General features: G+C 41.4%; 22 protein-coding genes and 4 long non-coding RNA genes across 39 annotated transcripts; 13 read left to right on the forward strand and 13 right to left on the reverse strand.

Moving 5' to 3' along the window:
- The first annotated feature begins 3,151 nt into the window (after nt 1-3,151).
- On the forward strand, nt 3,152-10,978 carry LOC137194114 (aldehyde dehydrogenase 1A1-like). Of its 2 annotated transcripts, XM_067605686.1 has the most exons (15): nt 3,152-3,437; nt 4,152-4,253; nt 4,481-4,653; nt 5,544-5,648; nt 5,828-5,968; nt 6,093-6,222; nt 6,376-6,437; nt 6,928-7,056; nt 7,247-7,360; nt 7,475-7,577; nt 8,341-8,525; nt 8,683-8,847; nt 8,995-9,152; nt 9,361-9,435; nt 9,620-10,978. In XM_067605686.1, the coding sequence occupies exons 3-15, from the start codon at nt 4,498-4,500 to the stop codon at nt 9,690-9,692; spliced, it is 1,596 nt and encodes a 531-aa protein (XP_067461787.1). In that variant the 5' UTR covers nt 3,152-3,437; nt 4,152-4,253; nt 4,481-4,497; the 3' UTR covers nt 9,693-10,978. The 2 variants fall into 2 exon arrangements, with proteins under 2 accessions (XP_067461787.1, XP_067461779.1); XM_067605678.1 differs by lacking the exon at nt 4,152-4,253 and having other exon boundaries at nt 3,153-3,437; nt 9,620-10,976.
- A 1,708-nt stretch (nt 10,979-12,686) lies between these two features.
- Nucleotides 12,687-23,223, reverse strand: tmc2b (transmembrane channel-like 2b). The gene is made up of 20 exons (XM_067605666.1): nt 23,178-23,223; nt 22,963-23,004; nt 22,234-22,630; nt 20,804-20,950; nt 19,671-19,761; nt 19,499-19,580; nt 19,289-19,395; nt 19,097-19,195; nt 18,663-18,805; nt 18,414-18,561; nt 17,881-18,075; nt 17,561-17,740; nt 16,506-16,664; nt 16,194-16,322; nt 14,859-14,926; nt 14,293-14,532; nt 14,047-14,172; nt 13,267-13,345; nt 13,012-13,141; nt 12,687-12,910 (listed from the first exon to the last, which is right to left on the reverse strand). The coding sequence occupies exons 1-20, from the start codon at nt 23,221-23,223 to the stop codon at nt 12,687-12,689; spliced, it is 2,832 nt and encodes a 943-aa protein (XP_067461767.1).
- Nucleotides 23,224-26,024: 2,801 nt separating this feature from the next.
- On the reverse strand, nt 26,025-35,313 carry tmc1 (transmembrane channel-like 1). Its single transcript, XM_067605700.1, has 18 exons — nt 34,242-35,313; nt 33,929-34,120; nt 33,713-33,803; nt 33,538-33,619; nt 33,259-33,365; nt 33,020-33,118; nt 32,530-32,672; nt 32,301-32,445; nt 32,007-32,201; nt 29,550-29,729; nt 29,321-29,473; nt 28,420-28,548; nt 28,199-28,266; nt 27,805-28,044; nt 27,597-27,722; nt 27,407-27,485; nt 26,697-26,832; nt 26,025-26,503 (listed from the first exon to the last, which is right to left on the reverse strand). The coding sequence occupies exons 1-18, from the start codon at nt 34,733-34,735 to the stop codon at nt 26,277-26,279; spliced, it is 2,886 nt and encodes a 961-aa protein (XP_067461801.1). The 5' UTR covers nt 34,736-35,313; the 3' UTR covers nt 26,025-26,276.
- A 10,646-nt stretch (nt 35,314-45,959) lies between these two features.
- zfand5a (zinc finger, AN1-type domain 5a) lies at nt 45,960-53,733 on the forward strand. Its single transcript, XM_067605714.1, has 6 exons — nt 45,960-46,205; nt 49,687-49,848; nt 50,548-50,650; nt 50,770-50,855; nt 51,412-51,540; nt 51,723-53,733. Exons 2-6 carry the CDS (start codon nt 49,689-49,691, stop codon nt 51,869-51,871), a joined length of 627 nt encoding a protein of 208 aa, XP_067461815.1. The 5' UTR covers nt 45,960-46,205; nt 49,687-49,688; the 3' UTR covers nt 51,872-53,733.
- A 3,488-nt stretch (nt 53,734-57,221) lies between these two features.
- snrnp200 (small nuclear ribonucleoprotein 200 (U5)) lies at nt 57,222-71,967 on the forward strand. Its single transcript, XM_067605730.1, has 44 exons — nt 57,222-57,530; nt 57,719-57,882; nt 59,089-59,260; nt 59,368-59,560; nt 59,725-59,780; nt 59,902-60,000; nt 60,122-60,274; nt 60,374-60,473; nt 60,774-60,910; nt 61,011-61,088; nt 61,258-61,431; nt 61,534-61,671; nt 61,993-62,148; nt 62,306-62,476; nt 62,589-62,782; nt 62,901-63,024; nt 63,187-63,336; nt 63,430-63,672; nt 63,760-63,948; nt 64,035-64,232; nt 64,344-64,496; nt 64,589-64,669; nt 64,983-65,066; nt 65,434-65,540; nt 65,641-65,759; nt 65,843-65,997; nt 66,085-66,274; nt 66,938-67,111; nt 67,199-67,359; nt 67,451-67,678; nt 67,798-67,989; nt 68,125-68,303; nt 68,419-68,570; nt 68,664-68,772; nt 68,881-68,989; nt 69,102-69,291; nt 69,423-69,587; nt 69,712-69,833; nt 69,939-70,082; nt 70,179-70,355; nt 70,459-70,619; nt 70,856-70,937; nt 71,028-71,120; nt 71,219-71,967. Exons 1-44 carry the CDS (start codon nt 57,486-57,488, stop codon nt 71,366-71,368), a joined length of 6,411 nt encoding a protein of 2,136 aa, XP_067461831.1. The 5' UTR covers nt 57,222-57,485; the 3' UTR covers nt 71,369-71,967.
- Nucleotides 71,963-75,744, reverse strand: ciao1 (cytosolic iron-sulfur assembly component 1). Its single transcript, XM_067605745.1, has 7 exons — nt 75,299-75,744; nt 73,877-74,025; nt 73,678-73,789; nt 73,511-73,599; nt 73,222-73,423; nt 72,823-72,889; nt 71,963-72,448 (listed from the first exon to the last, which is right to left on the reverse strand). The coding sequence occupies exons 1-7, from the start codon at nt 75,435-75,437 to the stop codon at nt 72,214-72,216; spliced, it is 993 nt and encodes a 330-aa protein (XP_067461846.1). The 5' UTR covers nt 75,438-75,744; the 3' UTR covers nt 71,963-72,213.
- Nucleotides 75,745-76,247: 503 nt separating this feature from the next.
- tmem127 (transmembrane protein 127) lies at nt 76,248-78,910 on the forward strand. The gene is made up of 4 exons (XM_067605755.1): nt 76,248-76,337; nt 76,790-77,043; nt 77,141-77,305; nt 77,423-78,910. The coding sequence occupies exons 2-4, from the start codon at nt 76,800-76,802 to the stop codon at nt 77,731-77,733; spliced, it is 720 nt and encodes a 239-aa protein (XP_067461856.1). The 5' UTR covers nt 76,248-76,337; nt 76,790-76,799; the 3' UTR covers nt 77,734-78,910.
- A 560-nt stretch (nt 78,911-79,470) lies between these two features.
- gatd3l (glutamine amidotransferase class 1 domain containing 3, like) lies at nt 79,471-83,981 on the forward strand. The gene is made up of 7 exons (XM_067605768.1): nt 79,471-79,767; nt 79,864-79,916; nt 80,007-80,120; nt 80,262-80,393; nt 80,498-80,590; nt 83,446-83,611; nt 83,730-83,981. The coding sequence occupies exons 1-7, from the start codon at nt 79,651-79,653 to the stop codon at nt 83,862-83,864; spliced, it is 810 nt and encodes a 269-aa protein (XP_067461869.1). The 5' UTR covers nt 79,471-79,650; the 3' UTR covers nt 83,865-83,981.
- Nucleotides 83,982-84,942: 961 nt separating this feature from the next.
- igsf9b (immunoglobulin superfamily, member 9b) lies at nt 84,943-115,347 on the reverse strand. 3 transcript variants are annotated; one of them, XM_067605781.1, is made up of 23 exons: nt 115,115-115,346; nt 114,926-114,987; nt 106,770-106,865; nt 104,602-104,808; nt 96,782-96,928; nt 95,488-95,639; nt 95,171-95,288; nt 94,642-94,783; nt 94,115-94,260; nt 93,873-94,015; nt 93,635-93,775; nt 93,411-93,527; nt 93,168-93,318; nt 92,947-93,058; nt 92,665-92,840; nt 92,305-92,543; nt 92,056-92,140; nt 91,496-91,666; nt 91,305-91,341; nt 87,501-90,869; nt 87,170-87,339; nt 86,787-86,998; nt 84,943-86,563 (listed from the first exon to the last, which is right to left on the reverse strand). In XM_067605781.1, exons 3-22 carry the CDS (start codon nt 106,828-106,830, stop codon nt 86,799-86,801), a joined length of 6,084 nt encoding a protein of 2,027 aa, XP_067461882.1. In that variant the 5' UTR covers nt 106,831-106,865; nt 114,926-114,987; nt 115,115-115,346; the 3' UTR covers nt 84,943-86,563; nt 86,787-86,798. The 3 variants fall into 3 exon arrangements, with proteins under 3 accessions (XP_067461882.1, XP_067461898.1, XP_067461889.1); XM_067605797.1 differs by lacking the exon at nt 86,787-86,998 and having other exon boundaries at nt 115,115-115,347; XM_067605788.1 differs by lacking the exons at nt 114,926-114,987; nt 115,115-115,346 and adding an exon at nt 112,646-114,392.
- A 2,642-nt stretch (nt 115,348-117,989) lies between these two features.
- On the reverse strand, nt 117,990-120,285 carry tmem230b (transmembrane protein 230b). The gene is made up of 3 exons (XM_067605810.1): nt 119,979-120,285; nt 118,490-118,612; nt 117,990-118,404 (listed from the first exon to the last, which is right to left on the reverse strand). The coding sequence occupies exons 1-3, from the start codon at nt 120,072-120,074 to the stop codon at nt 118,264-118,266; spliced, it is 360 nt and encodes a 119-aa protein (XP_067461911.1). The 5' UTR covers nt 120,075-120,285; the 3' UTR covers nt 117,990-118,263.
- A 7,512-nt stretch (nt 120,286-127,797) lies between these two features.
- adra1aa (adrenoceptor alpha 1Aa) lies at nt 127,798-138,889 on the forward strand. Its single transcript, XM_067605822.1, has 3 exons — nt 127,798-127,927; nt 131,445-132,947; nt 137,499-138,889. Exons 2-3 carry the CDS (start codon nt 132,050-132,052, stop codon nt 138,053-138,055), a joined length of 1,455 nt encoding a protein of 484 aa, XP_067461923.1. The 5' UTR covers nt 127,798-127,927; nt 131,445-132,049; the 3' UTR covers nt 138,056-138,889.
- Nucleotides 138,890-144,177: 5,288 nt separating this feature from the next.
- On the reverse strand, nt 144,178-154,880 carry dpysl2a (dihydropyrimidinase like 2a). Its single transcript, XM_067605835.1, has 14 exons — nt 154,565-154,880; nt 150,068-150,156; nt 149,696-149,880; nt 149,357-149,521; nt 148,998-149,059; nt 148,770-148,850; nt 148,609-148,677; nt 148,319-148,439; nt 148,069-148,225; nt 147,649-147,790; nt 147,392-147,562; nt 146,648-146,827; nt 146,316-146,505; nt 144,178-146,205 (listed from the first exon to the last, which is right to left on the reverse strand). The coding sequence occupies exons 1-14, from the start codon at nt 154,604-154,606 to the stop codon at nt 146,114-146,116; spliced, it is 1,746 nt and encodes a 581-aa protein (XP_067461936.1). The 5' UTR covers nt 154,607-154,880; the 3' UTR covers nt 144,178-146,113.
- Nucleotides 154,881-156,376: 1,496 nt separating this feature from the next.
- Nucleotides 156,377-160,323, reverse strand: bnip3la (BCL2 interacting protein 3 like a). Its single transcript, XM_067605929.1, has 6 exons — nt 160,178-160,323; nt 158,812-159,082; nt 158,631-158,712; nt 158,433-158,539; nt 158,158-158,307; nt 156,377-157,932 (listed from the first exon to the last, which is right to left on the reverse strand). The coding sequence occupies exons 1-6, from the start codon at nt 160,227-160,229 to the stop codon at nt 157,884-157,886; spliced, it is 711 nt and encodes a 236-aa protein (XP_067462030.1). The 5' UTR covers nt 160,230-160,323; the 3' UTR covers nt 156,377-157,883.
- Nucleotides 160,324-162,435: 2,112 nt separating this feature from the next.
- ppp2r2aa (protein phosphatase 2, regulatory subunit B, alpha a) lies at nt 162,436-174,374 on the reverse strand. Its single transcript, XM_067605915.1, has 10 exons — nt 173,898-174,374; nt 173,447-173,524; nt 171,364-171,461; nt 170,977-171,142; nt 170,647-170,759; nt 168,570-168,747; nt 167,758-167,922; nt 167,367-167,536; nt 167,076-167,167; nt 162,436-166,685 (listed from the first exon to the last, which is right to left on the reverse strand). Exons 1-10 carry the CDS (start codon nt 173,902-173,904, stop codon nt 166,406-166,408), a joined length of 1,347 nt encoding a protein of 448 aa, XP_067462016.1. The 5' UTR covers nt 173,905-174,374; the 3' UTR covers nt 162,436-166,405.
- Nucleotides 166,566-205,009, forward strand: LOC137194205 (rabphilin-3A-like). 4 transcript variants are annotated; one of them, XM_067605871.1, is made up of 18 exons: nt 166,566-166,700; nt 194,838-194,928; nt 195,047-195,058; nt 195,363-195,488; nt 195,639-195,768; nt 195,933-196,016; nt 196,099-196,255; nt 197,790-197,951; nt 198,097-198,279; nt 200,242-200,321; nt 200,465-200,539; nt 200,994-201,103; nt 201,195-201,321; nt 201,412-201,468; nt 201,575-201,729; nt 201,822-201,903; nt 202,049-202,145; nt 202,247-205,009. In XM_067605871.1, the coding sequence occupies exons 2-18, from the start codon at nt 194,855-194,857 to the stop codon at nt 202,375-202,377; spliced, it is 1,842 nt and encodes a 613-aa protein (XP_067461972.1). In that variant the 5' UTR covers nt 166,566-166,700; nt 194,838-194,854; the 3' UTR covers nt 202,378-205,009. The 4 variants fall into 4 exon arrangements, with proteins under 4 accessions (XP_067461972.1, XP_067461990.1, XP_067461962.1 ...); XM_067605861.1 differs by lacking the exon at nt 166,566-166,700 and adding an exon at nt 184,322-184,609; XM_067605889.1 differs by lacking the exon at nt 195,047-195,058.
- Nucleotides 177,211-183,153, reverse strand: vps33a (VPS33A core subunit of CORVET and HOPS complexes). The gene is made up of 13 exons (XM_067605900.1): nt 182,991-183,153; nt 182,717-182,782; nt 182,419-182,546; nt 182,067-182,253; nt 181,766-181,882; nt 181,473-181,647; nt 181,156-181,349; nt 180,267-180,393; nt 179,896-179,963; nt 179,573-179,710; nt 178,801-178,938; nt 178,519-178,687; nt 177,211-177,841 (listed from the first exon to the last, which is right to left on the reverse strand). Exons 1-13 carry the CDS (start codon nt 183,090-183,092, stop codon nt 177,648-177,650), a joined length of 1,803 nt encoding a protein of 600 aa, XP_067462001.1. The 5' UTR covers nt 183,093-183,153; the 3' UTR covers nt 177,211-177,647.
- Nucleotides 204,607-212,728, reverse strand: LOC137194239 (uncharacterized). Its single transcript, XR_010930943.1, has 3 exons — nt 212,629-212,728; nt 206,779-206,859; nt 204,607-204,695 (listed from the first exon to the last, which is right to left on the reverse strand). It is a non-coding gene; the product is annotated as an uncharacterized lncRNA (long non-coding RNA).
- Nucleotides 206,014-213,749, forward strand: LOC137194198 (uncharacterized). The gene is made up of 7 exons (XM_067605848.1): nt 206,014-206,586; nt 207,880-208,012; nt 208,653-208,787; nt 209,373-210,334; nt 211,024-211,153; nt 213,105-213,224; nt 213,367-213,749. Exons 1-7 carry the CDS (start codon nt 206,100-206,102, stop codon nt 213,545-213,547), a joined length of 2,148 nt encoding a protein of 715 aa, XP_067461949.1. The 5' UTR covers nt 206,014-206,099; the 3' UTR covers nt 213,548-213,749.
- A 5,343-nt stretch (nt 213,750-219,092) lies between these two features.
- LOC137194243 (procathepsin L-like) lies at nt 219,093-222,150 on the forward strand. Of its 2 annotated transcripts, none has more exons than XM_067605963.1 (8): nt 219,093-219,191; nt 219,478-219,582; nt 219,883-220,025; nt 220,198-220,395; nt 220,491-220,682; nt 221,088-221,253; nt 221,370-221,475; nt 221,708-222,150. In XM_067605963.1, exons 2-8 carry the CDS (start codon nt 219,483-219,485, stop codon nt 221,805-221,807), a joined length of 1,005 nt encoding a protein of 334 aa, XP_067462064.1. In that variant the 5' UTR covers nt 219,093-219,191; nt 219,478-219,482; the 3' UTR covers nt 221,808-222,150. The 2 variants fall into 2 exon arrangements, with proteins under 2 accessions (XP_067462064.1, XP_067462073.1); XM_067605972.1 differs by having other exon boundaries at nt 219,104-219,191; nt 219,482-219,582.
- Nucleotides 222,151-226,003: 3,853 nt separating this feature from the next.
- Nucleotides 226,004-227,410, reverse strand: LOC137172119 (uncharacterized). The gene is made up of 2 exons (XR_010924891.1): nt 227,337-227,410; nt 226,004-226,281 (listed from the first exon to the last, which is right to left on the reverse strand). It is a non-coding gene; the product is annotated as an uncharacterized lncRNA (long non-coding RNA).
- On the forward strand, nt 227,401-228,489 carry LOC137172114 (uncharacterized). The gene is made up of 3 exons (XR_010924889.1): nt 227,401-227,489; nt 227,815-227,934; nt 228,077-228,489. It is a non-coding gene; the product is annotated as an uncharacterized lncRNA (long non-coding RNA).
- A 2,329-nt stretch (nt 228,490-230,818) lies between these two features.
- LOC137194256 (probable E3 ubiquitin-protein ligase HECTD4) lies at nt 230,819-268,182 on the forward strand. 4 transcript variants are annotated; one of them, XM_067605984.1, is made up of 76 exons: nt 230,819-231,618; nt 236,177-236,724; nt 239,084-239,173; nt 239,264-239,391; nt 240,229-240,337; nt 241,197-241,335; nt 241,601-241,771; nt 241,879-242,071; nt 242,192-242,353; nt 242,701-242,814; nt 242,928-243,068; nt 243,159-243,394; nt 243,494-243,636; nt 243,765-243,835; nt 243,929-244,034; nt 244,189-244,309; nt 244,417-244,545; nt 244,931-245,055; nt 245,498-245,651; nt 245,746-245,849; nt 246,032-246,230; nt 246,332-246,451; nt 246,550-246,654; nt 246,743-246,906; nt 247,124-247,369; nt 247,864-248,056; nt 248,267-248,371; nt 248,481-248,573; nt 248,661-248,829; nt 249,056-249,191; nt 249,292-249,436; nt 249,552-249,718; nt 249,874-250,020; nt 250,115-250,299; nt 251,044-251,197; nt 251,304-251,584; nt 251,762-251,948; nt 252,046-252,127; nt 252,265-252,467; nt 252,646-252,781; nt 252,987-253,169; nt 253,329-253,493; nt 253,581-253,750; nt 253,889-254,004; nt 254,141-254,244; nt 254,545-254,706; nt 254,846-254,994; nt 255,136-255,215; nt 255,468-255,631; nt 255,957-256,194; nt 256,379-256,515; nt 256,607-256,733; nt 256,958-257,095; nt 257,256-257,392; nt 257,515-257,675; nt 257,765-257,946; nt 258,054-258,259; nt 258,364-258,494; nt 258,608-258,813; nt 258,919-259,098; nt 259,306-260,705; nt 260,805-261,012; nt 261,105-261,328; nt 261,449-261,594; nt 261,657-261,778; nt 261,954-262,077; nt 262,698-262,888; nt 262,975-263,121; nt 263,312-263,431; nt 263,532-263,687; nt 263,799-263,902; nt 264,140-264,361; nt 264,493-264,659; nt 264,801-264,996; nt 265,214-265,436; nt 265,980-268,182. In XM_067605984.1, exons 1-76 carry the CDS (start codon nt 231,472-231,474, stop codon nt 266,114-266,116), a joined length of 13,371 nt encoding a protein of 4,456 aa, XP_067462085.1. In that variant the 5' UTR covers nt 230,819-231,471; the 3' UTR covers nt 266,117-268,182. The 4 variants fall into 4 exon arrangements, with proteins under 4 accessions (XP_067462085.1, XP_067462095.1, XP_067462104.1 ...); XM_067605994.1 differs by having other exon boundaries at nt 244,417-244,539; XM_067606003.1 differs by having other exon boundaries at nt 230,821-231,618; nt 261,675-261,778.
- Nucleotides 268,183-269,702: 1,520 nt separating this feature from the next.
- Nucleotides 269,703-273,133, reverse strand: LOC137172125 (L-serine dehydratase/L-threonine deaminase-like). Its single transcript, XM_067576394.1, has 8 exons — nt 272,453-273,133; nt 272,169-272,325; nt 272,018-272,057; nt 271,786-271,925; nt 271,255-271,346; nt 270,571-270,798; nt 270,336-270,460; nt 269,703-270,241 (listed from the first exon to the last, which is right to left on the reverse strand). Exons 2-8 carry the CDS (start codon nt 272,319-272,321, stop codon nt 270,048-270,050), a joined length of 972 nt encoding a protein of 323 aa, XP_067432495.1. The 5' UTR covers nt 272,322-272,325; nt 272,453-273,133; the 3' UTR covers nt 269,703-270,047.
- Nucleotides 273,134-282,223: 9,090 nt separating this feature from the next.
- Nucleotides 282,224-450,629, forward strand: LOC137194276 (tetratricopeptide repeat protein 28-like). Of its 3 annotated transcripts, XM_067606025.1 has the most exons (25): nt 282,224-282,790; nt 285,338-285,637; nt 381,261-381,408; nt 387,963-388,235; nt 389,805-389,935; nt 414,976-415,483; nt 424,219-425,015; nt 425,189-425,733; nt 427,025-427,548; nt 432,505-432,614; nt 435,657-435,786; nt 435,908-436,126; nt 438,650-438,809; nt 440,539-440,679; nt 443,541-443,685; nt 443,852-444,031; nt 444,218-444,762; nt 445,047-445,294; nt 445,407-445,531; nt 445,615-445,846; nt 446,125-446,201; nt 446,943-446,966; nt 447,764-447,893; nt 448,016-448,123; nt 448,258-450,629. In XM_067606025.1, the coding sequence occupies exons 1-25, from the start codon at nt 282,761-282,763 to the stop codon at nt 449,865-449,867; spliced, it is 7,440 nt and encodes a 2,479-aa protein (XP_067462126.1). In that variant the 5' UTR covers nt 282,224-282,760; the 3' UTR covers nt 449,868-450,629. The 3 variants fall into 3 exon arrangements, with proteins under 3 accessions (XP_067462126.1, XP_067462131.1, XP_067462140.1); XM_067606030.1 differs by lacking the exon at nt 446,943-446,966 and having other exon boundaries at nt 282,225-282,790; XM_067606039.1 differs by lacking the exons at nt 282,224-282,790; nt 285,338-285,637 and adding an exon at nt 332,233-333,337.
- On the reverse strand, nt 359,224-361,715 carry LOC137172133 (uncharacterized). The gene is made up of 3 exons (XR_010924895.1): nt 360,703-361,715; nt 359,536-359,738; nt 359,224-359,429 (listed from the first exon to the last, which is right to left on the reverse strand). It is a non-coding gene; the product is annotated as an uncharacterized lncRNA (long non-coding RNA).
- A 552-nt stretch (nt 450,630-451,181) lies between the features above and the next one.
- LOC137194290 (phosphatidylinositol transfer protein beta isoform) lies at nt 451,182-469,420 on the forward strand. Of its 2 annotated transcripts, none has more exons than XM_067606063.1 (11): nt 451,182-451,287; nt 455,630-455,660; nt 456,942-457,087; nt 457,317-457,408; nt 457,610-457,617; nt 457,729-457,803; nt 457,921-458,004; nt 460,534-460,611; nt 463,746-463,856; nt 464,296-464,418; nt 464,692-469,420. In XM_067606063.1, the coding sequence occupies exons 1-11, from the start codon at nt 451,268-451,270 to the stop codon at nt 464,737-464,739; spliced, it is 816 nt and encodes a 271-aa protein (XP_067462164.1). In that variant the 5' UTR covers nt 451,182-451,267; the 3' UTR covers nt 464,740-469,420. The 2 variants fall into 2 exon arrangements, with proteins under 2 accessions (XP_067462164.1, XP_067462154.1); XM_067606053.1 differs by having other exon boundaries at nt 451,183-451,287; nt 466,470-469,420.
- The last annotated feature ends 3,930 nt before the right edge of the window (nt 469,421-473,350 follow it).

The raw sequence follows: 473,350 nt of genomic DNA on the forward strand, positions 1-473,350 counted from the left end.
GCCGGGCCCCCTGCAGAGGGAGCTGCTGCCCGCACACAATAGAGAGGCGCACATGGCGAGAAACTTGGCTCGGGGTGAAGGACCAGCTCGGCCCAGACAGCCAGTGACCACATCGGCCCATTTGACTGCAGACCGGAACCGCTAACAACATGAGCCCCTCCTCTCCAGATCGTACTCTCCCTCTTGTTAAAGGCTGTCCTCACAAACTATTGGAGGCCGTCTAAATTACATTTTTTAAAGATGTGCAAATTTACATTAAGTGTTTGGAAGGAAGCTATATATGTACATAAATACATATATGAATTTCTATGCAGTGCAAATTGTGAAAACATCACTGAAAACACTCGGTTGAAATCTCATTCTATAGTGGGCCATAATGTGTACTTTTACTTTTTAGTAAGTATCACCTGGCAAATGCACATCCATACATTTTTGCAGGTGGTGGGTAACAAAAAATATAAGCCATAATGGGTACTTTTTCTTTTCAATGTCTGTGATTATTCCTGATGCTGTATGTCCTTTTGTTCTGCCTGGCTGTTTTTCTTTCTCTCTCTTGAAAAAGACATCTTTATGTCAATGAGATTACTCAATTAAATAAAGGCTTTTTATACTTACAATACTTACATTTTTCTGGTACATCCTGCTGGTAGTTTTCCTTAAGTCAAACTTTGAATATAGGACTTTCAGAGTAACAGAGTATTTTTATATTGTGGTATTAGTACTTTTACCCTAAGTTTCACTGTGATCGCCTTAAATCTGAGTTTAAGCCGTGTACCTGTGAGTATGGTTTGTGACATCACAACTAATTCAAAACTAATTGTGGTCAAATATGCAGCTTACACAAGTTTGATGTGGAAATATGAAACCTCCAGGTAACAAACACTGAAAACTGACTTTTGTGTGAAGTAGGAGACATTTTATGACTTTTAAAATGAGCAATATTTGCATATTTATTGAGTCTGGATTTTGCAGTTAGGGAGAATGAATAGGTCTAAACACAGATTACTAAGACACACATTAATGTGTCTGGAGTGGATCTTTAAGTAAAGGATCTGAGGACTTCCTCCGTCACTGGTTCACAGACACCAGCATTATTTTATGAGCAATATCATTTCTGTAATATGTCACAAGGGGGCACTCTCTGTCTGTTTAGATTGATTCCTGCAGTTTGGACTGAGCTCATGCTTTCAGGCTGCAAGATGCTTTGATTTGTCAACGACATGCAATGCAAACACCTGAAATTGTGTGCAAAAAATAAAAATTGAACCCACACTTCTCTGACACTCAACAATAACGGAAAATAATTGAAAAGCTTCACATTGCAAAGCTATACTGTTAGTTACTGGTCATGCCTTCAAGTTGTTAATAGCTACACTTTGAAAACACTTGCCAGCAATAGTTATGAAGTTCACACATTTGTTACAATGGTAGAACAAACATCTTCCAAAGAAATATTGATATTTGTGCATTATGTGGGAAACAATACATGGATTTGTCCACCATCATGACAGAACTGCAAAGTTGCCTGCTGTTAATATAATGATTTAATACATTCCTGGATTATTTATTCCCCTTTCATTCTCACAGCCTTCTTTTTCTTTTACATTTTGTCACTTTTCTTCACGTTCTCTCCCTCCTGTCTCTCCTCACTCTTTTTCCGACCTTCCCTCTTTTTCCTTCATCCATCTTTTTCCTTCCTTTCATCCCTTCTGACATTACACCTTCTCCCCTCGTTCTCTCTCTATCTCTAACTCTCCATTTCTCATTTCCCATTCTCCTAACTTTCTCACTCTCCATCGAGCCGTCAATTTAGCTCAGTCTCAACTGTGAGACACCCAGTGCTGTCAGGCCGAGCGACAGCTCCTTTGACCTGTTGGTCCACGTCCTCTCCAGGCCGAGGCAGTCCACTCTCATGGCCTTGTCATTAGCTCTGGCTGACAGAGCTGAGACACACACTGACTCTGTGGAGCCAGACTACACGGTGAAGCGTCTAGAAGGAGAATGTGTTGCTTATACTCAAACATGAAAGCAAGGCCAGGGTTACAGACCTAACAACCACACACAACTCGATTAATGAATTGCAGTCATGATTCTCCCACTGAGACACAAAACATTTGCACAAAACCCTTGAGATGGACACACATGGACAAGCCAAATCTGAATGAATCATTCCTCAGTGCTCCATAATAAATATGCTGTATAAACCCGATGGCTTCATACCACAACCTTCAAGCCAACTGTATGCCAAAACACAGCTATACACATTAGTATGGGAAGATGGTTTCCACTGTGTTTTGCAACACTCTCTAAATGCAGTTCTGCTGATCTTTTCATTGTTTAACAAGGGTTAATTACAGGGGTTGTGTTGTCCCAGGGGATAATTCTCAGAGGGATGTGTGTATTTGCAGACAGCCTGGATCAAAACAGGCGCACCAGACAAAGTTATGTGATCACATTGTTCCTGGGAGACAGTGAGGCAGCAGGAGGCCCCTTATCAAAGCAAACATCTTCCCAATTATGTTTGCTGCCTTGTAGACAGGCAGTTGGGCTGAACAGATGCAAAGATGATAGAAGCAGTAATCAAGTGGCAATCACTTCAAAAACTGGTAAATATCATGGGCTTGATTGAAAGCAGCTTGTGCTTGCCTCAGGTTTTATTTGCAGAGTAAAAAGTCAATTCATTACATAGTGAAATTATACATTGGAGTTCATGTTTTTTAGACTTTGATAATTTGATCATTTCTGTTTCTATGGGGACAAAATAAATGATACATAAATACTGTGGATTGTTTAGTGAGAAAGATTATAATCTGTGATATTTTGTCTTGTTTTATAGGTTAATCTCATCATATTTTGTTTGCAAATAGATAAATAGTGGAGTTAAGAGTACAATATTTTTCTCTTAATGTATAGTGGAGTAAAAATAGCATAAACGTTAAGACTGAAGTTGCCTACAAGTACCTCAAAATTATACTAGTCACTTATACTTAATATTGTAGGCCTGCTTAAGTGAATGTAGCCTATTTAGTTATAAAAACAAAATATATGAACAATTAAAATATACTGGGTAAAACTGAAAAAATTTGCCTCACCATTATAGGCCTATGTGTTCACGGTCACATTAACTGAACTGTGCGCGCGCCTGTCTTGAGGGGCACGTGGGGTAAACTGGGATTGGTTCCGCCTGAACGGTGATTAGCGCGTGCAGCTGGACCCTCAGAGGACCAAAGCAAGGAGGACTCCCGGTGCGACGATAGCCTACGTGATGCTGCCGTTGTGTGTTTTCTGAGGCAGAGAGCTGCAGGTATATAAAGCAGCTCTGCGTCTCTCCGCTCCGACTTAGCAGTCAGCGTGTTGAGCCGACAGCAGCTCAAAAATGCCGGTGACAGAAGCCGGAATCCACCAGACTGGAGGCTCCTCAACAGCACCTTCCACAGGTAACAACACTTTTTAAGACTTCTGAATTATGAGGCTATAACAACATTCAATGTACAGCACGTACCTGACAGAAATAATGTTTTCTGGTGGAAATAAAAGATTTTAATTCATCTGAAGATGTTTCTAAATTCAGTTATAGTTCTTTTTTTTGTTTTTGGTATTTGAAAGTTTGCAGTGTGTGTGATTAAATATGGGGGAGCAAATGTGCCAATAAGGCGAATTTAGGACATCATTCATATTGCCTTTGAGATTTTATTTCTCCTCAGTGGAACATGAATTAAATATTAAATTAAATATCAGTTAATAATTAATTTAATATCTGATTTGTAAAGTTATTAGGCCAAATAAAATATTTTAGAACAAAAATATTCACCACAGGCTGCATATTTCAAGAAAAAAAGATATTCACTTCAATATTAAAAATTTGAATGGAGCCCCGCTATTGAAGTGATATGCAGGTCCAATAAGTGTAGTGTGTTAATGTTATGTTGTTAATGGCATGTATTTGTGTTTGTCAGTGTGTGTAAAGTAGAATATTCTTAATCATCTCTCATCTGACAAACCATTACTGTTTCTTACAGTAGTAGTAGTAGTAGAGCCCATTTGTGATAAAAGCTTTGAGTTTTCTAGCAATTGTGATGTAGCACACCTCTGGTGCTATTTTGCCCCGGCCTATATTATGCTGTTGTCCGATCCCCTTCTGTCCAAATGAGGTCAATCCAGTCCACAGCTCAGAGCCAGCCCGACTTTACGGTGCCAGTCGTAACCCTCGACCCTGTGGTGTTGCTGTGCTGATGATGCCAGTACCTCATTTGGTACAGTTTCTCTCTACTCCAGCGGGTTGGGATGGCATCTTATGCACAGGGTCATGATGAAACACGAAAGGAGCTATTCTCACTCAGTGATCCAGATATTAACTTTCACAATCAAGCCCTCACACACACACACACACATGCAGCACAGCGTATGGGTAAACACAACACATACACACGCATATAAATCAGCTTGAATGGACACTGGCTTCCATTTTTGTCTTTTTCAGAGGGAAATTGTGCCAACATGAGCTCCCCGCCTGACAACGGCCACCAGCAGCAGTCCAGTAACAGACGCAACCACCAGAGTCCAAACCAGAACCACAGACCACAGCACGTAGACGGACCTGAGACACAGACCCTGCCCATGCCAATCCCAGACCCTCCAATTCAGTACACTAAGGTAGTCTGAACCAAAATCCATCAGTCAAGACTCGTGAGAGAAGTCCAGTGTGATTCAGGTTTCGTTGGTGCTCCCAACAATGAGGAATGGAGTGTAAAAAATACAGAAGTCTGCAGAGTTTACCACTTTTTGGCTTTGTTATTCGTGGCAAAGTGCAGAAAAATCCACTACCAAGAGATCCTTGCAGCTGATTTAAGTCTTTTCCATTAGAGGTCTTGTTCTTATTGCAATTTTGATTTAAATTCTGGGTCACAGGCTGAAAAAATATTTTGATGTGTGCAAAAAAAATTCTTCTTTTTTTCAGATTTTGGGCACATGTTTAACAGTATTACTTTTTTTACAAGGCAGATCACCTGGTCTATATTTGAGTGATTGAACCTGTTAATAACAGGTACAGTTGCCTTTCAATCTGGCATTGTGTGCCAGCGATGTGGTAATTTAATATTTATGGTCTCTGTCCAAAATCAAAAGGAAAAACACGATGGTGTGTCGGTTTGTAATTTACCTTTTTAAGAGAGGAGAATGAAAATGTGGTTTTAATGACATGTTCCCAGGAACAAAGGGATATGGGAAAATGTTTCCTGTTCCTTTATCTTATTAGTTAGAGTACTTTTGATGGTAATTACCTGAAAATACTCCTTCAGTCTATAAGCTTTACAGCATACAGATGCATCTCATAAAAATATCAGAGCAGGCAAAATGACTACCATTGAATATAAGAAGCATGTTATTACCTTCAGCAGACCGTGAAGAGCTGATACATGACTCAATTTTTTGCGGACAGGTTTTGATCTGTTTTGAAACAACATGTGGGAGGGAAACCACTTTTAGAAGAAATGTGCTTGAAGAATCTGTTTTTAATCTTTTCTTTTTCTTCTCTTCTATCTTAGTTGTTCATCGATAACAAGTGGCACGGGTCGTGCAGTGGCAGAAAGATCCCTGTGTATAATCCCGCAACGGGGGAGCTGCTGTGTGAAGTGGAGGAGGCTGACGCAGTACGTTACAGATTAATCAGATGTGCTTTCCTCTTCGACTAGCAGGACATAAATTATGAAAGTGATGGAGTCAATGTGTTGCAGTATTTATTGGTGTGTGTCTGTTTGTATACGAATGTTTGATCAGTGTGTGTATAGTTCGTCCGAGTGACCACCTGCTCATCTTGAACCTTTTGTAGGAAGATGTTGACAAGGCAGTGAGCAGCGCCAGAGCCGCTTTCCAAATGGGGTCGCCATGGCGATCCATGGACGCCTCAGACCGAGGTGATCTACTTAACAGACTCGCTGACTTGGTGGAGAGAGATCGGCTACTACTGGCAGTGAGAAACACACACACACACACACTAAACTCTCACTTTGAATTTTTTTCCCAGAAAACTTCAAATTAACAGTAAAAAGAAGTAATGGCCTCTGTGTAATAATTACTGTGTTCTTTATTTCCAGACACTCGAGGCTCTGGACTCAGGCAAAGTGTTTCTTATGGCATATTTTGTCGATCTGATGGCCACAATCAAAACATTAAGATATTATGGTGGCTGGGCAGACAAGATTCACGGCAAAACCATTCCTGTAGGTGAGTTGCCCTCGTTTCGATTTTGGTCACCAACACTCTGAAACCTCACAATATTGAAGCATCAGAAATTATAGACTTTTTTTGCCATAGTTCACAATTAGGCTTTAAAGTTTGCGCTAAGCTACTCGTGGATAAACTATAATTATTTTTCAGATGGAGCATATTTTACTTACACACGGCATGAGCCCATTGGAGTGTGTGGCCAGATCATTCCTGTGAGTAAAAATACTTCTGTAGAAACACTAAAGAGACTGGATACATTTACGTGCAAACTAAAAGTAAATGATTACCTAATTATTGGTTACCATAGAAACTGTAATGATCAAGGTTGCAGTTGATGTATACATGTCACTGACACAGATTTCTATTTAGAATATTTTGTTGTTCTAGGCCAAACAACCCACTGTGATTCACATGTGTATGTGTGATAAAAGGGTCACAGAGTTTTGGACTACATTAGATCTGCATTCAGCCAACACTTGTAATGTATTCTGAGAAATCTGGCCAAATATTTGAACTTGAAATCAAGATATTTGATGGCTGGGTAGGGCTCTGTCATATCCTTCTCTTAGTAAACTCATCACTATATAAATGCATTTAAACAGTCTTGAGGTGGAAACTTTTGAAAATAACCTTTAACTGTTAAGAATAACCAGACTTTAATGGTGTTGCCACTCAACCATGTGCTTACACTTTGGTTTGCAGTGGAACTTCCCATTGATGATGTTTGCGTGGAAGATTGCTCCGGCTTTGTGTTGTGGAAACACTGTAGTCATCAAACCTGCTGAACAGACCCCATTATCAGCCCTGCACATGGCGGCACTCATCAAAGAGGTACACAGATTATTACTTTTGCCCCCAACAATGATATAAGAACAAAGACCATGTGGCCAAAAGCTATAAACCTTTATTTAAAAGATTGTCGAGACCTACATATAATAGACTGTGCTAAACTTGTTTCAGTTAACGATGAGCATGTGATGTAGTTGTTATAGTCTCTCTCCCCCCCTCTCTCTGCATTCAGGCTGGGTTCCCTCCAGGTGTAGTGAACGTGGTGCCAGGTTATGGTCAGACAGCAGGCTGTGCTATTGCCCACCACATGGACATAGACAAAGTAGCCTTCACTGGATCCACAGCTGTTAGTATCTTTTGAAAACAAGGGACTTTTCTCTTCTCCTCTCTTTTTTTGCATTTTTTTTTTGTGTTAGCTCTTTTACTGTAATGTAATTATGTATCTCACGTTGGTTGTCAGGTTGGGAAACTTATCCAGAAGGCTGCAGGTGACAGCAACCTGAAACGAGTTACACTAGAACTCGGTGGAAAAAACCCAAATATCGTCTTTGCTGACTGTGACTGTGAGTTGTTGTTTTTTTTACAACTGTTACAATGTTGCTTCATAAACATAGTGTTATTATTGTACCTTAACCATATGTTACATAGTTATACTGTATGCACTATCACTGTTTATAATGGCAAGATGCTTTAAAAAGTTAAGTAAAAATGCTATTAAAAATGTGAAGATCAATCATGCACATCATCAATGCACATAACAATATACAGAAAGAAGTTCAAGTTACATAAAACAATCCAACCCATTGTTTAAAGAGGCTAATTGGCATATCCAGAGTTAGGCACATAACCCCAGTAAGACCTCAACGTGTCGATTTTACACTAGATTTGCTGGTAGGTGAATTTTGTTACCTTTGGACAGAGCCAGGTTAGCTGTTTCCCCTGGTTTCCAATCTTTATGCTAAGCTAAGCTAACCATCTGCCGGCTGTATCTTCATATTTAGCAGATAGACATGACAGTGGTGTCAATCCTCTCATCCAACTCTTTGCAAGAAAGTGAATAAGTGTATTTCCCAAAATGTTGCACTATTCCTTTAAACATCTTTAATCTGCAGTGCAGAAAGTGGAGCAACCCCCACAGTGCTGGCAGGTGATGAAGCTTGAACACATCATGAGGTGCAACTCCAAATCATGCCCTAATTCTGGTCAAAATCCATAAACAGTCCTCTATCACACTGGCAGCAAATGAAGCTCAAGTTTTACTTCCTTCCAACAGTCTGACTGTAGCACTTTGCTTTAAACTTGAATCTGTACATGTGTGTCTTGCAGTAGAGTATGCGGTGGAGCAGGCACACAGTGGTCTATTCTTCAACCAGGGTCAATGCTGTCTGGCTGGATCCAGGGTGTTCGTAGAGGAACCAATCTACGAGGAATTTGTCCGCCGCAGTGTAGAAAGGGCTAAATCCAAAGTTATGGGAAACCCGCTGCTGCCAGGAGTGGACCAGGGACCACAGGTAAAACACTCGCCTTCTTAATTTGACAACTGTTGTATTGTCTGATTGGTCAACTGCACAAAAAATTATGTAGCACACGACAAAGCCTACATTTCCTTAACCCCAAACTGTTCTCACACACAAAGAAAAAAAAAACAATTTGACCTGCTGTTTGCAGATAGACCAGAAGCAGTTTGATAAGATAATGGAGCTGATAGAGAGCGGGAAGAGGGAGGGAGCCATGCTGGAGTGTGGAGGGTCTACATGGGGTCAGCAGGGACTTTTCATCCAACCCACAGTCTTCTCGAATGTCACAGATGATATGCGCATCGCCAAAGAAGAGGTACTGTGTTCTTAAACACCCACCTGCACATACGCTACCACACTTAAATGGTACACTTGACAAACACATGGATCCACTGTGTCTACCTCTGTTTTCCTAGTTTCTACCTCCTCAAAGTCTTTTATTTATCCTCACACACTCCCGCAGATTTTTGGTCCAGTGCAGCAGATTATGTGTTTCCGTAGCATCCATGAAGTCATCCAGAGAGCCAACGCCACACACTATGGTCTTGCAGCAGGGATTTTCACTAACGACATCGATAAAGCCCTCACAGTCTCTTCTGCTCTGCAGGCTGGCATGGTCTGGTAGGGATTAAATGCTCTACAATTCAGCTGTTTTAGTTAATCCTGCAGGAGTATCTCCACTGCAGATCATCACAGAAACCTTCCTCAAAATGATATTAGACTACATTTTTCCACTTTGACGCATAGTAATGAATGCCCTCTGTGAATTGATTGGGGAACAGCCTTAATTTTTTTGTAATTAGGTGAAACTAATGTTGCTCTTTTCTAGGGTGAACTGCTACAATGCCATGAGTGTTCAGTGTCCATTCGGTGGCTTCAAGATGTCTGGGAATGGGAGGGAACTGTGAGTTTTACAATTGTATGTTCTCTCAGGTTTAGTGTTGTACTGCATGCACAGCAGCAGCCTTTTATACATGCCATTCAGATGATTGGTAAAATGTTGCTCATGTAAGGTGAAGAAACATCATCACAAATTGATGTGTTGAGTGTTTTTTCTTAAAATCAGTGATGTTTTTTTTTTGTTTCAGGGGGGAATACGCTCTTCAGGAATACACTGAGGTCAAGGCAGTCACCATCAAAATCTCACAGAAGAATTCATAACATCGTCATATCACAGGACTGACTTTTTCCTGTCCTTAAAACTCTCTGCCACCCCATGGCTTCAGATACTCTACAGACATTTTGCAATAACCATATGGCACTTTGAGGTTTCAAAGGCATCACCAGTTCTTGGTCACTTCATAAACAATTATTCATTTATTATTCATTCATTTCTGTGAAGATATTCTTATTTTTTCAGTTTTTTTATCAATGTTCTGTCTCTTATTGTGGATATTAATCATTTATCTATACTCTTCTAGTGTACTGTCTCACATGTACTGCTTTAAAAGTTTAGTGTTCTCTGTAGGAATGTCTGTTATGTGTTTGTTAGCTTAGATGTACCTGTTTTTTGTCCACAAGTAACAAGTTAAATAGCAATTTGATGCCAGAATGAATTATTTTAATAGGTGTCATACAAAAAATAAAAAGACAAAACAGATAACAGATAAAACATTTTACAAAGTATTTACACAGATTTCCAAATGAAATCAATAAATCCATTGACCCAATACTCAATAACCAGTAAACCTTACACTGATTTCAATGCCATAAACTTGATGATGCCCACTCCTTGCTATATATCAATCAATGTAATCATACAAGGTACAATCAAAGTGACATGTAATCCCACCAGTTCCTTCAATTTGTACATTAAAAAAAGTTTAAATAGCACCCAAGTCAGGCCCTCATTGATGCAATCTCAGAACCCATCAGCTATCTGTCCGATGACAATTTAGCCTCTGGGGACACCGACCAATATTTCGGGGCTTCCTGTGTAGCCAGCGGATATCCAGATAACTGGACCATCTGGGCCAAGACTTCCTCTTCCATGCGCCAGTTGTTTACAGTCCACTTAGCAACTTGTGATGGGCCAGACGATTTTTCAGTTAATCTTTATAAAGAGATTAGCCAAAATGCATATAACTGCAGATTTTTTTTTTTTTTAAAAATAAGGCTAATAAAAAGCGAAATCGTCATCAGACAATGGCTAATGAGTTCTGAGACTGCATTTCAGCCAATGTGTTCTGCCTCTTTTGCTCTCCACATGGACTTTTTACCTGACTGCACCCAGAGCCCACTCAAACGTGATTGGTACAACCAATACTAGTAATACTACTAATACTAATACTACTCAGACTACAAACAGAAACCAGAAGGCTTGCAGTATCAAGATCTTGTCCCGTTGCCTACAGATTCTGCATTCATATGCAGATATCTGATTATAGAGATTATTGGTGATTTGGACAACAAGGTACATGTAGCTGTCCATCCTCTCCACAGAGGACCTGTTGATATTAAGTGGGGCATAGTTCCTTCCCTGCTTCTTCCCAAAGTCCACTATCAGCTCTTAGGTCTTGCTGACATTCAGGAGTAGGTTGTTGTCCTGACAGTCAGTTCCTCTACTTCCTTCTGGAAGCAAACATGATGATGGTATTGGAGTCGAAAGTGGCTTCACATTTGTGTGTGTATAAGGAGTACAGCAGGGGGCTCAAAATGCAGCCCTGGGGTGCTCCAGTGTTAAGGATGAGGGTAGAAGAGGTGTGCACTTCATCACTACAGAGGTGAGTGCCACTGGGCGGTAGCCATTCAGGCAAGCTGGTCTTGTTTTCATGGGTACAGGCATGATGGTGGACTTCTTGAGGCACGTCAGTGTGACAGACTGAGCCAGGTTGAATATCATTGTGAACACTGGCACTAGTTGGTCAGCACATAGTTTGAGGACCCACCCACTGATACCGTCTGGTCCTGCTGTTTTCTTGATGTTCACACACTTGAAAGCCCCCCCTAACATCATGCTTAGACCTTGCCACATGCTTCTAGGATTGCCCTCCTGGAATTTTAGTTCCACTTTCTTTCCATAGTCCCTTTTTACTTCCTTTACTGCTCTTCTTACATTGTAGGCTGCTGCTTTATAATTGTTCATGTTTCTAGACTGCAGCTCCAAGTTGCAGGCTGCAGTGTGTGTGTTTATGGCATCCCAGATGGTTCTGGTAATCTGTGGTTTTTGGTTGTGGAATGATTTAATTGTAGTTTTGGGTACAATTGCTTCAGTTGTTTCACAAATTAAATCCACCACAGACTCAATGAATCCATTGATGTCATTGGTGACGTCGACAGTGGTGTCCTGGAATGTGCTCCCCACTGCGTCATGTAGTGCAGATTGTAGGACGGCCTCTGATTGGCCTGACCATTTCCTGACCTCTCGCGTCACTGGGGGCGTGCATCATGAGTTTGTTTACTTTGACCTCAGCAAGGTCAGGTATGATTGAAGTCAGGCATAACCTTCTTAAAATTAGGTGCTTGAAGTCTCCAACAACACTGAGCGCAGCATCAGGATTACCGGTCTGTGAGCAGTTCAAGTCTTTGCAAAGATCAGACAGGGCAGCCTCTGTACTCACCTGTGGTGGGATATAGACCGCTGTGATAATGACCGATGTAAATTCCCTTGATAGAAAGTGCAGTGTCCATTTGATTGACAATAACTTCAGGTCAGGTGAGCAGGAACAGGATAGCACTTTAATATTCCCACTGTCACACCAGTCCTTATTCACCCTAAAGCACATCTCCTTTTTTCTTGCCAAGGTCCTCTGTTCTGTCAGATTGGTATACAGAAAGAGTCACCTGGTTGAATGGTGCTGTCTGGTATTCCAGGAATGTCCCAATATAGCTCCACCTCGAGACTGAGGACATTATGGGATGTGACTGTAGAGGCTGAAGTGTGCCAATGCAATAAATTAGACTTCTTCAACAATTAAATTTAATTGATTGGCCTTTTAAAATTGGTCTTTATGCAAAATTAACTATGAATTATTGAAACATTATCATTATTAGTGCCAATTAATACATGTCTTCCAAATTTAAAGAGTACATTCATTTTGTGAAAAGTTTAGATTTAAATAACCAGTCTATAATTATTCCAGTGACCCCTTCATCCTCCACTTCTGATTCTGACTGCAGCAGTTGTGTTCTTCTTTATCGTCCAGAATTGGACTCTTACTTCTTTGGTGGCCCACCTCGACCTCTTCCTCTCCCAGGCCCAGGTTGAGGCCCCCTGGCATTTCCAGGAGGCCCTTTTCTCGGACCTGGGGCACGGGTCACTGGCCCTCTCGGGTTGGGGGCAGCCAGTGACACTTCTTTTTGCAATTTAACCCCTTTCCCATTTGTTGCTGCACCTGGCTTCGTTTTGGGAGACTTGCTGCCCTTCTCAATTACGACATCTGAGAAGACGGATGGAGAGTAAAAAGAGTGGTGAGGACAGTCAGGTGCAAATTGGCTGACGGTATGTGTAATAAAGGAATACATGAATGTGTGCGTGTACCAGGTGGGGGTGGCTCTTCCTCAGTGGGAGGCGGGATTAGAGACTTGTCTGGCAGCAGATCCTCCAAGTCTTTCATCACTTGATTAGTGCTGTCCTTGTTGTTCCTGCGGTTCTTCTCCTCGTCTCGAGCCTAAAGTGTCCACCAACATACAGACAGTCATTCATTTGGTTTAATTCTAAGCAAAGTAGATCAGAAAAACAGCAAAATTGGAAGAACACAGAGCTGAAATGTAACAAGAGAATACTGATACTAACCATTTGCATTTTTCTTTTAAGGTCCATGTTTGCTTGTTGGTATCCCTTTGACACTGTATTCAGGTAGTATATAGCCAACCTGTTGTACAGTATAAACAATTTGTTTAAAAGAAGAGTTACAACATACCAGGCCTGGACCACAGAAGTCATGCCTTCTGTATTTGTCTTATATTTGTGAGTAGCCACCTTTAAATGATATTATTAGTGTTAGCTCAAAAGTGCTTATCATCAGGATAATTTGAAAGATTATATAATCACTTTTTTTTTTTTTTTAAACCCACACATAGCAACTTTAACTAAAGGATTCAGTGTTTCTCACCAGAATTACCATATATGCCTGGCAGTGTGGAGAAGGATTATAGTCAATTTACAGATATATGACTGTGCAGTTAAAGATGAGAATAATATACAGAAAATATGAAAGGAATGAAATAAACTATATTTGATTATATTTTTATATATTACTATATATTTTGTAAGGGGTGTAGAAGTGCACTAGGAGGATTTTGATTCCTCAGTATTTCTAAAACTCTGGCTACAGCCCTGTTTGGTTGTTAAAAGCTGATTTGGAGAGTGTAAAGTCACTACATAGTGTAGAAAGTGCATCAACAAGAAGTCATGTAGAGACAGTTTGCCATTCAGAACATTGTAATGTGTTATTTCAATGCCAATTTAAGTTTCCCTTCTTTCCAGTAAATGGCATTTCACTTCTGTGTTTTTTAGATGATTCAACACAGTATTTAAAAGACAATTTTGAATGGATATTTAAATGATATTTACACCATGAGAAGAACAGCAGGCAAGATGAGTCCAGGGTTAGTGGCGTAGGTGAAAATGCTCCCTATGAAGGCAGGTAGATCCTGTTCTATAGTATCCATGATCACATCATACATCTTTTCTTTGCCACTGGGGGAAAAACATGATACATGATCAAATACACTGTATCAGTCTTTGGATAAAAAGTGTCCATCATATGGATAATTCATATTTCATTATAATGTAACATCTCTACTGTCTCCAACTGACCTGAATGGCCCACAGTCGAAGGATGGAGACAAGGTCATGATAGTGTAGACCACAGGCAGCAAGCTGAGGAAAAGCACAAGCAGCAGCAGGGCCATGTAGAAGTTGTTGGACCGTGAGGCCTTGAAGACTCGCTCATGAGGAACATTACAGGACATAACTGCCCAGCACTGGAAGTACATTGAGGTCAGGAGACGCAAAACGTTCAGACCCACCAGACCTGGAGCATAAAATGCTCCCATCCTAAGGAAAACAGCAGGTTTAGCAACATTATTTAAAAATTACTGCATACTCTGCTATAATCAGCTTCCTTCAAATTCTACATAATCTATTCAACATTCAAATTTAGTGAATTAATATAAATAGGTCATGTTACTTTTGTAACACTTTACCTCCATAATTACCATAGTAAAACAAATAACAACCCAGCTTGTGGAAGCAATCCACCCTCCTTTTTTTTGCAGCAGAAGGAGGCCTCATTAGTCAACCATTAGTCCCATTAGTGAATCACCAGTAAGATAGAAGGAGACAGAAAATAAAATCAACCATGTAGATGTAGAGTAATTCACCATATCATTCCTTGATTGAAGATAAGCCCAAGCACATTTCCACTAATGTCAAACTCTCCATATGAAGGCTGGAATAAACACAACAACATGATTAGCAAGTTCACCTGAATTAATAAAAACCAGGTCGATACCACTTTGCATTTGCTCCTCTCTCTCTCTCCCTCTCTCTCTGTAATTAAGTTCTCATTGCAGTTTCCTGTTTCACTCAATGTTGGAGGTCACCTGTCTTGCCAGATGTCATTGTATGGTATCAGGTTGAATTAGATCCAACATGGACTGTGCTGTACTCACACAGTGTTCAATAATAGCTTAATGACATAGCAGCTATACAATAATTATATCAACACATTCATTAAACTGATACACTTGCATTAAATTCAGATATGATAAATGTTCAGGTAAATGTTAAGTTATTTGATGTAACCTGTAGCCTACAGTACAGTCCACATAAATTGTTTAATGATTTGTGATTTTGGTGGGAGAAATTATTAGATAAACATAAACACAAACACACACCGTGATCCACTGACAGTAGTGGAAAGTACATTTACTGTACTTAAGTACAATTGCGAGGTACTTGTACTTTACTTGAGTATTTCCATTCAATGCTACTTTATACTTCCACTCCACTAAATTTCAGAGGGAAATATTGTACTTTCTACTCCACAACATTTATTTGACAGCTTTAGTTACTTTTCAGATGAAGATTTGACACAATTGATAATATAACAAGCTTTTAAAATACAACACATTGTTAAAGATTAAATCAGCAATTTCCATCATTTTTTGGCTTTTGACGTCTTACAAAAAGCAGTGTGTAGTCGTGGTCACATTTCAGATGTCTATGACTTGTTAACAGCTCCACCAAATAGCGATTTTTCCCTCTAAACTTCTCACTTGGTTTAATTTCAATAAATGTTCAAATGATCCCAAATTTCACCAAAAATCAAAGATTAGAGAAAAAGTCCAAAAACTTAAAACAGATTTACATATCAGAACTTTTTTTTTCTTCTTTCCTCTCCCATTAATCATCTCACGAACCATCAGATTTATCTGGTGACCCTTTTGAGGGGCCCAAACTCTAGGTTGGAAACCACTGTACTAAACTAGCTAACTGTACATTAAGCAGTTCAAACTAGCTCCAACTCCAGCAACTACAACAGTAACATGCTGCTTACACAATGATGCTTCAGTATTAATAATCTAATGATGTCCAAACCACTACTTTTACTGCAATGCTTTAATTCTGCTGCTAATCCTTATGTACTTTTACTTAAGCAAGGATCTATATACTTCTTCCACCCCTGCCCACTGACACACAGTGCAAGCACTCACAAATCCGGCCTCCAGGTCCCAGCACCAACAGTAGTTGAGGAAGCGGACAATGAGAGCTCGCAGAAAGTCACCAATCAGGATGGTCAAATAGGTCACTTGAACATCGGACACAATCAGCCTCACAAATTCCTACACAGCAAAAGAAGCCAGCAATAAAAAGCATAAGAAATAAGAACAACTACATAAGAACAAATACAGACTGAGCAATGAAATCAGATATTTGTTCTTTCTGGCTTGACTGAGTAAGGATGCCAGAAAAATATATCGCAAACCAAGCTAAATTGGGTAACAGTATATAATGCCACTACTCACTATTCCCACTGCAGTTTCCCAGCAGGGTCCCCTGATGACGTCGGCAGGGTGGACATTTGGAGGAGGTACATCTGTGGTGTTGAAGTGCAAGGTGTAGTTGGCATTGTACTGATTCAAAGCCCATTCAGTGGCATTCTTGATGGTTTTTTCGCTCTCCAACTACAGAATAGAGAATAAATAAAAGAATATTCAAGGCAAGTCAAACATTTTTTATGTGGCACACTCCACATACAGGGAAATGTACAGTTTGTAGCCTGGTTTTAATGAGATGTATATTTAGTCTATGTCTCTGGAAGCTGTTTTAACTAAGTGTAACTGATGTTTTAACATGTTTAGTTGACTTGAAGGTTCATGCAGTATTTTAAAGGGGATGTATCATGCACATTTCCAGGTCTATATTTTTACTCTGGGGCTCTACAGGAATATCTTTGCATGATTTACAGTTCAAATAACTCCTTATTTATCTTATACTGGCTCTTTATGCAGCCCCTCAGTTCAGCCTCTGTCTGAAACAGGTAATTTTAGCTCCTGTCTCTTTAAGGCCCCCCTCCCGATGAGCCCACTCTGTTCTGATTGGTCAGCTCCCGGAAGCTCCAGAGGCTACGTAAACCAAGCTGCCAAGAAGAGCACCGAGCTGTGAAGCCAATTTGACATAGTTGCTAAACCATGTAATTACAACTTCCGGGTCTGTCACATGATGCAGACTGCCGCAAAGAGCATTTTTCCTGCACACCGTCATTGGAAAAGGAGCAGCTATAAAAAGGTGAATATATTTTGTCACAACAAAATGATTCGGTTTACTATCAGAATTTGATCCATTCAGTCCAATAACATTTGGAAAGTCTAGAGGAGCCACATGCTTAAATTATTTTTTCCTCATTCCAACCACAAATTAAGCCTGAGCATCATCAGGGTAATTTATTTACAGTGGGAAGACAATTTTTTGGCTTCATGTGCCATTGAGCAACTTTCTTAAGAATGAACAGGGCGCCATCATTGAGTCCGGTATCCAGTTCATAAACAGGAAACACACACACTGCCACATAATGTCATACCTTGGCAGTAACCTCATCAAACAAGGCGAAGAGGAAGGTGTAAAGGTTTCCCAAGAAGAGGGCAAAGATGCGTCCCAGTTGCCACTTGAGGGCAACGCGGGGGTGATAGTCCTCCAGCTCAGCGATGGTCTCAAACAGAGGAGGACACACCAACCCCAGCAGAGACATCACAAACTCCACCTGGTGCATTGGGTGATAGAGGGGGGTTACTAATCTCATTTTTCATTTTTATTGTCAACCCTCAACTCTCCCAAATTTCCTGGTATTCTCTATAAAGTGATAATATTTAAATAAATCCCAAACGTCTCATGTCAACCTGCCTCGTTCTTTTCAAACCAGGTAAGATTTTCCTGCTTCATATTAGCAAACTCCTGAGAGCGTTTCACCACATAGTAGATGAGGTATCCACTGCCTCCAAGGCAGCAAAGGATCAGAAAGTTTGCAAGAACCCTGAGGAAGCGACGGAGGTGGATGTTCTCATCCTTCTGGTTCTCCTGTTCATCAACAATGGATTCCTACAGCAGGATAAAATGAATCAGATTAATGAAACAAACTTTCAGTTCTTACATTTATAAATTTAAATCCCTGGTACTGCAAGCTCAGATGATGTTTCCAGTTGAGAAGAAGTTAGAGTCACATGCTTACTTAAAACACAACATGTCTTCTGGCTGTTGGCGAAAAAACTGGTATCCCACCTCCATCCATTCAGGATATTTCCTTTCATGACTTTTGAATTTTGGTACAAAATGGTGATTATAAGAGGAAACTGTTGCTCTTTTCCAAAGCTCAGCCTCCAAAAACATATATACTATATACACACATATACTGTATACACACACACACACCTGCTAACCTTGAAGCTGGTGGTGATGGAGGCGTACTTATTGTCTGCAGTCTCTGGGTTTCCTATCAGGTAGTCCCAGCTGGTGAACATCTTCCAGCTGAAGGTGAACTCTCCCTCTTCTGCCCCGTCCCCTCCTTCATTCGAGTTACGAGCCATCCTGAGAAAAATAAAACAAAGATAAATACAGCCAAATATCTCCATGTGCATGTCTCTGCATGACTGCTTGTGTGTGTGTGTGTGTGTGTGTGTCTTGCCTACGTTCTAATGACAACCATCAGGCTGTATCCAAAGATGCCGACGCCCACCAGCAGGTATGCCAGAGGGAGTCTGTAGTGCAGCACCCCGAGTGTTGGTGCGTTGTTGTAGTAGCCGTAGAACAAAAAAGAGTACTTGCAGTATCCCTGTTGGTGTATAGAAAGGAATATTGACTCTTGCAGTAACATTAATTAATGCTCATGTACCAACCGCAGCACCAGCTTCAAGGTCTAAAAGTTATTTGTTTGTGTAGTTGTTTGTCATATTTCACAAATCAAAGCACAATGTCTTTTCTGCATTGTAGATTTCTTAAAAAAGCTGTAATGATTTTCTGTTTTCTTTAGTGACCAGCGGCTTTATTGTGGTAAATGTTAAACAACAATTTGCATGATGCAAATCAGTTATAGTACAGTGATAAATAAAGCTCAGATCCTCACACCAAAATCAAGAAGCACAGAGTAGTCCATGGCCGTTTTCTGCTCATCTCGCGGCACAGTTTTCCTGGGAATGGAGCCAAAGGGAAGACCCAAGAGAATCTAAACACAGCAGAGAAGGAAAGGAGAGAGCTGATAGCATGTACAATATCTGCTTCATCAAATATAATCTTCCAACATTAATTAGGGCTGTACCTCAGGCAGTACCACTAGGCCAAACATGAACCCAAACAGGACCAGATTCAGACCATACATCCACCTCAGAAAAATGAAGTAGGATGCCACAGATGACCCAAAGTGACCTATGAGCAGGACAACAGAGAACTTGACTCAGAAATGTGGTGATAGCTTATTAGAAACAGTATTGCTCAGTGATTATTTTTCAGATGTCGTGGTGGTACCAACTTTCTACTTCTTTAATCTTTCTCTCCCAGGGTATGCAGGCTGTTTTGAAGTTCTCAAAGTCTCGTTTAAACTTGATAAATTTCTGGGGGAAAAAGTCAATATCAATATCATCCACGCGATAATCCAACAGAGTTGCCGTAGCTTTAAGTGTCACCAAAAATGAGCAGATTACCTTGGTCATCATGACTTTGAATGCATACAGCTTCCTGCCTCTTCCTTTCCCAAGAGCTCCTTCGAACTTTTCAACAAACTCCTGGGCCTCCCTATTTGGCCAATCAGAGAAAACACACACATCAACCAAGGAAACAATGTGTGAACAGAGTAAACAATGAATGAATTAGTTAGTGGTAACAGGATGTATAACAACGACAGGTTTGGGATGATTTACTGATTGATGATACTCTGCATATGGTGAGAGAGCATTGAGCAGGAAGACTTGGCAAGCAGCAGGTCAGTCAGCCACAACAGCATGCATTAAACAGTGTCAAGCTCATGAAAAAGTTAAGGCAGCTCGCCTATCAAGTTCCCTTCCCAGAAACTTGCTTACACAGATGTGTACATACAGAAACATGCACACTGACTATAAACACACTGACCTACACAACTCCCTAGCTTGGCCCTGGTGAAACAGCGGCTACCGTTTACAGTTATACCACGCTGAGAGGGAGATGTCCAACAGGCTGAACTACAGCCAGCTTTGTGTGTGTTCTCGTGAGATTTATAGACGATGATCATCATGTATCTACTGTGCTTCTCACAAAAGGGATCATTTCTATAACTGAATACAATTTTCAGAAGTTTCTGAATGATGTTATTTCCTGTTGTCTTCTTCTCTGTGCAGAATTCAGTTTATGTTTTCTTTATAAGAGGTTAGTCAGGTTAAATCTGCCAAAAGAAGTCTTATTTGTGGGCAATCAGAGGTCAGTTCTGTTGTGTCCTGAAAGTGTAATGGCTTTGATTTGCAATGTGTCAGTTTCAAAATATTCTACTTTGTGTTTGCTCAAAGTAGCTTTCTTTTGATATAGTTCACAGCACTGATAAAGAGGAGTATCAAACAGCTAAAACGGCGACAAACAAGCTTTAATAATGCATAATCAGCATCACATGTACAGGACATTAGTGATGGTAGGCATTAAGGAAAGTTTTTAGTAAGCAATGAACAAAAAGCAAATGAGCAACAGACAAAATGCAGCAGCAACAATCCTTAAAATCAAGTTCAATCAGCTAGAGATGAACTAAAAGCAAGCAGGCAGAGGGAGGATGTGAGTTAAGGTTGGCTACTGTTTTTTTGTTTTTTGTCTTTACTTGAGCAGTATGAGTCTCCTCTTCATACGCCAGGGTTTATTCCTTAGTGTAGCAATCAGTTTCTTCTTCTCCTCTACTTGTTCCATTAGGGCTGCCACCTCTCCCTCCGACATAGATTCTTCATCAGATTCAGAGGAGGAAGAAGAGCTGATAAAGGGAAAAAGCAGTCATGTGCTATGGCTTTGCCAAGATGTTACTCAAGCCAAATCTAAACTTAAGACACCAGGTAGCAACGGAGACTCTTTTTTACCTGCCTGCAATGAACATGTGTCATGTCATACAATGCAGAGGAAATGCAGCAATTCAGTCACTGTGAGACAGTTTTGATCTTATTTTTCTTGTTGTTTGAAAACAGTTTTGCATGTCCGTCATTTCTGATCATAGTTTAAAATCAAAACTTCAATTTTGCACTTGCATCATTTACATCTTTTGCATCTGTGATATCACGTTTGTAAGAATGTGTTGAGTTACAGTAAGATATGATATATGTCTTAACAGCCTAAGTGAGCCTGAGCTAGTCATGTACAGTATGTGATCATGTAGTTTTAATACATTTAATGAAAAAAGTTAAATGCAATAAAGAAAAAACAATATGCCAGTGTTCAAGGCCACATTTATACTGTATGGTCTGTAACAGTGTCTTTACAGGTCTCCCTAAAAAAACGATCAGACAGCTGCAGCTGATTCAGAACGCTGCTGCTTGAATCCTTTCTAAAACCAAGAAAGTGGATCACATCACTCCAGTTCTCAGATCTTTACACTGGCTTCCTGACTGTCAAAGTATTTATTTCAAAATACTGCTCTTGGTTTGTAAAGCACTGAATGGTTTAGGGCCAAATTACATTTCTGATGTGGATTTATTCAGACCTCTCAAGTCGTCTGGGACAGGTCTGCTTTCTGTCCCCAGAGTAAAAAACTAAACATGGAACAAACCCCCAGAAAACTGCAGGTCTGCTGCAACTCTCAGTTCTTATAAATCACCGTTGAAGACTTTTCTGTTTGCCTCTGCCTTTTATTAAATCAAATTCCAGGATTTTGATTAATATCTTACACTGCACTATAACTTTTACTCTCTTACTTTTATCAGTCTTATTCTATTATTTTTATTTTACTTTTAACTCTTTTTAATTGTATTTAAATGTCTTTTTATATTGCCTTATGTTGTATTTGCATTCTTTCTTAATGGCTTTTATGTTTTATATAAAGCACTTTAACCTGCCTTCCTGTTGAAATGTGCTATATAAATAAACTTGCCTTGCCTTGTAACATATTTGTTGTGATAGTATTGATGTGATTTGCACTCTGTTAATGTTTCCTGAATATATACCACAGAGTTTCATAGTCTGCCAGGAGTCTGCATGGAGAAAGCCGCTGTGCGGGTGTGTGGAGCATGCAGGTAGGTGAGAGACAGCTCTCAGAGAATACTGCACCTGCTCATCTTCCCATTCTTCTTCTTTTTGTCCTTCTCACCACCTTTATCTTTATCTCCTTTCCCTTTAGCATTTCTTTCCTTCTCCTTATTCTGCTCCTCTTTCTCCTTCTTAGACACCGCTCTCCCTCCATTTTTCTTCTTCCCTCGGTCCCCCTCGCTCTCTTCATCACTTTCGTCCTTAGTGGCTTTCCTCCTTTTGGAGGCTTTTGAACCTTTGCTTTTCACACTCCTGTTGTCCTCGTCATCATCTTCATCACTTTCCTGGAGCTTGGCCTTCTTCTTTCTCCCTCTCTTCCTCGGTGCCTCATCCTCTTCATCTTCTTCATCATCACTGACCTGTTTGGTTTTACGTTGTGGTTTGACTCTTCTGTTTTTACTTCTTTTCCTGGCCTCATCTAAGACACACATTAACACATTTTCGATAAGTAATAATAAGTAAAGTGAGTGCAACAGTGAAATTACTATAGTATCATTTTTCCAGCTCATTAAAATTACATAGAACAATAACAGAGTTTACAAGAATTATCTTAAATGATTCCAGTGAACCTCTAAGAGAGAGGAAATTTGGAGAAAAGATGTAAACCAGCTTTAAAAAAAGGAGACAGAAGAAGGACAAGCAGATTTTCTGTGCATCACACCTTCACATATTTAAAAAATGTAAAGGAAATAGGCCAATAGCCTGCTTAATTGAATTGAATTGAAAAGCAAACACAAAATGTCTACTCACCTTCACTTCCACTGTCCAACTCAGCATCAACCTCCATCCCAACTGTGAATATATGTAAGAAAACAGCCAGACACAAATTTAAATAAAAAATTTCAAAAAGATATCTTACTTGTAATGACAGTCCTAATGAAACAAGGTGAACATCTAAAGTAGAAAATAAATTCATTGCAGGAAAAAAAATAAAGTGGCATATAGAGAAAAAAAATCTTTCTCACCATCTTCAACTTTAATTGCTGCATCATTTCTCTTCTTAGGAGGCATTCTGTTAGTTAATTTTATCTTCTTATACTCCGATTACTCCTCCTCTGCTCACTTCAGACTCTGCCTCCTCTACATCCATGAGTCTCTCAGTGGGAGCGGCTGCAACACCTGTGAAGGTATTGTGTCAAAGAGCCAGGATACACACACTCATACACTCACACACACACACACACACACACACACACACACACACAGGAACAGTTGGGTCTCTGTGTCTCTGTTTGGGCTGTTTAAAGACCGGGCTCCTTGACGACGCCAAAGACACAAAGCCCATTAGATGACAATCAGGAGCACAGTGGAAGAAAACAGAATCTATCACACAATGGACTTGTCAATCAAACTGCTAATTGATATTTGACTGGAGCAACAAGAGCACATAGACGATCCACGTGCTTTCATCTTTATTCAAACTGGATGATGTATAACAACTTGTATAATTATCTGTATGTGATTATACAAAGAAATGGCATTGACCTCAAAAACTGATAGTTTGACATTTCCCATCATTTACTTGTGACCCAGAAAGGAGACACCAGAGTAAATGTAAGCATAAAGGTCAGGTCCCATTAAAGTTGGATGAAAGCTTTAGTAATCCTGAGCGAAAAGTGAAACAAGCCCCTGTATTTAAATGCAGCACACAGTGTTCTTAACATAGTTCATCTATAACTTAAATAATAGTGCTCATTAAAGGGATAGATCACAAGATTTCATTAAGAGTTTGTAATAGCTTTAATGGTGAGAAAGAGGTGAAAGTGAGGACTATGTATCCTGGCATGTTGTTATCACATTATGTGTTGCAAACACCAAGATGCAGCTGCTACCTTATGGTCAAATGTCAGATCTGACCTCTTGAATAATGTAGTGAAACAGGAGATGTCGATCTGCTATGCAGCTAACAGAGAGCAACGCACTTCCGGGGGATTATATGAATGCTGGCCTGATGGGTTGTACCCAAAAGACAGGCTTAGCCCTCCTCATCCTGCTCCTCCTCTTGCTACACCTCTTCATTGCCCCCTCCACTTCCTGCAACCAGTCGATACTCTTCTTCACCCCTCTTCATCCTTCCTTCTCATGTATACTGTACTTAACCTCAGAGGAGGCCTTAATGCATTTATTCCTAAGATCAATCAACTAAAAAGGTTCTAACTTTCTACCAATTCACACGGAGGCTCATTGGCCTCCGAAGCAAAAGTGGACACCATCAAATCAGTGCTTGTAGCGCCACAATGTCTCACTCTTCCCTTCATTAATGTTGGTGAATAAGAGATAGCCATCGCAGTGCAGCGGATATTAAGATATCCGGTGATGTGAAACGCTTCATGGCTCAGTTTTCTGCCACATTGTACAAGCATGGAGGGAAACTGGAATGGAGCCAAAACACAACTCCAGTAAGAGAGTGAATCAGCGGGCATCAGAGGGTTGGTATTACCTGAATGAGAAAGAGTTAGGCAGATTACGACAGGCTAAAGTAAACAGAGAAGATGGAGACTTTACTTGTCTCCATATCAAAGTCTCCTCAGTCTTCATTAAATAATGTGATTGACAATCCTTGGCCCATGATGAAAGAATAAAACATAGAAGCTCAAATAACTGCAGAATGAATGGGCCTTCTTAATGTTTACTTACCATTAATTGATCATGAGCATCAATGGAACTGGAGCTGATTGGCTCAGTAATTCAATGTTGGTGGCATTATGAGCTTGTTGACTTGTTGTCTTAAATGATTTAGACGCAACACTTGAAGAATTCATTTGCAAAAACAGATAAACACAATTCTTAAAATGAATTTAAAAAACACCTGTTTGATTGATTCTCCCTGGAGTGCAAACACACACACACACACACACACACACACACACACACACACACACACACATACACACACACACACACACAAAAACATGATTCAGGATAATAAATACAAACAGAGACATCTGTTTTTGCATAAGAACCCCCACTTATTCTTCAATGACAGCTCTTAAACACAGGCAAACATCTTAAATTTCAATTGAATCTTCCCTGAACAAAACACTGAATCACTTTCAATGTATTGAATGTCAGGTTAATAACTAACAAGACAACACTGTTACTTTTACATTTGACTGACAGGTCTGCTGAATGAGCGGTTGATTGACAGATCGCTCACTATCGAGCAGGTGCACGGCAGAGCAGAATCAGCTACTGGGACACAGGATATGACTGTCGGGTTATCAGATGATACGAGTCAGACATCCATGAAGGTCCGGAGACCACGATGAATGGATTTATACTGACAGCTCAAATCTGAGTGTTTGGCACAGATTCGGAGGAGTAAATCTGACTCTGTGGGTGTGTGTTTTCCAAGTTCAGGGCTCATTCTGTGTATCACATATGTATTATGCAGCTAAGGACAGATTTACATTGAGTGCGTAAGTGCAGCCAGATTTGAGTGAGCGATCCACTTAAGCCCAGCTAGCTAGGTTAAATGGCCTCCATGTCTAATGAATTGTTTAATACTTTGGCCCAGTCACAGGGCCGGGGACAGCTGTGTTCAGTGTCTCAGAGGCCAAGAGAAGAATTATGTGTCAGGATAGTTTAAAATGATTATAATTTTGAGGAGAGCTGAACTAATTTGTTAGGCAAATGAAAGGTCAGCTAAGGTAAAGAACAATCGCATGAGTTTAGTTCACACATTTAAAAAACCTGACATAAAAAAACTGCTTACACTGAAGCCTGAAATAAAATTATATTCATTATTTACTTATTTATTGAATAAACAAAGGCAACTGCATTCCAATTTAAAATGCTTACAGTTGCTTTTATCATCATGTGTATGTTGCATCATCAGAAAGCTAAAAAAAAATCTTTAATTTGACGTTAAAGAGAAAATGTAAACAAAAGGACTACTGCATGAATACACATGTTAATTACATTTTCTTTTTGTCATGAAAACAAAGTTAGAAAACGTACACTAACTGCCATCACGTCAGCATCCTCGTCACTGTCACGTATATCTGAGTGTTACTTTCTCAGTAAAGTGCTTGGATTTGAGAGGCACTTTGCTGATATGCCCCTCAGTGTCTCTGCAGGCTCGGCACCCTGTACATCCTCGGTTCACTCTGTCGAGGGAAACCGGGCAGGTACCCAGAAGCCCCGTGGTTGCCATGGTGATGGGTCCTGGAGACAGGGGCTCTGGTGACTGGAAGATGATGCTCTTGGTATCTAACAGAAGAAGGAGGGTTGCGTCCATTCTTACCATGATAAAACCTCTGACTACAGCCGTGGTTTTCTTCTCCATCTGCTGCATGGTGAGATATAGCACAAGAGAAATGTATCACTTTAACAGAGTAGTTTATTTTGTTTGTGTGAAGTAAAATCTCTTTTAAATACCTTGATTTAATGTACAATTAATCTAAATAATTCATTAAAAAGTCTTGCAGTTTAACAGTTGTTTTGTTATTGCATTAGATCTTTCATTTTATCCTGTATCTCACCTTCATGGTCTTGTAGTGAAGCATTATTGTTCTTTTGTTGCTCTGCAGTCTCTGATGCAGCTTTTCTGGCCTCCTCCAAATCCATTGCAGCCTTCAGTGCTGCTCGCTTGTTCTTCTTTTTGTTCTCTTCATTTTGCTTGAATGAAAAACACAAACAGTATAAGATTGACAACAGGAAAAAATAACAAAACAACAAATTGACAACAGCTCATTGTGTAACTGCAAAAGTTGAGAAAACTTTGGAAAGTAAGGCATGTGGAAAGGTGCTCAGATTGATGCTGCTCTCCACAAGTAACACAGTGCTGAGGGCTGAATTCTTCCTTTTTTGTTGCTAAGGCATGCTACCAAATGTTTTGGATCCAGCTTGATGGCATGGACCCAGATTTGAGCTGTTACTCTGCTGCTCTCTGCTGGAGTGATGCTACAAATACAACCACAGTAGCACAGAGAGGGTCCACTTGTGCATCTATGCACTGAGTATAGAGAACAATTAACAAACATAAATTTCTTATTTTTTCTTGCTTGAAACTCAATTTCTTCTTCTTCATGTGGAGTATGTTACAGCTGAAAATTGTGACATACTGTAGGCAAAATTTTCCACCTTCATTTCTCTTAAATTTCCAAGTGGAGACATTATTTTTTCCAGTGATGGTAGAAACTAGAGAACTAGTGATCAATGAGAGGATGAACAAAATCAAATCTGGGATTACTGCTTGTAGTTTTTTCTTCAGTTCCACATTAGCTTCTTTGTAGCTTTTGGATGTGGATTGCAGGTAATAAATGGCCAGCCTGAAAGATAAAATAGCAGATTATTAGCATCAAAGAACCAAAAATGTTACACCTAAAAGAAAGTAATGACAACATGGTCATGCAAATTCACATAGTCTGCTGCTGACTCACACCATAAGCAATATGAAGGGCAGCACCAGTCCAGGGTTAGAGGCATAGCTGAACACTTTACTAAACCAGGCTGGGAAGTCCGACTCCAACGTCTCATGAATCACGTCAAACATACGATTCTTGCCACTAAAGAGAAGAGAGTGACTGTTACAGAAAGCCAAGTAATAAGATTGTAAATACCAGATCCCTTGAACAAACTTTACATTACCTGAAGGGTCCACAGTCAAACGATGGGGGGATGGTGACGATGGTGTAGATGGCAGGCAGAGTGGACAGGAAGAGGATGACCAGCAGCATTGCCATGTAGAAGTTATTGGAGCCAGAAGCTTTGAAGACTCTTTCCTGCGGCACATTACAACACATCACGGCCCAGCACTGCAGGTACATGGACACATGGAGCCGGAGGACATTCAGGGCAGGCAGGCAGGGAGCATAGAAAGCACCCATCCTGAAGGAAAAGATCAACACTGCATGGAGGACAGGCTAAAAGTGGTTTCCTATTGTAGCATTCCTGTGCTGCTGATTGTGAATGTGTTTTAAAACATGAAAATTGACAATGTGCTTAATAAGTCTTTTAAATAAAACCACTGTCTCTGACCTACCATATCATTCCTTGGTTGAAGATCAGGCCCAGGACGTTCCCACTGACATCAAACTCAGAGTATGACGGCTTTAACAGGAAGAAACAAAAAAAGGGATAAAAATAACTCTGCTGTGACTCACACTCACACATCACTGCCCAGAAAGAGATTGTGGTGCTCAGTGTTTTTTTTAAAAAAACAACAAAAAAAAAGCAGTGGTCAGTTAGAAAAAGATGACTCACAAATCCGGCCTCTAGGTCCCAACACCAGCAGTAGTTGAGAAAACGAACAAGCACGGCTCTCAGGAAATCCCCAATCAGCAGCGTGATGTAGGTTGTCATGGTATCAGATATGATGAGTCGAACAAATTCCTGCAAAGGACGTAGCAACCATGAAAAATGTATAGTGTGGAATTTTAATGGCTATTTATAATTAAAAAGACAGAATTAATACTTTCAGGAAAGTTGATGAAATCAGTGGTTGTTTGCCTCACGATGATCATTTTATGAAGGTTAAAGTTTTTTATTTACCACTTTATCACTGAGTATATGTCTCATAATTTTACATACATGTGTGATTTATGTGTACAGGTGTAAAAAATACACTGCATTTCATTTTTAATGCAAATCTTAAATAGCTTGAACTTAGTATCTTTTTTCACCTTTTATCTGCACCTAGAATATGGTAAAGATTTCTTAAAGTAACAGAATAAGACATCATGAAGTAAATAATTACATGAATAAATTCCGATAAAATATCTAATGCAGCCATATAATTGTGACATGTCTCATACATTTTAAAAACTTTTAAAATCAATCATTCATACTAAAGCAATATCTAATCACATTACTGTCTCTGTCCAGTCTGTCTTGATTTGACAGGTACAGACTGAGTGATGAATGAAATATGAACAGACTTTGGGAAAATATAAACTGCTAAAATGAAATAAAAATTACCTTCAATAAACTCTGTGAGTCTACATCATAAACATTGTCTCTATTTATCATGTTATTGTTATTTCATTATGTATTCATTTGATTTTGAACACTTTGGATCTCCATAACTTTCTGCTTTAACAACAAGTAATAACATCATACAAAGTTACATGATTATCTACACACACACACACACACACACACTGACCTGCCCCACCATGGTCTCCCAGCAGGGCCCCCGAGGCACATCAGCAGGGTGGACTGGGATGGGTGGAGCAGTGCTGTTTTCTGATACAGTACCATTGTAAAGACTGGCTTCCCATGTGGTTATATTAAACTTTATGACCTTTTCCTCTTCCCTCTGCAACACACACCTCAGGTTAAGCAGAATGTAAAATTATAAAGCATCTAACGCAACCACACACACCAGTTCTCACTTTGAGGTTGATCTCGTCCATGAGTGCAATAATGAAGGTGTAGAGATTTCCCAAGAAGAGGGCAAAGATGCGACCCAGCTGCCACTGCAGGGCGACACGGGGGTGGTAGTTCTCCAGGGCACTGATGACATCAAACAGCATGGGGCAGAACATGCCCAGTAATGACATGACCATGTTCACCTGGAAAAAAAAGAGGGGCTTTAGACTCAAGGAAACTTGTGTGACTTGTAAGGCATCATGGAATACAGAGTTTTTGAGAGATGAGCCAATTTGTCAACTTAAACAGTACATGATGATGGACTGGCAGCAAAATTATCTTTTTGTTTCCAGGTAGTTACATATAGTGTACATGCTAACACTGTAGCAAACAGTAAACCAAAGGTGGCTAGAAATTAGGCATACACTTTTGGACATAATAATACATAAACAAAAGATCTACCAGAATACCAAACTTCAAGAATAACTAAAGTGGGCAAAATTACCATAGTTAAAGGTTTTTAGGTTGTTGAATTGTGATGTATTTCACTATTTTACTGCTATGATCATCCCATCCTACAACTTTGTTAGGGTCTGGTTCCTCACCTCAAAATACTGGATGAAGCATCATTATTGTTATTAGTTACTGAGTGATTGATTGACTGAGTGAAGTTTGGGCCACATGACAAAGATTATGTAGGTAACCACGCTTGTATGATCAAAATCGATCACTTCAGTCATCTTCCTGTTTTTGAAGGGTCTTGAAAATTTGTACAGTGCAATGCAAAACCCTTGCCTCAGTGAGTGTTATCCTGTGTGAAATGATTGTTTGAGTGATATACATGGTCATGGTCAAGTGTTCAGCTACACAACCTTCAACACATTAGCTGTGTCAAAAGTCCATACTATGTACTTATTCTAAGCAGATTTTGAATGCAGTGTGTTCACTCAAAACAGTCAGTACACACACAGAAAACTCTTGATTTTTGTGTGGGCCATGGATGGACACTGTTTCTCTACAATGCAATGTGCAAATGGATGCTAAAGGAGTTGTGGATGGTGGTGAAACTGTTCCAGTAATGCCTCCAGAAACAAAAATACGATTACATTTTTGGAAAAACATTTAATTGGCAGTTGCTTTCTGAAGTTACAGTTTAATTGACATCCAATGGCGCAGTAAGTAATGTATCATTTCCTCTTAGTGTAAAATGCTTAGATATGTTAATTTCTCTTACAGTAACTTCAGAAACTGCATGTTGTTACTATGAAGTATGGAAGTGGGACAAAGTTACTGAATGGTACGGTTTAAGTATTCACACATGACAGAGCCACAGATCTAATTGGCAGCTAATCCTCTCATGTTGTAGGGTGACCAACAGAGCTATTTCACAACAGATATTTGACTTGTTTTAGCAGGAAAAACAAAGGTGTAACTAAAAACATAAAGAATGGCTTTGTTCCATTTAAGTATCCCAGTAAGTCAAACCGGTAAGGCAACATGACATCCTGCAGCTGTAAGTGGAATGCAGCCTTAATTCAGGGCAGATGGGCTCCACTTAAACAAAACTGGCTCACGGATGCTCTCTGCTAACCTAACATATGACATACACCATGAACATGCTACCACATCTAGCAACTATCCAAGCTACTTGTCCATGTTTGCTGACCAGTCTGTCGTCTTAGTTCAGATTTTAACAGTAGTACATTTTCTAATGGACTTTGACTCTCTGGTGACATTTTTAATATCCTGGTCAAGATTAGTATCAGTTTTGTGATAGGCCTTCAAGATTTGCTGTGTCATCTAATTTAATAAGCATTCATTTGCACACTACACTTCTTTCTACTACTACTTACTACTTTAATACTAATACTAATACTACTTTCTTTTTTACCTCCATCTACCTCTCTAGTTAAGCTAATTGGTCTTTTTAATGTTTTTAATGTTAGAGCTCTCTTTAGCAAGACCTTTATAAAATGATTTTATCATTTCTAATCAGTTTGATTTTATGTTTTTAACAGAGACATGGTTGTAATCTGGGGATGACTGTCAGGTTGACAGAGGTGAACTATGACCAGTTTAAATGGGCGTGGTGGAGCTGTAACTGCAAATGCTACCCCATAAAGGTGACTAATGTCTGTAGTTTTGAAGTGCTTGTTTTTAAAATTAAATGTGCATCCCCCACCCTCTGTGCAATTATTTATTGTCCTCCTAGATCTACATTAGATTTTTTTTACCTGAATTTTCTCATCATCCATTGTTCTTACTTGTGATTGAATTATTTTAACTGGTGATTTTAATATCCATGTTGACAAACCTTCTGATTCATTTGCCACAGAGTTTCTTAACATAGTCAATTCATTGGGTCAACAGCAACATGTTTTTGGGCCTACACATAACTGCAGGCATACTTTGGACCAGGTGTTTAGCTATGGTATGGGTATTGGTCCTCTGTCTCACTTTCTCTCATTTCTCATTTCTACCTCATTCCTTTCCCACCAGCTGTGATTCTCCAGCCCATCGAGGGCAAACTTCTGAGAGCGACGCACTACAAAGTAGATGAGGTATCCACTTCCTGCTAAGCAGCACAAGACCAGGAAGTTAGCCAGCACCCGCAGGAAACGAGTCAGATGGATGTTGTCATCCTTTCGGCTCTCTTGCTCCTCTAAGATGGCCTCCTGTCGAGGCAGCAGGAGGGGTATACAAGATGTAGGTAAATATGTAATGTATATGACATCCACGACTGTACTGAAACATTAATAGTCAGCTGCATTGACCTTGAAGCTGGTGGTGATGGAGGCAAACTTATTGTCTGCAGTTTCAGGGTTTCCTATCAGGTAGTCCCAGCTGGTGAACATCTTCCAACTGAAGTTAAAGCTGTTATCATCTCCAACCCCCGACTCGTTCGCATTACGGGCCATCCTTCAATCAAAAATAATTACAGATTCAGTATAATGTTGTGCTTTAATGACATTAAAAAGTAGTATGAAGTCATAATAAACTCACGTTCTGATGACCACCATATAGCTATAGGCCACTGTACCGACACCAACCAGGAAGTAAGATAGAGGCATACGGAACTTGAGCCAGCCAATGGCACGCTGGTTGTTGTAGTAACCATAGAAGAGGACTGAATACTGGGCGTAACCCTGTGGAGCAAAGTCACAGATTTTCTAATTTCAAGCTTTTGTTATCACTTACTGTGACTTTCTATAAGAACTTTGTGACACAACGTAAATATTTTTTACAAAAGAGTAATTGACACATATGAGTAAAAGTGACAAAACATAACAAAATGATATTTAATGAGGAGGGTGTGAGTATGTCAAAAGTTTTAAAACAACCCCATTTTTCCAGTTTTTATTGATTAGATTAAATGTTTGTTAAACAAAGAGATTCAGTAAATTTAGACATTAGGCTATGTACGTTTTAATAAAAACTGGAAAAATTGAGGTTTTCTAAAACTTTTGACCAGTAGTGTAGATAACCAACTGACTCCAAAGTCCCATAAGACAGCAAAGTCCATGGCACTGCCCTCGTCAGCCCTCGGGACCGTCTTTCTTGGGATGCTGCCGTAGGGTCGCCCCATTAATGCCTGTTAGTAACAAGCACAAGTGAGCAAGAAGATGTCATTAGAAAGAAACCTCAAAGCATCCAAAAACACAGACTGAACAGATACACAGATGCAGTGCAGGGAAATGCTAACTTTTTTTCTGCTGAATTAAAGCCACACACCTCCGGCACCATGACCAGGCCAAAGGTCAGACCGAACAAGATCATGTTGATGCCATACATCCACCTCAGGAAGATAAAGTAAGAGGCAACTGAGGAGCCAAAATGACCTGAGAACAACAGAGGATAAACATGAGGATGATTGTTACACCAATGCTGACTCTAAAGAAGGGAAGCTGGATGATTCTTCATAGTCTTGCATAGTCTCATAGTCTCTTGTTTTGTAGTGTATAAGAGTAGATAAGTTTCTTGAGGCTGTGAGGGAAAATCTACCGAACTTACTTTCAATCTCCTTGATTTTCATCTCCCATGGAATGCAGGCAGTTTTGAAGTTATCTAAGTCTCGTTGAAATTTCATCAATTTCTAAAAAAGGGGAGTGAAATCAAAATGCTTCATATATTTAACAATATTATTTGAATAATTATATAAATCAATCAGCGGTCACTGTTTCCTTGCCTTGATCATTACGACCTTGTATGCATAGAGCTTCCTGCCTTTCCCTTTTCCCAAAGCTCCCTCATATTTCTCCACAAACTCCTGAGACTCCCTACAAGGAAGAAGATGATTTGATTTAAAGTGAATCACAGGTAACACCTCGAATTATGGCTGATCCTACGAGTGCAGAGGATCCTGATCATTTCAGGACCCTAATTCAAATTAAGGTGAATTTACCGTAATGTTGTGAGCTTCTTTTTCATGGGCCAGGGTTTCCCTCTGAGACTCTGGATCAGTTTCTTCCTCTCCTCCACTGCCTCCTTCAGCTTCTCCAGCTCCTCCGGTGACAGAGACTCCAGTTTCACCACTTCCTCCTCATGCTTCTCTTCTTCATTGTCAACTTCCTCACCACTTGTCTCCTGTTCTGAACTGAGGTGTAACAGAGTGTGGTTTTTAATTTTCTTTGCACCTTTTGTGTGTGCACCACAGAATATTGATATTGCTGATCTGTTTTCCTCAGTGGGAACATACAGACAGGATAATAATTTACCTTGTCTCAACTACTTTCTTGTGCTTCTTCTTTTCTTTCTCTTTCACTGCACGTTTACCCCCATCCTCTTCTTTCTCTTCTTTTTTGGCACTTCCATGTTTCTTTTTTCCCTCTACATTTCCATCTTCAACTTCTCTCTTTTCCTGCTCCTCCTCCTCCTCCTCCTCATCCTCCTCCACTTTTCTTCTTTTTTCATTTTTTAGATTTTTCTTACTTTTTGCTGCCTTATCACTCTTTACTTTGGCCTCCTTCTCTCTCCCCTTTTCACCTAGATCATTCTTTGCCTTCCTTCTCCTGCCTCTTTCTTTTCTCTCACCTATGTCCTGTAATTCCTCTTCACCTTCTCCTGCTCTAGAAGCTCCTTTTCTCCTTCCATTTCCCTTCTTCTTTCTCTCTCTGTCATTATTCCTTTTTTTTGGTCTGCTTTTTTCCCGCTCATGTTCCTCTTGAAATGTGGAAACTTCATCCTCGTCACCTGAAGTAAAAATGTACATGATATGTTTATTCAGTATTGCAATAAGGATTAATAATGCTGGACATACTCGTTATTTACACTCACTCATGTTGGTGACACTGTGATAGTGTCACTTTCTTGCTTTCTGTAATGCTATAAACTCACAATTAATGTTTTCAATCCAATTATATCCTTTTCTATCTCATTGATTTATTTTTATCCAGGTGTGATAATCTGGGGGTAATTGCGGATGCAGGTCGTGATACAGGGACAGATGGGGGTGCACATTTTAGTCCACATATGTGGAAAAAAAGGACTGCAGTTGATAAACTGATGGAGCAGCGAGACCAGGTGGATAGATGGTGGCAGCTGAGACTGTGAGGCTGCTCAGGGTAAAGAACAACCCAGTCACAACCAAATAGCCACCACAAAATCCCAAACCCAGAAACAAGACAGAAAATACACACTAAACACCAATGACAAGTCTACAAAACACAATAAAGACCTGCTACCTTTGCAATAATTTTTTCAGTTCATAAAATGTTTTACGATCACCTAGTAACCCGAATCATAGGAGGTGATATGTGATTTTACATAACAACCCACTCACCTGCAAAGTCCAGTCCAATGTCAACTGTGAACAGAGAAATCATTTCTAGCTAAATAAGCACCATCATTTAAATCTCTTCTGAAAATGTGCTGTTGTATGAAACATTTGTATAATCCATTTTTTTAATCTTCTTTTACTATTTCCTATTTTATTTACTCCTCTGTTATCTATCTATATCTATCTTTCTGGTTTTGTAGTGTTTATTTCTGCAACTTCTCATGCTGGGTCTCCCTTGAAAAGAGGTTTCCAGCCTCAGTGGGTAATAAAGGTTAAAGAAATAACATATTGTAACATTTTCTGTGGTTTTATTTCTTTCACTTTCTTCATCTTGATGTTATTACCAACCTTTGCCTCCTCTGACCTCAGCTTCATAAATCCAGTCAATTTTTTATAACCGCAATACAGCACTGACCCCTTTCACTGGTCGAGCTTAGCCTACCTCATTGTGTACCTGGCACTATTGTCTTCAGTGAAGGAGCATAAAGGGGTAAGACAAAAAAGGACCACTGATGGATTGAACAGATATTCATGTAGCCGGCCCTTTGATGTGTGTTCTTAGTGTAACCAGAGTGGCCAGCACACAGGTCATTACGGCCGTGTGCAGCAGAGGGGCACAAAAGAGACAAACAATGGCCTAATGAAGGGAGACGGGGTGGCTCAGCCCACAAGGACGAGGGAGACAGCCAAGGGCCAGAGGCCAGCTCCCAAATATGCAGCTGAGAGAGAGAGATGCAAGGGAGTAGGAGGGTAAATATGTGTGTGTTGATGGGTGGTCTTTTATCAATGATTAAAACCAGAAATCATGTGTCAATAGCTGCATTGTTTTGTCTCGTTTTGCCTCTGACTTTAAGACTTAATTAAGCTCATTAAGGATTATGGATTTTTTTTTTTCGTCCAAGAGTAGATTCAAATCAGTTATCACAACTAAATATGTAATAAACACATAACAAACAGACAGCGTACTTACAGTATTTAGTGGTAAATACTGGTAAATAATCAATGATATTCTCTACTTAAACACAATAAAATTAAATCAAAATTTAACATAAGATCAAGTAAATCTAGTTAACTTTTATCCCCAAAAGCACAAAGAATGAAGGTTCTCTATTACAGTAACCGGGCTCCTGCGTCACACAATGTGGCAACCACAATAACAATTTGGTCATAGAAATATAAAGAAGCATGGTCTTACTGTCATTCTCAGAAGTGATCAGCTTGTCCCGGGGCATCTTCCTCTCATGGTCCTGCACCTCCTACAACAGTCGCCCCAAGATCCAGGAGGCTCAGTGCACATGTGAGTAGAAAATGAAGCTTCAGTGGTCTCTCTTTCTCCTTCTACCTCTTTAGATAGAAGGATACAGCTAATCCAAACCAACACACTGCCATGGGAATGAAGAGTGTGTTTTTATATGTGTGTGTGTGTGTGTGTGTGTATGTGTGCGCGCGCATGGAGGGGCTGGTACATGATGAGTAACTCACATGAGAAGTTTACTTTTTTCTCGCCACCCATCGACCCGAAACAGGGACAATGACAGCATGGAAACCCTAGAGCCACGCAATTTCACTACTGATCAATTATTCAAAACAGTTATGACTGCCTTTATGCAGCTGTGTGTGCGTTTGGGAATGTTTATGAGTGTGTGTGTGTGTGTGTACTTCTACGTATGTGTGTGACAAGACAAAAACATGAGGGTTATACGAGCAGCGAGGGTCGTGGCCCTTGATTGTGTTCGTCATATCAAAACAAATGACTCATTTGTTTACTGAGATGAAAAATGACACTCAGAAATCACATTCACCTCATGTAGCTGAACATCCTCTTGGCCTTTTCCTGGGCAGATCTTACATTGTGTTTTATTAGTATATGGAAGACTTCTTGGTTTTATTTAGCCACATGAAATGAATTAGTTTCTTCTGTTGCTACACAGACTCTTGACACACACCCTGAGTCACGTATGTTTTAAAATAGCAACAGCAATCTCTTTATTTGCATTAGATCTGTCTCAGGTTTCTTCATTTTCAGGTTTGAGTCAAGATAGCTATTGAACGTTAGTCAATTAGTTAGTCAGTTAATTGAGACCTACATTTTCAAGTGATAGTTACTATTTGTCTGTGATCAGGAAACATGGTTGCTGTCATCATGAAGGCTAGAGAGGCCATTTAACTGTTAGATTTTGATCCCATGGACATTAAATTGTGCACAGATATTGTCAACGTCTTGCAGGTGAATGAGGTATACTCCATGCAGCCCCAGCCATGCAAGTGTGCAAAACAAACATCAACCATGATCAGAGTTAGTGTAAAAGAGAAGTTCTGGAGATTATTACTTAAATAAATCACTTAATGAGTATGGTCAGTTTTCATTTTATTACTCACATGTTGTCTTCCCTCATTGATACAAACTGAGTGGACAAAATATCAGAAACACCTCTCACTTTAATGCAATTAAATTCAACAGCACCACAGCATCCAAAATGACCATAAAAGTGAATCAGCACCTCTTTAAAACTGCAATTAAAACAAATGTTTTACATTCTAACCTTCATGAATGTAAAATATAAGTTATTGCAGGGCTGTTGCATTAGACAGCATTAGTTTTAGCTAGGTGGAGCTAATAAACTGGCAGGAAGTGTACATGAAAAGCTACAGTATGAGAGAGAGGTGAATAAACCTGCAGAGGGCGTTGTTGATCTATACTGGAGTGTGTGGGAAGCGGTTAAACAGATTGTTTTAAAATCTAACTTGCATATGCTTCTGCTTGCACGTGTGGAGAAACCCCAAAGCATCACAGACATGAACACATGTCTGTTTGTGTACATGTGCATCAGCCCAAGTGTGTTACGGAGGGAAGGAGAGCAGGATGGAGATCAGTTTCCTCTTGCTAAACTTAGGATACGAGGGAATCATTGAACAGAGAGGTGAGCGAGGTCATCGAGGCCAACTGAGCAGAGTGACATCAAGACACGAACACTACAAGATGCAGCTGACTGTTTATGGATACGTTACTGCTACTAAGATGATTGGCAAGGGAGTAAATTACAGACAACCAAACTGTACACAAGGTTCCATATTCAGGGTACTGCAAAAAGGAAGCAACAGGAGTTTATTGCTGTCATAAATCTGATACTGACAGAGCTGAGTACTGTGAAAAATATTTTATTTCAAAGGGTTGGTTCATTCAAATAATAATAAAAAAAACCCCACTTACCTCTGAGTAGGTATCTAGCCATGCAGATGTTTTGGTTTTGAGATAACTGCAATTTCTCCACCTCAACATTAAAAAGGAGCGTTTTTCCAGAAACAGCATCCTGATTGCTCGTGATTACTCACTCACCTTGCTGGGGACAGTTTGTCACTGGAACTAACTTCAAAGAAATAGTCCCTGGACAAATTGAACCAAAACTATCTGCGTGGTCAGACACCACTAGGGTTAAATAAGAAAACTGTTTTTTTCTTTTTAAATCTAGATGAACCGATCCTTCAGTAAGCAATTCATAGAAGATGTGACTGTATGTAGATCAAATAAAGCATATGATGTGTACAGTAATAGTTTCACACAAGATACAACATCAAATCTAATCAATAGTTTATGTGTGTGCATTTTGTTCAAGTCTGTTCTGATGAGTGTGCTTCTGTGTACCGATAAGTGTCTGAGCGCGAAGTGATAAGAGTGTGTCACTGTGTGTACACAACACAGCTTGTCTGCCAGTGTTGTTTTTTTTAAAATGCAACAGCTATCAGTTAGCAGGCGTTAGACTGTGATTCATCTCACTGTTGGCGTGTTAAAAGGCTACTGAGCTTGCAAAAAGCCTGCCTGTACAGTGTGAGTCAACCTGCAGCTCTGTAAAAGACGATCTGTCTGTCACCAAGCTCCCTGGCCCCTAATGCAGGTCAAAGAGGCAGGAAAAAAAAGAGACTCAGAGGAAGCCTGCAGAGTGAGGCTTAAGGCATTGTGTTGCATTTATTTGCTACAATGTGCAGATTAAGACATTTCTAATGTGTGTTTAAAAGTGAGATTTAAAATAGTTTCACTACTTCCCTATTTCCTTTGGTGTACTGTACAAGTACTGTATCTGCGAATGCCCGTTTTTCTCTGACGATAACAATCAACCTGTGAACTTTGTATGGCAATAACGCCTCTTCAGCTCTACAACTGTTGACACTAAATGTAAAGCAGCAGGGAGGTTTGGCCCTGAGGGTAAATCCTGGCTGTTTTTACCAGAGAGTGAGAGAGAGAGAGAGAGGGGGGGGGGGGGGGGGCTGAGAGGAGAGTGCAGGTTAATCAGGTGTGACTCAGACTATAAACACATTTTTGCCAAAGGGATTGAAAATAAGACAATCATGGCATACAGAGACATGTCATTATGCACGTCTAAAGCACACTGCATGTGTAGTTTCAATGTGATACAGGTTGTTTGACTGGAAAGACTTTTTAGGTTGATTGATTGTGTTTGAGCAAGACTTGTTTTCTCAGTTTAAAAGACTATAGGAAAATAGACTACCTGTAAGGTTGCTGCTGTAATTTCATCATATTAATACAGAATCATTTCAACATCCACAGGAAAAGAAAACTCACAGAGTGGAACATTATTCCATCATACAGCCATATGTCTTTTTTCTTCAAAACTCCTCGCACTCAGCTGGGTTTCTGTCCCTCACTTGTTTTCCCCCTTCACTAAATTCCTTCTTCCTGTTTCTGGGTGTTTCTGTAGGGGGAGAAGTGACTTTGCCCCAGTATGGAAGTAGAGGAAGAAAGAAAACTTCTCAGGAAGGAAACTTCATCCCTAAATGTGTGACGCGCTAACAGAGAAAATGTGACTAAGAGGTGGTTTGTATGGATAAAACAGAAGAAGTGCGTTGCTCAATTTTCTTGTTGTTGGTGCAGCCACAGATAGATACAGTGTGGCTATGACTGGGAGAGGGAGGAGGAAAAAAAAAAAAGCATGGTAAGTATGCGTGAGTAAAACAGCGTCATCAAGAGAGGAGGCGGACCCTGTCAGACTATGGGTGTTTTTAGGGGTGGGGTTTGGCTGCTGCAATTGACAGATTAGAGCGGTGGAGGCGTGGCTTGTCCTTGCAGACATAGAAGCACGTGGCCAAGCCTGTCTGCACGAGGGAGCAGCAACAAAGACCAGCCAGTCTGGGGAACAGAACAGAACACAGGACATCTGCTGCACACACATGCACACACACACTCTCTATCTCATTCACACACACACAAGCACGCGCACTCACATGCAGGGCTTCACATTTGTTCACCGCACACATGCACAGAGCCTCACATATCAGCTGCAAATGCAAACCCACACAGAGCAGCATGTAAATGTAAATGACAACTGCTTATTCTACAGCAACATGAACACATTGTTACATGCAAATGCAAACCTTTCTGTCCGTTTTCCCCAACTGTCCACAAGAACCACACTTACACACACACACACACACACACACACACACACACACACTGAATGTTATTCCAACAATCATCCAGATACCCATGTAGGGTGAGGTTTGTGTGTGTGTGTGTGAAGATGGGAGGAGAAAGGAAGAAGGAGAGAATTTAGACAAGAGAGTGGCTGGGAAACTTGGGGGGACTCCTCCCTGTGCAGAAATAACAAGAAACACATTCATGAGAGATGCAGAGGAGTTTGTGTGGCAGAACAAGTGAGGGACTGAATGGTCAGTAGGTGCTGAATCAGCAGAACTCGTTCATTAGATCTCATTTTTGTCATTCTTGCTTTCTCTCAATGGATTTTTCTCCTGTCTTTTTACTTTCTCTTTGTATACTTCAGCTATCACTTCTACACATATGTGACCTCGCATTTTTCCTTCACCTATATCCTCAACAATGACAACAACAGTGTAAATAGAGCTGAAAGTACCACAGATTTGTAACAAAGCTGTCCCTGATTGTCCCAGAATCATACAGACAGGCACCCTCTGTTCATGAAATGTTTCTCTCTACGTATGTTAACACACACAAACACCACCACCACCCCCCCTCGTCCGGGGCTGCACATGAGCTTGAATGTGGACAGAGCAGGGTGGGGATCAAGTTTTGAAGCAATGGCTTTAGTCAACCTCAGTGCAGAGCTTATCAAGCCCCACACACAGCTTATGTAAATGGATAAGCTGCCATTTCCACCACTAGCCCCTTTATCAACAGAGTCTCACCACACCGACGCCAGACACAAGCAAGCTGTGTGCGTGTGTGTGTGTGTGTGTGTGTGTGTGCGTGTGTGTGTGTCGGGTAGGCCGATATCTGCCTAGTAACTACTACAGACAGGCTGTTCCAGATTCACATAAGTAATCCTCACACCCTCTCACACACACGTATACATGCACACACACACACACACACACACACACACACACACACACAGAGAGAGAGAGGAAGAGAGAGAGAAACTGAAACACAACAAAAAGGATATAGCTGCAAATTGTATGCTGTTGTCATGGCAACGTGGTCACTTTCAGCCCTTCACGTGTATCCGTCATGGTTGTAGAAAGGAATAACTGTATCCCCCTCTTCGATACAACCACCAGCACCATTATACCCACCCACACACACATAAACATACACACTCAGTGGTACCAAAACCTACAAACACACACTCTCATATATAGAAGCCAAGGCATGACAGTGTAGACACGAGGGGGATGGGTAATGATACTCGACACCTCCCACTCTCTCCTCAGCAGCCCCCCCCCCTCCCCTTGCTGAAACCCATGAACCCTCACATACTAAACAGACATACATTTCACGTACACATGGTTCTTCTTTTCTCCTCTATACAGGGCTGCGTTAACACAACACACACACACAAAGACCTCAGTGTAAAACACAGACTAGGTTTCCTCTTGCCTTGCCCCTCCCTCCATGTGCTTTCTTTACTCACATATGAAAAGCTTATGTCTGTACAATAGTGGAACAGTACCTGCCACTGTGTGTGATACATGCAGGACGATTTGTATAAATATGCCACATGATGAATTTTACAAGCACATTTTCACATTTGACCAACCGTGACCTTAAATCTTAACCGGGACTGTTGCCCTTTTCAGTAGCTGTAATATTTCACCCGTCAGATATCGCAAACACCATCATTTGATTACATCATTTGATTGTACTGTCACTTTAATCAGAGAATGAAGTTTTTCAAGATCCCCTGATACACTGTTTGTAAATTGTATGCAAATTAATCACCAAAGTGAGTCTGTGTGAAAAGCCTAGAAAGAAAAGCAGAAGACAACATCATGTCATGTTGAATAAATTACTGAAAATCACAAGTTTGAATGTGTGATTCCTCTTAATTTAAATGTTTTCACTCCACAGCTTTAGTTATTTGGAAGAACAAAAACTTCAGATAACCACTGGCCATCTTTCAGCTATTATATAGTGACTCGTGTTATCATCAGCTGCTTTATAGTTATCAGAGATGAACAAACTGACCAAAGCTGATCAGGGTTGGTTGTTATCAGGCAAATATTCCCTGAACATCAACACTGATCAGACCTGGCAACTCAATGATCAGTTTTCCTCAACCCTCACAATCTTTGTGACCAGAGAAACAAAACTTTTCTTAATTTATGAGACTTTTTTTGTATGTAATGGATGTTATATTAATGTGGAAATCATTTTTTTCTTCCACTTTCTTCCAATCTTTTGAAAATATCACCTTAATAACTAAATAAATAGATGGCGAAATATATAGATAAACTTTTTAAAGGAGACTGATTGACATTAAAGTAATAAAACACATATTCTTATAATTCTTATATCCTCATAAATAAATTTCTGTTGTCTGAACAAATTGACAAGTTGGGTTAAAAATATCACAAAATTTTAGGTTTCCTTTGTTTCAGGCTGTAGACACCAACAACTTATCCTCTGTCATTTGCATGTACTGCATGTTTTGTTATATCACAAAGGCTATGATGACACCAATGTTATCTTAGTAAACGTGTGTGTGTGTGTGTGGGTGTGTGTGTGTGTGTGTGTTAGTAGGAGAAAGAGAAAATGAGGCCATACTCTTATTAGAAAGTTAGGGGAAGATGAGCAGTTGGTACTTTTACTTTCACCCGGCTCCACCTTTTTCCAGTTTCACATGAGTACTGGTTTGAACTGGAGCAAACGGAGGGTATGGTGACTTCCACACTGTACTAGAGCTCTGAGTTTCCAAGAATCCACTCACTGATAGATGACAACATGTTCCCTCAAACACAGACCCACTAAGCAGCCATGCCCAAAGTGTTTGTTTTCTGCTCAGCGTGGCCTGTACTGCCTGAGGATGTGTGTGACGTTTTACTGACAAGGTGGGGGGATACGTTGGGACTTGTTAGACCTGCGAGGCAAACTGTACAGCACACATGACACACCACAAGTGAATGGGAGGAACGTGTTTTCACATTTCACACAAACATGATGAGTAGATGATATGCTGTGGGGCTGTTGGTGTTAAAAACAGGGGGGTTGAAGTAAAAACTAGATAAGGAAAAAGAGCCCACATGATTTGTTCAGTGTTAAAACTTCACTGACTGTTATAATATACATCATCATGCCCTGACTTGACAAAAAATATGTTTCCCACCAGGGTTGTAGCCTATTTTGTATCCTAATTTAACTGTTAAAATACGACACATTTGTCTAAATGTAATTTCAAAGCCTATCCCACAATGTCAGTAGTATAATTCTGTAGTAGTATCTTTTTTTTTTCTTTACCCTTCATTTCAATTCACTTTTTTGACCTACTTTTTGTCCAAATGTAAGAATTTGGACTTTAAGAAATATCCTCATATGATGAATCAGGCTTAAAACCTCAACATGTGTATTTTGTTTGTAGTTGTAAAATGTGAACTCCTCCTTCAGTTGCTCAAAACCTCCAAATTCCCAGAAACAATACTCAGGACATGACCTCAGTATCCTCAGTGGCAGCTACAGCTGTTCACCAACTGAACAGATGAAGGCTACATCCTGAAAATATTCTGATCTCTCAGAGCAGCTCGGCTCTTATCTTTTGTAACCTCCCAGAAAACATGTTTACATTCTCAACGTCAACATGAGTACGTGAGTTCGTGTGTGTTCACGCTGGTGTAGGTCTATCTTTGTGTAGACCGATGTGTTAGACCTTAGAATTATAAGGACATTTTTCCAAAGTGAAGACATTCTGGCCAGTCCTCACTCTGAGAGGGCTGTTTGAGGGTTGAGGCTTGGTTTTAAGGTTAAAATAAAGTAGGAGTTCAGTTTAGGGTTGTGGTTGGGGTCTGGCATTTAATTGTGATCATTAGAGCTAGGGGGCTAATGAATGCATTATGTCAATGAGGTTCCTCACGTGGGGCGGGTGGATCTATACTTAAAGTATTGATACAAAGTCTATTTTTAGCATCTACTGTATATAGAATCAATAGGATTGATACCAAAACAATGTATCACGGTCCTGTGTTTTAACATGCATGTGATAATAATTAACAGAGAATAGTAAGGAGTAATGCCTAATGTTTGGCAGACTGGTAAAGAAAATGTATTCAGAACTTTCTCCACATAAATCATGACATTCCCTTTATGATAGTTCATTGGCCACTTTTAATAACAAAATGTATCAGTATCTCTATCAATGCAAGTGTTTCTGGCCCTGGTATGATTTGTACTGGATCAAAACCAAATGTTGTGGTGTCACTGATCCACCTCTACTGCTTGGCTCTTGTCCGTTGTTACTCCCAGAAAACATGTTTACCCTCTCAGTGTCAACACAACAAGTGTGTGTGTGTGTGTGTGTGTGTGTGTGTGTGTGTGTGTGTGTGTGTGTGTGTGTGTAAGGGTGGGCTGTCTAGTGTCACCCACAGCTCACAGGCTTGTATATCATCTTTCTAGTAATAAATCTGCACTTGTTTTGTTTCCCTGACATAATGTAATCATGCGGGCTGCCAGGAGGGGCGAGGCTGCTTTACCAACAAAACAGTACCCTCCCTCAAACATACAGGATCTTGTGTAAAGAGGCATTCAGAAACAGAATCAGAATCATCTTTATCTGGCGAGTATGTTTACACTTGCAAGGAATTTGACTCCAGTTTCGTGGCTCTCAGTGTACTTACACAAAATAACAACACAACAATCTTCAGAAATATACACAAGGAATGACTGTATACACGTGAAACAGTTTCTGTAATATGTAAACAGGATACAAATAGTATAGAAAAGAAGTGAAGAGTGCAAGGATTGATGAGATAATTTGATGAGATTTTTTAAAAAGTGACATGTCACTTTATATATATATAGTAGGTGGTGATGTACAGTATACAGCCTGTATTGCACAATTTGTATTTTAAACTAATATGAATAATTTGTGGGTACAGCTGGTATTATAGTGATGACCCTCTTAATCATGCCTTTATTATTTTTTTTCTTTTATTTCAGTCATGTCAGCATCATTATTCATGTGTGCAATCATTTAGGTAGATTACTCAATAAAAAGATTCGTGTCCTTGTAGGAGGATGACGCGTAGATGTGTAATACGCAACCCTGGCTACGCGCATGCGCAGACCCGACTCTGTCTGGCAGAACTGTACATAGAGCTCCGGGGGCTCCGCCGGCAGCCAATAGCGACGCCCGTGACGTCATCCGCCACTCCTCTTACTAAAGAAGGAAACAAACATCCATCCAGAAGAAACGGGAGACGGAGAGAGAAAGAAAGAGAGGTAGGAGGGCGAGAGGAAGGGAGAGTTTAAACCCACCTAAACCAGTCTGACACGGAGGACAACGCCACATAAACACGAGAAAAGGACGTTTCCAGGACCTGAAGAAAAAAAAACCAACCCTTCCTCGACCTTTTTGTGCTGCCAAGACAGACAAACGGCCACTTTTTCTGTCGTCTCGCGAGAAACTTCATCGATTTCTAGCAGGTGATGATCTTGGATTATTGTTTTTCTTCTTCTTTTTCTTAACAACAAGGATGAATTTTGAAGTGAGCTCAGCCTGTCGAGGTAAACAACGAAAAAGAAAAGGTATTTAACTAAGCTGACGGTCGGTCATGGCGACCTTTAACGGTGGATTGAAAAGGTCAGGTGATGGTTTTTATGTGTGGTAAACAAGCCCCCTTTTTTCCCTCTTCTTTTGCTGGTTGAAGTTGTCACCACCAACACCAGCACCACCATGTCCTCCTCCTAGGTGGAAATATCACAAGCCCTTGAACGTGACTCCGTCTGGTTGAGAGGAAAACAAGGGAGGGAGCTAGCTATAGTGCTGGTTACTGTCTCTTGTTTTTCTATTTGCTCCGAGCTGGGGGATGGGGAACCTAAAGCCAGCTAATTCCTGTCTAGAAATAGAAAATTCATCAGCCAGAATAGGCAAGTAGAGCGAGAGAGTAGCTGTGAAATTACTACAGAGCATTTGGTTAAATATTAAATGTGTGTACAACAGCTTTGCCCCAAGTGTTTGCAGTAGTTTCTGCTTAGGAGAAATCGAGGTTTGCTCGGTGTTAGGAGCTGTGTGGCACCACCAAGTCGTTTCTAAGTACTTGGCTGATTATATAAGCGAGGTTTATTAACATTGCTTCGTTGAAAACACGTAGAAAATGGTTATTAGTGGAAATGCTGTGAGAAAAGGGAGCTACTAAACAGGAAGCAGAGAGATTGCAGACAAAGGGAAGAAAGAAGAAACAAAGGGAGCAGAGACCACACTGTCTAGACTGGTGGATAATTCACAAAAACATCAGAGCTGTTGCTTTCCTGTCGGTCTCAAATGACTATTCGTTACACTGTGTCCACCCCTTTTTTTTAAAGAGGATAATTCACTGCTTGTGACAAAAACAACAGTGGGCTTTTTCTGTTCTGTCCTTCAGTGTGACTCAGTAGTTTTCAGCCCAGCAGGGCCTGAAATATGAGCTCAGCTTGCGGCTGACACAGGAGCACGGTCTTCCTCTTTTGTTGGCTCCAGATGATCACATGTATGTTTTTCATACTGTGTTTAACTATTAGGGCGCTTAGAAACGAAACAGCACAATTTCGAGTCGGACCAGTTTTCATATGTTACCGCTGTGAGTGGGTTTTTTGTGAAAGGAAGTTGGTGGTAGATGATTGTGGATGGTAATCTGTCCTGTGCTGGAAACCCCCTGACTTGCCCTGTCGGATGTGCTTTATAATACACAGCAAATTGTAAACGGATTATTTTAGAAATTTCAGTCATCAGTATAACCAGTTACCTCAGACAAACAAACCTTATATGATCGGTTATATTTCATAAACAGCATGAGCGCCTTTGACCATAAAACATTTAAAACCTCTCGAGTGTGCTGTGTCAGGTTGAAAGGAGGGCAGATTTAAACATGGGTAACCTGAGTTTACCTTCTACGTTATTATCCCTGTTCGTTAGGGGTCTATGTAAAGGTTAGGTTAACATGCCTGCTGTGTGTGTGACAGCTGGGCCCAAATGTGACAGCTGAGCCACACTGTCCATTGTTCCTTTGTGTCACAAAGTCAACCGTCACGGTTTATCTGTTTGCAGATATGAGATTTGTCTTGTTCCTAGTTGTATCTTTCATGTTTTTTTTGGTTGTTGTTGTTGTCAGACGATTTAGTCTCTGATTAAATAGATATCATTCCTCTGAAGATGTGTTTTGCTCAGACCTTTTCCAAGAAGATGTCTAGATTAGTAGCTCTGCAAACCAGATCCGTCCTTTTTTTTGAAAATTCCTTTTGTTCAGCTACAAGGTAGCTACAGACCTCTTGCTCTATGCTCCTGGTATTTTCAGCAGTCAGCAGCTGAACACGTGACGCAAAGGGAGAGAGGGTCTTTGTGGGGCTTTTCCAAGGAAACCCTTTGTTGCCACAGCGGTGATAGCATGCAGGGGTAGAGGAGGAAGGAGGGGGTTTATAGGGGGCGGCGGGGGGGTGGGGGGTCTCAAGATTTAATGGCACTTGTTAGTCTGTTGGTGAGGTCAGGGTACCTCCAGTGAACTGACAGGACGTTCTGAAACAACTGCCAGCCTCTCCTGGAACATTCAGCTCGCCTGCTCTGTTTGTGTCCGTGACCAGAATACAGAGAAGCTTCACACCAACGCAAGCAGGCAGCTGCCATGTTGCAGCACAACAGGGCCAAAGGTTGTTTACAAGGGAAACATGATACTGTTGCTGTGTACACTAGTTGTCGCTGACTGTCTTTTTTTTTTTTTGGTGTGGTATCAGTTGATCAGATGATTTGTAAAACAGTCAGGGCAGGACTGGTAGACAGGATGCCTCTTACCCAACTAATCTTGGCCTTCCTGTCTGTCTGTCTGTTCATTCATCAAGGTGTTTTTGAACTGTTGCCTCAAAGGCAGCGTCTCCCATTACACAACTTCCTGCTGTATTGCATTGCAGCAGAGCTACAACGTCATAGAGCAACACGTTTTGCCAAGCTACGCACAAACACGCTGGTTTTATGGGTGTGTGGGCAGAAGTGACTCGGGAAGTTTCAAAATGTCTCGTGTGGTAAGAACCACGGGGGAGGGGGTTGTGGGGCGATACTTACTGAAACCGTCGACCTAATTTGTTCTTTGTAATTCGTTATTGTGTGAATTTGGCTTAAAACGGTGTATTGTCTTACCTGCTGTTCTTGTTATTGTTCTTGTATGGCTGAGACACAGTTTGTGAGTCAGAGCTCTTTTCTTAGAGGCAGGAAGTGAATACGCTGGTAAAGGAATGTGACTTATTGAGCAGAGTCATTCGTAATCATATAATAGTCATGACATAGAATGATGATACATTAATTCTAGTAAAGTTACAAGGTAAACTGGAGGTCAATTGTTCTATTCACACATAACATAGTTTACATTAGTTATAAGTAAGTAATTATGACTTAATAACTAATTAGTTATGAGTTACAGAAAAGTAAAGTTTTCCTAAAGAAGTTTACAGATATGAAATTGAGAAATGGGATGTGAAATGTTTGGAAGAGCTGTACCAACTGTTCTCAAAACTGTGTGAAGGGGTGGATGGGGGAGTAGAGGAGGACACAACAGTGAACAAAGCTGTGGGACCAAACAGAGTCCAGCTTCTGCCAAGGTGCTGAACAGAACACAGTGAGTGTTGTTTGTTCTCTGGACTTCCTGTGGAGAAGCATTCTTGTTCATTACTGTATTCAGGCTAAAGGGCAAGTCAAAACAGATGAGCCTGCTGCTCTAAAATTTTCATAATATGACTCTCCTGTTATCTGTCTGCCCCGTTGATACTGCAGCAAGTTTCTTTGGGACTTGAGTCCCTCGCAGGGAAACGTTTCCTTTGATGGGAAACTATTTAGCATTCAGACGTATTTCACATCGAGGTGTTTTTTGCGCAAGACGATGCTCTCACTGTGTGTCTATCGATCTAATCACTCTCTCTCTCTCTCTCTTGCTCATTCTGTTAGCAATGGCCCAAGAGACGAACCAGAGCCCGGTGCCCATGCTTTGTGCCACGGGCTGCGGTTTCTATGGCAACCCAAGAACAAATGGTATGTGCTCCGTATGCTATAAGGAACACCTGACACGGCAGCAGAGCAGCGACCGGATGAGCCCCCTCAGCCCTATGGGTAAGTCAGCCCACATAAATACACATAAAAGAGACAGACAGAGAATTCTGTCTCTTTGTCAGGAAATGGTAAAAATGATTGCAGTCCAGCTTGAGTTCAGAAGCCATGAGTTTACAATGTAAACAGATAACTGTATCTCAACCTATATATATTTACAGCCAAAGATAAGGAGGAACTCAAGGAAGTGTAGACATTGTTTTGAAATTCAACCACTTCTAGGCCAGTCAGTGTGTTTCCCCAGCTCTCCTCCCCCTGCCCTCCCACTCTGTTTTTCCACTCTGTGTAATGAAAGACAGCTGTTTTCTTCACGGCTGTGTTCAAGGTTAGGGGGGTGTTTCACTCCTTTAGACATTTCTAAGGTCAAACATTGAAGTTTCTCTCACAGTTTGACACTGGCAACCTGTTGGAACTTGTTTTTCAAGAGAGACAAACACGTTATGAAAGAGGAGGAAGACTCTCTGGAACAGAGAAAATGGCCTGACACTTTCACATTAATGAAGACATTTGAAATGATCAGTCTGTGCCAGATGAGATTCATCTGTTATATTTTCATTTAAATGTCAATACAGTGTTACTTCAAAGAGAGTTTAGTGATCTATGGAGTATTTTTCTCTCAACATTGTGAATATTTGATACTATGTATTGATTTTAAAAGTGATTGATTACTGTTTGAGTCTAATGGACTATGTTCTCATCCAGGCTCAGCTGCTAGTCCTACCTCAGAGGCCTCAGCCATCCAGAGACTAGAAGCCAGTCTAGCCAAGGTTGATGCCTCCCCTGCCTCTTCACCAGACATGTCTAGGTCAGTACTGGCTGTGTTTGACTGTTCGAAGTAGTCAGCGAGCTTTCTTTAACTGGGAACAAAGGTTGAACGTCTGGATAACTGCTCATCCCTGTTTCTCCCTTTATTTAAACCTTCAGAACTGTTCAAGGATCTCTTCCTGTGACTCAACAAATGACAGAGATGAGCATCTCGAGAGAGGACAAGCCAGAACCCCTAGAGCCTGGTAAGACACACATACAGACACACACACACACATAAACACACTTGTAGAAACAGATAGGCTAGCAGGCATTTGACACACATGCAGTTGACCGCTCACATGCAGACTCCTTAAGGCAAACGTTGCCTTGTAGGACCCACTGTAGCCACAGTTTATTTTTGATGCGCCGTTACATACCTTAGACCCAACTGTTGGTTTTACTTACTGCCTCCGAGAAAGAGAGGCTGCCTAAAAATAAACCTGGTTTAAAAATACCTCTACACCGGAGGGCATTCTCAGATTTGATGCTGCCTGCCAGAAGCTTTCTCAGAGTAGTGCACTATTTTCTGGCAAGAACAAGAGGGGGCAGTTTAGAGACAAGTCACGTGTTCATTACTATCTATCTAATATAGAGAAACGTTTGGGCCAAAAGTGCACAATTTTCGATGGCAGCATTTGCGTCTCTTACAGAACTGTGGGGGGAAAAAAAATATTATCAACTGCTTTTGCAAATTGAAGATATCAGATAATGTGAAATTAAACCCTGCTTGTCTAATTAGTTTTCTCCTTTTATCTGCAGTTGTAAGCCAGCCTGCTGCTTCTAGCCCTACTCCTGTAGCTTCTTCCAGCTGTGACGAAAGCAAAGGTGATACTCCCAAGCCTAAGAAAAATAGATGCTTCATGTGCCGCAAGAGGGTGGGCCTTACAGGTGAGCAAGAAGAACATGAACCAATCACACATGAACTCATCACTGTTGGTGATTCTCAGTTGGCTGTAATAATTGTTGTACGTTTAATAGATGGAAAGAAGAAGGTTTTGTTTAATCACCTGTCTTGTATAGTTGTTCATTTCTTGTGTACAAGCTTTGACCCTCGGCCATTGTGCTTTCAGGATTCGACTGTCGTTGTGGCAACCTGTTCTGTGGCATCCACCGGTACTCCGACAAGCACAACTGTCCCTATGACTACAAGGCCGAGGCTGCTGCCAAGATCCGTAAAGAAAACCCCGTGGTGGTGGCTGACAAGATCCAGAGAATATAGATTTTGACAAAATGACAGCAGTGGCGGCATCGACGACAACACCTTTTGAAAAAGACTGGAGTATGAGTGTGAACCTTTTGAAATGAGCACTGGCATGAGTGGCTAAGTGAGAATTGAAAGGACTTGATTTACAAAATTACAACCTCAAGAAAATAACGGGAAAAAAAGAAGAAAAAAATGAAAAGATCCTGTCTGAGGGAGATGCATGAATGATCATTTTTCTCCTTTTTTTTTTTTTTTTTTGATTAATTCATTAGTTTGTTTTATCCTATTTTCTGTGGTGTGACTTTGCCGCTGTTCAGTCCTCTTTTTTTAAGAATATGTATTGTCTTATTAAGAGCAGCCCAGAGTAACTGTCCAGGATATGCTGTGCTCCTCTCACCCAAACCAGGCGCCATTTTGTGCCAAACTGTAGACAGCCATTTTACCTGTCATGTGTCAGACACCGGCAGGTCTTTCAAAGCATTCAAACTACACAGTTAAAGTCCGCACAAGTTGTGTCCCTCAACCTTTGAACTTCTTGTTCTATGCTCCGTTGGTACAGGAGTCAGTCAATGTTTGGAGAACCGTACAACTGTCCCCCACTGTGCACAAGGGGCTTTGTTACCTTGTCTCTGTCTTTCCTAGCTTTACCTACCTCACAGCTGCTGTGTTAAGCTTTGTTGTCTTCCCTTTTACTTTTTTTTTTCCATCAGCTTCAACCCCAGCAGAGCAATGGGCCATCTCTATAGTCCGCCTCAGTGACCCTTTGATCAGCATGTCTATGTTGACTGATAGGTTTGATTGTGATGAGGCTTTTTCCATTAATGTTGGAGGTATCATGCTAGACAGGGACAAACAAATTACTCCACGTTTCACTGAATCTAAACACTTGCAATAGACATAATGGGTAAAGGAGTTCTCAAACTGGTCTGAGCTCAGATTGTAACCACAGACGCCTGGTGGAGGGCTGATGGATGTGGCCTGGGAGGAAGGATGGCACCCCTCCCTGGCAGGTCTGGTAGGTGAATTTAGGCTACAGTATTGTAGGGACATGAATGAATGCGATAAATGCATGAATTACTCTTCATCTGCAGTAGTGTTTCAGAAATATTTGGCATCACTCAACTAGGGTTTCAGATATTTTATTTGCTGAGAGACAATTATCTGTTATGTTTTATTAGCTTTTTTTTTCTCTTCCATTGATATTGTACTGGTGTTAGCGCATGTATTCAGTGCATTTGTGGAATTAGGGTATGTGAACCATGATTTTCTTTTTTTTAAAAATGCGCTAACAGAACGTTCATGTGAGCACAGAGAGTGTGAGTGTGTGAGTGTGTGTGTGTGTGTGTGTATGCGTGTGAGTGGGTGTGTTGTTCCCCAACCCTTTCGTCTGTGGAGCTACCCGGTTTATCAGCACATGTTTACAGAACTACAGGAGCATGCCAGAGCTAGATTTATGAAAAATAATAGATACCAAGATTAGGTGTAACTTCTCATCTGTCTAACAGCTGTTGGTCTGTGTGTCTGCTATAGAGCACCGTAGAGAAGTGTGCGTGTGTGTATTTGTGCGCGTGCATGTGCACATACCTGTGCAAAGTGTGTTTTCATGGCTGCCTGACACATTGAAGCCCATGTATGTTTGTGACTTGTGTTAACCCCCCCACCTCCCCTTTTCTCCCCTGTAAGGATGTGTTTTTCATTTAAGACAACTGTATGTATCCGTTTGAGTTTTTCCTTTCTGATTCTTAGTTATATGCAAATTTGTACAAAAAATGAAAAAACAACAAACTGTGTTGATATTTATGTATTACATATAATCTTGCTATCCAGCATTACGACAGAATAGTATCATGTAAATAAAACTGTACAGAGAGACATTACCAAGCCTCCTTGTGTGTTGACTTATGCGGTTCACCATTTTCTCACTTCTGTAAGAGTCTTAAAGGAGTTTGTTTGACCATTTCATCAGCTTGTTTACATCACTATCACACATTTTATAGCTACCTTGTGCAAATAAATCTCTCAGGCCAGAAGGGCAACTGTGAATGGAGTCAAAACATATTGAAAAGTATCCAAAATGCTTATGTTTTATTTTAAGAAGCAATTTAATTGTACCATATTGAGTAGTGGATATGATAAGACTTTTGTGAAGATGAAGTAAGTGATGAATCAGCTCAGAATATGAACGACCATCCTTGTACTAATTTAAGTCGGGACAAAAATAGTGTAGGAGCCACGTCAGGAGCTCCAGCATTAACCTGTAATACCTTACCTTGGCTAACCCTGCCGCTTTAGCGTCCTCATGTTAATACAGGGAGCTGGCAGCACAGACTGTAAACCACACTCAAGAGACTCTTGTCCAAACCTTGTCTGGGTCACACAGGAAGCATTAGTCCCCGGACTCGGGAAGAAAAGGATCCTGTTCCACTCTATCTAGGCTAAAGCCATACATGCAGGATTCATTCACATTGTGTGTGTGTGTGTGTGCGTTTCAGAAACAATGTGTTTTCTCACACTCCTGTTGGGAGCTCCGGGGCAGAGTGTGTTCACAGATGGTGTCATGGCAACAGCTGCTCAGACAGCTGAGGTGTGCTCATGTGGTGCTCCTGTGACAGAGAGCTACAGAGATCACATTGTCTGGACACAAGTCCAGAGTACAATGGAGGCACATTAAATGAGAAAACCTCTGATACAAAGTGTTAAAACTCGAAAAATTGAAGAGCCTTTGTAAATCCAGTGACAGAGTAGAGGACAGATGAGACCGTGACAGATGAGAGGAGGATCAACACATGACCTGGGACAACTGCAGAAACCCTGAATCACTTTTACGTGTGTGTGCACATGTGCAAGACAGTGGGATATACACTCTAGTGTCAGTAATCCACCCCCATCCCCAACACACACTTTAACCTATAATTTGTTTCACTGATGTGTGTAGCTGTCTGCGTCACCCTCTCTTTCTCTCTCTCTCTGTCTGCCATTACGTGTGACTGAGGTTATAAAGCTGGTTCAGTAGATGTAAGACATCAGAGATTCTGACTGGCTGAAAACAGATGATGTTGTCGCCAGATCTGAAAAGTGGTTGAAAGTAATATGTGGCCACAGACAATACATACACACAAGCTATTCTCTCTCTCTCAAAAAGAAAAAAAAAGCAGTCACACCCACATTAACCGCATCTCCCTTCTCTACTTGCTTTAATGTGCTCTTGGGTCAGTTTTTATGACAACATTTTATCCTCAGTGCTTATTGTATTTCATACCAGATTAGTATAAGAAGGCATTTGTTCCATAAATATAGCTTTTTTTCAATGCTCACATGAACACATTTAAAATACTTGCACATATATTTATAGATAACATGCACATATATGAATATGTACAGATGAAATTCTTACTTAAAACCCCCCACACATATGCAAGTGAAACACATACAGTATATGTATGGACACTCACGTGCATACTTACAGAAATATACCAGAGAGAACTGCAGTGTGTTACAGCTGAGGTTTAACAAGGCAGTAAGAAATGCCCTTCAAATATGTGAGTATATTCCATAAAAGTGTTGTTAAAAGCATATTTATTCCCATGAAAAAAATACATAAATAAATAAAAGTCTCATGAGAATTTAGGAGATTGCTGACAACATGTTTTCCTTTTTTAAGCCATGATGGCTTTCAGCGCTGTTATTTTAAAAGATGGTGTTATGTCAAGCACAAGTTTCAGTAAATATAGTAGCATACAAAATGAATTGTGAATGGAAGCTGGACAACTTTATAGCTTTCTTAGAAAAATCAATGTCACACTTAAAAAGAATATTAATTTTCCCCACTTTATAAATGTTGAAGTAGCAATGTGCTGTCACAGACTGAGGACAACTAACCTCTCACTGCCCTGATTCTAACTCATATTACTAATACTCATATTATTATATTATACTGATAGTGACATCAGTTTTCATAGATATAATAACGGCCGCTGTATTGATAGCTTAAATCATTTTTGGAAGGTATATAATGTATGAAAGGCATATAATGGCCTTGTCCGGCTGATTTAGAAAGCAAGATGTGTCCAAGACTCAGAGGCTAAAGGTTGAGAGATTTGAGATTTGAAATGGATCACACATATTAATAATACTGAATATTAGTCATTGCTTAGATTATATGTTATATTATATACATTATATGTTGTCTTCTATTTCCAATATTCATTAAAGCAATATGTTGTCATAATAAGTCCAATGAAATTTTTACTGAATAAACTGATGCTACTAATAATGAACAGACTCAGCATTCAGGGAAACAGGCCAAACCAGTGCAATGCTATTTATGTGTATTGGAATCATTAAAATACATTATTTTTTTAAGATACAAAGGGCTACTGTTGAAGCCATTTAGAAACTATAGTATAAATTATTTTTGTAGTGTAAAGTTTTGGAAAGATGTTTGTTGTTTCTTCTGTAATCATTACATATCTGACTTTGCATTGTATTTATCTAGTTAAGATTTGTTTTGTTTTGTTTTGTATTCACACGTATCATTAGAGTGAGTTAGATGCAGAATTGCCTTTTTTTATTATTAACATTTAATACTTTCAAAACAAATGTAAGTTTTAAAATGTAAAACCACATGTTTTAGTCTTTTGTAATATAAACTCTCACATTAAGACTATCTGCTCATCACTTAGCAGAAAAGTGGTGAATACAAATGAACAGTATCAGTAAAACAGCATTTTTATGTAATTCAAATGATCAAATCTTTTTTTTGTCTATTTTATTTTTCTGTTATATGTGATTACCCATGGGTATACTGAACCTTTATTATTAAAAGTTGATGTTGTTATGCTACTGAACATTTGATGAATGAAGAACTTTTTTAAAGGAGAATCAGAATCATCTTTATCGGCCAAGTATGATTACGCATACAAGGAATTTGACAGGTTTAGTGGCTCTCAATGTACCTACACAGAACAACAACAATCTTCAGATATATACACAAGAAATGACTATATACAAGTGAAACCGTTCAGTGATATGTAAACAAGATATAAATAGTGCAAAGAAATGAAGAGCACCGAGTGCTGAGATTAAATGGTAAAAAAGGTGAAATGTTACAGATAGTAAGTGGTTATGTACAGTATATACAGCCTGTTCAGATATACAGTAGTGAGTGAAAAAAGAGAGGTGTGGTAATTGGTAATTAAATTTAAAAAGTTTACGAGTTTATGCTGTTCTTGAGAATCCAAGATTAATTGATACTTAGTAAATACATCGTTACGTTAGAAGTGAATACAGACGATTGAAAATGAGATTAAAAACAGCCTTTAGGGGGCGCTGTTCTCTGTACCTGTCCTGACCTTTGACACCGGAAACGGAAAACAACGGCAGCGGCTTGTTGTGCGCTGGCTCGTGTCCGTGGCGCTATTGAAACGTTAGAGAAACGCATTTTCTTGCATGAAACTCGGAACATTTTCACAACAAATCAATGATATAAATCTAAATCGTGCACCGACGCTCTCTGCGTCTCCTGAAGAAGACACTGTGAAGTTAACTCTGTGGATGTTTTCAGTTAACCGGCCGCTTCACGCTGATTTAAAAGTGCTTTAGCTAAAAGCTAAAAGACAAAACTCGCACCATGGCGGATGTTACTGCTCGTAGCTTGCAGTATGAGTACAAAGCGGTGAGTATGTTTGTAAATAAACCTGTGGACACTAACGTAGAGACAGTTTTTAACCATTTAACACCGTCAAGCTAACAGTATGTTTGTAGTTTATTGAAGCTAGCCCGTGCTAGTTAGCCACTCCGCTAACTAGCATTTAGCTTAGCTGGTGTACTGACTGCTCGACCTGTGTCTGTTATGAAATGTAGAACTCCAACTTGGTGCTGCAAGCTGATCGCTCTCTGATCGACCGCACACGGAGAGATGAGCCCACGGGAGAGGTGCTTTCCCTGGTTGGGAAGCTGGAGGGAACCAAGATGGGTGACAAAGCTCAGAGGACCAAACCCCAGAAGCTGGAGGAGAGACGAGACAAGTCAGTGCTGTCACAACACACGTTTGTTCATTGTGTAGTCAGTTGAGGCTTTTCTGCCACATAGTATTCTTTGCGTTTTCCACACATTTAAGTACTTTCCCCATTCGGAGTTAAGGGAAAAGTTAAGGAGGAAAGTTGAAGGAAACATAAATAATTATATTTAGCGGCTGATTCTCCGTTTTTGCACCACTTACTCATGTGAAAGAGTGTTAGACATCATAGCAAAAGCCTCCCCGCTGTCGAAACCCACTTTCAGATTTGTGAAATCTTTATTTTGCTTATGAAAATAAAAAAAGGGCAATTTCACTGTGTATTTCCTCATCCAGATCAAAACCACTTGTCAAATCTGGACTGGATTAACAAGGAGACTCCAGAGACTCATTAAAACCGAGTTTCACAAATGTGAATGTTTTAACAGCGTGAATGCTTTTGCTCCGATGTCAAGCACTTTTTCACAAGTGGTGCAAAAACAGAATCAGACACACGATAAATATCAAAATTTAGGTTTCCCTTAACTTTCCCCTCAACCCTTGATCGAAAGTTAACTTCAGCATTGTGGTTTCAGTTAACCTCTGTTAAGTATCAAAATCAATTTTCAGAAACTTCAAGTTTATTGGAAATGATGTTTGGCAGTCCTCTGTGTGATTATTCGGCTGATTATTTGTTTTGAATTTATTTCAAGTTCAAGTGGTTGAAGGTTGTTGGGAGGATTTGGCACTTGTGATTTTAGAGCTGAGTGTTACACACACTATTTTTGAATCATCAAATCCAACATCAAGAGGAAAAACAATAAGAAAACAAACTTTGTTTACACTATAATGAATGATCTGAATACTTCTTGCAATACAATCCTTTCCATTTGCCATCTGACACAAAATTCTCTCCAATACATGATCACTTCAATCCAGAAAACACTTGAGAACAATGTGTACTTTTATCTGCATTATCACTCAACAAAAAACATAACTTAGGCTAAAAACTAGGTTTACACATTATTCGTTGTCCATTACAAGCATGTTGGAAGACTCTGCAAATCGATGTCTGTCTGAAAGTTTGGAAAAGTTCATCAGAAATCAAATCATGTATATTGACTGGTAGTAAATGGGTTAAACCATTGACTGTATGATCTTTTAGTTATGTCTATCCAGAGTACACCAGATGACATCAAACATAATCCTTTTCTTTCCCATTATTCTGTCTACATAGGAGGCGGAAAAGAGATGAGGACAGACATGACATCAACAAAATGAAGGGCTTTACCCTTTTGTCAGAAGGCATTGATGAGATGGTGGGCATTGTGTACAAGCCCAAAACCAAAGAAACCAGAGAGACCTATGAAGTGTTGCTCAGCTTCATCCATGCTGCTTTGGGAGATCAGGTCAGTGAATGCTACAGCAGCTGCTTTTTAAAAATCTCAGCTTGTGTTTTTGATCAGAAACCAATACCTGAAATTATATTTGACTCGGTTGTTGTGTCTTCCTGCAGCCACGTGATATCCTGTGTGGAGCAGCTGATGAGGTCTTAGCAGTGCTGAAGAATGATAAAATGAGAGACAAGGAAAGGCGCCGTGAAGTGGAGCAGCTTCTTGGACCCGCTGATGACACACGTTACCATGTGTTGGTCAATCTGGGCAAGAAGATCACAGACTATGGTGGTGACAAAGATTTACAGAATATGGGTAAGTACACAGGAAGTAACATGAAGCAATGCTTATCAAAAGTTTGTTTATGAATAAGTAATAAATATTTATTTGCTCCCAGAAACCCTCAGAATTTCTCAGCCAAGCCCTCGTGTGTGACTGACAGTCAGTTTTTCATGTAAACTCTCATCTTTTCTTCACAGATGACAACATCGATGAAACATACGGTGTGAATGTCCAATTTGAATCTGATGAAGAGGTACATTTTTCCTTGAAAATTGAAAATCTTTAATCCCATATTTGTAGCTCTAAAACAAAAGTATACTGAAATGTTTTGGGCAAATGGGTGTTGAACTGATTTTCTTTTCCTTGTTATTAAGGAGGGTGATGAAGACCAGTTTGGTGAGGTACGAGATGAACACTCAGATGAAGACAGTGAAGGAGAGGAGGCAGATGTGGGCTGCACTCTCTCAGCCAATGTAAGTGCAACATCTCTATTTGACCTGAATTTAGTCACTTTATTAACAAACCTAACTGAATCGCTATAGATTCACTGTACACTGCACTTCACAAAAAGCTAATGAATGCCTCTTTATTCAGCTTGGTGCCACAGGCGACGTGATGACAGTGAAGAAAAAGGATTTACATCCTCGAGACATCGATGCCTTTTGGCTCCAGCGTCAGCTCAGCCGTTTCTACGATGATGCCATCGTCTCCCAAAAGAAAGCAGATGAAGTCTTGGAAATCCTCAAGGTCTGTCTGTCACCTTGTTGGTTGTGAATGTTTTGTTTGAAATCCGATGCATATGTATTTTTCAGACGAGCTGAGCGCTTGTTTCTCTGTATTCCACAGACTGCCAGTGATGATAGAGAGTGTGAGAACCAGCTGGTGTTGCTGCTCGGCTTCAACACCTTTGACTTCATCAAAATCCTCCGCCAGCATCGTCGCATGAGTAAGTCACACTTTTCCACCAGGAAAACTAACAAACAAAAACACACAGATTTAAATCATAAACATAAAACACGGACATGCAAAAACACAAAACAAACTATAAACAGCACATAAACAAATTAAAGTTCCGCATAAAACTGAAAGTCAGAAAGTTGTTGTGTGTAAACACTCATTGTACAAGTTGTACTTTTTGACTAAAATACTAAATACATTCACCCAAAATGTAAAATGACATAGTTTCACATTGTTGTATCTTGTGTTGTTTGCAACTGATATTCACTTTCTACCTTCTGACACACAGTTCAGTATTGTACCATGCTGGCAAGCGCTCAGAGTGAGGCAGAAAAGGAGCGGATCATTGGGAAGATGGAGTCTGATCAGGAACTGTCAAAGATTCTTTACCAGCTGCAAGAGACGGAGAAGGAGGATATTATTCGGGTAAGACCTACTGCTCATAAAACTATACAAGTACTTTGCATAAAAGGATCTTTTAGTTTAGTCTGTCACATCTGTTATTCTTGGGTTTTTGTGTTTTTAGGAGGAGCGATCGCGTAGGGAGAGGGTGAGGAAGTCTCGTGTCGACGACATGGAAGCAATGGACATTGACCACGGAGAGGTAAATAATGTAACAGCGTTCAGATGGTTGTATTTGTGGTGTATTTCAGTATTAGCTAACCAAAGATTGCTACATTTGTGGTAATAAAATGGCATAAATGCCCCCGCCGCTGGTATGAAATGCACTAAAGTTGATGTTGTTTACATAATCCCTCCTTTTTATCCTACAGTCAGTTACCCCTCGACAGTTGCTAGACCTTGAAGACCTGGCCTTCACCCAGGGCAGTCATTTCATGGCTAACAAGCGGTGCCAGCTTCCAGATGGCTCTTTTCGCAAACAGCGCAAAGGTTATGAAGAAGTCCATGTTCCTGCCCTCAAACCAAAGCCCTTTGCTGATGATGAGGTTTGTTGGTCCCATTGCTGAAAACTTTTAATTACCCAGCTTTGCAGCAGCAGTGGATGGATGTATTTGTGTCCTCAATGAATCATATTATTTTGTCATCAGGTGCTTGTTGCTATTGAGAAGCTGCCCAAGTATGCACAGGCTGGATTTGAAGGATTCAAAACCCTGAACCGCATCCAGAGCAAGCTGTTTAAGACCACCATGGAGACAGATGAGAACCTGCTTGTGTGTGCACCCACGGTAAGCAAACTGTTAAAGGAGCAGTGTGTAAGATTTAGTGGCATCTAGCTGTGAGGTTGCAGATTGCAACCAAATGAATACACCTCATGCTCCCCTTCCAAGTGTGCAGGAGAACCTACGGTGGTCGCGAAACTCATGAAAAATTTTCATGGGATTATACACTAAGTAGAACATACTTATGAATATTATATTCCATTTCTGCCAAGTTCGTTCCGCTAGATGAAACTAAATCTTACTTATCCTTTTAAAACCATCAGCATTAAAACAGTTTCTCAAAAGTATGTTTTCTCCCATAATTTTATTATTCCTTTGTGTGTGCAGGGAGCTGGTAAGACCAACGTTGCCCTGATGGCAATGCTGAGGGAAATTGGAAAGCACATAAACCTGGATGGAACCATTAACGTGGACGACTTCAAAATCATCTACATCGCACCCATGCGCTCACTAGTACAGGAGATGGTGGGAAGCTTTAGTAAGGTGAGCCTCGTCTCTGTCCTCCAGAGCTTTGTATACCAAACGTTGTTAGTATACATTTATATTATGTAATGTAATGTCATTTGAAATGAAAATCTAATCTTGTACTAAGTTGAGGAATTTTGTGATTTTTATTTGCTTACTTTCTTCCTTCTCTTAGCGTTTGGCAAGTTATGGCATCGTAGTCTCTGAGCTGACAGGAGACCACCAGCTCTGCAAAGAGGAGATTAACGCCACTCAGATCATCGTCTGCACCCCTGAGAAATGGGACATCATCACGCGTAAAGGCGGAGAGCGTACCTACACCCAGCTAGTGCGCCTCATTATCATCGTAAGTGCCGAGCATGTGTTGAAGAAGGCTTCTGTCTTAAAAGACGTTTCGTTTCATGCGCAGTTTATTTGACATGAAACTCTCAGCATAACAAAGTTAATGTGTTGTGCAGGATGAAATCCACCTGCTGCACGATGACCGTGGACCCGTGTTGGAGTCTCTGGTGGCGAGAACCATCCGCAATGTAGAGCTTACCCAGGAGGATGTGCGTCTGCTGGGCCTCAGTGCCACACTGCCCAACTACGAGGATGTGGCAACCTGCCTGCGTGTTGATCCTGCCAAGGGACTCTTCTACTTCGACAACAGGTATGTGGTGGTTGTGTTTAGATGAAAACAGTAAAAATATAAGTAATTATATTTTGTTCAGTTTTTGAAGAAGAACACTTGGGTCTTGTCAACATCTACATGTGTTTTCCACCTGTAGTTTCCGCCCTGTGCCCTTGGAGCAGACTTATGTTGGCATCACAGAGAAGAAGGCCATCAAGCGTTTCCAGATCATGAATGAAATTGTCTATGAAAAGATCATGGAGCATGCTGGGAAGAACCAGGTGAGTCTGGTCTGACTTTTAAATGCACTACATGCTATGAAGTAGACACTCTGATTCACAATGACTCAGACACCTCTCACTGCATATGTTTTTTCCCCACACTACCAGCGGAACCTCATTATTCTGATTTACAGCTGAATTACTTTCCCTTGTCTCCAACAGGTGTTAGTATTTGTTCACTCCAGGAAAGAGACGGGAAAGACAGCCAGGGCCATAAGAGACATGTGTTTGGAGAAGGACACGCTGGGCCTTTTCCTTAGAGAGGGATCAGCCTCCACTGAAGTGTTGAGAACTGAGGCAGAGCAGTGCAAGGTGAGCTAACGTCACCAATATGAAACTAAACTGTAATAAAATATGATAAGATGATGATCCTAGTAGATGTAAAACCTAAACTTTCTTATCCAGAACCTCGAGCTGAAGGATTTGCTGCCTTATGGCTTTGCAATCCACCACGCTGGTATGACCAGAGTGGACCGTACACTGGTGGAGGATCTGTTTGCTGACAGACACATCCAAGTTCTGGTGTCCACTGCTACGCTGGCCTGGGGTGTCAACCTGCCGGCACACACTGTCATCATCAAGGGTACCCAAGTGTACAGCCCTGAGAAAGGCAGATGGACTGAACTTGGAGCTCTGGACATTTTGCAGGTCAGTGCTCAATACTAAGCCGCAGTAAAACCTGTTTTATACCTTTTTACCAACAGTAATGACTCAATTGATTGTGTCTGATTTCAGATGCTTGGTCGAGCTGGCCGTCCTCAGTATGACACCAAGGGAGAGGGAATCCTGATCACATCCCACGGAGAGCTGCAGTACTATCTGTCCCTGCTCAACCAGCAGCTGCCCATAGAGAGCCAGATGGTGTGCAAGCTCGCTGACATGCTCAACGCTGAGATAGTACTGGGCAATGTGCAGAACGTAAAGGTTAGTGATGGCATGTACCGAATGACAGATGGATCAATTGCTCCAATCCTTTATGTCGTCTTTAACTTCATATTTTTTTGTGTCAGGATGCAGTGAACTGGCTCGGCTACACCTATCTGTACGTGCGCATGCTGCGAAACCCCACCCTGTATGGAGTCTCTCATGATGACAGGAGTTCAGACCCCCTGCTGGAGAGACGCAGGATGGACCTGGTGCACACAGCTGCCAATGTCCTGGATAAGAACAGCCTAATCAAATATGACAAGAGGACTGGCACCTTCCAGGTATGTCTATCAGCTGAGTGTGTGTTTTTTGTGATTACATGACCTTTAAATTAGTTATGAGTTGGATTTCTGCATTTTTATTGGTTGACATTTGTGTCTCTTTATTTTAAGGTTACAGACTTGGGGCGCATTGCCAGTCACTTCTACATCACTCATGACTCCATTCAAACTTACAACCAGCTGCTGAAACCAACTCTCAGTGAGATCGAGCTCTTCCGAGTCTTTTCACTTTCTTCGGAGTTCAGGAACATCACAGTGAGAGAGGTATGGTTGACTGCAGACAGTTGTTGTGGTCTAAAACAAGACTGAATCAAACATGTAAAATTTAAATACTGTCGTATGGCTTTGACTTTTAGGAGGAGAAGCTGGAGCTTCAGAAGCTGCTGGAGAGAGTTCCTATTCCAGTGAAGGAAAGCATTGAGGAGCCTAGCGCTAAGGTAGCTGTCATAACCAGTGATAAGTGTATGAATGTGAAATTATACAAATAAGTTAACAACCCAAATAGAGGCATTTCTAATACCTAGGATGTTTCATATTAAATCCGTAAACCGTCTTTTTACAACAGCCTCTAGACAAGTTAATATAGGTTTTATAATAATTTTTCTTGAGAATTTATGGTCATGGCTTAGTTTTTGTTTTTTCTGGTTAACAGATTAGATATCACCTGAAATGATTTGTGTGTTATTCATAAGCATCAATAATTAAATCCCATCAAAAATTCATCCTGTGTTTTGTGTCTTATCATTTCAGATCAATGTGCTGCTCCAGGCATACATCTCTCAACTCAAACTGGAAGGCTTTGCTCTAATGGCGGACATGGTGTATGTTACACAGGTACAGCAGAACCCTCCTTTATCATTGTTTTTGTCAACTTTTAGGTATTTATTTTTCTCAGAATTGCAGGTTTATTTCAGTTCCTTTGCACAAGGTCTTGAATGTTATGCTTTAATAAAGGAAAATACTACGACAGTCCTGTGTCTGATATGATGCAAAGAAACTTCGTTGCACATACAGTATGTTTAACATCAAAAGTCTGAAAATGTAGATGCCAAACAACTGTCCATAAATACTCTTTTGTCCATTTTAGGCAATGAAAAAACAAAGAAAAAAGGAAACAATAAAACTCAAGACAGTTTTGATAAAAGTATTCTCAAAATAAAATTGTCATAAGGCTAAACTAAACTCCTTTTTTATTTTTCAGAGTGCTGGAAGGCTGATGCGGGCCATATTTGAGATTGTCCTGAACAGAGGCTGGGCTCAACTCACAGACAAGACCATGAATCTTTGCAAGATGATTGACAAGAGAATGTAAGTCTGTCACTAATTTCTCTCCAAATTGCAAACAGACTATGGTGTGTTTTGTTTGTCATGACAGGCTGCTGATACTCTGAATCCTTGCTGTCCACAGGTGGCAGTCGATGTCCCCTCTGCGGCAGTTCAAGAAGCTGCCAGAGGAAGTGATCAAGAAGATTGAGAAGAAAAACTTCCCCTTTGAGCGTCTCTATGACCTCAACCACAATGAGATTGGTGAGTTTCCCTCCTCCCACTTACTCATTAACTTCCCTCAACAGCCTGAAGAGAAATTAGAAGTCATATTTGTCATATTTCAGGTGAACTGATCCGAATGCCAAAGATGGGGAAGACCATCCACAAATATGTCCACCAATTCCCCAAGCTGGACCTGGCTGTCCACCTGCAGCCCATCACCCGCTCCACGCTGAAAGTGGAGCTCACCATCACTCCTGACTTCCAGTGGGACGACAAGGTCGGTAATTAGTTAACAGCCCACGATGTGCTGCAGCATAAGTCTTAGTTTCATAGAGTCCTGACACACTCTCATTTGCCTTCACAGATCCATGGATCATCTGAGGCTTTCTGGATCCTGGTTGAGGATGTGGACAGCGAGGTCATCCTGCACCATGAGTACTTCCTGCTCAAAGCCAAGTACGCCCAGGACGAGCACCTCGTGACTTTCTTTGTCCCTGTGTTCGAGCCTCTGCCACCGCAGTACTTCATCCGCGTGGTGTCAGACCGCTGGCTCTGTAAGTATCTTGACTTAAAGGCAGAATGTGTTGGATTTGTCAGTTGCGGTTTGTAAACACAGCATTCAAATTTGATCCTTCCTCCCAGACTTAATGTCTCACTCCTCTGCTCTCTGTCTGTGCCTGTATGCATGAGGGTGGGGCTGAGCTCCACACTCACAGAGTAGACAGCAGAGCACAGAGTCGAGTCGACTATGACTGCTCATAGGGAGACAGCATGAGCACATTTATCAAACAACTGTTGAACAAGCAGAACATCGGTGCTGTGTCTGCCATTTTTGTAACTTCCTTCTGGATGCATGCTTACGATCTGGCACCTGGTCACTATGTTTTTGTAGAGTCCTGACCTTAAAACCCGCACGCTGTTATTGGCTGAGGGCTACACACCCACTGCCCAAAGTTTGATGTCCATAAACGTCCCGAACACAGCAAAATAAGAAAATAAAAGCAGAGGGCAGAGTCTCTGCAGATACACACACCACCACACACTTCTAGTGGGTCATAATTAACGATTGAGAGGGATTATTTTTGTATGACTCCATACGTTGTTTTTGAGGAAAATCCTACACATTCTGCCTTTCAGCATGATCTATAAATTTCACATCTGTTTGTGTATGAAAAACTTTCACATGACTTTATGTTTTTCTCTTTGTATCTTTTCAGCTTGTGAGACTCAGCTTCCGGTATCCTTCCGTCACCTGATCCTTCCAGAGAAGTACCCCCCTCCCACTGAGCTGCTGGACCTGCAGCCACTTCCTGTCACTGCTCTCAGGAACTCTGCCTTTGAGGTCCTCTACCAGAACAAGTTCCCCTTCTTCAACCCCATTCAAACACAAGGTACAAAATATATTTAATTCATCAAAGGATAAGTCCATTTCACATTGCGGCTTATGTGACTTATGTATATTGTTTCTGTTCCTCCAGTGTTCAATGCGGTCTACAACAGTGATGATAATGTGTTTGTGGGAGCTCCCACCGGCAGTGGAAAGACCATCTGTGCTGAGTTTGCTATTCTGAGGATGCTGCTGCACAACGCAGAAGGCCGCTGTGTCTACATCACCCCCATGGAAGCACTGGCTGAACAGGTATGACACCATCTGTAAGCTGGACGTGTGTTTATCAAAACTAGCATTGTGTGTGTGCTCTTTTCATCTATAAATTCTTGTCGTCTCTCAGGTGTTTGTCGACTGGCACCAGAAGTTCCAGGACGTCCTGAACAAGAAGGTGGTGCTGCTGACAGGAGAGACCAGCACAGATCTGAAGCTGCTGGGAAAAGGAGACATTATCGTCAGTACCCCCGACAAATGGGACATCCTGTCTCGTCGCTGGAAACAGAGGAAGAACGTCCAGAACGTCAGTCTTTTCGTTGTGGATGAGACGCACCTGATCGGAGGAGAAAATGGAGTAAGATTGCAACACTGCTTTGCTTTTCGTTTCAGCGATTCAGCGAGTCGTGCAGATTAGGTGTGATAGTCATTTGTAGAGCGTGCATCGTGTTAATGTACCTTATTTCTTTTCATTAGCCCGTGTTGGAGGTCATCTGCTCGAGGATGAGGTACATCTCCTCTCAGATTGAGCGTCCCATCCGCATCGTGGCCCTCAGCTCATCTCTGTCCAACGCCAAAGACGTTGCCCACTGGCTGGGCTGCAGCACAACGGCCACATTCAACTTCCACCCCAACGTCAGGCCCGTGCCTCTAGAGCTGCACATCCAGGTCTGTAAACCACATGCTTGTCAACAAAAAATAAACATTCATCTATTACAAAAATCTAAATATGTCACTGACACAAACTTGCAGACACACACACACATTGATCCTGTCAGCTTAACATCTCCCTGGTCTGTTTAGGGCTTCAATGTGAGTCACACTCAGACTCGCCTGCTGTCCATGGCTAAGCCAGTTTATCACGCCATCATGAAGCACTCTCCCTCCAAACCAGCCGTGGTGTTTGTCCCATCCCGCAGACAGACTCGCCTCACAGCCATCGACATCCTTACGTTCTGTGCTGCTGATGTGGTCCCTCAGAGGTAAGTCACAAAACAGAAATCAGGCCTGTAAGATGATGAATAGACTGTCATGGTGCTAATGTCTCCTTTACTCCTTGACACCATGGAGCAAAACTAAATGTTTGTCTTCGCGTAGGTTCTTGCATTGCACCGAGAAAGACCTTGCTCCATTCTTGGATAAAATAAATGATTCAACCCTGAAAGAGACTCTGGCCAACGGTGTGGGCTACCTGCATGAGGGCCTGTCCGCAACTGAACGCAAAATCGTGGAGCAGCTCTTCAACTCAGGTACGACTCACTGCTGCTCTGCACTATCAGCTTGATGGTCTCTATAGGTCTAGGGTTAAATATTCACTTTTAGCATCTTATGTCTTTTTCAAGGTGCCGTTCAGGTGGTGGTGTCCTCTCGGTCGCTCTGCTGGGGCATCAATATCTCTGCACACCTTGTCATCGTCATGGACACCCAGTACTACAACGGAAAAATCCATGCGTAAGGCTCCCGCTAGTTTCATACTCGTTGGTTTCAGAAGGTGTATAATATAAATAATTTTGTTGCATACAAATTTTGTTGTTGACATTCTCCTCCTGTTTTCCCCAGTTATGTGGACTATCCCATATACGATGTCCTCCAGATGGTGGGCAAGGCAAACAGACCCATGTTAGATGATGAGGGACGCTGTGTCATCATGTGTCAGGGCTCCAAAAAGGTAAAAGGACCTCCTTTCTTCCTCTCTTCTTTCTTTCTTTCTGTCTTGTTCAGTTTAGAAAAAAGTGATGAAAGAAAGTAAGACCAAGTCAAGCTCTTTCTTCTCTTGATAGGACTTCTTCAAGAAGTTCCTGTACGAGCCGCTGCCAGTGGAGTCTCATTTGGACCACTGTCTCCATGACCACTTCAATGCTGAGATTGTCACCAAGACGGTGGAGAACAAGCAGGACGCTGTGGACTACCTGACATGGACATTCCTGTACCGCCGTATGACCCAGAACCCCAACTACTACAACCTGCAAGGTGAGTCTCATCTCATTCTGTCTGCTTCAAAGCCTAAAAGAAAGAACTTGTTGCTGCCTGCCGAGTGACCCCAGATTGAACCAAATTTTAGGAACAACTTAAAATGTTGCGTTTTGTGTTTACCTCTTCAGGCATGTCCCATCGTCACCTGTCAGACCATCTGTCTGAGCTGGTGGAACACACGTTACATGACTTGGAGCAGTCCAAGTGCATCAGCATAGAGGATGAGATGGATGTCGCGCCACTCAATTTGGGCATGATCGCCGCCTACTACTACATCAACTACACCACCATCGGTTTGTGCCAACATATCGATCCTCACTGAAATTCAGTTATCATCAGCTGATTATTGTGCTTGTCATAGATCCTTCAGTATGAAATCATATAATAACTGAGTTGGTTTCTTGTTGCGTTTGGCAGAGTTGTTCAGCATGTCCCTGAATGCCAAGACAAAGATCCGTGGGTTAATTGAGATCATCTCCAATGCTGCTGAGTACAAGAACATTCCCATCAGGCATCATGAGGATGCACTTCTCCGACAGGTAAACGTACCATACTAACAAAAACAAAAATAAATCAACCATCTTACCACTACACTCTTGAATAAATTCGACATTAACACATCTTTACCAATTTTTGATTTTCAGCTGGCACAGAAAGTGCCCCACAAACTGAACAACCCCAAGTTCAACGATCCCCACGTCAAGACGAACCTGCTGCTGCAGGCTCATCTCTCCAGGATGCAGCTGAGCGCTGAGCTGCAGTCCGACACCGAGGAGATCTTGAGCAAGGTTTGGATGGGACAGAGGAAATGAACTTGACCTTTAGACATTTCCGGATTGTATCCAGTGTGTATAATCAACCCATGTTTCTATTGTACTTGTTAGGCGATCCGTCTGATCCAGGCCTGCGTCGACGTCCTGTCCAGTAACGGCTGGCTGAGTCCTGCACTGGCAGCCATGGAGCTGGCACAGATGGTCACCCAGGCAATGTGGTCCAAGGATTCCTACCTCAAACAGCTACCCTTTTTCACCTCAGAGCACATCAAGCGCTGCACAGATAAGGTATCATCAGTGTTTCCTCATTAAGCTGAATGTGCTGTTTGTGTGAAGCTGTGGTGCCACGTCACTTAAAACTGATTGTCTTAATAATTTCTCTTTTCATCAGGGTGTGGAGAGCATCTTTGACATCATGGAGATGGAGGATGAAGACAGAACTGCTTTACTGCAGCTCTCAGACGCTCAGATGGCCGACGTGGCTCGCTTCTGTAACCGCTATCCCAACATCGAGCTGTCATATGAAGTGGCAGAAAAGGACAACATCAAGAGGTGCGTTTAATGGCTTCTGTCAGCAGCACTGACTGAATGAAGGAATATATTAATATTAATAATATTGCAGAGGAAGAAATGCATTAGACAGCTGCCTGACAAAAAATAAAAAATACATCAGATATATTGTAAATACTTTGGGTATTACTGTTTTTACCACTTGTAAATGAACACCACTGGAGTCATTTAAACAGTTTGGGTTGGAGGCTAATGTTAGTGTCCATGTTTATTCACAGTGGCAGTCCAGTTCTGGTTCAGGTTCAGCTGGAGCGAGAAGAGGAGGTGACCGGGCCTGTCATCGCACCTCTCTTCCCCCAGGTAAAAGCCAAGTATTTTTGTATTTTTATATTCATTTCTGTACTTTTTCTTTAATCAATTCTGATGACTCATTTGTAATAATTGTTCCAGAAACGTGAGGAGGGCTGGTGGGTGGTGATCGGAGACCCCAAGTCTAACAGCCTCATCTCTATCAAGAGGCTGACTCTTCAGCAGAAAGCAAAGGTCAGTGAATCGCCCACTGCGTGTATATTTTGTGGCTAAAAACTGCACTTTAAACCAACAGAGGCCTCATTTTGTTGATCAATCATTCCCCCCTGCAGGTCAAGCTGGACTTTGTCGCACCAGCGATGGGCGTTCACAACTACACCCTGTACTTCATGAGCGACGCATACATGGGTTGTGACCAGGAGTACAAGTTCAGCGCGGATGTGAAGGAGGCCGACAGCGAGGGAGACAGTGACTCAGACTGATCAGTAACTTGATCATTGCAAAGTTCAGCATTTTGTTTGATATTGAGAGGGATCAGTAGGTGTTTTTTTGTTTTTTGTCTGTTTTTACTGTAGATATTCAGCCTGATTCACATCCCATTGTCTTTGTTGTTATCATTGCTTCTCGTGTGGAAAAAAAACAATCCTTTTTTAAAGTTGAGATCACCTGAATGATGTACACCAGTCCAGAATGAAAGTGTACAGGATCTGTTTCCAGTTAATGTAACTAGACATGTATCTCAGATACATGAACTCTTCATCAGGAATCAGGAAATGTCAGTGAAGCCGCAATCTGGTTTGTGAGTGTATCACATATGAAATTTTGTATTTTTGAGCTTCTGTCAGTTTCAGGTCTCACTGAAATTTGATGAAGCATAAAACATGTTTCGGGTTAAATTAAACTTAGGAGTGATACAGTCGTATTCCAGATTGGGTCTTTAAGTACTGAAGAAAACTGTCCACATTTATTTTTGGACACAAATTGTTTTGTTATGAAATCAAATTCTTGGACTGATCTAAATGTTTTTAGTACGATGTGCTGTCTGGAATATTTTTTGCAATAAAGAGAAGCCACAATTGTTTTTAATAATCTTTTTTAATATTTATCTATATAAACATTATGAAACGTCAAATTCTTAATTGAGACAAATGTAGACGAACAACATGTGCTGAAGCAGTAGTCAGTTTAGAAACATGTGATGGCACCATAACAAGCAGAATCCAGTAGATGGTTAATGGAAATATTAATTAGCATACAGTTCCCAGTGTAATTTGCAAAAAGGAAAGCGGTTTTGTTCAGTGAGAAACTGGTTGTGTTGACCACACATTCAGTCTTCTTCTTGGAACCTCCAGATGGCGATCTCTCCGTTGTCGCTGCAGGAAGCCAGGAGTCCCGGTTCTTTTGGGTTCCAGGCGACACAGTTGACATCCTGGTTGTGAGCTTTAGCCGCCTGAGCAGCCAGCGAGAACACCGGCTGGTCTGGATCGGCAGTCTCATCCTCCTTAAACACTCGCACTGCATCGTCACCGCAGGCAGTTGCCAGAGCGCCAGTCAGCGGACACCTGAACACAGATTAACAGAATTGTTAGTTTGATCTGACAAGGTGATGAATTCAGGTGCATATAAACCTGCAAGGATCAGCTGAGAAATTTACATTAGTGCAAGTGGATGAAACCATCTGTCTCGAGGAGTACAAAAGAAACTGCTATTAAAAAATAAATCTAATACCTATGATTTAGCATTAACCCCCTTGTTGGAAATAGAGAACGCGTTGTTTGAGATATAATAACTACTGCAATAACTAGACATTGTGTATGATTAATGAAAAAGCAGCCTGATCCACAGATGTCCTCAAAATCTGAGTGAAGACAGACAGGACTGAGGTTGCATTACACCTACAATATACTGTGTGAAAATGAGATGAGACGGGTCTTACCAGGCAATATCGTACACTGTTCGTCCGTGATACCCAGACAGAGTGCAGACACACTTCCAAGACAGGTCTAATATTTCAAAAGCAGAGCAGAAAGAAAAGAGCAAGATTACATAATTCACCAGTTGCATGAAACATGAGTCATTGTCACATATTTTTATGTGCTTTGACAGAAATGTTTAAATTTAGACTTTAGTCACTTTAATTACTAACAAAATAAACTGAATGATTGTAGTCATCAAAAGTATATAAATAAATAGATAAATATAAGAATAATGGCTCTAATTCAACTTACAAGCTAGTCTTAAATTATGATTATGTGATTGTTTAGATCGTTATTTAATTCTTAATTCTATGTCAACATTAATGTGGTCTACCTAGAACCTCTCAACACCAGCTCACCCTGTCCACTTTCACTCGGATACTCCTTCCAAATCTTGACTGTGCGGTCGTCGCTGCAGGAGGCCAGTCTTTGTCCGCTCCCATCGAAGGACAAACTCCACACTGTTGATGTGTGGCCCTGCAAGGTAGCGCGGCACTCCCAGTCATCATCCTCTTCCTTGTAAATACAGATGTTGTTGTCGTAGCTCGCGGAGGCCAGAAGCTGCAGAAACACGTAGTGAACACAGTCTGAGATAATACGGCAGTAAAGGAGAAATCAGTCAGGTGTACAAAGCAGGCTGTGACTCACCTCTTGTGCCGGGTGCCACACAACGTGCTTGACATCTTGTGTGTGAGAGTTCACCACGGTAACACACTCATAATCGTCCTCTTCATCAACTGTGAAACACAAACAATAATAATCACATTCCCTGCCGTTGAATCTGATGTGGTGACACACTGTGGTTTCATACAAACCTTCCCAAACCCAGACACTCTTGTCTCGGCTGCATGTCGCCAGCAGATTCCCTGAAGGAGCCCACGCCACACATTTGACCTCGTTTTCATGTCCTTCCAACACAGTCAAGCTCTAGAAGACAAGATCAGCGTCTGGTTAAAATCTGAAAAGATACAGCATTTTCAGCAAAGTGTGCAGAGTTTAAACATCTAATCTAACCTCAAAATCATCATTCTTCTTTTTCCAGATGCATGTAGTTGCATCAAAGCTGGCGGAGGCCAGATAATTCCCGCAGGGAGACCACGCCACCTTCCTCACTGTGCGCTGGTGTCCATCCTCAAGCACACTCTTACATATCCAAGAGTCACCTAAAAATAGAGGAAGATATTTTATTCTTGATGTCTCCCAAAATCAAGCTGCACAAATAATGAATGCACGAGCAATAAAAGTCAGGTGGTCTTTTATTAATTTACCTGCACTTAAGAGTTGGTTGATATGATGATATATGCTGTGAGATAATATAACTTTATCCCCCATAATGCCACACTGATAACACAGAGATAGTTATCCCTTTAATATCTCTTAATGTCAACATAGATTTACAGGATTTTTGGATCATTGTAACAAATTACGTTTTTACAGGTATCTAAACACTGGATTTGCAAAACCTGACATTCCTATCTGGTTATTTTATCTATAAATCTCTCAATTAGGCAATCAGACTATTATATCTTCATATGCATCACTGATGTGATATAAAATTACAAATACTGTGATAGAGGATTTTTATCCATAATCACCCATCCTTGACCTGCACCAATATAAGAACTATCATTGAAAGTGGAAAGAAATAACAATACAAAAGGTACAAATCCAAAACCTAAGTTGTATTTTAATAATAATCCCCATAAATAACATATTGAAGTGCAGCCCTCTCTAAGTTCCTTCATAAGGCAGTTAGACTTAAACAATTTTAAAGTCTTAAAACAACAGTCAGGTGTTTATATGAACACTGAAAGAGCTTTTCCTCATTGTAATCATTCCTCCTGTTCATACTGGCTATTAAAAGATCCCCTTCAAATGTGCTTTCAATGTAAGTGATGGGGACCAAAATCCACAGTGTGTCCACACAGTCATGTTGTGCAAAAATGTATTTTTAAAAGTTTATCTGAAGCTTTTGTGAGGCTTCAGCAGTTTAAGTTAGTCATATCCAGTGAATATCTGACACATTTACAGTCTTTTTACACATTTACAGTCTCTTTGTTTCCTCAGACAGTGTTTCCCTGTTGAGTTGTGGTGGAAGTATGGTAACAAAAAGAGGGACTTTGCCACTAAAGAGACTGTAACATTGAAAGATATCTACTTGATTTGACTCACTTGCATGACTGAAGCTTCACATTAGCTTCAGATAAACTTTTAACTCCATTTTTACATTTTCCATCACTTGTAAGTGCATTATGACGAGATCTTCTGATGGTCAGTATGAGCAGAAGGAATGATGACATCAAGAAAAACATGTGCCAGTGTTCATTTGGGCTCCTGACTGTTGTTTTAAGACAGACAGAACAACTGTGAACCCGTCCTTTAAGCACCAGATAACTGTGTCAGAGCGGTTAATGAAAACCACAGACTGCAGCTCACCCTCTCGTCCCCAGATCCGGATGGCCTTGTCTCCTCCACAAGACGCTAGCAGAGTCCCAGTCGGGCTCCAGCTGACGAACCAGCAGCGAGAGTCCGGGTGAGCGTTTAGTCTCTGCACCAGAGTCAGAGCTTCCTTCATATCTGAGCAGGTCGATGATATAATGATCGATCTGTAGGCTGCTGTCAGTCAGTCCTCTCTGTCTGCCTCTGTCCGTTACTATGTGACAGTTAACAGTTAACCCGTTACCAAGCACCGCGACGCACCGTAACAACCGGCCACAATACGCAGCGCTGCTCTCACACACTGAATATCTGCTTCACCTCTGAAGAAATGTGAGAAAATTATGTGTTTACATCAAGGAACAAAGTACAAAAGTTCACAAACACAGCAACCATGACGGAAATACCGCCATCTTTGTTATCTGCGGCTTTGCGCAAAGCATCGTGGGGCTTTTTTCTTTTCTTTTTTTCTTTCTTTCTTTCTTTTTTTTTTTTTTTTTTTTGGCCACAAAGGTGAAATTACATACATATATACATATATATATAACAGAACAGATAGATCATAAAGAGGAGGGGAATAAAATGAAGTTAAACAAAAATATAATCAAAGTAGGGTAATTAAACACAGCAACTTATCAAACATTCATAAAAGCTTTCTGATAAAAGAATGTTTTAAGAAGAGATTTAAAAGACACTAAAGATGTTGCCTATCTGATTTCAATTGGCAGACTGTTACACAATTCGCGGACCCTACAAATATGTTAACATTATGTGTGATATATAGCCCAATATCACAGATAAATTGACTTAAATTTTTGATTATGTGAATTATAACATTTTAAAAATACATAGCTACTGTATAATGTTATTAGATAATCACAATAAAAATGTAGTAAAAGTAATAATGTCTCATATTTACTGCTGTAGTTTGTGTCTCTGAGTCACCAGTAGGTGGAGGACTGAACTCTCCTTGCAGCTTATCGAAGCCACGAAGAAGAATGTTGTGAACAAGGAAGTCAGTATTTTACAGGAAGCCAGCGTAAGCTGCCTTTTGTTTTGTTTTGTCTTTGTTTTTCTGTACCAAACCGGTGGTCATTTCCCACCAGGGCAGTCATCTAGATTAATTAATAGTTAGTAGTTTGTTTCATTTGATTATATCAACTTTATTTGTGTGTGACAGTCGGGGAGATTTGGCGTTAGCCGTGAGCTAGCTTCAAACGCTAACAACAGAGCTAACAGGCCTGAAGCCGTCTGTTCACTGTCTGCCCGTCAGTCAGACTCTCATCCTGTTTTAAACCAAGGAGACAGATTTAAGGTTAATCGTCGTTTGATAACATTAGATAGCACTGTGATCAAACCGCCGGGGTCGCTGTCAGCTGTTCATCGGCTAGGTGACGTTAGCTGTTCAGGCTAACTGGTTTTATGTGTTTTGACTGAGCTCTTTAACGTCACTAATACTGTAAAGAGACATTAATTGCTACACTTCATCAGCCGAGATTGGATGACCATGTATGCCCCACCGGGTTCGACCGCTCCTGGAGGCCGGAGGAGGAGAGGGGGCACCTCCCTTCCCAAGCAGCCGGAGCGGAGCCTGGTGTCAGCCCTGCCCGGAGCCCTGTCAATCACTGCGCTCTGCACGGCTCTGGCGGAGCCGGCCTGGCTCCGGGTTCACGGAGGCACCTGTCCGAGACAAGAGCTGGGGGTGGCAGATGTCCTGGGGTACATTGACCCTAAGCTGCTGGACGGTGAGGGCCGACACCAGGCCGTTAAAAACGAGCAGTGAACCATAAATGAATCTGTCAGCGAGTTGTAATGTTTTGTGTTGTCACTGTGTCCCTTCAGATTACTGTGTGAACCCGCAGACCATCTTGTTGCTGAGGGTGATCGCTGCCTTTTGTTTCCTGGGCATCCTGTGCAGTCTGACTGCATTCCTCTTGGATGTGTTTGGACCCAAACATCCTGCTCTGAAGATCACACGAAGATATGCATTTGCACATATTCTCACAGGTATTATTAATCTGTCATGCTACAGCTTATGTTCATTTTCTAGGAAAGCAAATTGTCACTTTTTGTTTCAAATTGATCAGTTTCACTAACTTTTTTTCTCTGTTCATCTCTCATCAGTGCTGCAGTGTGCCACAGTCATAGGCTTCTGCTACTGGGCCTCGGAGCTCATCCTGTCTCTACAGCAACAACACAAAAAGTATCACGGCTCTCTCATATACGTCACTTTCGCCATCAGCTTCTACCTGGTGGCAGGCGCCGGCGGAGCCTCGATCCTCGCCACAGCCGCCAACCTCCTCCGCCACTACCCCACCGAGGAGGAGGAGCAGGCTTTAGAGCTGCTCTCGGAGATGGAGGACAGCAGTGAAACTTTCCCTGCTGATTATGACATTGCCAATCAGTTTCAGCCGCCGCCTGCCTACACGCCATAATGCCACCAGACTGGCCTTGTTAACACTTGCTTCTCTCTGAGCACGGCTATTGGCTTGACGAGCAAACCCACTCTTTATCAAAAGGATATCGTCGCAAATCCTCTCCATAATGAACACAAGTGTGCACAGTTAGTGCGCAGACTCCTCGACTGACAGTGCTTGGGTGCATGAGAGCTTTCTTTAGTGGTGGCAGAAATTTAGGAGACGATTCTTACTTTCACCACTGACGTTGTTAGTGATTTGCATGTAAATGGCTTTTAGGATTTGGTCCTTACATGTAAAGCAAACTAAACTGTAAGGAGCGCTCAACATGGCTGATCACAAGTAATTGATGAAACAGCCACAGCCTGATCAATGCCATTTATTGGATGTATTGCTTTTGGTTGGTCGTGGATGGAGCTTTGTTAAGCATCATTTTTGATTTAATTTTTGATATGCTTGCCATGTGAATGATTTTATTTTACCGATACATCAAAAATGCAGAAATACACTGAGAAGATTGTTTTAGACATTTCTTTTATATATTATATCAAACGGACATTTATTTATTAATTAGTTGTCTGTGCTGTGTCCTCTTCGATTTCTTTTGCTTTGTAGACATCTGTCACTGGTTTAGTCTTATATGATCGCATCTGTGCGTGAGATAACGCAAGACAAAAAAACAGACTGTCAGATAATGTGAGACAGGTCTTTGTGGTGTTTTTGAAAAAAAAAAAAAAAAAAAAAAGGGTCATGGCATGTGTTGTGTTGAGAGCTAACAGCCACGGAGAAATTCAGGAACATTTAGTTTCCATGTTTCACAAAGCAACATTTAATAACAAAAACCTCACAGTCATGTTCTTGTATATGATTTTTTTTTTTTTTTTTTTAAACACCCTTATTTGTACTTTGTGGTTACCATATGTGGCAATTTCAGTATGTGTTTTCTATGCATGAGTTCTTTTGTGTGCAAATTTTAAACCTTCAGGCGGAATCTCACGGGAACGTCTCAAAAGGTGACGGTTGAGGCTTAAAGTTGTGATTGATGTGGTGATTCAGTAGTCGGTCGTGTGTTGTTCTGTTCACACCATTTCTGCATTTTGTTCCTCAAATTGTCGCTATACTTTCATCACCAGTATGTAAATATTGATTGTTTATACATAAAAAAAAAAGTGGTCATAATAAAATAAATGCCCTATTTTGCCTCACACTTGTCATCTATAACTTGACACTGAATCTACATCAGCCTCTTTCTTGTTTTACATCCTTCTTCCACCAAATGCAGCCTATAGGTAGGAGCTGTAGATTTGATTCAGCAATATGTTGACTTTGACATTTCGGTCTGACCAGGGTATTTCCGTCTAGACATAGACGCAACATGGCATTACAGCAAGTAAGAGCCTTACAACCTAATAGACTTTAAAGGGCATACAGTATGGCTTGCAATCTATAACAGCATTACATTCATTACTGCCTTACTCACTTACTTGCTGACAGATGCAGAGCGTTGTGCAAAAGGGAAAAGCATCAATTAACAACCTTAAAATGTATTTTATATTTTTGAAGAGCTTTTCCATTATTTCTGTGAAATCCTCCATCAAGACACCAAGAGTTAAATTCTAAATGGGACAGGATATTTCAAAGGTTAAAGCACTACGTTTTGCACTCCAAGTGTGACTCTGTAGCCAAATGACTTAAGTTAATCAGATGAATAAACAAGGGGAGGAAGGTTGTTTAGGAGGGGAATAGGTCAGTCAAGGCAAAGAAGCGATGGCTCTTCTCAGAAAGTAGAGCTTACATGGCAACGTCACATAGCTGATGGTATATATACAGACAGTCTCCACAAGATCAATATTACAACCATCAAAAGTCTTCACAGGCTCAGCGGCACTAAGTCAGATCTCGCTTCTCTAAAACACTCAGATTGAAACTAAAATCATGCTGGCAACCAGGACTCTGCTGTCAAAACAAACACTGGCTGTTCTTTCTCGTCAGCCTGCCTGCTTTGTTCACCACGGTGACTATGGCAACTGGGGAAATACTAATGTTGCACTGGTAAGTGAAACAAATCAATACGGCGTCAGATAGGGAAGAGAAAAAAAAAGTAGAAAAATATTATTGTGTGGATTTGTGAATCACAATGTGTTCCAGGTTTTCTCAGGATGTGGCTGGTGGGATGGGACTGATGTCCATGAGGGAGTATAGTGAGTATCAGTGCTGCAGAGCTCAGGACAGGAATTTCAGTTTATCGCATTTCACCAAGCAGAGATTGTAATTCACATCTCTGTCCTCAGCACCATGTACCACCTGAGCCGCAACGGCGCTCGATTCCAGATGTTTGCTCCAAATCAGCAGCAGATGCATGTGATGGACCACATGAAAAAGCAACCTAGCTCTGGCGAGAACCGGTAGGCACATTAGGATACACTTTGAGACAGAGCAGGGTCATATAAACTTGTCCAGCGGATTACTTGATCTTGTATGTTTTTTCATCTGACTTGACTAATTCCATAAGATAGCATTTATGGTTATTTTTGGCCCTTGCAAAGGAACATGATGATGGAGTCGGCTCGCTTCAGTCATAATCAGGGAATGATGCAAATGCAAGACCTGTCCAAGCTGGATGTGAACAGCTTTGATGCCCTCATCTTTCCTGGAGGCCACGGCATCACCAAGAATCTGTGAGGAAGAATGAAATATGAAGCAATAACTAAGAGACTGTGTAGTTTAAGATAGAATACAAACAAACACAGCAAAGCACTAATATTCACTTTCAACTCTTTAGATCCTCTTTTGTGAAGGATGGCAAGGACTGCAAGTTGCATAATGATGTGGAAAGGGTGCTTAAAGAGTTCCATCGTTCCCGCAAGCCTATTGGGTATGTATCATTTGTTGAATATTCAGTCTAGCAGTACAAGGATGAGTATGTCTCTGCTGAAATATGTTCAAATATTGATGGGCAGCATTTCTTTTGGCTATACAGTTGCTTAAAATCACAATTTAAATCTGAACATGAACATGAGGCAAATTTGCAGACTGTCACTGATTCCAACTTTGTACTTTACCTTAAATTGGATTACATTGGTGTAGGTAAACACATGAGATTTAAACGATCCCTGTTATGGAATTGGGACGTTGCAGCAGCTGTAGAAAGGAAAAAGTCTGACTGAGTACTGCTGAACATCTTTTGTAACCATGGATGTAAGTTTGGGATTTAAAAAAATCACCTAGAGCAGTTTAGTATAATAGCAACACTATTTTAAAGGTTTCATAGTTTCCTGAAAAGATGCTAGAGAGAAACTGATGTATAGAAATGCAAATAGAAATTCTTTGTGGGTTTCCAGGACAGGATGATGTGATATGATACTTATGAAGAAAATAGATACAAGTGTTCAAATGGTACGCTTTCAATTAATCAATTCCAATTGATTAATCAGTACACAGCACATCAGATGAATATTTAAAAAAAGTAAAGTTTATATACCGTCAAGCCTACAGTTGACAAATGGAAAGTAAATTTATGTTGCACTTGATACCAAATTACACAGTTCTCTCTTGGAAACGTGATGTGTTTAGATTTGGGTTAACTGGAATAAATCAATACTAATAGTCGCATTAATTCTTTGACCTGCTGGCAGTGTTTCCTAGAAACAAAATTTTACTACCACAACATATTTCCACGAAAAAAAGGATAGTTAGGGCATTATTTGTGTTCAAATTCCTGTGAACAAAGCCTGAAGCGTCTCAACAGCCTTTGTTTACACAAAATTAACATTTTGTGACTACTATGTAACACAGATGCAGTTGTAACCTTTTAGCTCGTATTTCTATTTTACAATACTAAAGTTATATAAAATGTCATCAACATAGAGATCAGTCTATTCACAAAAATTAGCAATGAAAGGCAAATTTGCAAATTTAATAAATACTTTGCATTAAAACCATTAACTGAAGTGAAGACAAAAAACTGTGACTGTGACTTTGTCATGCAAGTTGATGCTCCATCTGGTGAGAGTCTCCACTCCACTGATCACAGCAGACACAGTAAGCACTGCACATGTGTTGAATAGTTTTTACTCTCTCAAGTGGAAAGCTTACAGTGAGCAACATGAAGGTAATCAGACCAGGCAAACAAATCCACATGTTTAAAGCAGACAGGAAGAAATGATGATTACAAATAAATGTATGTGGCAGGAAGTGACTGATCCTCTGGCTGCTACTTTGGCAAAGAGGTACTGATGAGCTGAGGAGAGGCAGCTGTGCAGACAGGTGACAGGATCAGGTGAGGGGACACCTGGTGGCCAGGTCTGCGACGACAGGAGAGGCAGGATTACAGGATTTAAAGAGTGAAGTTGGAGGCAGAGGAGGAGAGAGAGGAGGACGAAGCATCTGTCGCCGGGGCAACATGGGGTTAAAAGGTATGTTGAGTTTTAATCTTGACCCATCCTTTTTTTGGCATTAAGCCCAATAAAGAGTAAAAAAAATTACAATACGTTGAGCAAAAAGGTCAAATGAATATTTTTACTTTTTTACAAGTGATAAGATAAATTTATTATTTGGCCACATTTTTCACAGTAATAATTTAATCCCTGATGACAAACACACTTCAGTGTGTCTATATTTCATCTCTGCAGCTCCTCCACAGTACAAACTCCCCTCATGTGTTTCCTCAGATTTCATCAGTGCTTCAGTCTTGTTTGATTTAGGAACATAACAGAGAAAAATCAGTTTGATGCACCATTACCTCAAAACACCTGGACCATGACCAAATTGTCAAATTTAATTCAGACACTTGTGGTCACGTAGCCCACTTTGGAGTTGGAGGGGCAAAATTTCAAATTTGATTCAGTTCATTTTGCAACAGCCAACAATGAGGCAAGTTTGCTGACAGGCTGTTACGAGCAGATATCAGTGTGTCTCTGCGTGACAGTGGCGTTTTATTTTGACAGATGGGGGAGCTGTGCTTTCTGTGCCTTCGGCAGCCAATTAAAACTGCTCTACATCCTCATCACAGACTACACTGAATTTAAAACTCAGCAGACATTTGCATCCGCTGTCAACCACTTGCATTGTCCATAAAGTGTTTTGTGTAGACTAGTTGTTCCTGGTCTGTAATGTTGTGTGCCTGATATCTTTAATAAATCCCATGTATGAGCATAAAATAGCACCTGTGTTTCTTTTAAACCCCTGCACATCCACACAGGTGTCTTCACCTTGGCTGATTAGACGCCTGCTCAGGTGAGGTCATCAAATAAGGACAATGAAGGTGTAAGTGTCCCAAATCCCTGATTCAATTAGGCCCTTTGTTGCTCTTTCTCTCTCCCCATGTTTCCAGTCTGTTTCAACAATTTAATATCAAATAAAAGGCCCAATGTAGGTCTGTGTTACATGATTTACCATAGTCATCCATTCAATCTGCACTGTGCCAAATACTTGTGAGATCCCCCTTGAGATGTGAGCAAGTAGTCAAATACTGACTTCATATATTTGGGTTCGTCTTCATGTATTTGTAGGCAAATAGTGATAATAATCAGCTGACAGTCTGTAATCTTGCCTCATGCTCTCCTTTTGTTCACTATTGCATGCATTAGAAGTTTTACAAGTATGACTAGACTGAGAGTCCCAGTGCTGCATGCTGGGAGAGACAAAGCAATTATTCATACACACCCTGATCAGTCCTGTCTTATAATCTTGACTTTATAAAAACTTCAACTGAATGTGTTTCTGTCTCAGACTGGCCAGCATGGCTCCCTTGCTGGCCTGCCGCGTGCTGCCGGGCATCGAGGTGACCATGGGCTACGAACGGGATGAAAGTACTCGCTGGGGGAACTGGCCTCACACGAACATGGTTCAGGCTGTAAAGAGCATGGGTGCTCGCCACAATGTGCGTGAGCCATACATATCCTTTCAAAGGTCTCTTTTTACAACAGATGTTAAAACAGCTTTATGCTCATTTTGCCAAATGTTATTTTTCTTCTGAATGAACTCCTGCTTCGACCTTAACACTTTCCTTTTACGAAGCCTATGTGGACGAGAAGAACAAAGTGGTCAGCACCCCTTCCTTCATGTGGGAGACCGAGTATCACTATCACTATATTTTTGATGGCATTGGAAATATGGTCAAACATGTCATGCGCATGTCAACCAAGTGAGCTGAGATGAGGCGCTGGAGGAAGTTGGTGCTGACGTGCGACTCACATCTCTGTAATGTGATGAATTCTTACCTGAAACAATATAAATGCTTTAGATAAATAGTAAATGGCTTGTCATTGTGCTGTGATTTTTCACTGAGTAAAGTGTAATTTATGGTGTTGGTTCATGCAGTTGAACAGATCACATGTGCACTAGGTGAGAGTCATTTGAACTGAAGAAAGCAGTTAATTGTGACAGACAGGGAGGAATCAGGGTATGTATTACCAAAACACTGGTGACAGCATTACTCCTCATTTGATCAAAGGTAACACTTAAACTAGAGGTCTGGAATGTGATGACAATCCCTCCTGATCCTGATCTTGATCTGGATCTTGTCACGGTTACACAGCAGTACTACTTTGGGACCATAAAAAGCACCCAAAATGTACATTACACACCATGAATAGTGTTCCTTGGGTTCATTTAGGCTAAATCAACAAGGATCACCTTGTATGTTCTATACACATTATTATTCATTCTTTTTTTTCAAACTTCACTAAAACAAGATGTTAAATCAACCCAATATTCCTTGAAATATACAGAAATACTATGAACGGGTACTGGCAATGTTGTGCAATGTTTCCTTGTCACACTTGCTGAGTCCTGTAGTAAGACAGCTACAGTATGTTGAAACACAGGAAGTGACTGAGGCCACTTTTTGTGTTGAGGACTTTTTAAAATAAAGATTTTGTGTTTTTAGAGTTTTGAAGAATGACAACTTAAGGATTGGCTGGGCAGTAAGGTCTTTTCTCTCTTTTAAGCCTATCTGTAAAAATGGCTAACACAAAATATGTGATTACTGAGACAGGAATTTACACCAAAATGGTTTCACTAGCAAAGACCACGCCACAACAGCATGGTACTAAAAGGGGGCGGGGGGGCGGGGGTGGAAAAACAGGAGAGGAAGGGTTAAGCTGATATAAGTAAGCTTGACAGGTGATTAGTTGTTAACTTAATTAAGTGAAGGAGCATCTGTCTTCATTGTCACATAATTTTCTTCATGACGCCAAAAATCAACACATTCTCTCGGTTCGTGCATTCAGAATAAAACAATTTATTCATTACAAACATATAAAAATGACAAAAACAACCAGGTGGCAAGATAAAAAAAAAAATCAATTTGTACAAAACTTCCAAAACCATCATCAGAAATGCATACTCGCTCCATATGAAGATGTTCATCATCATCATCATCATCGTCGTTATTTAAGTAAATATAGTACAAATGTTGACTCTTCCCAAAGTATAGCTACAAAGATATTATTTAAATCTCTCAGTTTGTCAGGTGACGTACAAAAACAGCTTTTGTCATTTTCCAGTAAAAAAAACAAAAAAACGTAGGCTAATGGGCACACAATTTATAACAGACTCACAATTCAAATACAGAATTAGAAGTCAATGAAATATTCACAGTGCTGTCTTCACATCGGTGATGTGAATTGTAAACATTGTTGCATATCATAACTCGCCTCAATAAATATCCAGAAAGCTCATGTAAAAAAAGGTACATTTTTAATAACTGAATCCTCTGATGAGTTTGATTATAGCTTGTCAGCTCAACCCTTCTGTAGTCAGTCAACTAGAGTCCATATGAAATTAATGAAAATAAGGCAAAATTCATTTCCCCTGTGTTTCTTATCAAGTTTTACTGTCTGTCATTCACAGAGGCAAAGTTTGACCGATTCAGGTGGAGTAAAGTAGCATTTTCTCGTGTGATGAAATGGTAAATGTGGAATATACAACAGCAAGGTTCATTCACATTAAGGTACATATAAACATTTGTACAGATATTTTAACAAATACTGGGAGGCTATTTTTAAGAGATTTGCTTTATAAAATCTCAACAGGGGAACACTGTGCTGACTGATGTGAATGATTTCAGGGAACCAGAAGGTAAGAGTGGCAAAGATGACACAAATTCATCTTTGAATACAATAAATTATTGTTTGGAGTGATAAAGTTTGATATCATGAACTACTCAAAGATTTAGTTCTTAAGGATAAAAATCAGAGTTAAATCATGTATTCTTTAAGTACTATTATTTGAGTATTTAAGTCAAATTCAGAGGGAGAGGGTGGTGAAAATGCTTTGAGCACTGTTACACTGGGAATATTACAGATATAGACATTTCCACCAACAGATGTCATCTTGGACCTACATAATTGTCATAAGCATACCTTTGTGATAGACATAAACATGAAATAAACCTTCATCATGTTGCATGCTGCTGCTTTTATAAAGCAGGTCTTTCTCAAATCTTAACTGTAAACTTATATTTGTCGAGGGTGAGCGTGTCTTTCCTCAAAGGGGCCCTGTGTGTCTGATTGTCAAGGTTTAACAAAAAAAAATCCCAAAATACAGTTGCACAAGCTTGTTATAAAAATAAATAATCCCTTCTCAGCTTCATTATCCAAAGCACAGTGGAACAAGAACAAGAAAAAAGAATATGTCATCTGATGACAACTGAGGAGATGCAGCCTGTTACATCTGTCACTGTCCCTTGAAACCAGATAATTTTAGTGTGCTGTAACAGAGGATCAAAACTTTAAACAATGAGCTCTTTCATGTGACAAAGCTCCAGTGAGGTGTGACACTGTCCAGGACCACAGTGCTGTCATCTGTTCATAAAACTGTTATTTGGTATCTGTTTTCCACAAACCTGTGAAAGAGAGGAGAGCAGTATTAGAGAAAAGCCCTTTGAAGGTTAAAACATTTTAAGTATAAACTGAGCAGCACTGTTTTCATATGATTTTACATGCAAGCACAAATTCACTGCATGTGGATGATAAGAGTAGCAGGCAAGAAAAGGAGGCGGGCAGGCGAGCAGTGAGAGGCGGAAAAAAAGAAGGAAAGAGGAGAGAGGGGCAGGCGGGAGAACGGACCGAGTTAAGCTGCTAGAGCAGTGCTGAGTTGCAGTCAGAGTCTGAATCGTAGCCAGGCGTGAGGCAGGGCTCACGGGAACAGGTGGATTCCTGAGCCCGCCTATACTCTTGGTACTCCAGGCGGAGAGCGTTGAAACGCGCCTCACTTAGGGAGCGACTGAACTGGCAGCGAGGTGGGTTGGAAACTGGTGGGCTGACTGAGGGAGACGGGCCTGGGGAAGGCATCAGGGAGAGGAGATGCATGGATGGGCATGTCATGGGACAAGCTCAAAATAATCACGGCACATGGGGCACAAGATGAGCACATGCAGCACCGTCAGGCATTACACTCATAATGACACATGCGACATCAAAACATCCACAAAAAAAAAAGCAATCATCACCTTTCTTTCGCTGGTCCTGGAGGCCACCAGCTTGATCATATCTGAGCTCCCCCCTGCCTTTCCGAAAACCCAATTGTGACTGATCAAACTTCATGGCCTCCAGGACCTCCGAGTCCACACAGGCATCAGCAGAGTCCCACTCATAACTCTCATCTACTGATGTGTTCCTTCTAATGAGATACATAAAACAAGCGGTCAGACAACAGTATCAGCACAGTATCACAAACAAGAAACAAGAACTACAGTTAATGTTATTTTGGCAACATAAATAAATCCCACTGCAAAGAAAACACTCCGGTGTTCTTATTTTCCAGGTGTGGTGGTGTTTCACCTTTTCGCTCTCCTCTCAGGTAGCTCCGTCTCAGCTCTGTGCCGCTCACTCTCCTCTGTGGTTTCTGGGGAGCTGAGCAGTGTGGGAGTGATGGACAGGGACTGTCGGAAGAGACCGGTGCTACCTCTACCACTGCTCTGACTGGCATAACTGGCCCTCCCTCCCTCTCTGACCTCCCGGATCTCAGTCTCACCTCCCCTCCCCATCACCCTGTCTGGCTGTCTGTAACCCTCTCCCTCCCTCGGTGGGAAGGGGGCGTAGTAGGGTGAGGGCCAGCTGATGCCTCTGGGCAGGTAGGACCTCGGAGGGCCCCTCCTGGGGTCCATGGGTCTTATGTTTTCCGCTCTGGATCCTGGCCAGTGCTGGTACTGGGGGACTGGAATGGAGGAGGGCATGGGGATATACTTATGCTGAGCAGACCTCAGGGTGTCCTGATAAGAGGGGGACCACCGGGAGGACTCAGGGAAAACGGTGGCTTGCCGTCGTGGATCAGAGGGTTCCATCACTGGGGAGATTGAGGTTTGTCTGGGTGGGTACATTGAAGGAGTGAGGTAGGAAGGACTAGCTAAAGGTCTTTGTGCGTGGTGAGGCCTCTCCAGGCTCCCCATGCTGGGGCGTCTGAACGGGATATACTCCCTCCAGGAGGGGCCTGGCCTGGGAAGGGAAGACGGAGTGCGACCCAAACTGTAGGACTTGACCCTGACATCTGGGTTTGGGAACTCGTCCCAGTAACATCTCTCAGAAATGTATGTCCTCGGGCTTTCAAAGTGTTCCCACCTCTGTGAGCCTAGACTGATGGATTTCTTTAGGAAAGGACGAGGCTGTCCCATCCCTGAGAGCGTCCTACAAGGGCCTATACTTAAGGATTTCTTCAAAAATGGCACAGGGGCTTGACATATTCGCGATGCAATATTATTAGTCCTGCTGCCCTGAGAAGCTTGTCTTTGGGATTGTTCTGATGGAGACTCACTGCGGTCTACAAAACTCTGTGAATGTTTTGACGCTATGTCTGCCATGCCTTTAGCTGCACTAAACAAGGTGTGAGCTGATCTGGATCCAAGTCTGGACTCAGGTCTGTCTGTGCTTTTATTCCGAATTTGTGTTTTCTCATCATAAAGTTGCTTGCTAGTTTTTTCTGGACCAGGAGATGATGCTCTTATCTCATCAGGAAATCTAACTCTGTGTGAAGGATCTCTACCTTCCATATTGAGGGAGCGTCTATAGCCTTGTTTTTTACTAAAGTCAACGCTTGCCTCTGCAGCACCTACAGAACGTGTTTGCTCAAAGCAAACCTCCTTTTGGTTTGAGTCCGTTTCCCCCTGAACATGAACCTCCCAGTTTTTAGGAACTACATCAGGTTTAGCCACCAGAGATTTTACTGGTTTTAAGTGTGAGCTCTGTCCCACAGTGTCTGTGACTTCAGCTTCTTCCACAGGCTCATCCACACTCATTTCGATGAAACCTGGAAGGCTCAGGTATTCAAGAATTGCACTTGTTTGCAGTGGGGACATTTTGGGGGATGGGGCTGTAGGCTTGGCCTTGAAGGACCCTGACATTCTGGGGACAGAAAATTGGGACTGATCACTATCAACTTCTTCTACAAGAGTCAATGTTGAAACAGGGCTGGGACTATCAGAGAAAAGACATTTGTCACTCCTCCTGGAGCGCGCTCGGACTCCCTCTCTTTCTAATTCAGAGTAAAAGCCCGAAGATCGTCGGTCATCGAGGCCCTGAGCCTCCCTGTCTTTGGCCTTTGCTCCAACTTCATGATGTTCATAGGGTAAAGTAGAATAACTTGAGGGACTGGGATCTCTTGTGGCTGTGTACGGTGCAGAAGCAGTTAAAGGCTGAGTTGGACTTTGAGGCCTCATGCTGTTGACTAAAGGACTTCTGGAAGCTGTATCCCAAGGCTGAGTGCCATAAGCGTAAGAATTTCTGGACCTTGAAGCAAAACCTCTGTCCTGGTTCTTTCCCCTTAAGCCTTCCTCAGTCATGGACTTCCTGCATATATCCGGCTCTCTCTGAGGACTCATTGACCTGGCTCTGTCAGGTGTCTCTAAGCACAGAATAGGGGAGCTTTCTGAGGTGATGTCAGGAGAGAGCATGGGAAGGGAGGTGTTCTGGGTGACCGGAGATCGTGATGAATCAACAGCGAGAGAGTCCTCTGTGGTTTCTCTACGTGTGTAAGGGTGCTTTGACCTGGGCGATGTGGTCTCCCGGGAGCTCTGTGCTGGAATGAGGCTGGTGACTGATGTAACAGGGCTAATGTCCCACTGTATGCGAGAGGTAGGAAGCCGGTCCATTGGACTGCTGGTGTTCCCAAAGTAGCACGCCCTCCGATAGTCAGATACCCGATTTGTCTGACCTGGGGACCTGTGTTTTTGTCTGATGGTCACATCTTGAGGTTTCCATACAGGGTCCTCTTCTGATTTGGGTGAGCCCCTTTGAGGGCTTTGTGTCTTATTAGACGGATAATCATCTTTCCTACGACTTCTCTGATTAGCTGTATAGTTCTGTAGCTCCCTCTCCATTTCTTCCCTCTCCTTTGCCAGTTGGACACACTTGTTAATGCTGTCCCTCTCAAGCTCACTGTCAAGTTGTGAGACCAGGGTGCTGTTATTAGTCAGCTGACTCTCCATAGGCTGGTAGCCTGAATGGTGTGGCCTGTCTCTTTCTCTGTCCAGAAGCTTGGTTCTTCTGCCCAAAGTAGGGAAAAGGTCTTCAGTGTGGCCCGGCATGCGATACCTCCTCAGAGAATCACTGGGTTTTTTCTCACTGTTGTCTGAATAGAAGCTGGCTCTTTCCAGTAGGGCCTCTGAGCCCTGTTCGTCATCAGAGTAAAAGCAGCCGTGACGGGAGAAGTTTCTGGCCATGGCCCGTACTCTTCCAGGGGAGGAAGGAGGCCTGCTCAGCTCTGGGACGTCCACAGTGAGAGGACAATCCTTCCTCTCGTCCTTCTCTGAGCTCATGCTTGACTTTGGAGAGTCTCTGAATGATGTCTGATTACTTCCTGAGCAACTCACCCCACCATTACTTTGCAGGACGTCGTTCTTCAAGATTTTCTTATTGGAGGGGCTGGAACCCTCTGGCAGTGCTTGGACAATAAAGCGTCCATCAGGGCCTCTGGAGATGGACTCCAAAGCAGTTGGTGAGGAGGCCTGGGACCCCAGGTGACTCTCAAAGAGTGTGTAATGAGGCGGTGGAGACGAGTTGGACAAGAGTTGTTTCCGCTGGTCGTGGTATTCCCCACGGCTGCCTTTATCAAAGGAGGACCGATCAGACTGTGAGGAAGGGTTGGGGAAGAAGGGAAGTGGTGGGCACAGCTTCAGCTTTAAGACACTGTCTGGGCTGCTAGGAGGCGAGCAAGCTCTGAGAAAAGAAAAAAAAAAACAGACAGAAAAGGATAATTTAAAACAACCTCACAGTATTACAGGTTCTAACAAAAACATTAAAATAATTAAAGGCAGTCTGTAACTTTCTGCGCTCACAAACTATATAAAAGGTAGGAGAGAATTTAAAATTGTCACAGCAAGTCAAATGTTATTGATAGATCAGGTAAGGCAAACAATTATTAAATTATTAACTACAGTCACAAAGCATGCTGACAGCAGAGTATAAAAGTCTAAATAACCCTTAAGGCTTAAAGCTGTTTTAAAGTGATTCATCACAGTGTGCAATACAGATGGTTATAATAACAATATACTAACTAAAAAACATTCAAGCTTTACAAAAATAGAACCACATATAAGTAATAGATACACTACATCGACTGTTAAAATCAAAATACAAATGAAGGACACTCACTCTGTAGATGGGCTCTTCTGGAAGGCAGATGGGAGATCTAAGAAAAAATGAAAAATTAATTAAAAAGATCAACAAAAAGTGTATTTAACATTAAGTGTGAAATCAACAATGGTACTTTCCGTACACCAGAGTTTAAACATCAATTAAATTTTCCGGATTTAAAAAAATTGTATTTAAATCAGATGTTTTACCTTGTCTTCTCTTTCTGCGTCGACGTTGTCTCCTGTTACTCATATAGCAAGCTGTCACCAAGGAGAGGATGATGGCCATGAACAGGAAGCACACTCCTCCCAACACACCAGCCAACAGAGGCTCAGGGATGACCTCCAAGAAACTTGGGCGCAAAGGGTAAATCTCCATCCCTGTAATCAGATCGCAGAGCTTAACTTTTGAAATATGTTGTAATATAAATATACTGAGACCTTGACTCGATAAGCATGTAATGTTCATGGGGTCACACTTTATTTTACAGTACACTAATAAAATGTAATAAGCCGTATTCTGTATCAAATTAGACAAAAACTAGAAATAATGTTCTTTATTAGACAGTGAACAAACACAGATATACCCTAATTAGACACCATACACCTAAATTATGCTGTAATTCGAAACCGCATATAATGCCATATTAGAGCCAAAATATACATACTAATTCACTTATTCTATCATCATCTATCATCTTATTACATCTTATTAGTGTACTGTAAAATAAAGTGCGACCGTTCAGGGTAATTGATACGAAGCCACTTACCTGTGGTGGATACATTAACAGAGTCACTCGGTTCACTGAGTATTTTATTGCTGCGGGACATCAGCCTCAGATCATAACTGGAGTCCTGAGAGTAAACATAAACTAGTTTGCTTCTGGTGCTTGCTCAAACATTTTCATCATTAATCATAACATCAGTTTGATATAACACAATTTTTGACATAATAGTTGTTTAATCTACATCAACTGATCTCAAGAAAGCGCAGACGCCAAGTAAGAAATAAACTTTACCCGCAGCAGCCCTTGTACAAGTAGTTCACTCTGATTGGCACTGATGTTACCGCTGAGGATGACCCACTGGCCCTGATCCCGGCGAGCCTGCAGCACATAACCTGTCAGTGGAGAGGATGGAGCCTCAGGAGGTAACCACTGCAGGAAAACACCTCGTCCAGTCCGATTGGCTGACAGGAATACGGGAGGTTCCAGAGTTGGGAGACTGGTGACGACCATAGGTGCTTCTGTTGGGACAGCTGATAAGAAAACACAATATAAACTCAGACTGATACGGCACTTAGAGCAAACAATACAAATACTACTGGAGAAAGTGAGATAAGAAAATCAAATAGGTAAAACATGTTCACTTGCACAGACCTTGAGTTCGCACAGAAGCAATTTCACTGAAAGGTCCAGAGCCGAGTTTATTCTGAGGTAAGACACTGAACTGATAGCCAGTGCCAGCAAGTAGCCCGGTTACCAGCAGATAGTTTTTGGATGTGGGCACAGGCAACGAAGCCCATTCATGTTTCCCTCTGGATGCCTGCTTGACCCTGGAGAAAAACAAAGACAGCCAAAATAAAGACAGCGCATAAAACAGTCAACGGGTCTGCTTGTTGAGAGCTAAGAACCGCGTCGTAAGTATTTTATGTTACTGACCATACAGTGAACTTCTGGGTGTATCCACCATCAAAGCCAGGCACCCAAGATACATTGGCCTGGTTCATCTCTGTGGTGACAGACACTGAGGACACAGCATGAGGACTGGTGCCTGAGAAACACAGTTGCACATCTGTAAGTCTGGCATGTTGATAATACATATAAATACAGGTTAAGTGTCTATCGGGTCTGCTACCATATATGTGAGGTAGGCCACTCACCCAGCACCATGACCACAGTGCCTGCACTGACAGTAGCTACTCGATTAGTGGCCAGGCACTCCCAGCCCCCATGGTGGTCTTTACTGAGTGGCTGCAGCAGAAGGGAGCCATTAGCCAACACAGTGTGCGGGGAGCGAGGAGTAGGGCCGATCTGTGAGGGAAAACAGACAGACACATCTAGTTTAGATAAGGGATGAATTAAGCATGTTTATGCTGCTCCTCTTTGTTTTGGAAAATCTGTACCTTGCTCCACGTTATATTTGGAGCGGGGTCTCCGATGGCTTCACAGGGGATGATCAACTCTCTGCCCACCTCCTGAAAGTACTCAGGCCGAGGAGTCACTCGGAAAGATGGGGGGTCCTGGGGGAGGGAGACAGTCTTTTTCACATCTACCAATGTGTAACTGTGCGCATTCATAGAAAAATGTTTTCTTTCACTAAAGGCGGAGTCAAGAGGCACAGCCTTACCTGCAGAATGACCTGGGTGGGTTCAGACTGGCCCATAGTGCCGTAACTGTTATATGCAGTGCAGGTGTACATGCCAACAGCATTGTCATTGGCTGTTGCTATAAAAACTGAGCCTTCAGAGTTCACCATCCAACCTGGGAACTAGACAGGTCAAGAAAGAAAAATGATATACAGTGATTCTTGAGGTACCTGTGCTTCCATTGCATGAGACATGATGTTTCTATGTCACATAACTTACATTGTCAAGATTTAAATTGTTCCCATCTTTGGTCCAGTTGACATATAGCACAGGAGGATCAGCCTGTACAGGGCAGACAATGACGCCCTCCATTCCGGCTGGCAAGTATGTTTCCCTGGGCATTCGGCCTACACGAGCAGGGTCTAAATGAAAGAATGATAAATATTTAAGAATTATCTATAAAATGGACAAATACATGGAACTAAACAAGTGCTGCCTCTCATAGGAGATTAAACCCTTACGTTTCACTTTCAGATGTGCAGAGGCTGAGGGCGGTGTCAGTATCCCATTAGTTGGGATACAAGTGTAATTGCCAGCATCTTCTGGGATTAGATTAGGGATAAGAAGTGTTCCATCCACTAAAACCTTTACACGCGACTGTAGGGACCTAAAACCAAAAGATACAGAACATGATGCATTTTAAGAGGTAATTAAAGGGAAACTTATGACGGTATTTTTCAACCTGGACCCTATTTTCCCATCTTTTGTGTCTAAGTGAATAATGGGGACAACAGTTTTTGTTTTTGAAACTGGTCAGGTACTGAGCAAGAGCACTCCAGCCAGCAGCCACAAAACGGGCTAAATTAAAATTCTTTTTCTAAGGTTTATAGTTTTCTCATGACGACATTACATAATAGTCACCTGTAAAACACCTGTATGTCTATGCATGTCTGTGAATCAGTGAGACATACTAGCTGTGTTATACATTTGACAGAAAATATATATCATATATCTTGGGTTCATGGGTACTTTGAGGACTTGGACTCACTCAATATGATAAACATTCTGTCCCTGTTTCAGCCATTCATAGGTGAGGTTGGAAGGGTAAGCGTCAGCCTGGCACTGCAGAACTGCATCCTGTGTCATGTTGAGCGTGGTGTCCTCTGGTGAGATGATGATGATTGGGGGACCTTTTTGGCAAAGAAGAAGAAAACATAAGACAAACTAATGTAAATATTATACCTCTGTGTAGTGATGCAGGGATCAGGATAAACAAAGAAATCAGTGTTGTTGGTTTTAAATCATTGCTATAGCAGCAGATGGACTGTAGGTGGCAGTATAGACTATGTAACCATGGTTGTCAAGCTGTTAAATGGGTTTGCATTAGCACAGCAAAATCATAAAGCCTTTGAGCCGTCTAATCTATCTGTATTTACTTTTTGTCCCAGGAAAACATATGTGGTAGATGTTACTTTCAAATACACTATTACTCTGTTACCTGCACATCTCAACACATGCTTAACATGAGACAAGCAGATGTTCTGTCTCTCCCCAATGACTGACAGCTCAATACTGACCTTTGACCTGCAGCTGTGTATAGTGGGTCAGGTTCCCCTCTGTGTTGGACACGTGACATTTGTACACTCCTGAAATATTTCTTGTGATGGAGGCCAAAGACAAGGTACCATTGAGCACCTAAAATTGACCAAAGGTAAAGATAAAGAGGATCAAAGGGAGAGAGAAAAGGTGGAAGGAGATCATGAGACTGTCACGGAAAGGACAACAAAAGCAATCTGCCACAAAGAAATATCAAAGCTACAACTCCTACATGAAATGCTAATTTTAAAAATATTTAATTAAAATTCTGAAAATGCCATCTGTTTCTCCTCCTCACTTTTATTTTTTCATGTTTCTCAATCGGGTTCTCATCTTTATGCCAGACAACAGTTGGCCGAGGGTTGCCATGGGCTCCACAGCTGAGAGTCAGCGAGTCTCCGAGCAGAACCTCCACAAAAGTTGGTGGAGTCTTGATAAACACAGGTGGAGCTAGAACAAAGACAGTACAGATGACATAGTTACTTCTATGTGTATATTCAAATGGGACATACAGAATAATCAGAGCACTAACTTTACTATGAACCCTTGTTGCAGAAGTCAAAGTGGAACTAACAAATCTAGGTAGTTTTAGTGTGCTTGAGGCTTGGAGGTACGATCTGTAGTTCACCCCTATACAATGGAGATATAGGAGTTGTTTGATGCCATTAAAATATAAAATAAATTACGTGTAAACCTCAGAAAACTCTACATTATCATAACCATGTCAGTATGTTTGGAAAGAGACAAAATGTGGCGTTTTGATGGCACCACAATTGGAGCATAACCAATTATCCAATAACTGGGATAAGCAACAACTGGAAATTTGCAAATTTCTCTGAAACTATCTGAACAGACAGACTGTATTTTATCTTTAGTAGCATATTTTTTGCCTGCCTCAGAGAGAGCAGAATATGGGCAAACACTGCCATGGTTTGTGTTTTGTTTCCACTGAGACCACCCATGCTAAAAATATATGCACTCATTGAATTGGAAAGAGCTTTGGATAAAATGTCATCATTTTCTGTGTACAAGGCTCTGTGTGAAGTCTGTTTTTGAGACAACCTGACATATTCTTAGGTAAAATGTATTCAAATGAAATTCAATATGATGTAATGCTATTATGTACAAGAAAGGTGTCCAGTGTTCATCTGCATCCTGATGCAGCACATGTAGTCCTTTCATTCACTGTAGTACATTCATTTCAAATCCCTACCTCACACTCTTAGTAACTTCTAACTCCACTGTGGCATTACTGATGTGTGGGGTTAAAAATATTCAGATTTAAGCATTTAAATGTAATCTTTAGCCCACACAAGCAGCGCATACACTGTCCTGTTCCTGTTATTCTTTGAACAAACTCCTACGTTGACATCATCTCACAGCAGGCAAGGCACAGACAAAGACAAGATGTGATCACCGTGTGCACAGAATGTCACACAGAAGCTCCTCATACACGGCAATAACGCTCAGGAAATTCAACGTGCCAGGGCCTTTCTAGCCCCATGCTGTGGCTGTTCTAAACAAGGAAAGTGCCAATGATGAGCAACGAAAGGAGCAGCTCCTCAGTCTCCCAAAACCCTGCAGTGCTGCACCTGTGATAGAGAGGAAGGTCCATGTGCCGTTTTGAAAGTTGTCGGTTTTGCTATTCAGGAGCAGAATGCGGCATTCAAACCAGCCCTCGTCCTCCAGGGTCAGCCGTTCCACCAGCAGAGAGGCACCCTGGGTCAGAGATACGCGGCCTGTAGGAGGAGGGGTGAGGGTGGGAGGGCAAAGAGGAAGGGGTGAGAGACAGAGAGAGGGGGTCAGCACACGCGCAACCAGACAGGCAGAGTCAGCACATGCAGGAAGAGGGCTTACCATGCAGAGGACACAGGCATCCAGTGTCACAAAGGCCACAGTCAAAGTCATACACTTCATACTAGCAGACAAAACCATCAACAGAGTGAACAACAACTGTAGCTCTAATGTTTGTTAAAGTATCCAACCACATAATTAAGATTTGTGCAAATCAGGGAGGTGACAGACAAAATATGCAGCTCAGAAGATGAGAAGTCAGTGGCCCAAGAGTACGAGTGCAAACACATGAATCACTCATGTGATGATTGTAATGATGTGCAAAATTACAGATGGAGATAGTGTCCTGTCATTAAGGGTTTGGGTGGTGGAGGGGAGAGCTAGGACGAGCATGCAAGGAATATTTGAAGGCAGCTTCATTAAATTGCCGAAAGTAAAAAAAGTGAATCTGTTTTCTTCCTTTCATATTTGTAGTTTTCAGCTTAAAAGGGATTTCTAAAACAGATGCATGATGAAATGAGTCACCTGTTTTTGTTTATCAATGAAAGACATCAGGCAGAGATAAACACTGTGGAGTGTGGCAGATGCACGCTAAGAACTTGTGAATGTGCACCCTCAAACACACAGAGGATCTGTGCATGTCTGTGCATGCATGCACACACACACACACACACACACAGACACACACACACCCCTATCACACATACCCATATCCCTCTCCCTCTGCTCTTCTCTGTACTTCTTACAACTCCTTGTCAGGCTTTGAAACTTGATCTGTTGGTTGCCTGGTGACTGCAGCCTGGTTTTCAGGGTACTGAAGTTACCCTTCCCCACCACCCCACCTCCCCTTCCTTTTATTCTGTCTCTCAATGAACTCTTTTTTTCCCCCCTTCAATCTCAGGGCTTTAAACGACAGGACGATGCGTGCGGGGGGAAACACACACGTTGCTCATACCAGGCCCTGGCCAAAGCAGTTTGAAAGTAAACAGGGAGAATGTGGGGAAGTTTGCAGCATCTTGTCATTCCTGTTTGCTGCTAACAAGTTGCTTGAATTACACAGACACACGGTAATATCTGTCACATATTCATCCCTCTGTCTAAAGTATTGAAAAAATAAAGCTTTACAAACAGAAAAAAACATGCTTTCTCTTCATTTAATCTTTAGGTTGAGCACCGAACATCATCTCCCCCAGTAGAGACACTGTATATAAGAGGAAAGAAACTACTGAATGTCCTGCTACCTTGAAGCAACAATATCACAAGAAACACAATATCGTCGCTATTCACACAGCTTTCCCTCCAGACGGCGCAGTCTGGAGCAGAGTCTGAAAGGTATGAAATTCGTTTAACTCAATACGTGGCCTTAAGACAGGGTGAAACACACACTGAGAGTAAAGACAGGCAACAATGGCTAACAATTAACCCTGCATTCCTGACTGGGGCTGTTGCTGTGCTTAATGATTGACTGACCTCCTAAAGACAGACCATCGTTTGATGGGCGGTGCTCACTTAGAGGCTCCATAAAATGAATGCCTCTGATTTCAGGTCAGCATCTTTCAAACAACCGGGCAGGGCTCGGAGAGAGAGGAAATGTGTGCGCAGATGATAACAGGTGTGGGGATAACTTAAAGCATTTTCCCTCTCATCTCTCCATGAGGGATCCTCCCTGAGCTGCTCATTTCCCATGCGACCTTCTCCAATCGGACATGGCATTAACTGCACACTGCGGACTAAGAGGAAAAACACTTCCACGTGCAAAGTCACACAAACCCTCTTTAAGATACAGCTAATCCTCATGTGGCTAAATATTATGGGATACTTAAAGATCACTGTGCCAAGTAGCACCATAAAACTCAGCCTATGGAAGTCCCACTGACTGACCATGCGTGCTGGTCTTGTGGGTTCAGAAGCACGTGGGTGTGTATACATGTTGATTTTCAAAATTTGGTGTGCGCCCTGCCTCCTGGGTCTCCACAAGGGAATTCTGGTTTTCCTGTCGAACACTTAACCCTTTCCCGTAGCCTCCCTCTTGTCCATCACTACAAAGAGAGCCCCCCCACTCCTCATTCTCTCAGGTTACCATAGTGATGAGACCAAGGATAGCCCGGGCTGTAGGTTTAGATTTGAATTCAGTTGCTGTAGAAACACGGCAGGACCAAACAGGGGTAGGGGAGGGTCGATCGTGCAGGGGGGTGGGTTTCTACTGTCAGAGACTTGAAAAATTACAAGTGGGGGAAAAACATTTAGTTTAGATTTAAAAAACAGTCTTGTGTCACATCCAGCAGCACATGAGACATAAGGAAGAAAGGGGGGAAATGAATGAGAGGCAGAAAAAGACGGGACTTTGTTTTCCTTTCAGCCTGTGAACAGACAAAAGGCTGACGCTGAGTGACAAATGTTGCTCTATTTAAATTTGAATGTTACATCCCTGGACTTGAACTAAAACCTCAAAACGCACACGGCAGGTGCTCTGTGCTAAGGACGTTGACAAAAAGGTTGTTGTCTCTCTGATGGCCCGATGCACAGATATAATGCAAATAATTGAACACAAGAATTGACAAATGATCAACCATATCAGTAAAAAAACCTCCCCCTATTTAAATCACAGCGGAATTGACCGAGAGGTTACGGAGAGGTTACTCAAATGTATACATCGATAATCCATGACAACCAATGAGAGGTTGACCTTTCTGACCGGAGTGCTCCGTAACTCTCCAGTAGACACATTCATCACTCCCCCTGGTTCTACATTTTCCCAATGTCCACGAGTCCTCCTCCAGAGACAAACATCATTAGACTCTATGGTGGAGAACAGAGAGAATGGCTGAAACAATAGCTGCTGCTCGTCTCCCATGCCCACCCTCCTCCTCCTCCTTGCTGTTTTACCTCCAGCAGCTATCACATGACAGCTCCAGTCTACCTTAAAATGAGACCTTGTTCCAACAGGTCAAGCTGCAGTGCAGCCAAGGGTAGAAAATGGCAACGCTAATCCACTGCTGCTGTGTGAACCTCTACAACGCACCCTCTTCATATTAGTGAGAGTCAGGTTCTCTCCCAGTGGGTGGCAGGTTAGGAATAACTCAGCATTCAGAGCGATGCTTGCCGAGAGCTGGCCTTGTCTCATGGTTTCTGATCTCCTTTTTTTTTTTCTCTACACAAGATTGATGATTGATTTCTGCAAGTGAAACCACTGCAATGTAATTGAACTGAGGACAATGTACACCACATACATTACCCACATAATTCACACTTCATTATGGGGTTCATTTCTTTGCATGTAGTATTGCAACATTATATTTTCTTTAATTTTGTGGCATAAAAATCTCCGGTACAAGGCTTTTATTGTCCCACAGGAATGGATTCAGCATGTGATTTCTGTAGTGATGATTCCCACTGATACATACTGACATAGTAATACATGGGTCATTGTGAATTACATGTAATACAATAGCAGCGGTAACTATGGAGGAAGAAAGATTATTCTGTTTGGAGAAGCATCACCGCTGCTTTTCTTTGTCCATCCGTATGTGCATAAGAGAGCCAGGCAGAGGTGCATTATGGGATGTGTTTTGATTTGAATACAATCATAAGTCTGGGACCGGCCCCCTGCCTCTGACAGCTCACCCCTCCCACTCCCCCAAATTTCTCTCTTCAATCCTCCTGTCTCCCTAATCAGTTTAACCCTCTTATGAATAGCTCTTTGTCGTGAGATAGATTACAGTTAACTCTGTCCCTCTCGCTCTGTCCAGCTCTGTTAACCCCTGCACCAGCAAGCATACACAGCTCACGTGCCAAATTTTGGCGACTCAACTTACCACGGGCATTAGCCCTCTTACATGATCAAAGAGCAAAGTATTAATTTTAATATTCTTAAAGTATAAGGTTGAGTCCCGTTTGTGGGGTTTGAACTGTTTTCCAGCACAGAACTTGAGCTTTGTTTCCTGGTCAGGGAGAGATATTGTTGGTGTTAATAATTGCTTCAGTTACTCAGTCGGGATGATCTTCAGAAAAATACTTCCACAGTAGGATTTAATATGAATTCTTACACAAAGCACAGCACACAGTCTGATCTCATGCTCTTCATGTGAATCTGGCCAGTGACACACCTAAGGCATGAGGTAACAGGGTTTTTGTGATGGCCTGCTGCTCTAAGCCTGTGAATTCCCAAGAAGCTGCCATCTATTCTTTTTTCATTGTGTCATTGTTTACGGCCCATCATCCTAGTCAAGTTATAGCAGAAAAACAGGTTGCTGATGGATGAAGGTGATCGGTTTCACATTTCTACTGGGCTATTTTCTGCTTTAGGAGTTCTCAAATAGAGTCATGTTTACAAAAGCTTAGTTGCTCAATATTAAATTCCGCTCAAGTTTACAATGGGCGAGGTTACAGAGTTCAAGGATTGTGTGTGTGCATCGGCATATTCAAGTGTGTGTGTGTGTGTGTGTGTGTGTATGTGATTTGTACATGTGTGTTGCAAATGCAGACCACAACTTCTCCAGTGTTCAGAGGTCACACTGAGAGCGTGATGGAGGCCCGCTGAGATCTGGGGGTTTGCCCATTGTCGTCCTGGCCTCAGGTCGGACTCCCTTGCTCACAGTCTCTACTGATTTTCTTCAGCACACAGGAGTCATTTGATCTAGCCCTGCAACAGTAAACCGCCCTGACACTACAGGACTTGAACATATTTTCTCAACAAATACAACTCAAACAGACTATAATAGTGTGTCAGTCAGAGTTTATCCTGTTTCCTCTTTGTTGTGAGTGTTGGGTGTCAAACAGAGAGGAAGAGAGATGAGGGGCACTAATATGGTTCTTGATTCACATGAGAAACCTAGACAGGATTGTGTCTAATGGGGTCAACAGAAGGACACACTGTACTGTAGTCAAGACACTCCTCAAATACAGAGTGCAATCTCAAATACACCTGATATCATATCAAAAAATACTGTTTAATGGGCGACTGAAATAGTCGTCTTAGATATCACTCGCCCTGATTCTTTCATGTCAGTTTCTAAAAATGGCTAATAGCATCAGTGAGCTTGAGACAAAGCAGCAGACTGAGGACAGATAGCATTTGTGAATGCTTTTATGTTTTATTTTAGGGCCCTTTCACACCTACCTCATGTACTTTTGGACTTTTCAGTTTTATCTGAACCAAAATTACAGGTGTGAAACCTCCCCAGGCCCATGGTCCAGACCAAACAACCAAACCTTGGTCCGGATCAAACTGAACCATGGTTCAGTTAGTTTCTAGTGTGAAAACATTTTTTGGATGGATGGTTCAGTCGTTCCGACCAATTACAGGAAGATCATCAGAACCAGAAAAAGGAAAAATGAGCCACAGTAACACATGGGGAGAGGAGGAGACCAAATTCTTAATTGAAATATGGTCTAACGAGGTTATAAAAAGTAAACTGGAAAAAACTCACAAAAATGCCGACACTTTCCAGGTATTTTTGCAGAGAATGAGAGAGCGAGGATAAGAGAGGACAGGAGAGCAATGCTACCACAAGATAAAGAAACTGCAGCAGCAGTATACAAAGGTAAACGATGTCTTTAGAAAAAGCGGTGCATCGACCAATGATGAGAAGGAAAATTTCCTTTTATGACGACCTGGAGAGCATTCTGGGCACTCACCCAACAAGCTCACCCATTAAGCTGGTGGAGTCTTCCCCAGCTTCAACTTCAAGTGTGTCTACCAATGCCCAGTGCCAGCATTATTACTGGCACTGGTCACACTAAACTGGTAGTAATGCCATAATATTATTATTATAGTGGCAACAAGATTAATCTGTTCATTCATTTTTCTCCATTAATTCAAACGACAATAGAGGGCTACCTGCTGAATTGACATAACGTTGAAACTAACTGGATCAAATGTAATGTAACAAAAACATGAACCTCGATTCGGACTTTCCTTTCAGGTGGCATTTGCAATGCAATGAGGCCATCAAAGGTAGGACATGAGAACACTTAGATTTAGTATTATATTCAAGTCTAATACCTTACTTAGCACTATTGGAAGCAGTCATTATGCTGTAAATCCAACCAGCCCTGAGCGGCAGTACAGGTCTCTGCAATGCCCATAATTCATTTTCTTGAAACTGTTTCTTGATCTCTCTTCTTCCTGATCTCAGACAGGCCAAGACAAAGAGCAGGAAATTGTCACCTACTTGTGTCTTGTGGTTAAATCTGAAATCCCCCAACATTTTAATTTGAGGGTAGAATACATTAGACCTACAGCACTGACACGCTTCACAAGCTACCATCTGCCTCCAGTGGGAGGGGAGATATGAGGATCTGAGGCAGACAGGCTTTACACCAGACAAGTACACACAAGGGCTGGATAAGGCAAAATATTGGGACATCCCAAACAGGACTCCAGTACTCAGAGCTACAACTCTGCAGTGTTGTTTACTTCATTATAGCTGCGTGTGCATCAGATGAGTGCCCCTAAACAATGACATGGTTAACGGCATACAGCAGGGTTAACATGCCAGACACATGTAGCCCAATTGCCTGGCGGAGGGAGCCTGTTTATGGCTCTGCCACTGTCGACATTCAGTGTGGCTCCTCAGTGATTTATCTATTCCATAGAGGCGTTTGCAACGGTACTGGAGAGGCTTTCATTTTTAGTTGGGGCCCATTTCATTTTTAGTTCTAATAGGACAAATTCAGAGGTCTTTTAAGTGAGGGTCCCTGTACATTTCAGTGACCTAGTTGGGACAGTATGGGATTTTGGGTGTCCTAGTAGTCCTGTTGGTGTTTGCAAAGCAAGGGGAGCTTGTGATACCCCTCTTTGTCTTTTGTGCTCTGGTAGACAATGACAGGATTATAGGGCTCCAGCAAGAAAACTCCCATTATTCCCTATGCTTCATCCTTCCTCCTTCTAGCACAACAATCTCCCCTTACTGGGTCACCCCTCAGCATACTAATAAAACACTGTCATCAGACCACCAAGCCCCCACCTACACTCTTAATCCCCCCATGCACCGCGTTACTGGTACCCCCCTATTCTTGCTCAGCTACCCCACCCCCCTTTAACTGCCTCCATTAAAACACATCCATTCTCGCCCTTCCCCTTCTCCCTGCACTACTGCAGCAGACTGAAAACCCACAGACTGAACATCCACAGTAATTACAGGAATTGTGTTTTGGTTGGATTACCTATTTGGGGTATTGTTTCATTCAAACTTCCCCTACCCAAGTCTTTATAAATACTGTTGTTACCCCTGTATGCTTGCCTCTGCCCACACAGGGCACATGAACGTAACGTAAAAGAGAAAAGTTGCCACCTCCTCTCCCCTCACTAAAATCTGGTAGACTGTTATTAAAGATGTCTGTCAAATTGGTAGTCAGACTTTTTACTCCTTTCAGAAACAAAATGTTAGGACAGCAGCTTTTCTTTGTCCAATTGAGAAAAGTTTTTGATGCAGACGTTAGGGTTTGTGTGCAGTCAAATCACTAATACGATGGTCAAAAGATTCAAACAAAGCTTATGGAGTCTTACACATCTGTTTCAAGCAACTGAAGCTCCAGTCAAGTAACATATGTTATTACAGGTACAAGTCTTTTTTTGAATGGAGTGTGTGATTGAACACATCTGAGTAACTCTTACCCTTGTAGTTTGGATGAACACGAGGAGCATACACTCCAAATTTGATGAGGATGGGAACGTTGTAACCGAGGCGCACCCACTCCACCACATGTAGAGGAAAGAGGTTTGGGGTGGTGGCTTCTTTAGATGTAGGAGTGAGATCACAGCCCAGCTCTGCAGAGCTCCCCTCTCGGGCACGAACCAGTGAAGTCACACCTTGAGACACACCTGTAAAGACATTAGCATATCACCAAGATAAAGCACATGTTATTCTGGACGTTTACTGATAGCACAGGAGGCAATAAACAGTAAAAATGTGAATTAACACATATATCATAGGAGCTATAAGGGCCTGAGAAATATGAGCCTTTTAAAGAGAGTTATGGCTGCCAGAGAGGCTGGATTATCCTCTGTGGAATTTTTTTTGGTGATTCATTCCAGTGAAAATTGTTTGCCATGCTGAGAACAGCTCATAATATGTAGGAGGAGGGAGATTGACCACACAGGCAACAAGAAGTCAAGACAGAAAGGTTGAAAGGTTGAGAAAGAAGAAACAACTGATGCATAAATACTTATGTTGAACTGGAGCTTGGATCAGCCAGTGACTATGACTTCCCCAGAGTGTTCCATGTTAAAAGCTGGGCTATTAAAGGGCATGTAAAACAACGATACGCCATTTGGTGACAAGATCGTATCGCTGCAAAGCCTGCAAACAAACTGCAATCCCATTAGTGACACCTGGAGCAATCTCTCCTCTCTATCTCCTCTCCCTTGCTGCCATGTGTTCACGTGGGTGTGTGTGCAACTGGGTGCCAGTGTTTGTTCTGCTACTCATCTGGCCTGGTGATTACTTTAATCTCAGAAGGGGGGGTGGTGGTGATACTCTGATACAGGGCAGCAGGCCTCTCTGTGCTCTCTCCAGCCGACCTCCCACCACCCCCTGGGGTCCACACATGGTCTGCGGACCAGCACAATCAATCCTACCACCCCCCCCTCACAAACACATGCACACACACACAGAAGCATGCCTAGGGTTGGGGGTAGTATAAATCCCAGATTGATCTAAATCTACTCCCAGAGATATTATTTAAGTTGGATTTTGGCCCCATTCTCTGTCGTCCACTCATGTCAGTGCTGTAACCCCTCCTCTTTACTTTCTCCAATACAAGGCAATGGGAGCTGTGCCAGATTCCTCATGGTGTCGCTCAAACTGTACGTAGGCAGCTAAACGGCAACATATGCCAACTGCTTTGCTATGTTTTACAATTGCAAGGGACATAGGTCTTGCAGATGTTGGTAAACACTGGACTTTTGGTGACGCAATGCAAACAAATGGCAGACAAATGGAGGGAAAACAACTGATCATTTTACCAACTGCAAAAGGCAAATTAAATATACAGTATATGAAATGAAACAAGTAAAGTAAATATACATATGCATGATTTCCCTTTTCTATATAATTTTCCCTTCTTTGTTGGCCAAAAGTGCTAATGGTTTTCCATTGCTTTACACAATTTCCAGCAATTATTTGCCTGAATTCAGTCTAAATCCATTTTCACTCATGACCAGCGACCATTAAAACAGTGCATAACTAACTAACAGCACACTGTTGAACTCCAAATACACTTTGTAAAACCTTCTTAAAAGTAGCAAAAGTTTGCTAAATACTGTAATAATGTTATGCAAAAAGGTGAAAGTGATTTAAAATAAGTCTTCAATGACAAACAGTGACATACTATATTGCAATATTAGTGGCATGATAACGTAACTGTGATCCAACATACTGTAACTGATTTTCATCACAGTTAATCTGTACTGTACATGTCAAGGTCTTCTTTACATATGTCGAGCACATAACCTGCACTGCTGTTACAGTAATGTACTACAATAAAATGTTTGTTTCTTTAATGATGATCATGGTGTGTTTGTAGAATAGGATTTAGTATATAAGTGTTTCTTCATGTTTTTAAACAATTTCTTAATAATTCTTTATAATCTTCGAGTTCTTTGTTTAACTGCGTGCAACAGCATGTAGATGACAGTTCCACCGACTTTGGATGACTAGTCTTGAAATGTCTCAGGATAGAGAAAAGTATGTAACAACTTGCAAAACACTAAAAGTTCAACAAGGACATTCATGAATTATGGAAATGTATGCAATGTATCCATATTTGCATTAGCATACTTACTTAGCAGACAGATGGCTACAGCAATGGTGACAGCCTGAAGCCACCGTCTCTCCAGTCCCATGGCCGTCCGTCACACTCCTTTACACATCTCCCAACCTGAAGGAAAAGACCACACATCCCATTTACTGTTCAACAGAACGCTACTGTACCATTTACGTAGTCATCGCTGCATAAGGACATCCCTCACATCCCCACTCAGACAAATATAATCCCTCTAGTTAACATCAACTCATAATCCAAGAACTACACCACATTCCAGATGCTTCTTGGTTAATAAATGACTGTATTCTTTGAAAACATTTAATCCTTGGGAAAATTGCATGTCTGGGCTGTGGTTGGATTAAGTCAAATAAGCTATTCCAACACATGCTACAAATAGACAGTAGGGCATGAGAGTGCTTAGAGTTTGCATCGTGTTTGCTTGAATACACCAGTGTGTAAGTGTTTGTCCACAGAGAAGACCTGTACAAGGCTTTAAGTGTATGTACAGATTAACCTGATGCTTGTGATTGGTCCAGCTCATCCAGAAGGTCTCGTCTCACTCTAAATAGGCCAACAACAATTGACAGGTAGCACAAACAGTATTGGAAAGGTGTGTCTTCTTGACTCCAGATGTTATCTTATTACAAACACTTAAAAAAAAGAACTTAACTGCCAAAAAATAGACTTAGACAAGGCACTTCAAATACAATGAAAACAAGACTGCTTCAAGTACAGTATATGTCAACCAGCTGACGGCAGCAGGTGCTGCTCACCTGACTATTAAATGCACAAACAACACATGCGAGCGTACCAGTACGATCCACTGATTTTCATCTTCTAATGAGCCCCACAAACAAGACTTGCACAAACTGTGGGCCTACTTCACAGTCTGAACGATGCAAACAGCTGCAGCAACTCATGAGGCCCTCCACCTCAAATTTGATTGGAGGCACAAGTTTAAGTTGTTGCCCTTCAAACATAATGGAGGACCTCCCACCCTGTCCTTAAGTCACTCCATTCAGTACCCCTAATACCAGCTTATTACTTTAAGTTCATTTAAGTAATATAAGAAGGAGGCTATTCTTAGACAGCAGGTAGGTGTTGGATATTAAGTACTGATATAACCACAGGAGAACAGCAGAAGCGAAGGATAACTGAGTCATGCACCGGACACATTTAGACTCTTAGCAGCAAAGTTTGCTCTTGAGTAAACAAATAGCCCAAAATAAAACAGCACAAAGATGCATTTATCGCCTTGCACTTAACCCACACAGGGATAGGACTGTTGCTGTTTGGGCTGGCCATGAAGCATTGTAATAACTTTCCTGCTGCACCTTTGTCAAGTAAGTAGAAAGACATAAAACCAAGGTTACAAAAGCACTACGGAGGAAACAAACAAAATTAAAAAGGAAGGGTTGTAAAGCCATATGCAATATTCCAGGTTGGTAGTTTTTACATGACAGAATCAATCATTTCACTGCTATGTCTGTAAACAGGAAAGGATTACTCCCCCCTGAGCAAACACTATTCGCCCAGTAGGGGTTTCAAAATAAAAAGGTCTCTTATAATGGATTCAAAAAATAAAGAAATAAATCTTTTCAGCTGAATAATTTGTGTCACCTCCAGCAGTTAAATAAGGATGGGAGTGAATGTAAACCACTGCATCATCTTGGGTGCAGTCTTTACAATCATCCAATGACATGACAGTGAAAGTAATGAGCAAATCCTATTATGTATTTAAAGTTCTAGACCGCAAGTAACTTTTGACAACCTCAGGACATAACAAATCTTGTCTGCCTGCTTTGCTTCAACACCAGAATATATGACTGGCCTGTGGGAACAGACAGACAGGGCTGCACCCATAAACAGCCGACATATTACAGAGGAAGCCTAGAGGGGGCTTTGTCTGCAGGTGCAGGTGTAGGCGGAAAACAACCAGGTTATTTCCTCAGGCAGCAGAGCAGAGCAAAGCAAAGCAAGAGGCCATTAAATTGACATGTACACAGAGAAGACATCGAAAAGAGCCCAAATGTTTAAGATATAAGAAGCTGAAAGTCTCTTTTGCCATTTACCTCACTGAAATGTGGCCATAGCACTTGCAGACCTGTAAGTAATTATGATTTTGATCTCTTAATTAACTTACAAAGAAAAACTAACTATGGACTACAGCTCCTGTTTAACAGTGAGGAATGCACCGAGCATACTTGTGTATGTGAAAGAGGGTTAACTCCTTCAGACTAATCTCCTCACAAGGGTATCTAAGAGAAAGTGGACTTAATTCACAACTGTTTGCAAGTCGCACACAACTATATTGAAAGACAGTGATACTACTGAATACATCATAATATTCTCTCAACAAAACTGGCATTGTGCAAATGGGCCGGTCATTCCCTATGTTTCTTGACACTGTGTGATTACTTGGACAACAAAAACATAGTGACAACACAAAAAGGCCGGTCTGGCAATACATGAAATGCTCAAACCTCCAAAATGAATAAAGAACGAAGTCTTCAGATCACCCAAACAGAAAAAAACAGAGTTAATACATCTGCTGAACACCTGCCTCACAGCAAGACACTTAGCTCAGTGACACGCGTGCAGACAGTGTTAACTGTTCCAATGTTTCACTGGATTTCATTGACACAAATTGCTTTGGATCTAGTCATGTCTTAGCCTTCTGGATGGTACATTTGTAACACCCAGACTAATCCTGACCTGCTGCTCCGAGTGTTAATAGTGTAATTGAATTAGAAATCAAATTGGTGAGACAAATCAAGGACACGCTGTCATCTGGCTGTTCAGTGATCAATCACTGGTAAATCAAGTCACAAAACACTCCAGATTATTGTGCTTTCTGAGATTCCACCAATGCGGAAGGAGATAACATGGCTGGTTTATTTGATTTAAAACTGGTAGGTTGTGTTGTCCACATTTTTTGGAGGACACAAGCCACAGCCAGCAAAGAGCAACGTGGATCCTGACTCAGTAAAACAAATGTGGCATAAAATTCACTGGGTCCTCTACAACAGTGATATGATAAAGGCTTGTTATCTCATTCCCAATGCTCAGCAGTAACTTCACATATGCAGACAACTTTGGTACCAGTCTCATCAAAAATAAAAAAACCTAACACAAATGACTTTCACTCCTCAGCCTAAATCTAAAACACCCTCCAGAGAATTCAAATTTCATTAAATATGGATGGATGAATTTTTCTTGCATTGAAATCAAGTAAGAAGCTGATTCCAAGCTGTCAGTTGCAACAGCTGTTGAGCCTGACTTCTCCATATGCATCTCCTCTGTATCACACCAGAATAAATCAATCAGCAGGCATAAACTGAATAATGCAAAGGTTTAAGGTGGACTTGGTGATGAGTTACTCTGTGGAGGAGTTAACAGAAGTGTGGTAGTCTTTTCAATCTATCTTGTACACCTGATAAGTGATAATATCTTCTTTGACACTCACACAGTGAAAGTGAGCTTTTGACCTAATGTGTGAGCGTGCATGTGTGTGTGTTATCCTTCAGTACCTCAGCAGAGCCATCAGTGATGTTAGTGACAGATACAGGCCTGATAAGCAGTAGCATTACTCTCTTAGTAATCCTTGTTAATCCTGACAGACTGTAGCTTCAGTGCAAACCAGCTTGTAGCAAGAACTACAAGTGTCGTTGGAGCAGAAACTTTCACAGGTGCACAGAAGAATGTCATACAGAGGCAGAAATATCTTGCAACCAACCATAACAATGACAACGCGGCAGCCCGTACAGTACATATGAACCACAGTTATTAACACAGGAATGGGTTGTAAACCATCAATCTAACCTTGACTGGTTGGACCAGCCTACACAACACAGGAATCAATTCATGGATTTTTCTCCCTGGCACTGCAACCCAATTTAGTAAATGTATTGACATTTACTTTAACAAAAGGAAATGAGCTTGGCACACAGTTGGCACGGGAGTAGAGCCCTAGTCTCGTGAGGGGGAAAGCCTACTGTATACAGTATGGATTAACATAGCGATCGCTGGTCACCTAATGCATGACGCCACAGGGTATAACAATACTGACTAATGTGCAATGATTGAATGTTTGTGATTTATTAATGCCAGGGATAACGGTACTATGGAAGATAATATTGCACTCACTCTAGAAACTGCTGTGAGATAACATAAATAAATCACCTTTATGCTTCACACATGAAAGGGTTTATATGTTTTTTTCACCAGGATGATTTCATATAGCCAAGGGGTGTCAGGGGAGTGGAGAATGACGTATGTCTAATGAAAGCATAGCAGTCAACATGCTTCTTTTAACTCCTTAGTCTTTGTCCTTCCCTGCCCTCGACCCTCAGGAACAGGTCAGTCCTATAAAGCTACTTTCAAGACACGACACTGAGGGAAATTAAGGGTCAAAAGTCAAAGGCAACAAACTCGAGGGCCGAAGTCCAGTGTTAAAGCACAGCACTGGGTATATTTTAAAACCTGGAGATCAATGAGAGACATCATCAAAGGACCTCAGAGGACCATACGTATTATATATTTTAAGTATTTTAGCTAAAAATGTTCAGCTATGCAGGTCTCATTTCTTCATTTAGGGACAGCTGTTACTCTCCAGAAGTGAAGGGCTCTTTCAGACAGGACAGCAACTAATGAGATGTAAAACATACAATGGTGACCGTTTATGGTACACTGCATAGCCCTTAAACTTTACTAGATGCTTTAATCTCCTTTAGCTTTGTTTACATTACCCCACTTGTGCACTTCTTTGCTTTTTTCTGTATTTTTGCACTGACATGCATTCACTGTAGAGAACTGCACACTCCGTAGAAATTTGTAGTAACCACTTTCAGCTCATGAATAATTTGTTTCCCAATGCAATCAATTTCCTCCAGCATGATAAATCAGCCTACAGGGCACAGTTGGCCACATAGTATTTTGGCCAGACTGGAAGAAAGGCAACTAAAACCTTTGACAAAACAAACAGTGTCCCTATATAGTCTTAAACAAGGGATTACCGGCATACGCAGTGATGTCTGTCTTTGTGCACCCCATTTCTAACTCATCATAAGCTAAACATAAACAAAGAAAATGAAAAACTAGAGCAGGGATTATACTGTATATCATGTAAAAAGCACAACGGGACTGCAGTCCTGTGGGCAAAACAGCCTAAATTAGGCTTTTCCCAGCACATTGCACCATGTGGAGATAAACTGGTCCATATAAAAAAAACACCAAGCTACAAGCCATTTATTTCTGCACCCCTACAGTGAATTGTGATGCTCAGTCTGCCGTGCCACCATCCAGACCTCCTGTAAAACAAACAGGTGCATCTTTTGTCTGTCTTAGTCATTTTGACACAAGCAGAAAGGAGGGAGCCCTTAATAAAAAACATTTTAAAAACACTATTTTGACTGACTATTGTTCTCACTATTTTAATCCGGATAACAGAGTTCATTTTTGGGTCATTACAGTGTGTTAAACCTATTCACCCTGGTATGAGAAGAAAAAAAAACACACACACTCATTCGGAGATTACAAGTGGTGCATGTGATACAGAAAACATAAACAAAGACGCGATAACGCAATGCATCACTGTTACTGCAGTACGTTTTACAGGGAAACTAAACTAATGTCACGGCAAAACTAAAGGAATATTATAATTATAAGGCAAGAAAGAAAAGACAATAAGGACACTGTACTGTTGAATAAATGAGACACACTATAAGTGGTTATAAGAATACTACAGAGATGTAATAAAGAGTTCAGTCCAGCCAGCAGATATAGTATGTGCTTCATCTATAACAGACTATATATAAACTACAATCAGATGCTTTCTAGGATTGGTTTATGGAGCCTATAGAGGATGCTTTCGCTCTGCATGCACAGCTCCTTACCTTGCTTGAGGCACTTTTTCCACTTGAAGCGTCAAGTACAATCTTTCAATCCATTGATGCTCTTCTTTTAGACTCGTTTCGCAGATTAAATTCAGCCGTTCATTTCTTCTTCTTCGGAGTGAAGTAGTATTGGGGGGGGGGGAAATGCTGTTTTCAAAATAAAAAGACGGTGTTGAATAAAAGCAGGTGGTCACATTTTTCTTCTCAGTCCTCGCGTGGATCAAAAGAAATGTTAAAATGAATCCTCAGCATCCATGGTTATGGTTAAACTTCCTCAAAAATACTTTGCGGTCTCAGTAAAAATCCATTAACCCAGGCCACGTTCATTAGTCCGACATCAGCCCATTTAAACTTTCTGCACCGTGGTTTCTATGTGCGCACTCTTCTTTGTCCAAACTTGCTGAAAGTAGCTTTAATCATAAGTGAGAGTTTGTAATTAACTTTAATGTGTAGAACAGGGCTCATTTATCATCAAACAGGCGCCAGTTTCAGCAGAAAGAGAGCACACTGCACGTTTTCTAAAAGCCCTGATGTTGATAATCTCTCCGTGTCTCTCCTCCCATTATTATCCCTCCCTCCTCCTACCACAAGCAATGCTGGACCCCTTGTCAAGTCACCAGGAACTTCACCACACCTCTTCCTGTTAACCCCTCCATCATAAATCCCCTTTGCTAACGAGCAGAAGCTGTGAAGGTGACAATTGGTGTTGAAACGATTAGTTTATTAATCGATAAGCAGAAGTTTAATTTAGAACAATTTTAGCAATACGTTAATGTTCTCAGTCATTTATTGAGAAAAAATGCCAATATTTTGCTGTTGCCTGCTTCTCAAATGTGAGAATTTGCATCTTTTCTTGGTTTTATATTGTTTTACATTGAATATCTTTATATTTTGGACTGCTGGTTGCAGAAAACAATCAATTGGAAGATGTCAGAAACTGGTGGGCATGTTCGCTATTTTTTGTAAATGCAACAATAATCTTCAGGTACTTTGAAATTTCACAGACATAAAAGCACAGGTCTAAACAATCAAAAATAATAATGGCTGAATTCCACATAGCTACTTCAGTTTCAGGGTCCTGGTATTGTGCATGCCAGCTCACTGCCACGCAAGTCAAAATGTCTGCTGTGAAAAATGCCTATTGACAGTAATTCTTAGTAGCAGCCTTAGTGTAAAATTAACAAAACATACTCTTCCCGTGTTATATTTAGAGCCACATAAGATTTTTCAGCATGGGATGTAACATGTAATTACCTGCAAAAACAATGATTAAACCAGAGATGTTGTTTTTAAAACTTATTTTTGTAAAGGCTGTGAAACTGTGTACAGCCAGGTGTCAAGTTGTGGTCAGAGCATGTTGGTGTGGTCAGAGAGAATCCACTGCTTGGGAAAAAAACAACGCCTTTATGTTGAAGGTACAATGATCGACTTCCGTTACTTTGTCAGCAGTCTGTGTGACTTGATGTTGCTGGTGTTTGAGCGCCTCAGACAAAAGCGCCTTTTCGTGGGAAAGGGAGCTGAGGATCATAATCTTAACAAAAGGCAAATGCTCAAGAAATCCAACGCAAACATCCCCAAACGTTCAGTGAAGACAATAAACACCGACCTTATAGCGTTGAATAGGAAGATTGGTGTGATGTGTTTCTAATTTTCATTTAAAATAAGGGGTTGACTTACCACAAAACACACATACACCACCCAAGTCCTGATACTTCTTCTAGACGGACTAGTATAGGCAATCAATAACTGTACATATAAGTAATGATGATCATGAAGAGTTATTATTTTTAACTGTATAAATGTATAAAAATATATTTTTCCTCTTCAAGACAGTATGACTTTCATGGAGGTTCATCATTTAGCCTACCTGGCAACTTAATAAATTATATAAAATGCCCGTCCTCCACACAAATGATTGTAAATAACAGCATTTATGATAACAATGTTGTTATCATGAGAACGTCTCTTTTCTCTATAATTTCAAAGAATATTTCGACAACTTAAACGCCAATATACTGTGAATGCTACACAAAAAGCTAAGGTAAGGCCATTAGAATATTAGCTAAGCTAACCCGCCTACATCCTTACAACCGTTAGCCTGGCCGTTAGTTACCTAACGGCTCAAGCAAGCAAGAGCGAGTTATGAGCTTATTTTCTTAATGTCCTTTTATCCATTTCATAATATAAAGTTATTTCTTACCCTCGACTAGCTATTAGGAAATGACATTTTTATTGATAGTAGTGTACCAAATTAGCCAATATTAGGCTAATAGAGCTCACTGATGCTTGATGCTGTGTTCTTCTTCTTCTTACTGAAATCCACTGCCGTTAAACTCCTTTCTCTGTCAGAATAACAGAAAAATGTACTTGTTATTTTTTGTTCAATTTTACATGACTTCCCTTATGATTTAAATGAAGGGCCACCTGCACAAAGAATCAAGAAACATTTAAATATTTCCATGGTCTTACCTCAGAACCACCTATTTTGATTTCCTCTTCACATGAATAGGATGCTACTCAAAGATTAGTAACTCTGCTATCATTTCAATATTCCGAGGGAGTCTAGTTCATGTCCCTGTTTTGTTTATCAGATTTATTTAAAATATCCAATCCAGTGCCAAGCACCCTGTATCACCACTAGAGGACAGTAGTCTCCCTGATGCTGCTGCTGCTGAGACAACAGTACATGGTCGTTTCGAGAGGGTAACCCTAGATTTATGAAACTCTCGCGAGATTTGCAAGGAAGCATTAACTTTCGACTACACCCCGTTTCAAGTGATCATTTTGACCCAAACCATGATCTTTCCTTAACCAAGTATTTTTACCATGTAGACGAACACACTTCATGAATCTACAGTGTCCATCTGTAAATAGAGCTCTAAAAATTAGGGAATTAAAAAAAAAAATCATAGATTTTACACAACTAAGACATACATTTTTAAAAAATATCAAGAAAACATATTGATCAGGTGTACATTTTGTCGTAGTTCCCCTGAGACTGCCGTTCCTTTATTTTGCTACTGCCCTTTGTGAGACTCAGAATAACGTGTGTAACTTTATCAACAGCCATAATGATTGATTTTATATTATTTTGGAAACATGTACTGTTTCGAATACTAGAAGATAACCCTACATTGAATTCAGCAGCTCAACAAATCTTTTAATTTTATTGGCTATATTTCATATTCATAAAAGCAAATTTACAGGTAAAAAGCTGAACTTCTTGGTTTTCACAAAGGAGGTCAAACAGTACATTGATTCCATTCGATTTCCCTCAAATCCAAAGGCTGCAAAAACTATTAATATCTGTTTTTTGTTTAAAATCTTTGTATGAACTGTAAATCCCCTTAGCTCAGAGTGTTCTTCTGCAAATCATAAAAAGAAAATTTTGTATATGATCATTTTGTGGAAGAAGAACCTGTAATTGTTCATACATATGTCAATAAAGAAAAAAACTAGTGGCATACTTGACAGAAATGATGCAGAGTGCTTGCAGGAGTGCAGAAAAGATAATATGTTAAAGTATTGTGTGTGGTGCCAAAGAGACACACTGAATGTTACTTTACTATATCCTTGAAATATTACTATACACCCATTATGTGTCAGTGGTGCCCATACTGATAAGTTTGACTACAGTAGGTCTTATGGTTTTCATGCTAAATTAATTCTTAACAGTAATTGTGCTTCATTCTTAACATTAGTCCTGAGTGCACCTATAATAATGAATATACGGTAATGAATGTATATTTCCAAGGTGTAAAAATTACTGGATTGTTCAAGGCAATAAAAGTGTATATACCAGGAACATTACAGTCAATCTCTGACATAAAGTGTTTTAACTGTTCTGACTAAAACCAGGTCATTTGTGGTTGGCGGTTGACATGGGTTTGTTTAGTAAAAACAAAGAGAACACAGGAAACTGGTCTTAAAGATCTCCACCAAAACAGCTGGTTGTCACAGACCTGAAAGGATTATACAAATGCAACCTTTACTGGTGATGTATTTTACATATGACATTATCCTGTATGATGATGGAGCCATGCAAAGGAAATAGAGGTGGCAGCCCTGCCTTCCACAAGGACACTTTCAAAATAGGGTGAAATTTAAGAGTTGATAGCAAAGAGAAGAAGTAGACAGGATTTTGACATGGGTTAACAGAATGCCAGGCCTTAATTGCGTGTGTACTTCCCTGTTTGACAATATTTAGGCCAGGTACACCATATGGAGATTAAGGACTCTTCATTTGCTAGAGACTTGTTAGGGCAGTCTGATAATAAGGAATTGCAATAATCCAGCCTAGAAGTAACAAATGTGTGGACTACTTTTTCTACATCTTTTTGAGACAGGATGAGCCTGATTTTTGCAATGTTACATAGGTTAAAAAAGGCAGTCCTTGAAATTAGTTTTATGTGGGAGTTGAAGGACATATCCTGATCAAACATAACTCCCAGATTCCTTACAGTGGTGCTGGAGGCCATGGTAATGTCATCCAGAAGGGCTGTATCATTAGATAATGTGTTTCTGAGGTGTTCAGGGCCAAGCACAATAACTTCAGTTTTGAGTTTAGTATCAGAAAGTTGCAGGTCATCCAGGGTTTTATGCCCTAAGGCATGCTCAGAGTTTAGTTAACTGATTGGTTTCATCTGGCTTCATTGATAAATATATATGGGAATCATCTGCATAACAATAGACATTTATGGAGTGTTTCCTGATAATATTACCTAAAGGAAGCATATATAAGGAGAATAGTATTGGTCCATGCACAGAACCTTTTGAAACTCCATGTCTAACTTTTGCATGCATGGAGGATTCATCGTTATGGTGTACAAATGGAAATCAATCTGATAAATAGGACTTAAACCAGCTTAATGCAGTTCCTTTAATGCCAATTATATGTTCCAGTCTCTTTGATAGGATGTGATTGTCAATGGTGTCAAATGCAGCACTAAGATTTAACAAGACATGTACAATCTTCCAAGATATCCAAGAAAGAGCACTCGGACAGTAAGGAGAAATTAACTGGGACCTCTGCTCTCCAGCATACTGTTAATATTGTGTATCAAACCAATAAAAGCCTTTTACTAAACATATATATTAATACATTGGTTGAATTCCTGTATATACTGTATCATAAGATAAAATGTGTTATATCCAGATTATCAGATGTCAGACCAGCTCAGTGTTAAGTTGCTGACAGTGACATTGTGTAATTTCAGATCATCTGACATTCATCATTTTATGTTAATCAAATGAGTATGATGGTTAAATAATAACATAATATATAATAATAGTAATGTTAATGTTTCTCTGAGTATGATCTAAATAACACACAAATAAAGAAAGATTCATCAAATTACAGTTTTATTAATTTACTGAGCTAATAAAACACATATACATATCAAAGAATATCTGATAGTGTTTTGGCTTCTTAACAGCAGGCTGGCATTAACTACCTATGTAGACATAGAACCTATGAGAATAACATCACTATCCTTCAAATTGCAATGCAGGTAATTTACAGAATCTCATTTTTCCATCACTGCTTTAATCAGCACAAGCAATACCTCATATGAGTGCATGTAAGCACAGAAAGGCTGTGCTTCAAGCTGTGATGTTTATTAATCATCAAAGTCTGGGATATCATCATAGGAGTAGCCTGGGTAGCCCTTTGAAGCATAGTAGGCTATCCGTAGGTGGTAGATTCCTGGCAGGAAGACAAGGATCCCAATGATGAGGACAGGCATGGTACGATCAGAGTGCTGAAAGAGACAGAAACATTTCAGTAAGTCATTAATGCAATAAAAGCAAATATATTGAACTCTTTTTATTTTAAAAAGTGCTCACAGTGACTCCAAAGTATCCAGCCAGGAGAAGGGCGCCAATGATGATTAACAGAGAGCCGATTATGAAGAGGACTGTAGCTAGTGCGATGGCTTTGTATGGGACTTTGGGTGGGCTCCTTTTGAACTGTGGAGGAGAAATATTTAATAAAAACACTTTTCTGTAACACAGCAGGGTTTCCATGGCACTGCTTGTTTTCCTACTCATAAACTAGGCAGGCAAAATTAGTCTGGCTCATAAGGCACTGAAAATTCTTGGAAAAGTGAAAGTCTGTGACTGCTTCACGGATGTTTTCTATCAAAGGAAGTTGACTTTATGAGCCATGAAACTGTCACATCACATCACGTATTTGAAGATGTAAATGTGTTGGTCATGCATTCCATTCCCTGTGAACAGATACTCGAGTGAACATTCATAAAGTTATTTTTGTTGATTTAAATGGGAACTTCACTGAATTTACTCATGAAGTTCAGTTTACTAGTTATGATGAGTACTCTGGCAATGTGACTCTGGGGTCTCTGGAGGAGTCGTGTCAAGTCTGGCGATTAGTCAACTAATTGACTGACAGAAAACTATTTTGATAATAGATAATCACTTTAGTCATTTTTTAAAGAAAAAATGCTAAAATTCTCACTTTTCTGCTTCTGAAAAGCGAATATTTTCTGGTTTCTCTAGTCTTCTATGATAGTAAACTGAGTATCTTTGGGTTATGGACTGTTGGCCAGAGCAAAACAAGACATTTCAGATTGCATCTTGGGCATGTGGGAAACCGTGATTGTCATTTTTCACCATTTTCTGACATTTTATAGATCAAACGACTTACTGATTAATTGAGCAAATAATCACTAGATTAATCAATAATGACGTAATTGTTAATTATGTTAGTCAAATATGAGAAAATTATCCTTGTGATGTCATCAGGGTTATCTCAGCTTGTGTTTGGAGACGGCACATTTATAACGAAAAGCCTGTGTTACTCAATGGGGGCATAGAGTTTGAAAGATAGAGGCATGAAATAAACTGTGGGTAGTGAAAGACCCTATCAAGTGGCATTATGGGAAATGTAGTATCTAGAGTTTCTGATCTCAATAGGCACTAAAAGTCAGATATCTTGGCCTCTGCTGCTTCAATTTTGACCATTTGTATTTCAATCTGTTTCTCACAAGTCCTCAAGTGTTATGGTAGCATAGTGTTTAAGTGCTGGAGTACTCCTTTAAGTCCAGTTATATCTTTATCCAGTGAAATCTAAATTTTCTGTTATAATGTGACCTAAGACCTTTAGTCTCTGATCACAATACAGCAGCTGTTGGGAAAGGTTTTTATGAAAATGAAAATGACATATTGCCAGAAAAGCATTTATTGATTTTGTTTTGCTCTCTTCTCAAAAATTAAAATGCCTTTCTTCATCCATCACAGATCATTTGGATACTATTTAACAGGAAACCTGTGCAGACTGAGCTCAGGGTCTCTGCTGACACCTGACCTGTCTTACCTGTAAATCGATGTAGCCGTCATCATCAGTGGCTAACCTGGAGTACCTAACCTTGCTGTTAGGTACCCCGTTAGAAACAACGTTACGAGCTGGCATCTTCGGTTTGTTTTCAGTTTGTCAATGAGGCTGCAGCAGCTCGGCTACAAGAGCAGTGGCGACACGGCAGCCATCGTCCGGATCGAAGTTCAAACACCAGATCTGACTGTACTTCATAAAAAAACGAGTTTCAGATGAGATTACACAGCGGGGTGTTGTCGGTGGCGGATCTCCTGACCTGGATCTTCCGTGTTTCCTGTGCGGTCTATCTGCGCATGCGCAGAGCGAAGCGTCATTATCAGTTCAACACAGCGGACAAATATTGTATTATCAATAAAATGAAAGAGCTAATTTAAATGTTTACATAGAATATATATACTGTAAAGCAGTTCCGAAAATGTTTAAACTGTATATGAATTATTCTTGTGATTTCGATGATCATAAAAGAAACAAATCTTCACTTATTTTTCTATTGTATGTATTCCGATTGATATGCAAAACTTTCTATCTAGAGAAACAGGTCAATTGGCCATGCTTTATGGTAATGACTTGTTTTATTATGTTAACTTTTTAATCCAGCTATTTGTAATTTTTTGGCAAATTCCATACACATCAAATGAAATGGACCAATAGCAAACCAAACTTGACCTTATTTCTAATTGATACTGAGCTCTAGTACAATTCTCTAGTCAAGCTGCAAAACAAAAAAGCAACAAATACCCAAGCTGTTTTTAAAACATGTAAAATTATTGACTAATGTTACTTGATTATTAATCTGTACCCCTTTATTTATTCATTCATTCATCCACCTCCTATGTATTATTTGGTTTTTATTGAATGTAAAAAGCTTCTCGCCTCCCCTTATGGAATGTTTCTAATTTTATTTTATTCTGTCATAATTGAATTCTCTGGCACTTTGTTTCCTCTTTTTGTTCTTCATACTTGTTTATATGTTTTCAATAACGTTGAGAGGAAGAAAGAAAGAAAAGAAAACCCAACACAGTGGTTTCAAGATTAAATGTCATAGGCTATGTTGTGCATTGTGGGAACAACTCTCTTAGACTGACTCAAAATCGCTTCATATTATATATTATCCATATGAAAGCAAAGTTGTCAAATCTACGTGCACTGCTCCATGTCAACCACTAGAGGGCGCTGCCGAGTCTCAGTAAAATGAGCAGGTCGCAGTGAGCTGCAGACATCCGCTTAGTGTGAAGAGTCATCTCCTGGTGTGGATGTTCATTTCCTGAGCTCAAAAGATAAAGTTTCTGTCCGGGCTGCAGGTTTTGAAACAATTTCTTGTAACAGGAGATGAAACACCGACAGAGGGTTTGCCTCTGGAGGCTGTTTTCAGCCACAGAGATTTTCTATCAGATAATGTCTATTTAAGAAGAAAGAAGAGAAATAAAAGAGATCAGAAAACGTGAGTCCACTATGAAAATAACATAACATTAATTCAAAAGAACGCACTAAATCAGCTACTCCCTTCAAAAAATGACACATTAGTTAAGTCTCTTTGATTTCCATTATTCATCAGATGAAGTTAGGGGGGTAAGTAATAATTCAATAATACTGACAGCTCCATATAATTTGATTGTATTTAGGATGGAACATTTTCATCACTGACGTTTCAGCTTTGGGAGAAGCACCTTCAAAGTGTTTGTGAACGCCACATTATCCCTGCCAGGTATTGTCATTTCCCTGGTCATGCACACAAATATCCTGGCCTGTGAATGACTGACCGTGAAATAGACAAAACACGCAATAAAATCTGCTGACAGTCTCCTTGAAATGAATAATTAAAGCTGTTGTGGTAGGCAGCCCTATATTGTGTTTTCTCCCCTTTTTTTCCAAATGCGTTTTTCACATTGCCCTGCTAGTCTGTAGAAAATTGGATTGTCACATACGTAGACAAATATAGACTCTCCTGTAGGCAGAATCCAGATATCTGTGTGGCCCTGAAGCTACACACCAAAGTGTCTCATTGTGATTCGAGCTTTCTGGCAGGTCTGTGCATTCTACATTCAAGGATGAATGTCCACAGCTTGTAAATGATCTGGAACTACACCATCCTTTCATGAGCAGTGATAATAAAGTAAATGCATATTCTTATTAGAAGTGCTCGCAGCATCAATAATACGCTCTTGTTGCCTTTAAAGTACTTGTTGGCAGGGAACGAGTCTTGAGTGATCATTAGTGCGCCCAGTGACCTTGACTGCCAGTCGCATTGTTGTAGTTTAAGGCCATGATATTGCTCTCTTGAGGGATATAAGCCCTAAAATCATTCATTTGTGTTTCATATTCCTGTATTTTTGCAGTGCTTGTAATATGAATCACCGTGCATTGTGCTGCTCTGTATATTCCCTCTCCTTGTTCAATTTTCTGATACATATTTACAAATATATATATAAACCTCTGCAAGAAATAATCTCTATAAATCTACCGTGGATACAAATGGATTTCATCTTTGCTTTAGGAGGATTAAAAAAATGTATTTTTTCTTTTATTGGCTACTTTAAAGTGCATCAGTGATGCAAATTGCAGTGCAAAAAATGTGGAGCACATTTGGCTCCCACATAAGTCCTCTTTTCCAGAAGGAAGGCATCATATAAGCCACCCATGCCTCTTGCAATAATTGACTGTGCAGACATTTGTGTGTGTGTGCATGCTGCCATCCTCCATGTACCGGTTACTTACAATAACAATGGTAAACTTTGCCCTTGGCTTTATTAAATGTGCCAGTTTCTTTACTCATATCTCTTTGTGCTGTGTGACTGCATGTTGGCTGCACTCATTAGTCGACGCCAAGGCTGCGTCACTGGTGCATATTCCTTTGTATGCCAAATACTACCCTCTTATCTGTCCCGTCTCGTCACTTGGATGTTCAATACCTACAATCAAGGTCACTTGGCTGCACAAGCCGCTTACCCTTCCTCAGGCTGATGTTTAGGAACACGACATTTAATTTAGCTGCTGCTCATCCTTGAAACAATCTGCAAGACAGGATAAATCTGCAATTATTTCACATTCATACAGTACCGGTCAAATGTTTGGACAGACGTTCCCATTCAGTTGAATGAGCATGTGTGTCCAAACTTTTGACTGGTTCTATTCAAAATGAATGGACTACTGATTGAGTAATCTATCTGCAAATGACCCTGCTGCCCCATATTGTTGGTTGTCTCTTCAGATATTACATCCTGTATTGTCTTGTTTGTATTTTTGGTCTTTTTGCTGAATTAGATTTGGGCTTTGGGGTTTCTATGGGACAAAATACGCAATGGCCCAATGTAACTCCACAAAACAGCACTGCACAAGTGACATCTGGAGTTGTGATTAATTAATCAGATGACGAACAAGACTGTCACCGGTCAGAGGGGGGCAGAGGATGTTGTCATGTTGGATAATCCCTGCCACTAGACCATAATGCCTGCATAGAGGAGCATCGGAACAGCTGAGCACACTGAGCCCTCAGGTTGTGTGTGTGTTTGTGTGTGTATGTGTGTGTGTGTGTGTGTGTGTGTGTATGTGTGTGTGTGTGTGTTTTTAAGTTGAGTTGAATTGCGTGGCAAGAAGACAGCAGCACTCACCCCCTTATAACCCCTGGGTATGACACTGAACAGTAAGAGAGCAGCATTTAGGCCATAATTAGAGTCCTGTTCTGAGTGGAGTTCTGTCTGCTGAGATAATTAGGTCTGTCTTCATTACAGCAATTGCAGATTGTACCACGACTGGAGCCCAATAAAGGGTTGACCCATTATACCACTTGAACATCATGCGATCTCCCTGTGGTTCAGCTTTTTACTTTTAAACCAGCCCGGTTTAAGAGATGATCAAATGTGGCATGTGGGTGGTGCACAGGTGCTGCTGAGCAACACGCTTTTCAAAATTTAAAATAAGCCTGCACAGACTAATATCATTTCTTTATTTTTAGGCTTGTCGAGCCTCATGTGGAAGAAATAAATCATTAGGCTGATGTGTGGGTTTGCTTATATAAGTGCTCATATATTGAACGTACAGTATGATGAGCAGTGATACGTATGTAGATGGAATATGGGTTTGGATAGAGTAGTGCAAAGGGTTACTCTCTGTTTTTAATGCCTAATTGTTAATTCTAGGAGAAAACAAGTCTTCTGATGTACTTTAAAAATAGTTACAGTCTACATACGTCATTGCCTCGATGACACGTTCAGTACATCACGCAGATGTTAAAAGAATCACATCTTAATGGCTGACTTCTTGCTTCATTAAACACTGATCAAAACATTGCCTTTTGTGAATGCAAATCAGTACCAGCATCATGTAGCTCTCTGAGGAAAAGAAGACACAGAAGGATTTGTCAACTTTGATTAAATCACAGCATATTCTCATACTCGGTGCAGAACAAGAGGAGCGCTTCTTAGTGATAAAAAAAAAAAACTGATGATGAAGTGATGTGATAACGTTGGACTCTGTTCATATACCACTTCATTAATCTATGTCATACAGGATGGTTGCAGGAAGTTGCAGTAATATGTCTTGTAATTCTGTCCACTGCAAGTGACGACTGAAGCGGTTTTTCTTTTCCTCTTTAATCTGTTTGTCAGGTGAGAGACTCGGGTTAGTTGCGTTCGTGTGTGTGGGTGGACGGCTGACTGTTGCAAGACACTACAGGAACAGCTTCATCAACGTGATGACGTCGATCACCTTTATTTCACATTGTCAACTCACTTTTTTTCCTTCAGTTTATTACAGTAAAAAAAAAAGAGCACAACCGCTGCAGCTTAGTGGCTTTGAGACTGTGATTATAACATGACACATAAAGTAGTTCTGAATGTGCTTGTATACCAATTTCCAGTAGCACAAACAAATCAGTGCTGTGCGGCATGATGTTAGGTGTCTGCATGTGGTTTTGAACTGTGCCTGGTACCCATTTTTTAGAGGATTTTGTCGGAAAATAGGAGTGGAAAACTCTTGATATGTAATTAAGGTGAATGTCACTGTAAATGCCAACATTAGTGTGAGTGTTCAGCTCAGGTTGTTGCTTCTATGATGGGAAATGTTTCTTCCAGTGCAGAGATATTGATTTCAGTATCTTTCAAACTCAGCGGCCCGCCTCACCGCGTGGGCAGCTCAGACAGGTAATTGCTTTTCCAACAGGTCTTAGATAAGCATGATACACTCTAACAAGATGCAAATTCACAGCAAACAGAATAAACCAGAGCTTCGTTTCACTGTTTCATTACTTTGCTGTATTTCATCTGTTGTGGGGGTTTTTTTTTGCAGTGTTGCATTAATTTGTGCAATAATGCATAATTACATAGTAATCAATCTGTTGTTGCAGTATTCATGCTTGTCTGTCTGCATAAGTGCAGAACAATCGTGCATGCACAATAATGAGACATAACTTCCAGAAATGTTAGGATAATTCTTACCAAAGTGTCTGTGAACAATCAAAATTGTTTTCTCAATTTTACATTTGCTTCCATAAAATGTGACATTTGTTTCCATAAAATGGTCGATTTATTGTGCTTACAAAATATATATGTCACGTATTTAGGTTGCACATTGACTTTTACTGAAACTATTGTATTTTTAAAGAGGTCAGAGGTGTGCTTGTGATTTTGCTATGACATGATGAAGTAGATTTTTCCCCACAGCAGGCAGATAAAAGTCTCATCATTGATTGTGCTGAGAAGCTGTACTTTAAACAGTCAAATGTTTACTTCACAGACCGGCTTAACATCTCTCACTGGGAGCCAGCAGCAGCCTTAGGTAAAGCCTTCATATCTGGATACAACTGGAAAACAATGACTATACCAAATGGATCAACTGAGGATCGGCCCACAGTGGGGAGAAAACCAAAAAAAGAAAGAAATCAATGTGCTGTGTTTATTCATGTGTGCTTGTGTGTGTGTTTGAGTGCTTGTTTCTGCTTCATCTCTTCATCATAGCTTTAATTGATGAAAAAAAAAAGGGGGGGGGGGTGATAAAAGCAAAGGCATTGAATAATTAAGTCCCTTGTGAAATTGCAACGGCAGATAAATCGCAATTGACTGTTGCGCCTCAGGCGTTAACAAATGTGTATTGACTGAGCGATATACAGCACAGTTAAACCAGAGAGTCGTATAGACAATATACCAGACAGGTGACAAATTAAAGGCAAAACCAATATAAAGTGTCTCAGTAAGGTGTTGGGCCGCCACATGCTGCCAGAACAGCTTCAATGTGCTTTGGCATTGATTCTACAACTCTCTGAACTCTTCTGGAGGAATGAACACATCTCTTCCCAAAGATATTCCCTCATTTGGTGTTTTGTTGATGGTGGTGGAGAGCACTGTCTAACAATCAGTCAGTCCAAAATCTCCCATAGCTGTACAACTGGGTTGTACTCGCCTACTTGTTGAGAATATGGTGAAAGATGACTCATCTGACCATATCACTTTTTTCCACATCTCTGTAAACCAGTGCCTATGGTTTTTGCACCACTGAACTCTGAAATATGCATTCATCTTTGTAATGAGGGGTTTATGCACTATATATATATATAATATCTCTCTCTATGTAATTGTCGACGGACTGCTCTTGCTGACACAGTCTGATCATGTCCTGCATTGACATTCTCAGTCACCTGAGGAAGAGTTGCTCTTCTATTTTTGCTTAGCACTAAGGCACAAGCATAACGGTCATTAAATGTGCGCTGTCAGCCACAATTTATGACCCTATATACTGATGTCTTTCTCATAGATCTAAATGCAGACGTCACTTTACTCACTGTTCCCATTAAAAACACTAGCCAGTTGAGCAGTCTTTGTGACTGAAGCTCCTGCCATCCGTGCCCCAACGATGAACCTTCTTTCAAGGTCACTTCTCTTCTTACCATCTTAATACAAAATTGGAATCAGCTGGGCCTGCGCAGCATCTTTATACATGCCACAGAGCATGACTGGATGTTAATTGCTTAATTGTACCATGCAGTGCACCTGTGTGGAAGCATCTGCATTCATTATGTTTCTCCACTCATTTATTCAGGTCTGGTATATACTGTATACTGCATATACTTTATATGCAGTGTTTATATGAGCATTATTTTTTATTCTGTTCAAAAGAAAAAAGAAAAATGAAAGGAGAATGAAACTATATAGAGTTTGATTTAATATGTTAGAAAGAAAAGTCATCGGTAGCACTCATAGCACTTATAATTACACTGTATATTATAGTTACACTAGAGTTATAAACTGTAACATAAAAACCATATATAATACTATATAGGAGAGAATTTTTACATTTATTTATAGAGTTACAAAACACTTTCAGTCATTTAATCAAAACAAATTAATTGTAACTACAAGAAACAAAAAGAGTGATTTGAAAAAAGGATTCATATTTAGTCAAACTGCTCCTGCAGTTTATTCAAAATATTACAGGAAGTTACATCAAAGAAAGCAATATCATGACGGTCTAAGTCATTAAATTAACTACCGAAGACTGAAAATACACTTACATAAACCCTGTTTTAAGTAGAGGACATCTTTATACAATATTTCCACTCATTTTTCTTTTTCTCTTGGATCAGGTTGACAGTTTGGAAGGTGAGTGACGCTCGTTAATGAAACATTTCTGAATGAAAAGTCATTTTGGGTAGACAGTGACTGTTTGCGGTGACGCACAGGGAGTGATGCTGAAGAGGGGGGTGAGGTGATGTGGTGGGTGGTGATGAAGGGAGGTTGAGGAGGGGGGGGGGGGGTACGTGGCTCAGTGAGAAAGCAGTGGTACTCATCATCATCTGAAGAGACTTGGAGCACCTGGAGGTCGGGCGTTTATACCGGCGGATGTGAGGGCTCTCCACGATGAGCGCACTTGGCTTTCACTTCACTGTCTCATAGCGCGACTCGGCCGTCTCCAAATGCGGCTCAGCCAGCCGGCGGGCTTCGGTGAGTCCGATGAAAAATTTATTTCAAAAATTGTATTGGAGCATTTTAAGTTAGTCATTTATTTTTCTATTTGAAAGGTTTTCATAATTATTTCTAATTCAACGTTTCTTCATTTTCGGACCGTACTGGTAATGCAGACTTTGGCTGAATTTCATTGTTTGTGACCAACTCGGCGGATTTTGGAGACAAAAAAAGAGGAATGTTTTGTCGTATATTGTGCGGAAATAAGTCAAGAAACAATGCGCTGCGCATGTTATAATTTGATTTATATTAAATTTCAATTTTGGGTTATAATTTGTGAACTATAGCGCGTCAAATGTGCTACTCTGAATGTCTATAATTGTCTTTCTAATCTGCGGGAGTTGCCTAATTTGAAATAATAACGCTCCTCTTAAAATAGTTGATTTATGATGCTATCTCTTGTTTTGAGATCTCTAAACTTAAGTCTCTTGACACTATAGTGCGGTGCCGTCCTTTGACTCTCGCATGGAAACGATTTTCTAATAATAAAAATGTACTTTTTGGAGCAATGCACAGCGAGGTCTAATGACTATACTGACCATCACATCTACCTACAAGTCCCTGTTTCTGTGATTTTATTAAGGTGGATGTCAAACAGACTGTCTGTCAGGTCATGCACGGTGGCTACTGCTTATAGAGCTGGGTATTACCCAGAGCACCAGTGAAGAGCCAGAATGAATGTTTACTCCTGGCCAATTAAAAATAATGGAGACATGGAGCGGCTGCACCTCTCGGGCTGTCCTCAACATTTATTGTGGATTCCTGTTCAACCCTCAGCAGCAGCTGAACATTAACCACTTTAACACATTGTTACGTGTCTGCTTGGAAAACAGCCAATAACACAAAGCCTGTGTTTGTAGTTATTTGTGAAAGTGAATGCACAAATACTACATGCCCTTGAGCAAGGCACATAACCTCCAGCTACCTCAGTAGGTAGATTATGGATCTGCTTCAGTACGCCTGCTCTTTCACTGGGCAACCCCCACTGTAGATGAGCGTGACTCTGTATGAATATTAAACAGATCAATGCTGGAAAAGAGCCTGATCAGTGCACATTACTTTACTGGATGTGGATCTACCTCCATCCATACTCCTCAAACTCATACAATTCAGTGAAATCAACAGGTCTTTTATCAGTAACCCAATTAAATAAACTTGTCAGTTGCAATTGATATCAAAATTAATGCTTTCAGAATCATGAGTTTAAGTCTTGTGACTTTGAAGAACTGAATAAATGAATTAAATTAGGTTTGTTAAGTAAAGTGATTGGAAATCTTCCCAACCTGTGATTAGATCAACCCTCAAGAAATAGGTCTTTCTTGTAGTTTGAACAAATTTCATCTGATAGAAATGAAAAAAGGAAAGCGAACCTTGATGATGATCAGTTGCCACTTAATCCCGTACTCTTTATTTTTTTTACTGTGAGCAGTGACAGATGTCATATCATCATTATACTGGCACTGAATATCTGGCAACTAAACACTAAACACTTATTACAGAGCTGACCGTAAACCCTTTCACTACTGAGAGAATACATACAAATGGAAAGCAAATCATGACTATATGGATCCACCATGAATAACAGCGGTCAATATGACTCAAACCTATTTTCTCCAGTTCAATTAATACAGTTTGTGTCGTAGAAAAAGTAAACAATTTTAATGCAGCAGGGACACTTAATATTTTCACCTGAAGTAATTTAATCCTTCTACAGTACAAAATGATGACAATGTAATGAGCTCCTGTGGCTAAACATGTATCTCTTACTTTCATAATTACCTTAGAGGCATTACCACCTCCTCCCTCTATTTGAGTGGGTGGGAGAAGCTCTCAGGTGCTGGTTTATGATGGCTGCTGAATGCGGGCTTTGTCGCACCGCACACTGGGAAAAGGCAAGCATGTACAGGAACTTCAATTTCGATCCATCAAACATGCTAAGCAGCTGTACACCCAGTGTGGAACAGAGATTTGTGGGGCACAGAGGAAAAGGTCAGGCAGTGGTTAATAGTGTGATGAGGAGGGGGCCTAAGACTTGAGGGGACTGCATAATGCTTCTGCTCTGAGCATTGTTAAGCGTGTTTGACCCCTGCGTTGTTGTGTAAGCTGAGGGGCTTCTGGAAAAGAACAAGGATAGATAGATAGATAGATAGATAGATAGATAGATAGATAGATAGATAGATAGATAGATAGATAGATAGATAGATAGATAGATAGATAGATGGATGGATGGATGGATAGATAGACAGATAGATAGAGGACAACTCAGATGAACTTTTAATTTAGTCACAAATAAAGCAGCTTAACAAAATCCCCAAATCGTCAACATGGCCGCACTACTTTTACTTGTCCCATCTAATCTACGTTTAGTTAAGGAACATGCACATTACAAATGGCAGTAATCTGCATAGACGAGATTATTTTCACATCTGCCAAACTGGAGGAGTTTGCGTGAAAGTAAGACATTGTTTTGAAGTCAAAGGACATAACATTCAAAATGAAATTAATTCGTTGGAGACAGAGCAATTCAGGCCAAAGTCAGCACGATAATTAGACATCCACCTGAAACATTCAAATTCGGTTAGCATAGCTCAGTTTAGCATAAAAACTGCAAGCAGGCAGAAACAGCTCTGTCCAAAGGTAATAAAATTCACCTGCCAGCACCTCTAAAGCTCACTAATATGTTACATCTCACACAAGAACTGAGATTTTCTCCCCTTTGGATAGAGCTAAGCTAGCTGTTTCCCTCTGTTTCCAGTCTTTATGCTAAGCTAAACTAACCAACTGTTGGTTGTAGCTTCATTTCAATCTTCTCTGAAAGCAAATAAGCACATTTCTAAAAATCTATTCCCTTAAAACCATTTTGGGGTAAAGGCTCAACATAACTACACCTGAATACACACGTCAATTCATGTAAAAATGTAACACTGTGTATTGCTTTGACCTCCACCTGTATAGAGGGCACAGTGTGAAATTGATTTGTTTAGCGGAGGGATCAAAAGGGAGGTCAGGCCTATCTTGGCATAGGTCAGTTGGAGATCATATTAGCACTACAAAAAGGCCATAAAACCCACATTAGACCTTGTGTCTGAGGCTGGTTCATTGCTCACTCTTCAGCTATTCTGGTTTGGTTCAATGCCATCTGGAGTTTTAATTATGTGATGTTTCCCAGACGATTCAGTGAAACAGGCGACTGGTCAGTCTTGATATCGGTTTCTTTATTCCTCAACCTCACATTGTGTTTAGTCGATAAGCGCGAGATGAGGCTGTGGTCACATTGATTTGACAGCAACTGCTGACAGCAACTGCGGCTCAAACGCTGTCTCTCGCCCACAGTCGTGATGGATCTGAGCCACAGTAACATGGAAAAGAAAAACAAAACGCTGCAAAAGTGTAACAATACACCAAACAAAGATGAATGCTTTTCTGGTTTTTTTTACTCTACATGATGGATGCGTCAATTTTCTCAAAGCAGATTCTCCTGTCTCTCTTTTCAAAGGCACGGGATACTGTTGCTGTGTTGAAGCTGAAATTGCCCCTGCATTCAACAGGAGGAACCTGGACATTAACTACTGCTCAACCACCATGTTATCCACAAAAGTGTTCTCTCACTCCAGTTCTTAAGAATATGGACTTGAATTTTGTCAACAAACTGCAGTTCTTGGTTCAGAGAACATGCAAAGATTTTTTCTAGATGTGTACACTCATCTCTCAGCAGTGTAATAATGCATTTCTAAAAGTGTTTTTGTACCAGCTGCATAATAGCACTCAGTTTTAACATCAGAAACATTTTCAAGATGGATTACCTGATTCCAGCAAAGTAGGTTTCATCTGCATATATTATGCTTCTCTCTGTGTACTTCTGTATGCATCCTGTAGTTTTATTTTTCTTGATGCATTGCCAACGTAATGGCTCATTTGCTCGAGGCATCATCATTCAAATTATGTTTTGACAAGACAGACTTAATGTGATCATTACTCTAATGGCTTTTATGAGAATGCCCTGATGTCCCTTTTCTCCTGTAGTGAACTTAAAAAGGTTTGTGTTTCAGTCTACCTCTGCTGCACAGGACAGTGTCGAGCATCAGCGTAGTATTGGGACAGATGGTTCCTGTGCTGGACAATATGACCCCAGCTCCTCTGACTCAGAACTGCTCCAACTGCAGCCAGGTGTTCGCCCCAGAGCTCAATGTGGTCAAAGCTGTGGTTTTGGGCTTGGTGCTAGGTGTCTTCATCATGTTTGGAATTGTGGGAAACATCCTGGTAATCCTCTCAGTAGTTTGCCATAGAAACCTGCGGACAGTGACACATTATTTCATAGTTAATCTGGCAGTGGCAGACCTGCTTCTGAGCTCTACTGTACTACCCTTCTCTGCCATTTTTGAGATCCTGGATCGCTGGGTGTTTGGACGGGTCTTTTGTAATGTTTGGGCAGCTGTGGATGTGCTTTGCTGCACTGCCTCCATCATGAGCCTCTGTGTGATATCTGTGGACCGCTACATAGGAGTCAGTTACCCTCTGCGTTACCCAGCAATAATGACAAAGCGCAGGGCGCTGCTGGCAGTGATGCTGCTGTGGGTGCTGTCTATCATTATATCCATTGGACCATTGTTTGGCTGGAAAGAGCCGGCACCAGAGGACGAGTCCATCTGCAAGATCACAGAGGAGCCGGGCTACGCTATCTTCTCTGCTGTGGGCTCCTTCTACCTCCCTCTGGCCATCATACTGGTCATGTATTGTAGGGTTTATGTGGTAGCTCACAGAGAGAGTCAAGGTCTGAGAGAGGGCCACAAAACAGAGAAGTCAGATTCAGAGTTTGTGATACTCAGGATACATCGAGGCAACACAACTGTATCAGAGGACGAGGCCCTTCGCAACCGCACACATTTTGCCCTGCGACTGCTCAAGTTCTCACGTGAGAAGAAGGCCGCCAAGACCTTGGGCATTGTTGTTGGCTGCTTCGTGCTGTGCTGGCTGCCCTTTTTCCTGGTGCTACCTATTGGTGAGTATCGTCATGTCCGTCTTCTTGTGTGTGACTCTTTGTTTTGTGAGCCAGATGATGTCCAAACACTCTGCAGCATTGGTCTGGACAAAGCAAAGTTTATGAAAGAAATCAACTCAATATGGTACAGACAATATTATTTTAAAAAAAATGATGAATGTTTAAGGAGGTGTTTGACATTTTGGGATATACGTTTACTGGTTTTCTCGCTGTGAGTTAGTTGAGAAGAGCAATACATTTCTCATGTCTGCATGGTAAATATGAAGCTGCAGCCAGGAGATGGTTATTATGGCTCTGTCCAAAGGTAAGAAAACCAATAAACTAGCACCTCTGAAGTTCAGTAATTAATATGTTAATATGTATTTCTTGTTTGCAAACTGAAATGTAAAAACTGTTTTTGGGTTGTTTTATACCAGACTATTTCTTTGCTGGATTACAGTGATTCCCTGGACTCCGTAATTAGCTTTAGAGGTGCTAGTAGACGGATTTTGTAACTGCTGGGTATAGCTGGGCTATCTTTTTCCCCCTGTTTTCAGTCTTTATTCTAAGCTAAGCTAACTGGCAGCTAGTTGTGGCTTCACCTTTACTGTACAAACATAAAAGTGATCTTCCCATATAACTCTCTGCAATAAGCGAATTTCCCAAAATGCATAACCTTCTTTTCAAGGATGCACAGGACAAAAAATCAAAACAAGTTCAGAAAAAAGATACAGGTTCATAGATTTGAGCACCTGCCATCACACATATGAGTCAGACTACTTTTTAGAAAGCTATAAATACAATTCATTTTACAGATCCATTCATTGATTCATGTCACTGCCAGCCTCAGCCACTGCTGGCAAATTTAATAGTTAGATGATATTAATTGAATTTCTCCTCTGTGGGAGCACACTGAAGTTGCTATTCAGACAAGCCTTGTGGCCTATTGAGCAGTGTAATATAGTAAATGCTTTGACTCAGCCAGGTAGACGCTCCATAAATAGTCTCTATAAATCTTTGAGATCTCTGACAGCCTACGGCACTCCCCTATCTGTAAACAAAAGCACGGAATATCAGACCAACATATATTTCAAGCACAGACCACTGAATGAAGTGTCAAGCCATTCCTCTGCTTCTTCCTCCCCTCCCTTGTGTCTGTGAGTCATTTCATCACAATACCAGTATGAGAATGACAGATAAAGCCATCACATCGGTATCAGATCTTATATGATGCTCCCTTCAAGAACACCCAGCGTGATGGAGACAAGTTTGAAGGGAAAGGGACACAGCTCGCTAGTGATGCATGCAATATAGGTGCTAGTGTTAATACGGATGGAATGTGAGAAGGAAATCCGAACCAAGTAGATATGAGACGTGACAAAACCCTCACAAATCCCTCAGGGTTTTTTATTTATTCCATGCTCTCATGCTTTTAAATATAGCTGCTACCATTTGGCTGAAGCCTCAGCTTACCAACGCTCCCTTCTAATGCTGGCGTCAGGCCGCATACCGCTGCCACATAATTCTGCAGACAATGATAGATTCAGCAGTGAATCACAAAGAAAATGGTCTGGTTTTGACATGTAGAGCCAGATAACTCGTGATTTGTTTTTTCGATTTGGTTTTTTAGAGTAAACATTATTTAGTCATTGGGGGAAAATAAATTGTGGGAATTTAATCATCTCAAAAATCTTAAAAAGATGAGTTGTTTCAGCTCTGTATTTATTTGTGGATTGTTCTCCTCTGTCCTTGAGTTTTCAGAAGTCCCCCTCAGAGACAGTGTGGAGACAGAAAACAAGCCACTGTTAATTGAAAGAGTAACTGGCAACAGAGTTTTTCTGCTGTGTCTGATTGTTTTGTTGCACAGTCAGAAATCACAGTGTACTGATGCACCCTGGAGTACACCTCCACATCACAGCTGAAGGGAGAGGAGTTACAGTAAAGATCAGAAAAAAACTCAGTTGGTGTTAACTTGCTTCTTTAAGCTGCAATAATCAATATTGTTATTTAAACAATAATGTGAAAGGGGTCAGTGGCAGAGAATTATCACCCATAACCAAGTGTGTGATAACCCATGGCTATGCCCTGGAGGCAGGATATTTTACAGTTTAACAATAAACTTTATTGTACAAAATGATATCAGTGCACTAAAACAGTAAACTTTACTGGGAATTTAATAATTATAAATAATTATAAATAAAATAACAGAACAAAAACTAAAAACTTGAATTAAGAAAAAGGATCAAATATACATAAAATGCTGCCTATATAACTTTAAAAAAAACAAAACAAAACAAAAAAAAAACGGCACATATCGGACAACATATACACCAATACCAATTTATCTGTGATAGGCCAATAATATCGGCTGACTGATATATTGGTCGGGCTCTAATTTTAGCATCTTTCAGCTCATTGTTTTGTTTACTGCTTGCAGCTGTACTGTTTTGATTCAGTCTCATCAGCACCATTTTCAGCTGCAGCAGGCAGCTGTTTTCAACCCACTGTAAACAAACAGGAGACAGACAAATTAAAAGGAGAGTGAATATTGGACTTACATTCATCAGATGGCCGGAAACATGACTCCAAATGAATGTTAATGTTGCTCCATAGCTAATGGATGTATACATACGTTCGCCATATCAACTTAAGGTGGTGATAATATGTCAGGGTTGTGCTTGCAGCTTGTATTACTGTCACCAAGGGCCTAAAGAATCAATGACAGCAGCTTTAAATCAAACATTTTTTACTCATTATTTTAACATCTATGGCACTGGGAGTCATATCATGTTTTCATGGCAATTGTAATGGTACAATCTTTGAATGTTTAATGCGGGAAGGAGAATTTTTTTTCTTCCCTTTCTTTCTTTTTATCTCTCCCAGGAAACACCATTTTGTCAGTGTTTGGTCAAAACCTTTTTTTAGATGGGCCAGAGTGAATTTTTGAAGAGCCAACGTGTCATATAATTTTCCTCAACCTGAAACATGTGCTTTAATCGAAGTTAAAATCTCAACAATCAGAGCACACAGTTTCCACATGACAACAGCCAGTGATGTTGCATTGATTTTGGACAACAATACATTTATCTAACAGCTGTGATATCCTTCTTCTTCACTCCAAAAATGAATCTATCAAGGGTACCAGCAATAATAGAATTGTTCTTTTTGGCACAGCTGAGGACAAAATGAATGAGTTGTACAGCAAGGCAAAAAATAATTTGCTCTCAAACTCTCTCCACCTCTTCTTTCTATCCATCTTTATCACAGTCTCATTTTTCAAAAACCTATGGTTAACTGTCTGCAAAAGCCTGCCCAATAAAGCATTTCAAAGACAGCTTCTTCCCTTCAAGAAGATAGATAGATAGATAGATAGATAGATAGATAGATAGATAGATAGATAGATAGATAGATAGATAGATAGATAGATAGATTGCACATAAGTAGTCAGCCATTTAATTATTTTAATGCTTCACTGGCAGCCACTGGATAGGTGCAGAGTCACTTACATTTACAGTGACAAACAGGCCTGTGTGTAATGTGTGCCTGTTAAGCCATTTTCTCTACTTCTTCATTAAGGATCCCACTCACACTGTCTGCTGTAAATGCTTCCTCTAATCAAGAGCGGCACAATTTATGACAGCAATTTTAATAAAATCCTTAACCTTGATGGCAAATAGGGGGCTTTTTTCCCCTGTGGGAATTAAATAAAGCCATTAAAAAGAAATTGTCTTAAGTAGGTGTAAATGAGTGCGATGATATGTTTCTCAGTAGTCTCAGATCATGTGCTTATTTCATATAAATACAACCTTCAATCCAACCGGTACTGGAGTGAAATGTATTCTAAATGATAGCAATGCTGGTCTGTCAGTCGATTAGTCTGTCAGTCGCTCAGTTGGTCAGTCAATCAGTTGGTCCACCACTTTGTCCCAGACTAAAGTATCTAAGCAACTACAAGATGAATTACCAAACATTTTTGCACAGACATTCCTGGTTCTCAGAGGATGAATTATGACTTTGGTGATCCCCTGATTTCTCCTCTGGCACCACCAGCAAGTTGACATATTTGATTTTGAGTGAAATATCTTGGCAACCATTGGATGGATTGCAGTGAAATTTGCAACAGATATTCAAGGCTCCTAGAGTATAATTTCCCATAACTCTGGTGAACCCCTGACTTTTCATCAAGCACCATCATCAAGTCAAAATTTCTATTTATCCGGTACCTTGGTTTATGACCAAATCCCTGCAAAACTAATGACATTCCCATCAATCTCAGCTGTACTTTGTACTTAGCAAATGTATGTGACATTTAAATTTACATGTAACATGTAAATGTTAGCAGCTAACAGGCTAAACTAAGATGGTGAACCTGATAAATATTACCCACTGAACATCACCATGTTAGCATTGTCACTGTGAGAATGTTAGGATTTAGCTCAAACCTCTGCTTTGTCTAAGTACGGCATCACAGAGCCACTAGCATGGCTGTAGGCTCTTTGTATTCAGATGTATCAAGCTGTTTGTATTTTGTCGTTCCTTCTGCTGTAATACGTGTGTCTAATGTCTCTACAGGCTCCATGTTCCCTGCATACAGACCTTCAGACACTGTCTTCAAGATCACCTTCTGGCTCGGTTACTTCAACAGCTGCATAAACCCCATCATCTATCCCTGTTCCAACCAGGAGTTTAAGAAGGCTTTCCAGAGTTTACTAGGAGTTCACTGTCTGAGAAGGACTCCCAGACCACATCATCATCATCATCTAAGTGCAGTTCAGAGTCAAACGCAGGGTCACAACCAGCCCCTGACTCTGGGCCTGGACAGCAGGGAGACGCCCTGTAGGCTCAGCCCCTCCTCCTCTATGGCCCTATCAAGAACCCCTTCCTCCAGGGACAGCAGGGAGTGGAGGGTCTTCTCAAGTGGCCCCACAGGCGGGTCTGGACAAGCAGAGACAAGCAGGGCTAAAGTGGCCAAATTCTGCAGCAAAAGCTTCCACCGGACCTGCTGCTGCATTCTCAGTGGTGGGACTGCCCCACAGGAGTCAAACTGTGCCCAGCCCCCCCCAATTGGAAACCTTCCCACCATTAAAATCCACCAACTGTCCCTGTCGGACAAAGGCGAGCCCGTATAACCACTATAATCCCTCATCCATTAGTCATGATTCCTCTCTCAAGGGCAAAAAATGAGTATATTTCCTTTGCTCAGTTAACATCACAAGAGAAGAGCTGTGATTGAATTATGGCTGCTTTGAAATTTTAAATTGAAATATCTTTGCGTTGATATTGTTGCATGATATTTCCTGGCCTTTTCCCCTTTAAGAGGATTATGGCTTGTTGGCCCTCTAAACACATACAACAACAAAATATGGCTTCAGAGATTTGTCACCATATTACAGAAACAGTTACGTCTTTTTACAAAAATCTGAATAAATCAAATTTGAACACGTAGAAGAAGGCACTTCCGTAAGGTGGACCGAAAGAAAAGCTGTGAAAGTATTTCCTTAAGAGGACCAAAAGATTCCTTTGGTGTTTACATATTTTATATTACAGAAGAGCAGTTCAAATGTATAAAAATGTAAATAAGAAACTTTTCTATATTGCATGATTTCACCAAATGCTACAAAAATGCTGGTCAGTGGTGCTCCAGTTGTCTCCAAAGTTTGCCTAATGCTATTCCTGTTGTCAAAGTGTTGTTTGTGTACTGTTCTGTACACAGTGAAAACCAAGGAACCTCGCGTACTTCCATGTCACATTACAATAAATTTCTATGACATATTCCTAACAAGGGATTCATGAGGACATTTTTGGACTCGTTTTTGTTTTGTTTTTTCTTTTTTTTTCCTTTGGTTGATTAACTAAATATATAGCCCCAAAAAACGTTCAGTTCATCTATCCACATTCCCACAATTTCATGTACCTCCTAGCAGTGCCAGATGGATGTCTTAATATACTTCTGTGGAATTTTATCTGACCTTGTGGTTGATGACCTCAATCCTGACCAGCCCCCAAGCCTCTTAAAAAAAACACCAGATTTAGAGATGTCAAGTTAAGTCATACACAGTCTCAGACATTCTTCTCTCGGGCCGTTCTCCTTGTTTCTGTTGTTCTAAGTCTCCAACCATGTACAAAGAGTGCAGATTCTTTACCCTGGCCTTCATACGATCCTCTGTGTGGGCGCTGCTTGCTGGTACAAAGGTGAAAACTTGAGTGTTTTTAGTGTGAGTTCAGGACTGCGAATTATCTCTCTGTTTACGCAGAGACATCAAAGGGCAAGAGGACAACTTCTCTTCCAGCAGTATTGATTTATTTTCTCCTGGCTGCTTCTTCTACAGTACCAAGATGTACTCCCTTTGTGAGTGCGAGAGGGGAAGAGATGCAGCCGGCATCATTAAGCCAATCTCCCCTTCCGCGCATTAAGTTCAGTCGTGGAAGTGAAGTCGACAGACAGCTTTCCCACAGGGGAGGGACCAGCAATGCAGTGAGAGTGCTCGTCTGTGTCCGCGTTGTCATTGACTGGCATGCCCGTGAACCTCTAAATCACACCATCTTTGCTCAGATGCCATTAGGAGAGGAGCCACCAGCCAAGCAATAAACTACAGATGGTACAGATGACCTAATTCACCCCTCTCACTATTGTGTCTCTTTATGCAGAGAGTGGTGGGATTATGAACAAAATCTCCACCAGCAAATACCTGTGTGCCATGCTTTATAAAGATATATCATCTTCCGAATGCAGTAGCTGTAATGAATACTATAATTAGATCTGCGGCCTTGCAGGAGTCAGATATAGACTGGAACAGAGCAAGATCACCCCTCCTGTGTTTCATCAGCACTCCCTGATTTTATCCTGCAGTCTAATTGTATTTATTCATGGTGAAAATGTCAATAAGTGGATCATTTTTAAAAAATCTTTTATTATGCTTTAGTTCCCGAAAGGTGCAAATAGCTGAGCCCACAATCATTTATTCTAAAGGGGAATAAATTGAAGCATCAATGCGTATACAGTTCTAAAAATGAATGTACATGATGATATTGTGGTGATGACAGATGTGTTCTTATATTAGTGGTGTCTGTGTTTCAGTGGATAGTGAGCACAGCAAGCACTGCTGTGACTCATGTTTGAACACTTCCCCAGGAGGGTTTAGCTTTGTAAAGTCTTCCCGATGCTTTTTCTCACTCTCTCTCTCTCCCTCTCTTCCAAAGCTCTCATCAGTTGGGTGAAGATGTTGACATCAGGATTCCCTTCTCTGGTTTAATCAGTGCACTCATCATGATAAGTCCTAATTGGACAACTGTCAAACAGCCGGGTAGGGGGGAGGGTTCACTCCAACTAATCACAGAAGTTTTGTTGATGTGTGCAATTGCTGTGACGTAGCCGTTGTCGCGTTCAGTTCATTTTACTGGAAGGGTCCCTGCGGGGGAAGCAGGGACTATTGCTACTGTGGATCTGATGACTCTGTGCCTCCACCTAGTGTCTAATTGTCTCTCTGCATTTAATCTACTCTATTACTGGGATGTGGTGTGACTCAACAAAATAGCTGATTTCTTTGAATTCTAAACTGGAAACACTTACATGTCAAGTACTATTCTTGTAGTTGGTTGAGGTTATAGCTAATAATAAGAACTTTATTTACTGTTGGGTTGTTAATCTGCAACAATGCATCATATTTTACAAGGTTTTGTATAAAGTAGCAGAAAAAACAGTCAGATGAAGTATCTCAAAACATTACATCAATACTTTACTAAATGTAGTTTAACTTCCAACACTGCTTTTAACCACAGTAGGTCAGCTGAGCATACAAAAATGTAAAATTTGTCCACAAACACAACACATATGGAGTACAAAGTTTCAAAAAAACTGTATTCTTACTTAATGGATCTCTTTCAGTTTTTTCCAAAATTAAACTTTTAGCAGTTATGAAACATTTACTCAAGTACATAAGTGCAGTTTTGTGGTAAACGTACTTCACATGAGTATTTCCATTTGCTACTTTATAGTTTTACTCTACTCCAGAGAGAAATATTTAACCTTTTACTGACAGCTATGACTTTTCAGATTAACATTTAATATTTTAAATACACAATAGGCTTATAAAATAGAATTCATCGTTAAAGATTAAACCATGGTTCCCAACGTTTCTGGCTTGTGACCCCTTTAAACTTCTCAGATATTTTAAATAAGTATTTAAGGGCCAAAAAAGTACAATTACCCAAAAACACCTTGCTAAGGAACCATTTGACCAATCTACCTGACTGTAGTAGTAGTTAAAACCAGCCACAACTCAACAGCTACAACAGTAAAATGGTAGTTGATGCAGTATTAGCAATCCAACAATGACATATATATATATATATATATATATATATATATATAAAACTAGTTGTACTTTTACTTCTGTACTTTTACCTAAGTAGGCTTTACCTGTAATTGAGTTTGTTTTTTTTAAGTCTTGCACTAGCACTTTCAGTTAATAATCTGAGTACTTCTTTACCACTGGCAGCTGCTTTTAAGCACAGCTAACAAAATTCAGATGCCTCAGAACATTTTCTCTATTTATTCTCAGTTTTTCATTATAACTGGTACACACAGTGATCTCCACCACAGCATACCTGTCTTATGTAATAGAAGTCAAGCTGATGATTACACTGTACATCAAAGAAGTAGGCCTAGGACAAAACAACTTAGTGCAAATCAGCTTGAAGAAGCTTGATGTGCACCTTCCATGTCCTCAGATGATTTGAAGTTTGCATTATTAAACTTTAGATTGCTCTCTAGTAAGAGTTTTTTATATTCATGATTTTATTCCCCAATATGGTCTACATTTTCTATTTCTTACTGAATGCTGTTCTCGTCCACTGCCTCAGCAACACTTAATGAGGCTTCTCTCCCAGAGTGTAGCTTCTTATTTTCTGCTAGACAAGACAAGAAAGGGGGTGGAATAACAACCATCTTTTCTAACTTGTTCACCTGCACTGAATGCACTTTTGGAGATTTCTCAACCTTTGAATAGTAAGCGATGGTTATTAGAATTCAACAACATATTCTTGCATTAATCATTTATAGACTCCCAAAGCACAACCCTAATTTTCTATATGAGTTTTCTGAATTATTGTTGATTGTTCTTGTCAAATATGATTTTTAACTTGCATGTAAGTGACTGTTCAGACTCCTTGTTACTAGTCTTGACTTTACCCAAGATGTGAAGAATGCCACTCATAACTGTGGAAATACACTGGACCTAATTTTCACAAAGGGTATTGATGTTGATGTTTGATCTATTTTACAGGTTCTAATTTCTGATAACTCCTGTGTCTTTTCAATGTTTCTCTCTGTACTCCAAGCAAGTGTTCAGAGCCTCATACATATACTTATCACTGTATTGACATCAGTGTTAGGTCTATAATGGCTGAGTGTTTACCTGACATACTTGACACCTGTAGTGCAAATTCTGATTCCCTTAATAATCTCACAGACAATCTGAACAGTGCCTTGCTCAAAATGCTTGACTTTCCTCTTGCAGAAAACATACTTGGATGAAATCAGCACCATGGTTTTCAGAAGACACCCATGCACTCAAACAGATTTGTAGAAAGTTAGAGTGCATGACAAAACAAGAGATTTTTTGCCTTGCCTGGGTCGAGAGTTTTAAGAAGTATAAACATGCACTTTCAGCTGCTAGGACAGCATATTTCTCATACATTAATAAAAAATAATCCACAGTTTCAGTTTGATACTGTTGCTAAACTCACACAGAATACCCCTGCCAAAAACTCTTCATTCAGTGCTGATGATTTTCTGAAATCCTTCAAAGAAGCTTGATTCAATCAGAGATAAAGTCACTGGTCCACACTCCTCTCAGAATGATGGCTATGAACGCTCCAATACTTTGATGGATACAGGCAGTGTGACTCAGACCAAAAGCACTCTTTCACAGTTTGGAATAATTTCCCCCGAGGCCTTTACCAGCCTGGCAACAACTTCCAAGCCTCCACCCTGCATATTAGACCCTATACGTCTAATCTTTTTAAGGAACTGTTTCCTTTGTGGTTTCAGTCATATTTATCAAATAGAATGCAGTGTGTGAGTTACAACAATACAATCTCCGAAGTTTTCGAAGTAAAGTTTGGTGTACCCCAGGGATCGGTCCTTGGCCCTATGCTTTTCTCTATTTACCTGGTTCCCCTCAGTGACTTCATTTGAAAATATGGTATTAATTTTCATTGCTACACTGACGATACATTATGTACCTGTAAAGCTAAATGACCTTTCCTAACTCCTAAATTTAGAGGCATGTCTATCGGAATTTGAAAAATGGATGGGTATGAACTTTCTGCTGATAAAACAGAGTTATTAGTTGTTGGACCAGCCATATGGGCATTTGTATGAGAATTTGAGTGTTAACATTGATAGCTTTATTATTTCTGAAAGCTCAACCATCAAAAACCTTGGAGTGATTTTTGATTCTTGTCTGACATTCCAGTCGCATATTGAGGCTATTACCAAGTTAGAATTATTTCATATTAGTAGCCTAATAATGCCAAATTCTATCAATGTGTGATGCTGAAACATGCATGCATTTGTATCTTCCAGTCTTGATTATTGTAATGTCCTTTTCTGTTGGTCTTCCTAGTTGTGCAACTAGAAGTCTCCATCTTGTTCAGAATGCTGCAGTTGGATCCCTGACAAAAAAAATTAAAATTTGACCATATAACACCAATTCTGGCCTCTCTTAACTGGTTACCAGTGTGAGCTAGAGCTGATTTTAAGGTTCTTCTTTTATCTTATAAGGCCTTGCATGGATTTGCACCACCTTACCTATCTAAGCTAATTATACCATATACATTGGCAGGCACTCTTCGCTCTCTCGATGCTGGTCTCCTGGTCATTCATTCAGTCAACAACAAATCAGTTGGCTTCAGAGTATTTGCCTACTGTGCCCCTTTTCTCTGCAATGGCCTTCCATTACATGTTAAAGAAGCATGTTCAGTTGAAATCTTCTAAGACTGAAAACCTACCTTTATTCACTTCATTACAGCCTACCTTAGTCGGGTCCATCACCTTTTTAACATTGATGGTTTTAATGCTTGTTTGCTGTAGGTCTATGTTTTGTCCTATGTATTCTCTTTAATTGTTAAGTGTATTGGGACCATGCTGCATAGTGATTCTGCACTTTAAATAAAATTGAATTAAGTGTTACCTTTAAATTCTACATGATTAACTGATTTATGCACAAAAACGACTCCATGCCATATGTTTCATTTTTATTATTTTAATCCACTTAAGTCAACACAGATAGGGTCAAATGCTGACAGGACCGATGATCCCCCCTCCCCGCCTCCCCTAAACCCTGGTATCCTACAAAACATATATTACCGAGAGTATCACACTATAGCTGGGAGAGGGTCAACAACAGTGCTCAACATTACAACTCAATAACCATTACCAAGAACCCTCCCCAAATGTAATTCACTTCACATTATAGCTTGGCATACAAAACCTACACTTGACAAGGCAATGGAGGAAGAAACGATCCAGTGTTTTACAGTATGCAGAAGATTGGTCGTACAGAGCAGCTCACAGTGTCGCGTCACTGGCAACCTGCTGTGGTTCGTGAACAGAGTTACTACCTCAGGTGAAACTGGTGTCAACAACTGGTAGGGGAAGGGAGAAGGGGGTGAAGAACTGGATATCTGGTAATTCATTCACAACACTAACACCGATAACAGTGGACACATCATCAGCACACTGTGAGGGGTTTCATATGCATACTGAAGCTTTTTTCATCAGGTCTCAAAGATCACGGTTTCACTTCTTTAAAGATCCTTCATAGATACAGTGTGCTATCAATATCTTACAGAACAGGCAGGCAAGTATTTTTAATTCAACAAGTACCCTTAAAGCATACAGACATATCCAACACAAATAAAAGTTGCAAGCTCACATACATTTTTACCATTTGGATTTTTAAGGGTGCAAAACAAATTCTGTCAGAACTGGGTAAATGGAAACTCTACCCTGGCTGTTGTTATTACAAAGCTGATACGACTGCTGTCTGGATGCGGGCATCGTGTTAACATCTTCTGAACATTACAGCAATTTTCATATAGCACCAGGTGCAGAGAGGCTGTCAGCAAAACCTCCCATCTAGCTTCTTAATGTCCATTTTGTGTCCTGGACAATATACACCGGTCTGATTATTGGAAGTTTGTTGCCTTGACAACCTTTTAAACAAACATGAGGCAAAAACGAAATGATGAAATGAAGGGAAAGGTTCATGTTTCTCAGACAAACTTTATGTGCCAGACATTTCCTCACCCTCTAAATAATACAGGGTGAAGTTGAATGAGTGGTTTTAACCCTAAAATACCCTTTCTTTTCCTTTCAGTGCAGTCGGCGCGTTCCAAAATGACTTAAAACATCAAAAAAGGGACAAAGTGCAACTATAACACAAAAGGAAGACCAAGGTGAATTGTTCAGCAGCACACAGTATACTGCAGGACCAACACAAAATCAAATACTGTAAACTTCAGAAAAAATGTAAGTGTTATGAATACTATTTTGAGTTTTCTGTATCAGAAATGTTACAGTATTTTGTACTAAAACAGCAATGTTACAACAATGTAACACACATGGACAGTAGAGATTTTACTTTCAACTGAAGGTGGCTGTAACACGACCACCAGCACATTCTGTCTAATATCAGGGAATTAAACAGCACAAGAAAAATTGTAAACAACTGCTGCTTCTAAAAATGCCCGCTCATAAAACTGACAGCTTCTTGGATTAGTTTTGTCGATTTTCTGAGCCAAGAAGGCAATTTAACAACTCAAACATGCACAGAACAAATTATACAAAAAATGTAAACAAATGTAAACAAATTCATTTCATCAACAGTCACACTGGGCTTGAAAAAAACAGCAAAAAAACTAAGCTGTTTCAATTCACTTGACTCTTCCTTGACAATGGAATATGGCAGGAAAGATGAAACAAAATGCAGTAGTGCTTTCATTGTTTGCATGAGGTGACGTAGTAGTGACGTAGTAGTGTGTTTGAATGAGAATGGATGGAGTGCTTTTTTGGATGGGGTGCAGGGGGAGTCACAGGTTGGTGTTGTGGACCAGATGTGATGTGACGGTGGTAATAGTGGCCTCTGGTCTCATGCTGCCCTGCACCACAGTGAGAAAACAGCTTAACCGAGGCTGGTGATGTTAGCTTTTCCTCCGGGGGGAGCCACGATACGCTGAGTGGTACGACGGGGAACGTTGTCATCAATTTGGGCACCTACAACATTAATATGACAGCCATTTTGTTACACCTGTGCTATTTGTTCTGTAGCTAGAAATACCAAAATGTGATAGAGGGGAAACTGTGAGGAATGTAATTTTACTCACCGGACAGACTGAAGCCAGACTGGTGAAGGTTGCGCACAGGCTGATGAGTAACCTGCTGTTGCTGCGGCTGCTGCTGCTTGGCAGGAGAAGTCTTCACTGAGGAGACCGTGGACATCAACTTGGGTGTCACAGTCACCTCACACACTGGCCCGTCGTACTGGCCCCTGGGGACTCCTCGCAACTCTGTAAGCTGAACATACGAATCAATTCATCAGTGAGACCACAAACTGTCTGTCCAGCTCACAAATTAGAGAGGAAGTTTGGCGAATGAGTGCACACGGGTGAATGAGTGCACCTGTGCAGAAAGGCGACTACCTGCAATGCTGACTCACCCTGCTGCGAGCCTTTATCCTCTTGTACACTTGGTCTGGGAAGGGTTTACGGCTGATGTAGCGCCCGCAGCCCTCCGTGGTGTGAAGGCTGCCCTCCTCCAACACAATCTTACCCTGGCTGATCACCACCAGGGGACCTCCACGCACTTCTGTGCCCTCAAAGATGTTATACTCAACAGCCTGCGAGAAGAAGAGGTTTGTATAAGGAAGGGAAGAAAACTAAAACACTGCACAGACTTGATGGAATGCACTGTGTGCCTCGTCACATGATTTGTGTAAATAATGCTGTTTTATATCTCAAAATATTTTTCTAATGATTTATTTTCTAAATAAATATGATAAATAAAGCAGCAGACTGGTTTAACATTATTATCACATTATAATCATGTAGCAACAGTCAAGTGTAATCAGCTTCTAGAGTAGGTGATTACACTTGCAGTCCCTCTAAATGTGTAAAAAATGGTTAAATCAAAATGTTTGCGCTGTAAACTGTATTTTTAAAGCAATTTTTTACACCTATATTATACATTATTACTTAATCTATTGATGCTCCTGTAGAAGCGTGTTAATACCTTTAACAGCTACTGTACCTCTCTTCTTAACAAAGCTAACTTAGCATGTTATAGCATGCAATGTGCACTGCAGCCCATCACATACAATCTTCATAATTAGGTCTCAAAATGTGCAGGAAACAAATAAAGACATTGTGGATGTGAATTAAGAAAGGCGAAGTAACCATCTGACCAGGTTGTGGCTCTTGGCTGATATGATCTTGGTGAAGTCTGGGTCCCACAGCACGAGGTCGGCATCGGAGCCCACAGCGATGCGGCCCTTGCGGGGATAAAGGTTGAAGATCTTGGCTGCGTTTGTGCTGGTCACTGCCACAAACTGATTCTCATCCATCTTTCCAGTCACCTTGTGGCACAGGAAGACAAATCACATTCTAGCATCTAAAAGCTTTTTTGACACTAGAACAGGATTGTTTTTTTTATCTCCCTCACCACACATTTGTCCCAGATTAGGGACATCCTCTCCTCAGTGCCGTTGGTGCCCTCTGGGATTACGGTGAAGTTATCTTTGCCTACTGCACGCTGAGAAGTCTGGAAAGTGCAGTGAGCGCTACCAGTCACCTGCAAGTCCCCACTAGATATAGAAGAACACAAGAAAGACATGCTTCATATGTGCAATAACTGTCATGTTTGACCAATTATTTCATATATAAATGAGATATTAATTCCAACATTTAATGATTCTATCTCTGTATCAAACACATGTACTATAAATTTCAATTTCAATGTCCCCCCCCTCAGCAAAGGGCATTTCATAATGAATGTAGTCACAAAAATAAAATGTAGCACACAGCAGTACCACATGTCAAATTGCGTTCCAGCTGCCTTTAGGCCCTGACATAAAGCACCTACCATGACAACAGAGAGCTGAGGTAGTCAGGGGTTGTGGGATCAGGACTGAGCGGTGGAGAAGTGACATAGGCTGCTGCCTTGGCCCAGTTCTTGCTCCAGTAATGGGTACCGTCTGTGCCCAAGCTGGCAGATATGGGCTCTCCATAAACCACAGCACCTACAGGAGCAGACAGCACAATGTCAGAGCAAGGTTTAAGAATAAAGTGTGTATTGGAGAGGAAAAAGTTTGAAAACAAAGTTCTCTTCTCACCCTTTTTCCTGGCGAGGGCGATGACATCAGCAGCGCTCTTGCTCATCACCTTGGTGATGTAGAGAGGACAGTTGGTCTGATTGGCTATGGTGACAGAGCGATTGACTGCCTCCGCCTCCACCTGCAGACCATCACACACACACTCAGAGTCAGATTCAACAGCAGCCTGTTTTTCTCTCCAAATTTCTGGCAGCCCCTCTTCTGTTCTTTTAAACATAGCAAAAGCTTTTTCCCTTATGGCTTGTTACTAAGAAACTCAGTGATAATATTTAGTGTGAGATCAGTGTTACCTCCTCTGGACGGCTAAGCACATGACCTTCAGGCCCAGTGATACCCAGATCTAGAATACGCCTCTGCTCCTAAAAAATCCAGAAGAAGAACATTTTGATGCAAAATGGCAAAAACCGCTGACAGCGGAAACTTGACCGGCTTTATCTGTGTTTTCTCTTACCTCTGCAATGATGTCTCCATTCTCAGCATGCACCTGTGCGATGGCACCGAGGTCCCTGATGACGCTGAACACCTCATAGATCTATAATATCATGAAAAAAGACTGGTCAGGTCGTAGGTCAGGCATGTACTGCCCAAAGACATCTAACAGCCTAGAAAACAAATGCTGTGACGGACAACTCAGCAGAGAGTGCAGACCCCGCTGATATCGACAAGAAGCCGAGCATACCTGAGAGTCAGAAAGTTGGAAAACATCCTTATAAGCCAAATAGACCAGGAAAGAGTTGACACCTGAAGATAGAAAACTTATGAGAGAAAACAGCCAAAAGGTGGAATAAAGAGAGCAAAAGAGGGAAAACCCAGAGCGAAAGAGGAAAAGTAAAACCAAAATGATAAAGATTACAAAGCAGAAATGTTAAGTTACTGTTTCAAGTTCTGTGAAAAGTGGTTCCTTTATTATCCCATGCAATGTCAGAATGGGAAAAACACATTTTTTACAACTGAGAACTGGTAATATTTCACCAGTAAGAGTGTCACGTAATTCAGTGATTTTAAATGCCACATAAGATGTAATCTGAGACTGCATACCGTGATCTTTCACTAGGGTCTCCATTTCTTCTTGAGTGCCTTTGTTCCAGTCAGTGAGGTCCACATGAAGAGAATAGTCACAGCAGGACTTGCTATCAGCCCATTCCCTCCACTGTTTGAAAGCTGCAACCAAGCTGACACCAGGCTCCGGCACCACATGGTCGACTATAAAACACAATCAAACAGGTTACGATTCCTTTGTGTGCAAGCAAACTGCGTAATTAAATCATACACTTGACGGCACGCACACATGTGATGTTATAATCCCTGCAACAGGATTATTGTGCTTTATAAACAGGCTGATAACACACATGAACATCTGTCTGATGCAGTACATACTGATCATAGTTGTCCCTCCAGCTAGAGCTGCCCTGGTGCCCTGGTAGAAGTCATCTGCTGCCACCATGCCTCGGTCGGGCATCTGGAATCGGGTGTGCACGTCGATACCCCCAGGCATCACCATTCTCCCGTGAGCCTCTATGATCTTCACTCCCCCTGGAACGATGAGGTTATCTCCTATTTGCCTGGAAGTGAGAGATGAAAGAAAAAAAAAACACAGCAATATAGAAATGAATGAAGGAAAAATTATTTTAAAAGAGCTAACTAGAATCAATATAATAGGTGTATGCTGGCTTCTTGTCGATATGATGAATAATCGTTCCTCAAATTAGACATATTGAGCTCAAAAAACCAAAGTCAAATCGAACTCACTTGATGACTCCATCCTCCATGTAGATATCAGCCAAGAATGACTGATCATCGTTCACTATCTTTGCCCCTTTGATGAGGAGACGATCACTCTGTAAGGGGGAGGAAGCATTTCACATCACCCACAAAGCACAAAATAATCACCACTACAGGATTTTTAGCGCAAAACTGATATCCTATTTTTAAAATGGTTAAGGGAGACCTCTTACCGTAGAAAAATACACTTACTGTTTCTAAAATACCATAAACATACTGTGTGTTTGGAATTTGAACATATAAGTCAATATTGATATAACTGTGATAAGCTAAACATGGCTGATAAATCAATCACGCTCTAAAAAGAAACTTGTCCAAGTTTGCTAGTAGACCTTGTGCCATTACTACAAAATAATCATTCATCAGCTCAATGTATTTTTTAGTCAGCAAACTCAATAACAGTTGTAAGCTGCAAATGAACACAACACTGCTCATATGAAAACTATATTTTGCTTTCATCCTGTGGAATCAATGTGTATGGTTAGCCTATATGCTTTGTAATTTGGAGACAATGCACGACAGAAAGCTTCAAGTCAGAGCACAAACTCACAAGTGGCATCATTAGCTCCACCTGTATGAGAGGAGGGGAGAGCACACTAGGCTGGCCTACTTTTACAGGCTTCCTGGGGTCTCTAAGGACAGTAGGGAGAGCGAATGAAGACAAAAGCGCTTTACTGCAAACCTCACAAGAGGAAACACTCAGTTTCTAAAGTCCAAAGTGGGTGGAACGCAGACAGCGGGGACACATTAGGTTTACAAGTTGTGGTTATATTGACGTGATCCTAGAGAAGCAAGTAACGCACTTAGATTGGCATATAATTTAATTCAACAATGAGCTTGTACATTGTACTTCTAAACTCCCTGAATGAATGTATCAGGATGGGGTTAAATGTATACACCTCTCTGACGTAAATACAGACCCTTGTGATTAGTCCTGTGATGGAAAATCATAAAACTGAATTGATTACAAAGAACTGAATGTTCTTAGCAGAGGGCTCAGGTGTCAAGTGTAGGCTATAGTATAAATGGAATTACTCACTGCGTGTTACTGTACACATAATCCGCATGAATGAAACATTATTTCCTTGTTGTATAATCAACTTTGTCATTGATTATGTGATAAAAAAAAAACCATCATGCTAGTCAGAATAAATAGAAAATGCTCTTTATGCAGCATTATCATAGTTACTGAACTAATTTAAGACTGCACATCACTGTCATTTAATTAAAATTTGTTTCAGTTCTTTAATAAAATATCAAATGTTAGTGAATAAAATAAGTAATACAAATGTCTGTTACAAGTTGCTACAGCTGTGTTTCTTATTAATTAAGCCATAGTTCTTATTTAGTCTTATTAGGAGCCAAATAAATCGACTTTTTGTTCAACTATGATAAGAAATAAAGAGAAGTTACCACAGTTGTTTTAATTATTAATTGACTAAAAACTATTCATTATTAATCCTGTTAATTGTCATTAGTCTGCTCAGTATATTGTCAGCACCAGCGATATAGTTGCACAAAAGAGAAACTACAATGAAGGACCACACATGCATATGTCACTCTTATCATTCCTGCATTGGTGGTGATGGTGAGGTGATAAGAAAGAATTCAGTTACTGGTGTTAATTTTGGTGCTTTATGCAAAGCTGTGCAGTGTGCAACTAATGTATGCGCTTCATTCCAAATGAATAAGTGGTGTCTGGATTGTGTGTGTGTGTGTCTGTGTCTGGGGGCCCTGCTGCTGTCTGCATGTTGTGTCTGGGATGTCAGGGCTGTGAGTTCATAAGATTGCCTCCACCTGTGAGAGAGACCTGACAGCTACATGCAGCGCATAATGTTGAGAATGTAGAAAACAGAGCCTGACCCTGAGCCAGTGCATATCACAAGGCAGTCTAAATTAAAGCGAACCTATTATGCTCATTTCCAGCTCTATATTTTTATTTTTGGACTCCATTAGAGTACTTGCCTTAATGAGGGCCTTAATGGCTGAAACACGTAGGCATGTTTTTAACTATAACTAAGCAGCCATGAAATATTAAAGGCTTTTTAAAATGTATTACCCTCTTGAGTGCCTCAGATCTTTTCAATAACTCTCCACTAGAGTAGCTTTGCATAATTCACAGATCAAAAAACTCCTTATTTATCTTATACTGGCCTTTTCTGTAGCCCCTCAGTTCAGCCTCTGTCTCTTAGAGGCAGTTTTAGCTCCTGTCTCTTTAAGGCCCACCTCCCAATGAGCCCACTCTGTTCTGATTGGCCAGCTTTCCGGAAGCCTGCAGAGGTTACCGCAGATGCAAACCCAACACTTCCTGTTTTACTGCTTCATATTGAAAGCTTTTACATTACTAAATAATGGGAGACTTTTATTGTGAAGAATTTACAGCGTTCCTTGCTGAATACGCAGAGCTTTGTTAGCAGCGCTAAAAAACGACAACATCATATGGAGAAATTTAGAGCTCTTTGTACAAGCAAAAACAGCCACTGTGATGATGATGTTTGATAAAGAACTGCAGACGACCAGCACACCTCCAACAGGTAAACTACTTATTTTACTTTGTAGTGATGTGTAATGAAGTCATGGCTCGGCATGACTATTAGGGATGGGAATTGATAAGATTTTATTGATACCAATGCAATTATAGATTCTGCTTATCGTTCCAATTCTTTATCGATTCCTTATCAATTTTTTGTGTGGAAAAAAAGTAGGCCTACACAGGTATTCAGTGTCAACACAACTGTTGTATTATCTCCACTGTTTGAACATATGAAACATAACTGGTAGATAAGATAAACGGTCCACAGCCATTGAAAGCATCATACAGTCTCCTGCCTGTATGAGAATAACAAAATGAGGGGGAGGCAGAGTGCTCCGCTGTGTTGTTATTAACGTCATGTCTCCAGCAGTGGAGAGCAGCATCTCTGCTGCACTGTTAGCTCAGGGGAAGGACATCACTGTCCAAGATGCTGAGCGGGCGCAGGGTTTTTGAGGTGAAATAGACTGATCACCGAGTTATTTTCTTCACCACTGAGTTGGTTTAAGTTGTTTAATGCTGCAGTGTGTGTTGGTTAGTTGGTTTCGTTTGTTACTGCTGATCACTGCTCCACTAACGTTAGTCTCTGGGGGACGGCATAGAAAGTTCACAATTTACTTCATGTTCGTCTCGCAAAGGTTATTGTTTAGTCATTGAATCAAAACATGTTTGCAACCACTGCCTTTTTGAAGGTGAATTACAAGATAGCTGAAGATAACTTTAGCGTGTGCAGTCTGGAGACAGTTGAGTTCTGCTTTTCATTCCATCCACATCACATGCCTGGGCATTGATAAAAGTAATTGAGAAGCTTGAAGCTTGAATTGGACAATTTGGAACTGGTTCTCAGTTTCCCTTCCTAGTGACTACCCCTAAAGCAATGGAAAAATGCCATAATGTTAGCGGTGTGGAGCATTAAACTCAGGCACTGTGCGTGGAGCAGATGACCATATAAAGAAATTCATCATGAGCTGATGTCGGCTTGGGCTGAAAGTAGAAAAAACTGTTGGAAATCCAGTGTTCAGAGCAGTCTGAAGCTTGTGCTTTTTGCTCACAGGGATTATACTTATATATACATTTATTTCATTATTTGACACTAGCCACGTTTAATATGAACAACCGACATTGTAACATTATAGATATGACTGAAAATAAGGACAAGCATAATGGGTCCCCTTTAAAGCATTTGCCGTCTACATGCTTCAGCATGGCTCTGGCTTTAAAAGCTGCATGATGAAAGCTTAGGGAAAAAGGTTTGGATGGGTGCTGCCAATGACCTACTTTACAAAAGAGGTTTTACTTCTTTTAACTATCACGACATCCTGTACTGCAGGCCCTTAATACTGTGCTCTATGAAGCATTTTATCAAATCCATTTTTTTCCTAGCAATGTTTCAAAGAATCAAGGTTAAATAACCAAAGCATGTACTAGCTGCAATATTGGGAAGCTTTTACAAAAGAAGACAAATGATCACTAAAAGGGGGGTGGTAGGAGGATGTCAGAGGATGGAGGATGAAGGATGAGTGGATGAAACTAAAGGAACCTGCACATAAACCTGTTATCTACACCCTACAAGCTGAGGATGCTGACAGGGAGAGACTGAGGAGGAGAGCTGCAGCTAAATGGGAGGAATGAGCTGTTGAAGGCTTCAACCAGGCTCACAATGAGTGTTCATCGTTATTACATAGAAAAATACTAAGCTTGTCAAAAGAGCTTGCTGCAGACCCACTGGCTGGTTATCATTGTTCATCCCAGGCTCTCGGTGTGTGGAGCTGAAGCAGGGCTGCTGCTGACAGTGTAAATGAATGGATACCACAGCTAAGCGTTGGCTAGCCTTTGATTTAATCCTGAGGGTCACCGCATGTTATAAAAAAAAAACCACACCGGCACTGTGGCATTAAAAAATGAAGGAATCAAAATGAGGAAATAATACTCACTGTAATTCTGGGGATGTTCTTCTTTCCTTGGTAACCCGACATTTTGAGTATCCCTCTGACACAGCTGCTAACGCTAGCTAGCTGGACTGGAAAACCTCAGCTGCCAATGAAAAGGATGAATGGATGCTCTGCCTGTTGGCCAGTCGACGCCCTGGGCTGTCTGTGTCGATAGCAAATACAGTTTGCACAATTCACTCTAACAAATAATGTTAAACGAGTGGTTATGTCTTTGCCTAACAGTCCTATCCTTGGATTTACTGCTCGAATAGGTCCCAGAAGACCAGACAAGAACCAAGCAGAGAAGGGCCACAAAGAGGTACCGCGCATGCGCACTACCCCGCCCTGCTCAGCCAGAGCTCCCATGTTTTCTTTGATGTTTTGGGGGAAAAACAGGTTAAAGCATCATCTGTTTTATTGACAGTGTCAGTCAGACCGGCGTGCGGCTGGAGCAGGGAACTCCACGTGTCATTGGGAAATGTAATAATTAGCATTACTTTAGTTACATGATTTCTTTTTTTAGACACCATATGTCAATACAATGAAAAATGTAGAGTCATCGTAGAAAATACTCCCTCTCTGCAGTGATGTGGATATCCACTTTATATATTATGTTTCGTGATGAAAGGCATATGGGATACTAGGCATAAGAAAAAAATATTCCTAGATTGATCAGTGGTTAGTTTGACTACTTACATATTTCTTACAAGAAACTGGCAGGTTTGTTCAATGCTGTCAGCTGGTCACAGGAAGCAGTCACATAAGATGACATACAGTAAATTAATCTTATTTTGTCTGTTTCTTCTAGTTTTCCAATATGAATATAAAGCATTTCATCTTAACACACTCCTAGGTTCCTGCTGCTTATTTCTTTCTAGCTCTGCTAAATGAAATTTGACATATCACTCAAATAATACTTGACATTCACTTAGGCCCTGCCCTGTCTGTGAACAAGTAATGTTTGATCCATCAGGCTGAAAAACAGTGGCAGCGTTTTTCATCATATGCAATCAAAAGGCAAACCCTGACCTTTCTGATGCAACACAATGAAATAGACTAAGATTTGTTTGTCAGTGTCCTAAAGGTTAGAGACCAATAAATCTGGGTGGGTGGCACTTGTCCCTCTGTCATTACCACGGCTGAGGATGTAATAGGCAGCATCCAGATGTTTATGTGTACAACTGTGAGTGTGAACATGAGAAAAGAAAAAAAAGAGAGAGCTGCTCTCAGCAAACCCTCCCTGATAAATTAAGGTTACAAATACATGTACAGTTGATACTTTGAGGCTTTTTAAAAATAGATTTAGCTACTAACACAAGAAAATAAGTAACATGGAATTTATTTGGGTTTATTTTGGATTGACTGAGGTACATTAACAAAGAGAGGTTACCACAGGGGTGAATGGATATTAAGTTTGAAGAAGAGTTTATAGATCTGATCAGAAATAGAAGAGAAAAACATGAATTTAGAGGCGCATACAGGTGTAGAGATACCTGAACTGGCCAGGCAGGAGAAAGAAAGGGTCTTTGTGATTCATCCTATCTAGACATGTAACAATCACACCCATTCTCTTTCATATTCCTTATACTTATTCTGTCCAATTTCTTTGGTAAATGTGTTCAGTTAATGTAAATCAATTAAATTCCATAGATAACACTGTATTTATCTCATCCTCTGTATTCTGTACACTGCTGCTCACTAACAGCTGTTCATGAATATGTTATGTACATTTAATGAGTTATTATTAATTATATAATGCATTAAAATTTATGGAGCTCCATCCACTCCATCTGTATTTATATCTCAGCCACTGTATACAGTACAAACTTTATTCAAATTCCAAAATGCTCCGTATTGCACACCGATCAACTGTAAACAAGCTCATTATGATGAGATGTACAGTTTATGGGTTAGTATGAGTTATGTAATGCATTGAAGCCTAAATGTATGTTGAGTGCTTTAAAACCAATACTGCCAATACTGTACATTATGGTTAGTGATTTTTCGTGTGATTATGATGTCATCCATTTCAAAAACACTGAGAGACGAATCATCCAGTCATCCAAACAGCATCAATCAACAGAAATCACATGCATTTACTTCAGGAAATGCTTCTCTCGTTTCATTATTCTGGAAGTCCTACAGACACTGTACATGTTTTATTGTATCATACTGTTTGAAATGATTGCACAGTGAAATCTAGATAAAATCAGATAACACTCTTCAATGAGGCCCCTGGAAATACCTTCTTATGTGGTGGTTTCTGCCACCGGCGCTTAAGCAATTAAACGACAGCAAAAACACATCACTGACACTGCCACAATGCATAAGGTATAATATGCATTAATATCAATGTATAAACAAATTATACAATGTCAAAAGGTTTCTATTACATGGGGCAGATCACAGCTTAAATTATTTTCACATCTACATATTTAAATATCTAAACATATCAGAAAAAAAAAAAAAATCAAAAAACAGTCTAAGATAAATCACCAATGTGCAGTGGTGAAAGAATTTGGCACTTTGCCTTTGCTGCTATATTATGTGTTAAAGAAGAAGATATGTAGGCAAAAAGAAATAAAAATAGCATATGGCCTGGTAAATGGCCGTCCGGCCTAAGTTTCACTATCATAATATACTCAAATACCCCCAATGGAAACTTTTGGAGCTACATGCTAGATCAGCGTTCCAACCTTCAAAAAACAAAGCTTAAAAAAGAATCCCACAGGAGATAACATGATACAACTTCTATTCTGAAAAAATGTGTGGAATTTAAAAACTAATCCCACTGTGCAGCATCGTTGTTTTTCCTCCCAGTATCTGCACCAAAATTAAGGCGATAAAAGTCCCCTCTCTTCCCAGAGCCAATTAATTTTGTTTGTATTGCAGATATGACACATTTTTGGTTCATACACTCTGCCTGCTGAGAGACCAGCGGAGAGATGCAGCTTCGGAGAAGGCCAGATTTTTCATGACATGACATTGAAATAAGGAAGGAAATTTCTGAAAAACATCCCCAACCTTTAAGCCCCTTGACATCAAATCCTTGTCACATATTTTTAAGCTGAACAGGCTTCATTATCTACTGGATTCAAGTTAGTGACAGCTGTTGGGTATAATGTTGCCCTGTGCCAAAATGTGAAGGAGTGCAACCACATTATGTAATGTGTTTAGATATAACTACATCTACAATGTGACAGAATTTAATGCTGATTGGGAGGGAAATGCGGGCGTACAATGAACGCAGAGAGCTTGACTACAGGAGGATGTTGAAAGGCTTGTAGACAGGAGAACATAAGGGCACTGCTTCATTTTCTATTCAGTAAGAGCTGGTGGAGGCTGTGGCAATTCTTTTTCCGATGTACACCCTAAAAAAAACAAAAAAAAACAAAAAACATGAAATCAAACAAGTTCAGAAAATAGGACACTATAGTGACCCTTATGGCACATGATGAGTCACTAAAATAGCACACTGATGCAGAAAAGCAAAAAAAATAAAACACCAGTTCAACTCAAGAAATTGTTATTTTGTCAGTGCAAAAGCTGAGCCTTGCGTTATGTCTGTTTCTTCTCTAGTATGAATTCAGACTTACCCAATGCCAAGAGCGAGGATGTGTGAGATGAGTAAAGAGGGGATGAAGACTTTGAGGAATTCAGCAGAGAAGATGCCCCCTTTCTTCATAACTCCACTCTTCCTCATACTAAGAGATACTGAACGTCGGGGGTGCCTAAAGTGAAATTCCCTGAGAAGAATAATTCATTCACATTACAATCAATTCATGACTAATAAATGATATCAGCAAACAATAAAGGCAACATGCTGTGCTACTATCAGTGCATAAAGCTGGGGGTGAGAGAGCCTGCTTACTTTGGTGGGATGTTTTCTGGTCTGCTGGACCAATCAGCAACCCAGTCTACTTCTTTGCTCATCAGGATGTCTTCCTCTCTGTCCCTCTCTGGACCTTCTTCCTCTGACTGCAAATGTGGAGGTGGCTCAATTAGGCTTTGAGGTCAAATGAAAACAGCTGAGATGGGTCTGAGCATTAGAATTGAGTATGTGTTTTACCTGACTACCTCTTGGGCTGGACATGTCCACATCAAAAGTTATCTGACCGTCATCTCGATCTGGACTTGGTGGCCTTTGGGGACTTTGGGGAGTCAACACATTGATGTTGAAAAAACCACATTGCTACAACTTAAACACATTGTCTGAGCTTTATAGAGAATATAAGGGTCTTTAATCCTACCTATCACAGGAGGAACTACTTGGGCTGGATTCATGCTGTGCATCCAGGAGGATCTTTTCCATGTCTCCATTGTGGATCGAGGAGGATGATGGCACATGCTCTAATCCTCCAATCAGGGTCTCATCACTCTCGGGCACTACCTCCAAGGGTGGCAGACTTTCACTTATGCCAGCATTTGCGTTTATTTGGTCTGCAGCAGGGATCATTAGTGGGTTGTTCTGCGCACCCTGTGCCCCTGTGTTCCCATTCAGTTCCAACTCTACCCAAGAGCCTTGGCAACACAGAGGTCAAGAGGAGGGAAGGAGAGGAAATTAGACTAAAGTGCAAACCTGACAGCAGAACATGTCCTCTCCAATACAAACAGCTGACCTACATTTCCTGCACCACTGACACTTTGCATTCAAATGAACTTGCTGTGCACTGCATCCACCGATAGCATGCATTTCTTTGTGCCACTGCCCCACAAACAGCTCGCACATTTTTTTCCAGACAAGAGGGGGTTATGTAATGTCGTACAGCCAGTGGGCTTGGATGAGCACAGAATGTAAACCTCATGATAGCAAGAGACGACCTTTTTTCGCGTTTTGGTCTCGCTGAAAATATAATTTGATTATTCTCTGCTATTCGACGACGTGCCTAACTATGCATAACCGGTTGAACCTTTGCATCCGAGTCTGTCATCAGGGTTAGGTGCAGCTCTCATAAGGTCTTGCATAATTGTAGTGGGAGACAGTTTGCCCAGGCATGTCGCTGTTCCAGCTGTGATGTTGTCACATATAAACACGGATTACTGTCCCAGCTAATATTTCTAGTCCTTAAAGATTTTATTTATCGATTCAAGTCTGAACACACCTTGTGCCAGTTTGGTGTTTTAAATGTGTTTTCAGGAGCTGTGACTCTGCAGACAGTTGAGCTAACATCCTACCATTGTCTTCCTTCGAAATTCATATTTATATAGGAAGAGTGGCTTGTCAAGCAATAAGACAACTTGACTATACTTGTAGACGTAGCAATATGAGCCACTACTATAAGAAAAAAAAACGAATAAAAACAATATTTATTTCGTCTTTTGTCCCAAACTTGTTTTCATTTTAGCTAGAGCCCGCCCAACGCTGGCTGTGTACGTGATTGGCTGCCATGCCATCAGTCAAAACATTTTGCGCAACCCAATTGGCTATCTTGCGGTTACGTCAAACAACATCACCCTCTCCACCCCTCCCAGAAGAAGAGGAAATTCCATACGCGATGTAACTTTTACAATAAAATCTTCACAACGCAATTGTTGTCAAAAACAAGCGCGGTCATTATGAATACATAAAGTTGCATTTGTAACGAGAAGCACGGAAACACTGAGGACGGTACGTACCGTGAAGGCCGGGCTCTTCGTTATTGTTGTGTTGAGCAGCGGCGGTGGACATGTTGACTACCCAGCTTCAGCATTCATCAACATGACACGCAGACAAACTGCAGTGTGCGCATGCGCCAAATCTTTCCAGAGTCCAGACCACAGACTGTATATGAAGATATATTTATTTACATGCAGTATATGACCCAGATTATTGACCGTATATAAAGACATATTTATTTACATGCAGTATATGACCCAGATTATTGACCGTATATAAAGACATATTTATTTACATGCAGTATATGACCCAGATTATTGACCGTATATAAAGACATTTATTTATATGCAGTATATGATCCAGATCATGGTTGTATATAAAGACATATTTATTTATATGCAGTATATGATCCAGATTATTGACCGTATATAAAGACATATTTATTTATATGAAGTATATGATCCAGATTATGGTTGTATATAAAGATATATTTATTTACATGCAGTATATGACCCAATTGTTGACCGTATATAAAGATATATTTATTTACATGCAGTATATGACCCAGATTATGGTTGTATATAAAGATATATTTATTTACATGCAGTATATGACCCAGATTATGGTTGTATATAAAGATATATTTATTTACATGCAGTATATAACCCAATTATTGACCGTATATAAAGACATATTTATTTATATGCAGTATATGATCCAGATTATTGACTGTATATAAAGACATATTTATTTATATGCAGTATATGATCCAGATTATTGACTGTATATAAAGACATATTTATTTATATGCAGTATATGATCCAGATTATTGACTGTATATAAAGACATATTTATTTATATGCAGTATATGACCCAGACTATTGACTGTATATAAAGACATATTTATTTATATGCAGTATATGATCCAGATTATTGACTGTATATAAAGACATATTTATTTATATGCAGTATATGATCCAGATTATTGACTGTATATAAAGACATATTTATTTATATGCAGTATATGATCCAGATTATTGACGTATATAAAGACATATTTATTTATATGCAGTATATAATCCAGATTATTGACTGTATATAAAGACATATTATTTATATGCAGTATATGATCCAGACTATTGACCATATATAGACATATTTATTTATATGCAGTATATAATCCAGATTATTGGCTGTATATAAAGACATATTCATTTATATGCAGTGTATGATCCAGATTATTGACTGTATATAAAGACATTTATTTATATGCAGTCTATGGTCCATACTATGGCCAGACAAGATACTGAAGGCTCTAGATCAGTGATGGGCTTTTTTACTTTTCTATTAAATGTGTTCTTTTATTTAGAGATCAAAATAGTCACCTGTCACAAAAGCACAAGTCAGTTGTGATTATTTGCCGCAGTATTTAGTACAATATTTCCATGGAAACAGTAAAAATTAGAATTTTGAAGAATGTTTGCCCATTTATAACCAGGACATTTACAGTATGATTGTGTAGAAGTACACAGCCTTTGTGTTATCATTATGTCCTGACCTGGGGGATCTGAGTCTGTGCAGGGTTTGAGGACTGATGATAGTAGTAAGGCTGTCCCCAGTCACCTACCATCACTCTCTCTTCAAATTACTGCTGGATTGGCAAGACAAAGCATCACACCACCCCTCCCTCCGGCACCATAAAAGGGCCCTGTTGGTCCATTATGAATGGATCACTTTTGTATATTTAGACTATGATATATGGTAAACCACACCCTGTAATTGTGGCGCTGCTTTTGTGCACAAAGATATATAGTATAAGGTATCATGTACTACGGTAGACAGTAGGTGACATTCATATGTTTGAGAGAGCTCAAAGATGAAGATAGTGTTAAACTAACCTTCTGCTCTGCTGACTTGTGCTATTAACCTGTCATGGCTTGGTACTGGGCCCCGAGAGGGTTGAAGTATAGAACATCTTTGATACATCACCACAGCCAGACAGATCAGGGGATTGCAGCGAGAAGTAATTTGCAGTGTTGCTGCTGCTGTAAACACATTCTATGATAATAACTTTAGTAAAAGCAGCACTGTCAGCCACCACTGGAAGGGTTTGACAATATTTTGCCCTTTGAAAGCACTGCAGCAACTCTGCCGCAGTCATGAATTAAGCCTTAAAAAGCCCAGCAGTGCATCTGATTTATATACATATATGTGTTATATATGTTAGGTTTCCTCACTGCATGTTATAGTACTTTACCTTATAAACACAATCCATAAAGCAAGTAAATAAATCATTTTATTCAGAACTCAAGTTTGAAATTCTCTATTACTTTTCATCTAAATTGTACTTTATTCCATTTGACAAAGACAAACATGGCTGTACAATGAACCATTTGTAGTTTTTTTCCCCCCAAACAGATCACCAAAACTCTCCTACAATCTTTATTCAAGAGCCCCTTGAAAGAAATAAACAAAAAAAAAAAAAAAAACACTTTACAAATTAATGAAATTCACAAAAATAAAAGTGCATTTTGTTTTAACTCCTGTGATACATTAGACATGTATATAATGCTGCTGTAAGTGGAAAAACCTCATAACTCCAATGTAGACAGTTTTCATGTAGATCTTTAGTTGACCCCAAGCTCATGAAACCAATTCAAAAGCCATCGTAGAAATTTGTTAAAAGTGTGTGATAGACGTGTAAATAAGCACGTTTTTAATAGAGTAGTGAAAAGCTGCTTTCTTGAAGGTACAAGGTTTTGATCACAGAGCAGCGGTTAATTCCCCTGAGCAGTCTCCTGTCTGGCATGCCAGAAAGTTCAAGAAACATACTTGATTATCTTATTTCTTCTTAATGCTTTAAGAAAGGCAACAGGGTTCTTTTGAACATGTTTTGTGGTTTCCACCACAGCCTTGAACAGTAGCTATGAAGACAATATGAGGGGAAAGTGAAAAAGATTACTGGTTAGTCATTTAGTTTTTATAAATGTCCGTGAATGTGTCAATATGTTTGAATGAATGTTTTCAATACTGCTCTGTTACTGTACGTCTGACACTCAAACAGTCTGATGACCATCTCTGCTGTGAGTTCAAAGACGTTGATTTTTTTTAAAAAGCCAATGTTAGATTTTTCAAGAAGAAAACTCGCTGATTCTAATCCAATACTATTTTTATACAGATTCTTGCATTTTCTAACATTTCTCACATCTTTCAACAGCTTGTTAGAAGTCTAATATTTACTTTAAACAGTGAAATGAGTAAATTCTTCCTTTGGATGGATGACAGGACAAGACTGATCTCAAGACTGATCTCATATTTTCCAATGGATAACTCTCTTGTTTGGTGACCAAAAGATTAGATCATACTTAACAGCGGAATGGGACAAAGGCGCCACATTATGCAGGTTTATACTATACATATGACACATGTTCTTGCATCAGACAGAGAAAAGCCTTTTGAAAAGCTTGCAAAATAAAAGAAAAGAGAGATTAGAAAAGTGTCTCATAACTAGAGGACATTACCCAGAGCCCTGAGGAAGTGACACTCAACAGTAGCTTAACACCACCTTGTGGAGATGGTTATTTTGGTGGCGTTCTAGTGATTGGAAATCAGTTGTCTAAAGGTAAAAGTGAAACATTAATTTACATGAATATGATCCAGTGGACCAGTAAGATTCATGCCCTGATTCAATGGCTTTATGTCATTAAACAGTATTTTCAGAAAGAAAAGAGGAGAAAAAACTGTGCTATAATTAACCTGTTTGCTCTAGAAGAGAAATGGCAGCGTGTGATTGAAGCATAGTGTAGCAGAGAAACAGTAGATTTAATTTATAGTACTTTCCCGTGTTCAATGCAGTCATTAATAACAGTTTCCATACATCAATCATCTGCAGACCAAGTGCTCCACAAATTCTCCTTTTAAATAAACAAGTCAATAGAAGAGCCACCCCTGCATCAGGAGAGAGAAAACTTTTCATACAATAATTCAGAATCAGTAACTCTGCCTAGTCAATTTGCTTAACTAGCTTTAGAGCGAACTTGATTTGACAGTTTTAAGATTGTTAATTTAATGCTTGACTAAAAATGCCTTTCCCACTTAGGCCGACGAGGGCCTATTCTTTCACAGCGAGCAAAATGGTTCACAAACAAAACCATGGCACAAAAACAGAACGTTAAGAAACAAAATGAACTCAGAATCTAACTCTGAAGCGTCTAAATAAGTACTACATAAACATCAGTTACAGTCAGCCAAATTAAAAAAATAAACTGTTATAGTGCTTATGACTACAGAGGTACTGACACCTGAAAATACTTGTCTTTGGACGTCCCACGTCAGAAACAACACACTTCTTAGATGTCACAAAAAGTCTAGCTTTCAAACAAATACCTGCCAGAATGAACGACATGACGCAAGGTCATATGACAAAAAAAAAAAAAAAAAAAAAAAGGTTACCCGATCAGGCAACGTTCCATCTACAATCAGTCCGAGATAGACAGCTAAAGAAACTACAGTGATCAGACTGTAATCCAATTGCCTTAATTTATACAAAAATAAATCAGCTATAGTGATTATTCTTCTCTTTTATCAGGTACAGTACAAAACATCATAAAAAAAACTACGAACAGAAACTAGATCCAGAGGGCAAAGTGATCGATCAATCAGCAACAACACGACGGGCTTGTGGGGAAACTGGCAGCAGCACTCAACTTTGTTACCACAGACCACGAGAGAATTAGGCCACATCATGCTCTTCCACGTATATAACAAGCTTTTGTCCTGAGCTTTTTAACGGTGGTCCACACATGTGCAAGGGTCACCAGTCTGACCAGGGGCACCTCGTCTGCAAGACAGCTTTATATGATTAGAACTTACGAGGGTAGAGGACTGGTTACTTTGGCATGATTAGCCCCCATTCACCTCCTAAAACCGTAATACCTGCCGAGTGTGTGTGTGTGTGCATGCCATTCTTGTGTCCATGTTAAAGGCCTACACAGGTCTTTTTGTTTGTTTTCGCATTAACTAGAAATTGCATATTCATTACTGCCAACAGTTTTCCAAAGAATAGCCATTTCTATACATTATTAAAATCAACTTAGTGTTGAATCTTGCTTGACATCAGTAATCTATCTCTGAACATCTAGTCAGGTTTTGTTAATGCAGCTGAGAGCAGGAAATGTTTTGAATACATGATGCTGATGTAGTCATGGTGTTATAGCATCATAGTGTTGAGCTTTAGCTACTCAAAAACCGTTGCATTTACAAGCTTTGCTGAAACAAACTAACCCAAAAGACAAATGTTAAGAAAGATGGATGTTTTAAAGGATAAACTGGCTTTCATTATTTCTTAGAAAATAAAATGGTTTCTGTTAGGTAGATTACAACAAAGTGTCAGATGTCAGAGGATAACAACACTCCCTGCTAGCAAATACACTACCAAACACTAATTAAGACAAGGAGAACAAAATGTTCACTGTGATCAGTTTCAAGTCTCTGTAAGTAGATTTTCTTACTGTAAATAGATAAATGTAAACCAGTGGCTGCCTTGAAGATAAGAAAACAATCTAATAAATATTGGTACGCTGTGGAAAAAGGTTGGCAGTAATGTAAATACACTTTTTTTAACAGAGAATGAGTTAAACATGAGAAAACACTAGAATGGCCCTTTAACAGCATTAACATACTAAATATTAGGGAGGAGTGGTGAGTGAACTTGGCAACTTGACAAATACTTGGGGCAAATATGGAGTGTTGACAGCTTGTATTAGCAGTGCTTCAGGCCAGTACAAAAAGGAACTTTGTGACAGAAAGTTGTATGAACAGTAGAAAGAATTTCCTATTCAAACTAATAAAACATGGTAGCTACAGAAACTTATGAACAATTAGTAGCTATGACAAATGAATCATGTCACAATGGCACAAAATAATAAACAAACTAGCCAAATATGTGTATTTAACACATCTTCCCTTTGGTTTGGGATGTAGTGGAGTTGCAGCTGGATAAATGGAGCGCTCCTATCGGAGGACTACTACGACACTAAATCCCAAAGTCTGGACTGAGATCTACAAACCCTGCTGATGGCCTGCTGGGATGTACTGTGTGAGTAATGCTCATCACATTCAGTACTAAAATAATCAAGGACAGATCTTGTGCAGACTTGCGGATTTAGCCAAAGACAGATATTGTTTTATGCATGTATCAGAGCAATGGGGCTTAAGCAGAAACTGGGATCTGAGCGGTTCATCTAATGCTAGTTCAGTTTTTCCTGGAATATGTACAGATTGTTGGTGGTGGCCACAGCAATGATGTTGTCCAGAGGATGCCAGGCAGTGTGCAGGATCTTCTTGTTAAAGTCCAGACTGTCTACACTGATCTCATCCTTTTTGCGCTTCCCACCTGTGCTTACTTTGCGAGGTTTCAGCACCGACCGCGGTTTGCTGTTCTCCCGCGATGCCTCTAGGGTCACGTCCTGCCGGTAGCCTCTGTCAAACATCCTGAAGAAGTTGTTGTAGGAACCAGTCATCACGACGCTGCAGAGAAACAAGGTATGAGTCAGTGTGAGTCCCAACTAAAGGTATCACCCTGGATGGTAAACCACATTTACATAAGGATAAAAAATTAAAAGGTTAAAGTTGTATTATTATTGTCATTAACTACAACCAGGAGCACATGCAGTCATCTCAGTCCACCCAACCAAATCATGTGCAACCTCATGTCCTGCACTGAGCAGATAACTGCAGTAACTGATAAGGCTGTTGTCAGGATGACGGGTCAGCCAAAAACATTTGTGTATGTTGTGAGTTTTGCATGTTTGGGGAATTACTATGGCATGATGAAGAGAAATCAAAATGACTTGCAGAACCGCTTTAAAAATTATAATTTTTAGCAGTTTAAAGGGGAAAAAAAAAAAAAGTGCCCACCTGTCGTTCCCATTCCAACAGCACTCAAACTTGTCGAAGATGCAGTCGTTCTCATAGAGTGAACACAACTTACTTCTGAGATATTCATGCACCTGTGAGAAGAAAGTGATGAAGAGGTGTTGTAGTTACAATTAAAAAATGTAGGCAGAAAACAACATGACAAGATTATGACTATTTTTCAAAAAACACCTCCCTCTTGTGGAGAACCAGTAGAATGACATTGAGTTTATGAGCCAACATGAACTGAAGCAACATTATTACGTTTGTCTAAACACGGCAACAGTTACAGACCTGATACGTCTCTACGGGTCGGGTCTCCATGTTGAGGTCCCAGATTTTGACAGACAGGTAGTCGCGGGTCATCATGTAGCGTCCACTGTGGCTGAACTTTACATCAGAGATGGATGAGATGATTTCAGAGAAGAATGAGCGATTGTTTGGATCCTCTGGCTCTTCAAACACTTAGAAAAGGAAAAAATGGATGCATGTCATTATTATACTCCAACAACCACAAATTCCATCAACAGGCTACAGTTTTTGTTTCGTGCACAATGGCAAGCAACACACAAACATCTCAGTTTTACTTTTCTTTAGTTTCTTTCTAGTTTCCTTCGGCATGCAACAGGCACCTCAGGCTTCAAAAGCCTCCCTGTACGCACACAGCCTCATGAAATCTGCTTACATTTGGCATGTTTGTCACACAGCGCTGACGCCCTCATGTCACACAGACGGATGGTGCCCTTGCTGCTGCTGTACACAAAAGTGTTGCACTGGTTGGGGTGAAACTCTGCTGCTGTGATCACCTCCGTCAACTCCTCCATATTAGCTGGCTTAATGTCAACAATATCTGAAGAAGTGAGGTTAAGGTAAAAGGAATAAAAACATTTTCACAACTTAAATGGAAATCCTTCAGAGATAAATTATACAAAAAGACTCAAACTAAAACACCATTTTCCCAGTGACTCAACATTTTTTTGCATGGCTCTGGGTCAGAAAATATTTGTAAAAGACAATTTTTTGCAGGTATAGTTATGTAAGTGGCATGTGGCGATCAACCATTCAGGGTTCCATCTACAGCAGGAACTTTGGATTAATTAGGTGTCAACGCTGCCTTATTTTGCATTTACAGTGACTCTGTTAAGGCAAGCAGCATGTGGCGGTCACATGACTCACTCCTCTTCTCGGATATAAGCACAGTAACAAGTTACAGAGAGTCATATGGTTGATAAATTCAAGACTAAAAGAATTTCTTAACATTAGAGCTGCCTTGCGGTCAAAAGTACAAATTCAACTTCTTGATTTAAACCCTGGATATGAAAAACATCCTTACTTTGGCACCATCTGGTGGTATTATAACAAATGACACTGTGATACTTTCATCCATTCATACATCAACATTGTCAATCCCATTGTTTATATACAGTATATATCAACTTTTGTCACTTAAGTCACTTAACTGTCATTGATGATAGAATTAAAAAACAAAAAGGATACTAAAGCTGCGGTCAGTGATCTCCAAATGCCATAGGTTAACGCGAAGGTCATCTGCAGACAGGTAGGTCTCACAATCACTGTTGACTGAGATGGAGTTGATATGGTAGGTGTGAGCATTTGCAAACACTCGTCTGGGGCTGGCCTCCACCATCAAATCCATGGGCCTGAATACTGGTACCTGAGGAGAGGCGCGGGGTTAGTGTCACTTTAATTTCATGTAAAATACAGTAGATTATATTGTAATCGTGTTGTCCTCCATTTTGAAAATCTGATTTTTATGATTTCATCAAGTTTATTTTTAGAAAAGTAAAGACTTTTAACCCACATGACCTGGTCAAAGTTTGATTGAAATGTGTACTGTCAGGTGTGTAGAGACAATAAGTAACTGCAGCTGGACACAGAAAAATACTCATATTTGAATGGAGAGTGTGAGCGAACCACTGGGTGCTTGGGCCCTAATTAAGGAAGGACTGCAGTACAGAGCTACAAATTTTAGTTTTGATTTTATTTTTCTGCCGCACTTTATCCCTAACCTGTCACTCTCACTCAATGAGCTCCATTCAACCCCCCCTCCTATTCTCTCTCTCTCTCTCAGTTGGAGAGGAGAATGTCACTCTTCTTGTGAAATATCCTCATAAATCCCATGACTTTGGCCAAATATTACATTAAAAATCACTTTTATCGTAGGAAATTTTGTCACGAATCCATTGATACAGGTTTCAAAGTGGTCAGACTTATAGTTTAGACATCAGAACCATTTGTTTGACACAAAGTCCATGTCCAGAGATTGCCTCCCCATTGGTTTACATTGTAAGGTGTGATGTGGCTTACAATATCTAAACCGTTCGAGTTATTACAAAGTTTTTAACAGCTTTTGTTCAGCACAGTGTCATAAGTCATGTATTCAAGTTTGAAGCCGATAACCATTAACGCCCTAGGATGAGATAGCGTTTCTTGGGGGTCCAAAACTGGCGCAAAGTCGTACTTTGGCATATTGCGGACTTCCTGTTGGATTTAGGTCAGGGGTCTCAGTGTATGATTTGTAGGTCTTGATGAGACGAATAATTGAGTTTTGGTTCGATCTGTCTACGACATTCCTATGGGCCATGGCAGCCATATTAGATACATAGGTGGCGCTATAGAGCACATTTTAGCACTTTGGGAGATAATTTTTACATTTTATCAAATTTTTCACCAGACCTGATGTGCGTGCCAAATTTGGTGAGTTTTTGAGCATGTTTAGGGGGTCAAATTAAGGGTTTAAGTGGCATAATAATAAAGAAGGAATGAGAAGAAGAAGAAGAAGAAGAAAGAAACACACAAATTACAATAGGGTCTTCGCCCCTTTGGGGCTCAAGCCCTAACAATAACCGTTTCATAAAACAAAGAAAAGCTCAGTGTATCAGGCTGGTCTGTTAAACTGGAGCTATATTTGGAAACTATACGATCAATATAGATCAGTGGTTCACTGGGGATGCACATGACGAGAGGTGAACACTTGGGTTGAAACTAAAGCTAAATAGACCTTTTTCACATTTGACATTTTGGCTAGCACAGGTGTAACTAATAACACTGATCAATATACTGCATTGCATTCATGTTATTAGTTCCACCTGTGCTTTTGCTAGTATTACAAGTAAATACATCTGTATAAACAGAAACAACTGAAAACAGTGTCGTAATGACTTGAAGAGGAAATGATACAATACTTAACTTTTGTCTCATCTGATTCAAATGAATATTTTAAGCAAAATGCAATTGATCTTAAATTGTATATAGAATTTAATAAACACAGAATCCACAGTGCTGACTAATTACAGTTGACTGAATTGACTGCTACTATACTTCCATCCATGTGGGGTCAAAGGCTGCTGTACACACCAGTAGAGTACTGGGCCTTAAGGCAACTTGCAACCAAGCGTGACATATTTTTAAAAAATCAATTTTCCTTACTTTAATTTATTTATGCAATGAATGAATGGAAAGTGAGTACAGAAGTTCAACAATAGTTCATTATTATTCATTTAGCATACTGAAACATGGTTGAAATGTATGTTTTTTATCAATGTATACACACCCGTAGTGCTGTAACTGTATTTGGATCTCTGTATCGGCCATCTTCTTCCTTCAAATTGTAGCCCTCGGGTCTCTTGTCACGCTCACTGATTTTCCACAGCTTTATGGTTTTGTCTACCAACAAGAGAGAGCAGAGATAAGGAAGAACAGATGAAACAGAATTAATTGTGATAACTTGATTAGTCGATGCTGTTTCCGGAGAATCAATGGACAGGTTTTAGTTGGTTTTAGCTTAAAAATTGCTAAAATGTCACCAACTAAAAATAAAATTATAAAACAGAATAATTACTAGACAACGGTGAATCTGTTGTTAATACAGTAGTTAACTGACCATTTGTGGATAAAAGGAACTGTGCTGCATTCTTCTGAGGCAACCATCGAATCTTGTTGATCTTCTCCTCAATCTCAAGACTTTTCAGGTAGTCGAACTCGGGCTCATGGCTCTGGAAGGTGCTGTAAACGTTGTACTCTCCACAGCACTGCGGTTGGTTCTTACTCTAAACAGCGACGGACCACAAATCACAGTTAAGTTCAAGTCTTATGATAGAAACAGACCTATACTGAGAGTAAGAGTCAAGACTTTATGTAAAGGGCACACGTGAAAGGGCAGACAGCCGTGGTATTTTTTGCCTACACTAATTTATGAAATTATTAAATGAGACAGACAACACTTGCACTGTTTGTACACATTTATATCATATTAGATGATGTGACTTACCTCTGGCTCCTGTTGAAAGATGACAACACGGCCCCCCTTGTCCCCAGTGGCTAGCAGCTCTCCAGAGTGGTTGAATTCAACAGTAGATATGATGTCAGCTGTCAATGAAGTGGTGTAATTAGAATATCTCTTAATTTTCTTAAATTTTTTTTTTTACATAGTGCCCTTTTTTCAGAGTTTAATTTGCTACTGTACTGTTGTGTAAATTTGAGGCGAGTTCAATGTAAACACATTTTGCAATGATTTGCAGTTTTCTAGATGAACGATTCATTTCCTCCCAATGATGCACAAAATTCCTCCAGCGGCCATTTGCTCTTGTTTTGGCCGCCTGTGAGGGGTGAAAACAATGTCAGCCATGGTGAACATACACTGACATGCGGTGACGTACATGTGTATATATACACCACGTTGTGCTGGCGCAATGGAACTGAAAGTCAACCAACACTCTTTGGAGGATAAAAAAAACTTGCCATTTGCAGCTAGACAGCACTTTTCAAAGGCAAGCATTCTCATCAAATCCCACAATACAACAATCAATCCCTGTTTACAGCCTGGCACTATTCTGAGCGATAGCTATCCTTAATATAGGCAACGGACTTGTTCCTCTTTTAACACAGCACACAAAGTGCCTGATACGACCTGACTCCATGCAAGCTCTCATACAAAACAAAAGAGGGGAGACTATGTCTGCAGGAGTCAAATAAAACTACCACACTATTGTAGTGTTGTGTCTTCAGTCTGCTATGTATTAACACAAGGAGAAGCTCCCATTTAAAGTTCTCAGGGAAAGCTTACTGTAAACAAGTATGTAGTCCTTTATACACAAATAAGTCCATGGTGTACTGTAAACATAAGTGTTTCAGGCCCTTGTGAACTTATTCATTGGACAATGGGACAAGGGGCAGGTACCACCCAGCACTTGACTTTCCGTTCATATGGAGGTGAAAGCTACATGTACCTATAACCTACCTTCCTTTTCACTTTGTTTGCATTAAGCATCCCCATGTACTGTGTGAAAATGATCAATTGCACTGCAAGATATGGAAGACTAAAGTTCAGCATAAATTACAGATTGTTTTTAGAAGTTAAAAAACAGAAGTGTGGACCAGACACTGCCAGACTTTATTGTCAATCAGCTGGTTGCTAGCGTGGACTAGGATTACTTGTTTCAATTCTTGGGGCGGTATTAAATGGTCAGTTCCCCAAAAAAAACAAGAAACATTTCACACTTGAGTTAGCACATTGTTTCTAGCCACGAAGGTAGCTGAAAAACAACAACAGAAATGGGTTTTTTTTTTTCCAGAAACAGTGTCTTTGTTTTTAAGGATAATCAACAGACTTCAGTGTCACTGGTTTTCATTGGGAACAATTTCTGCTGTCAACTAGTCCAAATTAAATCTGTCCATGAGGTTGGATGATCCTGTGAGACCAATATATTGTTTTGTAGACAGACTCATTTCGCAATGTTTTGAGCTCCACAAATGCAATTCATCTCCATTGTTTAAGGTTTGCAGTAGAAGTCTGGAAAGCTCCACAAAAAGAACCAAAACTATTTGCAATACCACCCGTAGTATGTGGGAAAGTACTATTTGTGACTTGGCTGAAGAGACTCTTTGTGATGATCATCTTCTTATACGGTTTCATGAAAATCGCAAATTAGAGCTTCTAGTGCATCTCACAACCTGAGCTGAGCTGTTTTTGAAAAGATTTCAGAGACTTTAAGGACCATGATGCACTCTGTGTCTCACATTTGATCCTTGCTCAACCAAACAAATGCAATGCTTCATTAACTTCCTACTTGTTTGGGAAATGTCTTTTTGCTACAAAAGTACAAACCTGCATTACAGTTTTGATGGTGGGTAATTGCACAAGTACTAACTTATAGTTTGCAGCAAATATGCCAAACAAGCTGAACGGAGTGAGCTGTAACAGGCCTACTGAACTAAACACATATCAAGCCTCAAACTTGTGCATAAATAATAAAGTGTAGCATTTTTAAAAAAAACTTCAAAACAAGTGTGCACAGGACGCCAGTCAGACAGTGCAGGTTAGCAAGTGTTCAGTGACCACCACATGGACTTACCTTCAGCTACATCGTCATCTATCGCTCCTTTGACTTGTGAAAAGCACCACTGCACATCATTGCTCCCACCGCCGGCCCCTGCAGGAGGCACAGACCCATGTTTAATACAGCACCACCATCAGAGACAACTTTACACGCGTTAGCCCGGTGCTAACGTGGCTAAAATCAGTATTATATGAACAAGGCCACACGTTGACTTCATACTAGTTACATAGGTTAATTTATGTAGTTACTGTTAATAGTTTAAGCTTGTTCAGATATCTACTGTGCAAACGCTCACTTTCACACTGTCACTGACACACACACTAGCATCTGGAAGTGGCTAGCTGTTAGCTGGTTGTTCACAGCAGAAGAGGATAACAAACACATCATCTACGCTGAACACCACCGTAATGTGTTGAATAATAAGGACACCTCACACAGCCGGACAGCCTCTGCTCTCGGATTTTACCTGCCATGTTGAGCGGCTCGGACAGTGCGGGTCTGTAGCGGGCTCGGGCCCCGGACTGGAGCAGTGCTGACCCGGGTCGGCTGGCTGGTTCTGCCCGAGGAGGAGTGGAGGAATGACGACTGGGAGCTGCTGGTTAGTCGGAGGAACGCACAAGTGCTCGGTCCAGTAGAAACAGACAGTACGAATCAGTTTTCAACCAAAGGAAGTAAACTACAACCCTCTGTGCTGTTTCTTAGACTTTGCACTCTACTTTGAGGTTTCCCTCGCCTCTGCCTCTCCCTGCATACACGTTCAAAATGGCGCAACGCGGGCGGCGTTCAGCCGTTCAGTAGGCAACAAACCGACAGGGAGCGCGGCGAGGCTGCACCGTGAAATGTTATCCTGCCTGACTCCTGAGCCGCTAGCGGTCATTTCCCCTTTTCCCAGAAACAACGTCATTAATTGATTCATAGCGCGTTTAATTTTCAATGAAAAGTCATTAGGACTATTAAAGAAAACCCTGTACTGGTTAAACCCCGCCCGTGTGGATTGTTGTACTGATTAAAATCGAACTCGCCGGCGCACGTAGGTTTTTGTTATTTAACTTTTTTTAAAATCAGTGTCTATTTTAGATTTAATGTAAGTTGTAACTAAAGATAAATATATATTCATAATAGTATTCATAATGAAAATATCCGGAAATTAATATTAACATTAAAACAAACTAATGTAATGTTTTGGACTTCCGGTGGCACCTGCAGCTGCCACAGATTTTTAACATGTCACTGTTACATGGATCTGTCGGACAACAGCTTTGGAGGACGCCACTCTGAAAAGATGTTGTTAAGAGTGACACTCTACCATGCAAACTGAGGTCGAGGTACCAGGGCCGCATTTAGTTGCGATGGTGCCCCTGGACAAAAAATAGACCCTATCCATTGCTTTGCCAGGTTGGTGGTTCCACCTTGGCAGGAAGTCAGTATCCCAGCAAAAGTAAAAAGTTGTCTCACCAATTCACTCAGGAGGAGTTAAGACAGATTTAAGGCTATTTAGACAAACTGACTTCACCTGACATTGCCACTGCTGACACGCCTTATTTAGATAAATATTTCAACCTTTTTATATTATAGTATAGTATAGTATATAGTATAGCTCTTATCAATCAAGAATACACAACAATGTTTTTGTAAGCTACACAACCATACAAACATGTTTTATAGCTTCACTGTGGTCATTTTGCAATGCAGCAAACATCAGTTTCTAGATTGCACATTTAAACACACTGTCACAAACACATCTGAGGCAAACCGGCTTGCTTAAAATGAGTTTCGCTGTGGAGTTTCTGTCTGTGCCTGCAACACCCTGTTTAGATTATAAAAAGCACAGTAACTGCACAATAGTTGTGAGCTATACCGCAGTGTGAATCAAAAAAGGAAGGAAACATGATCACTCCAGCTGTTATTGTTGTGTAATGGAGACATAAATAATTTATAGGAGCATAGACCACAAATCCCAGGGTCTGCATTATCAACTTCATTAATGAGCTCGAAGTCCATGAACGGACTCATTCCGTCTGTATCTTCTTACTTTCCCACCATAAAATAAGTGGTCCACCGGGCAAGAAGCAAAGCACCAAACAGCACGGTGTAGCTGAAGAGGACAAATTTGAGGATTTCCTTCAATGTCCGGAGGAAGCGGATTATCAGGGGATCCACATCCAGAGGCTCGTGCTGTATCTTCTGCCTGCGACTAGGTTGAGTCAGGTGTCCCATGTTCCCACCTCGACCCATTCTGCAAACACAGTTTTGCCATATTTCAGAAAAGAATATAACTTTATTGTCCATCAAGGTGTAAAATTATATTTGACCCATCTGGAAGTTCATTAAAACATCACGCAATGCACATAATATGTATGACCACTTTAAGTACTTAAATGCAACAATTGGGCAAAAAAGATTAAAAGTCATTGGGATAAACGTCATTTTATGTGTTCATTTTTGCCCATGTTTTCTTAAAAGTCACAGAACAGCAAATACATTTTAATTGCTCAGTATATTACTAAATGTGTTTGAAGTTTTTTGCATTAGAGGTGCAAATTGATTTGTTTCTAGCCTTGCAGGAGCTCAAGAGGCTGCATTGTCACAAGACTACTGTTAATAATTCATCTGTAAAGTGGGTCCAGTATTGATCTGCTTTGTTTGTTTATACCCACAAACAACACAAACTATTGAGCATCTGCAGCATTCATCTACCTCAAATGCTCTAAAATACGCAGAACAACACTAAATACATTCATGCAGGTTGTTTTTATTATTATTATAGTTATTTCTTCTTTTATATAGTGGGCAAAAGAAGTTATAGTGAAGCTCATATGATCTATATGTTAGAGGCTTGTTTTGTTTTATGTGTGGCTTATAAAGAGGAACTTTGTCATTTAAAATAAATGTTGATGTTCCTTTTATAACATAATACTAATAAAAAATGTTTTCTTATTCAATAAATGTTTTGGAAAAGGCTTTACAGACTTAAACTGCACTAAAACAGACAAACATGCAAAAATCATCAACAAGCTCAAAATCTAATTTCTGAAGTTACAACATACCTTGGTTTTGTTGGAGCAGGAGCTGATCAGAGGGTGGGCTCTTGCACGTCCAGCCCTGAAGTCCAAGTTGGTGTGTGCTGCCTCAAGCCCTTCGGTTTCTTACGACAAGAGGAGGAGCCAAAAGCAAAAACTGATCACAAGGATCTGAATCCCCTGTAATTAATCTAATGGCAGTTGATGTCTTCTGTGCACCTGCTCCTCAAACAAAAGAAATTCTAGTGTGAGATTTGATCTATCAAGCAAAAACCCACAGATTGAAGTATTTCTTCTCATGGCTTTAATTGAAACAGTTAGCTCATGAACATGGAGGAAATTAGCAGAGATTTACCCAAGAAGAGTACACCAAAATATCTGCTGTCAGCGGGTCTCCCTGTGTTCATAGGCACGGAGATGGTATTGACTGAAACAGATCAAACGCCCTCCTGCAGCACACTTATCCTCTACCGGAACATGGAGCAAATGGCCTCCTAATTCAATCAGTGTCCTGCGCTGTCAAATCATGGGCTGCTGTGGGCTGAGCTCTCCAGACAGCACAGGACCATTATCGGCTGATCGGGAGGCCTGTTACTGCGCTAATTGCTCCTTCAGAGAGCTGGACCACCACTGACGGATACACTCCCGTCCCTGCCTTTCATCTCCTCTCCCTCAGCACAGTCATCTTTTTCCAAAAATGATCCACTAACAAAAATAGGCACAGTGGTCTCCCTCATGAGCAAGTAATACAAAGAGTAATTTCAGTTAGTTAAGACTTTATTTTCTTATTTTTTATCTGGGAGAAAAGACACACACAAAGCAGAGAACTGTTCAACAATGAACTACAAAAATCTAAATCAAAGTGCATCTTTACACATTCGATTATAACATCCAAAAGCGTTTATTCATACATACATATATACAGTAGCTCCATAATAGAGAAATGACCTCAGTGATGGAAATGTAACCAGAGGACAGAAGGATAAACAAACAGTAGCATTAAGTCAGCTTGATATTGTGTCATCTGGGTGCAAATCAAGGACTGGAAAAAAAAAAAACTTAAAGAACCTGCTGCTGTCTCACCAGCACAGGCATCAATGAGACACCTGCAGCACACTGATATGGACATGAAAACAGCAGCTGGCGTTTTCTGATCGACGGGGCGTTTGATGTGTTCAGGTGCGCGTGCAGGTGACTCAGGGGGTCTGGGCTTCGGGTCTGTCCATAAGGGATTTGATCCATGTTGTACCGTTTATTAGTTTCGTTGTGGCTATAATGTACTCCATCCCGCTGTCTTCCATCTGAGAGAGGAAACGAAGAGCTGCTATCTCCGCGTACGTCACTCCTCCGAGGAAAAACACCAGCGTGGTCCTATTCTCCCCTTGCTGGCCTGTGAGACAGAGACAGATATACAGTATGTCACACAAACAGAAAAGGACAAAACTGACAAATTGACCAAAAAAGGAAAAGTTATTTTTTTCCTTATTTTACTCTGATACGACAAATCAATCGAATTGTGCCATTGCTCAATTTAACAAAGCCAAGTCCCTTCTGCTAAAGCACCATATTCTGAAATGTGAAAACACTAATTTAGCCATCACCCTCCCCCTATATATATGAGTCCTCTATTATCGCCTTTTAAAATCCAGTGTAATGCAGGCATGTAGAAACAAGTCAACAAGTCTAATACCCAAACTCTCAGTTCTAATTAGCACATTTCAAATTGAGTGTATAATTAAATTCATTATTCACATCAGTGTAACACCTACTGCTGCCAGTATGACAAGATGGAGGAAAACCGGAGGAAAGCACTGTTGGTCACTTGACAAACTGAGTACAGTGTGTTTTTATCTATCCTTCTCTTCAACACAGACGCATACGAACACCAAGGCAAACAAACACTGACAGCGGTTCTGTAGTATTGTCAGCTCAGTGTCATCAATCTGCTGCCGTTCAGCATTTGACATAAACAGGAACAAAGCCGGTGTCTTATCTACATGGAGCAGGCAGGAGGCTGTTTAGTGAGCAGCGGGGCAAACAGCAGACCCAGTTTGTATTGGTGCTTACGTTTCTTGTGGAGTCCAGCAGGTAGCTGTTGTCTCTCCTCAAAGTGTGGACCTGGGAGCATCTTCAGCACCTCTTCAATGCTACGCCAGCCCGGCCTGGCTAGGACCTGGGTCAGTCGGATGCTTAGCGGTGCGTAGCCGCTGTACACATATGAGATGTCGTTGGGGTTCTGAGAAAAGGCGAAAGCAAGAGTCAAAGAGGGCAAAATCTTCCTCACGTCCTTAAAAGTTCAAGCATTTAATCCTCAAAGTGCTTCTCTTCTTCTCTTCTTAAATCTCATACCTGTTCATTGGCGTCCTCCATCCACAGTTTGAGTGTTTTTCTGATGGTGGGGTAGTTATTCCTCGAGCCCGTCTGTGGTTTCAGAAGACCCGCCTTCTCTAGGTTATTCAGTGTTAATATGTGTTCATAACCATAGGTCTTCACACAAGACAAAGAAGGAACACAGAGATAAGCATCATTAAAAAAAAACAGTCTCCCATATGTCTGATTAGTTTGTTAAAAATATTAAAGGGTGGGTTCACCCAAATTACAACTTTTTTCTGACCCCTAGTATCTACCCAAGCAGATAATCTTTGGTTTTATGTACTGAGCTGTTGAGATATCAATCTGACACAGCATCTGAAATACTCAAACACAACTTTCCTTTCAAGAATTAATGTCCCATTTACTCTGGATAATCAACGGACCTCATCCTTAAAATTATGTCTATGAAAACTGGACATTGTTTCTGGAAAAGCAAGTTATTAATAGCTTTGTATCGGGGTTGTGGCAGACGTTTCAGAGGCGGATATTTGAAAACCTCAGCTTATAAGAGCAAAACCATCTGCATGGCAAGACGCCAGCAGTGTAAGCAAGATATGTTTTTCTTTGTAATTTCGGGGACCCTTGAAGTTATTCTTGGATAAAAACCAAACCCAAAATACATCACCAATATTATTATTGTCTCTGTTTGATGCAGCAGGGATCTGTGGGCTCGGAAAAAAGATGTGAACTCCTGACTTATTACATCACCGCCACCTAAAAAAACAAATCTGTACGTCTTTCACTCTACCTGGAGAATCTCCCTCTTGTAGTAGTCAAACACCTTCTGCTTGAGGCCGTTGTTGCAGACAGACTGCATGCACACCAAACGCAAAATCTTGATCAGTGGGTCTTTTTGGGCAATGCAGTCTTCAATGTACGTGTTCACCTGGTTGATAAAAGAGCATTCATCAGAACTAAAGTGCATCCATAGATAAATAATAGATAAAGAGGTAAAGCCTGTAAAACAAAGGCAATAAGACATTCCTTATATTACAGTCTTTAAGATTTCTATTACAAAATTTTAAGACATAACATTTTTTTTAAAAAGAAAAAAAAAAAGGTTTTATGTACCTTGTCTGTGTCGACTCCGGTCATAAACTCCTGCTCCACTGTTAGGTTATCAAAGAAGGCCTCCGATGCTGAAACAAGAGACGCCTCATTTGAAGTTTATTACAGTATAACAAACATATTTGACACCTTAAACATAGAGCGCTGGAAGATGAGAAATACAAACACTATTTAAATGATTTACATTTTCATGACAAATAGTGTCTTGAAGTGTCAAATAATGTTTTTTGTTTTTTTTTTAAATGGAGATCATTAGCAGGTTCTTACAAACCACAAGGATTTATTTTGTATTATTTTATTAGTGTTGAAAACATGAAGTGAAATTTAAGATGTGATGTGGTTAAGAGAAGGTACACTGGGGATTGTTTACACACTGGTGATGTCCTTGATGAGTTCTGCTATAGAAGTGTGGTTAGCCAGTGAGCTCCGTGCTGCCTGCATGTGAGGCAACTGAGACACAAACTGCTTTATTTCTCCCACCGTTTTGGCATTATGACGTTCCTGTGAGACGAGACAAAGAAATATCACTTTACTAGTCGAGCTGTTAAAACATCTAATATTGGAGCTCAAAAGGCAACCGATTTAATTATCATAAAAAGTCAATCATGTAAAAACAAGTCTGGGCATGGCGGTTAATTAAAGTGTACCAAAAGCAAACACACAAAGCTGTGGATTCTTTGTCTGATGTATTTGCAGACAAAACAGTTTCTCTGTAACACAACTTTCACTCAACACATATAATACTACAGTATCTCAGTCTGGTATCTTTCTACACAAATTCTCTTCAGCCTAAGCAATGACCATACAACCAATTAATTGTGTTTCTGAAATCTTCCTGATGGGGGCCATCTGTCCCCTCATTAGCAAAGAGCAGCCTGTTAATACTCACTGTTTTCCAGGGTTAGAATACCTCTGCTGGTGCATCAGTTTGCTTATCAACAATCTGTTTTAATGTAGTTTGTATTACACTTGGTGTATCTGAACTCTGAGCTGATGACAGAATGATAATATAGTGGTCTTGTTAAGTATTCTGTTTAACAGATTAGTACTGTATCTTATCTCCAGGTGATTGCCATTACCTCCCTGACCTCATGGATTTCCATTATGACCTTGAGATTATCATCAGATCAGATCAGTCGGGATGTCTGTGATCTAATGTAGCTTTCTAGAAGTACCAGACATTGTAACAAAAAAGCACATTACACTATGATCCTGTTCCTGCAGACAAATATGCTAGAGTGCTGAAGTTGAAGAGAGACCAACCTCAAAGGCAGCAGAAATGATTTTGGCCTTCTTGCTGAGTGCTGCTCCAACAGCGTTGAAATTCTTATCCCGGATTTCTGCATACAGTTCCTCTGCTGAGTTGAGCTGTAACTTCTTGGGCTCTGTGGGTAAATCTTTACTCGCTTCACCTTGTTTCTTCTGCGCAAACTTCTCAGGAGGCAATTTAACATAACCTGTAAGCCAGATGAATTCAAAACAAGGACTGGTAATTAGACAGGAGGATAAATATAACTGTGCATCTGTATAAGACTGATGTTCACAAATATGAGAAGAAATTGAAAAAAGTTCATCCTGACCGTTATTGATTCCATAGATCTCATCAATGAGACCTTCATAGGTGAGCTGTGTGGCAAGAGGGGTGAGCAGGTCAACGTTTCGGTCCAGGAGGAGCAGAGTGTCAAACACTGGCAGGATCTGATTCTGACTACCAGCGAACTCCCTCTTCATCCTCAGCATCATGTTGGCGACGTGCTGAGAACAAGCAGAGAATTTTATTTTCAAAATAAATTCTTCACCTGACTGTTGCTGAGTATCAGTTTTTACTATAATACTTATATCAGTTTTCGTACAAAGCTTGCTTCACACTCACCCGTGCACATTCTCCTTTCCCATAAATCTGTGGAATGGTGCCGTACAGCGCCTGTAAGGTCATGAGGCCTTTGGCTGTGTGGTAAAGGCTTGTTTGGTCATTTTCCAAGTAGCATTCCTGTATGAGGCAAAATGCAATAAAAATAAGTCATGACAGTTAATATCACAGATATAAATATGGATGAGAAGCGGTGTTCAAAATACTTCCTTCCAGAGATTTGTTCAATTTGAGTAACCATGTCATACAGCAATCTTTTATGTTAATGGTTGATATTTATTTGGGGTGTGTAGGTTAAACATACCCTGAAGGCACTTTCATACTCCATAGAGAGCAGGTCACCATCATAGGGAATCAGATCCAGAATATATTCATCAATGTTGATGAAAGAGCCCAGAACGCCCTGCTCCTTCAGCCGCTGTTCACACAGCATGCTCCTCCGAGGCACAAACAAAATGTGGAAGTCGCGTGATGAATGCATCTTATCCTCACTAGAAAAAAAAAAAGCACAATTCAGAACAAAAGAGGTAAAAACAGTGAACATCTTTGGAAAGTGACAGAAGGGACTTACACATACTGGACTTAGCTGACATAGAAAAAAATGCTTATATCAATGTTTACAGTGTGGAGCTTGAAATTGAAACGCGTCAACAAACCTGAACACATTCTCAGCGATTATATCCATAAGCTCCAGTCTGGGACGGACAAAGAAGATAATATTTTTGACATCAGCAGAGGGGAGCCGGCCACTCTTGAGGGTAAACATCTTCTCCACTTCATGTTCCTGGAAAAACACAGTAATAAACATGCAACGTGTATAAGATTTCTAAAGCTAACAGAAAGCCAGGTTAGATATATGATAGATTACTGTGCATTTGTCTTCAGATACCTGGTTCTGGCCTTGTTCATTGAGTTACTTTACAATACAGAAAACTGTGCACAGACAGCACTTACCTTCAATAAAGAGTACTGTGCTATCAGTCCAAAAGGTCCCGTCAGATATTCATCCCAAACTATGGCCTGAGGAGAAACGGGACATAAAATATCAGCAGCAAGAAATGTTGCAAGCTAATAATAAACTGATGTGCAGCTACAACTCATATCCATCACAGACAGGCCTCTTGCTAGGCAGTCAGAAGACGTAGCTAATGTTCAACTGACAGCTCCATGGTAACGTTGAGGCTTAGCCGTCACATTAACTGATGTTTATGTGTGTTTATTATGTTACCTTGCTTCCTGCACATTTGTCCAGAAACTCTCGGAGCTCTTTTCTTGCCGCTTCTCTCAAAATGTTTAAATTGACTCTCCCGTAAGACAGGTGGGCAGCCATTTCTCTTCATCAGTATACAACATATCAGGTGACTTCAGCGAGTAAAGCGAAGTCATGTGACCAAAGAATATACACTGTCAAGATAGTTCACACCATATCACAGCCCAAAAACACTTACGCCTAATTGCGTTCAGCCTTTGGAAACTCCTGGCCCGTTAGTCAGCACCATAGACTGTATATAATTTATTTATTATTTATTGATATACAGTCTATGGTCAGCACTATCAAACAAAGCTATAAAATGATCGTAAGTGATGGCAACTAGCTAACAGGATAGCTCATTTGGGTCACGCATGCGTACTGGGTGCTCTCTTTACCAAAGCCAATTTTGAGGAAGATCTACGTTTCATACTTATACAGATATCAGTATGTTGAACGTGTCCTCAAACATTTCTGCTCAGAATTTAAACAGCACGTATATACTGCTCCTTTCTGAGTCTTCCTGTGGCGGGATGCGAACACGGAAGTACAAAGGATGTAAATCTTGTGTCTTCCGCAGTCTTTTCTTGTGTGTAGGTGTGGCAAAATATACAGTTTGACCGCTAAAAAGCTGTGCGTCTATTACTATAAATGCAAACTGTTCTCCCAGTGAGTGTGTTTGCATTTTTTCGTACCAATTCAAATTTTATTAAACAGAAATATACCCCGTAATAAAGCAGAAAGCGCGAGTTTCATCCTCTTTTTGGCGCAATGAATACTTAATCCATTAGATGGCGCAATGTCTCCACAGTAGAATCAAAGGAGAGGTTTGCTCTTTTAATTGAGACACTGATGTGAGGATTTTAGTGTCTATTTCTTTGAGATTGCATTTTTGCTGCAAAACATATACTTTTCTGACTGGACATTGGCACATTTAATGATTATATAGGAAACATGAAAGTATTCAGGTAGCCATACTTGTTTGCTGCCAACAAGTAGATATTTTTAAGTGTGTATACTTATACACACAAGGATACATTTAAACTCAAAAGGAAAACAATAAAAAAGACTCTTAAGATAAAAAGAGAATAGTGGCTTAATTCTTTTTACAATTGCACTCAAATGCCAGTTAAACTTTGTAAAGTCCCAACCATATGATATCTTGCTGCAATGTGAGAAGAAAATAAAAGCGCAGTTATTAGAAGATCTTCTCAAACTGTCAGTGATTAATCGATGGGGCTGCATGGTTCATGAGACACATCTATGCACTGCGCTGTTATAGAGAGAATTTGATCAGGTGATGACTGTCCACTTAAGCATCAGTGTTATCACTTCAGATCCAGGGGTTTCCTTCCCAGGGTACCAAGGGCTTTCCATCCTCCACGCAGGATAGAAGAAGACCAGTTCCCACGCATTGTGGAGATCCGCGGTGACTGTAGCAACAGACTACTCCTACAAGAAAAAAAATAAAAACTCGGGGTTTTGGTGACAGGAACCATGCGCAATGACTGACTCTGTGGTCGGATCCAAGCGTTGCACAGAAATTTAGTCCGCATCATTCAGCACTGCGAGAGAGAGAGGCTGGGCTGGACTCTCAGGTAGGTTTTTTACAATCGCCTTCGAAGGATTTTCAAACATTGCATCCTCGACCTGAAATCACTTTGAGGTTATTGCGTGTGGCCAGTGACTCAGTGAATTAGATTTTCTCATTTACAAGTTGAATGAATGCAGCATTTCATTCACAAGAGAGAGAGAGAGGGACCAGATGATCTCTTACGAGGGAACATATTTCATTGCATGTATTTATTGAATTTGATGGAAACAGATTTTCACTGTCTCTATGAGCCAGTTACTAACTGAGTCATCTAAATGAAAAAAAAAAAAGAACATTTGTGAATGTGTGCAGTGCGGTCTGTATGCATGAAGCTGCTGCTGCTAATTAACCTATGTGAGGTACCAATTATGTAAATGAACATTTGATTGATTCCTTTGTTTTAGGGAAAACACGACTTAGTGAAAACACTGCTCTGCAGCAGAATGTTCCTGTCATTCATGAAGAGATGTTCGATGGAGCTGATTGCCTCCTTATTTTGAATTGTTGCATTGATTTACTACAGCATGCTTTGGTGTTGTGATTATGTACTCAGCTTATTCATGAATGACTATGGTAAATTTAACTCTTGCTCAGATAGGCGACGTTTTAATCCCCCCTTCAAGATGAATTAAAACAAGGATGCTTCCTGGTCGCAGATCTGATATAAGAAAATAGACCTGGTAAGTCATGTGGGAGATTGTGTGGTTGCAGTCCCTGGGCGTTGCTGCAGGATTTTTAGGAGCGCACACTGGGGCTTGATGTGCCTGCAATCTAGGAGGAAAACATCAGTGATGCCTCCAAATGCTGACGTGGGCAGGGCAGCTCTCAACTCCAGCTGTGCCACAGGACAGGTGATTCAGTCGCCTACTTGTTGTGATGTTATCTCATTCTGCACCCGTGGGTCATTACAGCGCAGTGTGCGTTGTAAACTGACTTACTGGGACCAAAGCAGTTAATTGCTGCTAGTGTTAGTATGGAAGGAGGACAGAAAAAAAGGAGCTGGGAATCCGCCTCCCAGTTCCACCATCTCCAACTCCTCCTACAGACCTGAAGCATGGGGATTAAATGGGGGAGGGGAGAAAAGACTGAATGAACAGTCTGAGATATCTGCAGCTGCCTCCTCTCACATGAGCAACTACAGTAGTGATTGGACTACACCCTTATGCTGGTACCTCTCTCTTTCTATTGCTCTGTCAGCCTACCACACTCTTCTGTGTGCAGAGATAAAAATGAAATTAGGCAAGAGAGAATTAAGAGAAAACGTCATATAAAACATGAGGGAATGAGAGAAACGTAGAGTGCAGGGAAAAGGAAAAGGTGAAAAAAGATGGAGGAATGAAGTAAGTGCTCTGCACGCTAACTGCATTATTTAAAGCTGAAGGATGCAAGGAGACTGTACTCAGAGTCCCAGGCCTTCATCTTGTCTTCCTCTCCAACCATACTGTCTTTTCAGCTGTGACTGTTGAGATGCATCATTACGGTCAATTTGCAACCACGTTTCGTGATCCACTGACACCGTTACTAAAACTGTGACCCATTCTGGACGGGCTTTGAAATTTGGCACAGGTAGTATGATAACACAGACTGGTGGGCACACACACACACACACGCAGCATTTAATCATTCTGATTCTCGTCTTCTGATCTTGCTTGTTACCATGGTCACAGTTGGTAAAGGTGCGTGACTCTATGTTCCTCTGTGTTCTTCACAATCCACACATGGAGCTTCGATCCCAAATTATACGTTATATTCTAATATCGGAAGGTGTCTGCGTCCTGTTTTTGAGCAAAGCTTTACGTCTGTTGTACAGTATGAGGAGACATTTTTTTCTTCCGTTTGTGGTCGAGCTTCAGAAGGGAGTGGCCTCATCTTCAGATTCTCATCAGAGCGGTGGATCAGAATCGATTCACCAGCCTCTCTACAACTGGTGATTAGATCTGCCTAAACGCTCTGGCATATTGGAAAAGACAGATGTAATTAATGTGGCCTTTAAACAAAGTTCCCCCAAGAGCACAAGGAGTTAAAAAATCCAAAACTGCCTTGCTGTTGTCTTGTATCGGGCTGTGATTGATTCTATAACAGCAGCCTATATGTAAGCATCGTTTCTCCCATGTCCAATACCATTTAGAGTCCCTTACACATTCATTTAATTGATTAACATCACCTCTGTGCATAGGTTGTAGCTGCAGTGATGCCCTTGCTCCCCTTCATCTCAAGTCTCTCCGACAGGAGTTTTTGTCTCAAAAGTTGGGGCTACAGATTATTTTTAGTGCCGCAGTGTTTCCAGACTAGAACAAGCTCTCGTTTGCCAAAAGAGATCTGCTAAAAACACCCAGGGGCATTGTAGCTGCTAGTTTGCTGGTTGGACAAGAGGGAGGGTCAGATATCCAGCTGCTGAGCCGTGCCAGATCTTCAAAGCGGTGCAACAAAGAGACAGGATCACGGCCATCCCACCGTGGGATTGATGGCAGATCTGACATCCCTTTATATGTTCTGAGCCATGTAGATTATCTCAACAGACCACCGACTGGACTGTAGGTTACTTCTGGTTAGTAGGAAATAGATGCATGCAGTGTTTTTACAACAGACCTTTAGCGTGCTGATTTAATGCCCCTGTCTGGTAGTACTTGTTTCCCTGAGATAAGATGGGAGGAAATTGAAGGAGCATTACTGGCCAATACATCAGCAGCCAGTTCTCCAAGTCCCACCTCTTACCTCTGGGGCATACAGGGATGAATCACCAACAGCCAAGCAAATTTAAGACTTACTGCAGGCTCTCGCAGTAGTGCAGTTAATTGAGCGCTCCATGTCCGATCGCTGTTTACTTCAGTAGTCCTCAAATAAGGCCGGAACAAAAGCAGTCGCTGAATTACAGCAAATTGTCGGAGAAAATGTATCAGCAGATGTTTTTTTTCTGCTAGATTTTAGGATGATTACTAGAAACGAGACATACTGTATAAGATATAGACTGCTAATTCACTGTGTTTTGGGTGGATTTAAGAATGAAAATGCACCAGGCTGTTTTTTTTTTTTTTCTCCCAGCACCCACCCTGTTTAGGTCTGTTGGATAGGGCTGAAGTGATAGCGGGATAACAGCACGGTAGCTTGTTGGTCACTGGATGGTCTTTCCTGTTTGTTCTCCAGCGATGCGGGACCTGGAGCCATGCCTGCCTTGAGAATGTAGTTGAAACAGCGCAACACTCTCACATTTGAAGGGTGAAGAGTCCTCACAGATGGTCCCGCAGATGGTCCCTGTCAACACCATTGTCTGACTGAAAACATGCATACTACGTCGATGCCACAGACCCAAAAGACCAATAGCCTGAACATCCGTACTGTTTCCCAAAATAGAGCCCAATGAGTTCAGTCATTTTTGTCTGGCCAACTATGATGGTTTTTTCCCCAAATCCACTGTTAGTGTTTGATCAAGATCTGAGCACCATAAAATGCATAGTAATGCCTTAAAGGGGGGGACTTATTCAGAGTGAAAGGCACTGGGAGTGGGAGTTGTAAATAATTAAAAAATGCTGAGTGATGTTTTCTTCCTGCAGTGGAGGGCTTCTTGGTGCAGTGCTTTACAATCTTGCCCAGGTCCAGGCCTCGGTGTGTTGCTACAGTATGTTGGCATCTCACAGCCCTCTATGGGGGATGGATGGAGATGTGCCATGCAACTAGCAGTGGGTGGCTACTTTGTGTGTTTGGTCTTTCCCACCTTTTCTCCCCACTCGCCTGGTGTGTAAGCATTAGACACCAGTAGCTGAGTACTGTGGGAAGCTAGTGTATGAAACCAAATGGTGGTCAGATTTAGGATCATTGTGCAGCAACAGGGGAATGTGATAACATTATTTAAACATGAAATAATCCAACACGATTCTGATATCATGGTTTCTGATGAAATCCGGTGGTATTCAATATATTTCTTCAACAAATCTCGTGAAAAGGAACATGGCATTATGAACTGTTTTGAACCTTTTTTATTGTTTTAGAATAACACCAGCCTCATCCTTTAAATTCGAACAGGTCTGGGTCCATGGTAGCGGCTCTGTGAGGCTGTATTTGGACACAATGATGCCGTGTTTATGGCTTGGTCAGCTGTGTGGTGGTACTAGTTATAAGATTGGACATTTTATTCTCTGCACAGGCCTTGAATTTCTTTTTGATGTTAGCATCACTGACCTTCAGCCCTCATGTGTCACCACAGAGTGTGAGGGAGCAGCTGGTTGTGCTTCTTGATGTCAGGTAGCGTACAGTATGTGTGAGTCAAGGTATTGTAAATTCGTTCACGTTTTCAGTACATTTAAGTGAAGGTCTGTTGATGACTCATAACTCGGCACTAACAACCATTAATGGGGTTGTCTTATACTGCAGTCGGTTCAGTTGTTTGCCGTGTCTTTTGGAATGAAATACCATATTTATTTATTAATTTTTGTTCTTGCAATTGTCAATGAGGTTTGGATTTTTAAGTTGAGATATTAGCATAATTGCAAATGCTCTCTGCCAGTTTAGCAGGTGAATTTGACCGACTTGTGAGCAAAAAGATAAACTACATACATGCATCCTTTTTATTTTTCTTGCCGCTCAAACCATATTGAACCGTGTCCAAGGTTATCAATGCTGCTGTGTATTTGTACCAGGAAACCTTCTCATATTATTTTCCTTTCGTTTTTAAAGGATATTTTAGTGATGAATGTGACTTCTGATCGGCTCTTGAAAAAGTCTGTATTTATAGAAAGGAAAAAAAAACTCTTTTTTTAGTCTTCTCAGCACATGCGTGATGTTCCAGATCACCACAGGACAGTCGTATCTGTAGACCAGCCAGGAGTCTCCTGTCTGAGGATTTCAGACTCTGTTCTGTTTCATAATACATAAAACAATCTGAGATACAGCCGGGCCAGATGGTAGAGCAAAAAAATGATGACCAAAAAATTGTTATTTACTTTCTCCACTTTAACTCATCTCTTTTGGTTTAGAAAGATGATTTAATGTTTTTTTTCTTTTTCAAGACACTGCGTAACACAATGTTAAAACTCAAATCTTTAAACTTCACAAAGTCTGTTGGATGGTTCTAACAATATGAAAATCAGAATTTTGGAGAGGATGTCAGTGTCACTTTTATTTTATACCAGACATCTCAATAATCATTATTTATTTACAGCAGGATAAATTATAAAGCCATACAAGGCAGTATGAGCCTAGTAATGGTTCAGTTAAAGAATGTTGTAGCTGAGCTCGTTTCTTGCAGCCATTTGAAAAATTGCATATGGTTGTAAGGTTATTGAACCAGTAATGGGAAACAGCGCAGTGTGTTATGGCTGCTGAAACATTAATGGTCACGGCAACCTGATAGAAATGTGTATGGTTACACCAGGATTATTAAATCACTGGTAGAGTGGATATGCTGTGCTGACATGAATATCAAGTCTGACATCTATTTAGCACCTTGGAAAATGGTTTGGAAGAAAGTGCTGATCTGAGCCCGCAGGGACTCTGCATCGGCCAGTGGTAAGGGCTGTTGGTGGACGGTTGGGTGGAGATCTTTATGGCGCCCTCCAATATACATAAGTAAGACGTAGCCCCAGGCATCAAAATAGGAATAGAGGCCTGATCAAAGATAAATGAAAGTGAAACCAATTTCAGGACTTGGCATTGATCTCCAATCCTCATTAACCCATTTTAGAAATGTCCCTCTTGGATGGTGTCGAGGGAATTCTTGCCCTGGAATTCAAGTGCAGTCCCATGTGGTGTTGGAGTGTCATTATATTCAATACATGTACAAATAGGACACATAGTAGGGTGTTAACAGAAAATCAAATTAATGGCACAGTTGCTGTTATCCTGTCAAGTATGTTGTATAGTACAGATGGAGTCAACCAAGTCACTGCCCTTTTTAGCAATGAATACATCAAGGTGAATGATTAATTGTTTAATGTATGAGAAAATAGTAAAAAAAAACGAAAAACACCCATAATAATTTCCCAGAGCACATGTGACATGTTCAAATTGTTGTTTTGTCTGACCAACAGCCCTAAACCCAAATATGTTCAATGTATAATGATATAAATATAGAGAAAAGCAACAAATCCTTACATTTGAGGAGCTGGAAACTGCTAATGTGTGACTTTTTTCTTTAATAAATGACTTGGATGATTCCATTTTTAGTATAGCCTAACTAATGAATAATTTTCTGTTGATTGACTAATCAACTGATTGTTTCCGCAGTCATTGCGTTATGATGACGATAGGAGTAAAACCTTGCTTTTGCACATTCTATTTTTGTTGATCTCAGTCCAAAGGAACTGGAGATGACTTTCTTCCCTCTATCCCCATCCCCCACTTAAGCTCCGGGTAGTGCATCCATAATGATCCATGTTGGATCAATCCATCAATGCCTTGTTGCCTTGTTGCCTTGTTGTCACCCCGCCTGCTTTTTTCAGTTCTTCATTCAACAAGCGCATACAAAAATCTTGAAAAAAAACCCCCCAAACTTTCCAGTCCACTCCATTTCCAGTCATCTATTCTGCAGTAATGAGTCACTCACCTGCTATTGAAAGTCACATAACAACATAAATCTTTGAAAGTGCCTGATAAGACGTCACTTGAGTTACTCACACTGAGCATTCACTTCAAGTATCCAAGGAGAATGCATGGCTGTGTTTTCTAAAAATGGCCTTCAAGTGCTTTGTGTGTAGGTTATGCTCTGTATGTATGCATCCCTGAAGATGTACGGATGCAGATTTGTATTGACTAGGCCCAAAGGAGAGATGCAGGTTTCTAAATTGAGCATCTCCACCCCCATATGAAATTCTATATAGGAGAGATCCTGCTGCATGGATGACTTATGATGATACGGCAGATGACTATCTGAGTCGAAGCTCTCCCTCTGGTCTTTCCTGTTGTCATCTCACGTAGGATCTGTTACTATTCATGCCTGGTGTATTTGTAGACACTAGTGTGTGTGTGTGTGTGGTGTTGCTCGCACAGTTCCCGGGTATCACTGCCATGTCTGAAATTGGAGGCTTCATGACATTTTGAAAAAAAAAAAAAAACACAGGAAAATATCTGCTGCTCTCCAGAGAAGAACCCACCACCTGACTGAGTCATCTCATACAGGAGGAACACATGTACAAGATGACTGTGGCACCAAGTTAGAGGTGCAGATGACGCAGATGTGTTGCATTTATAACCTTGACAGCATAGGGGATGTAGTCTGACTGAGGGTCACAGTGGTGTCATGACTGCAGAATAACGAGGCTCAATATGACATTTTGGTCCAGACAGCCCATTATAATTGGCCTCTGGTACGTTTTGAACATGTACGTGTCAAACTTTTTGAGATGTAAAAACTCTCCGAATGTACAGTACATGAAACCAAGCTGTGTTTTTCTGTGCCTGAAGCATCAAACAGACAGGAATATGTGTATATTATCTTTGGATTGTCACCTTCAGCAAAGATGCTCGCCGTAGCAGTCTGCATATGTGATGCATTGACATCAGTATATCCACATTACCAGACAGACAGTGATTACACAGCCCAAGTCTGAATGCCTCTCCTCCTCCCCTCCCCTCTTTCTCTCTCCATCTACCTGTCCAGGACAGTCATGTTAAGCAAAAGTGGTGTTATTCATTTTTGGCCAGTGAAGGAGGGCCACGCTTAAGAGCCTCACTGTATACTGTATGATATGAACTGTACAGTTAGAGTTATGTCTGAACCGTCAGACTGCTGCTGAAAAGCAGAATAAGACAAACGCTCCCCAAGGACTGCCGTGCCACTGTTGGCTGGATGCAGCAACAGCAGCAGAGGGAAAAGCCCACACCCAGAGAGTCTATTGATAGCACAGCAAATTTGTTATTCTGTGAATCCCGCAGGCAGCGCAGCAACAGATTAGACCTCCATAAGGTATGTAGCCTGACATTACGCAGTATAATACAAGCAGCTGAATGAGAGAGAGAGAGAGTGGCGCACCCTCCCGTTCACTCCCTCCGTCACTTTCTATAACCATCTACAGTGCAAGATTTTCACTGCTGTGAAATGATTGCGTCTGAAAAGCTGAAGACAGGAGAAACGTATCGATTCTCCCTTTATGCATCTTCCCCATTATGCATTCCTCCCTTGTTGTCCGTCTCTACCGTATAGTACCTGCAGTCTCCCCGTCCTGCATTGCCACAGTTCTCAGTTCACAGTTGAGGCTCGAGAGGCTTTTAGCCCCTCTGAGAGGACGTTGTTGCTCCTTTTCTGAGCCTGCTGGTCTTCTCTGACTGTCGGTACTTGCCCTCAGGACATACATCTCTGTATCCCCCAGCCTGTGGCAGCAACAGCATCCCTCCATGTATTGTCTGGCTGACACTTGAAGCAAATACACAGGGCACCCAGACACACACACACACACACACACTCACTCACTCAGCAGACTTGCCCAAAGGCACTCGCCTCACTGATTTCTGTTGACATCTTTGTATCATCTTTACCATGTCACTTTGAGATTAACTTACATTGTCAGTGCGTCAAGTGCGAGAAATTCAGCTGACAACTCGCCGTTTCCCGCTGTAATCATTACCACTTTGCTGTATTCTCAGCCTGTTTTTTTTTTTTTTTTGATCCATGTACACAAACGATTGCAAAATCTAATCTCCTGTCATTATGTACTTAAAATACCCTGATGACACAACCGTTCTTGGACTCCTCCTCAGCAACGGTGACTCTCTTCTTGGCTGCAAACTGTCCAGTTTTTATTTCCCCACACAAAAAACGAGTGACAATAACTTCCTACAGATGTCAGAGAAGAAGGTGGCATACTGGGGGACAAAAACAGAAATAAATAATCATGTCATGCGTTGATCTTTTTGAGCAAATTTATTTGCAATCAATAGGCTGACAAATCTGCAGATGTGTTTTGAGGTGAGGTCATGAGGTGATTCATTGTCTGCTTTCGTCTCCTGACTTTGTTTTTGAGAAATACAGAGATTGCAGTTGTCTTTTTTTTTTTTTTAAGTCAGACACCCAACTGAACCTCAGTGCACGAGGAGCTCACCTGCATCCTGAGTCCCACCAGCATCCCAGGAAAGAGAGTCTAAATAGTTGAGAACTGCAAATACACAGACACCACTTTGTACCTCGACTAAGTCACCATGAACAGTTGGAAACGCTGCAAACAAAGACTCTAAACTTTAAAAATCCTTGACAGTACAAGCTCACCACCTCCTCCTCCTCCTCCTCCTCTTCTCTCCTCCTCCTCCTCCCCCTTTGTCGAAGTATAATTGAGCCACTCCTGCAATCTGGAACCATCTGTTTCTTTTATGTGTGTAGAGTCACAAACTCGAACACTTTTTTTTTTTTTTACAGCCTCACTTACAGCTGCTAAAATAACTAGTCTTACCACCCCCAATTTGTGAAACCCTTACGTGGAAAGTGCACATAAATTTTAAAAAACCCAGACCACCCCCTTCACCATCATTTCACTCCAGTCACAAAAGCTTTGTACCCTTCACCGTACACACACTAAACAACTCTTCCCCTGTATGTCAGTGAAGCTTATGCTCATATTTAACAGATCCATTGTGTTTGTGTTCCATCTTTTGCAATGTTTTCCTGTGCTCATGTATTAGCTCAATATGTCTGTGGAAAGAAAAGATAAAATAGGCTTCGCATAAGGAGATTGTGCTGATTAGGCGGTGGATTTGGCACCAGGAGATGTGCTTACATTGCAATTGGTAGCTGATATATTGTTGCTATTTCAGGCTTGATATGTAAATTCGTAGGAAGCAAGTAGATGAAGAGGGGGAAAAAAGTGATCATTACTTCTCTGGAAAATGTAATTGATCTGTGTTCGTATTAGAGGTTGTTTGTCTAATGATGGTCACCAATGTGAGGTCACCATGTAGCCTCACATCACTCTGCTGCAATTAAGTCTACCTGGTGGTTTGCCAATTTGAGCTCAGCACTGTCCGGGCTCACACATTTGGAACAAATGTCCTCTCTGATGAGAGAGAGCATCCCACTGTGTCTGTTAGTGCTGCATAAGTATGAGATAAGAACAGGGAATAGCTAAAAGTGTGGATTTGAGGATTTAAGTCTGGACGAATCATGAATTTAATGACTTCTGACTATACTTGTCAAAACCAACCAAACCATTTCCCACCTAAAATTAGGAACTTTTAAATACAGAGCTCAGTCAAATATTGTTTGTCTTCTTCATGCTGCATTCATCTCTCGGTTTTTCTGTGTCCACCTGCAGACTGTGATAGTGTAGCCATGACGGACACAGTGATGAGCAGCAGTTCGGATCGCTGGGTGTCCAACGACAGGCAGAGAACCATGCATGCGAGGTAAGCTTGATTTATCAGAACACTTTCGGTGCTGTCATCCGTCATCATGGCTGTACCAACACTAAACTGTAATCCTCTGTTTCACCTGCATCCCTCTGATGTTTGATCTGTGACACAGCGATAAAGAGCAGTAAGTAGATAAACTCCTACTCAGTCTCTCTCATCTCCCCCTCTGCGTTGTGTGTATCTGCCAGAAAGCGATGTGTGTGTGTTGATATTGTGGATGCATGTTCATTCATAGATATGTGATGTGTGTATATGTATTGTGCACAATCTGCTTACGTCTGTGCAGATTTTTTTTTTTTCTGTTTGCTCCATGTGTCCAAACATTGAATGCAAAGTGTGTGTGTGTGTTTATAGGCAAATGTGTGATTGGATGTCGTCGTATCATGAAATTGTCAGCAGTGTAACTGGAGAATATGTTTGGCTGACAGGGGCAACTGGACCATGCAGCCAGGCCCTGGTTCTGGTCCAGACCTGACAGATGAAGAGAAAGAGATTATAAACAGCGTGATTGCGCGTGCTGAGAAAATGGAGGCCATGGAACAGGAGAGGATTGGGTGAGCCATTGTTTAACATGGAGTGGTTTCTCCAACAATACGTCTGTATGAAAACAATATCACCTGTTGAGACTAATGAGGTGCATACATTTTGACCTGGGATAATTAACGGTGACATTTTAAATGAGATGTCACCCTGTGCTGCTGCAGGCGCTTGATAAACCGCCTGGACGACATGAAGAAGACTGTGTGTGGGGATGGAGTGTCCCGCTGCGTGCTGTGTGGGGAGCAGCTTGGCTCACCCGGGGTCAGCTCAGTGGTGTGTGAAGACTGCAAAAAGGTAGGTAATGAGTCAGCCAATTATTACAAGGCAAAAAAAAATCAACCCTCTCCTCTGCTGCAATTCAAACCAAAGTTGACAACAGGTCATGGTCTGTGAGCTGTGTATTTGTAATAACGTTGTAAATGGCGAACGGCTGCACATTTTTTTTCCCTGTCGTGTAGAACATGTGTACCAAGTGTGGTACACAGTGCAGCAGTCGGCCACGCGCTGTGTGGCTATGCAAGATCTGCAGAGAACAGCGAGAGGTGAGTGCTTTACACCAGTGAACAAATAAAGGAATAAACTCAATTGGGAACCCCACAACACATATTGAGTTTGTTTTCTCAGGTGTGGAAGAGGTCTGGTGCCTGGTTCTTTAAAGGTTTTCCTAAACATTTCCTACCTGCGCCCATGCCGTTATCTAAACCAAGAGAGGATGCAGCTGAGCCCCAAGGACCACCAGCCTCTGAGCCCAGGGGGTCAGCAACCCAGCCACAACCACCAGGTAGACACAGCCGATATTTGCCTCTGCACCTTTTAACCAGTCTTTTTCAGATATAATGGATGTTTACTTTGGAGGACTTGCAGGTCCTTATTACCATATGTTGTCGACCTGTTGGATTGTTGTCGCAATCAATGGGTTTACATTCTGTCTCTCTTAAGAGTTGGGCCACTGGTCAGAACATTTCTGTATCTAAAAATCTTTAAAAACAAATCTGCTAAACTACCTAAACTGCTTGTGAGATTTACATTTCTCAGCAGAGCTTCCAGTTGTTGTTTTTTTTAAGTCAAGCTGAAATTTGAATGTTTAAGACAGAATCAACTATGCATATTCTTCCATTTTCAAAAGAGGATTAAACTTTTTTTTTCAGCAGATTTGTGGAAACAACATCTAAGCTTCAAACCTCAAGTGGGCATTTCCCACAACATCAGTTGATGGACAGCTGACAGCAAGGAAATGGTGGTGTGTCACTGGATAACACCATATGTTGTATATTACAAACATGAATACATGCAGGGTTTTTCTCAACTGCTGAGTCATTGGCAGCTCCTGCACACTCGGTGTTGTCCCACATTATACAGGAGGTCTAGTTAACATTGGCCGTTCTTTCATGGGTCCAGATACGATGATGGCAAATGACCAGAATGTCAAATCTCAGTGCTTGTACATTATTGCATCATCAGAATCACAACACAGAGTAACTGATCAGCAGAGTTAACGTAGTGTGCGCTCTAATCACAGATGAGGATAATCAACGCCTAACAATGTTGACCCCACCACCCCCACCCCCCCCCATCCCCCAGCTGGAGCTGGTAAAGCCTGTGTGGCCATTGGACTTGAAGTGACATATTTCTGCCCCACCAGATATTGCACCAATCAAATTACAGAACCAACATCTTCAGTCTCTATCTTTTTGGTCATTACAATTTTGACCAAATAAGTACACAAGTAAGGTTTTTAGCAGAAATTAATATTAAATTCAATTAGACTTTAAACAGTTTTTCAATGCACCACCTCTTACACCAGCATCTGTGCACCAGTCCTCTTACAACCCTGCCTCTCATTGCTCTTTTCCCAACCATCACACCTTTTTATCTGCTTCCCAAATTTGGCAGTAGGCCTACCGCCCACCGTCACAAAGGAGGGGGATGGAGAGCCCAATTAAGCTGTCGGAAGGTGCATGCTGTGACATGAGATGTGTCTCCAGGTGGTGCTGGCATGATGGGTCATATTGTATCATTTCACACTTTCAGCATGATTACCTGTGCATTGTGATATCCCCATAAAAGAGAGGGGTAGCTTGAATAGACGGGAAGGCTATATAGCGGCTGCATGTACAGTAGTCGGCTGCCACAGCTTGTTGTAGTGTATGTAGGTCAATGCCTTTGCAACGAAAAAGCTACATCAAAAGTATCCAGATAGACTAGGGAGTATTATAGATTCCACTGCAGTAGGAGCCTGAAGTGGTTTGATTATGCGTGTCTCCCTTATGTATAGTGCGCATATACTGTATTATGCTATTCATGCTTATTTTTAGGGCTGGAGCCACAGGACCGCGCTGGTTACCCACCTGTGGCCCCTAAACCATCAGCCGTGCGCATGGCCACGGGTGGAGCAGGTCCTGAAGAGGCAGGGCAGGGAAGCCCAGTGGTCATGAAGAAGATGGTGCCTGTCCAGAGCTCCAGACCGCAGCCTGCTGGTAAGGCCACCATGGTCCAGCAGGGTGAGACACAGCTGGGACCTCTGCGCACATCCTCATGAGGGGCCCCAATTATAAGCCAGATATTGAATCCCCAGTGGTGTTTTTTTTGTATGTAGTCTCAGATGATTGAATGTGGTTGTAGGTTCAGTGGCAGGAGATGGAGGTGCCTACTCTTCTGGTGCAGTTCCTCCAGAGCAGAGAGCGCCCTCCGCAGTACGAGAGGACAGGAGGCAGCCCGCTGCCTACAGTGCTCCTCTCGCTCGACAGCAACCTCCCCCAGCTGCGGAGGAGGAGGAAGTCAACGACTATGACTCTGATGAAGCCAGTGAGTACACCATCTGTTGTCTCTTTTCATAGAGTAAAGTGGCTGATGTGTCTAGTTTCATTTCACCTCGTGTACAGTTTGACAGTAGTGATCATCTTCCTCTCATTTCAGGTAAATAGCACCAGATGGGGTGTTTTTATATGTAGATAAAGCAAAACATATTGTTTTGCAGCATACAGTATTGGGTGTTGACGTCCTTAATTTGGCAGCATTACTGTTCCGTTCAGGGATTCTGACTCACTGCCGGTAATAATTCATATCTATAAATTGCCCAATAGTCTTAGCAATCAACAAGTATCATTCTGGCAGCGTCTATCTATTGAGCCGTGTAGAAAATGACAAATGATAAGCACTATATGATATCGAAGCATGGAAATCAATATCCGAGAACAACAGCAGAGGAATACGTGAATCAGTAAATCAATAGTGATAAGCTGTGTAACTGTACAGGTTTTTTTTTGTTTGTTTGTTGTTTTTTTTTAAATATCCCATTTTAATGATGAGAATGGTGACACGCCATTCGTGTTCTGTGCCTGCAGCGTCAAACGGCCCTCATTCTCTCTCAGGGGGATTCGGTGTTAATTTATTTTATTGAGGTCCGGGAATATGGAGCTGTGCAAATAATTTAAGATGCAACAGGGCTAACAGGATATAGATTCCCCTTGTGTTTGATCCAATCCCCTGTGTTGAGAGTGAAAATGGCAGAAATAGTAGTGGTTTCATGTGTCTGTTCCCTGTAGATTTGCTGTGAGGGGTGAGAACAGTGAGTCCTGCGGTGCTGAATGTCTCAGTGGTTCAACTGATTATAACTTTAAATGTTTCCGTTGGGTCTTTCAGTCTAAAAAGTAAATATACTGCATGTTCAGTAGAATTTGAAAGGTTATGGTTAAACAAAGTATGCTTGTTTTTTAATTTGATTTTGAATGTGACATAGTCTGATAATCAGAATTTGAGGTCTGATCTCTACAGGTATGCATTTTTATATATAACCAATCAAATGTATAAATGTATCTGATCATTAAAAAGGTGGATAGAGCTAGTGTTGCTTATTTTTAGTCAGGCTCAAGGGATGGCAACAGCAATTCATGGTTACCAGAAGATGAATCCTAAAGACCATGGCGATCCCCTGACTTTTCCTCTAGTGCCTCTATGAGGTTGACATTTGTGGTTCAGAATGAAATATCTTGCCGGCTATAAGATGGATTGTCATGACATTTAGTACAGACATTCATGCATCCTCCCTCACAATGATTTGTGAATACCTTGGTGATCACCTTACTTTTCATTGAGCACCATAATAAGGTCAAATGATAAGCATGTCAGCGTTGTCATTGTGACCATGCAGCTCTTAGCATTTAGCTCAAAGAACAGTTGTGCAGTACAGCCTTACATTATGGCCAGCCTGGCTGTAGACTCTTTATCTTGTTGGAAGAGCATCTGTGCTTTTGGAGCAGTAAATTGGTGGTGAAACTCGGCCCAGGATAGCTAACAGTTATAAAAGAAAATAAGAAATGACATTGGATATTTTATCCCCCAACAGCTACATGGAAGGCAATGAAACTCCTCCAAAGAAAATCTGTGTGGGCAGCAGTTTCAGTCTTTTTTTTCTTTTTTTTTTTCATCCCGGACCTCATTTTCTGAATGTCTCCCTTTGAGACTTGTGTGGGTTTTTTTTTTTTCTTTTATATCTTCCTGCTTTGTAATGAGATTTTCTGCTATTTAAGTAAATAAGTAAATAAAAGCCTGTGAATATGCAGCACTAGTGTGGGTCAAGACTCATCTGTACACATTTTTTGGACCTCTCTTCACATCCTGTGGCAGTGCTTATTCTCACTCAAATTCACAACCTGAATGTTGCTAAATTACAAGAGAATCTTCCCTTGTATTGATACTCTTAATTATTCACGAGCAGACTTGCTGTCTCTGTTGTCTAATGAAATGACTGGTCTGGGTCTCTTTCAGCCACTCTGGGCTCTCTAGAGTTCAGTCTGCTCTATGAACAGGAAAGCAACAGTCTCCACTGTAGCATCCTCAAAGCAAAGGTACCACTATTCTCCTCATACTCTCACAAATAGGGACAATTACAATCAAGTGGCTTGTGTTAAAAAGCTCCTGAGTGCCACTTTAGCTTAATTGCTCTCTGCTGTTCGTGATATGATGGACGCGGTGCTCTTTTCATCCTCAGGGATTGAAGCCCATGGATTCAAATGGTCTGGCAGATCCTTATGTCAAGCTTCATCTGCTGCCAGGAGCTAGTAAGGTAAACACACACCTTTCCTACATTAAGCATTTACTTCTTTTAAAAGATTTATGCCCTTAAAATTCTGCTAAGCAAAAAAAGAAGGGATAGTGATTTTGGACCCCTGTGGTTTGATTAGAGGCCTTTCTGCAAGCTCAAGCCTGACACCTTGTGGTTCAAACCGATAAAATCAGTTAATTGCCATAGGCATGATTTCTAGAAATGGACATTGAGACATTATGAATAAAGTAAAAGTCACAAGTATATTTCCATTGTAGTATTTTTACATGAACTGCAGTGGAGAATGGGGCAGGTTAGGGTTGCCAAAACACATTTTGATAGGAAGCATTACCATGTAGATTGTTGATGCTTCCTGTGATAAAATAGCACAAACCACAGATATAAGATTTTGTGTAGCGGTAACATGCCTCAAATATTTCCACTTCCTTGCCCTGATCTACCTTGCATTTAACAGTCTACAAAGTTGCGCACAAAGACCTTGAGAAACACCCGCAACCCCATGTGGAATGAGACGCTCACCTACCATGGCCTGACAGATGAAGATATGCAGCGCAAGACCCTCAGGTGGATACTCCACCTCAAGCAGTCACACTTAAATCACACAGCCCTGTATGCAGGTTTTAAAACCTAATCTGTCTTCTGTTGATTTCTACAGGCTGTCTGTCTGTGATGAAGACAAGTTCGGGCACAATGAGTTTATTGGGGAAACCCGAGTGGCGCTGAAGAAACTGAAACTGAACCAGAAGAAAAACTTTAACGTGTGTCTCGAGAGAGTTGCCCCTGTGAGTGGAATCCAGTTACAGTCAAACAGTACTTTGTTCTCCTAGTCTGAATCTCTTTTTGACCTGCTGTAATCTCGTTCCCCCCCACAGACGAAGAGAACCGCAACAGTCGGAGGAGCTCGAGGCATCGCCCTCTACGAAGATGAGGCAATGCTTTATTTCCAAGCATGTCTAAACGTGATAGATTTCTCCAGAAGTTCATACAAATCTTATCATAAATCCCCCCCTCCTTTCCTCTGCTCTGTGTTTCCAGACTGGGAAAGATGGCGGAGAGGTAGAGGAGCGCGGTCGCATCCTGATCTCCCTCATGTACAGCACCCAGCAGAACCGTCTGATCGTGGGCGTCGTGCGCTGCGTTCATCTGGCCGCCATGGATGCTAATGGCTACTCTGACCCTTATGTCAAAATGTAGGTTGAGCAGTACGAGATGTACATTTATACTGTAAATATGTGCATGCAAAAATGGCACAAATTGAATTCCATACATATGCAATTTACAGAGTCCTGAAACCTGACATGGGGAAGAAGGCCAAGTGCAAAACGCAGATCAAGAAGAGGACTTTGAACCCAGAGTTTAATGAGGTTTGTAAGAGAACTCATGGAGAAAAGCCATGATTAATAAAAATTAGATTATCCCCAAATGATTGATATTCAACCCAGGTACAAAAAATGTTGGAGAATGGCTTTGGAATTAATGACTCAGTGTATGTCTTGATTGAAATTTCAGGAATTCGGCTACGACATCAAACACAGCGAACTGGCCAAGAAGACTTTAGATATCTCTGTGTGGGATTATGATATTGGGAAGTCCAATGACTACATTGGTAAACATTTGATTGTTGTTTTAATGAAATGAGAAAAAAAAAATTCTCACCTGTTCCAAGACCTGGTTAACACCTTTCACACCTCCCCTCCTTTTTGACAGGTGGGTGTCAACTGGGGATTACTGCCAAAGGAGAAAGGCTGAAGCACTGGTATGAGTGTTTGAAGAATAAGGACAAGAAGATTGAGCGCTGGCACACCTTGATGAACGAGAATCATGTCGCTAGTGATTAACCACTTGCCCCCCCCTTGATATAGCATGAGCTAAAACTCCCTACTTGGTTAGCATTCATCTCCTAAAGCACTTTTTTTTCCATTTTATTGTTTTTAAAATATTCTTTCACTACCAGACGATCAAACAGGCACTGCTTTCACGCCTCCTTTCCTCTGATGTAGTATATTCTTCTTTCCTGTCTTCTTATTAACAATTTCTCTGCCTGTGCTGATACTTAATCTGCCTCTGGGACAACTCATGGCATAAATGAATTAGCGATTTCATTAATCTAACCAGGACATCTGTTAATGAACAGCTGCACAGACCATCATGCCTGTCAGTGATGTTATACAGTGTGCTGAACCTGACGCATTCCTCGCAAAAGAAAAATGAAGTTTGAAATTGCACTGGCGCAGAACAAGAAAAGCAATATGTTATGGCATCCGAGGTTGCAACCGTCATTCAAGCTCCCAAAAGCCTCGATTGAGCTCATGCCTGAAATTCATTAGACTGTCAGGGTATTATTTTTTGATTTCTCGTGTGATTACGTCACGCTGTAGTGTAACACTTGAACTGTATACGCATGCCAAGCCACAGACATAAGAGTACATGCAGCTGCACCTTTCAAATATTCCAGCTGTGCCCACTGTCTTGAACATGTTGTATATTTCCATGAAGAAATGTTTACATACTGATATGTTGCTCAGGTTAGGATAGAAATAACAGAAAGCTGATAATAGGCCTATAAGATGATTCGTAAATAAGTGGAGCAGGAGCTAGATGACTCTTTCATCAGTTGCTGTTAATTTGTGATTTAAAATTATAGCACACCTAGTTAAACATGGGGAGTTTTTATGTATGGTTATTTAAGCTGTGAAATTTTGAGTTTGTGGGAAGTATTAAGTGTGTGATTAGAGAAGCTGAAAAAGTGAACGCAATGTTTATTTTTTCAGTTTATTTCTTAGTTGTGATGAGAATTGGCAGGAAAAAAAAGGAATTTCCTCCTCACCTCTGCTCTTCTGAAGCTCGCGGTTCACTCTGACACCTCAGAGGTTTTCTATGGCAGTTTTTACACTGAACGCACACGGTCAGGTTTCTTACAGGTTTCCCTAACAAAATTTGCCTGCTGTACTTAACAGGGAGAGAAGGTGGAACAGGTTTTGTCATAAGTATGTGCAGCTTTACTTGCATGCACTGTGCTCGTGACTCTCGTGTGCCTGGGGCAGTCGTGGCCTGCTTTTACCTTAACATACCCTTTGCACAAAGCAGGGCCCCCCCTTTCCCCTTCTGCCACGCCCCCAATCATTCAAGGCTTTAGTGTGTGTTTGTTCACTAATCACAGCAAACCAAGGAAAGCACACCTTAACAAGTGGAATGACCTCAATTTATAAAGCTGTTTGCAAGTTATTCCAAAAACAAAGACAAAAACAAAAAATCCTATGCATGAAATGTCTTGTGGTTCAAGATATATGTACTTTGTAAGAAATTAACGCTATTGTAATTCCATTAATGTTTACACTTCTTCCCCATAACATTCCTGTCAATACTTTATATACAAAAGGCCATATTCTGCATGACTATGGTGACTATGGTGTAATCTGAATAAACTGGTCTGATAGCATCCACAGGATATAGGCTGATAATCTGATATCAACTGAGCACATCAACAAGACTTTATCCAACTCTACAAGTAGCAGACATTGAGATAAAATTAATTTACTTTGAATGCCACTTTCTGTAAACACACATTCAATTCTCTCCAGTGTCTTATTTTCTCTGCACAGCCACTCTGGCCCCATGTGGCAGTGATTCCAACACCTATCAGGTTTTTTTTGGTTTGTTTTATTTTTCTTTTCTCTTTCTTTTTTGTTATATTTTAGTGGAAGCAATTACGGGTTGCTCTTTATCTGAGGTGGGTAGTTAACGGGACACAGGCCTACATATGCCAAACCAACTGTTTAGTCTTCATCCTTGAAGTCTTCTCTTGTCTAAAATGGAAACATTGTGCTTGGAAACACTTCAGATAGAGTATGAATCTCGCCGTTGTGTTGCTTGTCCATGTTTGTTTTCGAATGGGGTCAAACACCCTCTATGACTGTTGCAGTGGGAGTTTTATGCCCCTACAACTTCTGAGGGGGAGTAATGAGCCAATTACAGCCTGGTGCATTAGAATGACAGAATGACTTGCTTGGACAGGTGACGTAAAGGTGGAATTTGTGCCCTGTTGGACGTGTTTTCAGGCGGAATTTTTCTTTTTTTCAAGGAACGCTTTACGATGGGAGGCATCTGGCACTGTCTCAGTCCCGCAGAGTCCCAAACTGGGCTAGTTCCTTAGCTTCTAAGAGATGAGAAGAAAAAGAGAGGGGGAAAAAAAGAAGAAAAGGAGAAGAGAAAAAAAGAGGAATCAAACATCCATTAGTAGCATCATACATAAATTATATTCAGTATTTTTTTTTAATAACAGGCTTCTGAGCAAAACCCATAGCTGTCTTCTACTTGATTCTGCCAGTTCAGTGGAATGTTTCCTGGTTTATCTGTATTTGTACATAGATAGTGCATGCACTGGAAATATGTATGTTTGCAAATAACTTTGCATGTAAAGATTTTGCAGAGAGTTTACACAGATCAATAAAATCTAATGGAAACTGAAAAGCCTGCTGTGATTAACAACTTATTGGGGTCAAGCAATGCCTTTGTGGAGATTTTCACATAAGATGAAGTCAGATGAAAGGGCAGCAGAATATACTGTAGAGTATTTGACCAGTGGATTAGACAATGGTGATTAGATGAGCAAAAATAGTGACTGAAAAAAGTAAGATATGATGTAGAAAGTAGTATGAGTCCTTATGTATCTATTAATGTTATTAATCTGGTTAGTGCCATTATTGCACCAATCATCTTTATAAAATCCCTTCTAGGCTGTAATGACTAGCCTTTATGTTTTAATCCAAGTATCTTTAAATAAACCATTGAGTCAAAGCATCTACATACCACATTGGTTGTCAAAGTGCGGTCCAGGACCCCCTAAGGGTCCCTGAGGGGGTTCTAGGGGGTCCTCAGAAAAAAGGGGAATAATTTATTTTTTACTATACTTCCATCCATAAGTAATACAATGACAGAATGTTTGACTATTTTGTTCATGAGTTTCATACACTTTCTGTAATAAAACATCTAAAACCAAAAATCCTATCAGTTTAGGAGAACCACTGCCTTAGTGTGCATTTTTGTCCTGTTATTCTTGCTGCTAACTCCTAAATGTTAGGACAACACTGCAGCTTTCGTCCTGGATGTCCTCTAGCTGGTCTATTAACCACATAGTCCCCTGAATGTCCAGGGGACGTCCCCTGTTCGCTGTGTAATCATCCCTGGGAATTGTGGGCCTTGATTATGGTGTTTAAAGCTGGTTTGTAACTTCCAGGTTCCTTGCAAATGACGTTCTTGTCTAGATGCAAATTTATATGCAAGTGTAAACCCTGTCTAATCAGACCATACACACACACACACACACACACACACATACACACATACACATACACACACACACACACACACACAGGAAGAGTGAGGAGTGTCATGTTTCTGCCGAGCCTCCACATCTTCTGTCCAATAATAAAACCCTCTCAACTCAAAGCGGGAGACACACATGCAGAGACGCCTTTACACGCCGGTCGGTGCACAAAATACACTCTTGCTGCAGTTCTTCTCTAAACAGGACTAAAGCCTAAACCGAATTTACACTGACATGCAAAACAAATGTTTAGACCTACTTCAACTTGCTTTTGTCTTATCATTGCTCAGTAGGTCAGAAGCACAAGATGTGATCGGATCCGGTCACTCTTGTGTCAGATCAAATCCCGCAGAGGACGGACAAACGCGCATCACTTTTCTGAGAGAGGACACGGCCGGTGCGCGCTCCCTGTACGTCACCCTGTGGTCCGAAGATATGCGACTGGTAACATGCGAAATAAATTTCAATCCACTCGTCATGGAAAGCTATAGTACCCTTTGTAACAGAAGCAGTCAGGAAATCACCCAGCGTTTTATTAATGTCAGCATGTTGCTGGCTCTGGATGCACCCTGCGCGCTGAATTCCAGTGCGCCAAAGATCACCAGGCGCACAAGAAGAGATGGACGGGAGGAGAGAAAAAGTCGAAGAAAACGCGCCTGGACTTTCCCAGGGACACTGTGGTGCGGCACTGGAAGCAAAGCTGTGCGATACGAACAGTTAGGTGAGGATGATGAACTGTTCTTTTTGTACCTTTTTTTTTCATTATGTGCATGTAGGAGGAGAGGTAAACCTCAGTGGTCAGATCAGAGGAGAGATATGAGAAATGTGTAACTGATACAAATCTCACAGTTACACTTCTAAATTACATAGTGCTGAGATGTCAGGGGCTTCTGAAAGTATGTTAAATACAAACCTTCAGGGAATGTTAGGGGCCCTCTCTCCAGTTATTTGCTCCAGGACTCATCAGCTCTCACCTCACAAAAAGCAGCACTTTCTAGAATGTTATCAGGAAATACAATTATTATAGGTATACAGTGTTTATTATACATTTGCTATACAATATCATAAAGATCGAAGTCACTATGTACACATATTACATGAATATCGCTGGTGTTTTATTGGAGATAAAATACCATAACTGATCCATTTTCAAAGAGTCATAGGAAATTTAAAAAATGTAACTATAAACTCTCTACAGATAAATAAGTCATTAGTGAGATGAAACATGATGTGAATAAATGTTTCCTCGTATATTTGTGCACCTGTGTGACAATAGTTTTTTTATCAAATTGAACTGGGCTGAAGAGATGTCAGTTTAGGTTGATAATTTTGATGTAAAAAGTATGCTAGTTAACTATAGGGCTGCAATGAATGATTGTTTTCATTATATATTAATCTATAGATGATTTACTCAATTAATTGATTAATCGCTATCATTTATAAAATGCCAAATCATGAAAAATATCTGTTATAGCTCCTCACAGTCCAAGGTCACAGTCTCAAAAAGAAAAGCATTGAATGATAATAAAATGAAAAGCTGAAATCAGCATTTTTTGGGCATTTTTGTTTAAAAAATGACTTAAATGATTATTTGATAATTAAAATAGTTGCAGATTAATCTTCTGTCCAACGATTAATCGACTAATCGTTGCCGATCTACAGTGTTAGTGTGTTAGGACAAATTCAGGTTTAATTAAAATTAAAAATTTTTGAATGTAATTGAATATAAGATGTAATAAACACAATGTCAAGAGAAATAAGAATGAAATTGAACTTGCATTAAGAGGAAAATAAATTGAAAGTCTTCAGGACATTTTTTATAAAGTAGTCACATAGAAAAAAAAAGATGTGCTCAGCAGGTTCTTTAAATTAAAAATCTTGGTTTTACGATCTGTCAGCAGTCAGCAGCTTTACGATTTTAAATCAGGTAAGTGATCTCTGCTCGCAGACTTGGCTGCATGTTAAGTGTCCTTCGCTACGTAATTGATTGACGTCTTGTTCTTTTGCTCATCAGGCATGTTTGAGAGTGCTGATAGATGCTGCCGTGAGCACGACCACTGCCTGCATATCATCCCAGTTTTTACAGTGAATTATGGAGTCTTCAACTCCAACCTCTTCACCGTCTCACACTGTGACTGTGACCAAAGGTGAGCGTCCCCCCTCACGCCCCCCCACTCCTGACATTTAGTTTCACTGCCCTGGTTAGAATGGTCAAGAAAGGACAGACCTCCTCTCAGGCTGAAGTCATCTGGGGTTGGTGTGGTTGTCAGTGTGTTACATACCTCATATCATATAATTTTATCAATATGCCAATGAATGTCAACCGATTTAAGAACCTGGGACTATATGATATCACTATTCATCCAGGAGTAATAAATACATCCCTGCAATCAGCCCTCTGGAAAAAACTTATGATGTCAAGAGTGAACACGTTGCTCGTTATTTTTGTGTTTACTGGGTGGGAGCATTACATTCCTCCTTCACAATCTATTATTTAAACCTGCAGAGATGTATGTTTTATTCACATTTCACATCTAGTGCTGACAGGTGCATGTTTAGTATATTTATCCTCTAACTCTTGGTGTTCATCTGTAAGTAAGTGACACACATTTTAAGAGTTCTCCTTCCTGCTGAAAGGTTATCAGCCATTTAAAAACTGGACTACCTGAAAGGTGTAGACAAAATGAAGCGGGATTTAAGGATATTTACATGCCATGTATGTTCATTTTGACTGGACTGTCTTGTACTTTTAAAACCTTGGTTTCATGTTTCTCTGCCCTTCACCAGGTTTCGACAGTGCCTTCTTGGTGTGAATGATACCATTTCCAGTATGGTGGGCTACAGCTTCTTCAACATCCTGCGGGTTCCCTGCTTTGAGCTCAAAAAACAAAAGCGATGCACTAAGATGTACTGGTGGGGAATGTAAGGGACATATTGAAAACTGCTGCTTGTTTTAACTGCATATCATTAGACCACCTATGTAGAATATAAAAGTAAGTGCAGCTTCACAAAACTTATTCAGTGGAACAGTACATTTATTGTTATATGGCAGCAGATGTGCCCCTGCAGTTCAACTGAAGAGTCTGTCTTGTAATAACATGCCTGATGCTCTGCCAAACCCGACATAAACATGAAACTGTGTCACACCTCTGCTGTGTTTCCACAACTTTATCTATCAAACAAATGGTCTTATAAACAACAAGTGATTACTGCTGAGCTGGTTTTTCCAGCATTAATGACACTGTACTGACAAAGTCTACCATAATAACTATAATTTAAGATTTGTGTGTGAGTAAGTGATTCTTGAATTTCCACTGCATTACTGTAATTACCTTCCAAGGAAAATACCATATAATGTGCTTGAAATGACAGGAAGTTTACCTTTTCTTAATTGGATGAATATGCTAGGAATGTGGCCAGTATAAATTAAAAATACAGCATAAACTGCTCTTGAGGTTTTCTCTTCCCATGACTGGATTTTAACATGCATTTTTGTTGTCTTTACAGGTGCAAGGTAGCCAAAGAGGCTCCATATGCTGTCTTCAAAAACCCTCTTCCTTATGACACCACTCATGTTACAAGCGAATATGGAGACAACACTGATAGCAACATGTCAACAAGTAGTAAGAGGCAGCATGTCACTGAAAGCCCTGAGATTATTCTGCACAGAAAGTCACCTAAAGGTGAACATAGATGTAAATCCAGAGATCCACCCAGAGGAGACACTTTCTACCGCCGAAGGACAAAGGGGAAAGGATGTAACAGACGCCAGAAACTGTCTACGGTACCACCATCCCAAAGGGCTGACACAACTACTCCTTCAATGAAAGCAGGTCTTATGAACACTTCTAAAAGTAGCACATTGGTATTAAATAAGAAAAGAATTGTAAAGAAGAAGAGGACCAGAAAAGGCCTGTCACCTTACTGCACACAGAAAACCCAATTTCTATCACAAGCGACCACAAACTCCCCTCGCCAAACAACATCCACAACACAAAGCACCCTAGCTTTGACACAGAGGCCAGCACTTCGACAACACTTACCAACATCCATCACAGCTGCAGCCAAAACCATCAAAAGACACAAAAAAACTCCAAAGAAAAGTTGTTGCTGTGGATCCAGGATGCATGCAAAAGGAGACATTTTTCGGCCTCATTGTAAACATTGTCAGGAACAAAAAACAACTGTTAGACCCTCAACAGCTACAAATGGATTGACTGTCAAAGTGACGCTAAGTAAGACAACAGAATCACACAAACAAGACACCTTGAAAGGACTCTGGACTACAGCTACTTCTGCAACGTCCGTCACAACAAAACTAAAGACAGCAACCTCTTTTCATAAGGATGGCAAGGATTCCCATCTCCTGTGGACTAACACACGCCAGGAGCCTGTGGGTAAAACCATAGCCCAAAGCATCCATGCACAGAGAAACATGAGAGAAAATAATGCATTACATAATATGACAGGTGAGTGTAGGCAGCTGTTGATCCCATCGCATGGGGCCTTTTGGAGTGCAGCATAAATTGCAAGTAATTATGATGATACCAGGGATCGTCATGAGTCGATAATCAATGAGGTGCATTACTGCTAAAACCATCAATGCTTCACTTCAGTATAAATGAGCTAAAATGAAGTCAGGATCTGACCATCAACCAAACACTCAGTAAAATCAGTGAGGGTCACCTGTCAACCTGCTGGTAACATTTTGAGCTGATAATGTTTGAATTTGTCCCAATGACATTTATCATTTGAATTTGAGAGTCCAACATTTTATAAGTGATTGAGCACTATGAGCACTAAACTATGTATTTATTACATTAATTAATATTGCCAGATAAGCAATAATGCTGCTAGAAGGAGGAAATGTGGTGGTAAGGGCCCACAACTTAAAAGACCTCACAAAAATTCCAGTGGGATTACTAAAGTCGCTCAGGGTATTAATTTTTTCATTGACCTCGAGCTACTGAGCTATCTAGCTCTGCCCCCTGCAGGTGAGACAGAATGCTGATAACACCACCGATGATAACTTACTAAAAGATTCAGAAAGTAAAAAGTGTTAAGCTTTTGTAGAGCAGAACAACATCAGTAAGCAACTTAATTGCTCAGTTTAAGAAATATACATTAAGATTATTTGTGTTTATTCTTGGTCCTGCAGACAATCAGCTCCTGTGTGAAAGCCTCAAATATCTGGATGAATGTAAATACAAAATCCCTCCTTTGGAGAAGAAGTATGATCTACAAAACATGGAGACAAAGACTGCCTACCACTGTGATTGCACCAGCCGGTAACATAACTCTTACATAACTCTTTGCTACACAACTTTTTGTCTTTGTAAAAATAAACTTATCATCATACAGTCCCCTCAATCAGGTGATTATATTTAAGCAGCCTATATCAATGATCATTTTTCTATTTTCAGCAACTGACAAAAAAAAGGAATAAAAAGATCTGTCGTTTTCAGACCACTTTGAGTTGGCTCAGTCCAACCTGTCGCAAGAGAGAGACAGACAGACAGAGTGGAGCTTTTCCTCACAGCGTCAAAGTGTCTGAATTAACAGTCAAGTTGTACAGACTTCTGCCGAATACTTTGCTTCAGTTTCAGTTTCAGTCTGACTTTGAATGGAATTATTTTTAAATATGATGACACATCGCTCCGTGTACTGATCTCTCATCCGGCTGCTCTGCGCTGTGCTTTCATTATTATGATTATTCTCTCATTTTCTCATACAGGATAAATGAGAGCTGCAAGTTTACTCTAAGGGGCAGCAACATTACAACTACATCAGCTAATGGTACTAATAGCTTCCACTAGAACCTGTGTGTGGGATTGGAAATAGATAGTTGTTGTGAGACCATTTCATTGCACTTTATTGCAGTTGTGAGACTTTGAGGACGGCCTTGCGAGTATTGAGAATAGCAACCTTCAGGTTTAACATTGTTTTACCAGGTTTAATTATACAAGTTTAACCTTGCAGATGGCTTAGTAGCCTGCAACTACTAACATTTTAGACTACATAATGTTTTTATGAATATCAAGTCAAATATAAAATAGCCATTCTTCTAATAATCATTTCCTGTCCTGTCCAATCTAACTAATCTCGACTAGTGCAGGTGGCTGTTTCTAGACTTATTTCTAGACTTATTTCAGGTTAGGTGGTATAGAAATGCAGGAAATTTGAATTTAAATTACAAGTTTTTTATATAATTAAGTAATCCTACTTAATCAGACAGGCCTCTGCTCTACCGCAGTAGAACAGGGACGGATATTTTTAAAAATGGGTATTAAAGAAATATTTGATAGATTCAGAACATTGAAAGAAAAATTAATAACTTCTTGCTTTGTGTGCCTTGTGTGTTTAGCCACAATAGTTCAGTGTAACATTGAACTCACTCCTGGAAACAGCTTTACTATGTAGTCCAATCAGGCAAAGGTAATACAAGCTTTACATGGCTTTAATCAAGTTATTACCCAAATAATCCATTATTAGTGTATTTTGCATTCCTGAGTTACTTCCAAAATGAGAAAATGAGAAGTCATGTAGATAGTTTCAATGAAACACAGGAGGGTTTTTTGTGTTGGGGTTCTTATTGTTGTGGAGCCATTTGAAATCATTAAGAAGCTGTTTCCAGCAGAGTGTCCACATTCTCTACAACAATGGAGGGAGTACAATGGTATAATAAACTGTACTGTAGGTATATTTGCCAAAGCTATTATAACAGGACCAAGATTATAAAATAACAGAATTTTCCTTCAATTACTTAGCCTTGGTTGTTGTATGGTTGCTCCTAGAAGACAGCAAACATTTAGACATGTCATAGCAGGAACACTGCAGGTGAAACCAATAACTAACGACGGGTGCATTCCAGTTAGGTTTACCACTTCCAGGGCCTTGATACTCTGCAACCTACAGTATGTCAGCTTATCATTTTAGAAGTGATAGCATGCTACACTGCTGTAATTTAAAGTTTAGTTTTGTTTACATTTGACAATGGATTGTGACTCCTACCACAGTCTGTAGCAGCAAATGTATGCAAAGACTATTATTACCTACCTACCTCAGTCCTTTCTATAAGGAACGTCTTTCTGTTTCTTTGTCTGTGTCTCTGACTCACACACCACTCTTCATATGTCACACTATATATTATTTCATTCTCTACATTGTCTTATTTCCCACCTTTATTTCTATGTGTGAAGTTCTAAATGACTCCTGCTTGTCTGTTTGTCAATTTTACAGCTGGGCTGTTCAGATTGAAAGCTTCAAACAACCAAGTAGTGTCTCCTCTCTCCTGATGGATTTCGTCTCTCAATACTGCTTTAAACTGCCAAAGAAGAAAAAACACCACAGCAGAAAAAGGTTTTAAGCTCTGATAAGCTTATTCATGTTATTCTCAGACAACTTTTGGTTGCAGCGGTGCCAGTTTCCTGTCTAATGTGTTGTGAAATGATTATTAGTTTGGGTTCTGTTAATGATTTTTAAAAATATGTTTCTTTTCTAGCTGCTGTGGAGGCTTCACTAAAGCCTCTGACCTACTTCAAGCACTCAAGAAGATAGAAGAAAAAGACACTGCTGGAGTGCGAAATTCAGGCAATGAGAGAAAAAGAGGGATTCCTGTTCGCCTTTATAAGCGATGCCTAAGGCTGGAAAGAGAAGCTAATAATGTGACACAGCTCACATGATTATAAACTAAGCTGCAATGTACAGCAACAATGAATTGTATAAGCTTTACATTTCATGCAGCATTTTCGGTGTCTCTTTGATGGTATAAATGGCAGTGTGTTTGAAATATTCAAGAACTGAAACACTTGAATATTGTAATATTTTTCTAAGTAATGCCATGGATGTAAATTTCATGTATTTATAAATAACTGGAATACAAGACTGTTGCAATAAAGTTTTATTTTTCATTTCTAATTGAATTGCGCAATTGATTTAAAGCCATGTGTTAAGGGCATTTCTGCAAATGATTACAGGCTGGCATCTATTATTATACTAGTGCAGTGTTCAAAGTTCAAAATGTGTTCAAAATGTGCCTGTTCGAAACAGGCCAATTGTTTGTTATTTCTTAAGAACTTCATATATATGTATCAATTGACAAACGTATCAATTAAAATGATAAGGATTTAATAAATGAAATGGTTTTAATCCAGACAGATACTTCACCAGTGAAACTAAACTGAGGCTGAATCATAGAAGCAGTTTACAGCCTTCCATTGGTTGATTCTGCTGCCAATCAAGCATGTCTGTGCTCCATTTGGCTAGTTTTACTGTCACCGCCTTTGTTTTTCTTCTCTTGTGTGTGCTTGTTCTTCTCTCTCGGGCAGTTTAACTGAGCGGGGCACGAGCCTTTGTCCCACTCAGCAAGTCAGTGCCCAGAAGCCCCGCCCCACTTTGATATGACAATGTTTATATCAAACAGCCCCATTGCATTCAGACATAGAGCTGAGCAGCTTGCTGTTTACTTGTTTATTCAACGTTTATTAAATGTGACATGTGTCCAAACAACTTCCCACTCGACGCTGCACTTCCTTGGGTCCTCAGCAGTACACCCGCCCAATGTGAAGTTGATTGGATGAACAGTTCTCCAGATATGCGATGGACACACATACAGACAGACAGACAGACAGAGATTCCTTGCTTTTTTGTCAGATGAACCACAGTGTCTGTTCAAAACATGCCTGAGACATCCTGATGTAAGTTACACAGTTCAACAGTAGAGTTTAAGTCTCTTAAACTTTTTCAAGTCATTAACACTATGAATGTAATCCCACTTCTGAGGGTTGCAATGGCAGAGTGGCGCTGTCCGTATTTCCATTCATTGACTCCACGGGCAGAATAAGAGGCAAATCAAGGTTGTTTATGGGATTTTTTTTATTCATTTCTTGAGAACAACTCATCCAAACAACTTCACACTCAACACTGCACTTCCACCTGCCAGGTATGAAGTAGACTGGATGAAAGGTTCTTGAGACATGCAAAGGACAAACAGACACATGCAAACAGATTCTTTGCTTTACATAGAGAGATGACTGGAATAAACACATTATTCTGTTACATGTTATTGTAGTGTGATCTACACCTTCTACTTATTTTGTAATAAAGTATAGTACATCTATTATTACATTTTAAACAATTTTTCCTGTTTCATGTGAGCACTGCAACCTGTTCAATGGGCACCTCATTTGTTTTTTCTTGTGTTGTGTGTTATTTCCAAATTCAAACAAATTCACATCCATTCCTATCGAACTAGATACTCATCTCCTCATAAACTGTCACCAAGGCCATTTTTCAGGAGTCTGGGGTACCAATTTTATGGATTTTTTTTTGTCATGGGATGTATAGAAATCTTATGCAGTGTTTAAAAAATGTTTTTGATTATTTCTCTTCCCTTGTCTTGCTTTGCCTTTTACTTCCTTGTACATTTCTATATTATTATGTAGCCACGTATACAGACCACAGTTACCACATGTAGGTTTCCTGCCTGTCCTGCGCTTTGTAAGTTTAGCTTAGTTTATGTGACATTATGAGAAGGGGAACATTAATTCATAGTTTAGTACATGTATGTCAAGGATGACATCGCAGTGTGCAAGTCTTACTTACATTGTGGTGTAAAGATACTGTAGCAAAACTGCAAGAGTACAGGTTACTAGGACTCCTGGACTCCTCCTCACCTTGACGTATGTTTTAAATTGTATGATACAAATTGGGTGGTGGTAGGCCAGGGGCCAGGGGAGAGGAGAGATGAGTGTGTGGTATGCCACAAGGGTCCCTGGCTGGGAAAAAACTGAATTGGAATTGCATAATTTGAACTTGTATTGTTTAACTTGAATAATTGTATTGAAAAACTGAATCTGAATAGCATCACTAATAGTTTGGAAGTGAATTCCAGTAAACTTGAAACTGAAAGTAATATCATGAAACTGAATTCAGTTGCCCTGAAACTGTATTTGATCCTCACTGAAAATCCAACTCTCTATCATTTATAAAACGTCAGAATGTCCTGAAAAATATCCATTATAGTTCCCCACCACCAAAGGTCAAATCCACAAATGTCTTGTTTTGTCTTACTGTCCAAAACCCAAAGATCATGTATGACAAAGAAAAGCATTGAATGATCACATATGAGAAGCAGCTTTATTCTTTGGTGTTATTTATTATCATTATCATCATTATTATCATGTAAAAAGTTCCCCAATAAATAACACTTATAAATTTAAATAGAAATGGGAACAAACATCTGACCAGTATTATCACTTAGTACAGGAGTTGCAGTTATCAGATATAAAATGATGGCAGTATGGGTTTATCAGTAGGCTGTATCTATTCCTGTCAAAACAACAGCAAATAGCTTGTGTTTGCTTTAGTTACGTAATCATTAGACTGTAAATGAGACCTTGTGCGTGTGGCTTCCTGGCAGCTGGGGAGCAATATTTGGAAAACTGTTTAGAATTAAAAATTACAATTTGGCTTTGACAAAGAGTAGTTTCGGAAAAACCCTTGTTGATTCCCCCATGTACTGTACTGCACCCAGAGAGACATCGATATAAGGAAGTGAGCATTATCAGTATCTGACATTACCCATACTCAGTGTATGTAGTGTCCATGCACTGTCACCAGTCATCATTAACAGTAAGACAAACCTCAAGGTGATCCACATTTTAACCTCAAAGATAATGGGTCATATGACTGGTCATTGGTGGAAGTCTTATGATACAATGACTATGCTACAAAATACAAGTTCATATTCAAAACTATTTGTCTGTTTATTTTTCTTGATCCTAACAAGGCGTCTAAACAAAAAAACAAATTCATTCATTAAAATCTCAAAATTTACCACCACTCATATGAAACCATGATGAAATCATAAAAATGAAATCATAAACACAAAAACATTGCATAACTGTGTGTCCTTTGACTTGCATTTCAGATAGTTCATGTGTCATGTTATAACCTAACATAATAGTCGTGCAAGCTGAAAGAGACAAAAAAACAATGACATGCAAAACTACACGAGGTGCATGATGTGGAAGTGGCAGTGTAAATCATGCTTTTTTTTTCCCCTGTGCAGTTTGTCGGTTTCAATTTTGCCTTTGCAGAACCTGTCAGCCTCCCCAACAGCACACACATGCATCTCAAGTATTCATATGCTGTGTGTGCACTTAAATGTAGGCGTGTACTCTATGTGCTCACATGTTTCACTTCAAGCTCTTGTTTAAGGCCATGCACACAAGCACACAGAAACCTTGATCTATGAACTTGATGAGGGTTTTTTTTGTATTTCTTACTGAGCTGACTCATTACCTGATCTTACTTCACTGTTGTAAATGCTTTATAGTACAGAAGGTACATCACAAACTGTATATCAGCATAAACTTGCACAAATTCACAATAAAACCCACTATCAGCTGTTCTCTCTACAGTACTTTTACACTACAAGCCAACCCTTTTTGTTCCAGTGGCATGCTTCCTGTGTTCACAAATTTCCAATTGCGGCACGCACCTAAAGAGTTAAAAACATTACAAAAGATTACATACAGTTTGAACTGTATCCGAGTAACTTAAAAATATGGAATCACTTAGTTTCTGGGTGAAACTTGAGCTAGATGGACAAAAATAAGCAGAAAAGCAAACGCATAGAGCTGTTGGTCAACTATTCTGTGTTTTTGTGTCAGTCTTTAAAACATATACAGCATTACCAATATTGCCAAACTGCGGTAATATATCCAAAGCAGGGGATTTATTGATTTCCGTTGTATGTATTGTTTATGCCAGTGTTTGCAGCAGGCAAACTATTTGCATACTTTTCATAGAAATGACCCCAAGCATGTGTACAAACACTACTGTACTGTACCCGCTGTGAAACACGAGACAAGCTAATAAGAGTTTAATGACATCTGTAAACTTTTAGCTTAGCTTTCAGTTTTTCCTCATTTCACAGCATTTTTATAGTCTAAAGAACTGTCATGACAAGAAAGCCTTGTGACAGACAGAGAGAAAACAGGGAAGAAAGCAGGCCGCCGGGGCAGAGCAACCATCAGACAGCAGTTACAACATCAGAATACCATAGTCTTGCTTTTATTCTACTTAGAGTTTAAAACAATCCATGTTCTTGTTTTCATGAGTGACACAACTTAATAAAATAAATTCTTGAGCTCACTGACATCTCCCAGTTCTGGTTTCTGCTTATTCAGTTTCATTCAGTCTCCAGTTTGCATACGTGATGTGAAGTTTACTATTTGTGCTTTTTTTCCTGACAATGAAAGTTCCTGACAATGACGGAAAGGTAAAACTTTCATAACAAATCAAACTTGCAGTCAAGCTGAAAACAGGATGTGTGTGTGGGAATAGAAAGGAAGTCTTGAATAACAGTCAATGGAAACTCTCATGAATCATAAATCACATAAGGAGTTTATAAAGTGTTTGCATGGTTGTATGTTTGTGTGTGTGCATAATATTACAAATATTACTACAAAATCTTAAACAAAGTACTCAAAACTCTTTAAGTTTCTCAAAGCTAATTATAATTGTCGGAAATTGTTCAGTTTTATTTCAACATTCAACAAGGTTTGTTTAGTTTCACTATGTGTCTGATACAGTCAATGCAAAAATACTTCAATATTATGTGAGAGATTCTTCTAAGAAGGAAAAATGGGTGTTAGCCAAAATACCACCTACATTTCCGAGAAATCAAAACACTTCCATCAGAAACTTACATATTTTCCATGGCACACTTTATTTAGTAATATCTCATCTGAAACAGGTGGCACATGCATATGCTATTGTCTCTCTATGTCTGTTTTGTTTGTTCTTTTAGAGGAATCCCCATCACTGTTTGACTGGAATCAGAGAGAACTGGAGAGAACACAAATTTGCAATACTGTTTTTTCACATGAAGGCATCACACTTACACACAGAAAGCCACACATACTCATACTGTGTTTCTTCTACATATGTAAATATATATATTTATAATTTCTAAGAAATTTCTAAGAATCTGAGTAGCTGATCACATTCTCAGCATGTGAACAGAGCAATTCATGACCCTGTTGTTCCTTGTTTTGCTTGAGATTTAAAAATATTTTTCCCAAAAGAATGACATGTGAACTTCTCATAATGCATAAGTCACCCGTTCCCTATTTCAATGATTGACTCTCTTTCTCTTTTTTTCTCTCTCTCTCTTTATGAGCTGCTGAAAGCCACCTGACTGAACAAACTGTGAGTCATAAATGTAGTCAGCTATATAAGAGTGCCTATTTGACACAGTCCTGCATTACCTACAGGTAGTTTAACCTCAACCTTCACAGCATACACCGACAGACGCAGGTAAACAACAACAACACAGACAAGCCCACACACACTTCCTGTTTTGCAGGTGTATTAAGAAGAAACAGAGAGTCATACAGATGAAAAAGAGTTTCAGAGAGAGATGAAAAACACATTCAAAGAAATCGGGAAATAGAGATGATTTAAGTAGTAGAGTGCATGTGACATCCAACGTCATCACTAAAATGTGTCTGAAAGTGAGCTGAACTGAAAGACTTCAGTCTTAACCTGTCTGTTTCCTTGCAAGTCACACAGGATCTCTGTGTTCACTGTGCTTGTGTGTCAGTCAGGATGAAGCTGCTGCTGGTTGCTGCTACTGTTCTGGCTGCGGCCAGCTGTGCCACCATCTCTCTGGAGGACCTGGAGTTCCACGCCTGGAAACTCAAGTTTGGTGAGACACTAAAGACAGACTGATTTCTTTTATTGTGGTCTATTGTCAAATACAGTAGATCTTGGTTGATTTTCTGTGAAGATACTGCCTGTAAGACCATAATTTGGAGAGTAATGTTTACTTATTAACACATAATTACACATCTAAATGTATAATATAAAATGATCTTTATATGACTAAATGTTATACTGTATGGCAGCCAATAAGAGGAAATCTCTTAACTGGAAAACTATTTCAACAATTAATTATTAATCACTGATGATTTTCCTTTTTTAAGTTATATTGTGCTCTCATTGGCAGGAAGGACCTACAGCTCTCCGTCAGAGGAGGCTCATCGCAGGCAAATCTGGCTCAACAACCGCAAACTGGTGCTGGTGCACAACATCATGGCTGATGAGGGCATCAAGTCCTACCGTCTTGGTATGACCTTCTTTGCTGACATGGTATGAAGAGAAAAACAGAAATGTGCCTGATACTGTTTACTGAATTCATCTCCTAAATTTGTATCAGTTTCAAACAGAAGAAAAGTGTTTATCATTTGGTTGCAATCAGCTTGTGAGGATAAAGTGAATGAAATTTCGGATGAAGACCTTAACAAGTGTTCCTCCTCACCAGGAAAACGAAGAGTACAAACGTCTGATTTCCCAGGGCTGTCTGGGCACCTTCAACGCCTCTCTGCCTCGCAGAGGCTCTGCCTTCCTCAGGCTGCCTGAGGGAGCTGATCTGCCCGTATCTGTTGACTGGAGGGACAAGGGATACGTCACTGACGTCAAGGATCAGAAGGAGTGCGGCTCCTGCTGGGCCTTCAGTGCAGTATGTACAACTTTATTCATTGTCCTCTCCTGTAGTGATGTAGGAAACTGTACACAAATGTTTTCTGTTTACAAATTCACTTATCCCTCTTCCAGACTGGCTCGCTGGAGGGTCAGAACTTCAGGAAGATAGGGAAGCTGGTGTCTCTTAGCGAGCAGCAGTTGGTTGATTGCTCTGGTGACTATGGCAACATGGGCTGTGGTGGAGGCCTGATGGACAATGCCTTCAAGTACATCATACAAAGCGGAGGAATAGACACAGAGGACTCCTACCCTTATGAGGGAGAGGTAAACAGAAATTATTTTGTTGACTTCATCTGGATGTAAGACATAATCTTTAAATCAGCCATTTTATATCATCCATATTTCCATTATAATAAAAAGCAGTGTTTAGAGAGAATGTGAAGATACACTGTTAGATGGGAGTGATTTTTCCTATTATGCAAATTAAATACTTCAGTTAGTGTTCAAGGCTTGTGAAAATTATGGTCCTCCATGTGAGAGATGTACAAAACTGCCCTCTTGTGGATACTCAAAGACATAAACCCTGAAGCAGTCCCTTAATACAAAGCATACAATGACCATTTCATGGACTTAAATCTTTTAAGTTCAACATTTTGACAATGCAATAGGCAGAAAATGTTCTCTGTTGACACTTAATCACCAGTTCCATCATGTGTCTTTCTCAAATAGGATGGAGAGTGCCGATACAACCCTGCCACTATTGGTGCCAAATGCACAGGCTTCACTGATGTGACACAGGGTGATGAAGACGCCCTGCAGGAGGCTGTGGCCACCGTTGGACCTGTGTCAGTTGCCATTGATGCTTCTCATGCATCCTTCCAGTTCTATGAATCAGGTGAACAGTTTTATTTTGCCTTTAATTGAAAAATATTCTTATCAAATGCAAAAATAAATGTGTTTTTTGTTTTTTTTTAATATAACCTCCTGTCTAATCTGTGTGTGTGTTTCTAGGAGTGTATGATGAGCCAGACTGCAGCAGCTTAGAGTTGGACCATGGTGTACTGGCTGTAGGTTACGGCACTGAAAACGGAAATGACTACTGGCTGGTCAAGAACAGGTAAGGTTGCTCATATTTTAAATTGTTGGTTGCTCTCTTGCTAACTGTTTACAGCTGCCAAAATGAATTGAAACTCAGTCAGGATGCTGTCAACCTCTTAAATCAAACATCATTACTTTACTTCTATCAGCGTACACATCATTATGTCTCTACATACTAAGTAGTACTATGATTATGATCCTGTTTTACATATAGCAGCTAAATATTGTTGGTAATTTGTGTGTTTCTCTAGCTGGGGTCTAGGTTGGGGAGACAAGGGATACGTCAAGATGACCAGGAACAAACACAACCAGTGCGGCATTGCTACTGCAGCCAGCTACCCCCTGGTCTGAACAAGTAGCAAGGAACTTAAAAGTCCTCCTTCCTCCTTCTGTCTGACCATGGAAATGCTATTTCAACAAGTTTAACTTTTGGGTGTCTGCACAGATTTACCTTAACCTACCAGTGATGTTTATTGGATGTACAGGTCTAGGACTTTTCTCAGGGAGCAGGAGAACAGTGACACTTAATTTAATTTAATTTCATAAAAGTTATGGTAAAAAAAAGTCCTTTTGTTGTTATTTGGAAGTTGGTAGCTGTGATGCACTTTTAATAGAATAACTTTGTATATGAAGATGTAAATAAATATAAAGAAATAAAATGTTTACATTAAGAGATTAAAAAAATAAACATTAATGTGTTTGTGACTGTGTTGCATTTATTATCCACAGTTATATTGTTGGCACTCTGCTGATGCTCTGTGGCTTATAAACAATGCTGTGGTTTCCAGATGTTAGAGCTTTGCATGAATGACAGAAAAGTGGGGCAGTGCTCAGTCAAGGGCTGTTCAACACTGAATAATACGTCTGTTACTTGTACTTGTTACATGTTGACTAGATGTTTTAGATACCTTGATCCTTATTGTAACAATTACAGTTGTTAATCGGCAACGTGAATATGGCATGCTTTGTTTGATTCTCAAAGGTATATAATAATGTAAATCAGTCATGTAGATTTATTTATGCTTTCTTGATTTATGCCATTTTATTGTCAGTGTAAACAAGTTCTTATTTCTTGCTTTGTTCAACTAAATAGCAAAAAGTATATCAGTCAAAAAATTTCTGCAAACAACAGGTCCTGATGCCATAATAAGTATCAGCAGCTTGTTGTCACAGTATTATGCAAATAAACAGGATACACCTAATGTGTATCTTGAAAATATTGCTCATTACAGCAAAAGGTAGTAAAAATCACAGGTCAATATAACTGTGACAGGAACATACCTTTTTATAAAAATGATAAATATGTGCTCACATAATTACAACTGCCTCAGGAATCCCAGTGTAGTTGAAGTAGCTCCCTGCACTGTTAATTTCAAAACTGTTTGCCCTCAGTCAAGGCTTATGTGTTTAACAATACATTTTGCTCTGTGCAAAATACATAAAAGGGGCTTTTGACGTTATGAATATACTCACTTTAGTTATTGTTTTTAGATGTGTGCACATTAAGCAGGCTGAGAACTGTGCTTGAAGACAATTTGAACGTTTAGAGATAACATCTTTCTGAAAATTTCATCTTCATATCTCGGGGCTTAATGTCATATCTGGATTTACTACTTAAACAAGTTTCAACTGACATAAATTATTTACTAAAACACCCAGATGCTGCCTCTGATGCTGACTGCTGCAGTGACATTTGACTTTCAGAAGTGGAAAATTCATTTTGGTGAATGAATATCTCCTATTTGGTCTTTTCTGCTGTCTTTGTACTTTTTGCTAGCTTGAGTAGCACGTTTTCTTTCCGTTTACAGTTTCACTACGTTTTTTTACATTCTGCGGTTTGTAAACGCTTATCTCAGATTCATTCTTCATATGCAGATAGGGACACTGCCACAGCAAAGGAAGAGGTAAAAGTGAAAAAAGATCAGGGAGGAAAATGTGAAAATATAGTGAAACACATATACACATTGCATTTGATTCTCTTATCTGATGTAGTAAAAAGCCAATTTGGATTTTAGTGAAATTTCTCAATGGAGAAAATCTCTGACCTCTATTACCATCAGTATATTTTACAGACTTTATATATTTTATATTGTATATTTTACAGACTTACAGTCTTTTTTTTACAGCTTTCAACATCATCCTCTCTTCCTGTCACATCTTCCCAATGTGATACTTGACACACCGAATCCCTGATAATCGGTTTGTATATCAACTACAATTATGACACTGCAGAGAGTGAGAAATGAAAGAAATTTATTTTTTATCCTCATTTTTCAAAACCACTGACAAAATTGTTAAAACTAGTCTAGTGCCCGTTCAAAACAAGTCTGTTCAGAACGGGCCGATTGCTTGGCCTCCAAAATTAATAATAAAAATTAATATAGTTGATGTGAGTGGTGAATGAGTATATACACCAACAACATGAGAGAAACTAACATTCTATTATACACAGATGTTATATATAATAACTACTCTAATAGTAAATAAATGTTTTTTTCTCATTTCAAGTAACATAAGGGCTGCATTTAAAAATAAAATAATGTGTATCCTAAAATAAAGTGGATCGATCATATTGGGCTCTTAGATCGTTCCTATTTTCTGTGCCTTCAGTTTGGATTTGAGTGGGTATGTTTGTTGGCAGTCTTGAAGCTCCATCCTGCCCCTGCGCAGAGCAGAGCGGCTCACTGATCACCGGTTTATTCAAAGTTTATTAATATTAAATGTATCACATGTCCATATTGCACCAAATTCAAGATTGCACTCCCTTGGGTCCCCAGCCATATATGTGCTAAGTGTTAAGGCGATCAGATGAACAAATTAGGAGATACACAAAGGACATACATACAGAGATACAGACATACATAATGACAAACATACATACATACATACACACATACATACAGCAGACATACAGAAAGAGACTCCTTCCTTTAGTAGATAGATAAACATATGCTAGGAATGTGGCCAGTATGAGTTGAAAATACAGCATAAACTGTTGAGGTTTTCTCTTCCCATGACTGGATTTTAACATGCATTTTTGTTGTCTTTACAGGTGCAAGGTAGCCAAATAGGCTCCATATGCTGTCTTCAAAAACCTTCTGTCTTACAACACCACTCATGTTTCAAGCAAATATGGGGACAACACTGACAGCAACATGTCAATAAGTAGTGAGAGGCAGCATGTCACTGAAAGCCCTGAGATTATTCAGCACAGAAAGTCACCTAAAGGTGAACATAGATGTAAATCCAGAGATCCACCCAGAGGAGACACTTTCTACCGCCGAAGGACAAAGGGGAAAGGATGTAAAAGACGTTGGAAACTGTCTACGGTACCACCGTCCTTAAGGGCTGACACCACTACTCCTTCAATGAAAACAGGTCTTATGAACACTTCTAAAAGTAGCACATTGATATCAAATAGGAAAAGAACTAGAAAAAAAGAAGAGGACCAGTAAGACCAGTAAGCCTGTCAGCTTACTGCACACAGAAAACCATCACAGGTGACCACAAACTCCCATCCTCAAACATCCGTGACACAAAGCACCCCACCTTGTTGTTGCTATTGAGGAGACATTTTTCGGCCTCATTGTAAACATTGTCAGGAACAAAAAACAACTTTTAGACCCTCAACAGCTACAAATGGATTGACTGTCAAAGTGACGCTAAGTAAGACAACAGAATCACCCAAACTAGACACCTTGAAAGGACTCTGGACTACAGCTACTTCTGCAACGTCCGTCACAACAAAACTAAAGACAGCAACCTCTTTTCATAAGGATGGCAAGGATTCCCATCTCCTGTGGACTAACACACACCAGGAGCCTGTGGGTAAAACCATAGCCCAAAGCATCCATGCACAGAGAAACATGAGAGAAAATAATGCATCACATAATATGACAGGTGAGTGCAGGCAGCTGTTGATCCCATCACATGGGGCCTTTTGGAGTGCAGCATAAATTGCAAATAATTATGATGATACCAGGGATCGTCATGAGTCGATAATCAATGAGGTGCATTACTGCTAAAACCATCAATGCTTCACTTCAGTATAAATGAGCTAAAATGAAGTCAGGATCTGACCATCAACCAAACACTCAGTAAAATCAGTGAGGGTCACCTGTCAACCTGCTGGTAACATTTTGAGCTGATAATGTTTGAATTTGTCCCAATGACATTTATCATTTGAATTTGAGAGTCCAACATTTTATAAGTGATTGTGCACTATGAGCACTAAACTATGCATTTATCACATTAATTAATATTGCCAGATAAGCAATAATGCTGCTAGAAGGAGGAAATGTGGTGGTAAGGGCCCACAACTTAAAAGACCTCACAAAAATTCCAGTGGGATTACTTAAGTCACTCAGGGTATTAATTTTTTCATTGACCTCGAGCTACTGAGCTATCTAGCTCTGCCCCCTGCAGGTGAGACAGAATGCTGATAACACCACTGATGATAACTTGCTAAAAGATTCAGAAAGTAAAATAAGTGTGTTAAGCTATTGTAGAGCAGAACAACATCAGTTCAATCAGGAAAGAGAACTGAATGAAGCAAAAAGAATTATTTATTATACAGATGATACTGATGATTAAGTGTTGTCAAAAGTCTTTGGCACTTAGACTCTACAGGGAGATTTTGAATCGAGAGACATCAGTCCTGAGCAGCATCAAGATAAATCTCCCCATGTAATCCAGACACTGGTGGTGGTGTCTGATGACTTCTGCTGAGACTGATAAGGCTGATGAGGTTGTTGAAGTGATGCTGTGATGAATCTGGGCGGTGATGGGGAGGTGGTGGAGTGTGCATAACAGCACAATGAAAGCACTAAGGCAGAGAGGGAGAAAACATATTTAAAAAGACAGCTGCAATATGATAGGCTGACAATGAAGGTGTGTCACCGTGCTATTGGTTAGATGTGACCAGCTGATGTGAACAGCTGACATCTTAATTGATGCCCAGGGGAATGACAGCAAGGAAATTATGAGAGAGCATGCCTTAGGGATGGGAATGAGAGATGGTTTGAGAAATAAATCTACAGATCTGAGCATGCAAAAGACAGTCTTCCTGACTTTGTGTTTATTCTTGGTCCTGCAGACAATCAGCTCCTGTATGAAAGCCTCAAATATCTGGATGAATGTAAATACAAAATCCCTCCTTTGGAGAAGAAGTATGATCTACAAAACATGGAGACAGGGACTGCCTACCACTACTCTCCTCCTCCCTCCCTCCAATTTGTTCTGGTTACAAACCTGGAACATCTTTTTCTTCAGTCCATGTTTCAGATTTAAGGTGGTTTTGGGTTTCATTCAGTTAAGTTTTTCATGTAATTTAGTAATCCTACTTAATCGGACAGGCCTCTGCTGTACTGCTGTGTCTACCGCAGTAGAACAGGGACGGATATTTTTAAAAATGGGTATTAAAGAAATCTTTGATAGATTCAGAGCATTGAAAGAAAAATTAATAACTTCTTGCTTTGTGTGTCTTGTGTGTTTAGCCACAATAGTTCAGTGTAACATTGAACTCTTTACTATGTAGTCCAATCAGGCAAAGGTAATACAAGCTTTACATGGCTTTAATCAAGTTATTACCCAAATAATCCATTATTAGTGTATTTTGCATTCCTGAGTTACTTCCAAAATGAGAAAATGAGAAGTCATGTAGGTAGTTTCAATGAAACACAGGAGGGTTTTTTTGTGTTGGGGTTCTTATTGTTGTGGAGCCATTTGAAATCATTAAAATGCTGTTTCCAGCAGAGTGTCCACATTCTCTACAACAATGGAGGGAGTACAATGGTATAATAAACTGTACTGTAGGTATATTTGCCAAAACTATTATAACAGGACCAAGATTATAAAATAACAGAATTTTCCTTCAATTACTTAGCTTTGGTTGTTGTATGGTTGCTCCTAGAAGACAGCAAACATTTAGACATGTCATAGCAGGAACACTGCAGGTGGAACCAATAACTTTAATGACGGGTGCATTCCAGTTAGGTTTACCACTTCCAGGGCCTTGATACTCTGCAACCTACAGTATGTCAGCTTTTCATTTTAGGAGTGATAGCATGCTACACTGCTGTAATTTAAAATTTAGTTATGTTTACATTTGACAATGGATTGTGACTCCTACTACAGTCTGCAGCAGCAAATGTATGCAAAGACTATTATTACCTACCTACCTCAGTCCTTTCTATAAGGAACGTCTTTCTGTTTCTTTGTCTGTGTCTCTGACTCACACACTACTCTTCATACGTCACACTATATATTATTTCATTCTCTACATTGTCTTATTTCCCACTTTTATTTCTATGTGTGAGGTTCTAAATGACTCCTGCTTGTCTGTTTGTCAATTTTACAGCTGGGCTGTTCAGATTGAAAGCTTCAAACAACCAAGTAGTCTCTCCTCTCTCCTGATGGATTTCGTCTCTCAATACTGCTTTAAACTGCCAAAGAAGAAAAAACACCACAGCAGAAAAAGGTTTTAAGCTCTGATAAGCTTATTCATGTTATTCTCAGACAACTTTTGGTTGCAGCGGTGCCAGTCTCCTGTCTAATGTGTTGTGAAATGATTATTAGTTTGGGTTCTGTTAATGATTTTTAAAAATATGTTTCTTTTCTAGCTGCTGTGGAGGCTACACTAAAGCCTCTGACCTACTTCAAGCACTCAAGAAGATAGAAGAAAAAGACACTGCTGGAGTGCGAAATTCAGGCAATGAGAGAAAAAGAGGGATTCCTGTTCGCCTTTATAAGCAATGCCTAAGGCTGGAAAGAGAAGCTAATAATGTGACACAGCTCACATGATTATAAACTAAGCTGCAATGTACAGCAACAATGAATTGTATAAGCTTTACATTTCATGCAGCATTTTCGGTGTCTCTTTGATGGTATAAATGGCTGTGTGTTTGAAATATTCAAGAACTGAAACACTTGAATATTGTAATATTTTTCTAAGTAATGCCATGGATGTAAATTTCATGTATTTATAAAGAACTGCAATACAAGACTGTTGCAATAAAAGTTTTTATTTTTCATTTCTAATTGAATTGCGCAATTGATTTACAGTCATGTGTTAAGGGCATTTCTGCAAATAATTACAGGCTGGCATCTATTATTATAGCTATTATCCCAATTGCATATAATTTCAGAAATGATAAATAACCGTTTTCCAAAACAACCTGCAAGGTATTATAAGTTCAACAGCACATTCCCAGATTACTGTGTAACTACAGAAATAATGACTCATTAAGAAATAATGACTGGAATAAAAACATTATTCTGTTACATGTTGTAGTGTGATCTACCCCTGCTACTTATTTTGTAATAAAGTATCTCTTATTACATTTTACACAAATTCTCCTGATTCATGTGAGCACGGCAACTTGTTCAATGTACATCCCATCTGTTCTTTAATTTCTTAAACTCCGTTGTCTTACAATGTGTTGCATCAGTGTTTTATTAGACATTCATTGTTTACAAGATATCAGCGACACCAGTTGTTTCCAAATTCAAACAAATTCACATCCACTTTTATGGATTTTTTTTTTGTCAGGGGATGCATAGAAATGATGTTTAAAAAAATGTTTTTGATTATTTCTCTCCCCTTGTCTTGCTTTGCCTTTTAATTCCATGTACATTTCTATATTATTATTTAGCCACGTATACAGACCACAGTTACCACATGTAGGTTTCCTGCCTCTCCTGAATGTTGTAACTTTAGCTTAGTTTATTTGACATTATGAGAAGGGGAACATTAATTCACAGTTTAGTACATGTATGTCAAGGATGACACAGCACTGTGCAAATCTTATTTACATTGTAGTGTAAAGATACTGTAGCAAAACTGCAAGAGTCCAGGTTACTAGGACCCCTGGACTCCTCCTCACCTTGAAGTATGTTTTAAATTGTATCATATAAACTGTATTTTTTAGCAGCTTCATTCAACATGTATACAGCAAGTTTACAGAACCTTGTGTAAACAACTTGAGTCTGTAATCACAAACACGCCAAGGGAACTAGAGGTTGTAATAAAAATAAATAAATGAAAAGTTTAATAAATATCTTATAAAGCTTACAGTGGTTTTATGTTTTAACAGTTTTTTTGTTTGTACATTCAGATACTGAAGAAATGTTTTGTTTGATATGAACAGTCAGCTCTGAAAAGTTTGGCTTTTTGCTTAAGAATTTGGATTTGTGAATATAATATTTGGTCAAAAACAAATTAATCAAATAAAGCTATGAGCAGAGATAAAGTCATATTCCCACATTTCTCCAAAGTAATGTAAAGTGTAGGTACATATGATCAGTAATAAATCATGACAATTTACTCCACAATTGTTTTGTATGCAGGCAAAGACCAAAATAAACACACAAGACATCAATAATAACTGTAAACCACATGATAATTGCTCTGTAGACGTCTTTGTAATAAGTAGCGTTGATATAGGATATGGAGGACCACAAGTGTCAAGGAAATAGAAATTAAATTGGATTAAAAAATGGAATTTGAATCACAAAATTTGAATTTGTATTGTTTAACTTGAGTAATTGCATTGAAAAACTGAATCTGAATAGCATAATTTGAAATTGAATTTATTAGTTTGGAACTGAATTTCAGTAAACTTGAAACTAAATATGATATTATGAAATTGGATTCAGTTGCTCTGAAACTGTATTTGATCCTCACTGAAAATTCAACTCTCTATATACTTCCACATTCGAGCAATTCAAATCCAAATATAAATGTCTCAAATTCAGTTTCTAGTGACATATATTTCTGCCCATATAGGCCACCAGGATGCCTGCAATAAAGCATTGATTAATTAATGACTAATTGTACAATAAAAACAGGAATTAATAAATCTGGCACAAATCAATTAATTAATTCATAAATAATTAGACTAAATTACAAAGTAAATATTTTTTTATATTTTAATGGGTAATAAAAAGAGGAATTATAAAAAAAATACAAATTAAATAATAATCAATCAATAAATCATTGCGATTTACAAAACGGATTTACAAAAACAACATAAAACAGTCAATAAGTAATATAATAGGCTAGGGCTGCAACTAACGATTATTTTAATTATCAATTAATCTGTCAATTATTTCTCGATTAATCAATTAGTTGTCTGGTCCACAATATGTCAGAAAATGGTGAAAAATTTCATTCACTGCTTCCCAAAGGCCAGGGTGATGTCCTCAAATATCTTGTTTTGGCCACAACCCAAAGATATTCAGTTTGCTGTCTTAGAAGACTAAAACACCAGAAAATAGTAACATTTGAGAAGCTAATATCAGAGAATTTGGACGTTTTTTCTTTAAAAATTACTCAAAATGATTAATCAACTATCAAAATAGTTGGCGGTTAATTTAATAGTTGACAACCAATCGATTAATCGACTCGTTGCAGCTCTATATAGGTACCAGAATGAACTCATGTACGGAGAATGTTTTTGACAGCTTTTTTTCTCTCTGGCCCCGCGGTGCATGCTGGGAGCAGCTCGTTGGCCTTGGAAACATGGCGTCGCTCTGACAGCTGGGACGCTCATTATCTTCTCCGGCCACTGACACAGCGGGCTGAGCCGTTAGCGGAGCCGCCTGCCGTCACATTTTAACTGCGAGAGGAGCTCACGACAGATGTATTCTTTGTCCTGAAAAGACGGTCGTTTAAAAAGGTGTTATTATTAACATCTTTTAGTAGGAGTGTCACGCCCACTCTGCTCGGTAACGGTTATAACGATAGCGTACGGTAAGTTAGCCGCTAACGTTACTGTTAGCTAAAAGACCTGCCGTTACTGCCTGTTCACTGCCCGGGCTACCGGCCGTTAGCTCGCCCCGCAGCACTACAGCCTGCCTGGTCAAACACCACCGACAGATAACACGGCGTCAGTAACGTTAACTCTAATGATGTTATTGTAGCTCGCCGAGCAGCCTAGCTGGGGCGTTTCTGTCATTCTTGTCACTGAATTTTTAATGTTCGACCCCTTTGGCATCACTGCCGGAGGAGAGAGCGATGGGCTCCGGGGCTGTGGATTCCTCCCAGTGGCTCTCGGTGAAGGAGGAGACCATTTTCCTCCACGACGGACTCATTCGGGTCACAGATCTGGCCGAGCTGCCCAGTGAAATTGGAGTGTCGGAGCAGGGGGACACCGAGCAAGAGGTGAGTGAAATCCCACACAAAGGGTTATATACATATATATACATATACATATATACATATATTTATATATATGTACTAAACACACACAGACATACACACACACACATACACACACACTGTTATGACCAGGGTGTCCTTTTGTTTTTGTTTCAGTGAAAAAATGTGTTTTCACTGTTAGCTGCAACACACCCTCGGTGAGAACGTTACATAGCGCTAACGTTTGCAAGTTTCCCTGCCCTGCTTGTTATTGATCCTGTCAAGCGTCACACACAAATGAAAGCATAGTTCCTGTTGTCTCTCCAAAATAGAAGTACTCTAATGGCTGTAATCTTAGCACAAAAGGACTATATTACATGTAGACTGTAAAGGACAATTTAATCACACAGCGTTTATTCTAATAGCACTCGCCAACTACGTTGTGTGGGCTTGTTGACATTTGCAAAATACCTCACATTTAAAGATCCCCTCCAGACATGTGAGATATAAAAATACTCTGATCTGATCTGATCTGGTTTTTCAACAACAGAAGTCCAGTTACCTCATTTAAATCCTTAAAATGATGTCTCATCCTTTTCCCTTATTGTAGAATCCAGAATTAGTGTTAAGTTTGTCAGCTATTTTTTATTTAGTCTTAGACTTAGTTAGGGCTGGGCAATATGGACAAAATCAAATACGATGTTCTTGACCAAATACCTTGCTATTGATATTGCATCAAAGTAGTAGGGATGACTATTGGTGCTTTCACAAAATATTTACACAATGAGATTTTTGATAAATAATTATCAATAATGTGGATATAATGACTAAGTGGGTAAGGGAAAATACTAGAGCAGCTAGAACAGCCTGGTAAGTTCAGAAAATGATGAACATATTTAGTCAGAGTTTTCTTTAACAAAATGAACATTACCCAGAATCTATGAATATGTAAATATTTCTCATTTCAAAAGTTTTAACTGCTGGACACAAAATGTCTCTTACTCACTGTAAAGTCCATTCTCAGTGTATGTTTACTGGAGGCTTTAAGTTGCCACTTTGCACTTGTGTAAGTTGCATACTGGACCACAAATGTGATGTTACAAGTCATGCTTGTAGGCCCATCCCTTACACTGAGCACAGAGAAACTCTCCATTTTCACTACATGAAAGTGAAAGCAGCATCATTCTTAAATCAAACTCTGCACATACATCATTCTGCGCAGTGAAGCTCAAACATCCAATTGTAGGAACAAGAAGCAAAACTCATTTTTGAATGGAAGGGGACTTTAAACAAGCTGGATAAAAGGTGGCACACACTGCATATTGCCCCTATACCTCAGGTGTCAAGTTGCACATCTTCAGCTGTATTTGTAGTGTCAGTGCAGCTTTTTTATGCAGAGAACTTCTCAAACTGCACCAAAGAGGAAACATTTAATGTTAACTGGTTCCTCGAATAAATATTGGAGATGCACCTATGAATCCTCAGATGTTTGATAGTAAAACTGAAATAGTCGTGGTATTTTAATACTGGAACTGCAGTTTTTCTTGAGTAACACACTTGACAGTAATCGTTAACTAAAATAATAATCTGTGCCACTCTGCTCTAAACATAATTAAGCAATGTTGTGTCAGATATTGGATGAATTTGAATTGTTATATCTTATTTTTGGCCAGAATGGGTTATGTTTACCTTTTTAAATGGCGACACAGCTAGCAAGTTATCCACATTTGATCTACAGTTGGATATATCACGAAACATGGCATTTGCTGAACTCCTTTTTTCACTCTTGTGCAAAGCAGAGGTCATTTTAATGTCAGTCTTTATGTTAATATGTCTTAACATACAGTACTGTGTAGTAAATGCGATTATTCTGGAGTACGCTTTTATTTTGAAGGCACGATCTTTCAACCGGACGTGTCTCTGTTGTTAGATAGCAGAGACTTTATAGTGATGCCGATAGAAACTTCGAGGTAACAATGTATATTTGCAACCTCGATATTTCGGTACTCTACCACGTAATGAATCTAGAGCTGGTAGTATCCAGCAGCCTATAGAGTACAATTGCTGCAGTACTAAACCACATGTTCATGTGTCATCTGATAAATGTGTGATTGTTGGTATATTATAATGCATATTAGACAGTCACTAACAGAGATGGTAACCCACTTGATGACTTGATGTCCTTAAGATTAGCACCAACATGTTCATGTTAAGTTCGTCTTGCATAGTGTGAACTGAGCCTCATGTACTTCATGTAACACAACTTATAGAAGGATTCACATCTGCAATAAACCATTCACATTTCAGGGTTTCTACTTGATGACAATTTTAACGACGCAATGCTTTCATATTCCTAGCTCAAATGCACAACTGTATTTTCAAAATAATTATTTTAAATGTGTTTTTGTTTGGTCAACATACAGCAAGCCAAGGAAACAACAAAAATATATTTTTAAGCTATGGCTTACAGTGCTGCTGTAATTTTTATTGTGTGAGGAAAATGACTCAAAGTTTAGTTCAAAATCCATGGATTTATTTTAAAATACAACAGTAGTCAAGCTCATAGCCATATGATGGGAGAGTTGGCGTGTCTCACAATTCATACTGGGGGAAACTTTTTCACACAGACAGTATGCTGAGATTGGTGTAAGGCTTTTGTGCTCATCAACAGACACTACTTGCTTGATTTAATTTTTACAATGTCCAGTGTAGTGCATTCAACTGCACTGATTCAGTTGGTTGTATTGCTAAAGTATAACCTCTTTTGTGGTTTTCTCTCAATCAAGTACTTAACTGATGCTATAAATGATCTATTTGCTATTTGCCTTTCTCCAATTCAATACCACATTATATTCAATACTAGTATTACTACCATAACTAGCAATCTTTTATGTTATGACTCCTTGTGTTTTTACTAGCAGCTGTCAACCACATGCTGTTTACTTTGGCTGATATAAGTGCATCTGTTTTATCAGCAGCTCTGACAGATGACAAACCAATGGTTAATTAATGAATGTGAATAAGTGGGATTGAATTAGACCACTCACCCTTTGTTTTGTCATTTCAATTAAACTCAGCACCAGACATGCAGTGGACAACACAACTTCTGAACTCATGCTTCCTGTTTAAGCTGCTCTATAACAAGTAGAAACATAGTGGAAGCGATGATGAAGGCACGATTACTGACAGGTGGACTTCTGACCCGGGGAAATGTGCGGGATGTTGCTAAATGTACTGTTTAGTGTAGCAGCTTTCATGAATTGAGGGCTACTTTATGCTATTACATCAGGGCATGGTTTGCAGCCAGTTTTTCCTTTATAGGTATGGCAACACTGCCAATCATGCTGACTAACAAGTTACAAAGTGATATGAAATTGGACATTTGGGCATGTTATATAATCATATTCTTTAATTTCCATATATGTGGGGCCTATTGAATACAAAGTGTGGTTACATCATCCCTGGGATAATTTAACCTGAGCAAAAATGGTAACATGTATGTGGGTGAGACATTTTAATTAAAGCTTTTTGGACATGGGGAGGCACATGGACAGATATAGAAGATCCTGTACAAAACAAAATAGTGTTCAATATTACGTATGAACTTGATATAAAGCAGAGCTGAAATAGAAATATTAGCTATGTTTGTTAGTTTCAACCTCCTGTGTTAGTAGCTCATAGCAAAACATAGCAAAAAAAAGAACATTCTTGCATCATTTGTTGTCAAGCCTGTGTGTTTCCTCTTAGTTTAGGTTATATTCTGATTCTCTACATTTCTGTCCAGCTGTATGACTGACTGGGTCATTCGACGCTGTTTTCATAGGTGTTGTGATGCTGACTATTTTTATCCACTTGCAGCAGTGTTTTGAAGAGCAAGGTGCAGAAGGCCCAGCATCCAGTTGAAGAGTGTTACTGTAACATTAGTAGCATTCCTGAAATAGAATCAATACAAATTGTGCCTGCTAAACGGTATCATAGATTTTTTTTTCTAGTCCATGATTCGTGGCCCACAGAGTGTAATCAATATCTGAAATGCTGCCTAAGTGCACATGAGGCACATTGTTTCACTTCTGATAAGCTATCCTAAATGTGTCTTGCTATCTCTTACCATTATGACATAGTCCAAAGAACTATACATGGAGGGTTTATGCTGCTGAAAGGATTCATAGTTGTACTGTAGAGATGCTGTAAGTTCTACCAGTAAATAATAGGGGTGTTATAAATAATTGGCTTAGTTTTAAACCAAAATGTTGGCTGCATATTAGACTACATTCTAATACACCTTGTGGATAAACTGTTTGTTTTTAATCTGCTGATGGTTGACCAGTCTTACCCATTGTTTTGTTAAAAGATGCCAGTTTAAAAGGGATTTTTTTTTCATTTTTCATTTAAATTTTCCTTTGAAAAATTGAATTTGCATCTAGCCATACTAGAAACATAGGTGTCATCGGCCTTCTCAAAGGGTTTTTTGTTAAAGCTACAGACCAGTTGTCGCAATAATGACTGCTGTTGATATAAACTTTACATTTTAAACTATTTTTTTCTTTTCTCTCTTGCCCTTCTCCATTTTCTTTCACTCCAGATCCTAACATTTGAGACAAAGAACCCGGTAGAGCTGGCCGAGCGTCTGCGTGCTGTTTGTGGTAATCAGAGCAACGCATATGCCCGCCTGCTGGAGTATCGACTCAATGCTCTGCGTGGCCTGTGGGGGGCGCAGCGGCAGCTGGCCCTGGAGGAGCAGCAGGAGCGAGAGGGGACTGGAGGGGCTGATGAGGAGACCTTGGCCTTGCTCAAAAGACAAGGTCTGCTCCAGCAACCCGAGCAGGCACCCTTCACCTCCCGTGTCGGTCTGCTGCTGGTCTTCCCCCTTTTGCAGTCCCAGACTCGCAGTGACCCAGCGCTCTGTGGTGTTACAGCAGAGGTACTGCTAGCCTGCCTCCGGGACTGCCAGCCGCTCAGCCTCAGCAAAGAGCCTGCCGACTGCCTGAATGGCTTGGAGGGGCTTCTCTGCTCCTGGCTGGAAGATGGGGCCCAGGAGTCAGGCCAAACGCAGGGGCACGCTCAGATCCTCCACACACCCAGACAGAGGGAAAACGCTGCCGCTGCACTCGTGGCACTCGCCTGTGCCAGGTAAGGCCATACACCTATTAGACACAATGACATAATAGGAAAATTTCACTTTTTTTGGCTTAACCGCAACAGCCGGGCCAGCCCTACATACGCGTCAGTCCGTCACTGAGACACTGATTGACTGACTGAGTGATGAAGTTACACCATTCGTTGGCTGAACCCAGAATGCATTTTGTTTTTGTTTTAATATTTTTTAAGATAAGAATAGTGCCACTGTCACCAGGGTAACTTACTGTCAATTTCCACACGTTATATGCGTCTAGTGTCTTTTCAAAATAAAGTACTTCCATGTTCAAGGTAAATAAAAGCAACATAACAAATACATTTACAAATACAAACTTAACACACTTGAAACACACTGTACTGGGGTCATTCACACTTAGCATTAATGATGAACTTGATAGTTACTGCATTAAAACTATTTTTCAGGTTGTGGGTAAATGAAATAATATATAAAATATATTTAAAAAAAATAGCCTACATCATTACTCAACCCTTCTTACAACAGCATCACATAGTCTACACCCAAAATCTGGTGCAATGTATTTTAAGTATTTTTAATGTTTTTCTCATGTGTACAGCACATGAGTTACAACTACTGTATGAAAAGTGCTTTACAAATAAATAAACTTAAACTTACATAAAAACAGACGTGTTAAAAATGCTTCAACGTCCATGTCTGATAATAACCAGGCAACATACAAATTAAAAGCCCTCTAGTGTTTCATACATGGTCCAGCCATATAAGAGGTTTTGATCTACTCTTGTTGATGTTCTCATTCTCTCTTTACCGTCTCACCTTCACACTTCTTAGTAGGATCCTTCTGTTGGCTTTTGAGTTAAAAAGACTTTCTGTAAACAGTGTGTTAAACCAATATTTAGTAAACCAATATTTAAACAGTTCAAATGTGTAACAGTGTATCTTATTAGTGAAAACATTACTTCAGTAGTAAGTTACTTCATTAGTAACTCTACAAGTCAGTACACATTCTCTCTCCTCAATGTACATGCTGCATGAATGATCACATCTACTTTAATGCTCAATCCAGTCTGTCACCCACTGTAGCAGTTTTGCTTGGATATTTACACTCTGAGACAAAGGAGTCTGTCAGCTCATTGTCAGCATGGAGCTCTGATGTACTGACCTCCAACCAGTGCTCACAACTGGAGCTCAGTATAGTCTGTTAGCATGAGCTGCTAGCACTGCTGGAAAGCGATACTCCTGCAGGAAGAAAATCTTAAAAATTGAGGCCTTGTGTGAATCTCACTTTTAGCAAGTGCCATAATTCTCCAGCCAGTCACATGCATGGGGCAACAGCAGGGGCCTTTGGGCGATATGGGGCCCTACTGTATGCACCGTGTACCATATGGGGATTTTCTTCCTATACACAACAAAAGACAGTAAACTCATGATTGTAATATAAAGGGTTTTATATTAATGTATTTTTTTTGTCACCTAGCCCATAGAAGAGTAGATTGAGCTTATTTTTTTTGCATTTGAGCCTGACCTCTGGCTTCTGCTGGTGACAACTGATCTTGACTTGTCAAAACCAGAACTCTCCACTCTTTGTTCAGCCTCTGTTGAGGCTGAGAGCTCTTTGTTGTGGGGAACCATCCAGCCCTGGTGCCTTTTTTACAGACAGTGGGAGCTAATTAAAGAGCTATCAGGTCTACTCCCCCCCCACCCCCCACCCCCCACTCCCACTTCTGATGCAGTCGCTTAGTAAATTCACTATGTGCGGGGTTAAGTAAGCAAGCAAGTAGACTGTGTAGCCACATGCTTTGATATCAGATGTTGACAAGGTGTTTACATACGCCGGTTGAGAGGGGGACACTGACACATGACTCATTTGTGTTGTCTATCACTTGCGGAACATGTAAACACTGAATCAAACATATGTTCCTCTACAGCACATGGCAGAATCCTCCTGGATTGTATCATACATACTTAGTGCCATGTGATATGGTTAGTTTAAAAACTGATATTGTAATCTATGACATGTTGTTATCCATCCTTCCATTTTCTTTTTATTTCCAGTTGAGGATGTTATCTGAAGTGGCACTGACAAACCAAAATGTATTTATTTTTTTGGCCCAAGAGAATGGCAGAGTAAGATCTTCTCTGTGAATATAGAATTTCCTCAATGTGCTCTGTTAATAGTTAAGTCTAAGATGAGGCGAAGCAGTAAATGAACACTGCACATTTATTCAGATTAAAAATAAATATTGCATTATAATTCCCAGCACATTAATCAAGCCAGGCATGATTCAACTTATGGTCTCAGAAAGGCGTAACAATGAGCTTTCACTTTTGTTTCATACTGATGCTTCCTCACTAACCTTCCAAACTATTTTCCAGGGGATCTCTGAAGACCTTCATCCACACAGTTCACCTGCTGCAGAAACAAACTGATCTGGGCCAGCTCCCTGTGTCAGATGTCCTGTACAGGTTAGGATATGACTTTGGTTCACCTGATAATAATGATGATTATTAGTGACTTTCTAGACATGTAACCATCCTGCATCTCTCCTGCTTCAGACTTTTACTCTTGGAAGGAGGCCCAGGCTCTCCATCCTGCCTCTTGGGGGGGAAACACAGTGTGTCCTGGGGTTTTGAGGACATGCTACCTACACCTGATAATTCTGCTGGAGGAGCGGAGAGTAAAGGTAAAAACCCTTCGAATGTACTTTTGAAACCGTTTACTGATATCTTTCAGTGATGGCTATCATGTTTGCCCCGTGTTGTGTGCTTTACTTCTACATTTGTAAAACCAAAAGATTTGAAGAGTAGGTCACAGCAGGTGCAGGTCTGTCATGTGCTGGAATTATGTCTTGCCTACATACTGTATCTAGTTGTCTGGCTTGTGGATTGTAGAGAGGACTATGCTTGTCTTACTTGCCATCATAATACTGTCGTCCTTTCTGATTTATTTATTCACCTTTAGATTATTTATAATTCACTTTTTCTGAAGTGCATACCATGAAATGTTTGAAACCCCAACAAAGATGGATGGAGGAGAGTGCATTACCTTGTAAAAGGCTTAGTTGGCCTCATTTCCCTGTATGTTATATGAATACATATAGTGAAAACATTCAGGCTTATGGTGAAAATAGTGATAGGAGTTGTGACTGTGAGAGGTTCAGGGGATGAAGCAGAGGAGGAGATAGAGATGACTCATTCTAGAGCTATCGATTAGCTGACCTTGTAGAGTGACGGAAGCTGATCAGGGCCATGAAGCAAGTTTGCATATTTATATTTAAAGCTAACCTGACATTAGACCAGCCCTGAGTCTGTTTGCCTTTATCTCTGCAAGCAACGCAATCCTTAAATTTGAAAAACCAAGCAAAGTAAACAGACGCCTCTGCCTTGTTTAGCATCCTAATTCTCTCACCTGGTTTTGTCGACTCCTTTTTTGATCCCTCCCTCTACTTTTCATCCCAATCATCTGTCTTGTGTCCGTCATTACCCTCCTTTTGAATCCTTTTTGTCCCCGTGTCTCGCAGACACTGACCTGGGGCGCTGTCTAGCCACAGACGGGCTCTATCTGTATACCACTAACTCCTCTGGGAGAGGACTCAGCAAGCTGGGCTCTGGCTTACATGGAACACTGAGGTAATATGACACTCCCTCCCGCCTGCCTTTCTTTATCCGCAGCATTCAGAGAATAGCAAAAGAGAAAGACAGAAAGAGAGAGTGAAGCACTAAAAATATCCCTCATGACTTACTCATCCCAAAGAAACAGTAGGGCTAAATATTTCTTGGACTGTCTTAAACTGATATCTGCAACACACAATCACATCCTCCCTAGCGGTCTTTGATTGACTCAGTTGATTTTAAAAGACACAAAAGGGCATTGTGTGCCCTGCATCTTAATTCCATACTGTGGTAGCAAATTACCCAATTTGCAAGCCAAAGGCAGCTTCCTTCCACAATGTGTTTTTAGAATTCAGAGGGCCCAGAGTTCACTTCTTTCACTTGTAGTATTGCTTGCAGAAAAGATTCATGTGCCAGTTTTAGGCCCGTGAGTTTGATAATTGTATGCTAGAAGTATCTCTAGGAACCAAAATTAAATGACCTACAGCAACTTGCACAATTCTTAGCAATGGCCTACAAACAACTTGATTTATAGACCTATAATTGCTTTTAACCGGCACGCCAAAGCTGTTCTTGAAGGATATATAGTTCTCTGAATTAATTGTCACGGTCAGCACTGAATAGGGTAAACAGGATGCTTAATTCCGTGGAACGAAGTGGGAATTTAATGACTGCATAGAATTTAAACACAATCAATTTGTAGATAATGTATACATGTAATGTGATGTGATTTTTTTTGTTGCTACTTAACTCAATTTATTTACTTTACTCTCAAGTGTCTCAACTGCATCTCTGACAAAAATGTCCATCTTTTAAATAGGAAAATGGAGTATTTAAATTGTACAGAAATGAATGCAGTGTGTTTGTGTTTGTGCAGGGGTTTTGTGTACTGTCGAAATGAAGAGTTGGAGCCCGGGTGGGTGGTGTTTAGCAGTGGTCGCCTCCTCCATCGTCCCTCCTCCTTTGATGCCAAGTCTCATCAGCTGTGCCAGGTCATTGACCCCTTCACCCTCCAGGTACCGTTCCGTTATGCCACTATTTTATATTAGATTTGAAATCATTTACTATATTTTACATGGTCTGTCTTGTATCATTTTCAAAATGCAGAATTGGGAATAGTATGGACATGCATACAGTATATGAATGAATTTATATAAAAGCAGTGTTCAGACTAATTGTGACCATGCAGGGATGTGGTCTCATTAAATCCAGCTCTTAAAAATTCTGTTGAAATTCAAGTGTAGCCATAACCCAAGCTAATGTTCACTGTTACATTTTCAGGTGTGCCAGATTGTGCCCATGCCAGCCCATCACTTCCCGGTGGGCAGCAGCATGACCACGCTGCACCTCTGCTCAGATGGAACCTACCTGTATTGGGTCTGGTCCCCAGCCAGTCTCAACGAGAAGACACAGAAAGGCCACTCTGTCTTCATGGATGTCTTTCACCTGTCGGTGAGAACCACATGCTCTCAGATATACAGTAGATTCATAGGTATTCCATTTGTTCATTACCATATTTCCATATTTGATGTTTTTTGTCCCCCGTGTCCATGGTGCAGACACAGACAGGGTTGTGCGTCGCAGACATCTTGCAGGAGAGGGTTATTCTAACTCGCAAGGAAGGCGAGTCTTCCAAGTGCTTGAATGAACTTCTCTTGAGTCGAATGTCACGCTTCCGGGCCTCCCATTCTGCCACATTGGCTGCTCTCACAGGCTCTGCCATCACCAACACTGTCAAAGAAGAACAGTCGGGTAATTCATTAGCAGAATATAGTCATCAAGAAATGATATATGCCTTATGGTGCAATTAATGTGATCCTTATGGTTATCAAACCTTTTCGTATCTTACATTCCTTTTTCACTTTTTCATAGCTGTCAACACTAGCTGTGGACTCCCTCTGAAGACTCTAAGAAAGACCCCAATGTATGTGTGTGGAACATATCTAGTGATGCTGGTCTCACCTCCTGGTGTATCTGGGAGCTCTGCCACACGCTCCCTGTTTGGGGGTACCAGCAGCCTGTCCTCGCTCAAAAGTAAGAGCACACACAGACATTCCTGCCAGTTTCCTATAGTATACTTTGAGTTTTCACATCAAGTTTAGCTGTTAGTAGATATCAAATGTTTTGATTATAGTCTGATTTCTGGTAGAAGTCCTAAGTGAGGAATCATGATATACAGTTATAGCTATCAAGTTTGAGTGCATTACATAGTTAAATGTAGCAAAGATAACATTTTAGTATAGACCCTTACAAGCACCTGTGAAATACTGCAAATTACATAATTAATGATTTAAAAATTTGGTGGTGAAAACCAAAAGAACTGCAATGTTTTGGACTATATTGTCAATGATGAGTCAACTTTACTTTTCCTTTTTGTCCAGTTTTAGCCTCCAGCCTGGTCTTTAACCTGGCTGATGGTCAGTTCAGCAGCCGCGCAGACCTCATTGATGCTCCTGGCAGTTCTCTAGGCAGGGGAGCCCAGGTGGCAGGGCTAGGTGAGCTAAGCTTTTGTCACATTGGACTGCTATATGTTCAATTTATATAGGATAGTCATATACTCCATTTTTTAGCCAACTGACATTTATTTTTCTGACATGTTGCTTTGTAGGAGCATGTTACGATGCACTGAACAACTTGATCTGGACCTGCTCCAGTGATTACATAGATCAGTGGTGCAACCCTGGGAACCAAGCCTTTCATCATGTGTGCCATAGGCTCGGAGTGAGCCATGTCATCAAAGAACCCAAAGGTAGACGAAAACTACCCTGAAACCACCAGAGACTCTTAAAATGAGGTCAAAGAAGAGATGTGATCATTTGTTTTACTTGTCCTTTCACAGAGGAAACCGTGACCACTGGCGAGGTGATCAACCAGCTACTTCATCATGTGGGTGCTATGTGTATCCACCAGCTCAATCTGTTGGCAGCCAGCAGCAACAGCCTGCCCCTCGGAGCCCTGCTAGGCAAACAACATCCCATAGAGGCCCGTCACTTCAGCAGCATCTGTGACATTATGGAGAAGGCCATGGTCAACGGAGATACCTGCATCATCCGCTGTATTTTGGTCGTGTTCCAGGTCAGTTTTATGCGCAGCTGGTGACAGCTTTTATATATATATATATATGTATCATTTGAGTTAGTTCATTTATTTCTTGGTGTTGTCTGTCTTCTCCAGGTTGTGTTTAGGTTTTTCAATCCTCAGTCAGAGCAGAACAGGGAGAGTGTGCGACGGTCAGGTCTACTCCTGTGGCAGCTACTCATGGCTCCAGTTGATCAGATAGGAGCAGAGATCCAGAGAGAGGTGTGCCTGGCCATTAGGTGAGTTTAACATGTAATTAATACCAAATATAGTCTACTATATATATGAAAATAACAGTTAAAATGGTGTTTTATATAACCAGTGATAAAAATTATATTCAAATCTTTGTTTTCCTCTCTGTCTGTAGCTCAGGCCTGAATACTTTGTATCAGGGGGAGGCTGAACTCAACAAACTGCTGAAACTAGTTCTAACTGAAGGTGACTATTAAAGACATTGATTTTAATAAAACTGTCACTTTCAACTTTTTTTGTGAAAGTTACTTACATGGTGTGTGTTTGTGTGATATTCAGGTGAAAGGAACAGTGGCCTCTCTCAACTTCGTGATGTCATCCTTACCAACTTGGCAGACCAACTGCAGAAGAATAGATTTGGAAGTGAAGAAGATGACCACTACAGGTAAGCAGCAACCCCTTAACTATATGGTGCAATATAATTTTTATAATTATGCGTTTGATAATTAGCATAGTACAATGTCATGTATTAGCTTAAAAACCTAAGTTAGGTCCCTATAATTATCTAATTATTTAAGGTGTCTCTCTCTCTTTTACAGACTGAGTGATGAGCTGCTGCATTGTATCCTCAAGACAGTAGTCCGGGAATCCTGTCTCGTCATTACCAAATGTCAGACTGTCGCCCGAGACGACTTCCAGAAACTGCTCTCCACTGTGCCAGTATGCATATCTGTTCAGCAGCACTAAATGCCATCTGTGCTTACCACGATCACATGGTTTGTCTGAGTGCACTCGTACCAATTTGACATGGTTTTCCCTCTCTGTAGGTGGTCTCACCTTGTCTGCGCTACCTCATGGCTGTTCAGAACCACCTTCTCAGTAACACCATTCTTATCCGTCCAGATGATAACGACGACAGTGACAGCTCCCTACAAGGGGAAACAATGAAGGTACAGGTAAACATCCCCTTTAATACCCCTACCTCTGTCCTCGTGGAGTCTGTCTGCCTGACTGTCGGTGAGAGAGCAACCCACAAAACGGAGCAATGGGACATGGATATTCTTTTGTGCTCATTGCGGTTTTATCTATATCAGCTTACAGTGCTATATTATCTAAGGATGTGTTATTTTTAAATATTGCTTATAATGGTTGTCGATAAAAGGATGAAAGCAGCTTAGATTGTGCTTCTAATATGGAGGGTTTTTTTAATTTACAGACATAAAAATAAAGTAGTGATGTGTGTACACCTTTGATATTGCATGAAAGAGATACTGTATGATCACTTAAAATCTTGGAAACAGTGTTACCGAAGTGTGGGCATATTCTGTGTGTGGTCCTCAGGAGCTGCAAAGCAGCATCCTGTCCCTAGCAACCAAGATCCTGGTGGGATGTGATGAGGTGCTGGAGACACTGCAGCAGGTGACCACAGCTCTCATCAACAGCGACATCCCTGACAGGGAAACCAGGTGAACTTTTAACTCCACTTTAAATTAGCTTTGCAGGGCAGGAAAATTATCTTATAGGTCAACCAGCCACACACATACCGCATGAGCAGATGTTTTTTCTTTTTGTTTTGTTTTTTAAGTTAATCTGTGCCGTCAACTGTATGAAACCGTAATGTAACTGACAAAATTAAATAACAGACATTTGTTTGCTTATGGGGCTCTAATGCACAATTTCACAGTGAAACAAGATTTAAGTAAGCCAGAGTAATGCTGCAGCCTCCTCAAAAAACCTGAGTGAGTGCACAAAAAATCATTTATGGCCGTAGTTTTTTTTGTTTTGTTTTGGTTTTTTTTTAAATCACATTGGCTGGTGATAATTTTCCACCCTGCTTTTATTTTAACACCTCAACCTACCTAATCTCTCTTATTGTCAGATACATCACCTGTTGCTTTTTATCCTCAGGTTGAAAGGCCTGGAACAGGTAACCAAGGCCACCATGCTGGGGCACCTGCTGCCAGTGTTGCTCACCTCTCTGATGCACCCCAACCTGCAGACCCTAACACTCGCTGACGCCCTCATGCCTCAGTTAGTCCAGCTGGTCCTCTACACAAGCCAGGTTGGAGTCTTGCCAGTCCAAAAGACAAAAACGTTTTTCCTTGAGTAGGAAAAGCAGTCATCACTAAAGAATCTTTCCACACTCTGTTTTCCAGACTGCCCTGTTACTAAAGACTCAGTCTCCACTTTTCACTGAAGAGCTTCCACTCATGGGTGGCTCTCTAGGGCAGGGGGCAAAGGCATCTGCTGCTGATGACAAGTAAGTTCTCAGAAGGTCCACCAAAAAGATTGTCAATCCTTAATCGATCTGATTACATATTGAAGCCCTTTCTGCATAATTTTGTATTCTAATGAGATACATCTGATTTTATCCTGATTATAGCAGGGTATCAGAAAAATGTATCAGTTGTGATCTGTTTGTATCCTTATTCTTAATATTAGAATTCTTGATGAACGTGAGGAGCCAGGTTTCCTGACTGGACTGAAGATCCCTGCCCCATGGGCTGCTGGGAAGACAGTAGAGACTGTGCATCCTGTGCGAGACAACTATAAGTTCAAGGAGACTGTACACATCCCAGGAGCCCGCTGTCTGTACCTTCGTTTTGATTCCCGCTGCTCTTCACAGTATGACTACGACAAGGTATTGATTCTCACAGTACGCTGCAGGCTAAATGGCATTCATCCGTTTGTAGCTGTTACATGCATTTTGTGCCACTCTAAACGTATTCTGTAATATTTTAGTTGGTTATCTACGCTGGTCCCAACACAAACAGTCGTAAAGTAACAGAATATGGAGGAAACACTCTGGGATATGGCAGTCGCAGTGTCTTGGGGACAGGATGGCCCAAAGACCTTGTCAAGGTAAAAGAAGCTGTATAGCACATAGACAGATTGAGCACAAACACACACAGCGAAGCACAGTCTTGAAGAGCTACATTTATTTTCTTGTCCCGCTGTAGGTTGAAGGTGACACCGTGACCTTTTCCTTTGAGATGAGAAGTGGGCGTGAACACAACACCCCTGATAAAGCCATGTGGGGGTTCTCCTGCACTGTCAGGGCTCAGGTAAAACATGGTAACATTGGCATGTCCCAGTTTGGAACATAATGCACAACAGATTATTCTGAAAATGTTCTTGTGGTTTTGATTACAGGAGTCATCCGAGGATGTCTCTGGAGGCCTTCCCTTCCTGGCAGACCTTGCACTCGGCCTGTCAGTGCTAGCCTGCTCAATGCTCCGCATTCTGTATAATGGGCCGGAGGTGACAAGAGAGGAGGATGCTTGCCATGATTTGCTCTGTTCAAAGCTCCTGCAAAGGTGACACAGCTAAATAAAAATAGCCTAAAAACTCCACCCAGGTATCGATTGTCAATGTGATAAATATTGTACAATATGAGAATTAAAACATATCTTCAGTGGTTTGTAGGGGAACACAACAAGTACATGTATACTATATTATCCACATTTATAAGGAGAGGGGGGAAACCTTCTAAAAGAATGCAGATTTGTGACAACCTTTGTTTTTTTTCCTCAGGTGTCAGTGGCAAGTGGAAGCAAACGGTGCAATCTCTCCTGCCCTCACACCCAGCCCCTCACCTCTGCCCCTGACCATTGAGGAGGACCGGGAGTTCACCTACCCCTCTGATGTGCTCATTCCACCCCCAGGCCTTATGCCAGGGGCCTACTTTGATTTGCCTCGTATACGCCTGCCCCCTGGCATCATGGGTAGACTACGAGAGGTGTCTGGAAGGGCTCGACCACAGTTTCGTCCTAGCATCAAGTAAGAGGGAGGGTCATGCTATCACAGTATAAGTGTTTGCATGTAACATCGCAATGATCACTCCTCCTGAGTGGCAAATATTCAACATCTGCCATTAAGGCATTCACATGTATTAAAACCTAGAAAACACTTCTAAAATGGCAAAGCTAAGGAGGAGCCAAGCATTATTAAGGGATACTTTCTACATAACTTAAACTAACTAAGTTCACAGTTTTCTCAATGAGTGTGAGAAAATCAAAATATTTTTTTCAAACCTGTCCACAGTTGATCAGAATATGTTTGAAGTCCTTGTGATTGTGGTTGCCTTTGTTCGTTTTCCTCTCAGTGTTGCAGCAATACTTTGTTTGGTTAGTTTGTTTGCATTTTTTTTTTTTTTTTGGTAAGGAAGGTGATATCACTTGAAAAAGTTTTAAGCTTATGCATACCCTCAATATAGTCAAACTGTTTTCTTGTCAAAAGCATAACTTCTACACTTAACTATTTTTTTCTTGAAGGGAGGTGATCAGGCCAGATGTTATGGAGGAGGTTATTGTATCATGTGTCATAAAACATCTAAGCCTGGTGGATGCTCTCCAGTCACTCGTCAACTATCAGTACCGTGAGGATCACGTAGAGGAGTATGACCTGGTCTGTAAGATCATGGCTGAGACCTTCAAGAAGATCAATGCAATGGAGCGTCAGCTGCAGGTGAGCTACTGTCATAAACTTACTAAAAAAAGAAAATATGAGAGTATTACTAAAAACACCAGAACAGGTTATGTCAGTAGATTATGTTATTAAGGTTAAGGTTGTCCAAAGGACCCAAGTTTAGCTAACAAAAGTAAATTGAGCTACCAACCTGAACAGCACCAATAAGTGTCTAACTCTGTGTCTAATTATCTTCTGTGTTGCTTTCAGAGTGTAGCAGAACTGGAGCAGAAGTGGCAGAATGAGGCAGAGGAGGCCCAGCAGGGAAAACTAGAGAACAACACTCCGTTCTTTCACGACTACCACTTTTTTGAGGTACTGTGCCCCATACACACTTTACAACTTTTTCTCAAGAGATTATAGTGTTACCACTACAATTTGCTGCGATATTCATGATTTATTTATTTATTTTCTTTTGTGCCAGAACAAAATTAAGGAGCTGGAACTACTTTGCTCCCTAAAGGAGGTCCCACTTGATTTTAGTGACTTGGAGAATGTTGTTCTTGCATTGAGGCAAGTAATTTGAAATAAATTAGTACAACACCACCTGGGTAGTCATGGGTCAGTCCATGCTGTAACATTATGCATCTGCACCAACAGGGAGAAGTTCTTTCAGGAGGTAAACACCATGCACCTCAGAAGTAGCACCCCACTGGCTAAAACTAAGGCACTGGTGAAGAGTCTGATGAACCGCACAGAGCTGCTGCTACATGTAACCATCGCTCCACATTGCAGAAGTCTGACCACCACACCTGCTGGCACACCAGGGACAGGTACACATCATCTTTTTATCAGTTTTCTTCCGTTAATAATTAATTACTAAACTAACCCTTGTGGGACTGCAGAATCGGGATTAGAGACTTGTTCTGTTGTCTCTATTGATTCAATTGACAAAGCGGTCTGAATTTAATGTATCACAGGTTTTATTTCTGTGTATCAATGTTTCCATCACTCAGTGTTCTCTAGTGACTTATTTTCAATTGTCATTTTTTGTGTCAGCCTCTAAGTCAGTGTCAGATGCCAAGACTGTGATGCCCATGGTGAAGCAGCCTGTCTTCCTGCGTAGCATGTCTGCACCCTCTGACTTGGAGATGATTGCTAACCAAGACTTGGAATTTACACACGCTACTCAAAGGTATTTCTCTATTTCTGCTTAATAGATTTAATGTTAGAGGCTTATTGGAATAAATCAAAGTTGAGTATATTCCTTTCCTTGTTTTCTTTTGTACCTGTAGGAGGCGACACCACCCTACCAGTCATCGCAGCAGCTCATTTACCCTGCTACAATCTCTGGCCATCGAGGACAGCCGTGACAAGCCAACATACAGTGTGCTGCTGGGACAGCTCTTTGCTTTTATTGGGACTACACCTGACCAGGCTGTTAGTCTGTTACTCATCACTCACTCCTTTTTTAACTGAGTTGTCTGTTGCCATATCTGCATGAGAATCATGGTAAATTCTGGTCTGACATTGAGATCTTTTATACCTTCTGTAGGTGTCAAGCAGCAGTTTCCTGTCTGCTGCGCAGACACGTTGGAGACGTGGCAGCACACGGAAGCAGGCACTTGTTCATATGAGAGAATTACTCACTGCTGCTGTCAGAGTGGGTGGGGTCACCCACCTGGTGGGGCCTGTCACTATGGTACTGCAAGGAGGCCCAAGGTAAGAGAAGGGAGCTATAACCGCTATCTACCACAGTCCCACCCTACATACATACACACACACACACACACACAAACCCACAAAAACATTCTGATATACTCAGATAAAAATGTTTGATTGTGTGATTACTCTACACATCTGTGTTTGTGTCCCAGAATTGAGGAGCTGACCTGTGGTGGAATGGTAGAGCAGGTGCAGGAGGCCTTTGGAGAGACCATGACATCTGTAGTGTCACTGTGTGCGCGTTACCCTATTGCCTGTGCCAACAGTATTGGCTTGCTTTGCACAATCCCCTACACCAGGCAAGAGAATTCATTTTGCATTATTCCTCTTTTCATTTGTTCCTGTATTACCAGATGCACAAATTACCCTCATTTGTTATCTGTGTTACCATAGGAGTGAGGAGCAGTGCCTGGTTCGGAGTGGGCTGGTTCAGCTCATGGATAGTCTATGTAGCTTGAGTGGTCAAAGAGAATGCAGCTCAAACGAGAAGCAGACCAAAAAGCAGAAGGTGGCCACCATGGCCTGGGCTGCTTTCCAGGTGCTAGCCAACCGATGCATCGAGTGGGAGAAGGTCGAAGGTATCCAATCCAATCCAATCCACTTTAATTATATAGCACGATTTTAACAAACACAAGGTTTCCAAAGTGCTGCACAGCAAGATAAAAAAAAAAACAACACAATAAATAGCACAACAGAACACAATAAAATGATGAAGGACATAATAGGATGAAAGTAATAAAATAGGATAAAAACAAATAAAATAAAATAAATAAAGTGCACTGCTCACACAAGGTGCAACACGCTACATGGTGTCAAAAGCCAGAGAAAAGAGGTGGGTTTCAAGAAGAGATTTAGTAAGTAGTGAGACAGTAAGGAGGCCTGTCTAATGTGCAGCGGCAATCCATTCCACAGTTTTTGAGCTGCAACAGCAAATGCTTGTTCACCTCTGAGCTTAAGCCTAGCTTTAGGCACTGTCAGGAGCAGCTGGTCAGCTGACCTGAGAGAGCGCCTGGGAGTGTAGGGGTGCAGCAGCTCAGAGAGGTAAGGTGGGCTAGGCCATTCAAAGCTTTAAAAGCAAATAAAATAATTTTAAAATGAATCCTAAAATGGATGGGCAGCCAGTGGAGTGAAGCTAAAATAGGTGAAATGTGCTCATACTTGCTTGTATGTTAAGTTTATGGCTACTGACTCTGATCACATGTCAACAGCTATCAGGCAGGAATATATTTGTGTTGAAAAAAGTGTTAAATATCTAGTGCAGGCAAGAAGAACCTGGTATATTTTAATGATAGGTCAATAATCATTCGTCTTTCTCTTCATAGGTGGGTCTACAGATGCAGTGCACTCTGGTCTGGCACGGCAGGTGTCCAGCCTGCTAACCAATCACCTGGCCAGAGCCACTGAGTGCTGTGGGAATCAGGCAGCTGGCAATGATGCCTTACAGGATGTGCTCAGTCTGCTCAATGACCTTTCCAGGTAAATGTCATGTGTGTATATCACGTGCTTATTTATATCATGTTATGTGTATTGTCATGTATATGTGTGTATTTATATGGTGTATGTATTTGTTGTTGTATTCCAGGAGCCACATAGGAAAAGCTATTCTGAGCCAGCCAGCATGTGTTTCTAAGCTCTTGTCTCTGCTGCTTGACCAGAGACCTTCCCCAAAGCTGGTACTAATAATCCTGCAGCTATGCCGAGCTGCTCTGCCTCTCATGAGTGTGGAGGACTGTGGTAATGTGGCCCTGCCCTCATGGAGCTACTCTATTAACACACTAGATGCTGAGCAACAAGATGCTAGTGACCCTGCCTCGCGTATTGCTGCTTTGCTGCTAGCCAAGCTGGCAGACTATGTAGTACCAGGTTAGTCTTTCTCAACTTCGAGTACTGAATACATGTTTGTGGTGAGAGTGGAACTTGTAAGCTATAAGCTCTTTTGTTAAAAATTGAAATACCAAAAACATGTTAACTAGATAAGTATAGTCATGAGGATACTGTCTCCTGCTAATGCTTTTATTTACACTCTTACTTCTTTGCCAGGCTGCCAAACGCTGCTCTCCCCCAGCTCCTCTGAGCCAGACACTAGTCTGTCCCGAGCCAGCTCCAAAGGAGCTCTGAAGTCTGAGGATGTTGGGGAGGAGGGAGAAGCGGTTGATGGCAAGCTATCAATCTTCATTCACAAGAGAGAGGACCAGTCATCTCATGAGGTTTTACAACCACTTCTCAGGTAAGATTACCCCAAAAATCTTTTTTTTTTGTTTCACATTAGTGATCTTACTCTGGGTTTCTCTAACATCTGTTCTTCCACTCACTGTAAAATGCAGTAGCTCAGAGGGACGTCCTTTTCGGCTTGGCACTGGAGCAAACATGGAAAAGGTGGTCAAGATGGACAGAGACATGACTAAAGTAAGATCTTTGAAATGCTGAAAAAAACTGTACCCAGAATTTAAAAGCGTATATTCCCAATGTGAAAAGAAGTGTGTCTGTAGCTTTATTCAAAGCGCCATCCTTAGCTCTGCTGTCCTATTTTAAACCGTCTCTAGAGTGGAAGCTGTGAGGTGATCACAGAGGAAGCATCTGCTGCCCTGAGGAAGGCCAACAAGTGGGCCCAGTCCGGTCTGATAGTTAGTGTCGGTCCACCTGTGGAGACACTGGCCCAAGAGACTGCTGGAGGCATCACCACTGGTGACAAGAAGAAAACTGCTCAAACTGCTGTATGTAGGGACAGGAACGCTGACCTAGCCAGGTAAATAAACAAGTAGTCATATAATTACTATTTTTGCATACTGACACTGAGTGCGTGTGGATTTGTCTGTCTTTATAGGTAGATCAGTACACCATGTTTGGGTCAAAATGTGTCTGTGACAGACTTATTAGTCTTGAATGTGGTTTTGATATCTGACTGCAAAACTTGCATTCAACAGGTCAGACCCCGTCAGGCCATTCATCAGTGGCCATGTCGCCAACAGTATGGCTGCTGAGGTTATTGCTCTGCTGCATAGTCTGCTCACTGCTCCTGAGTCCAACACCGCTCAAATCTGGACCACCACTGCTGAAAAAGTAAAGGATTATCATGTTTCTACCTTCATAACAATTGTTTTCTAGGTAGTGGTAACTGATAACTTGCTACAAAGAAGTTTACTGGAGAGTTTTCAGTTATTTAATCATTTAAGAATTGATAGTTTATTCTGGCTGGCATGTATTTGAATCTATATGATGCTGTTTCTCTTAAACCTAATGCTTTCTCACTTGGGGTTTGTGGTAGGTGCTCTCCCGGGCGCTGATGTTCATCCCTCAGCTGGGGAAGTACGCTGAGAGTATATTGGAGAATGGGAGCAGCAGTGGCAGGAAACTGGCTAAGCTTCAGGCCATTGGCAGGCAGGCGGTTGCTGCACTCTGTGCCCTAGGTGGCTTCAAAGAAACCATTAAGATCGGCTCTGAGGTCCAGGTTAGTAAAGGGAGGCAAATCAGTGGAGATGCGATGCTCACGCATTGTCTCACATGTGCATAATTTGCGTTCTAGATAAAAGCACATCAACATGGCGTCATCTTTTTCATTGAAAGCGTTGACATGTTGAAATTGAAATGTGTTTCCTCTGCTCTGCAGGTGGTAGGTAAAGGAGTGCTGGGCAGCGTGGGCATAGTTATGTCCATCAATGAGCAGGAGGGCATTGCAACAGTAAAATTCCCCTCTTGCGAGTATAGGAAAGCTTGCAAAGCCTCAGATATCCTGACAGTACCTATATCACGCCTCTGTACACCCAGATCTGAGGTAAGAGCTCCAGCATCAAACACAACTGCAGACCTTCTTTTTATGCAAAGGAGTAGCCTGAATTTCACTTGTCTCTTTTTTGCTCAGGCACTCCCCCTGTACAAGCTGTCAATCACTGAAAAGGTGGTACAAGCAGTGCAGTCCATGCTTCTGCCACAAGAGGGCAGTCTCTCCATCCACACATCTCTACCAGCTACAGGAGATGGCTCCAGCCCGGTAATGGCTGCAGTTCGCTTGCTGGCTGAAATCAGAACCAGGTTAGTAAACAGTGATGTGAAGCCCTTTGACACTGTAACTCTTATCATATGATATAAGGATGTAGAAAATGCTATGGACGTTTGGGACCAAACCATAGAGTGAACAAAAATCACAAGGTTCTTGATTATATTTTTCAGGGCATGTTTGGTGATGGCACAGCTCCTGGAGGATAGCTCCTTCTGTGAAGAGTTCATCCAGCAGTGTCCTGCTGCTGTTGAGGTGCTCAACCTGGTTGCCCAAGAATGTAGCCCTGGTGAGAATACATACTGGCATATGAAATAATTTGAAGACCCCAAACCTCTCAATTACAAGATAATATATTTAGTTTGTATCACATCATACACTGTGTGGCAGCTGTGTGTCTGACAGAGTTGTGTCATCTTGTGCAGGGGAGCGCCTCGGCATGGTTGAGGCTCAGTGTGAAAGAGTGAGAATGCTTTACCGGGACTGTGCTCGGCCACCACCTCCACCACTGCAGACTGACAGACGCCAGGTGGGAGTTCAAATTTCTAGTATAGTTTTTGTTTTCATTACCAGAATTTTTGCAGTGACTGACAACAAGCACAAGTGAGAAAAACATGATAACTCAGCTTTTCAAAAAAATAGTTTTGGTGGTAATAGAAAACCACTAAACTCGGTTGAACATGTTTTTAAATGACTGTCAGCCAAAGGCAAGGTTATTACAATTAGGAATTTTCACATTAGCACAATCCATTCGGTAATTAATAGATTAAACACATTCAGATTTGTTGTTCACACTAATCTTATCCCTCCGCTGTGCTTGCCTCACCAGCCCAAGGAGATTACCTGGTGTCCATCCAGAGTGTTCCCCCCAGTTCGCGCCTGCATGTTCTCATCCCGTCTGACCTCCGTTACCTTCTTGGCTGATCCCAGTGCTGGAGGAGGGCTGCCAAGGGGCACATTCATCTACGCCACCTCTCCTGTACCAGTGCAGGTGGGCATATCACTGCAGAATTAACTCCTGCACTTATCTTTGCTATCTCAGATTGTTTGAACATGTGTTAGTGAGATAAACATGCTCTGATCCTTCTGCCTGTCCACAGTCTTTAGTTTGCTTCTCTTTGACCCTGCAGGCCCCATCTTTTTACTGGGAGATAGAAATTGTCTCCTATGGAGACTCTGAGGAGGACAGTGGGCCGATCGTGTCCTTTGGTTTTGCCACTGAAGCAGAGAAGCGAGACGGAGCATGGACCAACCCTGTTGGCACTTGTCTCTTTCACAAGTATGTTCACCTCCATACATATTAACACTAAGAGATTCCATCTTTGTGATATATTTCCCACTGCTCTGTCTCCCACTGGAGTTCTGACTGCTATCGTTCTCTTATGTGTTGTTCCGTCTTTGTCTTGTCTGTCTGTGTCAGTAATGGCAGGGCAGTGCATTATAATGGCTCCAGTCTGCTCCAGTGGAAAAGTGTCAGGCTGGATGTGGCTCTACTTCCTGGTGAGACAGAAAACAATTTTTTTTTCTCCATGTACAATGTTTCTTTTGTTTGATTTAGTCAATCTAGAGGCCATACTGTATGCTATGGCTTTGAACTACCGTGAAGTCCTCAGTAGCATTGAATCTTATCTGGCTACTCTTTCAAAACCCGTCTTGCTTCCTTAATATGAGCTCTATCTAGAGTGACAAAATTTGAAAGAATGTCCTTTTGCAACAAATCCAGGTGGTAATCTTGCATTTGCACAAACACAGGTGACGTGGCTGGAATAGGCTGGGAGCGTTCTGAGGGCACTCCTCCACCCCCTGGTCAGGCCCCTAAAGGGAGGGTCTACTTTACCTACTGTGGTCAGCGGCTCAGCCCCATCCTTGAGGATGTAGCTGGTGGAATGTGGCCCCTGGTACACATTCAAAAGAAGGTAGGTTTCTGCTGGCTAAAGTGACCTCGAAAACTCTGTATTTTAACTATAGTTAATTGCAATTTTATTTATATAGCACATTTCGTTACAAGTAAGCGCAATGTGCTTTACATTGAAAAATAAAAATATAGGTATAAATATGAGAACATAGGTAACATAAGAAATAGAAATATAAGAATATAAGCATGAAACATACACCTAAGTAAACTTATAATTTGATTATGCACCCATATCTTATACGTCACCATTTTTTTGCAGCTTCAGTGACACAGTTTTCCCTCGGGATTACTGCAGTTAATCAATTTGTTTCTCCACCGTTTTGTAGAACTCAAAGATTCGTGCCAACTTTGGAAGCCGGCCATTTGCGTACGCAGAAGGCCAAGCACACAGGAATGCTGCTGACTTGTGTGTAGACCTTGCAGAGGAAATAAGTGCAAATTTTGAAGCACTCCCCTTTGCCATGGCCTCAGACAGTGATAATGACGCAGGTGCAAGTGTTACCTCTGACTCTGGCTCCCATGGACCCCCCTGTCGGATCGCAGCAGTGGCAGTCACCCAACAACGTATGTCTATCAACTTCATTACTGCCTTATCCTAAATCACGCATGCTTTTCCTTTACCACTTTAATTTTGCATAAATATCTTTTGGGGACATGTAGGAAGTGCACTAAACTGATACACTGTTCGTGTATCATTTTGTCTCTGAGTTGGTAACATTCATTAAACACATCTGTTTACCCTCTCCAGAGTACAACAGCGACCTGTCGTGTCATTACAAGGTGGAGCTCAGCTACGAGAACTTGGTCACCTCTGGGCCTGACCCACATCCTCCGCCTATTGCAGATGATGAGAGTGATGATGAGGATGATGATGATGTCCCAAGAGTGAGTGGGCTTTTCATTCTCTAATCACAGTGTCAAAAAATGTTTTATTCTTGTATATTTCATTGTTTATTGGACATTTTTTTTACCTTAGGAGGACCACTATGCCTTGCTGGTAAAGGCCTGGGAGACCAAAGTGTTCCCAACTATTCGTAGGAGGTTCCGTAATGAGGCTGAGAGGAAATCTGGGCTGGACCAAATCAAAGGAGCTCTGCAACTGGGTAAAAAAATAATGAATGTCATTTAAACATGACTGAAAATTCCAGTGTTACACATAGCTAATTACCTTAGCATTAAACAGACACTGTAATACATTTTGCCCACATCATTTGCTCAAGACAAGAAACCTATCCTTTAAGCTTTGAATTTTTGCATACATTTGGTTAATGTAGTAAGTTAACTAAGAGGAACTTTGACACTCTATGGTGCGTTTCAATGGCAACAGGCATGGTTGACATTGCAAGACAGACAGTGGAGTTCCTCTATGAAGAGAATGGCGGGATTCCGCGCGACCTCTACCTCCCTACCATCGAGGATATCAAGGATGAGGCCAACAAGTTCACTATTGATAAAGTTCGCAAAGGTACCTTTCATCTACACCACTATACCTCCTCACTAAGTTAAAATGAGCATTTAAAGCACTGTATTAAAACAATGTTAATATGACACATGGTACTCAGCTCTTTGACTATGGATTTTTGCAATATCATTGACCTCAATGATAATCTGCTTATTCAACACAGGCTTGACTGTCGTCATCCGCTGCCCAGATAGCAACAATACCAACAGCACTACAGGGGGAACAGCCCTGCCCAAGTTTGCCATTCGGGGCATGTTGAAGACTTTTGGTTTGCATGGAGTTGTGCTTGATGTAGATTCTGTAAGTACAATACTTCATCCTGCAGTGTTTTGTCATCAGCAAAAACTCATAGATAAATTCTTACTGGTTTATGTGTGTGTGTGTGTGTGTGTGTGTGTGTGTGTGTGTGTGTGTTTGTCTAGGTGAATGAGCTGGTACAGGTGGAGACCTACCTGCGCAGTGAGGGCGTGCTGGTGAGGTACTGGTACCCTATTGAGATGCTGGAGCGCCCTCCCGCTGGATCTCGACGAACTGCTGCTAATGGCTTAGTCTCACTAGACAGTAGCAACATTCAAATTCATAGGTAACATACAGTATGATGGGAAGGAACATTATACACATGCATCCTGTACTTGTGCTCAAGGTGAAATATGTTTTATTGCTTTTCTTTAGGGAACTGCTTCGCTGTGAAAGTGCATTGGCTCGGTTATACTGTCGGATGGCCTTGCTCAACATCTTTGCTCCCAAGAATCCCCACACCTTCACCCGTCTCTTCCACATACCTGCTATCCGTGACATCACCTTGGAACACCTGCAGCTTCTGTCTAATCAGCTGCTGGCTCCACCTCTCCCTGGTCAGTGTAAATGTATCTTGTGAATAACTGGATCTCTCACTGTGAGCTCCTTCCAAAAAAGGATTTCTGTTTTTCTGCTGACTGCTCTTAATTTTTTTTTCCTGCAGATGGCACTATTAGTTCTAGTTCAATCCTCCTGGCCCAATCGTTGCTTAACAACCTCCAGGGCCAAAGCTGCTCTCCCACAGATCTATTCTACCAGGGTAACGCTCAGCCCATCCGGGAGTGGCTGACTGTGGCCATCACCCGTGCCTTGCATCAAGGAGAGGAAAGCCTGCTGGAGCTCACCAAGCAGATCTGCTGCTTCCTACAGGTCAGCTCTGCCAATCTGTGCTTCATTTAATAAACTTGTCTCTGGATACACAGCCACTTTGTAAAGTTGCTGATATTCTCTTAAAAATGTTTTCACTCCAACAGAATGCACCAGAGCAGTTTACATCTGAGGAGTTTCCTGTGACAGAGTCAAAGGTTAGCATGGATGTCAGCTTTCCAGGTGCTGCATTTGTGATCGTATCCTGCAAGGAGAGCCAGCTAGGCTGCCGCAAAGAGTGAGTCCCTTGGCAGTAATCAAATTTAACAATTCATGGTGAACCCAGATTTCTTACCTCTTCATGTCCTGCTAAAAATGTTTACTTCTCCCTTGTCTTTTCTACTCCATTAGCTCAAGCCTGTACAAGGCTCCCTGGGCACGAGTCATGGTGTATGGCCTGGGTCACAAAGTACGAAGAAACGGCCAGCTAAATCTGATGGAGGCAGTATGTTATCCTCTGGATGCCTCACCCACCAACACAGGCCTTACTCCCCCTCCCACCACCAACCAATACCCCTCTGTTATCATCCCCACTGATAAGGTTCACATCAAACTGGGTTAGTATCTTATTCCCAAAAGGACTTCATATAGGCTAACCTGAATTTTATAAGAAAAATAATCAGCATAAAATGGAATTAAATATTCTGTTGCCTTGATTCTAGGGGTGTCGCCCCCTCCTGGTGCTGTACTGGTGCTGCACTCCTTGCCGCTGGAGTTCCCTCTGGCCATGGCGTTCGCTGAGCAGCTGTTGACGTGGAAGCTGGGAGAGAGCAGTGAGCGATCAGAGGACGAGCTGGACACAGTGCCCTCGTCTGTGCTGCTGCAGGTGGTAGAACTGCTAGGTACGTTGAACGCCATTTATTACAACACATCTCAATTTCACAGTTTGTCCCCGATTTCAATTATCCATATATTTAACCAACCTTTTAAATGTTAAGAAATGTGATTATTCTTCACTATTAACACCATACATCACAGGAAAACTTTCAAAGCTTGTATTTTACATCCCGCCAATATAAACTGTCATTGTTTTTTACATTATGTTTTAGGTGGTTTGCTTTGGACCACTGATCTGGCTCCTTCCATCAAAGAACTCATCTTTCACTTGCTGGCTGAGCTCTTGCGGAAGATCCACCACTTGGAGCAGCGCAAGAGTCCGGCTGGCCTGTCCAGCTCCATTGCTCTGCTGCTTAACCCCTGCCTAGCAGTACTCATGGCCCTGCAGACAGAACTCCGAAAGCTCTACGACCGGGAGACTCAGGGATGGACGGCTGCAGGGGCTACAGCAGGGGGGTCTTCATCTGGAGGTATTGCCTTGGCTCTGGGAGCCGAGCAGAGCCGGTTCTCCACCTATTTCCACGCTCTAATGGAGGTGTGTCTGGCTGTGGCAGAGGTGACGCTTCCCCTCAATGTTGGAGGCTCCTCAGTTGGAGCCCTGTCCTCTACCAGTGCCCCTAACCTCAGTGACTCTTCCTCATCCTCGTCATCATCCCCAGGCCAGACACCACAGAGCCCCAGCCTGCTATCCAAACGTAAGAAGGTGAAGATGAAGCGCGAGCGAGCAGCAGCTGCAGTGGCAGCAGCGGTCTCTGGGAAAAGGGGAAGTGGAGGTGCCCGTCTGTCAGAGAGCGACAGTGCCCTGCTGAACATGGCAGGTAGTAAGCCTGAAGACATGCTGTGGTTCCACCGCTGCCTCACTCTCCTGATGATCCTGCGACATCTTGCCAATAAGGATCCCCAGGGCTTGAGTGTGACCAGCGATGCAGTGACAGATGCCTGCCAGGCCCTGGTGGGTCCTACTGCCCACAGTCGCCTATTGGTGCTCTCAGGTATCCCCACGCACCTGGAGGAGGCGGTGGTTCGGAATGCTATCCGCAGAGCTTGCAATGCCCATGGAGGGCTCTTCAAAGATGAGGTCTTCATCCCTTTGCAAGAAGAGGACCCCAAGAAACCCAAAGCTGGAGCTGGGGTTTCTAGCCCTCAGGATGGCAAAGCTGGCCCTGAACCTGAACGCCCCTTCCCCAACAATGGCGGTCCTGAGAGTCCTGACAGCTCCAGTAGCGTGACTCCAGCCATGAGTGTGAGTGCTTCAGCTTCTACCAGCCAGACCTCCATCTGCAGCTCCTCTCAGGGAGTCTCCCGCACTGCCAGTGAACTTTCTGTCGATCAGGAGCCATCAGCTGTTCCACCTCTCACCCCTGCTGCTGCAGCTTCTGCTGTTACGTACCCCCAGCAGGGTCCCCAAGATCCCCAGACTGTTTCTAGTCAGGAGAGTTTAGATACCTCCCTGTGTAGTACAGGAAGTCTGGGGAGCCTGGGCAGCTTGGGGGAGCCTCTTGACAGTGGAGATACGCCGTCAGTGTCAGATGGGGGTTCTATGCACACAGTCACCTCGCTGGAGAGCAATGCAGTCATGGCAAGGCCCATCAAGGGCTATGCTGTCATTGAGGTGGGTTAATTAAGAGCATCATAATAGATTTAATCTGTTTGTGTTTTTGTAAAGATAAACAAAACCTAAGGGAATATACTTGTCTATCTTTAATTATAGGTTCGCTCTCGAGCCAAAGTGGAAAAAATCCGTGCCAGTCTTTTTAACAGCAGCGACCTGATTGGCTTGTCCAGTCTGGAAGGTGAAGAAGAACTAATGGAGTTGACCAATGAGGAGATCCTCACAGCCTCCAGTGTTAACCAAAGCCTGTTTGACACACAAGGCAGCTCTGCCCTTGAAGACTACTTCCTGGACAAGTCAGTCAGAGGTTGGTATTTGACTCTGATATCTTCTGCTTTCTCACAGTGACATTAATTCTGCCAGTGTAAAATCTTAAACCATCTGTCTCCATGTGTCAAGGTGACAAGCTTGTTCCCGGAGCACGAGATGTCCTCACAGACATTTTTAAGAGCTGTGTGCACTCAGAGCAGATGCTCAGCCTCACGCCGGCCAAGCCAGTTAAAGTATCTGACATTTACCTCAGCAAAGAGCAGATCAACTCTCAGACGCCTGGCAACCTACTGCATACTTTCTTCACCAATGTTCGGCCTCCCAAGAAAGTCCTCGAGGACCAACTTACTCAGGTATATAACACTTAAATACAGATGTTGCCTATAGACTTTATTTTGGTGGCCCAAATGAGCTGTTAACACTTAATACTCTATGTACATTCACATGTGTTAAATTAATTTGTTTTTATCCAGATTCTAAGGAAGTATGGCACTCCCAAGCCCAATAAGAACAAGTACAGCAAGGCAGGAAAAGAGCAGCACCAAGGCAAGGTAGTGAGCACCAAGAGGCCCATCACCAAGCCTCCCACCAAGGAAAAGTCTGTCCTCAACAGTGTCAGGTAAGTTATTGCACTACAGTTTGAATTTGCACTTTGATCCAGTAATTAAACTAAATTTGCAGGCCGCTTGTCTCTGCTAGGACTGCACTGAGTGAGAAGAAGACAGTCCTGAAGCCAAAATCTCCAGAGAAATCCAGACCTGATGAGAAAGATGTGGAAAAATCTCCTGCTAAAAAACCTGAAGGTTTGGCAATAATCATGCGGTTTCATTGCTTTCTCTCACTTAAATTTGGCATTGAAATTTGGCAATTCAAAGCTTGCAGCCCTACTATGATGCTTAACTAAACTACAAATGGTAAATTTTAGTCTGTTTTGAATCCAGCTGCGAGCTGTTTCACATACTGGTTTGTTTTCTTTAGTCCCAGAGGAGAAGTACCTGACACTAGAAGGCTTCCATAAATTTGCAGTTGACCGAGCCAAGCAGGACATCCGCAGCGTCTGGAGGGCAATTTTGGCTTGCGGTTATGACCTCCACTTTGAAAGGTGAGACTGGGAGCCAGACCTCAATAACCAGCACGCAGTCTACTGTAACCCAAATCCTACACACAGACTAGCTTTCCAGAAACTGATCATGCAGTTTTGTTTTGACAAAACATGTCATCTTCAAACCCGCAATTAAATTACATTTTGAAAGGATTTTAAAAAAAACGAGTCACTTCTGATTCATCAAATTTTACAAGCACAGAATGCAATTTTAAATTAATGTCGGCTGCCTCCTTGATTTTCACACTAGTTGTGAGTTTTAATGCAGTGTGACATCCGCCTGAATTTGCATTTTAGTTTCTGTCCTTCATCTAAAAGGCACCGCACCAGTTTGAAGGGATTACAACAAGCTATCAGTCTTGAATTCAGTAATAGACTATTTCTCAGATTTTTGACTTGTCCTACTTTGACAAAGTACACTTTTGGAATTGTTGAAAAATTTCAAACTTCAGATCAGTGTGAGTTTAATTTGTCTCTATTTTGTGACATTTAGGAGGTCTTGATCACTGAATGTGATGTGATATTATGTTTTATAATAGGACTGTTATCGTAATGTATTTATTTGTGACACAACATAATAGAAGGAGCTCTATTTAACATCAGCTGTGCGTCTGTACTAGGTGCACCTGTATAGACACACGTCATGCCCAGAAGGCCTGTAGGAAGTGGAGTTTGGAAATGGACGTAGCATTGGTCCAGTACATCAACAGGCTGTGTCGTCACCTGGCCATCACACCAGCCAGACTACACCCCCATGAAGTCTACCTGGACCCCAGTGATGCTGCCGATCCACGTGTGGCCTGCCTGCTAAGTAAGTAAACCACTGTTTAGAGAAGCATGACTGTACACTTTGTCAACTATATTTAACTTTTTCTTTGTCTGTGTGTGTTTTTTAAGGTGTACCTGTGGAGAGCCTGCGCTTGCGCTTTGCTCTGCTACAGTCCCTCAACAACACCCTGGAGAGTTTCTTCCTGCCGCTGGTGGAGCTGAGACAAACACACACCTATCAGAACAGTATTGCAGCGCTGTTATGTGAGGCCAAAGGTGAGCAAAAGATCTCAGCACAGATCTAGCAGGTCATGGGGACAACTGGCTGTGTGAGCCAAGATAGTGTGCTGTGGCTGTATAAGTGTATTTGATCTATTTAGGACATCTGTCTATCTGAACTGGACTAAAACAACATGAATCTGATCCTTTTCCCTCTCACCACTTCCTCTATCCCCACTGGTCACAGGTCTGATCTTCTATGACACTAAGGTCACCGTAATGAACAGAGTACTGAACGCCACGGTACAGCGGACAGCTGACCATGCAGCTCCAGAGATTACACTAGACCCTCTAGAGATTGTGGGAGGTAGCTGATCCTTTCACTTGTTCACATGTTTAATGTTTCATGTCACTTGTACTGGATCTTTGCAAACATTCTCTATGTGTGTCTGGCATGTGTCCTTCAGGTGAGATCAGATCATCAGAGAACACATACTTCTGCCAGGCAGCACGCCAGCTGTCTTGCATGCCATCATCCCAGCTTTGTGTGAAACTGGCCAGTGGGGGAGACCCAACCTACGCCTTCAACATCCGCTTCACTGGAGAGGAAGTTCATGGCACAAGTTAGAAATTCTCCTTTTACATCTTTTTCTGTGCTGCCTTGCAGTCTTGTAATTGCCGACCTGGTGTATTTTTCCAACCTGATTCTAGCTTTTATGAAACTGTCTCTCCAGGTGGCTCCTTTAGACACTTCCTATGGCAGGTGTGTAAGGAGTTACAGAGTTCTGCTCTTTCCCTGCTGCTTCCCTGCCCCAGTGCTGCAGCCAACCGGAACAAGGTAACGTTTGTCAGTATCTGACTACATGTTCTGTTTTTGACTGAATAACCTGATACTGCCTGAAATCTCAATGTTTCCTCACAGTTTTGATATTAGACATTTTGTAGTGCCATAACAAAACAGCTGAGTGTTCAGTTCCAAAGTACAATCTCTGACTACAGGATCATATCTGTCAGACCACAGCTAATCACAGATGTTGTTATAAAATGAATCATGATTGTATTTTGCTTTCCTCAGGGGAAGTACATCCTGACGCCCTGTCCTATCAGCTACGCAGAGGAACAGTTGCTGCACTTCTTTGGTCAGCTTCTGGGCATCGCCATCCGTGCAGACGTGCCGCTACCTTTGGACTTACTGGGCTCCTTTTGGAAGGGTCTGGTTGGCGAGTCCCTCGACCCAGAGCAGGACCTGCAAGAGGCCGACGTGCTCACCTATAACTTTGTCAAAAAGTTTGAAAATGTAAGGGAACTGTATCTTGCTCCTCATGTAATTCTACCCTCTGCATTTTTCTTGTTGGTATTATGCTCCTTTCCCTGCTAAAATCAACCTACCAGTGACCTCACTTTATCCTCTCTTCTTTGACCCTGCAGGTGAGTGATGAGACAGAGCTGGAGACCCTGTGCGCTGAGATCTCCTCCCAGCACCATTCAGGAGAAAGCCCCGACTCCCCGAGCCGGCCCTGCTGCACCTTCACCTACGTCACTATGACGGGCGAGGAGGTGGAGCTTTGTCAGGGAGGTCGCAGCCTCACTGTCAGGTACAGGGAACTTGCTCAGATGATTGTCCTCATGCGGTGTGGCTTTTCTTGTCATTATTCATTCTTTCAAACTGTAGTTACCCACCTATAGTTTGCTGTCTTCATCCTGGATGTATCGTGTGTTTGTTTGTGTGTGTTCAGCTGGGAGAATAAGGATGTGTACGCGCGGGCGGTGCGGAGCCTTCGTCTGAGGGAGCTGCAGAACGTGGAGTGTATGACAGCAGTGCGTGCAGGGCTGAGCTCCATCATTCCCCTGCAACTTCTCACCATGCTCAGCCCCCTCGAGATGGAGCTGCGTACCTGCGGCTTGCCTTACATCAACCTGGAGTTCCTCAAGGTAACACATACATTTTTGTTGAAAGTGACAATTGAAGTTTATTTTAATACATTACAAAAGAAGTGGAAGCATGTAATGGAAGTAGAAGCACCCCCACGTATTATCCAACCCTGCTCTGGACCTTCAGAATTGTAAGGTTTACATGAGAAACACCTCATTTTCATATTATTTTGTATTTGGAGTATTTATCAAATCTCTGCTCTCTCTTCCTCTGCAGGCTCACACCATGTATCAGGTGGGTCTTATGGAGACCGACCAGCACATCGAGTTCTTCTGGACCGCTCTGGAGATGTTCACTCAGGAGGAGCTCTGCAAGTTCATCAAGTTTGCCTGCAACCAGGAGCGAATCCCCTTCACTTGCCCCTGCAAGGACGGGGGGCCCGACACGGCCCACGTTCCCCCGTACCCCATGAAGATCGCCCCCCCTGATGGAGCAGCAGGTAAAGGGCTATCAAGCACTGATTGGACAGCAGGACTGCTATCTCTGCGTGATGCTCTTCTTAGAACTGATAGCGATTATCGTAGCAGCTCATCTTGTCTTGCAACCTTTGACAAACTTTGAACATGTTGTTTGTTATAGTTTAATTAGTAGGTTTGTGTAATGGTGAGACACTCTGCAAGACACACTTTTAGATGTAAACAGACACAGCACATCAGATGTCATCAATGTTTCATAGAAGTAGAACTGTCTCCCCTTGTTTTAGTTTCTTGAGTCTCTGTGTAAAGTCACAGGCTAAAACAAACAGTCTACTAAGGTTTGCTACAGATAAGATAGGTTAACATTCTTACTCACTTTTATCTCCTGAGACAAGCGCAATATCGCTAACGCTTGCTCCACAGTAACTTATTAGCCTTCAGCAGTTCCATGAAAAACTCCAGCGCTAAACATACATAACAAGACACATAGAAGGATGGAAAGTTCAACAGCAGATGATTTTGTATTTTTGTATCTTGATACATCGTCCTGTCTTTCTGCTCTCCAGGTCAGCCAGACTCACGCTACATTCGCGTGGAGACATGTATGTTCATGGTGAAACTGCCCCAGTACACCTCTCTGGACGTGATGCTGGAGAAACTGCGTTACGCCATCCACTACCGCGAGGACCCACTCAGCGGCTAAGAAGACTTGACAACCCAACTTTCCCGAGTGTGTGTACTTCCCATTCCCCACTTTAACCACTTTACTTTTTTGTTCCCTGCCTCCCTCAGACTGGACCACCTACTCCTCTGCTCCAGTAAAAGCACAGCATTTATTTTATTTTAGTTTTGGTGGCTATTAATGCTTTGCATGTTTACCCCCCCCTGCTTCTCTTTTATCGCAGTTTACGCAAACTTCCACATTTATGTTTGATATTTTTGAGGAATTCAGGGAAGATAATCTGAACTAGCTCTGACACCGCTGAGAGGTGTCTGTTCTGGTTGCACTGAGTTTGAGGATGGCATTGAAGTGAAACTGTGACACCTTTTTTTTTTTTTTTTTCCTTTTTTTTTTTTTTTAAATCACCTTCTCTCTTCCCCCTAACTTTTTAACAGAGGGTTTAGCTAATTTACAAGATTCTGTGAATACAACACCTTATTGGGATGACATCAGTTCTGCACTTTACAGCTGCAAGTTCAATTCATGTGTGCTGAAGTCTCTTTCTCCGAATGCTTAACCTTGCTGCCTCCCTCTGTCTCCCCTCTGTGGGGTGGATTTTCTGAAACATGCCTTTGCTGTTAGAGCCTCTCTTTAGAGAGTGACGCTGGCTGTGTGTGAAAAAGAAAACCCAAATGATTTTCATAGAGTTCTCTGACATTCAAGACGGAGGTACGACTACTTTCAGAAAAAGGAAACGTGTAATGCTGCCTATTTTTGACCACATCAGCTATGAGCAGGCAGAAGATGTGAACAAGTGCTGTATAGGATATTATGAAGTTTACTGCCTGTTTTAAAAAAAATAAAAAAAAGTATGAACTGCTAATGGACAAACTAACTTATGCCTATATAAACTGAGTACATTTCATCCGAGTCTCCGAAGAGAGGATATTTAAGTCATGTAAAAAGTCATATTAATCTATTAGTTTATGAAATTGCGTTTAATTTTTTTGATACCTGAGTAGCTGCGGCAGCATGGTAGGTCAGGTAGACTGGAGGATAACGAGAGGCCTGCTGGTTGCTGGTTCTGACATACTTGCATTTCAGGTTTGTGAAACCTGTGTTGCTTTGTGAAATGGGAAGGAGATAATGTTCTAATGAGCTGCTCTCCCATATTATTTGTGTGCTACTGCTACTGAATGTGCAAGAAATCCCCCATTCCCCCCCCCCCGCCGCCCCGCCCTCGCTCCCCAACAACATACACAATCTACACACCAGGGGAGGGGCGGCGGATTATCTTTGAGTTCTGCCTTTTTATAGTTTTCTTTATCGAAAGACGAACAAGATTCTGCTGGGTTTTTTGTTTTTGTTTTGTTTTGTTCATTGCACACATAACCAAATGTTTAGCTGTGTAAAAATTAAATAGGAAAAAAAATGTAAATAGACTGAAGTTATGTTTGATGGCAGTTTTTATTAATCGCTGCTTCACTTCACCTTATAATTTTTTGTTTTTGGTTTGCACTACTCTTCCAAGAAAAAGATTCTAAAATGAGCAAACTAGGTGATGTCTGTTGGATATCCAGTTTGTTGTGTTGTTATTTTTTATGAATTTTTTGGAAATACCAGTAATCTATCACCTTTTGTCTTGTACTCAGATGGATTCAATTTCTTCTACTCATGGTGAAACATGTTTTCTTGTGTGAGTAAAATCGCCATTTTACTTGGATTGAAAAACACAACAGAATTGATATTTGACGCATATTGGATTGTTGAACTGCTTGCAACTTTGGTTTGTGGTTCTGTTCTTTTTCGAAGGGTAATATACCGCTGCTAACAGGGACGCTCTCTCTTCTACTTCCTCCTCCGGGGGGAAGCGGACAAGGTTATAAAAAGGACATATCCATACAAAGAGGTGTTGCGATAAAATGTGTGCTGTACATTTACTTGATATTTATTACAATTATTTATGGTTGCATTAACTTAACTTTTACTGTCTTACCTCTGCACATCAGAAACTTAACATATCTAAAATGGATTATACAGATGTAAAGAATCAGATGGCATTTGAGATTTCTGTGTCACAATAAAGAAATGTCTTCATGTACAAATACTGTTTGAATATCCTGCTTTGTGTCCTTTACACATGTTGACCTGGACACTACACTGCTGATACCGTTCAGATAAACATCCAGTGTGCTCAGGAAAACAGATTTTATAAAAGGATGTTCTCTATTGCAAAATGGGTCATTTGCATACTTGACTGAACATTGCTGCCACGGCATAGCGGACACGCCTGTTACATGTCTGTATAGACAATGAGTGTAGATAATGATGAATGATTCCTGTGGAGCATGTTTTTGTCTCCTTGGGGACATGCTTTTTACGCAAGCCCCCAGCAACCGACTCTGGTTACGTCATTACTGCCTGTAAATCAGACACCTCAAAGCAGCAAGTGCAGGGTCAGGCCAGTTCTAGCTGGATCCCAGTCATACTTCTCATGGACTCAGTCTGTCCAGTAAGTCTTACTCATTGTACAAGATTGTACAATGAAAGTGTGGCCACTATATGAACAATAGTAGTGATGTAACAACAATAAAAACAAGTCAAATTAGTAGTAGTCTATTTTTTAGCTAAGACAGGGTTAGCCTGAAGGAATTCAAGGAATGCCTCCAACATGTTGACTGCTTGGTTTCAAAGGAACTGTTGCTGGCATACAGCTGTCTCCCCTCTTTCTGACATAAGGGCCCTCCGCCCCTGTTTTAACGACCACCCCCGACCAATAAACAGTCAGGAAAAGAGCCACATCCCCAACAAGTCAGCCTATCGAACTCTAGGAAGTCTCAGTGGTTTCAAAAGGCGTGGACACTTCTGCTGTGTTCATGCGACATGTGACTGACCCACAGACAGCTTCTTTAGCCACCAAAAGATTATTTTATGACGGACAGGCCATTTGACCTGTCTGAAATATACTGCCATGTAATAAAAATCCGAAATCTAAGAAGAGTGGAAGACGAGACATGGAAACATGCTCTCTGCGTTGACTGATTTCACTTACTGCATTCTTAAAAGTTAGGTCATATTTAAAAACTTTTATGTATGATTAACTATTAACTGATTCAGTTATGAAGAAGTATGGCTCATGGATGCAACGCTTAATAAAGTACTCCTTGAGGAGAGCGGGACTTGAAGAGGAGCACAATCACATTTGTATGACGAATTATTAAATTGGATGAGAGAGACTGCAATTTAGCTGTAGCCTAAATAATTATCACTTCCCATGTGCAAATACATTGTAGTATGTCTCAACTGCCTTTAAATACCATGACAAGTACCATACATACCATGTACAGAACATGTGCTTTATATAGTTCATGTACACATCATATACAGTATACCTTACAACTTCTACTGTTCTTCTCGTGTGTATTTTGGGGAGTGCAATTTATGAAGATATATAAAATCCAAGGGGAGGAATAAGATGCTTTGCTTATAAAAGACTTAGATGTACAGTATGAACTTGGTGCTTATGGAAATCTCTTTGTAATCTTGTGATCTTAGGAAATATCTTTTATATCTGAGGTGTAACTAACCAATATTATCAAGAGAGGGAAATGATTCTTTACGCACAATATTCAGAAATATAATTTATTCATATTTAAATACATTTTTAAGTACAAAAATAGGAGAACAACATAAAACCACTTTTACAAAGAAAGCAAGCTAAATACACATGAATAAAATCTAAATGTGTCTGTATACTTTTTTTTTTTGGAAAGACAACTACCTCTACCAGAGCATTAACAGATTTTTACAAGAACAAAACATCCCTTCAGCATGTCACCCTCACATCTGTCGGTCTCTGTGCTCAGAAGAGTTTCACAGTCTGGAATGATTGGGTCTATGGAGCACATGAATCATAGGTTTCGGGATTGAGACCAGCTGATGGAGGAATAGAGGAAAGGTCTGGAAGGCCACGCTAGATAATACCAAGCTGTTTTTTCAGCCTCCTTAGCTGCTCCATGCTGATGTTGTTGCCTCCGCACACCACAATGACCACAGGGCCCAGGCTCCGCGCCAGCTTGTCCTCATCCTGCAGCCTTTTGATGATGCCACTGTAAACAGCTGCCAGAGCTGCACCGCAGGCGGGCTCCACCAGGACCTTCTCATCATCTGCACATAGAGGAGACACCAGGGGAAGATCAGTCTCATGGCTACTTCTTGTCATTTTAGAGTGTGCGTCTGTTAAGGCTCAGATCGTACTCACCTACAAAGCTTTCCACAGCTTTCACAGCCTCCTGGTCTGTGACTACTTCTGAGAAAACTGTGTGCTCCCCCACCAGCTTCAGAGTCTGTGCAGAGACCCTTGTCAGGCCCAGTGTGGTTGCAACACTAGAGAGCAAAAAGAAAGGTCAGTCTTAGCCACAGGAAGAGGAACTGTGTGAGCAGAATGCAGGATGATGGTATTTAGGTGTAATAGCATCTATGACTAAGGTACGTACCTGGTAATTTCAGGTAAAGTGACCAGCTCTCCGGCCTTCATGGCTGCATTGAGGCTATGTGCTCCCAAGGTTTCCATAGCTACAATGGGCACATCAGCCCAGTTGGCGCGGCGCAGGCCCTCCACCACTCCGTTCAGCAGCCCTCCGCCTCCCACCGACAGCACGATGGCTCCCGGCTTCTCTGTCATGTCTTGCTCCAGCTCCTTCACCAGAGATGTGTGGCCCTCCCTGCAACACACAAACACAACCCTGACCTGTCAGTTTACTGGTAAAAACAAACAAACAAAAAAACAATGAATTTAAAGTGTGTTATAAAAGGCTGATCATATAAGTAGCCCACGATGTAAATTATCTACGGTTGTGTCTTTGACTGTGACATTCACCGTGTACATGAATTATCTTGGGACCCCTCAAAGTTAGCACTGTGATAAGATACAGTGTGTCTGACATAACACCTCTGCAACTGTTCTATGAGATAAGACAGGTGTTACTGTCAGACCTTTGCATATTTTAAAGCAATTTCATTCCCCTATGAGTGGGGGAGAATGTGTCTTATCACTGCTCTCTCCTTCTCTATCTACTGACAGCAGAAAGATTACTTTTCATAAATTTCTCCACAGAGTACACAGTAAAATGAAGTGCTGTCACAATCCCTGAGGGGAAGACAGGCTGAGGCTGTCTCACCAGATGAGAGGATCATCAAAGGGGGAGATGAATATCCAGCCGGGGTTGTTGGCCACAAGCTGCCGTCCGTATTCAATGCTTTCATTGAGAGCCTGAAAAAGATGAGGTAGAACTTCAGTTAATCTGATAAGTTAGATTAATATCACAAAAGTATTTTTTACTGACAATAAATTAAAACAAATATAATCTAAATATAAAACATCAGGAGTTTCCTTCTCTCCATCCTAACTGGATGTATTAAAAGCAAAGAAATATGAATGGACTGTTGCACAGATAGATTCTCTTTGACACCTTTTCTTAGCTTCATAGATCACCTACATGTTGCTATTCATTTATTCTCCACTTTGGTTACATTTCTGTGTTTGAGTGTTAATCTTTAAAAACATTTTAATTGTTATATTCAGCTTCAATTCCTACGTTATCTGCTTGTGTGTTCTTATCATTTTGTATTCTCAGTCTGTCCTAAAAGTCATACTTGAGTGTACAAAATATGTACTGTGCATCTTAAAAGTAAACAACACATGAACTAACCTTGCCATGGATGACCACGGTGGCGCCCTCGTCCTTCAGTCTCTCCACTGTGGGGTTTGGGGTGACACTTGGCACGACGATAGTTGCAGGAACACCGAGCTGACGGGCAGAATAAGCTGCAGCCATCCCAGCATTTCCTCCTGTTGTGAAACAGAAGAAATTAAACACCTAAACAAACATCAACAGAGGAAAACAAAACTCTCAAATGGATTTTTTCTGCTTTGCTGCTCACCTGAACAGCAGACGAAACGCTCACATCCTCTCTCGGCCCACTGGAGAGAACCAAAAAGACACATTACAGTTAAGGATCTTAAAATCACAGGTGGTTAAAACAGGACAAATCACATCAATACGTCACCACGGCACAGAAGAGAGTAACTCACTGTTTTGCAGAGGTGACCGATGCCTCTTATCTTAAAGGATCCTGTGGGCTGTGATGAGTCCAGCTTGAGGTAAACAGAGGTGCCTGCCACTTTAGTCAGGGCAAGACTCTGCCTTACTGGGGTGGCCACATGAAGAGGCTGATGGTTCTTCATTTCACTGTGGAGCAAAGAAGCAGAGAAAGACAATGAAGACAGTCTGTCAGATGTAAAACATCAATAACTGTCAATAATTATAAGCTATTATAAGAATGCATGCATGACCTCTAATGTTTGCTTCAACTCACCAGAATCAGATAGATGACAGGATATTAAGCTGTGGTGGATATAAATGTTCCTTATTCCTTTGCCTCTTGCAGCTCAAAGTGCATATATACCTACATGTGCCATGGGCTTGTCAAGTAGGCCTACTTGCTGACCAATCAGCGTCAGTCATTCTGCCAGCAGACCCCGCCCACTGACCGCGAGATGAATTAAATTCCTCCAAATAAACTTTTTGTTAGACAATAGAGGCTTTTTCAGGATATGTCAGGATCTGGTATAAACTGGAATACACATATTGTCTGCACTGGTGTGACTGGGGGGACATTGCAGCAAATAGGAGCAAAAAAAAAAGACGAATTTCCGTTTCTTGCTTTCATAATTAACAAGGATTATTTAAATTTAATTGTCTATTTGATAGAAAAGGTGTAAAAACTCGTGAACTTTAAGCAACCTTACATAATTTCACCCTCTTCTCGCCTCCCTTGAAACACCCCCATGACATTTTTACACGCTGTCCTCTGCGTGTTCTTCTCCCCTCTAAAGGAAGTCGCAGGCACCGCTGGCATTACCAAAAGAGTCGCTACTATTTCGGCTCCCACTTCACTACCAAAAGCGGGCTCCATGAGCAGCCACAGCACGGACGGTTCAAACCTGAATGATCCGGTGTTCCAGTGTGAGCTGCTGTCCTTGCATGACAGGAATAAAATGTTTTAAAGTGAGGTTGATCAGTATATCTATCACAATGGGCAAGAAAATATTATACTGAGGGCCGTGGTGGAAAGTAACTAAGTATATTTACTCATGTACTGTACCTAAATACAATGTTGAGATGCTTTGATTGAGTATTTCTTTCTTTCATTTCTGCTTCTTTATTCTACATTTCAGAAGGAATATTGTAGGCTATATTTTTTTTAAAGAAAGATGAAAGTCTGCACATTGTAGCTCCCTTAGATGCAGTTTATTGACACTTAGACATCCACTAGTACACTAGACATTGACTTTGACTCTGAGGAGACAACTTGATACTCTCACACCAAAGGCTCTGACTGAGGACTTTAATATCAGACCATTCCTGTGATTGTTTATTCGTTGATGCCATCTTCTCTTCAGGTGTGAATTAATTTCTGTGCTGTTGATTAATATCTGTATTATTTTATGTATGATTTTTCATATTTGGGTAGACATCTGATGGTTGGATATTGTAGACTCCTGTTTAAAAATGAGAGACATTGTTTTAGAAAACTGGTGGATGTCTCAACATCAATAAACTGCATCTAAGGGAGCTACAGTTTGTGGACCTTCATCTTTCTTTGTTCCATTGTATCATTAGTCCACCTCCTGTTTGAAGTTTATGGGGTGTGCACGTCTGCTACACTTTTTGGAGGCTATATTTTTGCACATTTACCTGACAGCTCTGCAAATTAAGATTTAAAAAAGAATAATAAATAAAAAAGAATATTATTTTATAAAATACGATGACAAAGGAATGTGATGTAACAGATTAAATTGCCAGATGGTATATAAAGAACTTAAAATGAGCTCCATCAGCCACAATATTAAAGGTCTGCTTACAGGACATTGCATCAGCAATAATGATCCAATGCTTCCTGCAGCATAATGAGCACTTTTACTTTTTATAACTTTTACTTGAAATATTTCTACAATGTTGTATTGCTTCTTTTAACTACAAAGTTAACCAACTGAGTACTTCTTCCACTAACCGACCTCATTTAATAGATGTAGCTTATAGGTCGTTCTGTCAACTGTTGCCACTTAAACACCAGTATAGCAAAGTTGAGTTTGAGAGAGAGAGGGAGAGAGGAGTTTAGATGTATAGATATACTGTTGACAAGAATAGCCTCTGCAACCCGATAAAGGAATCTTAACATGCAACACAGTATATCAAAATGCAGCAAGTGGCCTACAAAGGCTGCAGATATAGCCACAACTATGAGGAGCACTTGATGTAAAGACTGAGACCAAACTTTATAGCAGACAAGTAGGCCTACGGAGCTCAGCAGCCTGTTAGAGCATAATGTGGGTAACATTTTACAATACACGACATCAAATTGTACTGCTCTAACAGAATTAAGAGAACAGGAGATTCAGAAGTTGTTAATCAAGCTTGGTCTGTACACATCCACACAGTTCTGACAAGAGGCCTAACTAGTCAAGAAGAGAAAACATCAGTGTGGACAGGCTTCGATAAATAAACCAGAGGCTCATAAATGATCAAACCATCACCAGTCTAACAATTCTTTTGAAACAGAATTGTACATCCAGAGTATTTAAAACAGCGTGAAAACCAAAACTTCCAAAAGAGGTCATTAATACATTAAGCAAGAATAATGCAACATGTTTAGATCATTCTTCACTGATCATTATGCTTTAATGCATGAATCAATTCACTACGTGTCACAAATTACTGCTGCTCACTTTAAAAAAAACAAAGATCAAGTCACTATGAGTTTTATTTTTTTCAGACTGGTAGTAAGATGTACACATCTAGGCCTACATGCTGCTCCATGATTCATCATGTTAGATACACATCTGTTCACATTAGGGGCAGATGTGTTTATGAGAGTCAACTGCTGTATTGGGAATCTTGTGCTTTTTCGTTTTCAGTTCCTTGGCTCTGCCTCTCTCCCTGACATGTTTTGTCCTGCTGTGCCCTCAGGTGGTGGAGGACTGCTACAACAGCCAGAGGGAGCACAGCAGGGGTCAGCAATTAGGTTCAACCATGTGCCAGTTTTTTCAGGATTTTTCATTGCAGCCTTCAACCGGTGCAGCGGAGAGGCAGACCTAACACGGTTAAGGACTGTATCTGAGAGGGAAAAAACATCATCAACACACCATTTCTGTTTGACTGCCAATCATTTGTGTTTGTAAAGAACAAATCTGTTATGGTTGCACAGGCTAAAGTTTTGGAATTCACATGTTAAATTTTAATTTCTGGCAGGTTTATTAGACTTTGACATAGTTTTAATGCCTATCCTCATGTGGGGGCAGTATTAGATGTTACAAGATTATATTGCAACAATTGGGATTGTGTTGATTTTCTTGTCTGCAGTAGATTTGTGAAAAAATATGTAAAAGTTTTGATGTGAACTATGAAAGTGAAAACTGTCAGGGCCAAATATGTTTGCTGCAGGGCCGGATTTGGCCTACAGGCTGCTATTTGCTTACCACTGCAGTACAGCTTTGCTAAACATGGACCAAAATTGTAACAGCTGACCACTTTGCCCAGTTTCTAATCCAGTTTTACAGGAACAGCAAAGTAAAACTTGTAATCTCTAATTAGCAGCTATAAGAGTGAAATACAAAGATTTCAAGTTCAGTTACTTCGTGCAACTTATTTTGTACAATATTTGACTGCAATGATGGTTGAACTGTGATAAAATATGTATGTAATGTATGTAATATGTAATAAAATATTCAGGCTAAAGCAGCTGCTTGCACAACATGCGCAAGAAGCTTTCATGGAGGACAGCTGGTTTGATGAGACGGCAAATTATTATCAGGCCTGTTATTATGACACATTATTTTTCTAGATAATCATTCAGACACACATTCAAATAAAATGAACTTTAAGTTTATATTTCACTTAATGATTGCAGACACAGAACATGGAAACTCCTATAATGTAAAGACTGAAAGCACATTTTATAGCGGACAGGTAGATACGGGCTTGATCTCAGGCCTTTTATAGGTTGGTTGGACGACACTGTAGATCACACAGGTGAGATGTGACTGTAAAAACAGATGTGCACAAAATGGACCAGGAGGATTTCATGGTTGCTATGTTTTGTCTCCAGGTGCATCATCAATTGAATCCTTTGGGGAATATGCAGCACTAAACCACAATACCGACTGACATGATAACGACCTTAAGGTGGATTCAGTTTTATCACCTGACCTTGAGGGCCTGTCCTAAAGAAAGCTGTGTCAAAATCTAGTTTTATGACCTTCATTATTTAATTTTTGTGCTTACATGTTGCATATTTCTAATTAATATTCATTCAGGTTACCACACAACAAATTTGTTAAAAGGGGGTTAAAAGGGGCCCAGAAGCAACAATGTGCTGTTTGTTCCTGTGATCTGTCTAGATTGTTGCATTATATGATTATGTTTTTATTTTTATGATGAATGTGTTTTTTTAAATATACCTGGCTGCAACCAAATTTCCCCTGGTGGGATAATAAAGTTTGACTTGGCTTGACTCATTTAAAATAATGTCTTTTTCAAGGGGAAAGTTCCATTTTGGCAGAAAATGCAGACATGAAATTCACATTATTCAGTGCTGTTTGTTGCATTTACTGTACTTGTAAATCATCACTCTAACATGTGTGTGCATTGTTGCAGTTGGATGTGCCCATCCACCTGCAAGAGCATGACTATTGGAGCGGAGGAAGAATCTCTTGATGTCGGGCAGACAACCCAAGGAGGCCTAGAGCCTTTGGCTAGTGTCCCTTGCTACAGGCAGGGACAACCAGGTTAGACATATGATTTTCATATTTTAGATAAAAAAAATGTATGTTCCAAATTGTGGAATTCAGCTTCACAAAATAACAAACACAGCTCACTATATTGAATGTAGACTACTGTATGGGCCTGTTGCACTGCTTAGTGGACTCATTTACATTGCAGTAACTTTCCTGTTGAGTTTCCATCAAATTTTCAAGTTCAAATTCATTCTTATTGTCCTTGAATTGAAATTTTTGTTGCAGTAAGAAAGGCTGTACCTCTAAAAATCCTGTAAAATGGATAGAATCTGTGAATGATTCCTCTGCATTGTGTTTAACGTAGATTTTTCTTTTGTGAGATTGTAAAAGTTTGTTAAGTAAGATGTTTACTGACATTCTCTCATGTGTTGCTGACCTTTCCAAAATATCAGCACTCTGCTACATTGGTAAACTTCCGCCAGAAGAAGAAGCAGACTTTTGTGGCCCGTCCTTCCAAACCTTCTCCTGAACTCCTGGAGGTGCTGAATTTGGTTCCCACTTCAATCCGTAATTGCTCAAGATTTTTCTCTTGTGAAATTTAAAAGTATGTTGTTAATTAAGATGTTTACTGACATCGACTTGTGTGTCGCTGACCTTCCGCAGCTGCTGAATTTAAAAACAAAACACCAGCACTCTGCTTCAACAGCAAACCTCCCCCAGAAGAGGAAGCGGTCCTTTGAGGTCTGCCCTTCCAAACCTTCTCCTTGAATTTGATTCCCACCTGCAGATTCTGGCAGAGAGCTGTATCCCGAGCCTCCACCTATGGCCTCTACTGGCAACCAGAGGATTTCGACTTCACTTGAAGATTCTACTAGATAGCCTTTACTTGGCAAATGAAGACCCCACTCTACCTGCAACTATTGCCACCCTTCACCTATAACTTTTTCTAGCAAGCTACAAATCCAATCTTCCTCCAGTCTACAGTAGCTCTATCCTCCACCTACAGTGTCTGGCAGCCACCATTTACTTCTTTCTGCAAACTTCAACCAGATGACAACCTGAAGCAGCTCCAACTCTCGCCTACAGTCTTTGGCTCCCAACTTAATGCAAGCTGCATCCCCCGCTGTGTTAGTATGTGTAAAGGGTTACTAGTTGCAATATTCAATGAAGACAAGCACTGGGTAGCTTTGCTTTTCCCAAGCTTTACCCCTGTTGTTTTCTATTCCAGGTCCCCTTGTTGCCTTAAGTAACCTTCTGTCACCTGTTTCTCCTGCAGCACTCAGCTGTTTGTGATGTTACATGTCTTTCTCAGGCCATACCTCCCTTGGAGTTCAAACTCAAGAAGATCAGCCCTGCATCTGATGAAGCCACGTTCTACAACCTACTTGTAGTGATTGTAAAAGGGAGCATCCCCACCGAAATGAGAGTGCTTCCAGACTATCAAGACAAAGATGTTCATAAAAAGGAAAGCTAGTGGTAAGGCTGCGATTAATGTACAAATTTGCTTTCCCCTGACAACTATAAGTCTTTTTTACTTACCTTTTCATCTCTCCATTTTAGCTTTCAACTGACCCATGACCTTTACAAAGAAAGAAGTAGTAAACTGGAGGAATGAAAGACAAAGGAACTGAACTACATCTGAGAGTCATAATAACACATTTACAGTTCATTAACTGGTTATACTTTGCATTATTGCAGGCAGATGGTCAATCAATGGAGTACCCAAAGGCATCATCAAACAGTCCTTGGGTCAGGTGTTAGTCATAACAAAGTCTAACATGGCATGTTCCCCAAAGAAGTCATGAAGAAACAAAAGTAAGTAGTAAGTTTTAAATATTTTACAAGATCAGCAGAAATTCATTACATACACCCTCATTTAGGAGGAGGAGGAACTGTCGTATTGCCATGTCAAGACTTGAGTGGGAGAGAAGGGAGCAGGGACACACTCAGTATGGTAAACACAACCCTTCAGATAATATGCAAAAACATCATAGTGCAATAGCGTGATGTTTATAATTAAATTAAAGCTAAATAAATTAAAGCTTCTTATCTGTTTGAGTGTACACCATCTACTTCTTTTCACAGGTATTTCTATGTGTTGTGTGAAGGAAAGACACACAACCATCAATATTAACCTAGATTATCTGGGAAATGGGACTGAGTTGAGAGTTCTTTGCTGAGAGCTCTTCTTCCTCCCACACAGACACACAGCACTCAAGGTATAGTAATCAGTGCGATAAACAGAATATTTGGCAGTGTCTCAGTGTCTATTCATGCATTTCCACTGAATCTGATTTATCTTCTACTCTTCTACTTACAGTATAAGAAAAAAAAACTGTCCTGAATCTATCACTCTAATGATCTAAAATTATCTTGAATGTTTGGTGAAATGTTGGAATATTTGTTGATTTTTTTTGCCTTCCACAGAGGGTCATAAACAGGAAACCTTTTATACTGTTTCTATTGTTTAAAAAAAAGAATTTGAATTTTGTTCCTCATTAATTGTTATCTTTGGATTCTAAAATGAACTTGAATGTGCCACAGCTATAGATGATTGATATAGTGTGATTGTGAATGTATTCTATTGACTCTTCATTAACGTGTTAAATCAGTTGTACAGAGTAAATTAATACCTCTATCATCCCTTCCTCATCCAGGAAACTACAGTATATTCTTAACCATGTCAAGTTATTGTGGATGTGTCCATATCCAGTGTCTTCAGCCTGAACAGCAGCACTGCCTCCTCATGTGTGTCTTCTTCACCTTATTCCTCCTCCACATCCTCCACATTCACCACCAACTCCTATTGTAGTGCCTTACATTTCAGCCAGTTAACTTGCTATGTTACCATCACTTGTATTTGTTCTAAGGCCTTTGTTGCTCAATAAAGTCTGTTGGTCTCTCAGTCATCAGATGAGTCATTTGAGTTCACAAGAATTTGCATAAAACTGACATTTTGATATTTCTTAAAGAATATTGTATCTAATTCTAAATGCTCAGACACATTTGTCTTCTTTATATATTGCCATCTATACTAAAAGTGATCAAGAAGCTATTGTGATGGTATGTTTAAACATATAAGAACTCTTGTTCTCCACTTTAAAAAGGCCAGCCTTTATTCTTTGACATAAAGAAAGATTGCTAATTGTTAGCTTAGCTTTGAAACATGAACTACGAGCATTTAATTAAATTTCACTTGTAGCGACAAACCAAGCCAGTCTTCAAGCTTCAACACACTGGATGTTCATTCATCTAAAAGAAACCCTGAATGAACATTAAGTCTGATGTTACTGTAATATGCAGTCAATGTTGCAAAACTATATTCTGCACATTCAGTCTTTATCACTGCTGATCCTATGCTCATTGGCTCATGGTTGGTCCAAAAGAGGCATTGTGTCCATGAACACCATCACATAACGTCAACAATATATAGTTTGACTGGTACAAAGTTGCATTAGTCTGCTTCATTTCCTGGTTTTATTAGACATTATGTGTGTGTCTGCAAAATTTCAATGTAATAATACATCTTCTCAAGTTACCATTAAGGCTGCAGTTAAATTTGGAAAATGCTACAGAAATTCTGAAAAAAAAAAGACGTGAAATACCTTCAGGGGTGGGCAGTGTAGAGCACTGCTTAATTAATTTAGTCTTTTCAGTGTGACATAGTAGAGCAGAACATTTCTCATAATTTCAAACAGCACAAAGAGAACTAAATTTTATTGCTTTAAATAAAAAGACAGCAAACACACCAAAATACACAAATTATTTTACAGGCACTGCACTTTTAATTTCCAGAAAGAACCTGAAGCAACATATTCTATTAGATGATGAACAGTTTTCTCTAGAATAAAAGCTCTGCAGTGTATCTGGACTCCCAGTGTTAAAGATGACATCAATAAATGACTCATAAATGTGACAATCATGCTGGCAAAAAAATGAGTGTTTTGGGCAATTTGGCCCACATCAGACCCGATTGTTAATAAAATCATTTAAACTGTAGGCCTATAATAAATTGCTTAGTTTATTTGACACCAGTGGAGTTTTTTCTAATTGAAAACTCCACTGTGACTTAAAACCATATGTACAGGATTTAAAACTTTCTGACTTTGATGCCCCCCAGTGGTAGTATCTGTTGCCCTGTGGCAGACAGCACTGCAAACCGATGCACTGATTTATTTCACCTTAATATATCTCAAGCTGTGGCATGCACAGCAGAGAAATGGATTCAGCAGTGAGCACAGAGGTACCCCTTTTTGCCTTTATTTAATGGATGTATGTGTTCTAATGGAAGAATTAAATGCTTCATTTTTGCCCTAATTTAAAAAAAAGTATTGTCAGACCAGACACAGGTATAAATAATATCAATAATGATGGCATCATTCAATTTAAGTGCACTGGCAAGCCATGCTAATCAGCTAGCATGCACAATACCAAGGCATTGGAACTACTACAGCTGAATTGTCTGCAGCCATGTTTTGGAAATGTGTCCATGCGTTTATCTCCTCAATACTGAACTACTGCAATGCGCTATTCACAGGGATCCCTGACAGGAGCATCCAGAAGCTCCAGTACATTCAGAACAGCACTGCCAGGATCCTGAAGAGTGTGAAAACACAAACATATAACACCAATCCTGTTTTCATTGCACTGGCTCCCTGTCTCCTTCAGGACTGACTACAAAGTCCTGCTACTCACATACAAATCCATCAACTGACATGTGCCTCCCTACCTACAGGCACTGATCAGACCACAAACCTCCACCCGCACCCTCAGATCTGCCAGCAGCTTGCTCCTCTGCTCCATGGGGGATCGAGCCTTCTTCTCTGCTGCACCAGGCTTGTGAAACAGCCTTCCTAACCATCTGAGGGCAGCACAAACCCTAGGCTCTCTTAAAAAAAAGACCTAAAAACCTTTCTATCCAGGAAAGGCTTTTTCATCTTGACTCATATTATTATTTTCTTTATGTTGTGTGTTCTATGTTATTAATACTGTAGAACTTTTAATTTGTACCGTACTTTTCATTCATAGTAAACTCAATGTATTTATTATGTTTTCCAACTTTGACATAACTGAAAGCCTGCTGTAAAGCAGACATTGTGATACCAGACAACTTTGGACCCTTGACTGTTTATAGTATCTTTATGTGTCATCTGTTAAGATATTGTATGCCTATATATTTATGCTTCTTATGGCTGCAATATGATTTTTTGGCCACTTGGAGGCAGCGGAAGAAGCTAAAGGCACACTACAGACATGCCAGCTTAATGTTTCTGGCCACCTGATGGAAGTAAATCCAATCCTCTCTCTCTTTAGCTCTGTTGGTCTACACCAACTCCTGAGGGAAATATCTTAGTCTGTCTGCAGGTAGAATTGTGGGTCTGCAGAGAGGTGCCCCTCTCTCACCCTCACCCCTGCCCTCACAGAGTCTAGACACGCCAGTGACATGAGGGTTACCTCTATTTTTTTGCTTTGGACTCCCACGTTATAAATTATTCGTAACCCTTTAAAAACCAATAAAAGTAAAACCGAGTGATAAACACATTAACTTAGTACTTTTCCTTTCCTGGCTCAAGCTCCCACAGACCTTCACGCCTCCCTCTGCACAGCGCTCACAAGTCCGCTATGGCAACAGGGGAAAAAAGACACGAAAAAAAGGAAAAGATTTGACAACATGGCGCACTTTCCTTGAGAAAAGTTTCTCCTGAACGCCACACAGCTCTGTCTTTGTGGATTTTCCTCGCAGTTTGTCGACAATTGCACCGCAACGTGGACTTTTTCGGTTACATTTTGAACACCTCTTGATGCGTAAACAGTCGATTAAAGGTCAACAAGGAGTGTGATGGGATGAGAGCGATAACCCGTCGCACAAACCAAAGCAGTCAGACAGGATGGAGAAGCAAGCGACTCTGAAAGAAAAGGTAAATAGACTAAAAAAGAAAACAACTCATTTAGACGCTGTCATGTTGGCTGCCTTTTTTTTTGCAGTTGTTGGCACATTATTGCTCCATGAATAACACGTTTTACTTCGCGTCCTGGACAGGAAATACCAAATGACCATTCCTGCGAAAACCTCATAAAAGACGTCTATCGATTTTCCAGTCATGCATACTGTACTGTGCTACACAGTGGATGTGTGGGCTCTGCTGGCGCCGACAATAGCCAACATAAATGTGATTTAAAAGTCAATGGGAAATCATACAGATTGCAAATAGGCTGTAAACCCAAAACCACACGTATTTTGTCATTGCATGAACAGAAGAACTTGCCCTGCCAAGATCCTATAGTGGCAATAGGTTTATGTGTAGTGCCATAGCCAAATCCACATCATTTCCCAACCAAAAAAACTGGCAATGTATGTAGTCCAGACTATATTTGCCTTTGGAGAGTAATCTCTGTCTCTCTTTCTCCTTATGATAAAGTTGGTAGGGTATCCTCTGTATTTGTCTAGGCTCTCATGATCCCTCCACCCTTCCTGCCCAGTGCTGCCCACATACAGGACAGCAAGCAGCCCCCCCAATATGTTGCAGCAGATGAGACAAACACACAGAACTTCCTGTAAATCACGTTGATTAGTTCCTTTTCTGTGCACAGCCCTGCTAATCAGTGAAATCAGCGGGTGGAGTGTTTGTTTGAAGGGAAAAACCTGCATGCTTTCGGGCCCTGGAAGCACTAATCTATAATAGATGCTTCTCCAGGCATTTCTTTGTGAGCAAGCCTTTGAATGTCAGTGTGCGTGACAGTGCTGTCAGCTGTGGTGTGGACGTCACTCCTTCCCTCAGACTGTTTGTGTATTTCGGAGAGGTGAGTTGCCTCCCCGTTGAATTTACTGCAACAGATTCAGCAGTAAACGCTTGTTTAACCCTCCCCATGCACACATCCCTCTGTTTTAGCCTGCCTCTTTATGAGTTTGCAGCATATTTGATCTTTCAACAATCTACAGGAGTTGCATTGTCTTTTCTAGCTACAGTATAACACTTTGAAAGGTTTCAGAGTTAGGCCAAAGTGATGCAGGAGAGCGATTCTTCCGTGATAATGAGATTATTAATGATTATAACACAAGAGAAGAACAAGTAAATGTGGCAGACATGAAGGTCAAAGCTTGCAAGAAAGCAACTGATTGGTGCTGCATTGTAACTTAATGTTGAATCTACTTGATACCCAAAGCCCGCATGTCTGCTGTTTCTACTCCCCGGGCCTCTGGAAGTAATTACCAAGCCTGCCCTATCCCAGAATTCAGTCCGAGGAGGAGGTGTGGTGAGAAAGAGGTATAATGGAAGCTCGCCCAAAAAACATGCAACCAGAGATGAATTTCATGATTCAGTAACGCTCAGCAAACCGTCCCTGTTAACTGGATATGGCACTCATCGACTTAATCAATCAGACTTTATTGGTTGGATGCAGTTAAGACCTACAGTAAGTCAATATGATAATTGGTCTTGCGTTCAAATGGTTTGCCTGCCAGCGGCTTCAAAATTCTAACAAGTTGGATATGAATGGGAACAATAATGGATTAAATCCCAAATTAATGCAGCTGACCTTGCTTTAAGGTGTTATCTTGTTGTAGGAGGTGAAATATCAGTTTAATGAACGTGTCTCTTTAATGAAGACGTGCAGGTCTTTCAGAGGTCAAAACACTGAGCAACATCAGGATCACTTGGGTCGTCTTTTTTAAAATAGAAATCTTTATTTTAGACTAAAAGTTTGCAATTTTGCAAAACCGTATTTTAAATCTTATGTCATGACACAATATACTTCAAAAGATAAAGTGATTTAGTCTCACATCATTGTTTCTAATATTACAGAATTTCCAGGGGACTACATATGCTGTGTGTCATTTTGCTGATCTGTAACTTTGTAATTTTTTTATTTGAGCCAAGTTAAACTTGCTTAAGATATAAACTTTCATACAGTTACATAAGAAAATTGTGTAAAAAAAATAAGAAATTGTGTCCAAACTTTTGACTGGTACTGTATGGCTCATATCCTCCCTGTTTTTATAGCTCTTTTTCATAGCAGGCACTGACTTTGACTCATCATAACAGGAAAAACACAGGTGGAAAAAATAACATCGACAATGGCTCAGTGAAGTTCATTTGTGTCCAAGAAAGCCATACAACTAAGCCAGTATGCACAATACCTGGGACAGGCAAAACTAAATAGAATTCAGCCATTATTAATGTTATTAATTACACCTGTGCTTTTCCCGCTATGACATGTCAAAATTTCTGCCATGATAAATGTCTGTTCAGCTTAATTATAGGAACACCCTGTTTCACAGTCACACATTAATATTACTTTATACTTTAGCTGCATGCTCTAACAACTGTATATTCTGGTGCCATTGGCCAGTGAGTAGCTTCACTGGATCAGCTTAGTATAGAGTTCCTTGCTCAAGGGCATACCTGGTGGTGAACTTCAGTCAAACTGATTATAGCTCTTATACTCCTCTCTGTCCATTTCTCCAGTTTTCAATCTTCAGTATCCGGACAGCGGGCAGACCTATCCGGTGTGTTCCTGGAGATGACGGGGGCAGGTATGGGCTCAGCAAAGCCGAGTTCATGGAGAAAGTGCAGCAGAGTAATGAGGCGTGTCAGCGGGGTGACTTTCAGGCAGCTGTTCATTTATACAGTGATGCCTTGCAAGCTGACCCACAGAACTGCATCCTGTATAGTAACCGTTCAGCAGCCCTCCTCAAACTGGGACATTACCAGGCAGCTCTGGAGGATGCTGAGAAAGCTTGTGAGCTTAATCCCAAATGGCCCAAGGTAAGTGTGTCTCAACAGCTTAAACTGTTGATACATTAGAATTGTAGATCTTATTTTGCAACGGTGGAAAAACATGAGGAAGAAGGAAGAGTCTTGAGTTTTTCATGCTGTGTATAATGTGAAATAGAAATTATTGACTTTTCTCAAATGTCATTGCAAAGAATTGTAAATCTCCAACATAAATCCAATTTGGGGGCTCTGATGTCCATATCATTGCCAATTTGAACTTTGATTATTAGAACTTAGCTGTATTGATTGAAATACAGACATGCTGTATATAAAAATAGTAAAACAAAGGTCACCATTGAATATGTAGGAGGCTTTTTGTAAAAATGTTGCTGACAAAAGTGGGATTTTGGCAATATATTAAATAAATCTTAGTACTAATTATTTCATAATTGAAGGTACTTTTTCTCACAAGCAGTAGATCATTAGTCTGCAGTTGTAATGTCTAAGTATTAGTAATCTAAGTATTCCAAATTCCTCTCACATTTTCTCTCCTCAGTGGCTTTCTTGTGGCTGCTGATCAATGCAAAGTTTTCTGAGGTCTTGTCTTTGATCTTGTCCAGGCCACGTGGACTAACCTGTGATAGATTTCACATTACTCAGCCTCAGAGATCACTGGGAGACCAATTCCTCTCAGTGATAGAAATGCATTGATTTCATGATTTAGCATGGGGAGATACTTTTTTCTTTCGAGAGAGAGATTGATGATAATGTGGTAGAGTGGTATTGATGAAAATTTGTCGCTACCAATGATGCATCAGAGGCCACCTCTTCTTTGATCTGAGGTCATGCATCTTCAGATACTAAGGTAGGTTTCTTCTTCTGTGACAAAATGTGTCATTACAGCAAGAACTGAGATTGTCACTTTATATTATGTATAAAGCAATGTTTGTGTGCCTGCTGCATCGTCCTATGATCAAAGATATATTAAGATGGATTTTTCAAAAGTAAATTACGAATTATGATGCCATGAATGAATGATGAAGACCTGTCACAAGTGCAGTCATTGCTGCAACTAATGTTTGCTACAGTTCCTTATTTCTGTCTTGGTATGAATATAAATGGAGGTGTAGGTGGTATTTTGGATGTATTTCAGTCTGTATGCTTTTGCTCGTGTCATTTGATATTACCAGTTCTATAACAATAGTCTCCCCTCCATGTTGTCACTTCTCTGTCTGGAACATCTGTGCTTTAACATTGAGGGTTAGGGTACATCTTGTTCATTTGTGAGAGATTTCACTGAGGCCAGTGAGGCCAAACTATAATTGAAAATCACTGCCAAAATCATTTTGCTTTCACTTCTTTTTATGCTATCCAAGTACAATGAACTCTTTGTGGTCTGACTGGGGGATGGTTGGCTTAATCTAGGCAGTGTAGCTGTGTTTATTCTTGGATCCTTGACTTCCTGACGGGCAGACCCAGGTGGTGAGGTTAGGCGGACACACCTCTTCTACCCTCACCCTTAACACCGGAGCACCTCAGGGCTGCGTTTTGAGTCCCCTGCTGTACACACATGACTGTGTAACCACTCTCGACTCCAACACCATCATCAAGTTTCCTGACGACACAGCTGTGGTGTGCCTGATCACAGATAACAATGAAAAGGTCTACCTGAAGCTGACCTGACCTGCTGGTGTCAACAACCTATTCCTGAACGTCAGCATGACTAAGGAGCTGATAGTGGACTTTGGGAAGAAGCAGGGGAGGAAATACACCCCCCTTAACATCAATGAGTCCTCAGTGGAGAGAGTGGACAGCTTCAAGTACCTTAGTGTCAACATCGCCAAGGGCCTGACCTTGGCGCTGCATACTGACTCAGTGGTGAGAAAGGCAAGGCAGAGACTGTTTTACCTCAGATGCTTGAGGAAATTCTGGGTATCCCCTGAAATACTGAGGAATTTCCTGACAGGGAACATCACTGCCTGGTACAGAAACAGCACGGAACAGGACCACAAGGTCCTGGAAGGAGCGGTTCGTTCAGCATACATAAAATTCAACATACAATAGGCGGTGCTGTACCCTGCCTAAAGGATATTTACACCAGGTGCTGTACGAAGGCTAGGAGAATCATTAAGGATCCCAACCACCAGGATAACAGCCTTTTCTCTCTGCTGTGACTGGGAAGAAGGTACCGGTTACATCAGGCCAGCACTGAGAGGCTCAGGAAGAACTTGTACCCTCAGGCCACTAGGTTCTTAAATGAGGTCACTGCCTAAGACCCCCCTTGCTCCCCTCCAATCATACACATATATTTACTACTATTCCTATTCTATTTTAACTCTTTTTAATACACAAATTGAAAGAACTGCGTTGATTATATTTCACTGTGATTGAATCTCATATGATAATGTGACAAATACACTTGATCAATCGCTTGATTGATTGATTTAATGCCTGACAGCTTTGACTCTCGTACTGAAGTTTGTGTTAGCGGGCTCGATGTATAGCCCGACCCTTGTGTTTTTACTTTTGTAACATGAGGCAGAGGGATTAATATGTCTGCAGTGTCACTGACAATTAAAACGGAGGGCTTATGTTTTAAATTAGTTTTCTTGAACCACCACTAGGGGTCAGTCTTGTCAAATAGGAAGGCTGCTGTGGTTTCAAGGAAAGCTAAATGTTCATCATGACTGACTTTTATGTCAGATCCAGAAATGTACTTAAACATCTATCAGCACAGCCACCTTTTATGGGAACTGGCTCTCCTACGTGATTAATGTCCAGGTGAAGGTCAAGGTCACAACAATCCATCCTCCAATTTTCTTCTATGATATGTCAGAAAAATTACATTAAGCTTCAAATAAACTCTGATCTTGCAATCAGGATTAATCCTTTTCTATCAGTGTGCTACAGTATACAGTAGTATGCATTATACGAACAGTGTTATGTATTACAGGTCCCGTATTCAGTTAGTGCTCCTTCAAAGAATTGATTAGTAATGGTGGTCGTGACACTTATAGCGGTGGCCTCTGGGAAAGAGAGGTTTGGTGTTACACAGTCCATCTGCTATGGCTGGATGTTGGATGGGGGAACTGGGATTAAATCATAGGAGTGTGCTGGCATTTAGATCCTGTGTGAGTACATAATATCATCAATCATACCTCCCTTTGACCGCACTTCTGGATTGGCTCGTCAAACAGTGACAGGCATGGTTTTGCTGCCCCAAGCACCAGTGAGCAGCCCACCCTACTGAAGCCCACAGCCAGCCTGTGAAGGAACCCCCTGTCTAATCTGTCAGCTTTCCTTGCTGTAAGTGCCAGAAAACACATTCTGAAAGAAGAAAGAAAATGTGTGGTTTAATGACCCAAGACAGCTTTGGGCCCTTTGTACCTCACCCTCTTACTGAATATAAAAAGCTTAAATGAGAACAAAATAGGGTGTCATTTCATAGACAATGAGCACACACTTGTGTGTGTCTGTTCATATTTTGTCTCAAAATGTCTTTGTGGGAAAGCAACTGAGAGAAAATGTGTGGTGTATAATCAAGTTTCTTTGCCTATGCTTGATTAATTTTAATTGTAATTGGAATAATACTATATCAAACTCTCTGTATCAAACTTTAGCTAACACGTTTTGATGGACATATGTTTTAGCTTTTATTTTCAGAGAGTATTTTGTTATTCTGTGTTCACCCATCACACCCGCAAGTGCTTTTTAGGCGTATACAAGTGACTGAGAGGACAATACATTTTCTAGATGTATTCCCTGCCTATTCTGCTCCTCCATCTGGTCCCTCCCTCTCAACACTGCTGTTCCAGTGACATGTTAAACAAACCTCTCTGCTATCAGTCCCATTCTCCAGCTTGAGAGCTGACAGGAGAGTTCCCAGGGAACCAAAATACGACTGGCACTGCAGTGCCAGGGGAAACATCTCTATCATTTGCATATCTTCTGATTATAGGTTATGATGGTGCCTATCAAGGGTATTCTGTCTCTTCAAGTGTTTATTGCCAAAGTTGCTGCTGACACCCACTCATAATGATGGTGAAAACCCATCAAACCTCGTTTCCCAGATGAGGCAGTAACATCTTTTTTTTTCCAGTGCATGCCATCGCTTGCATTCATTTTTCTTTTTCATCAATATAAAAATGTCCGTTTCCATCCCTGCGGAGGGGCCTTTGGTTTAAATGAGACAATGAGTGTTTGCATTGGAAAAGGTCATGGTATGTGGAGTGCTGAAAGGGGACTTTAATTACAGCAGCAGCATATCCAGTAATTGTGTAAGGAATGGATGCTGATTCCCCAATGTGACATAAAGCTTCTTTCTCCTGCAGTGCTGGGTGATGACACTGGCTTTTGCTGTTACTGTCCAATGCATGGAATAGGAAGAAAAGGATCATGTGTGATTTGAAGACCTCATCTCTTGCCACTTGTAGCGGTGGTCTGCTTTTCATGTGGATGAAAACCACCGGGGTGTAATGCTCCCCTGTTGGTATGACAGTCCGTTAAACCAGCTCTCATCTGATCTCTGTGTGTGTAAAGAATAAAGAACCTGGCTTTTGATCTCATGTGGAGAGCGGTTATAGCCCTTGTACCTTTCTTCTTGCTTTCATTTGCACCATCTGAAATATTTATCTCATAATATCTCAGTGACCTGTTCTATTTTGATACCTCGCAGTGAAGCTGCAGTAAGTGGGCTAAAATATGTGGGTGTTTTGATTTATAGAACAAAGACCATGAAGTAGATGGCCTATTTGTTTTAATGTAGTATGATAGCACTGTGAGTTATACAGTAATTTGTGTGTTTTCAGTGTAGAGTTTGTCCTCTTTTACATTGTTAACTTTGAAATTGTGAAATATATGGCAGCCATCCTACTGAGTAGGATGGCTGCCATAGTTTGAGTAATCAAACTAAGATATTTTTCATTTTCTGTCTTCCATTTTTTGTCCTGTGCAGTTGTAGATTTCCCCCGACAGTAATTCATTCTTAAAAAAAGACAACCACCAAACGGCTATTTTGAGCTTCCTCACCAGCTATTTTAACAAATTCAACTAGAAAGATAAGATATATAGTAGATTATACTACATGATAATTCTCTTACATGTACTATGTTGGGACCATGTTATGTATCAATGTATATTCATAATTTAACTTGATACATATTTATGATTAGCCTGATTTGGTTTGGAAGAACTGAATGCAACCTGCATACCTGCCCGTAGTTATGAATAGTTATAAAATATGAATGCCTCTAGTTAGTCATGAGAATACTGTCATAGACTGCAGAGACTCATTATAATATTGTGCAGAGAAAGTTGTTCACCACCTACAGGATCATTCTCAAATCAGATGCAGTGCTTCTTGCCTTTACTGTGCTTCAAATCACAGGGTTACAGTGAAAAATGGGACACAGAAGCTTGTATGCAACTATACTTCACAAGTTGCCGCTTGACAGACCAGCCATATTTCATGATTGTAATCGTCAGATGTAATTACTCATGACTTGAAGTTTTCAGAAGATCCTAGACATTTAAATTTGAGTGGTGAGCCTGATGTAGAGCAGGTTTCATACACATGGAAGGCCAGAAAAATGTGTGAATTGCAAAACACAAATTACCTCCCTGAAATTATAGAGTAAGATTGAGCTGGATGGAGGAAAAGTGTTCAATCCTTTGACTGAATACTAGATCCTAGTAGATCAATACAGTCCTTTTATTAGATTCTCCCCATGTGGGTATTGATGCAGCTGATTAAAGCAACTTTAATTTGATTTAAATTGTCTTAAAAACACCACAGTACCAGAAGGTTGGTTCATGCCTTCAATTTTAGTTATCTGTAATCTCAATGTTCATGATCGTAGACATAGAGTTATTATGACAATACGCATCCCCTGCTGGCCCTCTTCAGAAGATGTGGGTTTTGGGTTAAAATAAGGTCTTCCCGCCAGTTTCCCCTCTCCCCCTGCTCCATGTGCTGTTTTCCACCGTAGCTTGAGTGCTCACCATGGAGAGAGTAGAGTCATGAACCACTAATAAGAGGGTTCCGTTTTGCTTCTACCCAGCCGAGGCTTGAACTAATGAACAAATCAAATGAATGGCATGTAATTATAGGCCAGAGAGAGCGGTACGGACAGAGGGTTGGCGCTAGCGGGCACAAACCTGAAATTATTTGTCTGGAAAATCTGTGAAATGAGCGGGAGCAGTTAAATTCTGTCTTTTTCCTTTAGAAGGCCTTGTGGCTAGGCAGCACTGCACATATGCACGAGCTATGATGGAGGGAAAGTGACCACACACACACACACAAAAGTCTGCTGTTTTGATTTCAACTGCACTTCCTTGGCAGCTGTGTCACTCTTTACGCAAATGAGATGTAACTAATCCGGTGCCTCAGTTGTCTGTTTGGTAAGCAGTGCTGCTCTTTTCTTAGACGGTATCCACAACAGAGTTTTGCCTCATCGTAGAGACGTCATTCTAATGAAAAACTTGTCTTTCTTTCTACCCTATTTGATTAGTATTTTGTATTGTATGTGATAGTAGTATGCAACATACATTCATCTGAGCTACTTCATTGTTATGAACCTGATATATGCAATTTGCATCAGAAATCACATCCCTTTTTTCAATGTGATACCACACTCCAAATTGAAAACATGCTGTTAGAATCAGCTCATATTTTTCTACTATGCCTTCCTTCAACAGTATGTCTGTTGAATTTTAGCTGGTAATACAGCTTAGACACAACACATAGATTATATCAGTAACATGAATTGCAACTCTATTTTCAGTCTACTAACTCAATATACTGTTGATGTGTTCAGTGTTTTTTCCTTTTTTTTCTTACAATTGGGAATGGCTGATTCCAAATCCCACTTACCCAGGTCGCTGTGATGGTGGCCAAGTGGTTTTCCTCTCTGCCACCCAGGCGCCCCACCAAATTGTAGCGTTTAGTAAAATTTAATCTGCTTTCAAGAAACACCAGACGCACGCACATAAAAAGGAGATGAAAATTGGCCCATCTTTTCTGTTTTACACTAACCATAAGATGTGTACGGTGTATTTTCGATGCTTTGCTGAATCTTACAAAGTGCACAAAGAATAGGTTTTCAATGTTGGATGATGTAATGCGGTTTGATGTGTGTGTGTGTGGGATGACCTCCCTCTCACCCCACAGCTGTCTGTCTCTAGACTGTCCTGGGGGCATGCATGAGTCAGAGCTGGGAGCTGATGTCACCCTGATAATAATCCATCAACACCCTATCAACACCTACTGGTCACCTCACACAGATAGATCATTTCAGACTATCCTCCCCCAAAACATATTGGATCCAACATCAGTGTGTGTGTGGGCTTGTTATTGTCTTGGCTAATTTAGTCAGTGTTGAACTTTCAGAGTGTTAGTTTTGTATAAATCTTTTCCTTTTGTTATGCCATTTTGCAGATAAGCAATTCAGAAAATTAAATGCTGAGGTCTCTTTGTCCCAAAAGAAATAAGGCGTGTCAAAGCCTGGGTAAGCACCTCAAACAAGAATCTTTCAATCATGTTAAAGAATGTCTGCGACTTCAGAAAGCTTTTTCCCTCTGGATACATCAATTGATTACCACCTTAATAGCTTTTTGCTTGCTATTACATGGCAACAAATGTCAAAAGACCCAGAGAAAGCAAGCTCATTGCCATGCTCGTGGCATAACAGCCTGCCGCTGATAGTGGATCAGCTTTACAAGCCTGAGGAAATGAGGAAAACAATTGCACCTTGCTCCTAGCACATAACCTCCTGGGTTATACAGATGATCTTTTTTATGCCTCCGTGCCGGCGACAGACGTGGTCGGAGGCATTATGTTTTCGGGTTGTTCGTCCATCCGTCCGTCCATCCTATTCAGTTATGAACGCGGTATCTCAGGAACGCCTGGAGAAAATTTCTTCATATTTGGCACAAACGTCCACTTGGACTCAAGGATGAACTGATTGGATTTTGGTGGTCAAAGGTCACGGTCACTGTAACCTCACAAAACATGTTTTTGGCCATAACTCAAGAATTCATACACTAGTTATGACAAGTTTCACACAAATGTCTAACAGGATAAAATGATGAAGTGATGACATTTTATATCCAAAAGGTCAGCTTCACTGTGACATCATAATGTTCTGCAAAAATACTTTCCAGGCCATTATTTAACACCATAACTCAGGAACAGAAGGGGAGGTTGTGACAATATCTCATATTTGGCGTCTTTGCAGCAACATCAATATCTGAAGCATCGTCTACTGTCATGGCTACAACAGTGTGCTATCATTTTTTTTGGCCAAGCATGTGAACACATACAAGGAAAATACACTTAATACTTTTTATTAAATTCCTTCAAAGTCTTCACTACAAATATTATGAGTCTGGACAGACATGGATGTAAACTGCAACTCGACTGGCTGGCAGAGGCATACAACCGCAAGGCGGTATTTTTAGTTTTTCTTCCAGAGGTTCATCTCACTGTCAGCCTCATAGTGTGCTGGCCCCTCCCACCTGGGAGCTTGGCAAAATTCGAGCCGAGACCTGGATGTCTCCAGAATTAGCACAGCCTGACTCTCCTGCAGGGAGGAAGCGCTCCCTTTGGGGAAATGGTGTAGAGCGGAGAGCAACCTGCAAGAAGCCCATTAGTATACACTGCATAAGCACGGCAAGATGAATAGCAGAGCTGAGAGGTTTTTCCACCCTGATCTGCTTCCTGATCCTGTCATTCTCACCTCTGAACTTTAGGTGATTAGCACACACTCATTTTTCTTTTGTGCCAGAGCCAGGAGCTGTGTCAGAATATTACAATGCAGATTAGATGTATAATATTATAGATGTATTGTTATACATATCTTTCACCTCTTTAAGGAGGTGCAAGGTTTGGTCTGTGGTCACGCCTAATGGAAATTGTTCCTCTCCTAGTATGTGGTGTGTTTCATGCAGCACCTATTCATGATGTAACCTCCTTCCCTGAATGAGTCATATGTCCTGGTTCCTCACAGAGAAATAAATTGGTAAGGGTAAGGGTGCCACTAATTTTGTTTCCAGGCTGTTTCTGTGGCTGACCAGCATCTTTGGAAAGAAGAATAGCAGTAGTTTGAGAAAATCAGCACAGAGTACTTAAAATACATGAAAAAGGGGCCAAGGGTTGAGTCTTGGTGTGTGGCACACATTTTTCTGAGTTACTTCTCTGTTTATCTCCTTTTCTCAACATTTACTTTTTGTTGTCATCACAGTTTAACAGTTTGCGAGTCCTCATTTGAATCTGAACACAGCCACAACATAAGAAATGTCATTCTGTTGTTCTTCATAAACTTGTCACCTCATTGTATTGTAGATGACTTAATTACCTAAAATATATACTGTTCAAGTGACCTGAATTAAGGCTGTAGTGAATCTCCACCCAAAATATAACTTAATATAATAATTAATGTAATAATATATTAATATAACTCAAATCTTCACCCTCTGTTGGCTTGAAATATTTTACAGCTGTGGTCTGCATGTTGTACAGCAGTTAAAATCTCTATACAAACTTTTCAGATCACTTCTGCAGATAATCCAATTCTCTTCTGTCCATCCATTCTCAGCATGTTCCAAACAGTCATACTTTTACCAAAAAATGGTTAAATAGACAGATATTAAGTAGCACTGTGGTCCTCGTTAAAGACTTGAATCTCTTAATGTAAGTAGCATATTTATGTCCTTAAAAATACATTTACAAAACTTTTTTGTCCACATGTAAACTGCTTGAACTCTTCCTTTTTTATTGGTGCATCACTACCTTTTACATGGCATTAAACCTACCGATTGTTGACATGCATTGCCAGTTACAGTCACCAGAGACATATACTATGTTACCCCTATGCTAATGATGCTCATGTTGTGTGCATGGTGGTGAAATATGATATACAATATGGGGAAAAATTCCACAAGGTACTGTATCTTTAAGTGCAATAAGGGTGATAAGAACATCTTTTCTCATTATTACAAATCAGAACATTACTTTGCAAATCACAGTATATGCACCAATGTAAAATGTCAGTGCACATTAATAGGATGCATTTATTCAATAATATGTCACTTAAAATCTGTCGTTGTTTCATTCAGAAGCAATCAATTGATGTATCAGCAAAAAAACAAAGTCCTAATTGTCAATGTTGCTCATGTGGAACCAGAACATGAAATGTAATCAAGCTTTGGTTTAAGTATGACCTAATTTTGTCTGTTAAGTGAGTGCAGCATAGTCACAATTTTTCTGTAATTACTGACTTAACAGGCATGTCGTATATGATTAATGATAGATGATTCCTAATAAATAATGGATGTTTGGAAGGAAGTCTGGAACAAAGAATGCAATATGCACAATATTATGTTAGCTTGCTTCTGTGATACTCAGATTTTGTCCTGAGACGGTAAGTAGGACCATTTAATATTCAAATCCTACCTAGTGAAAGATGAATCTTCTTTTTCTGACTAAATGTCTTGGTGTGTAATGGCCTCCAGCCTAATTCATTCTTCTAAAGTGCTCCTTCTAGATCTCGGGGCTCGTTTTTAGGCAGCTAAATTACTCACTTGTGTCAGGTTATTACAATTAGCTGTTTGAGTGCCTATACTGTCGTGTCTTACCTAGATACTTCCCTCTAATTCTTTCTCTCCATAATGGGTTTTACAGGGAAATGCACCCGCAACAACAACAGCAGCAGCAGCAAAATGGAAATGCCTGGGGAGATATATTAGCTGAAAAACCGTGGAATGCAGGTGGTGTATTTATGTGTGCAAAGCTGACAAATGCCTTCTGTGGTTATGGATACAATCTCTGTATTTGACCAGAGGCTGAGCCGTTCCAGTCAGGCGTTAAAAATCACATACACATGTTCTCAAACAGAACTCGAGTATGTTGCTGTTTTAATGAGCTGAACAATCAAATAGACACTCTGCACCCTGAAAAATTTAAACCTCCGTTCAGTGGAACACTGAGACATCTTTAGCCCTGATAATAGCTACCTCACCTTGTTGCTGTGATTCAACAAGAAACCTGTAGAGACCTTTGTTGCATCAGTTTGTGTTGAAGTTGACTTTGCAGACAGTGGTGCTTTGTGCTCCTTTTTGTGGACATTTTATCCATGTTCATCTCAAAGCTGCTTAATAGGCATAATATATGCAAAAATCTGGCCACCCTTTGACAAATAACATATATTGGTGATTTTTTAATTGAAAAATGTAAACACAGTCTCTATAGGATATGGAAAAAACACAATATTTTCAGCAAACAATAATGCGTAGTTACTTTTTATGTCATAAATTGAACGAAGATAAAAATAAATAAATAAATAAAAACATCATTGTGGCATTTGCAAAAGTTTGGGCACCCTACATAGTCAGTACTTAGTAAAACCCCCTCTGGCAGATATCACAGCTTGCGAACGCCAGCTAAACGTCTTTCATTTCTTGTATTTGGGATTTTCTCCCATTCTTCCTTGGAAAAGGCTTCTAGTTCTGCAATATTCTTGGTTAGTCTTGCATGCACAGCTCTTTTATGATCTACCCACAGATTTTCAATTATATTTAAGTCAGGGGACTGTGAAGGCCATTCCAAAACCTTCAGCTTGCGTCTCTTGAGGTAGTCCATGGTGGATTTCGAGGTATGTTTAGGATCATTATCCTGTTGTAGAAACCATCCTCTTTTCAGTTTCAGCTTTTTTTACAGACGGTGTGATGTTTGCTTCCAGAATTTACTGGTATTTAGTGGTATTCATTCTTCCCTCCACCCGTGCAATGTTTCCTGTGCCTCTGGCTGCAACACAACCCCAAAGAATGATAGATCCACCATGAAATGCGGCTCCTTTTTTACTCCAAACATACCTCTGCTGATTGTGGCCAAAGAGTTCTATTTTAACTTCATCAGTCCACAGCACTTGTTTCAAAAACGCATTGGGCTTCTGTAGATGTTCCGTTGCATACTGCTGACGTTGGATTTTATGATGAGGACGCAGATAAGGTTTTCTTCTTCTGACTCTTCCACGAAGGTCTTGTTTGTAGCATTGCTGCACATGGAACAGTGCACCACCACTCCTGAGTCTGCTAAATCTTCCTGCAGGTTTTTTGTAGTCAAATGGGGGTTTTGATTTGCCTTCCTGACCAGCATACGAGCAGTTCTCTCTGAGTGTTTTCTTGGTCTTCCAGATCTTATCTTGACCTCCACAGTTGCCTTAAACTGCCATCTCTTAGTACATTTCACACTGTGGAAACTGCAAGCTGACAATGCTTTGCTATCTTCTTGTAGCCTTCCCCTGCATTGCAGGCATCAGTAACTTTCATTTTCAGAGTCTTACATAGCTGCTTAGAGGAACCCATTGTTGCTGAGTGTTCGCACAAGGTTTGAAGAGTCAGAATATTTGTAAAGCTTTGAAACCAGCATCAGCTGACATTTCCTTATGACAATTGTTGACATGCCTCAGGCCTAGCGGGCTGATTAATGTCTGAGACCTTGTAAAAAGAATCTGAGACTAAAGAACTCGTATGCATTAATGTTTGCAGAAAATGTTGTGTTTTTCCATATCCTAGACAGGCTGTGTTTACATATTTTCAATTTAAAAAATCACCAAAATCTGTTATTTGTCAATGGGTGGCCATACTTTTGCATACAATTGTATAGGGGACTGTTGTGGCTGGGTCATTAACATCTTTTCACCTAAATGTTCATCAAACCTTTCCTGGATGATTCTTGCACCTTGACAAGGGCATTACTTCTCTGAACAGGTGTGTTTGATGAACCCATCGACCTGTGTAGTTTACACTCTTATTCTACCATCATGATGATATAGTTGGAAGAAGCATTAATAAGACTGGGCAACCTTACTGAGGGTTCTTGGCCCACATGAAATGCCCTCTGCAGTTTACCACAAAGAGGTATCCCGCCTGGTCATCTGGTGGTATACCCTGTACAGGAGTGCAATGGATATCATTTTGGGAATATTCCACCATTGTGGTCGTGTTTACTCTCTATTACTTGTGGCCCGAATCATCTGACGTCTCCAACATTCACCAGCCTCCTCCCACATAGCAAACGTTTTGAAGCGTCTTGTATTCTGGTCTTTTCATTATACAAATTCAAGATTGCTGCCTTTTGAAAATTCTCACATTTTACAATTTTGGCAGCTCTCAAACCCGCTTTTCTCGAACCCATAATCAAGCCTTTTTCAAAGTCTAAGTTTAAGCCCATTTTTGTTAACCCATTGACATGCAAAGCAAGGGTGGAATTGGAGTTTCTGCTGTATGCACCTGTTTATGTAGCGATACATATGCAAATGTGAAATATAGTATGTCTAGAGTGGGGCCAGGGGTAACTTGACTGTCTTCATTTGCATAACACCAAGTCATTTCCCGACAATAGGAGAAAAACTGTGCATTAACCCCTTAATATACACTTTGCCCCTTTTTGCCCCATGAGTAGCTTTACAGTCTCTTCTTATTCCAAACTTTCTAACAGTGTCATATTTATCATAGACACTGACATGTTTTTGTGGTTGCATCATTCCATCAAATGGAAATATTTTAGATGTTTTGTGTACCACTGTACCCAAATGTCCCTGAAATGTAGCCCAACTAATTTGGTATCTTTGGAAACTGTCGGTTTTCAACATTATTGTTTGCCTGCACAGCATGAATTTCTGTTGACTCACTCACCAATACGTCAGTAACATTTTTGACCAATAGACGTAATGTACTCCCTTTAACCATAATTCATTGTTATGGGAACAAATGTACCTGGGCTCCATCTTTGCCTCTTTCATATGCCTCAACTACCCCTTTGCACCATGACTTTCACAAAATATGTAGTACTCACTGACAATATCACAAAGACTTGGCTTAAAGAGTTGTTTTACCCAAATTACAAAAAAACCCAAACTTAATTGATCCTTTACTCCTGATATCTTCAGCAAATCCAGATACTAGGTTGGCAAGGTGTTCGTTTTCTATGCAAATGACATGAAGAAGGCGGCACAAATAATGCAAATGAGCTCACATTTATCTACAGTATTGGATTGTTAAACTAATACTGAGATACAACAGTTCCTTAACCATAATGACTCTGTCCAAGCCTCAAGCTAACGATTGGACAGTCGCCCTGGGCAACCAGACTTTTACTGCTGCCAGCCACTTCGTTTGGTCTGATTGCTGCTGTCGTTAAACATCCTCTTTATTCTTGTTGTTCAGTGTAGAATATGCCAACAACCTCTAATCATCAATAATAAGCTGTTTTCATGGACAAAATTTTGCATTGTCACAGCAGGAAAAGCAGGGGTGTAAATAATAAAATTAATTTAGCTGCATCAGTTTTTCACGCTGCCTCACTGTGGCACTGTAATGATTTGCTGGGACACTTGAATGGAATGGAGCCGTCGTTAATGTCATTAGTAAAACTTGTGCTTTTCCTCCAATGACAAGTCAAAATCTTGAAAAAAAAGGCCTATCCATATGGTGAGCTAGAAAATGGGAGGCAGACAGTGCCACATCAGGTGAACAGTATATGTAGCAAAATTGAATGCAGAAAAAATACAGCTGAAAGTCAAACATTTTAACGTTCACTATGTTCCCCAAATACAAAGAACCCTGCTCATCCTCCTCGTTTACAGATCAAAAACAGCTCTACAGGAGATAATTATACTTCCCATTATTGTTAACTCTAATAATAATTACCTTGCAAATGAATAATCTTAAATTAGTATTCTAAAGTTTGTCTATCAGTTTATATTACTTTGTTGAATTAGGGAGGCTGAGTCACTTGAAATTGGTTTTATTTATACCTGTGAAAAAAATGTATAATTTTGACTTAGCAATGTAGTCAATAGTGATTCTGTTAATGCTAATTCTCCTGTCTACTTCAATACATGTAGATACCATAAGTTATTCATGGCTGAAAGAAATGAAAGGTTAAGCATTACTAGCAGGGGAATAAACATTGAATTGTCTGCACACATCTAATTGTTACAATTCCCCATACGGCCATTGGAGCAGGTGGTGAGTCAACATTCAACAGCGCAATGACAATCAGCAAATGTCATGTTACACTGATGCTATTTTACTTACAAAACCAGGTTGTGTCATTACTGCAATAATTGAAACAATTGATCCAGAGGAGGGGGAGGAGGATAATGATGCTGATGTGAACATCAGTTATGTCCACCCCTATCCAGACAGGTGGCATCCTGCAGGCGCAGCAGAGCTGTCCATATGTATGCATGGTGTGTTCCAAACACATTTCTCAATCTGTAAATGCTACCATTTAAATCCTCAGACGTTAGAGTTCCTGCCTTCTTCTCTTCCACTCTCATTCAGTTGCATGATGAAGCCTATATTCTGTTCGGGTTATGAGAAGTAAAGCATGCTAGGTGTTAGCTGCGCTGAGACTGTCATTCAAATCACAATTATTCTTACTAAGTTGTCTGTAACAACAAATGTGAGTTGTGTTGTTGTTTTATGATTTATAATAGTTTCAGACTTTCAAAGCTTGTTAGTTCTCTACAACTTTATTTATAGGACTGCTGAAATAAATGTGTCAAATTAAGCTCGGAGAATTGTTCCATCCATAATTGCGGTCTGGTGAGACCCAGAGTTTCTGTTTATTATTGATTAATGCTACCTAATTAGCGCTTGGCACCTAACTATGTTGGTTAAATGATGTAAGTTTGTGAAAGACAATCTGAAAGCTGTAAAAAGAATATTATTAAAGAAACATGATTTGCTTGTTCAAGACTTTGTAGCTGAACAAGACCTCCACAGTTGTAATTGGAGCAGACATCACTTGTGCTTGTAGTTGCTTACATTATAGACACAGATGCCTTGACCAATCACATTTGGGATACGGTGGTGTGTAGAAGCCTAGTCAAGGTTTTAACAGGGACTATGCACTGGCTGTGCCCTTGTAAAACAGCTCACAGACAATAGTTAGAGGCACTAAAATCTTTACCCAGCAAAACAAACCACCTACCAGGTTATTAGGAGGATACCAGTGCAAAGCAGGTATTTTTAGAGCAGAGGTGAAGCAGTCCAATCAATCACTTGAACTGTGCCTGTGCAGCAGTGCGAATTTTCCCCACTGCTCATCCTATCAAATCTTTCCAGAAAACATTGTTTTGCAACATTATTCCTCACTTGTTATTTGACACAAAAACCTCAGGTGACATGAAAACAAGAAACATTTTTACACATGTGATGTTTTCTTCTGTATTTGCATTTTCTGCTGTGTAACGCTCTTCTCAATGTGTTGAATGTGTTTATTCTGGTTTGGTAAGATGTATTGCAGAGGCTCTTTGGGGTTGAGTAAGCCACATGAAATTCTCTCCTCTGTTGTGTCAAAGAACACGTGTGAAATGACCCACATGAAAAATGAGGCCACAACCTTCATAGTGCCCAGAGCCCTGGGAAACTCATATCTAACAATGAGCTGAAAACAGGATACTGGTTGGGAAGTTTGTCAACAAAGCTCGGAAATGACCTCTCTCATTTGTCAGGGTCACAGCCGTAGCCACGATAATCAAAACACTGTTTTTGCTTCTTACTTGTTTGGCCCAAATTGACGTAAACATTGACTATCATGGCTCGTGTATCAGCACATGACATCACACAGGAATATTTTTAGTGATGATTTTCATATCATGAATTGAGCCCGCAACTCATGACACATAGTTACAGTGTCTTCAGTGAACATAACGTATAGTGCTGTAAGACGTTTTATCTGCATATTCATAGGAGATATTGTGAAGACTCATCTTGCTGTACACTGATCCATTTTTGAAGCTGACATGTTTTAATTACAAAGTTTATATCCAGTGAGCACGCTGGAATGTAGAACTATTTATCCCATATTATCATAGTTTATGTCTCAGGCTTTCCAAAATTTGTTTACAGATACACAAACACTGAGTATCATAATGAAATATAAATGTATTGAGGATCAGAATGTTTCTAATTACTTCCACAGTTTTCATTGACTCATAAATAGAATAAATTACGAATTTACCCTAGGCATTGGCATGGTTATTTATGATACAGTCTCCTTTCGATTTCATCTATGTACTTCATGTAATTGCATATTTGCATCCGCAGCACCACCGCAGCTCTCTCTTCCCCGAGCAACACTTATGGCACAACACATTCATTCATGCCACATGGGATTTTACCGTTATGAAGTCTGTGGTTATACAACATTACATTACTGGGGTGTGTTTTTGGAGACACTCAGTTTTCATTTCAGGCAAAATAGGGCAACAAATGTATTGTATATGTACTTTATCGTTCTCTATGCTGCTATTGTGCATTTTATGTGATTTTATTTTTCTGCATTTATGTTTGTGCTAGTGCACACCTTGCTGTTAGCTGTCTGGCTACTGAAATAAGAAACATTTTAATTCCTTTGTAAGTCCTTGGCATAGTTGATATTATACCAAAGCATAATTAGAGAAGTTACTTATGAGGCTGTGCAGAACACTCAGGGGAATTAAAATCTCTTTTGTCTGACACATTCGATTAATAAATAAGCATGTTTGGCAAATTGGGCACGGTGGTGGACGAGCTGGTAGGTCTGCAGAGGTCAATGCAACCTCACTGCTGGATTGTATTGTATTTTTACATCCTTAGTGAAATGTCGAAGGTTTCCAGTTGTGTGGTCTAAATCTTGCAGAAAGCCTTAGAGCAATGCAAAGCTTAATCACTTCTGATAATTCACTAGAGGTTATGTACAAAGAGTCTCTCCTTTCATTTCACTGCTGTGTACTCCACAAAGAACTCCGGAGCTGACGGAAAGTGTTCATATCGGAGAAGAAACTGCCTTAACTCTTCTCTGATCCACACACTAATGAACTGTCTCCTTCACTTGTTGATGAGACCCTACCTGACGTGTAATTACAAGTAGAAGTATGTTCAGATTTTCTTTGTTTTGTTTCAGTGTCTCACATTCTTTTGCCACATTTAGTTAGATACTGTTTTATGACAGAGTGACTCAGACTTGTTTATTAGGCTAAAGCTGTTTTGTGATATTCTGATAGAAAACTGATGTGGATATAATTGAATCCAACGGCTTTGCTGAAGCTAAAAATGGCTAGTTTGCTGCCAATACTGGCAATAACAGGGATAACGCTCTGGTCGCATTGCTTTGACTCTGATCTTTGTCGATCTATTCCCTCGATGAATCGTAAGTCATTGTTTGATTGCTCTGCCGTTTCTTCATCTTTATATCTGCTGCTCTTGTATTATGGTCAATACCCTGAACCTTTTGGTTTCATTTCACAGAGATGGTTCCATTATGACAAGCGAAATGTAATCCACATGTGTGTGTGTACGTGTGCATGTGTGTCTGTATCTGTGTGGGAATGTTGAGCAAAACCTATGCAGACATTGAGGACACAAACTGAGCTTCAAGTGGAATACAATAAACGCGCAACTGTATTTATGTTTCTTTGGATAGATACACAGTTTTCATCTGTCTCCTCCCCTGTTTGACAGAGTTTTCTACTGAGTGATAATGCTGTCCTGATTTTTAGCTGTGCTAGCAGCATGGCTCTGGGGATATTGGCAAGTCAGTCTTGCTTGTTTGTTGGTCTTTGGTCCAGACTGAAATATATCAACAACTATTGGATGGATTGCCATGATCCCCAGAGGATAAATCTCAATGAATGTCAATCAATTTGGTGATCCCCTGACCTTTCCTCTGGTGCCACCATGCGGTTGACATTTGTGGTTTTAAGTGAAAATATCTCAAGAACTATTGGATGGATTGCCATGAAAAAATTGATACACACTGTGCATTCATGTCCCATTTATGGATGAATGTCTTGATCCCATAACTTTCTCTCAAGCGCCATCATCAAGTCAAAATTTCAATTTGTCCAATACTTAGATTAATGACCAAATACCTGCAAAACAAATGGCTTTCCCATTAGTCTCAGCATTTTATGCTAATTAGCATGCTAACACTCACCAAACTAAGATGGTGATCATGACAAACCTGCTAAACATCAGCATGTGAGCATTTTCATTGTGGGCATGTTGTCACGCAAGCGTTGGCATTTAGCTCAAAGCAGGAAAAAGGCAATCACAGTATGAAAATATTCTGTGTTTAAGATTTTATCACACTCAGGGTTGTCACACCATCTGTGGTCACTGATTGGGTGATTGGCTGGTTACCTTACCATATCAGTTGGTTATGATTGGCTATGATGTGGCTTGAGACTGTGTGATATGGCTGTGTCAACCTCTGCTCTGATCCTTCAACAGGAGGAAGGCAGGGCGCGTTTCATTCTCTTATATAAGGTCGGTTTTATTGGATGTGGCAGACTAATAAAGAGTCTCACTTTGGAGTTGAGGTGAGGGGTCAAAACTGGTGATAAGGGTGTAGATGAGGAGGGATAGGGTTTTTTTTCCACATATCTGTGTGTGTGAGTGTGAATGTGCGTCTTTTGGGCCTTGGCTCATATTCCACAAATCCTCAGGGGACAGAGGGGAGAACTGGACCGAGATTACAGCGTCTCAACGCCGTGTTCCTGTCACTCACAGAGAAACACTTCCTGTGCTCCCCCACTTTTGAAAGAGTCTGAGAAGCATATGAGACGCACAGAAGGATCAGGGGTGATGATGAAGAGATACTGGACTGTTATCACAGAAAAATATAATTTTTCAGGTGACACCTTATAAGAAAGATGAGACTAACCTATTTCTTGTTCTGATGTTTTATGCAGATAATGTACACGGTCTCATTAGTCTATAACATCACAGCACCCTGAAAAACATTGTTTACCAGACAGCTTTCTGAGTAAGTGTTTGTTGACTCCCACATTGTGAGTTGAGCACTTATTTAAGAGGCACTCACTGCTTCATTTTTATGTTAATGTTGACAGTGTGCTCATGCAATGTGCACATAAGATGTGTTTATGTTAGGATATGAAGTTGTCATATTGCTTTCACTAAATCCATTCAGTCGAGTGGCATAGAAAACTATGATTCCAGGTTAACAGGTGGAGGCACAGTTGACCGCTGGGATAATTTTCCTTATAATAAGAAGGTAAATTAATCTTGGTTTAGCAGTAATATGCAGTAAACCACATTTTCTATGTGCTGTTATGAACCCTCTGTGCCTGTGTGCACATCCATATGCAACATAGTGTACATGTTTCATTATTTGGTGGAGCTGGGGCAATCGCTGCTTTTTAGCTTCATGGCTATGTGACACACATTTTAACTCCATAGATTGCTCAGTCCTTAGTGGAGGTGGTGATACATGTTCCATATCTGTTTCCTGTGGTGTGTATGCTGTTGTTGTGGGGGCTACAGGCATATAGGGGGTTCCACTAATTAGGACCTTTCTGCAGATTTTGTGGCATTTTTATTCTGGCAGTTCCCTTGGCGGCCTTTTTATTTTTTTTTAAAAAAGCCCCTTTACATAGTCATGCATTATTCACAACACAGGTGTCAATCTCACCCTTGGCGACATTAGCTCACAACACGGCAAGCTCCACTACAGAACTAGCCCCCACTCACAGCAGTGCAATGCATGTAATAGTACACATGAGGGTAGCTGAAGTTGCCAACAGATGCTTGTTGATCAAATTGCTGTTTTTGGACACCATTTTACCTAATGTTTGTCCTGTCAGAATTCAGTTATTTTCTTTTTTCTAAAATGAGAGTATATTCTGGCACATTATTAACCATATTTATCTGTTAAAGCATTTTTGCACTTAATACGTCCCTATTAATAAATCTATAGGGGCAGAATTAGGACAGAGACCTGGCCACTCGTCACTCTGTGTTTCACTGTTATAATGCCTCCCCACCTGTAGCTCCCCACTACAGGTCCTCACCCGTTTGAATAGGCCGTGTATAGTGTTATATGCCGCTGTTATATGCCGCTGTGTCTATTTTATGTTTATTTTATTCCCGTGTAAGAAAGACATGTTACTGAGACAGTTCACCTGGCCTGTCTGCGTTCAGCACCACCGGCGATAGACAGCGACAGTCTGTGTGTTCCCCTGTCTATCAATGGTGGTGCGGAACTGTTCGTCAATCGATCTATGTAGAGCACCGTGTGCTGTCCTCGGTGCAGAAACATTTGAACCCGACTGGTAACCTGTTTTTTTTTTTTATTCTTCAGAACAAGTTTGTCCAACAAAGTGGCTTCACTGTGTGTTTTCTTAGACATAGGTTTGCTTGGCTCAATAAGTGACAACTTGTGTTTTTGAATAGGATATATCAGCTATTTTACAGTTGTGAATTTTAAAATGACTTTTTCAGAAGGGCCCATTGAGAATGCTCCGCCCCCCCTGTGCTGAGAGTCTAGCTCCGCCCCTGCTCCCCACTTAATGATGTGGTAATTACTGCCACAACTGGCTGCCAAATTACCTTTAATTTTCTATATAATTGCTTTTTTTTAAATAACTGATTAAATAGATAATAAAAGTAAAATGCCATACTTATTAGTATTTTCCTTTCTTCATGTTTTTTCACATTATGTTATATCTCCCACACCAGCCAGTCAATTCAGTGAGATGGAGGTATTGCAGGGCATGTTCTTCCCTAATAAACAGCTCTCTGTATTTGTCTAATTTCTCCTTATTAATGTGGTCGCGTCTGGAGCACAGCCGCTAGGTTGAAGTATTAGAAGGCCCTAATTTGCCCTGCAGAGGCATTGTTGTACGAGGATAGGGGAAGAGACAAGGGCGTCATCATTAATATTTCATAATTTAATCATACCTCTTGCTCTAGTTTGCCTGTAAGGGAAAATGTGTGTGTTCTTGTTTACATGTGTTCAAGGCTACAAGAGAGGGCGAGATAGTAAAAGTCAGTTAGACAGGACAAAAGATAAATTGAAGTGTTTGTGCAGTTTCAGATCTTGCTTGTTTGTCAAATTTTGCAGAAGGGTGAAGTCACCTTCCTCTGCCCTGAGTGACACTGAATCAGTTCTGGTGGACAATCCATCACCTCGCTGTGGCGGCCTGGTCAATGAGGGTCACTTCTGAGCAGTTACCTGTTAACACAGCTAATGGAGGTCCGTATTTGCATAAGCCTGAGTACTCAGGACTGGAGCTGGATAGCAGACAAGCTGGGCGGGGCCTTTCTCATTGTACAAATGAGACCATTCATCACAGCTTTGTTTGCCTGTATGCTCCTTCTCATGAACAATTAATGCGCTGCAGACATTTTAGTGCTTCTCTGTTCTACCTTTATCTTACCTTCCCTCGCTTTGTCTGACTTTCGAGGACTGTCACTGCAGCATTAACCCCTCCTGCTGATTGTAACGTTAGGTCCATTTATTAATTTTGTCTTTCCTTGCTGAGGTTGGTCTTGCTTTTCCTTGACAGCCAAAGGGCTTTAGCACATAAAGCCTTTAGATTTTCCCTCTGTGGCTTACCTGTTTCAATGTTAGCTGGCTGCTGTGTCGTGCCAGTGATGCGCTCCAGGCATTATCTGATACCTCAGATAACTGTGTCTTATGTTGCAAAGTTTCAAGCACAAGATTAAGGTCTCCACTCTACTCAGCAAGATTTATCATAAAGATAATATACACCATAGGGTATCCCCAACATCAAAATGTTGGGGATACCCTGTGGTTTTTTAGGCGTTGTTGTTAGCCATTGAACATTGTTATAGTCTTTTTTTTTGTGGAATGTTGTGTTACTTAATTGGTCCACATTTTTTATTGGTGATCAATATATATTGTTGGATATTTACCTAAGCAATTTGGTTTAAGTGCCTGATTGCCTGAGAGGTTATAGAGACAGAGGCCCACCTGGGAATAGATGCCAATATAACCCGGACAAGAGTTGTCAGCATAAATCAGCTGTCGCTCACCATTAACAAACACATCCATAGAATGTTTCAATTTTTTTGTTTAAGCAGACTACTTAATGTTGGGTATTGGTTTTCACACTGGGGAATGATTTGTCTCAGCTTCTTCAAATATTAAAGCGTAGACTTGAGTTATTTCTGTGTACATGCCAGCCATGTTTTGTTCTCTGCTTTGGCTAACAGAATCATAAAGAGAGAAGTATAAATAATAAATGATAACAGTGATAGACGATAGTTTTGGTGTGGACTCTTCATCTCTCACTGTTTTTATGCATGGTGTAACCTGGCTTTTGGATGTATTTCATTAAAAGTCATGATCATGTTAAGCTGTTAAAAATTTTAATACTTATGATTAAGCATCCAAATAGATCACCACATAGGATATTATGCTGCTTTACTCACATATAAAACTGTCCAATTTGCAACTACAGTCTTGAACGTTTAGATTTATATTCTATTTTCACTTTGATAAGACATTTCTGATTTAAATAATTTACCAATGTCAGACTGTGTTTTATTTATAGGCAGTGTTCTTATTGGCTTCTTCTTTTTAGAAATTTAACATTTGAAACGTTAACATTTGGCTACTAAAAAAAAAATTCAAAATAGTGTTAGTATCATTTAAGTATTTGTACCAATACTGGTACTAGTGCCAACTGTACTCGCACTAGTATTGAAAATGTTTCCCAGCCCTATGACTTTGAGTGGTTCAATACTGGATTGGAGTGAAAGACTTTAGATGGAACTTTCAATACTAGATGATAAACTTACTAAACCTTTGAGCTGTAGTGACATTTTCATCCAACATCAGGTTATTTGATTGGGATATAAACATAATTCTTTTTGCATGTAAACATAGCCAGTCTGTCATGTCTCACTGCTCAGTGTGAATTGTTTTAAACGTGAAAGATCAGACCTGTGTTATGGTGTTTGATCTGGTGGGATCAGTGGACATATCACTAATCTGTGGTAAAAGTACTGGAGTCCAATACAATTGAATTCCATTTGGATAGATTCAATGTGCAATGATGACCTTTAACATCTGGTGTCACTTAACTGATGGGAAGCAAAAAATGTATTTTAACGCACTTGTAGCTGCAGTGCATATTAATTACAGTTGTATATGCGGCATAAATCATGCACTTGTAATGTTTCTGTTGTAGATTTTCTCTGCACTCCATGAAGGAGCAGCAGCTACTATCGTTGTCTACTCAGTGTGGCAGGACCCCCCTCCACAACCTCTCTGAGGCAGAGTGATAAAACATGCATTCAGAGACCTTGGGAATTCACACACATCTGTGCCTTTTCTTTTGCACACACTGTTAAACACAGTGTTTGCAGATAGAGATCTCGGGATGAAACATTAACAACTGACACCAAGAGTAGAGATTTCCCTTTTTGAATTCCAGCACAAGGAGCATTACTGCATTAAGCTATATTAATATTAAGGCTCAGTTTTTGCCATCTGATCTAAAATACCAGAACAGATATGGAGAAATTCAGTTAGTTGTTGATGTTTCTCTCTATGCTGATAGAAAATGATGTGTTGCTTAAGGCGTTGCAGTGAAGATGGTAATAAAGATGGATTAAAAATCATAGAGTTGTTGTAAGAAAGCAATTGATTGAAATGTCAGGGTGCATCTTGCCCCTCCCCCTGCTCTGCTGTGTTGGATATTGTCACTGGGATTGTGTGCAGTGAGTGTTCCTAGGAGACTCAGTCAAGCTTGGAGATCCTTGCAGAGGGTTGGTGTGTAAGGGACTGGGGGAGGGAGGGAGACATGGTGGTAACATCAATAATTCACAACGGTATTGCTAGGGAAACAGGATGTGAAGGTATAGGGGAGTCAGACCAATACGAATAACACATCTCTCCAAGCACCGTGCAAATGAACCAGACCCGAGCTCCGCCATTTATTTTCATAGCATTTCACAGCAATATAAATGTATTGAGCCCATAAAAATGGTTAATGATTGCATTGATTTCAAAGAAGATGTTTTTTCAGCTTGTGTCCCACAAGCAGGGAGTTTAATTTACTGGTGTGTTGAGGCTTCTTGTTTTATAAACCTTGTCTTTGGGATGGGGAAGAGAAAGGTATAGTGAGCCTAAAAGAGCACGGGGCTATTTCCCAAGCCTTCTTATTAAATTTCCAATCATAGCCTGTGGTGCAATGGCATTACCACCATAAAACACCTCTTTGCTATGTAGCCGTCCAGGCAGAAATTGCTATTGCTCGGTGGAAACCTGAGTGTTTCCCTAACATTGATTTCTATTGAGATGGGAGGGAGGGAAATAGAGTTTAGGCTATCATTAAAACAGAGACGCGGAGGAATTCCTATGAACTGCACGCATTAGCTGCAGCTTTTGTAGCCTTTACCACAGGTGCTGAGTGGGCTTTATGAAGCATTCCCTCTTGTGTTTTTGGCTGCTCATTGTCACTGCTAGGAGCTGGTCCCTGTTATGGATATAGGCTTAATCCATTATCACGCTGATTGCCAGTGTGATTTCAGTCACACCCTTCCCCAGGCTTGGGTCAATTACAAAGCAGGCAGTAAATGCACCGGTTATTCATGGCGCGATCATGATCAGATGAAGAGTAATAAGTCAGATGATTACCTTTTTGATAAGCAGTGAATCAGATTATGATTTGGATCTATGTTGTGGTGATGAAAGCAAGATTTAGTTTTTATACACTACCTTTATCATACAGCTCAATGTATTAGTGTCTAGATGCTTTTTTCTTCTTATCCCCACTCCCCAGTGACTCTCTCCCTCCCTTTGCCCCTCCACAATTTTCTCATTAGTGATTAGAGCAGAGTTTCCATTTCCAGGCTATTGACTGTGCTGTTGGAAGCTGAGAGCCCATTACATACGTTGCTCCCGCTAATTGTTTCCAGTCATAATGAAGTTCCTCACAGTGGAGGAATGGTAGTTAAGGCACATTAGGTCATAGGCACGTATAATACATTACTGCGAATACAACCTGCCTTCTGTCATTCACTTCATGATTGTGTATTAATTCAGTGTTGTTAAGTGATTTTGGTAGCCATTAATGGGTGTAATCATTGAGCATACCTCCTCTTAGAAAAGTCAGATCTGATTAGTTTTCTCTATTCTTATGTATGCATTGTCGGGCAGATAAAGGTACATATAGAGCTGGCAGTGAGGTATGTGGTGTCTTTGCAGGTTGTTGCTGGAGCACAGGCCATTAGGATTAGATTAGAGCTGTGCTGTTTGACAGAAATCCCATTCTATTAAAGGAAGTTAAAATATTACCAGTCGGTCTTGGCTGTTTCTTGCTCTGGATGATTCCACTCCAACCCACTTGCAAAAACAGTATACATCTCATTAACGGCCATGCAATCCATCCATCCATTTTCATATCCCTTGTCTTGGATATGGTTGTGGTGGCAAAGGCATAGCAGAGCAGCCCAGACATTATTTTCTGCCAGCAGCTTTCTTCAGCTCCTCTTGGGGGACACCCAAAAATCACAATGTCCTGGATCTACCCTGGGGTCTCCTCCCAGTCAGTTGTGCTGGGAACACCTCCAAATGGAGGCAGCCAGGAGGCAGTCTTACTTGGTGCCCACATCACTTCAACTGACTTTTTTCAATGAGAAGGGGTAGCAGCCAATTCAATGGTCCGCCCAAAACTTTGAGCCCCTAATTCTGTTATGTATAGGGAGACAAGCCACTTCATCTTGCTTGTATCTGTTGTTCTCATTCTTTCAGTCTCTACCCAAAGCTAGTTACCACTGAGGAGGGTTGGAACAAAAGCCAACAAGTAAAGTAAGAGCTGCACCATGGCATGACTTTATAGATACCACAAACAGAAGAGGTGAAAAGGTGCACCCTTGCTGAAGACCACATTAAACGTGCATGAATTGATGCTGAGATCAATGCCCAGCTCTTATTGAGTGCACTGGTGCCAAAGGGCCATTTTCATTTCATTTGAAGGAGGTGCAAGTAAATCATTATCTAACAGTGTTGCTGACAAAACATTGTTCACAATAGCCTGTAGGCCATTGACATTGGACAATGTAGTCCTGGTTACTGTGCTAGTGTTTTACAAATTGGTTAGTGTAAAAGGAAGAAGGAGAGTGCATCATTACCATTAATTATTTTTCAAGCCATGTCTTTGCATTAAATTAATTTGCCATATATACCAAGGTTAGACTTCATTTAAAAAATGAAGCAGGCTATCTAGAATATTATGTTAGAGCCTCAGGGATAGGGCTGCAGTTAATGATTGTTTTCATAGTCAGTAAATCTGACATGTACTGATAAATGGATTGTTTGGTCTATAAAATGTCAGAAAACTGTCCATTACAATTTCCTTAAACTCACAGTGACATCTTTTGTTTGAACAGCAATCCAAAGCCCAATTTACTGCCACATCCGAGAAAGAAAAGCAGCATATCCTCACAATTGAGAAGCTGAAATTAGGGAATCTTTGGTATTTTTACTTAAAAAATGACTTTGACAGTTGCTGATTGTTTTTCTGCTGATCAACTAATCAGTTAATCAACCAGTTGTCTTAGCTATTTGAATTATTTCAAATAAACTGTGCCCTAGCCTAGATGGCAGGTACATAGCGTCTCTAGCTGTGCCACCTCACCCAAAGGTGCGAGCCAATAAAATATGGCCTAGTTCCCGACACAACTGGTGGGAATTAGCCTGTCTTGTGCCAGCATGGAAATATCGCCCACTGACTCCATAATATAAAGTTCTCTCTTAAAACTCTCACCCTGTCTCACTTCCTTTCTTGCCTGCATATAAAGTACAAATAAATGCATGTACAGTACCAGTCAAAAGTTTGGACACATCTTCCCATTCACTTGAATGAGAGCGTGTGTCCAAACTTTTGATTGTACATGTGCACATTACTCATACATTGAGTCCTCTGACTGTCTGTATATTCGGTCATGCAGAAGGACATCATGTTCAACCAGTCAGCTTGCAAGCCTCTGTGTTGTTCAAACACTGAGTCACAGTGTGCCAGGATGACAGGCAGTGTGAAATGGAGAGTGATGACACCAGTATAAAGACGAGGTCTGGTTGAGATGACCCTTAAACACGGCACAACACACTCGGCTCCAGTCAAGTGTTTGAAAAAAGCCTTTTCTACTTCATCTCAGACTGCTGGGGGAATGACTCCCCCCTCCGCCCCCCCCAACTGCTCGCTCTCCTACCTGCCTTCTCAATATACTAGTGTGGCTTCTGTCCATGTCACATCTTTCTTCTGCCACTACACTTCACTGTGGTGCATAACACATAATATGTCTTCTGTGCAGCAACATCATGCATTCCATTATGGTGTGTGGACCTCATCATTTCATAGAACATATATCAGAAAATAGGATGCCATTACAGAGCGTGGCATGGCCCCAGGGTGGGAGTAGGCGAGCAGCTGGAGTCTGCTTAGAAAAATCAGTGCTTCAATGATCCTCTAGAGTGATTAAATACAGTATTTTGTCTTAGAAATGGCCATTGTCTTATTCTTATTCATCCTGTACTGCCACTATGCCTTTTTCTTCCTCTTCTCTCTTTATTTTCCTTCTTTCCTTTGAAGCAGCCTTTGCCATTCCTGTAGAAACGATGAACTGGTGTTAGCACCACAGCAAAAGTAAATAACCAAGCCTATGAATTATTGATGGAGTGCAGGACCTTTTTTTCAGGAAACCCATCTTGATTCCCTTACTTAAAGCACTCAGTTACAGGGCTGCTTCCTTACTCTGTTTGTGTGTGTGTGTGTGCTTGTGCATGCGTATGAACTTGGAACTTGGCTCATCTGTAGTATGTGTATTTGTTTCTTGCTACTCTGACTGATGCATAGCGGATTGTATCTCATTTCAAATTACTCTAGAATCTAGTGCACCCAGGCCTGTAGTAGGTATTGTACACACTCATGTGAATGCACACACCAGAGTTCAATTTATATAGAACTTGGTGGAGTTTTTGACCACAATATGATCTTTGGAGCAATGTTTTACTTGTAGGTCTGCATTTTGTTTGCTCTCACATGTGCACAAGCATGCTGATGACGCCATACACATTCCTGCTAATGGTTTCACATTATTCTACTGATGCACAGGTGGTGATAATGCACCAAGAAATGCAGCAATGTGCAGCAAAGGCAGGGAAGAAGAAGAGTAGTAACGTAGTAAGTAAACATGGATGTAAACAATGCAGGTTTCAAACTTTAAAAAAAAATCAGCTTTGGAAATGTGTAAAAAGGAGAGAAATGCATGCATCACATTTATTAGACCTCAAAGATATACACATTGCCTTTCGGTGAGTAACACTGAATTTAAACAGAAACTTTGTATGTTTACAAGAAGACTCTACCAGGCACCTTGAAGTCAGACTTAAGTCACAAAAATGAGGACTTGAGAATTGACTTTGACCTCACTGTTGTTACACCAACTTGATTTAATTGAAATCCTAGAGTTTGACTTGATAAATAAGTGTTTTCAAAACACATATTGTGCTGCACAACCTGTAATTTCATAAAACCTGAAATAACAGGTTATAGGTCTCTGATTGTTGACAACAACAATCAGAAAGAGCTCAAAAATGGCAAGAAGTGGCACAGTGAAATTCATTTGTACATTCTCTCTCTGTGAGAAAGCACTGTGCAATATTACTAAAATTGCACAATTCTACAACTATTAAATTCAATTGAAGTTAATGTTGCTGCAAAATATCACTATTACAAATGCAGCCGTGACTGAGCTCTTACCCTTGCATCAAACAAAAGAGTTGTACTTTGAAATAAAACTTAAGATACCACGACATGACACGACCACACAAAAACAAAACCCTTTACATGAACAACGGACTTATACAAATATACTAAGTAGTAGTAAAAACACATCAATCTACTAAACAGTACAAAAAATTCCAAATCAATAAACACCAGCAGAGTCAATAATTCATCCCCATCCATTAGAATAGACACACATGAACTGAGAGTAGATGAAAAAAGAGTAACAATAAATGGCCTTTTTAGTGATTGATTTATTTGAATGACAAATTTAGTAGCTTGTATTTGGTCAAAGATGAAGCTGCATTTACTTCTAGTTATGCACAGTAAATGTACATAACTTGCATTTTTTAAAAACGCACACAACATGCGACACTGCAGGTTTAAAATTGGCGAATCATCGTCTTAAATCATTCTCACCACTCGCGGCTTGACTGATTGTCGTTTTTGTAAGAGCTGAAGTTAAATGCTGCCACTAAAAAAACCCTCCAAAACACCTAAGTGACATTCGCATTGAAGATGCTCAACAGTTAAAAGTATTTCTGACAGGATGTTCTTGGAGTTTATACAATAGCATCGTGTTATGTGTCCTAAGCTCTGTCCTCTTCCGCTGGAAGCAGAATCGTACAGAAGGAGATGGTAACATACTGAGAAGGATGATCAAAAAGCTGATGCAAACATGGAGTGTAATTTGGAGTCACTGAAAGAACTGTACAGTAAGAGAATAATTCTCTGCGGCTGATATCACCACGGACTATTTTGCTCACTTGATGATGCAACATAAGAATTGTTTCGGCAATAAGTTTACACTCTCCAGCATGTGTGGAGAGAAGATCATGTGGACATCTTTCTCTCAGTGTTTTGAACTCTATGGATGAACACAGTGGAGTCATTTAGTATCTGACTCATCCTCTTTTTGTGACCTGAGCATTTCTTGATATTGCATTGTAACAACTTTGGCATTTAAGCTGTAAGAGAATTTTATATGATGGAATAAACAGAAGAGCACCACCAGTATCAGCATCCTGCGCTGCATACATGTATAATTTACACACACACATCAGGATATATTCAAATTTTAAATCACTTGCTATAGTTAAACAAATGAAATATGCATTTATCTAATCCAGTATTTATTGAAACAATTAATATGTCATTATTGTTGATGCTTCTCAGGTATTAGCATTGAATTTAGCCAGAATTAACAGTAGAACTGCAACAGATAGTGGAATTATTTGCGCGCACTGAGGTCAAAAAAAAGATGGAATAGCATTTTCTCACTCTCTACATTTGTGCAATTCATACTGTTAATTGAATCCCATTACTCCGCCAGTAATGCATTTCACAGTAACGCATTGTGACCTCATCGGAAATTCATTATCTGCACAGTAAACATTTTTTTAGCATACATATTAAACTCTTTCAGCACCAAACAGCGCGCTGCCTACCTCAGGTCCTTTCAGCGTCTTGCTTCATTTGCATGTGCCTAATATTTGTTTTAGCCTTAGAGACTGTTGGTGTGGGGTAATGCGATGCACATACACAGACAGATACTCTCACACGCCTGCCAGCCCCTCCATATCCATCCGTCTGTCATGTTAACAGCTTTGAATTGCTGGCGCTTTGCATCTCTTTCATGGAGGCTAAAGTGTCATGCGCTGCTGCCCCCGTTGTGCTGCACCCTGTAGCATCAGAAAGTCTAGTTAATTATTTAAAATATCAATGAATTAAATAACTGCACTGATTTTTTATTATGCAACGTTTTTTTTTTTTTTTTGATCGGTCAGTGATGTAACATATTGGCTCTGCCCCACAGACTTTCTAGTGCTTCAGTGTTTTGATTAGTCATATTAGAGTGTATTACACTGATAAATTATTCAAAATTCTCCTTCAGTCTGCCCAGTTTCACTATATTTTACTCCACATACCCTCTGAGCACCTCATTTTTCATTTCCTCCCCTGCCACAAACTCACCCATTGTTTTTAGTTTCCTGCAACTGGATGGAGAGACTTCAGCGTGTACACTACCGGCTCCACACTTCGCCGTTTTCACTCTCTTTGGCTTGTTCATTTTACACTGATTCTCACCTTCCTCCCCCTTTCCACCAATTGTTCAGCCTGCGAATGACTTGGCTACCTTATCCAGTCTCCTGTTCCTTTACCAGCTGGTTTAAAAATAAACTGGATGGTGGTTTCTGTGTTGGCAGTGCCACTCTGATCTGGTGGGTCGTAGGCGGTGTAGCGCTGCCTGCTGCTCCAGATGCTCAAAATTACGCCGTCCACACTACAGCCCTCTCGCTCCCCCAGACTGCTTGCAGCTGCCACTGAAAGGCTGGGATTTCATAGACGCTCAGTCGGCGTTTCTTCACGGGCAGCGTGCACAAAATTATACCACATTACTGCAGTTTCAGCACACCAGAATCCTGCTCAGCGCTCTCTTCTAAAGAGTATTCTTGACACATTTGAATAAGATAATGAATGAAGCAAATGTCGGAGCACAGATGGGGTTTTTAATGTTTCAGTGCCTCATGAACACGGTCCAATTACTAAAACATAGAGAAGATGTAAAGGATTTGTCACTTTTCTCTCTTACTTTGACATTTGCTCACACATGAAGTCCTAGCTTTGGGTCCAGTGAGTGCTCCGTTGAGGGGGTCATCTGTGCTTAGTGCACCAATTAATCCTGCCACTCATCAGGAGCTTGCTTGAGAATGGCAGTGGTTTATAGTGGAATTATGCTCTGCACTAATTAGCGGTTAGCATTGACGGTGTCAAGGAGAAATAGTGAACTGGAGTGCTATCATGTGACAGAGCCGACAGAAAGAGACTGGCTGCTATTGCTGCCTTTTACACACTTATCAATCAGGAGGAGTAGACTGTCAATATCCTCCCTGTCAATTCTATTCCTTCATTCATACATATTTCTTTACAAATCTCCTGTTTCCTGCTCGCATTTCTCCATCCCTTTCTCCTCCACCCTTTCTTTTCTTGTCGCCCTGCCAGCCCTCTGGCTGTGCGCCTCACAGTTGCCATGGTAATGATATAGTTTCTCATCTCTGTAATGTGATGTCTTATTAGGTTTCATTGGGGCGTGTGTCACTATTTTATTTCACGCGCCATTTGGTGAGCTTCAGTCTCCTGTTGAAAAACCTTGTGCCTGAGAGGTGAGCAGTGAGTGCACCGACAGCGAAGTGTAAAAGCACCAGTGTACGTCCGTGAGGGTCCTGATGGAGAGGAAGAGGACAAGATTGAGTGAGACAGAGCGAGAGAGATGCGGGGCAGTGCCTGCTTCAGCTCCATTTTATTTTTCTTCTTGGTTCAGAGTATTAACTTGTAGAAAAGATGTATGAATCGTTACATGAAAGACATGCTTGTCCCTGGTTGCGCTGTTTCTCCCTCTGTTCTCTGAGGCTGGCACACCAGGGAGGGGTTTCAGCTGCTACCCAGCAGGAGGCACTGTCTGTGTGCTTTCAACCATCCACTGAGAAAGCACTTTATTTGCAATACAGTGGGCCTACTGTATCTCCATCTGTCTTCAGAGGGTTTTGGAGACGGGTTAGTTGATGTGGACCATTGACGATGGTGATCCACAGCTAAGAAAACTGCTGCTGCTGTCGCTGCTGTAGACACACTCCTTTCATTTTCCCTTCACAAAGATTTGTAGATATGCACAGTATTTGTGCTAAAGCCTGATAACCTATGTCTGTATTTGAAATAGGGGTCTGGTGTTTATTGAGAACACGTCCTTCTGAGTTGTCAGTATGCCTTGTATTTTTCTCCACTGTGTGTGTGCAATTATAACCAGTGCTTTGAACGCCGGCGAGAAAAACAGTGGGAAGGGGGCTGCAGTCAATAACTGATCAATATTAGCCCAGATGCCACTGTCAAACACATCAATAGAGTTTCTCCAACAGTGGTTTTTATCTCCCACTGTGTATTAACTGCCTTATGTCAGCCCACAGGGCTTTTAAAAATTACTCTTCTTGCTTCATCTTCCCTGTCTTTGCAAATGTGGACTTCCATAGGCAGCTTCTGTTGAGCAGTGACAGCCAGGACTGTGCGAATGTGGCTATTGAACTGGCTGTTGGGGTGGTAATTGCACATTGCCACTTCTCTTAATTTACACAGGATTGCGACAGCTGAATGAAGCTGTTCAGTTTCTCACTATTCCCAATTTGAAAGTACTCCACGTTTCAGTGTGTGTGTGTGTGTGGGGGGGAATTATTTTCACCAGGATGATGTTTGTGTTTTATACTTGAAAATTGCCTATTTGCTAGTGGAGGTGGCGAAGCCGGCATCCTATTATGCTAACAGAAAAATGTGAATGGAAAAATTAGATGACATATAAAGAGACATTTAATTATGTGTGTAGAATAACCATCAAGGCAGCGTATCATATCTCTCTCAGTGGAGTTTTTTCCAGTCTTGTGCGTCTCTGTTTGATTGGCTCGTCTGTTCCGTCAGACTAATATCAGACTAAATTGTAAATGATGCGATGAAAAGTGTAAACACGACTATATTTTCACCTTTTGAACTTTGTGCACTGGCCTAGCAACAACATGAGGCTTAATTTACACAATCTCCACCCACCAAACTGTGCTGAAATACAGCTTTGAAGTTCCCTTGTAGTCCCTCTTAATAATGCTCTCAGAAACCTTCTTCTGGCTTTGTGGGCAAGGAGGCAGGTGACAGAATACTATATGTAAACTCTGGAGAATACTATTTTCTATGTGTTTGTGAGGCGACACAAGGACTGAAAAGTACAATTTTGTGTACACGTCCATTCATGTAGAGTTTTGGTTAAACCATGGCTGACTTGGTCAAGCAATGGTCATGATTTCTCCTCTTGGGATGCACTTGTTTTTTTGATGTATCCTAGCCGGTCTCATAGAGGAGGGATGGTGTGTTTTGGATGGCATCTGTTGTCTTTCCTTCTCCTCTGGGCTCCATGCCAGGCATGTGTTTGTCAGATGGCAGAGCTGGTAAGATGGAGGATTCTAATATATCTTGACACTTTCGCTCTGCGTTCTCCTTGACTGGATCATTTGTAGTATTTTGAGACCTTGGCACATTATAATTTGTATCCACATTCATCACGACTTAAATGAACATGCTGACATGCTGCCCTCTGAGCACAGATTTAGTTGTCTTACTGTACACCAGGATGTTTAAAGAATGTAATTAGCATTTTACTCATAATAGACCTGAGATTCATGCTGGGTTTACATGATGCCCTTGAAAAGATTTTTGTTTCTTGCATATTTTTACAAAATCAAGCCAACAACGTAATTTACCTTTTGAGAATATGAAAATAACAGTTTTGTGTTGATTTTGTAGATTTTTAATTTTGAATTCCATGACAACTGCACTGAGAAATTTAATCACAAAGATTTAATAATACTTGGTTTAACCTGATTGTGTTAGTTTCCTGGACTCAGAATAAGTCTGGTATTTTCTCTATAAATATTAGAATATTAACGCAACTCTGTTTCTTTTTGACATTTACTTTTGTCTTTCAAGTGAATGCATTATATTCTCCCTTTGCTCAGCATCTGCCAAAGAGGTGCCCTTAAGTAAAGCACCTAACCTCAAACTGCTGCAGAGCTGCATGTTGGCTTACATTAAGAGAGACTGCTCTGCAAGCACAAATTGCAGTTATACCGTTATAAATTGACAATTGATAATAAAAGAGACATTATCCTTCCCACACTACGACTTCACATCAGGTCAGTTGGATTAATTCATCACATATTGAAACAGCATTGCAACATCAGGATCTTGTGTGTGAGTCATTCAGTTTGGATTCTTTCTCGGTCAGAGAGAGAGAGAGAGAATTAATTACACTGTGTAAAATGGGAAATTTGAAGGTGTCCAGTCTTCAGCTCTCTTCTCTGGTTGGGAGAAGCAGATTTAGGTCAGGGAGATTTGGGGGTGGCAGAGCAGCTGGAGAGCTTGTTCTGGACTGTCAAAGCTGCCCTGTATACCATCTGGATGGGCTGATAGTGCAGCAAAGCCAGTTATCCTCTTTAGAGAACTGTGTGGATCTGCATAGTAAGAAGCCTTCAATGCAACTCTACCTCTGGTGCATCAAAATCAAACTTTAGGTGTCACAATACTGTTTTCCTCCATTACATTTTATGTCACATATACAGTATGTGTGTGTGTGTGTGTGTGTGTGTGCATTACACTCCACACAGACACAAATGTAACCTGGCAGAATGGTCTCGAGGTGTCCGGCAATCATCATCTCTTTGGGAATATAAATTCACCCTGAGCTCCAGAGAGTATTTTCTTCTTCAAACAGCTTCCCTCTGTAGCATGAGAACAGCCTCACAGATTTCCTCCTCACCTTCAGCCCTCCACGTCAGCACAGTCATGCCCGGGATGTCCAGGCTGTTCCCACAGAGTCATCCAAGCAGTCACAACTTTCATGCTCAGAAGCAGCCCTTTATGCCTCAGCAACAGCTAATCGGTAGAGACTGATGAAGACTGAACACTTAACACTGAAAGCTTTTACAGCCAGGATTCACATGTCAGATTTGAGAAGTGTAATGCAAGTTTGTTTTCTCAGATACCACCGTGTGACAGTTTGAGTGTCGGTGTGAAAGCGTTGCTCACCCCCCTCCACCCCACTTTGCTGCCTCCATGCAACTCACATTTCTCTCCGGTTGAGAGCGTTTCTGATAAAGCCAACTGAACAGAAATGCCTGAATAGTGAATACAGTTGATGAGAAAATCCCCCTTTTTATCCCTAAATCCACTTCTTGTTGAGATGCCATTTAGTGTAGTAATCGCGCCTCAAGCACCAACTCAGCTCAGCCTGTTGTGGAGCACTCTTCATAAGTGGAAGGTGAAAATGAACATCACACCTCTCAATTGAAGCTGTGATGCCAGTTATCATACCTTTGATTTCATTCCTGAGTGTTAATACATTTCGTGTCGATGCTAATGAGCACATAATCCTCTCTTTAATACAGTCCGCTTACGTGTGTTTTTTATTCATTGTGGGTTTTGAATGCCAGGCGGTGATTTACGCAGTGTTTTACAGCTAGGCAGTGTTATTGATCAGAGATGTTCAAACCCTGATGCTAAACTACAGCTTCCCATGTGTTATCAGATCTAGATTGGCAACCTGCAAAGTTTTCAGATCTCATGGAGTTTTACTGCTTTATTCGTTAATTATGGAAAACAAACACTTGAAAGGCTCACATTTTGCCCTTTGCGAATCCTTTTGATCATCTGGTATGTTTTTGTGACTGTGTTGTAGTTTTATATATATATAGCATACATATATAGTTTATAAAGAGCAAGATTATAGTTGGTTGTTCTTGTGCGTTACGTCATTTTGCTTATCTCCGCACGGACCACACACTGTGTGCAGCGAGCCTGACAAAAGACAATGGATGACTGATGCACAACACAGCATCTACACATCTGTTGTGCTCTTCTGGGGGAGTTTTGAGGGATGCCCAGCCCCTTTGAGAGGTGCTGGGTGTGGGAAGCTGCATTTGGGACACGGCACGGAAACTCCGCAACTCCTCAAACTCGGCTTTCACCAGTATTACATCATCCCTTGGCCTTTTTTCTCCAACCACATCAAAGAGTCCTGAGGCGAGGCCTGTTTACAGGGTAGGGCAAATAGATGGGCTCCACTGGGCTTATGGATGCCTTGGAACCAAGCCTCCGTGTATTCATGTTTTCTGTCACCTGTGAGCTCAAAAACTCACCCGAAACAGATGTGATGATTAAATTTTAAAAAAGACGCTCAGCTATGACATAGATATTTAAAGTCAGCAACCTGTTTGCTGAGTTACATCGTGTTCAAACTGACAATAGATCTGCATAAAAAAAAACACTGTGGCTTCATACATTTCAATGATATCACTGCACTGGCAGAGCAGGAGTCCCAACACAGCACTGTTTTCATTCTGAACACACGCTAAGAGCTTTATGGTCACCGTTCAACCCTGTCGCTTTGAGCAGCACTTGATCATGACTCGTGAAGTGATTTAATTCAGCTAATAATAAATCCAGCAAATAAGCTATTGTCACATTAAGTACCACTGCATGCATCTTAATACAATGTAGCCTTTAGTTATGAGTTGCCACACAGTTTTATTAAGCGATCTGACAAAAGGGCATGACATAGTTATAAAATAAAATACGGTTGATTGAAGTCACTGTTTTTCTGATGCGTTTCAGTTGGATGGTGATAGAGATGTTGTGATGCGATGAATGCCAAATGGAGTCCAATGAAGTGATGAGTCACAGAGGAGTGTGTCAGCAGTGAGGCCCAGTGAAGGCTGTATCTGTATCTGGCCAAGCCGGATACTGAAGGAGGGGGGTGTGGGGGGGGGGTGGTAGGATGTGGGCAGCGCAGTGTGCGGGTGGTGATGGATGAGGACTGAGCAAGAGAAGGACGAGGAATGAAACAGAATGAGGATGAAGGACAGAGAAGTCCTGGCCGGCCCGGGGAGGGGGAAGGAGACTGTGAGACAGAGATGGAGAGACTGAGAGTCGAGAAAGAATGAGGGTCAGAGAGAGACTAACCCACTCTCAAAATTGCTGATGTTTGCTTCTCTCAGCTGCACTGTGGCTTCACACTTAAATTTGCATTCACTCGGAAAATATCAGAGGAGTGTATCAGGTATGTATTTCTCCTCAGCTGACAGGCCTGTGAAGGTCAAAATGTTAATGTACATCAGAAGACACTGGAAGGGCAAAAACCTCCACTAATGCTTTTAATAACTTTCCACTTCTAAAAAAATTTTTTTTACACTGAAAGCATTCCCTGATGGTGTGAAAGCAAGTTTCCATCTCTGTTAATTTAATTACAATAACTAAAAAACATATGGTTTAGATCATGGAAATCCCAGAGCTAGATTACCACCTAAATTGTGTCAATCTGTCCACAGAATTTTGTGGAAATTCACTGACATTTTTGGGTTTGATGTCCTGCTGATGAACAGGTGTGAAAACATAACCTCCTTCATAAAATTAGTAAAGTAGGTGGTTAAGAGGCACTTTGAAAAAGTAAATGCAGACCTCTTGTAGCTGTGGGCAGGGAAGTTGTACAGTTTGGAGGCTTATTAAAGTAAATTTCTGCACAATGTCTCATTCAGATTGTGGTTTCTTTATAAATATTTAAAGCTTGGTTTAAGGCTGCATTTGATTTAGTATTAAACCTTGTAGCCCTGATAATGAAAATGTAACAGAGTAACAATTAAACTTTTGTGCATCATTTATAATATTATTATCATGGGTTTTGAGGTCTTTCCTTCCAGAGGAAATACAACATCTGAAGAAGACTGTAATACAAATTAAAGAGCCAGAAAGTAACGTTTTGTGTGCAATATTTAAAGCATGAAGAAACCATGTCTTCACCTCTCAGCTTGCACCAAATTAGTGTATTTCTACTTGCTTCATGCTCTCCAACATTGCACAGAGGGAGCAGAGGAACTGGGACTCGAGATGAAGAGAAGGATATCATGCTGAGGTTGACTACACTCAGCAGGTGGTGTGATTCGCCATTTTTTCTCATGTCCACCTCATTTCAAGGATGATCCAAGATTAAACAAATTCACATTCTTTGCAGTGTCATACTAATGTAAATGCAATTATTTCACTGTTAACACTGCAGCCTGAAAAATAATCCTCGACTGGTTTTTAACCCACATTTCTAATGACCTTCCAAATGGTCATCTATACTGGGAGTCCTGCCGTGGATCTGTGAATTACTGCTGACTTGTGGGTAAATGAAGCTTTCGCTCCGGCTGTGAGCTGTCATGACCTGTTTGAGAAAAGCGGGATTGTATTCATGCGTGCACACATGCTCACATACAGTACTCTCTCTTTTTTTACACACACACACATGCACACACACACACACACACACACACACACACTGTGGAGGCAGAGACAGAAGGATTCATCAGTCATGGAGTCACGCTGAGGGTGGCAGCTTAAAGGAAGTGGTGTGCTTTCTGTCTCTCATGGTCCCTCTCTTACGTTCTCTCTCATCCATTAGTTTATCTGTCACTCCTCACTCCATCTCTCCTCAGCAGTATGTCCACCCCTCTCTCTCTTTCTTCCTGGCCATCCTAGTGTGGCCTGACCTTCCTTGGGTCGTCTTCCTGTCTTCAGCAGGCCAGCAGGGGAGAGGGGCCGGCTGTTACCAGGCCAGCCAGATGGCAGTGCCTAACCTGGGACTGGAGACTTGGACTGGGGCAAACCCACTAGCCAAACTGGTGCCTGTGGCAGCAGACAGCAGCTCTGTGGGAAGCTGCCTCACCACAGCTGTAACCCCCCCCTCCCTCCTCCCTCCTCCCATGGCCTAAAATGCTAATTAGCTGTCTTTGACAGGTGAACTGGCAGTCCTGAATCTGTGCTGTAGCTCCGGCTTATATTTGGAGTCATTTTGTCACAGGTGGCGTTTTTGTCCCGGCACTCTTGAAAAGTTTCATTGTAGACTCTGACAGGAGGCTGAGCCAGAGCGGGATGAAGACGATTCAAGTAGAAAAATCAAGCCGATGACAAGGAGGTTTGACAGCAGGGGAGGAAGCTGGTGGGGGGTGAGAGGCAGCATGTGTTGAAGAGTTTGATGGGAAAGGACTGGAGTGTTCCTGTCCTTGGAGTGGAATCAACCCCCCCCTCCTCCTCCTACGACTTCCCACTTCTGCTACATCAGCTACAGAGGCTCTACATCATGTGTATCAATTGCACACGCCTGTTTTATTCCTCACCAAGTATTCGCTGCACCTTGCCTGAGGATATCCTGTAAGCCACCCGTTAATGAAGGATCACAAATCATAAAGTGCGCTTTACGTAACCCTCATTTCAAAGGAGGCAGAGAGCGCAGCTGTTTGACTCAGCCACTCTCAAAAACGCCGGCTGCATGTAAATGAAGTCATCTTGCTGATACATTAGAGCAGGGCCTGTTATCTGAGTGGTCAGGGTGAAGGAGGACAACTAATTCTGGTGGGGTAACAACAGCGCTGCTTTCCTGTAACTGAGTGCTCTGTATTCCAACCCATAAGTCAGGTGTTGAGATGAAAGAGAGGCCTGCCTGTGCTACATGGCTAATTTAAGGGATTAACACCTGTTCTACCAAGGCAGATTAATCCAAATCCTGCTTTAACCCCTTTGATCTGAAGTCGGGGTGATTTAAGGAGTGGACTGGCCTAATCCCCTCACAACAGCAACCAGAAACTTACAGGTACTTGATGGAGCAGCGGTCGTCATGCTACAGTATTCACTGTACTCATTACCGCAACTTTGTGTTCATTTACTTTTCCTTTCTTACTCCGTGAAGGGACAGAGTCATTACTGAATCCTTTTGTGCATCACTCCTCTCTCTCCACTTCAAAAGGGTTAATTTACATTTGATGCGCTCTCACAGGGTTAGATTAGTAAGGGCAGGAAGAGCTGTCATTGGCATAATAAGCCTCAAGTATTAAGGTATTACAGCCTGATCGTTGAAGGAAAATGTTTTGTTAAAGTACAATCCACAGTATCTGGTCAGGCTTTGACTCAATCATACTTTTTCTTTTATAAACCCACATTTTTAACAAACCGCAGCAACCAAACGAGACGCCACACTGGGTCTTAGAAATAGTTAAATATTTGCACAGTTATTTACTATTAATTGTAGTCTGTTCAAGACATCATCAGTCATAAATTATGGCTTTAATGCTTTAATGTGCTTATTATGATTACCAGATTGTGGTGTGTGCGTGTGACTGTGTGTGCGTGTGTGTGTGTGCGTGGGTGTGTGTTTGTGATGGTAACACATGGATACATTTGATATGAGACAGAAAATGAAAAAAAAAAAAAGAGAGAGAGAGACTGTGGGAGAATTTGGATAGATTTGGTGTGGTGTAGATGGTGGGAAGAAAGGTAATTGAAAAAGAGAGGCATGAGTTTGGTTTTGGGGTTTTTCTAAATGAGGGACTAGAGATGGGTGGGTCTGACCACAGCATGGTTTTGTGTGTTTTATGTGTATTTGTGTGTGTGTGTGTGCGTGTGTGATTGTGTGTATTTGTATTCATGGAAGTAGATAGACACAAACACATTTGAATACATTGTCCTGTTCCATCTCTATGTTTAGTATATAGACAGAGGAGGACCACACAAGATCTCAGGCTCATGCGTCGGAGTATGTGGCAGCGCTGTTATTATTGATCCTGCCACAGACGTCAAACCCCAGCGCCTATTTAACTGCCGGCCTGATTTAAACAATATGCTGGAGCCCGTTTCATCCATGTCCAAGACCGCTGAATTATTAAACACATCACGACATCTATGTCTTCACAACAAATCTACTGTTGAGAGACTTTGGGGGATAAACAAGCCCTTCTTCATTAGTGTAATTGTAAGAAGAAAGAGAAAGAAGCGGAAATTAGGGGATGGGACTTGAAGACAATAAAAAGATCATAATCATATGTCTTTATCATGCTGTGTGAAGAATCATTGATTAAACACTACGTCTCAAAAGCAAAGAAAGCTGTAAATAGCGTTGTCATTACTGCACACTTTACAGGAAAGAGATAAGCGTGTTTATGTTTTCTCTGTGGGACTAACGACCAGCTTTTGTGTGAATCAGGAAACAATGAATGCATTTACACTGCAGGGGCTTTTTTTTTTTTTTAATTTTTTTTTTAAATAGTATGTGGACATAAAAAATTTTTATACTTTCAATTTACAAATCATTATTATCTCAATTATTAGTTTTATTATGTTATTAGCACTCAGTTATTGTTGTAGGAGCCATGCCCACACATTTCCTTTCTGTTTTTACTTTCTCAACTTTGAACACTATTACTTTACCATCCCTTTATGTAAATGAAATTTGTAGGCTTGGTAGGTAGGCATCACATACCACTTGCTTTACAGGCAACTTATACTCCAACTAGTAGAAATCACTTGTACAGAGAAAAACTGCCAGTTGTATCTGCTAGCCTTTACAAACTTTGAGCCCAAGTTTCTGCGTTGATGGGCGAATCTTTGGCCCCTGTGCCACCTCTGCCATCCGCTACAGCTTCATTTAATGTGAGCTGGTGCTTCAGACAGTCTCCGTGTTGTTGAGTGTGATGTGACACTGAAATGAGATGATCTGCCTACAGCGCACATCATTGAGCGTGCAACCTGCCGACCGACCGGTGGTTGAATCGAGTACTTACCCTTTGCACTTTTATGCAACATTTTTGGTCATTGAAGACCAACTGATTACACTATATGAACTATATGTGAAACTGCGTAGTGAGCAGGGATGCATCCAGCTGAGCGCTGACCCAGCTCGTCCTTCCCGGTGTGAGTGAGTGAGAGTTTCACTTTCACTTTGCTCTGCTATGAGTCTCCAGATGAACCGTCCTGCTCTCTGTGGAAAGGACCCAGCAAACAAATAAGATTTGGAATGGTTTTCAAAGCCCGTGACATCAGCCTTTGCTCGGGGCACGTTGGGTGGTCAGTGCATGTGACCTTCTCATAGCAGGGCTCCCTAACCCCCATCCATCCCTATTAGAGGGCATTTTATCAGGGACAGCAGCCAGAGTGACACACTCCCAGCTGGGCTTCCCTGGAGAAAATGCTGTGCAGTGCAGGGAAAGATCCCCACAGTGCACTGAGGTGTGTGTGTGTGTGTGTGTGTGTCTGTGCGTGCATGTGTTGTTACTGCATGTGTGTGTGGAGTTGTTCTCTGCAGATAGGACCCTGTGACTCTGAGATATGCACAGGCTCATTAATTAGAGGCTCTCATTATCCCCCCTCAGGCTCCAGACACTTAATCAACACCAAGCTCCAACTAAGACACACGCATGTACACACACACACTCACACACACACACATGCACTCATGCACACTCATCTCACACGGTCCACAGCAGGCTAAATTCTGACACAACATCATCCAAGAATAGAGTACTGTAAAAGAGGTGAATGAATGAATGCTGGTGGGGGTTATTTGTTTTCAGTGATGTGCGGCACAACAGAGTGGGTGGGTGTCAGTGCTGTTTAACACTTTTATTATTATAATGTTGTTAAGCATTTCAAGACAGATTCATCCATCTGCCATGTCTCACTATGAAAGCAATCTGTCAAACACTGTAAATTATATTCTTACTTTACAAATTTCCACGCTGGAAATATGATAAATGAGTTTTCAAGGCCCATTTCTTTACGACTATTGCTCTGATTGTTTTTGTAATATCTAATCCTCATATGTCCGCTGTCTTCGAGTGAGACCTTGTAAAAGAGTGGACAGTCCCGTGCGTGTGTGTGTTTATATTCTCACAGGTGTTTGCATATCACTATTTACATACAGTACGTCTGCGCATGTGACATCAGGGCACATATCTCTTTGCTCTTGCTGTGGGATTTATTGCCTTGACAGTCCTTGTAATTAAAAGGCCGCTGTTTATTCAAATGGGGTAAGGATAGCGCACAGCGACACTCCAGTGTCAAGAGCAAGAAAATAAATTACCCTCAGACGTACAGTACAGGAGAGCTTCTGGAGTGCTGCTCCTCTGTGGGGCTTTTAAAAACCCTTTTTTTTTTTGACAGTTTTTTTCCAAACAGATTTTGTCACTATCATCTCGGTGATGCACTTTTTACATCATGTGGGCTGAAAAACGGGCGACGATATGCGGATAGATACATGCAGGCAAACGAGCGGATATGCACAGAACTGTGTCCACATCAGATAGGATGATTTCACAAATACAGATTTCTACTTTCTACAAAGTCTAGTTTCTGACTATCTCAAGTGGAACTGATTAGCTATGTGTTGAAGGCAGATTAAGACTCTTTCAAATGTGGCTGACTGAGCTACTTCATGCCACTAACCTCTGTTCATTGCAGTAGAAAATGTCTGCCTTGTGGAAAAAAAAAAAAAAAAAATCTAACAGTTGCAAGGATATTTTACTAGAATAATTCTGTGACTGTGAAGAAATGGTAATAACATTCCTAAACTGTCGGTGTCTATAAATCTATTTTCCTTCTCTTTGCTCAGTACACAGTGTTGTTAGCAAACCACAAAATAATTCATGTTTTCCTCTTTATGTCAGTTTTAAGTAACAATCCATGACACTGACTGTTAAGCTGGAAACGCAGCTCTTAGTTTTAAGATAGCCTTCAGTAGCGTGATGAAATATTTTAGGCTTAGCTGTCCAACCTACATTACATAACAGCAAAACTGACTCTATAAACTAGTCTAACTCATCTTTATGAAACCAGCCCCCCGATCAAAAAATACAGCGGAGACATTTTTGAGGGCATGGTTGGCAAGAACAAGAAAAGGAAGCACAAACTTTTAAACAGCTCCAAGTTGTGGAAAATGAAAGAGGGGGGTTTTTGTTTCCCTCTGAAGGCTGGAGTCTGATTTCCTGTGCGGCTCTGATTGGGAAAGCAGAGGCACGCACAGGGAGCCACTTCTGTATGGAGATGCCAGATGACAGGCTTCACTACGAACAGACTGTTGCCGAACAGCACGCTGAAGTGGCCTTTGATTGATCATCAAACATGTCTTTTATGAAACAATCTCTTGTGTAAACCTGCTTTAGATGGCGGAACTCCCGTGTCTGAGTGTGAGCGTGTGTTTTTGAAAGAGAACATAATGTAAACAGTATCTTTGGGCTGTGTTTCTTTACAGCATTGTAGTGCAGTGCCAACAGGAGTCAGAGGAAAGGTGGTGATAGGAATAAAGATTTGATTCGCCACAGAATACGGTGGAGAGCGTCATTCTGCTTGGGTGCCAGCTGTGGTTTTGGTGTCAAACATTTTGTTCGTGTTCATCCATGTGGATTACCGAGTGTCTTGAGGATTCCCTGTGCACAGCAGGAGTTTGTCCATAATGCCATATGTCAGCTTGTCCCCTCCTCCTACTTGTCTTTTGTTATCTGAGTGACCCCTAGGCGCACCGTGTACCCCGCTGACCCTGAAGACACACCAGCTTATTGACCGAGCCACAGCTCCATAGAGTCCATTACCTAAACCAATTTAACCACAAGCTTATTTCACCTGATTTCACCACACGTCAGTATCATCAGCATCGACCTCCTTTAATTCGCTGTTCTTCTTTGACACAGTACCAAATGAATAAACAGTAATATTGTTGCTTTATTAATGCTGTCACATATCCAGAGATTAATACGCTGGTTTTGCGCTGAAGCAACTCGGTTCAGTACAAGTAGTTCTGTTTTAAATGTTGATAGCTGCTCAGCTTTGAAAGCCATTTCTTTCTATGACTGTGGCAGTGATTGTGGCGAGAGGGTTCTAACCAGAATAACCATGTCCTCTGTTTTGAATTTAACTCAGCCCACTTTTACAATTAATGAAAGAAAGTCAGTCTTTAAGCATGGAAAAGCTGCAGATCTTTTCTCACTCTGGCCAGATAATGCCAGACAAAATACTTGGCAATGTTATGCACGTGAAGGCTGTGTGCAGTAAAATATTGCACAGTCTACTGTTTGTGACAGCTGCTCTACGAGCGGGAGGGAACAGGGGAAGTGTACATAAACAGGGTTGTAGTTGTCTCCGGCGTCCAAGGCTCCCCGTCCTTTGTGACTGGTGTCTTTTATTCAGGAATTCAATCTACTATTCCCACACAAATAATCAAGGACAGTAGCCTCTGCAGATAGAGATCAAGGCGGCAAGTCACAGCAGCAGTGGAGTGTGATGTTCTTTGAATCTCCTTAGCTCATTAACACCAGTTAAAACTGTGATGGGCTTGTGTAGTATTGCGGGGTTTAGAGCTGCTGAGTGGATGCACCTTGTCACCTCGCTTTATGTGTCAGACAGGAATATTGTAAACAGGTGAGAGCTTAAAGTAGATAAGGGCATTTAGTCAAGGTTTCATAACTGTGGTTTTAACAACATTAGTGTGACTATATTTAAACTGTAACAGGTTTATTATATGACCTGGTGCACGTTCAATTGTCATTGAAGTGGAAACAACGTGTATATGCAACGTACATCTTCACTTTGTAGACTAATTCAATATGAATCTAAACCTAAAGATGTTCGACCCACCAGGGTTGGCACACTGTATATACGGTACATTGGACTGGCACAGCAGGGTGGCACACGGCTAGAGAGGGTGTCCTGAGGTTCATTAGTTGGAACAGCCAGTGTTGTTCGACCTGGAGAAGTGTCCTTGAGCAAAACACCAAGCCACAGCCCGCCTCCTGTCTGGACGACCGCGTCAGCTCAATGCGTAATTGTAAAGCGCACTTTTTGGCAAATCTGTGGCCGGCGGCGCTATGACCCTGCTACCTTCTGCCTCCTCAGCTCCACTGCTCCAAGTCTGTAAACTGCAAGGCTGGAAGAGCGCAGGGAAGGAAGTCATCAGAGAGCTGTAGTCCAGTTTGTTGCTGTTGCAGGAATCAGGATATCCTTCCAGCTCCTCACAGAAATTCCAGGGATTTTTTTTTTTTTTTTGGTGGTTGTACACCCTCCTCCTGCTGCAAGTAATCTCCCCGCTTGTCGCGCTGTGTCCGCCGAGCTGTTTGACTGTTTCTCCACGAATACTTCCGAAAGTGTGTTTCAGCAACTGGAAAGGAGGATTTGACCACTGTGATGAATATTTCTGCATTTTAGGACACACTCCGTCTTTCTATCGCTTCCTTTGGATCCAAGAGGGAAAAAAAACTGGACATAGTCTATCCGCATTGCGTTGGACTAATGGTGTAACCTACTTACAGGGACGACTTCGTTTTCAAAAAGTTTAAGAATACATTTTTCCTGACACCCAGTCTGGATTGGTCGTGGAAGCGCCGATCCTGCGTACCGACTGAGGAGGGAGTGGGTTCATAACGGACTCGTACTTTGGATTTACGCACAGGAACCTTCCCCCCCTCCCCAAACATTGTCAGTCGACACCATGTGTCTCTAATTTATTTTCCGAGCTCAACTGTGGATTTAACCGGTGTATGATTTGTGTGGACTGTGCTGTCTCCCCTCAAAATTGCCGCAAACCCGAGACTCGCACATCATCATGCATCAGAAAATCTGCTGCAAAATTGAGGGAAGTCGCGAGGCAGCATGACTTGGGCTCTGGATTTCTTTGAATCTACATTCCTTTATCATATAATATCTTAATGCTGTTCAATTTTGGTTTACAAATATGATGAAATGGCAGCCCCGGAAGAAGGTGAGTCTGTCTGTTTTTTTTTTCCTTCCAATTATGGCGTAAAATATAACGTTTCTCTGGATCACAAGTTGGAAAGAGGGCACAGACTGATGGTCTCTCGTTTACTACAAATGATAGAACCAGATGGTAATAACAGCACTACTGTACTGTAACCAGAACAGAGTTTATAACAATATACAAGTTAATATTCCCTTTTCACGAAGATCTTTCTCACAATTTATACCTTTTCTCTCCCAGACTGTCTAAATGACTGAGTGAGACAGCAATCAGCTGTTTTGCTATGCACTGTATACAACTTATAACAATCTTCCATATTAATAATGCTGACTCAGAGCTATAAAATGTGTTGCAATGCCATGTTTATCTTTTTACTCTCTGTCCTGTATTGTTTTGCATGTTCTGTATGTCCTGCTCCTCTTTACATACAGACAGGCTTACAGTACATTGTTAATCAGGACTAATCAAGACATCAGTGATTCATGTGTCCTGTACTGAATCTCTGGAGTTGTGGACATATACAGTGTTGAATCCTGTGTCCGAATACGAAAATCACCTTTTGAGAATGAAATATAGATGGTGAAACACTGCACCTCAGCATGCATGTGAAAGTTTCAGAATGAACTGGCACCCCTCCTTCAACACATAAACATCTTTTAGGGGGTTCTTTAAAAGCGTGTGTCTTGGTATCTGGTTTCCTCGGTCAGACATACTTTTTCTTAGACAAATTTGTTTTCTTAAGGCATTCTCTCATTGCTCCATTTTCATAGCCTTCGAGTATTACAACATGGAAAATATCTGAAAATCATCTGGGGTCTATAAAAAACTGGTAGCACTAAAATGGCTATGGTTAGGATTTTTACCAGCAGGGGGCACTTGTCTGACAAGAAGCAGTCCTCCTGTGCTGAAGTGGGGTTTACACTGGTCTATAGGAAAAGAAAGAATAAGGATGAGCAACCCTTTTTCTTTCCTCTGTTGACTGTCTTGCATCATTGTGGCTTTTCTATTTTCCCAAAAGATTTTATTCAACAGCAGCATTAAACATTTGCAGAATTTTTTCCTTCTGGCCCAGACATTTTTGCTTTCTCAGCTGTGACATGATGATGATGATGATATCCTGTATGTATCCAGTATAAGGAGCATTAGTAACCAGTGCCAGAAGTAGTGTAACCAGCACTACTACTGGTTCTGATAGTAGTTGAGGCCCACTTCAGTGTGTTTGAGCTTAGAAACCTAAGATACCTCAATTAATTTACGTCTGTTGTTTCTTCCACATCATGTGTCACTAATGTGGATAATCACATCCTGAAAGATGAGATGAAAGTGAATGATCTAAACCGAGATCATGTTGAATTATCAACACAGAAAATAAAAGCTGTGTGCGTGCTCTAATGATTTCTACAGCTGTGCGGTTTAGAATCATCCATAAGACCCCCCTTTGAGGACCAAAAGCCTTTCTTCACTACAGGAATTGATTCCCAGTCACACTGCAGTCATAAGTGCTCAACCTGAAAATATCATAAAAAACACTGTCCTTCATATGCTCTCATCAAAAAAAGAATAGTGTGATGTTGATTAATTAACCTGTTGGTGATGTTGGATGCAAGTTGCATATGTATATGAACACATGCACAAACACAGGCTTACAAAGTGGTGAATATTTTGAATTACTTGCCACCTGCATTGCATGTGCATGTGTTTGTGGGTGTGTGTGTGACATTGTCACTTCAGCCTGAGCCTGACAAGGATGTCCTCTCGCTAAGATATTGCACAGAACAGGCAGGATGCTGGAATAAACAACCATTGTGCTCCACATTCAAAGGAAAGTGATTTTTCCTGAATGCAGTGCTCTCTTTAGAAAAACACACACACACACACACACACAATAATGTCACAAAAGGTCCTTGAGTTTTCCCATTCTGGCTTCTTGTATATCAGCTTTTCAATCTGTCTCTTTACTTCACTTGTAGTTCAATGGGAATCAATAGAAAGTGTGGGAGAATCATATTGATTCAGGCTGAGTGTCCAGTCCACCTCTTCATAATGGATTACACTAATGAGTCAAAATTCCAAATCTGTGATGTTGAAGAAGAGAGAGAGCAGTTCCCTTAATGTTGTTGGCAGATAGCTTATCTGTTCTGGAAAGAGAATGAGAGTTAAAGCCCTTTTTTTTTCTTTAAGTGTGATTAACTCTCTTTTCCTGCGATTTGGTGGAGTTGCTCCAAACACCTGAGACGTTTAAGAAAAAGTGTCCATTACACAATGGTAGGATGTGGAAGGGGAGGCATATGACTAAAGGCTGATACATAGTTTGGTTTCTGATAATAGCCTGACCAGGCTGTCTGCCCAGTGTTAATCAATGTTTTCTGCAGAGATAACTTATTTGATGGGCTTAACAGCCAAATGCAACAATGAACAGGTGGCCCCTGTTCTTCTAAGGAAAAGAGACACTTATGTTTTTTGTTAGTGATGCTAAGGAATGCTAACATGGCTCTTGCTGTGCTTAAAATGGGGCAGCGTGGGTGTACAGCACTGGCCACTGCAGTCCTCTTTGGTATATTATTAAAATATGGACAGTATATGTCCTGGGGGGAAGCTAACTCAATGAAGCAAATGGCATTGTGCCTAAAAATGCACTGAAATCAATGAAATCCACTGATAGTCTCACCAGGTCGCATTTAGAGAATGAAGAAGCTGTGGGATGCAGGTTTAAAATTCCACATTTCTGGGTGAAAGAAACACTATTTTTTGTACCTTTTGTATGTTTGTACATGTGTGCATACAAGTCCAAAGTGGTTTGGACATTAGTTATAGAAACTGAGATAGTTGGAATTCCAGAAACGTGAGAAAGTAGGGGAGAGTCCACAAGTGGCTGGCAAGTCTGCATGTCTTCTACCTTACTGTATCACACAGTGACTTCGACTGTGGTTTTTTCCTGGTCCATGAAGTTTCTTTTGCAACAGCCAGAAATCATTACAAGGTTGTTTTTTTGAAGTCATCATCACCTCATGTTGTCTTGAGCAGAATTGCTCACAACCTGTTAATATGTTGGGTGGTCTCATATAACAAAACTATGCTCTTCATTTAGAATTCGCATTATGCCTTGTGGCAGTATGACCAAGTCAGAGGGAAGTGACTGTTTGTTTTTGTGGTTGTGCCAGATGTTTCTGTGGGTTCCACACAGTTGACTTAAAACCTTCTCACCTGAGAGGGACAGGATGCCCTGCTCATGTTTCTGTGGCCAGACTCACTGGGAACTCTGACTTTTACTGTTAGTGGGGGCACTCTTACATCTCTGACCATGTTCATTGGCTTTTCACCTCGGGGGAGTTTCTCATGCTGCTTTTCCTCTTTGATTCGGTATTATTTATGAGCTCTCTGGTGGGGGGAAAGGGCTATCTCTCCCCCCAGCGCTCCATCAGTCCCTGTGACGTCTCCTGGCTGGCAGCAGCACAGCAGTTTTGGAATACATTTACAGCGGGGGGAAAACCCGTCAGAATGTGAAGAGAAGCGCTGGGAGACACACATCTGAGGAGAGAAGAAAGTGGGCAAAGCCGTCAGTAGGGGAAGGAATCACTTGGCAGAAGCTGAGTGTGCTGGACAAAGATTGAGATACATCAGAGAATAAATGAATGGGGCCTAAATTGTGGGATTGTAGGAAATGAGGAGATAGATGGTTGGATATTGAGGAGAAGAAGAAATGTAATTGCTGTAGAGCTCCAGATATTGAGAGAATCTGAGATGGTTGGGATTCCAGAAAGTGAGAGAAAATGGAGAAGGGATGGAGGCTAGAGAATAAGATGGTGCAGGAGATAGAGATTAGGAGTTTAAGAGTGAGAGGCCCTAGAGTGATGCAGCAGGGATAATTAATGATAGGGAGTGATAGCACCTGCTGTTCCTGATGCTGCGCAGTATTTACGGCCCAGCATGCCAAGTGGAACGGGATGCGGCTGCGTGGCCAGCCCCCCTGGCCCATCCTCCTGGGGGTATGAAAAGACAGGGGTGAGGGGGTGGGGATTGTGTCAGGTGAGGAGGAGGGGGGTGGGTGGGGGGGAACAGCGACTCAGCAATTCAGCTCAAATTTATGTGCTGTACTCGCTCCCAGTCCACCACCTCCCAATTGGGAGAGCTGGACAGAGATGGAGGACAGAAAGAAGAGCTTCCAGGAATGCAAGGCCTCCCTCGCTCTCATTGTGGCGCAGCGGTCTGCAGTACCCACAAGCTGCAGGCACATGCCCAGCAAGGTACTCTTGGGAGTCCGCTGTCAAAATATAACAGGAGAAACAATAGAAACAATGGTGACTGGGCCCTCCTGCTCACATTAATCCTCATTCCTGGGACCTGCACATTCCACAGTGTGTGTGTGAAGATGGATTTTTCGGATAGCAAGTTGTAAATGCAAAGATTGATTTATGTGTGGAACAGTCCATTTGTAATGTTTTCCTCCAAGCCTCAGAGCACTCATTTCTGATTTGCTATAGCTTTCCTTTACCCCCCAGTGCCTCTGTTAGAGCAAATGAAGCTATGTTTGAGTTTATTGAGGTCATTGTTCCAGGGGTGTGGTCAGCTGCTCTCAGGGCTCAGGAGGTGCCTGCCTCCGGGTGCCTCCACAGGGAATAAAGCAGACCTGACTTGATGGAGCACATCAATAGGAACACATTTCCTTGTTCTATGAGGTGGAACAGTCTTCTACAGGACTTAAGCTCTATTCTTTTCATTCTTTTCATTGGTTAAGCTTCTGTATTATGTACTCAGTCTTGCATATACTGTGAAGAGCTAGTGTTTCATACATAAGCTGGCTCAAACATGTTTTGAATATAGGCTGTCAGTGGCACTTGAGACACATCCCTGCAGCATATGGCCTGAAAAACATGCATACTTTTCTCTGTTTCACAACATTTATCAGAGTACAGCTGCCAAAACCGCAGTTCCTACATTCCTTTATAACTCCACACTGGACTTGTTCCAGTGGGCCGGGCGTAGTATCAGCTCAGTCTTCAGGCCCTGCAGCTGTCTCCATCTGACGCAGTGCTGGATGTTGTGACAGACATTCGCTGCTAGTGTGCTCTAAAGAGGGGACTGTGATCCAGCTTGGATGGAGACGTGTGAAGAGCACCACTAATACCACCCTGCCTCATACTGACGCCCCTAAATCCCACTAATTCCATCTCTTCTTTTGTCAGAGATGGGATTCATAAGCCCTTCTTTGAAGGCTCAATTTTCCAGGAGTGTGTCCATGGCTTAGCTGTAGCCTCATGTAGCCATAGCTAGACATTCCAGTCCTGTCCAGTCTGGGTTGGCACCTGAGTGGTCAGCTTCTAGTTCTTGAGTAGATTATTGATGACTATTGTGTGTGAAAAAAACCAATCAATTAACCCCCGAATCTTCATAGCCACTGCCCACTTGGACAAATGGTACACAGAGCAAGAGAGAAGCAAACAAGATTAGTTGGGGCCTTGCTCACCCTTTCAGTCTTCGAGAAGGAATAGGTGCCGTGCAGAGTTTTTGCAATCAAACAGTGTAGCAGACACACACAAATGGTCTCAGCGGAGTGCTTCTCTAGGGGTCACAGACACAACTAAGCCCACAGCAGATTGTTTAAGTTCCCCTTACCATCACTATGGCCTATCTGGCCCTACCTCTTCTTACTTTCCCTGCCATGCTGAATGTGGTGAGGGCAGCTAAGGAAGGTTTTTACTGCTGGCTGTAAATTCATGCAGGAAGGAAGGAGAAATGGTGCTGAGCACGACCCACTGAGCCCTTTCCATCTCTGTGTCTCAAGGCTCGGTTTAGTTGCTATTCTGTTCTTGTAAGTTTGGAGTTATTTATATGAGGCTTGTACTGGGATACTTATGTCAGGCCTATGTTTATAGTTGCTAAGATGTGGGCCAGGAACACTTCCATATCCTCCGTAGGCTTGTCTCCTTTGGGAGATTCATGATTCCAGCTCCCTTAACAAGGCAGACAGACAGGTGGTGACTGACAGGCATGCTGAGATAGATTCAGTAATGAGGACTGTAGAACAAACCTCCATGGTCCACCCCCCATTCTTCACTATTTCAAATGATCTCATGCCTCATAGATTTTATATATTTAACTGGGGGTTCTGTTGCAGTCTACTTACATTATAAGGCTGTCTTTCCCTTCTGCCCCGTCACCACAGCTCCTCTCTGCCCTCTCTGAGTTCACCCCGACGATGTTCCCTTCTGTTCTGCTCGTTCTTGTGGTTGTCTACGTCTACGTAAACCTAAGTGTGTTTTGTTTGTTTGTTTGTGCCACTCTCTGTAGCCTACATTTGTGGATGTGACTGGAACCTCAATGTGTACCCCACCCTTCCTGCTCTGGTAAATTGCATTGCCACCTTGCTTTAAAGGAGCTGTGTAAACGAAAAAAAAATGTGAAAGATCTGTTTGTGTGCCCGTGTGTCAGCTTGTTTTTCCCACATACTGTGTCTATTTGTGCATTTTAAAATGCCCTTTTTGTTTTTGTCTTGAAGTGTCTTGGAAAATGATTGTCTTGACAAGCCAGCGATATCCTTGTGTCAGATAGGACATGACTGATGGAAACTGCGCAATATTATTATCCATCAGAGATACTGAAATACTGTATCTTCTACTTCTCTCTTCCAGCCTTTTATGATCCCCTCCTCCAGTCTTCTCTGTTCATCTATATTCCTGTGACTGGGGTCAGAGGCCACATTAGAGCACATATTGTTCAACAGTCTGGAGAGTGCTCCAGTTACCACTGTGAAATCTCAAGCATCAGCGGCTTCTTAGCTGTTTAAATATACTGTGTGAGACTGAACACTGCTACAGGGGCCGGCCAGACACTAGACAACGTCTATGGTGTGACGTTACATTATTTTAAGTATTGCCTGCCTTTATAGCTGTGTAAAATGTGTTTGCTGCCTTCGCCACCTGTCTGGGTGTTCTGCATGATGAAACAGAGCATGTTTAGCGCTATGAATGCTACTCTGTCTTCTGCAATAAAAACTGGTATATGCACTCGTTCCAGCTGCTCCAATGAGGGCTGTAAAAAAAAAAAAAACAAAGATACATAATCACTCATTGGAACAAAAGACCATAACTTGGCACAGAACAGTGTGTGTAACGCTTCAGGTGTGAAATTACTCTCCCAATTTACATTTGTGAGTATATATTATCCCCTTCTTCTTCGTCTTCCAATGAACAATGTTGTTTTTTTCAGTTGCAGTGAAGGCTGCAACTGTTGTAATAGTATTTGCTAGGTGTAATATTTGCTAGTAGTATCTTTGACAGACTGGTATAGTTCAGCTGCCCTATTAGGTCTGAATGAAGCTAAGGTACAGCTCAGGTACTGACTCAAACTGGTGAGCCTTGTGGTATAATGAGTGGATACATTATACTCCTCAGACACTGAATACTTCTCGTTTGTTGCCTCTGGATAGTGCGCCGTTTTACAACAGTGCCCTGGGGTCATTATTGTAACACACCCATGCTGCCTGGCATTTGGACATGTGAAATTATCCATGCCTGAGTCTGTCAGCGAACACGACTGCATGTGTCCATCAGGCTCCGACCAACAGCAGCAGCCCCTCAAAGAGGCTAAGCTGCCTGCCTTTTAGCAGGTCCTTGTCAAGATGTACATCTGAATTTGCACACAAAATTCTCACCTGCAAGCCTCGGGTTTTATTTTCTTCCAGACAACGGGGACATAGTATTATTTATAGCCTTGCAGTGCACACAAGCTCAACAGCTATCAGCTTGAAACTCATATGAATTCATATTAGGTCCTCATATCCACTATTGTTGGTTTGAGCTAAGCTGTTGACATTTACGCCAACAGATCCATTTCCCTCAGCTTTCTATCACTCCATCCCCTCATTCCTCAATCTCAGCATTGTGCTGCCGCTCCGAGCTAGCAGAATAGGGCCTCAGGCAGAGCAGGTGCAGGCTGCTGTGATGGTGGCTCTTCTGACACACACACACACACACACATACACATGGGCACACCCAGGGGAGACGGGTTGGCTGTGGTACCACTCTCAGTGAAATGGCAGACCAGGATTGTTTGTTGGAGAGGAGGAAAAGCTCTGTGCCGGTTGTATTTCGCGGTCTAAGTAGAGAGTGAGCAGGTGTTTAGAAATTAAAGCAGTCCTCAGTGTGCCAATGTGCTCTTGGTCCCAAAAGAAGTATGTTGATCTGGTAAAATCCTGTTCATTGCAAATCTGTTGACAATGCCGAGCGTTTCTCTGCCAGTTGGTGTTTTTGAAGTGTGTCTTTCTGGCACTGCGTTAAAATTCTAATTTGATAAGTTGGTTTGTCCCTAATGCTGTGATTCTGCATTTGATGAAATTATATGGTTCAAGGCATTAATCAGTGGAAACTAGCTAAATCTCTTGGCTAAGATGCATTGTTTTTTGTAAGATATGCAATAACTTTGCTCACCAAGATATTACTGCATCGGATATCTTGCAAATAGAGTGTCAGTGACTGTACAAACGTATCGGAAGAAGTCCTGTCATATATATATATGGATGAATAGTTGTTTCGTGAGGAATACACTTTGGATATCTTCATGTCAGAGTTATAGTGTGGAGAAACAGTTTGACATGTAATCTCTTGCTCTTCTTGTTTCAAGAGTGTCTGTCCTCTCTTATTTTTTCATGCTGCGTTTTGTTCAGAAAAATAAAAATTGACTTGACATTTGAAATGGATTTCTAATCAAAGTGAGAGGCAAATGTAATGGCTGCGTGATTGAGCTGTCAGTCTGATGACTGTCTGCGAGACAGCTTTGATAAAATACTTTGGAATTCTTTATTTCTACTACATGAGTAATAATTAGAAACTGATGAAAAATGTTGAACAATAGAAGAATTGCCGATCAGCGTGTCACATTTAGGGTGCTGCTTTTCCTCATTGCACAGTACATGTGACACATGTTTCCTTTGTAAATGGAGTTTGTCAGTCTTGTGAGCACTGTGTGGCAAACAGATGGACTGGCAGGTTGACAGATAATGGAGATGCGAATGTGGCGGGCGACACTCCTTCTGAGACACCTCTTTGACTGTTATCACAGCCACTTGTCCCCCATTCCTATGAAGAGGGACTCATTTAATTCCCTGTCCTCGTTTCCTGCAATGACGGAAATTGTCGCCTTGGCACAGGAACTGCTCATCTCAGGAAACACAAAACACAAAACAGAAGACAGAAAGAGCGTTTTCTACCTTTCATCCAGTACGCATTCTGTGACCTCCGTTTTTTCTCATTATCTATTGATGCACGTGCTTAGTTGTCTCAATCAGAGCTCGTCTTTAAGTGCTTTCCTGTTTGGGAAATTAGCGTCAAATGATCTTGTTTGAGTGCCCGTCTCTTCTTGGCTTGTGTGATGGTTAGTCTCAGGGGATTTGTGAGAGGATTCAGATCGGAGGTTGTTGAGAGGAGGGGGAGTTATGAAACCTGATTAGAATATGGTTTGAGTTAATTAACTAAGACTTTTTTTCTCATTCCATCTATATATGTGTAATCTAATTACAGATGGTGGTTTTCCAGTTCCTATCAAATGAAAATGTAACTGGTCCCATGAGAAAGGAAAGGGGGGGGGGGGGGTAGAGGCAAGAAATGATACTCCTCTCAGCTGCCCACCCACCTCCTCCACCTCCTGGACTCATCTTCTCAAAGCTGTGCTGAGGAGTTAACAGATGTGATGTCAGCGCAATCAAAAAGCTTTTTCTCCTCCATTCTGCAGTGCTTAGTTCAAACCAAGCGCCTGAAACCGCCAATATGTCTGCCGAAGACGCTGTAGGTGTCTCACTATTTAATGAATTTTGATCAAAAATGCAAGTATGTTTGTTGCAGAAAACAATGACCTGGTTTCTACACGTGTCTTCAGACAGCTAACAGCTCCATAAGTTATGTTGTTCTCTGTAGGCAACAATTTACGCATGTGACGAGTTGAACATAAATTGCATCATGCTTTTGTTATAAAGGAGAATGATGGGAACATTGTAAATGAATTGTAACAGAGCTATGGCATTACCCTAAGAAATGGTGGGCTACAGAGTGTTTCAGCTGCAGTGTGGACCCCAGACATAATTACGAACAGATGTCAGAGGACCTCTCATATTCGTTTCTGTCGTCCTTCCACCGCCTTTGTTCTGCCTGCGTCTTCCAACTCCTTTACATCTTTCTTTCAAACTTCTTCGAGTATAGCGAACTTCTTCATGCTGACATCTTCTTTTGTTTCTGCTTGTTGAATATCTGAGCAGCTCTTGTCATGGTAGCTGATTGGAAAGATCAAGAGCCGCTCTTCAACTCCAGTCTCTTTGTATAAGAGAAGTTAAAGGCCAAAAATGCAATTCAAGCACTTCTGTCTACCCTCAGAGATGACACTCATATTAGTGCCAACGTCTTGCTTTCCTGTCTCACATCTTTTTCTTCCTTTTTTCTCTCTGTCTAAATTCAAACCCCTCATCTCTCCACATCTACCTCTGCATATCCTCTGTACTCCATCTTTATGTCAGTGTCTCTTAGGAAGAAACAGCCCTTAGCTGTAAATTGGCCCATTTCTCACATTTCATTTTGGAAAGTTGAGGCAGGTAGAGACGAGAGGGGGAGAACCTGCTAGCCAAGCACATTGCTAGAACTGTGAATTCATTAGTATTCCCGGGTCCTTGAAACAAGAGAACTCAAATCAGCCAGAAATTTAGTTTTTTCTCTATTGCATCTCACTGTAAGCCCATCAGCGTATGTACACAAGCATCTCATATACTGGTCATGAGATGAAACAGAAGCAGGCAGTTAACACAGAACATTTTTCAGCACACCAGCCTCAGTGCTTTCCTAAGTGAAGAAAAATATCAGGACAGTTCCATTATTCTGCAAATGTGTAAGTCCGTAAAAGCATAAAATTAGATATCTGTGGAGCATAAAATTAATTCTGAGACCTCTACAAAAGGTCAAAGGATATTTTCAAACTAAACCCATGATTAGCTTCTTGTTTGACATACAATGTTAATGCTCGGTAAGAAGTTACCCAGTGTGGAATTGGTATGTCCAGTCACACATTAATCCAGCTTTGAAGTCTTTTAAGTCTTTTGTGACCTACTAAGGATTACGGATGAATTTCCCATATTGTCCTGATGCATGTACATAACATTTGAGACATTATTGAAATTCGTGGTTGCAGAGCATTTTGCTGTTGTAGCAGCCTGTTCGTGCTTGCCGTCCCATTTTTCTCCAGTCGCTGCTTTTTTTCGTGGTCGGAGATTAGTGGGAGGAGGGTGTAGCAGCCAATTACAGTTATATCTTTGTCCAACCGTAGACTCCCCACTGTCTGCAGCCACTCTCCTCAGTCAAAAGAGCACCCCTCTTTTTCTCGGTAGCCCAATTTGTCAAGATCACTCATTCAGATTGGTGTCATTTTGAGTGGGGGCTGGCGTCTGCCTTTAGAGAGGAATGATTATGGCGAAGCAGATGAAAAAAGGCAAAATGCAGATGATCCTTAATCTCTTTTGAGGAGTCGTACCTCCTCTTGCTTTTCTTCGCCTCTTTATCTCATGATCCCATTTCCTTTTCGTTCAAGGTCTTCCTGGTGTCCCATTGACCTCTCGTTTTATTCCCCTTGATTTCTTTCTCTCTTGATTTCTCCACCCTTCATTTTCTCTTTTCTCCTTATTCCCTCTTTAAATTTACCATACTCCACTTTTTTTCTCCTTCCTGCTTCCTTCTAGTCTTTCTCTCCTCTTGGCAGCTGACTCCTTTAATGTGTGTGGACGACACAGCACCGACCCCATGTAAATATGTAGGCTAATCTGGGCTTTCATTAGTTTGTGTACATGAATATTGCATGACTGGTTCTCCTGTGCTAGCCCAGATTAGTTCTCAGTCTTTTCCCTTGGTTAATTGAAAACCATTATAACTGACTGCAGTCAGGAGTCGTGCTCCAAAAATCTCCTTTCTCAGGCTGTGATGCGGCTGCTCTGATCCCCCCCCACCCTTCCCCACCCTCCCGTCAAACCCAAAGCCCGCTTTTCAAATGGACACCAATCAAAAGGCTCTTCTGGGAGAGGCAGAGCAGAGTGTTGGGAAATGAGGTTAAGTGCGCAGACTGACCGACCTTCAATATTGCAACGCAGTCCATATCAGAATCTGACAGCCCGTGAGAGTGTGGAAAGAAAGGGCTTGGTGGGACGAGTTGTAATTGGACTGGGATACCAGAGAGTAGACGAAGCATTTAAGGCTCCATCCTGTCTATTTTCAGTGCATGAAGGGTATGAGATGACAGATTCAACCTCTGTGTTGTTTTTTTTTTTGTTTTTTTTGACAAGAGCTTCTGTCTCCTTTTGACCGCAATAAACAACACAACGTTCACAATACATACACTATATTCTTAATTCAGACTGGGTGGTAGAAGTCTACGTGACAGACCGGGCATGTAGAAAATGTCAGCGCCGAGTTCATAATTTTACGCTCTGCATTTTTTCGCTGGTAGCTCAGATCTTCAGAAGAGTGTCTTTGGGGTGCTATTTTAAACAGGCCTCTCCCTTTTCTATCTGATCTTGTGTTGTTACTCGGGGATATGGGGGGGGGGGGGGGTTGGGGGGGGGTTGAGCAGAATGTGTCGAGACTCTTTGGAAACAAGGTCCTCCATGTTGCCCCTGGACACGTTCCCCCTATCAAGCAGCTAATTTTATGCAACCCTCATCATGCCTTTGGAACAGAGAAAGAGACAGAGAGAGATATTATCTTCAGGATGGTGCCGAAATAAGAGGAGGAAATTGGGTGGAAACTCTTGCTATGCATAAAAGCCAGCGGTATATCATCATGGGAGCATGTTTTCCTGCCTCCATCCTCCAAAATAGACTATCCTACTGTTGTCGGTTTGCCTCTCTGTTTCACTTTTTATGTGCTGGGAGGTTGGGAGATGTGAGCTTGTCTATGTAAGACGTTTACACATCAGCTGAGATGGATATATATATATATATATGTTTCTCCTAGAGCATCTTGAGAATGCCAGTACCTGTGATGAATATTTACCCAAATCGCAAGACTCTCCCTACAATTTCATGTATTTTCTACACCATTAATTCTCTGTCAAATATCTTTGCTTTCTTAGGCACTTTTCTCACACCTGTGCTGCTTTGTATGAAAACAGTAACATAATTCTGTTTTCTACCTTGACCTTGATAGTGTTCTGCTGACACATTTGTGTGTAAGAGTCACATTATTTCTCAGGCTGAATACTGAAGCATGTTCTCCTAGCACAAATAAAAAAAAAAAAAACATGCCATTCCCTTGCTCCTTCCTTTTTTTTTCTTCTTCGCCCAATTTCCCCCTGTCTAGTCCCACCACATGACACACTGCAATGCTGGCAGGTTTGTGGTAAGGCTTCAGGAATGGAAATGAGATGCATGGTGGCACTGTGTCAAAGAGCAGCAGATTGAACATTAGCCTGAATGTTCCAGCAAATGTTTGCAGATTTTTTTTATTCAAATTAGCCGTGAATATTGGCTCAGGAGCCAAGGGTGCAGAGAGAGCTCTGCAGTGGACACCTGCTCTGTTTAACCCCACATGATGTGTTCATGTGTTTGGGTGATTGCTTGAATTATCACAAGTAAGAGTTCAGTATGTGTGCTATTTGTGTTCGCCTCAGTTTTTTTGGCGCACGTGGCCCAGGGGAGCATGAAAATAGAGAACAGAATGAAAGTTAGATTTAGCCGCCTTTAGCGACTTATTAGTTGTATATGGAGTATGTCTGCTCTGTTTTCCCGAAAGCAAAGTTTTCCACTTTTAGTCTTACATTTAGTCAAACAATGAATCTAAACCCGTGAAGAGGGAGGGCTGCTCCAGCCTGACTTCAGACAGGATTATTTATGGTGTATGTGCCTGTCGTTGGTGTTTGACTTATTGCAGGGTCACAGGATGTGGGTGGATTTAGGTGGTACTTTATCACTCTTACCTCGCCATTCTCATTCAAGTCACGTCCCACCCTGTCACTACGCTGGGTCACCTCCAGTATCTGCATCTGTATCTGTGTGCGTGTGTGTGTGTGTATGTGTTTGTGCCTGTATGTAGAGTATATACTGTATACATGTATTTGCACAACACCACTTGATACTATTGACTCGGACCACACACGCCACCTCCCCCCTCCAGACACTGACGACACGTGTGGACCGGCGATTAAACTCTCATGTTGCTCTCACGTTTGTGTACAAAATAAGGGCCGTAATTATTCAATGCCTCGATGCACCGGATGTATTCAACCAAGCTCCTGACAGTTGATTCATTGCAGAACAAATTTACAAGCACTGCCCACTGATTCATTTACAGTATCATGTACCTGCTCCTCTTTCAACCAGCCAGCAGGGCTACTAGACTGTCTGCCAGCAAGTAGACTCAAAGTCTCCACTGATCTCAGTCTACTCATAAATTTATGTCTCGAATATTTAATTTTATGCAGTCAATCATATAAAATAGAGGCACTGAGTGATTTAATATCAGCATTAATTAACTTAGAAGACAAACTCCAAATGGTGTGTTGGATCAACAGCCGTAATGTAACAACGTTGTAACAAACTCTGCCCTTGTGTGGATTTGTGAGGCTATATCTTTACAGTATACGGCGTATTGCCCTCAGCCCTCCCTTTCTGTCCTTGGTTGGTTTATGCGTGCTGACAGTGGCTGCCCTGTCCCGCTTTTAACCTTACTCTATAGCCATGACTGATGGGATTCACAAGCCTCCTCTGTGCTTCACCTCTCACAGATGATATATGTTTGTAGAGAAATTTACCTTTGCCAGTTTGTGAGTTTGTGTATGTGTGTGAGTGTGGGGTTTTTTTTCTTTTCTTTTTTCGTGTGTGTGTGGGTGTGTCTGATCCTTGATTTTGACCTCCACTTGGCAGAGTGTTGTGTTCTGTATTTTTTTTTTTTTGCTGCAGGATTTGTCTTTGCGTAATTTAGCTTGGAAAGCACAAGTGTCTGCATCTCGTGTCTCTTGACTAACTCTCGGCTGACTAGATATCCTGTCAGTCGGGTATTAAATGTTTAATGCCAGTGGATGTAGAAGATTGCCTTCTACTTGTCCTGATTAAATATTTAGGGCTGTCTGAATGGTGCATTTGACATTGCTAGGTGCTGAGGGACCCTGTTCTCAGAGTGAAGTGTGGGAACATAACTGACTGCCAGCTGTCTATTTGGTTGTGACTAGGGTGCAACTGGGACCTCAGCAGAGTAAAACTGGTGGCAGACACAGAATGGGGAGGTGAGAGGGGAGGTTATATTTAGCCATGTCCTTCCAAACACACACAGCCCTTGTTTCCTCTCTATACAGCATACCCCTGCCTCTTTATGAAGACCTTGCGTTGTCCTTTTGAATATAGGGGACGTTAGACGAGGATAAAACTCGGTTGATATACAGCTCTAATTCAGAGGTCTGCAGACAAATGTGAGCCATGTAGTTCTTAGTTTAACTTGATGGAGACTGCAAATGCTGCCAATTTAAGAATACTGCAAATTGGACCGTACATTAACAAAAAATTGTGTTTCCGATAGTAAAAGCTCTCCAAAGGAAGGAGATTGAAGTTCTTTCAGTTTCCATCTGGAAAATCCAGCAAAGCACCAGCACAAAGACAGGCGTGGATTAATATCTTCAAATCAAAGAGCTGCCCAAACAACCAAACGACATGATTCATTTACCTGACATCTCGTCCACAGTGGAAAAGACGCTGAGGCAGCAGTATTTTTTTAGGTTGATGTTTGATGTTGCTTTGTAGTTGATTCTGACGGTTCGCTATGTAAATAAATTAATGTGAAATTTATTCAGATCCATTTTCAGCTCTTTGGCTGCTTGGTAGACCAAGCGCCTTAATTTTTCTTATGTAGATTACAGTAATGTTACAATTCTTGTCTTTATAGTGTTGGCAACAGAACACAAAATAACATTCACAAGATATTCATGGAGCTTTAGTGTAAAATGGCAGGGTTATCTTGTAATCGTAAAAATAATTAACTACATAGGCATTTTGAAATTAATATAATAAGTAGATCATGACAGAAATAGTGCACTGAGTGACATATGACCATTTCATCTGTATACTACTGTTCTCTGTCTCACAGCTGCCCAGTATATGAGCTTCTGGAGTTTGATATTTTTACTCTGCAATGTCTAAAACAATGGACACATGAAGATCTTTGTGTTAAGCGTGCTTCTGTGGTGTCTTCAGGGGCCTCTCAAGTTGCCCAGTCTGCCCCCTGCTTACCATATGCTCCTTCCTCAGAGGCAGTGAAAGGTGTTGGGATATCAGAAGCATATCTTGACATAGGACCCCCGGGATCCACTCAGGAGACACCTGGTCGCACCGCAGACCACTTTACAATACTGGCTCACACTAGTTGCATTGTTCTGAGAAGCTCACAATGGAGACATGCACACAGAGATGTATTCTGCAGGAAGACAAGATGCATTCCTCTGAGGTTACGATGTACTGAACACCCTGGCACTTTCCCCAGTTCGCACATCCATATTCACATCCACATGGCTAAGACAATCCAGCAGTGTGTCACCCAAAACAACTGTAGTCTGCAACTGGGGAGATAAAGAGAAGAGAGACAAACTTAGTCCAGCTGGAGAGCATTCCCTCTGGTCAACAGAGGAAGACGAAAGTAAGTGAAAAGCATGTCTGACTAAGCCTGTCTGCTTGGCTGGCCTGTTGGACGACCCACAAAGGGACGCAGGGGATTGATCAGAGGAGGTGGGGGGGGGGGACCTCCACAGGAACAGCCTGGAGGCAGGAGGAACCTTCTGCTCCACAGTCAAATCTTCTTCTGAACAGACAAATGCTCAGAGGATAAAAGTAGACTCCACTGATGTGATCACTGCCTGAGCTCAGTAATGCCACTTGATGTACATAGATGCTTGAATCACAGTTTGGCATATATGCTCTAACAGGCTTCAGTGGATGTTGGCTGGTGCTTATATTTGCTAGCTGCACCTTAAACAATAGCTCAACAGATAATTCCAGTTCATGCAATTATTGGGAGCCTCTTAGCACTTTATGTTTACAGTCAAGCCAGTCAGTCTCTGACAATCATATAGCGCAGATGTTTATTATTTGTTTACAGAAAAAAAAAGCTTTGGAACTCCGAGGGCTAAACTAATGATTTAAAGTGTGACTTGTTGTGGTCTTGCACAAAATAAGCGAATTTCATGACTGTCTGCACCCACTGTCTATTCTTTACAATATTCCAGAGGTTTGTGGTCAGGCTGTAATGCTATTTTCATTGTGTGGTTCTTTGTTTTCACTGGTATATGTTTGTTTGTTGTACCATTCTTCTCAGGAATGTTGTTGAATCTCTGTTTTTCATTAGCTGGACTGCGTCAGAAGAATCCGACCCATGATTTAAGGAGGGGTTTGGAGGGGTAAAACCATGTAGGCTATTTTAATCCTGTTGTGCATCTTTCCTGCAACAATTGGAGTGCATCCGACTTCATTAGTGTACCTGTGATACTGAGGCTCCGACTCCAGCGTTTAGACTGAGGTCAGCAAGCACGCAAGACTGGATGACTGAACTCAAGAGATGCTTGTTAATATGCTAATGTGTCCACATGACTGATGGGTTAACACATAGGCTAATTATTTTTTAATTTCTCTGATTTTATGTCTGGTACGCCACTGATTTGGCTTTATTTTTCTGTGGTCACACTTAAAAACTTCCACTGCACACACCATAGCAAAGAGGGTTGTTGTGCCCAGTGTTTAGAGAACCTTGCTGGGTGGATCAAGGCAGGATAAGTGGTTAAGGTATGAAGGAGGCCTTATAGGCCCTGTTATGGCTGGATGGTTTAGCTATAATCCGATTGAGCAGACTGGGGAGACTTGAGGGGGGCGGCATCAGGTTCTCGCAGCCAGACAGCCAGTGTGCTCACACCTGCCACTCCATTTTATCTCAATGTTCTAGCTGATTACTGACAGTAATTAAAAATTCTAATTATATCTGATTCACTATCAAGCAGGATTTGTAGAAATACAGATTATTAGCTGGTTTTGTTTTGGCTCAATTACCCACTTACTTCTCATGGGAGCTGTAGCTTGTAAGCTAGATCTGAGCTCTGCCAGCTCGATATCTCCAGCAGCTCGCCGTGGCTCCCCCCCCCCCCCCCCCCCCCCCCCCCCTTTAACACCTGCAAGCATTTACAACAGGTCTGCCTTTTGGTCAGTGGGATTGTGTAATGTTGTAGGGTTTGAACAAGATGACTTCCTGTGAGGACAAGCTCACACATTGGTGGCTCTTGTCGAAGAGAGCTAATGAATATTCAGAAGCTACATCCCCTGTAAGGAAACAGACGAGCAGAGTCAAGTATTCAGAGCGGCATGTCATTGGGGTTGTTGAAGTTTAACCAATCAAAGCCACAGAAAACATGAGCAGGATTCCCAGATGGTGAAAAGAAGGAAAATACTTCTTCAGATTAAAGGCAAGAAACCAGCGGTGGAAAACATGAGTGGCAGAAGCAAACCTCTAAAGCAATCTATAGCAGCCCATCCAACCTTGAAGGAGCATACAATAGCCCGAGCCGTTTCCTCAGCATTAGCAGTCTTGTGTGGGATGCTGTATAATCTACCTGCCAGATTAAGATGACATGGTCATTGTCTAGAAGAGAGAATTGAATTATGGTGTGTGAAGGGGGTTTAAATGAGATTATAGGGAAAGAACTCATCCAGCATGCGTGCAATGTGCAAAGTCAGGGGCTCGGCACACTGACTATACTCTCTCTCTCTCTCTCACACACACACACACACACACACACACACACACACACGCACACATGTGCTCATGTGGTGTGAGCTGCTTTGCATACACTTAAGCGACAACACACAAAAGATGTGAATATACAATGCACACTTATGCATGCAAATGTGCACACATGCACACTTGGCCTACATTCATAAGACAGACTGCATTGGGGCTCATTCCCTCTTCTCTTGCTGTATCCTTGTAAGCAGAGCTGATACTTTTTTTTTTTTTTTTTTTTTTTTTTTTGGTGACAGTGCATCCTCTGTATTTGACTCTGTGTTTTCTGCCCACTAATGTGTTTACTGCATGGGCTTGCTAGAGTTCCCCTAACACAAGTGTATGGGCTAATCCCTGGGATGTGTGCGATTAGTTTAACTACTCTGCAGCATATTTAGTACATGTATCTGCTCTGTTTAACCGCAGCTAATCTCCTAGCATCCCCAAACTGCTGAGTTCTCATGATCCTTCCTCTCCATGTTTACACTTAAACTCCATCTCTTTTCATGTTTTTCCTCAGGCTCCGTGTGCATGCATGTGTGGATGTTATTGCACATTCGAGTAGAAGCATGTGAGTTACTGTGGCCGCTGAGTTTGTCTACCTGTGTGTGTGTGTGTGTGTACACACACGGGTCCACTCTGTGATGCAGTTTAATTCCTGTGGATGCTGTTATCTCTCAGGATATTGCTGTGTATATGTCTGCCCCGTGGGACACGAATATGTTTAGAGATTCTGCAGCAGCTTGCGATTTATTTTATCATCATTGATCATCAGGTGATATGAGGCACAAAGGCTTTACAACAATAGCGATGGTATCAATTAATCACATTAACAGTATTGTGCTCTGTCAGATAGGATGTGATCTCATCCCTCAGAACTGTGTTTATGCTACATGTACAGCACATGTATGTGCGTGTGTATGTCTGTGTTGGTACATTAGTTGAGGGTAGATGGATTAGAATTAGCAGATGGACTGTATTTGCATTAGCCACTGGGGTGTTAACACAGACGGAGTCAATCTGGTGTGCAGGGCTGAGACCAGGTTGTTGCTCACTGGGGTAGAGCCAGGCCAGGACACCCTGTCTGGGACTCTGCAGCAGCAGCAGGGGGTCTGGGTGGGGCCAGAGTCCAGTCTGTCTAAGGTTAAGGGGATGAAGAGCACAGGTGGGTGAAGCGGCAACACCGGGCTCAGTAGCTGTCTGTCACTAAGTGTTCGCGTAAAGGTAGAAGGCAGCAGAAACTGGACGTTGAATTGTGATATAACACTGCACAGGTGAAGAAAGGGACTGACTAGAGCATAAAAGGAGAAGACAAGTAGGAGGTTATACGTTGAGGAAAGCAGGCAGAGTGAGAGGAGGGAGGGCATGCGAGGGGAGCTCATGAACCCGAAACCCCTCACAAGTGTTTTGGAGTCAATTAGCTTTCTTTCTGATATATTCATGCTTTTTCATTTCCCTTTGTTCTCCGTTCTCTTGCTTGGTTATCACAGTCCCAAGCTCTCCGCAGGGGGTTGGTTGCAGTGTTTTGCTAGGCGAGGCTTGTGTTTGTGTCAACCAACCATCACAATCCCTGCAGAAAGGGCCAAATCTTTCTTTTTTCCCCCCATGTTTCTCAGATATCTATTCCTCTCTGCATTCTTCCTTTGAAAGTCGATACAGCACGCTTTTAAGACGACATTTTGAACCATTACTGATGTACGACTCTTACGAAAGTTGTGACAGCACTATTTTTCCCCTTTTTTAAAAAAAAAAAATATTTGTATCTTTGTTGTATATGCAAATCCCTATCTGTGTTATCATATGTATGATGGCTGTAAAACCTGCCCTTTACAATAACAGCTTCTATTATTGTCTAAATGCTAACAAAGTAGTCTTGGAGAGGTCAGGCAAGCCAGACTACTGTGATTATTATTGCTCATCAGGATCTGTACAAATCAATAATAACAAGCTATTCTAGTAGAAAAGAGCAAACGGGAGGCATGACGTAGTTGCCTGGCTGGTGCCACCAACAGCCGCATGACTGTGCAGGGTGAAAATAAGTGGCCATCGTTTCCTGCCAAAAGCAGACAGCGAGGATTCTTTTTTTTTTTTTTTTTTTTTTTTTTTTTTTTAAGGAGCATTTCTGGAGTTAAGAATTAAGAAGTGATAGCAACTTGGCTAGAGCTACCCAAGGGTGCTTTGCAGTTTAAGACACAGAGATACTGACAGATACTTAGTGGGTTGTTTTAGTGGTGGTTTACAAGCGTGGCAGTTGTGGAACAAAAGGAGAGATGAAGGCTACTAGTCCCCAGAGTTCTTAAGCTTTAGTGCGGGCTTCTATTTTGGGAAGAATGATTCTTTGAGAGAACAAGAGAGTTAGGGAGGGAGAGTCGGAGAGGCAGCTTCTTCTTCTTTTTTTTTTTTCTTTTTTTTTTTTTTTTATTGCACCCATTACATGTCATCACTCCAAACTAATCATGTCCTGGAAATTGAGCCTGAGGAAGACTGCTGAGCTTGGATTTTACCCCGCTCGCCTTCCCCTCCCCCTTTTCTTCACTCTCTCCCTCTATATCTCCACCTCTTCTCTCTCCCACCCTCACATCGCTTTGCTTCTTTATCTCGGTCCAATCTGTAATTCCCCCTTCCTCCATCCATATCTGTGCCCTCTTTTATTACTTTCCCCCTCTCTTTGTATTCTTTTGATTCTTCCTGCTCTATTTCTCTTTCCTCCCCTCTTTCACTCCGTCTTTCCCTCTCTTCTCCTTCTCCCTCTGGTATTTCACTGTTAACTACTGAGCCAGGGAATAGTGCCCCAGCCCCTCTACACTGGATTGTTTGCTCTCAGACAAAGAAGTGGATTTTCAATTAAATTGGCTGTCATTAGAAAGACGGCGACACTCTGCCGTTCCAGGGCCGTCTGCAGCACAGGCAGCCTTCACACATGCTTTGATGATGGCTCATTTTCCTCAACGTCGTTCCCTTTTCTCCCTGATCCTGTCTGAGACACTCGAGCTCCACATCTACGTCCGTACATTTCAGACGCAGAGCTCCTATACCAGTAGTCTGGGACTGTGGCAGACATGCTTATAATATCAGCTTCCACAGTCAGAGAGTGGGAGTTTGCTAGGTGTTAAGATGCTGACTGAACCAGAGACCCCCTGTCTGGTAATTGCACTGGCTTAATAGTACCGAGAATGCTATCTCTGCATGACAGGTGGTCATGAGATGTGGTGGGATAAATCACTGCATAAATTACCCCAGAGTGTTGGAATTGCAGTTTTGCTGAAAAAGGGGAAGTACAGGCGTTTGAAAGGGAGATGCGATAAGCAACTGGATGGGAAATGTGATGAGGAAGTGGCAGAGGGGAGTTAACCATGACACAAGGGAGACGGGGCTTTGAATGCTTGAATCCTGAATGAATTGTGGGCAGTTGTTATCTTTCAATACAAAAACACAAATAATCCAGGTCCGGGTGAATGAGTTTGAAGAGCAGAAACACAGAGGCCCCGGGACAGACAGCATACAGATTAAATGCGTGGTCTATCCTCCAGGGTGGGAAGAATACGCTTTTTTTTTTTTCTCCCTATAACACGGTATTTTCATACATATTTGATCCTCTCCTGGCTGTGATTACCACTCACCGCATTGTCAATCTCCATCTCTCACCATTTCCAGTCTGTCCTGCTCTAACAGTATGTGTGTGTGTGTGTGTTGGGCTTGTTTGTGTGTGTATGTGTGTGTGTATATATGCGCACATTGTGGGGAGAAGGGGGCCCAGTTATATTAGATTTGGCAGAGGCAGCACAATTTGTCTGACATGTTGAGGGAGAAGATTAGAGGGGGAAACACAAAATGTATTCAGTATTACACTCTCATCTCACAGCTGTAGCAATTGATTTTTTTTTTTTAAAAGTACACATTGGAGCGCCTGGACCGCCGATAGCTGAGAGGGAGGTGTGGAGAACTGCCATTATCAGGCCAAAGACTCCAATTCACACATGTAAAAATTCCGAATGAAAAGGGGATAAACAGCAATAATCTGTTTCTGCGGACGGAAGCGTGTCTAAAGTCATTTGGGGGGGGAAGCCGCTGTGTATGAGTTTCTCCACTGCTCTGGTTCATTGTCCTTTACTACATGGCTCGGCCTAAGCCTGCCCTCTGGGTCAGATTACTCACAAAATGCCTCGTAGCCTTCCCAGGATTCCCCTAGTCTGAGCTTATCGTTCTCACACACATTCAGCAACTTCTCTGGAAAGCGAGCGCACTGTCTTAGCGAGTTCGCATTATGCCCGCCAGTTGACCAAACACTGAATAGTACGAACGACAAAAAACGGGGAGAAAAACGCATTCATCAGCAGTGTTGCCGCCGATATGGGTCAACCACCTGAAAAGCCTCCGCCGCAGTAAAAAAAGACAACTGTAGCAGACAAGAAGCATCCCGAGTGAAATAGATTGAGATATTTCTATAGTCCTCTGCTAAACAATCGCTACATGTTAACACTCTTACTGTTCCGTGGCCATTGATGAGAGCCAACTTTAAATGAAAGAACCAGTCAATGTCAGCCAGTTAATGCCGTCCTTTGGCAATAAATGGTTTCTTAATGGTTAGTCAATTTTCCCACTTTTGCGTGTAGTCTCATATGAAATGATTAGTGACGCATGGCTGTGTTAGGAGAGGGAACATCAATCAAGCCTGAGAGAAAGGATGGCTAATGACACATGTGTCTGAGAGGGAGGCCTGAGGGGGCGGTGGGTGGTGATGCTGGTGGGGTAGCTGCCTTTCACTCTCAAAGATGTATTTTTGTTCTCTTTGTTCTCTCTTTTTTATCTCACAACATGTAATTAATAGTTGCTCCCACAGACCTTAGCTGAACATGTAAGCTTGTTCTCTTCAGTCCCTCGTTTGAAAAGAGATTTAAAAAAACATGTTTGAAAGTTAACAGGAATACTTTTGGACTTGCGTACATCTAAAAACGTAGAACTTCCTTGGTTTCGCGTTGTTGCGGCCGCAGTCAGGTAAACATGTGTGTGTCTCAGAGTGTGCGTATGCTTTGTAGTCGTTGACGTAACGCGTGTTGTTTTTTTATGAGTCCCCCGCTCCATGTGTCGAGGCTTCTCTTGACGTCAGCATGCGGAGCGCCCTGAACCGTGAAGCCCCGTACATCATGTGAGTGGAAGGAACAGAAGAGACTCCGCTCTCAAACTCTCTCTCTCTTTGATCAGTCTGGAAAACTCAAACCAGCTTCCATCATACTGTGCCAGTGTGTGGGAACACTTTCACACAGTATTTACCTTGATGGAGAATTGAAACTGACTTGGTGGAGGAACGTGACTCTCCTGGGATTTAGAACAAAGTGCTTGTGTTAGTAAACAGATGCATAAATTGCACTCTTCTAAGCTGTGAGTAACACTCGCAGACTTGCACGGCCTGTGAGCGGGGGTGTATAATTTCAGCATCCCTCGAGCCTCGCAAGGCTTTGGTTAAACATTCCGGAAATACCATCCTGGCGATCCATCTTTGGCCACCAAGTGAAGGAGTGGCTTCCTGCTTCTTCTCCTCTTTGAGATGTGTGTATAGTTCCCTGATGGAGCACCTAGATCAGCTGGCACTTTGTGCTCCATCCGTCTGCTGACACTTTTTCTCTGCTTGTCTTATTTATAGCGGTCACTCAATATACAGTACCGGTTCAAAATATGGACACACATTCTCATTCAAGTGTGTCCAGACTTTTGACTGTTACTATATGCGGTCCATGTTTTCCTTTCTGTGGAAGGAGCAGTTGTGTTGTGACACTGGCAGTTTGATATCAGGACTTTTGATTTTCTGTGATTGTTACTTTTTGGCCTTTTGATTAAAAGCACATGGAAGATCCTGAAAAGCTGTGAAGTAGTCCAGTGCCAAATGAGGAAAGGAGACTACGTTAGAAGTTGTATTAAACAGCACTGATAAGGATTTTTAAACACAAAAAGAGGAAATTAAGGAACCTTGCATGTAATGTTGGTCTCTCATGTGGATTTAACTTTCTGGAAAGAAAAATAGTAAAATATTGAGAAATATGCCCAGCAGTGGTCAAAGGAACTAGCAGTTACTAAATCAAGAAAAGTTGTATTATCTCACTGTGTTAAACATCAAAATACTGTAGATGCTAGAGGAAAAACATCAAATTAGAGGAGCATACTACACAGTCAGTTTTTTGCTAATTAAATGATAACTAGACTTCCAGCATGGTTTAGATAATAAAAAAATCAGGTCATGGGCTAACTGTTCAATGCCAGGCGTCCTCAAGCTACATGTCACACTTTATATACCTTGGTAAAAATCATAGCATGGTATTGCCCTAATGCTAACTCAATTACGCCCCTTCCCTCTTCTGAGCCCCAAGCTTAACCTTATCTTAGATGTCCATGAACCATAACTGATATAATCATAGCAGTCCCTGTGTGGATGTGTTACCAGCACATTATCAGACGTTGTAAATCAGTTTATGGATTAATCAAATTTAGCCCCCACGTCTTTAAATAGCAGTTCTCCCTCCCTCCCTCCTCAGCGTCCCTCCTGCAGTGGAATCAGTTGAGTGCTCTGCCCATTTCCAGAGCATTCAGGTGTGGCTCCACCTCCGCACTCTGTTAATAAGGACGTAATGGCTCCATATCTGCTCCCGGGCCAAATGAATTGAATCAGTTCCACGGTGTGATTAAGAGTGTGGCCCGGCTCGTCCTATTGCAACGCTGCGCCGGTGCTCCAGCTTTGTCTGTGCTGAGTCGAGGGTAGTTCAGGAGAGAGGTCTGGGCCGTCACTCAGTGGATATCCAAAGCACCTTCCTCCGCACAAACACAAACATGATCAAAGCTGCTCAGCGGGATATCTGACTGCTGCAGTTTTAGTACAGTTTGGAGGGAAATACTTTTGGCACTCCGTCTTTGTAACATGGAAAGTGTCTTTTGAACCAGTGATACTACCATTCAAGTAATGAGGCAATTATGCTCGTATTGTCTTATGAAGGAATTTATAATGCGGGACATAAATCTTTCACATGGGCTGTATGTATTTTTCACGCAGACATGGATAGAAGTCTGCATTAGTATCCGCTTTTTTTTTTTTCATTCACTCGTCTCAAGTATGAAAACAGCCATCACCTCTCATCGTTTTGTGTTTTAATGATAAAGAATATATACATAAAAAGAACAAAGCAGGCACACAAAGCAATAGCATACAACCAGCCACCTTATTAAGTATTTCTGTAGCCAACAGCCAGAGATAATGAAGGAAGCGGGGGTTGGTGGGAATTGGTTTGACAGCCTTTTCTCTCTGTTTCTCCCTCCCGCAGCACCATCCTCTTGGTCCTCTGTAAATACCATTGAGATAAATTAGCGTCTCTGATAAAAACAGACCTGCTTCACAAAAGACACCATAAGTGACGGTAATTGTCTTTCTCAGATTACATTTCTAACCTTTGCACCTCGTTCCCTCCTCCTCTTAGCAAGCCTCAGTTCTCTTAAGCACACAGGCATTGAACTGACAAGTTGTGTCGTTCAGATACACTTGTTATTTACTGTGGAATTTAGGAGGCACTTTCTCTCCCATTTCTTTGACTGCTTGTCATACACTCCAGTGCCACTGATGGAAAGAGTCGTCACTCGCTGTCAGAGCAGCCCTGCAAAGTGGACAAATGTGTCAAACACCTTTGGTGCTTTGATCCCGTCTGAATTGCACATCTCTGCCACTCACTTCACTTCTAGCAGTAATTCTCTGGATGCATCCAAAGTCTTGGCTGACATTGATGCAGCTAGAATATAGGAATTGATGCATGTATAACATCCACAGTAAGCTATGTGCAATATGGTGCTCTTTTTGAGGAAAACGAAGCCATAGAAATACTCATGAAGACAAAGTAAAGTGATGGATACAATAAGGCAGAGAGATGTAGGGGTGGGTGAAAAGATAAAACAAGTGTGAGGGAGGGAGGGACTGAGAGAGGGGAGAGAGGGGGAGATGAATAACTGTTTGACAGGTGGAATGAAAAAGCCGCAGAGGGTGTTTGGAGCAGTGTGGTAGGAGTGTGTGCGGTGTGGTGTGGCGCAGCACAGCGTTTGGGTCATACATCACACTAATACAGCAGGAGGACATAGCCTAGCACAGCGCTATGCAGAGCAGGGGAAGAATAATGTGCTGCGCTTGCACCCGCTCAATCTGATTGAAACACACAGCACAGGGGCTACATTTACTCACCCCCCACATGCACACTTTATAAATCTACTCTTGGTCTCTATATTCTCCCAGATAATCCGCGAAAAACAGAAACAGAAAACAGACACATGGGTTCTCCATCACTGTGGGAGGAGGGTCTACTGCATTGTGTGTGTCAGCTAGCTACATGTTGCTATGAAGAGCTGTGCTGCCAAGGCCAGAAACATTTAAGTGCAGTGATGTGGTGAGTGAATTGCAAGGCATGCAATTAAAAAGGCATTAGGTCGCCATTAAGAATGGGTTTGGCTTGTTTAAAGACACTGAGTAGGATTGTTTATTAATTTATATAGAAAAATAATGGGGGGATAATAACTGCACAGACATTACTCTTCTATGGTGCTTATAGTATATGGCATTTTAAATGATCTTACCTGTAAATCTCTGTTTGGCTTTATTATTTTTCTATTTGGGGCTTGATACATTGGTATAAGGCTCCAATTATGGGTGGAGTCTAAAGCTGCTGAAACTGGACAAAAAAAATCATTATTATAGATGACGTTGGTATAAATGTTTTAGCTTTCTCAATGTATGAAATAATATAACCTTCATTTAACAGGGCCTGGCTCGGTGCTCCACACTCTGCCAGCCTTTGATCACTGAAGCAAGATTCAAAGCCGTTCTGACGGGAGCTCACAGCCTCTCTCTCTGGCTCATGCCACTGACATTTACATTATCCTGCCTGGTCTTCCTTCAGCCCTGATAATTAGCTCCATCACTGCCGTGCTGGGGAAAAAAAAAAAAAAAGAGTATGCGATATCACCTTTGGAAGGATGCTATAACAGCTATGTGTTATCAGCAGCCTTTCACACAAAGGCTGCATTCACACCAAATTCAGCAATGCGTGAAAAACAGCAGTGCTCCCTTTCCTTTGAATGGGTGCATTTAGGTTGGGGAGGGGGGACTGCATAGGGATTAGCAAAAAAACACAGTGGCTGTTTGGCAAGAAGTTGAACTGGACTCAACTTTTGCTGAAACGCAACCTGACATCATGCTGTGGTGGCCAATCACATACATGCTGTTTACCTCTTGATAGTTAAGAGATAAGTCCTTAAAAGCATTAATCTGTAACTCCAACTCGACTTCCTGGACTATATTTCATTGTCTCAATGGTACCTTAAACATGACCCACCATTGTAGCCCCCTATGTTGTAGTGCTGGATTGCTGGATTTGGTGTGAATGCAGCCAAACTGAGCTAGGCAGGTGATGGCCCACATGCCAATCACACCTAATAACAGCAGGCAACGATGATGTGATATTCATGCAATGGAGTTTTATATTGCAATCTTCTCTGTGGGTGTATCTAATTGGCTGAGAGTTCAGTTCTCGGAGCCTTCCACCTGCTTACACTATCATTAGTGTCCAGACTGTGCTGCTTTACATTTGTCACCTCTCACCTCCTTTGGGGAACTGAGGCGGGAGGAGGGCCGAGTGTTGGCCCTTTGCTGTTGTGCCACTCTGACCTCAGGAGGTGATTAATTAAGGTTGAGGGCCATCCAGATGATCACACCTACAAAAACACACGCAGAGGTGATGATGAGGAGCGTTTAGGTACCCCCCTGTCCAGCCTGCTGTGCTCTCTCACCTCCTGGCCATGGTGCTGATTGAATAGAGTCATCACTGATGGCAACCTCTTCTTCAGATGTGGGTGGGCTACTGGGGACCTCAAGGCCTGCCTTAGAAGAGAATTGGATTCCCTGCACTAATAAGGATTTGTCCACCAGGGAGTTAAAAAATAGATGGAGGTTGTCTTTGAAATGTATGCCTGTAGGGGTTTTGGGGGGTTGGGGGTTGATAGGTTGAGGTATAGAGGTGGATCCCACTGTTGACAAGGATGCTATTTTCATTATTGTCCTCTTCTTGTCTTGGGTTGTGTTCATTAGAGTTCAAGGGTTGGTGTGTGCCAACTTTCACAGGGGTCGAAATTGGGGTTTCAAGGGGTATGAGAGGGCCCCTCAGGCGGTAAACTGGTCCTTCGGAGCGTTGTGGTATTTGACAGGGCAGCTGTAATTGCTCCTCAGAGACCAAGAAGAGTCAGCATCATCAAAACCAGCACTTTTGAAAGGGATTCACTCCCAGAAGGAAAGAAATGCTACATGGGAGGAGGGAGACCTTAAGAGAGCGAGGCAGGAAAAGACATTTATTCATTTTGTGTTAATAACTTTTATATCTGTGGAGAAATTACCTCAGATGTCTTCCTTAGGTCCTTTGGGGCATTGAAATCTCTGGCCCCTTTACTGCCACATCCTTTTCCTCCCCCCAATCGTTTTTCTTCCCTCAAAATTTATTTTCTTTTCATTTGTGTCAATGGTTGTGTATTGAAAAACATGAGAGAGTTAGGCCGAGCCTCGGGGTCCCCCAGGGCCAGCTCTGAGGCTCTCTTTCAGCATGCGGCATGATGTTCAAAGGCTCCTCCAGTTTTCAGCCCAGTTGAAAGCCAAGTGTTTAGGGTGATTCACAGTAATGGCCGTGTCCTTTGCTGTGCTGGGTCATGAGAGTGGCTTGGGTCATGGGCGGACAAGGTTTTTTTTTTTTTTTGGATTGAGCTGTTTGAGGATAACTAGCCTGTAATACCAATATTCACATCTGCTGCTAGGAGATAGTAGTCATGGTGGAGCACTCGGATTGAGCCTTTCTGTGTGACGTTTGTCTGGAGACTGTGATAAATATACCTCTCTAATTGACCAGGGTGTCAGAAACCTCTCACTTTTGTTTGTCTGGTTTCAGTGAATCTTGGTTCATGAATGAAGGGCATAGACAGCTGCAGAAACTGTGTGACAGCATCTGCTGTTGTATAACTGTGCCTGTGTGTGTGTGTGTGTGTGTGTGTGTCAAATGGGTCACCATTGGAGTGATGGGTGTGCTTTTGATGGGTGACCTAACTCCCTCTCCCTTTCACCTGCCTCCTCCCTCATACATCTTTCACTCTTGTTCTCTACTGAACGTGATGTATCACTTTATACCCTGAGACAAGAAATATGATGATATAAATGTATCAGTTGGCAATTAGTCTACCACGTCCACCCTGTGTAATGCAGATATATTTGCATTAATAAGACCAGACCTTCATGGCTGACTGCCTATAGAAGAGATCCCTTTCCATAAACAGTAGCTGGCGTCCCCTTGGGTGGGACCCAGTTGTTGACCCATGATGAACTCCTGACCAGAGCTGCCATGTCCTCCTGACTTAGTGCAGTGACACTCTGCATTGTGACCGAAAGACAGCGAGAGAGAGACAGACTGACGGTCTGACCCAGACACACTGGAATGCAAATAGGGGGATCTATAGAGATTATACTGCCCGCTTTTTTAAATAGCCATGGTCCTTTAGAGTGCCAGTCACCCCCGCTATAGAGGCCTGGTCAAAGAGATACATTTTCTTTTCATGTTGCAAAATGTAGTTTCATTGGAGCTGATCTGTCGTCACAAGCAAATTATTTTCTTTCTTTTTTCATAGTTTTTTTTTAGGTACTGCTTTCAGCAAGGCTCAAACAGAGTGCAGTGGTGAAAGATATACTATTGGCTTAATCTCATCCTCTCTTTTGTGTGTATGCGGTCCCAAACCGGCTGCCTCTTAACTACCTTTGCCCCCTTATCCTTTCATTCTCTCTCACCCTCTCTCTCTCTCTCTCTCTCTCTCTCTCTTTCCTCCCCTCTCCCTCACCTCCCTTACTGCCACACTGAGATGGTTTAATGGAAATTATTCAAAAGTGGGAAGAAACGAAAAGTCCAGGGTTCACTGGCTCTTTGTCAAACCATATCTGTTCAAGTCAGAGAAGGCATAGTAGCAACTGGGGCACACATTTCTTAACTTTGCTGAAAGGCCATTTGTTATTAAGGCAGCATAAGCATTGTATTTCTTTTTGCTTGCAGTAGAGTCTTTTATGAATGTGGCGCTTTCTTTACCCTTAACAACGAGGGGCAATGCCCAGAGTGCTTATACTTTATTTTAGTTGATTTAAAACCTCTTCTAACTTTTGAATTTTCTGGACTTTCCTTACACTGCAAACCATCTATTTAATGTTGCTTAACATTTCTGTATTGAACAGCACCGAGGCATTAATCACCAGGGGCAGATAAAATGCCACAGGGCAACATGACATTCATGACATTTCTTTTGTTGGTTTCTTTGAGTGACTTTGAAAGTCTTTAAGGTCTAGCTCTTCCCCAATCGTGTTTCAAATTTACAGATAAGTCAGGGTCATAAATTTATATTCTGCACCGCTCTCTTAGTATCAACATTGCCTTTAAATTTTATTTAAATGAATAAAAGGTCAGAGCTCTGACAGCTTATTGGCAAAACAACATAGCAGTCCTCTCTGACAAACACTTTAAGTAAATGGATATTAGTGATGTTCAGGTGTATTTGCTTTGCATATTCTCATTGGTACAGAACATTAAAATGTCCCTCCTGTTCCACATTGTCCCTGTTCAATCACAGGGAGCTGTGCAACGCAGGGCTTCTCTCTAAGCCTAGTGTCAGTCTCCCAGAGAGTCAAGACAGCAAAGAGAGGAGGGGGATTTGTCTTCCTTTCCCCTTCACTTATCTCTTTTGTTTGTCCTGGTTTCCATAGATGAGCAGCAGCCCTCCATTCTCTTCTCAAGCGAAACTAAGTGCTGCCGCTACTCTCGACCTGCCAGCTCCAAATTGGCAGCCTGACCTTCTTTTTCTTCCTCGGGGCGTCTGCACAAAGCCATACCTCTACCATGGGGGAAAAATGCAATTAAGAGGTGACATAAACACTGAGCACCCGTTGTAGCTGTGCCCAGGAAGAAGGAGGGGGTAAGGCAGCTGCCATTGTGACACGCATGCATAGATACTGGTCTATTAATTGGAATTTACGCATTGCAGAGTGACACTGGGGTGAACACACTCGATAGAGAGCAGTGGATGTGACTCGGTCTCAATGAATAAGCCTTGACAGGAGAGTGGTGTCAAGCTTTGCTCTGGCTGGTGTATGCATTAAGTGTGGCTGCTCTCTGACCTGGTGTTTTGATTCGTTGTAGGCAATTATCACACGTGTGACAAACAGAATGAGTATGCAAAGTAGGGATGCAAATTTTAAGCAATGTCCTAATTGATATATTAACCCACTAAAATCATTACAAATGAAAGCTTGATGAAAGCTTTGAAATCTAAGACCTTTTAAAGATGAAACATAATTTTGTGCTTACAGGCTTTACTTGAGGACATAAATTAGATGAGACTAAAGATGCATGACACAAAATCTAATCCAATCTTGTATCAACAAATTGTGCTGCAGCCTTCAAATGTCAATCAAGAAGAAGATAAATTCGGGTATCTCCTGGTGAATGTTTTCATAGTCATGAATGCAATACAAAGACATCATGACACTCTAATTGGGCATAATAACTTGAGAATATCCGCAAATTATATTAATTATGCTCTATAGAAACATAATACTCTTTTTGTAAGTTGTATTATGAGAATACCTTGCAGCTTTTTAGTAGAGGAAGCCCATTAAAACGGTCACTGAGGGAGAGTGCTGTTTAATTGCCAGCTAAGGTTTGTGACATTTGGAGCAGCACATCGAATCTGGCCCAAAGTCCTGAAGGTGTTGTGAGGGACTGAGTAATTACTCTCGTCTCTCCAGGCAACGGGTTTAATAAGACAACTCAGTGATAGAAGGGGAACACATGCACACACAGACACAAGCACTCACCACACACACACAGTCATAACACATTCACACGAGTTACATAGATTGTTGAGGTAACACATTTTGTTTGTTTTTGTATTTACTTGAGAGGATTTCAGCAGCTGTGAAGTTTTGATTATTTTTTTTTACCATTGATGGTGGGTTTGTTACTTTTAGTTTGAAGGCAGTGGTCAGAGCGGTGGCGTGGCATGACTTTTCCACTAGGTATTGTTGTGGCCCTAGCTAGCTCTGTGTATTTTGGCTGTGCATGCACCGTGCAGTGTAGCAGTGAGCTAGCTGCTGGTGGCTAGCAGCTAGGCTAGCAGTTTCTCTTAACAGGGCTGTTGGACTGTTGAACACACTAACTATGCTATGTAAACAACTCCTGTGTTTACGTGGGTACTCATGCGACATATCTTTGGAAAGCTAAGATTCTTGTGATTCGATTGGTGTTAACCATTAAGAACCACCATTAAAAACCATCAAGATACAATCACAACAGCAGGTACAATCAATGCCTCTGTCAGACCACCAACAAACAAACAAACAATTCCAAAATTTATGCAACTCACCTATGAAGCTTCATATTACTCTGCTGAGCCATAAAACATTGAAAAAGGTCCATTTGATCCAATCCAGCAAAAGATGTTCCAAAACATATTATTACATCAATAAATACCCATGAGCCGCTGTTGTATCATTTCAAATTAGCCAGCAAAGGTGCCTAATTTTCCAAGTAGTCTCTGTCATAACTCTAGTTAGCAAGTAAACATTAGCGATAGCACAGTATCAAAATGGTGACTGCACTCTTTCAATTGACACTTCAGTTGACCCATTAGGAGCTTCTGTGTCCTGTCCACAGCCTACAATAGCCAACGAGAGTCCACATTGAAAGGAAGTGCCTGCCCCTCTTCTTTTGTGTAAAGACCAAGCCAATTGGAACATATTGTGCGCGACGACTGGCACTTCGTATAGCCAATTAAATTCCAAAAATGACCATATGCAGTTTTAATGGGTTCTATAAAACCACAAGGAAATTATATAAATTTAAACAGTTTGTGTTGTTTTTATGTAAACTGCTTTTCCATCATAGTATTTGTGTTAACTCTTCTATATGCAGAACGTTTAGTTTCAAGAAGGAAAAAAGCACTATATATATTTATGCTTCAGTCTGGAGCAGGGGTCCTTTGGAGTCTCCAAATGGCCTTTTTTATAAAATGGCTTGACATATCCTTAGAAAAACGTGTAAAATATTCATTTTCGGGTCATCTGCAGGCATCTAATTGCAAAAAAATTCAGGCAGAAATAAAAGCCTTCGACTTAATTGTGTTCATACTTCTATTACTCAATGCCAGTAGCACTTACAATGATTCTGACTGTTTCTGAAAAACCTTTAGAGTGTTACCTTTCAAAGAGACCAAAACCATGCATGTACTCCAAATGGTTCGAGAACAGTTTACAGTTTACTTTGGGTATGCCTGCGATAACAGTTATAGGCTAATTTTACTGGAATATACAGGAATGTTGGGGGTTAAGAAAAGTACCTTTTGGTGGCCACTTAGCAACTGCTTTCACTTAACAATTATTACCACAGTAACACAACAATCTGTGTATGTTTTGCCTGCTTTCAGGGGGTAAATGGTATTGAATAGAAAATTGCCCAATCTGGCAACATTTCTTGTGCATAAAAATTTCCACCCCAGATCCAGTTATTTTTGGTGTGCAGTGTCTACCAATGAGAGGCCACCAGGAAAAAATATTACACATATACCGCCGTTGAGTGGAGAAAAGTTCATTTTTTTTATCTGCATGACTTTAAGTTCAAGTGTCTCTTCTGTATACTGTAATCATTACTAAGTATGAACATTCTGTGTATGACCTCATCACTGAGACCCTCTCTTTCTGAGAGTGATCAGGACTGATCTATCTGCTTGGTTAGGCTTGTAAACAGGCTGCCGCTCCACCATGTCTGTGCTTACCATGTTTGTACAGTAAATGAGTGGTTGCCTGGCCTTCTCCTCAGGGTTGTTTAGCTTTCAGACCCCTGACAGAGGAAAGGAAACTCCCTTGGGGGAACATGAAGCACTACAGGTTGAATGAAATTCTCTCAGAACACTCCAAAGCGCTCTTCATCTCCACAGGCTCTGGGGAAAAGAGCAGCAGAAAAATGTTTAAAACAGGATGCTTAATCCAGCAGCACAGGAAAAGCATAGTAGTGTGTGGAGTTTTTTTTTTTTTTTTTTTACCCAAGAGAGAAAACACTTTTAAAAGAGGCCCAGCATGATAGGCCAGCATAATGAGCAATCACCAGCTGATATTAGGAAGTTTATTCATTGAGTACTGCTAGAAGATGGCTTAGTGCAGGATGTTATCTTAATGCCACAACATGATAAATGATGCAGGGAGGATTGTGTTAGGAAATAATTAGGAAATATGTAGTAACATATTTCCCAGCACAGAGAGCAGTAACATTTTGCAGAAAATAGAGTATAAGAAAAAAATGAAACCGTGTGCTCTTGTTGTGTGCTGACAAGACTAATACGGTCTCACAAACTGCAGGTAAACACAGTATTAAATGAAGCTGATGTGATAGCAGGGGACCTTCAGCTCATTTTTTATAATTACCACAGTAAGCATGATATAACATGCTCCAATATCTGTATTGTAGTGGAGTAATAGAACATCACTCACACACAGTGCCATCTAATGATAAGTTATGAGAGTGAGTCCTCCTTAAATGGTCCAGTGGGTGTGTGCGTGTGTGTGTAACTTATAGCAGGGTCTCAAACAGGGGCTAGTGGCTCAGTAAATGATGGTGGTGGGGTTGGCTACATCGACTTGGGTCATCACTCCCTGGGTAGCCTGATAGGTAATTCATACACCCCTGCTATAGAGGGGGGGTCAGTGCCTTTTCGCCATTTATCACGTCATGTCTTTTTCTAAAACCCCTGACCCTACTGGCTTGCACTCAGGCAAACTGTTACATTAATACAGGAGGGCAAGAAGTGCAGTGTTGTAAGATACAGAGCATCCACTATTTAGCTTTAGTCCGAGAATCATTCCTCTTATTAGCCAAACTGTGTCCTTTAGGTGTTGAACCACAGAGCTGTGAGTGTAGAGCTGCAGGTCCGGACAATGTGCTAATTTGAATTTGCAGGTTTCCTGATGTTCATTTGCAAAGTGGTGTTGCGGAGCTGCACCTTGCTCCGGGTAATCATTAGCACAAGAGGAGGATTTAGTATTCTGCTCAGCTGAGGCACTGACATAGAGGGGTCCCTGGCTTCTGTTTCTATTAGTGTCCAGGCCTGCGGCTACACAGCCAACACTTCAATGAGAGCTTTCTCAAAGCATGGCCATTTCTCTGCTGCAGCTGCTGCCCTTCTAACTCGCTAGCTTAGGGATAGAAATATGACACTAGAGAACACCCGTAGTATTCTCATGCCCCACCCCTGTGTCTTTTCTTCTCTACTCCACTCACGATTTCACATCCAATTTTCCCATCGCCCAGTGATGCCCATTCCCCTAAGACCCCCAGCTACTGTGGGATCACTGGACTCCCCTGTGAGTGAGTGTGTGTGTGTGTTTGTGTGTGTGTGTGTGTACTCTGTTATTGATCAGGGTTGTGTCTTTGTGGCTCTGGGCTCCTGCTGCTGTTATCACTGCAGTGTGGAGGGTTGGGAGGAGGGAGTGTGGTTCACAGGACTGAGACCTCCAGGGTGGTGTGTGTGTGTGTGTGTGTGTGAGAGAGAGATCTAATGGGACTTACACTAGGCACAGCATGTTGTCAGTTTGAGGTTTTTCTCTTAGCTCTTATATTTGCAACAATTTAAACAATTAAACTAAACATAATTACAGTTTATTTGGTCTGACAGCTAGATAACTGTCCAGCAGGAGAAAGGTAACAAGAGAATATATTAGACATAAACAATGAAACATACACAGGATTTCTAAAATCATCCTAATCACAAGTAGGAGAAGGGTGTCTAATGTGATAAAAAACAAGACCACTTTTAGATTCGTCTTTCAATTAAAAACTGTTTGTATAAGCAATTAAAATATGATTGACGCGAAATTGGTTTTAAGTGCATTTCTAAAACATTCCAGTTTTCTGTTCAGGGTGAAAATAAGTGGTTTGGGAGAGAAAGAGAGACTGGCCATGGTGAGGGAATGTTATTTCATTCATTTTAAGGAGGACTAGTAGTTACCTGCAGCAGAGGACGCAACTCCTGCTTTTCACTTAGAACAAAGTGAAGGTGAAAGAAGGAGAATTCTTCCTTATTTTCCCCCATTTCTACCTCCTTTATCCACGGTTTCCCCTTACTTTAGTTCTCTGCTCAGTGGGTGTGGATAGGACTCTTATGATGGATTGCGCTACTGGTCCTCTTGAGTGCATGCATGTGAATAAGTGGGTGCAGTGTGCGCATGTTCCTCCCTTCCCTCCCTCTTTCCTCCATCTGCCTCTTTTTTTTTTCCTTTTTCCCAAAGTTCTCCTTGCCTTCCCAGTCTATCCTTTTCTCTCACTTCAGCTATTTCAGACATATGTGCAGAAATGTATGCCGGGACACGCGTATGTACTTATATTCACATATGGTTACACACACAGACACGCTGACACACTCAGCAGAACTGCGTAGCACTCAAGGCACCATTCCTTCGTGGCCACTGTGATTAATTACTTTTAACAAAGCAAACAGAGTCTTGCTTGTCCGGATCAATCTTTTCCCCTGTCTTGGTGCAAGCTGCTGTCACCAGTAATTGCCAAACTCTGTGTAGTATGAAATGAGGGCCACTTTCACCTCTCCGTGGTCCTAAGCTAACCATATCCTCAATTTTCTATGCTTGTGCTCTTACTCTCTTGGCTCCCATGTCCCTCTTCCCATGTCTCTCTACTCTTTTTCCGTGTAAAGCAACACCATTTATGGGAGATGCAGTGAGCTTTTGAATATAGCTGTGAGATGGGTTGTCATGTCATCCTAGGGTGGCCATATTTTTAAACCCCCAAATCGGGGGTTTGGAAATCAGGGATTTGACCCTCAAGTGTACCGCACATTCATGCACATGCACATGTATGCGCTTATTCACACACCATAGATGTATTTCAGCGCTTATCAACCTACCGGGCACACCCTTCAACACCATGGACAGCACCTCAACAGATGAAAAAATTATGTTTTGTCTCCCAGAATCCACCAAGGTATTTGTCAATGTGCACAAGCGTAGGCTGCCGGCTAAATGGCCAACTGTAACACATTTTTTTTTACTATAACATAAAACTAACTTTAACTTACATTTTCACAACGCTATGCCACAAGCTGGTCGTGAGTTCAAAAAGAACAAAACGTCAAAACATTAAATCACAATTGCACCTCATTAAAAATAATACTTTACGCTTTGCAGTCTTTCTTCTTAGGTGGGGTTTCTTTTCTGGAGCTCTCAGCTCTCAGGGAAACTAAAGCCTATGTTTGATCGTCTTAATGTGATCTTTCATATTGGTGTACTCTTGCAGTGTGTGCAGAATGCAGCATTTTCGTGGCTGGTAACTTTATGAATGAAGTAAGCCTCCTGGAGCTCTTTAGAAAAGACCGACTCTTTCTTCAGTGTGATAGCTAACAGTTAGCATACTGACAGGTTCTGTCAGAAAGAGCCGCAAGCATCATAGGCTAGCAACAGCCTTGACAACTACACATTGATTGATTGACAGACAAATCTGTTGAATTCAGACGTGTGGTGTATTGTTAGGTTAGGTTAGGTAATAGCACTGAAAACAAGTACAATATTTTAATATATTTTAATTGTGGTGAAAACCGAGACAATTTGGTAGTGAATGTTGAAAACTGGGATATTTTAGTGCTTTACAAATATTTGTTGGGACTCGGGACACCCAGGTTGAAACCTGGACCATCCTGGACAAACTGGGACGTCCGGTCACCGTATGTCATCCCCTTTAACTAGTTTTTCGTAGCTGCCATATGCTTTTAGAGGAGCACATACAAAATGCAAGCATCATGCTTCTTGCCATCCATGCATACTAATTGGCATCGCTCTGCCAAGCTGATCAAACACCATTAATCTATTTGTAGTATATATTTGTTTCTAAATGAGGAAATTAATACATTCTGCTACAACAGCCAGCTGGGTGCGGTGAGCCCCATTGATTGTTGGCACCCACAGTATGACTCATAGCTCTGAGCAAGTGTTTTTATTTGGTTTGTTGTGTGTGTGTGCATGCGTGTTTTCTGGCGGTGGATTACTTTTATGTTGAGACCAGTTGCCAGAGGAGTTTCAATTAACATATTTAGTTTTTTTTTTTAGTCGCCACCCCTGTGAGGACTGACCTCATCTAAACCGTCCACAGGTGGTAAGGAAACCTGTTCACTTCATCTTATTACCGGACAGGCCATCGAATCACGCAGCATGCATAGAGATAGATATCAAAGCCAGGGAAATACAGCTAACGTGATTAGCAGGCGGACACAATTAATGATGCATGGTGATGGCCAAAGAACGCTGAGGGAACTTGCTGTTTAATGAGCTAACAGAGACTGTGCAGATGTGTTACAGGACCACTCAGTGTTATCAGAGGCAGACACCTCCTTTCAGTAGAACTCTGCCAATTAGCCCTATTATGGCAGCTGACTATCAGAATTTCAGTCTAAAATAGTGAGTACTCGTTGCCAAATTGTGCATTACTAGCATTGTGCTTGTTAAAATGTGCAGTACTGTGCATGTTTTTTTTCCTCTGTGGGTGTGACATATCTCCTGTGAAAATGGAAGTACTGTTCGGCTTAACTACATCTGGGATTGACTGATAATTCTCAATAGGGAAGCAGCTCTGAGAACTAGTCTCCTCATTAATAATGAAAAATCCACACTGGTCCACCCATAATCTCACTTTTTTTTTTTTTTTTTAGCGTCTGATATTTTCCCCGGCCTGGCAATGTGCTGGAGCATGTCATATATATGATAAGTAGAGGAGCCTGTCCGCGTGGGACTCATCACACACTTAAATTGGTGCAGTATGAAGTTCATATTGCAGCGTGGCCGAGGGGGGAATTAGCGAGTCTATATATAAACCCCCGTCACATGTGTTGTGAATTAAAGTGCATTTATCTGGTAATCGCTTGGGAGATCTCCGCGCGCACAAGAATGGCAAAGCAGTGGCACTGCATCCACAGCAGCCCAGTATACTGATGCCGCTTGGTGCACTGGAAGATGGGAAGGAGAAACAGGTCATACACAATAAAGAGCTCTGATAGCCTGGATGGCAGTAGACATGTACAGTCCACGAGGAAGGAATAACAAGAGGCATCGCTGTGTCTCCTTCATGTGCTAACCTTTATCTCTCTCTCTCACCCTCTTCCTCTTTCTTTCCACCTCCTCCTTGTTTTAAGTATATGTCTAACCCTTTGGGCTCCATCACCATTGTCTTTCCTCACCCTGCCCTCTCCTCTCTCCAGTCCTCTCAGCCTCTCAGTGCCTTATCTGTGATTCAGCTTGCCTTTACTCAATCATGTATGACTCCTTACTAGCAGAATCAAAAGCAGCGGGGCTCATGCCATGCTTTTCATTAGAGCTCTCCATAAAGGCTGACTGTGAATCTTTTGAAGTATTGCAGGGCAGCTCTGGAGAAGCCACACTGTCAAGCAGCCTGTGCTGCTGACTCTTGTTTGATGAAGCAACTTCCCACTAAAGCAAGAGCAACCTAATGAACCCAACACAAGTGCTGACACTGACAAGGAGCTGTGTCTACTGTGTGAGGGGGGTAATGACTTGGTGGACTTAACTCAGCAAGCAATGATAACCAACCCCAAAAAACATCTCAGGCTCAGAAATGCTTCTTTCACTTTCGCAGCTGATTTTTCACACCTCAGAAAACTCCAGTTTGAACGGCTTTCATTTTGCACAGGCTAAATGGTTTGTGAATAGGATGCTGCATTTTGCACCACATCAGCCTTTGTCTCCCACTGGAAATCCAACACATCAGTCGAGATAGCAGCAGAATGTGAGAGATGTGAAGCTCGGAGTGTCATGCTTTGAAGAGGTGTTGAGAGAAGGTCAGTTGGACATGACTGCCCATCCTAATGGCTAATGGAGATGCCTGGTTTCCCATGTTGAGAACATGTGTCTCTCAGCTAGTGTTTACTAAGAGGAGGGTATTTTTCAGCCATGCTTGAGTTGACTGTCAAAGCCAATTAAGGGAGTACAAATGAAGATGGAGGATGTGATGCCTCGGGCCAGGAGAGTACAGCACCGGGGCCAAGTAGCCTCTTCTGTCGCCATTGTGGGGCTAAACACATCAGGGTAACATATGGTCAGGGCTGTTTATTCAATTTACATTGGCTATAAATAATCAGAACCTAAATTTATCTATTTTAAAAAGTGGGTTTTTGTCCTTGTGAAAGCTTATTTGTCACACTTTTAAATATAATAATTTAATAGATGTTCTGTTGTGACAATAAATACGTGAAAGATTCAGTAGAAGAGCACATTCTGTAAAATGTAAGCCTGGTAGGTGCTTTCTAATAAAGCCTTTTATGGCCACCTTTGGGTGTTGGGATGGAAAGCACTTCTGCAGCCTAGGGTTTGCTCTCTTTTTCAGGTTCACCATCTGGCCCTGATTGATTAAAGCTCCTTTAAGTAATTAATGCCTACTTTAATTGAGAGTCAGCCCCTGTGGCTGTGGGGTTCGTGCGCAATGCTTAGGCAGAGCAGAGCCAAGGATCTAGTTGAGAGGGGCACGGAAATCTGTTTAGCACCCTGACCCTCTCAGCCTCACATCTCAAGACTCTTAAGATGCTAATAAGAATGCAAGTATGCTAGCTGCATCCATGTGACAAATCGGGCTATAAATCATAGCGGTAGAGTGTGACATGGTTTTTCTAACATTGGAATTCACATGCTTGGAATGAGCCAGAGGCATATTGCCATTATATCTGCTGGTTTATCTCTTTTCCATTGGTCTATTTCCTTTGTGAAACCATCAGTTATGGTGGACATGCACGTAGCGGAAAGAAAATTGAATTCCTTCTGCCAAACAGTGTATTGTGACAGCATGCCACTGCACGACCCCACAGCTTGCCACTATTGTGCTGTTTCATCCTTTTTTGTGATAAATGAGCAATATTAGTTTTTCCCTTCTGTTTCACTTTGACTGTCACAATGGATGTGCACCAAATGACACTTCCACCATCACAAGACTTGACCTTCTTTATTGAAGGTTCTCTTTGTCTTTTGATAATTGTTTTGAGAAAACGTGAAACCATCCCCCAGCCAGATAATGCAAGACACAGTGAATACAGAGTGCTCAGCATTGATTCCACATACCTGACTATGACCTTTTCCAATCTGAAGTCCTGCGCTGGCTGCTAGTTTGATGTGAGCCAGCTAATCGATGCCTTGTAGCCGTGAGAGAGTACTACAATGTGTCTCACACTGAAGCCTCTACTTAGGTCTTATTGTTGCCACTCACTGAATAATGAAACATTTACCCTTTAATTGCTGGCTCTACAAAGAATGATCAGTTTAGTTTGCTCTCATTAAAGCCATCTAATCTAATGGGCTAATTAAGGGCTTTGGATGGAACAGCAATCACCAGAGTCTACAACGCCCTTAGGGAGGAATACATCAATGGATCATAAATATTTTACTGCGTCTACCTACATGCAGATTGTAAGGTGCCTCAATTTGACTTGCATAAGTGCTTAACATGCACCTTTGATGTGGCTTATGTTGTTAACATAAAATCACTGTAGACTTGAGAAGGGTTGTTCTACAAAAGCCTCCCAAGTCAGCCTATACAGCAAAACAAAAATCTTGCAAAAAAAGCAACATTTTTCATTGATTAGATGGATTAGTACAGAAATCTTTCACTCAGTGTGAGGAAAAGTGAGTTAGACACTGTTTTTTTTTTCTCATTGACACAACACATACACACTGAGAGATATACACACACTTGATCGATGTATGTCAGGGGTTTTTGCCGGTTTAGGGTTTGGTATTATTAGATTGGGGAGATAGTAATAGACAGACAGCTGTGTCATGATGCTACCCCTGTGACCTCAGGGCCAGAGGTGTATGTTTGGCCCGAGGCAAAGGGTGTAATGCCCCCTACGCCACCCCTGTGAGGACCGACCTCAGACCTCTTCAGTCCTGGGGGAGAGAGATCAGTACCTGGAGGGAGACACAGAGAGATGGATAGAAACTCATGGATTTGGCCTCAGAAATAGATTTAATTAAGCGCAGGTTCCATTGTGCTGTTCTGTGGCTTTCAGCTTGTCAAGCTGAAGGGCAGGAGGCCCAAAGCAGCAATCATTCGATTTCACTTTTTTTTTTTTTTTTTTTCTCCCAACTAATTTGTCATGGCCGACAGTTATCCCTGGATATTAAATTAAGCAGTTGACATTTTGTGTACCCTGTGAATCGACTGTGTCACCTTGAAAGTGTAGTGGCAGAGATGTGCAAAGAATGGCGGAGGCACATGTCTGAAACCCTGGTCGACAAATGACATTTTTAGGTCACATTGGAAACCAGGCAACGACACCTATCGTTAAAGAGCCAAGAAACTGAGTGAAGAAAGGCAGCGATCCCTTTGTTCCTGTCACACCATTAGTGTTAATCTGATCCCAGCATCCTGGCCTGTGTGGAAAGCTGATTTCAAGTAATACATGTTTGTTGGAGACAGATGGGTGGTTTTCTTGAGGAGTTATTGATGTATTTTTCTTCAGTTTGTATTTGTGTGTGTGTATGCAGTGTATTTGCGGCCTGCTGTCCCTATTTGATGGTCTGATTTGGGTTCCATTATGGTACCAGCAGGGTTTCTGTTCAGAGTCGTCGCATTGGCACCAACTGCCCTGTGGGTGATCAGAAAACCATCTGCAGCAGGCGTATCCTAAACACACTACAGCAGTGAAGGGTGTGGCACGGTCTGAACGGAGCTTACGCAGCTTCTATTGATTTCCACATTTGAGAGCATCTCTATTATTGCTGATCACCGATCAGGGCACAGCAAGCCACACAAGGCCTTAGGCTACTGGAGCACAGCTGGAGCAGTCGGTTCAATGACAGGCTGCCTATTGTGGGTGAGGAGTTATGCTGTTTGTTTAGAGAGACATCATTGTGGTTGAGATTTTACAACTCTTTATGTGTGGCAGAAAACAGCTTCGACTGTCGGGCGGGTTTCCAGCACCAGTGCCCTTGATACAAAGCTTGTACAAATTACCTTTGCAATTTGATTTCTTGCTGAATATGACAGATTCAAGATAGGGTAAATACGTAGATTTGGCATCCAATAAGAATTTTTGTCTTGCAAACACTATATACATCACCAGTTAAAAGTTTGGACACACCTTCCCATTCACTTCAATGAGAAAGTGTATCCAAATGTTTGACCAGTACTGTACGTCTCATAGAGCAACCTGGGAAAATGAACTGTCGGATACATGTTGGCTCTGTTGACGGATGTGGAAGATATTACGTTCTTGTCTGCATCCATCCTATTTTATAGATAACAGACTTCAATCATTTGTGTCAAGCAGGAGCCTGAGTGTCTACGTACAGTATACTTGTAATATGCCAAATCATGCCCGTGTTGCTCATTGTTCTTATCCAGTTGGTGTAACAGCACAGCTAGTAGAAATACATATTTTATAGGATTGTGTTTGAGTGTCTTGAAAAAGGATAGACAAGTGCAAACACAGACACGCTCCCTCAGGCTGAGGACACCCCTGGAGTTACAGTGTACTGAAGAGGAGCCTAAGAAAGGGGCAAGGACATATGCTGAGGCATTAATCTGCTAATAGAAAAGAAGCATCTAACAGCTGGTCTTGCGCCAAACTCCCAATCTTAATCTTGTCAACTTTCTGTTCAGCTGCTCTGACTGTGGGCTTTATTGTGAACAACAGAGCTGTCACTGAAAGAAAATTGTCCATGTTTCATTGTAAGTGTCTTGTTAGCGAGAAAGAGAGCGTATGCGACTGTGGTGTGCATGAGCTCGTTTGTGCGTATGTGCGCAGAGAATGTCGGTTCCCTACAGTGTGTAGCACAGTGTACCAGAGTGAATAACTTTTTTTTTTTTTGCATCATTTCCCTCTTCCTCCTAAGCATAAAAACATGAATATTTAAAACTACATCAAACAAGCATTCATGAAATATTAAAATGTTCGAGAAACAAGAAAAGCTTTTATCCTCTCTTTTATTCGTAGGTCTTCTCTAGCCTCTCTCTTTCACCCTCTCTCCCTCTTGCTCACACGCACACTCATAAACACACATGTACCAACACACATGCGCATTAGCGCTCCCAGAATTTACCCACGGGTAAGAACGACAAACCTTCCCACTCGATCCACTCTTCTGAAGCATCAGCACATTGCTGCATTAAATAGGGGAGGCAAAGATGCAGGAAGGTTCAATAATTTACCCCGTATTGAATTTCAGGCGAAACACATTATTAGAAGTCTTGGTTTGTGGATGTCATGTTGTACAAGACGCTTAACAAACGCGTCCCAATTCAGCAGGCCCTGTGTTCTTTGAGAACTTCGCCTTCAGAGGAGTCATTCTCTAATACACATCCTGTCTGAGGAGATGTTTTTGGCTGTAAGAATAAGCACTGAATTGTACCATTCAGTGTCTGTAATGGTGTATGTTGACAGGGCAAAGTTAATCTGTGCAGCCCTCCCTTACCCTCCATCTCTCTCTCTCTCTCTCTCTCAGTTTCTCTCTCTCTGTCTGGCTAAGAGCTAAAGGCTGTGCTAATCACTGTAGCAGCAGCTCTAAGCAGATGCTGCTGTGTTTTTAGAAAAGATCCTGTTAAGCGTGAATTAAAAAAATGTTGTGTAGGGGTAAAATCTTGCCCTCCCCTCTACCAAAATGCTTAATTAAAATAGCATCGCCAACCTGTTGGTGTTATTTCTGCAGCTTTGTCCTCTTGTGTTCCTCTGCGCTCTCTCTTAAACGCACCAGTTTCAGTTTGTCTTGAGCCTCTCATCAGTATCACTGTCAGTATTGCCCTGAATTAGTATTCAGCTACTGTAATGTAAAATAAAGTGTGTTCTGTTTTATGAGCAGCACCGGTTGAATTAACTTGTTGGATTATGCAAAGGCTGAGGTTATATTGTGTGTGTGTGTCTTGCCACATGATATGTTTTGAAGGCAGGGGGAGATTAATGGAAGAAAAAAAATCCTATAAGACTGTACGGCACATTGATTCTGTCATTTTTTGCCGTGGCTCTTTCGTTTATGCATTTATTCCTGTGCCTGTGTTTGCAGTATTTTAATGCACTCTCCGAAGAGTCTTGTCTTTCAACTGCATGTAGGACAGGATCGGGTAAAATAAAAGGATTAAAGAAGATGCCAATTTATGTTTGAAGCAAGCCTTATTTTATTCATCTTCTTTCTTGTCCTCTTTCTGTGGTCATTTCAGTCAGGGCACGCTTCTTGAGAGAATAAAAAAAGATCTCCGGGAGAGCAGTCATATTGTAGGCTAAATCTAATCAGAGGGAGAAGTGCTTTTAAATGTCTTTTGTTCCCTCGGGCGAAACGTATGTGGGCCTCTCCGCTCTCGCCAGTTCGTCCTGCCCAAACTCCACCGCTAGATGCAATTAATATTGAGCGGATACCCTGGCCTGCACTCCCCCTCATATAATAACAGTGTTAGAACAAAGGTTAATGCTTCGAATCTAATCTCTGTCCTCGTCATTTTCAATGGAGTTGCGATGCAAGCGGAGGGAGGTAGCAATGTTGAGGGGGGGCAGCAGGTCTGGAGAGAGATTGGTAGTCAGTGGGGGGCTCGGACGGAAGCAAAATTAATTACTGGTCTCTATAAATTCGATGTCATGTCTCATTTTCCCTAATCCTCCCTGCCTTTCTCACTTCCAAGCGGTGCTAACAGAGAAGCTTGGGAAGACTAATGAAAAGGCCTCTTAGATGCTAATGGCAAATTAGCCCTCGTGTCACTTTTGGAAGCTGTGAGCGGAGTGACTGCCTACTCAGTGAGGAGGTGGCCAGACGGCAGCCTAGACTGCCGCTGCCCCACAAGCAAGCACAAACATACATAAACACCAGTAAAGCAAAGGATAGGACTCTTAACATGACAGATAGTTTAAATTTTAGACAAAGTCTGTTGTTCCTTCGCTTTACACAGTGCTTATCCCTCATTTTACGCCATGCTTTGCTGCTGTAATTGTGTGTTTCTGATACACAAGCCTAGATATGACTATTCTGAGAGACAGTTTGCTGGCTCTTGGGGGGATTTAGTGGTTTGGCGAGTAAATAATGAGCTGGATCTAGTTCCATCTCTCTTTGCTGCTGTTGTTAGACTGGACCGGAGTCAGGTTTAACAACTCACTAGGATTAAAGTCTGATCAGGCATGAGACACAAACATACTGAGTCACAAACTTGCCTGAATAAAACATCTTTTTTCTCTGGTGATTCCAAACAGACTAAAAAAAAAAACACTTATTGATGGAGCTTTGGATCCCAGGGACAGCGTCTGTTTTAGTTTTCAATCTGCAGAATGTTCCAAAACATTTGAGACTCTCATAGAAAGATACGGTATGACAGCAGTCACATGCAGTTTATGTTTCAGTGGGGCTGAATTATTATTCTCTCAACAATGTGACTTTCTCAGCTCTGTGAAAAAAAATGACTAGATGACAAATGGATTAATTTTTGACTGCTTGAAGATCCATTCGCATATCCAGAACATGACACAAGTGCACATTTGATGTAAAATTATGGCAAAAACAGACTCCAGCCAGTTGTGTTATTATTTACAACAGCCGTCTGAAAAAGGGAATGCACAATCTTAAGTATTTATGGGTGTTTTTTTTTTATTATTGAGCTACAGACCAACTCCAGTAGCTCTCTACTCCTTTTTTTTCATTCTCCTTTTTCTCTGTCTTTACTTTTTTCTCCAACACAGCCAAAGAGAAATCCCAATGCTCTACTTGTGTGCAGTTCATTCCCACAGCAAACAGAAGAAAAAAATATTGAAAATAAAAAACAATAGTTGCTCCTGAGAAGGCAGGCAGCCAGAGTGTAACATGTGCATTTATGTAAAACTTATAATCCAATTAACAAGTACAAAAAACCCAGTGATCACTCTATTATGGGAATACAAAGGAGAGAGGTGCCATGTTCTGAAAACTGCTCATGTGGAAAAAATGCAAATGGCGTGAAATGAGTGTGTCTGGTAATGTGTTTGTAGAAAACCCCATGCTGTGGCACTAGTCTGGAGCCCTGATGACTCTGTCTCTTACCTCTCTCCCTCTACAGGCATACTTCCGACAGGGTGTTGCCCTTCAGTACCTTGGTCGCCATGCCGACGCACTGGCCGCCTTCGCCTCCGGGCTGGCCCAAGACCCCAAGAGCCTACAGCTACTGGTGGGGATGGTAGAAGCCGCCATGAAGTCACCTTTACGAGGTAAGAATTTTAGCTCAGCTACACCAAATGTTTCTGTTCTCACTCTCAAAAAAGGGATATTATGGTACGTTATTCTCCTATGAATAACAGTTGTACTGTGATGTGAGGAAAATTAGACAAAACTAAACAGATGCGTTAAGAAAAAATGTCCATAGGCGCAACTGGCAGACTGCAGGTGGAAGTTCCGCCACGGACTCAAAACAAACCTGGTGTACCAGCTTAAAATGTCGTGCTGCAACAAGTTCATGTACGCAACATCCGCTGTCATGAGAGCAACATGACAGCTACATTAGCTAAAGGAGACAAGACATGTTCTGGCAATGGCTGAGGGACCCAACGTTGAAGCCTTGTATCCACCAAAATGCTTTAAATTGTCAGTGTGGGAATATTTTGGATACATAAAGAATAGCCAGGGGTTTGTTCAAGAAGACGGATTTCCAATTTTTAAAACTTGCCAAAGAAAAGCCGCCGCTAAAGGATGCAACACCTCAAACTTCTTCATCGTCCTACTATACATGCTCAAGTGAAGGTAATACACTAAGTTAAAAAATCATTACTTTAGTGGCAAGTTACTTAGTGAAACATCAGGATGGTGGGAAATTAAATGTTAAAGTGTCACTTACAATCAACCAAGTAGCGGTGAGTTGAGAGTCGGGCTCTCAGTGCAACGTAAACCAACGGCAACAAAGCAGGAAAAGGAGCATTGCACCGTTTATAAATTAACGACAAGTAATCCCCTCAAGCGCTTCAGTGTGACCTTTTACATCCTGTTGCTTCCTCCCATCTGTGTTGAGTAAACACTAGGTATGGTAGGTTAATATGCTTGGTGAAAAGACTTAACATTAGGATCTTGTCGACTTCAGGCACTATACCATGGGATCTAATTAATTCCATTTCAGTGATTAATCACACCTGACAAGAGATGTTCTCAATTTCTTTATTTAATTTTTACTAAAACTGCCAAAAAAAAATCCCAAACCCCTCAAAAAAACAATAATAGACAGGATTTTCTCAGGCCACATTAGATTAATTATTAAAATATATTATTAAAAATGAATTAAAACATAGGCATGGATGACAGTTGATAATAAAGCACTTTAATTTATTACCTGCATTAGTAATATTTTCCCCTAGGGGATCAATTAAGTTCATCTTAATCTTATATTAATAATAATAATTAAAATTACTATATTTTAAATATTTGAAATCAACTTAAATCATTACTGCAATGTCCAGTCGAAGTTCATCTCGGCATGGATTATTTATTTTCATTTTTCTTATTCACTTTTAGCCTGAGACTGCCTCTGGTGCTGCTGCACTTCAACCCGCTGTTGCAATATCCTTGGTGAAGTGTGTGTCTTAGGCTCTGCTTCAAAACAAAACATGCCCATCCGTAGTGTTGTGAAATAAATGAATGCAAAGCAATCGTGAAACCGTGATTTTTTTCCTCAGACTATTAGCGTACCATCAAAATCTATAATCGTTGCATCCCTAGTCTGAGTGTCACTGTCTGTCTGCTTCATCATCTCCACATGCTCTGTCCTACAGCTGCCTAAAAGCTCTCTGAGATAATCCTCACACTCTGTCAGTCAATAAGCGTGTTGGGGTGACTTTACCTGTCAGTTTTTCCCCCCTTCTTCAGGCAGGCCATCTCTCTATCTGTCCCTCTCTCTGTCTTTGTGACTGACTGTTGGTGTCAAGTGCTTACCTCCGGACTCTGTGGCCTGATGCCTGCAGCTTCAGCATATCTTATTGTCAGTCAGGCTGATCACACACACAGATAGCCCGTTATCTTAATGAGCATCCAACACTAATGCCATTGTCTGTGTCTGCCCCTGAGTAAGCCTTTTTCCTAAAGCTGAGTGGATTTATAAGCAGCGTATTCAAACCAAGATTGTAACTAAAATGTGTGTTTTCTGTTTTGCATTATTATCAGTTATATCAGCCGACTGCAGTGACCTTATTGTCCATGAGTAATCAGTGCAGGCCAGCCTAATGAACCTCAAAACAACCCTGGCAGCAATTTTACTTCAAATGACCACTGCAGGGGATTTAATATGCCTCAGATCTGTATGGCACTGGCTGCCAACATAGACTGAGTCATCCTGCGGTCTTGCTTGGTCATCACCTCTTTTCCAAACTGTGCTGAAAACAGTGCATGTGAACAAATGTGGCCTTGTTTAATAATCCAGAATTTACTGAACTGTACAATGAGATCAGCGGCTCTGAATGGCTTTGTTCAGTGAGGAATCAGTTTTTCTTTGATTGAATACACTGCTCCTCTGAATATTCGTGTGCAAATGCAGAAGAAAAAAAAAAATTGCAAAGAGAATAAAGAATGGAGAGCCCATCTGAACGAAATTGAGTATATAAGCCCGTCACTGGAACCAAAACAAGAAAAGGGTTTGGGTGTGAGCCCAGACTCGAGCACCATGGACCAGAATGGGTCCTCTCAATAGGGGAAGACCAACATTTAGCCCAAGCCATTTAATCTCTTAATTGTTTACCCTATTTCCCACAGTGCCAGGCAACCGGCAGAGGACCTAATCCAAGGTGTGTTGAGGAGAGGTAGCTAGGTCAAAGGATTAAGAGCAATGATCCTCTCAGAGGGGCTCCTGGCACAGGGGGACGATAATCAATGTTACGCCAGCAAACAGGGAGGATAATCAGTGTTACTCAGCCAAAGTCCCCTGATAAGTGAAAGGTAGGCGAGCGATGCTTTCTCTCCTTGAAGGCAGTAGAGCACCATGTTCTTGCCGGCCCTGTTTATTGGCCACATAGCACACACCACTCCCAGCGTTTAGCTGGTTGATTAACTCACCCACCAATTTAATTTGAGTTGACAACGCCAAAGCTTTCGCCACATTTACTCCAACACCTTGAACAAGTGGTTTCACTTCAAACCATAAATGCGCCTTGTGAAGTGTATACACATTAGGCTATGATACTCAACTGGGTTTCCGCCTCCTTGTTTTGGTTTGTAACAACATTGTAATTACACAATAAAATTGTAATCCATTTGTAATTACACTTAAATCCCTTATAGCGTTTCTGTAAACACTACATTGGTTCCCCTCCGAGTGTAAACTCAATGTGGCTGCCATGTTGCCAAGAGAGAGATGATTTGATCTAACTGTGATTGCAGTGTTTGTTTTATCTTAGTCATTTATCTTACCATAGACATCTCGACACACTGTGATGTTTTCAGTCCTCCCAAACCACCTTTATGTTTATTTTTTTTGCCACAGAGCAAAGAGATCCGGCATGGACTTGAGAGAAAAGTATCAAGGCATATGTCTTCAAGGACACAGTGTTTAATGAATTCATCAAAGCTTGCTTCGTTTCCCCAGCACATTGAATATCATATGTATAATTCCCCATTTTTTAATGTGTCATATACAATTCAACCTGCTCTCTTTGACACACACACACACTCCTCCATGTGACTCATAATGTATTTCCCACAACAACGGGCTCTAAAACAAGTGGATACTAGAGTAGTCTCACCTCCCTCTCTTTACTGTTTGCCACTTTTGATCATCCTGGCAGAAATTTTAACTCCAAAAGCAGCATTGTCCGTCTGTATCATTGAACGAGCTGTGGGAATCAGCCTCCCACAGTTTTATATATTGGAAGCTGTGTTTAAGTATGTACGTAATCACATGGGTAATATCCTTACTATTCACCCTGCTCCAGTTCTGTCTCTCATTCAGCTGCTCGGGGCCAGAGAGAGTGCAAAGGGTCCATTAGCCATTAATTATTGGATTGTTTTCCACAGATGCTAACTAAAAAGGGCTTTTTCACTTGAAGATCCCTCCCGATAAACCACTGAAGGAATGGTTTCACACCATGGCAGCTATTGACCCAGGCTGGATCATTAAAATAAAAGAATTAAAAAAGATTGTCCTCTAACTGGAGGCTCTGGACCCAGTGTTCATTAGCATCTGTCCTGCTGAGGTGCCTTTGAGCAACTTTCCTTTGATTTTTAAACACTTGGAGCAACTGAGCGGTTGCTTGGTAACTCGCTTTGACATTTGATCTATATAGAGAATTTTTCAATAGAGATCACTAATGTATCAAATTATTACTAAAAGGATACGGATCATTATATTCTATACTTTTCTTACTGTCCACAAATTTAATGAAAAGACCAGAACCAACAACAAACTGATCTTACTAACAAATGTTATATGATTAACCAAAGTCTGATACAACTGTAGACACATTGTTGACCAAGAACTATTAAAATTCATCAGTGGGTGACACTGTACTTTGAGTCAATCTCCATCCTGCTGCTTTAAGTACTCATTAGTGCACCAAATCAATGGCTGAAAAAACTGTTTGACCCAAACCCATTACACTGCAGTGCCCAGCTGTTTGAAAAAATTATTCAGCCTTTTTAAAAAATTGTGATCCTTTTTAAACATTTATATTTTCAGTAGGAACAAATGAGCTTGAAGCTGAGTGCCACATACTGGCAGGGGAAGTCGGAAAGTATTGAGAGGCAGATTCATATATTGTTGGTTTTGGTATTTTCATGGGATTTGTTGACATTACAAATATAGAATATTACCACCTGTCTCCTTTGAAAGAGTAAAGGTTGTATAGAATATTTTCTTATCTTGTCATAACCACACATGATACATGATCACGTGGAATTCGTCTGGTAACAGCATTTTGTAATAATTATAATTGGATACAATGACATTGTACGGTAGTAGTACCTTTAAACATTGGACTAAGATACATTTAAAACCCAATATGTGTGGGTTCAAAAGTGTGTTCTTTACCAGTCCAACTGATAATATATCTTGGGGATAGAGTGAGTTATATTTACATTACAGGAAAGGCAGAATGACCCTTTGGTACATGGAAGATATGTATTTCTAAAGTCAAGGATGCTTTCATTAAAGTAAAGTGTGGCCTTGGCTGCAAAGCAACGTTTAAAAGGCTTCTCATACAAGACAAAAGAAAGAAGGAGGCGAAATGACTTTCTGTTATCTGTGCATGTCAATGAGGTAGAGGTTGTAATTCTTGCTTCATATCTTGATACAAAGCCCAGTAAACACTTGAGCTTTACCATTTGACATTGTGCGTGCGTGCGTGCCCATGTGCGTGCGTGAAACAACACTCTCGGATGTTGTCATAACTATTTGTTTGTGAATGCAGCAGCCATGACACCTTTAAAAAAAAAAAAAAAAAAAAAGGATTCTCTCAGTGTTTGATTTATGACTCAGCTCTCAGTGTCACTCTGAAGGCAATTACAAGCTATGAATGGATATTATATGCACGCACTGTCTCTGTAAGCACGACATTCTGCCAAGTGCTGCAACAGAAGCGATGCTCTTGAAAGAGCATCATCAGTTATGCTTTTGAGTGCTTGTGTGGGGATGCATCCCATATTGTGTGTGTGTGTGTGAGTTAGTGTGTGTGTGTGTGTCTCTAGGTGAATCAGCATCTGTGTGGATTTCCAAGAACTACTGAGTGTGTTCAGAGTGTTTTCAGATATTGTGACAGTGTACTCTTTGTGCCTAAATATTTGTCTAAACATATGAAAGTTACAGTTTATGAAAGGGTGGTGATGAAATATAGACAACACATGCAGTCATATATAGCCGGTTTGTGCAGGAACAGTAACACCATGCAGTCTTCTGTAAAGCGCTTTGACCTAATTAGTAGCAACTCGGCTCAAAATATGTGCAAATACACTACAGGGCCATGAGAATTAAGAATTCCCCAGATACACTCCTATACATGAATACAAATACACACTGACACGCACAAATACATCAGTATACACAAAGACACTCGCACACACTTGGGCGTGCCTCCCTCGTCCGTCCCCCCCCCCACCATCCTGCTGTTCGATGCTGGTGTCTGCCAGAGGGCTTTGTAATCTGGAGAGGCTGTGGATCCCGAATCCCGTGCGGCCCACCATTGATTTATGTCATTGTGTGCATTTTCAGCCTCTTCAAAGGTCACCTTGTGTGTCTCCTTTGCTCTGCATTCCTCTGCTGCTGCTACTGTTGTGCATTAGCTGCATTAGTTTCCCCATCACTCTTTTAAACTCTATCTCAAAACCCACTCAGCCCTCTCTATTTTCTCAAACAACCGTATCGACTGACACGAACAGAAGAAGGCAGAAGTATAATTTCGCCGTGTGGTTTGTAAAGACCAGTTGCCCACAATGGTCTAAACTTGTGCCATTTTTATGCAGCGCTGTTGGAAATTGCCTGAGATTATCCCAGTCAGAGTGAAGGGAGCAGAAAATGGCTCATATGTTGAGTTATTGTCAAATTGTCAGTGAAAGCCGTCACTCAGCCAAGCTACAGGCTATGCTTATCCAGGCAGACAAAACATAACTATTACTGGAGAAAAGTGGAATCTGAATTCAGACAGCAGTCACGTTTGTCAGGGTGGGTAAACGCGTAGTACAGTTAACCACATTCAACGTCAGATATTGTTGTCAGTCACCATGTCAGCACAAGGTTATATTTTGACGTATTTTTTAGTCTGCCTCTAATCTCTGTCTTACTCATGTGCCTCCTTCACAGAGTCTTTAGAGCCCACCTATCAACAGCTGCAAAAGATGAAGCTGGACAAAAGTCCCTTTGTGGTGGTGTCTGTGATTGGCCAGGAGCTGCTGACAGCCAGCCACCACACAGCCTCTGTTGTGGTACTAGAAGCAGCTTTGAAGATCGGCACATGCAGCCTCAAGCTACGCGGCTCCGTCTTCTCGGCCCTCAGCAGCGCCCACTGGTCCCTGGGCAACACCGAGAAGAGCACCGGCTACATGCAGCAAGACTTGGAGGTGGCCAAGACCTTAGGTAAGAGGCCTGGGCTGTGGAAAAGTGAATAATAATATAGAATACGGCTTCATTCAATTATCAACACACAGAACACCATGTCCCAGAGCCTAAGGTGACATCTTGAAGTTGCTTGTTTTGTCCAATCAACAGTCGAAAAATATTCAGTTCATAGTGATGTAAAACACTCACTCAACCTCAAACGTTTGGCATTTTTGCTTGAATTTTGACCAGATATCAATACACATGCACATATATTTAGCCATGCTAGTGGTGTAGCTTGAATGATGGGAATATCTCATGGTCTGTCCACCACTTTGGTCCGGCCTGAAATATATATAATATAACTTTCGGATGCATTGCCAGGAAAATTTGTTCAGATGTTCATATGCTCATACAGTAGGATGAATCCTACTGACTTTTATGATCCCCTGACTTTTTATTTAGCGCCACTTTGAGGTTAACATTTGTGGTTAAATGTCTTGACAGCTGTCGGATAGATTGCCATGAAATTTGACATGAACAACATTTTGATAACTTTGGTGTGATCCCAACTTTTTGAGATCACACCATCATCAGGTCAAAGACATTTATTTGTCCAAAACTTTGTTTTATGAGCAAATGCTTACAAAACTAATGACATTTCCATCAGTCTCAGCTGTACTTTGTGTTTGATGCTAAAACATGCTAAAACTGTACACTAAGATGGTGAACATGGTAAAAAAAAAAAGAAAAACCTTGCTAAACATCAGCATGTTAGCATTGGCAATACTGATGTTAGCACAGCCTGATAGAGTCATTAGTATGGCTGGAGACTCTCACACTTGTATTGTTCTTGTATATCTTGATTAAAGTGGGATACCAGTAGATTTGTTGTAATATAACCTTGCAGTGAAGGGAAAAAATGTTTAACTGGGACAGATTATTTTGTCCCTTTGGGTTTTTTGACATTTGAAAATCTTATAACAAACTTCAAGGTAGTTTAAATCTGCAACACATTGACTAAATCAATCGTTTGCTCCAAAATTGATGCTACTTACTTACTTACTGTAAGTATAGATACACTGTGTGAGTGTTAATAAAAGAGGAGGAGAGAAGGTTTAAAAAAAAAAGACAGTATTGGAAGAAAAAAAAAAACCCAGAGTGGCACAGACTGGCTCCACTCTTCTCACCCCCACACAGTTTGACACATGACTGGGCAGAGCAGCTGGAGATAAGGAGCTGTGGTTCTCAGGTGGAGCGCAAGCAGAGACTCGCGCTTAACTTTGGCCCTGTCTGTGGGGCCTCTCTGTCAGGCAGAAATAATAAGGCTTTCCCCTCTCACCCTCTGGAGCATTGAGATCAACACTACCAGCTGTCAGGGGCGCCGCTCTACTGTGGAGAACTTACAATGGCCACTTTCCCTTTTAAGGGTGCAGTGGCATGTCAGTAACATAGATGTGGTTCATCACATCGCTGTTCAACAGTGGCGGTGGGATGATGTGAAATAAACACCAGTTGCTTTGTAACCACATAGGCTCCACTGTAAATATTTTTCTTCTTTTTCTTTTTCTTTCACTTGTAATCATTTTTTGGTGTTTTCCTCTCCAGGTGACCAAACAGGGGAATGCCGTGCTCATGGAAATTTAGGCTCGGCATTCTTCTCCAAGGGAAACTACCGTGAAGCATTGACCAACCATCGCAACCAGCTGGTTCTGGCCATGAAACTTAAGGACAGAGAGGTAAGACGCGCACACATAGTGGTGTTTGAAGGTGGTTACTGCAGTTTTGAAATGAATAGAGCAGCCTAACTGTCATTGCGGAGGACAATGAATCGAGGTTACCAAGTTTTTTTTCCTCTTATCAGGTTGTAGGTGTGGGATAGTGCTGTGCCTAGCATTCCTCTGTTCTAGCTGTTTAGAGGGTATCTGAAGGGGGAGTCTGAAGGACGCAGAGATGCTGCTGCTCTTTGTCTATTTAAAAAACTGGGTGTCAAGTTGGTGTGGAGAACAAATGAAGGTGGGGGAGGAGAGAGAGTGAGGCAGTTGAAGGAAAGGCCAATTGGATAGCCTTAGCAGCTGGTTCCCCTTATTATCAATGCAAACCATTTATGCAGATATTATGCAGATGTTTATCTGGTTCATGTAGCAGTAAGTCTGGGACTTTGTAACATATGCCTGTTTTGGACTGTAATTTACACAGATTAAGTTGTTGGAATATGGGGCAGAGAGAGAAAAGGAGAGTGGGAGGGGAAAGAAGAACATGAATGAGAGGGAGGGAAATGAGCTGGACAGACCCATCCACTTTTCTTTACCGTTCTGTGCCCTCTTTCTCCCTTTCATTCTGTCTCCCACTTTCCTCTCTCTCTCTCCGCACGACCTCTGTGGTCATTGTTGGTGGGTGACAGGTGCTTGTTCCAACACAATTCCCGTCACACGAGGAGAAGAATGGCCTCCGTTTCCCCTTCATTCCTTATCCTCCCCACCAGACCGGCAGGCCTGCTTGTTTGTGTTCCCTGATATCAGGAGACATTTAAACAGTCCAGTCGAATGCAGCACAAAGCACCAGGATGAAACTAACGGTTGAAAAATGAGGCCAGAGTTCCCCTTGACATCTCACCCTCCCACAGTCTGAGGATATGTGCAGAGCAGAAGTATGATTATGAGTCTACAGACACCACTGCCAAAAACCTCTGTCATGTAATGAGGTTAGAGAGAGGAATGGGTGAGAGACATAGAGAACACATGCAAGGTCCTTAGTGTCTGCTGTGAGGGTTTGACTGCACTGCTCATGGTTGGCTGTAGCAGTGTTTGTCCTGCCAAATGCCTGATTCAGTCCTTTAACTTGTTTGTGTGTGTGTGCAAGTCTGTATATGTCCACCACTGTAGCCAACACACACACTAATGGTATTTAAAGACCTAGCAGTATAGTATCAGTGTATCAGTATCAAGTTGCTATAATCCATAGAACAACATATTTTCAGCCACTGAGGCCAGTACTGCTCACATGTTGCTTCATGGAGGAAGATAATACCCAAAATGCACCTCCATGCATATATATATAAATGGAAAACGTACCATTCATAAGTGCCAGCATGTCCTGGGGGCCTGCTGCAGGTCATTGAACACCACTAATAGTTGCATCATATACAAAATGTCGCCGATTGGCCCTGCACAACCCACCCTACTGCTCCCCCCCCCCCCCCCCCCTCCTCTTATTCCTCTGAAGGCCCCCTAATCAGAGTCATATGTGTGTCACACCACCTGGTCTCCCTCAGAACACACTGGAGCCTGGCGGATAGCTCATTACGGCTAGCCCTGTGTTTTTGTTTCTGATGTGGACTTTTTATCTGGCCTTTTTGAAGCTGAGGTCACTTCCTAGAGGCCGGGTACAGGATGTTGTTTCTGATTGGATTTCCAGCGTAGGTTTCTAGGAGTGTGGAGAAGACAGAGACTTCCAAGAAAAGATGTGGCAACGATTCCAATCCTCAGTGATAGAGGAATATGTGCCATATGTGAATTGAAACAACTTTAATTAGAGTGCATTCTAGTTACTGAGAGTTTCCCTGTCGAGTCTTTAATGAAATCATATACATAGTGAGATATTTGATGTGATTAAAGGACCTGGTGGACCATGTGGCTTTGATATGACATGGGATGTGGGTTTTGATTCTGTTGCGCTTCAGGTTTTGATCGTGTGGGTAGAAAGCTTTCAAGATGATAACAGACACATTTAAATGAGCTCTATGAACGTGTTACAGTTAATGTGTGTGTGTGTAAGCAACCCTAGTCAGCCTTTTCATTGTCTGGCATTGGATAATTTTGCTACCTTTAAAGGAAAATTCGGTTCATTCCAACTCTTTTTTTTTGTCGTTTTGGCCATCATTCCTATCGGATATAATAAGATTGAACTCATCAAGTTAATTGCTGTCATCTGGGCATGCAGTGATATCACTAAAAAGAGAGACAAATAGCACAAGTAACACAAATCCTCACATCAGACAAATGTACTTGGAAGAGAAAATGAAGGTGAGCAGTCAAATTACCCAAACTGTCTGTTGTAAACATCCATCACAGCTGACAGACTGACTTCCTGGTTTAACTTTGACTTACGGTTCTTACTATAGTTACACGCACACACGCTTTTTCCTGTGCAATGTGGGAGTATCACTGACATTTCAGACGCTCATTTTCAGTTTTACATCCAAATAAAGTATCTCAAACTAAAGATAATATGGCTAAACTGTTGGCTTGTTTACAACCTGTCTGATTGTCCTGCTGCTCGTGTTTCTTCCCATGTAGGACTTTGTTGTAACCTTGTCACCGTCTTCCCAGATCTCACCAATTACTTGAGTAAAGCGTTGTCATAACCAATTGAAATAATGACTAAAAGGCAGAAATGAGATCCAGTTGTGATAAACTGGAATGATTATTTAAGGCAGTGGTTCCCAAAGTGGGTGCTGCAGCACCCTGGGGTGCCGCAAGGTTAATTATCATTGTTCATCTGTTGTGCGTTTAAAATAACATTTCACCACATTAAAAAAATTTGCGACATTTACATTAATGACGTGTTATGTTACGTTTTTGAACATAACAAAAGAAAATAAATTAGCAATAAATATCGAAATCACCTTATTAAAAACTCGCAGCTGTAGTCGCAGCTGACAACTCACGGTTGCGGGTTGTCATAGTAACACAACACTCCCGAGCTTTCCAGCTCAGAATTTTGCAGGAGCTCAGTAGTCAGAAAAAAAGTGAGCATCACAACAGCGATATCAAGATTTGAGATGGTACACAGAGCTCAAAGAAACTCTGAAACATCTCAGCTCTCAACACAGAAATGACTGAATCTGAGCCGAAAACTACTGCAAAACTACTCGACTAACGGCTTAACGGACAGGTTTTGGCTGCTTTTGGAATAAGGATATCCATCATTGTCTGTGGGCAGTCACTGTGGTGTTACATGTTCCCAAATTCATATTTGTGTGGCTCTCTCATCGCGGGTAAACAAGAAATCAGACATCCTGTCAGTGGAGTCAGACATGTAGGTTGTTCTCTTTCCACATCAACAGGTCACATTAAAACACCCAAAACCTTTTTATAGATTTTGTTTATTTGTTTTTCCATGTACATCTTAAATATAAGTTCATTTTAATTGAAGACAATGAAAGAAATACGTTTAACAATGTATTTAACAATTATTCATTGTTTATTTTTAGCAAAATGATGTATCTGTAAATCTGCATCTGTTGGCTTTTATTCTGAATGATTGAGAATGAGCCTATATTATTTAACTCCATATTATATTATATTATATTATATTATATTATATTATATTATATTATATTATATTATATTATATTATAAAAACTAATAACCTTCTATGTACATATAGGTGTGAGTTATATTGGGGTTTGGGTGCCATGAAGGGATGCTGTGGTCTAAAAAAGTTTGGAAAGCACTGATTTAAGGAACTGTCATCTAATTCCTTAAAGGTAGTAATACAATACACTGTTTTCAGCAGGCAACATTGACTTTAGTGTGTCTACTAATACTGATACTGATACCAAAACTAATACTAGCGGTTGTTAAACTCAAAGCTCTGGTTTACAAAAAGACTTCAGCTACTAGTCTCTTCTACATGGTGCACAGTGGCTTGTGTGTGATGAAGAACCAGAGAGAGACAAAAGACAGAGATCCCAGATGAGTGTTCTCCATAAATCAAGAGGCAGTACAGTACCTGGATCATGTTATATCAGTAAAGGAGCCATGCATGGGATTTCCTTTCATCTGCTAATAACTAAGGGGAAGAAAAAATCTCTGTTGTGACTATCCAAAACAGAGCAGCAAAAAAAAGCAGGCCTATAGTGCTGGCCCCTTGCCTGTGACGGACCAGTGGACTCTGTGACACTAATAGATCGTCATGAATCAGACCAGGAGACTCATCTATAAAGATGGAGAACTGAAAAAAAAGCAAACAAAACGGGAAAGAAAGCTGAGCTGGGAAAAAGCTCAAAGAGTGAGTGCTCTGTCATCCGCGACTGGGAGCTGCGGTCCAAACCAGTGAGGTCATAGGCTAGTATGAAGTTAGTGTTTTTCTTTAACTCACTGCCTTTTGGAAATATCCTTAGCAGATTTTCAGCTGTCATATATACTGCAGATAGAACATAAACACACTCCCTAGTCTTTCTAGCTGTGTGTGTCTATTCCAACTTTTGTTTTTGTCCCAGTTTCCACACCTGGCTTTATCCAAGGCCTGCCATTAACCATCTTTAACAAAGGCCTTCTCTGTCATTCTGAAACAAAGCTGTTAAACTAGGTCTTTCCTCTCCAAACTCCCTTTCCCGTCCCCTCTGTTTGTCTGTGACGTTTTCGTCTTAAATAGTAGGTTTAACTAGAAGGAGGTAACCCCTAATTTGGGGTGTGAGTATTTAGGAGAAACTGAGGCGGGTTGGCAGTGGTGCAGTCTGTAATTATGTCTTGTGTGATGTTAAAATGAGTCTCCGCTGCCGACTCCCCCAACCCCAAGTTGAAATGGAAATCACGATCAGGGAAAAGTATAAAAGATACAAACAATGTTTTTTTCCGTAGGCTCTGCAGCTCCTCTCTGTCTCCTACCGCCACTCTATTTTTTAGCTCTGGCTTTGTTTATCTATGCTCTCTTTCCCTCTCGCTCCATCTGCCGAAAGGAATTTACTCAAACTTTGCCCCTCACTCTGAAAGTGACACGGACTATTTCATCATGGGTGTTTATCTTGCTGCTAGGTTGGGGCTATATGGATCCTGCTGGACCCTAGCTAGTTTAATGAGGCTGAGGGCTGAGAGATGAGCCACTAAATAAGGGGTGAGGAAGAGGGCTAAGTGTGGGTGTTCCTCTTGTCAGGGTCAGGGTTTGTCAGTGTTTGTCAGCACTCTCGCAGAGGAGGGGATCATTAAGGAGTCATTAGGGTATGGACATGTGCCTCCGCAGCCTTTCTTGGGGCCCACACTAATAGAGGATGGCAGAGGGGGGGGACTTGGCACCCCTGTCTCTTTTCTTCAGCCTCTACTGCTTGGCTGATTAAGAGGGAGGATTTTGGGATGATTAGAGGGGCTAATTTAGCTGAAATTCTGGGTGGGGGCAGGAAAACGGCATCCGACTTAATAAAAGGCAACGCTTCTCTTGTTCGCTGTGCACACCTCTTAGGGAGAGGTAGTCTGTGAGTGCACTCAGCTGTTGATATTAGTTTTCTTGTAAAACCACTATGAACAGTACTACCACATACAGAAGTACCTGCTTCCTTGCCTCATGTTGTGCTAGACTGAGGCACAGAGCTAGCCGTGGTGCAGCAGCTCTAACAGCATGTCCAGCCCGCTGTGCCATAATGACACACAGGCTCTCCTCGGCCCAGTGGTTTAGAACCACTCTACAGCAGCTCGCTTAGCCATGAATCATGAGAGATGGACGGCAGGCATCAGCCAATGGGCCATGACCAGAACTGGGAAACAAGGATTTGTGTGTTTCCAAGTGTGTGTGTTTGTGTGTGTGTGTGCGTGTGGGTGTGTTTATTAATTGAAGCACACATCTGTGTTCCTGTATTCCAATGTCATGTGAATGTGTCATGTGCTCTACATGTGTATGTTTGTCTTGCAACACTTCAGTGTGTTTGCAAAGACATTTAAGCACATTTCTTTTAAGAACGTGTTATTAAAATGTACGTGTGTAAAATCATATATATGTAGGTTTGTTTGAAATGCCTTTGAGATTTATTGCTCTTGATTCGACTGCTGCATCACATACACATCATTTTTAGAAATCAGCGGATGAGCTTATGCGTGCGTGCGTGTGTGTTAGTGAGAGAGCACGTGCGAATGTCTAACTGACGCCTGTGGCTGTGATTTGTGCTTGTACAGTGTAATGGTGTATGCACCGACTTACCATGTCCTGCAACATGCCGTCGACCCTGAACACGGAGCTCTCGCACACCAAAGTGTGTTCACGCACAGCGAAATCTCAGTTCATAAACATGTATTTCCGATGTGTGTGTGTGTTCGCACATGTACGCAAACACACACGCGTGTGCGCTGTGCATTTGCTGCATTGGAGGTGACGCAGCTTTGTGTCTCCCCCAGTGGAGCATTTGGAAGGTTGTCAGAGAGATGAATGACTGCCGTTATATCGACTACTGCTCCCTGCCTCTCTGCTGCCTCCTCCCTTTCTCCTTCCTCAGTGCCCCATGCTCCATTTCTCCTTTCAGCCACCCTTCCACATCACCTCCGCTTCCTTTTCTTTTCTTCTCTTCCATCTCACCCCTTTCCCACACCTCCTCTTCCCCCTCTCTTCATCAATTTTTTTTTTTCCCTCTATAACCCTGTTTGTCTTATTCTTTCTCCATTTTATAAAAGCTCAGAGCATGTCACCATGTTATTTGGTGGAATGGCCTTTAGAAAGAGCAGACACAGTCTAGTGTTAAAGGATTCATCGCCATCAGGGACCTGAATTTCAAATTGGATCTACAAAGCTGAACGTTAGCTGTATGGACTCTCCTACATTTGCTGATCAAATCATCAATACACAAGCATCACAAGCCCCACTGTTAATGCTACTCTAACAAGACCCTAATCTAAACACTGCAGTGCTTGTGTGGATTGAACTGCTCACAGTTGGGAAGTTGAGTAATTTATCTTGAATATTACACCTTGTCTATCTTTTCCCCCCCTGCTGCTGCAATCAATGGCAATACAGAGGGACAGATTAGATAACAAATAAACAGTGACATGGTCACAGGAGACTCCTTCACTTTCTGATATGCTGTTATGGTGCACTATATGATTATAGATGACAACTAGCAGATATATGGATAGTGTTCATCAGAGGGAGGAGGGGATCCAACGGGCTCCTCGGGGTTTCCACTGCACCACAGGACACCAAGTACACCATAGAGATTTTAATCATTAGGAAAATCAAATGTCCGATCATTAATCTTGGCAAAGGGATTTGATCACACGGTGAGAGGGATGAAGACCGAATGTGCCAACTCATCTTCCCTTGATAATGGCTGACGATAAGGGATGGAGCCTGATTAAAGGCGTCAGCCAGCGGAACGTGAGTTCACATGGCTTTGATTGAAATGAATTGCGTGTCAGTGTAGCCAACTGAAACACTCCCGCCTCCGTTTCTTCCCAGTGTTTTGAGGTGTCCCATTGTAGTTCTCACTTTCAGGAGAGCGTGCGAGTGGTCTGGAGAGGCTGGCTAATGTGTTGGCTTTCAACCTGCCTAATTAATTCATTATCTGATCTCATCAGCTTAATCCCTATCCCAGAGTCGGTGAGTCATTTTCATGTAAATTCTGATCACTGCCATCAAGGTTATCTCAGTGTTATTCACCAATGATCAGAAATGTCCAGACTCGGGGGCAGACCTCCCGGCTAAACGTGGCACTCCCTCCTCCTCCTCCTCCTCCCCTCAGGCCTCAGTCCAGCCCAGCCCTCATCCAGGCTGGCCAGAGAGCCATTTAAAGCTCTGGAACTGCATCCCTTTCTCCAGCCCGATCGATAGTAGAGCTGTCAGCAAGATGAATGGAGGCTTTAGGAAGTCCATTTTAATGAAGGAGAAGGATTTTTTTTTTAAAAAAAAATCTCTGCGTACCTGAATGTGTGACAGGTACGTCAGAGGAAGGTGTAACTTGAAAACAATGAGGAGAACACCGTCTCACTTACTGCTGAAATATTTATTAGATCATTACATTTTGGTCTATCTGACCTTCATCAGATATATGGGCAGCATCACAACATTTATATATATATATATATGTGTGTGTGTGTGTGTGTGTGTGTGTGTGTATATATATTTATTAATACTGGGCACAGTTCCCACATTGGCAATTCCCGTTTGCAAGAGGACTTAAAAGAGTTTGTTGCTGGCTGTTCTGTGTTTTCTCATAGGAAACATTTGCATCAACTAAATGATCTCTAAATTTTGCCTCCATTTGTATACAAACAAAGGTGGGTCGAAAAAAATTTGGGATAGATCAGGATCTGATTTTAGTACGTGCCAGTGTTTTAGAAATACTGACCTCACAAAATGATTGAGGAGAGTAGGTGGTACATGATGATAGTCGGCTAGACCAAAACATTATGATCTAATAAATATTTTAGCATTAAGCGAGACAGTGTGCAGGAGTTCTTCTCATTGTTTTCAATGAAGGACAAGGAGCAAGGGAAAGAGAAATACTTGGAAAAGGGAGGAAGGGGGGAGCAAGAGAAGAGGGAGAGCCATAGCATAAGGTAATTACAAAGAGAAGGAAAGAAAAGGGAGAGCGAAAAGGAATGAGAGAGGCAGAGAAGGAATGTGTGTATGTGTTTATTGAACGTGTGTGCAGAATTATGTGTGTACTGTATAATATTGTCTCCAGTGGCAAGGGTTGGGGAGGGGTGGACTGGGTTGATTTAGCTACAGTAAGACCTATTTCGAGCTCAGCAGTGTGAAATGGCTCCTTAGATACAGTAACTTGTAAAGCACACCCCAACACAGAAACCTATATTAGTGGACTGAGGGGATTTCATCTGGCCGGCACACCAACACCACATCAAGTCCTCTGGCTCATGAATCATGTCAGCACCTCCGTGGTAAAAAGACATTGTTGTGACAAGGGAGAGCTACAAATCCAAGGCAACTCCCTCTGCAGCTGCCATCAACCAACACACTGGCTTGCATCCCAAGATTTGTGTACATTTGCATTTAGAAGGTGTCATCTGGAGCAGACATTAGACTTGGGGTTTTGTTGATGTTGTAGCTTGTTTGTTTCCAGCCTGTTTAATAGGCATTCTGAACTGATACCCCTTTTGTTGTACGTCAATATGCAGAAAAAGGCTGCATGCTAATTGGTGTTTAGGAGATGAGGTCAGAGGTTAGGGATAGCCGGTGGTACAGACCAACAATAACCTCTGGGCACTGCTCCAGCCGAAGCCTGTTTTCATTCATTGGAGCAATTACTGGCCATGATTAGTCACTGAGACTTTGGGAATGAATGTCGATTTATGCATATAGCCAAATCATGACTCCAGCCAGCAGAGGTTCTGCATGTCAAGAGTGATCAGTACTCTGATACAACCACTGACTCCCAAACAGATGAGAGAAGAAACTGGTCTAAGTAGAAGAAACAACATTTAACACCTTATTTTTTTCACTTGGCTGTCTTGTCACTTATTTCTGTCCTTCTGCTTCAAGGAGTAAGCTATTTGGGACTAGTAACCATAGTGTTAGCTTCTTTGAACCTACCTTAAAATTTACAGATTGACTTTCAGTGTCTTCTGACCTTAATTGTCTGGATTCAGTTACTCAAAAGTAAGCTGTAAATAATTATTCCAGAGATGATGACACTTAATATGCATGTGCAGTTTAAGTGCAAACGAAGGAAACACAGACCAAAGCAAAGCAAAATTTGCTTGACTTTACGTCCATATTCCTGTCATCAGTACATGAGACATTAAAAACACCCAGCACATTGACAGAGAAAGGAGGAGAAAGTTAATTCTCATGGTGCAGTATGTTTTCTGTACTTCCTCCCCTTTCTCCTTTCCCTGAAACAAGATGCGTTCTGGAGAAATGCCCTCCTCCTTTCTTTGCGCTCTCTCTTTCTCAGATCTTTAAAGAGTGAAGTCAAAGATAGGAACCAGATTAGTCCTCACCACTCTCGCCCATCTGTAAAATGGAGATGAGCTTGTCCTTAGAGATAAGGTGAAATTCAGATGGTGTAGTGGAGTTTGGGGCTAGTCTGTGTGTATGGAGAATGGTTTCTGTATTACCAGGGAACACGGGGTCTCCCAGGGAAAGAGAGGTCAATGCAGCTACAAGCGTTTGATGTTTGCATTATATATAGCTGCAGCACACACTGTGATGTAGGAAACAGCATTTTTGCAGAGTGAGGAAATGGTCTTCTGCAAGACTCCCTGACATCACGCCAAAGTTGGGGATTATAGCTGCTCAGTTTGGCTGAGCTCGAGCCTCCTAACATCTATACGCTGAGACTTGCTCTCTTTCTCTTTCTCACTCCGTCTCCCCCCATTCTCATCTTTAGCTTTTGTCCCGAGTTACAGCAGTGTCAGCATTCTTGTCCCTGTGGCACAGTATCCAGACCTTCCCCACTCTCTCTTGGACAGGAGCCCTGTGTCTGTATGAGGAGGTGGAATGTGTCTTTGTGGAAAGCGCTCAGAGAAAGCAATAAAATGGAGAGAAAATACGAGGCCCCAAGTGAGTGAAATGAAAGTACTCCATCTTAGGAGGGGACAGAGGCCTACGGGTTCTGCTTATACTTGACCTTGCAGCACACACAGTATGGACTCTAAATAACAGTCTGAGACGGGCCTTAGCTAGCTACACATCAACCCCCGGAAAAAAAAGCTCTTGAATGTGCTGTCTTTAATGGAGAAAGGGACCGAGTGGAATCAAGATTGTAAAATATTCAGTAGAGGGCCCAGAGGTAAAAAGACTGCTCTGGTATTTTATTGTAGCCAGGCTCAATTTTGAAAAGTTACTAGCTATGGCTGGGGCTGTCAGCAGATTTAATTGCAGCCATTGGCTTTAGCTTGTGGCAAGGTGTGGCCATCTCAGGTTGGAGGGATGTGGCTCTCTTGTGGTGCCACGCACACACACGAAATTGTGCACATACGTTGAACGGAGCTTTTTGCTGTTTTACGACTATAGACAAGGGTGTAGGCTTAGAAATGATGTGTAAATTACTGCATTGTTATTACTTAAAATCAGTTTCTTTGATAGAGATCTTGATACTGCTGATAGTGCTGTGATAAATAATGTATTTCCATCATTACTACACTGTACTTTACAGCCTTACTTTTGATTGACGATCAATTGGAGCGTGTTTTTTAGGGGGAATATTAACTGTGAATAAAAACCTATATTTTTAGTGGGATGATGGGGCTTTTTTCAGCCCTGAGTATTACCTGCAGTCTTCCTCTCTAGCTCCATAAAGCCTCAACAACCTCCAGCATAAGAAACCCCAGATAAAACAAATCAGCAAATGACTCACTGCTGCTCGTAAAGATTACTGGTAAGAAGGCAACTCAGATGAGATTATGAACATTTTTATCAAATGGATTTTAACAGCTGGACAGTCAGACAAAGGAGATTTTAGTGAGTGAATAAAATTTGTAAAACGGTAAAGGTATGGCGGAGGATATTTCCCTCCCATACTGAGTGGAAATTACACCCTTGACTGTAGAAGTGATTCACAGTTTTATAATGTGCCTGCAAAATGGCCGTAATTGGTTCATAGAGTGTGTGTTTTGGTATCAACATCTGCAGACTGTACAGAGCTGCTTGTGTGTATTAATATGTAGTGATGAAGAAAGTGTTTGCTGTTATGTTTGTGTGTGTGTTTGTATGTGTGTGTGTGCGTATGTAATGAGTTGGGCATCTGCGAATATGTGCATGGGCACGTTTTTGACTTCATCGCCATTCAGAGAGGCTTAGCGTGATTAGAGTAGTGTGATCCTCTGAAGAGTTAATGATGAGAGAAGCAGTAGCTCCACAGAGGCCAATCACACACCAGCCTCTGACAGCATGCGGAGGCTTATCTTGGTCTATGCATTGTGTGTCTCTGTCTGTGTGTGCGCGGTTGTGTGCGCACCGCATGGATTTTAATGCGTGGGAACATATATGATGGGATTTCAGCTATCATTTCTCACATGATAGTGTTTGTTATCATCTATACTGAACACTATTAGAATATGCATGATTCCTTTGTCTGAATGTTTGACATTTGGGGGTTTATGGACATACAAAGCAGAATCCATAATCATATAGCTTCATTATGCTAGTGTCAGACATGGATCCAGCACAGGAGGGGCCCTTGGTACCTCCGGGTCTAGTTCAGGGCTGCACGGCACACTGAAGAAGGCCGATGGCGGTTTCCTCCTCCCCACACTCCAGGGGACTGACTGACAGGTTTAATGACACTGTCGGGGTTACAGCACGTCTCCAACTCATTTTCGAATGTGATTGAAGTTCGCAGTGGGTAGCTTTTCATCAGTGCTGAGCAGACAAAAGGGACCTTTTCAGTGTTGTCTTTGTATTTGTGTGCAGTTTGTGTGTTTGCACATGTACGCCTGCAGCTCCGAGGAGATGCACAAGAGAAAAAATCGCTTTATGGCTGTTACCCGGGCTATGTCGGAATCTCACGTTCCCAGAGATGATGAGTTTTGTATGGGCTTGTCTCCAGTGTGTACTCCGCTTGTTTATAGCATACCATATATATACACACTGATGTACTTGCAGACAGACACTAAACAGAGGAGTCTGTACAAATAGGATTTTATGTCTGGGTCAGTGTGTCATTAAAGCAGGATGTCTTTGTGTAGTAGGGCTGGGAGATATAAACCATGTATACACTCATCATGATATCAAATTGAAACAGTAAGAAAGATTGAAACGTCAATTTAACTGTTGATAGGAAACATTGACTGACAATGCACAACAGCCAATCAAATCACAGGAAAAAAAAAGGTATGGAACAATCATATGGCAGTATTTTAAGAACAAAACAACCCACACCCACAACAGGGTTGGTTGACTTAGCTGAACAAACCACATGCTACTGTTTTGATCATACAGAAGATAGAAAAGACGTCAGTGGTGCGGCAGTGCTTCGGCCACTTAAAGTCCAACTCGCAACAGAGCGGAGCTTATATCATAACATCTCCCGAAAAACATGTGCCAACTAAAACGGGAAATACCACAAACTTATTTCATCAAACACTGAGCTTCATGAAAGAACATTTTTGTATTTTTATCCTAAAAGTTACATTGTTTTGTGAGGTTTGCTCATACGAACGTTCCAAGTCGGATTCAACAAATTCTCTTACTTGCCTGAACTGGTCTTAAATTGCTCATTTCAAGCCGATACTGCCACCTGTTCACGAGGAGGTGCGTGTTTGTGAGATGTGATCATTAGCATAATCCACGCTCCCTAAAATGACCATATAAGGGTCCATGCTCTGTTTTGTGGGTGAGTTTCATTCACAAAAAAAGAATAAAAACACAGCACTGCTTTAAGTTCTGCCTTCAGAAATCAGCAGACAAAAACATAACAAATTTAGACAGTGACAGTAGTAGGGGACCCAAAACAATTAGAAAATATGAATCCAGCTGCCAACGATGTGTCATCAGAGGAGCGCTGCGCTGGGACAGAAATAAAAGAGGGAATGCTTTGATGTGAAGTTAGATGCTAAAAAATGTCTTTCTAAAGCAAAGTGGTCTGTGATGGGAGGCGGTCAAGGGAAGTGACAGTCACAGAGATATTAGAGGAGATAATATTATAGTCTACAGGTGATGTAACACTGTTTGCTGCAATACAGGATGAAGACTGAACAGAGACCTGCAGAGAGACACAGAGGCAGCTGTCAGAGTGAGAGAAGTTTCCTAGTAACTAGTGAAATGTAGAAGTTGCTGCACCAAAATATGCCAATAAAAATCTAAAAAAAAAACCTTTCAGTAAATTGGCAGCCATGATCCTGAGCCATGATGATGATGTTTTATATACAGTATTTATTTTTTTGTTAATTTCGGTATCATAATTAAACTCCAAATTCATTCAGATTAGGACGTTATAATTGTGAGTCCACCAAGTGTTTCTCCCCTGTTCAAAAAAGGCAGAGCTGATCTATTCATGACACGTATAACAGGTCTGTACCGCTCGTACGTTTCATTCTGCTCAGAGAAAAGTCCCAGCAACAAACTGTCCTGTTGGCATTTTCTAGCATTACACCATGAGACAAAAACGCAAAAAGACACACAGACATAACACATGCTGTTGCTTTTTTCATTGCAAAAGGATTCAGGAGGCTAATCAAAGTAATGGACCTGAAAACTGAAAGAAAAGCAAAGAGTTTGTTCTGACTTTGCATTTTTGGATACCAAATTTGTGTAAGTGTATTATTTAGTGCCCTGTAATGCTTGAATGCTGTTTTAAAACAGAGCTTACATTGAGAAGATTTAATTTATTTAATAGAATTAATTTTCTGTTTGCAGCCCATATAATTCTTGGACATTTTTCACATTCTGAATCTGCTTAAGGGAAATCCTAACAGAATTTTAAGCTTAAAGGGACCTTAAAGTTAAAAAATATTAACTTGATTCATATCGTAATATCGGGATCAATTTTTTTAGTATCCAAATTAAAAAAGAAACCAATTATCAACAAAAAAAAATCAAAGAGAACATTGTCAGAGCCTTATTGGATAGCTAAAGTGCAATTCAACATACAGTACGGGAAGTGTTATGTAAAGTCTCCAGTGTACAAAGAAAATGTGTCCATTGGCTGTACTTCTCAGCTGACTCCTGCTAGGCTCTGGTTACAGTCCACCTTAGTTTAGGCTCGAGCCATTCGCGGCTGCAGATGTGGGATGAGTCATGTAATAGTTGTTGGTGTTGGCTCAGCTGTACTTCTAACCCCCTCCTCCTTCCCACCCTTCCTTTCTCATTTCCACCCCTTTCCTTTCTCCCTTTTTCTTAGGCCCTCTAAACTAGCCCGCTCGCCTTTTGTTAAGCAGCAGTAGGGCATGTTATGGCTGTGAAGCCTGCATCCTGTCACTTAATGGCAGCACAAAAGTGGCCTGTGATTGCTCCATCACTCCAGTGTGAAGAGGCCAATCTAATGCAGACAGAAATCCACTTTGTTTGAAGCCACACTGGTGTTTTTCCTATCATTCTCGCTCTTGACTGGTGGAAATAGAATCCAATTGGTGCCTCTGAGTCAGCTGACACTCTTCAGCTCTTGCTCAGCATACAAAGTTTCCCCCCACCTGCAGCACCTTCTTTTTCAGCTTCAGCTTGTCCTCAGTGGGGAGAGTTTAGCAGAGCCAAGTATTCCTCCTACGCTGGCAAATCCCCCTTCTTACATTGCGTGACCTGAACACAACAGGCATTCCAGAAAAATCAGGCCTTCAAATTCCAACACACTCCCTGCAGAGTGTTTGGTAAACATATTCCCCTCTCTGCTCTCTGTCTCTTTCTAGCTCTGCCTCCTTATTCCCTGAACACCCTTTTCCCTGCTTATATCTTTCTCTATTAGGATGTGTTGTTCTCTTTTCCCTCAGAAGACTTTTGTAAAAAAAATAGGAGACACAGATGTGTGTTTGTGTGCATGTGTGTGTGTTTTCTTTTTTTTTTGTGGGTACAGGGTGGAGCAGAAAGCAGCACTAAGCGAATGTGCATCTCAGGTGGCTTGGCTGAGATGCCAACTTAATTTGTGGCTGAAGGGCTGTAACAAAAGCCAATCACCCTTCCACTCTGGCTTCTATTCTGCCATGGGCGAGAGATACAATCAGGGCCCCTGCTAGCAACTATTTACCCTCCCTGTCAATCAGAGTCCTGTGGCGTGTGCTCACAGCCACAGGCAGCACTGGCAGGTGGCCCGGCATCTCCCAGAAAACATGTCTTAAAAGCAACAATTATTTCCCGATCGTCCCTTCCTGTCTCATCTGCACCACACCCCACACCACACAACCTGGCCCGCCCTTGATGTCTCATCTGCCGTCATCTTTCTCCTTCTGTCTGCCTGCTTCTCGGTAGTCCGTAGTGCCTTCAAATGAATGGCATTAGTGGAGCTCTGCTGTACTGTTTTGGGAAATTTGGGTCTTAAGGAAACTAATTAGGCAATACTGGTTTTGATCCCTCTGCCTTTACACACACACACACACACACACACACACACACCACACACACACATTATATTCAAAATAGGAACACACTTCCCCCCCAGTAGGCGGATGTGTCTTGCATGGGACATGGAAAGGAATGTTCCTGGGATTTGGTTTCCATCATGGGAGCTTACTATCCTCATGGTCTTAAATCTCCGTCGCAGTGGGAGGTGGTGTGTGCACACATGTGCCTTTGTGCATGTGTGTGTGTGTATGTGTGTGCATATGTGCATATGCATAGTGTGTTTATGGGTGTGATAATACAGCCCAGTAGTGAGATCCTCTTTTTAGTCTTTATCAGTCGGACCAGTTCTGTCCTCCTGAGGCTAAAAGCGAAGGACCCAGTGGTGCTGAAAGCTTTGGGTTATTCTGGCGTAGCTTGGAGGAGCCACAGTCTATGAAGCAGCGAGGTGCGGAGGTGCTTTGGAGGGACAGCCCCATCGTTTGATCCCACCAAGTGCTGGTGATGATGCTGTGTTCCGCAGGCTGCCCAGGCCACAGTAGCCACCCTCACCAGGCTTGTAATTACATTTGGGGAATAAAAGCACAGAGGGAGGAAGGGATTTAAACGGCTTGTGTGCCGGGCTGGAGGTAGAACGAGGTCCTTTCGCTCTCTCAGCTGCACGTCATTGTGGATTTATTTGCCCGACACTACAGAGCATGATGACAAGAGTCAGTATAAGGCATGATTGAGCTGGCTATTTAACTTACAGGTGAGAGATGAGAGCCTGTTTTGATGGAGGCCGTATTTTTTTTTTTTTTTTTGCAGTTGTCGGCTTTGATTTTTTTTTTTTTCATAGAGGCTACAGAAGAGCATAAGCACCCATCAGAAATTTCGTTTCTGTCCACCTGATAAATGTAATTCCAATATTCACGCTTTAGCTTTTAGTTCTTTGCTCCACCAACTCCTGGGATAGGCATCTAGCTCTTTAGCTGTTAGTCACTAACTATTTGTTGAGTGTTTGGTGATGCACAGTTAACAACAGTGGGTGTATCAGAGCTAAAACAATGAGCTAAAAGAGGCTAAAGAGCTCTGTAGAGCTGAGTTTGACAGCTCTCTGTGTAGTGACACAGTATTTTGATTTTGAGAACAACTTCCTCTAACTCATAATTAAAGCAAAACTACAGCCTTCTGTCTTGTGGCAGTGACCAGTTTATTATGTCAACCAGGAACCAGGAAAGCAATATAACCTCTGATGCTGAGGTGACAGAGGTGGGAATAGACCAATTTAAATCAGACAACACATGCAGTGCTTTTTCCACTACAATTCCTGTCTGTAGGTCTGGATATTTTATACATTTCATATCATTTCAGATATCAGAAAAAAAAAACTGGGAATGAGACAAAATACATACAAGTAAACACTTAGAACTTGTTTTATAACCAATTTCACTATCCCACTTTCAACATTGCTTTGGACTCATGGTCACTTTGTGAAGCTCACCTTTTCATATCACAAAAGAAAAACACAGTTAAAAACAAAGCAATTGAAAGCAGCCATGCATCCTTCTATTTCACACAAATCTGATTTGGTCAGAACCCATTAGGCATGAGTTACTTGCTGTTGCAGATGGATTAGAGGAGAGCAGCACACATGCTCTGTCTCCCTTCTCAAAGAGAACTGTGAGGTGCTGAGGGTCTGGACATTTGGTTGTCACTCTTCATTTATTTCATTGTGTCAAGCTGCTCCAGGCAACAGCTCTGCCCAGCTCATATTGATCCAGGTCCTCAGACCTTAACCTATGTTCTCTTATCTCTCCTCTCCTCTCCTCTCCTCTCCTCTGCCACCTAACAATATGGAATTTTTCATCTACAGTTTGACTGTGTAGTCCTGCATGTCAGGCATGATTCGTCCAGCTGTGTGGGCTGACATGGACGGCGCCTCCCTCGCATGGGCCTCTAAAATGCCCTTGAATAACCCTGGAGTCCTACGTCCTTGGATTGACTGCCCGACTTCCTGCTGAATGCTCTCATATGCAAGCGGGGGCCTGCAAGCTATGCTATATTTGGCACTGTGTCCTCAGACCCAGCAGGAAGCCATAACAACAGCTAATTAGCTTTCAATGGATAGGCTTTGAAAATGACGTTGTATCATCATCCCTTTTTATGTAACTTTAGAATCTTGGCATGTTACTTTTCCCACCTGCACAACCTTTTGATCGCTACATTTGTCTTGCTCTAGCTCAAAAGATTTCTGTTGCTAACAGGTAGCCCGATCTGAATACTCATTTCTGATCACACTCAGCAGCATCACTTTAACTGCTCCAAACCCTTATTAGTGTTTGAAGACCGGGTTATCCACTCTACATAGCATTATGCGCCTCTCTCTACTTTGTCCGTATAGCTCGGGGCCTTGCAAAGTGGCAAACCTTGATGTTTACCTCAAACCCCTCCTGGAATGACTTTCAAACACTACTGTGATTTCCCCTTCTGTCACCACAAGGTCTCTCAAGAATTGATTCCCTGCACCAGCAGGCATCACACAGTTATGCCCGTGGAGATTTGACTTTAGTACAGAAATAAACAGGAGCCCCGTGCAGCCCTTCAAGGCTTTTCTCTGATTTAGAGTACATTAAGATTCATTCACAGTGCCCTGCTTCCCCGGTGTGCCACCTCTTCAATTTCCTCCTCAAACCGACTTTAGATTCATGTGTTTATATCAGAAGGCAGGAGGGCTGTTTTTGCATTTGAACAATGCTGACATCCTGTCACAGGGGACGAGCGTTGTGACTGAAGGTAGGGGCTGCGGGGGGGGGGCTGGAAAGGTGGAGCCAAGACCCTCGCTCGGTTACTGTGCCGCCCTCCCTCTCTTTTCTTCACTTAACATTTGGCCGTTTCTATAAACCGTGTTTTGTCTAGCGTATTGTCAGAGAGAGAGCTTGAAATATCACACCCCACCCCACCCCCCCCACCCCCATCTCCCCACTTGAAGGGAACAGTCAAATTTTCCACCAACACCAATGGAGACTGTCAGATCCAATTTTACTCTGCGCCTCGTGTGTTTCTTCTTCTCGGCTGCCTGTTTGCCACTCCCGCAATATAGCCTCAAACACACACACAAGCACAAAGGCAAAAATATGGTCACACACACACACACACACAGGCAGAACCCACAAAGCCTTGGGATACGTTTGGCATATTTGTGTATTACTTTGTGTCCCTGTGTAAGGATGTGTGGGTGAATGTATACTGGGTCTCTGGAGTAACCACAAATGATCTTCCATTTGCCTGGCACCACTGCACAGACTACCCACAGCTCCGACACGAGAAAAGGTATTTTCACAAGCAAAAGCATCGCCTGCACTGCAGCTCGTCTGTGTGACTAGTTTACTTCATGCGATGCTGCACGGGTGTTTGTGCGTCTACGTGCTTGTTTCCGAGTGTACAGTATATGTGGATGTGTGAGTGTGTGACCGTTTGAGCGGCAGACAGTCTGACAGACAGCGTAGTAGCTGTCACGAGTGCCCTTACCCGTAGCTTGACCTTTAGTGACAATCAATCCTTTGTGAACATGTCCTGTGAAGGCTAAAGGAATTATCAAGCTACAAGCCGTCTGGCGTCATTTATCTACAAGCCTGAGGTCACACAGGTCACAGAGAAACAAGTGGCTCCACTGGTATCTCATCACTGTTAATAGATCAGATTAGCTCAGATGATTGATTAAAGAAATTGGTTAACAGCCAGGTAAATTATGATATCTGTGTTTATTGTTCCGCTTCTGAAAAAGAAAAACAACATTTCCATGAGTACGCGGTCCAAAATAAGGCATACATGAGCACGCCGCCTGTTTTGCAGTCATCTGTGATTTTGAAAACAACAGTTATGACTCTCATGAATATTATTTCAGAACTTGGAAAGGTAAAGAGAAAGGGGTCTGTAATTTGGCTCCAGAGGAAGCAACATTGGATTCAACTCGGCCTGTGCCAGCCACAGTGGACCACTGATTGCTGTTTGTGTGTGTGTGTGTGCACGTGTACGCTTGTGAGTGTGTGTGTATGAAAGAGAGCAATCAGGCACAGCTGTACCTGCCCTCGCTTGGCGGAGCACAGCGTTTTCCTGCTTAAAAAAGCAGAAGGTTTTGATATGGCAGAGAGGCAGTCATTTGGCTGATCTAATGGTGGCTCCCATAGGATCCATATCTGTGTGCAAATACCGAGCGAGGAAAGCGAATGGAGTATACACCCATAAAACCAGCTGAATATTTTATCATATCCATCCCCACCCCCCAGCCTCCACACTGACATCACCAGAACGCTCCCTCTCCGCTACAGTCTTTTCCCACTCGTTTATGCACACACGCACACACACGCATGATCTTTTTGCACATGAACGCACAGACGAGAGCGTGTACCTGCAGAAAGCATCATTCAAGCTTCTTCTGAGAGCATCTTTGACTGGTCTGTTCAGACTCTGATTTTATTACAGTTGAGATGTTTCCTTTTTTGTCAAAAATGCATCTCAGATCTAAAGACATCCTCAACCTGGGGATGTCTCTGGCATTCTCTCCTCTCATCTTTCAAATACAATCTCTCCCGTAGCCTTTTATCTGCCCCCCCCCCCCCACCCCGACACACACACACACACACACACACACACACACACACCTTCCCTCCCCCCTTCCTCCCCCCACCCTGCTCTCCCCCACGCCCCACTCCCTCCAGCGTGCAGTTGTGTTCCCTGCCAGCCAGCTCCTGTTGCTGCTCAAGCCCAGCTCGTTAAGAGAAACACTGGTGCATGGTCCCCCTCACCTTCCCCCTGCACTGCCTTTTAATTAGACAGCTGTTTGTGTGTGTGTGTGTGTGTGTGTGTGTGCGTGCATGTGTGCGTGCATGCATGTATGTGTGTATGTGTAGTGTTTGTATGGAGGGCTGGGGTGTTTTCAGTCACATGAGTCATCTTTTTGAAGTGATTGGTATCACAGTGGCTTGCTGCTTTCTCTGATGTTCAACCGAGGCATTAAGTTGCAGTGTGCACTCACACTCTGTGTAGCTTTTGGCACAAATATTTTTCTCCTGGTTCATTTTAATGAATTTAAACATTGCAGTTGCAAAATTTAGCTGGTTTTTAAGTGCTGAAACAATTGATCGATTAATTAGTCAATGGACGGAAAACAATTTGTATTATTGATCAAGCATTTGATTAAGTGTTTAAGACATTGACAAACATTTGCTGGTTCCAGCTTTTTTAAGTGTCTGTTCTGTTTCATTGTAAATTTAATTTCTTGAGGTTGTGAACCGATAAAAAAGCAATTTGAAGATCTCACCTTGGGCTCTGGGAACTGGTGTAGTGTCTTTCTCTCACTATTTTATGGCATTTTATAGGCTATGCTATTCATTTATTAATCGGAAAAAAATCAAGATATTGTAATATGTGCTATATAATTCATTATAATTGATTTTTTTTGTTTTGTTTTTGTGGTAATTTAGGTATTACATTGATTATTGCAAAGTGAAAACAGTTGGTGCATGTGTCTGCACTAATAGTCTAAAATGGCATTGGTACAGTGAAAGACGGCCATGTTCCCACCTCTGTCGTAATGGAATCAAACCTGTTCTTCATCCCCTCCTGTCGAGAGAGAGAGTGACTCCTCTCCTCTCCCATATAATCCCATTAACAGCACTTTACTGCCCTGCCTTGCTGCAGGACATGCTGTTTGGACAGAGGGGCAAACTCCGGGCTCTTTAACACCTTACATCTCCCAAACTTGCCTCTTTCTCTCACTCTCTCTCTCTCTCTCTCACACACACACACACTCTCACTCATCCACTTTCTATTTCTTTCTCAATGGTTCCCTAAGGTTATAGCAAAAATAATGGGTATGTTGACATCTCTGGAATGATCTTACTTACATTTTTCCGGTGACCAGAGGTTATGTATACTTATGTATTTGGAACCTCCATCTTCCTAACATTAGTTTTAACCAGGTTGTAAATTTAGGGTTAATTCCAGACCTTGCTAATCTCTTTTCATTTGGAATGTGTTAATCCATGTCAGTGGAGACGTGTGGCTCTTAGAAAACACAGCTAGCGAGTGTAGTCGAAGAAGCAACGTCTTTTTACATGAGAACGGTTGTTGTTAGAGCAGTCGATGCTTGTATGTACACTCGTCCGTGCCTTTGTTTGCCTACATCCGTCCACTCAAGAGGAGGTTCAACACTCGTGTTGATGAGCATAGTGGTGGTTGTCTGTTAGGCCCTAATCCATCCATTTACATCACCATGACAACCAGGCTTGTCCCATAAGCTCTGCCAGTCCGTGATGATAGCCTTGGTTGTTTGAAGTATATCAGAGCTCATAGGTCCAAAGTGAAATAAGGAGGATTTTCAAAGGCATATTCACACAGCTGCGAGGCGAGGCACAACCACATAGCTCAACACAGCAGTGAAGTGGTGGGCAGCACTCTGCTGTTCCACAGTAAGAAATAAAACACACACCAGGGGCTCAGAGTCACAGAACTCACATACCACCAAGCCCAGCCATCAAGAGCCGCTCTGCTGCATGACATAAGGCGGTAATTATGCTAAGTACAATACATTACCTCTAGCATGTGCTATGAAAGCAGCCATTCCTCTAATGTGCTGCAGAATATAAACATACTTAGTAGAGGAGGCTGACGGAGGAGAATCAGCGAGGAATCCTAAACCACTGTCCTTGTCAGAGGAAAGAAATGGAATAATGTTGTTGGAGCCAAAGCATTTCTGATTAACATGTCATCTCAGCCCTCCCCTGCTGCCTCCCTTCTCCTTTTCTCCTCTCTCCCAGGCAGAACTAGTTTACCTTTCATTAGGAGACCCTCGGTGCAAAATGTGTTTGCTGATAAGAGCCAGCGGTTTATCAACAGTTTATAAAGGATGGCGTTAGGATTAATCAAATCAGCACACATCCGGAGAAGGGCTGGACTCTGTAAACACAATCAGATCTGACTCCGCAGACGGATCGAGAGAAGTGGGGGAGAGAGAGAGAGAGAGTAAGAACAGGGAAGGAGGAAAGATAAGTGAAGAGAAGAATTGGAATCAAATTAGAATGAAGTCAATTTGGCAGAAATTATGTATTTCAGGCAATTATTTCTCTCCCAAACGGAATGTTATTTTGCGATACTGGTGGGGACTCAAAATGAGCAGCGGTGGGAGAGGGCTGCAGTCAGAAGTGAGAGAGATATGGTCCCAGTGTCTGTCCCTGAGCCAAACACAGTGCATCCTCTGTGACTGGCAAGGCTGGCTCCTCATTATCTGCCTATCTTGGCTTCCATCTGAGGAGAAAACGCAGCGTTGCAGTCTCACTTTAGAGGGACACTGATCACAAGAGCAACTCATCTCAACTGGAGAAAGATTGCACTCCCCCTCTTGCTTTCTTCCTCTCTTTGTGTCTCCCGCCGCACTCGGTTGAAGACAGACAGAGATGAGGAATCCTCTCTGTTTTCTGCTCAGAAAAGTGGAAGTTTGAGTCGGAGAGATGGAGCGAAGCTTCAAAAGGCACATGTAATTGAGCAGCCCTAGATAGGCTATCAGGGAACATGAAACAGCAACAGTTGTGACGGAGGGTAATTGCCTCCCTGGGCCCGTATAATGCCTTGTCGAGTCTTTAAACTTGAGCAAACTGCTGGAAGTCCTTATGTCAGCAGGTAATTGGTTCCAGGCATCAGCAGCTATGTGAAATGAAGGAAAGATAGCTAGGTGGGGTGTATATGTGCATTTAGAAAAAGAACGCATGAAAGAAAGAAAAGTGTTTGTCTTTATAAGCGTCTTTGGGAGCGTTCTGTTGTATTGATTTTTTTTCTGAACAATGTACTTTGCTTTTCATTTATTCAGAGGGCTCAATATTTTCATTATGTGGCGCTAGAGCGAAGTAAAAATATCTCCTGCACTCTGCGGGCACATTTCTTTAAATTACATCTTGATGTATTTGTGGAATAATATCTATGTAAATTTGGTATTCAAGATGGTGGTGCTCATGCCTCCTCTGAGGCCCATCGCATGGATTAGTGGCCAGTTTTGGAACGTATGGATATGAAAACTGATTTCATAAACATCTTAGAACAAAAACTACATTGAGTAGTTCATTCTTCGCTGTAGCTGACTTTGACTTTATAGTTGCCCAGCTCTAAATGCCCCCAAGATGACCCCAGGACATCCCTGCTGCTGAGGCTCCAAGCTAGACAAGATGGGCAGTACTGTGGCCTTCACCGTCAGGGTTTCTGTGCCCTTTGCTGGCCTCTATCCAGCCCCCTTCCTGGCTGGAGGATGGAGAGTGGGACCTTAGGAAGGAGATGCTTTATTAGCTGGTCCTGCATGATTAATTGAACATCTGTTCACACACAGACAGCTGACCCCAATTCCCAGCTGTTTACCCTCTGTATAAACAGTTAATAAGCGTGCAGTGAATGTGTCACATAGGAGGTCAAGACTGCGTTTTCTGAAAACTCTCCATTTTTACTGCTAAACCTCTCCTTTTTGCATTTGTACCCAGCGTGCTCCGCAGTTCCAGTTTCACAGGTGGACAGCGCTTGAGAAAATAGAAGATGGAGTAGATGAGAATATACAGAATGTTGTTTTCTATGTTTTTTTAGCTGAGAGAGGTCTTGCCAGCAGTCAGTCAGTCAGCCAGTTGGCCCCCCACAGCTCTGGTGTGAAGCTAAAACCCCTCTCCTCACCCGCCTGATTAGCGCTGTCTTTGTTCCGTTGATGGTGGCACGCCATGAAGCAGGATTGCAGTGGGCAAACTGACGGCTTTAAAACAAGCCTGCCGCTGCGCTGATCTGCATCACACTTTACCCCCCTCCTTGCTTAGCAAAGATGAAATCAAATCAGTTTTTTTTTTGTTTGGTCTCTGAGCAGTAAGCCTCCTAAGAGATTTGGGAATTTTGATATATTTTTTTATTTTTTTTCCCCTCCATTTGATGTACAGTATTACTGGCTAAAGGGATGTTTAAGTGTGGGTGGGGAATCTGTGATGCAAAGGCAACAAAATGGCTCACTGTTGATAGAATGTGGGTATAATTAATAGGCTTATTTTGAGATTTTTTTCATTTGCCTACAGTTTATTACCTTTTTTTCTTACTTGCTGTCTTTCTCTTTCTTTATCCATAGGCTGCTTCAATGGCCCTGAGCAGCTTGGGCCATGTATATACAGCCATAGGAGACTATCCAAACGCCCTGGCCAGCCACAAGCAGTGTGTCCTGCTGGCCAAGCAGTCCAAGGATCAGCTGTCTGAAGCTCGAGAGCTGGGAAACATGGGGGCCGTCTACATCGCTATGGGAGACTTTGACAATGCTGTCCAATGCCATGAGCAGCACCTGGGCATTGCCAAAGCCCTGGAAAATAAACGAGAGGAAGCTCGGGCGTATAGTAACCTCGGCAGTGCCTACCACTACCACCGTAACTTTGACAAGGCCATGTCCTACCATACTCATGTACTGGAGCTCGCCCAGGAACTGGAGGAAAAGTCCATCGAGATGAGAGCCTACGCAGGACTGGGTCACGCTGCCCGCTGCATGCAGGACTTGGAGAGGGCCAAGCAGTACCATGAACAGCAGCTGTCTATAGCTGAGGGTTTGAAGGACAGGGCCGCAGAAGGAAGGGCCTCCTCCAATCTGGGTATGTATGCAAAATACTGAGGGCTTTAAAAATAACAGCTGTTAGGTGAGGAGAACATACTGTAGACCACAGTTATTAATGTTTCTGCACTGTTATTGTTATGTATTGAATATAATATGGAACATTGATAAAATATGTCAGTTTACTCAGTGATAAAATAAGGGTCCCTTAAGGAAAAAGGTTGGGAACCACAGCTGTACACAACAGAAGTCTTCCGTATGTTCCTGGCAGAGCATTTTGCTCCAGTGCTTTATGCTAACATTTTAGCATCCACTGTGTTGAATGATAGCAGACCGTTAGCATACACTCGAAATAGAGAAAGTAATAAGTACTTCCAAAGTTAAATTGAAGTGATTGCAGATATAATTTAGCTAAGTCTTGCACTAATATTGTTGAATACGGTGAGTCTGCTTAATGTAGATAATGCTAATTGTCTCTATCGGTCAAAATTGTCAGTGCTAAAAGAAAAAAAAGTGAGAGTTGAGCCCTAGTTTGAATTTCCTGGCTACACTTGATTGATTTTGGTGTGAACTTTCTCATCACAGTCGATCAGTGTCACAAATCATCTTGAATCATCTTCTGTCACTGAACATCCCAAATGAAAATCCACTCAGAGTGCGTACAGTATCTAGTGAATGTACAGTATGTCTTCCTTTGAAGTTCCCCTTTGTCCCTAGCAACGGAGGACAATGTGAAGGTTTGAGTTCAGAAGCACACACACATAAGTCTGCTGTATGTCTTTGTGCATTCTCAGAGACAGGGAAGCATGTGATAGTTGGATAGTTAGAAATCTTGCACACTGGAGGATTTGTTACATGATAAATTTATGCAAGTTATTGTAGTGACAGTTGACATAACTTGCTGAAATGAGGGATTAGAAGAAAGAAGTCAGAATGAGCGAGGTGACCGATGAGATTTAGTGTCACTGTTCAATAACAATACTGACTGTGTGTTCTTAGGTTTATTATGCCATAAATATAAAGTCCTGTCTGCCCTTTTCTTGCTTTTGGGATACAGTTTGAAAGCTTCCATTTCCTGCTAATGTTTTCAGTGAGCTGCTGGCTACATTCCTTTGTTTGCCTTCATTTAAATGAGCTGTTTACTTACTGTTGTTTTCAGTGATATTTGTGGTTAAAATGACCTGAGTGTTTTTGTTACTTTTAAGCAGAGGCCACCAGTATATCACTGTATCATCACTATTTTATGTAAAGTTGTTTTTACCCGCAGTATTTAAGAGTTACATTATGTTCTACAGTGAATAGTGCCTGGTAGATTATGTAAGCATGTACGGTAATGGAGTGCTGGGGAAGAGGACGGTGAGGGTGGTGTTAGGGCCAACAGTAATTTGTGAGCCCGGGGAGTTCTACAGTGATGGAATGCCAACATATAACGCACACTGTCAGAGTATAAATAAACCCCATAAAAATGTATAATTTTTCATGGGAACTCTCCACATTAATCTGCTCGGCTCTCACCTTCACACCGACTCGGACTGGAATGAGAAGTGGTCTGCAGATAAATAAAAACGAGTAGGGGGAAATTAAATACATGATCGGGTCTTTTGATTGAACTTAAAATGTAATCATTATCCCCTGTACAATTGAGGGATTTACAGTCAAACCATGTTAAAATGAAATTATTAGCAAGGTAACCTTGCGGAGCTTTCTAATATAATGATGAAAGTAACCTTAGGGATAAAGGTGTCCCTGAGGATATTCAATACCCCATGAGATAAATGGAATGGCCAATTCTGCTGTATTTAGTCAAGCAATTACAACCTGCACTGGATGACTTATGATAGCCATCAAGACAGTAGTAAACCTGACTCTAATGGACAACTAAAAGGCATAATAGTTCCTCCCAGATGAATTATTCTTTAACATAATGTGTAAAAGGGTGCAAGCAGAGAGTGGAGTTAATCAGCCAAACATAAATTGAAGTCGTCATTTGACCGGCCTTAATGGTCACACATCCAGGGTTGCTCTTAGCTACAACACACACCTGATTTTAAAAGTGAGCCGATAACTGGTTGTCATAAATTAGGGGCTACAGAGAGAACATTTTATGATGCTACAGTACATGTGAGCTTTATTACGAGTGAGCGCTATACACTGTGTCAGGCGGCAAATTTATTCCTGTCTGTAGTGTGATTGCCATTACGACGGCCACGGCGGTCTTATTCATTATTAGTTGCAACATTACAGTTCTTCCAGTACATGACAGAGTAATGATAGTGTAGTTGATGCGGTGTCAAAGACCTTCAGCAGATGACGGAGCAGAAGCTAAACGAGTGGGTGGAAGAGATGAAGCCTGTTGCTCCATGGAGACGGCCTAGACAAGCTGGACCATCACGAAGATGCAGTAACTCTGGCACCCAGGGGAGCTTAATGCCCATCTCAGTGTAGCCTATCTGTTGGTGCTTCTTGTCTTTTTTCTTTCTCTCCTTTTTTTTTTTATTCACTTTTTGATGCCTCCCTCTTTCACTCCCTCCGTCTCTCCCCTCACCCCTACTGATTGTAATCTGCAGCTGTCAAGCTCCCAGTAATTGAAACTGACTTGATGAATCGCTTAATTACCTTTAATAGCTGATTCAAGAGGAGCTGAATAATGAAGATAACAGAGAATGAAGTGGAGGTTGTGAAGCACCAGTCTGTAATTGCTCCATTGTTGTTGTTGTTGTTTTTGTTTGAAGCAGCGGAGCGTGCGTTGTTATTCCGTCATCAATGCCCACAAGCATGCTTAGCACAAGAAGATACGGGCTAAAACTAACAGGATGTTGTTTCAGACTTCAAAAAATGCTACTTTTACGCCGTGCACAAAGAGGGGAAAGATGATCGAGTGAAGATTAACGAGCAGCGATAAAAGCAAAAGAAGCTGTGCGAGAGATGGGAAGGAGAAGTTGCCGAAATAGGAAGGAGCAAACTTTTATTATGCCCTCTCAGCTTGTCGTTAATGTTGCGTGTAGTGTGGGAGGAGCAGCAGCTGACATGGCCCTGAGGTACAGTTGTATAGAGATCGCCATGCTTTAATATCTAACCATGATGCCCAGCGGTACCAACAGCCCTGGCTCAGCACACTCTGACCTATAAAGGATATGAAAATGTTGCATTCCAGCCCCATTTATTATTCATTAATTGGCTAACTTACCCCCTAGTCAGCAATATTTAATATCCGAGAGAGGACTGAAGTGGAGGGTTCCCATGTAGTTCACATTTCTGGTATTCATGAAACAGAATCTAAATTGTATTATTTTCCCTTGCATTTCACTTCAAAGAGACTTTAAATAAGTTTGTTTGTGTTTTAGCCCGGTCTTGCTTTTTTCCATTCTCACCATGTGTCCAATTCACACTTCTTTGTTTTGCTATATGTCTAAAAAGAAGTCACGTGAAATGTCAACTCCATCAGTTAGAATGGCTGGAGGTAAAACTCCTAATTAAGCAATTTTCTTTTTTTTCTTCTTTTTATCCAGCATCCCTAGGGAGTGCTTTCTGCTGATGTTCACAAAAAACAAAGCATCAGAAAGAGGGAAACAACAGGAAGAAGAGTTCACAGCACACAATCAGACAATGTACACAGCAATGCTCTGTATTCATGTCTTGTCACTGGCTCATTGGTGTCTAAAAAAAAAAAAAAAAAAAAAAAGCAGGACATAACTTCTGTATTGAATTAGTTCAGACCTTTTATAATAAATTTCTTTCACACGTACGCACATACAGCTTTTTTCCATTTAGGGGTCACGTGAGAGAATGAGCGCTCGAGTCTACATTCCAGAAAATCAGCTCTGGAAATCAGCTTTCTCCAGACATCTGATCTCCAGGTTTTATAACAACATATCTGTCAATAACAGTGTCACATCAGTAGATTGAGCTTAATGATTTTTAATAGGCTGTATTTGTTGGCAGTCAAGTATGTTGAAAGATGTTGAAAAGTAGTAACACTGACCCTGATATTGAGAACCCTTTAGCACCTGATTATGATAGCAAACACTTTTAAGTGCATGGCATATACATGGAATAATTAGCAGTTAAGATACGTATCCCTTATGATGACGTGATTTTACTCCTACTACATCATCATCATAACAACAACAATGGTTGCATGAACACAAATCTGGTAACTTTACTGTTACAAACTACAAACTTGCCTGGAACATTGATTCATAGAAATTATTCAGTTTGGTATCTAAGCATTCAGAAACAGCAATGATTGTAGATATATTATTAGTCTGGCCAGGAAAGGGAGCGAGAGAGTGGAGAATTTACAGAGGAATTTAGCGAGCCTAATGGCCCAGACAGGATGAATGAAAGAACGCTGTAAGAGAGAAAGAGCCAAACAAATACATAAAGAAGTGCGTTTATCTGGGATTGGTGACATCTTCAGCTCTCCATTAATGACCATGTAAATACCTTGAGTAAATATTAGCAGACCTGCAGAAGAAGAGAGGGGGCGACAAAAATAGACGGAGAAGAGGTGAAGTGGTGGAGGGATCATTAGGATGGAGAGATTTTTGCTAGCTTAAAGCCCCAAATTTCTGTTTGTGGAAAAAGCAGCAGACGCTCCTCGCCTCCTCCCCCTGCATGGCCCCCTTCAATCTTGTGACACAGGACCACACTGGAAACTGGACTAGAGGCCCTGCAAAACAATGCTCTCCTAGCCCTTGTGCTTACACTTAAGTGAAGCTTGCTGTACGCAGTTTGTTATTCTTCTCACTGCGGAGCTATTAAATGAAACAAAAGAGCTGTAGCATTCTTTTGCATTAAGCAACTATGCCCCCTTTTTTCAGAACATCTGCAAATTCAGCAGGAAATGTGATCTGTTCCTAAATGGAAAGGCGATTGTTCAGTGCAAAAAAAAAAAGTCGAGCTGAGACAGTGAGACGGAACATTGTTTGTTTAAGTGGTAGGAGGAATCAGATCTTATGCGTGTGGACAGTACAGCGACAGTTGGTTTGGTGAGCTGAGGCAGGGGTGAGGGTCAGCGGGAGAGGAGAGGAAGCAGCTCAGCTGGTGCTGCAGGCGGAGGGGTTCACCGCTCTGTCTGTGTGTTTTTGTTGGCAGACCACCCACTCAGCATGCATCCATCTATCCGTACCCTGTCCTTTTTTTATCTTCAGTCAGACTGTAGGAGATGTCTGTGTCTGCGAGTAAGGATTTGGTACCTTAAGCTCAGAGCCCAGCTCCGCCCCTTCCCCACTCCTGCAGACCCCAGGAGGATGTAGTGTCTGCCTCAGCTCACTACTTCCCCCCACAGATCATCACATCCACTATTGCATATGACGTGTGTGGTATAAAAAGAACAAAAAGGATGTCCTTCTTGTGCTTCTCTTGACAGTTATTATTTTCCAATATTTAATTATTTATTCATCATTTTAAAAAAAACATAATACAGCCTTGATCAGTCAGACACGTTGCATTCATTACTAATAACCTTGTTTCTTTAAGCAAAAGTTGAAGCAAGGAGCTTTGTGAATACTTTCACAGCAACCAAATTATCTAGAAATTCTAAAAGGTAGCCAGACATACCAAGCTACATATGCTAGCTCCGGTAGGATGAAATACCACCCAGTCTCACTTGAATCTCCTTCAGAAATTGACTCTGCACTTTGATATTTCACACATGCCAATGTCCTTGAGCTGAAGCCTGAATAGGCATCAACATTTCCACAAATACCACATTTCCAGCATCCTGCTCAGGGTTTTCAAACATGGATATGAATTATAATGTTGACCTCATTCTTAAATATACACACCCAAGTCAGTATTTCAGGCTCAGATTGGTCATCTCTACTCTATTTGAGTATCACTCCAGCCCAGTGGCAGCAGCACCATTGTTGGTAAAATCCTCTTAGGTCACTGTAGGCAGCAGCGCGCTGGATCTCCATAGCTGCTGGAAGAATGACACAGTGATTTACTCAGAACACGACACCATCCCTCAAAGTCATCACTGCAGCATATCCTTCTATGTACAGCCAGCTGTGTAATGAAAATTGACAACACATTGCCATGCTTTTAATGTCTTTGGTTATGGGGGGATGGATAGGGCTCTGGATGGATAGGGCTCTGTATAAAAGTATTTGAATGATATGGTGTGTGCTTTATGCTGGTTTTTCAGTCTTTGTCTCAAGCTGTGCACAAAAGAGAAATAATTAAGCCATATTATTTAATATGTTACAGCCGAGCACATTTAATATGAACCACATACTTACCATGTTGTTAAACTTAGAGGTTAAATTGAATCTCAAGACTGACACTGTGTTAGGGCCATTTTGATTTGGACAACATGCTACAGTGGCCACTTCAGCTAGATGCCCCTTACTAATTCCCAATTTTTGTCTTCCAGCAGTATTTACCAGCATGTTTGCTATGGTTTTCTTTACTATCCTGCTGGATACTATTCCCAGTGGGTTCAATAATCCTCTTACCATATGGGGGGGCACAGAAAATATTTTCTTGCTTCAAGTGTGGCTCCAGGCATAGCCTAAGGCTTATGGCAATTTTGGCTACAGCTTCCAAGCCCAGCCTCAAACCTAGCCATACACCCCCAGCCTCTGTCCTGGCTGTCTCCCCTACCCTTCCGTCCCATTGCTGAGCCCTAGATCCATTTTTAGCCTGCAGCATGGAACATGTTTGCTAGTAATACATCAGTAGGCATTATATCCTCAGTAAGATCAGCCTCCGTTGGGGAAAGCATAACCTTGGGAGTGCCTTTGTGGCGAGAGCTGTCAGTGCTCTTCCAACCAGCTTGCTGTGAATCTTAACATGCTTCCCCTCTTAGGAAAGACTCCCAGGAAAGGCAAAGCTGAGTGTTCTGTTCAAAGTGTAGGAAATGTCTGTGCCAGTAGAACTTGGAAATCCAAAAGGTTCTAAGCCCCACTCATTTTGGCTCAGGAAAAAGACACTTTACTATATTTGTACTGTACAGTATCCAAAGCACCACATGGATTCCGCTTATTGTGTCCTCATTGTGAAGTTATGTCATTTGCACCCTGAACTCCACCTGTATTATTTGGCTGCACTGTTTCTCTCCGTGTTTTACTCTGAGCTACGCCTAGCATACCAATTCCTCAGGGTGGTGACCTGGTGATTACAAGGTCAGTCCAGGTTGTATCACTTCAACCTGAGAACACGAGCGAGCAAACAAACAAAAAATCAGGTCTGATTTGTCAGCAAGGTCTCCGCGGCATGCTGAATCATGGTCTGAATTAAGTAGGCAGATGATTTTTGATTATGTTTTTCCAGCAAAATCCAATCTGTCTGCAGAAAAAGCTGTTTTTTGTTTAATTTTGAGACGCCCAATTTAGGCAGTTTTAGTTTGAAACTAATCTCCTCATTTAGCCATAATTTAAGGGAAATTGTATATTTATAATGTTCAAATTTGCGATAGAAAGCAAATTTTCAGAGGTTTGGGTCATGTGAAACCAACAAAAGTATGTATGCACTGTATGTGTAAATAGACATACCTGATAATGTGTCAAACCACCAGTATGCAGCCCAGTGGTTCATGCTGTAGATGCACCAAAGCTTTTTCCATTCTCACTGGCCTCATGTACTCCTGTTAATTGAGCCAAAATCTGAATGCATATCCACATTTACTGTATAACTTATGCTGTCGTCTGAGCCGTCTGTTTAGTTTCAATCCCACTGTTTATGTAGCCTGTGTTCAGGCCCATAATGTGGCAGGTTTCGGATGAAATAAATGGGAAAACACACATGGCGGTAACTAATCCCGGCGGCACCATCACATACTCACCACAAGCCACAAAGCCTCTCTCCTTCTCTGGTTCCCACCCACTCTGGCTCCAGAACCGTTTCCATCCTTGGTGTCCTATCGGTGGCCCCCGTCCTAGTAGCCCATTAGTCTCCATGCTGATGCAGCAAAGCCGTGATGACCAGGCGGTATGGTGGATGAAGGACTCAGTTATTTCCCTTGAAGCAGTTCTCCATCCACCAGCCTGCAGCCATCCGTCTCCTCTCTCAGTGAGCTTTAATATTATCAGTGCAATTATTATCATTGAAGGCTCAGTGACAATGCAAAAGGAGAAATCCAGAGATTAGTTGTGAGTCTCAGAGGGAAGGAGGAGAGATACGGTAGATATGCTGTGATGTCTCTTTACTCTCTGCCGTGTATTTGTCAGGGTGTATGAGCATGTGGGTGGGGGCACATTTGTTTGGATGTTGTGTGTATGTATGTGTGTGTGCCAGATGGCTGTCTGGCTGCGGGGTAAAGCCATTATTTTTCAGAGGATGGTATTTTATCAGAGATAATACGCTCAATGCACCGGCTTCTCCATTATTTATTGTTTCTCTGCACTTATCTCATTTTTCTAAAGTTGTTTGCTGAGCTTTCCATCAGCTCTTCACACTCTCCGCCACTTTAACTTCCTACGTCTTGCTTTCTTGTTCTCTCATAACCATTTCCAACCCTGTGGAAAAGTTGTTGATTTTAGTAAAATCCCTCTAAGACACAATCATCAAAGACAGCTTATTCAATCAAAAGATTCTATTTTGGTGTTATAATAACTTTGTTTGATTGCACTACATTTTAATGACCATAATTCTGTGGGAGAGTGTGTAGTGTAAGCAGAGAACAGATGGCTCAGAGAGCATATTTTAACAACCAAATGACTTGTTTTGTACATGAGGAGCTGACGAGGCACTTGAATTTTACTCAATTACAATTTTCTCCTGAATGGGTCTTTAACTTCATCCCCCTCGCTCTCTCTCTTCTCTCCACAGGCATCATCCACCAGATGAAAGGGGACTATGAGACTGCACTGAAACTCCACAAAACACACCTGGCCATTGCTCAGGAGCTGAATGACTACGCTGCTCAGGGCCGGGCCTATGGTAACATGGGTAATGCCTACAATGCCCTAGGAGCCTTTGACCAGGCTGTCCGCTACCACCGCCAGGAGCTGCAGATTTCCATGGAGGTCAATGACCGGGCCTCGCAGGCCTCCACCCATGGCAACCTGGCTGTGGCTTACCAAGCCCTGGGGGCCCATGACCGCGCTCTGCAGCATTACCAGAACCACCTCAATATTGCTCGTGAGCTCAGAGATGTCCAGAGTGAGGCTCGGGCTCTGGGCAACCTTGGCAACTTCCACTGCTCTCGTGGAGAATTCCCTCAGGCTGTGCCCTACTATGAGCAGTACCTCCGCCTGTCCCCTGACCTCCAAGACATGGAGAGTGAGGGGAAAGTTTGTCACAATCTGGGCTATGCCCACTACTGTTTGGGCAACTACCAAGATGCCGTCAAATACTATGAGCAGGACCTAGCTCTGGCCAAGGACCTCCATGACAAACTGAGTCAGGCCAAGGCGTACTGTAACCTTGGTCTGGCATTCAAGGCCCTGGGAGACTTTGCTAAGGCAGAGGAGTGTCAGAAATACCTGCTTTCACTGGCCCAGTCCCTGAACAATGCACAGGCTCGCTTCAGAGCTCTTGGGAACCTGGGGGACATATTTGTCTGTAAAAAGGATGTGGCTGGAGCCATTCAGTTTTATGAGCAGCAGCTAGCCTTAGCTCACCAGGTACGGACACGTACAGTTTCTAATACACAAACTTTTTGACTGTAGTACAACGTATACTAGCACAATCATTATATAAGTGGGAAATATCATGTGGAATGTAATTGTTGATATAATTCACAGGAATGTAGCTAATGTCCCTCATGTTGATATTCTGAAATTCTATCTGGTTTCAGGTTAAGGAGCGTAGGATGGAGGCCTGTGCCTATGCTGCCCTCGGGGCCACCTACAGGCTTGTGCAGAAATATGACAAAGCTCTGGGCTACCACACCCAGGAGCTAGAGGTGTACCAAGAGCTGGGTGACGTGCCAGGAGAGTGCAAAGCCCACGGTCACTTGGCAGCAGTCTACATGGCCCTGGGGAAGTACGCCATGGCCTTCAAGAGCTACGAAGAGCAGTTGGAGCTGGGGCGGAGGCTAAAGGATCCAGTCGTGGAGGCTCAGGTGTATGGAAATATGGGCATCACAAAAATGAATGTTGGGGTGATGGAGGAAGCTATTGGCTACCTGGAGCAGCAGCTGGCCACTTTACAGCAGTTGAGTGGCAACGAGGCAGTAATGGACAGGGGTAGGGCCTATGGAAACCTGGGAGACTGTTATGAGGCTCTGGGAGACTTTGAGGAAGCCATCAAGTACTATGACCAGTATCTGTCTGTGGCCCAGAGCCTCAACCGCATGCAGGACCAGGAGAAGGCCTACAGAGGCTTAGGCAATGGACACAGGTGAGTCCGTTTTGAGTGAAAGGCGTATTATTTTAAATTCTCTATTTGACATTGTGAGAAAAATACTTGTATAAAGCAGTTTGCAACTATCAGTTTCTCCTAGCTGTTGCAGCAGCAGGTAATTGTATTGACTGGGTAATAATCACAGTAATCCTACTTTGCACATGATTTTTTCTCCTAGCACTCCCTATCAAGGACCACCATAGTTCAGAGACACCTTGCTGGTGAGGAAGGCTTGTATTTGAGCCTGGTGCTGGCTGTCTCAGCAGCAGCCTAGTGGCCCTGGCCTTATCAGTATGCAAAGAGGCTTTGGCACACAGACGTCTGAAACTGGGGGAAGCACAGTTATTTCGAGGCAACCTCTTACATCTTGTGTCTCTTCTCCCTTCTATTTCCCATTTATGCGTCAAAGAGCCGAGAGCATCCTAGGAGGCTACACTGCAAAATAAAACACGAAAGGCTTGCTGAAATCCTCATTTCAGAGATGATTTTCTTTTTATTGTGCATCATCAGCATGGCACCACAGCAGTCACACACAGCAGTATTAGCTGTGCATGAGTTCAGAGGGGAATAATAGACATCACACACAAACACTTCTCGTCTTCCAACCGCTCTTAGTCGAGCACATACATTATCACACAACATTAATTAAGCTGAAGACTTTTATTCTTGTAATGCTCCATTTGAATGGGAATTGTTGATGTGCCTGAGAATGTGAATAAAATCTGTTTGAAGGATATGAAGGCGAATTAAATGTTGAGAAGGGATGAATGCCTCTCTGTCAAAACATACACCAGGGGGTGGAAGCTGGGCTCCTTCGACAGATGACCCAGCCCGTATTAAACAGTGTTACCCATCAAACACAACCTACATTTAAATTTCACATTAGGGCTCAGAGATTTCCACACCCACTTTACTCTGTCAACATCAGCAGCTATCAGCAAGTTGTTGAACATCTAAATTTGTGTTTTATTCACACCAATACTGAAATTATGTGGTGCTTTGCAAATGGAAGTGTTCTTGCAACATGCACTCCTCATTATGTGCTCTGTTGATGTTTTCAGAATAGATATATATCTCTATGAATGAAGAATATATTTTTCTCTAGATATGAGATAAGCAGGGAGATGAATGGATTTATTTTGAGTGTTGTAGGCATGGTTGATATCTCAGTATTTATTTAATTTGACCAGAAAATGCCAATTAATTTTTTCTAGGTTGTCTTAGGTTGTTATCTTTCATCTAATCCTCCTCACTATGACGCTCATTGGTTTTCTGTCTCTACCTGCAGGGCCATGGGAAATCTACAGCAGTCGCTGGTGTGTTTTGAGAAGCGGCTAGTAGTGGCTCACGAGCTAGGGGAGTGTGGAGGCAAGGCTCAGGCTTATGGTGAACTGGGTGCACTTCACAGCCAGCTGGGCAATTATGAGCAGGCCATCTCCTGTCTGGAGCGTCAGCTGGCCATTGCCCGTGACACCCAGGACAGACTACTGGAGGGAGATGCCAGCTGCGGTTTGGGTGCTGTATACCAAGCTATGGGAGAGTATGAGACAGCCCTGCGATGCCACCAAAGTGATCTGGAGATCGCAGAGGAGGCGGGAAGCCCCACACGCCAGGCCCGGGCCTATGGAAACTTGGGCCTTACCTACGAGTCGCTTGGAAACTACGAGCGGGCGGTTGTGTTCCAAGAACAGCATCTAAGTGTGGCGGCTCAGACTAATGACTTGGCTGCCAAAACACTGGCCTATGGCAGCCTGGGGAGAACACACCACGCACTGCAAAACTACTCACAGGCTGTCATGTACCTGCAGGAAGGTGAGTGAGTCAGGGGGAACAGGAGAGAGGATTGCCTTTGTTGCCTGAGCTGATAGGCTTAGAGTTTGTGAATTCATGAATATGAAATTCAGAGCCTATTTGTTGCTAAGCCTTTGCCACATTTTTATTAGGCTGTGTGCATGCGTGTGTGTTTGGGCTTTTGTGCTTATGAGTTATAAGTGCACGGGGGATTCTGTGTGTGTATTATGCGCCTGTGTTGTCTTCTTTGCTGTATAGGTATACCAGCATTTGTGTCTGTGCAAACCTATCAGGATGCACGCCAAGGCGTTTTTCCTGTTTACTGCTAGCTGTTCTTCACACCTCTGTATCTGCTTTTCTCAGAGGGTTCTTTGCAGTGAGCTGCCAAAGGATCTTTTCACACAGTAGCTGACAGACTCCTGCCTCTCACTCTTCATTGTCCCCCTACCGATTATGGTGAAATAAAAACCTGCAGCTTGGCCCCTCAAAAATTCATTATGTCAGTGACAGTGTAGTGTTTGTCACCGCAGATGTGATAAGTGGAAGCCTCCATTTACTGTATGTGTGCTGAATGTCCACACCACCAGCCTCACCCATGCCCATTGACAGACTTCATGCTCAGGCATACCCACCGCGTTATGACCCAAACCCTGTTTGAATCCAGGAAAATTGCAGCTCGTGTAAGAGGAGAGTTCCATATTTCACCCTGCAGGAAGTGCATGCAAGGGAGCAGGAGTACATCTCCTCTATCTCTCCTCCATCCACGTTATTAGAATTAGCTGGGCCTGCAGTGACCCAGACACCCTCTGCAGGCCTGCTTGTTGAGCTTTAATGGAAACAAAGGCGACAGGCCATTCTGTCTCCACCCTGTCCTCCCGTTGTCCCCTGCACTGTCCTTGTATTGTTCCTCGGTCTGGCTGTGAAAAAGAACAGTGCCTTCACTATCCTTGACAGCCAATTATTTCTGGCCAACCTACCCAGACCGAAAAGTTGGCAAGGTTTTTTTTCCCTTCAGTTTTTCTATTTTTTCTACTCCTACTGCTAGTTTTTTTTTATTCTTCATGCTGCACTGCTTGTTTTTTGTTTTTGTTTCCCAAAAAAGATTAATTGGGAGGAGGGATAGAAAGGCAGCTCCAAACAAGTGCAGATACTGTTGACAGCATGTGACCTCCAAATCAGTGCGTGTGTATTTATATATGAGTGTGTGCATGTGTGTGTATGTATGTGGGTGTGTCTGATATTCATTCTGTGTTGCGCAGAGTAATACAGAATGATAAGGTTACAGTGAAAGACACATGGAGATACCAATTAACTGCTGATAGGAAGAAATATATTCTGTCACTTCAAGTGCCCAAACAACCCCCAAAGTTAGTCACCTGTAATTTAACATTAACAGACACTGCAAAGCGCAGTCTCAGTCTTTAACAAAAGAGGCATTTCACACCAGGGTGCACTTTTCAATGATTAACACAATAGTGTCATTAAATCAATGCCGTCATTGTAGCGTCTAATGAAGGTATTACAGTTTCTAAACGCTTCATTAATGGAACAACAAATAATGAAATTATAATATGAATCTACAAAGGTAGCTTTTTGGGGGGAATGTACCTGATGCTTAATATGTGAACCAGAATAAAATAGATGGTATATTGATTAATGCATATTGTAAATAAAAAATAAATATGGATATATATCATACATATATACCCTTAAGAAAAGAAATCCAATCAGATTTTTTTATTATAGCTTAAATGTTTAATTCCCCTTTCATATGGATTGTATAGAAGACTGGTGTTATATATATATTTATGTGCTAGCTTATTATTTATATATATATATATATATATATATATATATATATATATATATACAGAGAGAGAGAGAGAGAGAGAGAACATATTACAGGGTAGTAAGCTCTCTCTATATACTATATACAAAGCACACCTGTACAGTACAAGTGTAAGCTTGTATAAAATCTGTTTATAAGAAATCATCATGTGTAACAAACATTAGCCAAACATTGTAGATTCATATGCAAATGATATAAATGGTACATTTCCATACTTTTGATATGTGATACACTATAATAGAACAGACTCAGGAATTCTAATAAAACATATTCACGCTGTTCGGCCTTTGAGCAGCCTGTCATGAGGCATATAAAACTAAATGCAGTTACATGATATGTATCTCAGTGTGAAATGTCTGGACCTTTCATCATCATGTGTGGACCCCTCCCGGTTTTCAGTGTTGCTATTTTCTTTCTATAAATATTGAGTGCTGGTTGTTGTTAAAGTGGCAGTAGGGGTTGGACTGGTGCTACTGTACTTTTTTTGCTCTCAACTTTTGTAGATCTTTGTGGTTTTGTCAGTTTTAGTTTTTACTTCTTAGGCTGAGGACAAACAATATCTTTCACCTCAAGTGTATATATATATATAGTAGTGAATAATATCTGAAAAGCTGAAACAAAAATTAGCCTAGTTATCTCATAAATTATTAAGCAAACTTTTGCAAATACCAAAATTTACTCCTCAGCTTAATGCAAATGTCAATACTGTCTTCATCACTGTAGAAATCTATTTATGTGGGATGAATTCAAATTTGATGTGGTTGTTTCTTCAATGTTATGCAAACCAGTATACAATCCCTGTCATCCTCAGTGTTTTGACTACATGCCAGAGGTCTGGAGAAGTTTTTCTTGGACAGAATAGGTAAATATGGGTGCTCACACCATCGTAGAGAAGGGAGAAGACACAGCAGTGGAAGTCTGTGTCAGGAAAATGCCTCCAGGACTTTTTTTTTCCCCTCAAAAAAATTGTTTATGGTACACTTACTGTATGTTACACACTGTTTTTTTCTACATGTGGTCATGATCAAAGGGCACTGTGATGTCATGTGGATGAGTGCCTATGTGCCAGGGTATTTGGTTTGAGGCTCAACGCACTTGTGGTTCTACAGTGCATGAGATTTCGTGCCCTTTTTCTGTGCATGTGGTGTCTGCACGTAAAGCTTGTGTCTGAAGGCAGAGGTGCGTGGGCCTCAGGGGCTGCAGAGAATCTCTCACCCAGCTGTCAAGCAGCCTTTAAAGTGTTCTCTAGTTGCTCTTCAGGGTGCAGCCAGCCACGGCCACATCCTCATGTCAGCCGCTGCTACGTGACTGTGCCTGCGGGGCACACCAAAGGCACGCACGGTGACAGTGACAGACACTGAATGATACAGCGCGGTAGAACAGAGGAAATGAGAGAGTTAGGGAGGGAAGGAGGGATGGAGAAAAAGAAAGAAGATGGCAAGCGGGTGGAGGGGAAAGAGACAGAGATCGGTAGGAGTCATAATTCACATGTATTATTTCACTGTCAACTGGAGACTAAAGAAAACATAGAGTTGGTTGACATTCAGGCTTGATCATAAAGAACTATCACAGAGCAGCTCAGAGAAAGAAAGGTTTTCTCTGTGTATGTGTGTGTGTGTGTGTGTGTGTGTGTGTGTGTGTGTGTGTGTGTGCGTGCAGATGAAAGGCTCAGACCTGGAGTTGAGATGAGTGAGGGGTGAGGCTGTCAGAGAATGAAAAGGATAATTTAGATCTGTTTCCTCTCTCTTGCTCCAGTGCCTAATGAGCCCTAAGCAGTGCCGAGGCCCCGCAAGCACTGCCACCACAGTTGAGATGAAACAGGTAGAGAGGGCAAAGGGGGGGGGGGGGGACCAGAGACACAGGCGCAGAGATGAGAAAATGAATATGGGAGGTAGAGAGAGAGATAGAGAGAGAGGGAGAGAGAGAGAGAGAGGAGCACAGCAGATGCATGGGGGAAGAGGGCAGGCGTGCAGACGGAGGGTGTGTGGAAAGATAAGGCGAGAGAGGGAGACTGTTGCAGGCTTCAAAGGCTGCCGGCTCGCGTGGCCATGGAGGAGCCATGAAGTCTATGGTTGCGTGGTGTGCTGGGTCTTGCGGAATAGGCTGGCTGTTTCGGGTCACGCTCTCTGTTCTTGGCTTATCTGGTCCAGCCACAGACTGTTTTCCAGGAATGCCGAGAAAAGCAGACTAGGACGAGGGTGGCTTGGCCCATTTTCTCCTCTCTTTGACCAAAAGCATGTTTAGACCCCTCCATCGCACAAGCAAACGGAGAGAATAGACTCGCGAAACGCAGCCCGCGTTAAGTGAGACTGTGCATGAGCAATGGACTGTTGCAAACTGCAGGCTGCTTACTGTGCATTTAGCACCTTGTGGGTGATATGTGGCCCAGCAGCTGTCGCTTTTTTTTTTTTTTTTTTTTTTTTTTTTTCATTGTCCTCTGCGGAGTGGCATTTTCATCTCAGTAATTGGGCAGAACCAAGTACTCAGCAGGCAGGCTGAGGACACATGCAAAGATGTGACATACGCCTCACTGCTTGAGGGATTGGAAGTGAAAAACAAACTGCGTACTCGCCAGGTGATCTGACACAGGCACGCTCGCTGAACATACACACCTAGATACACACACTCACATGTACATGCACATTCAAACCTCCCTCGGCTTCCCGAACAGCTCTCAAAGTCTCTCAAACGAAATATCACAGAGCCGACTTTGCGCTGTGAGTCTGCGTGCAGTCTATTATTAGCTCATCAGTGTTTTGCAAATATTTGTAGACTTGTTCATGATGTTGTGTGGCTTCTTTTATGCAAGCATTAGGCGTGTGTTTGTGTTTGCTCAGCCAGTCGATCCCTAGCATTGATTACTATGCAGTCCGATTAGTGCTCTAACAGCCTCCCTCTATGGTAGAAGTGTGTGTGTGTGTGTGTGTGTGTGTTTTAGTACCAGTGTGAGCACTATCTTACAACTGAGGCCAAATATCGAAACCTGTTCGCTGTCAGAACATCAGTACCACGCTATGCTTACATCTGTTACTCTGAAAGATACCTAAGAGTCTGCATGCTCTGAATAATTTTTACTCTCTCCCTCCTCTCTGTCTCTCATCTGCTCCTGTTTCCTCCCCTTCCGACAGGCCTGCGGCTTGCTGAGCAGCTGGCTCGGCGTGAGGACGAGGCGAAAATCCGCCATCGTCTAGGGCTTTCTCTGTGGGCCAGTGGGAATCTGGAGGAGGCCCAACATCAGGTGAAGTATCTCCTGTTCTTTCCTCTCCCCTTACCTCGCCTTGCATCAACTCTCCTCTCCTCTCCTCTCCTCTCCTCTCCTCTCCTCTCCTCTCCTCTCCTCTCCTCTCCTCTCCTCTCCTCCATCTGGACTCCTTCCAGCAAATCCACCTCTTGTACTTAAAACTGACCTCTAATAAGCACACATCTGTCGGAAGGCAACAATTACAAACGAGTGGAGGAAGTAGATGTCCAAAGACGTGGGGTGTGGAATGTACGTTTTTAGTAGTGCCCTCACGGTGAGAGAAAGAACCCCAGAGGAAAGAAAATAACAGGAGAAGACAAAAAGAGAGGTGGCTATAGAATTTGAACACGCCTGTTGGCAATATGCTGGGTAGTCTGTTGAGCTGGTAAATGCTGTCATCTCAGAAGACAGGCGACAGATGACTGAAGATTTTTTGTATTTATGTGCATGGTCTCAGGAGTCCCAAGCCTCTGCATCACACACACACACACACACACACACACACACACTCCTCCTCAGCCCACTACCCACCTGGCAAGCATGGAATATCCCGTTAACATCTCTCTTTGCAGTCTGTCCACACACCACAGCTCAAGATTTGATTTTTTTTTTTTTTTTTTTTCTAGTTTGTGTATCCTCATACAAGTCTGTGAACAGTCAGCCAACAGCAGTGGCTGTCACGTGTGCCTGTAGGGATGTTATTCAGCTGCTTTCATTTTCAAAATCTAGTCCAAAAACATTTCTGTTATGATACACGCAAGCTACGTACATCTATGTGACCCAGATAGCTTTGTTTTCAGTCCTGCATTATACTTTTCAAAAAGTAACTTTGTCTGTTTGCAATTATCTGTAACAAGAGTTGGGGAGAGAAAAGACTGAACCAAGGTGGTGGTGACTAGACCAGAGTGCTCATGAGTCATGTTGAGGAATTCGTATTCAATTAAAGCAAAATATTATTCTAACAAGGCAATGCAACATATTTTTCCAGCGTGTGTTTGCTTTCCAGTTTAACACTTGACCTTGAGCCCTCAGTGTTGCATGTTAAATTTGTGTTGTCCTTGTTGCAACTCACAGTTATCCAATGCTTTGCCAACATATACCACAGCAATGTTAATTTTTCCCCCCCTCTCTGTCAGCTTGTAGCCCTCAGGGTGGATTGGTGGTGGGAAAGGACACTGTTGTCCTCAGAATATAGATCAAATGGTTATTCATGAGCTGGCCTGTTGCTATGCATGACCTTTGTAAATACCCTGACCCACTTCAAACCTCATTTGTAAAGGCTTGTATTGGAATTTATAAAGCATCCATAGCTGTAGAGTGAGAGTACTTGACCTTATGTTCCTCAATCTCTATATATTTAAACCAAATTGTATTTTGACATCCTCATTATGATCCCGGTGTTCACCGCGACACACAGATTGACATGTCATGATTTTAAGCCTGATTTTTTTTAAAGCGTGCTACCTCTGAGAAGTGCTCACGTTTGTATCTAGAGGGATTATGAATCAATAAATTCATGTTTACTTAAATATCTAGTCTACTGTAGATGAAGCTTTTTTTTAACCTCTGATATCATGTGTCAGAGCGGGAGGTTCCCCAGGGAGGTTATTTTACAAAAATCATTAGAAGAATGTGTGTATCAAACCCCGCTCAGGTTACCGATTCACTGTGACATTGACATTCACTTAACATGTCAGATAAAAGCCATGTTAGTGTCAGTGATTGTAAAACATGAGAGTCCTGTTTGAACACATGGCAGTTGAAGAATATAGCAGATTTTACCTGTACCACAGCCAGGCAAGTCACTGCGGACACAGCACATTTGGGACTGTTTCCTTTCATCTGTGCCAGGAGGGGTCAGGCCAGAGGCAAGGCGCTGTGAGAAATTAGTTTCACTCTTAAAGGGATGTCTGCAAGCCTAACAGATTAAACTAGCACTGCAGCAATCAGCCCACAGCCCTATCAGCAAAATCATCCTGGGACTAGCAGCTCCGTCTACTAGCACTAATGCAGCAGAGCTCACAGATTCTCTGCTGATCTCTACTCTCCCCCTTCACTCCCTCTGACACACTTTCCTGCATGACCTTGGGATATGCCAGATGAGCTACAGTGTATGCATATACATGCGCTCACAAGAAACGCTCTGTCTCTTTTTCTTTTCTCTCACCAAACCCACAGTGCTGATAGAATCCAGTTCATCCATACCAACAAGCTTTTCTCCACTGCAGCTTTTTGTCTTTTATGCACTATGGTCAAGCACTGTGAGCAGAGTGCTTTAGCCTCTCTGCTGGCCCTGGCCTCCTGAAGAGTGGCTCTATAGCAGTCCCAGTCATCCTACAGGGCTGCCATAGGCGCAGAAATAGGAAATCAATAAAGACTCCCATGAATCAGCACTGCTGGCCAGCTCTGCTTGGCCAATATGCAACACTGCCTCCCGCCCCACCTGTCCATTGTCTTTCACCTTCTCTCAATCCAATGTCTGGCACTGTCCAATAACACAGACAGACCTATTGAGTTCACCACGCATTTATTCACACTGTCTGTCCAAGATACCCAGGTAATGGTTTAGCTTCTCATTGCCCTTTCCCATGTCCAGGCATATAAGAGCTGAAGAGAGGTTTACTTGTGTTGGATGGTGATTCATCAAGCTACATTACAGTTCTTTCCCCTGCTGAGAAAGAGGCAGAATTGGAAAGCAGCATGTTGGATCAGGGAGGTGGGATGCTACCATCTAGTGGCAAAAATCTCTCTGTCTCTCTTTTAACCATACACACGTGGTGGTATATTATTTGGTGGACATTTTTATCCAAAGTGTCTTTCACTACCACGACCGTTTAAATTTTAGCATGTGTTACCCCTGTTTAAATTAAACCTGGGATGGAGAAAGTGCTGGTATCATGCTCCAGCTTTTGAGGTACAAAAGACCGCTTGTCACCCTCAATAATCAGGAGTGAATGAAAGTGTGATGATATAGTCTCAGTAAATGATCAAGCCAATGATATCTCAATTAATTTGATTGTTGTTTTTGTTTATCTGCAGTTATATCGGGCATCTGCACTGTTTGAGACCATCCGGCATGAAGCCCAGCACAGCACCGACTATAAACTCTCCCTGTTTGACCTGCAAACCTCCTGCTACCAGGCTCTCCAAAGGGTCCTTGTCAGCCTAGGTATGCCCATAGACACTTCTTATATCCTCACTACTTCACACTGTTAGCTTTGCCGCCATTACAGGAAAAATCAGGTTTTAGCTCGAACCTATTTATCAGCATTGATTTCTCAACACCACAGGCCACCATGATGAAGCTCTGGCAGTGGCAGAGCGGGGTCGTACACGAGCCTTCGCTGACCTCTTGGTGGAGAGGCAGACGGGCCAGCAGGACTCAGACCCGTACACCCCAGTAACAGTGGAGCACATCTTGGACACCGTCAACAGCCAGAGGGCCTTGGTACTTTATTTCTCCATGGCTGCTGGTTACCTGTACAGCTGGCTGCTGGCTCCAGGAGCAGGTAAGAACTAGTGCTCGGATTGTAAATTGTTTTTTTGGGAATCCAAGTGTTATTTTTTCTGCATTAAAACAGTCTCTGTGCTGTCAGAGACCAATCAAATACTGTGGCTAGGTTTTACTCAAGTAAAATAATCCTTTGGCCAATAACTCCTAAATCTATTCATTTTCCGACAGTCCTTTGTTAAATGCTTATACAAAACTAATAAAGTGTGTGGCGGTGTATGTATCTACAGAGATCCTGCCCTCTGCCTGTATTTTGTTATTATTTTGCTGTGTTCGGGATGTTTATGGGCATCAATCTGTGGGCAGTGGGTGTGTAGCCCCCAGCCAATAACAGCATGCAGAGTGTGAGGTCGAGACTCAGGTTACATCGCTGTCTCCGTCTCTCTCTCCTCTGCTCTCTGTCTGTGTGTCTGTTTGACCGAGGGCAGGGCTGAGCTCCACACAAACACACACACACATGCAGAGAGGCCACAGCAGACAGGATGAAGTGTGCGCTTCGGCTGCATTCACACAAAATCCAGCAATGTGGCACCTTCCTGCAGGGTTGTAAGGGGGTGTGGGCGTGTTTATTTTTGCTTTATAATATAACCGCCATGAAACAACCAGAAAATACTGTTTTATTTATCTGATTCAATGCTTTGTTATTGCTACCACCGCTCCCTCTCTCCATACATGCACTAACTCGCTTGACCGCCGCTGCTCTCTCTCTCTCTCGCTCTGGTGTTGTTGAGCCGGGGAGGAGGGGCCAACTTTGAATGTCTGAACCAACAAATCCTGCATAGTATGCATTAAGTCACAGAGTTTCTAGAATTTTCAATTTCATGCAAAACTTATTTTTCACTATTTCTCCCACAAAATTGATCTTTTACTAATATGCATCATATACAAATAAAATATACAGTATGCAGTATTTATAAAATAGCTTAAATATTCAAACACGAAATCAGGCATGCTTACTTAATGGTTAGATACTAAAGAAATCAAATGTCATATAATTGTAAGGATGAACCAAAATGTCCAAATCTTTCCCGTCGGTGTTGAAGCGTCTTTCTTGTACGTAGTTTAAAGCTGCAACAGTTACACAGGTGAAAGCAAATACATACAAAAACACACTCTTGCTTGTTCAAATCAAAGAGGATAAAAAGCCTAGAGGCTACAGCTTGTTTTCAGCTGCAGGGGTAAGAAGGCCAGCTTTAACACCAAGCGGCAGTGCCACCTGCCACTCCACTGTTAGGATTTGCCCCCCTGCCTCGCTTCTCACCCCAGAAGGCTTCTGCCAATGAACCATGCTAATTGATAGTGACACAGCCAAACAACACTGGCAACATCTTCACACATGCCAACAGGAAAACACTTTTCTGCTTCAGCCAAGTCAGAACATAATTCCTCTGTCTCTTTTCATCTGCCTCCTTTGTTTTTTTTTTTGTTTCTTTCCTTGCTTTTCTTTATATTTCTTCTTGGCATTGCTTGTGTACTTGTGTGTATTTCTCTCTCGTGTTCACACACTGAGTAACACCAACACAGGCAGAGGGATTAAGATGCCGCTCTTTTATATGAGTCGTGAAATTCCAGTTTCACAAAGAGAGTAGACAAAGCTGTGGGTGAACTACGGTGCATGTCACTCAACTCCTGTGGCTGCCACACTGTTAGTTGTTCTGTGGCTCTCTTGTATTTTCTGTTTTAAAGAGAGGAAATGAGAGCTGTGGCCCATGTCCCATGCCACCAGGCCTGAACATTTGATCAACTCCAGCTCCCAGGCAACCAGATGAACTTGACCCCCTAGCACTAGTCATAAGGATGGGAGGAACACTACAGGGACTAGTGGAGATCTTCAAAGCATTGAATATTGCCCCAAGCTAAGAGGGAGCCACTTGCTCACTAATCGCCTGTCTGTCACTTCCTGGCATTCCCTGGCATCCAGCTGGCACACAAACATGGCCAAGGCAAAAGAGTCTGCAGTCAGGAAAAAGGGCTACAAAGGTCCCAATTACCCCAGTAGTGTAAATTATGTGACATTTTATAGACCTGAATGGACACGTACACGCATATACTATATCTGAATCACAAATACTTTTCACTCAATCGTGTTTAATACCAAACAAACACGTGAGTACATCCACACTTAAACAGCACCGACACACCCATAAACTCACACACATTCACATTGACAAACACACACACACAACCTATACTCCATCTCCCAGTGCGCTCTTCCCCGCCCCCTCTGATGTTCCTTCTCGAAACTCAGCTGAGGTCTCATGGCAGGCAGCAGATGGCATAGGCAGCCTACTCTTATCTTTTATTGAACGTTATTTGTTTTATTCATCTGGTTCCACAGATGAATTACTGCACGTGGTCTCACTCACAGCTTTCAGTCGAAACGATCCGATATTCCTTCCCTGTTGCGAGCGAGTAATACAAACATATTAGAAAATGGGTGTGGAAAATGTCTCCCGTTTATTTTTTTACATGAACACCTGAAAGCAACCAGTCATGTTTGCCCTCCCGTCTCTCCCCGCAGGCATCCTGAAGTTCCATGAAGTGTACCTGGGCGAGGGCGTGTCAGAAGGAGGGTCAGAGTTCCAGGAGGGAGGTGGTGGTGGGGTGATCAGCGGCTCCTCGTTGGAGCAGCACATCGCCAGCGCTCGCGAGGCTCTGGGAGTCGAGTCCTATTACAGCAGGTGAGATAGATGTTTACAACCGTAACAATAACATACTTATTCAACAGTAGCTGCTAAAGCATTCACACAAGCTTATTAAACTTGTATTATTCTATCAAACAAGCATGTACGTTATTTTCCAGAAATAATATCTACTGATTTTAAGCAACCCCACCGCCCCCACACACACTCTTTTGGGAGCCCTTGTTCATCAACTATCAGAAAGGAATGTTAAAGCAACATTGACATGACTTCACCTCGTCATCAAAAATGTTACCCAAAGCAAAAAACAAACACCTAAACTAAAACTTGACACTTTAAGCCCCAGAGTTAGTTGAAGAAGGGTCATTTTATCATTCAGAGAGAGAGAGCGAGAGAGAGCTAGAGAGAGTGTGTGTGTGTGTGTGTTAAAGAGTGTTATTCTGCCCCATTGCACTCAGTGATGACAGGCCTCCACTACCTGTCCAAAGTACTCCGCTCTCTCCCCAGTGAGAATAAATGAGACGGAATAATGGCTCTTGGATGGCCAGACAGTTGAACCCACCTAACAAACAGCAGACCAGACAAGTAAAGGAAGACAGAATGGGTTTACTTAGAGTATAAGGTAAATGGGAGGAGGATGTGATGGTAAAACCAGTGAGGTAACAGTCAAAGAAGCAGATCCTGGTGGATAAAGACCACATAGACAACATGGAATATAACCAGAAGGACACTGCATGAGATGATGGCAAATGTGATGAGTTATATTAGTGCCCATTGACATCCATGGGTCTACACCGCGTTTGACGTTAGCCTGGTTTCTCTAGTTGGTGTTTGATCCATGGTGCCCAGCTGGTCCACCCAGTGCCAGCCTCCACCACCCTAGCAGCCTGGCCCTCCTGCCCCATTACCAGCTCATTTACTACTCCAATGGGAAGCTGTACACACGCCACTGCGCCTGGATGGGCACAATATGGCACCACTTACCAGCCCATTCATTCTCCAGAGTGGAGAGAAAGGACACAGCACTCTGAAATGAGTGGAGAGATAAAATGAATGGGATGGAGAAGAATAGGGAGAGGATGTGTGTGAAAGAAAGCAAGATATAGAAAGGGAAGGATACAGCCTTTGTTACAGTAGAAATGTAATAATATATGGAATTTCTATGCAATCATCTTTTAAAACCGCATTGTATGCTGCATCCATCCATTCTCTTAGTCCACATCTAAGGTCTGTCAGTGTGGACATCATAGGAGAACAAATCTCAAATGAGACATATACTGCATGGATTTTTTTTTTAAAACGTGGTGGTGGTAGTGGGCGTAAGATGATGAGAGATCCCATGGCGCAAATTCACACAGCTACTGGGAGAGCAAGAAGCTGACATAAGAGTTACATGATATGGATGCATCAGAGGAGAGGTTCGGGCATGAAGGGAGCGCATGGCGGGGGGGTTAGTGATTGTGGAGTGGGGGATGGTTGACTCCCCACTGACTGGATCAGCATCACCAGCATTATAATGAAAGGATTTAACTCTGCTTACCATCACGGTGTTGGACCAAGCTCGGGGAAATTAGGCCAAGTATGTGTGGGTTGAACAGTGTGTATTTTGGGCAGATCAGGAGTGTGTGTAAGTTGATTTATCCACAGAGAAACAATGTAAGTCTGTGTATTGTCTACTTTGCTGAAGTGCCTTTTTTTCTTGCCAACATCTCTATGGCTATGCATGTCTCTCACTCTCTCTGTGTGTCTTTCTCTCTCTCTTTCTCAGAGGGTGTTCGAGCAGTGAGACAGAAAGCGAGGCAGGAGATTTGTTGGACCAACAGTTTGAGGAGCTCAACAACAAGCTTAACTCAGTCACTGATCCAACAGGCTTCCTGCGCATGGTGTCCAGAAACAACCTGTTCAACAGGTAGGAGACTGTTGCAAAGCACCTGTACATTCCTGCACTGTTATTGAGGCTAATCAACAAGAGCTACTCAGACCCACTTTTCCACAGAAAAAAAGATTAAAAAATATCTGCTCGGGTAAGGAGATTCATGGGTATTGTGGCTCATCTGTGAAAGGAGTCTTTTCTCCATTGTTTAGCTAGCGCAGAGGCAGCATGTGAATCCTCCTTATTAAATAGACTGAGTAGAGCCAAGCTCCTAAAGCCCTTATCAACTGCCTACTCTGATGGTGTGTGTGTGTGTGTGTGTGTGTGCGTCTACATGCCAGACACAGACATTGAGACCAATGTGGTTTTTAGATGTTTGCCCTGTCTGTGTTTGTTGTGCAGATTTGTGGAGATTTCAGCGAGTCTGCCTGTGTGCTCATTCAGCTCGAGTATCGTTTAATGATACAATGCAAAGTATTCATTTACATTGTGCTGATTGGTAATGTATACCAATAGAATGTGTGCATGTGTGCATATGTGTGTGTCTTGGTCATATTTCCCTGTCCTCGTCCACAGTTGAGCTGTTCTTTGATGAGAGGGTAATTCCAGCTTTAATTGCGTCTCGGTGCTCATTAAGCCTTTTTAATGGGCTGCCGGTAATAATCTGCTCATTCTTTTGGGCCTCAAAAAACCCTGAATTATAAAGCTCCTCATGCTTAGGAGCCTATCATCTATCACAATGCTAAAGCAAGAGAAAATGAAGAGAACCTCATTGTCATTTCAAGTCATACATCTCTGGATATGATGTCAAGATAAACTACATAAATTTTCCCTAACATGTTAAAAATTTAAGCTATTACTGGTGTGAAGACTGCAGTATTTTCACAATTACTCCCAATTAAAAGAGAGTAAAAAAAATATAATGAAGTCTAATTAAATGACATTTGAATCAAATCGGTACAAGAAAAATATACTTGAAGATCTGTGCTTTTTGGTGTGATATCTTCACCTGGTATTTTCTTCGATTGTCCTATTTTAACTCTGAGATCTAATCTACACCAGGGAGCTTGGAAGGATTACTATGGGAAGGTGATAATGAAAATCTTCTCATGTCTAATCCCCTCAGTGTGTAATTGAATACGTTTTTATGCAAGATGATAGCATAATGAGGATCATGATGAAGTTGTCAGTTAAGAAGCAGTAAACACTGATAGAGCAGGAGACCTGTATTTACAGCTGAGTGGCCACTTGCTTGTCAAGCAATAATTTATATTGTAGCTAGAAATAAGGTCAGAATCAAAAGCTTACATATGTAATAGAGGCAGATTCGGCTACGTTTGTGTCACCTCTCAGATCACACTTCAAATCATTTCATTCAAATGCAGCCACAGAATGCAATCTTCACCTTCAGCCTTACTGCTCTTAGTCATTTCCCTCTGCGCTTGACACTCACCTTCTTTTGGCTTATCCCTTGCCTCTGCTTTCATTCTTCCTGTCAGCCTAACAAACGATTGTTTGCTTTCCCATGGAGGCTCATGCCAAGGCCTGGGAGAGAGACAGAGTGTTGGGAGGGAGGGAAGCCAGTGGCCTGGGGCTACCAGAAGGGCAGGATAGATGTCTCCTGGCTGGGGCCCGGAAGAAACTCTGACTGGTGGAACAGATGGAGAGAAGTGACAAGTGCGGACATAAAGCTTTGGCCCTGTGTGCCCACAGCACCAAAGACTTCTAACTCCATGGCCAAAATTGGCACAGTTCTCAGTATGTTGTGTGTCTGAGTAGGGAGCTGTCATTTCTGAGGCATGCCTCAAACACACAGGGCTGTTGCCATATTTTGCTCCATTTCAAAAAAGCTCCAAGTCCTGTGAAGTATTCACTGGCAGTACATTGAAGCTCTGACTTTTAATTATATGTAGAGTGGGTCGCTATAAAGACATTCCTCCTCTTCCTGTAGTGATTCTGGCAAACTGATAGCATTCAGCGCTGCAACTGCATTTTATTCTAAGCTCCAAACTACCATAGTTCAATACTGCCATCTAGTGGAGTGTTATATACACTGACATAATATTCTCAGTACTATTGCCACTGTATCATGTGAAATTACATATACTATATGTATAGTGTATATATATATATATATATATATATATAACACATTACAATGGAGATCTAGTATGGCCTGCCTTTATCTGCCTCTTGCTTGGTGAAACTTAGATCTGACAGTGAGCATGTCAGAAAAAAGAAAGCTGAGCCTTTGTGATTGAAAGTGTTGAATCACTCCCTTCTGCTGAAGCATACTACTACCACACACAAACGCACAGAAATTACAGTGGCTGAGTTTGCGTCTTTCCAGAGCCATATCTGATGTAACACTATGCAGCAAGTTAGACATGGACCTTGTCAGCCACATTCCCAGCACGACTGCAAAGCTCATAAGAGCAGCATGATGGTTTGATGTTAAAGGACAGTTTCATGCACAAGAGCTCTGTTGACAGGCAGGATTTTTTTATGTTTTTTTCAGCAATATTTTGAATTTAAACTTGAATTATTATGCAGTATTTTCAATTAAGGACCTTATGTTGACTTTAACCAAGTTTTAACTTAGGTTTACTGTAGAACTGTTTAAACTAATTGTGCAAATTGATTATGTATAATAAAATAAGATCAAATACTGTATTGGCATTGAGTCGAAGCACATTGCTGGAATGTAGGAAGATCATTTTGTAATTTAAAGAAAACATAAAAATGAAAAGAGTTCATTCAAATATTTTTGGAGCTTACTTTAAATGCATTATGGAGGAGTTGCAAAGTGCCTAAAACTACACTAGATTTGCAGGGGAAAAATATAATTTACAAATGATAACATAGCATTGTTTTGTGTCATGTTTGTGTTTATGCAGGAGTTGCCAGAGTATGACCAGCCTGTTCAGTAACACCATGTCTCCAGCCAAAGAAGGTAGCTCTTCCCTGCCTCGTCGCTCCAGCAACCTCGGCAAGCCTCCACTCCGGGCACTTTATGATTTGCTCATTGCACCTATGGAGGGGGTGAGCGCTACTACTATGGGCCATTGCCTGCCTATTGATGTAGTTGTGTGGCAGAGATGAAGAACATGATCATGAGAAAATGCAATTATGAGGAATCAAAAGCACCACACCTTGTGAATGTTATTTTGTGTTTGTGTATCTTAACATTAATCCTTTTGTCTGACAGGGCTTGATGCACTCCAGCGGGCCCGTCGGCAGACACAGACAACTGGTGATGGTGCTGGAGGGAGAACTTTACCTCATCCCCTTCGCCCTGCTAAAAGGAAGCTCTTCTAATGAATACCTGTATGAGCGCTTCAGCCTCATTGCTGTTCCCTCCATCCACGGCCTTGGATCTAGTCTAAAGGTTGAGCTTCTTATTCAAATATCTTAAAAATACTTCTACTTCTATTTGAAACTCACAGAACTAACAGAAGACTTTTATATCCCCTGATTATACTTTTTTAAGTCATCTATAATGTTATTATAGATTATTAAATTGTTGTCTTTCGAATGTAGAGCTAGAATTTAACCCTGGTTGCTGTGCTCCTAGACTCACTCCCGGCGCCCTGGACCAGCTCCATGTGGTGGTGTCTCAATGGCAGCAGTGGTGGGGAACCCTAGACTGCCCTCACCTGTGATGGACCGCTGGCTTTGGGGACCCATGTCCTCTGCAGAGGAGGAGGCTCTAATGGTGGCTGAGCTGCTGGGCTGTCAACCCCTGGCTGGCCCTGCTGCAACTAAGGAGAGGGTCATGAGTGCCCTCACACAAGCTGAGTGTGCCCACTTTGCCACCCACATTTCTTGGAAATTGGCTGCTCTGGTACTCACCCCAAACCCAGAGGGCGTGCCCGGTGGGGCAAGTGCCAGCGTGGGAGTGGGAACAGTGGGGAGAGGTGCAGGGGGAAGGAGAGGGAGCAGTGGCAGAGGCAGGAAGGGCTCGATTGGAAGCGGCTACACCATCCCAGAGTCTCTCCACATGCAGGATGACAGCAGTGATGTGGAGAGCATCTGTGACAGTCCGTCCCTACAGGAGTTCCTGCTCACAGCTGCAGACATATTGGACCTGAGGTTACCTGTCAAGCTGGTGGTGCTGGGGTAGGTGGACTGGTTAAGGAGAACACATTTAAATGGTGATCTGTTATGTTGATTTAAGTCCTGATGTTTTATTTTATTTTAATGACTCAGTATGTGGATTGAGGATTGATTTACAGACAGGAAAGGCATTAAATACAGTACAACATTAAAAAATAAAGCATGTAGCTAATGAGAATGTGATAGCACAGCCTAGAAAGATAAAAACAAATCATGCTTGAAATGTTATGCTATAAAATATTTTACTGCTTCCTAATTCAATTATATGTGTGGTTATCATTCTTCAGCTCGTACCTGGAGTCCAGCAGCAAGGTGACAGCAGACGGTGTCGTGGGATTGACCAGGGCCTTCCTGGCTGCTGGTGCTCAGTGTGTTCTGGTGTCCTTGTGGCCTGTCCCTGTCGCAGCCTCCAAGGTTTTTGTCCACGCCTTCTACACTGCTCTTCTTAATGGGACCAAGGCTAGTGCAGCTCTGGCAGATGCCATGAAAACTGTCCAGAGTAGCAAGCAGTACTCACACCCCTCCAACTGGGCAGGTTAGTGATGTTATTCATTTATGTGTTAATTATACAAATGTACAATTAAAAATAGATAAATGTAGATTTAAATAGCCATGGAGCTCTTTTTAATGGCATTTTTTCTGTCCAGGATACATGCTGATTGGCAGTGATGTGAAGCTTAACAGCCCATCTTCCCTGATTGGCCAAGCTTTGGCTGAGATTCTTCAGTATCCTGATCGAGCACGTGATGCTCTGAGAGTTTTACTCCACCTGGTGAGACAAGGAATGACATACGTAATTTCACAACCGAAGACACACACAAAAATACTGATGCTATACTGCTGCGCTGTTTGCAGGTGGAGAAGTCTCTTCAGAGAATACAGAACGGTCAGCGTAACTCCATGTACACATCCCAGCAGAGTGTGGAGAACAAGGTGGGGGGAGTCCCTGGCTGGCAGGCCCTGTTGACAGCTGTGGGCTTCCGGCTTGATTCTGCAGGCCCTGGTATCCCTGCTGCTGTCTTCTTTCCCACTGCTGACCCAGGAGACAGGCTCCAACAGTGCAGCACCACTTTACAATCACTACTGGGTATGCACCACAGACAAGCTCTGCATCACAGTTAAATCAAATTCAAAATCAGTCTGTTTTTGCATTTTTCATTATGTAAGATGTGCTTTTTGCTGTGAATTTATACTGTTTCCCACATACAGCATGGCCAGTTCTGTCATTTCTGTTTGTAACCATGTCATACAGTATATCACTGTATATGATACCGCCGGTTTAATCATAGAGCTACTTAGCTTTAGGTATAAAAAACATGCCTGGTGTATGAATAATGAAGAACTTCCTTTGATCCCATCCCTCAGGTCTGCCGCCGCCAGCTCTCCAGGCTTTGTGCAAACTCATCACAGCTTCAGAGGCAGGAGAGCAGCTCATCAACCGGGTAGGCCCCTGCAGTCCTGAACAAATGTTGCCAGATTTTTAAATCTAATGCTCGAGATACAAATAGGTCTTTGGCCCAAAATACAAACAACATATATACACAAAAACATATTTTATTTAATGTTAAGAATTGTTGAGGCCGTCCCGCTCACTTCCTTCGAAACTTTTACAGGCCTTGGCACCATGAGGTTCTTGCTAGAAGAGAATAGCAGGGCTCTGTCATTGCATAACTGTATTACATCAGGGCTGGATACGCGCTGGTGCACTGGCAACTCAAGCTGCAGCTTAATCTGCGTTGAAATGCTGCATTGAAGCCTGTCTAGCAGTCCTTCAAGTACAAGGTCTTAACTACAATCTGAGTAATGTTCTTCTGCACCCAAACTCGTGACGCCAGAGAATTAATCTTGCGCTGCTGAGGTTTATCCCTGTTTACGTGTAACATGTGGCTGTCACATGCTTTAAGTGAAAGACTATCCAGTTAGTTGGTTATTAGCAGTTTTTGTTGCCTCATACTGCAAATAATGGTCTCAATGTGCAGAACATGAAACATGCTTAACCTAATCTATGTTTGCTGATTGTGTCAAACTCCACTCTGTCGTCAGGGTGATATATTATACACTACTGTTACTTGTTGCTATTATCCTTCTTGTTGACCTGAACCCTTGTACCCTTTGTGAATGGCCTGTATGCATGCAATTAAAAGCCTATTCTCTCTCCCATTCCCCTAATGTGCGGTCTGAAGGCTGTTAAAAATATGGTGGCTATGGTAAGTGTGCCTTCACCTGCCTGCACTCCATCCCATTCTAGCCTGTTCTTTCTGCAACGTCTCTTTCTTGTGTAGAAGCTGCATGACAATTAATCTATTTATTTAGTTTGTATCGTGCTGTTCTGTCATCCTTATGCATGCATAAATGTAGCTTAGCAATTCCACCTCACCTCCCATTATTAGATCCTGCAGTCAGACATTAGGGATTACAGGTATTTAAGGATTTATAACCCTGGTTCATTACAGGTCAGAGGAATGTTTCAGGCTGGTAGAAGGGATAAAGCTATGATGTAGAAAACAAACCTCTCATAATCATGAAGAGTGAAGTGAGGAGAAGAGGCGTGTTTCTGCTTTCTGAACAGTTACGTCAGGTGGACAAAGGTGTCTCTGTTCTAAGCCAAGTAATCCCCAAACAGAATAGGCAAGGGCACATGTAAACTTCCACAAAGCTGAAAGCCTTTTAGCTCTGTTTCCCTGCAGACGTTCTGTTACCCTGAGCACTGATTATCACTCATTATTCACTTATTTTTACACAATAAGATGTGGTTGTCATTATTTTAGGGCACTATAGCTGATTAAAAGTAAAAAATGTTTATTGAATTGAGAGCAAAGATCTAAATAACTTTGCATTGGATGATTTTTTTTTCTTAACAGAAGAAAAATCACATGGTTTGCTCACCAAAATCATTTTATCCATTAATCACATCTCCAGTAGAATTCACTGGTTTAACGCTCCTCCCTAACCACTGCCAACTTTTCTTGTTTTCTCTCTTTGTCTTCTCTTTCTTCTTCTCCAGCTCCACCAGGTTCTGGTCCAGCTCCAGACAGGAGAGAAAGAACAGGACTTCTCTCTGCTGCCCATTCAGGTGTCCATTAGTGTGCAGCTATGGAGACTGCCGGGATGCCATGAATTTCTGGCTGCTCTAGGTGAGTCATCTGTTTCCTAAGAAAACTGTGAATTCCTGTCTCCTCCAACTACCCTCTCATTATGCATCCATGTGCCCTTGTGAACTCTGGCACATTATTGTTGTCTCTCTGTGTGTGTGCAGGTTTTGACTTATGTGAGGTAGGCCAAGAAGAAGTGGTGCTGAAAACAGGCAAGATGGCCAACCGCCGCACCTTGCACTTTGCTCTGCAGTCTCTGCTGGCGCTGTTTGGTAAGTATATTTTGTACTATTGGTTGTTGAGAAAAAAAAATACTCATGCTCATTGTAATTTCTGTTCTTCTTTATATCTTCAGTCCCTTAATTTTCCCATTTTCATGTTTCATGTCTTTCATCTCTCCCTTCAGACTCCACAGAACTGCCCAAGCGTCTGAGCCTGGACAGCTCATCTTCCCTTGAGTCTCTAGCTTCAGCCCAGTCTGTGTCCAACCCCCTGCCCATGGGATACTCAAGCCTTCCCTTCTCTCCTCCTTGCCTGGACAATCAGGCATCAGATGCCATCTCTGTCTATAGCCTCAGCTCTGTAGCCTCCTCCATGAGCTTTGTTTCCAAGTCAGATTGTGATTTCCTCAGTCATCGGCAGCGCGGTGGGGCCACGGCACACTACTCTGCCCACAAGCACCCTCATGTCCCCCGTAGTCGCTCCTCTCCTCATGGGGCAGCTGCTGCTGTGGCAGGAACCCGGGGTGAGGAGGAGGAATACGAGGGCTTTTCTATCATCAGCAGTGAGCCGCTGGGAAGCCACTGTGACTCTTTGCCCCTGCCACCAGGCCACAGCCAGCGCCACCACCGTGGAGGCAGGGGGGTTGTCGGTGGATCCAGCACAGGGGCAGGAAGAGGCTACACTGTATCAGTATCATCAAGAGGCAGTGTCAGCACCCCCACCTCCCCTGTCAAAACATGCGTGGTGCCCAGTCCAAACTCACCTTTCCAGAAGGTGGGTAAGGTGAGCAGCTCAGATACAGGTGAATCAGACCAGTCCAGTACTGAGACGGACAGCACTGTCAAGTCTCAGGAAGAAAAAACTGTCCCTCTGGATCCTCAGGAGCTGGCCCAGAAGATTCTAGAGGAGACTCAGAGCCATCTACGGGCAGTGGGTAGTCTTCAACGGGCCGGGGCAGAGGGTGCGACAGCAGGAGGAACCTCAGCTCGGAGCAGCGCCTTCCGCTCGTCTGAAACTAGCGCATTCAGCCGTCCTAACAGCGCTGGTGGTCGAGCTCAGTCTTCCCCAAGACCCAAACCTCCCTCCCGTTCCTCTTCACTGCAGAAGATAAGCTCTGGATACAATAGTCCTGCTGTCTCTGAGTCTTCCCAAAAGGAGGGCAGCCACCCTTCACCCACTCTGGACAGCCATGCACAGTTCAAATTGAAGTACCCAAGTTCTCCATACAGCGGCCACATCTCTCGTTCTCCCAGTAATGTGTCTCCCAGTTCTGGTCACCAGTCCCCGTCCGGTAGTGCTCCATCCCCTGCCCTTTCATACTCCTCCACAGGCTCTGCTTGCTCTACATCGGCTGATGCTCCAGACTTGGACCGTCTAAGAAGAGGGGTCATTGATGAGAAAGTCCAAGCCATCCACAATCTGAAGACCTTTTGGGCTAATGCTGCAGCCCAGCAACAGCAACATCTAGGTCCTGTCAAAGCTGTCCACAGTGCTTCTGGACCCCTAGGTTCTGCCAGTAGGGATGTACTGAGCCTTCTGAACCTCTCCCCACGCCATTGCTCCCCTAATGACACCCAAGACAGCCTGGAGCTGCGGGAGCTGGGGCTGCAGTCACTGGACAGGGGCAGCAAGAACTCTTCCAATGGACACCACTGCTCCAACCCCAGGAAAGTGGCTCCATCTCCTACAATTTCCACAAGCAGCAGCCCTGGTGCTCGTTCTATCCGACTACCTGCTGGCAATGGATACAAGTTCCTGTCGCCTGGAAGATTTTTCCCTTCCTCTAAATGCTGAGACATTTCAAATGGTCCTATACTTTTACCTATAATTTACTATCCTGTGTGCTGGAGGAGTAGGGCACTTTGTGAGGGCCACTATTGGTCCACCGAGCTTGACTGACAGTGAGAAGGATTTGATTGGTCAGTGAGTGTGATCCTGCAGAGGCACATGAATGCTTTAGAGAGTGTCTTGTCTATGTGCCCATAACACTGTAAATGGCAATGAGAAATACTCAACGACCTGATACTGTGTTTGTGTGTAACTGTGTGTCAGGTAAATGTAAATGCCATTTGGTATTTTCCCCCCCAAAACCTTGCTGTTTGTGTGGGCCGAGATGCAACAGCTATGACTGATTTCCTCCATTCTATTTTTTGTTTTTAAATTTAATGGTTATTGTTATTATTGTTTGTTATTGTTATTAATATTATAATAATTATTATTATGTTTTGTAAATTAATTCCAGTGTTTCACAATCAGTATTAAGCGTTTTTATATTATTAAAAAGTGAACAAACCTGTACCATGTAAAGATGGATAGAGTGGGGAAAAAAAAGATTTAATATTTTTTATTGAAATCAAAAGGGCATTTTGCCTGATTTCTTTGTGAATTGAGTGTCTGCTCTGAAGCATGGATTCTCTTGCTATTCAATGTTAAGTACCATGTATGACTTTTTAGCCCATGATTTTTTGAGATTAAACATCAAAGTTTCATGACAACCATCTGTCATTTATCAATAAACTGTTTCAATAAAAAAACATCATTGTTTTCTCTCTTGTATTCTTGACTTTACACTATTCTTTAGTATGGAACACTTATATTACAACCTGTACTACATCATACCACCATCCCCCAAGGGGTAACAAGGTAAATAAGAGGGGTAACAAGATGATTAAAGGGATGGGTCAATATATATTACAGTATGTTTTACTTGTGAAATACTAGATACATTCTCCTCTTGAGACCTCTCACTCTTTGGTTAGCTGCTCACAGTTCATCTCCACAGTTACTGTAAGGCCATGTAAGGGATCACACCAATACACACAAGCCAAAAATGTTGTACAGTAGATAGTAGACGCATGCAAAGCTCAGCACCAGGTCCAAAAACACGTCAATAAACAAAGAAACTGGGCTTCAGGCAGTGCAGGAAATACTAGAATTGCACGCCCAAAATCTTTATTATGAACGAATTGTTTTTTCCCGTTGCTTGATCAAACCAGATATAAATTAGGCGGGCTAAAAAGCCACCAGAAAGGGCTTTCATTGGTTAATACTAGGTACTTAGGTACGTCCATACCTTGCTCTGCAAATCACTGAGCAGGAGGGAGGGACCGGGCACAGCTCTTACCAGCTCATGACGTCAGCAGAAATCAGCGGTCGCTGGTCAGTGCCAGTGGCGTCGAGAGGAGCGAGCTACGATGGTCCTCATCAAAGAGTAGTAAGTGCGATATTTCTCTCTAAACCGTTCCTTTTTTAAGATTTTGAAACCAATGACTCGTTTAATAAAGGATTGTGTTTTGCTGTGGGGCTGTTTCAGTGGCTGGACACTAATGAAAACTTTTGATCTTGTCCCGGTGTGTGTGTGTCAGATACACGAGGGAAGGGTGGGATTGCTCAAGAGCTGCTCTGTGGCCTACCGGCTTTGACAGCACTGTGTGTGACAGCTGTGGTTATCACACAGCTTCTCATGTGTCCACGTAGCAGGCCTTTTAAACACTTCAGTCTGTGGTTGGTGTGGTGTGTTTAAACCATAAAGAGTACCGTTTAAACTTTACTATATCAAGCTTTAAAACTTAAACTAACTTGAGCTACGAGTTAGCTCATGATTTGCTAATGCTAGCGTACCTAACAGTTAACATGAATGGGGAAATAGCGCTGCTAATGTTATCTTCACTTTTTAGCAACATTGACACGTAACCCTTCGGTGGCGCCAGCTAATCTTAAACAAGATAAGAGACTTTGATTAATTGGCGAATTCGCTGGTTGTCGTCTCGTGTTGAACCAGTCTGTTTTATTCAACTAGCTGGCTTTATAATGATAGCAGTATTTAGCTAACGCTAGCTAGCTGTTAACGTTAGCTGTCTGAGTCATGAAGTTGAGCCAAAATATAGCCTACTCGTTTACACATCAAGACTAAATTATCCAGTCGAAAAAATCCGTCAAATCACAGCAGTTAACTTTCATAATGGCGGATAATATTAGCTTCAGGCTATTATTAAATCGTGCCTGCTAGATTGGGAAACGTAAGGATGCTTGGTTGTTTTCTTTGGCTCAATCAGTGAAGGAATTGGTGCGTTTTGATCAAGGCAGGAAGTCTGTCGTAAAGTTATTCTTCCCACTTTGTCATAGCCACTCACCATCATAATCATATTTTGTGTTTTCATGGCGACGAGGTGCTGGAGCCATCATTTCCATTTGATGTATCCTTGACACTATTTTATGTGAGACTCGGCTAATTTGTCTAAATCCTCCTGCTCAAATGAAATGACCTCATTTAAACCTCACAGCAGCGTTACACCATTCTAACAAAATCAGATTATAAGTTGTTTGTTTAACACAATCCTAAACTATACAGCTTAGTATTTGCAAGAAGATTGAAGGCTAACATGTATTATAGCCAAATGCTAGCTAACCATTTTAAGCAGATCAGAAAGTTTAAAAACAGTCCAAGGTTTGGTTCTGTGCTCAATTTCCATGGATTTATACATGTTTCAACCAGGAGTGCATTGATCCATTATTTTCCTGATTAATGGTTTTGTCTATAAAGCATCAGAAAACAGTGAAAAATGTCCATAACAATTTCCTAGAGCACAAGTTGATGTCTTGAAATTTCTTGTTTATTCCTACTAATTATACAGTTTACTATAAGACCAAGAAAAGCAGCATATTCTCCCATTTGAGAAGCTGGAATCAATTTTGTCGTTTTTGTTGGGAAAATGACTTAAACTCTCAATAGATTAACAAAATGCGGATTAATCAATTGCAGATTAATTTTCTTCCGACTGACCGATTGAATAAATGTTACAGCTCTAGTTGCTACCAGTTATTTGCATTCAAGTGATAGTGGTGTAGACCTACATAATATATTTAGTTTTAACATCTTGTTGTTCAGTTGAACATCAGGAGATGATGATGGATTGATGAAGATTCTGGTTTTATTTCTGCAATCAACAGAGATGATTAGAGTTATATCAAACCATGTTACCACAATGTCTTATTCTCTAGATATTGCACAGCATTACTATTAACATGTTTAGAAATACACTTCAGCACTACATTGCCTTAATTGTATCACAGTACAGTGCCTGTATGGTAAACAGAGAGAAAGCACTTGCACTACTGCAGGTTGAGCACACTGACATGTGTTCACATTCTGAGGAGGAAGATTACGTCTACATGTATCCGCTGCCATGCAGTGCTGTTCTAGAGTGCTGCTGCTAATCCCATGCATATTTTTAATACATCTCATTTACTCATTGTGCTCCTGTTCACTTCATTTTTCAAATTTGAGGACCCTCGACTGTGTATTTAGTCCTTGACTGCATTAAATGTCAATATCACTCATCACAAAACCTTGCTTTGGAGCTGTCACAACAGCCTGGAGAGAAGATCATCTGTCACTGGGTGCCATTGTAAAGATTAACCTTATTTCAACACAAGTTAATAGAGTATTGTTAATTCTGGACAAAACTCCAATTCCCATTGTCATGGTTTGCCACAGCTCATCATCAAAGTGCAATGAGGTAAAAAAAGCAGCCTCACTTTAGATGAATGCTTTGAAAGAACTTCCTCTGACTGCTTTGTTTTTCTCTTGCACTGTGTGGTTAGTGGTAACTGACTGCAGCTTCATGTTCGTCAGGGTAAATGATGCAGTTGGTGTGGTCACAGCATACCACACCCTGAAGTAGAAGTCTGCTGGAACGTGAAGAACAAAGTTGTTGTATTTTTTACTATGCAAAAACGTAATACTGTCTTAATTACATAAGATATCTAAATGTTAAAGATTTTATCTTTCAAAACAGCTGCATCTTATTTTACTGGTTTGTGCAGCACATTTGTTGTCTTTTAAACTATCACTAGTTACACTTTCTGTTGCTCCTCTCACACTCTCACACCTTCCTCTCACACCTCTTTTTTTTTTTTTTTTTTTTTTCTTCATCTCTTAACCAAATCCAATCTCTGCTTTCCTCAGCTTTAACTTTTTCCACTCTGGTCTAGTGATGGGTTCCTCTCATCCTGCTGAAGTCAGCAGTGTGTCGAACTGGCCAGTAATGGTTTTTCCTCAGGAAGAGTGACCACAACTAGCTTCCTGTTCCGTAGTAAGGAGGTTTCTGTGCCTTGTGGAGGTTATTTCTGATCTCATGATGAGAAGCACACACGACTGTGGCGTCACTGATGCTTCTGTTCTGGTTCATATTTGCTTCAAACCGTGTGGAGAGTGACAGACAATTGGCATGTCCCTGTCATTATGACTGAAATGCACTGATGTGTGAAAATGCGCTCAAGGCAGAGAATAATAATTGACGCATTGTAGAGGCGACCAGAAGTTACACAACAAGTTTAACTTTTGAGATGTGAAGAAATATTAAGGTTTAACAATGAATAATCTGTTTTTTTATGTGATATGTGTCTGCATCTGCTGAGTTTTTCTTATATTTCATGACGTTTTGAAAATGATCTGCTACTACGGACTGTGATACAAACAAAGTAAATTGATTCCTGTTTTGTCTTTTATTGCATAGAGTGAAACATTATAGAGACAGAGCACTACAGTTTGTTAAATATAGGCAGGGAAATTACACACATAGACATGCAATCATTTCCCATCCAAGCTCTTTATACAGTTAGCATTTCAGCTGAATGCAGGTTAGCTATTCTGTGATTTAAATGTCTGTTACAAACACAGCGTACCTTTCCAGTAAACAGCTGTTCTGCTTTTACTTTTATGTTTGTTCTCTGTGAGCAGCAGCGTGTTCAGGTATATGTGTCATTTTTAGGAGGTTTTTGAGCTGTTCAGGTCGGGTCTGTCTCTCCCACCGCATGGCACGCAGCCCTGTATCCACTTTTGTCTTCTTAAAGGCTCAGTTTTTCGGTTCGGCAGCTTATAAAAACTTAGTTCTGGGTTCTGTTGATCGTGCATTCCACCACACAGCAGCTTTTAGGCTTTTTTCTGTTGTTTGTTAGCAAACAGAAGTGAAAGTCAATAGCGATCAATGAATTGTTTTCCCCTCTTGGGTGGGTGGGCTCGTAATTGCGCTCTGTCTCTATCTGGGGTGATTATATTGTATATTGTTCTCTTTATATTGAAGTAGAAGTGTTTAAAGGGCTGGTATTGTGGAAAACAAGAAATATGAGTTATGGGATGTATTGGGGTGATGATGGGGGCCCGACTGTTCTGTAAAATTACTCAATTCTATCGCCTCAGTCTTTTTAAGTTGTTTGAAATTTTGAAATTCGTGGCTCAAGAGCTAGTGGTGTCGATTGGCCGATTGGCTGTGGGTGAAAGTGGGAGCCACACCTCCAGCCAATCGGAGTAGGTGGTAATTAATAATGCTGATTTTATGTAAATAACTTCTGAAACAGGACAGAGTGGAATCTGGGCTGTAAGGAAAGATGGATTTAAAGAAATCTAACAACTTTTGGTGAATATAATGTCACAGCTTTGTTTAAAATACACTCAGTATTTATAAAAAATGAGTCAAAAAAAGGCCATAATACCAATTTGTAATATGAAGAGTGTTGTGAATGTAACCTCATCTCTCTCTTTCTCTCTCTTGCAGCCGTGTGGTTTTACCCTGTAGTGTTGAGGAGGTGAGTAAGCAGTTTTAATCAACCTTCTGATGATATTGTTATAATGTGCAGTCTTGGAAATATCTGGGCATTGGTAGTGATTTTTACCTTCTGGATTTTACCTTTTTTTTTTTTTTTTTTTTTTTGTATCTTCACTTATGCCCTTCGTCTGTTGAAAAAGACAAAGCTTATGTACTGACAGGAGCCATCCATGGCAGAGTGCAGAGGATGTGAAATATTCACTTTTTTTCTCGCTTACATTTATTTTCTATCTCCGCCTTAAAACATGTCTAAAAAAAGAAACTTATCAAAACTCGGAGGAGGAGCTTGTTACTAAAATAAGAAGCTGGTTCACCTTAAAGGTCAGTCCACCTTAAGTGAGCCTGGGCCGAGGTTGTCGCTAACTTCAGGGCTAACACCTCCTCAACTTCAGCTGGACACGGGAACTTGGGCCGGGCCTTGAAGTTGTGTCATTTATTCACTGACAGATAGCCAATATTCTATGTTTGTTTCAGTTCCACTGTAGTACTGGCAAACATTTTACATTTGCACCCCAATTCATTTTTCTTTCTCTGTTAGTCTGACATTCAGTAGAACTTGAATCCCTTATTTGGCCTGAAAATGTGTCACAAGAGTTGTGGTTTATAGGAATTACATCAAGTCTCTGTAATGCTCTGTTCTTTAAAATGATTGTTTTTATCCTCTCAAAAGAGTAAAGACAATGAAAAAAGAGCGCACTTCTATTATATCATTTCCAGTGTTTGGCTGCTGTTTACAAGTTAAGGCAACACATTCTTAACCAAAAAGGCATCATTTGTAATTCTTGTGATTGTTTTACAAGAGCAGGCAAATGTTCCCTGTGTTTATAGAAGTTAATGTCATGAATCCCAGACTCTCACCCTCCTTCCTTATACGGCTGTAAAATCTCTTGGCAATTACAGCAGCATTTTAAAGCTCATTCCAAATAATTGAAAAGTAAGTGTTCTCTTGAGGGGACAGACTCTAATAGGAGCTGCGGTGTGCATACTGTGTGTAATGTAATCAAACATCCATCCTTCTGTTGCACTGTCTGTTATTCAACCATCATAACATGAGACATTTGGAAATTCAGCCTGCAGGATGTGAGATAAACTTAAAATGCAAATGATCCGTCAATATTATGTTCTGCATTATATTATATTACTATTTTGTGACATTAAAAATTAGGACATAGTCTATACTTCACTGAAGAGGGGGCATCAGCAAGTTTATTTTCTAGTTATACTGCAAACGATGAAATACCACTGTATTTTTGTGTTACAGTATCAAGTGGGACAGTTGTTCTCAGTGGCTGAAGCAAGTAAAAATGAGACAGGAGGTGGTGAGGGCATTGAGGTACTCAAGAATGAGCCCTATGAAAAGGACGGAGAGAAAGGACAGTATACACACAAAATCTACCACCTTAAGAGGTATGTGCCTTTTATTTCCCTTTTTTTATTGGCTTCTGTAATTTGTATCTTACAGTGTAATTGCAATGTGCTACCAGCCAGTGGCAGTGTTGTCTTATCTGTGATGTGAAGCATTCCAAGTTGTATGTTTTCCCTCCTGCACAATCTTTTCCTGTAGAACCACTGAGAAGTCTTTACTTATCCAAATACTTCTACCCATTCCCATCCTTTTTTCCCCCCCACCCTACAGTAAAGTCCCAGGGTTTGTCAAGCTGTTAGCCCCTGAAGGCTCCCTGGTATTTCATGAAAAAGCCTGGAACGCCTACCCTTACTGCAGAACCAGTGAGTCCCCTCCCCACATGACTTTACCTTTCCTTTACCCTGAAACCCTTCACCCTCTCCTTGGTTAAATATACTTTTGTTTCTTGCGTCATGGCTGTGAATTTTCTGTTGGTGTGAATTTACAGTGTTTTATTTAATATGTATCGGTAATGTTGCGTTTTGTTTTCTTTCCCCTCTCTCCTCATGCCTAACCTCAATCAGTTGTGACGGTAGGTAGCCTTAAATGTCTTTCTTTCTTGTAATATTTGTGAAAGTATATATATAAAGTATATATATATATGAAAGTATTCCTTCGTCTAAGTTCTGACTCTTCCTTCCAGAATGAGTATATGAAAGACAATTTCTTCATTAAGATTGAGACGTGGCATAAACCAGACCTTGGAACACAAGAAAACGTGAGTAACTCTACAATATAACAAGCAAATATCCTGTTTGAACATTGGATTTGAGTTTGTATACTCTTCCTACAAATGTTTGGGTTTTTTTTCTCTCTCTCTCTCTCTCTTTCTCAGGTGCACAAACTAGACAGTTCCACATGGCAGGATGTCAGTGTTGTACCCATTGACATTGCAGACAGAAGTCAAGTGTCCAATGCTGTAAGTAGAAACCCTCTTGGCATACTTTCAGTGGAAGCTAAAAGCAGTTTGGCGCCTTCATGTGGACAGGCCTGATCATTACCAAGCTAACTGCCAAACCCAATACACTTCACATAAGGAACGTTGTAAACAGTGCTTATTTATTTATTTTTGAAGAGGAGCTATTAGCTCATTTTATTTACTTTTCAGCAGTAATTTACACAGAAATTTCTTCATTTTAAAATTTGGAGTTGCTAAGAACATACATAAAGTGATTTTAGAAGTCATGGTTGCTATTAGGGCCGGGACAATACAGAAGTCATAAGCATCAGTATTGTCTCATTTCAAATGTTGTATTCCATAAGTCAGCAATTGGCTCCATCTGTGCTAATCCGTTATTTTTGTAGCTTATGTCATAAATTAAAACGAACCACAAATCCCCAGAGCTTAAGGTGATGTCTTCCTGTTGTAATTTTTTTTTGTTTTCAGAACAACATTTAACTTCCTTATTGAAGTTATAATGATATGAGACGGAAAAACCTGTAAATCATCACATTTGACAAATTACATAAACAAGTAAGCAATCCTTAAACTGTTGATTCATTTCATAATGAAGAACTAATTGATTTTTAAGAATCTAATTGTTTCAAGCTTACTTTGCACCTTTTTGTTCTACTGTTGTGTGTCTACTGGAACTAGTGGATCCAACACTGGCTTGTTAAGAGATTTTGAATTTATATTAGTTTGTCTGCATGACTAGAAGTACAGTGAAACACATACCTGTCTGGGTTAAAAGAAGGAAAGAAATGGCATTTTTCTCTCAGAAAATCGCATTGGACGGTTAGAGTAGATTGAATACTCATCCCAGTACGTATTGATTTATATGTGAATTGTGTAACATTTGGTCTCCGTTTAACTAAAGCTCCTCATGCTTCTTACTTTCACTGAACATCACTTTTTTTTTTTTTTATCTTTGAAATCTTTGTGTTTAAAAACGACATGCTGAATTTGACAGGAGCATCTGAAGGTTCCCTCAATAACATTTCAAAGTATAAATATGAGTTTTTAATGCTCCACATTGAATCTCTGAAATCTTATTTGAAGATGTTACAAGTTATTGCTGTTATTTGACATCACATTGCCTCATTTATCTGTGGCTCTGTGAGCGCGTATGTGTGGCTATTTGGCTGAGAAGTGTTGGTTTCTCCGTGTGTGTATGTACGTGTTTGTTTGGGGTGGGTAGTTAACGAGGCGGACGTGTTTGCCTTGCTGGAGGAGTGTGTTGTGTCTGAGGGCCCTATCAGCCCTCAGCCTCAGGCATGGCTGCAGGGCCTGGGGCGTACCGCCAGCACCGATGAGTTTGTTAGTGTAATTAAGGCTCACAGTGCTTCGTATGCCGGAACTAGACAAATACACACACGGCACAAACACACTCGCACTCTAACACACACTCTTTTACTTGAGGAGTAGCTCCTTTTTTCGTCTAGCGCGGCACATCGATTCACAGACCTCATTAGTGCAGAACAGTGTATTGTTATAGTGATGGAGCTCTCAGCATTAAAACAGCCAAATTATTGTGTGTGTGTGTGTGTGTGTGTGTGTAGGGGTGGGTTTCTATCAGTTTCCACACGTTTGGCACCCTCCTGTTGGCCGATAGCCCTGAAAAGTAGCTTTTAGCTGCAGGCGCATCATGATTTATTTAAAATTGCTGGGCCCTTGAGCTGTTGATAATTTGAAAGCCATTTCATTTATTTGTATTACTATTTCTGTTGCCTGTTTTTATGAAGTCAACATTGTCATGTGCTTGGCATATGTGCTCAGTATCATTCAGTATCTTTCTATATGCTTTAAGAATCTGTTTGCCATGGGATCAGGATCCTGCTGTGCAACGGGCAAGAAGCGGTTAGTTCACTTAAATGGGTTTGGCAGGAAATGACTATGTTCTGTGTATATATAGGGTATAAGTTAAGAGTGCTATTGCAGTAAGTGCAGCTGTACTTGGCCTCACATATACAAGTACTTTGTGCAGCAGCCCAAACACTCATCAGCTCTCATGCAGGTAGACGCACATGCATTCACTTCTATTAACTGGCACCAGTGTCACCCTAATTAAACAGATGCTGCTAGTGGCATTAATGGCCCATAGACGCTGCTTTATCTCTTAGCCACTTATGGCTTAGTTGTGCTCTGGTCTTGCTGCCTGACATTATCTCCGAAGATGGCAGACTTTGGGGAATGAGTGTAGTGTACAGTGTACGACAAACACACCAACAATTCTGGAAACCACTGAATGCCACAATTAAATTAAACTTTCCATTGAATTTGAATAATCTTAACATACTGTCTTTTAAAAACAACAAACAGAACTTGCAGATTTCTTAAAACTGTGTTAAGAAAACTTCAAACGTCTATTTCTTGCTTAAATTATAGTGTACCATTATTTATATATCAATATTTAAGTTAGTATTCTGATGTTTTTCACAGCTTGTTAAACAGTTTGTCAGCTAAATATCATGTGTGTATTAATTATATAAATAATTCTCATCGTAGGACTACAAGCCAGATGAAGACCCCGCCAATTTCAAGTCAGTGAAGACCGGCAGAGGACCCCTGGGGCCCACCTGGAAGGTACTGATCTGCTGCCTTCATATCTGTTCATTGTCATTTATGTACACAAGACCCGTTCCTGCAGCTGTAGCTTCACATATTTCATTCCTACAACATTGAATTGCACAAGACCTTGTATAATTCTATGCAGTTCTTCATTGTTAAAAAAAAAAACACTGCTGCAGTGTTTTTACCCTGGAAATTCAACATGGCTGGAGTAATTTTACAGTTTAACAGAAAATTTCCAAGGCATAAAAAAAAAATGGAAAGATACGGAACATCTGTAAATCTGTCGAGAGCAGGCTGTCCTCCCCACAGACGGGCCTATGCCAACTCTGAAGGCGCTACAGGGTTCAATGGCTGGGATGCGATGTGATGGGATGGGAGACACTGTGTACAGCTATTGTTGAGTAACCCACAACTAACAAAAAGCCAGTGTTGAAAACAACGCACATAACATTTGGCTTGTGTTGCTGGAAGGTATTTGTGAGACTCAAACAAAGTGGAAGAAAGTTCAGTGGTCTGAGACCAAAGATTGAGCTTGTGTGTGGTGTTTGGTGGTGACAGCATCATGCTGCGGGGATGCTCCTCTGCAGCAGGCCTGGGAAGGCTTGTAAAGACAGCGGGTAGAGTGAATGAAGCAACATACAGGAAAATCCTATAAGGAAAACTTAATGCAATCTGCAAGCAAACTGCTACTTGGGAGAAGATTTCTTTTCCAGGAAGACACTGACCCCAAGCATAAAGGTACTCAGGAAATGCCTAAAACAACAGTGTTAATGTCATAGAGTTAGACTCAGAGACCAGACCTCAATCTAATCAAGAATTTGTGGCTTGACTTGAAAAATGCATTTCATTCATGGTCCCTATGCAACCTGACAGAGCTTGTGCAGTTTTTCAAAACAGAATTGAGGGGGAAATTGTGGTGTCCAGATGTGCAAAAACTGATATGGACGTATCCTCATAGACTCTCAGACACAAGATAACAATACCACAACTAGATACTAACATGCTTACACAATCAGTTATTTAGTTTTTTAGACTTTTATTTTATTTCAATTTGTAAAGAATTGTTGATATTAAAGAGTTTTTTCACACACAAACACCGTTACCTGTAATTATCAGAGAGCACAGAGCAGGAGGAAGGCTGGAGTGAGGCTGCTTCCCATTCCTGTGGATGGAGGCAGTGTGTTCAGGTGGCAGGAGTCTGGACTGCGTAGGGCTCAGCAAACAACCACAGCGGCCATCCGGCAAGAAACTGAGCCGGACTCAACTTTTGCTGAAACCCAAACCGATGTCACGCTGCATTGGGCGATCACATACATGCAAGCGTGCATTCCTGGTGGATTATTTTATAATGTGAACGGTGTGTTCGGCTGTTTACCTCGTGATCATTGCGATGAAAGAAAAAACAGTTGCCACTGGTTGCCAGTGTTTTGGCTTCTGATAAGTCCTTAAATGCATTAATCTGTGACTCCAGCTCATCTTGCTGAAACATATTTCATTGTCTCACTGATACCTCAAACACCCCCCCCCCCCCCCCCCCCCCCCCCCCAACCATTGTAGCCCCCCGCATCATAGTGCCGGATTGCCAGATTTGGTGTGAATGCAGCCTAAGGCTGCAATTTGATGAAGATAAATCACCTCTTTCTCAGCTCTAATTGCATCTAATAGAAATTTCAAGTCACTGGATCAGATAAAGGTTTTACTCTCTGAGCTTTGCCGACCTCCTCATTGTCTGCCAGGAGTCTGTGTGTGACAGCAGAGAGACAGAAATGGGAAAGAGACTCTGTTTGGACATTGATTCTAAACTTGACAAGAAGTGATTCTGTATGAGGATTGATGTACTTTTGATGGAAAGTAAAAAGTCAATAAGACATGGCTCATCCACACAGAGAAACTTTGTCAGGAGTTTTGTTGCTTTCCCCTGTAAACCCTGCCGTACCCTGCAGCCTCACAAACGGGTCCTGCTCACTGTTAGAGCACTGAGAATTTCTATTCTGCAGTGGAGCCCTCAGAGTTCACCATGGGAAACTTTCCTTTGCTTCAAGAATTTTCACAGAACAAAGGCAGCCAAACAGCTTTAAAAAGTATGAATAAAGAAGCACAACTTTTTATTTTGTGTTTTTAATTAGATCACTTTCCCATCCGCTGTGGACATGGAAAAAGGCTGTTTTTGAAAAGGTGAAAAAAAAGTAGTTATGTGACAACAGAGGCACAATTTCTGCCAGCTTCTCAGAGCAATAAAACTCTTGTCTATCTCTGCATGCACACATGCTTGCATATCGGTACCCTTTGTATTTCTGAAAACTTCTGCTCCTTTGAGTGGGGCACAGAGAGGGAGAGAAGAAATGTCACCGTAAGTGTTTTGATGTAGAATCCGTTTCATGTGAAGTTCTCCTCTAGCGATGACAACTTTTCTAAACCCACTGCAAATTTAGAAATGTTTCTCATTTCCCCTTCTCTCGCTCTCCTCCATGATCATAGCATCAAACGGCAGTGGGATGAGGGTGATTGAGGCGGGTCTGTGGCATTTTCTCTTGGAATGCCGAGCCAGAATGAAGTGATTAATTAAACAGGTGTTCTCGGGGGGAGAGTATGTGTGTTCTGGGGGCGAGCAGGTCCTAGGTGTTAATAATGTAACCAGCTTTGCACCGCGACGCCCTTATCGCTTCGCGAGCACCGTTTTATCAGCCTTCCGTGGCCACAAAGGCATGCCTGTCGGGAACGGTGTCGCTGTCAGGGCGGAGGCAGAGAAATGGTCCCTTCATCTGGAGTTTATCCACTTTGCTCTGCCCCAACCCCCCCCCCTTCCTCCTTTTCTTCTCGTCTTCAGAGGGAGGCAGAGTGCAAGCAGCGGATGGATTTAGAAAGTGTGTTGTAGATTAGGGCACTTTTATCTGTGCACAGCACATCTTCATATTGATAATTATTTCAGTAAGCTCCATACCCAAAGCATTATGTATTAATGATTTTTAGCTTTGAATGCAGCCAAGATTAGTCTAAAATAATATTCTCTCAGCCGTCTGCTGTTTTTCCGATTATTCTCTCATTGGAAAGTTTCTGTCAAGTTTTTGCTGCGTTATTTATTCTGATGCTGCGTTCTAAAAAGTGATGGGTTGTAAGTCATCCGTTTGCTGTTCTTCTCCCAACAGAGAGAGTTGGCTAATAAGACTGACTGCCCAAAGATGTGTGCCTACAAACTGGTTACAGTCAAGTTCAAGTGGTGGGGCCTGCAGACCAAAGTGGAGAACTTCATCCATGAGGTTAGAGTGACATGTTTACACAATTAAACATCATACAGGCTGTTTCTCTTAGCTTATGAGTTGTACACAAGCTCTTTGAGGATTTCTAGTTTACAAAAGCACTACTGTGCTTTTTTACTGCCTTATTGACATTATTTATTGACTCTCAGTGCAGTTATACCATGACGATATGATCATATTGTGTTTTTTGTTTCACAGTGTTTGTTTCATGTTTGATTAATGCTTAATACTAAATTGTAATTAGAAACAGTTTTTGACGTGAACAGTTTTGTCAATTCCCAGCGGAACACAGTTCATCACATTAAACTTCCCTATGATTATAATGTAACGTTGCATACATTTCCTATATTGTGACTATATGTCGTTTCAAACACATTCTTAGTAATATTGAACTCAACCATATCACCCAGCCCTAACCAAGCCCACCACTATCTTTCAGCAAGAAAAGAGGATCTTCACTAACTTTCACCGTCAGCTTTTCTGTTGGATTGATAAGTGGGTGGAGCTGACTATGGATGACATCCGACGAATGGAGGCAGAGACACAGAGGGAGCTGGACGAGGTGAGTAGATATGTAACGGTTAAACACAGTTAAACCATATTGGTCACTATTGTCGCAACCCAAATGAAGACATATTGTTGATAGCACAAAGAAAGAAGATAAATGTGTGTTAATGAATAAATAAGAGGATTCAGAATAATAAAATGGACATGGAGGCTTTCCAAAAAACTAACATGTCATAAAACTTGTCCATGGTAACCCTAATCCTAGCTGCCCCCACAGACTTCCTAATCGCCTTTTCTGTGATTTACTTTACCTTTCACTTTTGTCTAGATGCGTAAGAAGGGCTCTGTGCGTGGCACAAAGGCTGCAGAGGAGTAGCCAGGCCAGGTGTAGGTCTGAGTGTGGCTGTGTAAGTTCTCACTGGTAGAGGCCAGTCTCAGATACTTTCTCCGCTCCCTGTGGGGTTTCTGTGTTGCTGCTCACTAACGCTGCTGTCACACTCTCCTATCTGGTGTTGTGAAAAGGGGCTTTTAGCTCAGTGTGTCTGTGCACGTGTGTGTATGTTTCAAGTTTAACTTCATAACTCACTCACTGAATGATTTAATAACAACAGATTGCAGAGAAATATGACGCATGTGCCAGGTTGTTAACTGTTTTTTGCTGACCCATTAAAAGTTTCTTACTCTGGTTCGCATGAGTGTGTGTGTGTGTAGAGAGTGTATGTGTACACACTTCTGTATGCAAGTGCCTTGTCCTCTGGATATACCCAGACATCTGTGCAAACTTTTCTCAGAATCACACATGCTATTTTTTAAGAGGTGGCCAGCAGTTAAAAACATACAGACAAGGCTTGCTCAAGCTCAGTACCTGCAATCCACAGCTTCCCCGTAGAGGAATATAAGGCAGAGAAAGTAAATCACAGGCTTTAATTTCTGTGAATCACATTCTCCGTAAAAACCTTACCACCAGTTTGCTCTTGGAAATACTCTAAATATCTCTATAATATAATAGTCTGGGAGCTTTTGGCCGTACAAGGAGAAAAAGGGAGGAATCCGGGCTGGACTGGCCAAAGTGGGCCAGGCTCAAACATTCCTGGCTTACAACCAACATACAGCATTTTGTGCTTTGCCTCCCTCCCCCCCCCCCCTCCCCCCCCCACCACCCTCCTCCTTCTCACATCTCGCCCAATTCAAGCATGTGTTTCCCATTTTCCCTCGGAGTAAGTAAACAGGCGGGTGCCATCAAAGAAGGCTGCGGTGAGGAGGCCAACGAGGCCTGAACCTCTAGGCTCAAGGGTTAGCAGGGTCACAGTTAACTGTACAAGAAGACGCAGTGTGATGCTGGCCCAAGTCTACACAGAAACGCTGTGATCCAGGTTCTTGACAAGACTGCACTGGGTGAATGAGCAACTCCGCCGTGGACGCAACACACTAACAGTCATGTCTGTCTTTTTCGTGTATAGCGGTAGAGTTGTGTCGGACTAGAACGGGGAGGCGCGAAAGAGGGCAAGAGAGGCAGTGACTTCAAGATGGCTCCTTTTTTTTCCTCATTAACATACAAATGGAATTCTGCAGTTGAGAAAGAGTCTGTGCTGTGATTGAGAAAAAAGGGAGGGAGGATGAGGGGGTGGGGGGGGGATGGAGAAGTGGGAGGGTGAATCCTCACGCCATTTCATCAGATCTGTCTGTTCCTCTGTTTAGAGCCACTGTTAGTTTGAACTGTTCCATTAAGGTGTTTGGCTATCAGATTCTCACACTAATTGACTTTCCAAAGCCATCAGCCTCAGGGTGGGAGAATCTGAAAGTGATGCTTTTATCTACCTAGAAGACAAACAAGGTGCTTGATAAGGATTGTTTGAGCTGATTTTTTTTATTTTATTTTTTTAGGAAAAACAAAAAGCTTGCAAAAGAAAATGTGTTATTTTTAATGGTTTTAGATACAAGAAGTAAAACCCGCTGTCGTATCTAATGAATAAATGTGAGTTTAAACCTGTGTGCTAGTAACCAGCAACCATTCTAGTGAATGCAAACATCCACTAAACCTGCCCTCACCTGTTCAGCTTACATAAGTTTAACGTTTGTGTCTCATTTCCATCCGTTTCCCCACAGCTCCGCAAACGGGGTGAAGTACGAGGAACCAGCGCTGCAGACGAATGAAACGAAAACAAGGATTTTTAAACGACCACGGTGACAGCAGTGATTGAGACCGCTAAGAGGGCTTCTTTGGTGCCACTTTTTACCTTAACTGATTCAGGCTGTGGAGGAGGGAGGAGGGAGGAGGGAGGGAGTGAGGGTGGGGGGGCTCTGCTACCTGCAATCAATAGAGCAGATCCCTGACTTGCACCCAATCATAGACATTCTATCCACTGAGGAATTGATTTCTAGAAACCAACACGATCCTAGCTGATAAGACTCTGGTTATTTTGATCTCCTGGGCAGAGAAAGGCCAGCTATCAGCATCATGTTATTGACAAGACCTAGGCATCTGGATAGATATGAAGAGGAGCTACTTGCGATTACAGATAATTTTTTTTTTTTTTTTTTTTTTTTTACAGCAACAAATTAATTGGCCTGAATCCACGACAGCAGGTGTTGGACCAAATATCTCCTCTGTTATTTTGGCAATTTTTGATATTTTTTTTTTCTTCCCTTTTTTATCTCCAAAACATTCCTCTCAAGATGATGCTCTGTCTGACCTCTCTTTGTCTCCACGGTTTTAACTGTACATACTGTGGCTCAGTGGTTTGCATTCCCTGGCATGAGTCTCTGTCATACTCATGTTCCTTCCTGCCACAGCCTCCATTAAGAGATTACTAACACCCTTGGCGCCTCGGCCCATTGTAATCCTTCCCCCCATCACCTCACCTCACCCAAAGCACTGCATCTTATTAACACTGACAATCATGCCTGTACAGGTATTCACTCACTCCCATACAGATTTAACAGAAACCCCCCCACACACACATGCATATGACACATATACATCGGGCACATAAGGATAAACATGTGAATTCATTCTCACATACACACACACACACTCTCACAGGTGTGGATGCCTTTGCGGTGACTGATCTCTTAAAAGCTCAAGCTGGGCAGATCCATGCAAGCTCGCTCAGCCAAAGGATGTTACTTTGGAAGTGTTTACAGCTCTCACTGATTTTTTTTTTTTTTTTTTCCTCTCTATTTTCTTTTCCCCCACACACACACACACACACTCCCTATTCTGAAGACATTTACACATAACATAGAACACAACATTCACCTCCATAACAGATGTCCCCAGAGAAAAACTGCACTGAAAAACAGCCACAGATGGTGCTATACCCCTCCAGCCTCTGTCACAAGCTAAACCGCTCTCCCTGCACCGCTCACCCCGCCTCACCCAGCCCACCCCAGAGGCCTGTCTTACTCATCTGGCTCTCCGAGGTAGAGCGGGTTTCCAAAAGGCCTCTCGCGTCTGCTTCATCCTAGGCGTGTTTACAGATTCATAACAGCCTTACCAGTTGCCCAGTCGACACCAGCACCATACACTGCTTGCCTTAATCTCTGGATCTTCGCACCTATTGGACCTATTATACCTGTTGTACCTCTGCTGCCAGCTATTTGCTCTAGCTACCTCCCTCATTTCTGACCGACAATTTTTCCCGACGCCTAAAGGTTAGTACTAGCTATTACTGTAGCTGCTACGTGTTGGGGAGTAAATCATGGCAGAGCTTTATGAGCGAAGTTGTCTGTGATAACTCTTTATCTTCTTGAAAGTGTAGAATTCCTTGTGATTCCCTTTTATGTTTCCTGATACAGTATGTGTCACTGCGCCTCAGCAGGTGCGGTTCCTTCAAGCAAAAATAAGTCAGAAGAGTCTGTGCATCTTTTTTGTTGCTGCAGATTTTACATCTCTGCCTCAGACCAGCCATCCAGCCATGTGATGGATATGCCATATTAATGACTCTTGACTTTCAAACTCCATTGTGTACTCCCCCCCCACCCCCCCCTTTAGGCTTCAGAATCATGAGGCACTGGCCAACAGTGTTGATTATCACTAGTGTTACATACATATACTGTACAAGTGGTTTCCTCATTTGATGCTTACTGGTGTTCTTTGAGGGTTTTTTTTTTTTTTGGTGTGTCAATGTCTGTTAAATTGTTCATCAGGAATTGGGAGTTTGTTGTTAGAGAACTGTTTAACCTCAACCATCTTTCCCATATTTTCCTTTCAAGACACATGTAATGAAATATTCTAAAGTTTTTTTTTTTTTTTTTTAATTTTCTGTTAATCTAATGGGGGGTTTGGGGGTCGATGACTTCCTCTGTAATGGGTTATTTGCATGTCCAAAGAGTGTGAATGGATTTCTGATGTGTTTACATGTATTCAGCACTTGCAGGCTGGGAAAATAGGAACATTTGAAAGCAATTGTCCGAGGCAACATTTCAACAAAATACTCTCAGGTGAAGAAAACAACACGAAGATCCTTTTTGATATTGTTGCTCATTGGTTGCCTCTAACAATTGATTTCTTTTCATCATACTGTACGCTTTCGGTGGGAAATATGGTATTACAGTTTCAACATGATGGGAAGTGGTTGTCTTATAGCTTGTGCCATTTTATCTCTGTACATATGAAGACAGCCAGTTGGTCTTTGTTACTGTACTGGGATGTTGTGTGTGTGTGTGTGCGCGTGTGTGTGCGTGTATGTCTCAAGGAGTGATAGGTGTGAAACAAATGGTTTTCAGTATAATCAATGTTTTCTGTGTCTATCTTCTGTGTTAATGGCTAAAGATAACTACCTTAATCAATGGTTTGCCATGTGTCGAGACAATGATATGGGAGAGAGGAAGTATCACAAAGCAACTGTACAGTCTTAGCCTAATTTATGAAATCTACAACTGTTTAATTTCTCAATGGCTTGCTTTTAAATGTTTCTGATCAGCTTTTGAAATTCAGGGGACATGGTAGTGAATGTATGATATTTTGTGCCTTTTCTTTCTGTAGATCTTTTTGTGTGCCATTAAGTCTACATATTGTATCTAAATATCAAATAAATTTCGCCTGGAAAACAAAATCCTATTGTTTCAGTTGTCAGATTGTGTACAGGTGAATGTTGGTCATTGAAGGCTAAAGGGGATATGCAGTCCTTCCTCTTTGCTTTTGTGTTTGCTTCAAAACAATGAACACGCTTTTGTACTGGCCAAAGAGATCTGTCAATGTCCCGTTTCTCACCTCGTCCAACTGATGGCAACAGCAAGGCCATAGATGTTCATATTAGCTTGGGATGCAGTCTCCACCACATATCCAGCCAATCACCACTGACTCCGTATAAGTCACTATCTTTTGAATAATATACAATACTAGATATGTATGTGGGTTGAGCTCATTTGGAGTGCCTTGGATGGCTGACGATTGACTGAAATACTGTAAAATGCACATCAGGATTCCTTCAGCAAAGTTATTGGTGGTTCCAGCACAGGCTAGACTTTCAGTGACCTGCAGGTCAGAAGAGTCGCACAGTAACAGCGGAATCAGTGCTAAAGAGCAGGAAGAGCCGCCAGTCTGCTGGCTGAGATATCCGCCTTTTTTATTGTTTGCGGAGGAATGGTCACATGTGCCTGCTGCAAGGAAACCAGTCATATCTGCCCCAGAACAAGCAAATAATGTTTCTAAAAGGGGAGATGGGCAGACTCGCCCACACACCTCCTGTTAAGTGGCAGCTCACAGTAGTCTACAGTTAGGCATGTATCCATCCATCCATGTGTCTCCCTTGCAGAGAAGATGAAGGGACATGTCATGAGTGAGCCCCTGTAGTTTAAATAGATGAGGCAACAGATGAAGAGAAGGAATGAATCTTGAAGGGGAAGCTCAAGACTTGACACAGCAGGACATCCAGGCACGTTGCCGAAGAAAGACTCGATGTGCGGTGCTAAAAAACACTTTCTGGTAGCCAGAATGACCGGCTTCGTAGCTTCAACACAGAAGCAGAAGTTAAAATATTCTTAAATGTGTCAGATCTAATTGCGTAGGGAAGAAAAAGCTGTGCATGTTTGTTGCACCACATGGCCGCATTTCCTGCCACAAGATGAGACACTGGAGTGAGAGCTTCTGTTTTTGGAAGAAGTGGCACAGTGGAGATTTAACTCAAGGTTTGGTCCAGCACTGCCATGTTTGTGTGCGTGACCTTCCCCTGGGGCCAGATTTACTCAGAGGTTGCATGTTTTCTTGGAGAGGAAAGTTATTTTTGGCCTCCACCGGTTGGCCATGATGTCACGACTGTGCTTCCTCATCCTCCGGTGTTCGGGTCAAGTTTAGCCCCAGAGATTCTCCTGAGTCTTTCCTGTTGTTCTGAGAGGGTGGAAGAGGTGTGGAGCCAGCAGACGAGGAGGAGGGTGGGGGGGCTTTCTCTGTCGCATCCCTCCCCTTAATACAATAGTGCTTCGCTGGATGACAGATGCTGCTTAACCCACCCTGACCCAGGGAGCTGTGATGGCTCAGCTGAGTGACAGGCCCATAGAGGACACACAGAGGCTCTGCTCCACAGTGCCCAAACTGCACAGGACGCCGTCCCCCGCAACAAGGGAAAGAACTGTCTCTTTGGGCAACTCCCACAGTAATATATGTCTATCTGAGGAAAAGCTTAACACCATGAATTAAGGGTAGAGAAGGACACCCACTTCTGCTATCTTGTCCTATTGAGTAAAATATTGAGACAAATTGAGTACTAAATCACTGCAGAGATGAGTGGTATTGTGACAGTGCTTGAAAGCCTGTAGACTGTCCATTGTCATGATGTCGCCTCAGCAGCAGCTCTGAGCTGCATTTATCATCACTGGGGACTCTTGGGGAAAGAGACCATGCCATCGGTTTGTCATACTTAACTTGTCTGTCTCCATTTGAGAAGACTGTAGACAGAGCTAAGAGGAAAAGTATCGCAAGGGTATTAGTATTACAGTCAGATAGAACAATGCAGTACTCACTATCTTGATTTTTCTGCTCTGCTGCAGAATACACACTTGTTTCTTGCATTGATAATGGGATTTTGTTATACACCAGGCCTTTATCAGTTGAGAAATGAACATGAATCCTGATATTTCTAAGGGGCTTCACAGAGCAGTGATGGCAGCTATGGCTAAAACAGTTTGATATGTGCACATTTTTATGTTTGTCTGGGTGAAACGCTAATGATGCTACATCCAGCTGGTTCTCAGATAGGGAGGCGATTCTCCAGCAACCAGGTATCACGGAGGATGATTGTGGTGAAGGCATTTTTGCAATACTTCACACCACACAAGCACAACAGCCTTCAGAATATAACATGCTTCTCCTTCCGTCTCTAGAAGACAGGTACTTTACCCCATGTCTCCTTATAAACACAAACACTGCTATCCCAGCCTCCTCACTCCACTCTAAGCTGCTGTCCTTCCAGCTGCAAGTAGTGCATACACCCCCAAAATTCCAAATACACACACACACACACACACACAATCACACACTCCTTCCCAGCGTCTTTCACTTCCTTGTCCTGACCTGTCTCCAGCTTCAGCCCTGACATACAGACCTCTCCTCTGGCTGCAGGGCTAAGCACATAGTCTGCTTTTGTAGCTGAAACTTTCTAAAGAGAGTAAGAATAAGTGATTATCTGATTATTTTTTGAAAATCGAATAGTTTTTCTTATTACTGCAATGAAAATAATACACATGCAGTATATTCATTCCCTGTTGCCCCAGTCGGTGATACTGCTCACCTTTCATTGAATTCTTAGGGTTCCCTTAAATTCTGTTGAACATTTGACAAAATAGAACAAAAATTATTAGATTTTTAAATCAAACAATGCACAAATACGTGACTGTTTAAAATTTCACAAAAGGACTGATTGTATATACATAATACAGAATTTAAGGGAACCCTATATATATACATACATATATTTTAAGGGAACCCTATATATATACATACATATATATATGTTATATATGTATATAACATCTTATATGACAATAAAAATTCATACAAATCAAAGTGTAATGTTTTCTTGCCTCAGACTGGTGTTTAGGTTTAACATTGGTCTTTGTTTGCCAGTTCAGACTGCCATCTACAAGTATTTTCTGGGCGTTTATCCTCCACTCTCTCTGACGCCAGCCGCTAGGTGGCACTGTGTCTGTTTGGTAAAAGTCCTCTTGTTTCCCTCCCCAAAGGTACAGAAGTCTGACACAAAATTCTTTAAAAGCCCACTGTCCACAGTGTCGGAAAGGGATAATATCGTGTACTCCTTTCACCAAAGAAAATATCCATGGTGGTGAATGAAAGTACATTTTGTTCAGTATTCCCACATATAGTAGGCTATACATGTGTGTGCTTTATTTCAAATAAAGTTACCTTAATCTAGGGGAGGGATTCATTATATAGTAAAGCACATTTCAAATATTCTTGAAAAAACCTTTTAATCAATAGATAAGAAAATCTTGCACAAGAAATAATGTGAACTCAATCAAGTCAAATTTCACGAGACGTAGCCTATATAGATCCGTGATATCCCAACATTTCACAACTGAATACATTCACTAAAAGACAGACAGAAAGAGACAAATGTGTAACAGATGACATTAAGACACATTCTCTTACTTACCAGGAAATAAAACATTTCACTCACACCTACGCAAAACTATGGCATAAAATTAAAATCTGAAAGCTATTTGTCATGTTAGAATATGATAATTTTGGCCACACAAATTATTTGGACTTAACTTTCTTGTGTTGGGACCTTTGTTTGTCTCAAAATCATATGATTATCATGATCATGAAGACAGACTATTTGCAATAATTGTATTTCTTATCTTAAATCATACAGTATCACCACTTAACCTCGCACAGATAACCTAGGCTATTTGGGCCTTCAGCTAATTAACGTATGAAGTAAATTATCCTAATTTGGCCTTGCAAAATTTTACAGACAATAATACCACAATGCAATTTATTATCGGAACCAAAGACCCAATATAAT

The sequence above is a fragment of the Thunnus thynnus genome, chromosome 2 (genome assembly GCF_963924715.1).
Source record: "Thunnus thynnus chromosome 2, fThuThy2.1, whole genome shotgun sequence".
Taxonomy (NCBI): Eukaryota; Metazoa; Chordata; class Actinopteri; order Scombriformes; family Scombridae; genus Thunnus; species Thunnus thynnus.

Bases quoted from the DNA above. Each gene is read 5' to 3' on its own strand.
- LOC137194114 (XM_067605678.1), top strand. From the start codon at position 3,377: ATGCCGGTGACAGAAGCCGGAATCCACCAGACTGGAGGCTCCTCAACA. The intron at 5,649-5,827 runs GTACGTTACAGA...AACCTTTTGTAG, and splicing joins AAGTGGAGGAGGCTGACGCA to GAAGATGTTGACAAGGCAGT. The intron at 6,223-6,375 runs GTGAGTTGCCCT...ATTATTTTTCAG, and splicing joins CGGCAAAACCATTCCTGTAG to ATGGAGCATATTTTACTTAC.
- tmc2b (XM_067605666.1), bottom strand. From the start codon at position 23,223: ATGCCTCCTAAGAAGAGAAATGATGCAGCAATTAAAGTTGAAGATG. The intron at 18,562-18,662 runs GTAGGCAAGACA...TATTTTTCTCAG, and splicing joins CTGATGGTTGTCATTAGAAC to GATGGCTCGTAACTCGAATG. The intron at 13,142-13,266 runs GTTAGTATCAGT...TGGACACTTTAG, and splicing joins TTAAAAGAAAAATGCAAATG to GCTCGAGACGAGGAGAAGAA.
- tmc1 (XM_067605700.1), bottom strand. From the start codon at position 34,735: ATGTACATTTTTACTTCAGGTGACGAGGATGAAGTTTCCACATTTCAA. The intron at 29,730-32,006 runs GTAGAAATGAGA...TTTTTTTTCCAG, and splicing joins GCTGGTGGGAAAGGAATGAG to GTGAACATGGTCATGTCATT. The intron at 26,833-27,406 runs GTAATCCCAGAT...TTTTCATTCAAG, and splicing joins TGAAGAAAAAACTACAAGCA to CAAAATGAAGAGAACAAAAA.
- zfand5a (XM_067605714.1), top strand. From the start codon at position 49,689: ATGGCCCAAGAGACGAACCAGAGCCCGGTGCCCATGCTTTGTGCCACG. The intron at 50,651-50,769 runs GTCAGTACTGGC...TTAAACCTTCAG, and splicing joins TCTTCACCAGACATGTCTAG to AACTGTTCAAGGATCTCTTC. The intron at 51,541-51,722 runs GTGAGCAAGAAG...TTGTGCTTTCAG, and splicing joins CAAGAGGGTGGGCCTTACAG to GATTCGACTGTCGTTGTGGC.
- snrnp200 (XM_067605730.1), top strand. From the start codon at position 57,486: ATGGCGGATGTTACTGCTCGTAGCTTGCAGTATGAGTACAAAGCG. The intron at 59,261-59,367 runs GTCAGTGAATGC...GTCTTCCTGCAG, and splicing joins ATGCTGCTTTGGGAGATCAG to CCACGTGATATCCTGTGTGG. The intron at 68,304-68,418 runs GTAAGTCACAAA...GTCTTCGCGTAG, and splicing joins GCTGATGTGGTCCCTCAGAG to GTTCTTGCATTGCACCGAGA.
- ciao1 (XM_067605745.1), bottom strand. From the start codon at position 75,437: ATGAAGGAAGCTCTGACTCTGGTGCAGAGACTAAACGCTCACCCGGAC. The intron at 73,790-73,876 runs GTTAGATTAGAT...CTTGTCTTCTAG, and splicing joins AGAAGAATGATGATTTTGAG to AGCTTGACTGTGTTGGAAGG. The intron at 72,449-72,822 runs GTAAGACCCGTC...ATCTGTGTTCAG, and splicing joins ACAGTGTACGATATTGCCTG to GTGTCCGCTGACTGGCGCTC.
- tmem127 (XM_067605755.1), top strand. From the start codon at position 76,800: ATGACCATGTATGCCCCACCGGGTTCGACCGCTCCTGGAGGCCGGAGG. The intron at 77,044-77,140 runs GTGAGGGCCGAC...GTGTCCCTTCAG, and splicing joins TGACCCTAAGCTGCTGGACG to ATTACTGTGTGAACCCGCAG. The intron at 77,306-77,422 runs GTATTATTAATC...ATCTCTCATCAG, and splicing joins ATTTGCACATATTCTCACAG to TGCTGCAGTGTGCCACAGTC.
- gatd3l (XM_067605768.1), top strand. From the start codon at position 79,651: ATGCTGGCAACCAGGACTCTGCTGTCAAAACAAACACTGGCTGTTCTT. The intron at 79,917-80,006 runs GTGAGTATCAGT...CTCTGTCCTCAG, and splicing joins GATGTCCATGAGGGAGTATA to CACCATGTACCACCTGAGCC. The intron at 80,121-80,261 runs GTAGGCACATTA...GCCCTTGCAAAG, and splicing joins CCTAGCTCTGGCGAGAACCG to GAACATGATGATGGAGTCGG.
- igsf9b (XM_067605781.1), bottom strand. From the start codon at position 106,830: ATGGGACTGGAGAGACGGTGGCTTCAGGCTGTCACCATTGCTGTAGCC. The intron at 94,261-94,641 runs GTGAGTCCAAGT...TTTTGGTTTTAG, and splicing joins CAGAATGTTTATCATATTGA to GTCCCTACAGTCGCGTGTAA. The intron at 91,342-91,495 runs GTAAAACATCTG...ATTTTTTCTTAG, and splicing joins ACGCAGAAAGAGAAGACAAG to ATCTCCCATCTGCCTTCCAG.
- tmem230b (XM_067605810.1), bottom strand. From the start codon at position 120,074: ATGCCAGCTCGTAACGTTGTTTCTAACGGGGTACCTAACAGCAAGGTT. The intron at 118,613-119,978 runs GTAAGACAGGTC...TCTCCTCCACAG, and splicing joins ACGGCTACATCGATTTACAG to TTCAAAAGGAGCCCACCCAA. The intron at 118,405-118,489 runs GTGAGCACTTTT...TGTCTCTTTCAG, and splicing joins CTGGATACTTTGGAGTCACT to CACTCTGATCGTACCATGCC.
- adra1aa (XM_067605822.1), top strand. From the start codon at position 132,050: ATGGTTCCTGTGCTGGACAATATGACCCCAGCTCCTCTGACTCAGAAC. The intron at 132,948-137,498 runs GTGAGTATCGTC...ATGTCTCTACAG, and splicing joins TTTCCTGGTGCTACCTATTG to GCTCCATGTTCCCTGCATAC.
- dpysl2a (XM_067605835.1), bottom strand. From the start codon at position 154,606: ATGTCGGGTTACCAAGGAAAGAAGAACATCCCCAGAATTACA. The intron at 149,060-149,356 runs GTATGCAGTCTC...TTCTATCTTCAG, and splicing joins GACCCTAGTGAAAGATCACG to GTGTCAACTCTTTCCTGGTC. The intron at 147,791-148,068 runs GTAGGTGCTTTA...TTCTATATCTAG, and splicing joins CTCAGCTCTCTGTTGTCATG to TGGGGACTTGCAGGTGACTG.
- bnip3la (XM_067605929.1), bottom strand. From the start codon at position 160,229: ATGTCCACCGCCGCTGCTCAACACAACAATAACGAAGAGCCCGGCCTT. The intron at 158,713-158,811 runs GTAGGATTAAAG...GACTCCCCAAAG, and splicing joins AGTAGTTCCTCCTGTGATAG to TCCCCAAAGGCCACCAAGTC. The intron at 157,933-158,157 runs GTAAGTCTGAAT...TGTTTTTTTTAG, and splicing joins ATCCTCGCTCTTGGCATTGG to GGTGTACATCGGAAAAAGAA.
- ppp2r2aa (XM_067605915.1), bottom strand. The intron at 171,143-171,363 runs GTAAGTCACATC...GTCGCTGTTTAG, and splicing joins TCTTTCAACAGGAGCCAGAG to AGTAAGAACCAACCGCAGTG. The intron at 167,537-167,757 runs GTAAGCAGATTT...TCCTTTTCTAAG, and splicing joins GTGTGACAAACATGCCAAAT to TGTTTGAAGAGCCAGAGGAT.
- vps33a (XM_067605900.1), bottom strand. From the start codon at position 183,092: ATGGCTGCCCACCTGTCTTACGGGAGAGTCAATTTAAACATTTTGAGA. The intron at 181,883-182,066 runs GTATGTTTAACC...TGCCTCATACAG, and splicing joins AGTATGAAAGTGCCTTCAGG to GAATGCTACTTGGAAAATGA. The intron at 178,939-179,572 runs GTAGAGTGAAAG...TCTTGTGTGAAG, and splicing joins ACAAGAGGGAGATTCTCCAG to ACCTATGGTTATGAACACAT.
- LOC137194205 (XM_067605871.1), top strand. From the start codon at position 194,855: ATGACGGACACAGTGATGAGCAGCAGTTCGGATCGCTGGGTGTCCAAC. The intron at 195,769-195,932 runs GTAGGTAATGAG...CCTGTCGTGTAG, and splicing joins TGTGTGAAGACTGCAAAAAG to AACATGTGTACCAAGTGTGG. The intron at 201,322-201,411 runs GTGAGTGGAATC...TCCCCCCCACAG, and splicing joins GTCTCGAGAGAGTTGCCCCT to ACGAAGAGAACCGCAACAGT.
- LOC137194198 (XM_067605848.1), top strand. From the start codon at position 206,100: ATGCAAAACAAATGTTTAGACCTACTTCAACTTGCTTTTGTCTTATCA. The intron at 206,587-207,879 runs GTGAGGATGATG...TTTGCTCATCAG, and splicing joins TGTGCGATACGAACAGTTAG to GCATGTTTGAGAGTGCTGAT. The intron at 210,335-211,023 runs GTGAGTGTAGGC...TTGGTCCTGCAG, and splicing joins TGCATTACATAATATGACAG to ACAATCAGCTCCTGTGTGAA.
- LOC137194243 (XM_067605963.1), top strand. From the start codon at position 219,483: ATGAAGCTGCTGCTGGTTGCTGCTACTGTTCTGGCTGCGGCCAGCTGT. The intron at 220,683-221,087 runs GTAAACAGAAAT...TTTCTCAAATAG, and splicing joins CCTACCCTTATGAGGGAGAG to GATGGAGAGTGCCGATACAA. The intron at 221,254-221,369 runs GTGAACAGTTTT...GTGTGTTTCTAG, and splicing joins CTTCCAGTTCTATGAATCAG to GAGTGTATGATGAGCCAGAC.
- LOC137194256 (XM_067605984.1), top strand. From the start codon at position 231,472: ATGGGCTCCGGGGCTGTGGATTCCTCCCAGTGGCTCTCGGTGAAGGAG. The intron at 240,338-241,196 runs GTAATATGACAC...GTGTTTGTGCAG, and splicing joins GGCTTACATGGAACACTGAG to GGGTTTTGTGTACTGTCGAA. The intron at 250,300-251,043 runs GTATCCAATCCA...TTCTCTTCATAG, and splicing joins CGAGTGGGAGAAGGTCGAAG to GTGGGTCTACAGATGCAGTG.
- LOC137172125 (XM_067576394.1), bottom strand. From the start codon at position 272,321: ATGAAGAACCATCAGCCTCTTCATGTGGCCACCCCAGTAAGGCAGAGT. The intron at 271,926-272,017 runs GTGAGCAGCAAA...GTTTCACAACAG, and splicing joins GCGTTTCGTCTGCTGTTCAG to GAGGAAATGCTGGGATGGCT. The intron at 270,799-271,254 runs GTGAGACAGCCT...TGTGTGTTGCAG, and splicing joins TTTGATGATCCTCTCATCTG to GGAGGGCCACACATCTCTGG.
- LOC137194276 (XM_067606025.1), top strand. From the start codon at position 282,761: ATGGAGAAGCAAGCGACTCTGAAAGAAAAG. The intron at 389,936-414,975 runs GTAAGACGCGCA...CTTTATCCATAG, and splicing joins TGAAACTTAAGGACAGAGAG to GCTGCTTCAATGGCCCTGAG. The intron at 432,615-435,656 runs GTGAAGTATCTC...GTTTATCTGCAG, and splicing joins TGGAGGAGGCCCAACATCAG to TTATATCGGGCATCTGCACT.
- LOC137194290 (XM_067606063.1), top strand. From the start codon at position 451,268: ATGGTCCTCATCAAAGAGTA. The intron at 455,661-456,941 runs GTGAGTAAGCAG...TTTGTGTTACAG, and splicing joins TACCCTGTAGTGTTGAGGAG to TATCAAGTGGGACAGTTGTT. The intron at 463,857-464,295 runs GTTAGAGTGACA...ACTATCTTTCAG, and splicing joins TGGAGAACTTCATCCATGAG to CAAGAAAAGAGGATCTTCAC.